Source organism: Bos taurus, chromosome 5, assembly GCF_002263795.3.
Source record: "Bos taurus isolate L1 Dominette 01449 registration number 42190680 breed Hereford chromosome 5, ARS-UCD2.0, whole genome shotgun sequence".
NCBI lineage: Eukaryota > Metazoa > Chordata > Mammalia > Artiodactyla > Bovidae > Bos > Bos taurus.
The window spans coordinates 39754237-40323427 of record NC_037332.1 but is presented as its reverse complement, the minus strand read 5'-3'; the positions used below and the strand labels follow the sequence as shown (position 1 = coordinate 40323427).

At 37.1% G+C, this 569191-nt stretch overlaps 1 protein-coding gene across 5 annotated transcripts; it reads left to right on the top strand.

Moving 5' to 3' along the window:
- Positions 1 to 148012: 148012 nt before the first annotated feature.
- On the top strand, positions 148013 to 552891 carry CNTN1 (contactin 1). 5 transcript variants are annotated; one of them, XM_059886103.1, is made up of 25 exons: positions 148013 to 148152; positions 285674 to 285775; positions 363184 to 363320; positions 364552 to 364584; positions 374081 to 374213; positions 378287 to 378459; positions 380686 to 380781; positions 389824 to 390030; positions 392588 to 392687; positions 392837 to 393018; positions 396018 to 396142; positions 396772 to 396889; positions 401609 to 401759; positions 405292 to 405419; positions 405730 to 405905; positions 425669 to 425789; positions 450452 to 450610; positions 464523 to 464672; positions 476082 to 476152; positions 478939 to 479173; positions 481796 to 481899; positions 489848 to 490034; positions 501189 to 501301; positions 502084 to 502240; positions 550413 to 552891. In XM_059886103.1, exons 3-25 carry the CDS (start codon positions 363260 to 363262, stop codon positions 550487 to 550489), a joined length of 3057 nt encoding a protein of 1018 aa, XP_059742086.1. In that variant the 5' UTR covers positions 148013 to 148152; positions 285674 to 285775; positions 363184 to 363259; the 3' UTR covers positions 550490 to 552891.
- Positions 552892 to 569191: the final 16300 nt, after the last annotated feature.

Here is a 569191-nt window from a genome sequence, read left to right as displayed (position 1 = left end):
TCACAGTGAAATGAAAAGTAAACCCTGAGATACTCTCTTTCTTTCTTGCCTGGCAAAGAAATATAGCAATTCTTTCCTTCTCCTCCAAAACTCTGTCTCTGTATTTCTGTTTGGTATTTGTGCACAGAGAGCCAATATCCTTTGGCAACGTGTTCAAGAGTCAGAGGACTGGGGGAAAGAGATACTCCATACTTAAAAAGTCAGTCGCTCAATTGTATACGGCCCATCAGGCTCCTCTCTCCATGGAATTCTCCAGGCAAGAATATTGGAGTGGGTAACCATTCCCTTCTCCAGGGCATCTTCCTGATCCAGGGATCGAACCCAGGTCTCCTGCATTGCAGGTAGACTGTTTACCATCTGATCCACCAAAAAAATCTCATGTCTCCAGGTCCCACGGCAAGAAGAGTAATTTGAAAACAGTCAGAGTCAGACTTACCTCTTTCTCTGGAGAGTCTCTGGAGAGTCAGGAAGCAAATGGAGCTCACTCTGGGGACAGAGACAATGGCAGCAGCAATTTTGTGCAGCTTGTTGTACCACATGGACACTGGTGCTGTCAAACTCCATTTTATAATCCTTTCTCTAGCTTATTAGCCTCAGAACAGGATGGAGATGTCTCTGATCAAGCAATTCACTAGGTTGGTACATAGCCCCATCCACTAGAAGGTGGACCGTCTTAAGATCCTCTGAGGCTTCAGCCACCCTGGACATGGCCAGCTCACCAGAGGGCCTAAGACCTGTATCATACATGGGCCTAGGCCCCATGTTATCATTGTGCATGCACTATACCAGACACCGCCCCCAGGCCTTGCATTCAGAGATCCTGGGACCCAGTTCCACTCACCAGTGGGCAGCCATCAGCCCCAGAACTCCTGGCCCTGCCCATCAGCTGGCCTGCTCTAACCTCAGGACCAGCCTCATCCACTAGTGGACAGACACAAGTCACAGGACAACCATAGACCTGAAGCCTGTGGACCCAGCCCCCCTAACAGGACAGCACTTACCCTGGACTGGCTGGGCCCTTCCCCCATCCATTAGGAGGACAACGCAAGCTTCAGGATACCCTAGATCTTGCAGTCAACTGTGTCAGGAATCAGCCCCATCCATCAGCTGCTTGACACCACCTTAGGACTCCTGGGTCCTGGTCAGACCCCAGGACATGGCTTTGCCAGCCAGTAGGCTGGCACTAACTTCAGGATCTGATTTACAAACCAGTGGGCAGGTGTCAGCCCTGTGGTCTCCAGGTCCATAACCCTGCCCACAAGTGAGCCAGCACTAGGCCCTAGGTACCTCAGGGCACTGTGCCCAGCTGCATCATGACCCAGCCTCATCACCAAATGGCTGACAGCCTCCACACGAAGCAGGATATGGCAACCAACTAGTCCAGGGGGTAACGAAGCTTACCAGTGAAGCTTACCAACGAAGCTGTCAGCCTGACACAAAAGAAGAATTAACGCAGCCCATATAAGAGGAAACCCTAGACCATATAGATCTAGTGTTCAGAGGGTAATGTGCTCCTTGGATGCGTAGAACATCTCCTACCAGATAGGTAGAAATAAAAACAATTAAGCTTGGCAAAATGAGGTGACTGGGGGACATATTCCAAAGGAAAGAACAAGATAAAACCTCAGAAGAAGAATGAAGTAAAGTGGAAAACGGCAATCTATCCAAGAACTCCTTATTGCCAAATTCAGCTTTAGCATCAGTCCTTCCAATGAACACCCAGCACTGATCTCCTTTAGAATGGACTGGTTGGAGACTATGTCGCCCCAAAGAAGGATGCAGAGAGAGCAAATGTATCAGTGTGCCTTTTTCAGAAAGAGATTGATTTTCTTCCATTTTTTGAAACTAAATTCCTTTCAACTGGAGTATCTGGAGTGGGTTTCTCTACTTATTAATAAAAAGTTGTCTTAAAAGTATTTTAAATTTATTGCATACTTAACAAAATTTAACAAGATCTTAACAAAAGATTTACCTTAACAAAATTTTAAGTGCACACTAAACTATTGCAAACTATAGAAACGATGTTGTTCAGCTGATCTTTAAAATTTACTCATCTTGCTTAAATAAAATTTTATGCTGTTGATTAGTTTTGCTTAAAATACTGTCCTTCTACATTTACCTTAATTCTACCCCTCCTGCTCAGCAGCTTTTTGTCTTCAGAATACCTGTCTCCTCCTACCCTTCTCCAGTAGAAGGACTGCTCCATTCTCAGGTGCTTCACAATCCTTTACATGCTTTTCTCATAACCCTCATAAAACTTTACTAGATGAACTGTTATGCATCTGTCTCCTTTTGGTTAGATGGTAAAGTTCTTAAGATATGAATTCTGTCTTTTTGAGATTTAGATTCCTGACACCTAGTACTATGCCAAGCACATAACTTGCACAATAATATAAGTCTATGGAATAAATGAGAATGCTAAAAAGATAGCTTCAGGAGAATACACAGTCGAAATTTTAAAATTTTATTTTATTTACCCACCCAATGGAATAAATGAAAGATTGGGTGGGTAAATTATACAGAGTGAAGTAAGCCAGAAAGAAAAACACCAATACAGTATACTAACGCATATATATGGAATTTAGAAAGATGGTAACAATAACTCTGTATGCTGCTGCTGCTGCTAAGTTGCTTCAGTCGTGTCAGACTCTCTGCGACCCCATAGACGACAGTCCACCAGGCTCCCCCGTCCCTGGGATTCTCCAGGCAAGAACACTGGAGTGGGTTGCCATTTCCTTCTCCAATGCATGAAAGTGAAAAGTGAAAGGGAAGTTGCTCAGTCATGTCTGACACTCAGCAACCCCATGGACTGCAGCCTTCCAGGCTCCTCCATCCATGGGATTTTCCAGGCAAGAGTACTGGAGTGGGGTGCCACTCTGTATACGAGACAGCAAAAGAGACACTGATGTATAGAACAGTCTTTTGGACTCTGTGGGAGAGAGAGAGGGTGGGATGATTTGGGAGAATGGCATTGAAATATGTATAATATGATATATGAAACGAGTCACCAGTCCAAGTTCGATGCACGATACTGGATGCTTGGGGCTGGTGCACTGGGACGACCCAGAGGGGTGGTATGGGGAGGGAGGAGGGAGAAGGGTTCAGGATGGGGAACACATGTATACCTGTGGCAGATTCATTTTGATATATGGCAAAACCAATACAATATTGTAAAGTTAAATAAAATAAAATTTTAAAAAATAAAATTAAAAAAAATAAATAAAATTTCGACTGTGTTTTCTCCTGAAGCTATCTTCTTAGCATTCTCTTTTTTTCCTTCTAGAAGTTCTATACTATACTAGTGTTTCCCAAATTCTAGTCTACAAATAGGTACTTAGTTGGTAGCCTAATAATAAGTTGCTAAAATTCAAATTTAGTGGGACTGAAGTGTGGGCTGCACATTGGTATTTGTAAGCATGTTTTGAAACTCACATTTTCAGATAATAGGACTTCAGACTGCTTATACAGTGAGAAAACCACTTTTTTCCAGGATCAGTAAACTTTAAAAGACTAAATCCCTCCAACCCTTTTTCGTCTTCATCCTGTCAGTGCTACTTTCAGCACCTGCCCCTATTATTTATTCACATAAGCTTCTCTGTCCCAGAGAATTTGAAGGGAGTTCCACTTTAATACTCATGCCAGTTTTCTAAATCTCCCTTAGTCTTGATCTTTGGCTTTTCTTCTTAAATTTCAAATTAATGTGCCTCAAAACCTAAATCTGATCTAACAAAGCAAAGGGAACTGAAAATTTAAAAGAAATGCCATAAATAACAAACTAGCACCAGAGACAGTCCCAGGCCCTGGGAGGGAAGGTTACATGGTAGAGTGAAAGCTGGAACAGTGTCACGTCAAACTTTAGAGCCTCTGTTCACTCTTTCTCATAGACTCAGATTCGTTGGAATCCATGCATTCATCAGCTCCAACCTTTGAATTTAAAGATAACTCATTCCTGAGAGGATAAGTGGCTTCCCCAAATTCACACTTAATGTAGAGCCAGACCTGAAACATACAACACTGTTGATACAATCATGTGCCTTTTCTAGGAAATTAACAGAATTTTCCCCCTGTTTTATAGGTTTGTTTTTTCCTGATTTGTTTTTATTTTTTCCTGATTATACAAACAATGTATTGTTTGTATACAATAATTTTGGAAAACTGCGTGACAGTATCCACTGAAGCTGAGAATTGGAGACCCTCTAGTGTAGAAATTCTACTTCTGGGTATTCACTCGGAAATGTGCACATATGTTTACCAAGAATTTCATAGTAGCATTATTTTAATAACTCTCAAATGGAAATGACTCAAACGTCTGTAAACGCAAAAATGGATAAATAAACCCTGTATATTCAGTAAATAGAGTGCCAGGTAAGACATTGAGAATCAAAACAACAACAACATAAAAACTTTACAAAAAATAAAACCTCACAACTATATATAATAATACAGATTAATTTTACACAAATAATATTAAGGCAAATTAGCCAGACATAAAAGAGTATATATTTCATGGCCATTTTTGTAAAGTTCAAAAGCAGGCAAAACTTACTATGATGAAAACAGAGAGTAGTTCCCCTGGGGTGGTAGTGTTAGAGGCATGACTAAGGGGGCAGAAGGGAACTTCTGGACTTTCGGTAATGTTTTGTTCTTTGACATGGATGCTGGTTACACAATGTGCTTACCATATGAAAATTCATGGTGCTATAAATTTTTCTATACAGTGTATTTTTATTAAATTTATTAAAATATAAATTATCTTAAGGAAAGAATAGCATCTTTAGAAAACTGAGAATGCACAGAAAATATTATTTTTGCACATTTCCTACTATATTTTCTGCATATATACAATTTGTACTTTTATAATCCCCAAAGTTCAAAACTAAGTTTTTTTCATACTTTGCTAAGTCACTTCAGTCGTGTCCGACTCTGTGCGACCCCATAGACAGCAGCCCACCAGGCTTCCCCATCCCTGGGATTCTCAGGCAACACTGGAGGGTTGCCATTTTCCTTTTCCAATGCATGAAAGTTGAAAAGGGAAGTGAAGTCGCTCAGTCGTCCAACTCTAGGCCCAGGACTGCGCCCACGCAGGCTCTTCCGTCCCATGGGATTTTCCAGGCAAGAGTACTGGAGTGGGCTGCCATTGCCTTCTCCATTTCATACTTTATATAGCAACAAAATTCTGACCTGAGCAGAGAACTCATTTAGCGACAAATCTTGGCCTTAACTGTCATGAGGTAATTCATAATCTTTATCAACTCATTTGGGGTGAATATTCATACATTTCCTGCAGAAAAACTAAAGTGCCTGAATATGGAATATTGCTTCAGACATCACTGGTGATGCAATCTTTATAATTATCTTTTAAATACTAAAATTTCTGAATTCCAAAATACATCTGACCCTAAGAATTTAATATATAGCTTTATGTACTTTTTAAAAAAATGTTTAAAAACTTTTTAACTTTCATAGAAGTCAAAGAAGATATATAGATGAACACATGTGCATTTATTATTGCTTTATGTATTATGGTAGGCAAAATAAAGGCCCCACAAGGATGTCCACACACTGACCCCTGGAACCTGTGAATATAGTAGGTTATATGGCAAAAAGAATTTAGCTGTAGACAGATTATGGTTGTAATCAGCTGATCTTGACATGAAAAGATTATCCTGAATCATCTGAGTGGGCCAGTGTAATCACAAGGGTCCTTATGAGTAGAAGAACCAGAGAGATGGCAGTGTGAGAAGGTCTCAGCCCAACAATGCTGACTTTGAAGATAGAGGAAGAAAGCTATGAGCCAAGGAAAGTAAGAAATCTCTAGAACCTGAAAAAGGCAAGAAAAGAGATTCTCTCCAAGAATCTGCTACATATAGCCTAATCAATACCTTGATTTTGGCCCAGTGAGACCCGTTTTGGACTTCTGACCATCGTAACTGTCGGATCATATATTTGTGTAGTTTTTAAGGTACTCTTTGTAATTTGTTATAAGCAGCAATCAGAAAATAACACATGTATATGCATGTATATACCATAGAATTTATGCATACGCATATGATTCATATGTGCATATACATTTCTAGCCGATATTTAATTTATGCAGTGCCTGGCACAGGATAGAAACTCAAAGAGAATTTTAAATATATAAATGAATGAATGCATGAATAAATGAATAAATTGAATGACTACTCTATGTTTTATGTATACAGATAGGAAAGAAGTTGATAGTGGAGAGTTAGCTCTTAGCCTGTGTAATAGTTCATGCTGCAAAAAACCCTTCAGAACTTCTGTGGCAAACAACGTGAGCATTCATTCTAGCTCACAAATTTTCAGGTCAGCTGGAGTAGCTTAACTTCACATTTCATAAGTCAGATGGGTGGTTTTATGTGTTTCTCAACCTATTCTTATGGTGATAGCAGAAAGAATGGTGGTGGCCCAACCAGCCAAGCAAGCACATGACCTGCATCGAGTGTGCTAACTCACTGACCAAAGTAGATTTATATGGCTGAGTCAAAATTCTAGGGGCAGGAAGTATATTCACCTTTTGCAGGGAGAATTTCAAGGTTAAGGTACCGGAGGAAGGGAAGAATTGAGACCAAAAATTTATCATAACCTCTCTTGCTATTTACCAAAAAGTACTGCTGAAACCAAATATTGATATTGGAGTATGCCAGATAAGACCTTCAAGGATTCAAGAAGGAAAGTGTACACTATCATGTAAGAAAGAACAAATAAGAAAGATGTCATTATCGAAAAAGGAAGATTTCACCTGATTAGTTGGGAATTAACTAGAAGTGTGGGTATGTATGTCTTAAAACAGAAATTTATAAATACCAGGAAAATTGATTTTTCCTTTTTAAATGGATTTACATTATAGAACAATTTTAGATTTACAACTGATGAAATAAAATTTATTTTTTAAGCCAGGACAAGATAAAACTAAACTAGAATTGTCTCTCTTTGTTTTTTGGACCTCCTCCTTCCCTCCCTAATCTGCATTAAGGTTAACCAGAGCTCCTCAAAGATGGGAGTGCCTGCTCAACTATAAAGGTCATTTTTTTCCCCTTTCTTCCAATGCTAGCAATGTAACTGCTTAAAAGAATAGTGTTCTTTTCCAGCACTGTAGAGTGTCCAGCACATGTAGAGGGTTTGTTGCTCACTTTGTACATGTTTTCCTGAACTATGCATCCTTAGCGAAGTTTTGTAAAATATCAGCATTCATTTTCATGTACAAAACTTTGTCTTGAAAATGTATACGACTGGCCTTTTGATTTCTAAGACTTCTGGTAGTTCTCAGAGCTTTCTGAAAATCTGCTTCCTGGGTTACAACCCTCAGTTTGGCTTGAATAACATTTCCTATTTTCTTCTTCACTTGACAGTTAATTGAATTTTTGTGGACAGCAAAACTGAGCAGAAAGAATAGAGTGTTTCAATGTATTTCCTGCCTGCACTCTTCCACCCCCACCCCCACCCCCAAAACCCATCCTTTCTCATTATCAACATTTTGCAACAGAGTGGCACATTTATTAAATTGATGAACCTACATTGACTAGATTTTTATCACCCTAAGTTCCTTCATTTATATTAGATCCACTCTTGGTGTTGTACATTCTATAGATTTGGAAAAATGTATAACAACATTTTACATCTATTATATCTACAAAATAGTTTTACTGCTCTAAAAAACTTCTGTGATCCACCTATTCATTCCTCCCTCACCAGTACCCGCTGGCAACCACGATTTTTTTTTTTTTTAACTGTTTCCATGCGTGCGTGTGTGCTTAGTTGCTACAGTCATGTCTGACTCTCTGCAACGCTATGGACCATGGCCTGGCAGGCTCCTCTGTCCATGGGATTCTCCAGGTAAGAATACTGGAGTGGGTTGCCATTTCCTTCTCCAAACTATTTCTATAGTTTTGCCTTTTTTGGAATATCATACAGTGGGAGTCATACACTGTGCATCCTTGTCAGACTGGCTTCTTTCACCTAGGAGTATGTATTTAAGATCCCTCTGTGTATTTTTATGGCTTGATAGCATTTCTTTTTAACACTGGGTAATATTCACTGTGTGGGCTTCCCAGGTGGCTCCAATGGTAAAGAACTCACCTGCTGATGCATAAGATATGAGAGATATGGGTTCGATCCTTGGGTTAGGAAGATCCCTGGAGGAGTGCAGGGCAATCCACTCCAGTATTCTTGCCTGGAGAACCCCATGGACAGAGGAGACTTGTGGGTTACAGTCTATGGGGTTGCAAAGAGTCAGACATGACTGAAGCAACAGCACACGCACAATATTCACTGTGTAGATAACCACAGCTTATTTATACATTCACCTACTGAAGACATCTTTATTGCTTTCAAGTTTTATCAATTATGAATAATGATATTATAAATATCCACATGAAAGGTTTTTGTGTATGTGTAAGTTTTCAGCTCTTCTGGGTAAAATACAGGGGAGTATGATTGCTGTTCTGTATGGTAAGAGTATATTTAGTTTTGTAAGAAACTGTCAAACCATATCCCACAGTGGCTATACCATTTTGCATTCTCACTAACAATGAATGAGAGTTCCTTTAGCTCCATATTCTCACCTGCATCTGCTATTGCCAGCCTTTCAGATTATTGCCATCCTAATAGATTTGTAATTGTATCTCACTGTTGTTTGAATCTGTATTCCCTGAGGACATATGATATGGAGCATATAATCATATGACATGTCATCTAATATACTTATTTTCCATCTGTTTATATTTTTTGATGAGATCTCTATTAAGATCTTTTGGTCTTTGAGTTATTTGCTTTCTTGTTGAGTTTTAAGAACTCTTTGCATAATTTTATAAGAGTACTTTATCAGATGTACTTTTGCAATTATTTTCTCCCAGCTTGTGATTTGTGTTCTCATTCTTTTGACATTCCTTTTCACCGAATATGAGTTTTAAATTGAATAAAGTTCAGTTAATCAGTTATTTCTTTCATAGATTGTGCCTTTTGGATTGTATCTAAAAAGTCACCACCATACCCTAAATCATTTAAATCTTATACTATGTTATCTTCAAGGAGATTTCTAGTTTTGCATTTCATATATAGGTTGATAATGTATTTTGGGTTAATTTTTGTAAAGGGTGTAAGGTCTGTATTTATATTCATTTTAAAAATGTGGATGTTCAATTTTTCCACAACCATATTTTGAAGAGACTATATTTTCTCCACTGTATTGTCTTTGCTACTTTGACAAAGATCAGTTTGCTATATTTATGTGGATCTCTTTCTGGGTCCTCAGAGTGTTACATTTACTCTGTCTATTCTTTCATCAATATACCCTAGCTAAATTGCTATAGCTTTGTGGTAATTCTTGAAATTGATTAGTATCAGCTCTCTGACTGTTCTCCTTCGATATAGCTTTGGCTACTTTAGGTCTTCTGCCTCTTCATATAAACTTTAGAATTAGTTTCTTGATCTTCACAAATTAACTTGCTGGGGCTTGGTTTTGCACTGTGTTGAATCTGTAGGTCTATTTGGGCAGAACTGACACTTTGAGAATAGGAGTATTCATGTCCATAAACATGGAATATTTCTTCATTTATTTTCTCTTTGTTTTCTTTCATTAGAGTACTATTATTTATCTCATGTGGATAGACCTTGTACATGTACTTTTTTAGATTTATAATATGTATTTAAAATTTTGAGGGGTGATAATATGAATAATACTGTTTTGTAGCAGTCCCCAACCTTTTTGGCACCAAGGACAGTTTTGTGGAAGATAATTTTTCCTTGGACTGGGGTGGGGGCATGGTTTCAGGATAATTCAGGTACATTGCATTTATTGTGCAATTTATTTCTATTATTATTATATAAGTTCTACCTAAGATTATCAGGCATTAGATCCTGGAAGTTGGGGACACTTGGCATTTTGAATTTCAAATCCACTTGGTCATTGCTAATATATAGGAAATCTATTGACTTCTGCATATTAACCATATATTTTGCAATCTGAATATTGTTGCTTATTAGTTTCAGGAAGGGCTTTTTTATTGAGTCTTTTGGGTTTTCTACATAGATAATCATGCTATCTGGAAATAAAACCTGTTTTATTTCTTCTTCCTCTATTTGTATACCTGTTTACCTTTTCTTGTCTTATTGGTGAGCTAGAACTTCCAGTGTGATGTTGAAAAGGAGTCATAAGTGGGGCTATCCTTGACCCTTTCCTTGTCTTAGTAGGAAAGCTTTGCATTTCTTACCATTAAGTATGATGTTAGTGTAGGTTTTTTGTAGGTTTAATTAAATATTATAGGTTTTAATTAGGCTTAATTAATTGTGTAGGTTTTATTAGGTTTAATTAGGTCCTATTTCTTTATTTATGTTTTTATTTTCATCACTATGGGAGATAGATTGAAAAAGATATTGCTGCTATTGTCAGAGAGTGTTCTGCCTATGTCTTTCTCTGAGAGTTTTATAGTATCTGATCTTTAATCTATTTTGTGTTTATTTTTGTGTGTGCTGTTAAAGAGTTTTCTAATTCCATTTTTTTTACATATAGTTGTTCAGTTTTCCTGGCACCACTTATTGAAGAGAATGTCTTTCCTCCATTGTATAGCCTTGCCTCCTTTGTCATAGATTAATTTAACCATAGGTGCATGGCTTCAAATCTGTGCCTTCTATCCAGTTCCATTGATCAGTATCTCTGATTTTGTGCCAGTACCATACTGTTTTGATGACTAGTTTTGTAGTATGGTCTGAAGTCAGGGAGCTGGATTCCTCTTCTTCTAGCTCTATTTTTTTTTCTTTTTCAAGGTTGCTTTGGCTATTTAGGGTCTTTGTGTCTCCACAGATTTTTTAAGATTTTTTTTTTTGTTCTAGTTCTGTGAAAAATGTCATTGGTAATTTGATAGGGATTTCATTGAACCTGCAGGTTGCTTCTGGTAGTATAGTCATTTTTCACAATATTGATCCATCCAATCCAAGAACATGGTCCATATTTCCATTTGTTTGTGTTGTCTTTGATTTCTTTCATTAGCATCTTATTGGAGAAGGCAATGGCACCCCACTCCAGTACTCTTGGCTGGAAAATCCATGGACGGAGGAGCCTGGTAGGCTGCAGTCTATGGGGTCACGAAGAGTCAGACACGACTGAGTGACTTCACTTTCACTTTTCTCTTTCATGCATTGGAGAAGGAAATGACAACCCACTCCAGTGTTCTTGCCTGGAGAATCCCAGGGACGGCAGAGCCTGGTGGGCTGCCGTCTATGGGGTCGCACAGAGTTGGACACGACTGAAGTGACTTAGCAGCAGCAGCAGCAGCATCTTATAGTTTCCAGAGTACAAGTCTTCTGTTTCCTAGGTAGGTTTTATTCCTAGATTTTTATTCTTTTTGAAGCTATGGTCAATGGGATTGCTTCTTGAATTTCTCTTTCTGATCTTTTGTTTTTAGTGTATATAAATGTGACAGATTTCTGCACATTAATTTTGCTTCCTGCCACTTTACCAAATTCATCGATGAGCTCTAGTAGTTTTCTGGTAACATCTATAGGGTTTTCTATGTATAGAATCATGTCATCTGCCAACAGTGACTGTTTTACCTCTTCTTTTCCTATTTGGATTCCTTTTGTTTCTTTTTCTTCTCTAATTGCCATTTCTGGGACTTTGTAAACTCTGTTGAATAAAAGTATTGAGAGCAGTCATCCTTGCCTTATTCCTGATCTTAGAGGAAATGCTTTCAGTTTTTCACTGTTGAGTATGATGTTAGCTATAGGTTTGTCATATTGTAGATTGTATTATGTTGAGGTATATCATCTATGCCCACTTTCTGGAGAATTTTTTTTTTATCATAAATGGGTATTGAATTTTGTCAAAAGCTTTTAATGAATTTATGTAATGAGCATAAGGTTTTTGTTCGTTAATTTGCTGATGTGGCATATCACACTAGTTGATTTGTTGATATTGAAAAATCTTTGTATCCCTGAGATAAATCCCACTTGATTATGGTGTATAATCCTTTCAACTCAAAAGCTTTTGCACTGCAAAAGATACTATAAACAAAATGAAAAGACAACAGAAGGGGAGAAAATATTTGCAAACAATGTGACTGACAAAGAATTAGTCTCCAAAATTTACAAGCAGCTCACGCTGCACATAGCCAGAGGAGAGGAAACTCTGGGACCAGAGCTTGGTGGTGGTGGTGGATTGGCCACAGGGGAGTCAGCAGCAGCTGAGAGGCTGAGGGGGCCTTCTGCTCCTGGATGGCCTGTCGGCTCTGGGGAGAACAGTGACTCCTGGGCGGATCAGTGGCAGATCAGCAGCAGGCTGGTGGCAACAGTGAGGCTGGAGTGCCCTCTGCTTCTGGGCATCCTTCAACATCGGCTTCAGCCTCCCCCAGACCTCCTTCCCAGTCATTCCAGTGGGGACTTGCCTCGAACTCGGGCTGCAAGTTGACAAACACAAGATGGCGAGTAAAGGTTGACACACTCACCGAAGACCAGCAGTGAGACAACAGGGCACCAGGCACAACACCCAGCTACATATATGGCATGTGCCTGCTAGTTAGGGCCTAACAAAACATGGTCCACTGGAGAAGGGAATGCACACCATGTCAGTATTCTGGCCTTGAGAGTCCCCTGAACAGTATGAAAAGGCAAAAAGATATGACCTGAAAGATGAGCTCCCCCAGGTTAGTAGAAGTCCAATATACCACTGGGGAAAAGCAGAGAAATAGCTACAGAAAGAATGAAGAGGCTGAATGAGGTGAAACAGAAATGAGGCCAAGTTGAGGTTGTATCTAGTGGTTAAAGTAATGTCCAATGTTGTAAAGAACAATATTGCATAAGAACCTGGAATGTTAGGTCCATGAATCAAGGTAAATTGGATGTGATCAAACAGGAGATGGCAAGAGTGAACATTGACATTTTAGGAATCAGTGAACTAAAATGGACTAGAATGGGTGAATTTAACTCAGATGATCATTATATCTCTACTGTGGTCAATAGACCACAAAAAAAGTGGTCTCATAGACAACAAAAGAGTCTTAAATGCAGTACTTGAGTGCACCCTCAAAAATGACAGAATTATCTCAGTTTGTGTCCAAGGCAATTGAAACAACATCATAGTAATCCATATCTATGCCCCAATAACTAATGCTGAAGAAGATGAAGTTGAACAATTATGTGAACAAGACCTATAAGACCTCCTAGAACTAACTCCAAAAAAAGATGTTCTTTTTATTAAAGGTGACTGGAAAGCAAAATTAGGAATTCAAGATACCTGAAAAAACAGAGAAGTATGGCCTTGGAGTACAAAATGGAGCAGGGGAAAGCTAACAGAGTTTTGCCAAGAGACCACATTGGTCATGGCAAACACCCTCTTCCAACAACATAAGAGATGACTCTACACATGGACATCACCAGATGGCCAACACCAAAATCAGATTGATTATATTCTTTGCAGCCAAAGATGGAGAAGCTCTATACAGTCAGCAAAAACAAGACTGGGAGCTGACTGTGGCTCAGGTCATCAGCTTCTTATTCCAAAATTCAGGTTCAAGTGGAAGAAAGTGGGAAAAATCACCTAGCCATTAATGTATGATCTAGATAAAATCACTTATGATTATACAGTGGAAGTGACAAATAAATTCAAGGGACTAGATCTGGTAGACAGAGTGCCTGAAGAACTTTGGATGGAGGTTCGTAACATTGTTCAGTAGCTGGTGACCAAAACTGTTCCCAAGAAAAAGAAGTGCAAGAAGGCAAAGTAGTTGTCTGAGGAGGCATTACAAATACCCGAGAAAAGAAGAGAAGCAAAAGGTAAAGGAGAAAAGGAAAGATACACCCATCTGAATGCAGAGTTCCATGGAACAGCAAGAAGACATACTAAAGCATTCTTAAGTGAACAATGCAAAGAAATAGAGGAAAACAATAGAATGGGAAAGGCTAGAGATCTCTTCAAGAAAACTGGAGATACCAAGGGAACATTTCAGGTAAAGATAGGCACAATAAAGGACAAGACAATAAAATGACAGGAATCTAACAGAAGCAGAAGAGATTAAGAAGAGGTGGCAAGAATACACAGAATAACTGTATAAAAATGTTCATAATGACCCAGATAACCATGATAGTGTGGTCATTCACCTAGAGCCAGACCTGGCTGGAGAGTGAAGTCTAGTGGGACTAAGGGGGCATTGCTATGGACAAAGCTAGTAGAGGTAATGGAATTCCAGCTGAGTTATTTCAAATCCTAAAATCCTAAAAGATGATGCTATTAAAGTGATGTACTCAACATGCCAGCAAATTTTAAAAATTCAGCAGTGTCCAGAGAACTGGAAAAGGTCAGTTCTCATTCCAATACCAAAGTAATGCAATGCCAAAGAATGTTCAAATTTGCTGTACAATTACACTCCTTTCACATGCTAGCAAGATTATGCTCAAAATCCTTCAAGCTAGGCTTCAGCAATATGTGAACCAACAACTTCCAGATGTACAAGCTGGATTTAAAAAGGCAGAGGAACCAGAAATCAAATTGTGAACATCTGCTGGATCATAGAAAAAATAAGGAAATTCCAATAAAAACATTTTCTGCTTCTATGACAATGCTAATCCCTTTGACTATGTGCATCACAACAAAACTGTGGAATATTCTTGAATATATGGGAATATCAGACCACATTACCTGTCTCCTTAGATCTGGACGTGGAACAGCAGACTGGTTCAAAATTGGGAAAGGAGTATGTCGAGGCTATATATCGTTACCCTGTTAACAGAGTACATTGTATGAAATGCTGGGCTGGATGACTCACAAGCTGGAATCAAGATTGCCAGGAGAAATACCAACAACCATAGATATGCAGATGATACCACTTTAATGGCAGCAAGTGAAGAGGAACTAAAGAGCCTTTTAATGAAAATGAAAGAGGAGAATGAAAAAGCTTACTTAAAACTCAATATTCAAAAAACAAAGATCCTAGCATCTGGTCCCATCATTTCATGGCAAATAGATGAGGAAAAAAATGGAAACGGTGTCAGATTTTATTTTCTTGGCTCCAGAATCACTGTGGACAGTGACTGCAGCCATGAAATTAAAGGACACTTGTTCCTTGGAAGGAAATCTATGACAAACCTAGACAGCATATTAAAAAGCAGAGACATCACCTTTGCTGACAAAGGTCCATATAGTTAAAGCTACAGTTTTTCCAGTAGTCATACATGGATTTGAGAGTTGGATCATAAAAAAGGCTGATCACAGAAGAACTGACACTTTCAAACTGTGGTGCTTGAGAAGACTTTTGAGAATCCCTTGGACAGCAAGGATATAAAACCAGTCAACTCTAAAAGAAATCAAACCTGAATATTCATTGGAAGGACTGGTGCTGAAATTGAAGCTCCAATACTTTGGCCACTTGTTGTGAAAAGCTGCTTCATTGGAATAGACCCTGATGCTCTGAAAGACTGAGGGCCAGAGGAGATGGAGGTGACAGAATGAGATAGTTGGATCACATTGGTGATTCAGTGCACATGAGTTTAAACAATCTCAGGGAGATAGTGATGGACAGGGAAGCCTGGCATGGTGCAGCTGATGGTGTTGCAAAAGTTCAGACACAACTTATCGACTGAACAACAACATGCCCCTCAATACCATAAAAACAAACACTTCAGTCAAAAAATGGGCAGATGATTCAAATAGACATTTTCCCAAAGAAAACATACAGATGAGCAAGAGGGACATGAAAAGATGTTCAATGTTGCTAATTATTAGAGAAATGCAAATAAACACTATAATGAGATATCACCTCACAGCTTCCTGGATGGCCATCATCAAAAAATCTACAAACAATTGATTTTAGAGATGGTGTAGGTAAAAGGGAACCTTCTTACACTGTTCATGGGAATATAAACTGGTACTACCGCTATGAATATCTGTGTGGATGTTCTTTAAAACACTAAAAATAGAGATATTATATGATCTAGCAATCCCACTCCTGGGCGTATATTTGGAGAAAAACTTGGTTCAAAAGTTCATGCACCCCAATGTTCATTGCAGCACTGTTTACAATAGCCAATACATGGAAGAAACTTAAATGTCCAAATGAATGAATAAGGAAGATGTGGTACATTTATACAATGCTATATTACTCAGCCATAAAAAGAATGAAATAAGGCCATTTACGGTAACATGGATGGACTTGAAAATAATCATACCAAGTGAATTAAGTCACACAGAGAAAGACAAGTATCATACGATATCACTTATATGAAGAATCTAAAAAAGATACAATGAAAACTATTAGCTTATTTTAAAATAGTATAAAAACAAAGTATATGTTCATAAAATATTAAAAGGATGATCAGATTTATGCCATGATTTCTTAATATAAATTGTTTCAAAATTCTGTGGATTAAGTAATTTTTTCTTTAGGAAAAAATATAAGGAGTCATTTCAGTCCTCTTAACTGTCCCCTTACTATTCATGGGCCAGGTGAGCAGCACCCCATAAAGAGGATCTGTAGATTCTCTCTTATGACTCAAGAAATATAACCGGGTTCTGCTTCTAGCATCCTCTCTGAATGTTCTTCATTAGATATTCAGTTCTTTCTCATTGCTCTGTATTCTCTGCATGGCCACTTCAGAATCAGGTCAAGGATGCAATTTCAATTCTATTGTTTATTGAAAGCTTCAACTCAGTATCCTTTAATCCATCTGCCATAGCCTTTATCTCCATCCTCAGACAATCCAGCCCCAGTTGAGGTTCTCAGAATGCCTGTCACATTCCAGCATCTCAGGCTCCAATTTATTGACAATAAGAGACTTAAAGTTATGAATAGCTTGGATTATTAATAATAAAGAAATGTTTTATCTATGAATTTGTACTTCCTTAAAATTCTGCTTCATATATATATTAATAGAAGTATGAAGCATGTATAATGGAACATGTATCATGTGATCATTTATACATAATGGATTCATCAAGGCCTTTTAAAGACTTTACTCAAAAGGGTCCTTCATGTAACATATTCTAAAAATAAAGTATGATTTTGGCTAATGGAACCAGAAATGATAAACTGCTTAGAAACTTACACTCAGTAATAAAATTTCATGAGATTAGCAATCTCTCAACACAAGTAGTTTCCATGAGAAACCATTATATAACCACTTGTTGGGGAGGATAGTACACAAAGAAACAGGCTGAGGTATCCTGAATCATTATTTCCTTCCATAAATATACCTGCCAGTGAAAGTGTGAAACTTGAAACCACTGACCAGGTTTGCATTGCTGGTAAACATCACTTAGCTACTTACTGATTTCTGTTTCTGTTCCTCCTTTTTTCTACATGCTATACGATCTGTCTTCTCTTGCCAGCCCTTCCCTTTGGGTATGTCAATACTGTTATATATGCAAATATATATGCATATATATTATGACTTTGAATAAGCATTTTCACTGGAACATGGTTGCTCAGGAAACTTCCTAAGCACACGTGTTCCTGATATCTCATATGTAAGGTGGTTTTGGATGTCTCACTTGATTTGTTATGCATTGATATTATTAGATTAGAAGTTTGGGCTCTGAGGAATCTACCTCACTGATTCTTTCAACAAATATTTACTGTCTACTATGTGGGAGGCATTGTTCTAAGTACTGGCAATTAACATTGTTTTTAATTACTAGTTTATGCCCTTTTGGAGCTGATATTATGATGGAGAGAACTGCCTTTAGGTAAACAAACAATTGTAATATAATATTAGGCTCTGATATGAGCAATAAATAATAAGCAGAATATAAACAGAGTTGTGTGCCCATGATCAGTCATGTTCAACTCTTTGCTACCCCATGGACTTCAGTCTGCAAGGCTCCTCTGTCCATGGCATTTTTCAGGTAAGACTATTGGAGTGAGTTGTCATTTCCTCCGTCAAGGGATATTCCCAACCCAGGGGTTGAACCCACACCTCCCGCATGTCTTGAATTGGCAGGCGGATTCTTTACCAGTGAGCCACCCAAGAAGTTTTTTCAGTTCAGTTCAGTCACTCAGTTGTGTCCGACTCTTTAGACCCCATGGACTGCAGCACGCCAGGCCTCCCTTCAGTTCAGTTAGTTTCTCAGGTGTGTCCAACTCTTTGTGACCCCATGAACCACAGCACCCCAGGCCTCCCTGTCCGTCACCAACTCCCAGAGTTTACCTAAACTCATGTCCATTGAGTCAGTGATGCCATCCAGTCATCTCATCCTCTGTCGTCCCCTTCTCCTCCTGCCTTCAATCTTTCCCAACATCAGGTCTTTTCCAATGAGTCATCTCTTCACATCAGGTGGCCAAAGTACTGGAGTTTCAGCCTCAGCATCAGTCCTTCCAGTGAATATCCAGGACTGATTTCCTTTAGGATGGACTGGTTGGATCTCCTTGAAGTCCAAGGGACTCTCAAGAGTCTTCTCCAACACCACAGTTCAAAAGCATCAATTCTTCTGCACTCAGCTTTCTCTATAGTCCAACTCTCACATCCATATATGACTACTGATAAAACCATAGCCTTGACTAGATAGACCTTTGTTGACAAAGTAACATCTCTGCTTTTTAATATGCTGGCTAGGTTGGTCATAACTTTCCTTCCAAGGAGTAAGCGTCTTTTAATTTCATGGCTGCAGTCACCATCTGCATTGATTTTGGAGCCCCCACAAAATAAAGTCAGCCACTGTTTCCACTGTTTCCCCATCTATTTGTCATGAAGTGATGGGACTGGATGCCATGAACTTAGTTTTCTGAATGTTGAACTTTAAGCCAACTTTTTCACTCTCCTCTTTCACTTTTATCAAGACGCTCTTTAGTTCTTCTTCACTTTCTGCTCTGAAGCTCTTTGCAAGGGGGTAAAAGAAGGTTTTTTGAATTGGACTTTCAACAAAACCTCTCCTAGAAATTGATCATTAAATTTGTATATAAAGTGAATGAGGAAGCATGCCTTATAAGTATCTGATGGAAAATATTTTAGGCAATGAAAACTTAAGTTCAAAGCCCGATGAATTGGGAATATAATTGATGTTTTCCAGGATGGAAAGAATGAGCAGAGGAGTGACTGAAAAGACAGTAGCGGGAAATCAAATCATATAGGACTTTAAAAGCCATGGGGGAGACATTAGATTTTTTTTTTTCTAAGTGTTATGAAAAGCTAAAGAAGAGTTGAGAGCAGAAAATTGACATGACAATTTAAATTTTGAAAGGATTACTAGAAATCCTTACAGTGAGGGTTATACTGTGAAGACTACAGAAGAGAAAGTAAGAAGACAAATTATTTTTATTTGCTATGGTTCAGGCAGACAGTGGTGTTGGCTGTGTCTGTGGCAACGGCAATGAGAAGGTGAGAAGTGGCACAGTTGGAATAGAAAAGTTGCAGTGTGACTCTAAAGCTTTGGACCTGAATAATGGAGTGGTGTCCATTTTCTGAGGTGGGCTATGTTGGGAGAAGAAAAGTGTTGTGGGGAGAGTTTTGTGTGTGTTAACTTTAAGATGCCCATTTAACAACCAAGTGGAGATGCCATAGAGAGAGTTAGTATTTGAGCCTAATATTCAGGGGACGGTTTGTACTAGAAATGCACCTTAGGGAGTCATTTCCAAACTATAGATATTCTTTGGAACCATGATAGTGGACAAGATCACCTACAGACTGAGTCTAGTTAGAGGAGTTTTGAGTTTGGATTTCCAGGGCACTCCAAAAACCAGAGAATGAGGGCCCAGAAGAAGAAGCTTGTGAGGGAGGAGATATCCTGGGTCTCCAGCCCTATACCCTGAACATCTTTGCTAAGCCAATCACTAGAACATGACAATCACTGTTTCTCTAAATCTCTAATATAGGAACCAATATTTATGCCAATGGTTGTTAATAAAATATTGGTAATAAAAATAACTTTCAGACAACTTGCCCATCTCTCTCTTCCACACAATAACTAAAAAACATAATGAAACTGGCTTTTCCTTTAGAAACTTCCCACCAAATTCTAAACTGAGATCGGAAAAGAAACCCCAAACCCTAAATTTAATATGTATTAGATAGGTATAACTCTCACTCCTTTGAGAGTAAACACATTAGAGATATTCCAGACAAGACTTTTGGTTAGTGTGGGGATTCACTCAAGCACACAAAGTAATGAGCACTTAGCATATATACATAGGTGCTTTCCATGCCTCATAGTGTTTGATAGTCAGATACTGTGGACTGATAATCTAGAAGCAACTAGAACAGAGTGATGAGAAAGTCTGATGTTGACTCAGATTATCCAAAAAGGTTCAATTTTGGATAACCTCAATTTTATTTGACTTTTATTTTGCTCTTTATAATTCATTTGCCATTGTTCAGTTTCTGGAATTTCCAAAGGGTTTAATAGATTTGATTTAAAGAAATGTTATTAGAAGTAAACTTTTGCAATATGGTAAAAGCATTAAAAGAAACAACCCAATCAAAAAATGTGTAGAAGACCTAAATAGACATTTTTTCCAAAGAAGACACACAGATGGCCAAGAGGCACATGAAAAGATGTTCAACATCACTAATGAATGTTGGAGAGAATGTGAAAAGAACCCTTATATACTGTTGGCAGAAATGTACTTTGGTACAGCCATCTTGCTGGACAGTACATAGATTCCTTAAAAAACTAAAAATAGAGCTACCATATGACTCTGCAATGCCATTCCTAGGCATATACCTGGAGAAAAATATGATCCAAATGGACACATTCACCCTAATATTCATTGCAACACTGTTTACAATAGCCGAGACATGGAAGCAACCTAAATGTCCATTGACAGCAGAGTGGATGGAGAAGATATGGTGCATTTATACAGTGGAATATTACCCAGCCATTAAAAAGAATGAAATAATGCCATTTGCAGCAACATGGATAGACCTAGAGATTGCCATACTGAGTGAAGTAAGTCAGACAGTGAAGGAAGAATATCATATAACATCCCTTATATTTGGAATCTAAAAATAAATGATACAGATGAACTTACAAAACAGAAAGAGACTCATGGATAACCAGCAAGGACCTGCTGTATAGCACATGGAACTCTGCTCAATGTTATGTGGCAGCCTGAATGGGAGTGGGAGTTTGGGATAGAATGAGTACTGTGAATGTATACAGCTGAGTTCCTTTGCTGTTCACCTGAAACTATCACAACATTGTTAATCATTGTATCCTAGTATAAAACAGAAGGTTAAAAAATGGCTAAAGCTAAAAAAAATAAAACTTTAAATATATGATAGAAATTGAGGGTGTTTTAAAAATGTATAATTTTGTCAATTTCTCTTGAAGAGAGTAAAAGAAATTTTAATGCAATCCATTAAAAAAATGATTTTTTTTAAATAGAATTCCCTGGGAAAGGAATTAATTAGTCATAAAGGCTATTAAATCTCCTAAAATGAACAAAGGGTTCCACTGGAAATTATATGTTATGTTGCTGGCTGTTGTTGTGTAGGTACTAAGTCACGTCCAACTCTTTTAAGACCTCATAGACTGTAGTCCTCCAGGTTCCTCTGTCAGTGGGATTTCGCAGACAAAAGTATTGGAGTGGGTTGTCATTTCCTTCTCCAGGGGATCTTCCCACTCCAGGGATTGAACCCACATCTCTTATACTGGCAGGCAGATTCTTTAGCTCTGAGAAGAGATTAAAAGAAACTTAAATTCAATCCATTAGGAAAAAAAAAAAAACCTGATGTTTTAAAAATAGAAGTCTCAGGGAAAGGAATTAATTAGCCATAAGGGTTATTAAATCTCCTTAAATGAACAAAGTGTTCCATTGTAAATTATATAAATACTCTTTAAAATATTACTTTTACTGAAAAGATGTCATTTACATTATTAAAATAACCTAATTTGAAGAAAATATCCTTAGAGACATACACAAACACAGAGTAGTAGGAATATTAAATATGATAAATTTTAAGCCCTTAGTCCTCCTCTTTAATACTCCTTATTTTTATCCTCCCTCCCTGCCTTTTTTTAAATGAAATGCTTTAGAATCAGGAAATTTTTGTAATGTATCCTTGGTGTGATAGCTTACTGGTGACGGTCAACTAATTTTCACTGATGAAAGGAGGTTATATTGTCAAAAAACACACAAACAAACAAACAAAACAAAACAAAAACAAAACCGCTTTCCAAGCATAGGATGGCAAATTAGCAACTTTGAGTACTATTTCTGTCTTGTTTCTCTGGCAAATTATGCTTAGAAATTGAGATTGTCTTTGGCACGAATTTATTCAATATAGGTACACTGTGGAAACTAAAATTTCACAAATCAAGAGCATACAGGATAATGTTTCTTAAATATACTCTATAGCAATAATAGATGGATCAAACTATTGTTCCACACAAGGGGAAGATGATAGGAATAAAGTTCAAATTTAGTTGAGGTGTAAGTTTCTGTAAGTTTGTTCTCAGGACAGTGGGTTAACCAACTAAGAAGGAATAGCCAGCTGCTCAAGCAAAAGTGAAAGTCCTTTGCTGCTAGAGCATGTTCCTAGGAACAAAAGTACTGATATCAGCAGGTAAGGAATTTTCCCTGGAGGGGTCTGCCACTTTTCATCACTGCCAACAAAGAGTTGTTTTCCCCAAGCAGGAATTAACATCCCTAAGTCTTCAGAGAACAGTTTAGATCAGCAGAGTAAACTCACACAGATCAAACACTTCCAGTTGCTGGTTAAACCTCTTTGTATTTAGAGCTAAAAGTCCCCTAAGCCATAATTACTCCTCCACATGCTCTTATGGTCAAGCCGTCAACAGTGCTGGTCAATAGCTGAGCTTACCAACAACTACAGACATAAATGACAACATCCTGAAACAGATTTCTTAATATAAACATTTTCACTCTTCAGTTCAGTTCAGTTCAGTCGCTCAGTCATGTCCGACTCTTTGTGACTCCATGAATTGCAGCACGCCAGGCCTCCTTGTCCATCACCAACTCCCGGAGTTCAAACTCATGTCCATCGAGCCGGTGATTCCATCCAGCCATCTCATCCTCTGTCATCCCCTTCTCTTCCTGCCCCCAATCCCTCCCAGCATCAAGGTCTTTTCCAATGAGTCAACTCTTCTCATGAGGTGGCCAAAGTACTGGAGTTTCAGCTTTAGCATCATTCCTTCCAAAGAACACCCAGGACTGATCTCCTTTAGAATGGACTGGTTGGATCTCCTTGCAGTCCAAGGGACCCTTGAACCAGAAACAGGTGGATTTTAAATCATTTCAAGCCAATACACAACTACTTCCAAGTTATTCAGCAAGATATAAAGCAAAGTGTATAAAACTATACTAGGTCTATTCACTGTAGATGATCTAGATGGATACTTTGATTATGAACTATGTAACCTCAACCTGAGTTACTGGATTCCAGGTGTAGCAATTATTTATACTAGAATTGGACGGGAGAACTATGGATGGAAGTTCATAACACTGTACCAGAAGCAGTGACCAAAACCATCCAAAAGAAAAAGAAATGCAAGAAGGCAAAGTGATTGGCTTTATAAAGAGCTGAGGAAAGAACAGAAGTGAAAGACAAGGGAGAAAGGGAAAGGGAAGGGAAAGATATACCCAACTGAATTCAGAGTTCCAGAGAAGAAGAATGAGAGATAAGAAGACCTTCTTAAATGAACAGTGCAAAGAAATTGAGAAAGACAATAGAATGGGAGAGACTAGAGATCTTTTCTAGAAAATTGGAGATATCAAGAGAACATTATAAGAAAGGATGGGCATAGTAAAGGACTGAAACAGTAAGGACCTAACTGAAGTAGAAGAGATTAAGAGGTAGTAAGAATACAAGATGGAAAAGGCAATGGCAACCCCACTCCAGTACTCTTGCCTGGAAAATCCCATGGGCAGAGAGGCCTGGTAGGCTAACTATACAAGAAAGGTCTTAATGAGCTGGATAATCATGATGGTGTGGTCATCCTAGAGTGTGAAGTCAGGTGGGCCTCAGGAAGAATTACTAAGAACAAAGTTAGTGGAGATGATGGAATTCCACCTGAGCTACTTAAAAGTCCAAGATGATGCTGTTAAAGTGCTGCACTCAATATGTCAGTAAATTTGGAAAAATCAGTAGTGGACACAAGACTGGAAAAGGTCAGTTTTCACTTCAATCCCAAAGAAGGGAAATGCCAAAGACATGTTCAAACTACCATAAAATTGTGTTCATTTCATATGCTAGTAAGGTTATGCTCAAAATTCTTCAAGCTAGGCTTCAGCAGTACATGAACTGAGAATGGTTAAATGTACAAGTTGGATTTTGAAGAGGCAGAGGAGCCAGAGATCAAATTGCCAACATTTGTTGGATTGTGGAAGAAGCAAAGGAATTCCAGAAAAACATCTACTTTTGCTTCATTGACTATGCTAAAGCCTTTGAATATATGGATCACAACAAACTGTGGGAAATTCTTAAAGAGATCAGAGTACCTTATTTGTAGCCTGAGAAACCTGTATGTAGGTAAAGAAGCAACAGTTAGAACTGAACATAGAACAACTGACTAGTTCAAAATTGGAAAGGCAATAACAAGACTATATACTGTCACCCTGCTTATTTATCTTATATGCAGAGTATATTATGCAAAATGCTGGGCTGGAGGAATCACAAGCTGGAATCAAGATTGCCAGGAGAAATATCAGTAACCTCAGATGTGTAGATGATACCACTCTAATGGCATAAAATGAAGAGGAACTAAAGAGCCTCTTGGTGAAGGTGGAAAGAGGACAATGAAAAAGCTTGAAATACAACATTAAAAAAATTAAGATAATGGATTTGGTCCCATCACCTCATGGCAAATAGAAGGGGAAAAAGTGGAAGGAGTGACGAATTTTATTTTCTTGAGCTTCAAAATCACCACACATAGTGATTGCAGCCATGAAATTAAAAGACACTTGTTCCTTGGAAGGAAAGCTACAACAAATGTAGACAGCATATTAGAAAGCAGAGACATCACTTTGCTGACAAAAGTCCATCTAGTCAAAGCTATGGTTTCCCCAATAGTCACGTACGGATGTGAGATTTGGATCATAAAGAAGGCTGAGCACCAAAGAATTGATGCTTTTGTGCTGGAGAGACTCTTGAGAGTCCCTTAGAGTTCAAGGAGATCAAATCAGTCAATACTAAAGGAAATCAATCCAGAATATTCATTAGAAGCACTGATGCTGACACTAAAGCTCCAATACTTTGGCCGTGTGATACGAAGAGCCAACTCACTGGAAAAGACCCTGATGCTGGGTAAGACTGAAGGTAAAAGGAGAAGGGGGTGGCAGAGATTGAGATGTTTAGATAGCATCACTGACTCAATGGACATGAATTTGAGCAAACTCTGGGAGACAGTGGAGGAAAGAGGAGTCTGGTGTGCTATAGTCCATGGGGTAGCAAAGAATCAGATATGGCTTGGCAATTGAACATCAATAAAAACCTGAAACTGAATTGCTGGATTCCTGGTGTAGCAATTGTTTATACTAGACTTGGTAATAAAAATTTCCCTTAATTAAAAAAATAGATGCTTTAAAATTATCTTACCTATGTGAATATATAGTTTTGCATTATGAATCTATATTGGCTAGAAAAAATTTTAGAACTAACATATTCTAAAAATCTGCATTAAGATTGTGTCAAAATCTTTAGAACTACAGGAAAAAAGAAAAAGGTTTTCTTCTGAAACTGTTAACTCTCACTTTAACTTCTGTTATCCTAAATTGATCTCTCTCCTACTATATGATTCTACTTTTGGAAGCAAAATATCAGACCTTAGAATACCATTAGGATTAATCTGCTTTATTAAAAGGTATGTTTCTGCATAGTAACTAAAATCTGGCTTAAAAACATCTCCAAAGCAGATGTATCTACCCTTAGAATGGCAATTTTCACTAGGTTCAAATTGTGCTAACATTTTATGTCACAAGCAACTAATTTTCTTACGTTATTCATTTTGAAATTTTATGTTTTTCTCTGCTTCTATCTTCAATCTTAGTTCAGGCAGTATAACAAAATACCATAGACAGAGTGACTTTAACAACAATGCTTATTTCTCACAGTTCTGGAGGCTAGAATGTCCAAGATCAAGGGGACGGCAAATTCAGTATCTAGTGAAGATATTCTTCCTGGTTTACAGGCATCTACATTTTCGCTGAATGAGAAAGGGCTCTTATCTCTTCCTTTGGTTATAATGGCACTAATCCCATCACCAGTAGTTCACCCTTATGACCTCTAAACCTAATTACTTTTCAGAGGCTCCACCTCCAAATACTATCACATTGTGGGTTAGGGCTTCAATAGATGAATTTGGGGAGGGCACAAACTTTCATTCAGTCCATAGCAGTCTCTTTTAAAGCATGTAAGGCAATAATAATGCCAATAATAACAACTTTTATTCACAGAACACTTGCTCTGAACCAAACACTCTTCTGAGGATATTACAATCATCCTAGCTCATCTAATCTTCACAACAAATCTGTTAGGTAGGGTTATTATTATCACCTCCATTTTAAGGGAAAACTGAGGAAAAGTGACACTAAGTAGCTTGCTTAATGTCATTAATTTGGGAAATGGCAGAGTTGGGATTTTAACTCAGTCTGATTTTAGAGACCATTTTCTTTACCAGCATGTTATATAGATTATTTCCTTACTCCTATTTTTTTTTTTTTTTTTTTAGCTTATTAGTAACTTTTAACAAAGGGTATAGTACTCAGGGCTTCCTAGATGGCACAGTGGTAAAGAATACACCTGCCAAACAGGAGAGGCAAGAGACAGGGTTCAATCCCTGGTCAGGGAAGATCCTCTGGAGAAGGAAGTGGCAACCAGCTCCAGCATTCTTGTCTGGGAAAGCCCATGGACAGAAGAACCTGAAGGGCTACAGTCCATGCTGTTGCAAAGAGTCAGACACGTCTTAGAGATTGAACAACAACACAATAGTACATAAAATGGAGGAAAGCAATCTCTAGTTCTCATTTAATAACTGATCACTAGCACTTGTTGTTCAGTTGCTCAGTCATATCCCAGTCATTTGTTTGCATCCCTGTGGACCACAGCACATCAAGCTTCCCTGTCTTTCACTAGCTCCCCGAGTTGGCTCAAACTTATGGGCATTGAGTTGACGATGCCATCCAACCATCTCATCCTCTGTTGCCCTCTTCTTCTCCTGCCCTCAGTCTTTTCCAGCATCAGGGTCTTTTCAAATGAATTGGCTCTTCACATAATGTGGCAAAGGGTATTGGAGCTTCAGCATCAGTCCTTCCAATGAATATCTGGGATTGATTTCCTTTAGGACTGACTGGTTTGATCTCTTTGCTGGTCAAGGGACTCTCAATAGTCTTTTCCAGACCCACAGTTCAAAAGCATAAATTCTTTGTGCTCAGCCTTTTTTATGATCCAAATCTCACATCCATACTACTGCTGCTAAGTTGCTTCAGTCGTGTCCTACTCTGTGCGACCCCATAGACGGCAGCCCACCAGGCTCCCCCGTCCCTGGGATTCTCCAGGCAAGAACACTGGAGTGGGTTGCCATTTCCTTCTCCAATGCATGAAAATGAAAAGTGAAAGTGAAGTCACTCAGTCGTGTCCGACTCTTAGCAACCCCATGGACTGCAGCCCACCAGGCTCCTCCATCCATGGGATTTTCCAGGCAAGAGTACTGGACTGGGGTGCCATTGCCTTCTCTGCACATCCATATTAGGAAAACCATAGCTTTGACTATATGGACCTTTGTTGGCAAAGTGATGTCTCTGTTTTCTAATACACTGTCTAGGTTTGTAATAACTTTTCTTCCAAGGAGCAAACTTCTTTTAATTCCATGGCTGCAGTCATTCTCCTAAGTGATTTTGAAGCCCAAGAAAATAGTCTGTCACTGTTTTCATTTTTTCCCCATCTATTTGCCATGAAGTGACGGGACTGGATGCCATGTTCTTAGTTTTTTTGAATGTTGAGTTTTAAACCAGCTTTTTCACTCTCCTCTTTCACCTTCATCAAAAGACTCTTTAGTTTCTCTTTACTTTCTACCACAAAGGTGGCATAATTTGCATATCTGAGGTTATTGATATTTCTCCCAACAATCTTAATTGCAGCCTGGCATTTTGCGTGATGTACTGTGCATACAAGTTAAATAAACAGGGTGGCACTAAACAGCTTTGACATACTCCTTTTCCAATTTTGAACCAATCCATTGTTCCATGTCTGGTTCTAACTGTTGCTTCTTGACTTGCATACAGGACTAATGATTCTCAGGGTTTCCAGCAAATCAGTGACTTTGTTTCAGAGCCCTGCACAGTTACTGGTTTATTTCATAACTGCTGAGTTGGAATAGAATGCTGGTCTCTGTGAACAGCACCCAGGTAACTGCATGTAAAAAATGTATTTAATGTGGAAGATGGTAGAATTAAAGAGAGATTCAGATTAGAGGCAGCTGAGTATGCCAAATTTTTCTAAGTTGGGGGGATATTTTACTAGTAGCAATTAATATCTGATTTAATTCAAAAATATTTTAATATTCAAATTCAATTAGGGAGTTTTTATTATGAATTAATATAGTTTCATGTAATTTATGTGTTTCTCTGGATAGCCCAATAGTATGCTAGTAGCAATGCTTTCATTAAAAGTATTCATATCAAAACAACAAATAAAGCATGCTTTTTTGTCCTCTTTTCATTTCAATACCATTTTTATTATTCAGCTATAAGTATTTAGAGAAATCCTTAAGAAGATCTTCTGTACTATTAATTTTCAGTTGCCCATAATAGATTTATTTGCTTGTCTTCAAAAAGCTTTTCAACAAAAGATTATTACTTTAAAGATAGTGGCAGGCATTGTTAACCATATCATACAGACGATCATTCCTGAGGCATAGACTTAGAATATTGCCTGATATTGCAAAGCAAGTCAGTTTCAGAGTTAGACTGATGTTCTAATCTGTTATTCATGCCACAATCTGATAAAAAGTTAAAAGTTTTGTGAATTAAAAATAATAATAACATCATGAAAATATCTGTGGTAGGATATAGAATTTGAGTACCTATAAATTTGTATTATAGAATTCTTACATGAAAGTGCTGTTAGGGAACAATCTTGTCAAATTTCCTGGTAAATTACAGGTAAGGATAGATTCAGTGATTTACCCAAGGCCACAGAGTTTTCTCATAATACTGAAAGTATAGAATTTCATTTATTTTCATTCTACACTTATTGACAGGATAGTGTATGCCAATTTTCTGCTGTGTTGCAGGAATTCAAAGATGGGCAATGCACTAGGATTGCAAGTAAAGGAGAAAAAGGAGGTAAAAGAATAGTTGCAATGTGGTATGATTATTTCTGTGAGATGGAGAATCCACTCCTTTCTAATACTGCTCTGCCCCTATAGCACTGCCTCCTCATATCCCAAGTCAGGAAAACAAATGCACTGTTGTTAAAATGATCAAGTTTTGACTGAGAATTACTCATAATTATAATTCCAAATTAAATCTGGAAAACTACAAGTTATAGTTGGCAAAGTGTTTTGTCAAATTTTGTTAATATTCTCTCGCTAGAAAGATTATCAAGTGTAAGATATGGATATAAATGTATGCATAGGTTTATTAGTGTTATTACACTTACTAAAGTTTATTAAATTTATTAAAGTCAAATTATGGGTTATTGTATTTCTTATATTCAGGTCTGTTTTGAGTCAAATAATCATAAACATGAAGGTTTCTCCTGAAGCTTACAATTTATCACTGACCTATAGATGCACATTCCAACCCAAAATGGAAACACTGAATAGATGAGGAAGTCCAATAATTAATTTCAATGATTTATTTAAATTTGGGGCTTTGGGAATGACTATAGGTTTAGGAAAGTTATGATCAACCTAGATAGCATATTCAAAAGCAGAGACATTACTTTGCCAACAAAGGTCCAGCTAGTCAAGGCTATGGTTTTTCCAGTGGTCATGTATGGATGTGAGAGTTGGACTGTGAGGAAAGCTGAGCACCAAAGAATTGATGCTTTTGAACTGTGGTGTTGGAGAAGACTCTTGGGAGTCCCTCGGACTGCAAGAAGATTCAACCAGTCCATTCTAAAGGAGATCAGTCCTGGGTGTTCTTTGGAAGGAATGATGCTAAAGCTGAAACTCCAATACTTTGGCCACCTCATGCGAAGAGTTGACTCATTGGAAAAGACTCTGATGCTGGGAGGGATTGGGGGCAGGAGGAACAAGGGATGACAGAGGATGAGATGGCTGGATGGCATCACCGACTCGATGGACATGAGTTTGAGTGAACTCCGGGAGTTGGTGATGGACAGGGAGGCCTGGCGTGCTGCAATTCATGGGGTCGCAAAGAGTCAGACACGACTGAGCAACTGAACTGATAGGTTTTGTAGTACATACAGAAAACTTAGCAGAAAAGTAATAAAATGAGAAAATCATCACTCAAATTAAGCTCCAAGATTCCTGGAGGAATTGGGGCAGCAGTGAGAATTGGTACAATCAAAACACTTTTATTTCACAAAAGGAATATAAATTTGAGCAGTTACCTTAAACAGTATAAGCATCTGGCTCATATGGTAAAGAATCCGCCAGCAATGTGGGAGACCTGGGTTCAATCCTTGGGTGGGGAAGATCCTCTGGAGAAGGGAAAGGCTACCCAGTCCAGTTTCTGGCCTGGAGAATTCCGTGGACTTTGTAGTCCATGGGGTCGCAAGGAGTCGGACACGACTGAGTGACTTTCACTTTCACTTGTATATGTTATATTTCCTCTAATAGTCTCATCCTAAAGTTTTTTATATCTGTATATTATCTTAGTATATACATATTTTTTCAAAATTCAAACTGAATTCATATTTCTAAGGGTAAGATAATAGCTTGTGTTCTTGCATGCTCAGTAGCTCAGTCATGTCTAGCTCTGCGACCCCATGGTATGTAGTCTCCAAGTTTCCTCTGTTCGTGAAAATTTCCAGGCAAGAATACTGGAGTGGGTTGCCATTTCTTACTCCAGAGCATCTTCCTAACCCAGGGACTGAATATATTACATTTCTCTTGGGACATCTGCACTGTCAGGAAGACTCTTTAACCTGCACCACCCGGGAAGCATCCAGAATCTATTAATACTATAACCTTACATTTATTTTCACACAATTGCTTTCGAGTACATCATTAGCATTTCTTGATATCTGATCATTCTCTGCCTGATCCTAAGCATACCATAGGTAGTATACAATTTTCTAGAGATGTTAAATTGATAAAATTAGTTTTGCCAAAAGCATGCCTAATATGAAAGGAATAGATCTCACAGAAAATGTTGTCCCTAGTTTTCTGAACAGCCCTAGGTATATCACTGAACTTCTGCATGATTACTGTATTTTTTTTTCTCTTTGAGCACATCACTTAGGTATGAGATCTTAGGGCTTTAAAGAAAAAGATTTCTGAGAAAGAAAAGGGGTACCCATAGGAGAATTCTCTTAAAATCAGGAATTGACTAAGGGAAGTTTGATAGAATGTGGTAAAACATAGAATATGGAAAAAGTTAATGGAGGAAGTGGAGCAAGAATGATGAGGGGAAATAAGCCAGCTATGCAAGATGCAATTTCCTGTTTGTTGTTTGTTCTTATGGTATTTCTTTATCAATGTTGTGTCTATTTTAACATTTCTTGGAGGATGTATATGTTTAAAATCACTTTTTGTATCAATAGATGCTATCACACACAATAAAATAAACTCTCAAAAGGCAAGTCTAAAAAGCAAATATTTTGATTAATAGGATCAATGTGATTTTAAAAATGTAAGCATAGAAATCATTTGCTCTTTTGTTCATAGTGCTAGTGTTAAGTCACTTTCAGTCGTGTCCAGCTCTTTGCAACCCCATGGGCTGTAGCCCACCAGGCTCCTCTGTCCGTGGGATTCTCCAGGCAAGAATACTGGAGTGGGTTGCCATTTCCTTCTCCAGGAGATCTTCCCAACCTAGGGATCAAACCCGCATCTCATATGTCTCCTGCATTGGCAAGCAGGTTCTTTACCACTAGTACCACCCGGGAAGCCCGTTTTGTTCATGGAAAGAACTACTTACAGTTATCAGGATTTAAAGCAATATTTAATTTATTAAAGATAAAATAGCTTAACTTTCCTTTATGCCTTGGAGCTATATTTATAAATCTCATTTTGAAAATAAATAAAATGTGAATATTTCTCTTAAATTTTCCTTTGATTAGTGTTTGACCAACTTTATATGAACAGAATAAATTCCTTTAAACAAGAATCCTCACTTATTAATTTAATTAGTTACATTTTCTGGAGCATTTTGTACTGCTTTTAAAAATACCACATATTTGAACTACAACACATTGCTGAAAGAAACTGCAAAAAGTTACTAGAAGATATTAAATAAAATAAAAATAAATTAAGAGATAGTCCATATTCATGGATCAGAATACTCAACATTATGAAGATCACAATTCTCCCCAAGTTTGATCTTCAAATATAGTATAAAGCCTATAAAACTCCCAATTGACTTATATTGCTAAAATTTACAAGTCAATCCTAAAATTTGTATTGAATAGCAAAAATTCCCTGAAATAGAACAAAGTTGGAGGACTTAAACTATCTAACTTCAATAACTACTACAAAGCAACAGTAAACAAGGCAGTGTGATAAAGATAGACATATGGATCAATAAAAGAATTTAGGATCCAGAAATAAACCTCTAAGTATGTGTATGTATGTATATTGGAAAAAAGCAATGATAACCTAGACAGTGTATTAAAAAGTGGAGATATCACTTTGTTGACAGAGGTCTGTATAGTCCAAGCTACGGTTTTTTCCAGTAGTCATGTACAAATGTAAGTGTTGGACCATAAAGAAAGCATAATGTTGAAGAATTGATACTTTCAAACTGTGGTGCTGGAGAAGACTCTTGAGAGTCCCTTGGACTGCAAGGAGATCAAACCAGAACACCCTAGAGGAAATCAGTCCTGAATAGTCATTAGAAGGACTGATGCTAAAGCTGAAGCTCCAATACTTTGGCTGCATGACGTGAAGAACCAACACATTGGAAAAAGATCCTGCTGCTGGGAAATATTGAGGGCAGGAGGAGAAGGGGGCCATAGAGGACGAGATGATTGAATGTAATTACCAACTCAATGTACATGAGTACAAACTCCAGGAGCTAGTAGAGGACAGTGAAGCCTGGCGTGCTGAAGTCCATGGGGTCACAAACAGTAGGACATGACTTAGTAACTGAACAACAATTGATACATGACCCACTGAATGTAGCTAGAGGTGCTAGGTCAGTTTCAATGGGGGAAATAATAATCTTTTCAAAATAGAATCCAGCTAATAATGGTTTTCCATATGTGAAACAATGAATTCTCACTCTTATCACACTGCACAAAATCTAACTCAAAATGGACCATAAACCCAACTCTATCAGTTAAAACTATGAACTTGGAGAAGAAAATATAGACACAAATCTTCATAGTCTTGGGTTAGGCTAAAATTTTTTGACTGAATCCAAGCACATGTGATTTAAAAAAAAAGTAAGTTAAGATCTTTGTGCTGCAAAAGGCACCACTTAAAAAAATACAAGAAAAGGCACAGAAGGAAAGAAAATATTTGCAAATCATATATCTGGCAAAGTACTTGTATCCAAAATACCCAGAGCTTTTATAACTCAATAAGAAGGCAAATGACCCAATTTTTGAATAGATATTTCACCAGAGCACACTGATAAGATGTCTAGCACAATTAGTCATTAGGGAATTGCATATTAAAACTGCAATGAGATATTACTTCACATCCACAATAATTGTGATAATTTAACATATATGCAGAGGACATAATGCAAAATGGATGAAGCACAAGCTGGAATCAAGATTGCCAGGAGAAATATCAATAACCTCAGATACGCAGATTACACCATCCTAATGGCAGAAAGTGAAGAAAAACTAAAGAGCCTCTTGATGAAAGTGAAAGAGGAGAGTAAAAATGTTGGCTTAAAACTCAGCATTCAAAAAGCTAAGATCATGGCATCTGGTCTCATCACTTCATGGCAAATAGATGGGGAAACAATGGAAACAGTGACAGACTTTATTTTTTGGGGCTCCATCATCAGTGCAGATGGTGATTGCAGCCATGAAATTAAAAGACACTTACTTCTTGGAAGGAAAGCTATGACAAACCTAGACAACATTATTAAAAATCAGAGATTACTTTGCCAAAAAAGGTCTGTCTCGTCAAAGCTATGGTTTTTTCAGTAGTCATGTATGGATGTAAGAGTTGGACCATAAAGAAAGCTGAGCACCAAAGAATTGATGCTATTGAACAGTGGTGTTGGAGAAGACTCTTGAGAGTCCCTTGGGCTGCAAGGAGATCAAACCAGTCACTCCTAAATGAAATCAATCTTGAATATCCATTAGAAGGACTGATGCTGAAACTGAAGCTCCAATATTTTGGCCACCTGATATGAAGAACTGACTCACTGGAAAAGACCCTGATGCTGGGAATGATTGAAGGCAGGAGGAGAAGGGGACGACAGAGGATGAGACGATTGATGGTATCACGGATGAATATGAGTTTGAGCAAGCTCTGGGAGTTGGTGATAGACAGGGAAGCCTGGTGTACTGCAGTCCATGGGTCACAAAAAATTGGACATGACTGAATCACTGAACAGAACTGAACTGACTGATAAAGAAAGACAATAACAAGTATTGGTGAGTATATGGAGAAACTGGAAAACTCATCCATTGTTGGTAGAGATACAAATGATGAAGTCACTTTGGAAAATAATTAGACATTTTATTAAAAAGCTAAAGGGCAGGGTATGGAAGGGAAATATAGTAGTTGAATGATGGTCCCCAAAGATGTCCATATCCTAATACTGTAAGTCTGTTTTCTTATATGGCAAAAGGAATTTTGCATAGGTAATCTAGTTAAGAATTTTGAGATGGGGAGATTCTTCTGGATTATATGGATGGGCCCAATGTAATCACAAGAGTCCTTATAAGTAAGCAAGAGTGTCACAATCAGAGAAGACAATTTGAAGATGTTGCTTCTGGATTTGAAGAAGGAGAAAGAGGCTAGCTAAGAACAAAGACATGCTGCTAACAGTCTCTAGAAGCTAGAGAAGAGATGATGTAAGAAATGACTAGCAAGGAAACAGATTTTCCCTTTGAACTTCCAGAGAAGAAACAACCCTGTTAACACATTAATTTTAGTCCTAAAAGATCCATTTTGACTTCCAACTGCTAGATAATAAATTTGGGTTGCTTTAAATCATTAATCTTGTGGTAATTTGTTACATTCATAATAGAAAATGGGGCTACATTTTTTCTAAAGACTCTAGGGAATTCCAAACCGCCCCCCCCCCCCGCCCCGCCCTTTTTTAACTCTAGAGGCTTGCCTGACTTTTTTGGCTCATGGCCCCATATCACTGACTTCTTGCTTCCATTGTCAAAACCCCCTCTCTGATTTCTGTTCCTTCTTTTATTTATAAGAACACTTGTAGTCTCAAGACTTCTCCATCTATACAGCACTGTTGATAAAACATCTAGGTTAAAGATGAAAAGTTTCTCCACAGTGAGGAACACCCAGAGAGGTTCTCAGAAAGAAAAACACCAATACAGTATACTAACGCATATATATGGAATTTAGAAAGATGGTAACGATAACCCTGTATGTGAGACAGCAAAAGAGACATAGATGTATGTAACAGTCTTTTGGACTCTGTAGGAGAGGGAGAGGGAGAGGGTGGGATGATTTGGGGGAATGGCATGGAAACATGTATAATATCATATAAGAAACGAATCGCCAGTCCAGGTTCATTACAGGATCCTTGGGGCTGGTGCACTGGGGTGACCCGGAGGGACGGTACGGGGAGGGAGGTGGGAGGGGGGTTCAGGATGGGGAACATGTGTACACCCGTGGCGGATTCATGTTGATGTATGGCAAAACCAATACAATATTATAAAGTAATTAGCCTCCAATTAAAATAAATAAATTTAAATAAATTAAAAAAACACATTGAGCACACTAGCTTTCATTCCATTCTCAAAGAAGGGCAATGCCAAACAAGTTTCAAAATACCATACAATTGCACTCATTTCACATGCTAGCAAAGTATGCTCAATATCCTTTAAGCAAGCTTCTGCAGTACACAAACTAAGAACTTCCAGATGTACAAGCTGGATTTAGAAAGGGTAGAGAAACCAGAGTTCAAATTACCAACATTTGTTAGATTAGGATCATGGAGAAAGCAAGGGAGTTCCAGAAAAACATCCACTTCTGCTCCACCCTTATGGCAGAAAGTGAAGAAGAACTAAACAAACACTTGATGAAAGTGAAAGAGGAGAGTGAAAAAGTTGGCTTAAGCTCAACATTCAGAAAACTAAGACATTTTATTTTCTTGGGCTCCAAAACTACTGAAGATGGTGATCACACCAATGAAATAAAAAGATAATTACTCCTTGGAAGGAAGGCTATGACATATCTAGACCACATATTAAAAAGCAGATACATCACTTTGCTGATCAAGGTCTGTATAGTCAAAGCTCTGGTTTTTCCAGTAGTCATGTGCAATGTGCAAGTTTGACCATAAAGCTGAGCACCATAAGGAGTCTGCTGAAGAAGACTCTTGAGAATTCTTTGGACTGCATGGAGACAAACCAGTGAATCTTAAAAGAAATCAACTTTTAATATTAATTAGAAGGACTGGTGCTGAAGCTCTGATACTTTGGCCATGTGATGCAAACAGCTGACTCATTGGAAAGACTCTGATGATGGGAAGGACTGAAGGCAAAGGGGAAGGAAATGACAGAGGATGAGATGGCTACATAGTATCATTGACTCAATGGACATGAGTTTAAGCACACTCCAGGAGATAGTGAAGGACAGTGGAGACTTGTGTGTTGCAGACAATGGGGTCACAAAGAGTTGGACGTGACTAGTGATTGAACAGAAAACAGCATCTCAAAGGGATGATTTGAGTGAATTCAGACTCTTGAATTTCCCATATATAACAAACAGCTATGTTCCTAGAATATATACCAAAACATTCCTTTTTAAAATTTATGAACTCCATTGGACTATTTTTATTAGAAAACAATATAAAATTTGCTTGAGAAGACTTTTTCAGCAAAATTAATTCTTTTGTATAACAGAATAAGTATATACACATAATTATACATACATATACACAGTTATATGTATTCATATGGTTATATTTATATGTATGTATGTAAATATACATATTTACATATAAATATATAAAAATATAAATATATACATAGTTGAGCTATTCCAAATCTGAAAGATGATGCTGTGAAAGTGCTGCACTCAATATGCCAGCAAATTTTGAAAACTCAGCCATGGCCACAGGACTGGAAAAGGTCAGTTTTCATTCCAATCCCAAAGAAAGGCAATGCCAAAGAAAGCTCAAACTACCGCCCAATTGCACTCATCTCACACGCTAGTAAAGCAATGCTCAAAATTCTCCAAGCCAGGCTTCAGCAATATGGGAACCGTGAACTTCCTGATATTCAAGCTGGTTTTAGAAAAGGCAGAGGAACCAGAGATCAAATTGCCAACATCCGCTGGATCATGGAAAAAGCAAGAGAGTTCCAGAAAAGCATCTATTTCTGCTTTATTGACTATGCCAAAGCCTTTGACTGTGTGGATCACAATAAACTGTTGACAATTCTGAAAGAGATGGGAATACCAGACCACCTGATCTGCCTCTTGAGAAATCTGTATGCAGGTCAGGAAGCAACAGTTAGAACTGGACATGGAACAACAGACTGGTTCCAAATAGAAAAAGGAGTACATCAAGGCTGTATATTGTCACCCTGTTTATTTAATTTATATGCAGAGTACATCACGAGAAATGCTGGACTGGAAGAAACACAAGCTGGAATCAAGATTGTGGGGAGAAATATCAATAACCTCATATATGGATATGACACCACCCTTATGGCAGAAAGTGAAGAGGAACTCAAAAGCCTCTTGATGAAAGTGAAAGTGGAGAGTGAAAAAGTTGGCTTAAAGCTCAACATTCAGAAAATGAAGATCATGGCATCTGGTCCCATCACTTCAAGGGAAATAGATGGGGAAACTGTCAGATTTTATTTTGGGGGGCTCCAAAATCACTGCAGATGGTGACTGCAGCCATGAAATTAAAAGACACTTACTCCTTGGAAGAAAAGTTATGACCAACCTAGATAGCATATTCAAAAGCAGAGACATTACTTTGCCAACAAAGGTCCGTCTAGTCAAGGCTATGGTTTTTCCTGGGGTCATGTATGGATGTGAGAGTTGGGACTGTGAAGAAGGCTGAGTGCCGAAGAATTGATGCTTTTGAACTGTGGTGTTGGAGAAGACTCTTGAAAGTCCCTTGAACTGCAAGGAGATCCAACCAGTCCATTCTGAAGGAGATCAGCCCTGGGATTTCTTTGGAAGGAATGATGCTAAAGCTGAAACTTCAGTACTTTGGCCACCTCATGCAAAGAGTTTACTCATTGGAAAAGACTCTGATGTTGGGAGGGATTGGGGGAAGAGGAGAAGGGGATGACAGAGGATGAGATGGCTAGATGGCATTACTGACTCGATGGACATGAGTTTGAGTGAACTCTGGGAGTTGGTGATGGACAGGGAGGCCTGGCATGCTGCCATTCATGGGGTCGCAAAGAGTCAGACACGACTGAGCGACTGATCTGATCTGATCTGATCTGATATATAAATATTTATATGGTTATATTTACATGTATGTATAGACATATATATGTATGTATAACTATTAGTATATAGTTATTCTGTTGTACAATGTGTGTATACATATATGTACATATACAGACATATATACACCTATGTATATACACAGTTATATGTATAAATATGTATACATAGTTATACATACACCAACTCCAGGAGCTGGTAATGGACAGGGAGGCCTGGCCTGCTGTAGTCCATGGGGTTGCAAAGAGTCGGACACGACTGAGCGACTGCTCTGATCTGATCTGATATATATGTGACAAGTGAAAGCATTAATCACTTGTCATGTCTGACTCTTTGCAAGGCTATGGACTGCAGCCCACCAGGCTTTTCTGTCCATGGAATTCTCCAGGCAAGAATACTGGAATGGGTAGCTATTTCCTTCTCCAGGGGATCTTCGTGACCCAGGGATCAAACCCGAGTCTCCTGCATTGCAGGTGGATTCTTTACCATCTGAGCCACTAGTGAAGCCAACTATATATATCCATATCCATATGATATTTTATCACATATATTGCTATTTTTGTTTAGTTGGTAAGTCATGTTCCACTCTCTTGTGGCCCCATTGACTATAGCCTGCCAGGTGCCTCTGTCCATGAGATTTTCCAGGCAAGAATACTGGAGTGGGTTGCCATTTCCTTCTCCAGGGAATCTTCTTGAACCAGGGATTGAACCCACATCTCCTTCATTGACAGGCAGATTCTTTACCACTGAGCCACCTGGGGAGCCCCATCATACGTATACATATCACATTCATACAATTGCCTTGCCATTTCTATTTCCTTTATCCTATCTACTGAGTTGTTTGGAAGCTGCAAACACAAAAATTTATGCATCTTTAGAAGATCAATAACGCTTTCTTCAAAGTTTCAACAACTTATTTCTTGCTCATCATGTACAGATACCTGGTAACATAAATTAAGCATTTATTTTTCTCACATATAAATGAGTCCAGAATCAGTAGTCCATGGTTGGTCAGGTGACTGAATGCAGTCATCAAAGACTTAGGGCCCTTTGAGCTTACTGATTTCCTATCCTTAGCATGAGACTCTTACCCTTATGCTCATGAAAGTCTATGATCATACAAAGACATATGCTGGAATTACTATTATAATCGCTATTATAATAGTGTTTATGTATTTACATACACTATATATGATGCATACATTATTTGTATATTACCTCAATCACTATTATGCGTGTATGTGTGTGTGTGTATATATACATACATATATATATATATATATATATATATATGCACAAGCTGGAATCAAGATTGCTGGGAGAAATATCAGTAACCTCAGATATGCAGATGACACCACCTTCATGGAAGAAAGTGAAGAAGAACTAAAGAGCCTCTTGATAAAAGTGAAAGAGAGTGAAAAAGCTGGCTTAAAACTCAATATTCAGAAAGCTAAAATCATGGCATCTGATCCCATAACTCTATGGCATATAGATGGGGAAACAGTGGAAACAGTGACAGACTTTATTTTGGGGGGCTCCAAAATCACTGCAGATGGTGACTTCAGCCATTAAACTAAAATACGCTTGCTCCTTGCATGAAAAGCTATGACCAACCTAGACAGCATACTAAAAAGCAGAGACATTACTTTGCCAACAAAGGACGGTCTAGTCAAACTGACCAACTATGGTTTTTCCAGTAGTCATGTATGGATGTGAGAGTTGTACTGTAAAGAAAGCTGAGTGCTGAAGAATTGATGCTTTTGAACTATGGTTTTGGAGAAGACTCTTGACAATCCCTTGGACTGCAGGAGAGTCCCTTGGGGATCTCTTGCAACCAGTCAGTCCTAAAGGAAATCAGTCCTAAACACTCATTGGAAGGACTGATGCTGAAGTTGAAACTTCAACACTTTGGCCACTTAATGCAAAGAACTGACTCCTTGGAAAAGACCCTGATCCTGGGAAAGATTGAAGGTGGGAGGAGTAGGGGACGATAGAGGATGAGATGGTTGGATGTCATCACCAACTTGATGGGCATGAGTTTGAGCAAGCTCTGAGAATTGGTGATGGACAGGGAAGCCTGACATGCTGCAGTTCATGGGGTTACAAAGAGTGGGACACAATTGAGCAACTGAATTGACTGACTGACATACAGCCATAAAAATTGAATCTTGCCATTTGAGAAACAGTAATGGATGTAGAGTGTAATTATGTTAAGTGAAATAAGTCAGACAAATACAGACATCATATGATCTCACTTATACATGGAATATTAAAAAGAAAACAAGTGAACAAAGTAATGCAACAGACTCATAGATGCGAGAAACAAACAAATGGTCACCAAAGGGGAGAGCTGTGAGGGTGTTGGCTGAAATGATGAGTGGAATTAAGAGGTATAAACATTCAGATATAAAAAATAAGTCATGAAGGTGTAATATATAGTACAATAAATATGGTCAATAATATTATAATAACCTTGTATGGGAAAAGATGGTTGCTAGACTTACTTTGTTGACCATTTTGTAATGTATTTAAATGTCAAATTACTATGTTACAACCTGAAACTAACAGAATATTGTATATCAACAATATTTCACTAAAAATATAAAATAAATGTGATTTAAGAAAAAACTACCAATGTTTATCTGTGTAAGTTGAACTGTAGATGTATTTAGTTTTATTTTTCTACATTTCTAGTTTATATAACAAGTATGCATTATCTTCTGGAGAAGGCAATGGCACCCCACTCCAGTACTCTTGCCTGGAAAATCCCATGGATGGAGGAGCCTGGAAGGCTGTAGTCCATGGGGTTGCTGAGGGTCGGACATGACTGAACGACTTCACTTTTACTTTTCACTTTCACGCATTGGAGAAGGAAATGGCCACCCACTCCAGTATTCTTGCCTGGAGAATCCCAGGGCCGGGGGAGCCTAGTGGGCTGCCATCTATGGGGTCGCACAGAGTCGGACACGACTGAAGCGACTTAGCAGCAGCAGCAGCAGCATGCATTATCTTCACAATGCAAATATAAAATAAAAGTTATCATTTTAAAGGGGGAAATTTAGCTTCCCCTAAAATCTTAATAAGGGAGGCAATGGCACCCCACTCCAGTACTCTTGCCTGGAAAATCCAATGGATGGAGAAGCCTGGAAGGCTGCAGTCCATGGGGTCACGAAGAGTCGGACCTGACTAAGCGACTTCACTTTTACTTTTCACTTTCACGCATTGGAGAAGGAAATGGCAACCCACTCCAGTGTTCTTGCCTGGAGAATCCCAGGGAAGGGGGAGCCTGGTGGGCTGCCGTCTCTGGGGTCACACAGAGTCAGACATGACTGAAGCGACTTAGCAGCAGCAGCAGCAGCAAAATCTTAATAAAATACACTTCCGTTTATATATCCTTTCCCTGCATGGAGTTTTCAGGTCACTTCTGACTGCAAATGAACTCAGGAGGTAATTATTTCTGTCCTAAACAAAATGAAGTTTTGATAATAAATAAAAAGTAAGGAGAGGATGTATTTTGAGTTGGCAAATGGCGGTGTCCATTGTAGATTCAATGTGTACTGAACTTTGTATTTTAGCTGAACCTTGCCTACAAGACTGATTTGTAAATAGATGTATAATTATAATATTCTTATGATATGTATTATTATAATTCATTTTATATTGTGTTAGGCATGTTTGAGTTCCAGAGGTAGGAAACTGACAGTTTTTAAGTAATTAATTCTATTGAAGAGATACCTAATTATTGCAAAGTTCTTTCTTTAATTGACTCAAATTTGTCTTCCATTTTATATCCAAGGCTTCTACAAAAGTAGACAACTTTCTATTCATAGTGTTGGACCTGGGGTTGTTATTATTTTCAATATAATTTTTATCTGTTTCAAAGGCAAAATATTTCCTGACATGTTTTCCACTGCAGTAATATTTCTTTTTTTGTTGGAGTGTGATTCCAGCAAATAGCTGCTTTTATAAATTAACTTTGATATTACCTAACTTATGAATATGAATGTGTCCAGTTTGTCCATTTCCTTTCAGGGAAAGCACATCTGGTACTCAGAAGCATTGCTGCAATCTCACACAAAGAGGGTTAGTTGATGAAGCTTCTTGAATATCCCAAGTGCCAATGAAAGCAACTTGGCTTCCTCTGAATACTCTATTTCATGCCCCAAATACTGTGTGAGTGTCTAAAACTGCACATGTCTTTCTGATAGGTTTTTGCTTCCATGATACCCAGGCCAATATCAAAGGCATTCCTCTGTCTTCTTGGTGCATTATCTGAATCCCAGGGTGTCTTCCAAGCCTGATGTTTTCATGGGACTGAGAGTCAATAGGCCCATCTGCCTCACCGGAAGTGCTTTTGCCATCTGGCTTGAGGAAATTGGGTCATGTCTAATTGGTTCAAAGTGAATTGGTAGTAAATCTTTCTTATGTGCAGCGCAAATACAATCATGAAAAGACTGCCTTTGAAAGGTGGAGAGACACATCTTTGGAGTGATGCTCAGCTTAGTTTACCTACATACGCTGACCAGGAAATCATCAGTCTTAATACAATTTATGGAACATCTATTACATGCAAGGTGTTTTATATCATTATCTTTAGTACTCACAAAAACCACATGTAAGTTTTGTTTCCCCACTTAACAGATCTGTTCCTAGGCTTAAAGAGATTAATTGAGATGCCCAAGGATGTGCAGCCTAGCAAAATTACACCTTGGATCCAAATCTTCCACAGCCTCCAGGCATACCTGCTTTCTACCACCGAAAATCAGCTTGCTGTGTGATTCTTCCAGTTTCTGTGCCATTTACTTATACCATGGACAAAGGGAGTTAGGGTTTGTTTATTTGTATTTATTACTGTAGGGATTTTTCCTGAAATAACAAGCTTTGAATTTACACAAAACAAAAGAGTGTTTGAACTCTAACATTTTCAAAAGTCAGAAAAAAGAGAAAGTCCTTGAAAAACTTCCAAGAATTTTCTTTCATTATATGCTAGTCATTCTGACTTTCAGCTCTTTCTCAGTTGCTAAGATTTGTTTACTTACTTGAAAACAAAATGTTTTAAGCCAACTTATCTGTATTCATTTGGGCAGAAAAAAAGTTAAGTAGCATGCAAATGTGATATGTAAAAAGAGTATCTAGTTAAAATTGCTAGATCACTGAACTGGATATTGATAGACTCTTAAAAGCAGGCTGGGGGTCAAAGCCAGTATTTGGAATAGATAATACAGTTTGATATAGGTGTTACAGTTTGATACAGGAAACACTAGGTGTGGTGTTTCCCAGGTGGCATTAGTGGATGGCACTAGTGGTAAAGAGCCCATCTGCCAATGCAGGAGACTAAGAGATGCGGGTTCAATCCCTCGGTCAAGAAGAACCCTAGAAGTAGTCACGACAACCCATTCCAGTATCCTTGTCTGGAGAATCCCATGGACAGAGGCATCTGGTGAGCCACAATCCACAGGGTCACAAAGAGTCAGATAGGACTGAAGCGACTTAGCACACAAGTATAGAACTGGAGACTTTAGATAGAACATGAGTGGGATACTATATGGTCACAGTGGTTTTGGAGAAAGAAACAAAGCAATAAGGCAATAAAACAGGATATTATGCCAGCAGTACTGCTTTGTCCTATCTTCTTTTGCTATATAGCTTCCTAGATGATATTTTAAATTATAGATTAAAATAACATCTTTAGTATAGTCATGGTAGAATTTATATTTCTAGTGTAGATCTCTCTTCTGAGTAATGATTTCACAAACTTCTGCCCACATGTTGTCTCCACCAGAGTGAATCAGAGTTATAGTTTTCAAAACAGAAATCTTGCATTTTCTTGCAACTAATTTTTCACTTCTACTCTTCTGCATTTTAGTAAATAGCGATGTCACTCTCCTGCCAATTGCTTATGTCAAAATGTCTCTCCTTTTCTTCACTTACCTAAGTTCTATTGATTTTATTTCCAGAAGATTTCATGACTCATTTCTCTGAAAGTCCATTGACATCACAAAGTTCAAGATACTATCACCAATTATTTCGATCACAGGGTTGGAATTTGCCAGGCAAGAATACTGGAGTGGGTTGCCATTCCCTTCTCCAGTTAACTCCTAGCTTATTTTCTTTTAAAAACATTTATTGAAGTATAGTTGATTTAGAATGTGGTACTTCCTGCTGTACAGCAAAGTGATTCAATTATACATATATATATTCTTTTAAAAAGTCCTGTTCCATTATGATTTATCACAAAATATTGAGTATTGTTTGCTGTGCTATACAGTAGGACTTTGTTGTTATCCATTCTACATATATGTACCTGTTAACCCCAAACTCCCACTCCATCTCTCTCCTATTCCCCCACTCCCTTGGCAATCAAAGTTCTGTTCTCTATGTTTGTGAGTCCATTTTGTTTCATAGATATTTTTATTTGTGTTATAATTTAGATTCTACATTCCTAATCCCTGGGACCTCTTTATCCATTCATCTGTTGATGGACATTTAGCTTGTTTCCATTTCTTGGCTATCAAGAACAGTGCTGCTATTCTTGATATTCAAGAGTGCACGTATCCTTTTGAATTACAGTTTTGTCTGGATATATGCCCAGGAGTGGAATTACTGGATCATAAAGCTGAGCACTGAAGAATTGATGCGTTTGAACTGTGGTGTTAGAGAAGACTCTTGAGAGTCTCTTGGACTGCAAGGAGATCCAACCAGTCCATCCTAAAGGAGATCAGTCCTGGGTGTTCATTGGAAGGACTGATGCTGAAGCTGAAATCCCAATACTTTGACCACCTCGTGTGGAGAGTTGACTCATTAGAAAAGACCCTGATGCTGGGAGGGATTGGGGCCAGGAGAAGAAGGGGACGACAGAGGATGAGATGGCTGGATGGCATCACCAACTCGATGGACAGGAGTTTGGGTAAACTCCGGGAGTTGGTGATGGATAGGGAGGCCGGGTGTGCTGCAGTCCATGAGGTTGCAAAGTGTCGGACACGACTGTGTGACTGAACTGAACTGAACTTATGGCAACTCTATTTTTAGCTTTTTGAGGAACCTCTAACACTGTTTTGCACAGTGGCTGCACAAACTTACATTCTCACCAACAGTGTAGGAGAATTCCCTTTTCTCCACTCCCTCTTCAGCATTTATTTGTAGAATTCTTAATGATGGCCATTCTGACTGGTGTGAGATGGTACCTCATTATAGTTTTGATTTGTATCTTTTCATGTGTTTGTGGGCCATCTGTGTGTCTTCTTTGGAGAAATATCTGTTCTTTTGTTCATTTTTTGGATTAGGTTGTTTGTTTTGTTGTTGTTGTTGAGTTATATGCATCAATAGTCATGTCCAACTCTCTACAACCCCATGGACTGCAGCCCACCAGGCTCCTCTGTCCATGGAATTTCCCAGGCAAGAATACTGAAGTGCGTTTCCCTTTCCTATTACAGGGGAATCTTCCCAACCTAGGGATCAAATCCGGGTCTCCTGCATTGCAGGTGGATTCTTCACCATTAGAAGTTGTAGACGCTTTTTGTATATTTTAGAGATTAAGCCCCTGTGAGTTGTACTGTTTGCAAATATTTTCTATCATTCTGTAAGTTGTTTTTTTGTTCCACTTGCGGTTTCCTTTGCTTGCAAAATCTTCTAAGTTTGATTCGGTCCCCATTTGTTTATATTGCCTTGGGAGACTGACCAGCTCATTTTCTTCCTTTCATTTCCATCCCCTTACAACACAGTTATACTGACAGAAGTGAGTAATTAAAATATAAATTGTACCACATCATTTCTCTTGATTAAACCTTCCCAGTGTTTTGTATTTTTTTTCTTCCACTGAACACATAATAAAATCCAAAAACCTTTCAGTGGCCTAAAGACCCTGAATTATCTAGCCTAGGTTTCCCTACCCTTCCCACCCCACCATAGTTAACATCCTTTATGTACTGAACATTTCAAGCTCTCTCCTTTCTCACTAGTTTTACATGTGCTCTCTCTTCAGTTCAGTTCAATCACTCAGTTGTGTCCGACTCTGCAATCCAATGAACCTCAGCACGCCAGGCCTCCCTGTCCATCACCAACTCCTGGAGTTCACTCAGACTCACGTCCATCGAGTCAGTGATGCCATCCAGCCATCTCATCCTCTGTTGTCCCCTTCTCCTCCTGCCCCTAATCCCTCCCAGCATCAGAGTCTTTTCCAATGAGTCAACTCTTCGCATGAGGTGGGCAAAGTACTGGAGTTTCAGCCTCAGCATCAGTCCTTCCAAAGAACACTCAGGACTGATCTCCTTTAGAATGGACTGGTTGGTTCTCCTTGCAGTCCAAGGGACTCTCAAGAGTCTTCTCCAACACCACAGTTCAAAAGCATCAATTCTTCAGCATTCAGCTTTCTTCACAGTCCCAACTCTCACATCCATACATGACCACAGGAAAAACCAAGGCCTTGACTAGACAGACTTTGTTGGCAAAGTAATGTCTCTGCTTTTGAATATGCCATCTAAGTTGGTCATAACTTTCCTTCCAAGGAGTAAGTGTCTTTTAATTTCATGGCTGCAGTCACCATCTGCAGTGATTTTGGAGCCCAGAAAAATAAAGTCTGACACTGTTTCCACTCTTTCCCCATCTACTTCCCATGAAGTGATGGGACCAGATGCCATGATCTTCATTTTCTGAATGTTGAGCTTTAAGCCAACTTTGTCACTCTCCTCTTTCACTTTCATCATGAGGCTTTTTAGTTCCTCTTTACTTTCTGCCATAAGGGGTGGTGTCATCTGCATATCTGAGGTTATTGATATTTCTCCCGGCAGTCTTGATTCCAGCTTGTGCTTCTTCCAGTCCAGCGTTTCTCATGATGTACTCTGCATATAAGTTAAATAAGCAAGGTGACAATATACAGCCTTGATGAACTCCTTTTCCTATTTGGAACCAGTCTGTTGTTCCATGTCCAGTTCTAACTGTTGCTTCCTGACCTGCATAAAAATTTCTCAAGAGGCAGGTCAGGTGGTCTGGTATTCCCATCTCTTTCAGAATTTTCCACAGTTTATTGTGATCCACACAGTCAAAGGCTTTGGCATAGTCAATAAAGCAGAAATAGATGTTTTTCTGGAACTCTCTTGCTTTTTTGATGATCCAGCAGTTGTTGGCAATTTGTTATCTGGTTCCTCTGCCTTTTCTAAAATCAGCTTGAACATCTGAAAGTTCACAGTTCACATATTGCTGAAGCCTGGCTTGGAGAATTTTAAGCATTACTTTACTAGCGTGTGAGATGAGTGCAATTGTGCGGTAGTTTGAACATTCTTTGGCATTGCCTTTCTCTGGGATTGGAATGAGAACTGATCTTTTCCAGTGCTGTGGCCACTGCTGAGTTTTCCAAATTTGATGGCATATTAAGTGTAGCACTTTTACAGCATCATCTTTCCGGATTTGAAATAGCTCAACTGGAATTCCATTACCTCCACTAGCTTTGTTCATAGTGATGCTTTCTAAGGCCCACTTGACTTCAAATTCCAGGATGTCTGATCTAGGTGAATGATCACACCATCATGATTATCTGGGTCATGAAAATCTTTTCTGTACAGTTCTTCTGTGTATTCTTGCCACCTCTTCTTAATGTCTTCTGCTTCTCTTAGGTCCATACCATTTCTGTCCTTTATCGAGCCCATCTTTGCATGAAATGTTCCCTTGGTATCTCTAATTTTCTTGAAGAGATCTCTAGTCTTTCCCATTCTGTTGTTTTCCTCTATTTCTTTGCATTGATCCCTGAGGAAGGCTTTCTTATCTCTTCTTGCTATTCTTTGGAACTCTGCATTCAGATGCTTATATCTTTCCTTTTCTCCTTTGCTTTTCGCTTCTCTTCTTTTCACAGCTATTTGTAAGGCCTCCCAGGACAGCCATTTTGCTTTTTTGCATTTCTTTTCCATGGGGATGGTCTTGATCCTTGTCTCCTGTACAAGTCAAGAACCTCATTCCATAGTTCATCAGGCACGCTATCTATCAGATCTAGTCCCTTAAATCTATTTCTCATTTCCACTGTATAATCATAAGGGATTTGATTTAGGTCATACCTGAATGGTCTAGTGGTTTTCCCTACTTTCTTCAATTTAAGTCTGAATTCGGCAATAAGGAATTCATGATCTGAGCCACAGTCAGCTCCTGGTCTTGTTTTTGTTGACTGTATAGAGCTTCTCCATCTTTGGCTGCAAAGAATATAATCAATCTGATTTCAGTGTTGACCATCTGGTGATGTCCATGTGTAGAGTCTTCTCTTGTGTTGTTGGAAGAGGGTGTTTGCTATGACCAGTGTGTTCTCTTGGCAAAACTCTATTAGCCTTTGCCCTGCTTCATTCTGTATTCCAAGGACAAATTTGCCTGTTACTCCAGGTGTTTTTTGACTTTCTACTTTTGCATTCCAGTCCCCTATAATAGAACCGTTCAACTTCAGCTTCTTCAGCATTAGTGGTCAGGGCATAGATTTGGATTACTGTGATATTGAATGGTTTGCCTTGGAAACGAACAGAGATCATTCTGTCATTTTTGAGATTGCATCCAAGTACTACATTTCAGATTCTTTTGTTGACCATGATGGCTACTCCATTTCTTCTAAGGGATTCCTGTCCACAGTAGTAGATATAATGATCATCTGAGTTAAATTCACCCATTCCAGTCCATTTTAGTTCGCTGATTCCTAGAATGTCGACATTCACTCTTGCCATCTTCTATTTGACCACTTCCAATTTGCTTTGATTCATGGACCTAACATTCCAGGTTCCTATGCAATATTGCTCTTTACAACATTGGACCTTACTTCTATCACCAGCTTCTATCATCACATCCACAACTGGGTATTGTTTTTGCTTTGGCTCCACCCCTTCATTCTTTCTGGAGTTATTTCTCCACTGATCTCCAGTAGCATATTGGGCACGTACCATCCTGGAGAGTTCCCCTTTCAGTATCCTATCATTTTGCCTTTCCATACTGTTCATGGGGTTCTCAAGGCAAGAATACTTAAGTGTTTGTCATTCCCTCTCCAGTGGACCACGTTCTGTCAGACTTCTCCACCATGACCCCTTGGGTGGCCCCACACGGCATGGCTTAGTGTCATTGAGTTAAACAAGGCTGTGGTCCCTGTGATTAGATTGGCTAGTTTCCTGTGATTATGGTTTCAGTGTGTCTGCCCTCTGATGTCCTCTGGCAACTTCTACCATATTACTTGGGTTTCTCTTACCTTGGACGAGTGGTATCTCCTCACTGCCACCCCTCTGATCTTGAAGGTGGAGTAGCTCCTCTAGGCCATCCTGTGCCCACGCAGCCACCACTTATCCCAAATTTCTACATGATTAGTTCATTCTCTTTCTTTAGATTTCAGCTTCAATGTTATATCCTCATGAGGTCTTCCCTCACCACCTTTTCTAATGTAGGGCCTCATTTAATATTATACTCGATGCTTGTTTTCTTTGAAACTGCCATTACAACTTAAGACTGGTAATTTATTTGTCAATTCTCTCCCTCCCCCCACCTTCACATTACTGAGAGGGTAACAGGCAAGAAGGCTAGGGGTCTCCAAACGGAGTAGAGGCTGCATGCGTCAGATGTTTTTTTAATCTCTCTCTTAAGCGTCAGGAAGAGACAAACTACAATTTTCAAAATTTTTTCCCTTCTCTATACAAAATTAAAAGGAGACTTCTTTTAAAATTCTGTGTTGCCGTGAAGACACCTAGTTCCACCTGAACTTAACTTTTCTCAAACCTTGAGCTAATCAATGTGTTTTTCTTATGGAAATGTTTTTTTTTTTTTTTCTTTTTAAGCTATGTTAATTAACTATGTATTTACCCTAGACTCTTTCTTCAAATTAGTTCCACCTAAGACTCAGAACTGATAATGGATCAACAAACCAGTATATTTTACTCATACAAATGTTCTCTTAAGCTATGTTAATGACACTATGCATTTGCTTGGAAACCTGCATTTCTTCAAGAATTGTGTCAGTTGTTTTACGGCTCCGGATGACTCAACTTGTGCTAATGTTATCTCAAAATGCATGTTGTGGGTGAGATGCCTGGTGCCACTCTCTGAGTTTTGAGACATTTCCTTTTTCCTATTAGCAGCCTGCATATAGGTATATAACTTCTTGCTAAAAACTAGCAAGGGGGTACTCTTTCTGCCCCCTTCTGATGTCTATGTCAGAAGCTTTTTCTATCTCTTTTATATTTAATAAAACTTTATTACACAAAAGCTCTGAGCAATCAAGCCTCCTCACTGGCCCCGGATGGAATTCCTTTACTCCAGAGGCCAAGAATGCTGGCATCTTTAACAGCTCAACAACAACCTTTCATTATTGTCACTATACTGTAATCTCCATGATTTTCTTGTTTACTAAAGTATCTCAAGCATTTCTTAAAATGGAAGATTAAATATAATAAATAGTTTCTGAGTGATCAAAAAGCCTCATTTGTTTGTGTGAAGGAACATTCGAGAAGATGGACAGAGAGCTTCTCTGGGCAGGGGTAATTTCCAAGAAATCCTGAGTTTGTTGCAGGAAGGGGGACCCTTTCCAGGACCCGAAACTGGGCTCTTGTCTAACACTCAGAAATGAATTGTCCGAGGAGACACATGTGCTGACAAAGCAAGAGATTTTATTGGGAAAGGGCACCTGGGTGGAGAGCAGTAGGGTAAGGGAACCCAAAAGAACAGCTCTGTCACATGGTTTGCAGTCTCAGGTTTTATGGTGATGGGATTAGTTTCTGGGTTGTCTTTAGCCAATCATTCTGACTCAGAGTCCTTCCTGGTGGTGTATGCTTTGTTCAGCCAAGATGGATGCTAAAGAGAAGGATTCTGGGAGGTGGTTGGACATGTGGTGTCCCCTTTTGACCTTTCTCGAACTCTTCTGGTTGGTGGAGGCTTATTAGTTCTGTGTTCCTTACCAGGACCTCCTGTCATAAAACAACTCATGCAAATGGTTACAATGGTGCCTGGCCAGGTTTCAGTCAGTGTGCTTCATCTAACAACTTCCTCCTGAGAGACTTCATACTCAAGATACTTCTTGGGAATTAGGGCAGAGGTCTCTTTCTTCTGTAACTTCTTTCTGCTGTGCATGGGCATAGGCCTGCCTAGCAGAGCAGAAGTCTCTCTCTACCTGATCTAAGTCAAGATATTTTTTGCCTGAAACCAGCATTCACCCTAGTAATAACAGCAATTTAGTGTGAAACTGTTGGCTCCTCTCCGAGATGAAATAGACAGGGACCAAATAGGAGACCCAACAGGATGGTCATCACTGGTCTCCAGAAACAGGAGGCAACATTTGAGGTGAGGGATGCAGGGTTTGTGATTTTTTTTTTTTTTTTTAATTGGTTGGTGGTGAGGCAACAGAGCTGTGCTCCAGGAATCTTGTGTTTAGTCTGAAGTTACCATCCTTTGACTGTATGGATCACAATAAACTGTGGAAAATTCTGAAAGAGATGGGAATACCAGACCACCTGACCTGCCTCTTGAGAAATCTGTGTGCAGGTCAGGAAGCAACAGTCTGAACTGGACATGGAACAACAGACTGGTTCCAAATAGGAAAAGGAGTATGTCAAGGCTGTATATTATCACCCTGCTTATTTAACTTATATGCAGAGTACATCATGAGAAAGGCTGGACTGGAAGAAACACAAGCTGGAATCAAGACTGCCGGGAGAAATATCAATAACCTCAGATATGCAGATGACACCACCCTTATGGCAGAAAGTGAAGAGGAACTAAAGAGCCTCTTGATGAAAGTGAAAGTGAAGAATGAAAAAGTTGGCTTAAAGCTCAACATTCAGGAAACGAAGATCATGGCATCTGGTCCCATCACTTCATGGGAAATAGATGGGGAAACAGTGGAAACAGTGTCAGACTTTATTTTTCTGGGCTCCAAAATCACTGCAGATGGTGACTGCAGCCATGAAATTAAAAGACGCTTACTCTTTGGAAGGAAAGTTATGACCAACCTAGACAGCATATTCAAAAGCAGAGACATTACTTTGCCAACAAAGGTCCGGCTAGTCAAGGCTATTGTTTTTCCCGTGGTCATGTATGGATGTGAGAGTTGGGACTGTGAAGAAAGCTGAGTGCCAAAGAATTGACGCTTTTGAACTGTGGTGTTGGAGAAGACTCTTGAGAGTCCCTTGGACTGCAAGGAGATCTAACCAGTCCATTCTGAAGGAGATCAGCCCTGGGATTTCTTTGGAAGGAATGATGCTAAAGCTGAAACTCCAGTACTTTGGCCACCTCATGCAAAGAGTTGACTCATTGGAAAAGACTCTGATGCTGGGAGGGATTGGCGGAAGAGGAGAAGGGGACGACAGAGGATGAGATGGCTGGATGGCATCACTGACTCGATGGACGTGAGTCTGAGTGAACTCTGGGAGTTGGTGATGGACAGGGAGGCCTGGCGTTCTGCGATTCATGGGGTCACAAAGAGTTGGACACGACTGAGCAACTGAACTGAAGCATCCTCCATCCGGGTGGGGGCCTCAGTTCTGTAGAAGAACTCAAAGATACTGTTATGCATATTTCTTTGAGTAAGAACCAGGACCCTGTCTGGAGGCTGTACCATCATTTGATTGTTTGTTTCTCCTCTGTTTTGTATCCCCTCCCTTCCCTGATTAGCAATTGTTTGAATCTACCCTTTGGAACTCAGGGAAGGTCAAGGAGGCAGAATGAAGCCTATATTCTACAGACAAGAAATGGAGTACAGAACAGATCTGTACTCCAGAGTCCCACAGAGTTCTGCTCAGTTTTAATTTAGGGAACTAGGCAACTATGACTGTGATAACTTCCTGTCAAAAGGCATAGGACTGCCTCAGCTTGGAGAATAGACACTGAATTGGAAGTATTCCTGAGTTCCAAGTTCTAGATCTGAGTATTGTATGATTAAAATCTCAATCCCTTGGTCTGCCATTTTGGTGCAACAAACCCAGTTAGAAGTAGTTGGAGGAGTGATAACTGGAATTTTAACAGACAAAATAAATCTCATTTCTTTTTAGAAGAATAGGCCTGAAACCCAGTCTGGACCTGGCACTTCAGGGAGACTTGTAGCCAAGTAGCCAGTTGCCTAGCTTTATAAAAAGTAAGGTTGCAGTTACTAGCTTCCAGCAGACATTGTTTTGAGAATGGTGGTATCCAAGCCTGACACAACTCAGAAAACTCAAGTGTTTAGCAATACAAGGTCTAGTCTGAAAGTACACCCATAGTATCACCTGGTTAGCTCCCAGGATGTCTGAACCATAGCTACTCTATTTTGACTTTTAATTGTATAATTTTTCTCAATAGCCAAAGCAGATGTCACCATTAATGAAGTCAGTGTTTCTCTAGGTATGAGAAGATACAAGAATTGGAACTCATAAAATCTTCTCCTGGAAAGATCTAGCTATCTGAAGGCCTGTTCTGCCAGTTTTTCCCAGAGCACAGAGTGCCTCATTCCTGATTTTCACCCTGAACTCCTTTCAGGGGAGTTGAAGGTCAGCAGTTGCAGTGGCCATGATTTAATCTTTGTAGACGTAGATGGCAATTGTCGATTTTCAGTTGGCAGAGCCCCTTTTTGCTCATAAACTTGACAATAATTTTGAAGGAGGCATTTCATGACCATTTTATCCCCTGGTGCTGAGAATGTCTATTCTCAAGTTTGGCAAAGATTTTGTTGACAGGCTACTCAATGTGTTGTTACCAGACTAGGCTACAAAATAGTATTCAAAATTCTCTGCACCACCTGTCTTACTAGCCTCTTGGTCCAGGAAAACATTCCCTCTTGTTGCTGCTTCCCATATCTAGAGTTACACTGTTACCATCATTGATCTCATATGGAACTATATATTATTCTATCAGAGGCCTCAGTCACACATTTGGCAGTGTAAGAAATAGCAATTTTGTAAAACAGGTAAAATACAAATAACATAGCCAGCAGTAATAATAAAGTCACAAATAAGACTTAAGAGCTTCCATTAGATGTAGCCCAGTATATCCCAGGTCATCTGACCTAGTCTACTCTGTAGAATCTTTATCTTCCAGGGAAATTATATATTGGTACTGTCTATAAGGCACATAGCCCAGTTTTATAGTGTTACTAGACTGATTATCCTTCAGTTCAGTTCAGTCACTCAGTCATGTCCAAGTCTTTGTGACCGCATGAACCACAGCATACCAGGCCTCCCTGTCCATCACCAACTCCCAGAGTCTACCCAAACCCATGTCTATCGAGTCGGTGATGCCATCCAACCATCTCATCTTCTGTCGTCCCCTTCTCCTCCTGCCCTCAATCTTTCCCAGCATCAGGGCCTTTTCAAATAAGTCAGCTCTTTGCATCAGGTAGCCAAACGATTGGAGTTTCAGCTCCAACATCAGTCCTTCCAATGAACACCCAGGACTTATCTCTTTTAGGATGGACTGGTTGGATCTCCTTGCAGTCCAAGGGACTCTCAAGAGTCTTCTCCAACACCACAGTTCAGAAGCATCAATTCTTCGGCGCTCAACCGTCTTCACAGTCCAATTCTCACATCTATACATGACCACTGGAAAAACCATAGCCTTGACTAGATGGACCTTTGTTGGCAAAGTAATGTCTCTGCTTTTTAATATGCTGTCTAGGTTGGTCATAACTTTCCTTCCAAGGAGTAAGCATCTTTTAATTAGTATGATTTAATTGTTTCCAACATAGAGGAGACTTTAAACCTAAATTACCATAGCCTGGTGCTATCTATATAAATCCAGTCCATAATTTTGGGAAATTTTTCCTCCTTTGCTGAAACTTTACTTGTTGCTCTGATTGAGCTTGAGTAATAGAAGAAAGCTCAAATTTATGGCCAGAGTCAGAGCAGGCATTGTTAATTGGCCCAGTGAGGGGATCCCATCTAGTGATATCACAGTGTGCTGAATGTGACTATAATTTTTTTTTTTTTTTAAGTAAATTTTCTCAGGGTGAACCAGTTAGAGCCTTGTTATAGAGAAATTTACCAAGGTAACCAAGAATTAGATACAGGTAATTGGCACAAACCCAACAACTGGATTGATTTCTAAAACTTTCATAGGATCAGGCCTATGATAGAAAAGCATTTGATTTACATGCAAATGTCTAAGAAGTCAAGAAAACATTATAAATGATCATATGAATCAGGTCCAGCATCTTGGGTAAACTGTCTACCATTGATGTCGTCGTCTTCTCATCCTGGTGTACTGTAGTTTCTCCTCTGTTTGAGCATAATTTTAAGGTGAGATCAGGTCAGCTGTCTTCTCTATAGACCAAGCCAGTGTAGGGCTCTTTGGAAGTGGGAATTAATCTAAGAGTTAATTTCCCTTCAGTTTCATCATGCATGAACTAGTTAAGAGTACCTGATAAAAATGTCCTTCCATCCAGGTTGGAGACAGCTCCTTAAATTATGTTTTTTTCCAGTTCTGGTTGCAGGTCATGAGGCATCTGATCTTCATAGATTACTGAGATAAGCTTCAGAAATAATCTTAGGGTGTCCTTTAAGAATTCAATTAAATTTTACATTAATATCACATAATGCAAAGAACTATCCAAGAAATGAGTCTTACTAGATACAGACCTCCATTAACAAACTGGGATATAACATTGATTGAAACATCTTTTTCTGCCTAATATTACCCTCATTTTTTAATCAAATATAACCAAATTAAGGCTAGTTTGTTTGCAAAATAGGTCTGTTCTCACTAATTTTGGTCTGATGATTTATATAACCATAATTAATCATAGACTTTTTATTTTGCTGAGACATTTATAGAGTTTCAGACTGAACTTTTAAAACAAAACAGGGCTGGGAAACTCACACCAAAGGCTTATCACAGATTTTGCCTAACAAATCTAGGTGAATTCTTCCCTTTTTAAGGTCTCAAAAATTCCTTGAGATTTTTCTACCTGTTTGTGAGATAACCTTCCTAACTCATTTGATAAACTTACTGGAAACCTAAGAGTTTCCAATTTCTGGAGGAGTCAGAGAGAAAATATAATTGTTTTGTTAATAATGTATAATTTTATGAAAGTATTGTCATAATTAGTTTGAGAGGAAGGTTTTCCCTACTCCCCGGAAAACATAAGATTCAAACCCGTAATTTTTCAGATAGAGACCATAAAAGTTATGAGCATATTTGCTGGTTCATTCAGTCCTTTGTTAACTTTTATGAAGTCATCAGGTTTTTCATTAGAATACCAGGATACATCAGAATGTTAAGAGCCCCATATAATTTCTGCTGCTGCTGCTGCTAAATCGCTTCAGTTGTGTCTGACTCTGTGCGACCCCAGAGATGGCAGCCCATCAGGCTCCACCGTCCCTGGGATTCTCCAGGCAAGAACAATGGAGTGGGTTGCCATTTCCTTCTCCAATGCATGAAAGTGAAAAGTGAAAGGGAAGTGGCTCAGTCGTGTCTGACTCTTAGTGACCCCATGGACTGCAGCCTACCAGGCTCCTCCGTCCATGGGATTTTCCAGGCAAGAGTACTGGAGTGGAGTGCCATTGCCTTCTCCGATATAATTTCTAGGATATCTATATTAGGAATATTTACCATACATTATAACATGAGAGGATTTATTACTCATTTGATAATATTTTTCATGTAATTTAACCAACCAAATAAACACAGTTTAATATCTCTCTTTGAGATGTTTCAGGGGCCTCCTGAAGCACCCCAAAGTCAGCTAAAGGTCAAAGGAACTTCAAAATAATTCAATTTAGAAAGTTTATACAAAAAAGTCAATTAAAAGGGTTTAGAACATTTGGTCAGATTTAGTCAATGTTGATGGGTGTATCATTTAGCTTGTTGATATGTCAGGATGGGCTCAAGGTCTAGTGAAAGTGTTGGACCTAGTTGCTTCTAACCAGTTTTCCTATGGCTGTGTCATTCCTAACAAAATCCATTTATCTAACTAACTGTAATCCAATTTAAAAAAAATCCTGATCATGCATAATTCTTTTTAGTATTTTTTGTACCTTTTTTCATTGAAAATACACTTCTTACTTTCCTTTAGCAACCAAGAACTAACTTTTATATTAGCATTTTATAGATTGGTGAGCATAAATACCAGTGATAATTTCTAAAACCCTTGCTTTCTTAAAACATTTTAGGATGGTACCAAATATTATTAATTTGTAGTCCCAAATCTCTTTAGTTTTTCTGTAAAAGGAAATCAGTGTTTAGTAGTATATGTTTCAAAATCTTATTTTATTTGGAAATGAACTAACTATTCAATAGACTTCCAACACTCAGTTTAGCACAACCCTCAGAAATTCAAGTTACCCCAATCTGGAGAGACTATTTTAGACATATATTCCTTAAGCATAATTATTCTTAATAGAGCTTATCTAAAAGTTCATATCTCATATCCTTTTTTTTAGAAGTTTCTTCACTCAAGGTAGTTTCCTTGTTGACAAACTTGTAACAGATATGATAATATTTAACTTATATTAAACCTAGGTATAATGAAAATATTCTACTTAATGTTAATTACTCTAAGACGTGTCTATATTAGATAGGTCAACAAACAAACATTAATATTACGTATTTAATCTTGAATATTTACCAGTTCATATGAACCTGGAATTTATTGTTTAATTTAGAATTATTTGATTTGTAAGCACTTACCTTTCTTTAAGCCAATTAAATCGAGCTCATTTAAAAGTTAATCTCAAAAATATTAAACAGAGACAAAGACATACTGAGACATATTTAGACAGACACAACACAAGATCTAGCTTCATTTTCTAAGTTTAGTCATGAATTAGGTATTACAATATAAAATTTACTAGTTTATAAAAAATAGCTGGAATAAACAAAAATTTTAAAGGATTCTTCCCATTTTTCTTCAGTCTCAGAAGGTAGAGATGGTCTAGATAAGTGTTCCTGAGAGCCCTGGTCTCAAGGCACAGGGAAAGAAAATCAAGTTTTAACAAAATGGTGGCAGGTCTAAACCAAATGGTGGCCAGACAAAGCAAAATGGATATCAAACATCACAGAACACAGAGTTAAAACACACATATAAACCTGGCAGTCCTCATCAGACACTCCCTTAAATATAAGAATAGTCTCTCAGAAAACCTCCTATAGAGACACAGAACTTCAGATCCAAGTACTATCATAGTAAAGAAAATATCCTAGATCTTCAAAGATTTCAAAGGGAGGAAAGGAAGCCAGGTTGAAAGAAGAACGGGGAGGAGGCAGGAGAGGGGGGCAAAAAGGGTGGCCTTACAGACGTCTCCTGACACTTGCAGATACCCACGCATTATGGGATTTCACCCTGGGCCTCCAGAGAAGGGAGGACTGGAACTCAGCCCTACCAGAAACCAGACCAGAACAGAACCAGAATTCTAGTTCTCTGCAAAGAGGAGGTGATCAGTCCCCAATCCTCAGCTCAGGCTGAGGCCCTTTGACCAGATTCCTGGATCCAGGACTGGGGGACTAGCAAAAAGGGGAAGGATAGGAAGGGTTAAAGAGAGGAAAGAGAGAGGGAAGGGGAGAAAGGTCAATAGTCTCCTGCTCCTTACCGGTTGGGGCACTCTAGCCTGTTGTCCACGTCAGGAGGAGACCAGGGACAAAAAGGTCCCAGTTGTGCCACTGGGTCTGGTCCAGGAAACACACTGATTGAAATCGCCCACCCCTGCCGGGCACCACTGTAACCATTTGCATGAGTTGTTTTATGACAGGAGTCCTGGTAAGGAACAGGGAACTAATAAGCCTCCGCCAACCAGAAGAGTTCGAGAAAGGTCAAAACCACCATGTCCAACCACCTCCCAGAATCCTTCTCTCTAGCATCCATCTTGGCTGAACAAGGCATACACCACCAGGAAGGACTCTGAGTCAGAATGAGTAGCTAAAGACAACCCAGAAACTAATCCCATCACCATAAAACCTGAGACTGCAAGCCATGTGACAGAGCTGTTCTTTTGGATTCCCTTACCCTACTGCTCTCCACCCAGGTGCCCTTTCCCAATAAAATCTCTTGCTTTGTCAGCACATGTGTCTCCTCGGACAATTCATTTCTGAGTGTTAGACAAGAGCCCAGTTTCGGGTCCTGGAAGGGGTCCCCCTTCCTGCAACAGGTTGACAACATTCAGGAACATGAGTTCTTCCAGGATTCTTTGTCAGCTTTGTCTTGATCAAAAGAATCTGTTGCATCTTATATTAATTAAGTTTACTGTCATTCCATCTGCTAGTGGTGTAAACAAGTAGGGTCACTGAACATTTTGAGAACCATGGATGTCAGAGAAACCATATGCCAGCAGGAGAAAATTTTGGGGGGTTCGCAGTAGATTGGTTATTGGTAAAGCTGACCTATTATCTTCACAGGGGCTTGGAAGTGAAACCAGAAGAGAGTCTAATGGCAAAATAGTCTGCCATCCAATGTCAATAAACAGTTGTTTCTTCTTGCATGGCTATTTATTTACTTTGCCTCCATTTAGTAATATTAAATTATGATTATTTACCATATTCAAAGCATTAGTGGGTTCCCCATATAGTATTTATATCTGTTTATATCAATTTCTAGAGTACATTGGAAAATTCCACTGCTGAAAAATGTATCTTCAGAATTAAAAATTCAAATTTTCATATTTATTGAACTTAAAATGATAGTTATCCTTTCCTAAAAAATTATTTTTTCTCATAATCTTAAACATATAAATGATGAATATTATAAGCATTTAATATTTGAAATGAATTAATTCACTTGATACAAATTTTACTCAAAAAAATATGAAATGATATATTGTTGCATCAGGTGCACTAAGAGCTGATATAGTTTAGTAAATTATTATCATCAGTTTGCTCCCCTGTTAGAATTGAACTACTTCAGGTGGCACTTTGAACCTGAATTAGATTTACCAACAGTAGCTACAATCATTTCCCTTTACATCACCTACTCTAGTCACGGAAAACTCACCATTCCCCAAACACTTCTTTCACTTCAGTGCTTTTGCTCATGCTAGTCCCACTTCTGGGAATAATTCATCAGCTCTTTTTACCTGACAAGTTCTACTTAGTTTTCAAGATCCATACCAAATGTCACTTCCTCTGAAAAGCTTTTCTTCCTTTCACTGCCCTTCAGGCAAAAAGACCCTCTTATTTTAATTTCTGTAATATTGTATGTATACACACACACACACACATATATAAGGGGGATGGCATGTCACTCAGTTATTCGTCTAGTAAATAATTTATTATAATAATAAATAATTACTATTTAATTAGCCATGCACTATACTGGGTGCCAAGAGATATAACAATTATGTCACTGTTGTCAAAGACTAGCAGAATAATGAGACATTATATGAACAATTATAGTATGATGAAGGCTATGAAGACCTATTAAAAAAAAAACAAGTCTTTTGTATATAATATATGCTTTCCTAGAGAGTGAATCTAGGAATGGATAGAAGTTAGAAAGACAAAGTGACAAGCATTCTAGGCAGAGAATAGAGCATGTGTGAAACCCCTCAGTTAAAAGCTGACATATATTAATTTAAGGAAGGACTCAGGGTGCCAGATTGAAGGGAAGAACCACATTCAGATGAGATGGAAAGTTAGGCTGGGGTGGTTTGTAAAGATTGCTTAAAGCCTTATTGAGGATACTGGACTGTACCTAACAGTAAGGAGAAATGTTAGAAGCTTTTAAGAAGAGGACTAAATAACCAGAGACTGTGTTTTTGATATATTATTCTGACTGTGAAGCTCAGAACAAATAGAGGAGAACACAGGTTTAGGGACGTGTAAAGAGGTTATTGTAATAGTTTAGACAAACGACTTCTGTGCTTCTACAGGGGCCTTCATCATGGGGATGGAGAGGAAGTGGATTGGTTTACCTGTTTTTTAGGAGAAAAATTAACAGGATGCAGTAATCAACAGTGAGGAGTGAGAGAGAAGAAGCAATTAAGGGAGGCTTCACAGTTTCTAAACTGAACAGCTGAATAGGCAATCTTGCTAATTCTAGGAGTGAATAGGTTTTTATTTACCAATTAATATTTAGAATTACATTGATACTGTATATTTTAATATGATCAAGAAGTATAGGATAAGAATGAGTGTAATGATACATTAAATCTAGGATATGGAATTTCTAAAATTCGTATTAAAAAGACTTTCTGAAATTTCGAAGGAATATAAGTTGTAGAAGTTTTCATTACGATAAAGAATGGGTATATTGGACTGGGAAATTTGCAGCAATAATAATTTCTGCTACCAAACTTATTCTGTGGTTACTTCTCAAAGGAAGCATTTGCAGCTCTTTTTATTTCCCTATTTTTACTAAGGTTCACACCTTTCTGTATTTTGCATATATAATACTTAAAAATTAAAAATAGAATCTCCAAGCTGCAGATATTCTAACTGAACATTTTAATAAGATCTTTTCTTTGTGTTAATCAACTTTCTAAAGTTTGAGCTATTTTTAGCTCCAGTTACACTTGTACCTTTGGGTCCAATTCTAATTCTCTTCACATCACAGATGATCTCTCTGCAGCATTCTCTTTGAAATCAATCAGGGCTTTCAGGAGAGAAAGTTAGGCAGTAGAGGATGAGAACTGGGTCAGGGCTGGCATTCTCCTTCACATAATGCTGAATTCTTTTACTTCCAGGTGCAAAGACAGGGTTAGATGACTGCCATTTAAATAGCACAAAGAGGGCTATTAGAATAGATGGAAAAAAAAAAAAAAGCTTACTTCAGTAAGGTTATTTCAGACTGGCTGCATCGTCATTTGTTTCCAGAATTTTAACTTTACTAACAAACTAAAATTACTATAAAAATAGTCCTAGTCTTAAAAATGGCAAGTAGTTTGTAACGTAGCGTCCTCACACTCAGAACCCTGAGAAGACCCAGAAAAGACTGGCAGACTATCTACTCCTTGGCAGATCATCTACTTCCAGGAACTTTAGAAATTTCCATTAATTTCAAGTTTGAAGGGATTTAGAACAAGGAATATAGTGATTTGCCCATTTTTTTAAGGGAAAAAAGGAAAGCCACCAATTTGAAAAATGTTACAAAATATTTGGCAAAACTAATACAATATTGTAAAGTTAAAAAAAAAAAAAAATCTTTCATCCTTCCCCTGTGGTCTATCTTTTCACTAGCACTTGAAGTTCTGTATCAACCAGAAAAAACAAAATAATTTCTGTGCTATTTTCATTTTTATTTTGGAGTGGTCAGAAGTTGATTTTTCAGTCTTTTCTCCCCACGCCCATAATTCAAGTAAATTGGGGTAGGTTGGGTTGGGGTAAACAAGAATCCTAAAGAAGACTCCCTGTGCTATACAGTAGCTTTCTACTAGCTCTTTATTTTACACATAGTAGCGTACATGTGACAATGCTACTCTTCCAATTTGTCCCACTGTCCTCATCCCCTGCTGTATCCACATATTTATTCTCTATGTCTGTGTCTCTATTCCTGCCCTGCAAATACCATTTTTCTAGATGCCGTGTATATGAATTATTACAGAATGTTTTTCTCTTTCTAACTTACTTCACTCTTTCTGACTTACTTCTAGACATACTTTAGGTCCATCCACATTACTACAAATGACCCAATTCTGTTCCTTTTATAGCTAAGTAATAATCCATTACAGTACTCAAAACTGTATGGCACTAAAACAAAAACATAAATACAGATCAGTGGATCAAGACACATAGTCTGGAGACAAACCCACACACCTATGGTCACCTTATCTTTGACAAAAGGGGAAAGAGTATAAGTTAGCTTATACAATGTCTTATTTTCTTTTATCTGCTTCCTATTGGCTACAATTCCTCAAACATACAGTATGACTTCTTTTTTTTTTTCTTCCAAATGCTACAGAAAAAATATGATGGTTTTTAACTACTTGAAAATTAATTATTTATGCAATGAAAGAAACTTGGATCTTGCTGTCACAGAGTTAAAATTAGTAAAAGAGGTTTCTATTAAATCATAGAAAGAGAAATCCTAATATGTTGTCATAATTGTTATTTCATTACAGAGTAACAGTCATAAAATTGTGAACAAATTCTTATGTGTCAATATATTGCATAGCATTTATTAGCACCACTCAGATATACAGCCTCCATGAATGAAAAAACAACAATAATAACAACAAGACTTTGCAATAGGGTATGTGGTATGTGCTTAGTATTATAGCAATAATAAATGTTTGGCTTAAAGTACTGTGTTCAAATTTTAAAAAGAAATTGTGAAGTAGACTAAATTCCAGAAAGAAAATATTTTGACAAAAGTCTCTAAACATTTGAGACTCACAAATGAAAAGACCAAAACTCTCCAACTTTTAAGTCCAAGAAAGGGGCATTACCACTTATTGACTATGTTGAGGGCTACCCTATTAACAGTGTAGTTTATACTCACTAGAATATTCCTTCTGAAGCAGCTCTTCAGATGGGAGAGAGCAAGTTTTTCGTGTTTTGAGCTCTATTTAAATGTTGAGAAACAGAATCCCCTTTGTCTCTTAAGCTGCAATGGAACCACTATTTCAGGGATTTGGCATTTCCCCTCCTTTACAAAACATGCTCAGCAAACTATCAGTTAACCACAAACCAGTAAGTTGGATTTATTATCATTGTGACATCTGAAATGTTTTGTAAAGCAACTGATTTAATATAATCACAAACATGAGCACTTAAGTAAATCACGTGAATAAGAGCCATACATGTCTGTCAGACTCTCAGGAACCTTGGGAACAAACTGGCATGGTGGCAAGGGTGACAAGACATTTACATTTAGGCTTTGCCTCATTGAGGTTAATCTGATTAACAGTATTGTTAAATGTTCAATTTGCTAAAGCAGAGGCTGATGCTGTACTTAATATGCCACATTCTTCAGAGGTACCAGAAAATATATGGTGGCAGGTTATTACTTTGAACCTCATCATACTGATTTGTTCTCCCTGGAACAGACACTTATCCATGGACTTAGTGAATACCTCATTGACAATTTCAGAATTCCTCATAATGTTGATTGTAATGAAATGACTCGTTTTCTAGGGGAGAAATGGGACAGCATACCAGAGCCTGAGGAAATTCCTGATTGTACTACGTCTTTTGTTATTCCAAAGAAGATATCCTTATCAAGTAATGAACAGTACATTGAAGACTCAGTTATGACATTTTCTGGAAGGTACTACCTTGTGAGGTTATGAGACTCTTTTGGAGAATGTAGTATATGATTTTAGGCAGTGATTCATGCCGCAATAGGCCTTAATTTAAATACCATTAAAAAGAAGGAATTGAGAGACCAGTGGAAAGAAAGAGAAAGCGCTATCAAGTAAACCAGTTTGCAGTCATTGTAAGAAGTGGGCCAAAACCAGAGGCATAACCTAACACAAGGAAAAGACAAAATAGAAAAGTATGGTTAACAATACTTTTTCTTCTGTAGCCATAACATAAAAGTGAAGGAACCAAGGAGTGGAATTAAAAGTGATGCTCTAACCCACTGCACCAATGTCACCTTCCAAAAGAAGGAAAAAAACAAAAACAAAAAACCCTGCCATTAAAAAACAAAACAAACAAACAAAAACACCCGCTCTGACAACTATATATACTTGTCAAACTTTTATTTCAAAATTGTTCAAAGAATGAGACCCAAGCAGGCCAATTTAAAGGTTGATGTCTTGCTAGTGACACTTGTAGAGAAAAGAGTTGCTAAATAATCAATAAAATGCTGACTTTCTGATTGGTGATCATTAGACTTTTAACTGACACTCAACTGGAGTAAAATGGTAGATGGGTGACTAGTTTTCCAGAACAGATTTTGTGCTTATTAAAGTTCATCAGAAAAGTATGCAATGGTACCTAAGCAATTTTATTAGAAATTACAGTTTTGAAGAAAGAGATTGTGAGATTATACCAGACTAGGTTTGAGCAGTATTTTTTCAAGTTACCAAAAGGAGAAATGCTTCCACAGGGGATATAGCAATGGCTGCATTTTAGACTCTTCTTGCAACAAGCCAAATAAAATAAAATAAAGCAATATAAAATGGGATGGGAGTAGAATAACTGCATTTTCCAGTGATTTACCTAATCACAAAATAACAGTAGGGCTAGTTTTCTTTACAATGAGGAGTACGTATGGAGCCAATGTATCTTCTGAGTTGCTTTTTCTACTGGTTTATCAGATGGTAAAATAACTTACATTGACCATTGAACATTTAGGCAAGACCATGACAGAGCCAAATATATTAGAATAAAGACTCAGATCAACCTACAGACAAAAAACATAAACGACCAAACAAACCAGACAAATATATAAAACTAATCATCTAAGATCTTGTGTGAAAGTAAGAGGATATGGCATAGGTTTCATGAGTACTTGTAGAAGTTACTACTTACAGAAATGCATAATTTATCTCTGTGTTGCTTATATATCTACACCTACTAAGTAAATTTTATTCTCCTCTAGTATCTTGGGATTAAAGCTTATTTTTATTTTATTATTATTCTAGGTTGTGGTATAGGACTGGACAGTAGTTTGAGCAATTACCAGGGATTAGGACTCTTTTCATTGTCAAGTCTCTCATTGCTAGAATGTCTTCCCTGCCCATCATGCCAAATGTAACCCAAATTCACATGCATATTTCAGCCTAGAAGAAAGAGGAAGGAAAAGGGGGGACAACATGTTTAAGATGCCATTTTAGTTGAACAGAAGAGGAATGAGTATTATTCAGAGATGACTACAGTATCTGAATAGACTGATTCACATCTTGAGGAAAGGGTGACTGCATTTAAATGTTTGGCAATGGGTATTTTGGGTTGCCATTGCTATTGTTGAAAGTTAAGTATTGAAAGAAATGTGTGTATAAATGTTACTTATAAAAGAGATTGGATCTGGTGGATACAGAGAAATGGCCCTCACATTCATTCACTCCAACTTTCTCTGAAAATGAGCTTCCTACTCTGCAAAGGTTGGGAAGTGAAAATGACTTTAAAAATTTTCTTGAAGCTGAAGCAGAGGATGAGAGTTAAGTTCTGTTCATTAGATTTATTTTAGATGGAACTGCCTCCAATATGGAAGAAAGAAGTCTTCCTGATGCCCTGGGTGTTGTTTCTGGCAGGCACCACTGTATAACTGCTATGGTTTTTTTTTCTAATGCTGGGTTCTAGAGTGGAGGTTGGTATACTTTTGTAAGGGTCTTGACAGTATATATGCTATGGTTTGGGAACAAGAGGTCACACAGAAGCTCTGTCTCAACAGCTCAACTCCTACTGTGGTGAAAGAAGCCATAGACAAATACAGAGGTGAGAAGCTGTGCTTAGTGACTAGATTTGGCCTTGGGAAGCTCAATTCCCTACATTAAGTCAATGTCTGCCTAAAATATATATATAATGGGTTCTGTTTCCTGCAACTGAAAACTGTCTCATCACTGCTTATCTCTATATATTAGTCAGAAACTACACCTGCCAATAGGTAAAGTGCCAGGAAAGAGAAGCAAAGTCCAAGTGAATTCTAGGATATCTGATTACCTAAGAAATAACGCCCATCCCCATTTTCCCAATGGAAAGTATGGATAACAATGTGAGCAGTGCATGTTAGTCTTTAGTAAAGAATATTGGTTAGGACAGTATAAGATCTGACCTTAGACTCAACAAAATCACACTGAATAATGGCTAGGTGTCACAAATTAAGCACTTCAAGCTTCTGTTTCTTTGTTTGTTTGTTTTTTCCCATTTGGACAGAAGTGTTACCAACAACCAATGGACAATAAATGGCATAAGAGGTTTTCTTTTTTTTTTTTTTTTTTAGAAAATGCTAGGCCTGGTTTGGTTGCTCCATATTCCAAATTAGTAAATAGAAAATAATTTATGGTTCTGTTAAAATGCTAATGATTGAGAGGTCAATATAGTCCTGAAAATTTTTTTCATTCTAAACAGAACATCAGAAATTGTTAGAATATATCTAATTGAAGCAGATTAAAATGATAGAAACCTAGAGATAAGAAGATGTGGAGGCAAAAGTGCAAAGGGAGACAGAAGAAGTAAAAAGTTATAAATAGAAATATCAAAGAATCTCAAAACAAAAATTAATTTTGAAAAAGAGAACACAACAATAAAGTTCCAAAATATCAAATCAGTGGTGTTGTACAGAAATTTTAGTATTTCTTTGTGAATACAGAGAAAAAAGACCCAGTTGAAAAATTAAGGGAAAATGACATCCAAAGAGAACTGAAAATAGAGACCCAATCTAAGAAATATTTACATTCCAAAGGAAGCTGAATATAATAAGCAATTAACTTATAGGAAATTTTTCTGAGGTGAAGAAGAATTACATGTCCTGGACTGAATATACTCACAAAATTCCAGGCAACTACAATGAAAAAACAAACAGGAAAATTTAAATCAAAAATTTAGAGTAAAAAGTTTTAAAAATTAGCCATTAGAGAGGTTTTTAAAAATGATGTATTTAATAACCTATATTGCACAGAAATAGACCAATGTGATAAATGGTAGCACTGGCCTGGCATGGTCTTACTATTCAGCACTGGCTTAATAACATCCCTGGTTATGACATAACTGTGTATCTATTTATCTTTGTGTGAATTCAACAAAAGCTATTTTTAATTATCCAAGGTCTTCAAACATACTAAGAACATATTAAGAACATACTCTTATTTAGAAAACTACTTGGCATTCCTTACAAGCAAGAGATGAATTAAAATCAAGATTTGGTTGCTGCCCTTGCTGTCCCGGAAGTGTGTGGGCTGCCACCTCTAAGAGACATAGAAATAGGCACCGATCACTGCCTTTGCTGTCCTGGAGACATGTGGGCTGTGATGCTGCTCACTGTCTCCATAATTCCAAGAGTTTGCATGAGCTGTCACCCTTGCACATCCCCATACAAAGGGGATAAAGGCCAGCACGCACTGAGGCTTAGTGGGGTGGGGGAGTTGGGGAAAGGAGACCAGTGGCACTGGCCCCAGGGAATATTTGCTGAGTGAGCTTACCAGGAGGTCCACCATTGTGGCACTGAGACCTGGTCCAACCCAACAGACCTCAGGCTCTGATTCTGCGATGTCTCAGGCCAAACAACAAGCAGAGTGGAAACACAGACACACCCATCAGCAGATAGGCTGCCTAAAGTCATACTGAGCTGACAGCCACCCCTAGACACACTCTTTGACATAACCCTGCCTACTAGAGGGACAAGATCCAGCTCCATCCACCAATGAGTAGGAACTAGTCCTTCCCAAAAGAAGCCTGCATAAGAATCTCTAACAACCTCACTTACCAGGCAGCGGAAACCAGAAGCAAGAGGAACTACAAACTTTAGCCTGTGGAAAGGAGACCACAAACACAGAAAGTTAGGAAAAATGAGAAGACAGAGAAATACAGTCCAGAAGAAGGAAAAAGATAAAAACCTAGAAGAACAACTAAGTACAGTGGAGATACGCAATCTACCTGAAAAATAAGTCTGAGTAATGATAGTAAGAATGATGCAAGATCTTGGAAAACAAATGGACGTGCAAATTGCGAAGACATAAGAAATGTTTGAGACAGAGAGAAAAATTAAAGAACAAACAGAGATGAAAAATACTATAACTGAAATGAAAAATACACTAGAAAGAATCAATAGCTGGAAAATTGAGGGTGAAAACAAATAAATGAGCTGGAAGACAGTGATGAAAATAACTGCCATGGGACAGAATAATGAAAAAAGAATGAAGAGAAATGAGGACAGACTCAGAAACTTCTGGGACAACATTAAACCACCAATATTTGCATTAGAGGAGTCCTAGAAGGAGAAAAAAGAGAAAAGAGGATGAGAAAATATTTAAAGAGATTATAGCTGAAAATTTCCCTAACATGGGAAATGAAACATTCATTTAAGTCTAGGAAGTGCAGGGAGTCCCATACAGGATAAACCCAGGATGAACAAGTCAAGAAACATATCAAACTAACAAATAGTAAAGCCAAAGAGAAAATATTAAAAGCAACAAGGAAAAAGCAACAAATAATATGCAAGGGAATTCCCATTTGGTTATCAGATGATTTTTTAGCAGAAAATCTGTAGGCCTTGAGGGAATGGTATGATATATTTCAGGTGAAGGATAAACGTTCAACCAAGAATATTATACCCAGGAAGTTCTCATTCAAAGTTCACAACAAATCAAAAATTTTACAAACAAGCAAAAGCTAAGAGAATTCAGTACCACCAAACCAGCTTTACAACAAATGCTACAGGAATTTTTTTAGGCAGAAAAAGGGACACAGTTAGAAATAAGAAAATTACTAATGGGCAGCTTACCAGTAAAGGCAAACATATAATAAAGGTAGGAAATCATTCGTATTTGTAAATATTTATGCACTCAACATAGGACCACTCAATATATATGGCAAATATTAACAGCCATAAAAGGAGAAATCAATAGTAACACAGTAATAGTGAAGGACTTTAACAGGTTGCTTTCATCAATGGACAAACCATCCAGAAAAATCAATAAGGAAACACAGGTCTTAAATGACGTATTAGACCAAATGTACTGCACTGATATTTATAGAACATTTCATCTGAAAGTAGCATAATACAATTCTTTTCAAGTGCATATGGAGCTATCTCTAGGACAGATCACATGACTGGGCCACAAAGTGAGCTGTGGCAAATTTAAGAAAACTGAAATCCTACCAATCATATTTTGTAACCAAAATTCTATGAATTATAAATCAGTGTCAAGAGGGAAAAAAACTGTAAAAACACAAAAATGTGGAGGTTAAACAACACATTACTAAACAACCAATGGAACACTGAAGAAATTGAATAGGAAATTAAAAGAGAGAGAAAGAGAGAGACAAATGACAATGAAAATACAACAATCCAAAACATATGGGACATGGCAAAAGTGATTCTAAGAGGGAAATTTATGACAATACAATTTTACCTCAGGGAATAAAAATAATCCAAAATAAATAACCTAATCTTACACCTAAAGTGACTACAGAGACAAGAACAAAGAAGGCCCAAAGTTAGAATAATCAAAAAGATCTTAAAAATCAGAGAAGAAATAAATGAAATAGAGTAGAAAAGATCAGTGAAAGTTAAAGCTGGTTCTTCGAAAAGATAAACAAAATTGATAACCTTCTGGCTAGACTCATCAACAGAAAAGGAAGAAGGCTCAAATCAATAAAACTAGAAATGAAAAAGAAGTTACCATGGACACAATAGAAACACAAAGAATCGTAAGAAACTACTAAACCAACAAAAACAGAAAGAATCACAAGAAACTGCTAAACCAATCAAATGCCAAAAAACCGGAAAACCTAGAAATAACGGACAAAGTCTTAGAAGGGTACAACCTTTGAAGACTGAACAAAGAAGAAATAGGAAATATGAACAGATCAATCACAAGTACTAAATTGAAATTGTGATTTAAAAACTTTCAACATATAAAAGTCCAGGACCAGAAGGCTTCACAGGCAAATTCTAACAAACATTTTGAGAAGAGTTAACACCTACCCTTATGCTGTTGCTGTTTAGCCGCTGTCATGTCTGATTCCTTTGTGACCCCATGGACTGTAGCCCGCCAGGCTCCTCTGTCCATGGGATTTCCCAGGCAAGCATACTAGAGTGGGTTACCATTTCCTTCTCCAGGGGATCTTCCCAACCCAGGTATCAAACTTGGACCCTGCACTGCAGGCAGACTCTTTGCCATTGAGCCACCCTTACCCTAATTGCAGAGAAAGGAACACTCCCAAACTCATTCTGTGAGATCTCCATCACTTCAATACCAAAACAAGATAGATATTACAAAAAAGAAAATTACAGGCCAATATCACTGATGAGTACAGATGCAAAAATCCTCAATAAAATACTAGCAAAATCAAGTCCAACAACATATTAAAAGGATCATACATCATAATCAAGAGGGATTTACCTCAAGAATACAAGGATCCTTCAATATCTGCAAATCTATGAGTGTGATATACCACACAAATAAATTGAAGAATAAAAACCCTATGATTATCTCAATGCATGCAGAAAGAGATTTTGAGAAAACTCAGCACCCATTTACGATTAAAAACTATCCAGACAGTGGGCATAGGAGGAGCCTATCTCAATATAATAAAGGCCATATATGAACACCCATAGCCAGCATTATTCTCAATGGTGAAAACCTGAAAGCATTCCTTTTAAGATTAGTAACAAGAAAAGGATGTCCACTCCTGCCACTTTTATTCAACATAGTTTTGGAAGTCCCAAACATATCAATCATGTATTTTCATGAGATGGAAAAGAAATAAAAGGAATCAAATTGGATAAGAAGTATAACTGTCACTGTTTGCACATGATGTGATACTGTACATAGAAAATACTAAAGATGCTACCAGAAAATTCTTAGAACCCATCAATGAATTAAGGAAAGTTGCCTGATACAAAATTAACACATAGCAATCTCTTACATTTCTATACACTAACAATGAATGATCAGAAAGAGAAATTCAGGCAGCAATCCGATTTATCATTGCATCAAAAAGAATCAAATACATAGGAATAAATCTATCCAAGGAGGTAAAATATTTATACTCTGAAAACTATAATATACTGATGAAAGAAATCTTATATTACATAAATAGATGGAAATATATACCATGCTCTTGGATTGGAAGAATCAATATTGTGAAATGTCTATACTACCTGAAACAATCTACAGATGCAATGCTGCTGCTGCTAAGTCACTCCAGTCGTGTCCGACTCTGTGCGACCCCACAGACAGCCTCCCACCAGGCTCCCCCGTCCCTGGGATTTTCCAGGCAAGAACACTGGAGTGGGTTGCCATTTCCTTCTCCAATGCATGAAAGTGAAAAGTGAAAGTGAAGTCGCTCAGTCGTGTCCGACTCCTAGTGACCCCATGGACTGCAGCCTACCAGGCTCCTCCGTCCATGGGATTTTTCAGGCAAGAGATGCAATGCAATCCCTATCAAATTACCAATGGCATTTCTCACAGGACAAGAACAAAAATTCTAACAAACTTTTTACGGAAATACAAAAGACTCCAAATAGTCAAAGCAATCTTGAGAAAGAAAAAGAGCTGGAGGAATTAGATGCCCTGATTTCAGACTTTACTACAAAGCTACAGTCATCAAAACAGTACAGTTCAATTCAGTTGCTCAGTTGTGTCCTGCTCTGTGACCCCATGGACTGCAGCACACCAGGCTTCCTTGTCCATCAACAAATCCCAGGGCTTGCTTAAACTCATGTCAATTGAGTCGGTGATGCCATCCAACCATCTCATCCTCTGTCATGCCCTTCTCCTGCCTTCAAACTTTCCCAGCATCAGGGTCTTTTCCAATGAATCAGCTCTTCACATCAGGTGGCCAAAGTATTGGAGCTTCAGCTTCAGCATCACTCTTTCCAATGAATGTTAAGGACTGATTTCTTTCAGGATTGAGTGGTTTGATCTTATATTCCAAGGGACTCTCAAGAGTCTTCTCCAACACCACGGTTCAAAAGCATCAGTTCTTCAGTGCTCAGCTTTCTTTATAGTCCAACTCTCTCATCCATACATGACAACTGGAAAAACCAAAACATTGACTAGATGGACCTTTGTTAGCAAAGTAATGTCTCTGCTTTTTAATATGCTGTCTAGATTAGTCATAGCTTTTCTTCCAAGGAGCAAGTGTCTTTTTATTTCATGGCTGCAGTCATTATCTGCAGTGATTCTGGAGCTCAAGAAAATAAAGTCTGTCACTGTTTCCATTGTTTCCTCATCAACTTACCATGACATGGCGGGACCAGATGCCATGATCTTCATTTTTTGAATGTTGAGTTTTAAGCCAACTTTTTACTTTCACTTTCATCAAGAGACTCTTTAGTTCTTCTTCTCTTTCTGCCATAAGTTTGGTGTCATCTGCATATCTAAGGTTATTGATATTTCTCCCAGCAATCTTGATTCCGGCTTGTGCTTCATCCAGTCTGGCATTTCACATGATGCACTCTGAATATAAGTTAAATAAGCAGGATTAAATAACCAGGTTTCCCTGGTGACTCCACTGATAAAGAATCTGCCTGAAATGCAGGTACCTGGGCTTGATTCCTGGATTGAGAAGATGCCCCAAAGAAGGGAACAGCTACCCACTCAAGTATTCTGGCCTGGAGAATTCCATGGACGTATAGTCCATGAGGTTGCAAAGAGTCGGACATGTCTGAGTGAATTTCGCTTATCAAAACAATATAGTACTGGCACAAAAACAAATACAGATGAATGGAACCGGATAGAAAGGCCAGATATACGCCCACATACATTTGGTCAATTGATCTATGAAAAAGGAGGAAATAATATACAATAGATAAAAGAGAGTCTCTTCAATAGGTGATGCTGGGAAAACTGGACAGCTCCATGTAAAAAGAATGAAATTAGAAAACACCCTAATACCAAACACAAAGTTAACCTCAAAATGGATTAAAGACCTAAATGTAAGGCTGGCTACTCTAAAACTCTTAGAGGAATACACGGGTAGATTGCTCTCTGACATAAACTGCAGCAAGATCTTTTTTTTTTTTTTTTAATGTAATTTATTTAATTTATTTAAATTAAAAAATCTTACAATCTTTTGTTGGTTGCTGCCTTACAACAATTCAAATAAGCCACAATTATATGTACATACTCTCTCTTTTTAGCTTCCCTTCCCTCCCCCCATCCCATCCCTTCAGATCATCACAGAGAACCAGACTGGGTTCCCTGTGCCACACAGCAACTTCTCACCAGCTATCCATCTTACACCTGATAGTGTACCTAAGTTGATGCTGCTTTCTCTACTCTTCCCACACATCCCTCCCCCACCGTTCATCCATTTCCTACAGTAATGAAAATAAAAAGAAAAATAAACAAATGAGAGCTCAGTTCAGTTCAGTCACTCAGTCGTGTCTGACTCTTTGCGGCCCCATGAACTGCAGCACGCCTGGCCTCCCTGTCCATCACCAACTCCGGAGTCCACCCAAACTCAAGTCCATTGAGTCACTGATGCCATCCAAGCATCTCATCCTCTGTCATCCCCTTCTCCTCTTCCTGCCTTCAATTTTTCCCATCATCAGGGTATTTCCAAATGAGTCAGCTCTTCACATCAGGTGGCCAAAGTATTGGAGTTTCAGCTTCAACATCAGTCCTTCCAATGAACACCCAGGACTGATCTCTTTTAGGATGGACAGGTTGGATCTCCTTGCAGTCCAAGGGACTCTCAAGAGTCTTCTCCAACACCACAGTTCAAAAGCATCAATTCTTCAGCACTCAGCTTTCTTCACAGTCCAACTCTCACATCCATACATGACCACTGTAAAAACCATAGCCTTGACTAGACGGACCTTTGTTGGCAAAGTAATGTCTCTGCTATTCAATATGCTGTCTGCTGCTGCTGCTGCTGCTGCTAAGCCGCCTCAGTCGTGTCCGAATCTGTGCGACCCCATAGACGGCAGCCCACCAGGCTCCCTCGTCCCTGGGATTCTCCAGGTAAGAACACTGGAGTGAGTTGCCATTTCCTTCTTCAATGCATGAAAGTGAAAAACGAAAGTGAAGTCACTCAGTCGTGCCCAACTCTTAGTGACCCCATGGACTGCAGCCTACCAGGCTCCTCTGTCCATGGGATTTTCCAGGCAAGAATACTGGAGTGGGTTGCCACTGCCTTCTCCGAATATGCTGTCTAGGTGGCCATAACTTTCCTTCCAAGGAGTAAGCATCTTTTAATTTCATGGCTGAAATCACCATCTGCAGTGATTTTGGAGCCTAGAAAAGTAAAGTCTGACACTGTTTCCCCATCTATTTCCCATGAAGTGATGGGACTGGATGCCATGATCTTAGTTTTCTGAATGTTGAGCTTAAGCCAACTTTTTGACTCTCCTCTTTCACTTTCATCAAGAGACTCTTTAGTTCTTCTTCACTTTCTACCATAAGGATGGTGTCATCTTCATATCTGAGGTTATTGATATTTCTCCCGGCAATCTTCATTCCAGCTTATGCTTCATCCAGCCCAGCATTTCTCATGATGTACTCTGCATATAAGTTAAATAAGCAGGGTGACAATATACAGTCTTGACGTACTCCTTTTTCTATTTGGAACCAGTCTGTTGTCCCATGTCCAGTTCTAACTATTGTTTCCTGACCTGCATATAAATTTTTCAAGAGGCAGGTCAGGTGGTCTGGTATTCCCATCTCTTGAAGAATTTTCCAGTTTATTGTGATCCACACAGTCAAAGGCTTTGGCATAGTCAATAAAGCTGAAATAGATGCTTTTCTGGAACTCTCTTGCTTTTTTGATGATCCAGCGGATGCTGGCAATTTGATCTCTGGTTCCTCTGCCTTTTCTAAAACTAGCTTGAACATCAGGAAGTTCACGGTTCGCATATTGCTGAAGCCTGGCTTGGAGAATTTTGAGCATTACTTTACTAGCATGTGAGATGAGTGCAATTGTGCGGTAGTTTGAGCATTCTTTGGCATTGCCTTTCTTTGGGATTGGAATGAAAACTGACCTTTTCCAGTCCTGTGGCCACTGCTGAGTTTTCAAAATTTGCTGGCATATTGAGTGCAGCACTTTCACAGCATCATCTTTCAGGATTTGGAATAGCTGAACTGGAATTCCATCATCTCCACTAGCTTTGTTCGTTGTGATGCTTTCTAAGGCCCACTTGACTTCACATTCCAGGATGTCTGGCTCTAGGTCAGTGATCACACCATTGTGATTATCTGGGTCGTGAAGATCTTTTTTGTACAGTTCTTCTGTGTATTCTTGCCATCTCTTCTTAATATCTTCTGCTTCTGTTATGTCCATACCATTTCTGTCCTTTATCGAGCCCATCTTTGCATGAAATGTTCCTTTGGTATCTCTGATTTTCTTGAAGAGATCCCTAGTCTTTCCCATTATGTTGTTTTCCTCTATTTCTTTGCATTGATTGCTGAGGAAGGCTTTCTTATCTCTTCTTGCTATTCTTTGGAACTCTGCATTCAGGTGCTTATATCTTTCCTTTTCTCCTTTGCTTTTTGCTTCTCTTCTTTTCACAGCTATTTGTAAGGCCTCCTCAGACAGCCATTTTGGTTTTTTGCATTTCTTTTCCATGGGGATCGTCTTGATCCCTGTCTCCTGTACAATGTCACGAACCTCATTCAATAGTTCATCAGGCACTCTATCAGATCTAGGCTCTTAAATCTATTTCTCACTTCCACTGTATAATCATAAGGGATTTGATTTAGGTCATACCTGAATGGTCTAGTGGTTTTCCCTACTTTCTTCAATTTAAGTCTGAATTTGGCAATAAGGAGTTCATGGTCTGAGCCACAGTCAGCTCCTGGTCTTGTTTTTGCTGACTGTATAGAGCTTCTCCATCTTTGGCTGCAAAGAATATAATCAATCTGATTTTGGTGTTGACCATCTGATGATGTCCATGTGTAGAGTCTTCTCTTGTGTTTTTGGAAGAGGGTGTTATGACCAGTGCATTTTCTTGGCAAAACTCTATCAGTCTTTGCCCTGCTTCATTATGTATTCCAAGGCCAAATTTGCCTGTTACTCCAGGTGTTTCTTGACTTCCTACTTTTGCATTCCAGTCCCCTATAATGAAAAGGACATCTTTAGAGCACTACTAAATATTCTGTAATAACCTATATGAAAAGGAATCTGATAAAGAACAGATATATGTATATGTATAACTGAATCACTTTGCTATATATCTGAAAATAACAACATTATAAACCAACTGCACTACAATATAAAATAAAAAATTATATTTAAAAATAGTAAACAAATGTAGAATCATTAACAGAAAGAAAAACAAACTGGGAGAAAATATTAGCAAAATATCTATATGGTAAGTCATCCAAAATATGCAAAGAACTTGGAAAATTCAACAATAAGAAAACAAAAAACTTTTTAATGGACAAAAGATTTGGTCATTTCACCAGAGAACATATACACATGGCAAATAAGCATTTGAAAAGATTCTCCATGTTACATGTCATCAGAAAATTGCAAGTTAAAACAACAATGAAATACAGTTATACATACAAGTTAGAATGCAAAGTTCAACACATCAACAACACCAAATGCTGGTAAGTTGCAGAGCAAGAGAAACTCTTATTCATTGCTGGTGGGAATGCAAAATGATATAGATAATTTGTAGGACAATTTGGCAGTTTCTTAACTGTTACCACACAGTCTAATAATCTTGCTTCTTGATATTTACCCAAGTGAGTTGAAAGTGAAGTGAAAGTGAAGTCGCTCAGTTGTGTCCGACTGTTTGCTACCCCGTGGACTGTAGCCCACCAGGCTCTTCCATCCGTGAGATTCTCCAGGCAAGAATACTGGAGTGGATTGCCATTTCCTTCTCCAGAGGATGTTCCTATCCAGGGATCGAACCCAGGTCTCCCGCATTGCAGGCACAGATGCTTTAACCTCTGAGCCACCAGGGAAGCCCAAGTGAGTTGAAAACATCCACACAAAACCTGCACTCAAATGTCTGTAGTTCAGTTCAGTTCATTTCAGTTCAGTCACTCAGTTGTGCCTGATTCTTTGCGACCCTATGAACCACAGCACACCAGGCCTCCCTGTCCATCACCAACTCCTGGAGTCCACCCAAACTCATGTGCATTGAGTCAGTGATGCCATCCAACGATCTCATCCTCTGTTGTCCCCTTTTCCTCCTGCTCTCAATCTTTCCCAGCATCAGGGTCTTTTCAAATGAGTCAGCTCTTTGCATCAGGTGGCCAAATTATTGGAGTTTCAGCTTCAGCATCAGTCCTTCCAATGAACACCTAGGACTGATCTCACTTAGGATGGACCGGTTGAATCTCCTTGCAGTCCAAGGGACTCTCAAGAGTCTTCTCCAGCACCACAGTTTAAAGGCATCAATTCTTCGGTGCTCAGCTTTCTTTATAGTCCAACTCTCACATCCATACATGACCACTGGGAAAACCATAGCTTTGAATAGACTGACCTATGGTGGTAAAGTAATATCTCTGCTTTTTAATATGCTGTCTAGGTTTGTCATAGCTTTTCTTCCAAGGAGCAAGAATCTTTTGATTTCAAGGCTGCAGTCACCATCTGCAGTGATTTTGGAGCCCCCCAAAATAAAGTCTGCCACTGTTTCCATTGTTTCTCCATCTATTTGCCATGAACTGATGGGACCAGATGTCATGATCTTCATTTTTTGAATGTTGAATTTTAAGCCAACTTTTTCACTATCCTCTTTCACTTTCATCAAGAGGCTCTTCAGTTCATCTTTGCTTTCTGCCATAAAGGTGGTGTCATCTGCATATCTGAGGTTAAGCACAATAAATATTTGCTATTACAACGTTCTGATAAAAAGAAAATAATGAAAAAAGAAGAAGAAATCTTTGTTTACCATTGGTCATGAAATTATTTACCTATGTTTTCTTCTTCTGCTGCTGCTGCTAAGTCGCTTCAGTCGTGTCCAACTCTGTGCGACCCCATAGACGGCAGCCCACCAGGCTTCCCCATCCCTGGAATTCTCCAGGCAAGAATACTGGAGTTGGTTGCCACTTCCTTCTCCAACGCACAAAAGTGAAAAGTCAAAGTGAAGTCGCTCAGTCGTGTCCGACTCTTAGCGACCTCATGGACTGCAGCCTACCAGGCTCCTCCATCCATGGGATTTTCCAGGCAAGAGTACTGGAGTGGGGTGCCAATGCCTTCTCCATGTTTTCATCTAAAACCTTATATTTCTTTTGACAATTAGGTTTATTAATTAATTACTGTGTATGATATACTATGAGAGTCAATATTTGCTTTTCATATAAATTAGCTGCTTGGCCCAGCACCATTTATTAAAACAAAGCATCACTTCATTTCTCCACTGGTTGTCAGTGACACTTTTGTCTTTGATTGCATATATGTGTGTTGAATTCTGGAATCTATTTTATTTCATTGGCTTATTTACTGTCCTTATGCAATACTACATTGTTGTGATTATTGTAGTTTTACCATAAGTCTTGGTTTCTGGAATTGTAAGTCCTCTGCTTAATATTCTTCATGATTATCTTACATTTTTTTTTCTTTCTTTCAGTTTTATTGAGATATAATTGATATACTTGTAGGGTTTTTTTCTAGCTTCTTCTTGATTTCATATAGACTTTAGAATCAATTTGTTAACTTTCACATAGACACCTACACAAACCTTGATAACTTAATTGCAATAGCACTAGAACTATAATTAAATTTAGGGAAACTTGACATTATACTATTACAATTAAAACGATGATAATTCTTTTGGACAGATTTGTAATCCAAATAATTGCCATGGTTTATAGAAAATTGACAAAATTTACAAAGTGTCTTTTGAAGTCACTGAGTTTTGTTAGCTTAGAAAGATGTCCTGGGCTCTTGAAAATCAAAACAAGTAACTTCTATCTTATGGAAAATACATAACACAGCGAAAATGCTTCCTGATATACTTTATTTCTTCTAAACATCCTATGTAATTGTACTGATCTATGGGGGTTCCATTACTAGCAAATGCTTACATAGAGCTTTCTGCTTTAACTGTGGTTTTATAAGTGTAAATTTCTGCTATAATGTTTGAATTTCCAACAGTGATATCAATGGAAGCTATTTAAGCACCATTTATAACAAAATAATGTCAAACAAAGGTCACTTCCTACTGACTGAGAAGATGAGATGAAATTAAAATATTCATGTATAATGACAAAACCAAAGTCTGCAAAAAATTATCCTATCTACTGGAAAGTGTGATTAGTAGATCATTTACATCCTGATCAAAATTAAATAATATTAGAAATGTTTTATCTTAATGACCTCAACTCCCATTCTGCATTGGAAAGATTGCCAATGAAAATTATCATGTTGGGGAATATTACTTTCTAATTTTTTACTTCAATATTCACCTAATTTGCCTACTACTTATCTATCATCTATCATTTTAAATTCCTCTAGTAAAATTTCTATCCTTGCATGCAGCATGTAGACATAACCCTCCTAAGGTTTCTACTAAGTGGGAAGAGATTTATCTTCACTCCCCTCCTTTCTACCTTTTTCTACCTCTCCTCATGATTCCTGCCTCCCTATTCTCAAAAGTTTGCATACTGCTGCTGACAGTCTACTTGACTACTTCCCAGAGATGGTTAGTGGTTTCTAATATCTGTGCCCTGCTGACACTGCTAATTACATTTTCCAGTCCCTCTCTCAGATGTGGCCATCACACTGAGTTCAGTAAAGTGCAATATTTACAAGTCTAGTCCTTAAAATCTCCTGTTAAGATCCCCCTTCACTCACTCTTCCCTCCTCCATTAGCCAGGTGCAAAGGTTCAGCAGAAGACTCAGAAGCCCTTAGTGATAGACATTTGATAAAAAAGAACCTGCGTACCTAAAGAACTTTCAGGGCATATGAATCCCCTTAAAACAAACTCTACCCCAACTCACCTCCACAATGTGGACCTTCCAGTTCCACATTGGAACTGGAAACAGTTCACTATTTCATTAAGTCTTGGGGTTTGGGAATTGCTTGCAACAGAAGTTAGCACATTTTGACAAATACAGTGCCCTTATTTCAGATCATTTGTCTACTCTCTACCTTTTAGGACAGAGTTTAGGAAACTACAGATAGTTGGCTCAATATAGCCAAGGCCTATTTTTTACAGCCTACACTACAAAAATGTATTAAAAAAAATTTTTTTTAAAGGATTTGCTTGAAGAATGAAAAGGAGGGGTAGGAAGAGGACTGGGAAGAGGAGACACAATATGACAGATAACATGTGCATGAAAATCAAAAATATTTACTATCTAGTGTTTTATTGAAGAAATTTGCCAGTCTCTGCTCTAGAATATTATAAAAGTCCCAGATCTTTTGTAGAAGCCTTAGTATGCCAGGACTGCCTGTCATAAAATCCCCAATATCTATAGCAAGGATATTGACTGAACTCTACCACAATTTTCAGTACCCAGGTATCCAAAGCTAGGGAGTTTGGGATGGACGTGTACACACTGCTATATTTAAGATGGGTAACCAAACAGAATCTACTGTATAGCACATGGAACTCTGCTCAATGTTATGTGGCAGCCTACTTTGTGTGCTTAGGATGTTGTCTACACTAACATGCAGCTAGTTAAAAATAATCTTTTACACTTGCAGCTATATAGGACTGACACTGAATAAAAGTATTTAAGATTTCAAGTGGCCAGTAAAGAAGGTATCTATGCCAGGCATTGCTTTTAGAAAGTGTGAGTTTCCTGTCCCTGTAATGATTTTTTAAAATTAGTAATTACTTAGTCGAATATATTTAAGAACATTTTGAAAAGTAAAACCTGAGGCACTGGGGACAGGGAGAAAATACCACAACCTCTCTTTGTGAAAGACTATTATATGCACCTCATTAAGATTGTGAGAGGCAGAAATCTTAGTACCTAAGCACAGGGATGAATTTTATAATGGTGGTGTCTATCCCAAACACTGATAAATCTGGCAACTGAGTTATCATAGAATTTATTTTAAAAACAATTTTCAATCAATGAAGAACTTTAAAATCTCTTGGAATCCAAATTAATGCAGGACTAAGTCATAGTTTAATTAGAATAAATTTAAAAGCAAAAAAAATAGTACCAGAAAATGGGCTGATTGCCTAAATAACTCCAGACTTTCTGACACTTGATGACCATGCATTTTTTTTATCTTGTCAATATTTTGTCAAAAAATAAAGCTTATCCCAGAGATAAGCAACTCTTATCTCTGGGATTCTAAGCAATCTCTGGGATTCTAAGTAATTCTAAGAATCTCTGGGGTTCTAAGCAATCACAGAAGTTTTAATGAGTTTATGTTGGAAAAAGTTTCCAAGAAGAATTAAGCTTTAAACTGTGGGTTTCAGAGAATACGCTAAACAGGCCAAATGTCATCATGCTACATAAATATTTTAAGCTACATACCCATATTAGAATAAATCACTTATTTCTCCAAAGTAAATGGACTGCTGAATGCAATGGCCCACTCTCTCTTCCATATTTGAGAGAACTACCGCAGAGCCAAGAGACTCTGCTGCACAGAAGAACACATGGATGAAACAATTCCTGTTGCCAAGCTCCCTCCAACGACTTCCAGGGAATTAACACTGACAGGTTTCCTGATGTCAGCTCATCTCCTCCACCAGGCTTCTTAGCCATTTTAATCCCCAGATGAATTGACTGGATAAACAAATCCACAGTAGGTTGACATCAAAAACTAATGCTTTCTGTTCCTTCAACAGATTCAATAACTTTAGTTTTTGGACAAGGTTTGCCCTCTCAGGGAAAAGAATGTCAAAACCTTTTATAAAACCCTAAAATTACTCTTACTTGTTCAGTTATTTTAGACAGAATGCTTGAAGACAAGATAATTGGCACATATACACATATACTCGGTGTTTAATGTTGCTGGTTTAAACTAGAAGGAACATGGCATACACAATTTTTCTGTGTTTCTGTGATAGTGGTGATGTTTCTTAGTAGGTGAAAGTCTTAGGACTTATGACAGGAATTTTAAAAATTTGCTCTTTTCCTAAAGGAATATTATTTTTGTAAAGAACACATTTTAAAATATTTAAACATTTTTATCATTCTAATAATGATTAATTTAAACTTCAGAGGCAAGCTAACGATGAAGTTCTGAAAAAGACTAGCATCAAAGATTACTCTTGGACAGTGCTAATGTGTATAGTACATGGTTAAAATCTAAAACCAGACATATGGCTTCTATAGGAGGGCAGTTTGCTTGAGTGAGCAGATCCGTACTCTGAGAATGAAACACTATCACTTGTTCACAAGCCATTCCCATCTTTATCTGCTTGTCATAAATAAACTGGGAGAAGTTTTCTTCTGGCATTTTATTCCCTTATTTTCCTTGTCACCCTTCTCTTGCCTTCAACAGCAGAGCCCTCTGAATGAGGACCTCTAAGAAGATTGCAGTTGTTTTTGCCCACTCAAGACCTTTGTCCTGTAATTGTGTACATACAGATCTCATATTTTCTAGTGTCAATTCTAATAAATTTGATATTAAATTGATGTTCCCTAAACCAAAAGTTCTCATACTGTTCATGGGGTTCTTAAGGCAAGAATACTGAAGTGGTTTGCCATTCCCTTCTCCAGTGGACCATATTCTGTCAGACCTCTCCACCATAACCCGCCCATCTTGGGTGGCCCCACAGGGCATGGCTTAGTTTCACTGAGTTAAGACAAGGCTGTGGTCCTAGTGTGATTAGACTGACTAGTTTTCTGTGATTATGGTTTCAGTGTGTCTGCCCTCTGATGCCCTTTTGCAACACCTACCGTCTAACTTGGGTTTCTCTTACCTTGGACATGGGGTATCTCTTCACGGCTGCTCCAGCAAAGCACAGCAGCTGCTCCTTATCTTGGACGAGGGGTATCTCCTCACGGCCGCTCCTCCTGACCTTGAACATGGAGTAGCTCCTCTAGGCCCTTCTGCGCCCACGCAGCTGCCACTCCTTGGACATGCGGTTGCTCCTCTCCGTCGCCGCCCCTGGCCTCGGGAGGGGGTAGCTCCTCCCGGCTGCTCTGGCACTGTCGCAGCCTGGCACTCTCGGCCACTGCCCCTGACCTCGGACGTGGGGTAGCTTCTCTCCACGGCCGCCCCTGACCTCGGACGCAGGGTAGCTCCTCTCAGCTGCCACCCCTGACCTCAGACGTAGGGTAGCTCCTCTAGGCCGTTCCTATACCGTCGCAGCCTGGCACTCTCGCTGCTGCCCTTGACCTCAGACGTGGGGTAGCTCCTCTTGGCCACGCTTGTGCGCAGTCGCAGCCGCCCGCGCTTGTGCGCCGTCGCATCACTTCATGGGAAATAGATGGGAAAACAGTGGAAATAGTGTCAGACTTTATTTTGGGGGGCTCCAAAATCACTGCAGATGCTGAGTGCAGCCATGAAATTAAAAGACGCTTACTGCTTGGAAGAAAAGTTATGACCAACCTACATAGCATATTGAAAAGCAGAGACATTACTTTGCTAACAAATGTCCGTCTAGTCAAGGCTGTGGTTTTTCCAGTAGTCATGTATGGATATGAGAGTTGGACTGTGAAGAAAGCCAAGCACCGAAGAATTGATGCTTTTGAACTGTGGTGTTGGAGAAGACTTGAGAGTCCCTTGGACTGCAAGGAGATCCAACCAGTCCATTCTGAAGAAGATCAGCCCTGGGTGTTCTTGCAAGGAATGATGCTAAAGATGAAGCTCCAGTACTTTGGCAACCTCATGCGAAGAGTTGACTTATTGGAAAAGACTCTGATGCTGGGAGGGATTGGGGGCAGGAGGAAAAGGGGACAACAAAGGATGAGATGGCTGGATGGCATCACCAACTCGATGGACGGGAGTTTGAGTGAACTCTGGGAGATGGTGATGGACAGGGAGACCTGGCATGCTGCGATTCATGGGGTCGCAAAGGGTCGGACACGACTGAGTGACTGAACTGAACTGAAACCAAAAGTTAATTTCTTTCCTTCCATAATAGTTTAGATTACCTACACATTTTAGAACTATATTTTAAAAGCTTATTTGCTGCTATTTAATGTATTTTATTTTCACTTGCATTACTTCATAATTTATTTGAATAGTTGATGGTTTCATATAAAACTGAGTACAGCTATTTGAGTTTTTGTCTCTTTTCTTTTTAAAATTGATATGCAAAAGTTTTACATATTTAATATATAACTTTTGATGAGTTTGTACATAAGCACACACTGGTGATATCATCACTGCAATGGAGGTGATAAACATATCCATCACTTTAAAAAAGTTCCTTCTGTTTGCATATGTGTGTGTGTGTGTGTGTGTGTGTTAGGAACACTTAATGTGAGAATTTTCCTCAACGCATTTTAAAACACAGAGTCCTGTATTTACCACAAGTCTCTAGAATTTATCCATTTTGCATAACTGAGACATATCCACTGAGTAAAAATCTGTGGCCCTGTTCCTCTATGTATATTTCCTTATATTTTCAATGTTACCTTGTTTTGGTAAAATAGTTATAAAAATCAAGTCTTTGTAGAAAATCCATCTAAAAATAGTAGTCTTAGTAAAATAACAATTTAATGTAATTTTATCTTTTATATACAATTTATTTTTATATTCTTCTGTAAAATATCAATACATCATTTTTTAAGAATGCTTGTGAATGTACAAAGCTATACTTCACTCACATCCTGAAGAAGACAAGAATCACTTAGAATACTTTGCTTCCACACACACACACACACAAAATCCTTCATTAGGTCTGAAATGGCCTACAATCTTACACAAAATTATTTGAATCAAGCTGAGTAGAAACTATTGAGAAATGATCAATGAAGAGAATCTGATGATTTAGATAGGAATCAGCAAGAAAGGCCATTAATCATCCTGCTGCTAGAGCAAATATCACACCCTAGTGATGCTTGTGAGATGATGGAAGGCTAGGCAAACAGGAAAGCTGCTGTGGCTGTTAAGGGTTCAAGAATTTTTTTCCAAGCAAAAGTAACATGTATTATGTAAACAGGAAGAGGAGACAGAATTTACTTTCAGGGGAATTGTTTAAAGACAGCTTTTTTTTTTTCCCCCAGACTTGAGATATTTTGATATATCTAAGATTTTACATTTATAAAGCAATATACAAAAAATGTAATAGCCATACCTACTTAACAACAACAAAAAGAAAACTTCTGTTACCTACATAGGAAATTGTAAGGAATGCATTGTTACTCTATCTAACCCAAAATAAAATTCACAAAAGTGGGTCAGTGGGAAACCTTCTGAGAGGTCATGCTAAATTTCAGGGGCAGAGATATTATGAAATAAATATAATTAATTTAAGATTCAAGTTAGAATTAAAGCAATAAGATTCTGTGACAAATAGTGAACTTATGTTTCTTGTAAGTACATGAATTTAGACCTTTATCACACTTTCTAATGACAGATGGGGATTTAAAAAAAATAATGTATTTAAATAAAATATTCCCAGTAAACATCTAAATGCTATTTAGTGCCTAAAAAGGAAATGAAGAAAAGGAGACAAGGGCAGGGACTGTTTGAGAATGAAGGAAGGATGGAGTGAGGAAAAAGAAAAGGAAAGGAAAGAGGATAACAAAAAAATAAACCCTTTCCTGAGGACTTTAGGAACTGTGATAGGTGATTTCACATATGCCACATGATCTTATTCTTAAAATAACTTTTGAGATAAATATTATTACCCCATTTATATAGATAAACTGAGATCCATGAAATATTTCTAAAGTAAACTGAAGCCAGGATTCAAATTCATTTTGACTCTTAAGCTCATTCATTTTTTGTGCTCTCATAATTCATCCTTGGGAATCATAACGATTAATCTTCATGCATTTAAATGACTAATCATCGCTCAGTGAAGAGCATTTAAGTCCTAGAGCTGCTCATTGTCCATTCAGAGCTTGAATCTCCAAAGGGACTCTGTGTTTTTGGCTCCAGATCATGTACAGGGGGTTAATCCATGTAATCCTGTACATTGATTCCACATGGAATCCACATGCGGAAACCACGGAAGGCAATCCAAGGAGACTTCAATGTCTGTCAAATTGTTATTATGTACTGACGAAGAAATCCCTCTGTGATGACCACTGTGTTCTGGGTTAGGAACAGTCATTTCCCTTTAACATATAGAGTAGTGTAGCTTTTGAGAAGTAAGAATATCATTGTGGAGAAACATTCTCCTTTATAATTAACTTCTGGATTCCTAGACAAGATGTAACTGGCTTTTCATTTCAGTGTTTCAGTAATTTTCTATACTACTCTCTCTGTCTCTGATTTTGTTCCCTATGCCAAGTTGTTCTCCCTTACAAGCTCTACTCTTAGTTACTAATCTGACTTTCTCCCCATTCCACATTCTCTTATCTGATCTTTTGAATCCTTGTTCTATCTTTTGCATCCTCCCATCATCAATTCCATCTTGGCTGCTTTTTTGAATTTGCCTCTTGCCCCTTTTTCATTTTAAGCCCTGCTGTGTTTTCTGGTTTGGGCCACCTTGCCCCCTAAAACACTCTATGACATCATTGACTTTCCCCTTTTAACAAATCTTTCCCAACATCATACCAATAAGCTATATTTCTAATCTATATCTCTCTTGCAACTGTCCTTTCTCAATCTCCTTTCCAGTAAAACTTTAAAAAAATGTTGTCAAAGTTTGCTGCCTCTACTGTTCTCTTCTAATCTTTTTCTGAATCCAGGCCAATTGGCCTTTTAATTCACTGAATCAGCTCTTGTCAAGGTCTCCAATGACCTGTTCATTGCCAAGTACAATGGTCAATTCTCTGTTCTCATGTAATATTTATTAATATTGAGCATTTCCGAATTCTCACTTTCTTGCCTTCTGGAATATCTCTGTCCTTCTCATTCTTTGTCTCTCTATCTCTCTCCTACCTCCCCTCTCAGTACCCTTTTTCCTTATTAGCTACACACATCACAATATCATTTGCTGGTCCTTACCAATCTCTCCTCACTCTAAATTGGAAGGTCCATGATTTAGCTCTCAGATGTCTTACATCACTCCCTAGATGATTTCAGCCAAATTAATAACTTTCAAGTTTATGCATCTAAACTAGCTGTTTCTGCTGAACTCCAGACTCATATACTCAACTGTCTACTTAGCATGTCCACTTGAATGTATAATAGGCACCTTAGGCTTAACATGTCCAACCTAAATACCAATCTGTCACCATATTCATCCTACTAACTAAAACAACTTGATCTTTGTTCAAAATGCATCTAGAATCTCACTGCTGCTGCTGCTGCTGCTAAGTTGCTTCAGTGTGTCCGAATCTGTGCGACCCCATAGACGGAAGCCCACCAGGCTCCCCGGTCCAGGGGATTCTCCAGGCAAGAACACTGGAGTGGGTTGCCATTTCCTGCTCCAATGCATGAAAGTGAAAAGTGAAAGTGAAGTCGCTCAGTTGTGTCCAACTCTTAGCAATTCTACCATTATTACCACTGCCCAAGCCACGTAATATCATTTGCATTATACCAATATGCTATTGGAGAAGGCAATGGCACCCCACTTCAGTACTCTTGCCTGGAAAATCCCATGGATGGAGGAGCCTGGCGGGCTACAGTCCATGGGGTCGCTAAGAGTCGGACACGACTGAGCGACTTCACATTCACTTTCCTGAATTGGAGAAGGAAATGGCAACCCACTCCAGTGTTCTTGCCTGGAGAATCCCAGGGACGGAGGAGCCTGGTGGGCTGCCATCTATGGGGTCGCACAGAGTCAGACACGACTGAAGCGACTTAGCAGCAGCAGCAGCAGCAGCAGCAATATGCTGTTAACTGGTCTTTCTACTCCTACACTTATTTCAGCATTTGGTTTATTTATTAGACAGCAGCTAGAAAGACCTTTTCACAATGTAAAGTCAGATCTTATTACTTTGTTGACCAGTGACTTTCAAGCTCACTGAGAGTAGCAGCCAGAGTCTTTGTAGTGGCTGCAAAGCCAATCTTCCTCTTCTTGACTTTCCAGCCTTGACTCCACTTCCCCCTCCCTGTTTATTCTACTTCAGCCACACAAGCTTTGTTGGTGTTCTGAGAAGAGCAACTTCAGGAGTTTTGCACACAGAGTCTCTTCTACCTGGAATGCTCTTCTCCTGACTGTATCATGGCTCCCTTCTTCACTTTGTTCAGGTCACTACACTTCTGTTGCAACCATCAGAAAAGCCTCCCTGGCTCAGGGTTAAGGAGCACCACATCTCACCTTCATTTGTTTTTTTGAGTTTTTTTGTTAGCCATCTCATCTTCCTAGACTATAAATTCTAAATTCCTTGCCCATTTCTTTGACATGTCCCTTATGCCTAGAATAATATCTGTCTTAGAGTAAATGGCAATTAATATTGTTGAATAACTACATGAGCATTATATAAGATACTAATCTGATTTGTTTAAAGAAGAGACATTTTCTTAGAATTAACAAAGATAGGTTTTAAATATCAAAGATTTTAGGCAAAAAAGAGATGGTAACATCCACTATGTTCTGGTAATTTACTTTGATAGTGACAAAAATAAAACCTTGTTAATCTATCTAGGAGTTCACAGAAATTCAATGAGTTTTGCCATTGCTAATTCTGTTCTGTGAAGAATACTGTTTTAAAACATAGCTGGCATTGTTCATGGCCTACCATTATTTACTGTGGGCCAGAGCTAGGCTCTGGAGACTGACTTGCTTATTAAACTGAGTAGGTATCATGTCCAACAAGAAGGAAATAGCATGGGACAAAAGTCAATAGGTACATAGTTTAGGTAAGCAAGTCTCATAGGGAAGGGGGTATAGGAATAAAGTAACAGGATATCTTGGCACATGGATGGGGCATAGACCATGCAATTCAAGAATCAGTTTATGAGTCAGGAATCCTTCTAGTAAATGACAGGAACACAACTCAAAGAAGCTTTATCAAAAGACAATACACTGGTTCATGTACCAAGAAGTCTAAGAGCACTGAAGTTTCAGTCTCAGTCAGATTCAGGACTTAAATGAGAATGTGAGTACTCTGTCTTGGTCTTCACTTCTTGAATAGTGTCAGGTTACGTGGTAGGACAAATGGCTTACTACAGCCCCACCTGATATCCCATCAGCCTATCAACTCCAATAAGGTAGGTCTTTTCTGATAGTCCCAGAGGGAAACCTTCAGAGGAGATTCTGTTTAGCCTGGCTTGAGTCTTTCACATGTATTCCTGAACAAGTCACAAGGTCCAGGAAGATGGGAGAACTTTGGCTAGTCCTGGATCATATTCCATTGTCCGTGTTTCATGGGGAGTGACCAGACTCATATAGTCCCATAGAACAGGTTCCCCAAAGGAAAGAATAATTCTATTGTGGAATAAGGAGGGAAAACTGCACAGACAAGAACAATTGACATCTATTATGTGGGCAATACAAATTCAGAAAGACAGGTGTTTGACATGAAGGAAGCTTTTCAATGTGTGAAAAAAGGAGAATTCTTTATGTGTGTCAGGAATGCTTAGAGATGGTAAAGATAGCAGTGGAGAGTGAACAGGAGGCTATTGCAATATTTGTTTTTACCTAGAATATCAGTAAAAAACAACAATTGAATAACATCAAACTAAAAGATAAAAAATTATTTACCATCTTTATCTTTTGTCTTCCACATGAGTAGCAGATAAAAAATGTACTCCCTCCAAATACAATATTAATTTAAAATGAGCTAAACTCAAGATGTCAAAGAAATATCAGTTATGAATCCTCAGTAAAGTTAGTGAAAATATAAAGCATTTAATTACTGAAAAATGAATATAAAATGCAAATAGTTTCTATAACATATAATAAAATGATTTACCATTTACCTGTGTTCCAATTTTTGTTATAATTATAAAATTATCTGTATGGGTTTTCTACAGAATCCATTATTGTCTAAATTATCTTTTACTATTTCTATTTTTCATTTTTTCTATTTGAATATTTCTGTTTCTTTGACAGCTAATTAAAAGGTGTTTCTCTTCCAATGTAGGAGGCAAAGACATCTTTAGTAGAGAAGAAAATGATCAGGTTTGGGACTTATTAGCTGAGCATGTATTCTTCCCTGAATATCTATCTTCCACCTCTATCTATCAGGAGTCAAAGAATATACTGGATACAGCATTAATTACCTTGGTTCAGTCCTGAAAGCCAAAATGAATTTCTCTGAATAATGAGGAACTGTTCAAAATAAACATTAATGATTACTTTAATTACATTATTAACAAAATCAAATAATTACATAATTATACAATTAACATCACATAGTCAATACATTCAACATTAAGAAAAACTAAGATCATGGCATCCAGTGCCATCACGGCAAATAGAAAGGGAAAATGTGGAAGCTGAGACAGATTTTCTTTTCTTGGGCTCCAAAATCACTGTAAACGGTGACTGCTGCCATGAAATTAAAAGATATTTGCTGTTTGGAAGGAAAGCTATGACAAACCTAACAGCAGGCGATGGCACCCCACTCCAGTACTCTTGCCTGGAAAATCCCATGGATGGAGGAGCCTGGTAGGCTGCAGTCCATGGGGTCACGAAGAGTCCGACATGACTGAGCGACTTCCCTTTCACTTTTCACTTTCATTGTTGGAGAAGGAAATGGCAACCCACTCCAGTGTTCTTGCCTGGAGAATCCCAGGGACGGGGGCTGCCGTCTGTGGGGTCGCACAGAGTCGACACGACTGAAGTGACTTAGCAGCAGCAGCAGCAGCAGCAACAGCATATTAAAAAGCAAAGACATCACTTTACTGACAAAGGTCTGTATAGTCAAAGCTATGGTTTTTCCAGTAGTCGTGTATGGATGTGAGAGTTGGACCATACACAAGGTTGAGCACTGAAGAATTGATGCTTTTGAACTGTGGTATTGGAAAAGACTCTTAAGAGTCTCTTGGACTGAAAGCAGATCAAACTAGTCGATACTAAAGGAAATTAACCCTGAATATTCATTGGAGGGACTGACGTTGAAGCTGAAGCTTCAATGCTTTGGCTACCTTATATGAAGGGCTTACTCACTGGAAAAGACCCTAATGCTGGGAAAGATCAAAGGCAAAAGAAAGGGGCAGCACTGACTCAATGGACATGAATTTATGCAAACTCTGGGAGATAGAGAAGGATAGGGCGTGGCAGGCTGCAGTCCTTGGGGTCGCAAAGAGTTAGACATGGCTTAGTGACTGAAAAACAGCAACAAATCAATAAACATTAATGAGTATATTAAGTATTACTTGTCATAAATTCTTACACTTTGTGAATCACTTTGATTACATCTGACTTTTTTATAGGAACTTGATGTCCCTAAATTCTTCACCCTTCTATGTGACTCCTCCTCTTTAAAACCCAAATAAAAATAGTTTGCATTTCCCTCTCTTGCCTGATTTACAGAAAATAATGTTGTTTATCAAGTTTCCCTCCCTAAAAATTTCTTGTAACTTGAGGAACATTTTATTGTTTCACTAATGCTTCCTGTATGTCACTTGGCATCTTCAATTTCAGCTGCTTGTCTGGACGTCTATATAGATCACAGATTGCTAGGTCAATATTACTCCTCCATGAGTTCTCCTAAGTTTGAGAACACATCCATCCTATGATTCCTTCAGTTCAGTTCAGTTCAGTTCAGTCGCTCAGTCGTATCCAACTCTTTGTGACCCCATGAATCGCAGCATGCCAGGCCTCCCTGTCCATCACCAACTCTTGGAGTTCACTCAGACTCACGTCCATCAAGTCAGTGATGCCATCCAGCCATCTCATCCTCTGTCGTCCCCTTCTACTCCTGCCCCCAATCCCTCCCAGCATCAGAGTCTTTTCCAATGAGTCAACTCTTCACATGAGGTAGCCAAAGTACTGGAGTTTCAGCTTTAGCATCATTCCTTCCAAAGAAATCCCAGGGCTGATCTCCTTCAGAATGGACTGGTTGGATCTCCTTGCAGTCCAAGGGACTCTCAAGAGTCTTCTCCAACACCACAGTGCAAAAGCATCAATTCTTCGGCACTCAGCCTTCTTCACAGTCCAACTCTCACATCCATACATGACCACAGGAAAAACCATAGCCTTGACTAGATGGACCTTTGTTGGCAAAGTAATGTCTCTGCTTTTGAATATGCTATCTAGGTTGGTCATAACTTTCCTTCCAAGGAGTAAGCGTCTTTAATTTCATGGCTGCAATCACCATCTGCAGTGATTTTGGAGCCCAAAAAAATAAAATCTGACTGTCAACATCCGCTGGATCATGGAAAAAGCAAAAGAGTTCCAGAAAAACATCTATTTCTGCTTTATTGACTATGTCAAAAGCCATTGACTGTGTGGATCACAATAAACTGTGGCAAATTCTGAAAGAGATGGGAATACCAGACCACTTGACCTGCCTCTTGAGAAATTTGTATGCAGGTCAGGAAGCAACAGTTAGAACTGGACATGGAACAACAGACTGGTTCCAAATAGGAAAAGGAGTACGTCAAGGCTTTATATTGTCACCCTGCTCTTTTAACTTCTATGCAGAGTACATCATGAGAAACGCTGGACTGGAAGAAACACAAGCTGGAATGAAGATTGCCGGGAGAAATATCAATAACTTCAGATATGCAGATGACACCACCCTTATGGCAGAAAGTGAGGAACTAAAAAGCCTCTTGATGAAAGTGAAAGAGGAGAGTTAAAAAGTTGGCTTAAAGCCATTCAGGAAACGAAGATCATGGCATCCAGTCCCATCACGTCATGGGAAGTAGATGGGAAAACAGTGGAAACAGCGTCAGACTTTATTAAAGTTTATTATTTAAGAAAGTTTTACTCAAAGAACAGAGAACTTTTACTGAGATCAGAAAAAATTACAATGTAGCCTGGGGAAGGGAATCATAGAAATCTCATCATATGTTCTCTTTTATCAGATAGTAAACAGAAGTTTCTAGTTCCATGTCTCTCTGCCAGGGATCTGCCATTACTCTCCTAACCCCCAGACTTACCACTCATGACAATGTATCTTTCCATTAGGGCTCTCCCACGTGGAGTCCAGACATATAAACTCAAAAGATACTGGACAGAACATTTAGTACTTCAGTGTATGGAAATATTCCTTTCTGGAATAGAATTGGATTTACACTTGTATATCTAAAAGGCCCCCTTAAAGAGTTTCCCAATCCAAATCCAATCATAATATATATATATCACACACACACAATCTTCATGAAAAATCACTTCTATTTCCATCACAGAACAACAGGCAAAGTTGCAATTTGTCCTGACAACACTATTTAAAAGAAGTTAGTAAATGAATTACATTTTAGAAATGGAAGTATGAAATTTAAGACTGAAACTTACTCTTTTACTTTTATGAATACAACTTTGTAAGTCTAAGAATGATCCTGACTTTCAAATATGCAAATTATGTATCAGTGTGAATTTAGGGGGTAAGTGACTACACAAATTGAATCTCCAGTTCTTTCTATGGAACATTTCTAAAATTGCCTTGACTTGGAAATTTCTGGAGCAGAAAGCAGATTGCCAAAGTCTATGTTTACAAACTTAGCTTCCCTGGTAGCTCACACAGTAAAGAATCTGCCTACAATTCGGGAGACCTGGATTCCATCCTTGGGTACAGAAGATCCCCTGGAGAAGGGAATGGCAACCCACTCCAATATTCTTGCCTGAGAATTCCATGGACAGAGGAGCCTGGTGGGCTACAGTCCATACGGTCACAGTTGGATTTCACTGAGCTACTAGCACTTTCACTTTCATGTTTGCAAGCTGCACAGTTTGTAATAGTCCTTGCTGTTGTTTTTTAGTTGCTACATTGACATACTTTTGAAAATATGTGGAAATAATGCTTCCCTTTCTAAGGGTTTGGATATCCACGTTAATATGAAAGAACAGCAGTGGCAAGATTCCATGTCAGAAAATGGTGCTTCTTTCCAGAAGAGAGGGGATTATTTTGTCCAGCAAGATTTCTGCAATTTTTAACTGGTGGATAGCAGGCAGATACAACTGAGGTTTGGATGATAACTGTGAAACTGAAAAACTTTGTGATTAATTTGAATGGTGGTTTTATTAGAAAACATAATAATTTTCTCATTTATTCAATGCATTTATTGAGTAGTCACTATATATAATGTTCTGAATTGTGGAGACTATAAACAAGAAACTTCAAAAAGTTAACATTTAATTGACAATGTATACCTATCCACACTCAGGCAGGGTCTTGGAAAAGACCCTGATGCTTGGAAAGACTGAGGGTAGGAAAAAAGGGCGACAGAGGATGAGATGGTTGAATGGCATCACTCACTTAATGGACATGAGTTTGAGCAAACTCTGGGAGATAGTGAAGGACAGGGAAGCCTGGGGTGCTGCAGTCCATGAGATCGCAGAGTCAGACACGACTTAGCGACTGAATAACAACAACTCATGCATGAACAAAAGACTATTAAATAAGCAAACATGTAATACCCACAATAAAGAAATATAGAAAATAGACAGTTCAGAGGAAAGTAATTCTAGGCAAAAGAAGGCAGAATTAGGAACATCATGAGGGATAATTTATATGGAAAAACTGAGTACATGTAAGTGGAATTTGGAATATGAGACAGGAAGATAAGTTGATCTGACCTTGGAGGGCTTTGAGGATCTCACAAAAATGCTTGTACATTATTTCATAATAATAATGTTCTAGTAAAAGCTTTTAGCCAAGGAGGGGCATAATCAGGGCTGTGCTTCTGAAGTCAATCTGTTTGGTGGTATGGAGAAGGTAATTTTAGAATAGAGGAAGGAAATAAAAGTCTGGAAAATATTTGCTTGTTCTTGAAATTTGACATACAGAAATCATTAATGCATTTCAAGTGAGAAAAAATAGTTTGACCTTTAAGGGTCCACATGTCATGTTTATTTAGCTTATATAAGTTATTAATCTGAAACCACTCCAGATATTTTAACATGTTTATAAAGTTTATTCCTGGAATTTCTGATATTTGCAAATACATAGCAGCCAAATGAAAAATGCTCAGAAGCAGAAAAAAAGAAAGGTGCCCTTTGTCCCTCTGGCCATGTTTAGTGAGTGTGTGAAACAGAGTGCCTACAGGACTACTTAGTCTAAAAGCACAGAGCTGACTCCACTGGGTGGTGGCAGAGAAAGGAGAAGACATGCACAAAGTGTTCTTGAGGACATATTTGTCTCAAGACAAGGACATTTTTTTTTCAAACCCTTTTCATGTTGAACTGACTTAGTCTTTGGAGAGTTAAGAGAGTATCTGGAAGATGGAACTGAAAGCTTCCTCTGGAGAATTCTTATGGGGAAAAAAAAAAAAAACGCACAATGTTGGAAGTAAAGGAGGTTTATGTATTACATAGTATGTGTTAAAATATGTTGTTAGCATTCATGCTAACAAGAGTAGAAGAAGTTCACCATTCTCTGGCACTGAATCTTCTTTATCCATGCTCTCATTTATCTAATAAAGGTTTAGGAGTATGAGCCACACATTACCCTACTAAGGATAAAGGTTTAAAAGTACGAAGCACACATTACAGTGTGGGAGAAATGTCAGGGACTGTAGCTTAGGGCACACTGAGCAGTACAATAGCCAAGGAACATGGGAACAGGAAACAGAATGGTGTGTTCAGGAGTGGGAAGTGCCAGAGGATGAAGCTGATTAAAAGGCAGAGATCAGATCATATATGCCTTGCATAAATTATTAAAGGATCTGGAATTTACCCTGTAGTAAGTATGATTCTTTCGGATAGCCATTTCATATACTGAAAATCTGAAATGTATGAACAACATACTTACAAACAAAATCGATTCTGATTAGCATTTCTTTTGATTATCATTTGAATTTTTATGACTCACTCAATATCAACACAATAAAGACAGATAGTTGTTACAACTAGAACTATCTGCTCTGACAGATTGTGGGGTCACTGATATGGGCTCTAAATGTGTAGTTGGGCAAATTGAAGTACTTTGCAGTGAGAAAATATTTTGTTGTCCAAAGCAATAACATCTGTGAGTGAAATTTTGATTGTGAAACATGGAATAGGAAAAGAGCTATGAACATTTAACAGAATTGGCTTAAGTAAATGAGTTAATTTGTGTGAAATACTTAGACCAGTATTTGACACATAGCATTCAATACATTTTAGCTACTAATAATGATAGTGTCATTTAATTTTTAAAAGAAGATTGAAATAGGAAGAAATAAGAAAAATTCTAAATACAGAAGAGAATTATTTGCTTGTTAATTCAGTGTGAATAATACTACAACAAACCCTCATCAGTACATCTTCTGTGCCAGGCATTGATGTAGGCTGTGGGGACAAGTAGGAATCAAAGGAGAAAAAAAGCCTGGCTTTGGGGAGGTTACACTCTGAGAGTTTCTGGTTTAGATTTTGAAGTCTGGAGACAGGGTCATATAATTGACTCCAAATCCAACAATAGCTCTTCCCACCTCTCTTGCAAAGCCTAATTAAGAGGGTCCTGATGAGGGGCAAGATAGTGGCCAGAAGAGATGGCATCAACCCAGTGGCTATTGCTTGGGTGCAGAACTCACTGTTCTTCTGGCTGCTGCTTTTGAATCTCCTGGCCTAGTGCACAGCCCCACTTCACCTGCTAACTTCTCTGTGGAGTGATGGTCTCTTTGGAGTATGTGATATTTTTACTGTAAGACTGTTTCTCCTACTCCGTAATGGGTGCCAGTAGAGCCCAGTTCAGTTTTGAACTGAATGCTAATCAATTATCAGATCAATTATAATTTAGAAGCATGTTTTTCTCAGCAACGTGATCTAATTAATCATTAGAAAACTGATACTTTCCAATTAAGAAAAAGTATCCCCATTTTTCTTTGTATAAACTATATACTAATATGTGGGTATAGATGATGCCAAATGAAGACAGAGACTTCCATCATGCCTGAGAGAAACTTAATACCCTGAGGGCTCCTTCACCAGCTTTTTGGGCTCCAATTCTGCCTCCTATAGGTCAGTGATGACCACTGATCATAAGAACATCCCTGGCTCTGTCTCTAGCCCTTTCAACCCCAGCCCTACCTCTCACCAAGGCAGTAGCTGCTAGAATACCCTAGAGGAAGACATGGCCTGTGTTCACTTCAGATCCACTGGGCATATGCAGACTGACTGGGATGCTCTCACACTAGGAAAATGCCTTCAAGACTGTGATAGGTAGCTTTCATTTAATTTCATAGAGACAAAGTTAAAATAAGAAGACAGAGAAATATCTTTCATTTGAAGGAATAAAGAAAAAACCTTGAAAACTTCTAATGAAGCATAAATAAATAAATAATTTACCTGATAAAGAGTCTAAAACAATAATAATAAGAATGCTAAATGAACAGGGGGAAAGAATAGATTAATTCAGTGAGAATTTTAACAAAGAATGAGAAAATATATATATAAAAAAAACAGAGCTAAAGAATGCAATAATTGAAGTGAAAAATACATTAGAGGGAATTAACAGGAGGTTGGTAGATACAGAAAAAATAAGCAATCTGGAAGATAGACTAATAGACATTACCCCAGTATAAAAAAGTATATAAAAGGCATCAAGAGAAAAACAAAAAGCCACATTCAAGGGAACTTCCATTACACTATACTACCTTTTTAGCAGAAACTTTGCAGGCCAAAGGGAAATATGCTGAAAGTAAAAAACCTACACCCTAGTCTACTCTACTCAACAAGGTTATCACTAAGAATGAAAAGAGAGATAAACAGCTCCTCAAACAAGGAAAAATAGAAAGAGTTCATCAATAGTGAATCTTTACAGAAAGTATTATAGGGTCTTTTTAAGTGAAAGAGAAAGGAACATAGAAAAACTACAAAACAATCAGAAAACAATTAACAAAATGGAAATAAATACATATGTAGCATACATGTCAATGATCATATTAAACATCAATGTATGATATGCACCACCCAAAAGCATAGGATGACTTACAGGATAAAAGCAGAAAAATTTGATCCATCTATATGGTGCCTACAAAAGACTTACTTCAGAGTTAAAGACATATACAGAGGCTGAAAGTGAAAAGATATTACATGAACATGGAAATGTAAAGAAGCCTGCAGTAGCAATGCTTATATTGGACAAAGTATATTTTGAAACATAGACTATAATGAAAGACAAGAAAGGCTTTATATAATTTTAAAAGGATCAATACAAGAAGAGGATGTAATGTTGGCATACATAAATGTACCTAATACAGGAATATGTATTACATAAACCAAATATTAACAGATGTAAAAAGAGAAAATGAATATTACAGTAGTATTAGGGAGCTTTAGTGACCCACTTACATAAATGGATAGATCATCCACATAGAAAATCAATAAGAGAAGAGTGGCCTAAATTGACACATTAGATCAGCTGGACTTAATAGGTTTCTATAGGACATTCCTTCCAAAAACAGCAGAATAAACATTCTTTTCAAGTCCATTTGGAAGATCTTCCAGGATATATCTCATCCTAGGCACAAAACAAGTCTCAACAAATTTAAGAGGATAGAAGATTTTATAAAGCATCATTTTAGACCACAATGGTATGAAACTATAAATCAGTCTTAGGGAAAAAAATGAAAAACACATACATGTGGAGACTAAACAACATGCTACTAAAAGACCAATGGGTTAATGAATAAATCAAAGACAAAATCAGGAAATACCTTGAAATAAAACACAACTTTCCAAAATCTATGGACTGCAGCAAAAACAGTTCTAAGAGTGAAGTTTTTAGTGATACAAATCTACCTCAAGGAAAAAGAAAAATCTCTAATAAACAACTTAATTTACCCTTTAAAGAAATTAGAAAAAAAGAATAGACAAAGCCCAAAGTCAACAGAATGCAGGAAATAATAAAGCACAGAGAGAAAGTGAATAAACCCAAGAGCTATATTTTCTTTTTTTTAATATGAGCAAAATTGATACTCATTAAGAAAACAGGGGAGATCCAACCAATCCATTCTGAAGGAGATCAGCCCTGGGATTTCTTTGGAAGGAATGATGTCAAAGCTGAAATTCCAGGACTTTGGCCACCTCATGTGAAGAGTTGACTCATTGGAAAAGACTCTGATGCTGGGAGGGATTGGGGGCAGGAGGAAAAGGGAACGACAGAGAATGAGATGGTTGGATGGCATCACTGACTTGATGGACGTGAGTCTGAGTGAACTCCAGGAGTTGGTGATGGACAGGGAGGCCTGGCATGCTGCAATTCATGGGGTCGCAAAGAGTCAGACACGACTGAGTGACTAAACTGAACTGAAGAAAACAGGGAGAGGGCTCAAATAAACAGCATAAGAAATGAAAACGGAGAATTATAATCAATGTCACAAAAACACAAATCATAAGAGAATACTTTAGCTATGTGTCAGCAAATTGGACAACCTAGAAGAAATGATAAATTCGTAGAGACAGATAATCTTCCAAGGATGAATAGGAAAAATGGATAATCTGAACAAACCGATTTTATTACTGAAATTCAATAAATAATCACAAGCTTCCAACAAACAAAATTCCAGCACTGGACTGCTTCAAAGGGGAGTCCTACCAAACATAAAATGAGTTAATCCCTATCCATTCAAACTATCCTAAACAATTGGAAAAGACAGAGCACTCCCAAATTCATTCTGTGAGGCCAACATTAGTCTTATATGAAAACCAGACAAAGAAAGAAAATTACAGACCAATATTCCTAATGAATATAGATGCAAAAATCATCCACAAAATGTTAGCACACTAAATTCAAGAGTATACAGAAAGGATCAAGTAGCATGATAAAGTGGGGTTAATTTTGGGGGTGAAAGAATGATTCAGTATCTGCAAATCAATCAATGTGATATACCACATTAACAAAACAAAGGATAAAAATCCCATAATCATCTCAATAGATGCAGAAAAAGCACTCAACAAAATCAGCAGCATTCATGACTAAAAGCTTTCAACAAAGTTGGTATGGAGGAAAAGGCCATTCATGACAAATCCACAGCTAATCTCATACTCAGTGGTGAAGGCTAAAACTTTTCATCTAAAATTAGGAAGAAGACAAGAATTTCCATTCACCATTTCTATTGAACATAGTTTTGGAAGTCCCATCCATAGCAATAACACAAGTGAAATAAATACATTCAAATTGGAAGGGAAGAAATAGAATTGTCACTGTTTATAGATGACATGCTCCTTGGAAGGAAAGCTGTGACAAACCTAGTCAGTGTATTAAAAAGCAGAGACATTACTTTGATGACAAAGGATCCTATAGTCAAAGCTATGGTTTTTCCAGTAGTCATGTATGGATGTGAGAGCTGGACCATAAAAAAGGTTGAGCACCAAAGAATGGATGCTTTTGAACTGTGGTGTTGGAAAAGACTCTTGAGAGTCCCTTGGACTGCAAGAGATCAAACCAGTCACTTCTAAAGGAAATCAATCCTAAATATTCATAGGAAGGACTGATGCTGAGGTTGAAGCTCCAGGACTTTGGCCACCTGATGCGAAGAGTCCATTCATTAGAGAAGATCCTGATTCTGGGAAAGATTGAAGGCAGGAGGAGAAGGGGACGACAGAGGATGAGGTGGTTGGATGGCATCACCAACTCAATAGACATGAGTTTGAGTAAGCTCCGGGAGTTGGTGATGGACAGGGGAGCCTGCCATGCTGCAGTCCATGGGGTCACAAGGAGTTGGATATGACTGAGTGACTGAACAACAACAAATGATATGATATATAGAGAACCCCAAGACTCTAATAAAAAACTAATAATAAATTCACTGAAGCTGCAAAATTTATGACCAACCTAGATAGCATATTCAAAAGCAGAGACATTACTTTGCCAACAAAGGTTCGTCTAGTCAAAGCTATGGTTTTTCCTGTGGTCATGTATGGATGTGAGAGTTGGACTGTGAAGAAGGCTGAGTGCCGAAGAATTGATGCTTTTGCACTGTGGTGTTGGAGAAGACTCTTGAGAGTCCCTTGGACTGCAAGGAGATCCAACCAGTCCATTCTGAAGGAGATCAGCCCTGGGATTTCTTTGGAAGGAATGATGCTAAAGCTGAAACTCCAGTACTTTGGCCACCTCATGTGAAGAGTTGACTCATTGGAAAAGACTCTGATGCTGGGAGGGATTGAGGGCAGATGAGATGGCTGGATGGCATCACTGACTCAATGGACATGGGTCTGAGTGAACTCCGGGAGTTGGTGATGGACAGGGAGGCCTGGCCTGCTGCGATTCATGGGGTCGCAAAGAGTCGGACACGACTGAGTGACTGATCTGATCTGATACAAATATCTGTTGCTTTTCTATACACCAATAGTGAATTATCAAAATAAGAAAGCAAAAAACAATCCCATTAACAATTGCATTAAAAAGAATAAAATACGTAGAAATAAACTTGCTAAGGGAAGTAAAAGACCTATGCTCCAAAAAATGACATTAATGAAGGAAATTAAATATGATTAAAATTAATGTGCAGATATCTCATGTCCATGGATTGGAAGAATTAATATTGCAAAAATATCTCTACTACCCGACACAATCTACAGATTTAATTCTATCCTTATCAAAATGTTCATAACATTTTTCACATGTTTAGGAAAAATAATTCTAAAATTTGAGTGGAAGCACAGAAGACCCCAAGCAGCCAAAGCAATCTTGAGGAAAAGGCGAAAGAGCTGGAGGGCACAAAATCAGATCAATGGAAAAGAATAGAGAACCAGGAAACAAACTCATACATATATTGTAAATTAATTATCAGTTACTTAAAGAAGGTAAAAATATGCAAGAGCGTCTCTTCAATAAGCAATATCGGGAAAACTAGAGAGCTACATGTAAAAGAAAGAAATTAGAACATTTTCTAATACCATATACAAGAATAAACTCAAATGGGTTAAAGACCGAAACGTAAGAATGGAAGCTATAAAATTGCTAGAAGATATCATTATACCATAATCTTTAATATAAGTCTTGTGTGTGTTAGTCACTTAGTCATGTCCAACTCTTTACAACCCTGTGGACTGTAGCCCAGGCTCCTGTGTTTTTGTGATTCTCCAGGCAAGAATAGTAGAATAGATTGCCATTCCCTTCTCCAGGGTACATTTCCCACCCAGGAATTGAACCCAGGTGTCGTGCACTGAAGGCAAATTTTTTATCACTGCTTCACCTACACTCCCAATATAAGTCTTAGCCATATTTCTTTGGCTCTATCTTGTCAAGCAAGGGAAGCAAAAGCAAAAATAAGCAAATTTTACCGAATTAAATTTAAAAGACCTTTTGTGTAGTGAAGAAAACCATAAACAAAAATGAAAAATTATCTAACTCAAAGGGAGAAGATATTTGCAAATGTCTGAAAAAGGCTTAATATTCAAAATACCAAAGAGCCCATACAGTTCAAAATCAAAAAAGTAAAACAACCAGTTTAAAAATAGGGAATCCATTTTCCCAAAGAAGACAAATTTGGCCAACAGGAACCTGCAAAAGATGCACAGCATCACAATCATTAGGGAAATGCAAATCAAAACCACAATGAGATATTGCCAGAAACATGTCTGAATGACTATCATCAAAAAAATCACAAGTAACAAATGCTGAGGATGTGGAGAAAAGGGTATTCTAGTTCACTGTCGAAGGGACTGTAAATTGGTGCTGTTGATATGGAAAATAGTAGGGAGTTTCCTCAAAAAATTTAAAATAGAACCACCATATGATTCTGCAATTCCTCTTCTGAGTGTACATTTGAGGAAAATGAAAACACTAATTTGAAAAGATATATGTACCCCAATGTTCATAGCCACTATTTATAATAATAAAATATGAAAGCAACCCCAGAGTCTATCAACAGATGGTTAGACTAAGATTTTGTAAATATACATATGTGAAAATAATATTATATTGTGTATACAAGACACAATGACAAAATGGACTATTACTCAGCCATAAAAAGGAATGAAATATCACCATTTGCAACAATATAGATGGACTTGGAGTGTATTATGTTTAGTGAAAACAGACAGATAAATATGGTATATTTTCAGTTAATTGTAGAGTGAAAAAATAAAGCAAATGGATGGATATAAAAAAAACAGATGTAGATTCACAATAGAGAGGGTAAACTAGTGATTATTAATAGGGAAAGAGGTGAGGGGAAGGGTAAAAGAGGGGAAGGGGATTAACAAGCGCAAAGGTGCAAACTACTAAGAGTAAAATAATAAGATACAAAGATATAATATTCAGCACAGAGAATAATCAATATTTTATAATAATTTTGACTGATGTATGCTTAGTCACTTTGTCAGGTCCGAATCTTTGCAAGTTTATGGACTGTAGCCCACCAGGTTCCTCTGCCCATGCGGATTCTCCAGGAATCAATACTGGAGTGGGTTGCCATCCATGACCTCCTCCAGGGGATATTCCCAACCCAGGGACTAAACCCATGTGTCCCGCATTGCAGGCTGATTCTTTACCATCTGAGCCATCAGGGAAGCCCAAGAATACTGTAGTGGGTAGCCTACCCTTTCTCCAGGTGAACTTCCAGACCCAGGAATCAAACTGGGGTCTCCCGCCTTGCAGGCGGATCCTTTACCAGCTGGCTACCAGGAAAACCCATAATAACTTTAAATGGAGTATAAAAATAAACTCAAAATGGATTAAAGATCTAAACATAAGACCAGAAACTATAAAACTCTTAGAGGAGAGCACAGGCAAAACACTCTCCGACATACATCACAGCAGGATCCTCTATTATCCACCTCCCAGAATATTGGAAATAAAAGCAAAAATAAACAAATGGGATCTAATTAAAATTAAAAGCTTCTGCACAACAAACGAAACTATAAACAAGATGAAAAGACAGCCTTCAGAATGGGAGAAAATAATAGCAAATGAAGCAACTGACAAACAACTAATCTCAAAAATATACAAGCAACTCCTACAGCTCAATTCCAGAAAAATAAACGACCCAATCAAAAAATGGGCCAAAGAACTAAATAGACATTTCTCCAGAGAAGACATACAGATGGCTAACAAACACATGAAAAGATGCTCAACATCACTCATTATCAGAGAAATGCAAATCAAAACCACAATGAGGTACCATTTCACACCAGTCAGAATGGCTGCGATCCAAAAGTCTACAAGCAATAAATGCTGGAGAGGGTGTGGAGAAAAGGGAACCCTCTTACACTGTTGGTGGGAATGCAAACTAGTACAGCCACTATGGAGAACAGTGTGGAGATTCCTTAAAAAAACTGGAAATAAAACTACCATACGACCTAGCAATCCCACTGCTGGGCATACACACCGAGGAAACCAGAACTGAAAGATACACGTGTACCCCAATGTTCATCGCAGCACTGTTTATAATAGCCAGGACATGGAAGCAACCTAGATGTCCATCAGCAGATGAATGGATAAGAAAGCTGTGGTACATATACACAATGGAGTATTACTCAGCCATTAAAAAGAACACATTTGAATCAGTTCTAATGAGGTGGATGAAACTGGAGCCTATTATACAGAATGAAGTAAGCCAGAAAGATAAACACCAATACAGTATACTAACGCATATATATGGAATTTAGAAAGATGGTAATGACAACCCTGTATGCGAGACAGCAAAAGAGACACAGATGTATAGAACAGTCTTTTGGACTCTGTGGGAGAGGGAGGTGGGGGATGATTTGGGAGAATGGCATTAAAACATGTATAATATCATATAAGAAATGAATCGCCAGTCCAGGTTCAATGCAGGATACAGGAAGCTTGGGGCTGGTGCACTGGGATGACCCAGAGGGATGGTATGGGGAGGGAGATGAGAGGGGGTTTCAGGATGGGGAACACGTGTACACCCGTGGTGAATGCATGTTCATGTATGGCAAAATGAATACAATATTGTAAAGTAAAAAAATAATAATAATAATAAAAAAATTAAAAAAATAAATGGAGTATAATCTATAGTATCAAATCTCTATATTTTACACATGAAACTAATATAACACTGGAAATCAATCATATGTCAATAAAAAGATTTTTCCACTCACCAGAAATAATGATGAAAGGAATACTAAGGTGTAAAATTTCCTTATCACCAGAAATTTTTAACTAGAAATTAAATTAATTAAATTAAATCACATTTACAAAGCTGATAAAGTACTCCTGGACTGTGTTGAAGGTAGCTTTGTACTATTCAGACTCTTATGGACTTTCTAAATATATCTACATTTTCTGAAATTGTTCAACTGCTGTTTTAATTTCTGTATTTTGATACAAAATTCTCTGGAATATCTCCTTTACTTTCATTAAAAGCCAAGGTCACAGAAAATGTAAATGCAAAAAGGATACTGCTGCTGCTGCTAAGTCACTTCAGTCGTGTTCGACTCTGTGCGACCCCAGAGACGGCAGCCCACCAGGTTCCTCAGTCCATGGGATTTTCCAGGCAAGAGTACTGGAGTGGGTTGCCATTGCCTTCTCCGAAGTACTCTTTTCAACTCTTTCAATTAAAACATTTTTTTTTTTTTTTTAGTGTAGCATGTCCAAGCAAGCTTACATTGAAATTATGCACACATCAGATCAGATCAGATCAATCACTCAGTCGTGTCCAACTCTTTGCGACCCCATGAATCGCAGCACACCAGGCCTCCCTGTCCATCACCAACTCCTGGAGTTCACTGAGACTCACGTCCATCGAGTCAGTGATGCCATCCAGCCATCTCATCCTCTGTTGTCCCCTTCTCCTTCATTTCTAAATAATAAAGCTAGTTTTCCTTTAACTAACATACATAGCATTTCTTTATTTCAGTTTTATATATATACATAACTGAAATAAAAATCTTATATATAAACATATATACACATAACTGTATATGTAGAAACATATATATGTATGTGTATGAGTGAGTGAAAGTCGTTCAGTCGTGTCCAACTCTTTGCGATCCCACGGAATGTAGCCCACCAGGCTCTTCTCTGTCCATGGGATTCTCCAAGCAAGAATATCGGAGTGGGCTGCCATTCCCTTCTCCAGGAAAGGAATTGTGTGTGTGTGTGTGTGTGTATGGTTTTTAATCTTATATCTGCTTGAAAATGTTTCTCTCTGCTTGAAAATATTTATTTTTTTCTTTCTTTTCTTTCTCCTCAGCCTACATAGACTCATCTCATTTCCTCCTTATTTCTAGAAAGTCAGATTTATTATCAAAATCACAGTACCTACTTTCTTCCATAGGCCAGTTTTCTGGGAGAATTTCATGGCCTATGCCTTGCACCTAGTCATGCACATCTCTTCTTTGGATTCACATAGAGATAGACCAGGGCCAGATGAGTCAGAGTCTTTTAGGCCATGGGGAAAAAAGTTTATTCTTTTCTTTTGAGAGCTGGAAAATTGTTATATTTTTGAGCATAGGATGACATATCTATTTATATTTTAAAAATATCATTCTTTCTATTGCTGAGTAGGAAAATGATGGCAGAGAGCCAAAAGGAGGCAGTCAGCCAGGGGCACTTATTAAGCCAGAACTGACTGCATCTTGGGCTAAAGTTAGTAGTGAGAATATATTGTATTCAGATACAGTTCTCAAAAAGTATATAATTGGCATGAGAAAAACTTTAGCTACATAAAAACTGGAATTTGGTCTCTTAAATTATTACTTTACATCCTCTCTCATTTGGTAATTACTAACATAAGGGTGTCAGGTCCATGAATCAAGGCAAATTGGAAGTGGTCAAACAAGAGATGGAAAGAATGAATGTCAACATTCTAGGAATAAGCGAACTGAAATGGACTGGAATGGGTGAATTTAACTCAGATGACCATTATATCTACTACTGCGGGCATGAATCCCTCAGAAGAAATGGAGTAGCCATCATGGTCAACAAAAGAGTCTGAAATGCAGTACTTGGATGCAATCTCAAAAACGACAGAATGATCTCTGTTCGTTTCCAAGGCAAACCACTCAGTATCACAGTAATCCAAGTCTATGCCCCAACCAGTAACGCTGAAGAAGCTAAAGTTGAACAGCTCTATGAAGACCTACAAGACCTTTTAGAACTAACACCCCCAAAAAGATGTCCTTTTCATTATAGGGGACTGGAATGCAAAAGTAGGAAGTCAAGAAACACCTAAAATAACAGGCAAATTTGGCCATGGAATATGGAATGAAGCCAGGCAAAGACTAACAGAGTTTTGCCAAAAAATGCACTGGTCATAACCAACACCCTCTTCCAACAACACAAAAGACTCTACACATGGACATCACCAGATGGTCAACACTGAAATCAGATTGATTATATTCTTTGCAGCCAAAGATGGAGAAGCTCTATACAGTCAGCAAAAACAAGACCAGGAGCTGACTGTGGCTCAGATCATGAACTCCTTATTTTCAAATTCAGACTTAAATTGAAGAAAGTAGAGAAAACTACCAGAACATTCAGATATGACCTAAATCAAATCCCTTATGATTATACAGTGGAAGTGAGAAATAGATTTAAGGGCCTAGATCTGATAGATAGAGTGCCTGATGAACTATGGAATGAGGTTCGTGACATTGTACAGGAGACAAGGATCAAGACCATCCTCATGGAAAAGAAATGCAAAAAAGCAAAATGGCTGTCTGGGGAGGCCTTACAAATAGCTGTGAAAAGAGGAGAAGTGAAAAGCAAAGGAGAAAAGGAAAGATATAAACAGCTGAATGCAGAGTTTCAAAGAATAGCAAGAAGAGATAAGAAAGCCTTCTTCAGCGATCAATGCAAAGAAATAGAGGAAAACAACAGAATGGGAAAGACTAGAGATCTCTTCAAGAAAATCAGAGATACCAAAGGAACATTTCATGCAAAGATGGGCTCGATAAAGGACAGAAATGGTATGGACCTAACAGAAGCAGAAGATATTAAGAAGAGATGGCAAGAATACACAGAAGAACTGTACAAAAAAGATCTTCACGACCCAATCACGATGGTGTGATCACTGACCTATAACCAGACATCCTGGAATGTGAAGTCAAGTGGGCATTAGAAAGCATCACTATGAACAAAGCTAGTGGAGGTGATGGAATTCTAGTTGAGCTATTCCAAATCCTGAAAGATGATTCTGTGAAAGTGCTGCACTCAATATGCCAACAAATTTGGAAAACTCAGCAGTGGCCACAGGACTGGAAAAGGTCAGTTTTCATTCCAATCCCAAAGAAAGGCAATGCCAAAGAATGCTCAAACTACCGCACAATTGCACTCATCTCACACACTAGTAAAGTAATGCTCAAAAGTCTCCAAGCCAGGCTTCAGCAATATGTGAACCGTGAACTTCCTGATGTTCAAGCTGGTTTTAGAAAAGGAAGAGGAACCAGAGATCAAATTGCCAACATCCACTGGATCATGGAAAAAGCAAGAGAGTTCCAGAAAAGCATCTATTTCAGCTTTATTGACTATGCCAAAGCCTTTGACTGTGTGGATCACAATCAACTGTGGAAAATTCTGAAAGAGATGGGAATACCAGACCACCTGATCTGCCTCTTGAGAAATCTGTATGCAGGTCAGGAAGCAACAGTTAGAACTGGACATGGAACAACAGACTGGTTCCAAATAGGAAAAGGAGTACGTCAAAGCTGTATATTGTCACCCTGCTCTTTTAACTTCTATGCAGAGTACATCATGAGAAACGCTGGACTGGAAGAAACACAAGCTGGACTCAAGATTGCCAGGAGAAATATCAATAACCGCAGATATGCAGATGACACCACCCTTATGGCAGAAAGTGAAGAGGAACTAAAAAGCCTCTTGATGAAAGTGAAAGTGGAGAGTGAAAAAGTTGGCTTAAAGCTCAACATTCAGGAAACGAAGACCATGGCATCTGGTCCCATCACTTCATGGGAAATAGGTGGGGAAACAGTGGAAACAGTGTCAGACTTCATTTTTCTGGGCTCCAAAATCACTGCAGATGGTGATTGCAGCCATGAAATTAAAAGACGCTTGCTCCTTGGAAGGAAAGTTATGACCAACCTAGATAGCATATTCAAAAGCAGAGACATTACTTTGCCAACAAAGGTTCGTCTAGTCAAGGCTATGGTTTTTCCTGTGGTCATGTATGGATGTGAGAGTTGGACTGTGAAGAAGGCTGAGCACCGAAGAATTGATGCTTTTGCATTGTGGTGTTGGAGAAGACTCTTGAGAGTCCCTTGGACTGCAAGGAGATCCAACCAGTCCATTCTGAAGGAGATCAGCCCTGGGATTTCTTTGGAAGGAATGATGCTGAGGCTGAAACTCCAGTATTTTGGCCACCTCATGCGAAGAGTTGATTCATTGGAAAAAACTCTGATGCTGGGAGGGATTGGGGGCAGGAGTAGAAGGGGACGACAGAGGATGAGATGGCTGGATGGCATCACTGACTCGATGGACGTGAGTCTGAGTGAACTCCAAGAGTTGGTGATGGACATGGAGGCCTGGCGTGCTGCGATTCATGGGGTCGCAAAGAGTTGGACACGACTGAGTAACTGATCTGATCTGATCTGAACATAAGGGAATACATATAAGGGCACAAAGTTGTACTAGTGAGCATTTCTGCAGAAGGGCTGAGAGCAGTTGTTAGTAATCGCTTTTGCATTCTTTGCCTCTTTTTTTCAGGAAAAGAGAGAAAAATGGAGTCTTTAACACTAAAGAAGTTACCAAAGTCGATGAAGTTATAAAGATACACTTTATGCATGTGTTCATTTTTGTCTTTATTTTTCCTAATGCAATCACATCCCTTCATGGATCACAGCCTTGTCACAGTGAAAGGGCTTGTCTAACTCAATGAAGTAATGAGCCATGCCGTGCAGGGGCATGGAGACAGATGAGTCAGAGTAGAGAATTCTGACAAAATGTGGTTCATTAGAGGAGGATATGGAAAACCACACCAGTATCCTTGCCGTGGGAACCACATGAACAATATGAAAAGATAAATGATATGACACTTGTGTAATTACCTGAGATTCATCTGTACTCCCTTTGGGTAAGTAAATATCTAACTTGGGAAACACATGTATTTTCTGAAAATATAAGCACTTTAGTGTATAAATGGAAAAGTATTAACAAAATAGAACTACATCACTACCGTTAGTCTGCTTAGATATTAAATATATACGTTGTTTAGTGGCTTAGTTGTGTCTGACACTTCTGTGGCCATATGGACTATAGTTCCACAGGCATCTCTGTCCATGTGATTTCCCAGGAACAAATACAGGAGTGGGTTAATATTTCTTTCTCCTGGAGATCTTCCTGACTCAGGGACTGAACCCAGGTCTTCTACATTGGCAAGCGTATTCTTTAACATAGAGCAACCCCAAAATTCCATCTTCCCTCCTATCAGGGATTTTTGTATTCTCCAATATAAGAAGGGTATGGTATATAAGTTTTGGTGTCAAATAATTCAACAGAGTTCAGAATTAATGTCATCAACAGAAAAAAATCTGTACCTCAATTCTTTAATATGCTATTGGATATAAACTGGAGATCAGTGGAGAACTAATTCTAGAAAGAATGATGAAAAAGAGCCAAAGGAAAAACAACACCCAATTGTGTATGTGACCAGTGATGGAACTAAATCCTATGCTATAGAGAACAATATTGCATAGGAACCTGGAATGTTAGGTCCACGAATCAAGGCAAATTGGAAGTGGTCAAACAGGAGATGGCAAGAGTAAACATTGACATTTTAGGAATCACTAAACTAAAATGGACTGAAAATGTGTGAATTTAACTTAGGTGTTCACTATATGTACTACTGTGGGCAAGAATCCCTTAGAAGAAATGGAGAAGGAATCATATTCAACAAGAGTACAAGACGCAATACTTGGATACAATCTCAAAAATGACAGAATGATCTTTGTTAGTTTCCAAGGCAAACCATTCAATACAACAGTAATCCAAGTTTCTGCCCCAACCAGTAATGCTGAAGAAGTTGGAGTTGAATGGTTCTATGAAGACCTACAAGACTTTCTAGAACTGCTGCTGCTAAGTTGCTTCAGTCATGTCTGACTCTGTGTGACCCCATAGACGGCAGCCCACCAGGCTCCTCCGTCCCTGGGATTCTCCAGGCAAGAATACTGGAGTGGGTTGCCATTTCCTTTTCCAATGCATGAAAGTGAAAAGTGAAAGTGAAGTCACTCAGTCGTGTCCGACTCTTAGCGACCCCATGGACTGCAGCCTACCAGGCTCCTCCATGCATGGGGTTTTCCAGGCAAGAGTACTGGAGTGGGGTGCCATTGCCTTCTCCGTTTCTAGAACTAACACCCCAAAAAGATGTCCTTTTCATTATAGGGGACTGAAATGCAAAAGTAGGAAGTTAGGAGATACCTGGAGTAGCAGGCAAATTTGGCCTTGGAGTACAAAACGAAGCAGGTCAAAGGCTAACAGAGTTTTGCCAAGAGAACGCACTGGTCATAGCAAACACCCTTTTCCAAACACACAACAGAAAACTCTACACATGGGCATCATGGATGTCCTGGATGGTCAATACTGAAATCAGATTGATTATACTCTTTGCAGCCAAAGATGGAGAAGCTCTATACAGTCATCAAATGCAAGACTGGGAGCTGACTGTGGCTCAGATCATGAACTCCGTATTGTCAAATTCAGACTTAAATTGAAGAAAGTAGGGAAAACCACTAGACCATTCAGGTATGACCTAAATCAAATCCCTTATGATTATACAGTGGAAGTGACAAATAGATTCAAGGTATTAGATCCGAGGGACAGAGGATCTGAAGAACTATTTACTGAGGTTCATGACACTGTACAGCAGGTAGTGATCAAGATCATCTCCAAGAAAAAGAAATGCAAAAAGGCAATATGATTGTCTGAGGAGGCAAAGGAGAAAAGACTTACCCATTTGAATGCAGAGTTCCAAAGAATAATAAGAAGAGACAAGAAAGCCTTGTAATTTTCCTCAGTAATCAATGCAAAGAAATAGAGGAAAACAATAGAATGGGAAAGACTAGAGAGCTCTTCAAGAAAATTAGAGATACCAAGGGAATATTTCATTCAAAGATGGGCACAATAAAGGACAGAAATGGTATGGACCTAACAGAAGCAGAAGATATTAAGAAGAGGTGGCAAGAATATACAGAAGAACTATAAAAAAAATATCTTCATGACCCAGATAATCATGATGGTGTGATCACTCACCTAGAGACAGAGATCCTGGAATGTGAAGTCAAGTGGGCCTTAGGAAGCATCACTATGAACAAAGCTAGTGAAGGTGATGAAATTCCAGTTGAGCTATTTCAAATCCTAAAAGATTAAGCTGTGAAAGTTCTGCACTCAATATGCCAGCAAATTTGGATAACTCAGCAGTGGCCACAGAACTGGAAAAGGTCAGTTTTCATTCCAATCCCAAAGAAAGGCAATTCCAAAGAATGCTCAGACTACCACACAATTGCACTCATCTCACACGCTAGCAAAGTAATGCTCAAAATTCTCCAAGCCAGCTTCAACAGTACGTGAACCATGAGCTTCCAGATGTTCAAGCTGGATTTAGACAAGGTGGAGGAGCCAGAGATCAAATTGCCAACATCTATTGGATAATTGAAAAAGCAAGAGAGTTCCAGAAAACCTTGGACTGTGTGGATGACTGGAAAGTTTCTAAAGAGATGGGAACACCAGACCATCTTACCTGCCTCCTGAGAAATCTGTATGCAGGTCAAGAAGCAACAGTTAAAACTGGACATGGAGTAATAGACTGGTTCCAAATCGGGAAAAGAATACGTCAAGGCTGTATATTGTCACCCTGCTTATTTAACTTATATGCAGAGTGAGTGAAAGTCACTCAGTCATGTCCGACTCTTTGTGACCCCATGGCCTATACAGTCCATGGAATTCTCCAGGTCAGAATACTGGAGTGGGTAGCCTTTCCCTTCTCGGGGGGATCTTCCCAACACAGGGATTGAACCCAGGTCTCTCACACTGCAGGCAGATTTTTTACCAGCTGAGCCACAAGGGAAGCCCAGAGTACATCCTTAGAAATGCATAAGCTCGAATCAAGATTGCCAGGAGACATAACAATAACCTCAGATATGCAGATGACACCACACTTATGGCAGAAAGCAAAGAAGAACTAAAGAGCCTCTTGATGAAATTGAAAGAGGAGAGTGAAAAAATTGGCTTAAAACTCAACATTCAGAAAACATCAACATCAGAAAAGATCATGGCATCTGGTCCTATCACTTCCTGGCAAATAGATGGGAAACAATGGAAACAGTGATAGACTTTAGTTTTGGGGAGGTGCAAAATCACTGCAGATGATGAATGCAGCCATGAAATTAAAGATGCTTGCTCCTTGGAAAAAAGTTATGACCAATCTAATGAAGTGAAGTCGCTCAGTCGTGTCCGACTATTTGTGACCCCATGGACTGTAGCCCATCAGGCTCCTCCCTCCATGGGATTCTCCAAGCAAGAATACTGGAGTGGGTTGCCATTTCCTTCTCCAATGACCAACCTAGACAGCATATTAAAAAGCAGAGACATTGCCAACACAGCCTGGCATGCTGTGGTCCATTGTGTCGCAAAGAGTTGGACACGACTGAGTGACTGAGCTGAACAAGAAAATATCTGTACCTCAATTCTTAAACACCTGTTTTGTCCAGACACCCTAATCTTTTATTCAGGATGGCTTTTTAGATGACTGGCAGGGAGGATTGGTGAGTCTATTAAAACCAGAATGCTTCCTCTGTCCCTTTATAACCAGTGTCTACACAGAAACTTGGAGTCTGCCTGGAGAACTCCCTATATACCTACAGGTTTTTTTTTTTTTTTTTTTTTTTTCACTTTTTGAGTTCAGTTCAGTTCAGTTCAGTCCCTCAGTTGTGTCTGACTCTTTGTGACCCTGTGGACTGCAGCATGTCAGGCTTCCCTGTCCGTCACCAACTCCTGGAGCTTGCTCAAACTCACATCCATTGAGTCAGTGATGCCATCCAACCATCTCACCCTCTGTCATCCTCTTCTCTTCCAGCCCTCGATCTTTCCCAGCATCAGGGTCTTTTCTAGTGATCAATTCTTCACATCAGGTGGCCAAAGTATTGGAGTTTCAGCTTCAACATCAGTCCTTCTGATGAACACCCAGGACTGATCTCCTATAGAATGGACTGGTTGGATCTCCTTGCAGTCCAAGGGAATCTCAAGAGTCTTCTCCAACACCACAGTTCTTTAAAAGCATCAATTCTTTGGCTCTCAACTTTCTTTATAGTCCAACTCTAACATCCATACATGACTACTGGAAAAACCATAGCTTTGACTAGATGGACCTTTGTTGGCAAAGTAATGTCTCTGCTTTTTATTTTTTTATTTTTTATTTTTTTTGTATAAACTATTTTATTTTTTTTAATACATACTGTTTTATTCTTTGTCATTTTTCTTTTTCTTTTTTTTTAATTTTATTTTTAAACTTTACAATATTGTATTAGTTTTGCCAAATATCAAAATGAATCCGCCACAGGTATACCCGCGTTCCCCATCCTGAACCCTCCACCCTCCTCCCCCCCCACCCTCCCTCTGGGTCTGCTTTTTAATATGCTATCTAGTTTGTTCATAACTTTTCTTCCAAGAAGCAAGCGTCTTTTAATTTCACGGCCACAGTCACCATATGCAGTGATTTTGGAGCCCTCCCAAATAAAGTCTGTCACTGTTTCCATTGTTTTCCCATTTATTTGCCATGAATTGATGGGACAGGATGCTAAGATCTTAGTTTTCTGAATGTTGAGTTTTAGCCAACTTTTTCACTCTCCTCTTTCATTTTCATCAAGAGGCTCTTTAGTTCTTCTTTGCTTTCTGCCATAAGGGTGGTGTTATCTGCATATCTGAGCTGATTGATATTTCTCCCAGTAAACTTGATTCCAGCTTATGCCTCATCCAGCCCAGCATTTCTCATGATGTACTCTGCATATAAGTTAAATAAGCAGGGTGACAATATACAGCCTTGACGCACTCCTTTCCTGATGTGGAACCAATCTGTTCTTCATGTCCAGTTCTAACTGTTGCTTTTTGACCTGAATACAGATTTCTCAGGAGGCAGGTCAGGTTGTCTGGTGTTCCCATCTCTTGAAGAATTTTCCACAGTTTGTTGTCATCCACACAATCAAAGGCTTTGGCATAGTCAATAAAGCGGAAGTGAAAGGGCTGTGAATATCTATCTTGTGTTTTCATAGTTTGGCAAACAATGTAAATTTTGAAACTGAGATTTTAAGAATTAAATGGGAAATTACCTGGCTACCATTGGGAATAGTTATAAATAATACTTGAGTGTGCTTACTTACTAGATTGAATGTACAAATTTTTTTTTTCTTTTTTGTTTAAGCTGTGAATTTCACTTGGCACAGCTTCCAAGAATGATAGGGAAATTTAGAAGCAGCTGGAGTTGCCATCATTTTCACTTTTGTTGAGATTGATGCCTGAGGCTTGATAGAATACAAATTTGGGTGACTCCATCTTGTAAGTGGGAACATCCTGCTTACTTAGGCAAAATACACATTATTGTGTTGATTCGATTTTTTGCATAAATGATTAGAACAGAAAAGTCACTATAACAAAGGAAGAAAGAGGAAATGAATATTGACTTGCTGAACTTGAGCACTATTGAACTTGGGAAAGCTGAAGTGAAGACAGAAATTAATTCAGAGAGTGGTGGAATCAGAATCTAAATATCTGGATTTGAACAACAGCCCTGACACTCATTAGAATTGTGACCTTGGGCAAGCTACTTGCTTTCTCTGGTTTCAGTATCCTGATGCCTGTTTTAAAGATTAATCATCAAATCCTGACTCAAAAAGAGCCTGGCACACAGGCTACTTGAATCTGAGAACTCATTGTTTTTTTATTCCAAGTTGCCTGGCTTCTGCTATATTTCATTATTTTTTTAAAGTTTTGGCTTAACTATTTATCAATAAGGTTGCAAAGTAAATCCAGAGTAAGATAAGCTTAAAAGGAAGGATACTGAATGTGCTGTGTATTTTTTCTCATTTCCTTTTCTGGGAAGTTCTCCTAAAGATTTGTACCATATACATCTTGTTTTATTCTTTTGGTGGTTCCTATACTTTGAGAATGGTCTTTCAGCTAATTTTATTTAATTATCCATGTATAAAGCTATTGACTTCTGCTACTCGTTACTATTATTTGATGGTTTTGATCCAGACATCTTTTGTAGCTGTCAGATATTTTAGAACAGTTTTTCCACCTTTAAAAAAGTGATCATCCAGATACATTTGAGGAGCATACTATGTTTAAATGATTTTTCAAAATAAGTAGAATACTATGATTAAAAACAGATAATTATTATAAAATTGAAGGTACCTTCTCAAATTTTAGTTATGCTTCAATAATTATAATTTCTAAGAATTCTAATATTCTGCCCCTAAGCTGATTGGCACCCCACTCCAGTACTCTTACTTGGAAAATCCCATGGACGGAGGAGCCTGTTAGGCTGCAGTCCATGGGGTCACTAAGAGTCAGACACGACTGAGCCACTTCCCTTTCACTTTTCACTTTCATGCATTGGAGAAGGAAATGGCAACCCACTCCAGTGTTCTTGCCTGGAGAATCCCAGGGACGGGGGAGCCTGGTGGGCTGCCATCCATGGGGTCGCACAGAGTCAGACATTACTGAAGTGACTTAGCATAGCATAAGCTGATACTGGAGTAGGTCACTGAGAGGACATGATGCCCAGTTGACCCTTGATCTGGACCCAGGCAATCAGAGGCTCCTCATTCTCAACCCTGCTCTTTGAATGTATGTTCTGCCTGCCATTGCTGCACTAGGAGCCACTTCAAGGATGTAGTCTTGAGGAAGCAATGTTGTGCTGAGACCATCCGGATGGTGTACATGAGTGAACCCAGTTTAAGGTCTTTATATATACATTTAAGTTTCTGGTGTGCCAAGGTGGGTGGAAGTTTCATCTTGTGACCACCCAAAACAAGTCTCACTTTAAGTTTCCTTGCTTATTAAACCTGGCATCTACCAATCTTCTGTGGTCTGCCTCTTTCTTTGATCTTTCCTTGCCCTCTGTGTATGAGGGCCAGTTTCAGATTTTCATCTGGGAAGCTCCTGAGTTTGCAAACCAACAGGCAATGTACCTGATTTATCTACCTCTCCTTCCTGCCTGAAGATGCTTCATTTAGCTCTGATTTCCCTTTTTGATTTTGTGTGTGTGTGTATGCTAATTTATTCCTTGACTAGTATCTTTTAAATTTTTTTCCTTGGAAGGATATATCAGTGGTATACTTTACGAGATTTGCATTTCTAAAATTATGTTTCTTTTGTCCTTTCAAATAAATAGAAAAGTGGATTTGACTCCCAGGAAGAAAGTCAAGAGTTCAGTAAAAGCTCAGTGTCAGAATGAGATACTTTTATTTGTATTCCAGTTAAGACCAAGACTGGCAATATTAAGTCTTAAAACATAAAATATTTCTAATGCAATGACTTTTTACACCTGTTTCATTGGCATTATTAACACTAAATACCTCCAGGAAATCTCCAGTGTTGTGTGCTTACTTAGCTGGGACAAGAAAAGAGGACAAATTTATAAACATGTTTTTGATCCACAGAGATCAAGTGGTAGCAAAGGAATTGTTCTGGTGGACAAAACCTTAGGGCGATAATAGAGAAAAGGACAACTGAGCCACAAGGGAAGCCCCAAAATACTGGAGTGTGTAGCCTATCCCTTCTCCAGGGGATCTTCCTGACCCAGGATATGAACTGGGGTCTCCCGCATTGTAGGTGGATTCTTTACCAACTAAACTATCAAGGATCTTCTCTAGAGAAATGTCTATTTAGACTTTCTGCCCAACTTTTGATTGTATTGTTTGTCTTTTGTCATATTCAACTATTTGAGCTGTTTGTATATTTTGGAATTTAACCCTTTTTCAGATACCTAACCTGCAAATATTTTCTTCTGTTCTGTAAACTGTCTTTCATTTTGTTTAATGGATTCCTGTGCAAAAGCTTTTAAACTTAATTAGGTTCCATTTGTTTATGTTTCCATTACTCTAGGAGATGAATCAAAAAAAAAAAAAAATTACTGCTGCTATTTAGGTCAAAGAGTGTTACCTGTTTTCCTCTAATATTATCATAGTATTTGGCCTTACATTTAGGTCTTTAACCCATTTTGAGTTTATTTTTTTGTGTGGTGTAAAGAATATTCTAATTTCACTCTGTTTCATATAACTGTCCTATTTTCCCAACACTGCCTATTAAAGTGTCTTTTCTCCATTTTATATTCTTGCCTCCTTTGTTATAGATTAATTCACCATAGGTGCATGGGTTTATTCTGGGCTTTCTATTCGGTTCCATGAATCTATATTTCTGTTTTTGTGCCAGTACCATAATCTTTGTCTGCAACTTTGTAGTCTTAAGTCAGGGAGCCTGATTCTTCCAGATCCTTTATTTTTTTCTCTCTCAATATTGTTTTGACTATTTGGGGCCTTTTGTATTTCCATATGACCTTTAAATTTTTTTTTCTAGTTTTGTGAAAAATGCCGTTGGTGACTTCACAGGGATTGCATTGACTCTGTAGATTGTTTTGCATAGCACATAGCATAGTTCTTTTGACTATTAATTCTTCCAATCCAAGAACGTGACATATCTTTCTGTTTGTGTCATCTTTGATTTCTTTCATCAGTGTCTTATAGTTTTTGGAGTGTTTTGCCTCCTTGTGTGTGTATGTGTCAGTTGCTTAGTTGTGTCCAACTCTTTGCAACCCTATAGACTGTAGCCCACCAGGCCCCTCCGTCCATGGGGTTCTCCAAGCAAGAACACTGGAGTGGGTTGCCATTTCCTTCTCCAAAATGAACTATAGAAGGTAGGTTTATTCCTAGGTATTTTACAAGTTTTGATGTGATGGTAAATGAATTTTCTCCTTAACATTTCTTTCTCATTTTTTGTTGTTAGAATATAGCAATTCAATAGAGTTCTATGTATTCATTTTGTATCCTGTCACTTTACTGTATTCATTGATGAGCTCTAACAGTTTTCCAGTAGTGTCTTTACAGTTTTCTATGTATAGTATCTTGTCATCTGCAAACAGTGACAGTTTTACTTCTTCTTTTGCAGTTTGTATCCATTTTATTTTTCTTCTCTGATAGGTTAGGACTTCCAAAACTATGTTGAAAAAAAGTGGCAATAATAGATATCCTTGACTGTTCTTGATCTTCCAGGAGAATATTTTTAGAATGATGCCTCTATAAGCATTTGTCATAGTCTCTAAACTAGCTCTTCAAATATTTCACAACTGCAGGAACAATTCCCTTGTAGTGCTACAATCTTTTAAAAGGTAAATAATACTACAAAATAGAAATAATTCCCCTCCCCACCCACCCCACCCCCCCACCCCCGGACTTCCTCTCTCTAACTTTCAGCTTCTGTTACCTTGAGGCAAAAATTTTTAACCCTTTTGATGACTTTTTCTACTATTTATTGCAATCATAAATTACAGGTTTATTCTATAAACCATATATTTTCTACTTTTCATTTTCAAAACATCTAAAGATGATGATTAAAATCTCTTAGGTTAATCTCTTTTAGGTATCCCAAACCTGCTCCACTCTTCTGCTCTCCCTTCTTATAAAACCATTTAGGCAAATTTTTACAAAGGGGAAGCTTGTTGTGTTCTGTTGTTCATTCACACAGTCGTGTCGACTCTTTTTGACACCATGGACAGCAGCATGCCAGGCTTCTCTGTCCTTCACCATCTCCTGGAGCTTGCTCAAACTCATGTCCATTGAGTCAGTGATGCCATCCAACCATCTTGTCCTCTGTCCTCCCCTTCTCCTCCTGCCTTCAATTTTTACCAGCATCAGGGTCTTTCCCAATGAGTCAGTTTTCGCATCAGGTACTAAAATATTGGAGCTTCAGCTTCAGCATGAGTCCTTCCAGTGAATATTCAGGATTGATTTCATTTAGGAAGGACTGGTTTGATCTCTTTGCAGTCCAAGGGACTCTCCAACACCACAGTTCAAAAGTACTAACTCTTTGGCACTCTGCCTTCATTCTGGTTTTCATTCTGTCTGCCATCTGATGAGGCATAATCATAAGAGGCTTGTGGAAGTTTCCTGATGGGAGGGACTGGCTATGGGGAAAACTGTGTCTTGCTCTGGTGGGCAAGTCCATTTTCAGTAAATCTTTAATCCAATTTTCTACTGATGGATGGGGCTATGTTCCTCCCTGTGGTTTGGCCTGAGGCTATACTGTGGTGGGGGTAATGGAGACCTTCTCCAAAATGACTATGCCAGCATGTCTCAAGTCCCGAGACTGCTGCAGTCAGTGCCTCTGAGTCCTTGACAGGCCATTGTCAACTCATGCCTCCACCAGAGACTTCTGAACACTCACAGACAAGTCTGGCTTAGTCTCTTGTGGGGTAATTGCTCCTTTCTCCTGGGTCCTGGTATGCACAGGTTTTGTATGTGCCCTTCAAGAATCTCTTGAGTCTCTATTGTGTTCTATGTTATTTTATTGGCTAAATAACATTTTTTCCCCTCTGGAATTAAGATACATGTTTGTGATACATTTATATGGATACATTATATTTGTATGCCATATTTTTATATTATATTTATATTATTTATTTACATGATCCTTTTTTTTTTTTGCTTGTGAATTTCTTCTGGAACCCTCTGTTCAAAACTTCAATCAAGACTTTGTACTACATTAGCTTATTGCACATCTGGGTTCCTTGTTCTTTTTTGCACTGACCCTAGAATCTCCTTTATTTCTCTCCTCTAATTCATTACCTGTTTTGTGTATGTTAAATTTAGTCCTAGATTGCTGTAAGGATTTCACTGATTCTAGGACCAATAGAAAAAAAATCACAAATTTGTAATGATATTTCTAATTTCAATGCCATCAGTTCAGTTCAGTTCAGTCAACTCAGTCGTGTCTGACTCTTTGCGACCCCATGAAGCGCAGCACGCCAGGCCTCCCTGTCCATCACCAACTCCCGGAGTTCACCCAGACTCACGTCCATCGAGTCAGTGATGCCATCCAGCCATCTCATCCTCTGTTGTCCCCTTCTCCTCCTGCCCCCAATCCCTCCCAGCATGAGAGTCTTTTCCAATGAGTCAACTCTTCACATGAGGTGGCCAAAGTACTGGAGTTTCAGCTTTAGCATCATTCCTTCCAAAGAACACCCAGGGCTGATCTCCTTCAGAATGGACTGGTTGGATCTCCTTGCAGTCCAAGGGACTCTCAAAAGTCTTCTCCAACACCACACCATATGGTTATTCTTGCCTTTCCTCCATTCCATTCTTGTATTTCCTCTTTCATAGTACAGATCTGACAGTGAGAGTTACCCAATTTTCTTATTTGGGCAATCCTACAATACTTGTAGTATAGAATCAGAATTCATATAGGTATGAAAATTATACATATTAAAATGCATTTAAGATTTGATATGGTTTCTTTCTTTTTTCCTAGATTTTGTTTATAGTTAAACCATTCTGTTTAAAAGTTAGATCTCCCCACACTACTTGAGTGTGGTCATATTATTAATCTGAATTCATTTATTTTCATTGAATACAATTCTAGTGTTTTTTCTCAGTTTTTATTTAATTTTAATATTTTAAAAGGGAAAATATTCTTTTAAAACTGAAAACTGTATAAAAATTAAGCTAAAGAAGTATTATTATCAGCTATGAACCTTCTCCTGGCTTCTTGCTCTGCTCTGCTCCTTGCAAGTAATTGATTTCATTATTTTCTGGCTTATTCTTCCTGTTTCTTTTTGCAAAAGTAAGGACACACACATTGTATATCATGTACTGATATGCACTTTTTCCATTATTATAACTTAAAAAATCACTCCATATCTATTCAGATAAATCTTCCTCATTCTTTTTACAGCTCATAGCTTGCCACTGTGTGAATATATAGTAGTTTATCCAACCAATCCCATTATTCAGATATTAGATAGCTTTCAATACTTTGCCATTACAAATAATATACAGCACATGTTTTCACAGTATTCTAAACATATCTTCATGGTAACTTTCTAGAAGTGAGATTTCTGGTAAAAAGTGTAAATGCATATATAATTTTGTTAAATATTGCCAAATTCTTCAGAAGAATTAATTGTGCAGTTTTGCACTCCCAAAGCAATTTCCACAGCCTTGTCAAGCAGAGTGCATTATTAAGCTTTTGAACTTTTACTAACCCAATAGTGAGAAACAATATCTTAGTATAGTTTTAATTTTGCATTTTCTTTAATATAAGTAGCATTGAACAGCATTTCATGTATTTAGGGATCATATGCTTTTCATGACTTCTTCTAAGTTAATATCTTTTGCCACATTTTCCATAGAATTTTTGTAAGTTTTATATTCTATTGCCTATTCAAGTGTAACTTTTATAGTACCTTCAATCACCTTATTTCTTATTTAATGTCACTGTGCAATTTTTGAAATTTAAATGGTATACTTTGCTTCCCAACTATTTACTTTTACAATAGTCAATTATCTTACTCTGCTTTTCCTTTCTTATTCTTTCCTCCTTCTATTCATTAGTTGCAGTATTTGTACTTTTTCAGAATATATGTTTACAAACTATTTTTTTCACTCATATACCTAAACTTATATCGAATCCTGTATTAACAGTTCTACATTTAGATATATTAAACACTCATTTTCTGTCCTTTTGTAGAAGCCTCCCCAGTCATTATTTATTTTGGCAAAGTTCATCTAGTAGAATACCCATGAAGAGAGTTGATGGTTACAGTATATAGTGAGTTCCTTCTCATTCAAAGTTCTTGATTATTATAAGCTTAATACTTGGAGGATTGCTTGACTGGATATAAAATCCTTGGCTCACACTTTCCTTAGACTTTTAAAAATGCTGCTGTGACCTTGATTTTCATGTTGTTCTTGAAAAGTCTGGTACAGTATAGTGATTTTGTTCTTTTAATTTGATGTTTTTGTCCAGGAACCCTAATAATTTTGCTTTTATATTTTAAGCCTAATAGTTTTAGTAAGATTTGCCTCAGAGTTTATTGTTCTGGGCCAGTTTCTTCAGGTATACAATGGACCTTACAGTATGTCCATTTAGTACTGTTTTGAAAGTTTTTTGGGTTACAGTTTTAAATACTGCTTCCATTAGATTGTTTTGTTTTTCTTCTTCTGAAACTACTTATCTGCATGCTGGGCCTTCTTTCCTTACTTTCTGCTTCATTCAATATCTCTCTAACCACTTTTATTTCCTTATATGACTTAATTTTCTTGGTTTTCTTTTTCTTTCTTCAATGTCCCTTGTTAAATTTTCTTTTGAATTTATTATCCCTTAATCATTTGGCAATTTATTATTTTCAAAGCTGGCTTATCTTTTTTCTTACATATCTTTCCTGAGTTCACTAAACTCTGGTTGTGTTCTTCCTGTGAGGAATTTTTTGAGTGCTATTTTTATGCCAATTGTTTTTTACTTTTTAATTTTTTTTATTTTTAATTTTATTTTTAAACTTTACAATATTGTATTGGTTTTGCCAAATATCGAAATGAATTCGCCACAGGTATACATGTGTTCCCCATCCTGAACGCTCCTCCCTCCTCCCTCCCCATACCCTCCCTCTGGGTCATCCCATTGCACCAGCCCAAGCATCCAGTATCGTGCATCGAACTTGGACTGGCAACTTGTTTCATACATGATATTATACATGTTTCAATGCCATTCTCCCAAATCATCCCACCCTCTCCCTCTCCCACAGAGTCCAAAAGACTGTTCTATACATCTGTGTCTCTTTTGCTGTCTCGTATACAAGGTTATCGTTACCATCATTCTAAATTCCATATATATGCGTTAGTATACTGTATTGGTGTTTTTCTTTCTGGCTTACTTCACTCTGTATAATAGGCTTCAGTTTCATCCACCTCATTAGAACTGATTCAAATGTATTCTTTTTAATGGCTGAGTAATACTCCATTGTGTATATGTACCACAGCTTTCTTATCCATTCATCTGCTGATGGACATCTAGGTTGCTTCCATGTCCTGGCTATTATAAACAGTGCTGTGATGAACATTGGGGTACACGTGTCTCTTTCCATTCTGGTTTCCTCAGTGTGTATGCCCAGCAGTGGGATTGCTGGATCATAAGGCAGTTCTATTTCCAGTTTTTTAAGGAATCTCCACACTGTTCTCCATAGTGGCTGTACTAGTTTGCATTCCCACCAACAGTGTAAGAGGGTTCCCTTTTCTCCACACCCTCTCCAGCATTTATTGCTTGTAGACTTTTGGATCACAGCCATTCTGACTGGCGTGAAATGGTACCTCATAGTGGTTTTGATTTGCATTTCTCTGATAATGAGTGATGTTGAGCATCTTTTCATGTGTTTGTTAGCCATCTGTATGTCTTCTTTGGAGAAATGTCTATTTAGTTCTTTGGCTCATTTTTTGATTGGGTCATTTATTTTTCTGGAATTGAGCTGTAGGAGTTGCTTGTATATTTTTGAGATTAGTTGTTTGTCAGTTGCTTCATTTGCTATTATTTTCTCCCATTCTGAAGGCTGTCTTTTCACCTTGCTAATAGTTTCCCTTGTTGTGCAGAAGCTTTTAAGTTTAATTAGGTCCCATTTGTTTATTTTTGCTTTTATTTCCAATATTCTTGGAGGTGGGTCATAGAGGATCCTGCTGTGATGTATGTCGGAGAGTGTTTTGCCTATGTTCTCCTCTAGGAGTTTTATAGTTTCTGGTCTTATGTTTAGATCTTTAATCCATTTTGAGTTTATTTTTGTGTATGGTGTTAGAAAGTGTTCTAGTTTCATTCTTTTACAAGTGGTCGACCAGTTTTCCCAGCACCACTTCTTAAAGAGATTGTCTTTAATCCATTGTATATTCTTGCCTCCTTTGTCAAAGATAAGGTGTCCATATGTGCGTGGATTTATCTCTGGGCTTTCTATTTTGTTCCATTGATCTATATTTCTGTCTTTGTGCCAGTACCATACTGTCTTGATAACTGTGGCTTTGTAGTAGAGCCTGAAGTCAGGTAGGTTGATTCCTCCAGTTCCATTCTTCTTTCTCAAGATAGCTTTGGCTATTTGAGGTTTTTTATATTTCCATACAAATTTTGAAATTATTTGTTCTAGCTCTGTGAAGAATACCGTTGGTAGCTTGATAGGGCTATAAATCATTTTCACTATATTGATTCTTCCAATCCATGAACATGGTATATTTCTCCATCTATTAGTGTCCTCTTTGATTTCTTTCACCAGTGTTTTATAGTTTTCTATATATAGGTCTTTAGTTTCTTTAGGTAGATATATTCCTAAGTATTTTATTCTTTCCGTTGCAATGGTGAATGGAATTGTTTCCTTAATTTCTCTGTTTTCTCATTATTAGTGTATAGGAATGCAAGGGATTTCTGTGTGTTGATTTTATATCCTGCAACTTTACTATAGTCATTGATTAGTTATAGTAATTTTCTGGTGGAGTCTTTAGGGTTTTCTATGTAGAGGATCATGTCATTTGCAAATAGTGAGAGTTCTACTTCTTCTTTTCTAATTTGGATTCCTTTTATTTCTTTTTCTGCTATGATTGCTGTGGCCAAAACTTCCAGAACTATGTTGAATAGTAATGGTGAAAGTGGGCACCCTTATCTTGTTCCTGACTTTAGAGGAAATGCTTTCAATTTTTCACCATTGAGGATAATGTTTGCTGTGGGTTTGTCATATACAGCTTTTATTATGCTGAGGTATGTTCCTTCTATTCCTGCTTTCTGGAGAGTTTTTATCATAAATGGATGTTGAATTTTGTCAAAGGCTTTCTCTGCATCTATTGACATAATCATATGGTTTTTATTTTTCAATTTGTTAATGTGGTGTATTACATTGATTGATTTGTGGATATTGAAGAATCCTTGCATCCCTGGGATAAAGCCCACTTGGTCATGGTGTATGATCTTTTTAATGTGTTGTTGGATTCTGATTGCTAGAATTTTGTTAAGGATTTTTGCATCTATGTCCATCAGTGATATTGGCCTGTAGTTTTCTTTTTTTGTGGCATCCTTGTCAGGTTTTGGTATTAGGGTGATGGTGGCCTCATAGAATGAATTTGGAAGTTTACCTTCCTCTGCAATTTTCTGGAAGAGTTTGAGTAGGATAGGTGTTAGCTCTTCTCTAAATTTTTGGTAGAATTCAGCTGTGAAGCCGTCTGGACCTGGGTTTTTGTTTGCTGGAAGATTTTTGATTACAGTTTCAATTTCTGTGCTTGTGATGGGTCTGTTAAGATTTTCTATTTCTTCCTGGTCCAGTTTTGGAAACTTGTACTTTTCTAAGAATTTGTCCATTTCTTCCACGTTGTCCATTTTATTGGCATATAATTGTTGATAGTAGTCTCTTATGATTCTTTGTATTTCTGTGTTTTCTGTTGTAATCTCTCCATTTTCATTTCTAATTTTATTGATTTGATTTTTCTCTCTTTGTTTCTTGATGAGTCTGGCTAATGGTTTGTCAATTTTATTTATCCTTTCAAAGAACCAGCTTTTGGCTTTGTTGATTTTTGCTATGGTCTCTTTTGTTTCTTTTGCATTTATTTCTGCCCTAATTTTTAAGATTTCTTTCCTTCTACTAACCCTGGGGTTCTTCATTTCTTCCTTTTCTAATTGCTTTAGGTGTAGAGTTAGGTTATTTATTTGACTTTTTTCTTGTTTCTTGAGGTATGCCTGTATTGCTATGAACTTTTCCCTTAGGACTGCTTTTACAGTGTCCCACAGGTTTGGGGTTGTTGCGTTTTCATTTTCATTCGTTTCTATGCAAATTTTGATTTATTTTTTGATTTCTTCTGTGATTTGTTGGTTATTCAGCAGCTTGTCGTTCAGCCTCCATATGTTGGAATTTTTAATAGTTTTTCTCCTGTAATTGAGATCTAATCTTACTTCATTGTGGTCAGAAAAGATGCTTGAAATGATTTCTATTTTTTTGAATTTACCAAGGCTAGATTTATGGCCCAGGATGTGATCTATCCTGGAGAAGGTTCCATGTGCGCTTGAGAAAAAGGTGAAATTCATTGTTTTGGGGTGAAATGTCCTATAGATATCAATTAGGTCTAACTGTTCTATTGTATCATTTAAAGTTTGTGTTTCCTTGTTAATTTTCTGTTTAGTTGATCTATCCATAGGTGTGAGTGGGGTATTAAAGTCTCCCACTATTATTGTGTTATTGTTAATTTCTCCTTTCATACTTGTTAGCATTTGTCTTACATATTGTGGTGCTCCCTGTTGGGTGCATATATATTTATAATTGTTGTATCTTCTTCTTGGATTGATCCTTTGATCATTATATAGTGACCGTCTTTGTCTCTTTCCACAGCCTTTGTTTTAAAGTCTATTTTATCTGATATGAGTATTGCTACTTCTGCTTTCTTTTGGTCCCTATTTGCATGGAAAATCTTTTTCCAGCCATTCACTTTCAGTCTGTATGTGTCCCTGTTTTGAGGTGGGTCTCTTGTAGACAACATATGTAGGGGTCTTGTTTTTGTATCCATTCAGCCAGTCTTTGTCTTTTGGTTGGGGCATTCAACCCATTTACGTTTAAGGTAATTACTGATAAGTATGATCCCGTTGCCACTTACTTTATCGTTTTGGGTTCGAATGTATACACCGTTTTTGTGTTTCCTGTCTAGAGAATATCCTTTAGTATTTGTTGGAGAGCTGGTTTGGTGGTGCTGAATTCTCTCAGCTTTTGCTTGTCTGTAAAGCTTTTGATTTCTCCTTCATATTTGAATGAGATCCTTGCTGGGTACAATAATCTGGGCTGTAGGTTATTTTCTTTCATCGCTTTAAGTATGTCTTGCCATTCCCTCCTGGATGAAGAGTTTCTATTGAAAGATCAGGTGTTATCCTTATGGGAATTCCCTTGTGTGTTATTTGTTGTTTTTCCCTTGCTGCTTTTAATATTTGTTCTTTGTGTTTGATCTTTGTTAATTTGATTAATATGTGTCTTGGGGTGTTTTGCCTTGGGTTTATCCTGTTTGGGACTCTCTGGGTTTCTTGGACTTGAGTGATTATTTCCTTCCCCATTTTAGGGAAGTTTTCAACGATTATCTCCTCAAGTATTTTCTCATGGTCTTTCTTTTTGTCTTCTTCTTCTGGGACCCCTATGATTCGAATGTTGTAGCGTTTAATATTGTCCTGGAGGTATCTGAGATTGGCCTTCATTTCTTTTAATTTGTTTTTCTTTTTTCCTCTCTGATTCATTTATTTCTACCATTCTATCTTCTAATTCACTAATCCTATCTTCTGCCTCTGTTATTCTACTATTTGTTGCTCCAGAGTGTTTTTAATTTCATTTATTGCATTATTCAGTATATATTGACTCTTTTTTATTTCTTCTAGGTCCTTGTTAAACCTTTCTTGCATCGTCTCAATCCTTGTCTCCAGGCTATTTATCTGTGATTCCATTTTGATTTCAAGATTTTGGATCAATTTCACTATCATTATTTGGAATTCTTTATCAGGTAGATTCCCTATCTCTTCCTCTTTTGTTTGGTTTGGTGGGCATTTATCCTGTTCCTTTATCTGCTGGCTATTCCTCTGTCTCTTCATCTTGTTTAAATTGCTGAGTTTGGGGTGTCCTTTCTGTATTCTGGCAGTTTGTGGAGTTCTCTTTATTGTGGCATTTCCTTGCTGTGTGTGGGTTTGTACAAGTGGCTTGTCAAGGTTTCTTGGTTAGGGAAGCTTGGTGTTCTGGTAGGTGGAGCTGTATTTCTTCTCTCTGGAGTGCAATGAAGTGTCCAGTAATGAGTTATGAGATGTCTGTGGTTTTGGGGTGACTTTGGGCAGCCTGTATCTTGGAACTCAAGGCTGTGTTCCTTTGTTGCTGGAGAATTAGTTTGGTATGTCTTGCCCTGGAACTTGTTGGCCCTTGTGTGGTGCTTGGTTTCAGTGTAGGTATGGAGGTGTTTGATGAGCTCCTGTCAATTATTGTTCCCTGGAGTCAGGAGTTCCCTGGAGTCAGGGTTTGAACTTAAGCCTCCTGCTTCCAGTTATCGGTCTTATTTTTACAGTAGTTTCAAAACTTCTCCTTCTATACAGCACCACTGATAAAACATCTACATTAAAGATGAAAAGTTTCTCCACTGTGAGGGTCACCCAGAGAGGTTCACAGCATTACATGGAGAAGAGAAGAGGGAGGAGGGAGTTAGAGGTGACCTAAATGAGATGAGGTGGAATCAATAGAGGAGAGAGTGGGCTAGCCAGTAATCACTTCCTTATGTGCACTCCACAACTGGACTGCTCAGAGATGTTCATGAAGTTATACAGAGAAGAGAAGAAGGAGGAAGGAGACAGAGGTGGCCAGGAAGATAAAAGGGGGGAATGAAAAGGAAGGAGACAGATCCAGCCAGTAATCAGTTCCCTGAGTGTTCTCCACCATCTGGAACACACAGAAATTCAGAGTTGGGTAGAGTAGAGAGGGGTTAGGGAGGAGACACAGGCGACCTGGTGGAGAAAAAGGAGAGTCCAAAGGGAGAGAGAGCAGTCAAGCCAGTAATCTCGCTCCCTAGTGAAAAATGGGTACTGAAGATTGGGTTCTTAAAGGTACAAAATTGGTAACAAATACATAAAAGCAAAAATAAAAAATCTAGAGTAGAGTTTGAAATTTCAAAAATACAATGTTAAAGAAAAGAAGAAGGAAAAGAAAGGGAGACAAAAAAAAAAAAAAACAAATAAAAACAAAGTCACAAAAATTATAAAGAAAATATAGGTCCAAAATTGATAACAAATACCAAAAAGCAAAAGTTGAAACTCTAGAGTAGAGTTTGGAATTTCAAAAATACAATGTTAAAAAAAAAGAAGAAGAAGAAAAAGAAAGAGAGAAAAAAACAAACAAACAAAAACAAATGAAGTCGCAAAAATTATAAAGAAAATATAGGTACAAAATTGATAACAAATACCAAAAAGCATAAATTAGAAATCTAGAGTAGAGTTTGGAATTTCAGATATACAGTGTTATATAAAAGAAGAAGAGAAAGAAAGAGAGAAAAAAAAGTCACAAAAATTACTAAAAAAAAAAAAAATAGGTACAAAATTGATAACAAATACCAAAAAGCTAAAATTAAAAATCTAGAGTAGAGTTTGGAATTTCAAAAATACAATGTTAAAGAAAAGAATAAAAAACAAGGTCAAAAAATTATAAAAAATATATATATGAAGTTTGCTTTAAAAAAATAGTCTTTTTTTTTTGCAAAGGAATAGTAGGTTATAAAAGTGAAAATTAAAGGACTTAAATTTTTTTTTTTAATTTAAAAAAAAAAAGAAAGAAAGAATGATCGTAAAAATAGTAAAAATATATCTAGGACTTTCTCTGGTTTTGTTGTGGGTATTGTGGGTTCAGTTCATTTTCAGCTAGTTCCTTGGTCCGACTTATATTTCTCAAGATCTATAGGCACCTTCCTATGTAGACGGTACTAACCACAGGGCTTTAATCTATTGCTTGTAGCTTCCAAGGCAGTTCCCTCTGTTATAGCTTCTTCTGTTTGCTGGTCTCTTCAGTGTCTGGTTTCTGCCCTGACACAAAGGGGACGGTGGAGGACACTTCTTTTTTTTTTTTTTTTTTTAAGGCTCACTTGTTCAGTCACGCTGTGGGGAGGGAGGGATGCTGCAAACAAATAACACTGGCGTGTGCTCGCAGTGCCTCAGCCACACTGGTTCTGCCCCCACTCACAGCACGTGTAGCCTCCCTGCCCACCCTGCTCAGGCTCTAGGTTGCTCCTCCGGGAACCATCCGTGGCCGGCCCTGGGCTGCTTGCACCTCCCAGGTCCAAGCTGCTCAGGTTCAGGCACTTGGGTAGTCCTCAGTGGCACAGACTCCGTTGGGCCTGCGTTTTGTGCCCTTCCCAGGTCCGAGCAGCTCAGGTGATGAGATGTTTGGTGAGCACGATTGCTGCGACTTATCGCCTCCCCACTGCTCAGTTATCTAGGTGTACAACCGGTGCACCTTCTCAGGTGGATGTTGACCGTCCAGAACCCCAAGAAGTCTCAGTTAGCAAAGAAGCCTGCTTACAGTTTTATAGATAATGTCTCTCTGGGGCTGCGATTGCCCCTTTCTGGCTCTGGCTGCCTGACACCAGAGGGGGATGGTCTGTAGCCGGCTATCTCTGTTCAGTCCTTTGTTCCGTGCGCGGGCCTGGCGGTGTCTTAGGTTAGGGCTGGCTTTTCGCGTGGTAGATATCCCACAATCTGGTTTGCTAGCCCAAATTATTTCACTCAGATAGCGCTTGGGGTATTCAGGCCAGATCCTTACTCTAAGTGATGCATCCCGCGTCGCGCCTCCCTGCCCAGCCCCCGCTTGCTAGTGGCCTGTGCAGGTGTCTGCGCTGCTTCTCCGCTGGGGGAGTTACCGTAGGGCTCGTAATCTGTGGGTTTTAATTATTTATTTATTTTTCCTCCCTGTTATGTTGCCCTCTGTGCTTCCAAGGCTCGGCACAGATTCAGCAGTGAGAAGGTTTCCTGGTGTTTGGAAACTTCTCTCTTTTTAAGACTCCCTTCCTGGGACAGAACTCCGTCCCTCCCTCTTTTGTCTCTTTTTTTGTCTTTTATATTTTTTCCTACCTCCTTTCGAAGACTTGGGTTGCTTTTCTGGGTGCCTGATATCCTCTGCCAGCATTCAGAAGTTGTTTTGTGGAATTTACTCAGCATTTAAATGTTCTTTTGATGAATTTGTGGGGGAGAAAGTGTTCTCCCCATCCTACTCCTCTGCCATCTTAGCTCCTCCCACCTACTTTTTAAATTTTTGATTCTTGATTAAAAAAAAAATCTTCAAATTTTTGTTGGAGTATTTAAACTTCCAATTAAAATGTGATGTAATTTTCTCCTGTTTGTGTGTTTTATTTTTTATTTTTTGGGGATAAATTTTCTTAACTGAAAATTTTGATTCACATTTTCTTTTTTCTTCCCTTGTAATAGCTTTGTATGAAGTTTGTCTTATTTTATTGTACTCCTGAATTTTTAATGGACAAGACTTTTGGTTTGAGTGTTACCTCTTTCAGTTGGTCAAAATATAGATTAGCTAATGGATATGCTTTTTTCTTTTGGTAATGCTAGAGGATGACAAGATGTTTTATTTTTGCCCCTTTCTGTTTCTGTAAGATAGTTACTTCCCATCTTCTTACCCTTTCCTTTCCCTTTACTATCATTTCTTCCCCAATGTACCATTTTTTCTCTATTTACCTTACTCCTGCAGAAGCAGCTCTTCCCTAAAGCTCCTACCATAGTTTTAAGTGCCTTCTCCATGGCTGGGGCAGTGAATTTCCAATATTTGGGTAATTGATATTGAACACTTTTTCATATATGTATTCTGTCTCTCTTCTCAAGGAATCTCTTATTTTCCACACCTACAGGTTTGTAGCAGCAATGAGAACTTTCTTGGACTTTGATAGTTATCTTTCTCTGCATAAGCTAGTATGTTCCAAGGACTGTGTTTTGTAAATACATAACAGAACTTAATCCGGTCTGTTTATGATTTAACTGAATAATTTCTCAGTTCTCTCTTTCCTTCCTTCCCATAAATTAAGCTTACACTACTCAAAGTTTAAGGAAATTTAGTATATGGTAGGGGAGTGAAAGTTTGAGTACCTAAGCAGAAATTATGAGGGTGTTTCAATTATTTGAAGAAATTAGTAAATCACTATCATTAGGAAATAAAACACCAGGTTGTTTAATACAAAAGTGTCAGAGAGCTTTTCTTAGATGGACTCTGTATCAGTAGTGCTGACTAACTCTCCTGAGCCCATCAGCTGCCAAAGGAGCAGATCCAGGCAGCCTGCTCTGAGGACACCAGATGGACAGCTCTACAGGACGGTGCATCCAGGGAGAGCTGTCAGTCTGTGATTAGTTGAGTGCTCACCAATAGTCATTGATTATTTTATTGCCTGCTTGGGATATTACAAAAAAAAAAAATAAACAGTCATGGTGTCATGATGGTTGTTTACTTAACGCTAAACAATCTGTTGAGCATGGACTATGTGCCATGCATTGTTCTAGCAGTGGGAGAGACAGCAGTGAATAAAACAGACCAGGTCCTTGTCCTTATGAAGCATATATGCGGTAGAGAGAAAGAAACAAGATAAACAAATAAAGATTGAAATACCAGATATTATTTTCTATATTACAGTGTTATGAAGGTAAAACAACAGTGTGATATAATAGAGAATCTGAATTAGGGGATGTCCTAAAGGAGTGCTATCACAGGAGTCTTCTTTGAGGGATATTTAAGATTAGTCCTGAAAACTCATAGAAAGCCAATCATATGAAGAACTAGAAGATCCTCTAAAAAAGAAGGAATAGCAACTAAATTTGGCTTATTTAAGGAACAGTCAGTATGACTGGAACATATTAAGCAAAAAACTGAGTGATTTGAGATATCAGAGAGGTAGAGGTGAACCAGATCATAATGGAAAAAAAATTGGACATTCAAAATGTGATGCAAAGCTATTAGAGAATTTAAAATGAGGGAGGACTTAAATGTGAGGGGAATTTAAGAATGTGAGGACCATCCTCCAGTGAAAGAATCTAGCTCCAACAACCCTGCATCTCCCATCAACTCTGTTGACCTCTTCTAAACATCCTTTTCAAAGAATTGTGGAATATATAAAAAAAACCTCAACCCTACTCGAATTTTTAAGCCCATAGTCCAAATGAGCCTCTGTAGTGTCTTTTTTCTTTTGTAAATGACTTAATCTGTGCCCTAATTCTTTGAGTTCATACTATAAATCTTCTAGTCAACCAAGGAATTCTTTTTTTTTTTTTTTTTTTTTATTACTTTTTAACTTCACAAGTATAGAACAGTCTTTTGGACCAAGGAATTCTTGATACTATAAGAACTACCTGTTTAACCAGGCATGGCTAATAAGATGGTAAAAAGCAATGACAACATAGAAAAAGTTCAGACATTCAGGTAAACTGGAAAAGTAGATTAAATGGCTTCTAGCCATATGTTTAACATATACACATATATTTGAAATATATGAAATATGTCACTTGTATACATATATGTCTAAAATGTAATATAGATAGATAGATAGATATAAACTCCCCTCCCCAGATAGAAAACCTATTAGAGAGGAGTCTAGGCTTAGAGCCAATTTTTTTTCAGTGTCAAATGGTACAAATTTGGGGGAAAAAGAATAATTATATCCATATAAAGGTTAAAGTAAAATTTCTTTTGAGCAGATTCTCATTTGATAATTGGATGGCAGCAAAATTCTGAGATTTCCCAGTAGTAGGTAATGCTTTCCTTTTAAGCTATGCTTGGTACTTTTTTGTTTACTGAGGTACTTTTGCTATATGTTCCTCATGTTACTACTGAATACTTAGAGGAAGAGTAATAGAACAAAGGAAATGGCATTTCTGACTTAAATTTCTTAAAAAATAAACAAGAATTAAGAGTCCTAAAATATAAATTTTACACATTCTCTATTTGTTTGGATGGATTTATATTTTTTAGGTTCTTTTATCAGCAAATTGCTGTATTTCTCATAATTAACTCTCAAGGTAATAATTCACTAAGACAAAACATGATTTAGATATCCTTTTCATAGTGAGTAACTATTAACATAATCCTAGAAAAATCTAAGTTTTGCATTTTAAAAATAAGCAAACAAAAAAAAATCACAATTTTAAACTATAAAATGGTATCATTGTTATTCCTCACCCATCTATTTAATTTAAATTTGTTTTTAAAGCTCTAGTGCATTTCCAATCTTCTTTAAAGGCTTCTCAGATAACATGTAACAGAAGGTAGAAGGGATTAGCTCTTTTTTCCTTAGTTCTTATCAGTATTCCTAATCAACCAAATAACGCATTTGCTTTTCATTTGCAATGAAGAGAGATATACCAGCAAATGACTACGATAAAATGTTATGGCATCACGGTAAATTTATTTGTAAAAAATAAATGTACAAAAATGAAGGTAACTGTATCTGAGTGTAAGTTTGAGAGGAAAGCTTCAGTTCAGTTCAGTCGCTCAGTCGTGTTCGACTCTTTGCAACCCCATGAATTGCAGCACGCCAGGTCTCCCTGTCCATCACCAACTCCCGGAGTTGACTCAAACTCAAGTCCATCAAGTTGGTGATGCCATCCAGCCATCTCATCCTCTGTCATCCGCTTCTCCTCCTGCCCCCAAGCCCTCCCAGCATCAGAGTCTTTTCCAATGAGTCATCTCTTCGCATGAGGTGGCCAAAGTATTGGAGTTTCAGCTTTAGCATCAGTCTTTCCAATCAATACCCCAAACTGATCTCGTTTAGAATGGACTGGTTGGATCTCCTTGCAGTCCAAGGGACTCTCAAGAGTCTTCTCCAACACCACAATTCAAAAGCATCAATTCTTCAGTGCTCAGCTTTCTTCACAGTCCAACTCTCACATCCATACATGACCACTGGAAAAACCATAGCCTTAACTAGACGAACCTTTGTTGGCAAAGTAATGTCTCTGTTTTTGAATATGCTATCTAAGTTGGTCATAACTTTCCTTCCAAGGAGTAAGTGTCTTTTAATTTCATGGCTGCAATCACCATCTGCAGTGATTTTGGAGCCCAGAAAAATAAAGTCTGATGCTGTTTCCACTGTTTCCCCATCTATTTCCCATGAAGTGATGGGACTAGATGCCATGATCTTCATTTTGTGAATGTTGAGCTTTAAGCCAACTTTTTCACTCTCCTCTTTCACTTTCATCAAGAGGCTCTTTAGTTCCCCTTCACTTTCTGCCATAAGGGTGATGACATCTGCATATCTGAGGTTATTGATATTTCTCCCGGCAATCTTGATTCCAGCTTGTGCTTCTTCCAGCCCAGCATTTCTCATGATGTACTCTGCATAGAAGTTAAAAGAGCAGGGTGACAATATACAGCTTTGACGTACTCCTTTTCCTATTTGGAACCAGTCTGTTGTTCCATGTCCAGTTCTAACTGTTGCTTCCTGACCTGCATATAGGTTTCTCAAGAGGCAGGTCAGGTGGTCTGGTATTCCCATCTCTTTCAGAATTGTCCACAGTTTACTGTGATCTGCACAGTCAAAGGGTTTCATAAAAGAAAAAAAACAACTAACACAGTATTGGAGAATACGGAAGACTTTATTTGAGTGAAAACAGTCTGTGTAGGGAAGAGGGAAAAATAGTTTCCAGGATTAGAGAACACTGGATGTGAAGACACAGTCAAGCAAAAAGCACGTATTATGGGTGCTCTGTTTGTGTGTTTGTGTGTATGTTTGTATGTGCATACATTCCTAATTCTTCATCCTTTTTCCTCTCGCAGGCAAAAAATGTTTATTGAGTATCTATTATGTCCCACGGATTGTTTGTTCTATAAGTGAGCACACAACACTGAACAAAAGGGAGTCAATTTAAGCCTTAATGGATATTAAATTCTAGATGAGAGTAGGGTAGGCATATTCTGCAAGAAAGTAAATAAACCAAATGAATATAAAAATGTATAGTATTGCATTTGATAAAAAGTGTCATTGAGGAATATGAAGTAGGGGAGAGAACAGGAGTTCAGGGATGAGGAGATGTTGATTTTAAATGATGCAAATAAGGGTAACCCCATTCAGAAGATAACATTTCCATTTTAATAAAAACCTTGATAAAGGAAAGAAATGGTATGGACTTAACAGAAGCAGAAGATATTAAGAAGAGGTGGCAAGAATACACAGAAGAACTGTACAAAAAAGATCTTCATGACCCAGATACTCACAACGGTGTGATCACTCACCTAGAGCCAGACATCCTGGAATGTGAACTCAAATGGGTCTTAGAAAGCATCACTATGAACAAAGCTAGTGGAGGTGATGGAATTCCAGTTGAGCTATTTCAAATCCTGAAAGATGATGCTGTGAAAATGCTGCACTCAATATGCCAACAAATTTGGAAAACTCAGCAGTGGCCACAGGACTGGAAAAGGTCAGTTTTCATTCTAAACCCAAAGAAAGACAATGCCAAAGAATGCTCAAACTACTGCACAATTGCACTCATCTCACACGCTAGTAAAGTAATGCTCAAAATTCTCCAAATCAGGCTTCAGCAATATGTGAACCATGAACTTCCAGATGTTCAAGCTGGTTTTAGAAAAGGCAAAGGAACCAGAGATCAAATTGCCAACATGTGCTGGATCATCAAAAAAGCAAGAGAGTTCCAGAAAAACATCTATTTCTGTTTTATTGACTATGACAAAGGCTTTGACTGTGTGGATCACAATAAACTGTGGAAAATTCTGAAAGAGATGGGAATACCAGACCACCTGACCTGCCTCTTGAGAAACCTATTTGCAGGTCAGGAAGCAACAGTTAGAACTGGACATGGAACAACAGACTGGTTCCAAATAGGAAAAGGAGTTCGTCAAGGCTGTATATTGTCACCCTGCTTGTTTAGCTTATATGCAGAGTACACCATGAGAAATGCTGGACTGGAAGAAACACAAGCTGGAATCAAGATTGCTAGGAGAAATATCAATAACTTCAGATATGCAGATGTCACCACCATTATGGCAGAAAGTGAAGGGGAACTAAAGAGCCTCTTGATGAAAGTGAAAGAGGAGAGTGAAAAAGTTGGCTTAAAGCTAACACTCAGAAAATGAAGATCATGGCATCTAGTCCCATCACTTCATGGGAAATAGATGGGGAAACAGTGGAAACAGCATCAGACTTCATTTTTCTGGGCTCCAAAATCACTGCAGATGGTGATTGCAGCCATGAAATTAAAAGACACTTACTCCTTGGAAGGAAAGTTATGACCATTCTTGATAGCATATTGAAAAGCAGAGACATTACTTTGCCAACAAAGGTCCGTCTATCAAGGCTATGGTCATGTATGGATGTGATAGTTGGACTGTGAAGAAAGCTGAGCACTGAAGAATTGATGCTTTTGAATTGTGGTGTTGGAGAAGACTCTCGAGAGTCCCTTGGACTGCAAGGAGATCCAACCAGTCCATCCTAAAGGAGATCAGTCCTGGGTGTTCATTGGAAGGACTGATGCTGAAGCTGAAACTCCAATACTTTGGCCACTTCATGTGAAGAGTTGACTCATTGGAAAGACGCTGATGCTGGGAGGGCTTGGGGCCAAGAGGAGAAGGGGACGACAGAGGATGAGATGGCTGGATGGCATCACTGACTCGATGGACATGAGTTTGTGTAAACTCTGGGAGTTGGTGATGGACAGGGAGGCTTGGCATGCTGAGATCATGGGGTTGCAAAGAGTTGGACACGACTGTGTGACTGAACTGAACTGAGTTTATTCAGAAAAGAAGGAAAGGGCATTTAATGAGAGGAGGTCAGCAGGTGCAAACGCTGTACCATTGGAATGTGCCTCATTTATTTGAAGAATAGCAAGGAAGGCAAAGCAATTTCTAATCCTTTTTGTTCTCTTCATCCATATGCTTCAAGCATCATCAAAGTCTCTCAGTTATTAGGCATGACTTATTATTTTTAATGATATATCTTTCACATTCTTTTTCAAACTAGGAATATTATCTTAAATTCTGAATACCGACAATTCTTCCTTTAAAAGTCCACCTAAATAGCATCTCACTTTTCCTGTCTCAGACATATTGACATTCTGTTTTCATAATGTTCTTTTGTGCCACTAGCCATGATAATCATTTCAGTCTGAGTATTTTGAGTTTGTTATTTTTTTCAATCCACGTAGAAAAATTTACCAGAAAAATGGATTTGTGAGTCTGAAATGCAGAATATATCCAACGTTGGAGAAAGATTTAGAAAAATTATTGTATAGGGGGATGTTAGAACCAGAAGAATTTGTGCTACCACACATTAGAAGAGGTAATAAGAATCAAGTATTGGGTATAAAATTATTCTCTAATTTAACATTGAGAGAAACGGAGAGAAAAAGACAATTTGGAGAAGAAACTTTAGAGTTCTTAGAGAACTAGGATTAAAACTAGGAGAAAATTAAAAAGTGATAAGGATATATGAGGGTCACAAGGGAAAATTTTCAGTTCTCTAGGTCTTGTACCATAATTAGAGGGAAATGCAGGGTTAGAGTAATTTTTCATGAAAGAGACAAACATAGTTTTTACGAAAAAGGAGGTCTAGAAAAATAGGTATTGACAATAAAAGAGATACAAACAATAATTGCTGAAAAGGAGACAGGAAGAGGTAGGTGAGGAAGAAAATATTTTTAGTTGGAATCGAAACTAGTCAGCCTTCAAACAGAACATCCATGAAAACTCAGGAAAATCTGGTTACAAAAGGCTAGTAAACTAATAATATCAAGCAATAATTTTCCAATTTCTGGATAGATGATTTCTTTTCAATTTTTATGCCTTCTAAATTTTTATAGTTTCTACAATAAAAATAACTATTACATCGCCCAGGAAACAGATTTTAGAATGGAATTTTTTATGCAGAAAATTCTGGGGGGGCGGGTAAATGTTATTTAGACAACTTTGCAGTTTTTTTTTTCCCCCCCCTTGAGTATAATTGTAATAGCAGTTTTAAAATCCTTGCCTGCTAATTCAAATATCTGCCTTTACTTTTAAGTAAATCACATTTTCCTATTTTGTTTTTGAAGAGGGATATCAGAAGTAGTCAGGTTTGTCTAGTTGTTTTAGATTATATTTTGGACATTGTGACAATACATTTTGGAGATTCTAGATTTTTTTTTCTTAGTTTGTTTTTGAAAAGTATTAATAAGTTTCACTTTTTGTGTGAGAAAGCTGTTACTTTAACAGAATGCAAAGTTCAAACTCTGTGTCCCCTTTGGCAGTCAGCAGTTGAAATTTCTGGTAAGTTCTTATATTAGTTTCCTTATGGCAGCTGTAACAAATTATCACCACAACAAAACAAAACAATAATTATCTTCTCACTAAAAACAATAAAATTTATTTTTTCATTGTTCTGAAGTACAGAATGTCTGAATCAGTATCACTGGGCCAGAATCAATGTGTCAACACAGCCACCCTCCTTTCAGAGGCTCTAGGGAATATCTACTCCTTGCTTCTTCCAAGTTCTGGTGGCTGTGGGAATTCCTTGGAAAATGGCTGCATCACTCCAAATTTTGAGGCCAGAATTCTCAAATCTCTCTCTGCTCTGCTTTCACATGTCTTCTGCTCTGTGCATAGTAAAATCTCACTTTGTGTTGCTCTTATAAGGATATATGTGATTGCATTTAGGATGGAGCAGGATAATCTGAGATAATCTTCCTATCTCAAGATCCTTAATCATATCTGCAGACTTTGCCATAAAAGGTAACATTCATAGGGTCCAGCAATTAAAGAGCATTATACAGCCTACTAAGTTCTGTTAGTCTTATTTGGTCTGCTAGGAGTCTGACCTGTATATACACAGTTCAGAAGTCAGTCTAAATTTGACTTATACTCGGAATTGAGGACTCTCCCTTTATCTCTCCTTTCTGGAATTTTTCTCTCATTTTCTTTCTTCCATCATTATCCAGAACTCTGTCTTCTGTTTCTTCAAACCAGAAAGATTTTTTTTTCTTTTTTACCATGTTGTCTTCTGATTCCTCAAGCCAGAAAGGTTTTATTTATTTGTGTATTTATTTGTTTTAGTTTTATCCATCCTGTTTGGCACCTACTGGAACTTTTCCTCAAGCCCCAAGTGTATAAAATGGGAAACTCGTTTTCTACCATTTCCCTTTCCCATGTATAGAGTAGATACCTCATCAGATTCTGCCTGCTTTTGGTTTTTAACAGTGGCTTCAAACAGGTTTTTATTTTTTCTTTTTGCTAGAGCTTATAATTTGTACATATGTATATGGAGGATGGTTCCACAATAGCTATTCCTCTATCACCAGAAGCTGAACTTTTCTATTTTTTAAGAGTACATGGGACATTCACCAAAATGCATTATAATTTTGCATTATAAGCAAAGCCTCAATAAATTGCCAAAGGTTAAAATCCAAAAGGTTTAGAATATTTTTCTGACAACAGTAAAATTAAACTAAAAATTTAAAAAGACAAGCAGGAAAACCTAAGGTGACTTTGGATCAAAAAAAGAAAAAAAAAAAAAAAACAACAGAGATTAGAAAATATTTGAACTGAACTATATGACAAGACATTAAAACTTGTCTAAGTTTTAATGTCTAATATACTAAAGCACTACTTAAAAATAATATTACAGCATTGAAGGCAAATATTAAAAAAGAAAAAAGGCTGAAAAATCAATGACATATACTTGGATTTGAAGAACAGAGAGGGACACCAAGTTAAAAGTGAGTGAAGAGGAAGAAAATAATAGAGATAAGAGCAGAAATCAATAGATTAAAAAACAAACATACAATAGAATAAAATAAAAAATCAAGAATTGATATCTGAAATGGTTAATAAAATTTCTAAACACTGGAATAAGGGAAAAATACAATTTCTTGAGAATGAAAATGGATTATATATACAAATCTAATAGATGTTAAACACATAAAGGGTATTATAAATAACTTCAGACCAATAAATTTGGATGAAATGGACATATCTTTTCCTCTGTTCTTTTACTTCTTTTGGTTGTTTTTGGAATAGGATATATATTTGGGTAGATGATCTTTTATAAAAATGCTAATATTATACTCTTAGCAAATAGTTTTGTATTGTGCAACTCTGCCCCTCTTCTTATGGCACTGGAAACTGAGGTTTAAATCCAGTCTCTATCCTCTCAGTTAGTTATTAGAGTAGAACAAAGGTCTTCTAACACCCTGTTCTCTGGCCCTGTGTCTGCCTCAGATGGTGAAACTGTCTGTCATTTCAAGGAAGTATTAAAGAAAATGGGATTTTCAGTATCTACAATGGCAGTTAAAAAGAAGGGAAAGGACATCCTAATTAAGGTTGTTAGTGAGAGTTAGTGAGAGTTAGTATCTGATCTCCTGCTCTCAGAGAAGAGAGATCGAAGTTACAATTTAATAACTGAATTGAGAATTGGCTCCTCCTTATGAGTTCCATGAGTTGAAGGAATTTAAAAGACATATTGGCTATGAATTAAGGAGTAACATGCCCTTTTGTTATATTACCATTGGATTGTTATGAACCAAAATGGGCACTATTACAGAATCCACAATAGTGAACTCTTGTGAAACAATGGAATCTGTGTGAATATATCCTTGCAATGTTAGCATAAGACTTTTCTGTAAATCCAACTTTTTGGTGCATGGCAGTCATTGCCAAAACAAAAAAACATCCTATTCTTACTCTTAACCTCCACAAAGATTGCAGAAGCTCTGGATGAGCAGCAAGCTGCTACCATTGACTATATTTCTAGTCTTCAGTACTTGAAAATTATCTGCTTAGCCTTCTTCCCACCATGTGGTCCTGATAGTGTGTGTGTGTGTGTGTGTGTGTGTGTGTGTACATGTGCACAAGCACATCCCTTGGCCTGTGTTCCCAATCGGCTCTAAAAAGCTAGGTCAGTGGGCTGATGTGATTTTCCTTGAGATGCTGCAGGCTGGGATCAGCATGACTGTCTTCAAACCAGTTTCTGCTGTGTTAAGTTTGCTTGAAATTTTGATTGGAAAAGTCTTTTTTTTCCCTAACTCTTCCTTCTCTTTCCTATATCAAGCTGTTAGCAACTGTTCTCCTGGGAAGCTTCAAAGTGATGAAATGGTGGGTGGATCAGAGGAGAAAGAAAGGGAATGCGTGCTGTGGAAAGCTGTGCTGTTGCTGTAGTTTCCTTTCCTCTCACTGAGATGTAATCACTAGTTGGAGAAAATTGGAGTGTTTCAAGAATGAGAGCCAGTGCAGGGTGGGAGAGGGAGGGGATGGCAGGAGAATTCAATAATAGGGCCAAGGGGAGATTAGCAATGTAATGCCCAGTAAATTGTGCTGTGGAACTCTGCCAGTGATTAGAGAATCAGAGCTACTGCAGGAAAAGGCAAATTTTCCTAGTGTTTCTTTTGAAAATTTGCAAATAAGTTTGCTACCATGCTGCCAGGTAAGGGGGGTTGAGACATGTTTCTGCAGTTCTATTCTTCCTCACTTTAGGGACAATATGTGCTAGAGGCCATTGGCCTAGCTGACCACCCATTTTATCTGCTTTCTTTATACCCAAACACCAGCCCCAGTTACTCTTATTCCAATCTGGTGAGGCAGACCCCAAATTTACAAGCAAACTGAATCTCAACTACTGATTATGCCCTACATAATTTCCAATTAAAGTGGCATGCTTTCATATATATTTATAGATGTTGGAAGATGAGTACACCATTGTGTCAGTTCTGAAAGCTTCAAAAGGTTGTGTGGTTTAGAGTATGAATTCTCCAGGACAATATAACCAAAAATTTACTGTTCATTGAAGTGGAAAATATAGTGAACTGATTTCTGCACTCAGCTTTGTCCCTGTCTAGGTACATATCTTGGGCAAATTATGTCTGAATTGCTCCTTCATAGAATAATGGATGGAAATTGATGGTTTCTAAATTTCTTTAAACTTTCAAATTTTGTAATGTACATATTCATCAATGAGTATATGTTGGATATCTCCTACATATAAAGCATTATATACTCAACTAAGCTTTTTTATTAACTTTTGTTTCAAAGTAATACATTTTTATGACTACTTCAATTTCCTCAGTTGTGAAAATGGGCTAATAATGGGCCTTCTTAGTTAAGAACATAAATACTGATTGTATCTGAAAGTGGTTAGGAAAATGTAAAATGCACTGTAGCAGACCAGTTCAGTTCAGTCACTCAGTCATGTCTGACTCTGTGCCTGCATGGACTGCAGCATGCCAGGGATTCCCTGTCCATCACCAACTCCTGGAGCTTGCTCAAACTCATGTCCATCAATTCAGTAATACCATCCAACCATCTCATTCTCTGTCATCTCCTTCTCCTCCTGTCTTTAATCCTTCCCAGCATCAGGGTCTTTTCTAAGCAGTCAACTCTTTGCAACAGGTGACCAAAGTATTGGAGTTTCAGCTTCAGCATCAGTCCTTCCAATGAATATTCAAGATTGATTTCCTTTAGGAGTGACTGATTTGATTTCCTTGAAGTCCAAGGGACTCTCAAGAGTTTTCTCCAACACCACAGTTCAAAAGCACCAATTCTTCACTGCTCAGCTTTCTTTATGGTCCAACTCTCACAGCCATACATGACTACTGGAAAAACCATAGCTTTGACTAGATGGACCTTTGTCGGTAAAATTTTGTCTTTTCTTTATAATATGCTATTTAGGTTGGTCATAGCTTCTCTTCCAAGAAGCAAGTGTCTTTTAATTTCATGGTTGCAGTCACCACCTGCAGTGATTTTGGAGCCCAAGAAAATAAAGTCTGTCACTGCTTTCATTGTTTTCCCATCTATTTGCCATGAAGTGATGGGTCTGGATGCCATGATCTTAGTTTTTTGATTGCTGAGTTTTAAGCCAGCTTTTTTTTCACTCTCCTCTTTCACTTTCATTAAGAGGCTCTTTAGTTCCTCTTTGCTTTCTGCCATAAGGATGATGTCAACTGCATATCTGAGTGTATTGATATTTCTCCCGGCAATCTTGATTCCAGCTTGTGCTTTATCCAGTCTGGCATTTTGCATGATGTATTCTGCATATAAGTTAAATAAGCAAGATGACAATATGCTTGTCAATATGCTTGACATGCTCCTTTCCCAATTTGGAACCAGTCCGTTGTTCCATGTCGAGTCCTAACTATTGCTTCTTGACCTGCATATAGGCTTCTCAGGATGCAGGTAAGGTTTTCTGGTACTCCTATCTCTTTAAGAATGTTCCACAGTTTGTTGTGACCCACAGAGTCAAAGGCTTTGGTGTAGTCAGTAAAGCAGAAGTAGCAGATACTGCAGCAGGTACTTGTGATATATTCACATACATGGGAAAACATGTACTCCAGAAACAGACATGGAGGTTTTATCCCTGAGATAATAACCAACAACCTGGAGACAATTTGCTCTATGCACCTGTGACCAAATAGACTTAACCTAATAGTGTTCCCAAATTGTGTGTGTGCACACACTTCATTCATTGCCATGTTTACAATAGTAATATTTATCAAAGAAATGGAGGAATGAAACAATGAAGATATAATAGAATTCTTTAGCAATCTTTTCACTTTCAATTTCAACTTCCATGCTAACCTCAGTGCTCAGTATTTTTCTTTGATACTATGCTTTCTCACTGCTTAAATCTAGAGAAGGGTGTGCTAGAATTGATTGTGACTCGATATATGCTCAGGGATCAAAAGATGTTAGTACTGACTATGTACAGTTCTTCTACAATATTTTACTATCTTAATTGCTTCCTGAGTCCCTCTTTAATAAGCTCAGTGGATTATTCTTACTTTATTCCCTAACACCTAGCACAAGATGTGGCACAAATTAAGTGCTCAATAAATGCAGTAAGTCATGAATAATTTGTCCAGTTCAATGACATAATTGGTATGGGTGCCCAGGTGAAGGCACAAGACTAATGGGAATATTATGTGGAAATATGAATGATGGGATCTTGAAATTTGCCATTGAATTTTAGTTATTTCTATTAGTGTTAAGAGGGTTCTTGACATAAGAATCTTGTCTATTGTTCACTATAAATTATGTCTAAGATCCCTTCTGCTTTCCAAATAAATTAATTTAATTCCTCCAGTTTCATGAAGAGAACATTTTATGAAGAATCTGGCTTAACAGTGATGACAACCTTAAGTATGAAGCTAAGAGCCTACACTTGCTTAGCATTTTAATAACAATGTCATCTTCTCTACAGTTGTCCAGTGACCCAGGCCCATCATAAGCTCTGAGAATGCAAGCTCTGTCATGCTCTGCACTAGTTAAGACAACTACTTAATTTAGGTGGATGAAGAACTTGGCTCTTTGCAGAAAGAAGGCAGCCTGTCAAGAAGACTGTTTCCTTATATGGCATTAGAATAAGATGCCTCCTTACCCCCAATTTGACTTGTGATATTCTATGATTATCCCTAATCTGAGCAATGGCTTGAATTCCAGGACTTTCTGACTCCACCTAGACCAATGGCAGAGATAAAAGTGGGCAGGCAGAAAATGGTTTTACTATCCTTCTCATTCACCTAAAGGTGACAGAGGATGAGATGGCTGGATGGCATCACTGACTCGATGGACATGAGTCTGAGTGAACTCCGGGAGTTGGTGATGGACAGGGAGGCCTGGCGCGCTGCGATTCATGGGGTCGCAAAGAGTCGGACACAACTTAGCGACTGATCTGATCTGATCATTCACCTAAAAGGCAGACTTGGGATCATGAAGGTTTGAGTTGGCTTATCCACCCTCTGCTTCTCAGTTTGAGCACAAAAGAATCACAATCAGTAGAAAGGGAACAGATTGATTATCAGTCTGGTGGTAATTGTTTGAAAACTTTTGCCATTAAATGAACTGCCCAAGGCAAGTCTCTTAAGCAGTTTAACCTTAATTGCCTTCCTTTAATTTTTTTTAAGAGGTGATTATTGCAACATTTTCCCTTCTAAAACATTGTTCCTGCCAGGGGATATTTTGGAGTCTCCCTCCTCTATAGAATGAGATGTTCAACCTTATTTCCCTTCACGAAAAACTGCCATGTTACATTTAGGGGGAAAAAAAAAAAAAGAAACTCGAAACAAAATCTTCAAGATTTTTCCTTTTCTTATTATTTTTTTTCCACGTAATTATATGTATTTTTCTATTTAGCTTCATTCGTTGCCGAAGTTCGTGCCTCTCTATCTAGGCACTCACTGCTGCTAATATTTTGGCCTGTCAAATCTTCCAGAGCAGATGGTCCCTTCAGGAAAGCCCTGGAAAGTACTGGGTGTCTGGTTCTGCCTGGTCCCTCCCTCCCTCTTGGGGTCTCAGATGACAAGTCAACAAACCAGTTTCCCCCTCTTAGGGGTCACGGATCCAGTGGCTGCAGGGTTTGGTTCCAGGGACTGCAGAGACCCTTGCGGTTGGGTCTAGCAGCAGCTACCCTGTTCCGCAGCAAGCCCTGGTCCTGGGATGAGTGACATCCCGTTTGCCCAATCAGACACGCGGCTTTCTCTCTAGTGCCCGCCCCACTTTCCTTGCCGCTCCAATAACCGCTCTAAAAGGCCCGGCTTCTGCTGTCAAGTAGCTGGGGTGGGCTCGGCCGAGGCGAGTAGGGGCGCCGGGTGGGGAGATGCGCTCCCAGGTGTTTGCGGCGGAAGTGGGAAACCTGTAGGTTATGGTCCAGCTGTGCCACGCCGAGGCGAGCAGAAGCAGGGAACAGGTAGGAGGCAGGACTTTCCCTTCTTTGCAGACAGAATAAAGAATGCGTATTTTCCTGCGGCTGTTGCCTCCGTTCCCCTTCCCCCAGCCCCGCCCCGCCCTCGTCACCCCCAGATCTCCTGCGGTCTCCGCAGCTCTCGTTGAGAAGGACGGCAGGAAGGGCTGGGTGAAGGGAGTGTCGGTGAAGGGGGTGCGGGCTCCGGGAGCCCGGGGTGACGGGCAGGGCAGGCGGTAGTGCCTTGGGAAAGGGGACAGAGCCCCCGTCTCCTCTGGTCAACTTTCCTCTCAGAGGCTGCGGCCGACACCGCGGGCGATGAGCCCAAGAGGTGCCAAGTCGCCCGGGGCGGGGGAGGGTCTGGGGGAGCAGACATGTCAGCAGCCGGTAACCCAGGTCTTCCTAAACTGAGATGAGCGTCTGCTCCTCCCCACGCCTGTCCGCACCCGCTCGATTCCTCTCTCCTACCTTGTCTCTAGACTAGCACAACCCTGAAAAACTGGGAATGGTTGCGCTGCGAGGAAAGGGGACTTGTTTTCTCCCTGGCCCTTGGGGAGTGGGGGGTTGGGGAAAAAACCTGCAACTCGAGGGGCATTTTCCAATTAATTACATCTTCATTGAGAAGACATCAGTCCTTCTCCCCTATTTGCTGCAGACTTGAGGAGGGGAGAGGCAGGGAAGGCTTGGCCTCTTCTCTCCTAGCGTGGCGTTGTCTATCCTAGTTTTTAAAAGATGGGTTTATCCTGGGGGATTCCCAGAGAGTTAAGTAATTGTGCCAGGATGGCTCCCAGGGGCTGCAAGGCAGCCTCCCTGGCTGACCACATCTGGGTAGTAGGTGTTGGCCCAGTGCCGGTTCCTGCTAGAGTCAGATTGCTGGAATCAGTAAGCAGAAGAATTGCAGAGAAATTGGACGCTGCATCACTACCAGGGTCTGATGACACCCTGCTTTGAAAATTACTCAAACATTCGGGTGATGGGAAGAAGGAAGATGGGAGGAGCTGTAACCTCTTCCTATTTATTCATGCCCCATCCAGCATGGGCATTTGTACATATACTTGTGTGTGCATATCTCCAAGGTGGAGCTATATATAGCTCCTGCACACCCAGCCCTGTTTGCCGGCTGCTGAGCAGGCTGGCTTGGCCTTCTGAAGCAATCTGGAAACACTGAGTGGGAGGGGAAAGAGGGAATCAAATTCTCCATTGGGGGAAAAGCCAGAGAAGATGCACTCAGACTGAGGAAACCTTGCATAAAATAATATTTTTGTGTTGCCCATGAAGATCAATATTTCCAAATATTATTTTGAATACATTCTTGGAGTGCTGTTTGATCTTCATCCATTTCCCTGCATTTTCAGCTTCACAGTGTAGCTTATCAGCATGAAATGTAGCATACATATCAAATAAATATGAATCATATCTGGGATGCTTGTGTCTGTATCTTGATTGTTTAATGGTAAATTTATTTGGTAAGTTGCAGTTGACAGTATTTGGAATCTGGGGGAATTGACCCACACATTTTATAGGATATGAAACTCAGGGACCTTTAGAACCTCAGAAGGTAATTTTGATATATTTTTTGTACAAATTTTACTTATAGATTTGATATTTAAACTTTTGCTGTTGTTTTATATCAAATCTGTTTGCACTACATGGACTTTCTTTGCATTTATTTCTCCATTGACGGGAATTATTTAATTTTGGTGATAACCTTTCCATTTTCTTAGATGAGTAAACTAAGATTTTGAGGACAGAAATAATTTGTTTAAAATCTTTCCCAAATCCACTATTTCAACCCTAACATTCGAAAACCTACTGTGAATTAATTGCATAGCAGTTTGCCATCAAATAGAATACTTCAGTGTCCCATGGTTTATTGGTCCTGGTAACAAAACTTGATCAATATTGTTATCACTAACAGTATAGGCCAAGGTTGGATGGGAGGGCATACTGGCGGGAGAATGGATATGTGTAGCTGAGTCCCTTTGCTGTCCCACCTGAAACTATCACAGCATTGTTAATCAGCTACATGGCAATATAAAATAAAAAGTTAAAGAAAAACAAGATAGGCCAAGGTTATTCAGTTATTCAGACACTAAGTATCATTTGATTGGTTTAATTATTTATTATTTGTATGTCTGATTTGTCTTCTAATTAGTATGTACTTTGTAGAAAAAGACCATATATACATAATTTGTGTATACATCAAGATGAACACAGTTCAAAGGAGGCTCAAAGATTCTTACTGAGGAAATATCATCATAAGGAATTGTTTGGATGAATGCAGCAGTGGTTTGGGGTAATCTATTAATTGATAGAAGGCTCTGTGATGGGAACTAATTTTGGAAACTTCTTTGACTCCATTATTCTCTCCATGGGGAGGAATGAATGACATGAGACGTTTCTATATTCTTCCACAGAATGATTCTATTTTCCAGTAGAGGTTATGAAGACGTACATATTATTCTATGGATTCTCTGATATCTTCTTCCCCTTGAGACAAAGTTGAAAAATAGATAATCCATATTTCTCCACGCAAAACATGCCATCCCACATGCATTATTAAAAAAGAGATCAACAAGGTCCATCCATTTCTAATGATAAATTGGCCATGGTCTGTGTCATATCTAGAACTTATCCTCTTTAAGTCATCAGTAAGTCCTTCCTCAAGGCCAGTCTTCAATTTTTTTTTAGTGGTGCATTCATTTTATTCTCTTTTAATCTGACATTTCTGCCATATTGTCCATCTCCTCCTTGAAATTGAGACAGTAGCTACTAGAAGAAGAAATACTGTTTATAGTAATGATAATGTATTTAGAGAAAACAAATTTTTTTTTTCACTTTTCCGCCATCAATAATCTTCATCCTTAAACTGGCTTTTAGCAAAGGATACTGCAGTTTTCTAGGCTTTTCTGATTTGTGATCATTTTTTTTTTCTTTTGTCTACTTCCAGATGCCCACCATCTATTCAGTTTAATTTATTTCATTTCTATTCTAAATCTAATTTGTATTTTTCTGTTTTCCTTAATACCAGTTTCATCTGTCATTGCATGACTCCATTAGTGCAGTTATCAAATATCCCTGTGTATAAGTTTCTCTGCTTAAATCTGAGATGCCAAATATTATTATTGATATAATGTATTTTTAATGTTCCTTATTGATTCAACTCTGCTTTGAATTTTTCACTGTGCTTTTAATTTGTATCTTGAAGAGCACTGGCTTTGGAGCAAGAATACATGGGTTCAAATCCTTAGAACAGGAAATACCAGTTGTATGAACTTGGAAATATAGCAGATGGAGGATGGGGCATTATTTCACTATGGTTGTCTAAATGACTTGCTGTATAAAATTGTATTTGAAAGAATATTCATCTAGTATTAAATTTAAATGTTAAATTATAGCTTTTTAGAGTTATAAGGAAATACAGGATCATTCAAGAAAAATTGGAAATCAAGATAGTATCATCATGCACAGAGATCTACTATCAACCTTATAGTTTTATTTTTATGAATATGCATACATATTTTAAATTTACAGATCTGAATTTACAGTGAATATGCATTTTGGCATTCAGCTTTTTTCTAGCATAACAACACACCATAAATATTCATTTATTTCATTTAATATTCTTACTAAGCATGTTCTTTTATGGCTGCCGTTTTTTTTTTTGTAACAAAGCCTTTAGATAGTTTCGTTTTTCACACTTGCGGAAATGAACGTAGATACTCATTAGTCTTTACCTTTCAGATCATTTCTTTACTATAACTTCTTAGATGTTATTGGATCAAATGTATAAATATTTCCAGACTGTAAATGCTACTTCCAAAATTGCTCTTACAAAAAAAAAACAAAAAACAAAAAAAAAACATGCACAAATTGATACTCAGTTTAAACTGATTGGCTGTAATCTCATAACACTTGGTATTATGGTTAAAACAACTGTGACTATTTTGTAGTCAAAATTATATATCTAATCATTCTTTGAGTTGTGTCTCTATGATTCTGAATGAGTTTGACATATTTTCACTTCTCAAACCTTTATCTTCTCTTTGTATTTTTTTATTTGTGGATTTTACTTGACTATTTCTCTGTTGAGGTATTCATAGTTTCTTCATATAATAACAAATCTGATATAAACTGAAAATTTTCCTCACCCTGTTATTTTCCCCTTTCTTTTTTTATGTTGAACATACAGAAATTTATAACCTTACTGTAATTTAATCTATAAATCTATTTGCAGTGATATTTTTCATTGCTTTAAGGCCCATAAAACTTTCTGCTACCTGCAAAGAATTGAATATAACAACATGCATTGAGAGTGCTTTTGCTGAAATTTTTCCTTCTTTGAAGTGGGATTTGGCTTATGTATATCATGTATCTCTGTGTGAAATGCCTCTCTTGGGGATGTGTAAAATACGCTCACAGTCTGTTGAGATCCCATTATTATTTATGTGGCTTTCCCATGAAGTGAATAGTACCTTAATTCTTTCTGAGCTACCGTTGTCCATTTCAAAAGTGCCACAGGGCAGAATGTACTATGGAAGATATTAATGACCAGGTTACTCAGCCAGAGAAGGGCACATTGTTTGCACAATTATCTGAATGACTCAGACACTAAATCTGCTTTTGCCAGGATTATCCAGATGGTCCTTAATTCACTGGATAATTGCTCACCCCTGTACTTGATTTGATGATGTAGACTTGACTCTGTCATTGCTTTTCCTACATTGTTTGGTTTGTTGCTATTCTCTAAGTGCTTAGGGTTTGTCACATTCATTTCTTTTCCTCAGAGGCATTTTCTAAGGTCCTTGAAAGCACACATTTTAGAATATTCAGAGCTTTGCTTGAGACCTAGCTCAGCCACTTACAAACTGTGTGATTCAGGGCAAGTTACTTAATTTCTTTAAACCTTTGTTTCCTATGTAGGAAATGAGGATATTCTGAGGATGTTCAGAGTTCAGAGCCCCTACTTCAGTCCCACTGTCCTGTAGTCTTCTCAAGCACATTCTCTGCACTATCAGTTCTCTTTCTGAAACCAATCTCAACAGGTACCTCCTCTGCTGAAGAATTTTTGGTAGAGTTTTTTCTCTCTCTTTCTTAAATAACAAACTGCCTGAAGTTCTTTAAGTCTTTTTCTTAATTAAGGACCTAATGTCATTTTTAAGTGGTCCTTGTTTACTTCGATAAATTCATTTCCTCATCATTCCAGTTTCTTCCATCTCCAATATTCCACAGTGCCAATCATACTAAACTTTTAGTATTTCATCTTATTTATATATTCTTCCTCTATTTTCCCAAACTCCACTTCCTCTCCATATTCTATTTCCTGCCAGACATTTTCTGTCTCCTTGTCTGCCATGTAGTTGTTTGCCTCACCTCTTTAAGGCTCAGGTCAGCTGCCACCATCTTAAGGAAGACTTTCCAAAATTTCCCAGGCTAAGTTTTAACTCTTATTCAGTGCATTCATAATAACCTGTGGGTATCCTAACCATAGAACTTACAATACTGTATTATAACTGACTATTTACTTGCTTGTTACCCCTATTGTAAACCCTTGAGGACAGGGCCAATGCCTTATTCCTCTTTGGGCCCAGTGAAGACACTGATGTATATTTCTGAATAAATGAATTTAAAGAAGGTTAAGACTAAGTACCTTTTTAAGATGTCAGAAGATTACAGATTTATATTTCTACCTTGGAAATAAGAAATAAAACTAGAAGCTATGTCAATCTTCTTAATTTTTCAATGATTGCTGGGTTTGTTGATTTATACAGCAAGACAGATAAAGAATCTTTTAATAAGTAATTTGTCAAGATAGGGCTTCCCTGATGGCTCAGTTGGTAAAGAATCCACCTGCAATGCAGGAGACCCTGATTTGATGCCTGGGTTGGGAAGATCTACTGGAGAAGGGATAGGTTACCCACTCTAGTATTCTTGGGCTTCCCTTGTGGCTCAGCTGATAAAGAATCCACCTAAAATGCAGGAGACTTGGGTTCAATCCCTGGATTGGGAAGATCCTCTGAAGAGGGAAAGGCTACCGATTCCAGTATTCTGGCCTAGAGAATTTCATCAACTGTATAGTCCATGGGAGGGAGAAGGCAATGGCACCCCACTCCAGTACTGTTGCCCAGAAAATCCCATGGATGGAGGAGCCTGGTGGGCTGCAGTCCATGGGGTCACTAAGAGTCAGACACGACTGAGTGACTTTACTTTCACTTTCCACTTTCATGCATTTGAGAAGGAAATGGCAACCCACTCCAGTGTTCTTGCATGGAGAATCCCATGGACGGAGAAGCCTGGTAGGCTGCAGTCCATGGGGTCCCACAGAGTCAGACACGACTGAAGCGACTTGGCAGCTGCAGCAGCATAGTCCATGGGGTCACAGAGAGTTGGACATGACACAGCAACTCTCACTCAATTGTTTGTCAAGATAAGGCATGCTTAGGACATTGAGTAACACAAATGCTAAATCAGTAGGTAATTCTTAATTCTCCATTTTAGAAGAAGGAATAAATGTATAGTTACATGGATAATGTAGATATATAAGTTTAGCTGTGATGAACTAAATACTGGTAAATTGAATTCTCTTTCTCTTCACTTAATAAAAAACCTTTGATTGGTATGGACTCTGGGAGTTTGTAAAGCATCAGTTCATTTCAGTTCAGTTCAGTTGCTCAGTCATGTCCGACTCTTTATGACCCCATGGGCTGCAGCACGCCAGGCTTCCCTGTCCATCACCAACTCCTGGAGCTTATTCAAACTCATGTCCATTAGGTTGGTGATGCCATCCAACCATCTCATCCTCTGTCATCCCCTTCCCCTCCTGCTTTCAATCTTTCCCAACATCAGGGTCTTTTCTAGTGAGTCAGTTTTTCTCATCAGGTGGCCATAGTGTTGGAGTTTCAGCTTCAGCATCAGTCCTTCCAATGAATATTCAGAACTGATTTCTTTAGGATACACTGTTTGAATCTCCTTGCAGTCCAAGGGACTCTCAAGAGTCTTCTCCAACACCACAGTTCAAAGGCATCAATTCTTTGGCACTCAACTTTCTTTATGGTCAAACTCTCGCAATCCATACATGACTACTGAAAAAAAACCATACCTTTGACTAGATAGAACTTTGTTGGCAAAGTAACGTCTCTGCTTTTTAATATCCTGTCCAGATTGATCATAGCTTTCGTTCCAAGGAGCAAGCATCTTTTAATTTTATGGCTGCAGCCACCATCTGGAGTGATTTTGGAGCCCCCAAAATAAAGTCTTTCACTGTTTCCATTGTTTCTCCCTCTATTTGCCATGAAGTGACAGGACCGGATGCCATGATCTTCGTTTTCTGAATGTTGAGTTTTAAGCCAACTTTTTCACTCTCCTCTTTCACTTTCATCAAGAGACTCTTTAGTTCTTCTACACATTCTGCCGAGGGTGGTGTCATTTGCATATCTGAGGTTATTGATATTTCTCCTGGCAATCTTGATTCCAGCTTGGGCTTCATCCAGTCCAACATTTCACATGATGTATTCTGCATATAAGTTAAATAAACAGAGTGACAATATACAGCCTGGACATACCCCTTTTCCTATTTGGAACCAGTCTGTTGTTCCATGTCCAGTTCTAACTGTTGCTTCTTGACCTGCATACAGATTTCTCAAGAGGCAGGTCTGGTGGTCTGGTATTCCTATCTCTTGAAGAATTTTCCACAGTTTGTTGTGATGCACACAGTCAATAGTCAAAGTCTTTGGTGTAGTCAGTGGAGCAGAAATAGACGTTTTCCTGTAACTCTCTTGCTTTTTCAATGATCCAACAGATGTTGGCAATTTGATCTCTGGTTCCTCTCTGCCTTTTCTAAATTCAGCTTGAACATCTGGAAGTTCATGGTTCATGTACTGCTGAAGCCTGGCTTGGAGAATTTTGAGCATTACTTTGCTAGTGTGTGAGATGAGTGCAATTGTGCGGTAGTTTGAACATTCTTTGGCATTGCCTTTCTTTAGGATTGGAATGAAAACTGACCTTTTCCAGTCCTGTGGCCACTGCTGAGTTTTCCAAATTTGCTGGCATATTGAGTGCAGCATTTTCACAGCATCATCTTTCAGGATTTGAAAGAACTCAACTAGAATTCCATCACCTCTACTAGCTTTGTTCATAGAAATGTTTCCTAAGGCCCACTTGACTTTGCATTCCAGGATGTCTGGCTCTGTGTGAGTGATCACACCATCGTGGTTATCTGGGTCATGAAGATATTTTTTGGTGCTAGAAAATTAACTCACTTTTTTCCCCCCAAAATTATTTGGTATGATGATGAAACTAAGACATCTACTTTTAATAAAACATTGCATTGCTTTCATTAAAAAAAAAAAAAAAACTTTTGTTGGAATAACAGAAATATAGCAAATCACACAGAAAAGAGTCATGATATCAAGATTCAGTTCTGAATAAAGAACTTTGTCAATACCCAAAACCGCCTCTTCCAGCAATCATTACCACCTTGTTCTTTCACAAAAGTAATCACTAATTCTAACTTCAAGACCATAGAATTGTTCTGCCTGTTTTTGAAATTTGTATAGACAGAATCATACCATATGTGACTTTTTTTGTATCAGATTTCTTTTGCTCAGTCTTTTTGTTGAGATATATCCATGTTTTGAATGTAATAATAATTCATTTTTGTTGTTCTGTAAAATTCCATTGTACTCCAACACAGACCTATCTCTTCTACCTGTTAGATGTCTAGGTTGTTTTCAGTTTTGTGTAATAGTTTTCTTATAATCATACATCCTTTTATATGCCTTTTGTAGTGCATGTATGTATATGCATTTTTTGCTAAGATATACCTAAGATTAGTTTCCTGTGATTGTGGTTTTCATTCTGTCTGCCTTCTGATGGAGAAGGGCAAGAGGCTTATGGAAGCTTCCTGATGGGAGAAACTGACTGAGGGGGAAATTAGGTCTTGTTCTGATGGGCGGGGGGCCATGTTCAGTAAATCTTTAATGCAATTTTCTTTTGATGGATGGAGCTGTGTTACCTCCCTGTTATTTACCTGGGGCCAAACTTTGCTGGAGGTAATGAAGATAATGGCGACCTCCTTTAAAAGGTCCCATGCATGCAATGCTACACTCAGTGCCCCCAACCCACATCAGATCATCACCAACCCACACCTCTGCGAGAGACTCCTGGACACTTACGGGCAAGTCTGGGTCAGTCTTTTGTGGGGTCGCTATTCCTTTCTACTGAGTCCTGGTGCATATGAGGTTCTGTTTGTGCCCTCCAAGAGACTATTTCCCAGTCCTGTATAAGTTCTGGTGGCTCTATGGTGGGGTTAATGGCGACCTCCTCTGAGAAGGCGTATGCTATATCCAAGTCTGCTGCACCCAGAGCCGTTGGCCCTGCAGCAGTCCACTGCTGACCCATACCTCCACAGGGAATGCTCAAACACAGTTCTGTCTCAGTCTTTGTGGGGTCTCTGGGTCCTGGTGTGCACAAGGTTTGTTTGAGCCCTCTGACCGTTTCTAGCGGGTATGGGGTTTGATTCTAAACGTGATTTCACCCCTTCTACTGTCTTTCTGGGGCTTCTCCTTTGTTCTTGGATGTGGGGTATCTCCTCACAGTTGCTTGAGTGCGACGCAACCGCTGCTTCAGCACCTACCATCTTGCTGGGGCTTCTCTGCCCTTGGACATGGGGTATCTCCCCAAAGCCGCTTCTGTACCATATCGCTGCCGCACAGCCTGTACTTCAACAGATTTTTTTCCCCTAAGCTTCCCTTCTTTGTCTATCAGTTTTATGCACCAATGGGGTGGCAGTCAGAAAGACCCAGCAAAGAAAACTCTAAAAAACCCAAGATGGATGGGTCATGGTGGAGAGTTCTGAAAAAACGTGGTGAACTGGAGAAGGGAAAGGCAAACCATTTCAATATTCTTGCCTTGAGAACCCAATGAACAGTATGAAAAGGCAAAAAAGATAGGACACTGAAAGATGAACTCACCAGGTTGGTAGGTGCCCAATATGCTACTGGAAATCACTGGAGAAATAACTTCAGAAAGAATAAAGAAATGGAGCCAGCGAAAAAACAACACCCAATTGTGGATGTGCCTGGTGATGGAAGTAAAGTCCGATGCTGTAAAGAGCAATATTGCATAGGAAACTGGAATGCTAGGTCGATGAATCAAGGCAAATTGGAAGTGGTCAAACGGGATGGCAAGAGTGAACATTGACATTTTAGGATTCAGTGAACTAAAATACACTGGAATGGGTGAATTTAACTCAGATGACCATTATATATACTACTGTCATCAAGAATCCCTTAGAAGAAATGGAGTAGCCGTCATAGTCAACAAGAGTCCAAAATGCAGTACTTCGATGCAGTCTCAAAAACAACAGCATGATCTCTGTTCGTTTCCAAGGCAAACCATTCAATATCAGAGCAATCCAAGTCTGTGCCCCAACCAGTAATGCTGAAGAAGTTGCAGTTGAATGGTTCTATGAAGAGCTACAAGACTTTCTAGAACTAACACCCCCAAAAGATGTCCTTTTCATTAATAGGGGACTGGAATGCAAAAGTAGGATGTCAAGAGATACCTGGAGTAACAGGCAAATTTGGCCTTGGAGTACGAAATGAAGCAAGTCAATGGCTAATAGAGTTTTGCCAAGAGAATACACTGATCATAGCAAACACCCTCTTCCAACAACACAAGAGAAGGCTTTACATGTGACCATCACCAGATGGTCAATACCAAAATCACATTGATTATATTCTTTGCAACCAAAAATGGAGAAGTTCTACACAGTCAGCAAAAACAAGACAGGGAGTTGACTGTGGCACAGACCACGACTCCTTATTGCCAAATTCAGACTTAAATTGAAGAAAGTAGGGAAAATCATCAGACCATTCAGGTATGACCTAAATCAAATCCCTTATGATTATACAGTGGAAGGGATTAGATCTGATAGACAGACTGCCTGCAGAACTATGGACAGAGGTTTACGACATTGTCAAGAGGCAGAGATCAAGACCATCCCCAAGGAAAATAAATGCAAAAAAGGCAAAATGATTGTCTGAGGAGGCCTTACAAATAGCTGTGAATAGAAGAGATTTGAAAGACAAAGGAGAAAAGGAAAGATATACCCATTTGAATGCAGAGTTCCAAAGAATAGCAGGAGAGATAAGAAAGCCTTCCTCAGTGATCCATGTAAAGAAATTGAGGAAAACAATAGAGTGGGAAAGACTAGAGAGCTCTTCAAGAAAATCAGAGATACCAAGGGAATATTTCATGCAAAGATGGGCCCAATAAAGGACAAAAATGTTATAGACCTAACAGAAGCAGAAGATATTGAGAGGTGGCAAGAATACACGGAAGAACTATACAAAAAGATCTTCATGACCCAGATAATCATGATGGTTATGATGATGATGGTGATCATCAACCTAGAGCCAGACATCCTGGAATGTGAAGTCAAGTGGGCCTTAAGAAGCATCACTATGAACAAAGCAGGTGGAGGTGATGGAATTCCAGTTGAGCTCTTTCAAATCCTAAAAGATGATGCTGTGAAAGTGCTGCACTCAATATGCCAGCAACCTCAGCAGTGGCCACAGGACTGGAAAAGGTCAGTTTTCATTCCAATCCCAAAGAAAGGCAATGTCAAAGAATGCTCAAACCACCGCACAATTGCATTTATCTCACATGCTAGCAAAGTAATTCTCAAAGTTCTCCAAGCCAAGGTTCAACAGTATGTGAACTTTGAACTTCCAGATGTTCAAGCTGGATTTAGAATATGCAGAGGAACCAGAGATCAAATTACCAACATCTGTTGGTTAATTGAAAAACCAAGAGAGTTCCAGGAAAACGTCTACTTCTACTTTATTGATTATACCAAAGCCTTTGACTCTGTGGATCACAACAAACTGCAGAAATTCTTCAAAAGATGGGAATAGCAGACCACCTTTACCTGCCTATTGAGAAATCTGTATGCAGGTCAAGAAGCAACAGTTAGAACTGGACATGAAACAACAGACTGGTTACTAATTGGGAAAGGAGTACATCAAGGCTGTGTATTGTCACCATGCTTATTTAACTTATATGCAGAGTACATCATGCAAAATTTTGGACTGGATGAAGCCCAAGCTGGAATCAAGATTGCTGGGAGAAATATCAATAACCTCAGATATGCAGATGGCACCACCCTTAAGGCAGAAAGCAAAGAAGAACTAAAGAGCCTCTTGATGAAAGTGAAAGAGGAGAGTGAAAAGGTTGGCTTAAAGCTCAACATTCAGAAAACTAAGACCATGGTATCTGGTCCCATCACTTCATGGGAAATTGATGGGGAAACAGTGGAAATGGTGTCAGAATTTATTTTTGGGGGCTCCAAGATCACTGCAGATGGTTAGTGCAGCCATGAAATGAAAAGCCTTGCTCCTTGGAAGAAAAGTTATGACCACCATAGACAGCATATTAAAAAGTAGAGACAATACTTTGCCCACAAATGTTCATCTAGTTAAAGCATTTATGCAGTAGTCATATATGGATGTGAGCACCGAAAAATTGATGCTTTTGAACTGTGGTGTTGGAGAAGACTCTTGAGAGTCCCTTGCACTGCAAGGAGATCCAGCCAGTCCATCCTAGAGGAAATCAGTCCTGAATATTCATTGGAAGGACTGACGCTGAAGCTGAAACTCCAATACTTTGGCTACCTGATGAGAAGAACTGACTCTCTAGAAAAGACCCTGATACTGGGAAAGATTGAAGGCAGTAGGCGAAGGGGATGACAGAGGATGAGATGGCTGGATAACATCACCGAGTCAATGGACATGAGTTTGAGTAAACTGTGGGAGTTGGCGATGGACAGGAATGCCTGGTGTGCTGCAGTCCATAGGGTCACAAAGAGTTGGACATGACTCAGTGACTGAACTGAACCTAAGGTTAAGTTGCTGAATCAATGACTAATGATTAGTAGAAATTCCTAGATTTTCCCAAGGGGTTGAGCCAACTTCCAGTTCAACCTTTGGTGTGTGAGATTCCAAGTTACTCATTAGCTTTACCTTCAGTTGGTTTTAATAGTCTTTTTAACTTAAACTATTATAGTAGGTAGGAAAGTGTGGAGATGGATGTTTCATTATGGTTTTAATTTGCATTTTTCATTAATATGTTATTAAACGCCTATATATATTTATATATATAGGCTGTTTGAATATGGTGTTTTGGTTTTATTGGTTTTTAGTCACTAAGTCATGTCTGACTCTTTTAGACCCTATGGGCTGTAATCCTGTCAGACTTCTCTGTCTATGGGGTTTCCCAGGAAAGAATACTGGAATAGGTTGCTATTTTCTTTTCCAGGGACCTTCCTTACTGAGTGATCGAACCTTTGTCTCCTGCATTGTCAGGCAGACTCTTTGCCACTGAGACACCTGGGAAGGCAATGATGCTTTAGAGTACCATTCAAAGATTTTGTCCACTTTACTGTTATCTGTCTTTTGTTTATTGATTAATAAGTGGTTCCTTATATTAATATATTTTGAATTTGAGTGCTTAGAAAATATTTGCAAATCTTTTCCCTGGTGGCTTAGATGGCAAAGAGTCTGAGAGACTCTTTTGGGAATAATTCATTTGAGAATAATGAGTTTATTTTTCTCTTATCCATTCTTTGTAACTTATTAAACATCTTAACTTATTATGCTGACTAAGAGCTCTAGGACAGTGGTGAGTAGAAATGATGTTAATTGACTCATTCTTTATCTCATAAGAAAATTTCTCAAAAGTTCATCTTTAAGTATCAGATTTTTTTTGTAGATAACTTTTTTCAGGCTAAGGTGATGTCAAATTTACATTGGTTGGACTCATGAGATGAGATATATTACCTTTTTTTATTCTGGTAAGAGTTTGTGAATGATACATTTTAATTTTCTGTAGAATCAACTATTGAAGACATTTGGCACTAGAAAATTTTCTCTGGCAATATTTTAAACTAAAAGTTCAGTTACTTTATATATTATGAAAAATTCAGTTACTTTATGTCTATTCATATTTTCTATGTATTATTTAATATTTTTTGTAAGTTGGACTTGTCTAGGAGTTTGCCCACCTAAATTGTCAAATGTATTGGACATTGTTCTTAAAAATAATCTCATACCATATTTTTAATATGTATATGATTTTTAATGATGATTCTCTTTTCATTCTTTTAAATCCACTGACAGAGCTGACTATTCTTAATATTTTGTATATATTTTAAAAGATTTCAAAATGCATCATATTATGTATAGTGCTCTATCACTTTTTTTCTCTTGGCCAATTTTTATTTTCACACATTGTAGTGCTAACACATCTTTTTTTCATATTTGCATGCTGTCCCTCTGCGTGGAACACAGTTTATTTATGTCGCCCTTATTGGATCTTTGCTTTATTTGTAATTATTTTTTATAGAATGCCAAAAGAATACCATTCTACATGTACTTTTGTACATTCCTTAGAATACTTCGCTAATACATTTCTAGAGTGAAATTCCTAGCAAAAAGTTACATCTTTTGTAGAGTATCAGTATTTCCAAATTGTTCTTCAAAGACATTATAGCAATTTATAATCTTAGTAACATGAATAAGAATGTTCTCTGTTGCATATCCTCCCTTATGGGCTTCCCTCAAGTGGCTCGGAAGGTAAAGAATCCTCCTGCAATGCAGAAGACCCGGGTTGATCCCTGGGTTGGAAAAATCCCTTGGAGAAGTGGGATGGCTACCCACACCAGTATTCTTGCCTGGAGAATTCCATGATCAGAGGAAACTGGTGGGCCACAGTTAGTCCATGGTGTAGCAAAGAGTCGAATGTGACTGAGTGACTAACATTTTTGCTTTTCTTCCTCCCTTGTACTGAGTATTATCAGTCATTCAAATACTTTTAGAAGATGTTTTTGTTTCTAAATGAAACCACTATTAAAAAAATAATATAAATTATTTGCAACTATGCACCAATGACATCATAAAATATAAATTTGATATTTCCCTATAGATTTTTTACTTTATATGTAAAATATTTTGGGCTATTATTGGGATTGTAAAATATTTCAATTAAATTTGGCACTAAGTTGTTTTGATAAAATTTAAGTGCTAAAAAACTCTCTCACTTTCATTGTTTGTTACAGCTTTTCAATATAATATATAGCATGTCTGCTTGTGCAGGAAAGAATATAGTACTAGATGTTCAACAACATAGTTTTAAAAAATTGAGATATATTTATTACAGAAAATTCATCTTTTTAAAAAATAAATTTTATTGGCGTATAGTTGATTTACAATGTTGTATTAGTTTCTGCTGTACTGCAAAGTGTATCAGTTATGCATGTACATATATTCAGTCTTTTTTAGATCCCTTTTCCTTATAGGTCATTATTGAGTCTTAAGTAGACTTCCCTCTGCTAACAGTAGAGGGAACTGTTTCAGTTATCTATTCTGTATATGAGTGAGTGAGTGAGTGAAGTCGCTCAGTCGTGTCCGACTCTTTGTGACCCCAAGGACTGTAGCCTACCAGGGATCTCCATCCATGGGATTCTCCAGGCAAGAGTACTGGAGTGGGTTGCCATTTCCTTCTCCAGGGGATCTTCCCAACCCAGGGATTGAACCCAGGTCTCCCACATTGGAGGCAGATGCTTTAACCTCTGAGCCACCAGGGAATATATAGTAGTATGTATACATCAATCTCAGTCTCTCAATTTATCCCTCCACTGTTTCCCCCAACTTGTAACCACAAGTTTGTTTTCTACATCTGTGACTCTAATACTGTTTTGTAATTTCATTTGATTATTTTTTTAGATTCCACATATAAGCAATATCATATGATAAAATTCACCTTTTAAAAGTATACAATCTTTTTTGTTGTTTTTATTGTACTCATTATCTGTGCAACCATCACATTTACTGAATTCTAGAACAATTTCATCACTCCCAAATACAACTCTTAATTGTTCCTCCCATTTCCTAACCACTTAGTTAGGAAATAGTCTGTCTCTATGACTTTGCCTATACTGGACATTTCATAGAAATGGAATCACACAATGTGTCCTTTTCTAGCTGGCTTCTTTTACTAAGCATAATGCTTTCAAGGTCCATCCATGTTTTAGCATATATCAGTACTTTTTATTGCTGAATAATATTTCATTGTATGGATATACTACATTTTATTTATTCATTTATCAGTTGAAGGGCATTTAGGCTGTTCCCACTTTATGGCTACAGTGAATAGTAGTGTCATGAATGTATGTGTACACATTTTTCAATGAATATATTTTTAGTTCTTTTGGGTATATAACTGAGAGTAGAATTGTAGGGTCCTATGGTAACTCTCAGAGAAGGCAATGGCACCCCACTCCAGTACTCTTGCCTGGAAAATCCCATGGACGGAGGAGCCTGGTGGGCTGCAGTCCATGGGATCTCGAAGAGTCAGATACGACTGAGAGACTTCACTTTCACTTTTCACTTTCCTGCATTGGAGAAGGAAATGGCAACCCACTCCAGTGTTCTTGCCTGGAGAATCCCAGGGACGGGGGAACCTGGTGGGCTGCCGTCTATGGGGTCGCACAGAGTTGGACACAACTAAAGCAACACAGCAGCAGCATGGTAACTCTATTTTAACTCTGTAAAAAAATTTATTTATTTTTAATTGGAGGATAATTGCTTTATAATATTATGTTGATTTCTGGCATATATCAACAAAATATACCATAGGTATATGTAGACATAGATTTAAATCTAAATTCTGGCACTTAGTAGATATGTATTCCTGAGAAATTTACTCAATTCTTATAACTGTGAGTGGCTTCATTTCCTAAATTGAGGAAAATACATATGAAAGTAAGTTTGCTATATTGCCTGTCATCTATTTTCTAGGTGTAATTTAAATGATTAAGCTAGTCAGGCAGGGCCTTTTCTCTTTCACTTGCCTAATTATGGCCTTGTCAATGTTACTTGTTCTTCAGGGAAAACAGCTTCCAGATATGAAAAAGGACTGTTTCCTGTAAACAATCTATGAAGTTGAGCTAAAAGTAGATCTTCTGCTAGAAGTGGAGAGAAATAATGTGATTAATATCTTTTCCTTTATTTATTATATACTGTATTTGTTAGTGGAAGGAAAGAAGAAAGAAGGGAGAGAGAGAAGGAGAGAAAACAGAAACACATCTCCTGTGTGGTAAGCATTGTAGAGTAAATAAATCAGATTTTTCCTTCCTTCAAGAGGCTTCTAATATAAGTGGGGAAAATAGATGAAAAGATAACCCCAAATTGTGTGATGAGTGCTTTTATACAAGTAGATTCAATGTTAATTGAATACTGTATGCCAGGGACATTTACAAGAGTATGACTGGTTTAAGTAACTGAGAGAAATCTAATATATGACAGAGTATATACTAGGTCTCCTGCCTTGGGCAGGCAGGTTCTTTACCACTAGTGCTACCTGGGAAGCCTATAAAGTAGCAAAACATATGGCCAAAGAGGAGAAAATAGTAGATCAAGAAATCTCTACTTTGTATTTTTCCCTAGAAGCAGTGGTTCCAAGAAAGACTGTGATTTAATTGAATATTTTTAAATGTGTTGGGAGAATTTAATGAAGTTAAAAATAAATATTAGGTATGAGAGGATGTTGTAATTTCAAAAATGTGGAAATTAACTAGATTTTAAACAGCATGTCTAGATAATTGCTGATAAGAAATATTGCTACAAATTGGCAGGATTGTACTCTCCAAATCATCTTTTAACATCTCTCATAATAATTTCATTTTGACTTCATTTTGCTATTAGTGTTCTATAAAAACTCCCTTTAAGTATTTAGGAGAGAAAATTAAATATATGTTTTCATCCCAATCTTTTCATAGGTTCTTTGAGCGCTAGATTTCTGCTAAGACATATATATCTTGTAAAAAAGCCATATAAATTCATGGGAGTTCTTAGAAGTTCACTGGACTTTGGATGTTATTTAGGCCATGGCTGAGAATACCACCATGCTTATTTCATAAACACAGATGGTTTCCTATTTGCATTACAGAATAGTCATTTATAGCATGACTAAATCACCAAAAATGTTGTCTATTAGTACAGTGATTTTTAGGGGTATTTGAAATAGAAGGTTTTTATAAAATGCTACCTATGTCTGACATCAACAGACTGAGAATTTTTTAATTCATTTTTACTATAGCAAAGTGACCAATTGTAAAGAGGAGATTGCCATTACTACTAGTTTAAATGATTTTATTAGTCATAGTAAAAATGTGCTCAAATGTTAATCCTTGTCATTTGAAAGGTTGCAGTTGCAATAAAAATTCCTCTCTTTCTGGTAGTTCATTGATTGAATGTTGAAAAGTCACAACAAATAACTGACATATAGCAAGTGTGCATAAATTGTTTCTTTCTTTACTTTCTGTCTCCTTTTAGTGCTGCTGTTGTTCAAGGAAGTATTTTGCTCAAGCGTATGACAATATTGATCATTTTTGAATATGTGAAATGTATTTTTTAAAACCAGTTATTGTCCATTATTTGATTCATTAAAGCTTCTACTCAGCTTTTATATCAGTTCAGTTCAGTTCAATTGCACAGTCATGTCTGACTCTTTGCTACCCCATGGACTGCACCACACCAGGCTTCTCTGTCCATCACCAACTCCTGAAGCTTGCTCAAACTCATGTCCATTGAGTTGGTGATGCCATCCAACCATCTCATCCTCTGTCATCCCCTTCTCATCCTGCCTTTAATCTTCCAAGCATCAGGGTCTTTTTCAGTGAGTCAGTTCTTCACATCAGGTGACCAAAGTATTGGAGCTTCACCATCAGCATCAATCTTTCCAATGAGCATTCAGGACTGATTTCCCATAGATTGGTTTGATCTCCTTGCAGTCCAAGGGACTCTCAAGAGTCTTCTCCAACACCACAGTTCAAAAGCATCAATTCTTTGGCACTCAGCCTTCTTTATGGTTCAACTCTCACATCCATACATGACTACTGGAAAAACCATAGCTCTGACTGTACAGATCTTTGTTGGCAATGTAATGTCTCTGCTTTTTAATATGCTGTCTAGGTTGGTCATAGCTTTTCTTCCAAAGAGCAAGCATCTTTTAATTTCATGGCTGCAGTCACCATCTGCAGTGATTTTGGAGCCCCCCAAAATAAAGTCTGTCACTGTTTCCATTGTTTCCCCAACTATTTGCCATGAAGAGATGGGACTGGATGCCATGATCTTAGTTTATTGAATGTTTGAGTTTTAAGCCAACTTTTTCATTCTCCTCTTTCACTTTTATCAAGAGGCTTTTTAGTTCTTCTTTGCTTTCTGCTATGAGGGTGGTGTCATCTGCATATCTGAGGTTATTGATATTTCTCCCGGCAATCTTGATTCTGGCTTGCGCTTCAACCAGCCTAGTATTTTACGTGATGTATTGTACATAAGTGAAATAAGCGGAGTGGCAATATGCAGCCTTGGTGTACTCCTTTCTCAGCTTGGAATCAGTCGTTTGATGTCTGGTTCTAACTGTTGCTTTTTGACCTGCACATAATTATCTCAGGAGGCAGGTAAGGTGGTCTGCTTTTCCCATCTCTTGAAGAATTTTCCAGAGTTTGTTGTGATCCACACAATCAAAGGCTTTAACGTAGTCAATGAAGCAGAAAGAAATGAAAGTGAATTTGCTCAGTCGTGTCTGACTCTTTGTGACCCCATGGGCTGTAGCCTACCATGCTCCTCCACCCGTGGGATTTTCGAGGCAAGAGTATTGGAGTGGGTTGCCATTTCCTTCTCCAGAGTATCTTCCCAACCCCGGGATCAAACCTGGGTCTCCCACGTTGTAGTCAGATGCTTTACTATCTGAGCCACCAGAAGTAGATGTTTTCTGGAATTTTCTGGTTTTGTCTATGATCCAATGGATGTTGGTAATTTGATCTCTGGTTCCTCTGCCTTTTCTAAATCCAGCTTGAATATCTGGAAGTTCTGTGTTCGCATACTGTTGAAGCCTGGCTTGAAGAATTTTGAGCATTACTTTGCTAGCCTGTGAGATGAGTACAATAGTGTGATAGTTTGACATTCTTTGGCATTGCTTTTCTTTCATCGGAATGAAAACTGACCTTTTGCAGTCCTGTGGCCCCTGCTGAGGTTTCCAAATTTGGTGACATATTGAGTGCAGCACTTTCACAGCATCATCTTTAGGATTTGAAATAGCTCAACTGGAATTCCATCACCTCCACTAGTTTTATTCAATAGTGATACTTCCTAAAGCAGCTTTAATATACTTAAGTGTTTATTCATTCTACACTTGCTCATGTTTGAGTTGTGGTAAATGCTGTAGATGATGAATACTGATGAAAAAATATTTCCTAAATATCAGATCATAATTTTTCTCAAAAGTTCTTTAGTAATGGACTTCAGGCTGAATTCTGAGCAAAAACAACATCTATTTTTAATAGTATCTTTGATACTTTAATGAGGTAGAAAGCTTTGCTTGTGTCTGCATTGTATATCTGTCAAACATCTGCTCATTTTTAAAGATTATTCTGTTCCACTTCATTCACGAAGCTTTTCCTAGCTTGACTTCTCCCAGTTAGATTGACACCTTACTTTTTATCTCCCCAGGTAACCTTTAGAAAGTTCTTCTATAACCCCTTCACTATTAATGCTTATAACTATGTTTCCTTTTCTTAACTCGACAGTACATGTTCATTAAAAAAAAAATCTTAAGTTCTTAGAACATTGCCTCTCATGTGTAGGGATACTCAACACTCCATGTATGTCTGTCTTTCTTTTTTAAGGCAAGTATTTTAGAAATGTTCTTTTGCAATAATGTTCCATACTCTGAAAATGCCAGAGAGAAACCATCAATTTATTAGCAGATGCCAGAAAACAGGATTTTCTCCATATTTGTAGATAATTATAGTTCTACAATTGTCCTACAGCTGAGGTACTATAGGTTTGTGGTTCTCAGACTTTAGAGTTCACAAGAATTACCTGAGATTATTTGTTAAAATGAGGAGTTCTGACCTCCAACCTACAGAATCTGGTTCAGTAAATCTGGAATATAATACAGAAGTCTACAATGAAACTCTGGTGTTCCTCAAACATTTGACAAATAAAAAATTTTGTCACCTAGATGAAGCTAATGCTTATACCCCAGTAATATCTACATATAAATACAGTATTAAGTATAATGCTGTTCTACAATTAGACCAGTTCTGTAAGGAACAAGGGAAATGGGTAAAAGCAATGGCAACCCACTCCAGTACTCTTGCCTGGAAAATCCCATGGATGGAGGAGCCTGGTAGGCTGCAGTCCATGGGGTCACTAAGAGTCGGACACGACTGAGAGACTTCACTTTCACTTTTCACTTTCATGTACTGGAGAGGGAAATGGCAACCCACTCCAGTGTTCTTGCCTGAAGAATCCCAGGGACGGGGGAGCCTGGTGGGCTGCCATCTATGGGGTCGCACAGAGTCGGACACGACTGAAGCGACTTAGCAGTAGCATAAATACACACACACACAGAAACCTGTTTGGATTGTGCCTAAATGATTGTTTTTAAAGATCTCATATCACTACAATGTCAGAGTCATTATTTCTTTCTATTGCTCTGTTGACTGTTTTTCTTTCTTTCTTCTTTTTCTATTTCTTTTTTGTTTGCTATCAAAACATGACTTTTTACAAACATCACTAGCCAGTCAGGGCATCCTTCTCTTTCTTTCATGTGAAATATTAGATTATTTCAGTGCATCAAATAATATAATTTTTGTGTCTTCTGTTGTGCTTGGCCATACATATTTTTGATGCCTAATCATGGGTGACTGATTTATCTCTAAAAAGGTGTTTGTTTGTTTGTTTTTGTGAAGGTGAATTCAGAACAGTATTTTGGAGTCTTCAGATTCCTTGGTGGCTTTTGGAGGGATGGTTGTTGGATTGCTAAGAATATTAAAATAAGATTTTGAAGCCTATCAAATTCTCAAAATGGTTGCTTAAAATGAGTATTTATTTATAAACAGAGCAAAGAGCACATATCACTTGCTCTAATTCTTATATACAAGTCAAAAAATTACGCATTATTTTATAATATTAAGTCCTTCAGTGGCTTTTTACTCCTGGATACTTTTTTCCAATGTAAACTATATTAAGTATTAGAATTTTTAGTCTTGTTTACTTCCAATATTTGATTTTAAATTTGAGAGAAAATACGGTATATTACTCATGGCTATGCTTTTATTTTGGAAATCAAAATGTTATTGCTAAAATTTTCTGTTCATATTTTCTAATTCCGTTGGTTTCCAACAATATGCTGAAAATGTTCCACTGCATGTTGCCTGGTCTGAGGTGGTAGATATAAGTATAATGATGACATTAGAATTATTTCTGTAGAACCAACTGAGAAACAATGATACAGATATTACCACAAATCATGTTTTTCATATTGCCTTCTATTTTTTAAGAAGAATCCTGCGAAATAAAGGAATTTCTTTGGATTCTTGCTAAGGAGATGGTAAAGAGACTGTCGTACTGGACTCAGCAATTATTTATCTTTTTAGATTTTTTAGTGCAATTCATGTATAACCCAGTTACTTCTCTTTTTTAATTTTAAATTAAGCCTTCCTCCATTTTTTTCTGAAATACGTTCTGGAAGATGACATTAATATTTATGTTACTAAAAATATCATTGTGAAGTGGAATACCTTAATTAATTAAATGTTGCTTCATTCAATGTCTTCACCTCTAGTGTTATCCTTTAAACCTATGAGGGAGGTAAGATCTCTTCCCTTTCTTAATTCTAATTCTTCTATGTTTATTCTGGATCTCAGTTTTGTACAACATGAGAGAAAATTTGTTCTTATACTCATATATTTCCTCCTCTGAAATGCCAGTCTTTCTCTTAACTCCCTAATTTTCCCCTGCCTTCAAACATTTTAGGTGTTTTTCTACTAAGTTTTCTAGATCATTTAAACAATTTCATGTTTTCTCTTGTCTCTTCTAAAATTATTAGTGTATAGTTTCTAAATATGACCTCTGCTAGAGTCACACTCTCCTTCCATTCTTCTGATTCAGTGTAATGGAGGAAGAAAGTCAGTTTCTGCCTAAATCTTCTTTATTTTCCTGGGTCCTGTATTACACCCTCTTGTCTTTTTTTAGGGTCCTCACCACATTACCACCTCTTTCTTGGATCTTTAACTTTGATCTCTACTGGCTTCCTGATGCCAACATTTAAGCAAACCTAATCCTCTTTCATTTTAAAAACAGACAAAATTAAATAAACAAAACTTCTTCCAACTCTTGACTACCACAAACTACTGTAGTCATTTTTCCCTTTTCTCTTTCATAGCCAAATTTTTTTGAACCTTTATTTACATTTGCTTTACTGTTTTTTTGTTTGTTTTTGTTTTTTTGCTTTTAATTCTCTCTAATATCTGAAACCTGGGTCTTATGCCAGACATTTTAATAAGACCAGTTTCATTAAATACCCAAAATACCCCTTAGTTCCTAAGTTCTATGGGTACTGTTCAGATATCACCTACTTGATCTTTCAGCAGAAATCAACACTGTTAAATTTTCCTTCTTGGTAAGGTCTTTTCATAGTTTGCATTTATTTTTAAGCAAATGTTTATTTCTCTTCAATTCCCACTGTTGATAGAGCATACAGCTACACCAGTTGATGTTATGTTCAGTTATATGTCCATTTTGCCCAATGTGATAGTACTAGATATGGACTAAGCAAAGATTATGCACCTGAGCTTGGCTTGGTTCTTATTCCCAGTCATCTGCATTAAGAAGTACGTGTGCTGGGAATCCGGAGAAGGCAATGGCACCCCACTCCAGTACTCTTGCCTGGAGAATCCCATGGACGGAGGAGCCTGGAGGGCTGCCGTCTATGGGGTCGCACAGAGTCGGACACGACTGAAGCGACTTAGCAGCAGCAGCAGCAGGATGCTGGGAATCTGCTGATCCAAGGTGAATGTGGAAACATGTGAGCAAACATAAGGTCAATACAAAGCTTAAAGCCAGGCCCAGTTACTCTACAACTCTACAACTCTAAAGCATGATTGACCCAGTTAAACTCTGGACTCTTGTGCAAGAGAAAAAATATTGTATGTTTGGGATGTTCATTTTGCAACATTATTGGGAAATACCTAATTGATATAACTATATTCCTTGATTTTCAGGAAGCCATTTTTTTTTTAAAGTCATAAACTTTTGTAGCCTCTGTAGTCTTTTCTTCCAGAGGCTTCTGCCCTAAAACCATTACCTCAATTTGAATACACTACTGCAAGATCTTATTTCCAGGGATGGTTTTGATTGCTATCTATATGCTGATAACTTCTAAATCATTAGCTTCAATTTGGCCTATACATTAGACCCATCTTGTCAAAAATGCATTGGATGTCTTCACTTGATGATTTCACAAGCACACTAAACTCCATTTTCTGAACACAGTGCTTCTGCTCCACAATATATTTCATAGTGAACCTCAGAGGGGATCAAATTAAAACAGTTATGTACTCAGTTCAGTTCAGTTCAGTTCAATCGCTCAGTCATGTCCGACTCTTTGCAACCCTATGAATTTCAGCACGCCAGGCCACCCTGTCCATCACCAACTCCCGGAGTTCACCCAAACCCACATCCATTGAGTCGGTGATGCCATCCAGCCATCTCATCCTCTGTTGTCCCCTTTTCCTCCTGCCCCCAATCCCTCCCAGCATCAGAGTCTTTTCCAATGAGTCAACTCTTCACATGAGCTGGCCAAAGTACTGGAGTTTCAGCTTTAGCATCATTCCTTCCAAAGAACACCCAGGATTGATCTCCTTCAGAATGGACTGGTTGGATCTCCTTGCAGTCCAAGGGACTCTCAAGAGTCTTCTCCAACACCCCAGTTCAAAAGGATAAACATTACAAAAATTAGTATAGAGGTTATGAGTCACTGCATTTTTGCTTTATGCCTTTAGATATATTATCTGACTTGTTGCAACAACTGTTAGGTTGTATATTATTATCCCTTCAGATGAGGGACATGAAGCCTATTTAAATAAAATAACCTAAGATCATTAGCTAGTCTGGAACATTTGAAACAGTTCAAATGCAAATCTGCCTGATCCAAGTGGCTACATGTGCTTAATCACTGTCATGTGATACTCTTTGCAACCCCATGGCTCCTCTGTTCATGGGGATTCTCCAGGAAAGAATACTGGAGTAGGTTGCCATTCCCTCCTCCAGGGGATCTTCCCAACCTAGGGATCTTTCCAGGTCTCCCACATTGCAGGCAAATTCTTTACCATCTGAGCCACCAGGGAAGCCGTAGAATACTGGAGTAGGTAGCTTATCCCTTTTCCAGGGAGGCTTCCTGACCCAAGAATTGAACCAGGGTCTGCTACACTGCAAGCAGATTCTTCAACAGCTGAGCTACCACGGAAGACCAGTGGCTGTATACTGTGGGCCTACATATATAATTTTATGGACTGCTTGTTTAAAATCTAAATTTAAGGACTAGACTCTCCTTTTCAAGGTGTTGTACTGCATATACATATTATCTATTGAACAATAACTGTCTCTGTTTCCTCAAAAGAATTTTTTTTTTTTTGCTATCTATCTTCCATGACCCACATTACTGCTGTTTTGTCTTTGTTCATGCTATTTATTGTAAATAATAGTAGCTGCTTCCACATATATCCAAATTCTCTCCTTCTCAGATGCACTTCATTTAAAGCTTAGGGCTTTAAGAGATTCTCAAACTATTTCTAAAGACAGTGGTAATTTCTTAAACACCTATAGTATTTTTTTCTAATCATATCAACTAAAATTTATTGAAAATTACTTTTAAGGCACTGATCTTAATTTAAGGAAGCTTTCACAATTATGGAAGTGAAATATTCCTCACATATAATTTGTGTATATTATTTAATAGTTTCATGTTCAAGTTTCTTCAACTGTCTTGAACACAAATGTGTGGCCAGACTCTTTTGTGTCAATTTCAACACAAAATACATTTTATTGAAAAGTTGGTAAGTGAACTAAGTATTTTATTTTTAACTCCTATTGCTTTTACTTTTACTGCCCTCTCAAAAATATCATTGAAGTAACATGTCATCTAGAGAATATTTCTCTCCCTTAAATCATAGATTTATATAATATTGAAATAATCATAAGAATCAACTTATTTATGTTATTAAGTAAATTAAAATAAAGTCATTATTTTTGTTTAGTTGCTAAGTCATGTCCAGACTCTTTTGTGATCCCATGGACTCTAGCCCACCAGGCTCCTCTGTCTATGGGATTTCCTAGGCAAGAAGTCTAGAGTGGGTTGCAATTTCTTCTCCAGGGGATCTTCCAGACCCAGGGATCAAACCCAAATCTCCTGCATTAGCAGGCAGATTCTTTACCACTGAGCCACCAGGGAAGCCTATAAATAAAGTTAGCCAAAAGTTGTAGCCTCAAGGTTAGTTATTAAGGTCTCTGTCATACTCATTTATGAGAACTAAAGTATGTGAGAAGTAGGATAGAGTTACTCAGTAATTTCTATTTCTATTAACACAATTTTATTGTGTTAATAATTTCTGGATTATTTGACATATTTTAGGTAATTTTAACATATTAATTAATTTATTTTATTGAAGGATAATTGTTTTACAGAATTTTGTTGTTTTCTGTTAAACCTTAACATCAGCCACAGGTATACATATATCCCCTCCCTTTTGAACCTCCCTCTCATCTCCCTCCCCATCCCACCCCTCTAGGTTGATACAGAGCCCCTGTTTGAGTTTCCTGAGACATACAGCAATTCCTGTTGGCTATCTATTTTACATATGGTAATGCAAGTTTCCTTGTTACTCTTCCCATACATCTCATCCTCTCCTCCCCTCTCCCCATGTCCATAAGTCTATTCTCTATGTCTGTTTCTCCATTGGTGCCCTGTAAATAAATTCTTTAAGTACCATTCAAAAGTACCATTTTTCTAGATTCTGTATATATGCATTACAATACGATACTTATCTTTCTCTTTCTGACTTACTTCATTTTGTATAATAGGTTCTAGGCTCATCCACCTCATTAGAACTGACTCAAATTTGTTCCTTTTATGGCTGAATAATATTCCACTGTATATATGTACCACAACTTCTTTATCCATTCATCTGTCGATGGGCATCTAGGTTGCTTTCATGTTCTAGCTATTGTAAATAGTGCTGCAATGAACAATGAGATACATGTATCTTTTTCAGTTTTAGTTTCCTCAGGGTATATGCATAGGAGTGGGATTGCTGGGTCATATGGTGGCTGAACTGAACTGAACTGATGGTGGTTTTATTCCTAGTTTTTTAAGGAATCTCCATACTGTCTTCCATAGTGGTTGTACCAATTTACATTCCTACCAACAGTGCAAGAGCATTCTCTTTTCTCCACACTCTCTCTAGCATTTATCATTTGTAGACTTTTTGATGATGGCCATTCTGACCAGTGTGAGGTGATATCTCATTGTAGTTTTCATTTGCATTTCTCTAATAATGAGCGATGTTGAGCATCTCTTCATGTGTTTGTTAGCCATCTGTATGTCTTCTTTGGAGAAATGTCTGTTTAGGTCTTTTTCTCACTTTTTGATTGGGTTTGTTTGGCATTTTGGAAATTAATTTTGTATATTATATTTTAGAAATTAATCCTTTGTCAGTTGTTGCATTTGCTATTATTTTCTTCCATTCTGAGGGCTGTCTTTTCACCTTGCTTATAGTTTCCTTTTCTGTGCAAAAACTTTTAAGTTTAATCAGGTCCCACTTCTTTATTTTGTTTTTATTTCCTTTACTCTAGGAGGTGGGTCATAGAGGATCTTGCTTTGATTTATGTCATCGAGTGTTCTGCCTATGTTTTCCTTTAAGAGTTTTATAGTTTCTGGTCTTACATTTAGATCTTTAATCCATTTTGAGTTTATCTTTGTATATGGTGCTAGGGAGTGTTCTAATTTCATTCTTTTACATATAGCTGTCCAGTTTTCCCAGCACCATTTATTGAAGAGGCTGTCTTTGCCCCACTGTATATTCTTGTGTCCTTTGTCAAAAATAAGGTGCCCGTAGGTGCATGTTTATTTTTGGGCTTTCTGTCTTGTTCCATTGGTCTGCTACTGCTGCTGCTAAGTCACTACAGTCGTGTCTGACTCTATGCGACCCCAAAGATGGCAGTCCACCAGGCTCCCCCGTCCCTGAGATTCTCCAGGCAAGAATACTGGAATGGGTTGCCATTTCCTTCTCCAATGCATGAAAGTGAAAATGAAGTTACTCAGTCGTGTCTGACTCTTCACGACCCCATGGACTGCAGCCCACCAGGCTCCTCCACCCATGGGATTTTCCAGGCAAGAGTACTGGAGTGGGGTGCCATTGCCTTCTCCATCCATTGGTCTATATTTCTGTTTTTGTGCCAATGCCATACTGTCTTGATAACTGTAGCTTTGTAGTATAGTCTGAAGTCAGTAAGGTTGATTCTTCCAGCTCCGTTCTTCTCAAGACTGCTTTGGCTATTCAGGGTCTTTTGTGTTTCCATAAGAATTGTGAAAATTTTTGTTCTAGTTCTGTGAAAAATACCATTGGTAATTTCATAGAGGTCACATTGAACCTGTAGATTGCATTTAGTAATATAGTCATTTTCACAATATTGATTCTTCCTATGCAGGAACGTGGAATATCTCTCCATCTGTTTATGTTTCTATCTTCTTTTATTTCTTTCATTAGTGTCTTATAATTTTCTGTGTACAGTTCTTTTGTCTCCTTAGGTAAATTTATTCCTAGATATTTAATTCTTCTTTTTGAGATGGTAAATGGGATTGATTCCTTAATTTCTCTTTCTGATTTTTCATTGTTAGTATATAGAAAAGCATGTGATTTTTGTGTATTGATTTTGTGTCCTGCAACTTTGCTAAATTCACTAATTAGCTCTAGTAATTTTCTGATACTAGATAAGTTTTTCTATGAAATATTTTGCTAAATTTTTATGAAATGGCTTAACAGATGTAAATTTTTTAGCATAGTTTCTCACAAAAGAAGCTTTTGAAAATAGAAGTTCTGGGGAGGTCATGCTGAAGATATTGTGCTTTTCAGGTTTTACCATGTTAACAAAAAAGTATTATGAAGGCAGAGAAGAAAATTATTATTCAGGGAGAATACTGTGGAACTCTCAATATACATAATAAAATAAGAGGAAAAGTAAGCAAAATTTCCAACCAAAAATGCTTTTGTTTTGTTACCTTACCAATCACTGAAAAGTAAATTTATATGTCTTTTCCATATTTAGTCCTTTGGTTTAAATTATATTAAATGGCAGCATCATACTGGTGTTTTTTTTTTTTCTGATATTTTCAAATTATACTCTGCTCCATTTCTCCCTGCTAAGAGAAACTAGATGAAGTCAAATGCCCTCCCTGGGTAGTAATTGGAATTCTTCTGATTCTCTTTCTCCTTGACTACCTAGATGGTAAGAGATGCCTTGATTAATTATGTCCTCATTCTATTCCACTGTTAGAATTTGGAGTACTAACTGAAAAATTTCAGGCTTGACCAACAGTGAAGTTGCTTAGTAATGCCCAACTCTTTTCAATCCCATGGACTGTAGCCTATCAGGCTCATCCATCCATGGAATTTTCCAGGCAAGAATCTTGGAGTGGGTTGCCATTTCCTTCTTCAGGGGATCTTCCCAGCCCAGGGATCAAACCCAGGTCTCTTGCACTACAGGCAGATGCCTTATCGTCTGAGTCACCAGAAAAGCCACCAGATTTGACCACATATGAATATAAATCTAAAATAAATATAAACGTTTAAAATTGTTAGATTTTTTTTAATTGAATTATCCATATAATAGCTCTTCTCTCATTATAAGAATAATGGAGAGTTGACTTAAGCATCTTGTTTGTTTGAAAATTCTCCACCAATAGGAGAAGGACATGGCAACCCACTCCAGTGTTCTTCCCTGGAGAATCCCAGAGACGGCAGAGCCTGGTGGGCTGCCATCTATGGGGTCGCACAGAGTTGGACACGACTGAAGCGACTTAGCAGCAGCAGCAGCAGCAGCAACAGGCATATTAAAGGTTTTCAGCATTTCAAACACTATATATTCATTTTAAACATTAGCAAACCCAGGAAGTTTATGCAATTTTGGCACTAATAAAAAAATGGAACAGACTTCAGAGAGTCTTAGTATGGGTCATTTCTGGAGTTAATAGTTTAGGAAGTAGCAATTGTAAATTTTTATTTAGTGTCACATATTACTGAATTATAACCACTTCCGTCTGTCCATTATTAAAATGTTGATCATTAATGATGCTATTATATCCATCTTTATTAGAAGGTGAAAAGATATAGTAGCATATGTAATTCCTAATTCTTTATTATTAGAATGCTCTCATCTCTCGTGTATGTGTGTGTGTGTGTGTGTGTGTGTGTGTGCACGTGCTCAGTCGTGTCTGACTCTGTGACCCCATGGACTGTAGCCTGTCAGGCTCTTCTGTCCATGGAATTTTCTGGGCAAGAATACTGGAAGTGGGTTGCCATTGCTACTCCAAGGCTCTTCCCAACACAGGGACTGAATCCCTCTCTTTCATGTCTCCTGCATTGGCAGGCAGATTCTTTACTACTGTGCTACCTGGGAAGCCCCACATCTCTTGTATCTTCTCATAAATAAATGTTGCTGGTAATGTTATATATGATATTTTTAAAGAAATGATATTTTGCATTATCTTTCCTGTAGACTTTTCAATTCTACAATTTATTCAGTTCTGAGCTGGTGACCTTATAAGATGTAAGTTGTCAAGAACTCTAAATTGTTTCATAAACACATATAAAGGCATTCAAACAACCAAAATGTAAGGTTTAATTTCAGTGAGCTAAAAATGCATATATCATATTAACATTCTGCAGTTTGTGCAACTTTTGAATTTTTATACACTCTAGTTCCCAAGATATTGACTTTTTCAGAACCTGCTGAAATGGAATATGACTTTAATGTTAAATTTTATGTTCTATATTCAATCCACTCACTCAAAAATGGACTGCAAGTGAATTGTTTCTCATAAAAAAGGTAAATATTGATCCTTTCAAATCAGAACCTCAAGTCCTCATGGTCGTTCTGCAGCTTACTGAAGAAATTCCCTCTACATGGTAATTGTTTTGTAAGCATTTTTATGAAACAAAGGAAAAATAGATATAGAAAGGAATGAGAGTACAATATATAACACCATAGATTATGAACTGAATTTTATTTGCATTAGATATCCTCTAAGCCTATGGTTCTGAAGCATGAAAATAAGTATCTCTGGAAAAGCTTGTTAAAACATTTCTCAAAGCTTCTGATTCTGTAGTCTGAAGTGGGGCCTGATTATTTGTATTTTAACAAGCTCTCAGGTGATGCTGATGCTGCCTTCTCAAGAATCACTCTGGGTATTGCTCTAATTACCTTTGGTACCAAACCTTTGTTAACTGGTAACACTTGCCTTCAGAAAATGATAATCACACCAACAGTATTAGCAAATGGAAGAAAATAACAAAACAGCTTAGTTAATTATATAGGATGATGCTAAGTAGCAGGATTCTTTGCCTTGATTTAACATTACCCACACATTTTTCCCCTTGCTATCAAAAAATAGCAAAAGTAATGTTTTATGGCCTGATTTGATAATTCTCATGTTGGAGACAATATTTATATTTCTGTTGCTTTTGAGAAATAAGTCTGTTATGGTCTCAAGTGGGAGATTGGTCATTGGAACCTAGGTCGAAATGGCTCCAATATCCATTCTTCTTTCCTTTCTTCCATGTTTATTGATGCTTCTCTCTTTCTTCCCTTCCTCCCTCCCCCCTTGCTTCCTTTTTTCCTTCCCCTCTCTCTCTCCCTTTATTTGTCCTTCTTTTTTAAAACTCAGATCTAAATATCCTGGAATAAAAAATGAATTCTAACACATGCTGAAAGGTAGCACCCTATGAGAAGCAATGTATCCTTTAGAATATATACTCAGTACATATGGTGACAGCTTTGCTTATTGTACCTTGCTCTTCAGTTCAATTCAGTTCCAGTTTCTCAGTCATGTCCGACTCTTTGCATCCCCATGAATCGCAGCACGCCAGGCCTCCCTGTCCATCACCAACTCCCGGAATTCACTCAAACTCATGTCCATCAAGTTGGTGATGCCATCCAGCCATCTCATCCTCTGTCGTCCCCTTCTCCTCCTGTCCCCAATCCCTCCAAGCATCAGGGTCTTTTCCAATGAGTCAACTCTTCACATGAGGTGGTCAAAGTATTGGAGTTTCAGCTTTAGCATCATTCCTTCCAAAGAACACCCAGGGCTGATCTCCTTTAGAATGGACTGATTGGATCTCCTTGCAGTCCAAGGGACTCTCAAGAGTCTTCTCCAACACCACAGTTCAAAAGCATCAATTCTTCACTGCTCAGCTTTCTTCACAGTCCAACTCTCACATCCATACATAACTACTGGAAAAACCATAGCCTTGACTAGACGGACCTTTGTTGGCAAAGTAATGTCTCTGCTTTTGAATATGCTATCTAGGTTGGTCATAACTTTCCTTCCAAGGAGTAAGTGTATTTTAATTTCATGGCTGCAGTCACCATCTGCAGTGATTTTGGAGCCCAGAAAAATAAAGTCTGACACTGTTTCCACTATTTCCCCTTCTATTTCCCATGATGGGACTGGATGCCATGATCTTCGTTTTCTGAATGTTGAGCTTTAAGCCAACTTTTTCACTCTCCTCTTTCACTTTCATCAAGAGGCTTTTTAATTCCTCTTCACTTTCTGCCATAAGGGTGGTGTCATCTGCATTGGATGTGGGTAAATATGTATGTCTGGAGATAGGAACACTATCTACATTTTCCATGCATGTCTGGAACTCATAGGCTTAACCTGCAATGCAAAGGGCATCCAAAGGTAGGCAGATAGTCTAGGTACAAAATAATTACTGCTGTAATTATGGTTGAAACCAGCTATGATCTATTCCCATGGTTATAGGAACAATAAATCAATAAAGTCTATTCACTAAACTAAAACAAAAAATTCATTAAACTTAACTAAAATGAATGTCATGCTACTTTTCCTGTAAAGATCTTAGAACAATATCTGTCATATAGTATGGTCACTATTAATTTTTTTGTGTGTATATTGACTTTCCAACTTAAAAATGTTTTCTTGCTGTAAATTCTGGAATAAGCTCTTTAACATCAACTAGTCATGTAAATTAATATTTAAAATGAGTGAATTTCTGCTCATCAGCTGAGTGTCAACATTAGCAAATGTAAAATCATCTTCAAATATACTTCATTTCTTCTACTTAAGTCAATTCCATTGTTTCCTTGAGGGAGCATTATAACCTCACAAGAAAATAGTTTCATATTGCTGTAAAAAATATGGTTTTGTTTTTCTTTCATTGGTTTAGGTTGAAATTTAGTATTCAAATCAACATTGGATAAAATCACTCCTGTAAGTGCAGTGTACCTAGTAATTGGAGGTAGCTCTTTAGTATTTCTTAAGCAAAATGGGGGCCTCTTGTAAGTAATTGTATTTATGAATATTTGTAAAATTAGATTTTTCATATCTAGGTCTGTTTTATCCATTCTTTAATCAGGTTTAAAGACACTAAGAAAAATGGGATTTCTTTGGTTGTATATATTATCTATAGGCTTCCCAGGTGGCTCAGTGTAAAGAATCCACTTGTCAAAGCAGGAGACATGGGTTCAATCACTGGGTGGGAAAGTTCCCCTGGAGAAGGAAATGGCACCCCACTCCAGTGTTCTTTTCTGGGAAATCCCATGCATAGAGAAGCCTGGCAAGCTATAGTCCATGGAGTTACACTAGAGTCAGACACAACTTAGTGACTAAATGACAACAATAATATTTTATCTCTCAGGAAGACAAATTCTAATTTTTTATTGACTGGCTTTTATAAGTGCAGTAGACTATGGTTTAATTTTTTCTCTGTTTTTAAAATTATGTTTTTGTGTGAAATTCAGCCTTCATAATGTTTCTGTTATTCCATCTGATGGATATCTCTTTTTAAAGCAATGTATATTCTCATTTGAAACCAAGACTCTCTGGATAGATTTAAAGGTGGTCCTAAGTGTTATGAAAATTTTTTCAGTACCTTCTCTGGTAAGGAAACTGGAGCTTTCCAGTCAAAACTAGGAGTTGGCTTTAATGAATTCAGCCTTGTCTATAGAGCCCAACAAACAAAAAGTTGACTTTAATGAATTCAGGCCTCTGGGGAAGGGGCTAAAGTGCTCTATTCCTCCTCAGCATGCTGGGGCAGTGTGATTGAACAGAGTACTTATGTGGCACTATGAGGCAGAACTTATCCCCTCTTTACAGATGAAGAAACTGAGGCCACTAGAGATTACATGTTTAGCGCTACAAGTCACAGGCGGCATTTAGACTAAGATCTGATTAACTTTGTACCTATCTTTCAAAGTTTTCCCAGGCTTTGCTGTTCTCTTTATCTGAACCGACTGGCTTGTGTATTTCTAGGCCCTGGTTACCCATCTGATAAAAGTTTGGCATTTCTTTCCCAAAGCATATTTTACAAAGGTGCCTTAGGAAGATAGTTTCACTGAATTTTATTTTCCTTCATGGTGTGGGGGGGTTAAATCTTAAAAGAGTTGCCTTTTGAAATCACCATTATCTGATTACCTGAATGTTACTACAGTTCAAAACTTTTTGAACATTGAACAATTAAAGTTATTTATAAAGTTATTTGTCCTTTAAGGACAGAAGGGTTGTTCATTCAGCTGGAAATAATGTACTCAAGATGGAAAATTTAACAATTGCTGATTCATCACATGAGATAATGCATATTTATGGATATTCTTTTGTAATAATAGAGCACACTAAATAAATCACTAATATGTGAACATAATGGGAAGATGAAATAATAGTCACTTTGATTTAAAATTGAGGTTAGTTATATTTTCAGAGTATAGTATTTAAAGAAGCTTTATATATAGACCCAATCATTTAGCCACCACAAAATTCCTCTAGTTCAAGAATTTGCTATATAATTTCTAAGCTATTTTATAAGCAACTTCCAAGTATCAGACCTTCTTAACCTGATCATCTGGCAAATAAAATACAGATACTAATTATATCAGCTAAAAGAAATGAAGCAGTAACTTTTATGACAGAGCATTCAACTTTGAATCAGGACCAGAAACTTAACTGTATTTCATGTGGAATTGTGGAACTCACCTTATCTCATTGTGCTTTGAGGTCAAGAAAATAAATCATTCTTATTTGCTTAATGTATTCTTTCATGCTTCAGAGGAAGTATATAATACACTAGTTATGTAACTGCCTAGACTCTTAGGCAGAGAAGAAAGTATTTATTAAGTATTTGCCATGTGTTAGCATCATGCTAGGGCTTCCCTGGTAGCTCAGCTGGTAAAGAATCTGCCTGCAAGGCAGGAGACCTCGGTTCTATTCCTGGGCCAGTAAAATGCCCTGGAGAAGGGATAGACTACCCACTCTAGTATTCTTGGAGTTCCCTGGTGGTTCAGATGGTAAAGAATCCACCTGCAGTGTGGGGAACTGGGATGGGGAAGATCCCCTGGAGGAGGTCATGGCACCCCACTCCAGTAATCTTGCCTGGAGAATTGCCATGGACAGAGGAGCCTGGCAGGCTATTGTCCCTGGGGTCAAAAAGAGTCGGACACAACTGAGCAACTAAGTACAGCACAGCACAGCATCATGCTAAAGTTTAAAAGAGTAGAATTTTATTAAAAGATCTGCCTTGCTGTCCTGATGCTGACATTCAACTATGTGCTTAATCTGCTTATGAATCTACTCTCTATATTCTTTACTCAAGTTTATCTCTAAAGAATGTCAAAGTCAAAAAAGACAGTTCAAAGGAACATACTTATTAGCAGTAATTTGATCTTTTACGAGAATGAGATGGTTGGATGACATCACCAACTCAATGGGCATGAGTTTGAGCAAGTTCTGGGGGCTGATAGTGGACAGGGAAGCCTGGTGTGCTGCAGTCCATAGGGTCACAAAGAGTTGGACATGACTGAGTGACTGAACTGAACTTATTTTTTAAGTTCTAGCTTCTTCATTGTCTTTCAAAGATTTAATTCAGAGTATGTTTCAGTGCTATAGATAGATGTGAATCTAATTTTGTGTGTGAGTCCCATTTTGTGTGTGTGCCCTGTGTGTGTATGCATGCATGAGTGTAGAGCAGTATAAAAATATTATGACACACAGTCAAATGACATTTAGTTTGTATGGCTGTTTTGTGTTTTTGAAAATTGAATTTTATTTGAAATGCCAAGGGTAATATGGTTGCCAGATATACGAATCCTATTATAAATCCCTTTGAAAAAGTAGCTATAATCAAGTAGTTTTTAATGTAATTAAACATTTAAAAAAAAATATGTCAGATTATTTAAATTGAAGACCAGCTATGATTGTTGTGTCAAATATAAAACTAGGAAAATACATTTTTGCCTTTTGAGAGAACTTTATTAGTTGATCCTCTTTCTTCTCTTTCCAAACACCAGGCATCACAGTTCATCAAGATGTCCTCATTTATCAGAATTAAGATAGCGATGCCCACATAAAGAATGCCATGCTTTGTATCTCAGTCCTCCTTGAGCATCTCCAGTGCTCAACTTTTCACTTTTCCCATCACATACCCTGCCCCAAAAGTCAATGAAATAAGCTACAAGGGTGATGGCCATAAAAGCACTCAGGACCAGCTCCTATTTTGTCTCTTTTGTTTCTCTCTTATTTTTACTCTCTTAAGATCTCTTATGGATCTTTTTTCTAAGTTTTAAAAGTCTTTATGTTATGTAGAGAACTCTAAAATATCTTATTTTCATTGACAAAGAGAAATGCCAGTTTGACTTTGGTACTCAGTTCTAGTTCTTAATGTGCCCTCTGTAATTTATTGTCAAAAGGTGCTGGTTGCTATTAAGGCATGTTACATAAATTTGAGCTGTTGGGAACAACAGACTTATCCATAAACTAATAAGTACCTCATGGTTGGGCTACATACAGTACAAAAAAAATGCAGGTCAACATTTCCTTTCTTATAATTCTGTAACTCAAAAAATCTTGAGACGTACATCATTGGTGATAAAACCTGCTTTTGACCTGAACTTATGGTAGCAAATCAGTTCTGACTGATCTGAGATGATTTCTGTATTATTTATTCTATCTGAAGTGAATATGCACAATTTTTTCCTAAAGAAATATTGATATTTTTGATTATATGTTACTATGCCAGACAGATACATGGTGGTGGTGGTGTAGTTGCTAAGTTGTGTTCAACACTTATAACTCCATGGACTGTAGCCCCCAGGCTCCTATGTCCAAGACAGATAAATACTCTTCAAAAATTCCAAAAACTCCAGAAATATGTTAATTCAAAACATATCTGGTCCCATGAAATTTGGACATCATCAGATGGTCATGGATGTCATCATATGGTCAATACCAAAATAAAATTGATTATATTCTTTGCAACCAAAGATGGAAAGCTCTATACAGTCAGCAAAAACAAGACTGGGAGCTGACTGTGGCTCAGATCATGAACTTCTTATTGTAAAATTCAGACTTAAATTGAAGAAAGTAGGAAAAAAAAAAACTACTAGAACATTCAGGTATGACCTAAATCAAATACTTTATGATTATACAGTGCAAGTGACAAATAGATTCAAGGATTAGATCTGATAGATAGAGTGCTTGGAGAATTATGGACACAGATCGATAACACTGTATAGGAGATGGTGGTCAAAACCATTCCCAAGAAGAAATGCAAAAATTCAAAATGGCTGTCTAAGGAGGCCTTACAAATAGCTGAGAAAACAAGAGAAGTGAAAGGCAAAGAACAGGAAAGATATACCCATCTGAATGCAGAGTTCCAAAGAATAGCAAGGAGATATAAGAAAGCCTTCTTCAGTGACCAGTGCAAAGAAATACAGGAAAACAATAGAATGGGAAAGACTAGAGAGCTCTTCAAGAAAATTAGAGATACCAGGGAATATTTCATGCAAAGATGGGCACAATAAAGGACAGAAATGGTATGGACCTGATAGAAGCAGAAGATATTAAGAAGGTGGCAAGAATACAGAGAACTACTATACAAAAAAGATCTTAATGACACAGATAACCACAATGGTGTGATCACTCACCTAGAGCCAGACATACTGGAGTGTGAAGTCAAGTGGGCCTTAGAAAGGATCTCTGTGAACAAAGCTAGTGGAGGTGATGGAATTCCAGTTGAGCTATTTCAAATCCTAAAAGACGATGCTATTAAAGTGCTACACTCAATATGCCAATCAATTTGGAAAACTCAGCAGTGGCCACAGTACCATACAGTTGCATTCATCTCACACACTAGCAAAGTAATGCTCAAAATTCTCTGAGTTAGGCTTCAGCAGTACATCAACCCAGAACTTCCAGATGTTCAAGCTGGATTTAAAAAAGGCAGAGAAACCAGAGATCAAATTGCCAACATCCTTTGGATCATAGAAAAAGCAAGAGAGTTCCAGAAAAATATCTACTTATGCTTTATTGACTACACTAAACGCTTTGACTGTATGGATCACAACAAACTGTGGAAAATTCTTCAAGAGATGGGAATACCAGACCACCTAACCTACCTCCTGAGAAATCTGTATGCAGATCAAAAAGCAACAGTTAGAACTGGACATGGAACAATGGACTGGTTGTAAATTGGGAAAGGAGCCCGCCAAGGCTATATATTGTCACCTTGCTTATATAACTTATATGCAGAGTACATCATGCAAAATGCCAGACTAGATGAAGCACAGGCTGGAATCAAGATTTCCAGGAGAAATATCAATAACATCTGATATGCAAATGACACCACCATTATGGCAGAAAGCAAAGAAGAACTAAAGAACCTCTTGATGAAAGTGAAAGAAGAGAGTGAAAAAGCTGGCTTAAAACTCAAAATTCAATAAACAAAGATCATGTCATCACGTCTTATCACTTCATGGCAAAGAGATGGAAAAACAATGGAAATAGTGACAGACTTTATCTTCTTGTGCTCTAAAATCACTGCAGATGGTGACTGTAGCCAATGAATTAAAAGACACTTGCTCCTTGGAAGAAAAGCTATGACAAACCTATATGCATATTAAAAAGCAGAGACATTACCAGAAAAGCTCTGTATAGTCAAAGTTATGGTTTTTCCAGTAGTCATGTATGGGTGTGAAGAATTGGACTATAAAGAAAGCTGAGAGCCGAAGAACTGATGCTTTTGAACTGTGGTGTAGAAGACTCCTGAGAATCCCTTGGACAGTAGGGAGATCAAACCATTGGGAAAGACTCTGATGCTAGGCATGATTGAAGGCAGGAGAAGAAGGAGGATAACAGAGGATGAGATGGTTGGACGGCATCACTGATTCGATGGACATGAGTTTGAACAAGCTCCATTAGTTGATGATGGACAGAAAAGCTTTGCATGCTGCATTCCATGGGGTTGCAATGAGTTGGACATGACTGAGCAACTGAACTGAACTGAAAATAATAATAACAGCAGCTACCACATAGAATTGTGGGAGGATTGCATCATGTGATGCATATATTGGAAGATGCCTAACATATAAGAATCACTTTTATATTGCTTATTATGAAGTTATTCTTCCCTAGGCCCAGTGACTAAAGTTATTCTTATGCTATGGAATTCTATATAATTCATTCTTAGCTACTCAAGAGAGTTGTTTTCATTGCATTTCATTTCATTTCATATAAATTTTCCTTCTATAGGATAATTTTTTTCATAACCTTTTTTAGATATATCTAATAATCAAAGCAATTATCTAATGAAGAAGCCATCTTAGCATGCTATTTACTCATGTTTATTACTGGAAGCACTCAGCTGACTCACATGTGACTTAGTTTTAACTTCTCCATGAAGCAGAGGAAATTGGAACTACAGAATGTTTTGTCTCATGAAATACTTGATGTGTTGTTTACTCTTGATGAGTCAAGTTTTATAGCTAAGCCATTAAATACACTCATAAGGTGATCATATCCTTTGTCCTGTAAGAATCTCATTGAAATGAGCAATAATAAGCTACAAAATTAAAGTTTGGGTGGTAAATATGGCAAGGGATGATATTCATAATAGAAACTTTGATATGGCTTTGCTAGACATAGTGAAATCTTACTAGAATGAAGGAACTACTAACATGACCAAGAAGCCCTGTGTGTGTTAGAAAAGACTCACCAAAAAAGGAAAGTGGAAGAGATGATAGTGGGACCATATTGTGATTTTCATGAACCCCAGGCACTTCTACCTGTATGGGTCCATTTCTCCATAAAAAATAATTACAAATGATATTTTCCAATATATATTTCCAATATATATTTTCCAATTTTCTTTACTTAATATAAAGATAAATATAATCCAAGCTGATTTATTCTTATATATTTATTAATATTATATCTGTTTTCTCTTCTTTTAAAGCAAATTAAAATTAAAATGATTTTTGTTAACTCCTAAAAGTAACATGGACCATAGACATTGTGCCTGCTATACCTCTCTCATGGATAAATGCTATCCTCGATGCTGATAGAAATTCACCAGTGCTTTTTGTTAAAAGCCAAATATCAGTGAAACACATTGATTTCTACAGGAAAATTTAACAGGCATAAAATAGGAGCATGACCCAGCCAACTAATGTTCTTTCAATAAAGAAAAAGAAAACTCATCTTCAAATTAGACTGGCACATCCTGTCCTGACTTCCTCCAGTTCAACTTAATTTCTCTCCAATATCATCCCAGGCTCTGGGATCTGTTGTTAGCATAATGAAAGTAACATGATTGCAAACTACTCCCTTACCCTTTCATTTGTACTGGAAAGATTTGGAAATAGATCCTCAAGTTTTTTTTTTTTTTTTTTTCAGAACCTGTCTCAATGTTCAGTATATAAAAAGCATGCTCTTCTCTGTGAGCACAACAAACAAAACACTCTGATTCAAAAGACAGTGACATTTGAAACAAAGATAGAGTATATTCTTGTGCATTTGTTACTACAACACAGTAGAAATTTTAGAATATGTTAGGTTGACATAAATTAAATTTTGATTTTAATTGAAGAAATAATCAAAGCACTGCAGTTTACAGTGGTGCAAAATCATAATGAGAGAATGATCTGAAATAAGTAAATCTGCATGGAATGTAAAACACAATTGCCATATTAAAACTTGAATAAAAATAGAGACCACTGATGGCATTTCACAAAATCAGTAATGTAAATGACATATTTAAGAAATTCTTCCTGAACTTGGAAAAAGTATGAGGCCAAAGTAACAAAAGACAAAGGAAGTGTGACCAAAATAGCCTTAAAGTTTCCCTCAGCTTGACTAACTTTTGAGAGGCTTTTCATGACTATAGGTCTCTCTGATTTCCTTTTCTTGAAGGGTTTACTTTAGAAAACTTCTTGAAAATTCTTTCTCTGCCCCTGTGAAATTTGTATCAATCATTCCTTAGCTTCTATCCAGTTTTATAATCCAGGAATGTCTTTTTCAAAGACCTAGGAATCATTCTTTCAAAATATAGCCATCAAGAAATATGGCACCCCCAACTCTCAGTTTCTGTGGGAGTATAGGAAACTAACCTCACAAGCAACAGTTAGCAAACAGATGGTCTAATCACAGTGACCCTCCCACTAACATCTTTTTGTACTTTTCTACTAGCTCAGTTCAGTTCAGTTGCTCAGTCATGTCCGACTCTTTGCGACCCCATGACCTGCAGCACACCAGGCCTCCCTGTCCATTGCCAACTCCTGGAGCTTACTCAAACTCATGTCCACTGAGTCGGTGATGCCATCCAACCATCTCATGCTATGTTGTACCCTTCTCCTCCTGCCTTCAATCTTTCCCGGCATCAGGTTTTTTTCAAATGAGTCAGTTCTTCACATCAGGTAGCCAAAGTATTGGAGTTTCAGTTTCAGCATCAGTCCTTCCAATGAATATTCAGGACTGATTTCCTTTAGGATTGACAGGTTGGATCTCCTTGCAGTCCAAGGGACTCTCAAGAGTCTTCTCCAACACCACAGCTCAAAAACATCAATTCTTCCGCTCTCAGCTTTCTTTATAGTCCAACTCTCACATCCATACATGACTACTGGAAAAACTATAGCTTTAACTAACGGACCTTTGTTGGCAAAGTAATGTCTCTGCTTTTTAATATGCTGTCTAGGTTGGTCATAACTTTTCTTCCAAGGAGGAAGCATCTTTTAATTTCATGGTACAGTCACCATCTGCAGTGACTTTGGAACCCAAAAAAATAAAGTCTGCCACTGTTTTCACCGTTTCCCCATTTATTTGCCATGAAGTGATGGGACCAGATGCCATGATCTTAGTTTTCTGAATGTTGAGTTTTAAGCCAACTTTTTTACTCTCCTCTTTCACTTTCATCAAAAGGCTCATTAGTTCTTCACTTTCTGCCAAGGGTGGTGTCATCTGCATATCTGAGGTTATTGATATCTCTCCCAGCAATCTTGATTCCAGCTTGTGTTTCTTCCAGCCCAGCGTTTTCATGATGTACTCTGCATATAAGTTAAATAAGCAGGGTGACAATATACAGCCTTGATGTGCTCCTTTGCCTATTTGAAACCAGTCTGTTCCATGTCTACTAGTACATGTTCTATTAGCTCACCCCTGATCTAAAAACTCTCCCACCACTTGTTTCAATGGAGTTGAGTTCAGTCTTTTTTCTTATTACAATAGTTCTAATTAAGTCTTCCTTGCCTGTTTAAATTTGTCCAGTATAATTTTACTTTGACACATCAAAGTCAGATCTTTGAGATTCAGTGGGTATTAATAAGCATCTAATAATAATAGTAATAATAATAATATTAACAAATTCATGAATAACTGTTGACTGTGGTCCATTCCCAAAGCAGCTTTTCTTAGTCCAGGACAGTTTTCCAGAGAAACTATAGCCGTGAACTCACAGTAGCTGGGGGACATGCGTACTGACCAGCAAAGGAGACTTGAAGGGGGCTGGCAACATGTACTACAGACATGTTTTCTGTTAAAACTAATTTTGACTGCAAGAAAGAGAAAATCTGATGAAAGTGGTTTAAACAAAGTAAAGGCTTTATCTTTCTCATGAATCAAGGAGTCAGAGGTAGGCAGTTTAGACCTGTGAGTGGCTCCAGGACTTCCTTAAGGATCTGTGTCCTTTCTCCCTGGTTATAGTGTCCTGCTTAGTGTGTGGTTTCATCCCTGTGTTCAGGATGGCTGCTAAAGCTTTGTGCATATGACCACATTCCAGGCAGTATACAAGCACATATTCATAGCTCATTCATGTTGTTGTAAGGCAGAGCTTGTATACTGAATGTCTTGTCCCTTCAGTCCTCTGCCCTTCCCCTTGTTCCTGCCTGGAATGTGGTCATATGCACAAAGCTTTAACCTTTACTTTATCATTTATCATTCATCACCTCCCTCTGTACATAAGAAACCAATACAACATTGTAAAGTAATTATCCTCCTATTAAATATATATATATATATATATACATATATATATGTATATATATATACATACATATATATATACATACAAGCTCTATTGGGAAAAAATCTTTAACTTTCCCAGTAGTACTACCCAGTGACTTAACATCTCACTGTTAAAAGTAGATCACATATTCACCCATAGTTATTGAAACTTTCAGCTGCCTACCTTCTTGTAGGAAAGGAGGTCAGATGAGAAGGATTTGGGATGACTCTAAACATCCATTGCATTTGGCAAACTGAACATTTTCACACTTGAGATAAAAAACTTTCTTAACCCTGATGAAAGTACAGATCCAATTCTACAATTATATGATGCTTAAAAATAGCAAAGAAAAAAATGTATAAAATTATGCAATAGGCCTAAGTTATATTCAGAAAAAATTATATAATAAAAACTGAAAATAAGTGAACTTAGTGTTGCATTAATCAAGAAAAATATTAAGAAAAAATGCTTAAGGAAAATAAGAAAAAATCATGAAAAGCAAAAGTTGACATTTATAAATTTGAAAAAAAAATGAGGAGGAGAAATGCAATTGTTAAATTAATACAATATTTGTTCTTTGCAAGGTTGGTAAAATAGACCAACCCTTGGGCAAAATGTATAGGGAAACAAGGGAGAAAGGCACTATGTTACGTTAGGAATGATAGAGAGGGTATAACAACATATTTTGGGTGTTTTCCTCCTTCAGGATAAAGAAAATACTGTGACGGTCATATGTTAAGAAAAGGCAAAAATTTGATAAAGTGAAAGTTTTTTAGTAAAAGGAAAATGACCAAAATTGATCCTATAGATAGTTAGATAGCATGGGGAAAATGGTTGAAATAGTAACTTAGTTTCAAAACAATACAAGTCTAGTGGAAATGGAAGCACTGATTTAAAAGTAAATTTAAAAATTAAAAATAAAGTACATATCCTGTATATTAGAATTTTGCCTACAGGGATTTTTCTTGAGGGGAGAATGAGGCATATATGTAGATTTAGGTAACTAGATATGCATCGTGGTGCTATTCATTACCACTATTTACTATAGAAAAATAATGAAAAAATAAATATACAAATATAGAGGATTGTGGCTCATACATGCAAATGTATTAATAGATTTAATTATATGATATGGGTGTTATTGACAATTTCTCTACAAAACCAGAGATTTCATATGCTCCAAACTAATAAATACACAAATACATATTTATAAGCCCCCAGGTTTCAGCTGTGGCTATCTCTGAGTTAGGGAGATTATTAGTGGTTTTAATCATCTAATTAATAAATGAACAAAATGAGCAAATAACACGCATATATTACTTTGTAATGTTGCACTAAACTATGCACTCTTGGGGAATGTATACTTGATTTTGGTAATTATTACATTCCTGGTTCAGGGTGAGTTCTACAAATATTTGTTGAATCAATGACTGAAAGAATTTATACTATAAAAGACTTTAAATTGCAAACAAGGAGAGTTAGGGAAATTGCTTCTTAAATTATTTGCCTCACTATGTGGAAGGGTTAAGGCAATTTTGAGCCTATCATGGGTCAATTTAGGCAATTATTTTTCCTTAATGGATTCCATATGTGTAGCATCTGATATGGGGCTATTATGAGATTTTATATTGACTTTATGGTTATCTTTGAAAACATCTAATTAAGTTTCACAAATATAATTTGATGTGGGAAATAATGAAAACATCAATGATAAATGGAGATATACAATCTCAAGAGAAAAATTTCTGCCCCACAGTTCAGAATAGAATGGTAACATAGCATTTGAATCTATAATCTATAGATTAATATAGATATAATCTATAATCTACAATGGTATATGCTGCTGCTGCTAAGTCACTTCAGTCATGTCTGACTCCGTGTGACCCCATAGACAGCAGCCCACCAGGCTCCTCTGTCCCTGGGATTCTCTAGGCAAGAATACTGGAGTGGGTTGCCATTGCCTTCTCCAATGCATGGTGCATGCTAAGTCACTTCAGTCGTGTCTGACTCTGTGCGACCCTATGGACAGCAGCCCACCAGGCTCCTCTGTCCACAGGATTCTCTAGGCAAGAATACTGGAGTGGGTTGCCATTTCCTTCTCCAGTGATATATGAAATTGCATCAAATACGTTTCACTGATTCAGTATTCAAATTATCAAATTTTAAAATGATGTCCTGGATGATGTATCACAGTTTTGTAGACTAGGCTCATGGCCTGCCAGGAAAACTGTATTTCAGCACTCTATTTTCTCTAATATAAAAAATGTCAAACGGAATCACTGACTCTGATGGTCTTTACTGCAAAAGAAGATTGAAATCCACATTTGCTCAGAAATTCTATTAGTGCTTCTATTGAGGAAAGGCAAAGAAAAGCATTGAATTGTTAATGATTTGCTTACAAATATTTTTTGATCATGTGTTTGGATAAACTAAAGTGAAAGTGAAGTCGCTCAGTCGTGTCCGACTCTTTGTGACCCCATGGACTGTAGCCCACCAGGCTCCTCTGTCCATGGGATTCTCCAGGCAAGAATACTGGAGTGGATTACCATTTCCTTCTCCAGGGGATCTTCCTGACCCAGGGATCGAACCCAGGTCTCCCACATTGAAGGCAGACTCTTTAACCTCTGAGCCACCAGAGAAGCAAGAGTTAATTCCATAAAATTCCTTTCTTTCAAATAATTTTGCTGATGTAAACCTCCCAATCCAGTAACTTTCTTTGATAGTCCCCTTAAATATAAAAATACTAATTTTTGCCCACATAAATTAATAAATGATGCAGGCATTTTGTATCATTATCTGCCCTTACTCATAGAGTTGGTGTGTATATATATATGCAGTTGGTATATATTTTAATTAGTCACAAAATTACAACTGCTTTCTTATTTTTACTAGAAAGCATATTTTTTCAGTCATCGATGTGGTAACCTATAGAGGAATTAGAGGCACAGTCTTTACATTCTGTTTATAAAGAAGATGCACTTTCTGGGTATGAACTTGGGCTTTGAGGGAAATATGTAGACCAGGAGAGGATATTTATGAATATTATAAGTAGATGCATTTGGTCATAATATTTTGTGACTGATGTCATATTTAATTTTCATTTTTTGAGACACAAAATACAGTATTTCAGGAATGTAATGTTGCCCAGTAACAAAGAGTTTATAAACCCAAATGAGGCTCCATTGATTTTCTGGTTTTGTTTTTTTCCCAGTCATTAATAAATAGCTTAAAAATTAAATCTAAAATATACATTCAAAGCTTGAGTTCTTTATATGCTATAAAAGTCAGATTTTTTTCCAGGTATTAAAATATATTGGGAGGAGGGAGGAGGGTTCAGGATGGGGAACACATGTATACCTGTGGCAGATTCATTTTGATATTTGGCAAAACTAATACAATTATGTAAAGTTTAAAAATAAAATTAAATTAAAAAAATAAAATATATTTAGTGGCAATATTTGGCAGCAAAATACAAGGGTTATATTTTCCTATGATGCCATCATTTTCAGAAGTGTTCTGATGGATCTTTTTCCTGAGAGGAAGACTTTTGAGATTTTGACACCATGACACAAAGAAAGCCAACAAACTTGAAAAGCAGCATGAATGACTTAGGCTGACTGTGTGTGAAAAAGTCTTTATTTCCAAAAGTATTTGTTCATCATTGAAATAGGAAGAAAATTTGCAGGATATTTCTAATTTGATAAAATACCATATATAATACATTTTAAAAATTATATTTAATAGGAATATATTTTATTCTTTGTCCTGAATTTTTGCATTCACCTTTAATGCCAAGTAGCTCCATTTAATTTGGAAAGTTTGTGCCTGATAGAATACAACCTCTCAATTGATCTCTGTTTGTGAAGAGCACTGATGATTGATCTGATTGCAACTCCAGCAGTTAAAGGCGTGTTCATTTCATGATCAAGTAGCTTGAAAACACTTCTCTAAATGAATGCTTTTTTTCTATTTGATGATTCTTTCAGTGCACACCAGGGTTTTTCTTGCCTGGGTTTTCCCAGAAACCCCCCTTTTGACATTTCCATTAAACTATAAAAAATTAGTGTTTACTGATTAACATCTCATTTTAAGAGCTCTGCTAAAAGCCATATTCATGAATCAAAGTCTGTGTTTATCACTGGTAATTAACTTGACAAAAGTCAGTTTTCCAGGCTAATCATCTCTGGCTGCTTTATGTGATGGCTGTCAGTTCGGATCTACAAAGCAATTGGAGTCTGCTAAAATGGAGGGGAAGGCAGAAGAACTAGTGGTTAGGTCACGTTCTCTAGCTGGGAACATATTCTAATTAAAATTCAGAAGTATAATGGAAAAACAGAAACATTCAAAAATGTTGACTTGAGAATCACATATTTACAATTATGTAAACCAGCCTAAATAAGATCCAACTGGTGGTAGGAGTTAAATGTGAGTCAATGTAATAAATATCCTAGGTTTGCCATGTGAATGTTCTGAGCAAGATGCTGTACAGGTAGTAGATCATCTATGGCACTAGAGTTTCGTGGTTAAGAATGCTGCCTCTACAGTGAGACATGCTTAAGTATTGGCCCCTTGCTAGTTGTGTGATTTTGGAAGCACTACTCAACTTTATTCTGCCCTCATAAAAAAAAAATCACATATCTTATATTCTTATTTATTCGATCCCTGGGTCAGGAAGACTCCCTGGAGTAGGAAATGGTAACCTGTTCCAGTATTCTTGCCTGGAAAATTCTATGGACAGAGGAGCCAGGTGAGCTACAGTCCATCGGGTTGCAAATTTTGGACACAACTTAGTGACTAGGTACACACATACACATGTGTCTATTTTAATACATTTGTTTGATAAAACCAAATGACGACCTTAATCTACTGCCTGGCATTTAGCAAATGCAAAATAATTATCATATATTATAATCCTAACTATTATTATCACAATCTGCTACTAAGTGAAATGCCAAGTACACAAATTGTTACAGTATAATATAATAATATAATATGCATGCTAAGCAAAAAAATATATGAACAGATTGTCCTTAGGATTCAGAAATGCAGAACCAATATCTGGGCTTGAAAATCTTGGAGGAGGAGGAGAAGTTGATTTGGGTAATGTTCTTTAGAAAGATAGCTAATGTTTATCAATTAAGGTGAGGATATCTCACCTATTTAAAAGGTATTAAACTCTAGTTGAAGAGTATGAGCAAAATGATGCATCAGGAAAAGCACGATGTATAATTGAGGAGCAGTAAAGCATTCATTTTACTGGAGCATAAGATTTTGTAATAGAGCAAAAGAAGATTATTCTTCAAAGATGGCTAAATATTGTTGAGTTTAATATATTTAAGTCATCAATTGATTGTTTAAAGTTTCAAAGGATATTTTGATTACTTTTTGCAGGCCAAAATATTCCATTATCAGAAAGTCCAACAGAACCAAAACAAACTGAGCTTTCCCACAAAATCTCAGTTAGCCTCTATTTAATAATTAAAGCCATTTATAAACTTGTATTAGAAGTGCTAGGTTTTATGGAAGTCGATTAAATGCCATTTTTTAGAAGCAGTAAGAATCTTAAAAATATATGACAAGATGCTTAAAAATGCATATATGGTTCATACAAAGAAAGGACACAAGTAGAATCTTTTAAATAATATTAAACACCTCTATCTTTTTTTGATAGACGCATGGGTCTATCGAGGTATGAGTCTCACTTCTGCAGCAGAATCACCTGTGGTATTTGTCAGTTTACACAGCTTTGAACTGACCCTAAAAGATTCTGGGGCTTCCTTGGTGGGTCAGAAGGTAAAAGAATCTGCCTGCACTGTGGAGACCTGGGTTCGATCCCTGCGTCAGGAAGATCCCCTCGAGAAGGGAATAGCTACTCATTCCAGTATTCTTGCCTGGAGAAGTCCATGGACAGAGGATCATGACAGGCTACGGTCTGTGGGGTCACAAAAGTTAGACACAACTAAGTGACTTGCCACTTTCACACTTGAAGATTCTGATTCCATTTGTTAGAATGCAACTCAAGGCACAAATGATTTTCAGCAACAAAGGGATTTCAATTGTGAAAAGAAAGAGCAGAGACACTTTCCCAACTCTTAAATTATTAAAAGAAAAAAATGTAAACCATGTTTTTAACAAAACTAGGAATATTTGTACTCTTGAATCACAATTTAAGAAGCTTCCAAGGCGGTGCTAGTGGTAAAGAACCTGCCTGCCAATACAGGAGACAAAAGAAATCTGGGTTCAATCCCTGGGTCAGGAAGATCCCCTGGAGGAAGGTATGGCAACCCACTCTAATACTCTTGCCTGGAGAATGCCATGGACAGAGGAGCCTGCCAATCTACAGTTCATGGGGTCATGAAGAGTCGGACACAACTGAAGAGATTTAGCATGCATGTTGTCAAATACAGTAAATATCAATCCAGGGTCTCCAAAGATCCTGACAGAGACATAAGTAGTCATATGTCTCAGACATACCCAGCTAAATACAAATGTGCAGAGTATGCTAAAGAGAAAAAAGCAACAATCTTTGATATGAGCCAGTGGAAACATGTTTAAATTATTTATATGTTTTAAAGACATGTAAAACAATGCTGTGAAGTGCTTAAGATCACAAAATGCATAGAGGTAAAACTTTGAAATCTTTAAGGATGATACAAAACAAATTCAGTTAGCTTGTCAGATTTAGCAAATAAACATACATTCAAATTGGAGATCACATAACTATAATAAAAATTAAGTCATTGTTTATCTGGAATTCAAGTTTAATGAAGAGTCCTGAATTTTATATAGCAATGCCACTTAGGAGGTGGTCTAGAGGAGTGCACACAGGTTCCAATCATATCTGTGATGTTTGACCTCTTTATGGAAAATCAGAAACAAGGATAATCAAATGTTAGAATTTGATAGAACCTCATGTTTAATGCAGGCATATCTATTTGGTAATCCTTTTTACTATTGTAAAAATAATTTTAAATATACTGGATAAACAGATTTCATTGATAGTAACAACACAAAGGAGAAGCTACCTTGGTATAAACTCATCAGTAAATGTCTAAGACCCATTTGAAGAAAACATACTGAACTATTGAGTGTTAGGAAGAAATGCATAGATTTAAAAAATACTGTATTTTGTTATTGTGTAGGAACACTTATGATGTCAAGACACCTGTGGTTTCTATGTGAATTAACAGATTTAATGAATATTTCTAAGAAAAGACTCAATACACATTTTTCTGAACTAGACAATAAATTCTAAACGTCATAAGGATAAACACATTTGCAAGAACTGCCAGATAAATCTGACAATTATGAATAATAAAGGCAATATGCCAACATTGTGATAAAATATAAATCTGTTGCTAAAATGAGTGCTATGTAAAAATATCATATAATACATATCAAAATTATATTTAAGCAAAAGTCATATCCTGTTTTAACACACTGGATGGCTATAGAAATAAAATTGTGACAATCATTGCATAATGTGGATTTAGTCACAATGTGTATATATATATATCTGTATATGTAATATATATTTTACATTTTTATTAAAGTATAGTTGGTTTACAATGTTATATCAACCTCTGATGTATGACAAAGTGACTCAGTTTTACACATATATACATTCTTTTTTCAAATATTCTTTTCCATTGTGGTTTATCCCAAGAGTTTGGATTAGTTCCCTGTGCTATACAGTGGGGCTTTTTTGTTCACAGTATATTTTTGAATCTTTGCTATTGTTTTAATCTTTAAAATTTTTGCTCCAGTTCAGCTCTTTGTTACCTTCTATCTGAAAATTGCAGTAGCTCTTTAACTGCTCTTAATACTTGCAAGTCCTTAGGGCTTTTGTTCCACCTCAGTTAAAATGATATTTTGCAAATGCATATAATAGTGTGTTAACTTCCTTACATAAAGTAGGCTATTCATTACATACTGCTGCTGCTGCTGCTGCTAAGTCGCTTCAGTCGTGTCCGACCCTGTGCGACCCCATAGACAGCAGCACACCAGGCTCCCCCGTCCCTGGGATTCTCCAGGCAAGAACACTGGAGTGAGTTGCCATTTCCTTCTCCAATGCAGGAAAGTGAAAAGTGAAAGTGAAGTCGCTCAGTCATGTCTGACTCTAGCGACCCCATGGACTGCAGCCCACCAGGCTCCTCCGTCCATGGGATTTTCCAGGCAAGAGTACTGGAGTGGGGTACCATTGCCTTCTCCGTCATTACATACTAGACAAGTGTAATCATATTAGCATGGAATGAAGGACACTCTAGGATCCCAGCCTTACCTCTTCAGTCTTGTCTTTAGCACTCTCCATAACTCAGAAAGTTCTTCCCCATCTCCTCACACACACAGGAATATTTCTCATTGCCTGGAATTTCCTCTCAACTTGCTTGTTTCACCTGGCTAATTTTTATTTATCTAAAAAATTAATTCAGCTACTACACCTGACCTCTCCAGTGGATGGACTAAGTGTACCATCTCTGAATATCTCCCTGTGTCTATTTAAGAGCTCATGAGTGAATCTTGGAATTTCTAGATTATATTCCATTATTTATATTACTTAATATACTCCTCAAGACAAAATTTCATTTATCTTTTTGCACTTAGTTCCCAGTATACTGTATACATAATTGATGGTTAATAAATATTGAAGTGACTTGTTAAATATCAGTTGGAATCCTTTCAGTAAAATATACAACACAGATGCCCAGACAAGTGACAACTAACCAAGCAGGCAAGCTAACACTAAAATTCCTGGAATAGGAAGGTGGACATCGTATTTCTAGTTTTATTGGCTATATCCTAACATCTGTTTCTTTATTTTACTTATAAAATAAAGTTTTCATAATTTTAGTTGTTGAATTCAGTTAAATTTATACATAAAATAAATAAATCATAATCTGACCTTTCAGCTTTAATTGAAGCCTATTTACCAATCTTCTCAATAAGACTTTGAGTTTGATTACTTTAATATGCTTACTTACTTACTTATTTCTACCAGACATTATAAATATTAGCAGAATACTTGAAACAGCCTTTGCACTACATATTATTTTTACTTTGTTGTGTCAGTTGCTAAGTCGTACCCAGCTCTGTGAAGCCCTGGACTATAGCATGCCAGCTTCCTCTGTCCACTATCTCCTGGAGTTTACTCAACTTCATGTCCATTGAGTTGGTGATACTATCCAACCATCTCATCCTCTGCCTCCCCTTTCTCCTTTTTTTCATTTATTTTTACTTCACAAATGAGGGAATATGAGATTTAGTGGTGAAGTAAGTTGTTCAATGTAACAAATAGTGAATGTTAACTGTCAGGGAAACAAATTCATTTTACCTCAGAATTTATTTTTCCTAATTACAAGTATGATCCTGTTTTTATCTTCTGTGATAGAGGTATATAATAAATAATACCACATGAATTAAGTTTTAACAGAAAAAGTTAAAATTCTGGAAGTGGAATCATAATATATTATCAATAGTAATTAATTACATTTGAACTTATTATATTTTTAAATTTGCTTTGAGAGGTTGAATTTCTTTTTTCCTTTCATTTTAGATGGAAAAAAAAATGAGATTTCTAAACTTTTCCAGAGTTTTATGTACACTTTTAAGAAATGGAGCAGATCTATTTCTACTATAATAGGCCTTTCTATTAAGTTAGACAAACTGGCCCAGTAATATCACATTACAATGAGAATTTAGCTTAAAATGTTTAAAATAGAACCTGTGTAACCTAGCCACAACTGGAGGGAGCCAATAATGTTCTCCTACTGTTTGATGACAAAAAGAACTTCAGGGAAGTTTCATTTATCCTGCTCTTTCACTATGCAGCAAGGTGACTGCCAAGTTGAGTTTCACAATAGCTTAAATGGTCTAAAACTAAAAACATTTGGTAGGGTGGTATTTCACCATAGCAGCTCCATGGCTTAATAGCTGATCCAAGAGTTTACATAAAAAAGGAAAAAGGAAAAGACTTTGTAGCAGATAATTCTGTCCAAATTCACTTGCATTTGATTACTTAATGCTTCAGAAATGACAACATTTTCAAGGGAGTAAAGTTTGTCTTTGCTGCTTTTTGACTCTTCTGTCACTTCTGTGTCTCATCCTCTTTCATGTCCTTTGACTTATGTCCCTAGAGACAATTCAGGCTTTGTTACTAGTTCTAAGTCTCCCTGAACTTGAAGACTGTCTGATAAGAATTACTCTTTCCAGATATTTGCTTTATAATGCGGTACTCTGATAATTTCCCACATCAATCATTTATCAAAAGTCTGTTATGGCAGGTATTGATTTAAGCATTAGCATGTGCTGTATATTCAACTAATATTACTGGAAGAGAAAATGATGCAATGGTGACTAAGACCCAGTCTCTACTCTGGAGGAGATTATCATTTAGTAAGAAAGCTAGATTAGCCAATAATTAAATTCTATTGCCTTGCAATGATGATGTGTAAGATATATGAGTACAAAACTGTAGAGAGTAGGACAAATTACTCTGCAGGATGATAACAGAGGGAAGGGAGGCTTTGTTGAAGAACAGAATTTGAGTCATATTTTGTGGGCTATGTTTGGGAGAGAAACGTTGAGACATTCATAAACCAATGGGATTGGGAAAGGACCCTGAAAGTCCTTAGTCTTTCTGTTCAGTTTGGCAGAAACACATGGGATGGGGTAGGGAGAGTTAAGAGATGTGCTTGGACAATTACCCTTGCTCTAAACTTCCAAGAGCTTTTTTGAAACACAAATGAGTTTGAATTGTTACAAACTGGGCAATGGGGGGAAATATTTTTTTAAATAATTAGAAGAAGTGACATAAAGAATGTTACAATAGTTAAGGACACCAGCTTTGCCTCTTACTAGCTATGTTAACAAATTGCTTATCCTTTTTGTGTGTCAGTTTGTCTATAAAAGAGGGCTGATGTATATGACTGGTGTAAAGATTAAGTGAGAGAATATAGGCTAAATATTTAGAATTAGTGTTTGGAAAACAAAGACCACCATAGATGAATGCATCAATTAAATGAGAGTGAAGATGCATCAAATTAAGGAGATTTCTAGAGTAAAAGAACCTGTAATTGATGACTGGTTATTCCTGATAGGAGAGATAAAGAAATGAAGTTATCTCTTAAGTTTTCCAGCTTGAAAAACAGATACGGTCACATGAAACCCCACAGACCAGAAGTAAGTGAAGGAATTACTGTTAACACTTTTGTACAACATCTTTTCAAGAAAACTCTGGTACATTCAGTTCCCAATAGAATACAGAGGACTGGAACATAAAATAGAGACAGTGTGGGCAAGTACAAGGTGATGTTTGATGCTTTTGTCTTTTCTTCTAAGTATAGCAACACACTGGAGTTTTCAGCAGAGTGGAGACCTGATATGATTTGCATTTTAAAATATCAGCTTGGTTGCTGTGTGGAGAATGAATTGCAGAGGTCAAAAGGAGAAATAGTGGAGTCAGAGTTTATTGCTGTAAAATAATAGCATGAATAACAATACAAAGAAATTGTGAGGAAAAAATAAGTCATAATGCCAATGGACTCAACTTTGATTTACTATTAAAGAAATGCTCCTTAATAGGAATATGTGATACAAAAAAAAAAAAAAAAGACAAATTCATTATAGGCAATGGAAAACTATTTTGGTAAAAGAGGTTTGAATCTGCATTTCCTCTTTCTGGGCAATGAGTAGTCCTGGTTGAGTGAAATGGAATATCTATGAAGTAGAATATTACGCAATAAAGCTGTGTAGGCAAGAGATCCAGATAGTGGGGGGCATAAAATACAAGTTTAGAAATCAGTAGTTCCTTCTGCGGGTAGCAAAAATAACTATAGATATCTGAAGAGGACAATGCAGTGTATAATTTGGCACTTTAGACAATTTGATTTGACAGTGGTTTTTAGTATTTTAAGGAGATGTCTGGACTTCCCTCTTGCGTCAGTAGTCCAGAATCTCCTACAATGCAGGAGACATGGGTTTAATCCCTAAATCAGGAATATCCTCTGGAGAAGGAAATAGCAATCCACTCCAGTATTTTTGCCTGGGAAATCCCATGGACAGAGGAGTCTGATGGGCTACAGTCGATGGAGTCACAAAAGAGATGTGGTTTAGCAACTAAACAATAACAACATTGGATGCAAGAGGATCTACTAGGGAGAAAAGTATCTGGAGGGATAAGAGGTGAGCATCTGGGCAGAGGTTAGGTTTAGTCTTTATTGTTAAGTGAGAGACAATGGAAAGAAAGAATTGATGTAATGGGTTAAAGGAGAAGGAAGAATGAAAGGTAACTTCAAGTTTACATAAAAGATACATATCACTTTTAATCCCTCAAGAAACTGGTGAGGTAGGCAATATTCTTATTTTACAGAGGAAGAAACTGAGGTGCTAAAGGCATAGTGGTTTGCCAAGTTCTTGTAGCTAAAGAGTGTCAGTTGGGATTTTTAAACCAAGGTAAATTATATAACTGTCTCAAAATGCTCTGAAATAATTTAAATTTCTAAAGATTGACTATGTATGTATATTGTACTCTGCTTTCAAGATATTTATTCCCATGGAATATGTTTTAGTTGATACCTGCTGTGCTCATTTAAAAATACTCTGATGGTGTACTCCAGGTATTAAATAAATCAAAACTGTATTTAAATAGAACTTTGGCTTTTATTCTCATTATTTTCATTTAATCACAAAAATGATTTTAATATGTTGGTTTCTAATCTCTTATATGTTTTATTATATCTGCTTCCTTACTGATTTAATCAACAATGACAACGCCAACAAGCAAATAAAAAAGTGGAATAAAGTCAAAGGATCAAATTGAGGAAACAATTTAGTAGAAGATAAAATGTTTTTACAGTAAGTCTAAACTCATAATTTAAAATAGTTTAAAAATTATAGATATGATATTTATTTGTAATCTATCTTTTCTTCCCAAGTTAATATTAAAATGTGTTAAACCTGAAAACAGGTAAAACACCCCTTAGGTTCTTATACTTGGTCTTATACCATAGAATTCTTTAATATTAATGAATTATTTCACTTATAATAGAAATGATGAACTTGATTTCTGTCTTCTTAGTTGCATCTAAAGAGCACTAATACTTTATCTTTCTGGAATTCTATTCCATTTTGCAAGAACAGTTCAGGGACTGAACTACATAATAATTGTACAGAACTGTCCCTTTTCAAATATTTAACATAAATCACCATAAATTAATACTAATTGATCTCACACAGTGAACTATATATTATAGCAAAGTAGGTACACAGTATATATAAAGTAGACAGCCTATATCTTCACTGTTTACCTTTCAAGGATATTTTTGACTGAAAAAATATTTCTTTTGATTGTTATGCTTAATCTTATACATGTTTTGCAAATAGCATTGTGAATTATATTAACACTAACAGATAATTTTCAGTGAAGGAAATAAGGCTTCTGTTGGGTGTCTAAGAACCATAATATAAGATCAGTGCAATGATTATTTTCATTAATAAATGGTAGGTGTGAGGTCCTGAGTGAACACTGAGCAAAAAGAATGTATAATAGCAAAAGTAATAATTACATTAGTTTATTTAATTCTCCAAAGAACCTTGGAAACCTGATCTTGCTAATGATCACTCCATTTTCATGGATAATAAAAATGAAGTTTAGAGGTTAAATAACATGACCAAAAACATGAGATGGGAGAGCCACAATTATACTCCAAGTGTATATGACCTTGAGTGCTATAAAGTGCTCCTAATTACTATATTTTTAAAACATTTAAAAGACATGTCAATTGGCTAATGCAAATGTATGATAAAATAAGAATTTTCCTAAATTTTGGTTAACCCAAGCAAGATATTATATTGATGTTCTTTTTCCTTAGCATGTTACCATTGTTGTAGACTTAATACTACATAATTTAATCTAAGCTTTGGAAAGATAATAGTATAGAAAGTAGATTTAAAGGAAAACAAAACTGATACAGAAATATATATTTGTAGTCACATGATATAGTGCAGATAAGAATTAGGAGGGTCTGAAATCAATTCATCAATTAACGTATTGGTGTAAACAGTAAAAATAAATAGTATAAATGATATTTAGTGAGTGCCTAATGTGGGCTGGAGACTGGTGTAAACACAAAGTTCTCACTCTCATTGAGCTCACATTTCACAAAAAGTAAATATATGTCAGGTAGTAACAGGTACTATGAAGAGTTTCAGTAAAGTTGGTTAAAGGAGAGAGATAGTATACAGAAGGGGCTTTGGGGACTGGGGTGTTATGTATAGGACTTCACTGTTTTTTCATACTTGAATAAGAAAGTCTTGAAACTGTCTTGAGAAGGAAGGAATGAAGCACTATATTAAGTACTTCTACTGGTTTTTATAAAATGAGAACAGAGGATTGACCATTAATCTGATGATGTAGATGTCTCTGGAGCCTTGAGGAGAGCTCTTGTGGATTTATAAGATGATAAGCCTGATCAAATTGGTTCAAGAGAACAGAAGAAGAGGAAGGGGGTTAGTATTAGTAGCTTTTTTGAGTTTTGCTATAAAAGAAAGCAGAGAAAAGGAATAGTAGTTGGATGCGAATGTGCATTAAGTAAGGTTTGTTGTCATTTTAAAGATGAAAAAATTCCTTAAATCAGGTTTGCATGATGATGGGAATCATCCAGAAAAGAGGAAAATCAAGATGGCAACAGGCAGGATGATATTCTGGAGTACTGTCTTTGAGAAGCCAAAAGGTATGGATGAATTCCAAATAGATAGGTGGGATTAGCTTTAGGTACAATTAGGGTGGGCTTCCCTGGTGGCTCTCATGGTATAGAATCTGCTTGCGATGCAGCAGACCTAGGTTCGATCCCTGGGTCAAGAAGACCCCTAGGAGAAGGGAATGGCTACCCACTCCAGTATTCTTGTCTGGAGAATTCCATGGACAGAGGAGCCTGGAAGATTACAGTCCACAGTGTAACAAAGAGTCAGAACTAACACTTTCACTTGGAGGGCATAAACAAAACCTTGTGTGCACCAGAACCTAGGAGAAAGGAGCAGTGACCCCACAAGAGACTGAGCCAGACTTGCCTGTGAGTGTCTGGGAATCTTTGGTGAAGTTGTGGATCAACAGTGGCCTGCCATGGGGTTGGGGCACTGAATACAACAGTCCTGGCATAAGTCCTTTTGAAGGACTTACCCCTACCATAGTTTGACCTCAGGCCAAACTACAGGGAGAGAACACAGCCCCACATGAACAGAAAATTGGATTAAAGATTTACTGAGCTTGGCCAGGTCATCAGAGAGAGAAAGACTCAGATTCTCCACAGCCAGTCTCTCCCATCAGAAAGTTTCCACAGTGGGCAGACAGAGGGCAGACAGAATCAAAACCACAATTACAGGAAACTAATCAAAACTGCAATTATAGAAAACTAACCAAACTGAAAATTTGGATCACATCCTTGTCTGATTCGATGAAACTATGAGCCGTGCCATGTAAAGCCACCCAAGATGGACAGGTAATGGTGGAGAGTTCTGACAAAACATGGTCCACTGGAGAAGGGAATGGCAAACCACTTCAGTATCCTTGCCTTGAGAACCCCATGAACAGTATGAAAAGGCAAAAAGATAGGAAGGACTGATTTCCTTTAGGATGGACTGGTTGGATCTCCTTGCAGTCCAAGGGACTCTCGAGAGTCTTCTCCAACACGACAGTTCAAAATGCTGCACTCAATATGCCAGCAAATTTGGAAACATCAGCAGTGGACACAGGACTGGAAAAGGTCCGTTTTCATTCCAGTCCCAAAGAAAGGGCATGCCAAAGAATGTTCAAATTACTGCAGAATTGTACTCATCTCACATGCTAGCAAAGTAATGCTCAAAATTCTCCAAGCTAGGCTTCAACAGTATGTGTACTGAGAACTTCCAGATGTTCAAGCTGAATTTAGAAAAGGCAGAGGAATCAGAAATCAAATTGCCAATAATTATATGTTGAATATAGAAAAATCAAGAGAATTCCAGAAAAACATATACTTCTGCTTCATTGACTATGCTAAAACCTTTGACTGTGTGGATCACAGCAAACTGTGGAAAATTCTTAAAGAGATGGAAATACCAAATCACCTTACTTGCCTCCTGAGGGAAGCCTGGCGTGTTGCAATCCATGGCATCACAAAGAGTTGGACATGCATGTGCTATTTGGTAAAGATTGGCTAAAACTTCATGATATATGACTGTGACTGTTGAATGAAATATCATTAGAGGTCAGTAGCTTAAAGTGAAATAGTGTTCAGGGATTATTTACATTTTAATAAAAATTTACTAAATATCTCCTTTGTGCCAGAAATCATCCAAGGGATCCTTGAACAAGCAGACATTTTGAACAGAGGTGACAAAAACCTAGTTCTCAAATATCCTACATTGTAATTTAGGTTATTTCTTTTAGCCTAGGAGCCTTGAGCATTTTAAAATTTTATATTAGGAGAAAGAGTCAAAGGGGAAAGTGGAAAGAAGAGGTGGTTCCAGGGCATGACATAGTGAAGGGGAGTACACAAAGTGTGTGAGATACTCTACATCACAAAAGGAAGTGCCTATAAATTACAAAAAAAAAAAAAAAAAAAAGACCATGTGTATTTTCAGCTTATGACATTTACATGAACAAGGATTGTGTACAGAAACACAATGGCTTAGTGAGAAGAACAATATAATAGTTTTCAGAAGATCATGGTTTTAGCCCCACACTTAACTAGTTATACAAAAGAGGAAAGAGACTTGTGGCTGCTTCAGTGTAAATTAGAGGTATCAGTTCAATTGCAAGGTGTTCTTACACTGGTTAAATGAGAGTGTAGGTTCTCTGAAGAGCCTGATACATTTTTGTTATAAGAAAATGGTAATTGACAAGGCACATCTGCAAATCTTCTGACCTCTATTTTGTGGTTCTTTAATCTTTATAATCATTATTTTTATTTATTTGACTATAATTGAAGTAATATATCTTTATTTAATATTTTAATGTTTTTTATATTTGTAAAATATGTTTACATTTATAAAACACTTTTTTATTATGAGCAAGTTAACAAAATAAATTTAGAATATATTATTCCCTTTGACAACTGTGCGCTAATATAAAAACAAAGACTTTATTATGCCTTGTGTGATCACATGTTAGAATAGATGAACCTTAGCATACAATTACTGCTTTGTTTGATGTTTATTAGCCCATGCTTTGGTGCAATTGAATTTGTCCTAAATTCACTGTTTCAGAGCTACAACATGTGTAAGTACATTCATTGTCCTATGATAATACTCTCTTGCTTGAGTTAAGAGACTATAACTTTAGCACTGTTAAGGGTCTTTTCTTTAGGTTCTAGAAACTCCTGTTAAAATGTTGAAAATAAGGAGACATTAAAATATTTCAAATGATGGAAACATTATCCTTATCTGATATGATTTTGAAAAATAAGCATGTAATCTGTACAGGATGAGGCTCATTTCTCACTTTCCCTTTTGGTGCAAGCATTACTGAATGTTATTTAAGTGGATAACAATTTGTAGATTATTTTATTTAATTCCAAATAAGATAATTCCATGATACATTAAATTGTTTATAATTCTAATCTGTATTATTGGGACTTTCCAATAAGTTTGAGACTATTACTTCATCTTTTAAAATTATATCACAAAAGTTAAAAAAGAAATTTGAAGTGTAGCATTTTAACCTCTAGAATGCTTTAGAATCTTTTAAGATATATAACATCTGATTTATAAAAATAATAATGCAGTTTTCCCTTAGTCTCTTCCATATTAACACATAGGCAAATAAGAACTTAAATTCAGAAACATTCTATGACTGCCCAGCTACATGTTTGGAATGTAGAGCCTAGATTACACAACTACAGTATATGTCATTGCCTTTGGTGGTTTTAATAACAAAGTATCTAGTGGTGGTAGTGGTGGTGAGGATAGAGTGAGTGAGGATTAAAAAGCTAGTTTATCCTGTGCAGGGGCTGAAATGTGACTGGGAATGATTCTACCAGTTCCCACTAAATTGAGTAAAGAGAAGAAAACTTGGCTCTCCTTACCAACTTGCCTCTTTCCTTTTAAAAATCTTTATCCTTAATATTTGTTGCTTTATCAACTGCTATATACTTCTATGTATTGAATATTTCTATGAAAAATTTTGAAAATACTAAAGAAAATTATAATTGCTCATAGCTCCACCAGAATAGATACTCAATACTTTGCTTTACATCTTTTGATGTATTATTTATAATGAATACTGTAAGGAATTTTACTAGAAAAATTAGACAATTTATGATGATACTGTTTTGTAATCTCCATTTAGATTTGGCTCTCTACCTGAAGCAACATTAGCTAGCCTTACATTTTCTTCAAGATAATATTTTTAATTGTTCCAGCACATCCTCATACTAACATAAGGATATGTTATAATTTATTTAATCTACTATTAAAAATTCATATTTTTAATTTTTTGTTGTTATAAAATAACCATAATTTTAAATTTTGATTTGTATTGACAGGTTACCTTTAGGAAGTTATCAGTTGATATCCCAACTATTATGAGAATCCTTACTTCCTTGTATGTTTCACAATATTGGATATATTATATTTATGGATATATAAATATGTGTGTCTACCATGTATATATGTAAGTGTATGTATGCATGTAGGTGTATATATAATAAAATACAATATATAAATTTAAATATATTAAACATAAAGCAATGATGACATCTCATTTTATTTTTTATTGTAATTATTGTTTTATTTTGCATTATTAACTATTGGTAAAAATATTTTTCGTGTGTTACTATTTCTATATCTTCTTTTTAAATTCTTAATTATATGTATCACTCAATTTTTTTTCTTTTGAGGAATAATCTGTAAAATTTATTTCTATTTTAGTGATATTGTCCTTTTTCTATTAATTATGCTGCAAATTTTCCCCACATCCTTACTATTTTCATAGTTTTTAAAAAGCAATCTACTTACTTTCTTTTTGTTTTGAAATGCCATAATTATTACATCTAATGTTAGGTCTGTTTATGTACCTCTAGTTCATTAAAAATATGTGCCTATTTTTACTGCTACTGCTTTTATATTATTATTGTTTTATAGTAGGTTCTAATACATTTAATACAATGCTTCTTAATAAATTCTGTGAGTTATTCAAATTGCTTTGTTATTCTTGCTGTTTGTTCATTTATCCTTCCAGAAAAAAAAATCAAACACCTATTTATTTTATTTCTTCACTCTTCTAAGGAAGTATGTTTGGGAAAGAGAAGTAACAGCAAATTTGTGTGCTAATAGAAATGAACGATGGGTATTGAAAAAAATGTTGATACAGAAGAAAAGGGTAGACTTACTGAAGTGATGTGAGTAAGCTAGAGGAATGAGATCTTATGTACAAGTCGGGGGGGGTGGGCTTTGATTCTGTAGAATAACTTTTAACATGGTGTTTACTAAGTAAGGGTGGCTAAGGAGGAGGAAATGTTCACAGTCTGAGAGAGAGTAAGTACAGAAATGTGGGATGATTGGAGAGTGAATGGTCTGGTTTAATAGCCCTTTTCAGGATACTGTTCCTGAATGTAAGATGAAACCATTCAGTATAATTAGACGATGTGATTTATTTTTCTAGCCATGTTTAGATACATAGGTGTAGGCACATAACAAATGGAATTGATTTTAACTAGGTTTAGCTTAGTCAAGAATAAAGCAAGAAAAAGACAGGGAGTTGGAATTTTAGACAGTAAAGTGATTGTAGTGATGTTTCATGAAATTTGATCAGTAAAGAAAGTAGTGAGGACCCCATGGACTATACACGCCATGGAATTCTCCAGGCCAGAATACTGGAGTGGGTAGCCTTTCCCTTCTCCAGGGGGTCTTTCCAACCCAAGGATCGAACCCAGGTCTCCTGCATTGTGGGCGGATTCTTTACCAGCTGAGCCACAAGGGAAGCCTGAGGAGATGGGCTGTGGTACCACAGAAAACAAATGGCAACTCCATAGATTGTAGGTCCTGGTGGGGTAGGAGAATCACTGGCATAAGAGTGCTTAGAGAGAGTACACTGGGAAGAAAGAAGGCGATAGTCAGGAAGTGTGATGTTGTAAATTGAGACTGTTTGTTTTGTTTTGTTTTCATTGGTACGACCAGAGGAGCAGAAGTAGTGTTGATTACTAAAAGAGTGGAAATCAAGAAACCCAGAGCCCTGCATTTTGAAGGAGTTATGGGTATAGATAGTAAAACAACCAAAAACTGAAATGAGATTAGTGTTGAAGATAGTGACAATGAGCTGAGATTTCTGAGAAATTGGTACCTGACCTTACTAAGCAAGGGTTCTAGATGGATGGGTGACTTAATATCATGAGATTAAATATGAGAATTGTTAGGGAGACCTAGTGCACTAGATGTTTCCTATGCCTAGACTATTTCCCTCCAGACCCCCCAATGGTTTGCTCCTTCTCATTCATTTAAGAGGGTTTCCCAGGAGTTTCAGTGGTAAAAATCCGACTGCCAATGCAGGAGGTGTGGGTTCAATCCCTGGGTCAGGAAGATCCTCTGAAGAAGGAAATGGCAACTCACTCCAGTATTCTTGCAGGGAAAATCCCATGGACAGAGGTGACTGGCTGTTTACAGTCCATGAGGTTGCAAAGAGTTGGACACAACTTAAGAAACTGAGGATGTACACATTCATTAAGAGGTTTTGCCCCATTCTCTAATCTAAAATATTCCCTCAAGGCTTGCTCTGCTTGGCATTTACTTGTTTTTATTATTTAATGCCGTTTATGACTAATGGAAAATGTCTTATTTATTTAATTCTTTTTTATACACTGGTTCTCTTATAGAATATAAATATTTTGAAAACAGTGATTTTGTTTATCTTGGTTGTGGATAACTTCCCAGACAGGGTTTCTGGCACATAGCAGACAGCCAGTAATTAATTGTTGAATGAATTGATGGACATACATAGATTTAGTCTCTCCCACTTTCTTGTAACTTCTTCCTGAATCCAAATATGTTTTCTTAAAGCCATCTTCCAACTCAGAGCATTTATTTTTTAAAAAAATTCTTATTTAGAGCTTTATGTTCAAGAAAGATTAATTAGATAAAAAGTAAGAAAAGGTTAACAGTAAGCTTGCTCCATTTGCTTTGTGATGGTTATTGAAGTTAGGACTCAAAGATGTTTTCACTCATTACTTCAAGAAAGACTCACCAGTTGGATAATGAACTTGAAGTATAGTTACCTTCTGATTTATTGTTTTCAGCTATCACTATACAGTTATGTCTAGCAAACAGCTACCCAAAGTTTAGCAATTGTAAACTGGATGCACCTTTTAGTATGACTGTACACTCTGTTCACAATTTTTGGAAACCAGAAAGATGAATTGAAAATCTTCTTAGTCAGAAAAAAAAGAAAATCCATTTATCTATCTTCGCTTGTTGTTTCTTTATACTAAAATCTAAATATCTTTATATTTTTGTGATAAATACAATATACTGAGATAAACTTGTATTCTTATTTTTTGACTATAAGTAGAAATATTAGGTAATTAGTTAGCATCTTATTTGTTGTTCAGTTGTTCAGTTGTGTCTGATTCTTTGCGACCCCATGGATGCAGCATGCCAGTCTTCTCTGTCCTTCACCATCTCCTGGAGTTTGCTCAACCACAGGTCCATTGAGTCAGTGATGCCATCCCACCATCTTATCCTCTGCCATCCCCTTCTCCTCCTGCCTTCAATCTTTCCCAGTATCAGAGTCTTTTCCAAAGAGTCAACTCTTTGCATCAGGTGGCCAAAGTATTGGAGCTTCAACTTCAGCATCAGTCTTTCCAATGAATATGCAGTGTTTATTTATTTTAGGACTGACTGGTTTGATCTCCTTGAAGTCCAAGGGACTCTCAAAAGTCTTCTAAAACACCACAGATTGAAAACGTCAATTCTTTGGAATGCAGCCTTCTTTATGATCCAAATCTCACATCTGTACATGACTACTGGAAAAACCATAGCTTTGACTATATGGACCTTTGTCTGCAAAGTGATGCATCTGCTTTTTAATATACTGTCTATGTTTATCATAGCTTTTCTTCCAAGGAATAAGCAGCTTTTAATGTCATGGCTACAGTCACTGTTCGCAGTGATTTTGGAGAAAATAAAGTCTGTCACTGTCACTGTTTCCATTGCTCCCCCATCTATTTGCCATGAAGTGATGGGAATGGATGCCATGATAGCCTTTTATTTTTCTTTTTTAACTAATTTATTTTAATTGGAGGATAATTACTTTACAATTATATGATGACTTTTGCCATACATAGACATGAATCAGCCGTGGGTGCACATGTGTCCCCCCATCCTGAACTCCCCTTCCCGCCTACCTCCCTACCCCATCCCTGTGGGTTGTCCCAGAGCACCAACTTTGAGTGCCCTGCTTCATGCATTGAACTTGCCCTGGTCATCTATTTTACATATGGTAGTATATATGTTTCAATGTTATTCTCTCAAATCATCCCATTCTTGCCTTCTCCCACAGAGTCCAAAGGTCTTTTCTTTACATCTGTGTCTCTTTTGCTGCCTTGCATATAGGATTGTCATTACTGTCTTTCTAAAATCCATATATATGTGATATATACAGTATTAGTGTTTCTCTTTCTGACTTACTTCACTCTGTATAATACTACAGTGTCATCCACATCATTAGAATTGACTCAGATGTGTTCCTTTCTTATAGCTGAGTAGTATTTCATTATGTATATGTAACACAATTTCCTTATCTATTCTTCTGCTGATGGACATCTGGATTGCTTCCATATCCTAGATATTGTAAATAGTGCTGCAATGAACATTGGGGTACGCATGTCTGTTTTCAATTCTGATTTCCTCGGTTGTATGCCCAGCAGTGGGATTGCTGGGTCATATGTCAGTTCTGTTTCCAGTTTTTTAAGGACTCTCCACACTGTTCTCCACGGTGGCTCTACCACTTTGCATTCTCACTAACACTGTAAGTGTTTTTCTCCACACCTTCTCCAGCACTTATTGTTTGTAGACTTTTTGATGGCAGTCATTCTGAATGGCATGAGATGATATCCCAATGGGGTTTTGATTTGCATTTCTCTAATAATGAGTGATGTTGAGCATCTTTCATGTGTTTATTAGCCATTTGCTTGTCTTCTTTGGAGAAATGTCTGTTTAGTTCTTTGGCCCACTTTTTGATTGGGTTGTTCGTTTTTCTGGTATTGAGCTACATGAGCAGCTTGTACATGTTGGAGGTTAATTCTTTGTCAGTTGTGTCATTTGCTATTACTTTCTCCCATTCTTAAGGCTGCCTTTTCACCTTGCTTATAATTTCCTTCATTGTGCAAAAGGTTTTAAGTTTAATTAGGTCCCATTTGTTTATTTTTCTTTTTATTTCCATTACTGAATGTTGAGTTTTAAGCCAGCTTTTTCACTCTCATCTTTCACCTTCATCAAGAGCCTCTTTAGTTCCTCTTTCCTTTCTGCCGTAAGGGTGGTGTCATCTGCATATCTGAGGTTACTGATATTTCTCCCGGCAATCTTGATTCCAGGTTGTGTTTCATCCAGCTTGTCATTTTGCGTGATATACTCTGCATATAAGTTAAATAAGCAGGGTGACAATATACAGCCTTGATGTACTCCTTTCCCAATTTTGAACCAGTCCATTGTTGCATGTCCGGTTCTACTGCATACAGGTTTCTTAGGAGGCAAGTAAGGTAGTCTGGTACACCCAGCTCTTTAAGGATTTTACACAGTTTGTTGTGATTCACACAAAGACTTTAGTATAGTCAGTGAAGCAAAGGAGACATTTTTTCCTGGAATTCTCTTGCTTTTTCTATGATCCAACGGATGTTGGCAATTTGATCTCTGGTTACTCCACTTTTCTAAATCCATCTTGAACATCTGGAATTTCTTGACTCATGTACTACTGAAGCCTAGCTTGAAGAATTTTGAGCAGTACCTTGCTAGCATGTGAAATGAGTGCAATTGTGCAGTAGTCTGAACATTCTTTGGCATTGCCCTTCTTTGGGATTGGGTTGAAAACTTACCTTTTCCAGTTTGGTGGCACAGCTGAGTTTTCCAAACTTGTGGGCATATTGAGTACAGCACTTTCACAGTATGATTTTTAAGGATTTGAAATAGCTCAGCTAGAATTCCATCATCTCTGCTAGCTTTATTTCGTAGTGGTGCTTCCTAAGGCACTTTGACTTCATACTGCAAGATGTCTAGCTCTAGGTGAGGGATCATACCATCATGGTTATGCAGGTCATTAAGATTTTTTTATATAGTTCTTCTGTGTATTCTTGCCACCTCTTCTTAGTCTCTTTTGTTTGTTAGGTCCATACTGTTTCTGTCCTTTATTGTGCCCATCTCTGCATAAAATATTCTTTTGCTGCTGCTGCTGCTAAGTCACTTTAGTCATGTCCGACTCTGTGCGACCCCATAGAGGGCAGCCCACCAGGCTCCCCCATCCCTGGGATTCTCCAGGCAAGAATACTGGAGTGGGTTGCCATTTCCTTCTCCAATGCATGAAAGTGAAAAGTGAAAGTGAAGTTGCTCAGTCATGTCTGATTCTCAGCGACTCCATGGACTGCAGCCCGCCAGGCTCCTCCATCCATGGGATTTTCCAGGCAAGAGTACTGGAGTGGGGTGCCATTGCCTTCTCCGAAAATATTCTGTTAGTGTCTCTAATTTTCTTGATAAGATCTCTAGTCTTTCCCAGTCTCTTGTTTTCCTTTATTTGCGTTGTTCACTTTAGGAAGCTTTCTTATTTCTCCTTGCAGTTTTTTGGAATTCTGCATTCAGATGGGTATACATTTCCTTTTCTCCTTTGCCTTTAGTTTCTCTTCTTTCTCAGCTATTTGTAAGGCCTCTTCAGACAACCATTTTGCCATTTTGTATTTCTTTTTTGGTGTGTTGTCTTGATCACTGCCTCCTAATTCCTTGAATCTATTTATCAATTATATTATATAATTGCAAGGGATATGCTTTAGGTCAACCTGAATGGCCTAGTGGTTTTCCCTACTTTCTTCAAGTAAGTCTGAATTTGGCAATATGGAGTTCATGATCTGAACCACAGTAGTTCCCTGTCTAGTTTTGCTGACTGTATAGAGTTTCTCCATCTTCAGCTGCAAAGAATATGATCAGTCTGATTTTGTTAATGACCATTTGGTGATGTCCATGTGCAGCGTCATCTCTTGTGTTGTTGGAAGAGGATGTTTTCTACAACCAGTGCGTTCTTTTGGCCAAACTCTATTAGCCTTTGCCCTTCTTCATTTTGTACTCTGAGACCAAACCTTCCTGTTACTCCAGGTATCTCTTGAATTCCTACTTTTGCATTCCAGTCCCCTATGATGAAAATGACATCTTTTTTTTTTTTTTTTTTTTACTGTTAGTTCTAAAAGGTCTGTGGGTCTTCCTAGAACTGTTTAACTTCAGCTTCTTCAGCATTAATGGTTGGGGCATAGATTTGGATTACTGTGATATTGAAATAGCATCCTATTTAGTTTATATATAATAAACTAGAAAGAGCATGGTATAGTTGAATAAGCCTTTTTTGTTGTCAAGGATTAGCTAGGATAAAAAATGTAAATTTATTTCCCTCTCTTTTCTTTTTAACATACCAGATATGTTATTTATCTTCTTATAGAAAATAAAATTATTCACCTTAATTTGATGCTCAAGGCAAGAAATTTTTTCTGTGTTGTCAGTGGTTATTATGTAGCATGATTCTAATTGTTGCTGCCCCATTTTTATAAAGTGTCATTCTGTAATCACGTCAGTGATTTAGTGTTTCTAATCATTTACATTTTAAGCCTTTGTTATTATGAATATTTTACACAGTAAGTTGACTTATGTTTATGTACTCAGAATATTTCAAGTTCAAAACAAAGTGTTCTTTTTTTGTTTTGAATATTTTATAGGCTACTGAAAGAGAAATTTGCTGCCACTTCCAATCTGCTGCCATTTGTTGAGCACCTACCAAATGAAAAGTGCAGTCAGCTTAGGCTGCCAGAGTGAAATACTACAAAACGGATAGTTTAAGCAACTGAAAACTTATTTGTCACAGTTCTGGTGGCTGAGAAGTCCAACATTATGATTGGGTTCTCGTGAGGATTCTGCTTTGCAGACAACCACTTTCTCATGGTGTCTTCAGACATGACAGAGCAAGAAGAGAAAAAACTCTCTGGTATCTCCTCCTATAAAGACATTAAAATCCCGTCTTGAGAGTTCCACCCTCATGACCTCATCCCCAAAGACCTAAATCTAGTAATCTCCCAAATACCATCCCCAATACCATCACTTTGGGAAGTAGGGCTTCAACATATAAATTTGGGGGACATAATTCTGTCAGAATGGACCTTTAATTAAGAAACACACTACTTTTTTCCACTTTTTTTAAATTGAAGGATATTTGCTTTACAGAATTTTGTGCGTTTCTGTCATACATCAAGAAGAATCAGCCATAGGTACACCAAGTCCCCTCAGTTAGATTATAGTTGCCAGAAGTTACTACTATTTATATTTCCTGTTGGAATGTGGTGCTTTATAATACAAAATTATATTTTCTATAGATTATGAAACACTTATGGACACTCTACACAGTAAGATTTTACATCCAAACAGACTGTGGGATCTGAGGTTTGTTTTATGAAAATGTTTTTTATATGGAAAAAGCTAGACAGGAAAGTTAATGAACACTTACGCTCACATGACCCAGTTTCAACGCTATCAACTCAAGGTGAATGTGGGTTTCTTTTTACCTCACAACTTACCCCAGATCTGGAATCAATCTTGTCTCCAAGTTCTATGATTCCTTTCCTACTTTAAGTCTCCAATTTTGCTGCTAGGAAACTTTATTGCTCCTGAGTTGATTATTGTTTTTTTGTTTGTATTTCAGTTGACAGAATAGGATAAATATGTTCTGTTTGATCTTGAAAATCAAATATATTGTTAGTTTATATGTATTAGTAGATTACTTTCTCTAGATTATTTGATCATTGTATATGGATGTCCCTTCCCCCAGTTTTTTTTTCTTCTTAATTCTGATAATTTTACCAGATATGTTTTGGTGTGAAGTAAATTATTTTCCAATAGCCTCCCTGGTAGTTCGGACAGTAAAGAATCCACTTCCAAAGTATGTAGTGTGAACTTTCAAAACACAGTTTCAAATCTTTCCCATTTTTTTTCAGAATATGATTTAAAATTGTAGTTTTTTGTATTTGTTCTATGTTTTGGTTTTATTTTATAAGAATATAAATGAGTTACAGTTCAAATTATTCAGTTAATAGTCATTAACTTATGGTTTGCCACATGGGGTCAGCTTTGGCCCATACAATCAGAATTTTACTAGATCTAATTAGAGGTGTGTTACACAGTGTTTCCTCTTTGATTTTATGGTCAAAGGCTAAGGATGTCCTCTTAGCTGGCTTCCCCAAATTAAACTTTACCCAAACTATGTGCTACAACACATTGAAATGTTTCTTTGGAAAAATACTTACTCTTTAAAATAAATTGAGGAAAAAAATCTAGATTTGTCAAATTAAACAAGTTTGTCGAAAACATGTATTATAATACTCAGAGAAGATTATATGTAGCCTTTTTCTTCAGAAAAGAATACTTGTAGTGTTTCACAAATGTATTTGATTTCACAAATCATTTTTACATTAGCTAGAATATTTTTTCCAGTTTTTTGTTCATTTGAATTTAGGGAGTTCTTTGTGTTTTCAGTGAATCATCATTACAAGCTAGAATCATAGAGAAAATAGAGTGTTGTTTTGAATATGCTGAATTTGTAAGATTAATCAACCTTTCAAATTAGCAGCAGAATTGTAATGTAAGCGGGTGGCATGCGATAGCTGGGCGCTCTGTGTTTTAGTGTCAGCTGTTACTGCACGCCTTGGCTAGAGTGGGCGTCACAAGACCTCCACACTCCAGACTGTACACTTTTGATTCTTCTTTAATTCATAATCAAGCTCAACTGTATTACCCTTTGGTTACTATGAATAAGCATATATTTAACTTAAACTAGACTTTCTGTTACTTTGAAAGGAATAGAATACTGAGTACTTACATTATAGATTTGACTTTTGTAAATACAAAAAAATCACTCCTAAATTAACCATCTACAGTTTCCAAAGACAAGGAAATGCATTTAAACTATCACACAAGAGAGACTGAGGGCAATCTCTTGACATTTTATGAAATTCAATCATCAGAGATGGATTACTAAGTATACAGTTTAACTTTGTAAAGTAATAATTAAGATGAGAGAGAAAAGAATTGGTCAGTGAGCATACAGTAGAGACTATCATGTTAGAGGACAGTTTAGAATTTAAAATGATCTTGAAAATTCAAAAAATTGATCTGAGTTTATCCAACATAAAATCATACTTAAGCAGAAAATTTATCTGAAATATTTGAGATTAGTAATATGTGCAATCAGAAAAACTGATATGGATTAAAAAAAAAAACAAAGCTAAAATATAGTCCTCCTTATATAGTGTCTAAGGGTAAAAACGCTACTGCATATAATAGTGAGAAGAAGAATGGACTTGTGCATAACCAGCTCAGTTTGAGTCTTCAGTCTTCATGTATAAGAACAGACAGAGAACCTGCTTTGTGGTGTACCATGTGAAAGGTCTGGGGGTACAACAGTGAGTAAAACCTACATGATCTTTTGTCTTCTGTGCTTTCTGTTTAGTGGATGAGACAGACATTAATTACATAATAATGAAAATAAGTAGTTAAATAATGAGATGAGTGGTCTGAAGGCAAATAAGATCAGATTAAGGTAAATAAGATCATATTAAGGGAACCTTGAGTGAACTGAAGATTAACAAAGACTTTACTAATAGAGATATTTAAGTGCAATCTGAAAGTTTAGTAGAAATTTAGTTAATGAGGATGTCATGTAGCTAAGAATATTCCAGGATGGGAAAAATTACTAAGAGCAAATGTTATATGGAAGAAAGGCACATAGTCTATAAGGAGAATAGAAGGAAGGTCACTGTGGCCAGTGTGCAAAGGAAGAGGCACTGATGAGAAGAATTTAAGGCTGAGGCAAGGCCTTTAATAGAATATTTAGAAAACTCTACTATCATCTTCTATGATATGTAGAAACGTGTGTAATGGGGAGGTTGCTCATGCCAATGACTATAGGGTGTTACAAGCATTTAGTAGAGGGACAGTTCAGTTCAGTTCAGTTGCTCAGTCGTGTCTGACTCTTTGCGACCCCATGAATCACAGCACACCAGGCCTCCCTGTCCATCACCAACTCCCGGAGTTCACTTGAACTCATAGCCATCGAGTCGGTGATGCCATCCAGCCATCTCATCCTCTGTCATCCCCTTCTCCTCCTGCCTCCAAACCCTCCCAGCATCAGGGTCTTTTCCAATGAGTCAACTGTTTGCATGAGGTGGTCAAAGTATTGGAGTTTCAGCTTCAGCATCAGTCCTTCCAATGAACACCCAGGACTGATCTCCTTTAGAACGGACTGGTTGGATCTCCTTGCAGTCCAAGGGACTCTCAAGAGTCTTCTCCAACACCACAGTTCAAAAGCATCAATTCTTTGGCAGTCAGTTTTCTTCTCAGTCCAACTCTCACATCCATACATGACCACTGGGAAAACCATAGCCTTGACTAGATGGACCTTTGTTGGCAAAGTAATGTCTCTGCTTTTCAACATGCTATCTAGGTTGGTCATAACTTTCCTTCCGAGGAGTAAGTGTCTTTTAATATCATGGCTGCAGTCACCATCTGCAGTGATTTTGGAGCCCTCAAAAATAAAGTCTGACACTGTTTCCACTGTTTCCCCATCTATTTCCGATGAAGTGATGGGACCAGATGCCATGATCTTCGTTTTCTGAATGTTGAGCCTTAAGCCAACTTTTTCACTCTCTTTTCACTTTCGTCAAGAGGCTTTTTAGTTCCTCTTCACTTTCTGCCATAAGGGTGGTGTCATCTGCATATCTGAGGTTATTGATATTTCTCCCGGCAATCTTGATTCCAGCTTGTGCTTCATCTAGCCCAGCATTTCTCATGATGTACTCTGCATGTAAGTTAAATAAGCAGGGTGACAATATACAGCCTTGACGTACTCCTTTTCCTATTTGGAACCAGTCTGTTGTTCCATTTCCAGTTCTATCTGTTGCTTCCTGACCTGCATACAGGTTTCTCAAGAGGCAGGTCAGGTGGTCTGGTATTCCCATCTCTTTCAGAATTTTCCACAGTTTATTGTGATCCACACAGTCAAAGGCTTTGGCATAGTCAATAAAGCAGAAATAGATGTTTTTCTGGAACTCTCTTGCTTTTTCTATGATCCAGTGGATGTTGGCAATCTGATCTCTGGTTCCTCTGCCTTTTCTAAATCCAGCTTGAACATCTGGAAGTTCATGGTTCACATATTGCTGAAGCCTGGCTTGGAGAATTTTGAGCATTTCTTTACTAGTGTGTGAGGGTAATGATACTAAATTTCCTGGAATCTTTGAGTGGATTTCTCTGCTCAGCTTATTCAGTAAATGCCAACAGAGCTTTTCTAAACAGAGAAACACTGTAGTAGAGTATGCTACATGGCTGAAAGTATCAGTAGTTGGAGACTGGGAATGAAATCAATATGACAAATGTTTTAAAAGTAGAATCCACTTAATCTGATGATGTATATAATGGGTCTGAGGTAAAGCAAGATTATGACTGTCACAATTTAGACATGAATCACTGTATGGATAGTAGTTCTTTTCAATCAGAGAGAACTATAGGGACTGAAGCAGATGCCACCAAGTGAGAGATGATGAGTTTGTTTTGGAACAGGCTAAAGGGTTTGTGGGACATATCCAAGTTTGATGTCCAGTAGATAATTGAAAATCGGAATGTGGACTTCAGAATATATTGGGAATGAAAATAGAGTTGAAAAACATATGTTGATATTAGTGAAAACCCAAAGTAGGTAGTATTTCTCAGGGATAGTTAGTAGAATAAAGAGAAAAGACAATCAAGATAAAAAGTAAAATTTTATGTGCTTTATTCAAAATTTTTTTATCATATGAAACTTGGCTGTGTTTTATAAAGTTGTCTTAAGGAAAGCAAATGTAGTGATGTAAGGAACTGTATATTTTTAATACACTCAATCAGAGTATTGGAAATTTCCATTTTATTTTACATAATATCTAATCTGGCACTTACTAGTGGTCAAATAATATTATGATATAAAATGTTTACTCTTCAATTATTCCTTAATAATGGAGTTGTTTTACTTTTAGTGTCTATTATTTTCATGTTACCTAAATATTACCTGGGAAGTTATCAAACTAAGATAATTTTCCAGTCACTTTTCTTATTTTTCCTTTTTATAAACTAAAAATAATTTTTAAAGTGTTTTTCTTAATAAACTGACTTTCTTAACCCAGGAAATTGTAGGGATGATTAATATCTCTTCAAACTTTGAATTCAGGGTCCCAACAGTGAAAATCTTAATGTAAGAAATTATTTCATTGCAATATCTTATCATTTTTTACTACTGTAGATTGATGACAATGATTTTAAAATTAATTCTCTTTCTAGTACAAATGGAAATTGGCTTTACAACCTTACTTCTTATTCTATTTTGTTATGTTTTAAATTTCTCATGACATTTGTGTAACATCTCATAGTTACAAATTATCTGTAGTTGCCATGTTATTTAATTCTGACTTCAACTTGGTGACCTATGAACTAGTAATGCTATTTTATGGAAAAGGATACTTCAAGTGAGAACCCAATGTTTTACAGCTCATAAGGGTAGAGAAAGCCCTCAGATCCGCTCCTTGTCCTCTCTGTCCAGAGTACTTTGACTACACCTGAGTAATTTCAAAATATTACATGGGTTTTGTTAAAGCATTTGCTTGTGTTGCACTTCCAAATCCCTTGTGAACACATATGAAGTTATAAAACCATATACTTTAAAGAAAATGGCTATGACATAATTAATTCCACCATTCCACCCCACCCCTGATGTTTTTATATTTAACGAGATACAAGAGTCTCCTATGAGATTGAAATGAGTACATTTTTTGAGTTATAACAAAGAAAGATTATTTTCATCTCCAGCAGTTCCTGGCTGATCACAGTGTTCTGTGCCACAGAAAGGCCTGAATAACTTTATTAAAGAAAGCACTGAAGCCAAGAATTAGCATTCTTTCTGTCTGAATTGCAATTGCACACAGGTTGGCTTCTCATTTTTGCTGCAGTGTTTTTATTATGTTAATTGAAAGGCTGTCCTCTCAATTCACGGCAAAATGAGAAATTTAGACAAGAAAGTGGATCTTCAGCAAGAAATTATCTCTATGGCGTCCTTTGCCTACCTTTTTCTCAAATTTTATATAATTGAAGCTTTTATGGTGGTTGCTATCAAGGGCTATCTACTTTGATATTATTATACATAAGATTCTGTTATTTATAGTAACTCTTACAAGCTCTGGTGGTCTTCTCTGAAACAGTGTGAAGTGATGGTCAGTGTGAGACACTCTTCCAAAAGCAGCATCAATAAAGCATCTGAAATCATGTTGATGTCCTGTAGTTGTGACTTATTTGTAAATTACAAAGTCATACTTACTATAGTACTTCTGTGTGGAAGTATAAAAAATTTATTATTATTATTTTTATCTGTGGACTCAAAAATGTTTGTTAAAAAATCTTAAGTGTAATAAGTCTATCAAAGTGAAATGTAACTAAAACTATATCTTTATCTCAAGCACAGGAGCAATTTGATTATTATTAATAATGAGAGAAGAATCAGTTCAGTTCAGTCACTCAGTTGTGTCCAATTCTTTGCGACCCCATGGACTGCATCACTCCAGGTTTCCTGTCCATCACCATCTCCCAGAGCCTACTCAAACTCATGTCCATTGCATCAGTGATGCCATCCAACCAGTTCATCCTCTTTAGTCCCCTTGTCCTCCTGCCTTCAATCTTTCCCAGGATCAGGGTCTTTTCCAAAGAGTCGGTTCTTCTCATTTGGTGGCCAGTATATTGGAGTTTCAGCTTCTGCACCAGTACTTCCAATGAATATTCAGGACTGATTTCCTTTAGGATTGACTTGTTGGATCTCCTTGCAGTCCTAGGGACTCTCAAGAGTCTTCTCCAGCACCACAGTTCAAAGTCATCAATTCTTCAGCGATCAGCTTTCTTTATAGACCAACTCTCACATCCATACATGACTACTGGAAAAACCATAGCCTTGACTAGACAGAACTTTGTTGGTAAAGTAATGTCTCTACTTTTTAATATGCTCTCTAGGTTGGTCATAGCTTTTCTTCCAAGGAGTAAGCATCTTTTAATTTCATTATACTAAATTGGATATCCAAGTAAACTTGATTTTAATCCTCCTCAATATCACAAAGAATTATGATTCTTGTGGGAACAGCATCAGAATATAAAGTGTATCTCACATTTGCCCGTGGCCAATAATTAAAATTCTATTTATAAGGAGGACAAACAATGAAATTGTAGATTTAGTGTTTAAAAATATTTGTACCAACTTTTATGAATTACTGTAATCACTGTATACTTCACCAGTTAAAATGAAACAAGTGGCAAGTATAAGGACTTCTTTAGCTAGATATAGTTTATAAGATCTTTATTTAAAATTTTAATATTTTCTTCATCATGGATTTTTGCATTAATTTTGATGTTTTAAAATATTACATTAAAATGTTACTTATTTTGATTGCTAATTTTGGAAGGCTCCTTTTAAATTTTGCACTGGGGCAATGCCTTATTTGTGACTCTGTGGTCCTGGCCTTGGACTGTTTTCAGCTATTTTTAAGAAAATAATGAATTTTAATATTTGTAGAAATATGCCTCTAGGAAAGGTTTCTCCTTAGTCTGTTAACTAGTTGTCTGTGAATATCTTTTTGTCATAATAGTAGTAGAAAGAAAAAAAGAGAAGTATATATTGAGAGAATAAGACACAAGGGCTTCAGAACTGTACTGCAGAGAAATGAGAAGAGAGAGACTGCCAGATTATTTTGCAGTCTGGTACAGTGTTCTTTTTAGAGGTCATGAAACTGAAACCTTAACCTTGTCACATTTGGAGAAACCCTGTAGCCTTAGGTATGCCAAGCTTAGTATTTCAATTGTTATAGCTATTTAGTCACTAAGTCATGTCCGACTCTTTTGCAACCCCATGGACTATATCCCACCAGGCTCTTCTGTCTGTCTTTTTTAGGCAAGAATACTGGAGTGGGTTGCCATTTCCTTCCCAGAGGATCTTCAGATCCAAAGATCGGACTCTCATCTCCTGCAGTGGCAGGCAGATTCTTTACACCTGAGCCACCAGGAAAGCCCTTTGTATTTCAGTCAGTTCAGTTCAGTTCAGTCGCTCAGTCGTGTCCGACTCTTTGCGACCCCATGAATCACAGCATGCCAGGCCTCCCTGTCCATCACCAACTCCCGGAGTTCACTCAGACTCACGTCCATCGAGTTGTGATGCTATCCAGCCGTCTCATCCTCTGTCGTCCTCTTCTCCTCCTGCCCCCAATCCCTCCCAGCATCAGAGTCTTTTCCAATGAGTCAACTCTTCGCATGAGGTGGCCCAAGTACTGGAGTTTCAGCTTTAGCATCAGTCCTTCCAAAGAAATCCCAGGGCTGATCTCCTTTAGAATGGACTGGTTGGATCTCCTTTCAGTCCAAGGGACTCTCGAGAGTCTTCTCCAACACCACAGTTCAAAAGCATCAATTATTTGGTGCTCAGTTTTCCTCACGGTCCAGCTCTCACATCCATACATGACCATAGGAAAAACTGTAGCCTTGACTAGATGGACCTTTGTTGGCAAAGTAATGTCTCTGCTTTTCAATATGTTATCTAGGTTAGTCATAACTTTTCTTTCAAGGAGTAAGTGTCTTTTAATTTCATGGCTGCAATCGCCATCTGCAGTGATTTTGGAGCCCCCCAAAATAAAGTCTGACACTGTTTCCACTGTTTCCCCATCTATTTCCCATGAAGTGATGGGACCAGATGCCATGATCTTCATTTTCTGAATGTTGAGCTTTAAGCCAACTTTTTCACTCTGCTCTTTCACTTTCATCAAGAGGCTTTTTAGTTCTTCTTCACTTTCTGCCATAAGGGTGGTGTCATCTGCATATCTGAAGTTATTGATATTTCTCCCCGCAATCTTGATTCTAGCTTGTGCTTCTTCCGGCCCAGCGTTTCTCATGATATACTCTGCATATAACAATCAGGTTACCTTAGCACCTAAAATGATGTTAAATTACCTGGAGATAGGGTCCCTGGTAGAATACACTGGCAGTTTTCATAGCCCCAAATTATACTGGAGAGGTAGATTCACCAAATCTGATATCTAGAAAAAGAATAGCTCTCTGTCCTAATGTTTTTGAGAAAATTTTTAGAGGAATTGTAATTCATTTTAGCCTTTTCTAAAGACCAATTTAGATGTGACATTTGAAACTGGAAATAAAACTGGTGCTAAAATAATTTTTACTAAAATAGTATATAAAACACAGAAATTTTCTATCTCATTTTTTTAAAATCTTGCCATAAGATTTATTAACTGTTCATCTGTATACGGTCAGAATTTTGGATATCAAGGCCATGAAAATAGTTTTTAATATAGTTTATACCAATTTGCATTTCAAAGTTCAAACTAGCAATTTAGCCCATAAAGAGTACAGAAGGCTTAACAGATAACATATAATTAACAAAAGTAAAATCATAAAAAAATTCTAAAATTTGTGTGTAAAAGGAGATTATCAGAGACTATGCAAAAGAAACTAATACTGCCTGGCTAACTTAGTGCTTTTTACATTACTTGAGATATACTGGATAATCTAAATATGTGCTATATGCAAAACAAAAATAGGAAGCAATTTAAATTTTACTAGTGACAGTGAAATAAGCTGAGGCAGGTGCATTATGAAACAAATGATATGAAACTTCCTTACTAAGATTTCAATTTTAATTAATTGTTTTCCAATCTCATGAGTTAAATCTTACTTTGCTTATCAAGTCAGAAGTCTCAGTGCATTTTCATTTGTTGATAAAATATTGTGTGACACACTGAGAAACCTGCTCCAAGGGAAACTCGGAAAAGAAATCCAATAGGATATGGTGAAACCCTTAGACTGGTATGCATTTCAAAAGGAAATCACATTTGAAATAAATCTCAATGTGCTATAGTTTTTTAAAAAAAAAAAGATCCCTGTGAGAGCTTGTTGACTTACTCAAAATTACAGTTAAAACATATTAGAAACTCGGCTAAAACCATTTCTTATGGATTAAATACCAGAAGATTTTCCTCTTCACCAGCTTTACTTGCTGTAGTCTTTTCTTCAATGATCAGTACTCACATTTTTCACATTGGCTAAAATATAGTTGCCTCGGTATCCTTGCCTTTGAGAATTCCAGGAACAGTATGAAAAGGCAAAAAGATAGGACACTGAAAGGTGAACTCACCAGGTCGGTAAGTGCCCAATATGCTACTGGAAATTAGTGGAGAAATAACTCCAGAAAGAATGAAGAGAAGGAGAAGCAAAAACAACACCCAGTTGTGGATGTGACTGGTGATAGAAGTAAAGTCTGATGCTGTAAAGAGCAATATTGCATAGGAACCTGAAATGTTAGGTCCATGAATCAAGGCAAATTGGAAGTGGTCAAACAAGAGATGACAAGAGTGAACATCGACATTCTAGGAATCAACGAACTATAATGGTCTGGAAAGGATGAATTTGACTCAGATGACCATTATATTTACTACTGTGGGCAAGAATCCCTTAGAAGAAATGGAGTAGCCATTATAGTCAAAAAAGAGTCTGAAATGCAGTACTTGGATACAATCTCAAAAACAACAGAATGTTCTCTGTTTCCAAGGCCAGCCATTCAATATCACAGTAATCCAAGTCTATGCCTCAACCAGTAATGCTGAAGAAGCTAAAGTTGAATGATTCTATGAAGACCTACAAGATCTTCTAGAACTAACACCAAAAAAAAGATGTCCTTTTCATTATAGGGGACTGGAATGCAAAAGTAGGATGTCAAGAAATACCTGGAATAACAGGCAAGTTTGGTCTTAGAGGACCGAATGAAGCAGGGAAGAACTAATAGAGTTTTGCCAAGAGAACACACTGATCATAGAAAACACCCTCTTCCAACAACACAAGAGAAAACTCTACACATGGACATCACCAGATGGTCAATACTGAAATCATATTGATAATATTCCTTGGAGCCAAAGATGGAGAAGCTCTGTACAGTCATCAAAAACAAGACTGGGGGCTGACTGCGGCTCAGGTCATGAACTCCTTATGCTGAAGAACTTAAACTGAACTTAAATTGAAGAAAGTAGGGAAAGCCACCAGACCGTTCAGGTATGACCTAAGTCAAATACCTTATGATTATACAGTGGAAGTGAGAAATAGCTTCATGATTTAGATCTCATAGACAAAGTGCCTGATAACCACGGACTGAAGTTTGTGACACTGTAGAGGAGGCAGGGATCAAGACCACCCCCAAGAAAAAGAAATGCAAAGGCAAAATGGTTGTCTGAGGAGGCATTACAAATAGCTGTGAAAAAAACGGAAGTGAAAGGCAAAGGAGAAGAGGAAAGATATACTGGTTCCAAATTATGAAAGGAGTGCGTCAAGGCTGTATATTGTCACCCTGCTTATTTAACTTATATGCAGAGTACATCATGAGAAACACTGGGCTGGCTGAAGCACAAGCTGAAATGAAGATTGCCGGGAGAAATACCAATAACCTCAGATATGCAGATGACACCACCCTGATGGCAGAAAGCAAAAAAGAACTAAAGGGCCTTTTGATTAAAGTGAAAGAGGAGAGTGAAAAAGCTGGGTTTAAAGCTCAACATTCAGAAAACTAAGATCATGGCATCTTGTCCCATTGCTTCACGGCAAATAGATGGGGAAACAGTGAAAACATTGACAGACTACTTTTTCGGCTCCAAAATCACTGCAGATGATGTTTGCAGACATGAAATTAAATGATGCTTGCTCCTTGGAAGAAAAGTTATGACCAACCTAGATCAGATCAGATCAGATCAGATCAGTCGCTCAGTCGTGTCCGATTCTTTGCGACCCCATGAATTGCAGCACGCCAGGCCTCCCTGTCCATCACCAACTCCCGGAGTTCACTCAGACTCACGTCCATTGAGTCGGTGATGTCATCCAGCCATCTCATCCTCTGTCGTCCCCTTCTCCTCCTGCCCCCAATCCCTCCCAGCATCAGAGTCTTTTCCAGAGTCAACTCTTCGCATGAGGTGGCCAAAGTACTGGAGTTTCAGCTTTAGCATCATTCCTTCCAAAGAAATCCCAGGGCTGATCTCCTAGACAGCATATTAAAAAGCAGAGACATTACTTTGCCAACAAAGGTCCATCTAGTCAAAGCTATGATTTTTCCAGTAGTCATGTATGGATGTGAGAGTTGGTCTATAAAGAAAGCTGAGTTCCAAAGAACTGATGCCTTTGGACTGTGGTATTGGAGAAGACTCTTGAGAGTCCCTTGGACTGCAAGGAGATCCAACCAGTCAATCCTAAAGGAAATCAGTCCTGAATATTCATTGGAAGGACTGATGCTGAAGCTGAAACTCCAATACTTAGGTCACCTGATGTGAAGATCTGACTCATTGGAAAAGACCCTGATGCTGGAACAGATTGAAGGCGGGAGGAGAAGGGGACAGCAGAGGATGCGATGGTTGTATATCATCACTGACTCAATGGACATGAGTTTGAGTAGACTCTGGGAGGCCTGCAGTCCATGGGTTCCATGGAGTCGGTAACAACTGAGCAACTGAACTGAACTGTGCTGAGAATATACTTAACTGAGCAGCTTAATTTTCAACTAAGCAATAGTTGATGTCAAGTGTTATTTCTTTTATAATACTCTTCTTCTACATAGTCTGCTAAATATGGGGAAATCTATATATTTAAGAGGTCATAGAGTTTAGATAGCTCAGACACAGGAAATGTAAGAATATTTAATATATGTTGCTACAGAAAGTTGTTAATTTGTGATCAATTAATGTAACTGTAATAAGTGAAAAAGGTTTGCATTGCTGTTTGATGATTATGTGTTCTGCAGTGTTAACAAGCAGAATGGGCTAGCATGGGCTGAAGTTGGCACTAGGGACCCTTTTCTTGGAAGTTCGTTTTTCCAAGATGGATTATTCAAGTGCCTTACATTTATCATGTACTTTTTTTTTTTCTATTATTACATCACCTTCACTTCATATCATCAAGCATTAGATCCCAGAGGTTGGAACCCCTGGCTAGAGCACTATCCTAGGAGGAGAATGGCCAATTTTAAAATCAGAATTGTCTTAGGGTGGATGGTGGAGCTCTAACATAAGTGACTGAAAATAAAATACAGAATATGTTCTTATTAACAATACTAATTATTTAAGTATGCCAATTTTATAAAGAGTTTTAGTTGTTGCAAAAACAATGTAGATGTTCCTTATCTCCTCTGTCCACCCCAACTGCTATCTATTAAAAGAAAGATGTGGTATGGTACTGGCACAAAGACAGAAATATAAATCAATGGAACAAAATAGAAAGCCCGGAGATTAATCCACGCACATATGGACACCTTATCTTTGACAAAAGAGGCAAGAATATACAATGGATTAAAGACAATCTCTTTAACAAGTGGTGCTGGGAAAACTGGTCAACCACTTGTAAAAGAATGAAACTAGACCACTTTCTAACACCATACACAAAAATAAACTCAAAATGGATTAAAGATCTAAATGTAAGACCAGAAACTATAAAACTCCTAGAGGAGAACATAGGCAAAACACTCTCCGACATACATCACAGCAGGATCCTCTAGGACCCACCCCCCAGAATATTGGAAATAAAAGCAAAAATAAACAAATGGGACCTAATTAAACTTAAAAGCTTCTGCACCACAAAGGAAACTATAAGCAAGGTGAAAAGACAGCCTTCAGAATGGGAGAAAATAATAGCAAATGAAGCAACTGACAAACAACTAATCTCAAAAATATACAAGCAACTCCTATAGCTCAATTCCAGAAAAATAAATGACCCAATCAAAAAATGGGCCAAAGAACTAAATAGACATTTCTCCAGAGAAGACATACAGATGGCTAACAAACACATGAAAAGATGCTCAACATCACTCATTATCAGAGAAATGCAAATCAAAACCACTATGAGGTACCATTCCACACCAGTCAGAATGGCTGCGATCCAAAAGTCTACAAGCAATAAATGCTGGAGAGGATGTGGAGAAAAGGGAAGCCTCTTACACTGTTGGTGGGAATGCAAACTAGTACAGCCACTATGGAGAACAGTGTGGAGATTCCTTAAAAAACTGGAAATAGAACTGCCTTATGATCCAGCAATCCCACTACTGGGCATACACACTGAGGAAACCAGAATTGAAACACGTGTACCCCAATGTTCATCACAGCACTGTTTATAAATAGCCAGGACATGGAAGCAACCTAGATGTCCATCAGCAGATGAATGGATAAGAAAGCTGTGGTACATATACACAATGGAGTATTACTCAGCCATTAAAAAGAGTACATTTGAATTAGTTCTAACGAGGTGGATGAAACTGGAGCCTATTATACAGACTGAAGTAAGCCAGAAAGAAAAACACCAATAGAGTATACTAACGCATATATATGGAATTTAGAAAGATGGTAACAATAACCCTGTATACTAGACAGCAAAAGAGACACTGATGTATAGAACAGTCTTTTGGACTCTGTGGGAGAGGGAGAGGGTGGGATGATTTGCAAGAATGGCATTGAAATATATATAATATCATATATGAAATGAGTCGCCAGTCCAGATTCGATGCACGATACTGGATGGTTGGGGCTGGTGCACTGGGACGACCCAGAGGGATGGTATGGGGAGGGAGGAGGGAGGAGGAAGAGGGTTCAGGATGGGGAACACATGTATGCCTGTGGCGGATTCATTTTGATATATGGCAGAACCAATACAATATTGTAAAGTTTAAAAATAAAATAAAATTAAAAAAAAAAAGAAAGATGTGAATGTGGAGATGGTGGGGGAGTGTTTTTCTTTCCCTTTGGAAGTGGCCTCTATAGCACCAGGAAAGCATAAGGTAGCAGTGAGGGAAAAAAAAAATTTCCTTTGGAAAATAAATACATATTTTCTTCTTCATTTGAGGTCTCTATCCTTCATCTTAGATTATGCTGTATGGATTCCATTAATTTTCTCAAAACTTCTGTTGCAATGCTGAAAGAGTAGGCTACTTTGTAAGGACATATGGGATATACTGTTGGGGGCCAGAGTGAGGCACTTGGCCCGTGGCAAAGGTCATGAGGAAGGAGGCTCGACATACGCAAAGGTGGGATGGAGCCTCAGGAGTCCCCCTGGAAATCCTCGAGCATCTACCCTCATAACCAGAGCCTGCCTACTTTACTACTTTGTGCTTTCACCTACACCTCTGACTCTATGGGGGGCTGTCCCCCACCACCTCTTTCAGAGAAGGAGTTAACTTAGAGCTCCAGTTAACAAAAACTCCAGGGCGTGACAAGAGTGTTTTAACCTACAAACTCCTCTGAAGGTTCTCTAGCCTGCCTGACAGGCTTGTCCAGCCACATGTGATTGCTCACAGCCTCCCAACCATGAGAGGCACGAGATGCTTTAAACCATCTAAAAACAGGTTCCTTAGAAAAGTTAGAAAACCATTAGTATAAGTATAGTGGGCTGATTAGAAATTGTATTGGTGAAGCGTTTTTCATTTGTTGAGCCAATGTTTGCTGCTAAGTCTCCACATCCCCTGCCCTTACACACATTAATGAATATATAGAAGAAATAAATATTAACCTTTGATATAAATCACGTTAGACCTTAGGCTAAGTAAATTCTTTCCTTAACTAAAACCCACTATACCCTCACCCTATAGGAATGTAACTTTATTTGGGTGGCGTCTGTTTTGAGAATAATCACCCCTGGAGAAATAAGTGTCCTGGTTGACTGACCGCTGTCACAAGGAGAGGGTCATAAATTGTCAGCAGGCCCTCTGGCCAGAAGATGATATAATACCCCTAAGACCTCTATATACATTTGTATGAAGCACCTGACTTTGATAAAAGTCAGGACTGCTGACCCCGCGTGACTTTTGCATAACATCTCAGTGTATAAAAGTAGACCACGGAAAATAAAAAATTGGGATCAGTTTCTCGAAATACTGGTCTCCCCATGTCGCGCTCTCTCTCACTCTGGCTGAGTCTCCATCTGGAGCGCGGAACCCACCAAGCTTACTAATTTTGCCTGGGCTTCTAAGATCCGACCGGGGAGGCCTCAGTGTCTCCTCTCCTTCGGGAGAACGGAAGGATGCCTGCGGCCTACGTAAGTGGTGCAAGCTTCTTGTCTTCAAGTTTTATTGGTCTCCCGTGTAAACCAAGCTACTCAGCCTCTTTTCTCCACTGAATTTTCCTACTGAGCTATCCTCATTCTATTACTCTTTACATCTCTAATTAATATCTAACTGAAGCTATTGTATCCTGATCCTTGCTGACGCCGTCCCCGCTTTGAACTCCCTGGATCAGCCGGGGCTGGACCCCGGCAATATACATATAGCAATTTGGATGGAGTTACATGGCAAATGGCAGAGGATGGTTAGAATCTAAGTCAAGGGCTGCTGTTGCCTGAGATTTCTCAGGAAAACATCTTATACCTTTACATGTTAAAGTGAGTTTGTTTGTGAGGAATCTGGATAGCACAAGTTGGAATATTAATTTTGGCTTCACTTCTTTTTCTAATATTTATGTTTTATCTGTAAATAATATAATGTAGATGTTATATAGAACAGTGAATATTCAAGTGATTCTAAGCAGAGTTTCTAAACTGCTTTCTAAGCCTTAAAGATAAATGTCTTTTATGTATATTGTATAAGTAAAAGCAAGGAGAATATGTTCTTTCCTTGATTGAAACAATCACATCTGTGGGTTTATAATCATAATCTCTGTTGCTTTCACTTTATAACAGATGAATTACATAAGCAAGTATTATAATGTGAGAAGTTGAAAGCCAGAAAATAAACAACTAAAATCTAATCTGGAATTAACATTAGGGAAGAAGCAAAATATAAGGCAGGCATGTAATACTTGTTCAAGTGCTATATATTTTGAAGATTAACTTTATACCTATAGAATACATCAAGTTGAATATTTAAGATCACCAAAAATGGTGTGAGTATCCTTCCATACCATCAAGTTCAAAGTTAATGTTCAACAGATACTGGGAAGCCACTGAATGTATCTGAACAGATCAATCATGTGATTAGGGCTGTCACATAGGAATTTTATCTGGAATCAGTGTGCCAGAAAAAAAGTGGAATAAAGTTGTTGTGATTATCTAAACAGCAGAATGAATAACTTCATTAGAACAGGACAATGAGACTAAAAAGGTGGTGTTCAGTCACTCACTCCTGTCCAACTATTTGCAACCCAATGGACTGCAGCATGCCAGTCTTCCCTGTCCTTCACTGTCTCCCTGAGTTTGATCAAACTCATGCCCATTGAGTTGGTGATACCATCAAACTATCTCACCCTCTGTCATCCCCTTTTCCTCCTGCCCTCAATCTTTCCCAGAATCAGGGTCTTTTCTAATAAGCTTGTTCTTCACATTAAGTGGCCAAAGTATTGGAGCTTCATTTTCAGCATCAGTCCTTCCAATGAATATTTAGTGTTGATTTCCCTTAGGATTGACTGCTTTGATGTTTTTGCATCTGTCTTCTTCTGTCAAGGGTCTTTTCCAGCACCACAGTTCAAAAGCATCAGTTCTTCAGTACTCAGCCTTCTTTATGGTCCAACTCTCACATCTTGCATTTTTTTTCCCCCTTAGGAGTGGTTCTGACCACTTCCTCCTATACGATGTTATGAACCTCTGTCCATAGTTCTTTGGACACTCTATCAGATCTACTCCCTTGAATCTTTTGTCATTTCTACTGTATAATCATAAGGGATTTAATTTAGGTCATACCTGGAGAAGGAAATGGCAACCCACTCCAGTATTCTTGCCTAGAGAATCCTGTGGACAGACGAGCCTGGTGAGCTGCTGTCTGTGGGGTCACACAGAGTCGGACATGGCTGAAGTGACTTAGCAGCAACAGCAGCAGCAGCATACCTGAATGACCTCATGGTTTTCCCTACTTTATTCAATTTAAATCTAAAATATTCAATAAAGTGTTCATGATCTAAAAATGTGTAGACTCCATTAAAATTACCACTTACAAGCACTTACCTTTGAAGAGAAATAGAAGTAAAATGTACTGTTCCAAGATAGTGAGGAAGAAGGGATTTATGAATACTGAGCCTCCAGTAGTCATGTATGGATGTGAGAGTTGAACCATAAAGAAAGCTGAGTACCGAAGAATTGATGCTTTTGAGCTGTGGTATTGAAGATTCTTGAGAGTCCCTTAGACTGCAAGGAGATCCAACCTGTCAATCCTAAAGGAAATCAGTCCTGAATATTCATTGGAAGGACTGATGCTGAAGCTGAAACTCCAATACTTTGGCCACCTGATGTGAAGAACTGACTCATTTGAAAAAACCCTGATGCTGGGAAAGATTGAAGGTGGGAGGAGAAGGGAACGAGAGAGGATGAGATGGTTGGATGGTATCACCGAACCAATGGACATAAGTTTGAGTAGGCCCTGTGAGTTGGTGAGGGACAGGGAAGCCTGGTGTGCTGCAGTCCATGGGGTTGCAAAGAGTCAGACACAACTGAGCAACCGAACTAAACTGAACTGATCCTTACTGTATGCCATCCACAACATGCCACTTATACACATTATATCATCTGTCGATAACAGAAATAAAGTCCACAGGAAAAGAAAGAAGTTATGAAGGGGATTAGCAAAAAGGGGCATCATGAGTTTCCAACCCTGAAATCTCTAGCAGAATTTGGAAATTCAAGAATTAAGCATCATAATTCTTGGAAAATCTATGAAAAATCTAGAAATGATCATTAAAACATTGAAAGTACATTAAGCAACTCATGTTTGATCAGAGGAAAAAGATAGGAAAGTGCTGGTCCAAATTTTGGTTAAAGTCTGTTACTTTTATTGGGTGTGAAACACATACACACATGCAAGCAGGTGATACATACACATACACACAAGCAGGTGATAAAGAAAGGTGAGTCAACAGAGAGCTAGTGGAATGTCCAAAATAATGCTTTATCATAAAAACCAGAAAGAAGAGAGTTTTTGAAAAGGAAAAATTTAACAATAGCAATATATGCTTTAGAGAAAATAAGAAGGAAGAGGATAAAGACTAAGTTTTATATTTTAAAAGTAGAAAGTAATTGGTGATTACATTTTTTTTTTTTTTTGAGAAAACCGGAAAAAAATTATGCTCTTTTGTCAGAAAAGTCAGCAATTCAAAGACTAGGCCAGGATACAGCAGGTCTAAATCCAAACATTTTTGAGAAGAGGATCTTGTTGAAAATGCAATGTGGGAAATTTCTGTGATTGCCATTGGAAAATGCAATCAAGCTGAGACATTCAAACTGTTTAATTACTGGACTTAGAGAAAATTGGTCCATATGCAATCTGGAAGGGTTTGAGAGGTGAAGCAGAAGCACAGCAGGAAAATAAATATCAGTAGAAGACTTGCTGAAGCTGAAACTCCAATACTTTGGCCACCTCATGCGAAGAGTTGACTCACTGGAAAAGACCCTGATTCTGGGAGGGATTGGAGGCAGGAGGAGAAGGGGACAACAGAGGATGAGATGCCTGGATGGCATCACCTACTTGAGGGACATTAGTTTGGGTAAACTCCAGGAGTTGGTGATGGACAGGGAGGCCTGGCGTGCTGCAATTCATGGGGTCACAAAGAGTCGGACACGACTGAGCAACTGAACTGAACTGAACTGAGAAGACTCTTGAGGGTCACTGGACAACAGAAAATTAAAACAGTCTATCCTAAAAGAAATCAACCCTGAATATTCATTGGAAGGACTGATGCTGAAGCTGATGCTCCAATCCTTTGGTCACCTGATGCCAAGAAGAAACTAATTGGAAAGACCGTGATGCTGAGAAAGATTGAGGGCGGGGGGTGGGGGGGTAGGGGGTAACAGAGGATGAGATGTTTGGATGGAGTCATTGACTCAATGGACATGAGTTTGAGCAAACTCCAGGAGATAATAAAGGACAGGGAAGCCTAGGGTGCTGCAGTCCATTAGGTTGCCAAGAGTCAGACATGACTTAGCAACTGAATAACAACATTTATGAGATGAAGACTTCTGAATAACCTCACTCACTAAGATTCAAAAAAGGCGAATGGATGATCATGATCCTTACAGAATTCTGATATTGCAAATCTGGGTTCTGTGTTTAAAAGAAGAACCATTGTCTTGTTGCAGGAAAGAAACAGAGTCTTGCTGGGTAATATCTTGTGTTCCTTGTAGCCCTGGTCCTCAGCAAAGTACCTGGCACAATATACAGTCTTTAAATGAAGCAGGAGTTCAGGAAATGAATGAAAAAGTAGTGAGTTTTGAACAGAAGAATGAAATGACTAGGATGATATTTTAGAAAGGTCACTCTGTCTGATAAGGATTTGCTCTAGGAGTAATTGTAAACAGCGAGGCTCTTGCAGAAACATAGATGACAGCTGTAGAAGAAATTGACCACAATTATTTAAATGGGGATAAAGATAAGGGGATAAATTTGAGAGATGTTTGAATTGATGAATCATCAGAACTTGGCTATCAGAAGTGAGAGGTGAGTGAGGGAGGGGGCTGGGATGGTGCTCAGGTTTATGGCTTGAGCAGTAGGATGAAATTTGGTATAAACAACTAAATGAAGAGAATTTAAAAGGGATTAATTGGGAGATGGGTAATGACATGATAATGAGTTAAAATTGCATTCAGTCAATTCAGTTCAGTTCAGTTCAGTTGCTCAGTTGTGTCCGACTCTTTGCAACCCCATGAATCGCAGCACGCCAGGCCTCCCTGTCCATCACCAACTCCCGGAGTTCACTCAGACTCACGTCCATCGAGTTGGTGATGTCATCCAGCCATCTCATCCTCTGTTGTCCCCTTCTCCTCCTGCCCCCAATCCCTCCCAGCATCAGAGTCTTTTCCAATGAGTCAACTCTTTGCATGAGGTGGCCAAAGTACTGGAGTTTCAGCTTTAGCATCATTCCTTCCAAAGAAATCCCAGGGCTGATCTCCTTCAGAATGGACTGGTTGGATCTCCTTGCAGTCCAAGGGACTCTCAAGAGTCTTCTCCAACACCACAGTTCAAAAGCATCAATTCTTCAGCACTCAGCTTTCTTCACAGTCCAACTCTCACATCCATACATGACCATAGGAAAAACCATAGCCTTGACTAGACGGACCTTTGTTGGCAAAGTAATGTCTCTGCTTTTCAATATGCTATCTAGGTTGTCATAACTTTCCTTCCAAGGAGTAAGTGTCTTTTAATTTCAGGGCTGCAGTCACCATCGCAGTGATTTTGGAGCCCCAAAAAATAAAGTCTGACACTGTTTCCACTGTTTCCCCATCTATTTCCCACGAAGTGATGGGACCAGATGCCATGATCTTCGTTTTCTGAATGTTGAGCTTTAAGCCAACATTTTCACTCTCCTCTTTCACTCTCATCAAGAGACTTTTTAGTTCCTCTTCACTTTCTGCCATAAGGGTGGTATCATCTGCATATCTGAGGTTATTGATATTTCTCCCGGCAATCTTGATTCCAGCTTGTGCTTCTTCCAGCCCAGAGTTTCTCATTATGTACTCTGCATAGAAGTTAAATAAGTAGGGTGACAATATACAGCCTTGACGTACTCCTTTCCCTATTTGGAACCAGTCTGTTGTTCCATATCCAGTTCTAACTGTTGCTTCATTAGATTTGTTAAATTTGGTATCTCTGTTGACCATCCAAGTAAAGATAATCAGTAAGCAGATCTGAGAAAAGAGACTTTGACCTGCAACATTGAGATATGGGCTTTATCAGTATGTGCTTAGCCATGTTTGTTAAAACCATGGAAAGAAATCAAATTGCCAACAAGAAATTTATATAAGAAGAAAATAGAGGAAAGATAGATGTCTGAGGAATTTCAACATTAAAGAATGGGCAAAGGCGCTCACAAAAGAAACCTAGGAGTAATTTAGGGAGTGGGGATGAAATAAGAGGAGTATAGTGGAGAAGGCAATGACACCCTACTCCAGTACTCTTGCCTGGAAAATCTCATCAATGGAAGAGACTGGTAGGCTGCAGTCCCTGGGGTCGCTAAAAGTCAGACACGACTGAACGACTTCACTTTCACTTTTCATGCATTGGAGAAGGAAATGGTAACCCACTCCAGTGTTCTTGCCTGGAGAATCCCAGGGACGGGGGAGCCTGGTGGGCTGCCGTCTATGGGGTCGCACAGAGTCGGACACGACTGAAGTGACTTAGCAGCAGCAGCAGCATAGTGCTGCTGAAGGAAGAACTAAGGGTGACACAGTTGAATAAATGTCAAAGAAGATCAGAACTAAAATTTTATGGATATTTCAAATTACTTTTAATTAGGCCACTGACCTTGATGAAAGAAATTTCAGGGGAGGAAAGTAGGAGGTAGCCATCTGAAGTGTTAAGAAGTGGGTGGAAACTGAACTCTTGAAGCTAGCTAGTATGTTAGAAAAGTGAGACAGGGTTGAGGAGAGTAATGTAAGATTCAAACAGAAACCAGGAGTTCAAAATCCTTTTCAAAAATTTGGTTTTGGATGATGAAACAGGGCTATAAGTTTACACTGTTATATTATAGTCCCCAAACTTCCCCTCAAAATGATGGCTGGTATATGGAGTGACTATGGATAAAGGCCAGGTTCAAAGCACTAACTGTGTGTGTTTTTTTTTTGTTTTTGTTTTTTGGTTTACAATGTTATTCAGAGTTGTGAACAGGAAAGAGAACAAGCATTATTGTGAGTCATTTTTTCTAAAAGCAGACAAATCCCCGTTTTACCATAATCCCTCCTATCACGTCATTAATTTCTACTTTCCTTATATTCCTGCTAGTCAAAGGAGGCCAGAATACTTTGTCTTTCCTCCACCTAAGATATCACATAAGGTTTTAAAAGTACTCTTTTCACAGAATTTTGAACTACACAGTTTACCAAAATTAATTATGTAGCTTATAACAATTTAAAAGTGTCAAAATGTATTGTTGTACTTTAAATGATTCATCTTCCTTCAGGATAAAATATATATATTATCAAAGAGTAGTACTAACAATATTTGACAACAAAGTACCATATCTATATGTATGTCTTTATCTTTACTCATACCAATATCTATCCATCTATCTACATATATGTATTTATACACACTTTCCACACTTGGTCTTTTATAGGCAAATTTGCATTAACACAACTTTGGCTGATATATTATTCCTTGTAAAGATTCTATTCAATACACTGTAGCTGTTATATCTCTCTTGACTCTGATATTAATATTTGTATAAAATAGCACCTCCAATAAATTTTAGCTCCATGAAAATTAATACCAGAATTAAATAAAACTGAATTTTAGATTTGTTATATGAAACAAACCGCTGATAAACCATTCTATGTAAGTCTATAGCCTATTCCCTTTCTGCAGTGTCTTGGTGCTTTCCACTTGAGAAAATGGCAATATGGTTAAACACATTTAATTTATACTTTTACATTCATCCTCCACATCAGTGCATATTCAGGCATTTTACCATACTTTCAAATCTTCAAAACCTATATTTATTTTTTAAAATATAAGAATGGATATACAAACCTAGGGAATGATTTAAGTATATATAATATAACATTTTATTGACTTTTGTATGTCAAATTTGTTCTATTGTGAACATAGGGAGTGAAAGAGACTTCAAAAACCAAAATGAAATGAAAATAAAACAAAGTATTATCTTTATGATGGTGCTCAGCATTCTTTACTTAAAAAAAAATTCTGACTTCTGCTTTGTTCATGTTGCTATTCTGAATACTTTGTAGCAAGTGTTAGATATGACCCCTGTTCTTAAGACACATATTCTGCAAAATGATGGAGGAAATTCTCAAACCAATACATCAGCAAAAAAATTAGTTGGCATTATTTATAATTGTTAAAAGCATATGTTTAGAATACAATGTAGGACTCCACTGTGGTTCAGATAGTAAAGAAGCTGCCTGCAATGTAGGCTTTGATCCTTTGGTCAGCAAGATCTCCTACAGAATGAATGGCTACCCACTCCAGTATTCTTGCCTAGAGAATTCCATGGCCAGAGGAGCCTGGTATACTATATAGTCCATAGCGTCAGAGTTGAACACAATTGAGAGATTAACACTCACTTTTTCCCAGGAGTCCAGATATATTCTGATCAAATACAATCTTCATAGATCTTATTTTAATCAGCACATTTAGCATCTCCCTTTTCTAAAATTTAACCTCATTGGGAACAAAGACTTGTTCTAAGTGATTATTGTTTGCAAATTCCTGGTACATAAAATGAGCTCAATAAATTTCTGTTGGTGATTTTTATTACTTTAACATAAATTATTAAAGAATTCCCAGGTGACTCAGTGGTAAAGATTCCACCTGCCAATGCAGGAAACGTAGGAAATTCAAGTTCAGTCTCTGGGTCAGGAAGATCCCCTGGAGGAAGAAAAGACAACCCATTCCAGTATTCTTGCCTGGAAAACTCCATGGACAAAGAACCCTGGTGGGTACAGTCCATGGGCTCACAAAGAGTTGGAGGTGACTGAAAATGCACACACGCACAATATAAATTATTATTTCTGTGGTTATGGATGCAACTTTATCATGCATTCTAATTACAGTATTGACTCATATTCAACATTATCAACTCAAACTTCCATGTTTTTGTTTTTTTTCCTTCTTTGTTTTGAAAGCTATGATTTCTCCATCATGTATTGATACTGTTTTGCAGAAGACAGGGAGGCTCTCATGAGGAAAAACGTGGGACTGCAAACCAAGAAGACTGTAAAGTAAGGTAATAACTTGATGTGAGTAGGCTGAGTTCATCAGTGAAGAGAAATGAAGACAAATGAATTAGACAAGGGAGAATTACTTTCAAAATTAGGATCAAAAAATGAGGATTGTTGTTAGAAGGAGTCTCACATTTGAAATACTTGCTTGGAAAATTCTAAAGTAGTATATAGACATAGTGTGATTGGAATAACATTCCAAGAAGGCAGTAATAATTATAGTATCAAGAGAATTTCAAAGACCAGAATTCATTTTTCAGTGACAGGTGAAGAAATGGATCTATCCATTGAAGGCAGGAGAAAAGGGGCCGACAGAGAAGGTGCTGATAGAGGTTGGATGGCATCATTGGACATGAGTTTGAGCAAACTCCCAGAGATAGTGAAGGACAGGGAAACCTGGTTGGTGCAGTCCATGGGGTTGCAAAGAGTTGGACATGACAGTGACTGAAAACAGAGGCTCTACCATCCATGAGAGGAAAACTTTGCAATCTCACAAGACAACATATAGTTGAATAATGATTATACCAAATGCATTTGAGTTAGTAGTAATCTCCTTCCAAAGTGAAAAAAACTAATGGTAATTATCATCTTTTGTGAAAATTTTAACAAACAAACTCAAGGTGATAAAGTCTGTACTTCAAAAAAGCATTTCACCATTTCCTACCAAGTCAAATTTTACAAATTCCTACAGAAATGTCACACAAGTCATCTCAGAGTACAAAATTATTATTAATCTCCTTTCATTATGATAAAATAACATTTAAATTGAATTTATATTCTACTTCTAAAATTTTTAAATCTTTTGATTTTTAAAAATCAAAGTTACTAAAATCTTTGAGAAAGAAATTAGACCAAAGTCAGTCTTAATTATTTTTATTTATTTTTTTAATATTTTTAATGTTTAATAAGAAAATGGTTATTTTTCTTGATCGAAGGGAGGAACTTTGGCCACATGAAAAATAAACTTCACAATTGTGTTTCATTTATGAGGAAACATGACATAATTTGCATTTTAAATGTGAAGGATAATCTCAGAATCAGTCTTTGAAGGGATTTTGCTTCCTGTATAACTGTCTCTGTGTTAATTGAGACCAAGCTTACCATAATACCATTTGGGAAGGAACACATTTATGATCATGATGGTTATTGAAGACCTGAACATGAATGTGGAAAAGTGTCCTATAAACTATTAAACTCAAAACATGATTTTTGTTGCTGTTATTGTTAATATCACTAAAATATCAGTTTATCCAAATACTTGAGCTTTGTTGACTTTGATCCATTTGATTGTACCCAAATACTTGGTTTCCTCTCCCAAATGATTTAGTTCTATTTCTGTTTTTTTCCCCTTAAATTTACACATGTTGTGTATGTGTGTAATACCAGTATGTCTATCAATATGCAGCTATGAAGTAAAGTCCCGAACTCTTTTGGTGCCAGTGACCAGATTGTGGAAAACAATTTTTCCACAGATCAGGGTTAGGGGATGGTTTCAGGATGATTCAAGTGCATCACATTCATTGTGCTAATGATAATGTGTATTATCAGCTGTTCCCCAGGGCTAGCATCATTGCTTCAGCTCCACCTCAGATCATCAGGCATTAGATTCCCCTAAGGAGCATGTCACCTAAATGCCCTGCATCCACAGTTCACAGTAGGGTTTGCACTACTATGAGAATCTAATGCCACCATCTGGCAGGGGGGCAGATCTCAGGTAATGTGAGTGATGGTGAGTAACTGTAAATACAGATGAAGTTTCACTCACTCTCCTGCCTTTCACCTCCTGGTCTCGGCCCAGTTCCTAACAGGTCATAGACCAGTACCAGTCTGTTGCCCAGGGTTTGGGGACCCTTGCATATGTGTACATACATTTTGAACACACACACACATACATATCATGTATGTAGGGTATACATGGTATATACACATTCTTCCTAAGATATATTTTAGTCAAGGATTCAGTATCCTAAAATGGGACACATTCAGCAATGATAATTTTATTTAAAATGTTACTTTTAATAAACTTAAATAATGCTGAATAAGATCATACTTGGGATATAACCCATCAATATGCTTTATGAACAGTAAAATAAATATGAAAAGTAAAATAAGTTCCTTTAGCTTAAAAGCATTTATGGATTTTCAGAATATACTTTACAAGTGTTCTAAAACACTAGTGGTCAGAGCAATAAACAAAAACTTCTGGAGGATGAAAATGCTACTATTCTTTATAGAAAATATAAAAATCATCACTAAAAGTAAAAACATCTTTATCTTCAAGCTAACTGACTGTAGTTTCATAATTATTGATTTGTAGATATCTGCTTTGGATTATTTCTGAAGCAAAAATTGAAACATTTTTAAGATAAGCTGTTTACTTGGGGATATGTATGTCTATTTTAGTTTTAAAGAATGAAACTATATGACAAAATTGTGTGTAATAAATATTCAAATGTATTTATAGTAACTGCTCTTTGAAAAATTTTCCAATTCAATGTAAACACTCAATGATATTGGTTCTGTTTTTTTCTTTTTTAGAATTCTCAAGTTCAAAAATATCAAAACAGATGATAAATTCTTTGATGATTACTTATTAGTATTAAGTGTCCTTTCAGTGCCCTCTTGGAAAATACCAACAAAAGTAAATCACTCTGCAAATACATAAAACAAACCAAAAAAATTAATTAATACCGCATAGCACAGTGCTCAATATTGCTGAGTTAATAGAAGTTGAAATGAGTTATCAAAAAGGGGCTGGATAATTGGAGAAATGTCTTGGAATTAATAATAAAAACAATAATATTAGTAACACTGCCATCAATAATAATACTGTTTAGTTAATATTATATCAGAGACACTCTACTAAACACTTTATCTGCTTTAGCTTGTACAATCTTCACAGTTTTACAAAGCAAAATTATAATTCCTATTATGATTAGTTCTGATAGTCACTGAGTTGTGTCTGACTTTTTGTGACCCCATGGACTACAGCATACCAGGCTTCCATGTCTATCACCAACTCCCAGAGCTTGCTCAAACTCATGACCAACAAGTCAGTGATGCCATCCAACCATCTCATCCTATGCCTTCCCCTCCTCCTCCTGCCTTCAATCTTTCCCAGCTTTGGGATCTTTTCCGATGAGTCAGTTCTTTGCAACTCGTGGTCAAAGTATTGGAGCTTCAGCTTAAGCATCAGTACTTCCAATGAATATTCAGGACTGATTTCCCTTAGGATTGACTGGTTTGATCTCCTTGCAGTCCAAGAAACTCTCAAGAGTTTTCTCCAACACCACAGTTCAAAAGCATCAATTCTTCAGTGCTCAGCTTTCTTTATGGTCCAACTCTCACATCCATACATGACTACTGGAAAAACCATAGCTTTGACTAGACAGATGTTGTCAGTAAAGTAATGGTTCCACTTTTTTTTTTTTAATTTTTTTGAGTTTTTTTTTTAATTTTATTTTATTTTTAAACTTTACAATATTGTATTGGTTTTGCCAAATATTGAAATGAATCCACCACAGGTATACATGTGTTCCCCATCCTGAACCCTCCTCCCTCCTCCCTCCTCATACCATCCCTCTGGGTCGTCCCAGTGCACCAGCCCCAACCATCCAGTATCGTGCATTGAACCTGGACTGGCGACTCATTTCATACATGATATTATGCATATTTCAATGCCATTCTCCCAAATCTTCCCACCCTCTCCCTCTCCCACAGAGTCCATAAGACTGTTCTATACGTCAGTGTCTCTTTTGCTGTCTCGTATACAGGGTTATTGTTACCATCTTTCTAAATTCCATATATATGTGTTAGTATACTGTATTGGTGTTTTTCTTTCTGGCTTACTTAATATGCTGTCTAGGTTGATCATAGCTTCTCTTCCAAGCAGCAAGCATCTTTTAATTTCATGGTTGCAGTCACTATATGCAGTGATTTTGGAGCCTAAGAAAATAAAGTCTGTCACTGTTTCCCCATCTATTTGCCATGAAATGATGAGACTGGATGCCTTCATCTTGGTTTTAAGAATGTTGAGTTTTAAGCCAGCTTTTTCACTCCCCTCTTTCACTTTCATCAAGAACCTTTTTAGTTCCTCTTCATTTTCTGCCATGAGGGTGGTGTCGTCTGCATATCTGAGGTTATTTGTATCCCCACCCCCACCCCCACCCCAACTCCAGTACTCTTGCCTGGAAAATCCCATGGATGGAGGAGCCTGGTAGGCTGCAGTCCGTGGGGTCTCTCAGAGTCGGACAGGACTGAGTGACTTCACTTTCACTTTTCACCTTCATGCATTGGAGAAGGAAATGGCAACCCACTCCAGTATTCTTGTCTGGAGAATCCCAGGGACAGAGGAGCCTGATGGGCTGCCATCCATGGGGTTGCACAGAGTCGGACACAACTGAAGCGACTTAGCAGCAACAGCAGCAGCAGCAATCTTGATTCAAGCTTGTGCTTTATCCAGTCCAGCATTTTGCATGATGTACTGTGCATAGAAGTTAAATAAGCAAGGTGACAATATACAGCCTTGATGTACTCCTTTCCCAATTTGGAACCAGTCTGTTGTCTCATGTCCAGATCTAAGTGTTGCTTCTTTACCTGCATACAAATTTCTCAGGAAGCAGGTAAGATGGTCTGGTATTCCCTCTCTTGAAGAATTTTCCACAGCTTGTTGTGATCCACACAGTCAAAGGCTTTGGCACAGTCAATGAAGCAGAAGTAGATGCTTTTCTGGAACTCTCTTGCTTTTTCTATGATCCATCAGATCTTGACAATTTGAATTCTGGTTCCTCTGCCTTTTCTTTTTTTTTTTTAATTTTTTTATTTTTAAACTTTACAATATTGTATTGGTTTTGCCAAATATCAAAAGGAATCCACCACAGGTATACATGTATTCCCCATCCTGAACCCTCCTCCCTCTTCCCTCCACATACCATCCCTCTGGGTCGTCCCAGTGCACCAGCCCCAAGCATCCAGTATTGTGCATTGAACCTGGACTGGCGATTCGTTCCATATATGATATTATACATATTTCAATGCCATCTTCTGCCTTTTCTAAATCCAGCTTGAACATCTGAAATTTCTTGGTTCATGTACTATTGAGGTCTATCTTGGAGAACTTTTAGCATTACTTAGCTAGTGTGTGAAATGAGTATAACTGTGAGATAGTTTGAACATTCTTTGGCATTGCCTTTCTTTAGGATTGAAATGAAAACTGACCTCTTTCAGTCCTGTGACCACTGCTGAGTTTTCCAAATTTGCTGGCATATTGAATGCAGAACTTTCACAACATCAGCTCTTAGAACTTGAAATATATCAACTGGAACTCTCAGCTCTACTATCTTTGTTCGTAGTGATGCTTCCTAAGGCCCCTTTGACTTTGCATTCCAGGATGTCTTCCTCTATGTGAGTGATCACACCATCATGGTTATCTGGCTCATTAAGATCCTTTTTAAAAAATTCTTCTGTGTATTCTTGCCACCTCTTCTTAATCTCCTCTGCTTCTGTTAGGTCCATACCTTTTCTATCCTTTATTGTGCTCATCTTTACATGAAACGTTCCCTCAGTATCTAATTTTCTTGAAGAGGTCTCTAGTATTTCCCATTCTATTGCTTTCCTCTATTTTTTTGCGTTGATTACTTAAGAAGGCTTTCTTATCTCTCCTTACTATTCTTTGGCATTCTGCATTCATATGGGTGTTTCTTTCCTTTTCTCTTTGCCTTTTGCTTCTCTTCTTTTCTCAGCTATTTGTAAGGTCTCCTCAGACCACCATTTTGCATTTTTGCATTTCTTTTTCTTGGGGATTATCTTGTTCATTCCTGTACAATGTCATGAACCTCCATCCATAGTTATTCAGGCACTATATCAGGTCAAATACCTTGAACCTATGTATCACTGCCACTGTATAATTGTAAGATGTTTGTTTTATGTCATACCTGAGTGGTCTAGTGGTTTTCCCTGTTTTCTTCAAGTTAAGTCTGAATCTGGCAATAAGGAGTTCATGATCTGAGACACAGTCAGCTCTCAGTCTTGTTTGTGCTGACTGTATAGAACTTTTCCATCCTCTACTGCAAAGAATATAATCAATCTGATTTTGGCATTGACCATCTAGTGATGTCCATGTGTAGAGTCATCTCTCATGTTGTTGGAAGAAAGTGTATCCTATGACCAGTGCATTCTCTTGGCAAAACTCTGTTAGCCTTTGCCCTGCCTCATTTGTACTCCAAGGTCAAACTTGCCTGTTACTCCAGGTATCTTTTGACTTCCTACTTTTGCTTTCCAGTCCCCTATGATGAAAAAGACACCTTATTTTGGTGTTAGTTCTAGAAGGTCTAGTAGGTCTTCATAGAACTGTTCAACTTCATCCTCTTTGGCATTAGTGGTTGGGGCATAGGCTTGGATTACTGTGATACTCAATGGTTTGCCTTGAGAACAAACAGAGAACATTCTGTGTTTTGTGAGATTGCACCCAAGTACTGCATTTTGGACTCTTTTGTTGATCATGAGGGCTACTCCATTTCTTCGAAGGGATTCTTTCCCACAGTAGTAGATGCAATGGTCATCTGGATTAAATTCACCCATTCTGGTCAATTTTAGTTTTCTGATTCTTAAAATGCCAATGTTCACTCTTGCCATATCTTATTTGACCACTTCCAATTTACCTTGATTCATGGACCTAACATCCCAGGTTCCTTTGAGATATTGTTCTTTACAGCATCAGACTTACTTCCATCACCAGTCACATCCACAGCTGGGCACTGTTTTTGCTTTGGCTCTCTCTCTTCTTATTTTATGCATTTATTCATTCTTTATGCTTCTTCTCTTTCTCTTCATTCATTCATTCTTATTCATTCTTAATACTATAGTTAATCTCATTTTACATTGAAAAATCTGAGACGGATTAGTTACATAGATGGTAAATTGCATACTTACAAATGGAGGCCTAACTAACACCCATATTTTGGTTTCCTATCAAATTGCCTGGAAAAGGCAAGAGTTAAACCAATCTTGAGAATTTTCTACTGAGTAGACAATGAGAAGGGGATGTGTTGTGGTATGAAGACCACTAAGAAAGCATGAAAGATCCTGTAAATATGCATTGTGTTAGAGCAACATGTTGGAATGAAGAGCATTTGAGGAAAATGTAATAAAATATATATAGCCAGAGAACCAAGATTATGGACATACTTTGATGGATAATGTTAAGTGATTGTCCTAGTTTCACCTCCAGTATCCTCTACTTACAAACTATTAAATGGGATTATTACTGCTGGAGTTTAGTACAAGATTCCACATTCTGGTCAGAGTAATCAGTTAAAAAAATAAAAATACTGAATCAGAAGGGATCTTGGAAAATTATCTATTCCTGGATATATATGGAAAAATATCATTCCATATTAAATGATATGCTAATTCTGATAGCTGAAGATGTAGAAGCAAACAAATATAACCATTCTTTATGATAGATTAGATTAAAGGAGTAAAGGATTTGGAGACCAGAGAGGGCTTTAAGTTTATTCCCATGGCCAAAAAAGGAAAACATTAAAAAAATTATAGAAAAGAGATATGAACTATTTTCTTAGAGAAAAGAGTAAGCTTGGTTTCTCAATTCTGCATCTGAAATACCAAAGGGGACCCACATTCACAGTTTGTACAAGTCAAAGACAGGAAGTTAAATGAAGAAGAGTGATGAAGATTGGATCCCAATTCCATCAAATACATTTATTATTTTAGAGGGGGTAATTTTTATGGAAGGTTTAGTATACAAATAGAAGCACACGGGGCTCATGCCTAAACACTATTTTCAGTTGAACATTTTAAAAGCAAAATATAACTATGTAAGCTTGAAAAACCTATGTGAGAAGATGCAATTTGTATGTCTTGCCTTTGATGTGTAACTCTGACTTCTAAAAGGTTTTATTTGTTTGAGATTTGTTTATTTTTGTTTGGCAATGTAGTTTTCTCTTTTAAAAAGAAGTAATATAAATTACTTCAAAGTCAACTCTGGAAAACATTTATTTTAAATGTTGGCAATATTGCTTCCTTTACTAAGCATTTTCTTTCTTTGGGCATTATCATTATCCTGTTAACAATGCTTTAGGCAAATACAATTTAAACTTACTTTTATTTAAGAATCTAAATCCTCATTCATTCTTTGTGTGAAAAATATGTGAAATAGATGATACATGAGAAGAGAAAAAAGACGAAACTACTGGGAGTGTAAATTGCTTCATTTAAAGTGATGTCTCTCACTAATGCTGGCTTACAATTCTATAATATTTCTAATAATACTAAAACAACTTTTCCTAGTATTAGTTTAAGATATAGGTTAAAATAATATGATACAGAATTATAAACTTCTTACATCTTACTGGACGTACTCACTCATAGATTAAATTCATCAAATGTTTATTCAGTACCTATATCCAATGCTAAATTCTGGGACTACTACAATACTTTTAGTATTTATGGTTTCTTTTTTAAAGATGGGCTTCTCTGGTGGCTCAGAGGTTAAAGCATCTTTTCAAGATGCTCATGGTTTGGTGTATGTGTATATATATATATATATATATATATATATATATATATATAAACAAATTATTACAGCATAATATTCAGTTCAGTCACTCAGTTGTGTCTGACTCTTTGAGACATAAAGTAATCCTTTTTTATGGAAAGACAACGGATTGGATTACTTGTGATTCAGTGGAACAGAATTTCTCATAGATATTATCAAGAAAATGTAGATCTTTGGTTTACAAACTTAGAAGTAAATATACTTTCTAAATATGGAATGAGCTTTATGTTTATTTAAAATATAAAAGCAGTATGAGGACTAATTGAATTTCTTAGAATTTGATTCTCAAAGACTATTTTTTTTTTCTTCATTTGGAGTCTAGAGCAGAGTCTTTATATAGTTCTGTCAACATATATTTAGAAAGTAGGGATTTAAAGTGTAAAACATATTGCCTGTGGTCTGTTACTTATTTTTCTTGACATTAGAACCATCAGGAAGTGTACTTGTTAAATGCATCAAGAAGTTAATGGAAAAATTATCACTATGCTAACAGTTTTACTTAAGGTAATAAAACCCTTATACAGGCAATGAAATACACTACTTCAATTTTTAAAAATAAATTTTACTATACTTAAAAATAATTTATGGAGCATTCTTTTTCTGGCAGCTGTTAAATGAAAAAGTCTAAAAATATGACTACCAAATACTTCTTTTAAAATGCTTTTCTTAAAAGGTAAGAAAGCAAAGATTCGAAAGGGGACAAAAACCAAGTGAAAACAGCAACCCAAGGGGTAAACAAGGGCAACACTGGGACAGAAGATGAAGCATAGTGCCAGCCCTGGTGGGACCTCAAGTGTCTCTCTCAGAGAACCAGGGTGCTTACAAGGACATCACATTAAGAGTGAGTCTATTCAAAATAAAACTACCACCAAGAAAGAGCATCAAAGAAACATGCCTATCTAGACTTTATGCCAGGTGGAGGGACACAAAGTTGCCCTTAGAACTCAGAAATACTAGATGGCTTTCTCTAAGATTTGCTGACAGAATTTACCTTTGTGATCCAGTAAACTTTAGCCAACAATTGAGAGTGGTTCCAGATTTACAGTCAGTGAGTACAAGCAAAATAAACCATTTGAAGTGTGAATCCAAATTCAATGTTTAGACAAATTTCTAAAATAATTAGTTACCAATTTAAAAATTATAAAGGATAAAGAATAAATTAGAGTTGAGAGAAGGTTAAAGAAAATGATAACAGAAGATATAGTCTTGCAAAGTATTGGAAAAATTATTTAGAAAGTGTATTTAATATTCTAAACATTGGAAAAGAAGTATATTTAATATTCTAAAAATAAATGTGAAATTAATTTTCTTTTTTTATTTTCTATAACAAATTACCACACAATGTCATAAAACAGAATACTGCACAAGTGTCATCAGATGAAAATCAAAGTATAGGAAGGATACAATTAATTCTGGAAGCTCTAAAAGTCTTAGTCACTCAGTCATGTCCAACTCTTTGGAACCCATGGACTAGTCTGCCAGTCTTCTCTGTACATGGAAGTTCTAAGGGAGAATCAAGTTAGTTTCTTATTCATTTGGGTTTTTGACACAAGTCAGTTCTTTGTGGTTCTAGGACTAAGCTCCGTGTCTTGCTGTTGGCTCTCGGCTTTCCCCCAGTTTCCAGATGCTGCCACATGCCTTAACTTTGGACACCTTTTTATTTTCAAAGCCAGCAATGGTACGTTGAGACCTTCTTACATCCTGTCTCTCTAACCCCTTCAGTCCAAGTTGGCAGTGTCTCTGCTTGTATAAGATTCATAAGAACTTGGTGCGTCTTCCACAAATATCAAAGAATTCAGTACATTAGACAAGAGGTTCATGTACATATCTTTCCAAGAAAATCTCCCCTACTTTTGACTTCTGCGGAGATGACTGATGGGATTTATGATAACTTCCTTAATTTTTTGTCATTTTTTGCTACTGATTACTTTGGACTTTTGTTCTTTCTGATATAGCTCAGAAAGATAATCTCTTTATTTTTAATTAAGATTAAATTTAAATGAATATCTTAATTTTAACATCTTGTGATAGAATGAGAAGTTCCAAAATCATCAAGTCCTGGTTTCTTTTTGTTTAACAGTTCCTCTATCAGTTTATCTCTTTCCTCTTGCATTTACAGACTGAAGAAATCAATCTGCACATTCAGCACATTACTTGTAAATCTACTCACCTAAATATCCAAGTTCATTACTTATAAGCTCTGGTTTCTACATAACTGCATGTCACAATCCTGCCTCAGTTCAGTTCAGTCACTCAGTCGTGTCCGACTCTTTGCGACCCCATGAACCCCAGCACGCCAGGCCTCCCTGTCCATCACCAACTCCCGGAGTCCACCCAAACCCATGTCCATTGAGACGGTGATACCATCCAACTATCTCATCCTCTGTCGTCCCTTTCTCCTCCTGCCCTTAATCGTTCCCAGCACCAGGGTCTTTTTCAATGAGTCAGCTCTTCGCATCAGGTCGCCAAAGTACTGGAGTTTCAGCTTTAGCATCAGTCCTTCCAAAGAACACCCAGGACTGATCTCCTTTAGACTGGACTGGTTGGATCTCTTTGCAGTCCAAGGGACTCTAGAGTCTTCTCCAACACCACAGTTCAAAAGCATCAATTCTTCAGCCCTCAGCTTTCTTCACAGTCCAACTCTCACATCCATACATAACCACTAGAAAAACCATAGCCTTGACTAGACGGACCTTTGTTGGCAAAATAATGTCTCTGCTTTTTAATGTGCTGTCTAGGTTGGTCATAACTTTCCTTCCAAGGAGTAAGCGTCTTTTAATTTCATGGCTGCAGTCACCATCTGCAGTGATTTTGGAGCCCAGAAAAATAAAGTCAGCCACTGTTTCCACTGTTTCCCCATCTATTTGCCATGAAGTGATGGGACCGGATGCCATGATCTTCGTTTTCTGAATATTGAGCTTTAAGCCAACTTTTCACTCTCCTCTTTCAATATAACAGAAATCCCTTTTACTCTGATTTCCAATAACATTCTCATTTATTTCTGAGCCCTCAACAACATCTTCCTTAAAGTTCATATTCCTATTAATAGTTGTTCATGACTATTTATATTTTCTATGAGGCAACTTAGGATTTCTCTGTAATGTTTTTTATTTCCTTCTGAGCCCTTATTGACAGTTTTTAATTTCCATATTTTTGCTAATAATCTATTCAAAGAAATCTAGGCTTTTTCTTCTGTGTTTCTTAAAATTCTTCCATAATATACCCAAAATCTGATATGAAAATCAATTCCACATTTTTAAATATTTATTACAGATATTTAGATATGTATTACACCTCAATTCTGATAATAAAATATATATTAATTTCCTATTGTTGCTAACAAATTATTATAAACTTAATGGCTTAGAATATAAAGTAATCATTTTATAGTTCTGTAGAACAAAAGTTCAGTACAGTTCTCATTGAACTAAAATTAAGGGTGGCAGATATGTTCCTTCCTGGTGGCTCTAAGACAGAATCAATTTTCTGCCCATTCAAATTACTGAGTTAAATTCCTTGTGGTTATAGGACTAGGGTCCCCATTTTCACACTGACTATAAACTGAAAGTTGTTCCCAGGTTCCAGAGGCTGCTGCTTTTCTTGATTTATGGCCTTTTCCTTATCTTTCTACAGCCAGCAACAGTGGGCTAAGTCCTTTTCACATTGCATCTCTTGACCCATTCTTCTACTTTCCTTTTCTGCTTTTAAGAACTCATGCACTTGGAGTGAGAATATCCAGGTAATGCCCTTTTGCATATAAGGAAATATACTTTCAGTTTCTGAAATTTAGATCATAGGTATCCTGGGAGGAGAAGAAGGGGCATTATTCTAACTGCCAAAAATATATTTAAAGAAAAAAAAAAGTCTGAAAATATGAGCAAGGAACCAGACACTATAAAAATTAGAAGCAGTTTTGTAAAAGAATAGAAATTAAATATATTGTAATAGAAAATTATAAACTGAAAGAGCAGTTTAACAGAATTGACCCAGCAAAATTTGTGATCCAAAGAAATAATTATTAAACAGAGAAATATCATTTAAAAAGTGCAAATTACCAGAGAGACTATCGACTATGTAACAAATGACTATCAATATGTAATAGAATGAAAAAAATGTAAAACATGTAATAAGTGTTCTAAAATCATAAAACAGAATTAAGGAAAAGAAAGAAATATTTAAAGAAGTAACAGCATAGAATTTTTCAGAATTGTTGAAAAATACTTATTCTTCAGATCTTGGAAGCCTAAGGAATCTGAGATAGGATAAAGTATAAAAAAGTTTACAAGTAAAACATAAAAATAAATGAAACTGCAGAATATCAGCTTTAAAGGAAGAACATCATTGCAAAGTGAAAGGTAATTAGACTAGTGGGCAACTTCTGAATAGCTAAAATGGAAGCCAGACTTACAGGGATATGAAATCTACCAGATCAGCCCCTACTTCATGCCACTTGCCTCTGTCTTCTATTTATGGGTGTTATGGTGAAAGTCTTATTTATATATCTTCATTCAACCTTTAAATATTGTGAGATATTTCTAATATCTTACAAATATGAGCATAAAATGCATAACAAAATAATATCAATTTATTCAACAAATATTCATTATCAGCTCCCTGTGATGCTCACTATAAAGCAGATTCTATTCTAGGCATTGGGGATATAAAAAAAAAAATCTATCTGTGTCAAGTTATCTATTTATATCAGTCTTTCACGGGCTTCCCAGGTGGCGCTAGTGATAAAGAACCCACCTGCCAATGCAGGAGATGTAAGAGATGTGGGTTCAGTCCTTGGGTTGGGAAGATTCCCTGGAGGAGGAAATGGCAACCCACTCCAGTGTTCTTTCCTGGAGAAATTACATGGACAAGGAACTTGGTGGTTTACAGTCCATAGGGTGGCCAAGAGTTGGACACGACTGAAGTGACTTAGCATGCATTCATAAGTTAGAAATTTTCTGTATAAAGTCACACCTGTCTTATTTACAAAGTAACTCTTCTCATTTGCCTGTCAGTTATAAACCTTGATGTCTCTATATCTTTTATATGATTTTCAACAATTCCATGCACTCTTCTAAATGCTGCAGTTTACTCAGGACTTGGCAGCTATCATCAATCAAAAGTAATTTGTTTAGCACCAAATGTGTGCTCACTCTTACACTTAGCACTTTTGGACACAATGGGAAAAGCACTGTAGCCCCAGTGTATCTTTCAATGCCTTTAAAGACTATTTATTATAGTGAACTTTGGCAGACCCTCCACCTTGTTATTACTGTTGAACAATTGAATTATTTTAGATGTTTAATAAATTATAGCATAATTAATTATTGAATAGATTTTAAAAGTCATGGCTTTATGGCTTTATTTTCGAGCATGCCTAATGTAAGAAAATCACATGACTTTTTACTCCATTTCATCAAAACAATATTCAATAAAAGAAAATCCAGGGAGGCACAAGGCATTTAGTGCCTGAGATTTAATGAAGAATAAAATAAAATGACTGAGAACTTTTTGTAAAGCAAGCATAAGCTTTATTTTCTCCCAGAATTGCCCAACGGCATTCATCTATAGTTTAAGAAAACATTTTACTAATTGCTAGTGAATAATCATTTACTAAATTCTGTTAGATGTATAATTTTATCTAGAAAGTATATAATGTCTTGTGACAACTCTTTTGTAGAGGATAGAAGATTAGTGTCAAACAGAATTGGTTTGAATTCTAGCTTTGCAAATTACTAGCTGTGACTCCTTAGGCAAACTAATCATTTTTGAGCCTTCCTCTCATGATAAATAAAAACAACTGTCTCAAATGCAGTCACTGCAGTCATATGTCTTTTATTTTTCCCATAACTTGAAATTTGGCATGCCCATTTTATCAGGAAGTCCAATGACTCTCTCTTGAGATCCTCTCTACCCTCACACCCACTGCCAAAGCTCCAGAGGATAACTCCATCTAATGCTGTCTGCCCTGCAGCCAAATCCCAAGCAGAGAGAAAACTGGGGAGTCCATCCATTGCTTTCCGTCAGCACACACAGAGCTGCTATGGAAAACTGGTTCCCCAGCACATTCCACTTAGTGATTTTGCACTTCTATAGGGGAAAAAAAAATCCTGTCTGAACTGATTCCTTCACACTGTGGGCTTAATAATTCTACCTGCTGTCTAGAAGCTCAGCTATCCTTCCTGCAATGTCCATCATCATACCATCCTGAACATTCCGTCAATGTCCAGGACTGAAAGGGTGCCAGCATCAGCCTTTCTTCAGAAATTTGTAAATCATGGTTCTGAGCTTGGGTCAGTGGCCTGTGCTCCCTTGCCAGAGAGTGACCTTGTTGAGGCTCCTGTCTACAACCTCAATGAGAAACAGATATCCTTTAAAGAAGTTTAAATAACATTAAATCACAAAAGAATCTTCTCTGACCCCAAATAACCTCTTGGAGGGCTTCCCATGTGTCTCAGCTGGTAAAGAATCCACCTGCAATGCATTCAACCCTGGGTTGAATCCCTGGGTTGGGAAGATCCCCTGAAGAAGGGAAAGGCTACTTTGAAGGGAAAGGCTACTCAGGCCAAAGTATTCTGGCCTGGAGAATTCCATGGACTATATATATAATTTATGGGGTCGCAAAGAGTCAGACATGACTGAGCAACTTTCACTCAGCCTCTTGGAAAATTTACTCAGTGACCTGCTCTTGTAGGAGGTGAGCCATAATTTAACAGGTCATAAAAAGTACTACTTTTATCTTTCCCCAGGAAAACATGTACCTATTAGGTTAGTGAGGACAAATAAAATGACTTTTTAAAAAAGAAATTCTTTCTGGATTTCCTCCTATTAGGTTCTGCCTCACCAGACACATGGTACAGCCTGTTGCTTCAAGAATTAATGAGACAATATGTAGCAAGTTCCTCTCAGTGCCCACTATTTAGCAAACACTAAACACATTCTGATTTTATCCTTTGTTTTATATTCTTAATTTTTAGTTTAACCCTTTATTATTATTTTAATTTTTCACATATATTTTCTAAGTGAAATTATAAAACCTGTAGAGGAAAAGAGTTATGTCTTGTACATTTTTTAAGCCTCAGCATAGTGCCTTACAAGAAAATATTAATTGTTAGGTAATTACTGATTTAATTATTGCTCTGAAGCTTATTTTTCCATCTTTAGATAATATAATCTGCTTTTTAAATTATTGTTATGTTATTCTGCTATCATACAAATGTTAAATTATTATTCTGAGCAAAAACTTGACATGGAAAGGATATGAAATTTTAACATATATATTTTCATTTTTATTACTAAATCATCTATTAGTCAATAACACTAGAATTGCTTAGAAATTTTCATGAACAGCTGAAATGATGGGTTTCTTTCCTTTTCAAAATGGTGAAAAAAGAATACATGTGTATTGTTACAGTGAAGAAAACCAAAAGAAACAAATCTGAATTCTAGATCTCTAATGATACCTTTAAGAACATAGGCAAGCCATTCAATGTGCTTCCTATGGCAAAAAGGGTAACAATAAAGCAATTATTATAATGATTGGAGGAAATAATTGTGTAAGTGCCCTATAACAGAAGTCCTTTAATTTAAAAAATGCACACTTATTTTGAAAAAAAAATGGAGAATAAGAGAAATAACTCATAATCTTGCATCTCAGATATAAGCATTTGTTACCATCTTGAGATATTTTGAAGTCACAAATACATAATTTTTAATATTCTGTTTTTTACTTCATCTTATAGTGTGTTGAATTTTGAAATTTTTATATCACAAATTCTTCAAAATAATATTATGCATTATATAATTTGGCCATATCTCATGGTTATATGGAGAAGGCAATTGCACCCCACTCCAGTACTCTTGCCTGGAAAATCCCATGGACGGAGGAGCCTGGTAGGCTGCAGTCCATGGGGTTCCGAAGAGTTGGACATGACTGAGCGACTTCACTTTCACTTTTCACTTTCATGCATTGGAGAAGGAAATGGCAACCCACTCCAGTGTTCTTGCCTGGAGAATCCCAGGGACGGGGAAGCCTGGTGGGCTGCTGTCTATGGGGTCGCACAGAGTCGGAAACGACTGAGGCGACTTAGCAGCAGCAGCAGCATGGTTATATAAATTTCTTTCCTAATGTTTCACTTAAAAATAATTTTATTTTACCATCCTTTCAAGATTCTTATATTCATCTTTATGAACATTTGTAAGATTCTTACATTTTAGATTTACACCCTTCATACTTGTTACTTTAAAATTCCTTGATCCATTTCATCTTAAAATAGCTCTGCAGACCCATGACTTATACAAATCTGTTATTTATTTTACTGATGCTCACACATCTGTGCTGCCCTGGGCTAGTGTTAACAGCACTCACTTCACTATTGAGTGAGTCTAGTGGCTGCATGCCCCTCTCTCACTCAGCTTAATTGTTCTCCCCTTTCTACAGTCCATATTGAATCTATTTTTGTTGCAGTGTTATAATGCAAGGGATTCCCTGGTGTCTCAGATGGTAAAGAGTCTGCCTGCAATGAGGGAGACCTGGGTTCAATCCCCGGGTTGGGAATATCCCCTGGAGAAGAAGATGGCAACCCAACCCAGGATTCTTGCCTGGGAAATCCCATGAACAGAGGAACCTGGCAGGCTATAGTCCGTGGGATCACAAACAGTCAGACATGACTGAGCAACTTCACTTCACTTTTCTATAATAATTTATAGATTTCCCAGCATCAAACAGTTCTTCTACCCAGAATATTCTTTTAATTCATTTGATTTGCTAGGATTTTATTTATTATTTAGCACTTAAAACCACATCTGTATTTTCTCCTTTCTGTGCTTTGCTTGTTAAGTTTGGTGACAGAGTTGTAGTTCTAGGTATATACAGTGAAGGTGGTAGACTAAATCATATTCTACAGGGTTCAGTGAAAACATGGGAAAATTAAACTTAAATATAATAACAGCTTGCCATAATATAGCCCCAGTAGCCAATACTTTGGAAAATAGGATCCGTATTCAATTTATTGTATCAATAAATTGAACACTGAGCTCAAACCAACAAGATAAAATATTTTAGACATACATGCAAAATTTTTTCTTTTTATATTTGAAAATATAATTTTATAAATATAATGTGGTAAGGGATGTGACTGGACACCAATCCATAGGAAATAAATAATTGTACTTTTTAGAAGGACCACAAGTATATGCACCAACAAAGCACAGAAGCTGCTGATATAACGTGTCAAATTATATCAAGTTGATAAATCAGAAGAAGGGTAGTCCTTTCCTCACCATGTTTCTGAGATTCTTTCCAGCAGTAAGTTCTAGTACATGAGACTCATACAAATATGTATGCCTACTGCTGTTAAATCTTGTATCCAATTGGTCTTCAGCACTTGTTTTATCCAGCTGATACCCTTAGCTGTCTCTCAAGGGTAACACAGGAAGTTTAGGAGTCAGTGAGCTCTCCTCGAAGCTTCCTGAAATGCACAGTCTTATGAATAGGAAAACACATTCCCTCAGAGAGCTGTTCCCACTCTCTGTGTTACTATCACTTCATTCTACCAGAATACCTCTTACAAGACTGATCCCTAGGTCAGAGCTTCCAAATGTGGTCGTGGACTACCGAAACTAATAGGAAACTCTCAGTTCTCACCAGGCATCACCGAGTCCCACAGGAAAGCAGAGTGGGCTTTGCTCCCTTCTCCCTGTCTATGCCTTGTGGCCATCTCCCACCCGTCCAGTTCCCAGGACCTGACAGCACTGGAAACATCTGGTATTGTGTGCTCAGTAACCTGCAAGCAGGAAGGAAAGCCAGCACCCTGCATTCAAAATCACATCCAAATCTCAAGGAAGGGTTTTCTGTCCACCTCTCCTACACACTACCATCACCCAACAGAGAGGGCAGGGGAACTAGTGTGAATCTCTATTTCTCCATACATTCTTCTCTCCAACTCTCTTTCTGAACCTTCTTTTAACATCTCTTCTATGTTAAAATATCATAGAAAATCAGTTCTGTTTGTTTCCCGAGGAATCATGACCTTGACCCAAACTTGAGGGAGGCTCCTTTGCAACAGTTAAGAGTTGAGCCTTTATTCTCAGCCAGCTGAGGATTGCCAGGATTGAACCCTGCCTTTACCTTTCAGACATAGCTAGTAGCAGACGCTTTCCACTACTCTATGGCTGAGGTTAGTAAGGAGCACTTTCCTCAAATCCTTTATTGTATGTTGTGATGCTTTTGAACTGTGGTGTTGGAGAAGACTCTTGAGAGTCCCTTAGACTGCAAAGAGATCCAACCAGTCCATCCTAAAGGAGATCAGTCCTGGGTGTTCATTGGAAGGACTGAAGCTGAAGCTGAAACTCCAATACTTTGGCCACCTCATGCAAAGAGTTGACTCATTGGAAAAGACCCTGATGCTGGGAGGGATTGGGGGCAGGAGGAGAAGGGGATGACAGAGGATGAGATGGCTGGAAGGCATCACTGACTCGATGGACGTGAGTCTGAGTGAACTCCGGGAGTTGGTGATGGACAGGGAGGCCTGGCGTGTTGCAATTCATGGGGTCGCAAAGAGTTGGACACTACTGAGCGACTGAACTGAAATGAATAATTTTTATTACTGTGCAGTTAAAACTAACCTTTTAAGTGCTGCAGTTGACAAATTTAGAATTATTACACAGATTGATGTACATGATACATATGTAGTTTATCACTCAGTTACTGTTTACATTTAAACCAATGTAAAGATGAACACTTTTAAAATGTCATCAGTTTATCTTTGGTTTTGCTTAACCCATGTCACTGTATTACCCCTGGTTTATTAACTTGTTCTAGCAATAAGGACAGGCAGCAGTAGTGCTTATCTCTTTTACCGCTCAATACATCCCAAATTCTCTACTATGGTCTGAAATTCCTAATGTTCCATTTAGTAATGCTGTTTGTGATCAAAGCTGGACCATTTTCCCTAGCAGGGCAGTTAAAGTATATATGGGCATTGATTTTTTTTTTTTCTTTTGAAGCAAAGACATTGATTCAATCAAATTGAATCAATATGATAGCCTCAAGGACAAATTTTTTAAGAACTCAGAAATATGGATAATTTATAAATAAATAATCTAGAAAGTAGACTATTTCTTTAAATATTGTAATCACATACCTATATTTCGGAGAAGGCAATGGCACCCCATTCCAGTACTCTTGCCTGGAAAATCCCATGGACGGAGGAGCCTGGTAGGCTGCAGTCCATGGGGTTGCTGAGGGTCGGACATGACTGAGCGACTTCACTTTCACTTTTCACTTTCATTCATTGGAGAAGGAAATGGCAACCCACTCCAGTGTTCTTGCCTGGAGAATCTATGGGCTGCCATCTATGGGGTCGCACAGAGTCGGACACAACTGAAGTGACTCAGCAGCATACCTATATTTCATTACTCTAGAGTCTAAAATATTCATTTATGTACATAATCATTTTTTACCTTCACAAAATACCTTGGAAGTAGGTTGCTTGTGCAGATTCACAGATTATTAGTAGTAAAACTACAAGGTAATACAGATACCCTTTGTTAGGATATACAAAAACTGAAGATACCCTCCATATAAGAAAATAACCTACTTACATCTTTCCCATGATCGCTGTCAATGACTGATGATTCATCACTGGGGAGAGGGTTATACTGAAGAGAAACAAGGGGTAAAACTCCTGAAGATGCAGCCTTATCAGTCCACAGATGTTTCACGGGAGCTGCTACGTAATCAGCACTGTTTAAAATTTAATGGGTGATTAAAAAAAAACATAAACTGTGGTTATCCATCAAAGATCTCATAATCCATGTGTGGACATGAAATTAACCTGAAGAATTATTAGAAAAAAGTTAAATGTTAGGGTGTGAAATGCTGATCATAAGAATTCATAGAAAGGAGAGGGCAGTAGAGATTGATAACCTAAGAGGATGTTTCTGAGAGAAAATAACACACAAGCAGAGCTTTGGGGATAAAGGTGATCTGATTGCTCAACTCTCAGCTCCTCCACTAACTGTTTATATTTTCCTGGGAATATTACTAACTTCTTTGAGTCATACTTGGCTATTCTTATAGTAGTGACACAAGCAGACAATGCTTAGTTTCCTTAATTTAAAAGTTGTTGTAAGAATCAATAAGATGTTTTATATAAAATACTCAGAATGCTTGGCCAAAACAAGACATTTAATCATTATCACTTCTGTTTCCTCTCTTCTCTTTGAAATAGGTAAAATCAGGATACATAAAGGAAAGAAATTAAAGCACTGAAAAAGGCACAGAAAATATTATAAACCAAAATACTAAAGTAGGAATCCACATAGTAGGTGTAGAGATGGAAACAATATATATTCTTAATTTTCAAAGACTTTTTTCTATATTGCTATCTTGATTTACAGTTAATAGCCATATTTATAATTTAGCTATGAGATCTTGGCCAGTTTTGCTTTCATGTTTAGTTTTTAGTTATATTTGTTTGTATTCTCCATAAACCGTGGCAAAGTTTGTTGCATATAGAAACTCAGGAAATGTTAATTACATGTGTATACATTAATAAACTATTTGTTCTACATCTGTTCTGTGAATTAAACCAGGTTGTGTAGAAAACCCAAAGTGTAATCCTGAAGCTTCTTGACCTTGGAAATCAAATTATGATATTCATGAGATGGAAAATAATGCTTGTGTTTCTCTTCCACCCCAAGTTATGCCTCATTCTCTACTATTCTTCAAACAGAATGAAGCATTTCTTTTATGTGGCTCCCTTTGTCTGGAATAAGACCTTTGTCTGCCACCTTATCCATCTAGAAAATGCTTACTTTTTTCTAACACTTAATTGAATGAAACTTTCCTGATCTGCTTTCCTATTTCAAGGAGATTAGCCAGCCTATCCTTTCTCTTTCCTCTAAATTTGGTGATTATTTTTATCAGTCCACCTATAACATTATGGCATCTGGTTGTTCACTTCTGTCTTTATTAGATTAGAAATTTGAATACTAGGTGGAGGTGGAGGTAAGGAGGAAGCTCATGTCAGTAAATTTGTAAATTTGTATCAGTTCTCTTATACATATCTACTAAATGTCCCACAGTTCAGGATTGTACCTAGAAGTATGTAAAATGAGGAAGTATTTGGGATCTTGAGAAAATAAGGAGTTTAGTCAAATATCTCTGTTGTTGCACAATGAGAAAATGAACTGAGATAAATACCCTCTTCGAGTAGCACTTTTCATGAATATTTTTTAGCTATTCCTGTAAGAGACAGCAACATTATTTTTGTGTTGCTGAAGTGCTTTGAGAGTAATGCCCTGGTGACAGCATAAACAAAACACAAAGGCCAGTTTGTTTTTATATCTAAATGGGGGTTTGTTGGTGAAGAGCTGTGCCAGCCAGTACAGAGTGGAATAGTGTTTTATTCCTCTCAAGATAGATGGATTGCTGAATTGCCTGAGTTCCTGCTGTTTTATTCCCTGCCCCTTGAATTTGAAAATGAATAAATGGTCTTTTTTTTTTTTCTGAATGAGTAGTGAGAAAATATATAATTTCAATAAAATTCAGCTCATAATATTGTCATTAAAAATATGTCCACCTGGTATTTTATCCACCCAATATATTACCAAAATATTAAGCATCGTATTATTATATTTTAGTAGTTTATCATTATTAAAATAAGGAATGGACAATTTGCCAATAGGTTAAATTTTTGAAATGTTCCTTCAAATGAAGTGAAATAAGTTTTAAATCATTGATAATGCCATTATTTGAAACTTTTTGCTGAGAGATAATAAATTCAACATATCCTTTGAGTGCCATGGTGAAAATTCTCTTTAGGGGATAGACACAAAAAGAAAGCATAGTTCCCACAATCAAGGAGATTTAACAAATAGAAAAAAAAATTATTAGGTATAGAGGGTGATAACACAGAAGGATAACAAGTTACAATGACTATGAGAAAGTAACTCCCATGGAGGTGAATAATTGGAAGCAATGGAACTTGGAAAAGGAGTTTCACTATTGAAGAGGAAAACATTAGAAGAAAATTGAATCATGGAGATTTTTAAACACAAAGAGAGAATTTGATTTTTGTTCTGTAGATATAAAGGAGTTATGATTGCTAATTTTATGTTTCAGTTGAATAGGCTATATATGCAGTCATTTAATCAAACACTAATTTGGTTTTGCTGTGAAGATATTTTGTAGATGTGGTTAGCATCTAAATTCTGTTGGATTTAAATAAGCAGATCAGTCTCTATAAGGAGGAAGGGCTTCAGCTAATCACTTGAAGGCCTTAAGAGAAAATACCGAAGTTTCCCAGAGAAGAACAAATTCTGCCTTAAGTCTGTGGCATCAACTCCTGCCAAATTTCCAACCTTTTTGCTACTCTAGGGATTTCTTATTTGCCATCCCCATACAGCCCAACCATCTGAGCCAATACCTTAGAAAAAATATCTTTATCTATAAACACATATATATCCTATTTACTATACATGTATACTCTATATGTTATACATATATTCTCTGTGTTCAGTTCAGTTCAGTTCAGTCCCTCAGTCGTGTCCGACTCTTTGAGACCCCATGAATCGCAGCACGCCAGGCCTCCCTGTCCATCACCATCTCCCGGAGTTCACTCAGACTCATGTCCATCGAGTCAGTGATGCCATCCAGCCATCTCATCCTCTGTAGTCCCGTATGCCTCCTGCCCCCAATCCCTCCCAGCATCAGAGTCTTTTCCAATGAGTCAACTCTTCGCATGAGGTGGCCAAAGTACTGGAGTTTCAGCTTGAGCATCATTCCTTACAAAGAAATTCCAGGGCTGATCTCCTTCAGAATGGACTGGTTGGATCTTCTTGCAGTCCAAGGGACTCTCAAGAGTCTTCTCCAACACCACAGTGCAAAAGCATCAATTCTTCAGCGCTCAGCTTTCTTCACAGTCCAGCTCTCACATCCATACATGACCACTGAAAAAACCGTAGCCTTGACTAGACAGACCTTTGTTGGCAAAGTAATGTCTCTGCTTTTCAATATGCTTATACATACACAAATATTATATTGGAGCATCCTGACTGAATCAAGAATGTTTGCAAGTTCTAAACAAAGGTATGTTTATAAATTTTATGACAGAATTCAGTCTTGTAATTTTAAACTTTTACTGAACATTAATTTGTGCCAGATTTAGGGCTTCCCTGGTAGTTCAGCTGGTAAAGAATCCACCTGCAATGTGGGAGGCACTGGTTTGAGTCCTGGGTCAGGAAGATCCACTGGAGAAGGGATAGGCTACATAATCTAGTATTCTTGGGCTTCCCTGGTGGTTCAACTGGTAAAGAATCTGCCTGCCATGTGGGAGACCTGGGTTTGATCCCTGCGTTGGAAGATTTCCTGGAGAAGGGAATGGCTGTCCACTCCAGTTTTCTGGCCTGGAGGATTCCATGGACTATATAGTCCATGGGGTCCCAAAGAGTTGGACACAACTGATTGACTTTCACTTTCACTTTATGCTACATACTATTGAGGAAAAAGAAGCATAAAATAAAGTATCAGTTTTAGTAACATTTTGCACTCTTGAATGGCAGGAAATGCTGGGTTGTTGTTGTTTTTTTTTTTTTTCCAAATTCTTTCATTTGACCAATCAATGCAACATTCCTATGACATGGATGTTAATAATGAGGCTACTGTTATATTTCTAATTTTAGAAATGAATAAACTGAATTTAGAACTAATACATGTGAGACTCAGGACCAGACAGCAGGCTACAGCTAATGAAATGTTGTGTATTTAGCCATTAAAATACATATCTTCTCCTAAGGTAAAACAAACTGACTATGGTCAATGACAGGTGAACAGAATAAACTATATTTCTAGGTATTCATAAAAGGAAACATAAACAGTTATATTTGTTATAGAAAAGGGTCCTCAAGAAGACTCCATGGGTGGTGAAAGTGAAAGTGAAGTCACTCAGTCGTGTCCGACTCTTAGCGACCCCATGGACTGCAGCCTACTAGGCTCCTCCATCCATGGGATTTTCCAGGCAAGAGTACTGGAGTGGGGTGCCATTGCCTTCTCCATTATGGGTGGTAGAAGGCTTATAAACCGAAAATAGGGAAGTAGCTTAGATCATGATTACCAGATCTAAGAAAAGTTAAAGTGCAACTTCAGACAACACTTTCTACCAGTTTTAATAAACTTGATTTAAATTGTAACAACAGTGCTATTCAAAGTGTGATTTTAAGACTATTAACATCAGCCTGACCCAGGAGTTTACTAGAAATGCAAATCTGGGAACTCCAACCCAGATTATTTATATGAGAATTTCTTAGAATGAGGCCTTGGAATTTGCATTTTAAAAGAATTTACTGAGTGATCCATGGCACATAAAGTTTGAAAAACATTTCTCTACAGCAATAAGGACCAGTAAATAAGAAGCTGAAGTGAGCTTCCCCAGGACAGCAGAATGAAAAATAAACAAGTTGAAAATAACTGGAATTAATAATGGTTAATGAACTGTTGCCAGGGTCCAGCCCCGGCTGATCTAGGGTATTCGAAGGAGAGACGGCATAGGCGACCTATTTATTTAAATATTTATCAAAGATATAAAGAGTAATAGGATGAGGATAGCTCAGTGAGGAAATTCAGTGGAGAAAAGAGGCTGAGTAGCTTGGTTTACGCGTGAGACCAATAAAACTTCAAGACAAGAAGTTTGCACCACTTACATAGGCCACAGGCGTCCTTCCGTTCTCCCGAAGGAGAGGAGACACTGAGGCCTCCCCGGTCGGATCTTAGAAGCCCAGGCATAGTTAGCAAGCATGGCGGGTTCCGCACTCCAGATGGAGACTCAGCCAGAATTTGGGAGAGAGAGCGACATGGGGAGACCAAGTTTCAGTGAACAAGGCCCGTACTTTATTTTCCAAAGTAGTTTTTATACCTTAAGTTGTGCATAAAGGATAATGGGGGAAGGGGTGGAGTCATGCAAGGACAGCAGTTCCTGGTCCTAATTGAAGCCAGGCTTTCAAACTTCTCATATGCAAAAGTTCAGGTGAATTACATCATCTTCTGGCCAGGAGGCCTGTTAACATTTTAAGAAACTTATCTTTCTCTAAAGATGATTATTCCAAAGTCAGGCACCAGCCTCCAAAAAAGCATTGGACAAAGCTGCATTCCTATAGTGCAAAGGTGAGGTGGGCTCAATCAAGAAAAGAATTAACTCAAGGGTCCAAGGTTACAAACATTGAGGCTACTACTTACATTTCTATACACCCATTATATCAATCAATACACTGCCAAGGACACAGTAGGTAAGGAGTATGGAGACTTAGCAACAAACATTGGCCCAATAAGTGAAAAAACCTTTCACCAATACAATTTCTAATCAATCTTTTAACTACTCAAAGGACTCTGTGTTTAGACAGTTTAGAACATCTCCTGCCTCTCACAGTTGGGAGGCTCTGAACAATCACATGTGGCCGGAAAAACCTATTCAGGCAGGCTAGAGGATTTCCAAAGGAGTTTGTAGGTTGAAACACTGTCACACCCAGGAATTATTAACTGGAGCTGTAAGCTAACTCTTTTTTCAGAGAGAGGTAGTGGGGGACAGCCCCCCCGTAAAGTCAGAGGTGTAGGTGAGAGCACAAAGCAGAAAGTAGGCAGACTCTGGTTTGGGGGGTAGATGCTCGAGAATTTCCAGGGGGGCTCCTGAGGCTTGATCCCGCCTTTGCGTATGCCAAGCCTCCTTCCTCATGACCTTTGTCATGGGCGGAGTTCCTCACGCTGGCCCCCGGCAGTGATAGAATTCCAGTTGAGCTATTCCAGATCCTGAAAGATGATGCTGTGGAAAGTGCTGCACTCAATATGCAATATGCCGGCTCCCGGCAAACTGTCTTAGGTTATGATACAAGATGAGGATCTGGGACAAAAATAAATTCAAAAGGGACAGAGCTTAAGTAGGATTATGAAGAAGATGAAATTCTGTCACTCAGGTGATGATGAGTTTGGATACAAAGTCAGAACAGGTTCAGTTCAGTTCAGTCGCTCAGTCGTGTCCGACTCTTTGCGACCCCGTGAATCGCAGCACGCCAGGCCTCCCTGTCCATCACCAACTCCTGGAGTTCACTCAGACTTATGTCTGTCGAGTCAGTGATGCCATCCAGCCATCTCATTCTCTGTCGCCCCTTCTCCTCCTGCCCCCAATCCCTCCCAGCATCAGAGTCTTTTCCAGTGAGTCAACTCTTCGAATGAGGTGGCCAAAGTACTAGAGTTTCAGGTTTAGCATCATTCCTTCCAAAGAAATCCCAGGGCTGATCTCCTTCACAATGGACTGGTTGGATCTCCTTGCAGTCCAAGGGACTCTCAAGAGTCTTCTCCAACACCACAGTTCAAAAGCATCAATTCTTCAGTGCTCAGCTTTCTTCACAGTCCAGCTCTCACATCCATACATGACCACTGGAAAAACCATGGCCTTGACTAGACAGACCTTTGTTGGCAAAGTAATGTCTCTGCTTTTCAATATGCTATCTAGGTTGGTCATACCTTTCCTTCCAAGGAGTAAGCATCTTTTAATTTCATGGCTGCAGTCACCATCTGCAGTGATTTTGGAGCCCCCCAAAAATAAAGTCTGACACTGTTTCCACTGTTTCCCCATCTGTTTCCCATGAAGTGATGGGACCAGATGGCATGATCTTAGTTTTCTGAATGTTGAGCTTTAAGCCAACTTTTTCACTCTCCTCTTTCACTTTCATCAAGAGGCTTTTTAGTTCCTCTTCACTTTCTCCCATAAGAGTGGTGTCATCTGCATACCATAGCAGAAATGAAAGTGGTCAGGTTGATATGCATCAAGGATCAAAGCAGAGTTAAAGATTAAGGAAGATGTGTTAAGCTGAGGAGGCAAAAATCCTGGGACCAAAGAACAGCTATTTTAGAATGAAGCTAAAGATGTAAAAATCTATAACCAAAGGTCTGAACTTGAGTATAAACTATTTATTTGGAAGCAGAAAGTTCAGATCTATTAGGCCAACTCCATTAATGTTGCCAATTTTTCATCCTAAAGAATTATGTCTTCTTAATAGGTAATGGAATCACAAATTATGCCACTACGAGTCCAAAAAATATGTTTGGCACTCTCTACATGTCAAATGCAGTGATAAATAATAGAGATAAAAAATTAAGTGAGACAAATGTGATCTTTGTCATTAGAGGAGTCAGGTATTAAATAAAAAAAAATATATACAAGCACTTAATTATGATTTCTGTAAGTATTACCCAGAAAAAGTACAGGTATTATAAGAATGAATTACAGGATACTTAACCAGCCTGAAAAAAGGAAGGATAGGAGGGCCAGGAATGTTTCCCAGAAGAAGTAAATTTTAAGTTATAAACTCAAAGATGAGATAAAGTTGATTAAGACATGATTTGGGGAAAGGGCATTCTAGGCCAAGAATGCAACATGTATGGAGTCTGGGAAAAAATTTAGGATGGCCAGAGTGACTAGAAGGCAGTGAATGGAGGGAGAATGCACAAGATGAGAATAGTGTGATACAGAACCTGTTATACCCTATTGAAGAATTTAATGACATCCTAATTGTAGTAGAAAAACACAGGACAGTTTTAAGCTAGTAAATAATATAATGACATTCGAGTTAAAAAATATATCGTTCTAGATGATATGATAAGGTATTTGATACAAATCATAGTAATTCAAGTCTATGACCCAACCACTAATGCCAAAGAAGCTGAAGTTAAACGGTTCTGTGGAGACCTACAAGACCTTGTAGAACTAACACCAAAAAAAGAGAGATGTTTTCATCATAGGGGACTGAAATGCCAAAGTAGGGTGTCAAGAGATACCTGGAATAACAGGCAAGTTTGGTCTTGGAGTAAAAAATAAAGCAGGGCAAAGGCTAACAGAGTTTTACTAGAGAACACACTGGTCATAGTAATAACCTTGTTCCAACAATACAAGAGACTACAAGATGCTACACATGGACATCACTAGATGGTCAATATCTAGATCGGATTGATTATATTCTTTGGAGCTGAAGATGGAGAAGCTCTATACAGTCAGCAAAAACAAGACTGGGAGCTGACTGTGGCTCGGGTTGTGAAGAACTCCTTAATGCAAAATTCAGACTTAAATTGAAGAAAGTAGGGAAAACCATTAGACCATTCAGGTATGACCTAAATCAAACCCCTTATGATTATACAATGGAAGTGACAAGTAGATTCTAGGGATTAGATCTGATAGAGTGCCTGAAAAACTATTGAGGGGGGTTTGTAACTCTGTATAGGAGGCAGTGACCAAAACTATCGTTAAGAAAAAGAAATTCAACAAGGAAAAATGGTTGCTTGAGGAGGTCTTACAAATAGCTGAGAAAAGATGTGAAAGGCAAAAAGGAGAAAGGGAAAGATATACACAGCGGAATGCAGAGTTCCAAAGAATAGCAAGGAGAGATAAGAAAGCCTTCTTAGGTGAAAAATGCAAAGAAATAGAGGAAAACAACAGAATGGGAAAGACTAGAGATCTCTTCAGAAAAATTAAAGATATCAAGTGAATATTTCAAGCAAAGATGGGCACAATAGAGGACAGAAATGGTATAGACCTAACAGGAGCAGAAGATATTAAGAAGAGGTGGCAAAAATACACAGAAGAACTATACAAAAAATATCATCATGACCCAGATAACCATGATGGTGTGATCACTCACCTAGAACCCAGACATCCTGGAATGCAAAGTCAAGTGCCCCTTAGGAAGCATCAATACAAACAAAGCTAGTGGAGGTGATGGAATTCCAGTTGAGCTATTTCAAATCCTAAAAGATGATGCTCTGAAAGTGCTGCACTCAATATGCCAGCAACTTTGGAAAACTCAGCAGTGGCCACAGGACTGGCAGAGGTCAGTTTTCATTCCAGTCCCAAACAAGGGCAATGCCAGGAAATGTTCAAACTACCACACCATTACACTCATTTCACATGCTAGCAAGGCCATGCTCAATCCTTCCATCTTGACTCCAACAGTATGTGAACTGAGAACTTCCAGATGTACAAGGTGGGTTTAGAAAAGACAGAGGAACCAGTTTAGATATTTAACTCAACTCCTTTGTATGAATCTATTAGATCACACAAAAAGCAAGAGAATTCCAGAAAAACATCTACTTCTGCTTTTTTGTTACACTAAACTCTTTGTGTGGATCACAACAAACTGTGGAAGAGTCTTAAAGACATGAGAATACCAGACCACCTTACCTACCTCCTGAGAAACATGTATGCAGGGCAAGAAGCAACAGTTAGAACTTACATGGAACAACAGACTGGTTCAAAATTGGGAAAGAAGTACATCAAGGCTGTATATTGTCACCCTGCTTATTTAGCTTCTAAGCAGATTGTATCATGTGACATATTGGGCTGGATGACTCACAAGCTAAAATCAAGATTGCCAGGAGAAATATAAATAATCTCAGATATGCAGATGACACAACCCTCATGGTAGAAAGTGAGTAGGAGTTAAAGTTCCTCTTAATGAAGTTGAAAGGGTAAAGTGTAAAAGATGGTTTAAACTCAACATTCAAAAAAATAAGATCATGGCATTCAGTCCCATCATGCATGACAAACAGATTGGAAAAAGTGGAAATAGTGACAGCAATCTCTGGGAGATATTGATGAACAGGGAAGCGTGGCATGCCGCAGTCCATTAGGTTGCAAAGTGTTGGACAGCACTGAGCAACTGAACAGCAACAATAACACAGGGAAAACTTTTAGATTACCATACTAATTCAGGAAACTCCAATGATGACTCAGAATATGTTAACGGTAGTGAGGAAAGAAAGAAGTAGACAAAATCAATATATATATTTATCAAGTACAAACCAATGAGCTGGTAGCCAAAAAGGAAGAAGGAAAAATAAAATATCAAATCTAGGTTTCTGGTATGAATATGTGTGCTCAGTCTTGTAGCGGATAATGGTCTCAAGCTCTGAAGACACTTTGTCTGAAGATGTAAGTCTGGCTTCATTATACATGGTAGGTCAAGTTATTAGAGTGGATGAGAATGACTTGGAAGAGAAAATGAAATGAGAAGAGATCTATCTTTCAATCTTTAAGGGATGGTAATAAAAATGTTGCACTGGCAAAGGAGACTAAATAGGAATGGTTAGAAAAGCAAAAGAATTTTGTATAGCGTTATAAATGTTTTGTACATGCTGCATGCTAAGTTGCTTCAGTCCTGTCTGACTCTTTGTGACCCATGCACTGTAGCTTGGCAGGCTCCTCTCTCCATGGAATCTCCCAGGCAAGAATCCTGGAGTTGGGATTCACCTCCTCCAGGGGATCTTACTGACTCAGGGATTGAACCCATGTCTCTTATATCTCCTGCATTGTCAGGCAGGTTCTTTATCACTAGCGCCACCTGGGCATATATTTGCCTTTATCAAAGACTTTTCCTTTCATAATTTTTGTACTTCTAGTTGTAGTCTTGTCTTTTCCACTTAGAGAAGTCCCTTTAACATTTCTTGTAAGCCTTATTTAGTAGCAATGAACATTTCCAGCTTTTGTTTTCTGTAAAACTAGTTTTTATCTCTCAAATCTGAATGATGTCCTTTTCCTGAGATAGAATCATCTGAGTCATTGTAACCTGATAAAGCAAAAGGACTCAGAAAGAAAATTTGGTTGAATTCATCAATCAATCAATAAGCATTTGTCACAAGCCTGTTCTTTTCAAGCTCTGTGCTAGATGCCTATTATTCAGCAACATAAACTGTGGTGCTAGGTTGCAAGGAGCTTATGTGATAAAAGTAACAAAATTTTAATACTCACTATGTTGAGGCACTGTATAAGTTTTTTTGTTTTGTTTTTTTTCGTGTTCTTTCATTTAATTAAATCTCACAGTATTCCTGTTATGGAGGCATTATTTTTGTTTTTGTCATTTGCATTTAGCAAATAAAATATTGTAATGCAAGGGGCTTAAGTAGCTTGGCTATGAACAAACAGCAAGTGTAAAATACAATACTAAGCTATAGGGTGTAAGAAATGAGATCTTATGCTTTTAACTATTAGATCCACTCACTCTTTATAACTCATTGGGAAGGCAAGAAAAATATTTAAAAAATATATAAACAAACAAGTTAGGAGAAAAAAATGCTCTTTAATTTTTATTTTTTAGACAACATGATCTACTATTAAATAATACTTGTGAACTTATTAAATAGAAAAAAAAATAATAGTGAGCATCTTCAGTAGCTAGAGCTTTCCCAGTTTTAACAAAGAAGGAAAGAGATAGCTTAGTTGGTGAGAGTACAGAAGTAGATCAGCTCACTCCCTGAGAACCAGAAGTTAGATAAGTTAAAGCCATCAAATCAACTTCTCTGGCATTTATCTCCACACCAAATTTGAACACATCATCCTTAAACTACTAGAAATTTAGGAGCTAGCTAAGAAAATTATCAAAGGGCTCAGGAGAATCTCCCTAAAGAAAGCAAAGTTGAAACAACAGCTGAAGTTGTTAGAATTAATAGAAGTTAATCGGTGTTCTGTTTAGCTGAACCAACATGGATATATAAGACAACAGAGAATTCAAGTAGGTCAGGGGCAAAGCAGAGATTGTGGAGATAATAAAACTTTCCCACTTACGGATAAATGAGTTTGGATACAAAATCAGAGCAGACTGTCAAGCATGGGTGACAAAAGTTCAAAGTCTCCTGACCCGTGTCCTGGAACAGAGATAAGTAGTACAGATTTTTAGGTAGAAGCTTAATATATGAGAATCTTTAGCCAAAGATCTAAAATAAAGAAAACATTTATTTAAAGTAAGCAGCTCAGTTCTAGGTGATGAACTCTATCACAGTGCCTGATAATTCAAACTTGAAGAATCAAACCCTCTAAAACAAGCACACACTGTGTATCGATTCATTCTTCCGTGCATTCAGCACATATTTGGTACCCTGTATAGCAATCACAGTGATGCACCTTATACCTGTGATAAATGTAAGGCATATGAAACAAATATGGTCTTTGCTGTAGTGAAAATTACAAAAACATGTTTTTAATTATAATTGTGATCAGCTATAAAGGAAAGTTACTGCGTATTGCAAGAATGAATTATAGAAGGAACAATCCTAGTTTATAAATTGGTAGAGAAAATTGTATAACCTGAAAGATGAGTCAATTAGCCAAGAAAATATTTGAAAAAAAATTACTGACAGAGGAAAAATAAAGTCTTAAGGTTAGGAAAAACAGGGAGATGGCCAAAGTAACTAGAATATAGTGAAGAAGGGGGAAAAGAGAACACAATGAAGCTGTAGGGTTAGCTAGAGGCCAACAGGACATTATATGCTGTCTTGAAGATTTTGAATCTTATCTTAATTTTAGTTCAGGAAACACTGAACATTTTATGCCAGTAGACAATATGATGACATTGGCATATTAAAAAATCCTTTTGGGTGATCTCACTATGTATTTGGTATGGATTAGCCAGCAGCAGAGTGGATATGGAGAGCTCACCTTTAAGACTGTTTCAGTAGTTTAAGCAAGAAGTGATTACAGCTGGAACTTTGCTATTGACAATGAATACAGAAAAACATAGATGGATACAATATATAATAAGGTGGTAACAAAAAGAGTTAAAGCCATAGACTCTAGGCATAAACAGGATGATGTAGGGAGATGTCATTTACTAGGATAGGAAGGAATGGAGAAAATCAGGTTTGAGAGAAATATTGAGAATTCAGTTATCTAAGAGTGAGATATAACCAAGTAGAACTATGGAGTTGATGTGTTGGATTTCAGAAAAGATATCTGGCCGAGAGACAATTTTGAGTTCATCAACATATAGGTAATCTTTCAAGTAGAAAAAGATTATATCTCCATTTCTGGAATAAATAGATGATTGATGGTAATGTTTCCTAGCACCGGGGAGAAAAAGAAAAAACAAATTTAGAGAAAGAAAGTCGAGTTTATTTGTGAACTGCCTGAGACAGATCAGTGTAAACATCAAGAGCAAAACTACCCTGCTGGGCCTGGGGTTCGGAAAAAAGATTTTGGCTGGAGATAAAGTTTAAATTCAGTATGCATTACTGTAAAGTTATTAAAGGACACAGGTAATGGTTATATTAGTTAATTATTAATGATTGTCTTTAACAACTGTCTTACAAAATTTCTGACATTTAAAATTATCTCTAAAAATGGGCTGACTCCAACAGACCACTGATTCTAAGTTACTGGAGATAATGATGTTCAGATTCCTGGCACCAAGTTAGGTTTTGACCTATAGCCCATGTCAGTGAATATTTGCCATGTCAATGAATATTTTGGCGGGAAAAAATGCTCAAGTCAATGTCAACTGGATTGAAAGTTAGATAGGTGTTCTTTGCATTCACAACTGCATTTCCCAAGCCAGACTTTTTACCCTGCTATTTCATATACCTGTTTTACTCTGTATCGTTCATATGGATTATTTTTCAAACATAATTATTACTGGCTAGACAAGAAGTTTGCATCTGATGATTTTGTACCAAGGGTCGGTCTAGAATATATGTTATTCTTATACAAAGACTTTCAATTCCTACATTGTCAATTTTCTATTTTTAATTTAAACTCTTGTATGTGTCAGTGAAGTATCATTTCATTCAGAAAGACCCTCACATCCATTTCCTACAGCTAAAATATTAACTATATTTTTAAGATACTTTATGAATGCCTCTCCAATTTCACAGGACAAATACCTGTGATAAAGTCTTTTCCAGGAAATTACAGTTGCAAGACTAAAGATAAAACTCATGAAGAAGCAAAACCTTATGCAATAACTCTATGAAGCAAATATTTTACAAGAGAACTTACTGGAATATTAATATCTTGCTATGAAATCAGGTTTTTGGTAGGAAAATAAAATGCACTGTGAAGTATTTATATGAAAAAGAACTTATACAAAATCACCTTATTAAATAAAAGTATAACATATACACTTTACATTGAACCTATGGTCAAATAAGAATGGAAAGAATGTGAATAAAAGCTTCTATCCAAGGTGTTACTTATGGGTTAAATTATTCTTTTCAAAAAGCTCAGAAATCTTAAAGACCTAAAAGTTTACATACCTTTTTTGAATAAAAGAAATTGAGACATAATGAATTTCTAGTGTCAATTATCTTGACACTAGAGATTTATTTACACCAGACTATTTCAGCAGTATTTTGCAAACATTAAAATTTGTTACTAGAGAAAAGAAACAGGGTTATACTTTAAAAATTATTTTCTAAGGTGTATGTAGAGATACATACTGGCGTGTGCACAGAGCTGTTTGGTGAATCTCATGCGACAGAACTGACTGCTGGTATCTCTGGGTTAAAGTTAAACGTGTCTTCCTTCAAGAGTATTTAATCCCTTAAAAAGGAAAACTACTCTAAAGATAACTTAAGTAAATATAATTAAATAAGGATTACTATGATTATTTGGCAGTTATACTTTTCATAGACTTAAAAAGTTTTATATTTTTCAATTATACCTGTTAGCATTAGCAGAATTCTTAATAGTTTCATTCTATATGCTGACTGAACTACAGTTGGGTAATTTGTATGAGACCTTGGGAATCATTTGAGTATATTAAGTTTTTGCAAGCTCACTGAAATATTGAGATATATTAATGGAATTAGAACTCTTTAATGTTGCATGGACAATGTCACTCAAATTTGGGGACATGTTAGGATACCTGTTCCCTATAGCTATTTTTTTTTCCTTAACTGAAAGATGTGTGCCCACTACCAGCATGATAAATAAAAGTGTCTGCAAATAAACTTCTCTGTATTCCTCTTCCCCAATAATAACCTTCTTCTTCTCCTTAGCAATAAGTACAATCCAGAATTTGATATTTATATCCAGACCTTAAGTATCATGTATCTTATATACATAAACCTTTAGGCAAAATATAATATCATATCACTTTGCTTATTTTTAAATTTTATGTAATAGAAATTATGACATATGAGTTCTGCATTTCCCCCTAGCATTAAGTATGTAAGCTCCATCTATGTTGATAATTGTAGCTTTGTTTTTTTTTCATTTCTTGGCTAATTTAAAAGAATATTGTTAAAGGAAATTACAGTGTAATAAATCTGGGCTTTGGTCATGTGGAATTTTAATTCTGTGTTATTCTTTATATCATTCTACCCTTGTGAAAGTTACTTAAAACTGTCTCAGCCTGTTTTCTTATCTACCAAAAGGGATCATAATGTCTTCCTTATAAATTATTTTAGGCATAGTTGTAAAATATGCATTTGGAGATAAGTATATAGACATATAAAATATTGTGTATTTGGAACAATAATAAATGATTTTTTCTTTTCCATATTTTAATTTTTCTTTTGTTTTTAAATAAGTAGTGATTGCCAGACATACTTTTAATACAAACTCACTATTTGTTGGTCTTTGGGGACATGCAAGAGCAGAGACAGTTCTTGGAAGTGGTTCAGTGGCATTATATGGTTGAAGAGGTGTGAATTGTATACTTGGAAAATCTAAATGTGACTTCAGGCTCACTTGTTCATTGGTCATGTGACCTGATCAAATTTCTCAATCTTACTTTGAGTGGGAGGCTTCACTGGTAAGTGGAGGGAAATGCTACTTGTCTCACAAGAGCTTTTTGATGGTCAAATTAAATCAGTGTATTAAAGTACTAAGTGTGTTCTAGCCTTATTGTATGTGCTTAACACATATTAGCAGTTTTCCCTTTTGTAGTCGACTTACTAATGATGTCAAGATATTTATTTAATGTAAAGCTTTTATGTACATTTTCTTATCTACATCTCAGTGTTTCTTCCTCTATCTTCTTTTCTCTACACACTTTCAAACCTAAGTTGTTCTCTCCACTTCCATAGCTTAAACAATTCTGACCACTCCCAAACTTATTTAGTGAAGTATAGCTTCTTTAGCCAAGTGTCTAATGAAAGTTCTGTGAGTATCCAATTCTTTATCAACTCTTCATCTTGTTTCCTGGTATACCTCTCTTTTGTTACATTCAGTGTTATAACCTAATTACCTCACCATCTTCTCATAACATCAGTGGTTCTTCTTTTCTTTCTTTTTTTTTTTTTGGATAGAAGCAAGAGTACCCTGAGTGGCCCAAGTCTTAAAGTCTTCCATGATTTCTCCCTGTCTTTTAATCCTACTAGTCTTACCACTTTAATGTTTAAATAGTTCTAGAATATCTTTCAGAGAAGGCAATGGCACCCCACTCCAGTACTCTTGCCTGGAAAATCCATGGACGGAGGAGCCTGGTAGGCTGCAGTCCATGGGGTCGCTAAGAGTCAGACATGATTGAGCGACTTCACTTTCACTTTTCACTTTCATTCATTGGAGAAGGAAATGGCAACCCACTCCAGTGTTCTTGCCTGGAGAATCCCAGGGACGGGGGAGCCTGGTGGGCTGCTGTCTATAGGGTCGCACAGAGTCGGACACGACTGAAGCGACTTAGCAGCAGCAGCAGCAGAATATCTCTATTTCTGCTTTGTGGAGGCCCTCATCACTTCTGGTGGACTAAAATGGTATCCTATTAAACACATTCTTTTAATCTGTTACTGCATCCAATCTATCCTCCAGTCACAAAACCTAGTCATATTACTATCTTGGTGAAATCTTTAAATATCTCTTTCTCTGTTGAATAGCTTCAAAGTCCTTGACAGTATTAAAAATGTTGTATATAATCATGATTTTTAACCTTTTTTGCTATCAGATTTTGTATAATCTTGTGTCATCACCTGAAAATATATGTATTATATCCAAATTATAAAATAGATACTTAAGTTTCTCAAGCATGTCATGTGATGTCCTGTTTCTCTACAAATGCATGCTTTTCTCCTTACTAAAAATGACTTTCCCTTCAAGACAGAAATAGGAAGAAAATAAATTAATATTTCTAAAGTCCTTACTGTGTCAGAACTGTTGAGTCACATAAAGACATTGAAATATTTGAATTTGCTAATAACTCTGTGATGTCAATGAAGTTCCTATTTAGACATGAGGAAATCAAGGTAGGATTTAAACTCTCATCTGCATGACTACAAAAAATGTATTTTTAATTATTGTAGTCTAGGCCGTTTATTTAATTCTTACAAAAAGATAAAGAGATAGAGGTTTAACTTGATTTCTACATGATAAAACTCATGTTCATCAAGTATGGGTATCATGCCATGGTCACATCAATTTTTAACCCAGTAGGACCCTATGGCACCTTCCTGCAGCAGATATCTACCCCAGGTTCTCAGCCTGCCTTCTGTTTGTAGAAAAGCTGTATTTTCCCAGGGCCCTCCTGAGTTACAAAAGCGTGGATCAAGGATTAATGATGGAAAAGATGTGAATCAGTTCAGTTCAGTCACTCAGTTATGTCCGACTCTTTGCAACCCCATCGACTGCAGCATGCCAGGCCTCCCTGTCCATCACCAACTCCCAGAGTTTACTCAAACTCATGTACATTGTCGATGATGTCATCCAACCATCTCATCCTCTGTCATCCCCTTCTCCTCCTTCCCTCAATCTTTCCCAGCATCAAAGATGTGAATATATGGTGACAAAAGTAGCAGTTGAGCAGGAGTGCATGAATGCTCAGTCATGTCTTTGAGACCCTATGGACTATAGCTCTCCAGGTTCCTCTGTCCATGGGATTTTACAGGTAAGAATACTGGACTGGGTTGTCATTTCCTCCTGCAAGGGATTTTCCTGACCCAGGAATCTTCCTGACCCAGGGATCGAATCATCGTGTTTCGATGTCTTCTGCATCTCCTATGCAAAAGACATAGGAAACAAGACATGTTTCCTATGTCTTCTGCATCAGCAGGTGAATTCTTTACCACTGAGCCATGTTGTAAGTAGTTTGAGCCAGGAGAACTGGTAACAATTTAAATAATAAATCAGCCATATGGCAGTCACAGAATCTTTAGTTCTTCCCTAAGCTACCTAGGTAACAGTATCTCAAATATAATTCCTAAGTTTTTAAACAGATGCTAAAATCCCACCAAATGGGAGAAGTTAACTACTTGATGCCCATGATCTATGGGAACCTGAGGATTGATAATGTTAACCAGTGACATTGCCTGTTACCTCTTCATGTGTAAGCTGATCATATACCCTGGGACTCCTCTCCCTCAGTTTGTCTTTAAAAATGCTCCCTGAAACTCATTTGGGAGTGTAAGAGTTTTGAGCATTAGCTGCCCCAGACTCCTTGTCTGGTGCCTTACAATAAATGCTGCACTTTCCTTCACAACATCTCAGCGTTATCCTTGGATTTACTTTGCAGGGCAAGAAGACTCAAGTTCTGCTGGGTAACAAATTCAGAAAGTTTGAATATAATTTCAGATTTGTGAAACATTATAGCCCATGTAAGTTTTATTTACCACTCAGATTCTTTAAATATCACCTCTCCGTGAATCATTTCCTAATGCCCTGTGAGCAGGTGGTAAATACACAATTTCTTCTACACTCTGCCTCAGGTATAGCACTTATCCATCAGTTACTTAGCGTGTAGTCACAGCATGCTTTAGTAGTTATCTCATTTGCATACCTTAACACATATCAGAAGTGATTATAGTCATCACCCGGCATCTATGTCTTTACGTATTTTTCTCACTAAAGTATGAATATCTTGGGAGCAGTCATTATACATATTTGTCTTCCTAGCTTGTAGCACAATCCATTGCATATAGAAAGTACATAATAAATATCTTTGATTGAATGAATGTGTTATAATTAGGGGATGACTGTATTATAGTTAGGACAACTTGAGAAAAGGGGAAATAATGTCTTAAATCTTGGAAAATAAATGCAGCCTGCTCCCACTCCCCTTGAGCTCAGGAATGTGGAGACTTTGGCAGACTAAGTTATTTTCTTAATTCTACATGGCATTGTGTATTCTTAAAATGAATATAAATTATGCATTTTTCCAAATGACAGGTTAGGAGTATATCTTAATAGATATTGCAAATTTAGCTGACTAAATATGTTTTGATTTATTCACAACTTTTGATTCAATTTATTGAGCCTATTGTACATTACAGAGTTTGCTCCATATTTTATATGTATTATAAATTCTTAATATTGGAACGCCTCTAGATCTGCAAAGAGATCAAATTCATCTAAAAGAGGCACCTCTGTTTTCCATACACTTAAAAGATAGGTTAAGTGTGTTTCTTAGGCATAGTCAAGCTTCTGGAAAATGGAAATCAGTTCTTGTTACTTTCTCAGGCTTTTTCTTATCTGGGAGTACAATTGGTTGTTTTTACTCATGCGTTTCCCCTCAAGGTTTCCCCTACCCTGATTTCCTAGGAACTTACCACCTCCATAACTTTTCTTATGCCATACTTATCTCTGCTGAGTCTAATCTTGGTCTACCCTAGGTTGATGAGGTGTTTGCGTGTGTGTGTTCTCTCCCCACATTTAAAACAGTTGAATCTGAAAATTCACCAAGTAGGTCCAAAGTTATCATCATCATTTTAGATCTGGGTCTTGGAAATTTGTATGCGGGAAAAATATTGACTTTCCTCCACTCACTACAGAAGGAGAGAAGGACAAAGCTAATGCTTTTCCTATCCACCTGGTTATACGCTATTGAATCATGTCAATTCAGAGGATTTAAATTTCCAATGTTTATATTTGCAATTATTTTTGGTTTTGTCAGCAATTTATATCTCCTAAATGCTTGTACATTGTATCCTTAAATTTAAGCTAAATTTCAAAGTTTGTGATTTTCTACTAGTTTTAAATTAGACATTATCTTCATACAAAATGGCTTCTAGATGACTAAATTAATAAAACTCTTGGTGAAACTATCTGGTGTCATTTGGGGGGCTCTGAAGAACTCTGGTACCATAATTCTTTACGTCTCAGGTCAGAAAAGATTCAGTAAGAGGCACAGTGAAAGATAAGAAGTGATTTATTAGAATAGGACGCTTGTGATATTTACAAGTGGACAGGCAAGAGGGTGCCATGCCTTGAGAACTTACTGGGCTAGTTTCATAATCAAAGGAAAATGGGGAGGGTAAGAAGAACTTCATCTTTCTTGAGTAGACATCATGCTTCCATCATCAGCTTCTCCTTCAGCTTCAGCAGGGGAGTTTCCTTGTCCCTACATGGTCAAGCTAGGTCCACAAATTACTGTTTTTTAATGTGTGTAGAGAGCATGTCCTAGTGATCATTAACTTACTGACCTCACTGGGCAGGATATGGATATCATGCCACCATTGATTTATTGTTTGGGGGCATGTCTCATGCTTCTGTCTCATGGTTTTGTTGCTAAGCAAGCCTTCTTGTTTTGTAGTTAAGCAAACATGCTTTCTTGAGTAATCATTACCTTACAGGGGTCTCATATACACACACAAACACACACACACACACACACACACACACACACACACACACATATATATATATATTGCTTATAATACCCTAGTGGGATTAGCTATTTATTAACTATTTAATTACCTACTTTGTCCCTTTATTCCATCCCTGTCATTGGCAGGAAATTTATCCTTAGCTATAACTTCTAAAACTTAAGTTTTAGAGATCTTTTGTATAAAAAATAAAAAATATTACTCAAATAGTATAAAATAAAGTCTACTTGTAGTTAACTTGAATTTTTTATTTTAGAAGTAATACTTAAGTACTTAAAAAAAAAAGAAGAAGTAATATGTATTTTTAAATGTACAAATAGAATCTGAGTTGGATACAACAGAACATTGAGGAGTATGGAAGATATAATGTATATAGTAATTGGAGAGTTAATTTCTCAGACACATTTAGAATATTTTAGCATAATCTTTATCAGCTGAATATACCTATTTTTTTTCACTGGGCTAGCAAGGATTATGCTCTTCTTGCACTTGGAAGGAAAAACTATCTCCCTGACCATCCCTAAACTCCATCACTGTTGCCATCAAGGCTCCTACTGCCCTCTCAGGCTGGTATAAATTTTAACTGGTTTATTGACTGAAAGTCACCATGATCATGCCCCCTCCAAGAGTGAACTGCTCTCTGTAGTGTAATCTTTAGATGGGAAACCTTGATTATACTCTGAGAGTTATTCTTTACTCCAGTCCTGAGAATGAATTTGAAGGTTTCGCTCTGGTCTTATAAATGGCAAGGTGTGGTGAGATAGAAATATTGCCTTTTTGTGTATGTGGTACCTGTGTATATATAAAATATAAGATATATATAGTATATATATATATATATATATGTGTGTGTGTGTGTGTATGAAAAGGCTTTGAAAAGACATGGCATTAGGCTTCTAAATAATCTTAGTAACATCTGTCCTCTATGGTGGATAAAGTTTAATTCGTTTTTACAATGAAGATACTTTGGGAAATAGATAAACATTTATTGTACATTAAATGCCTTTGCCATTTCATTTTACATGGATCTCTCATATGGTAATTTTTCCAAATACTACTGTGATATTTCAAAATGCTACCTGTGTTTTCTCTTGATGAATATTAGCATAATAAAAAGCATAATTAGCTTTAAAGCTTACTTGTTTTTTGAGGCAGTGAAAAAAGACTAGCTGAAATCATGGCATGTTCTTAGGAGCTTAAATTCTGAGAGAAAAGGCTCTCAGAACTACTGACACACCCAGTGTACAGGTGTTCAGAATCCAAAATAGTCAATGGTGATGAACAATGATGTACTCACTATGATGATTTTTTTAAAAAGGAATCCTCTTCCATATTATTGAAAGAAAAATTAATTATTTTTATCTTAAAATCTTCTAAGAAGTGTTATTCAAATGAGCCCGTATAAAAATCTCCTAGAATATGACTTACAGCAATTCATCATTGTTCTTTTTTCTTAATTTTCAATTTAGCACTGTTGATTTTCAGGAAATCGTAGGAAAAAATCAACTCTATATATCGCACTTCTAATATAAAATATTCAGCCTAAATCTGCAGAAACGATGTGTTTTGAATAAAAGTAAACAAATGTTATAGCATTTCCTCAGAAGAGTCCAGTTTAAACATTCTGCAATATGCAAATGCCATCCCGTCTATGTGAGTGTTTTACCCCGGTGGATGCTGCAGGGTTGGAGGTTTCTGCCTGTGCTTTAGATTGTAATTTTATTTGTGGAAATAAACCAATCGCGGAGCTCCAATTGTCTTAGCGATGAGGTGATCAATAGCCCATTACTGGATAGAACAGCGACTACAGGAAGTGCATTGAAGATTTTAATGCATGAATTATGCATGCGGTGGTCATTCTTTAGTCTCTGAACAGAATGACAGGGTTTGTGAAGTCGCCTCAGATAGTTTCTTGCATTAAGTGACTGCAGTGAAATGCTTAATATTTTCAGGCATAGAAGCAGCATTGACTCTAGCCAGCTGAATTTGGATGTAAATCCCCCAGCTCCCAGCACAGAATGCTTTATTTGAAACTATTGCTATGTAGCGAGCCAGCTTTACTGTCATCTAACCTGCTCTCCCCAGAAGGTTGGCTGAAGGATGGGAGCGGCTGTGCCTGCCTCTGAGGTCACAGCTTGAAGTCCTTTTAACTTGCTTTCTGCAGCAGGAGAGAAGCGTACTGTGGTGTAACTGTCGCCGCATTCATTCAAATGGACAGTTTGCAATAAATACTATACTCAGAACGACAGATAATTCAACATATGAGGTAAGTCCGAGGTTTTCCTCTAGGTTAGAAAATTGCAAGCGAAAATGTGCTGAATTCGGATAAGGATGATGCAGTGTTAGCAGGACTGACTTACACCTCAGTATTGCGATGCAGTGTCGGGATTCTCAATTGTTATGTTAATTGAAGGCTGATTTTATTCTATATTTTTGACAGTATTTGTGCCGCAGGGTATTTTATTTTGCACGCAAAAGCTTTTTAGGACTGTACCAGAGCTCAGATGTGTGTGTCTCACATAGACTGAAACCTGCAAATTGGGGAGGGGCGGCACCAGAGTATGAGTGGAATCAATAAAAATTACCTCCTGTGGAGAAGTTTTAGCAGGGCTGTGGTATTCCTTGGCTCTTATTGTTTCCTTAATGTCAGTATTTTCAAATTATGCTAAAAAATGTTGATAAACACCAAAAATGTTCACTCCTTTCCCCAGAAGCAGAGGAAAGCACTGAGGTACTGTGTTGCATACAAATGGAACAGATGGAATTAAAATAATTTGGAATAGCTTGTCCTTGAAGGAAGACCTTGTTGTCAGAAACAAAACAGTCTGACTTCTACCTGTGGTGTTCTCTTTTTTCCCTCTTGTCCAGAATGCCCTACTCCAGAAAGAATATATAGATGACAAGATTTCAAAATATATGCTCCTCCTCCATGACAAAAAAAAAAAAAAAAGTTTTATTTCTTTCTTGGTCTCTAAAAAATTAAGCTTATATGATTGCAGAACTCATTATATAAAAGCCAAATAAAATTTACAAAAACTCTGTAAAACTGAAAAACATAGCTCTGTATTCTGCTATATTTGCCAGTCTTTGTGAATTAAAGCTGCTTGCTTAAATACCATGAAAATATGAATAAAAATGCAAGTTATATGCACTATGAAATAAATTTTTAAACTTTTCTTTAGGGTGGGAAAATATCATTAACAAATATTCAGTAAGAAACTCTAGATATATAACGTTTTTAAAAGATGCTTTTCAATAACATTTATACTATTAGTATATACATATGTATACACATAGCATATATGTACACATATGTACACACAATATATAATTTATAAAACATAATATATGCCGTATAACATGTATGTCATATAAAGTAGATAATATAACATTATCTACTCAAGTATGTTAATTAATATTAAGTTTTAAAAAATGTGTTTTCTAAATAATCTATCAAGAACCAGTGATAGGGACTTCCCTGGTGGTCCAGTGGTTAGGACTCCAAACTTCTACTGCAGGCGCCATGGGTTCCATCCTTGGTTGGGGAACTAAGATCCCACATGCCACATGGCATGGCAAAAAAATAAATCAATAAAATAGAACCCTAAATTAAAAAAAAATCAGTGATAGATAAGGCCAACTATTTTTGCTAAGATAGGGATTATTTATTAAAAATAAAAAGGATATATGGAGCACTGACAGCAAGATCACAGGAAAAATACCCTTTAAGGGTTTCACAGTGCATTTCAATTTTGCGACAGTGTTACTTTGTTACTTGGGTTTCCTGCCAACTGTCTGGTGGTGGTGTGGCACTTGGTTCCCAGGACTGTACAATGTGTTTAAATCTTCCAAGCTCATCTAGTTTAGGTACATAAGTACACTCACACATGGAGTGAAGCTTTTCCTTAGGGAGGGGACGAAAGGAAGGAGAGGTGTCTCCCAATGCTGAGTCATGGTATTCAGTTCTGTTTAAATGCCTTCTGGGTGAGGTCCCCCAACAGCTAGTAAAATGGAATCTGAAAGAAAATGAGAAAGAATGGAGGGGACAGAAACTTAATGTATTTATAATAATAAATGTATTTAATAATGTATTTGTTGCATTGACATACTAAATTCTGAGTAACGAATATAATGGCAATGCTACTTGTTGGAGCTTGTTGAAGTGACAGAAGAAAAGCCTCCATGCTGGGTGACAAGACCATAGCAGTAAAATTAATGAGCCAACATGGGACAATTGTATAGACAAAGGGGTCCATGTAGCACTTCACTTGTGCAAATCTAAGCCTCTTTGTCATTGTTCTAGTCTCAACTCAAGCCATTATTCAGTCTCACTGAAAATATCTGATGGTTTTGATAAAGAATATTCCCTAGGTCAGAATGAGATGTGCTCAGTTCCCAATTTCCACATTAGCTGCAACTAATTTTTATAGGTTATCAATTGGGAGAAACTAGCAAGAGGTTAATGAGAATATTTGAAAATCAACCACAACATATGAGGTAAAATACCATAAATGAATTTAGGTAATGATTACCATGGCAAAGTATAATCATATTAAATTCAACTGGAAAGGAAACTGAAGATATGAAAAGGATATAAAAAAAAGGAAAGAGAGAAAAATGGAATGTGAAACATCAAAAGTAAACTTTTTGAAAAGATAAATTTAATTCATAATTGATATATTTATTAATACCTCTAAAAATCAATTTATAAGATTACTGAAATATTATGATTCACTAATATAAGATTTTGTAATTTAGCTTAAAAAAGGAACTTTAAAGGTGAGTTAGTAAACTAAGAAATCAGTTGAGAAGAATATTTTAAAATGATAAGCAGACAATTTTGTTATAGGGAATAAATACATATATTAATAAGGAATGTTGACATGTACATCATAATAAATCTAAGAATAAAACTGTATCCATCTATCTATACTATATTCAGTATTGACTAAGATTGTAGAAAAGTTATGAATCCTTTATGAAAGAGTGGAAGAGTGAAAGATGAGAGATGATAGGCCCATTTTCCAAGCCTAAAACACAAATTGATTAAATCTGAGTTAATATTTATATGGTACATCATGAGAAATGCTGGGCTGGAGGAAGCACAAGCTGGAATCAAGATTGCCAGGAGAAATATCGATAACCTCAAATGTGCAGATGACACCACCCTTATGGCAGAAAGTGAAGAACTAAAAAGCCTCTTGATGAAAGTGAAAGAGGAGAGTGAAAAAGTTGGCTTAAAGCTCAACATCCAGAAAACAAAGATCATGGCATCTGGTCCCATCACTTCGTGGGAAATAGATGGGGAAACTGTGGAAACAGGGGCTGACTTTATTTTTCTGGGCTCCAAAATCACTGCAGATGGTGACTGCAGCCATGAAATTAAAAGACGCTTACTCCTTGGAAGGAAAGTTATGACCAACCTAGATAGCATATTCAAAAGCAGAGACATTACTTTGTCAACAAAATTATATCTAGTCAAGGCTATGGTTTTTCCAGTAGTCATGTATGGATGTGAAAGTTGGACTATAAAGAAAGCTGAGCGCCGAAGAATTGATGCTTTTGAACTGTGGTGTTGGCGAAGACTCTTGAGAGTCCCTTGGACTGCAAGGAGATCCAACCAGTCCATCCTAAAGGAGATCAGTCCTGGGTGTTCATTGGTAGGACTGATTTTGAAGCTGGAATTCCAATACTTTGGCCACCTGATGCGAAGAGCTGACTCATTTGATAAGACTCTGATGCTGGGAAAGATTGAGGGCAGGAGAAGGGGACAACAGAAGATGAGATGGTTGGATGACATCACCGAGTCAATGGACATGGGTTTGGGTGAACTCTGGGAGTTGGTGATGGACAGTGAGGCCTGGCGTGCTGCGATTTCATGGAGTCGCAAAGAGTCGGACATGACTGAGCAACTGAACTGAACTGAATTTAATCCTCTGTAGGTTTCTTTAATATCTAGAAAGGTATTAATAACTTTTAATACACAGAAAAGTTTTTCAAATATAAATTTATAACAATGATACCGATATTTCATATTCTTTTCTCTTCCATTGGATAAAATGATAAAATTAGCTCCTCCTTAAAATATTTTCCCTAAGAAATTATAGCTTATGAAGCGCTTTCCTTTTATATATTCTTTTAGGAGCTGACTCCAATGGTTGTGTCATTTTAACATAGCTTCATGCATTTTTCACCAATTTATTTCCTCTGATTATAAATTAACATTTTACCCATTTACCCCATTATTTATTGTTTCTTAATCACTTTTAACCATACAAGACAACTCAGTGCAATGAAGAAGCATTTATTAAGGTCTTCTTGTGTGCTTTTGCTCAATACTTGCGTTAGATGCAGAAAAAGATGAAGGGCTAGGCGTTCAGTAAAACAAATAATTCAAATGCAGGGAAAAAATTAGAGCATGGCACCAGCCCAAAAATATTTTGTTAAATGTTTCAGTGTCACAGGAGAAAGGAAGAACTAGGCTCAGAATTTTTAAATGGAGTCCAAGAGAATAATATCCATAAACATATGGAAATGAAAATTAATACTATATATTCTTGTGTCAGGACTGAAATAGAGGCATTGGATAGATAGAACTGAAAATAAACAAGGTGGGAGCTGGTTATTAAGACTTTAACCAGCAGAATAAAAATTTTAGACATAGACCTAACAATCATTGGGCAGGACACTCACAGATATCATTTAATCATACTGGAGGCATTCAATGCTAAAGATATTTCTCAACCTCTGAATCAGATGAATTCTCAACTTTTCTTATTAATGGTTGCTAATCCTGAATTAAATATTATATTAACTATACATTTTTATCTGTATTCTAATGCTTTGCCTTGCTGACCCTGGAGGGGCTTTGCCTCCCAAATTGAGCCCATAATGGGAGTTAGTAAGCCATTGGCCCTCAAATTCCCTTTTCAAGTACAAACCCATCATTCCAAAGTCCTGCCTTCAACCACCCTCTTTATTAGAGTTCTCACATCTAGCCACTTCTTTCTTCCTAATTGTTCCAGCAAGGAATACTTAGAGCAGACCACTAAGTACAGCCACAAATGCCCCAGTGAAAGTAAAAGTTACTCAGTTGTGTCCAACTCTTTGCGACCCCATGGACTATACAGTCCATGGAATTCTCCAGGCCAGAATACTGGAGTGGGTAGCCTTTCCCCTCTCCAGGGGATCTTCCCAACCCAGGGATGGAACCCAGGTCTCCCACATTGCAGGTGGATTCTTTGCCAGCTGAGCCACAAGGGAAGCCCACAATGCCCCAGGGCTTTCTGAAATAATTCAAACCAGCCAATCCCACATCCACTCTTATCTTGCATCTTTACTGAGAAAAGCATAATACTATAAAGGCTCATGCCCACTGTTGCCCTTCTCCTACTGCCTTCTGACCAAACCCTCATTATTCCCACAATTCCCTGTATGTCTCCAGGCAAATGCTGCCTTCTTGGGATTTGTAAATGTAACAAGCTATTTTTTCCAATGACTATCATCACCAGATCTGTTGGCTTTACCATACCTAGGTAATAATAAAATTTATTAAAACAACTTGAAAAAAATGAACACCTTTAATGTTAATTGACATCTATAGAAGTATTGTACTCCTAGTGTTTAAAATAAATCAGTCAAGTCTTTCTCAAATCATTATCTTTTTATTAAAATGCTATATTGTTAGAGCAAGTTTGTGTGCCCAATGCACAGTGAAACCAAACAAACCAAAATGTTGGAGTTTGGAGCAGAGAAAGGTTTATTGTTGGGTGGCTTAGATGGTAAAGCGTCTGCCTATAATCTGGGAGATCTGGGTTTGATCCCTGGGTCAGGAAGATCCCCTGGAGAAGGAAATGGCAACCCACTCCAGTACTCTTGCCTGGAAAATCCCATGGACACAGGAGCCTGGCAAGCTACAGTCCATGGGGTTGAGGAGAGTCGGACACGACTGAGCGACTTCACTAGACTACACTATGCAAGGAAACAGGTGATTTATGTTCCCCCAAATCTAGAACTCCCTGAAGGGTTCAACAAAACATTTTTTTTTAATATCATAAATATATTAGCTCATAGTTCTGTAGTTGAAAGTCCAAGCACAGTTGGCTCACCTGATTCTCTGCTTGAGTGTCATAAGGCTTAAATCAAGGTGTTGGCTGGGCTACATTCCTTTCTGGAGACTATGAGGTGAATCTACCTCCAAGTTCATGCAAGATGTTGGCAGAATTCTGTTCCAGTTCTAGACTTAAAGTCCCATTTTCTTTGCTAGCTGTCAGCTGAAGGCTGTTCTCAGCTTCTGGAGGATACCCTTCCTCCATTTTGAAGGCAGCAACAGTGAGTAGCAAAGCATTTTTAAAAGCCAGGGGAGGGAGGGGGATTATAGGGATGTGATCAACTCATGCACAATTCTCTGATTTTTCTGATAGTGAGATATTAATCACAGGGCAGTATCACAGGAGTTAATATTATCAATCCTCAGGGTCTAGTAGGCCTGGGGGTTATGTGCCCATGGTCATCAAGTAGTTAACATCTTCTATTTAATGAGGACAGGGAGGGGTTTCACATCTGTAAAACAACTCAGGAAATGTGCATCGGATACTGTAATCTAAGGGTACTCCAGAGAGGAGCTAAAGCAGAGTATATGCAGGAATGCCTATCTTGAAAGATCCTATACATCCTGCTCCATTACAATATTATTTAATTTAAGGGAAATTTCTCAGTGAACCTCCTGCAGGTACAAGCTCAACTCTCTTCTAAGATGTGGTTAGAAGATGAAGGATATTATTCTAGAAATATAAGTGGACAATTCGTTTTTAGTCTCATAACAAGGTATACAGGTCTAAAGTTTTAAATATTTTCGTGAGTCTGCTTTAACTTGTTGCTATTCAGTCACTAAGTAGTGTCCAACTCTTTGTGACCCCATGGATTGCAACATGCCAGGTTTCCCTGTCCTTCACTGTCTCCTGGAGTTTGCTAAACCTCATGTCCATTGAGTCAGCAAGGTCATCCAACCATCTCATCCTCTGTCATCCTCTTCTCCTCCTGCCTTCAATATTTTCCAACATCAGGGTCTTTTCCAAAGAGTTGGGCTCTTCACATCAGGTGGCCAAGGTATTGGAGCTTCAGCATCAGTCCTTCCAGTGACTATTCAGGGTTTATTTTCTTTAGAATTGACTGGTTTGATTTCCTTGCTGTCCAAGAGACTCTCAAGAGTCTTCTCACACACTACAGCTTGAAAGCATCAGTTCTTCAGCACTCAACCTTCTTCATGGTTCAACTCTCACATCTGTACATGACTACTGGAAAAACCATCGCTTTGACTAGATAGACCTTTGTTGGCAAAGTGATTTAACTGCTTTTTAATATGCTGTCTAGATTTGTCATAGCTTCTCTTCCAAGGAGCAAGCATCTTCTAATTTCATAGCTGCAGTCACCATCCACAGGGATTTTGGAAACCAAGAAAATAAGATCTGCTACTGTTTCAATTTTTTCATAATCTATTTGCCATGAAGTGAGGGGATTGGATGCCATGATCTTCGTTTTTTGAATATTGAGTTTTAACCCAGCTTTTTCACCCTCCTTTTCACCTTCATCAAGAGGCTCCTCTTCTGTCATTATGTTGGTGGTATCACCTGCATATCTGAGGTTGTTTATACTTCTCCTAGCAGTCTTGATTCCAGCTTGTGATTCATCCAGCCTGGCATTTCATATGATGTACTCTGCAGAGAAGATAAATAAGTAGGGTGACAATATACAGCCTTGATATACTCCTTTCCCAATTTGGAACCAGTCCATTGTTCCATATCTGGGTCTAACTGTTGCTTCTTGACCTGTAGATTGGTTTCTCAGGAGGCAGATAAGATGGTCTGGTATTCCCATCTCTTTAAGAATTTTCCACAGTTTGTCATGATCCACACAGTCAAAGGCTTTAGCAAAGTTAATGAATCAGAAGTAGATGTTTTTCTTGGATTCTTATGCTTTTTCTATGATCAAACGAATGTTGCCAATTTGATCTCTGGTTCTTTGCCTTCTGTAAATCTAGCTTATACATCTGGAAATTCTCAGTTCACATACTGTTGAAGTCTAGCTTGAAGGATTTTGAGCATTACCTTGCTAGCATGTGAAACAAGCATACTTGCACAGTTATTTGAACATCCTTTGGCATTGCCTTTCTTTGGGATTGGAATGAAAACTGACCTTTTCCAGTCCTGTGGCCACTGCTGAGGTTTCCAAATTTGCTGGCATACATATTGAGTGCAGCATTTCAGAGCATCATCTTTTAGGATTTGCAATAGCTCAGCTGAAATTCCATCACTCCACTAGCTTTATTCATAGTAATGCTTCCTAAGGCCCACTTGACTTCACACTCCAGGATGTCTGACTCTAGGTGTGTGGCCATACCATCAAGATTATCTAATTCATTAAAACTTCTTTTGTATAGTTCTTCTGTGTACGCTTGCCACTTCTCCTTAATATCTTCTACGTCTGTTAGATCCTTACTGTTTCTGTCCTTTATTGTACCCATCTTTGCATGACATGTTCCCTAATAGTATCTCTAATTTTCTTGAAGAAATCCCTAGTCTTTCCTATTCTATTGTTTTCCTCTATTTCTTTGCATTGTTCACTTAAGAAAGCTCTTTTTTTTTATTTGTCCTAGCTATTTGGATCTCTGCATTCAGTTGGGTATATCTTTCCCTTTCTCCTTTGCCTTTCACTTCTTTTCTCAGGTATTTGTAACTTGTAGTATGTTATATCTGCTGCATGAAAATAAGTACAAGTGTCTCAGTGGGTTAAGAATTTTCCTGCAGTGCACTAAATGCAGGAGATGGGGGTTTGTTCTCTGGTTCAAGAAGATTCCCCTGGAGGAGGGCATGACAACTCATTCCAATAATCTTTCCTGGAGAATCCCATAGATGAGAAGTCTAGCAGGCTATATTGTACAGGGTCACAAAGAGTTGGACATGACTGAAGGGACTGAGCGTGCGCACACACACACACACACACACACACACACACACACACACACATCAAGCAACTAAATCAATATCATAGGGAAATACCACCTTATGCTCCTTAAATGTCAAATTCTGAAACTGTAATTATCCAATGCTAGTGTTGTTTATATAACATATTTGACATTCAGTAGGCAGCTCTATCAGAGAAGGCAATGGCACCCCACTCCAGTACTCTTGCCTGGAAAGTCCCATGGATGGAGGAGCCTGGTGGGCTGTAGTCCATGGGGTCTTGAAGAGTCGGACATGACTGCGCAACTTCACTTTCACTTTTCACATTCATGCATTGGAGGAGGAAATGGCAACCCACTTCAGTGTTCTTGCCTGGAGAATCCCGGGGAAGGAGGAGCCTGGTGGACTGCTGTCTATGGGGTCGCACAGAGTCAGACACGACTGAAGTGATGCAGCAGCAGCAGCAGCAGCAGCAGCAGCAGGCAGCTATATCTCATCCTAAACAAAAATATTTCTGCTACATTAAACCTAAAATATTTAATTGAACTGTCTTGAGAATGTTGCCTTTAAGAAAAGGTTGTTAGTAATCAGTGAGTGCAAATCTTTGGAATAATGACAAATGCACTTAACCACAAGACTAAGAAGAATTGAGCCATACAGAAGCAGTGTGCAGAAGAATATATATGAAAAGACATTTGTGATATATTTCATTAGTGCGCATTATTCCTTCAAAACATTATCAATGAAAGAAACTGAGAACAGTAAATAAATTTAACAGGTAGAAGAATTAAAATGTTAAGTGCATGTTTGAATGTTTTCATTTAACTTCCCTTTCTGCTCCAAGATTGTATAATTATAAATAATTATTGCCATCACAAAATCCTTTAAGAGAGAAACTTTTGATGAAATTTAGTAGAAATTTGGAGACAGTTTAGGTTGGGAACAGGTTAATAAGACACTAGTCATGCTAGCAGATGGAAGGGCAGCAAGGTAGGTGGCTGGGAGGGAATCTGGAGGCGGAGATGTGCCAGAAAGAACATAGAAATTTAAACAGATGGAAGATGATATATTAGTTGGCAACAAGAGAAGCTGGGTGACAAACAAAGAGAAATCTATTGAAGAACTGGGTGAGTAGGCAACCAAGAGGTGAATTAAGTGGACTTAAGCTAAGTAAATCAGTAAGAGGCACCCAAGTTACATAATAGATAGGTAAGAATATAGAAAACTACAAATTTTCCCTTTACTTGAACCCAGGAATTAACTTTTATTATAAATTTTAAAGTGCTTTGAAATCATGATGAACAATGATCATCTATGGAGGGACAATTTTAGGAGAAAATTCAGAGGTGCTTACTACTGAAGAAATGTATTCTATGAAATTATCGTCAATATAAAATGTATTTATTATTTTCTAGTTTTGTGTTTTCTATAATTTGAATTTGGACCTTACCTTGGAGGATTCTGTTGGAAAATAATACAGAGAGGTAATACAAGTAGAGAATAAGAACTTTAATCCCTACCAAAAAGAAGATTTGTCAGACTGTGGAAAATCTGAACATAATATTATCTTTGGAAAAAATATCTTGTGTCGTCCTTGTCTGTTGAAAGTGATAGTACCTCTGTTTCAGTGAACATAAAAAAGATGATTGCAAGTCATTTGATCTCTTCTTCATCTTTGAATTTATCTATCCTCAAATCACTATATTCTTGGACGATTATTCATACTTAACAACACTTGATAAAATTATGTAAAATAGTTAGGTAATTTAAAATTATATCTGTCATTACATATTAACATAAAGTGCAGTACATAGTAGCATTTGGATGAGAATCTTTACTTTATGGCTATCTTGATTGATTTTCAGATAGATACATGGGTTGTACATGGAGAGACACTATCATTTGAAATTTTTTTTTGCTTGTTTGTTTTAATAATTCTTTATTTTTTATTGAAATAGAGTTGATTTACAATGTTTCAGGTGTATTACATAGTGATTCAGTTTTATATATACACATAGGTGATTGATAGATAGATCTAGATATTCTTTTTCATATTCTTTTCCACTATAGGTTATTACAAGACACTGAATATAGTTCCCTGTATTTTTTTAATTAATTTATTTATTTTAATTAGAGACTAATTACTTTACACTATTGTAGTGTTTTTTGCCATACAGTGACATGGATCAGCCATGGGTGTACATGTATCCCCCGATTCTGAATATCCTCCCATCTCCCTTCCTATCCCATCCCTCATTATCATCCCAGTGCACTGGCCCTGAGTGCCCTGTCTCATGCATCGAACCTGGACTGATGATCTATTTCACATATGGTAATATACATGTTTCAATGCTATTCTCTCATCATTTGACAGATTTTAAACATGAATTAACTCCACTCTTGTCTTTGTTCTTCAATCTAACCTATAAATTTATTTTTTTCTGATACATCAGCTATATTTCTCAGGCCAATTTATTGCTCTCTATTTTACTCATCAAAGCCCTATGCCACTGTGCCTAAATCTTTTATGTTTATTTCCAGCATAATTATTTATAAAATATTTTAATTTCAATTAATCCCGCTCACAGAAACAAGGGCCATTTATCAACGGTTGTCGGGACTGTATGAATTTTCAAGTGATACATTTAGTTACCACTTTAATCCCTTGAATTATTTTGAGTCCAAAGCTAATAGCAGTATCTTCCCAAGTTCTAAGTGCCCACTTTATGTGTGTGTGTGTACAAACACACAAAATTCTCTTGAACTGAAGAAGCATAATTGGCAAATCTTGCACATATGTTAGCCACTTATGCTAGACTTTAGGGATACAAAGACGAGTATAACATGAACTGTCCCATCAAAGAGTTTATATTCATGTAGAATAAATACATTTATATATACCAGATACTATGGTACAATCTAACTGATGGACCGATGTTATATTCATGGGTAATAGACATGTATATCATCCTACATGATTGTGAATCTGTTAGATCAGGGACCACATTTATTAATTCAGCAAATGTTTATTAAGCCCATTCTAATATACAAAGGGAAATATATTGCTTGTTTCCATGAAAAAGTTGTCTATTAAAAGGAGGAGGGAAGATAACAGAAAGTTTACTGGATAAAGTTAATTCTTGTAAAGATATAAGTACTCTTTGGAAAAGACCCCGATGCTGGAAAAAATTGAGGGCAATAGGAGAAGCAGGTGATAGAGGATGAGATGATTGAATAGCATCACTAACTCATTGGATATGAGTTTGAGAAAACTTTGGGAGACAGTGAAGGACAGAGAAACCTGGTGTGCTGTAGTTCATGGGATCACAAAGAATCAGACACAACTTAGCTACTGAACAACAACAACAAGCAGGTATAATAAGTGCATATAAACCAGGCTCTAGCAAAATGAGGGGTGAGCATCAAGGATAACTTCCTTAATGAGGCAGATAATGGATACTTAAAAAAAAGGTTTAAAATATTTGTAAAATGTTTTTTTCAGTGTAGTTGTGAAACATGGTGATGACTGTAAACTTCAGAGGTCTGCACTGAAAGGGGGGAGATAGTTCATACACACAGCTTGAAAGGAAAAGGTTTGTGCTGAGATCATGCTTAAATAAATAATGTCATTTAACCCTCTCTAGAAGAAAAAGTAAGAGAGTTCCAGAAAAACATCTATTTCTGCTTTATTGACTATGCCAAAGCCTTTGACTGTGTGGATCACAATAAACTGTGGAAAATTCTGAAAGAGATGGGAATACGAGACCACCTAACTGGCCTCTTGAGAAACCTATATGCAGGTCAGCAAGCAACAGTTAGACCTGGACACGGAACAACAGACTGGTTCCAAATAGGAAAAGGAGTATGTCAAAGCTGTATATTGTCACCCTGCTTATTTAACTTATATGCAGAGTACATCATGAGAAATGCTGGGCTGGATGAAGCACAAGCTGGAATCAAGATTGCCGGAAGAAATATCAATCACCTCAGATATGTAGATGACACCACCCTTATGGCAGAAAGTGAAGAGGAACTAGGAAGCCTTTTGATGAAAGTGAAAGAGAAGAGTAAAAAAATTTGGCTTAAGGCTCAATATTCAGAAAACGAAGATCATGGCATCTGGTCCCATCACTTCATGGGATATAGATGGGGAAACAGTGGAAACAGTGTCAGACTTTGTTTTTTGGGGCTCCAAAATCACTGCAGATGGTGACTGCAGCCATGAAATTAAAAGACACTTACTCCTTGGAAGGAAAGTTATGACCAACCTAGATAGCATATTCAAAAGCAGAGACATTACTTTGCCAACAAATGTCCATCTAGTCAAGGCTATGGTTTTTCCAGTAGGCATGCATGGATGTAAGAGTTGGACTGTGAAGAAAGCTGAGCAGTGAAGAATTGATGCTTTTGCACTGTGGTGTTGGAGAAGACTCTTGAGAGTCCCTTGGACTGCAAGGAGATCCAACCAGTCCATTGTGAAGGAGATCAGCCCTGGGATTTCTTTGGAAGGAATGATGCTAAAGCTGAAACTCCAGTACTTTGGCCACCTCATGCGAAGAGTTGACTCATTGGAAAAGACTCTGATGCTGGGAGGGATTAGGGGCATAAGGAGAAAGGGACGACAGAAGATGAGATGGCTGGATGGCATCACTGACTCAATGGATGTGAGTTTGAGTGAACTCCGGGAGTTGGTGATGGACAGGGAGGCCTGGTGTGCTGCAATTTATGGGGTCGCAAAGCGTCGGACACGACTGAGTGACTAAACTGAACTGAGAAGACTATGAGATCTTCACTTTGAAGATGGGAAAACTGGGAGTTGGAGATTACTAAAACTCTAACTTCAAGAATAAGAGATTAAAGCTTCTCCTCTATATCCTCATAATTTTACTAACTCTTTTTGGCACTCTGAAAGAATCTTCAAATGTCGATACTCGTATATAAACAATGACATTTGAACCTCTATGTTCATATGTTTGTTCATCTTTCTTTCATTTTAATTAAAATGGGCATAATGGAGGCAGTGTAAAATTTAAAATTTTTTATTTTGATTTACTAATAATAGAAGAAAATCAACTTTAATTTGAAAAAGAAACCATCTGTAAATATCAGACCAGATCAGTCGCTCAGTCGTGTCCGACTCTTTGTGACCCCATGAATCGCAGCACGCCAGGCCTCCCTGTCCATCACCAACTCCCGGAGTTCACTCAGACTCACGTCCATCGAGTCAGTGATGCCGTCCAGCCATCTCATCCTCTGTCGTCCCCTTCTCCTCTTGCCCCCAATCCCTCCAAGCATCAGAGTCTTTTCCAATGAGTCAACTCTTCACATGAGGTAGCCAAAGTACTGGAGTTTCAGCATTAGCATCATTCCTTCCAAAGAAATCCCAGGGCTGATCTCCTTCACAATGGACTGGTTGGATCTCCTTGCAGTCCAAGGGACTCTCAAGAGTCTTCTCCAACACCACAGTGCAAAAGCATCAATTCTTCAGTGCTCAGACTTCTTCACAGTCCAACTCTCACATCCATACATGACCACAGGAAAAACCATAGCCTTGACTAGACGAACCTTTGTTGGCAAAGTAATGTCTCTGCTTTTGAATATGCTATCTAGGTTAGTCATAACTTTCCTTCCAAGGAGTAAGCGTCTTTTAATTTAACGGCTACAGTCACCATCTGCAATGATTTTGGAGCCCAGAAAAATAAAGTCTGACATTGTTTCCACTGTTTCCCCATCTATATCCCATGAAGAGATGGGACTAGATGCCATGATCTTCGTTTTCTGAATGTTGAGCTTCAAGCCAACTTTTTCACTCTCCACTTTCACTTTCATCAAGAGGCTTTTGAGTTCCTCTTCACTTTCTGCCATAAGGGTGGTGTCATCTGCATCTGAGGTTATTGATATTTCTCCTGGCAATCTTGATTCCAGCTTGTGTTTCTTCCAGTCCAGCGTTTCTCATGATGTACTCTGCATATAAGTTAAATAAACAGGGTGACAATATACAAAGGTCACTTTGCTCAAGTATCCAAAATCTGACTAATGGATAAGGAAAAAATGCTATTTGAAGAAATACATAAATTTTACAAGACATCCAATACAGGTACTCAGCTTTTTACTGAGTAGTCTGATGACTAATGTTTTCAATAAATTTATATTAATTAGTTCATTATTGATTTCTCTAAAGTATAAATTAATGATAAGAGTAATTTTTAAATTCTTTTGTTGGGAGATATGATTTTATTTATTTATTTATTTTAAATATAAATTTATTTATTTTATTTGGAGTTTAATTACTTTACAATATTGTATTGGTTTTGCCATACATCAGCATGAATCCACCATAGGTATACACGTGTTCCCCATCCTGAACCCCCCTCCCTGCTCCCTCCCTGTACCATCCCTCTGGGTTGTCCCAGTGCACCAGCCCCAAGCATCCAGTATGGTGCATCGAACCTAGACTGGTGACTCATTTCATATATGACATTATACATGTTTCAATGCCACTCTCCCAAATCATCCCACCCCCTCCCTCTCCCACAGAGTCCAAAAGACTGTTCTATACATCTGTGTCTCTTTTGCTGTCTCACATACAGGGTTATTGTTACCATCTTTCTAAATTCCATGTATATGCGTTAGTATACTGTGTTGGTGTTTTTCTTTCTGGCTTACTTCAGTCTGTATAATAGGCTCCAGTTTCATCCACCTCATTAAAACTAATTCAAATGTATTCTTTTTAATGGCTGTGTAATACTCCATTGTGTATATGTACCACAGCTTTCTTATCCATTCACCTGCTGATGGACATCTAGGTTGCTTCCATGTCCTGGCTATTATAAACAGTGCTGTGATGAACATTGAGGTACACGTGTCTCTTTCAATTCTGGTTTCCTTGGTGTGTATGCCCAGCAGTGGGATTGCTGGATCATAAGGCAGTTCTATTTCCAGTTTTTTAAGGAATCTCCACACTGTTCTCCATAGTGGCTGTACTAGTTTGCATTCCCACCAACAGTGTAAGAGGCTTCCCTTTTCTCCACACCCTCTCCAGCATTTATTGCTTGTAGATTTTTGGATCACAGCCATTCTGACTGGTGTGAAATGGTACCTCATTGTGGTTTTGATTTGCATTTCTCTGATAATGAGTGATGTTGAGCATCTTTTCATGTGTTTGTTAGCCATCTGTATGTCTTCTTTGGAGAAATGTCTGTTTAGTTCTTTGGCCCATTTTTTGATTGGGTCGTTTATTTTTCTGGAGTTGAGCTGCAAGAGTTGCTTGTATATTTTTGAGATTAGTTGTTTGTCAGTTGCTTCATTTGCTATTATTTTCTCCCATTCTGAAGGCTGTCTTTTCACCTTGCTTATAGTTTCCTTTGTGGTGCAGAAGCTTTTAAGTTTAATTAGGTCCCATTTGTTTATTTTTGCTTTTATTTCCAATATTCTGAGAGGTGGGTCATAGAGGATCCTGCTATGATGTATGTTGGAGAGTGTTTTGCCTATGTTCTCCTCTAGTTTCTGGTCTTACATTTAGATCTTTAATCCATTTTGAGTTTATTTTTGTGTATGGTGTTAGAAAGTGTTCTAGTTTCATTCTTTTACAAGTGGTTGACCAGTTTTCCCAGCACCACTTGTTAAAGAGATTGTCTTTAATCCATTGTATATTCTCGCCTCCTTTGTCAAAGATAAGGTGTCCATATTTGATTGGATTTATCTCTGGGCTTTCTATTTTGTTCTATTAATCTATATTTCTGTCTTTGTGCCAGTACCATACTGTCTTGATGACTGTGACTTTGTAGTAGAGCCTGAAGTCAGGCAGGTTGATTCCTCCATGTCCGTTCTTCTTTCTCAAGATTGCTTTGGCTATTCGAGGTTTTTTGTATTTCCATACAAATTGTGAAATTATTTGTTCTAGCTCTGTGAAGAATACTGTTGGTAGCTTGATAGGGATTGCATTGAATCTATAAATTGCTTTGGGTAGTATACTCATTTTCACTACATTGATTCTTCTGATCCATGAACATGGTGTATTTCTCCATCTATTAGTGCCCTCTTTGATTTCTTTCACCAGTGTTTTATAGTTTTCTATATACAAGTCTTTAGTTTCCTTAGGTAGATATATTCCTAAGTATTTTATTCTTTTTGTTGCAATGGTGAATGGAATTGTTTCCTTAATTTCTCTTTCTGTTTTCTCATTGTTAGTGTATAGGAATGCAAAGGATTTCTGTGTGCTGATTTTATATCCTGCAACTTTACTATATTCATTGATTAGCTCTAGTAATTTTGTGGTGGAGTCTTTAGGGTTTTCTATGTAGAGGATCATGTCATCTGCAAACAGTGAGAGTTTTACTTCTTCTTTTCCAATTTGGATTCCTTTTATTTCTTTTTCTGCTCTGATTGCTGTGGCCAAAACTTCCAAAACTATGTTGAATAGTAATGGTGAAAGATATGCTTTTAGAACCTTTTTCTCCTTACCTCCTTCAGGAGGAAAACTGATATTAACCAGGGGAGTCTTCTGTATATGATTGAAAAATAGAAAGGGCACATGCATTCCCAGTGTCTAGTACAGTGCCATGAACAAAGTGGGTGTTCAATAAGTCTGTACATAATGAATATTTACATGAATTACTGTTACCACATTTTATTAGTTCTAAGACACTATTGTTTAAGTCACACTATCAAATGAATAGACTTTGAGTAGAACGTTTGTTATGTTAATTGTACATATCAAATGCACGATGAATCTTGTAGTAGTAGATATTTTCTTTTCTTTGAATTTTGGTTGATTTATAATATTATACTAGTTTCAGTAGTAAAACATAGTGATATTTTTATAATTATTCTTTTAATAACTTCATTACTCATGTGAAAACTTCATTTAAAGCTATTGCAAAATAGTGTCAAAGATCAAACTAGTTAAGAAAAAGAGATTTTTGGGAAGGATATGATATCATGTGACTCTAGGCTGTACAAGTAAATGATAGGAAGGATGAGTTGGGATGTAGCTGGACCTAAAATATGACTGTAGCTGGAGATTTGATTGTCATGTCAAAAATGCCAACCTCTCAGAGAGATCAACTTTGATATATGCCTTAGGGAACATGTCCTTAGGGAACTGCCAGGATTTAGTTATCTTTCCAACTCAAAGCCCCTTCCTTACCACTTCTACCAATCAGTGAGTGTATTTTATAGTAATTTTTTACAAAGACTGTTGAAATGGCAAGTTCAGGTGATTGGAATGAACAGAATTTTTTTTCCCCATTGTTAATTAGAAAATTAATGTAAAAACATTTTGTGATTTAAAACTTCAACAAATATTCTGTCAAGAAAACATGCTGTGGCTATTTTAAGAAAAGAAAAAATCTGTCTTATGCAGATGTTATTATGTCAACACTAGGCATAAAAATAATGAAAATATTTTAAATTATTTTAAATAATTTTAAATTATATTCAACATATTTTCAGACTCTGTGGGAACATTTGTTCTGATTATGTCCATATCCCCAGCATTTAGCACATTGCCTGATATATTGTGAATAGTTTGTGAATATTTATCATTAATGTATTGATAATAAGGTCTTCTTTACTCACATAATTAATTCATAATAGTAATAGTGAAATGGACTATAGTTAGACAGTAGAAATGTTGTGTGCTGTGCTTAGTCACTCAGTCATGTCTGACTCTTTGTGACTGCGTGGACTTTTGCCTGCCAGGCTCTTTCTGTCTATTGGGATTCTCCAGGCAAAAATATTAGAGAGGGTTGCCATGCTCTCCTCCAGCAGATCTTCCCAACCCAGGGCTCGAACCGAGGTCTCCCACATTGCATAATTAAAACATCAGTGAGTGGATTCCATTACATATTCATAGCTATATAAACATATTATAATGTTAATAACTATGATAATAGAGCCACTATGGCTTCCCAGTTGGCTCAGTGGTAAAGAATCCACTTGCCAACACAGGAGATCCAGGCAATGAGGGTTGAATCCTTGAGTCAGAAAGACTCCCTAAAGGAGGAAATGGCCACTCACTCCAGTATTCCTGCCTGGAAAATCCTATGGACAAAGGAGCCTAGAAGACTATAGTCCATGGGGTCACAAAGAGTTGGACACGACTCAGTGATGGAGCTATAATAATTGACAAAATATATAAAACTGTATATTTAGAAATAAGTGACCTACAACATAACCAGAGATCCAAGCCAAAAAGAATGTGTCTTGTTGACTCTGGCTTTATATCATTTATTAAAGATGACCTGAAATTGTGCATTTTTCTTTGGAACTTAAGATGTTGAGTACATAGTAAAATTCTGAGGGGAGTAAGACTAAGCAGAAATAATAACAAAGATATTGAGAGAACTGGTTATTTGTGCCAGAACACTCAGCTAGAAGAGAGAAAACATGGCCAAATGTTTACATGGATATATTTGGATGAGACCTTTGCAGAAGAGCATGAATGCCAAATTCTGTTGATTTTTAAATAAATGACATATTTTAATCATTTCTGGAGGAAAAAAGAAAATTCTTTAGCACAGTGATTATTCTGAAGTTGCTATGTGCAAACAATAATAAATCTAGTAATTTTCTCTTTTTTTATTGCAGTAGAATATAGCTCTCACCTATGGAAATGTTAACTCCTATAGATTAATGCCTCCTTTTATTCAGATTTAACTTAAATAGATGCTTCATACAGTAATGAAGAAAATATTTTTAGTAATCCAAGAGGAAGATTATTTAGAATTTGTCTATCTTGTCCCTTATCTAAGATAACATGAAATTATAGAAGAGTTCATATAATAATTATGACTAATCCTTAATTTTTGCAGCTGAAAACTGAGTTTCTAATGATTGAATTTTACAGTTTAACAGCCTTCTATTCAGACATACCTACCTATAGAAAAACAAGCTTCAAAGCATACATGGTTAAAAATTCAAAAATAATAAAAAAAACTTCAGCAGTTTTCCCCTTAATTATAGAATTCTTAATTCAGATGTAATGTTCCTCATTAAATTAATTTCTTAGCTCAGTGGAAATTTTTTTTAATGAATTTCTTTTGCGACTTTATCTATCTAAAGAATGATTCTTAAGAAAATAAATTTCAACGAAAGAAAACTCCTTCTCTGTGATTCAAAACATGTCAAACTCTTAGATCTTAGCCACAGAGCTATAATGTTGGAAGATATCATTCATGAGCATTGACAAGGAAATGGGCACCCCTTGAGACATGCTAAATATCAATATAAACTTAATTCTTCCTTAAAAGAGCTAGTCATGCATCAATTGATGTGCTGAAAATAAGTGTTATATTTATATGACTTAAAAACAAAACTTTCTGTAGTTTATAACTGAGGAAGAAACAGGAGTAAATGTGTTAAAGTTGAAATAGAGGTTGTATGAATTTCTATTGCTCATATGGGAGGCTGGTTAGGATTAAATTGGCCCAGCAAAATATAGAAATGTTATAGATGCTACATGGAGAAAAATAATGACAATCATAGTGCCTAACAATGAGTAAAATAGGGAGAATAAAGAGCACAAATTTGTTAAAATTGCCTGTAGATATTACTACCTGTTTCAAAGTAAAATTACTTTTTTAATGTGTTTTGTTGACAGAATAACATATAACTTAAAGAGAGAAATGGGTATACCAACATGCACATTTATTTAAATGTTATCATTGGAATAACAATAAATATTTAAAATGTGTTAATAAAACCCAACATTTTATTTTTGCATAAAAATTATATCTTTGTCATATATGTGTCAATATAGGTGATTAGTTTTTTAAAAAAACTTAGTATTGAGTCTTTGTGCAATGCATAATTGTGTATGAGACAAATTACAAAGAAATATAGCTACCTATTTATTACTTTGTTAAGAATAGAGTGGCTAAACTTGAGTTCTAAAGAAACACATCAAAAGTGCATTTGAGTAGAATGGAAATCAAGTATTCCAAATAGGCAGTCAAAATAATTCTACACGGATTGAGTTAACTGGGGAAACTGAATTATGTGATAGTTTTATAGCCCTATCTAAATAACATGAATTCAGCAAATAAATCAATGGAAAAGATCCACTATATAGATGATAGAAGAGATTACTTTAGCACTGGCACTGTAATAGAAGTTAGAAAAATGTATGGATATTTTATAATTGATATAAAATGAGAGTGAATCTACCAATAATTGACCAAAAAAAAAGAGAAAAGATTGGGAGTGAGAATGTTAACAACTCAAATTCAAATGCTTCCAATTAAGTTTCCTTATAAATTTAAATATTCACTTACTTTCTTCCTATGTATCATCCCCCCCCAAAGCAGTTTTTTTCCAATATTTATAACAAAGTAATTTAGATCTGCTAAAGCTCTCACTTTTGTTTTTTACATGCATATTTCAGAATGAAAATTGAATTTACTAGTGGCTACTCCATCTTTCATCTGTGTCACTTTCAAGCATTGAGTGACTTATTATTTATGCCAGCTAAAAATGGGAACTAAATATCATTTCAATTTTAATGTTCTCAAAGATCTTAGGGAAAAATTTAAAAGCAGTGACTTAATAATGTGAATAACAACTAGAATTATATCTTACTATTCATGTCACAGGAACATTCCTAAAAAGGGAGCAGTAGAATTATAGCCTGAAGGAGTGAGCTGTTTCTCCAGAGCTTCTCAACTTCTCAATTCAACAGATATATTGTCATTGGAGAAGAAGCTTTATGCCTGATAGAATGAATTCATACAGCTACAATTTGACATCAGAATTTAAGATAAGAATTTGTACATGAAGAATGCATCTAATATTCTTTTAAATTATTTTTTTCACAATGACATTTCTGTAACATCAAAATTTTTCCTAGTATTCAATGTTAGAGATTTTACTTTTTATTTATTCTGCATTATAATACCATTCAATTAACAAGTAATGTCCCCTAAGCAAGTCTACATGACATCCTTCATATTGGGATCTCATTCTTCTATCACTGTGCTAAAATCTTCATTGACTATGTAAGCTGTAATAAAGTCCTTTTGGAAGTACCAAAGCATATATGATGAACAAATAAATATGTGAATAAATTATGAGAGTTAGCATATAGAGCTCACCTGTTTTGACTGAGTCAAGAGATTAAAATGCTATTTTGGAATTTATGAAAAACACTAATCTGACCACACATAGTTTTCTTTAAAAGATATTCAAATATAATACAAAGAAGAAAGAATATTTTAAAGAGGGTTTTCTGATTAACCTATATTTTTTTCAAGGCTTTTGCTGGATGTATTACATGTCTGGTAGCCAGTAAGTCTTTAGGGCTTCTTAAAGATAAAGTTCCTACTTAAGTTGTACTGAATTGAACTATATATATTTATATCATGGCTTTGTAGTACATTCAGAATCTAGAGCATCTGAAAAAGAAAAAAGATAGTAGGGACAATTATAAAGGAGAAAAATCACTTCTTTTTCTATGAGTTGCCATCTATCCATCTATACTCTTGCTCCACAAATACTAATAATAACTCTTAGTTGGGATTTATGAAAGGAAACAGAGGTAACTTTATAAATATTTTTGAAATAATTATTAATACCTAATGATGATTTGTAGTATTAAATAAAGAATTTCAAACAAATTTTCAGCCTGATTTTCAGGTCATGTACAATCAAAGTAAAACAAACTCAAATTAGGAAGAACATCTCTATTTTTACCTCTGTGAGATACAGAGTACTCTCTTAGTGGGAAATATATATAAATCAGTAAAGAATCAGTCAATCAACCATTCAACTCTGCAGAGTGGTTTTAAAGTTATGTATTTGTTGATGCTTACAGCTTTTCTTCCTTGAAAGAAAAGTTATGACAAACCTAGACAACATATTAAAAAGCAGAGACATCACTTTACCAACAAAGGTCCATATAGTCAAAGCTATGGTTTTTCCAGTAGTCATGTATGGATGTGAGAGTTGGACCATAAAGAAAGCTGAGCCCAAGAATTGATGCTTTTGAACTGTGATGTTGGAGAAGACTCTTGAGAGTCCCTTGAGTGCAAAGAGATCAAACCAGTCAATCTTAATGGAAATCAATCATGAATATTCATTGGAAGGGCTAATGTTGAAGCTGAAGCTCCAATATTTTGGTCACCTGATGACTCATTAGTAAAGACCCTAATTCTGGGAAAGAGTCAGGAGGAGAAGGGGATGACAGAAGATGTTAATGATAAGACAGTGAAGCCTGGTGTGCTGCAGTACATGGGGTCGCAGAGTTGGACACAACTGAGCAACTGAGCTGAATGGAACAACTTTAGCATTATAAGTGCTGCTTTTTCACAGGAAACTGCTCAAAGTTATGTGGCAGACTAGAGGGGAGGGGAGTTTGGGGGAGAATGGATTCATGTATAGGTATGGCTGAGTTCTTTGTTGTCCGTCTGAAAATATCATAGCATTGTTGGCTGGCTATACTCCAATACAAAATTAAAAGTTTAAAAAAGAATAAAAGCTGCTCATTGATTCCTATTCAAATTAAATTGTGTTTTATACAAAAGCACCCCACAACTTGCACATTTTTTTCTGAACATTGTTTCTGTGGATGCTTTCCTATACTGTTCATTTTGAAATCAACACACAACACATCTAATTGTTCATTTCTTATTTTTAAAAGACTGTCAGCTTAAAGTTTCTGAGAACTTGTCCAGAATTATTTTCTTCTCTGAATTGATTCAATACTTTTCAACTGTTGCATTAGCTATATCTCAAACAATGTCATACAGGGCTCCCCAGAAACAGTGCAGTAAAAGGAGGGTAAAAGAAGTGAATAGCAAATAAAGCTTTGCTTCTTTATGAATCATAAAAAAGAATGGAATTGTTAAAGCCTCCAATCTATTCCTTGATTATGCTTTGTATTTTAGAAGAAGCTTTCACATGATTCAGAAACACAGTCTGAATCAATTATTGTTCCCATTTCAGCTGACATAAAATTATCCAAAGTGATGATATCAGAATACGAGCTTGTCTGGAGTAGGTTCGTATCTAAATAAATAAGATAGATAGTTTTGTATTCTTCAGTGATCTATGAGATTATAGTTGGTACAGATATATACCAGTTGATTTGAAAGCATTTATTAATTGGAGTTAAGTAGGGACTTCCCTGGTGGCTCAGTGGTAAAGAATCCGCCTGCCACAGCAGGAGACACAAGAGCCGCAGGTTTGATCCCTGTGTCAGGAAGATCCCCTGAAGAAGGAATGGCAACTCACTCCAGTATGCTTGCCTGGAAAATCCCATGGATAAGGAGTCTGGTGGGCTGCAGTCCACGGGATTGCAGAGTTGGACATGACTTAGCAACTAAACAACTAAACAAATTTGTTAATGGGAGTTGTGGATGAGGCTACTAATCTTTGCAATATCACTGCACTAAACCAAAACCACAGAGAAGGCAATGGCACCCCACTTCAGTACTCTTGCCTGGAAAATCCCATGGACAGAGGAGCCTAGTAGGCTGTGGTCCATGGGGTCGCTATGAGTCGGACACGACTGAGTAAATTCACTTTCACTTTTCATTTTCATGCATTGGAGAAGGAAATGACAACCCATTCCAGTGTTCTTGCCTGGAGAATCCCAGGGACGGGGGAGCCTGGTGGGCTGCCGTCTATGGGTTCACACAGAATTGGACACGACTGAAGTGACTTAGCAGCAGCAGCAGCAAACCAAAACCAGTCTCCCATTTTATTATTTTTCATTTTTAGCTTTAAAATACCCTCTCTTTTTGGCATAAGGATGATAAACTCAGTGTTAATGGTTATATCCATTTCAATTGCCTTCAACAAGAATATCTAGACCATTGATCTAGACATCATTCATCTAGATCACTTATGTAGAACATAAGAGGGAAATATTCCAGTTGGAACTCTGCTTAGGATTGTATTTATTAGGCAGTGAAACTGATTTGCTACAAAGTCATTTCCAAAAGCTTTGCATAGACTGCTCTTCAGAAAACTAATAATAGAGCAACTATATGATCAAGCAATATCACTACTGGGTATACAACTCCTGGGTGTATAATTCCTGGGAACAAACAAAAATACTAATTTAAAATGATACATACACCCCAGTGTTCATAACAGTACTATTTACAACAGTCAAGATATAGAGACGACCCAAGTGTCCATTGACAGATGGATGGATATATGTGTGTGTGTATGTATGTATATATGAAGTGAAGAGAAGTGAAGTCGCTCAGTCATGTCCGACTCTTTTCGACCCCATGGACTGTAGCCTACTAGGCTCCTCCATCCATGGGATTTTCCAGGCAAGAGCACTGGAGTGGGTTGCCATTTCCTTCTCCAGGGAATCTTCCCGACCCAGGGATAGAACCCAGGTCTCCCGCATTATAGGCAGACTCTTTACCATCTGAGGTGCCACCAGGGGAGCCACCTATGTATATACATATGGAATGTGCACTAAGCTGCTTCAGTCGTGTCCGACTTTTGTGATCCTATCGACCATATCCCTTCAACTTCCTCTGTCCATGGGATTCTCCAGGGATTCTCCAGGGGAGAATACTGGAGTGGGTTGTGATGACCTCCTCCAGGGAATCTTCCTGACCCAGGAATCAAACCAGTGTCTCCTGCACTGCAGGCAGATCCTTTCCCACTGAGCCACTGGGGAGACCTTGTATATATGGAATATTATGCCTTTAAAAATAATGAAATTCTGCCATTTACAGCAATGTGGATGAACCTAGTGTATATGTCAGAGAAAGTCAGAAAAATGTCAGAGAAAGATAAATGCTTTATAATATCACTTTATGAAGAATCTAAAAAATAACAAATGAATATTTTAATATTAGGAAAACAGAAACTGACTCATAGCTATAAAATCAAACAAGTTTTTACTAGTGGGGAGAGGGAAGGCAGGAGGAGCAAGATAGGAGTATGGGATTAAGAGACACAAACTATTATATATAAAATAGATATGCAAGAAAGATATATGTATATAAGCACAGGAAATCATAGCCATTATTCTGTAATAATTTTAATGGAGTATAATCTGTAAAACTATCGAATGACTATGCAGTATGCCTAAAGATAATATAATATTGAAAATCAACTGTACTTGAATTTTAAAAAAATAGACTTGTATTGGGGGTGGAAATTGGAGCTTTTCAGACCAAGCCCAAGCTCTTAGTGAAAGGTACTAACAGAGCTTGGATGTACCTGGTGTATCAACAAATACTTTTGCAAAAACAGGACTTAGAAATAGACATGACTTGGTCTTTAATTTGCATGCATTCATTTTCACTTTTTTCTTTCCTTCTTATGCTCTTTGCTTTTCCAGTGCATTATTGATGAAAGCCCTAACAAATATGTGTGTGTGTGTGTGTGTGTGTGTGTGTGTGTGTGCAGTGCCTGTGTGTGTGCATTTGCATGCATGTGTAAATGCTTTAAATAATATTTTACAAAAGATCAGATATTCAGATGAAAGAATGAGTCAAAAAGGAAGTTCAACATTTTGTGAGCCCCCTAGGACATGTGACTTTAACATTTCACATCTTATACTCTCTGGGGTTAGTCTTGCTACAGAACTATATGATCATTTTAATTAAATTAAGCTTTAATTTGTAAAATTGTTATGTGTATGTATATATATAAATATATATGCATAAATATATATACATATATATATATATATATACACACACACACATACACACACCTTTCTCAGCTATTCCTAAGATTGGTATGAAAGATTTTTTTGTTACCATTTCATAGACGAGGAAACAGATTCAGAAAAGTTGGCTTCATAAATGCCATGAGACTGGGTAGAAATATTAAATTTTTAATCTAGGCCAACTCTATCTGGGACCACTGTTCTTTCTATACAAGGTAGGATTGTTGCTTGGTTTTCAAGCTTTTTATCACATTTCTTAGGTTTCATTTTATTTATCCAAAAATGTTTATTGATATATTGTAAATCACATCTTTTTTTGCATAATATTTTTTTCATCTCCAAATGGCACATTTCCCCCTTTTTAATACTATTAAAATTAAGATGCCACAAAAATTCATGTCATTATGACATTTTTATAAAATTTGAAATTTAATTGATAAAACAAATGTTGTAAAATAACTCAGAAGGCAGTTTTTTGTGTCCCTGTGTTTAGGTAACATAAGTAATATGTCTGCTTCCTTTCTCACTGAAAAAAATATTCTCTGCTTTTGCCTAAAAACTTCATATAAAGATTCAAATGCTATTTCATTAATTCTGTTTTTATAAGTCTCCCAAACTACTGTCAAATCATCCTTTATTAATTTTCATAACCTTCTAAATTTGTTTTTTTAAGTCACTCGGTTTCCTCCTGGAAAGATAATTCTCATGAGCTTCCCAGGTAGCTCAGATGTTAAAGAATCCATCAGCAGTGTGATGAACCAGATTTGATCCCTGGGTCAGGAAGACCCCATATAGAAGTTAATGGCAATTCATTCCAGTATTCTTGCCTGGAAAATCCCATGGACAGAGGAGCCTTGCAGGATACAGTCTGTGGGGCTGAAAAGAGTTGGACACAACTGAGCGACTAACACTTTCTTTCACACAGTTTTTGAAGAGAATTTGATCTAATATCTGTCAGTTTTTCAGTGATTTCACTGAGTAGTTACTGAAGTTCTTTAATAACAGCTTGATTCGTTGCAGTATCTTTTCTCCATTGTGTTGTTGTAAACATTACTCTGTCTTCAAACTTACCTGTAGTTCATGATATCTCTGAAGTACTTTTTCAGCTTAATGGGGAAAATATATGTGAAAAATTGAGTTTTAGAATTTCTTGCTGAACTTTTCTGTTTTGCCTTAACTTGTGCGTTTTGTTACAAGGGATACCAGGAGCAAAGTCAGGTTTGAAAAAAATTGAACTGTCCAAACAACTGACCCTAAGACAGGGGAAAAGCAGAGTTAGATAAGATTCCAAATGAATGCACTCATTCAGATTCAAAACAATGGTTCCGTTTTGAGTGGCAAATGAGAGTAGCCTAAGAAACTGAGGCTGAGTCCTTGCTGAATTGCCCTACCCACACAGAAAATGTTAGTAAAAAAGTAAATTGAAAGCTCAATCCAAGGCACATATGACCTCAAAACTATTTTCAACAATTAACGAATCAGAAATCACTCATGTTTATTGTCTTGTTCTGATTTCATTCATTCATCTAGTATCAATTTATTGAACACACACTATATATGAGATTCTATGCTAGGCACTAGAGCCTTAGTGCTAAATGATAGATAGCTATCTTATTTTCTGTAGATTGTCACCTAATTTAAATAAAAGTAGAAAAACTGTTGGTGGAAGTGTGGTATATTTTGAATACTAAAGGGTGAGGATTTCTTCCAAGTCAGAGCATGAGGAAATAATCAGGAGTTAGCCTTAGCCCATCTTCTCCTATTACTAGATTTGCACATTTGGTCTTGTTTTAGAAAGATACCTTTATATGTCTATAAACTTGGGTCAGAAATCAGCTGGAGAAATAAGAAAACAAAAAATACCACCATGCAAACATTTGACCATTTAAAATACGAGGATTCAAGGAGCCAAAACAAGGTAAGCAAGTAAGTTTTGGCTTCCATTATAAATTCTGTTTGTAAATCTGAAGTCATGTGCTATGCCAACAGATTAAGGGGATTTCTGACGCATAATTGGAGGACTGAGGAGTATTTTCTGACACAGCTGATTTCAGAACTGAGACCAGAGTGATGATCAGGAGTTGATTATGAAAAGGAGAAGGGCAGATGGTGGAAGGAGGGAAAGTGGAGGAAGGGAGTGAGAATGAATCAGGAAGGGGAAAGAATTTGAGAAAGGGCCCAGAGACATGAGGCTCAGATGTCTTATAGTTCAGTTTCCAGGGGATGGTGGTAAGGCAGCAGTGGCAACAGTCACTGGAAAAGCTCACAAGGAAAGACAATGAGAAGCCACTGCATTGTATTAATAGTGACCTGATTGAATTTTTGTATTTAAGCACTATCATTCTGACTCCTGAGAAGGCAATGGCACCCCACTCCAGTACTCTTGCCTGGAAACTCCCGTGGATGGAGGAGCCTGGTAGGCTGCAGTCCATGGGGTCGCTAAGAGTCGGACAAGACTGAGCGACTTCACTTTGACTTTTCACCTTCATGCTCTGGAGAAGGAAATAGCAACCCACTCCAGTGTTCTTGCCTGGAGAATCCCAGGGACGGGGGAGCATGGTGGGCTGCCGTCTATGGGGTCACACAGGGTCAGACACGACTGAAGCGACTTAGCAGCAGCAGCAGCATTCTGACTCCAATTTTCTTTTTTTTTAATTTATTTAATTTTAATTGAAGGATAATTGCTTTATAATATTGTGCTCATTTCTGCCGTACTGGCTGAAATGTTTTGAAAATATTTTTAAGTGAGGAATGGCTGCCAAACAGGAAGAATACTAGAAGATATTGCAGTGACTTTGGTAAGAGGTAATGGTTTAGATGAGTGGTTTTCAAACCTTTTTCTTTAATTACCCCCTAAAGAATTTTTTAAAGTAAATATTCTCTCATATACTTATGAAATGACTTACAAACTCATCATAAGTTTAAACAGTTGCAAAAATGTAATTTTCAGCATATTGTAAACTTTGACATTTTAAAATAAATCTGCTGTTTCACTCCTAAATGTATTCCTTAGAGTCTGGAGAGTATTGAGATTCCATTATTATGATTATTTATTTAAAAATATTTGAAATAGATCTTGTAAAACAAGCAGTTCTCCAGACACCAGGGTATTCAAGAATTCAACTAAATTTTGGTGCTATTTCCCCTGAGATAGGATCAGATTCCAACCCTTTAATCACATTATTGGCTCCTTCAGCAATCAGTCCTCATTCTTGAAAGTGAAGTCACTCAGTCGTGTCTACTCTTTGCAACACCGTGGACTGTAGCCCACCAGGCTCCTCCGTCCATGGAATTCTCCAGGCAAGAATACTGGAGTGGGTTGCCATTTCCTTCTCCAGGGGATCTTCCCGACCCACTGATCAAACCCAGGTCTCCTGCATTGCAGGCAGACACTTTAACCTCTGGAGCCACCAGGGAAGCCCAATCAGTCCTCATTCTTAGATGCTTTCAAAAAGTCACCTCGTTAATGTATCAAAAGACACCTGTAATCAACACTTAGGGAATTTCAGTCGTTTGGGGAGCTATGAGCCAAGAACTGTGGAAAAAGACATGAGAAATGTATATTTTGGCCATCTGAAAAGCCAAATGTTTATTTCTTATAAAATGCAATACCATAACACTCTTTTCAAAATCAAGTGAACATAAAGGTAAAGGTTTATTTCTGTACTCAGAATTCTATTCAATTGTTTTATATTTCTATCATTATACCAGATTACACTATATTGATTATTGTCACTTCATAGTAAATAAAATTTGGAACTGTTAATTCAACTTTCTTATTTTTTTTCACTATCTTTTGACTATTCTGGGTCTTTTGGATTTCCATATTAATTTTAGGATTGATTTGTTAAATTCTGCAAAAGCCAGATGGGATCTTGAAAGAGATCACATTCAATCTGTAGAACACTTTGGGGAATATCATATTTTAAAGTCATTAAATCTTCTGATCCACAAACACAAGATGAGCATCCTTGTTTTAGGTCTTATTTAGCTTCTTAAATGGAGAAGGCAATGGCACCCCACTCCAGTGCTCTTGCTTGGGAAGTCCCATGGACGGGGGAGCCTGGTGGGCTGCAGTCCATGGGGTCGCTGAGAGTCAGACACGACTGAGCAACTTCACTTTCACCTTTCACTTTCATGCATTGGAGAAGGAAATGGCAACCTACTCTGGTGTTCTTGCCTGGAGAGTCCCAGGGATGGGGGAGCCTTGTGGGCTGCGTCTATAGGGTAGCACAGCGTCGGGCACGACTGAAGCGACTTAGCAGCAGCAGCAGCTTCTTAAACAATGTTTTGTAATTTTCAATGTAAAATTTTTACACTTCTGTTAATTTATTCCTAAGTATGTTATTCTTCTACATTTATTATAAATGTAATTGTTTAAATTTCATTTTCATGAAGTTTAATTCACATTTGTATATTTATCTTGTATCTTGCAACCTTGATAAGCTCATTTATTAGTTCTAGTTTTTTAGTGAATTTCTAAAGATTTTCTACATATAAGATTATGTCATTTGCAAATAGAGAAATAGAGATAGTTTTACTTCTTCCTTTACAATCTGTTTGTGAGTTGTGTGTGTGTGTGTTTAACTTCTTTGGTTGTGACTGAGCAACTGATTTGATCTGATCTGAGTAAAATATTCAACAGAAGTGACAAGAGCAGAAGACATGTTTGTCTTGTCCTTATCCCCTGATGATGCTGGGAAAGATTGAAGGCAGGAGGAGAAGGGGACAACAGAGGATGAGATGGCTGGATGGCCTCACCGACTGGATAGACATGAGTTTGAACAAGTTCTGGGAGTATTGGTGATGGGCAGGGAATCCTGGCATGCTATAGTTCATGAGGTCGCAAAGAGTTGGACATGACTGAATGCCTAAACTGAACTGAACATGAATCAAAGTCTTTCTAGTATCCAATATCATCTTCCCCACTGCTCACAATCTGACCATATACTCTTGTCTTACACTTTAGGGTGAGTTTTGAATTTTTAGCAGCATCGCCTTTTAAGGTACCATTTCTTTATTAGTCAGACATGTTAAACTATACAACAGTTATAAACAATCTTAGTATCTATTCCAACCTAAAAGCTTATTTATTCACATCACATCTTTGCAATTTGGCATATGTGGTCTCTTAGGCCACTATGTTAGGGGAAAAGATGGCTGGAGAATTTTAAGGACCAGGCTTAGAAAAAGGCCTTACCAGAAGAATCATAAGGCTCTAAACTTATAAATGCAGAAGAGAAGACCAAAAGGATAGTGCTTGTAGTTTCTGCCAAATATTAAAATATTTTGTCATCATAAAGTCAGCATGAACCTACTATTTTTACCAAAGCCTTCTTTCATGTTCCAGCACTGTCAAGCACAGAACCAACTAATTTCTCCATTAACGTTTTTATTAACAATTTATTCAGTATGCACACCATGCCTAGAACAATAGAACAACTTAGAAAGCAAAAATAAGGCATATTGGAGATAAATATATAAATAATCAGGAGGTAATTCAGAATGCTAGAGGGATACAAGAAGACACAATGCTTCATTTTACTGTAGGCTGTTGGAGAAGTTCAGGTTTTAATTCTCAAAGAAAGTGACACATGAATCTTGTGTTTCTGGATAGAGAAGGCTAAAAATAATTGTTGCATAGTCAGATTTTAAACCAAAAAATCAAGTTAAATTTTTGTTGTTCAGTCACTGAGTTGTGTCCAATTCTGCGACTCCATGGACTGCAGCAATCCAGGCTTCCCTGTCCTTCACTATCTCCCGGAGCTTGCTCTAACTCATGTTCAATGAGTTGGTGATGCCATCCAACCATCTCATCCTCTGTCTTCCCCTTCTCATCCTGTCTTCAGTCTTTCCCAGCATCAGGGTCTTTTCTAATGAGTCTGCTCTTCATATCAGGTGGCCAAAGAATTGGAGGTTCAGCTTCAGCATCAGTCCTTCCAATGAGTATCAAGGATTGATTTCCTTTAGGATTGACTGGGTTGATCTCCTTGCAGTCCGAGGGACTCCTCAAGAGTTTTTTCCAACAGCACAATTCAAAAGTATCAGTTCTTTGGTGCTCAGCCTTCTTTATTGTCCAACTTTCACATTGATACATGACTACTGGAAAAATCATAGCTTTGACTCTGTGGACCTTTGTTGGCAAAGTGATGTCGTTCCTGAATGAATCACCTTCTTGACTGTGCAGTTATGAATCACTTATATAAACTTAATAGCAGCTCAATGTATCTAATTATCCTATAAACCTTAAATGAATTTAAAGCATACAGAAATATATGACTGTCTTAAGAAGATCAGTAGTGAGTAGAGGTCTAGTATTTAAAATTAGCATACTCAGAATTTAATTTGCTCTAATTTGTATTTTGCTCTTTATTTTTCTGCCAAAATCTTGGCTCTCTATGCACCGAAGCTGAACAAAAATATGGAGACAGAGTTATGGAGGAGAAGGAAAGCCTGGCTTTATTTTCTCTGCCATGCAAAGGAGGAACACTGTAGGCTAGCACCTCAAGAACTGTTCCTCCCTCCCCAGGGAATTGTTATTCAGTTGCTAAGTTGTGTCCAACTCATTGCCACACCATGGACTCCAGCATGCCAGGCTTCTCTATCCTTCACTATTTCCCAGAGTTTGCTCAAGCTCAGGTGTATTGAGTACGTGATGCCATCTAACCATCTCATCCTCTGTTGCCCCCTTCTCCTCCTACCCTCAGTCTTTCCCAGTGAAGTAGAAATTGCTAGGCATTCAGTCTTGTTTTCAATAAATATCTCAATCCATTAGCCTAATGCTATAGCCTTTGTCATGAATTCCTGGAGCATGTCCTTGTCTGATAAATTATTAGCATTCACATCCAGGGAAGGGCAGTAATTAACTTCTGTTCTATATGCCTGAGAATCCACCTGCAATGCAGGAGACCCTGGTTCAATTTTCTGGGTTGGGAAGATCCGCTGGAGAAGGGATAGGCTACCCAGTACAGTATTCTTGGGCTTCCCTTTTGGCTCAGCTGTAAAGAATCCTCCTGCAATGCAGGAAACCTGGGTTTGATCCCTGGGTTGAGAAGATCCCCTGGAGAAGGGAAAGGCTACCTACCTCAGTATTATGGCCTGGAGAATTCCATGGACTGTATAGTCCGTGGAGTCCCAAAGGGTTGGACAAGACTGAGCCACTTTCACTTCATTTCACTTCTATATGTCTGAGAGAAAAACAACTGGTGATCATTAATCTTAAACCCTTATGCCTGATCCATTGTAAATGGCCAAGAGGCATGAAAAAGGGTGGCAACTTAATCCGAGGACCAAGAGAAGCCATAACATGCTAAACATCTTGACCTTTAAACTGATTGGTTAAAAATGACTAGGAGCCAGTCAAAAATGCACCAATTAAAAATATAAAAACTGCTGTAGGTCCCACTTCTGGGAGACTCTTTACCCCCTCTCAATATCTATGCTGAGAGCTTTGTACTTCTCTTCTCTTTAATAAATCCTATTCACTTACAACCAAGAGTACTTGTGTTTGTTAAGTTCATTCGTTGGCTCCATGAACAAGAACTCGGATTCCCATTTCACCAGAATCAGGGTCATTTCCAATGAGTCAGCTCCTTGCATCAGGTCACCAAAGTATTGGAGCTTCAGCTTCAGCATCAGTCCTTCTAATGAATATTCAGGGCTGATTTCCTTTAGGATTGACTGATTTGATCTCCTTGCTGTCCAAGGGACTCTCAAGACTCTTCTCTAGCACCACAATTCAAAAGCATGAATTCTTCAGTGCTCAGCCCTTCTTTATGGTTCAAGTCTCTCCATGACTACTGGAAAAACCATAGCTTTGACTATACAGACCTTTATGGTCTAAGTGTTGTCTACCTCTCTCTCTCTCTCTCTTTTTAATATGTTGTTTAGGTTTGTGGTTATGTAGTAAGGCAGGGCTTTGTGGTGAGGATCAAGCAGTAACAGTGTTGCTTTTTTCTTCTGCAAAGTTTCAAAGGATGATATTGCTGATAAGATTAGGGTGTGTGCTGGGTCTTAGGTGTTCTGGTCTCCTAATCTTGATAAGCCTCTGTGGTCCCTTTAATCTTGACTAAGGTGGTTTCCTACCTTTGCATTTCAGTCCCCTATTATGAAAAGGACATCTTTTTTAGGTGTTAGTTCTAAAAGGTCTTATAGGTCTTCATAGAACCGTTCAACTTCAGCTTCTTCAGCATTACTGGTTAGGGCATAGGCTTGGATTACCATAATACTGAATGGTTTGCCTTGGAAATGAACAGAGATACTTCTGCTGTTTTTGAGATTGCATCCAAGTACTGCATTTTGGACTCTTTTGTTGACCATGAGAAATGGCTACTCCATTTCTCCTAAGGGATTCCTGCCCACAGTAGTAGATACAATGGTCATCTGAATTAAGTTCACCCATTCCAGTCCATTTTAGTTTGCTGATTCCTATAATGTCAACGTTTACTCTTGCCATCTCCTGTTTGACTACTTCCAATTTTCCTTGATTCATGGACCTAACATTCCAGGTTCCTATGCAGTATTGCTCTTTACAGCATTGGACCTTGCTTCTATCACCAGTCATGTCCACAGCTGGGTATTGTTTTTGCTTTGGCTCCATCCCTTCATTCTTTCTGGAGTTATTTCTCCACTGATCTCCAGTAGCATACTGGGGACTTACCAACCTGGGGAGTTCCTCTTTCAGTATCCTATCATTTTGCCTTTTCATACTGTTCATGGGGTTCTCAAGGCAAGAATACTGAAGTGGTTTGCCATTCCATTCTCCAGTGGAGTACAGAATGAAGCAGGACAAAGGCTAATAGAGTTTTGCCAAGAGAACGCATTGGTCATAGCAAACACCCTCTTCCAACAACACAAGAGAAGACTCTACACGTGGACATCACCAGAAGGTCAACACTGAAATCAGATTGATTATATTCTTTGCAGCCAAAGATGGAGAAGCTCTATACAGTCAGCAAAAACAAGACTGAGAGCTGACTCTGGCTCATATCATGAACTCCTTATTGCAAAATTCAGATTTAAATTGAAAAAAGTAGGGAAAACCACTAGACCATTCAGGTATGACCTAAATCAAATCTCTTATGATTATACAGTGGAAGTGAGAAATAGATTTAAGGGACTAGATCTGACAGAGTGCCTGATGAACAATGTACGGAGGTTCGTGACATTGTACAGGAGACAGGGATCAAGACCATCCCATGGAAAAGAAATGCAAAAAAGCAGAATGACTGTCTGAAGAGGCGTTACAAATAGCTGTGAAAAGAAGAGAAGCAAAAAGCAAAGGAGAAAAGGAAAGATATAAGCATCTGAATGCAGAGTTCCAAAGAATAGCAAGGAGAGATAAGAAAGTCTTCCTCAGTGATCAGTACAAAGAAATAGAGGAAAATGACAGAATGTGAAAGACTGGACATCTCTTCAAGAAAATTAGAGATACAAAGGAAACATTTCATGCAAACATGGGCTCGATAAAGGGTAGAAAATGTATGGACCTAACAGAAGCAGAAGATATTAAGAAGAGGTGGCAAGGATACACAGAAGAACTGTACAGAAAAGATCTTCACAACGAAGTTAATCACGATGGTGTGATCACTCACCTAGAGCCTGGAATGCAAAGTCAAGTGGGCCTTAGAAAGCATCACTATGAACAAAGCTAGTGGAGGTGATGGAATTCCAGTTGAGCTATTTCAAATCCTGAAAGATGATGCTGTGAAAGTGCTGCACTCAATATGCCAGCAAATTTGGAAAACTCAGCAGTGGCCACAGGACTGGAAATGGTCAATTTTCATTCCAATCCCAAAGAAAGGTAATGCCAAAGAATGCTCAAACTACCGCACAATTGCACTCATCTCACACTCTAGTAAAATAATGCTCAAAATTCTCCAAGCCAGGCTTCAGCAATATGTGAACCGTGAACTTCCAGATGTTCAAGCTGGATTTAGAAAAGGCAGAGGAACCAGAGATCAAACTGCCAACATCTGCTGGATCATCGAAAAAGCAAGAGAGTTCCAGAAAAACATCTATTTCTGCTTTATTAACTATGTCAAAGCCTTTGACTGTGTGGATCACAATAAACTGTGGAAAATTCTGAAAGAGATGGGAACACCAGACCACCTGATCTGCCTCTTGAGAAATTTGTATGCAGGTCAGAAAGCAACAGTTAGAACTGGACATGGAACAACAGACTGGTTCCAAATAGGGAAAGGAGTATGTCAAGGCTGTATATTGTCACCCTGCTTATTTAACTTATATGCAGAGTACATCATGAGAAACGCTGGGCTGGAAGAAGCACAAGCTGGAATCAAGATTGCTGGGAGAAATATCAATAACCTCAGATATGCAGATGACACCACCCTTATGGCAGAAAGTGAAGAGGAACTCAAAAGCCTCTTGATGAAAGTGAAAGAGCAGAGTGAAAAAGTTGGCTTAGAGCTCAACATCCAGAAAACAAAGATCATGGCATCTGGTCCCATCACTTCATGGGAAATAGATGGGGAAACAGTGGAAACAGTGTCACACTTTATTTTTGAGGGCTCCAAAATCACTGCAGATGGTGACTGCAGCCATGAAATTAAAAGACACTTTTTCCTTGGAAGGAAAGGTATGACCAACCTAGATAGCATATTGAAAAGCAGAGCCATTACTTTGCCAACAAAGGTCCATCTAGTCAAGGCTATGGTTTTTCCAGTGGTCATGTATGGATGTGAGAATTTGTCTGTGAAGAAAGCTGAGTGCCGAAGAATTGATGCTTTTGAACTGTGGTGTTGGAGAAGACTCTTGAGAGTCCCTTGGACTGCAAGGAGATCCAACCAGTTCATCCTAAAGGAGACCAATCCTGGGTGTTCATTGGAAGGACTGATGATGAGGCTGAAACTCCAATACTTTGGCCACCTCATGCGAAGAGTTGACTCATTGGAAAAGACCCTGATGCTGGGTGGGATTGGGGGCAGGAGGAGAAGGGGATGACAGAGAATGAGATGGCTGGGTGGTATCATCAACTTGATGGACATGAGTTTGGGTAAACTCCAGGAGTTGGCAATGAACAGGGAGGCCTGGCGTGCTGCGATTCATGGAGTTGCAAAAAGTCAGACGTGACTGAGTGACTGAACAGAACTGAACTGAAGGTGGTTTCCTGTCACCTTATCATTTCTTATCACCTCATCACCTTTATCACTTCACTGGGAGAAATATCAATAACCTCAGATTCAAGGATGACACCATCCATCCTTATGGCATAAAGTGAAGAAGAACTAAAGAGCCTCTTGATGAAAGTGAAAAAGGAGAGTGAAAACGTTGGCTTAAAACTAAACATTCAAAAAACTAAGATCATGGCATCTGGTCCCATCACTTCTTGGCAAATAGATGGGGAAACAATGGAAACAGTGAGAGACCTTGTTTTCTTGGCCTCCAAAGTCATTGCAGATGGTGACTGCAGCCATGAAATTAAAAGATGCCTGGTCCTTGGAAGAAAAGCTATGATCAACCTAGACAGCATACTAAAAAACAGAGATGTTACTTCTCTGACATAGGTCCATCTAGTCAAAGCTATGGTTTTTCCAGTAGTCATGTATGTGTTAGGTAGCTAGAATAGGAAAATGGAGCCCAAAATGGTGCTGGCTAAAAGACAAAGAAGGGAAAAGCCCACAAAAATAGGACAAAGGAGTGAGGACTTCAGGTAAAACAAACAGTCCTCCTGGCTACCCAACTTACACAGGGCAGGTTCAGGGGGAAGAAGACAAATGTATAAAAGGAGGAAGCCTAGAAGGATTGAGCCTCTCTTCTCTTGTCTTTTGGGTCGGCCCACCCTCACTCCTTGAGGGAGTATTATCCTTTGTTTTTCCTAATAAAATTGAGCTGTAACACCGATTCACCTCTCACTTCAAATCTTTGCTGCGGCAAGACAGAACCAAGGGAAGTAGTTGCTCCCATTTCTTACAGGCAAGAAGATGAAGCTCCAATAATTTGGCCACCTGATGCAAAGAACTGACTCATTGGAAAAGACTCTGATGCCTGGAAAGATTGAAGGCAGCGGGAGAAGGGAACGGCAGAGTATGAGATAGTTGGATGGACATGAGTTTGAGCAAGCTCCAAGAGTTGGTGATGGGCAGGGAAGCCTGCTGTTCTTCAGTCCATGGGGTTGCAAAGAGTTGGACAAGACTGAACTGAACTGAACTGAAAAAGGATTCATGGATGCTTGTCCCTTGATTAGCAACTGCTCTGCCCTTTGGAACTCAGAGGTCATGGAAGCTGGAGTCTTGCCTATAAGAAATGGGGGACAAAAAGGACTCCATGCCTAGGAGTCCATAGGGCCCTGCTCGGCTTCATTTTGTTAAATGTTCCATAATATAAGTGGATCAATGCTAGGCGCTTTATGTAAAGGGAGAGAAAAATACAGTTGGGCTTCCTAGAGCTATTTATTTACTATAATAATTTTTTCTTGGTGACATTTTGGTGGTATGTTAATGTTTGCTTTCCTGTGAGTAGAAACTCCTTTGGATTGTTTCTTAACTTCAAATATTTTGGGACTTGTAATTAAAGGCTTTGTATTTATCAGTAACTACTGGAAAAAGTATCTGCTTTGAGGAATTATAATTTTGTGAAGCTAAAGCCACAATTTATTAAGTTTTTTTTACATTCTCTTCTTTCTTGAGGTGATGCTTCCTGTTTCTTTTGTTTGTTTGTTTTTGTTTCAAATGTAATTCCTTTCTTCCAGTGCACAAGATCTTTTTGTCCATAAATGAAAATATTCATCATCATGGAAATTTTATATTAATTAGATATAGGTGGCCACTGGAATTCTAACTTTTCTTTATACAGAAGACATTGAGATTTTAATTTACAAAGTTTAGTATACAGTTCAGTCACTCAGTCGTGTCCGACTCTTTGTGACCCCATGAATTGCAGCACACCAGGCCTCCCTGTCCATTGCCAGCTCCCCAAGTTCACTCAAACTCATGTCCATCGAGCTGGTGATGCCATCCTTGACTAGATAGACCTTTGTTGGCAAAGTAATGTCTCTGCTTTTCAATATGCTATCTAGGTTGGTCATAACTTTCCTTCCAAGGAGTAAGTGTCTTTTAATTTCATGGCTGCAATCACCATCTGCAGTGATTTTGGAGCCCAGAAAAATTAAGTCTGACTCTATTTCCACTGTTTCCCCATCTATTTCCCATGAAGTGACGGGACTAGATGTCATGATCTTCGTTTTCTGAATGTTGAGCTTTAAGCCAACTTTTTCACTCTGCTCTTTCACTTTCATCAAGAGGCTTTTGCACTTTCTGCCATAAGGGTGGTGTCATCTGCATATCTGAGGTTATTGATATTTCTCCCAGCAATCTTGATTCCAGCTTGTGCTTCTTCCAGCCCAGTGTTTCTCATGATGTACTCTGCATATAAGTTAATTGGTACAGATATGTGTAATTCAAAGTAAAATTTCAAAGCAGTTTTTGTTTCAGTTTGTTAATGGGATTACAGAGTGTGTCTGTTTCTATTATTACTATCATTTGAAGAAACTTTAAAAGTTATCTACCCCATCTTCCTTTCAAAGTACTAGGTTTCATAGAGCCCCTTGATTATGTCAAGGTGCTTAGTTAGGTAAACATTGTAAAGCTCTATTATTGTGAAATCACAGACTTTAGAAACTATCTGCTGAGCCATGATCAACTGGAAAGCTGTATTTCCATTGTGTACTGTATGTAAATTATTATTGTTGTTATTGTCCAGTTGCCTAGTTGTGTCTGATTCTTTGCAACCCCATGGACTGCAGGACACCAGGTCTCCCTGTTTGCCACCATCTCCCAAAGTTTGCCCAAGTTCGTGTCCATTGCATTGGTGATATCATCCACCCATCTCATCCTCTGACACCCTCTTCTCCTGCCCTCAATCTTTCCTAGCATCAGGGACTTTTCCAATGAATTGGCTCTTTGCATAAGATGACTAAAATACTGGAGCTTCAGCTTCACCATCAATCCTTCCAACTAGTATTCAGGGTTGATTTCTCTTAAAATTTACTTGTTTGATCCCCTTTCTGTCCAAGAAACTTTCATGAGTCTTCTCCAGAACCACAGTTTGAAGACTTCAATTCTTTGACATTCTGCCTTCTTTGTGGTCCAAGTCTCACAACTATACGTGACCACTGAGAAGACCATAGTCTTGACTATGAGGACTTTTCTGGGCAAAGCAATGTCTCTGCTTTTCAAGACACTGCCTAGGTTTGTCATAGCTTTCCTGCCAAGAAACAATCATTTTCTGATTTCATGGTTGCAGTGACCATTCATAGTGATTTTAGAGCCCAAGAAGAGGAAATCTGTCACTACTTCTACTTTTTCCCCTTCTATTTGCTTATATATTGAGAATTTAAGATATTAAAAAAAAAAAAAAACTTTCTATTCCCATCTTAAGTGTGACAAGCTAAAATCTGAATGTTTTTTTTTTCCCTCAAAATTCGTGTGTGGAAATCTAATTCCCAGTGTGATGGTATGTGGAGGTGAAGCATTTGAAAAGTGATTAAGTCCTAATGACTGATGTCCTCTCAAATGGAATTAGTGCCCTTATAGAAGAGGCACTAGAAAGCTCTTTTCCCTTCCACCATGTGAGGACCCAACAAAAACATCACCAGCTATGAGCCAGGAAGTGAGCTTTACCAGACACTGAGTCTGCCAGTGCCTGGATCTTGGACTTCTCAGCCTCCAGAATTGTGAGAAATAAATTTCTGTTGTTTATAAGCCACAGTCTATGGTATTCTGTTACAGCAGTCTAAATGGGCTAAGACATCATTCATCTCCAAATATTTTTCAATAATTCAACAATTCCAGTATTTTTATGCTTTTCATTACTTAAATATGCTGATACACATGAAGATATTTCCACAAATCAGTCAATCAAAGCAAAATATGTGGAACATTTCGAACCCACATTTAACTCAAATTCATTTCTTAAAATTAGGAAGGATAAACCAATATTGAGAAACCTATTATTTTCATTCATCCAATTAAGACCAGAGAGTATTCAAGTAACCAAAGATTGGTCTGCACTAAAATAAAAATTGGTAATTCAAATGTAATATCTAAAGTAAGTCAAGATATAATTCAGAGAGAATATAAATGCTGTGTAAGTGAAAACTAGAGAATCTGAGGATTGTGTAGCCGATTAAAAGAGATGTGTAATTTCTTTGGGTAGGATTCTTTTTTTAATCTATCAAATTCTGAAATGTCAATAAAATGATAAATATGTCATATATTTTTACTGGTAAAATTTTTAGATTTTTCTCTGATTTGTATTATTTGTTTTCTTAATTGTTACCTTCTCCATCTTTAGCACTAATATTTTCTAAAGAATATCCACTTTCATGTTCATTTGCTGTTAGGATTAAATAAGTTAATTAGGTGGGATACTTGAGTCAGGTTGAATGCTTATTAACAGTGACCACTCAATATTTATTAAGTGATATTTAATTTATTAAGTGATACTAACTTATTAAGTGAATCCTAGACTAATGTATCTAAGTTGAATTATGTCAGTAGCTGTTTATAACTTGTCCTATTAATTTATTCTGCAAGTATCTTTTTGTAAAGCACTGAGCTAGATACTGTGAGACCTGTTCACAGTAATACGACTATATCTGACCTTCAAAGGTTTATAAGCCATAGTAAAGCAAAGAGGCAACTTTTTACCTAATAGAGTTTTTGTTTTAGGTTATCACATAGCCCATATATATTTTCAACTATGTTTCCCTTTCATATTTATTGGGGCATTGCTCCTAGTCAAGTAATGTTCTTTTGAAAACCCCTGTTCAGATCTTACAATGCCAGTTGGAAATAGTAGTCATTGACACCATCATGATCTGTTATCACAAGAGCACAGATGAGTTTATTGTACTAGCCACTATCCCCACAAAGCTCTGGAGAATAGATCATAAATCATTATCTTTTCATTAGAAATGAATACACAGGGAAGAGAACAACAGTGACATAAATTCTTCAGCAGTAGGAAAAATTTAAGTTACCTTGTGTGAAAGAAGTTTTACTTTTCTTTAGTAAAGCTTGATATTTATGTTGGCTCTTGGACCTACTGCAATCATCTCTGGTATTTGCTTGGGTCACATCCCACATCTTGGGAATCACTGTGTAGTTACATGAGAGATGGAAGCAGAGGTTCAGATCAAAGGGGTGCCTATTTTATATGACTCAGAATTAAAATAAAAACCTAGCCTGCTTGAGGTACAATAGCCAATAACAACTTCTATAAAAGCTACAAAAGGGTTAATATGAAGATGCCCAAAACAGACACTGACCTCCTCAGTAGCATCTCTCTGCTCCTCAATTCCAGGCCCTCCAAGCCCTGTACACTGCTCCAACCTCCTAGAACTACTTTCTTCTCCCTAAAAGCTGTGCCTTTTGCTCCTCTAGATGTGTTTGCACATGCTCCTGTTTTTAATTTTCCTTTTCATTTGTGCTGCCGTTGATCCCTCCTAATGCATTTCCCTCCTCCTAGTCTGAACAGCCATTGCTGGTTGTTGCCATTTACTTGTCTATGCATCTCAGTAGATTATAGATTCCATGTGAATTGAAACCGACAGTAGTGTCTTTCACCAACAGCTGTAACATAATAAGTCCTTAGTACTGTTGTGGAATGCCTAAAAGAAAAAAGGTGTCAAGGAAATAAAATTCTGGCAAATTCATAGTTTGCTTGAGTTGTGGATCTTGAGGATGGTTACTTCCTATTTAGAGATTTTTTACTATTACTGTCATTATTCATTTTACTTTCCTTCCAACATATTAAGGTCAACATTTGTGTGAAAAATTTAAAAAATTTTCTGATAATCTTGAATAAAATACTATATATATTTTATGAGTATTTTATATAATGAATAAAACACAAAATAATACAATAATAACATGTAATATTCTATAAGATTTTATCTTGGGACATTCAAATATACATTCAAATACTGAAAAAAATCTAAATAACAAAAAAAAATCTAAAATTAAATCCATTGCTGCATTCCTTTTGCATATATGCATATTTTTATAATCAGGAAGAACTATAGACCATAGAAAATATTTTATGTATAGTTTCTAAATAAATGATACTTATTATTATGTTAAGTTAATTGAAAAATCTGCAGTGGTTTTTCATTTCATATTACTCTCATGGTTTGCAAGCTAAACACAAATGAACTGTCACAGCCATTGATTATTTTGTCCCTAGGACAAGATATTGAAATTATTTTGAATTGCAAATACAAATATATACTTTGAAGATTATTATTTTTCTCATATATATACATATCCCATTGTAATTATTCAAGGAAGATGGCAAAAACAAATGAACATAAAATGACCAAGTTATGTAAAGAAGTAATTACACAAGGCAGAATCCATTTATTACAGCAAAACTGATTACACCTTGTATAAAATGCTATTTTATTGGTGGTTTTTTTCAATTCTTAGACGAAAAAAGTGAATTATGTTCTGTATTTTAATTTTCAATCTAAGACCAAACACAAAGTTACTTTAACTTCCATTTCTTGATGTAAGGGGCATGTTGATCTACAATCAGCTAGATAGATTATAAATATTCAATTTCTAAACCCAATTTTTTTAATTTCTGGGCATTATTTTTGAAGGAAGTTAATAAATCAAATTTTAGTGAGAATTCAATTATTGAGTACCTACTATGGTGGATGCTATAGCAGGGATATGTGTGGGTGAAGGAATGTCAGAGATTTGTGAGACACAGTTGCTGAATTAAGAAGCTTATTATCTGGTTATGTAAACTATACATGTGCATGCAAGAGTACACACACTTCTACATGCACAGACATGCACAAGTACAAAGTTTAATACCATTGTACATGGTCAGATCATAAAGAGTGATCTGAGTTGAAAGACTAATGAGAACTGTGACATTCTGGGTTTAAAGCTATTTTCATGTTGGGTTACACAGAATAAGAAGACAAGCAGGTAAAGATGCAAAGGAGTGATTAAACGCAGTTTCTTAAATTCCTAGTCAGTACATCCATCAGGAGGAAATAATAAAGTTAAGCCAGAAAAGCATAAAGAAGGGTACAAATCCATACTCCTACCTAAGCCCTTTTCATTTTTCTACCTGCTACCATGAATTGTATACTAGTAGTCATTCTATTGGAGAAGGCAATGGCACCCCACTCCAGTACTCTTGCTTGGAAAATCCATGGACGGAGGAGCCTGGTAGGCTGCAGTCCATGGGGTCACTAAGAGTCAGACACGACTGAGCGACTTCACTTTCACTTTTCACTTTGATGCATTGGAGAAGGAAATGGCAACCCACTCCAGTGTTCTTGCCTGGAGAATCCCAGGGACCGGGGAGCCTGGTGGGCTGCCATCTATGGAGTCGCACAGAGTCGGACACGACTGAAGCGACTTAGCAGCAGCAGTCATTCTATACTAGTAGTCATTTAGTACAGGCAATTCTATACTAAATATATTTGTAGTCATTGACAAAGTTAATGCAAAGATAGTAAGGAAGGACTTGGATCTGTTAGATAAAACAAAGCTGGAGGGCAATAACACAAGGGAAATGTGATACATTTAGGGAGTAGACTAGTGCTGAGATATGTTAGGTTCCATAAGCCTTGTAAGAAGCCCAACTTCAGTGAACATACATTGCATGACTCTGGGGTAGAGGGATATAAATTACCTTTTTTAAATGTCACTGTAGCAATCTTATGGAGAGCAGACTACAAGATGGTGAATTTGGGGTTTAGGGATTCTGGATTAGAATGGTAGCAGAGGAAAAGTGGTTGCATTGGAATATTCTGAAACTAGAGTCTAAAAGATTTGCTAATAGATCAAATTTGAAAGAAGGGAAAGAGGTAATCAATAATCATCTCTAAGTTTTGTGCCTGATCAGCTGAGTGAATAATAGCTCCATTCTTAGGAGTGATTCCCAGTGAGGGAGGAGAGGTTAAAATAATGTACACAAAAATTTAAGGTTATGTTTTGCATTTTACATTGCCAAACAGGATAGAATCAATTTGGCTAAAATTACTGAATTTAATGAAGAAAGTCATATCAACTGGCACCATTCTAAATTACTTTGAAGGTTTATCCATTATTATTATTATTTTGACTGGAAGTTGTTGGCAGTGGTTGTTTAACAAAAATATTTCAGACATTTTTTTTTCTGCTGTGTATGAATAGCAAAACATTTAGGCATACCAAAAAAAAACCTAGTTTCATAAGTGGCATTCTGTAGACGGAAGGTATTTTCATTTTTTTGCAATGTGGATTTATATTTGTTCTTTGTTCACCACTCATTGATAGGGTTAGATAATTTTTGAAATAGAATGATAGCAAGGTATTTTTAATTTTCTTGGATGCATTTCTTAAAGTTTACCTCAGAAATTATCTAGTGTGACTCTTAATTTTACAGATAAGAAAGGTATTAACCCATAAATACCAAATGAATTGGTAAAGTTACACAGGCATTTACTCAGACAGTCTAGACTAGAGTTTGATCTTTTTGGGTTGCAGTGGGGTTTTACTGTTGTTGTTTTGTCTTTTTACTCTATTGTGATATAGAAAAATTATGATAATTTTTATTACATTGAAAACATGTAGTTTGTATGAAATGTAATATATCAATATTAAGAAGAACCATTAAATACATTGATGTAGATTCCAATAAAGGCTTCCACAACATAATTGAAATGTTGCTTCTATCCTACCTTGACCATTTCTGATAAGTTCATGTTATATGCACTCAGACATTGTCTTGTTGCATATTCAAAAGCAACTTTATGAGTTTGATACTATTATTATCTCTTTTAACATATGAATAATCTTAGAGTAAGAGGGATGATAAATAGGCTAAAATGATAATTATAAGAGTCCAGTCCAGGATTTAAACTGAAGTCTCAGTTCAGTTCAGTCGCTCAGTCGTGTCCGACGCTTTGCGACCCCCTGAATCGCAGCACGCCAGGCCTCCCTGTCCATCACCAACTCCCGGAGTTCACCCAGACTCACGTCCATCGAGTCAGTGATGCCATCCAGGCATCTCATCCTCTGTTGTCCCCTTCTGCTCCTGCCCCCAATCCCTCCCAGCATCAGAGTCTTTTCCAATGAGTCAACTCTTCGCATGAGGTGGCCAAAGTACTGGAGTGATACCAACTCCCTGCTCTCCACTCTGTCCTGTCATTTTTAGCTGGGAAATGAGTATAAATATCACAATAGTGTGACTTCATTCTTACAGAAAATAAATATTTTATTATTGAGACAGAAAGGGACAGGTAAGTAAGGAACATTTTCTCTAAAGAACAAAAAAATTAGGTAAAAAATAGTGCTAAAAATTCCTGTGACATGTATGAAATATTTTAAATTCATTTTTAAGAAGTGTCTCACAAATGAATTTAAAGAATTATCATTATCACATATTCCTGAAAATTTTATCAATTTAATCATCTGCTTCTTTATATATGATACACTATGAAGTATATAAAACATAATTCATGTATCAAAGAATAGTCAAAAATCTCTTTATGTTTTTCAGCTTTATTGAGATAGTCACCCGTAACATTTCATAAGACTACGGTGAAAGACACATTGATCTGATACACTTATATATTGCAAAATGATTACCACAGTAGTGTTAGCTAACACAACTAATCACTGTAATCCTCTTTATTAAACACAACTTGGATAAAGTTTACCTTGGTTAATGTTCTGATAAGATAGGTATTTTAGAACATGATGCAAGCTCTCCACTATGGGCTTATTCTTAGAATATTTTTGAAACTAAGCATATGAAAATGAGCAATTTTTAAAATTTTTCTTAAAATTATAAAAATTTTCAATTTTGCTGCTTTCAAGCATTCATGGTAAAATTTTAGTGTTTTATATCAAAAGACATTCATAATCATATGAATAGCTTTAACTATCTTTGGGAATTCTAGGATATTTGTTCAAGGATCTTGCTTTTATTTTATTTTATTTTATTTTTTTAAGGATCTTGCTTTTAAAACATAATACACTTTAAAAATTTAAATTTGATTTAAATTTAAAAATTAAAAAAATTAAATTAAAAAATATAGAAGTATACTATAAAATAAATAAATAAATTTAATCATTGCTAATTTTCCTGTCTTCTCCATCTTATACAAATTGTATCTCAGCTTGTCATTTTGAGCTTTAAAAGCCTACAATGGCTCTTCATCGCCCCCAGGCTAAACAACTTCCAGTAGCTGTCAACTATTGGATATTCACTATATGCTGAGCCCTTTGCAGCCACTGCTTCTACACCTCTCAACCACCTTTCTATAGAAAGAGACTGAAAAAACTAGGGCTAGGGATCAAAAATAAAATTCAGGTCTATCTAATTTCAACACCTTGAATTCTTGCCACTAGAAAATGATAGCTCACAGTAATTATATGTCTCATTTAGGGTAAATAAGAATACCTTACCGAGTTATAGGGAAAATAAAGTGAATAATCTCTTTAAAGAGCTTAGCATCTAGTATATAGTTAAATAATTAAATATCATTATTATTATAAAATACTTCAGATATACAAGAGCTATAAATATATATATCAAAGTATTTATTCAAAATGAAACTGAAAAGATAGAACATTATAAATACATTTAAACATACATGTACTCATCCACCCTCTGCAGGAGAAAGCAATGGCACCCCACTCCAGTACTCTTGCCTGGAAAATCCCAAGGACAGAGGAGCCTGGTCGGCTACAGTCCATGGGGTCGCTAGGAGTCGGACATGACTGATCGTCTTCACTTCACTTTTCACTTTCCACTTTCATGCACTGGAAAAGGAAACGGCAACCCACTCCAGTGTTCTTGCCTGGAGAATCCCAGGGACGGGGAAGCCTGGTGGGCTGCCGTCTATGGGATCGCACGGGGTCCGACAGGACTGAAGCGACGCAGCAGCAGCAGCTACCCTCTGCAGATGTAGCCATTTCTTAAATTTCAATATTTATTCTTCTTATTTATGCTTATATCCAATTACTAAAGGGGTATATATTGTTAAACAATATATGAAAATGGTTTCTCATTTTATAATGAATAAGACCAACTATATTCTGTACTCTAGCTTTTAATGATATATATTATGCTTGTGAAAGTAACCATTATTATTATTTAAGTACTGGCTCATTTAATTTCACTATCTATGTTTTGTTTTATAAATGAAAGACATTTCTTCATCTATTCTCTTACTGATCTATATTTAGATTTGTTTCCAAAATTTTACTCTTTCATAAACTGTTATGAAAATAATAAAATGATGAAAGTAATATAAACACTCTTTGATGATTATGTTTTAGGCACTAAGTAATTTATAAATATTGAATTATTTAGTTTCACAACAATTTTTAGGTATTACTATTGTATACCGTGTACATGTAGGGAAACAGAGTCAACATTACAGAGCAAGTACATGATGCTGCTAGAAATCAAATGAAACAAATATATTCAAGAGTTAGTTCTCCTAACTATATATCTCCCTGGACACACAAGTGAAAGGAGCTCTAAGGCTGATTGTCAGTCCTACCTGTATGTTAGAATCCTCTAGGGTCTTAACTAAAAAGGACATGTGCCCAATCCTCCATGGATCAAGTGATTCAAAATCTCATGGGATAAAGTCTGTAGATAAACAATTTTTAGTCTTATTTTAAATTAAAAAATTATTTTTAGGTAATTGTACATTTATATGCAATTATAAAAAATAATATGGGGCAATCCTATGGACTATTTATCTAGTTTCCCCCAATGATAAAATCTTGCAAAACAGTATCAAAACCAGGATTGACATTAATACAGTTAAGACACAAAACATTTTTATTATGACAAAGATTTCTATGTTGGCTAATGCCAAGATAAATATCAACACACATGTACATATAATCTTTTTTTTTAATGCTTTGAATTTAGACTCCATACTTAGTGTAAGTAAAATAGTTTATAGTAAAATGAAAACATTTTAAAAATGTTTATTCATTTCTTGCTTGCTTTTAACATATGAAACTTTTTTGGGGGGGTTCTTTATGGTTTTATTATTTGAATTTTACATTTGAGTAATTGTAGCAAATCTATGTATAAAATAAAATACCTGAGCTATGCCGAGGTATCATCTTTCATTCATTTTTTAAGAAACTAGTCATCACTTACTACCTTTCTTGCACAGTGTTAGGGAAACAAAAACTGGTTCTGTGAACACTACAATAATGCAATCATTTTCAGTCCAGTCTCTACTATATTACCATCACCTGGAGAAATTTAAGTTCCACTCCAGAGATAATAACTTGGGTTTTGAACCAGAGCATGGATATATTTCAAAAGATTTTTCAGTGATTCTACCTTGCATATTAGGTAGACAGTGAGTGAGCTAATGAGAAGGCTGTGTTTTTCAAGTGAAATGTATTCTTTAAGGTAGTAACTATTTCAGGTTTGATAAAAACAAACAATGATATATTTATGGCTTCCATTCTTTTTCAGTCCAAATCCTTGACAAAGAAAAGTGTTTCTGAAATTATGTAACTGGGAATGAAAAATTCAAATATATTTCCCCAAATGTAAGACATTAGAGTAAACCAAAGTGAAAAGAGAATGCTAGTGATTACAAAATTGATATTCCTTTTCTCCCTTTGCAACTGGGGCCTGCTGGCCTGCTTCACATTGCTTATTCACAGAATGAAAGAAATGTTTTTAAGAATTTTCCACAGAAGAAAGTGATTGATATGAAACAGACACTCTGGCTCAAAGAGTATCGCTAAGAAACACACTTTGAATGTGAAACGCCCTACTGACCTGTATCATCTCATAACAGGAAAGTATGGTGAATTTAAAAAGTAGGGAAATAATCTGTTAAAGTGTAACCAGAGGGACTCTATTATAGTTTCACTTAAACAGTTTTATTTTGAAAATAGTTTGGGTTTATTTATGCTACACTGAAGCTTCCATATATTCTGTTTTGTGTAAGGATAAAATTGTAATCATATGATAATATTTTGTCAAAATAATCACTTTTAAAATAAGTATGCATAAATACAAAATAAACATAGCTTACTTTTCTTTAATCATGATACTCTATTAAAGTAATATATCCTTCATCATAGGAAAATTTGCAAATATGGAAAATATAAAACAGAAAATATCATCCATAATCATACAATACAGAAATGACCATATTTTGGTATTATTCCTTTATATGTTATTTTCTCTAAATACTGAGGTGTTGTTAGCTAGGGGTTTTAAAGTTGTTGTTTCTTTTCTTTATTTTTTTTTTAAGTATGTTCCTTGCCTTGGTGGAGAGATCTGAAAAAACCTGATCCACTGGAAAAGGGAATGGCAAACCACTTCAGTATTCTTGCCTTGAGAACCCCATGAACAGTATGAAAAGGCAAAAAGATAGGACACTGAAAGATGAACTCTCCAGGTTGGTAGGTGCCCAATATGCTACTGGAGATCAGTGGAGAAATAACTCCAGAAAGACTGAAGAGATATAGCCAAAGCAAAAAGAACAGACAGTTGTGAATATTGGAAGTAAAGTCTGATGCTGTAAAGAGAAATATTGCATAGAAGTCTGGAATGTCAGGTCCATGAATGAAGGCAAATCAGAAGTGGTCAAACAGGAGATGGCAAGAGTGAATGTCAACATTTTAGGAATCAGCGATCTAAAATGGACTGGAATGGGTGAATTTACTCAGATGACCATTGTATCTACTACTGTGGGAAAGAATCCCTTGGAAGAAATGGAGTAGCCATTATAGTCAACAAGAGTCTGAATTGTAGTACTTGGATGCAATCTCAAAAATGACAGAATGATCTCTGTTCGTTTCCAAGGCAAACCATTCACTATCACAGCAATCCAAGTCTATACCCCAACCAGTAACGTTGAAGAAGCTGAATGATTCTATGAAGACCTACAAAACCTTCTAGAACTAACACCCAAAAGATGTCCTTTTCATTATAGGGGACTGGAATGCAAAAGTAGGAAATCATGAAATACCTGGAATAACAGGCAAATTTGGCCTTAGGCGACCGAATGAAGCAGGGCAAAGGCTAATAGAGTTTTTCCAAGAGAACACACTATTCATAGCAAACACCCTCTTCCAACAACAGAGGAGAGGACGCTATACATAGACATCACCAGATGGTCAATACTGAAATCAGATTGATTATATTCTTTGTTGCCAAAGATGGGGAAGCTCTATACAGTTATCAAAAACAAGACCAGGAGCCGACTGTGGCTCAGATCATGAATTGCTTATTACCAAACTCAGACTTAAATTGAAGAAAGTAGGGAGAACCAATAGACCATTCAGGTATGATCTTAAGCAAATCTCTTAAGATTATACAGTGGAAGTGGCAAATAGATTCAAGGGATTAGATCTGATAAACAGAGTGCCTAAAGAACTAAGGGTAGAGGTTTGTGACATTGTACAAGAGGCAGCTATCAAGACCATCCCCAAGAAAAAAAAATGCAAAAAGGCAAAATGATTGTCTGAGGTGGCCTTACAAATAGCTGAGAAAAGAAGAGAGTTGAAAGACAAAGGAGAAAAGGAAAGATATACCCATCTGAATGCAAAGTTTTGAAAAATAACAAGGACAGATAAGAAAGCCTTCCTCAGTGACCAATGCAAAGACATAGAGGAAAACAACAGAATAGGAAAGACTAGAAATCTCTTCAAGAAAATTAGAGATACCAAGGGAACATTTCATGCAAAGACGGGCACAATAAAGGACAGAAATTGTATGGACCTAACCGAAGCAGAAGATATTAAGAATAGGTGGCAAGAATACACAGAACTATACGAAAAAGATCTTAATAACCCAGAACCATAATGGTGTGATCACTCACCTAGAGCCAGACATCCTGGAGCAAATTCAAGTGGGCCTTAGGAAGCATCACTAAGAACAAAGCTAGTAGAGGTGATGGAATTCCAGTTGAGCTATGTCAAATCCTAAAAGATGATGCTATGAAAGTGCTGCACTCAATACACCAGCAAATTTGGAAAACTCAGTAGTGACTACAGGACTGGCAAAGGTCAGTTTTCATTCCAATCCCAAAGAAAGGCAATGCCAAAGAATGTTCAAACTACCACACAATTGCACTCATCTCACATGCTAGGAAAGTAATGCTCAAAATTCTCCAAGGCAGGCTACAACAGTACGTGAACCATGAACATCCAGATGTTCAAGCTGAACTTAGAAAAGACAGAGGAACAAGAGGTCAAATTGCCAACATCAATCTGTTGGATCATTGAAAAAGCAAGAGAGTTCCAGAAAAATATCTACTTTTGCTTTATTGATTATGCCAAAGCCTCTGACTGTGTGGATCACAACAAACTGTAAAATTTTGAAAGAGATGGGACTACCAGACCACTTGACCTGCCTCTTGAGAAATTTATATGCAGGTCAGGAAGCAACAATTAGAACTGGCCATAAAACTACAGACTGGTTCCAAATAGGGAAAGGAGTATGTCAAGGCTGTATATTGTTACCCTGCTTATTTAGTTTATATGCAGAGTACATCTTGAGAAACACCAGGTGGATGAAGCACAATCTGGATACAAGATTGCCAGGAGAAATATCAATAACCTCAGATAGGAAGATGACACAGCCCTTATCACAGAAAGCGAAGAAGAACTAAAGAGTCTCCTGATGATAGTGAAAGAGGAGAGTGAAAAATTTGACTTAAAACTCAACATTCAGAAAACTAAGATCATGGCATCTGGTCCCATCAGTTCATGGCAAATAGATGGGAAAACATCTATTTTATTTTGGGGCACTTTAAAATCACTGCAGATGGTGACTGCAGCCATGAAGTTAAAAGATGCTGGCTCCTTGGAAGGAAAGCTATGATCAATCTAGACTGCATATTAAAAAGCAGAGACATTGCTTTGCCAACAAAGTTCTGTAAAGTCAAAGGTACAGTTTTTTCAGTAGTCATGGATGGATGTGAGAGTTGGACTATAAAGAAAGCTGATTGCTGAAGAACTGATGTTTTTGAACTGTGGTGTTGGAGAAGACTCTTGAGAGTCCCTTGAGACCCAACCAGTCCATCCTAAAGGAAATCAGTCCCGAATATTCATTGAAAGGACTGATGCTGAAGCTGAAACTCCAATACTTTGGCCATGTGATGAGAAGAACTGATTCATTTGAAAAGACCCTGATGCTGGGAAAGATTGAAGGCCAGAGGAGAAGGGGATGACAGATGATAAGATGGTTGGATGGCATCACCGACTCAATGGACATGAGTTCGAGTAAACTCCAGGAGTTGGTGATGGACAGGGAGGGCTGGCATACTGTAGCCCATGGGGTCGTAAAGAGTTGGACTCGACTGAGTGGCTGAACTGAACTGAGCCTATGCTTATGTGCTCAGTAGCTAAATCATGTCTGACCCTTTTTGAGGCATGGATTGTCACTTGCCAGGCTCCTCTGTCCTTATAATTTTCCAGGCAAGAATACTGGAGTAGGTTGCCATTTCCTATTCAAGGGATCTTCCTGACCAGTGGATTTAACCCATGACTCTTGTGTGTCCTGCATGGGCAGGCAGATTCTTTACCACTGTGCCACCTGGGAAGCTATAACCTATGCAGGATCCTAAAAGGACCTAAAAAGGACTCTGTACAAATATGTCAGTTAAGTTTAAACATTTAAAAATATATATATAGTGTTAAAATGCAATATTGAAAACACAAGTCAAATATATACTTACTAATTTCTCACTAAGGTTTCTAAGATATGAATAAATTGATGTATGATTTTTAATCATAGCTTATGGTTCTAGACTCTAGAATTTTAAAGAAACATATTTTATAAAATGAAAAGGAAACAGATTTTTGTGTCTTTGTTCTTTTTCACATTTCTATTGCTGAAACAGAGAAAAGATAGAAAGTATTTTTTTAGATAAAATTCCCTGATTTGTAGGGAAGGCAGCAAGGAAGCCCTGCTGCCTTCCCTGCAAAGATAAAGAGACTATGGAATTACTTAAGAGGCAAACAGGCTGAGTGCTTCTCAATAAATAAGATTGAAACCTGTAACAGACACGAGAGGGAAGAGATCATTTTCCTTGATTTAGCAGCTGGTAGAAAATTAGAGATACCAAGGGAGCATTTCATACAAAGATGGGCTCAATAAAGTACAGAAATGGTATGGACCTAACAGAAGCAGAAGATATTAAGAAGAGGTGGCAAGAATACACAGAAGAACTACGCAAAAAAGATCCTCATGACTCAGATAACCATGATGGTGTGATCACTCACCTAGAGCCAGACATCCTGGAATGTGAAGCCAAGTGGCCCTTAGGAAACATCACTATGAACAAAGCTAGTGCAGGTGATGAAATTCCAGTTGAGCGATGTCAAATCCTAAAAGATTAAGCTGTTAAAGTGCTGCACTCAATATGCCAGCAAATTTGGAAAACTCAGCAGTGGCCACAGGACAGGAAGAGGTCAGTTTTCATTCCAATCCCAAAGAAAGGTAATGAATGTTCAATTGCACTCATCTCATACACTAGTAAAGTAATGCTCAAAATTCTCCAAGCAAGGCTTCAACAATACGTGAACTGTGAACTTCCAGATGTTCAAGCTGGTTTTAGAAATGGCAGAGGAACCAGAGATCAAATTGCCAACATCCACTGGATCATCGAAAAGCAAGAGAGTTCCAGAAAAATATGTACTTCTGCTTTATTGACTATGCCAAAGCCCTTGACTGTGTGGATCACAATAAACTGTGGAAAATTCTGAAAGAGATGGGAATACCAGACCACCTGACCTGCCTCTTGAGAAACCTGTATGCAGGTCAGGAAGCAACAGTTAGAACTGGAAATGGAACAACAGACTGGTTCCAAATAGGAAAAGGAGTACATCAAGACTGTATATTGTCACCCTGCTTATTTAACTTACATGCAGAGTACATCATGAGAAGCACTGGGCTGGATGAATTGCAAGCTGGAATCAAGATTGCAGAGAAAAATATCAATAACTTCAGATATGCAGATGACACCACCCTAATGGCAGAAAGTGATGAAGAGCTAAAGAGCCTCTTGATGAAAGTGAAAGAGGAGAGTGAAAAAGTTGGCTTAGAGCTCAACATTCAGAAAACGAAGATCATGGCATCTGGTCTCATCAGTTCATGGCAAATAGATGGGGAAACAGTGGCAGACTTTTATTTTTGGGGGGCTCCAAAAATCACAGCAGATGGTGGCTGCAGCCATGAAATTAAGAGACGCTTACTCTTTGGAAGGAAAGTTATGACCAACTTAGAGAGCATATTGAAAAGCAGAGACATTACTTTGTCAACAGAGGTCTGTCTAGTCAAGGTTTTTCCATTAGTCATGTTGGATGTTAGAGTTGAACTATAAAGAAAGATGAGCACTGAAGAATTGATGCTTTTGAACTGTGGTGTTGGAGAAGACTTTTGCAATCTCGTGGCCTGCAAAGAGATACAACCAGTCCATCCTAAAGGAGATCAGTCCTGAGTGTTCATTGGAAGGACTGATGTTGAAGCTGAAACTCCAATAATTTGGCTACCTGATGTGAAGAACTGACTCGTTTGAAAAGACCCTGATGCTTGGAAAGATTGAAGGTATGAAGAGAAGGGTACAACAGAGGATGAGATAGTTGGATGGCATCACTGACTCAATGGACATGGGTTTGGATAAACTCCAGGAGTTGATGATGGACAGGAAGGCCTGCCTTGCTGTAGTCCATGGGGTCACAAAGAGCTGAACACAACTGAGTGACTGAACTGAAGTGAACTGAGAAAACCTTCACGGGAGGAGAATGTATGAGGACAAAGAACAAGTTTTCCTTTTCTGACTGCCTCTGAATTTATCCCACAATATCACGCCAGTGAGGGCACAGGCCTGGGCTAGCAGATATTCACTTCATGGGGCCAGTCATTTGAAAGTTCTTTAAAGTATTTTGACTGAAGCTGTAAAAAATTAAAGCAAACAAAAAGTCCTTCTTAGGCTATTCTCTGTAAGAGTTCAACCTTGTCTTAGGAAATGCATTTCTTATCTACCCATTTAATGTAGGCGAGAGGTCTATTAAGAGGTTGGTGAGAAGCAGCTAGGCTGATCATAAAAATCACTGTCCCTCCTTAACTCAATTTTAGGCCATAATGTGAGGCAGAAAAGACAAAAATTGTGACTCTTATGGGTGGTTTAAAACAAAACAAAATTACTAAGATAGTTTATCATAGTGATACAGTTAGAATGTGATTGAAGAAAATAAAAGGGCAGTTGTTATGTCATTACTTTTCAGTCTTCAATTTATCCCTGCAGGTGTTGTGCTAATTATGCTTGTTTTTAAGGCCATAGAATAATTATGACTGTCAAGACATTTGTTAATTTATACATGCAGAGATTTTTTTTTTTTTTTGATGTTTATTAAGCACTTCTTGAACTGTGATGTTGGAGAAGAATCTTGAGAGTCTCTTGGACTGCAAGGAGATCCAACCAGTCCATTCTAAAAGAGATCAGTCCTGGGTATTCATTGGAAGGACTGATGCAAAAGCTGAAACTCCAATACTTTGGCCACCTCATGCGAAGAGTTGACTCATTGGAAAAGACTCTGATGCTAGGAGGGACTGGGGGCAGAGAAGGGGACAACAGAGGATGAGATGGCTGGATGGCATCACCAACTCAATGGATGTGAGTTTAAGTGAATTCTGGGAGTTGGTGATTGACAGGGAGGCCTGGCGTGCTGCAATTCATGGGGTTGCAAAGAGTAGGACACAACTGAGTGACTGAACTGAACTGAAGCACTTCTTGAGTAATTAGGCATTATGGTAGCTTCCAGGAATTTTATAATTTGCATTTGTTCCGTGATCTATTTTGAGATCTTGTGTGTGTGTGTGTGTGTGAAGAGTGTAAAGTTTTTGTCTAGATTCATTGTTTTTGCCTATGGATGCCTCATTATTCTAGTAGCATATGTTGAAAGGATTCTTTGCTGCCCTACATTGCCTTTGCTCCTTGGTCAAAGTTGACTGTACTTATACAGGTCTATTTCTGGGCTCTCTATTCTATTCATCTGTGTGTTTTTCCACCAATATCACAGTATCTTGATTACTAGAGCTATAGAACAAGGCTTGAAGAAGAGTAATGTCAGTCCTCGGACATTGTTTTTCTCCTTTAATACTGTGTTGGCTATTCTGGGTCTTTTCCTTTTTGATATAAACTTCAGAATCAGCTGTTAATATACAAAATAATATAAAGTAACTTGCTGGAATTGGGATTTTATTGAATCTATAGAACAAATTGGGAAGAATTGACATCTTGACAATACTGGATCATCTTTCCTGTCTTTTCCTCTATGCATAACATTTGCTAAACTATTTATTCAATAAAAGAATAAAATAAACTCCTCCATACCATAGCCATATCTCAAAAGTTACATTCCTTCCAGAGCTTAGTGCTGGCCAAATAACCAGCTGGCCAATGAGATCAAACAAAGGTCTACCACCCAGAAATTGCATCTTTGCATCGAGCCTATCTGAAGGTGAAGGATATGTTGATTAGATATACTTAGCAGAAGTTGTGGAGAAGGCAATGGCACCCCACTCCAGTACTTTTGCCTGGAAAATCTCATGGACGAAGAAGCCTGGTGGGCTGCAGTCCATGGGGTCAGGAAGAGTCGGACACTACTAAGTGACTTCACTTTCACTTTTCACTTTCACGCATTGGAGAAGGAAATGGCAACCCACTCCAGGGTTCCTGCCTGGAGAATCCCAGGGATGGGGGAGCCTGGTGGGCTGCCGTCTATGGGGTTGCATAGAGTCGGACATGACTGAAGCGACTTAGCAGTAGCAGCAGCAGCAGCAGAAGGTGAAAAGAACAGTATAATTACAATGTACCTGAACTTACCTCAGGTTCAAAATCTATGTGATTACATACATACCAGGTGGTTGGGAGCTTTTCATTCTCAGCAAAACATTGTATATGAATAAAGAAGTTTTCTGTGAAAGACTGTATTAAGTATTGATGCCTATTCAAATAAAAATATTAATTGCAGAAAACAAAATGTCATCCTCCAAGAGAAGGAAACACATCAACAGGAGAAAATAGAACCATAACTAAATAATAATTACTATTGGCATTTTTAAGGATGTCCTGAGGATGTCCTTTTTCAACAGTTGTGTACTTTGGTTCTGTTCAGTTCAGTTCATTTTAGTCGCTCGGTCGTGTCTGACTCTTTGCAGCCCCATGGACTGCAGCACACCAGGTTTCCCTGCCCATCACCAACTACCTGAGCTTGTTCAAACTCAGGTCCATTGAGTTGGTGATGCCATCCAATCATCTCATCCTCTGTCATTCCCTTATCCTCCTGCCATCAATCTTCCCAGCATCAGGGTCTTTTTCACTGAGTCAGTTCTTCATATCAGGTGGCTAAATTATTGGACTTTCAGCATCAGTCCTTCCAATGAATATTCGGGACTGATTTCCTTTAGGATTGACTGGTTTGGTCTCCTTGCACTCCAAGGGACTCTCCAGAGTCTTCTCCAACACCACAGTTCAAAAGCATCAATTCTTCTGTGCTCAGCTTTCTTTATGGTCCTAGTCTCACATCCATACATGACTAATGGAAAAAACATAGCTTTGAATAGATGGACCTTTGTTGGCAAAATAATGTCTCTGCTTTTTAATATGCTATCTAGGTTGGTCATAGCTTTTCTTCCAAGGAGCAAGTGTCTTTTAATTTCATGGCTGCAGCCATCATCTGCAGTGATTTTGGAGCCCAAGAAAATAAAATCTGTCACTGTTTCCATTGTTTCCCATTCTATTTGCCATGAAGTGATGGGATCGGAATCCATGATCTTAGTTTTCTGAATGTTGAGTTTTAAGCCAACTTTTTCACTCTCCTCTTTCACTTTCATCAAGAGACTCTTTAGTTCTTCATTTTCTGCCATAAGGGTGGTGTCATCTGCGTATTTGAGATTACTGATATTTCTCCCAGCAATCTTGATTCCAGCTTGTGTTCCATCCATCCCAGTACTTCACAAGATGTACTCTGCATATAAGTTAAATAAGCAGAGTGACAATGTTCAGCCTTGACATACTCCTTTCCCAATTTGGAACCAGTCTGTTCCATGTCCAGTTCCAATAGAACTGTTGCTTCTTGACCTGCATATGGATTTCTCAGGAGGCAGATAAGGTGGTCTGGTATTCACATCTCTTTAAGAATTTTCTAGTTTGTCATGATCCACACAGTCAAAGGCTTTGGTGTAGTCAATAAAGCAAAAGTAGATGTTTTTCTGGAACTCTTTTGCTTTTTTGATGATCCAACAGATGTGGGCAATTTAATCTGTGGTTCCTCTGCCTTTTCTAAATCCAGCTTGAACATCTGGAAGTTCATGGTTCACATACGTTTGAAGCCTATGGAGAATTTTGAGCATTACTTTGCTAGGGTGTGAGATGAGTGCAATTGTTCAGTAGTTTGAATATTCTGTGGCATTGCCTTTCTTTGGGATTGGAATGAAAACTGACCTCTTCCAGTCCTGTGGCCACTGCTGAGTTTTCCAAATTTGCTGGCATATTGAGTGCAGCACTTTCATGGTATCATCTTTTAGGATTTGAAATAGCTCAATTGGAATTCCATCACCTCCACTAGCTTTGTTCATAGTGATGCTTTCTAAGGCCCATTTGACTTTGCATTCCAGGATATCTGGCTCTAGGTGAGTAGCACACCACCGTGGTTTTCTGGGTCATGAAGATCTTTGTTATATAGTTCTTCTGTGTATTCTTGCCACCTCTTCTTAATACCTTCTGCTTCTGTTAGGTCCATACCATTTCTGTACTTTATTGAGCCCATCTTTGCATGAAATGCTGCCTTGATATCTCTAATTTTCTTGGAGAGATCTCTGGTCTTTCCCATTCTATTGTTTTCCACTATGTCTTTGCCTTGATCCCTGAGATAGGCTTTCTTATCTCTCCTTGCTATACTTTGGAACTGTGTATTCAAATGGGTATATCTTCTCTTTTCTCCTTTCCCTTTAGCTTCTCTTCTTTTCTCAGCTATTTGTAAGACCTCCTCAGACAACCATTTTGCCTTTTTGCATTTCTTTTTCTTGGGGATGGTCTTGATCACTGCCTCCTGTACAGTGTGTACTTATAGTTTCTTAAATGAAACTTCACTTCTTCAAAGGCAAGATATTTGCAATCTGATACTTTGCAACTTTTTAACAGTCCTGTCTGTGAGGTAACTTGCCAATATATCATAATATAATATATATTAAAAGAAATATAAAGGGCAACACATATTATTTTTTGCTTCTCTGGAATGCTGAGAGAGATGTTTGGTTCAAGAGAATACAAATCATCACAAACACCCTTTCCCAGAAATTCAGGACATCAATCAAAGCAAATGAAACAAAAATGAAAACAGCTAGAGAGTGAATAAAGAAAAACATGATGGAGTTGAAAATATAACGCTTTTATTAATTGGAAAAGAATGACCTACTGAGATATGAAAAATTAACCATAAATATTCTGGTGGTTATTATTATTATTAAAGATTTCAAATATTGTTCAAATACAAACAAAGAATGTAGGGTCACTTAGATAATTCAAGTAAAAATATTGCATTTTGCCTAAAATTTTCTGCAAAATTCTTCCTTTTTACCTTGACTATGGAGATCATTATATCATAGCCAAATAAGAAATTTAATTTTCAAGTGAAATTAAAAATCTCTTACAATGTCAATGGTAATTCAAGATTTTTGTACAGACATATGGAATTCAAAACTGATAATTAAGGCTAAAGGTCCTTAAAAAATCATAATAAACCTTGTATTATGCTTTCAAAATTAGTTCAAGATTGGACACATTTTTGCTTTTTAAAACTTGTGAGATCTTTATTCTAAGAAACTGAAACTAAACTAGTGACATTTACTAAATCTTCAAAACACCCAAGAAACTGTTTTCTTTAATCTTTTAAAAAAAATCTTCAGCAAGAAATTTTGAACAAAAGCCAAAATATTTTTTTAAACTCATAAAGAAAATAATTCTGGCAGGAGTGCAAAGAGCTGCAAGTTTCTTGCCAAGATGCAACTGTAGCTGCTTTTTTTCTTTTAAAGTCAGTGGGCAGATCATGATGGGTGAAAAATTAATCTCAGGTGTACACTTCTGCCATTTGATTTATCTTCCTTTAATTTCTGTACTGCATAAAACAAATTGATTTAAAATGTTCTACCCATTACTGAACTTCAAAAATATTAGCTCTTTGCAAATCCCCTCCCAATGCCTATACCCTAACCCCAAATTCTGGTCTCACTTACTCAAATGCTTCACTGGGTATCACCACTTGGATGTCTAATAGGAAACTCAAACCTAGCATATTCAAAAGTAAATTTTTTGTCAAGTCACCTTCCTACCAAAACCCTACCTCCCCTTTGCCAAATGGAAGCATCTTCTACTACAACAGGGAAGCTGAGAGATAAGCACTCGTCTCTGAACTCCTTCGGAGAAGGCAATGGCACCCCACTCCAGTACTCTTGCCTGGAAAATCCCATGGATGGAGGGCCCTGGTAGGCTTCAGTCCATGGGGTCACTAAGAGTCAGACACGACTGAGCGATTTCCCTTTCACTTTTCACTTTCCTGCATTGGAGAAGGAAATGGCAACCCACTCTAGTATTCTCGCCTGAAGAATCCCAGGGACAGGGGAGCCTGGTGGGCTGCCATCTATGCGGTTGCACAGAGTCGGACGTGACTGAAGTAACTTAGCAGCAGCAGCAGTGGCTGAACTCCTTCCTTTTGCTTATCTTCTACTTCCAGTCATTTTTTATGTCTCACTGGTTATACTGAAGTCAAATGACACTTATTTTGTGTCTACTAAATCTCTATGATCTATCCCAGTGTACATGATAGACACTTAAATATTTTAAAACAAATAAAATTGCCTGTACAACTGCTTCTACTACTATGTACTGCTAAGTGAATTGCTGATTTTACCTACCTACATTGCAAGTTGTATTGACAGCTGCACTGTATTAGAGAAGTCATTAGATCTTGAAAGAGAAATGGTATCATATCGTTCCTCTCCAGATAAATACATGGAATTATCCTCAAGTCAGGATTAACTATTTAACAGTGATTAAGTTCTAAATGAAGGCAGTGTCGTAGCCATTCACAACTGTGGTGCTTTTTCTTTCAGTTAGCTTGTTTCTCTGACATGCAAACCTTCTATGGCATTGAACATATGCATACTCATACACCAGTGTGCACATGCACACACATACATATATATATATATTAATCACAAGTTCTGTGCAAAGTATTTAATCCTTAATAATATAAAGACATATATATATAAGGCACGTTCTGTTCCCTAATTTATAATCTAGTTCTGGTGATGAAAAATTAACACAGATGTACAAATGTTTTGTGTACATTTTTCAAATGATTCTCACAATTGACATAGGCTGGAATAACTTGCCCAAAATGAAATAACTATATGAGTAAGTTCTGATATTATCCATACTCTTGTCTCTCAGTCTCACTGTCTTTTGATAATATAAAAATCTGAAATACTGTGAACATATGTACAGAGTTCCCAGGGCAATTTCATAATCAGATATTTTTCTCTACTTATTATCTTCATAAGCCATTAAGACCTATCAGAAATACCAGATTTTGACAAAGAAACAACTTATCCAAAATTCTTTTTTCTTCACCTCTTAAATTGTCTTCAAATGTTTAGTAATCAAATGTCCATATATTCTTTGGAAGTTTGGAAGACAAGCAAGAGCATAATAATGACATATCAGTGAGTCAAAAACTACATAAAGATTTTAGAAAAGGGACAAGACCTCACAGAAGGATATTGAGGACAGTTTTTCTTATAAAGATAATCTTGATCTAGGTTTTAAAATATAGGAAAGGTTTTTGTTTTCTTATCCACTGTAGGGAAAGAGCAAATTAACCAAGATGGTGGTGGTCAGGCTCTGTCACCCCACGGCCTCTCCCTCTCACCCCACGTTTAGTAAATACCTGGTTATGTAACAGCTGAGATCACTTATAGCACTGCACATGCGCCTCATGATGTACCTGCTTGGCCAAGGGCCACTTTTGCTCTGTAAATCTATATAAAATCCACCTGAAAAGCCCTTGCAGCTGTGCCATGGCCGTGTCCACTCGGTCAACTTCAAGGAAATAGAGCATGTCCGTAGCTGTTACGTCTGCTGTGTCAGCCAAGAGAAAATAAACATGTCTGCAGTTCCTACAACTCCTTGAGTTTTCATTCAGCTTCCCTGCTCATGCCTTGCCTATCCTGGGTTCAGCGCACAGTGAGATACAGTAAGACATCCATGAACTGAGGTTAAGAGTAGTAGCTACATTATTGGTTCATGTAAAGATTACTTGAGTTAATACTCAAGTTTCTAGAACAGAGGCTAGCTTACAAAATGAGAGGTCATAGAGTGTGGTTATCTTAACTACTAAGCTAAAACTTATAAGTGAGTTTTTAAATTTCTTTAATATTAATGTGTACTACATATGATAGATAGTCAATAGATATTTGCTGAAATTTATATCACTGATAAATTTTGAGGCAGAGAGTAAAAGTAAGTCAGTTAAATTTTCTAAAGATCAATTTTAATATTATTCACTAGGTTTCAGATATTTGTATACATGTTCATTGAAATAGTAAATGCATAGGTAAAGTTTCCTCTTAATAGCAGGGATCAAAGGGATATCCACTGAGATTGCTCTGAATCTTGAGCCTAACTAGACGCAAAGCTTCTAAAGTTTGAAAACTTGCCTCTACTTCAGTTTGCAACTGTGGCTTGTGTAGCACCTTTCACATATTAGGTACCCAGTCAGAATTTGCTGATTGATAAGACTTGGGTATGACACAAGAAATCATTACTTACATTTAGAAAGAATAAAATTATTTCCAGAAGTTATAGATCCTTTACTTTTATATTTCAGTTTTTAAATAAGCCACATCTTTGTTCTGTAAGTTCATATAAATGGAGTGATATCCACTCTTGCCTTACAATTTAATCTTTGACATAAATTTGAATAAAAAGGGATAAAGTTCTCTGTATAGCCCATGACCATGTTATCCCTATCAATCTGAAACCTTGATGCTGTGAATCCATCAGAGTGCAGAAGTTGGGGCGTTTCGCCAATATCTCTTCTGGTCACAGAACACTGAGGAGGGGCCTGAAGAGCAGTGTTCATCAACCAAAGTATTTAGGATTAAATATTATGACTATATTTTCTTGCAGAACAATTCAGCAAAAGAAACTTAACTCACTGCCTGTGGAAGAAACCAAAAGTTCAACACATGACATTTAAGGTCCTATAATTTGACATTTTTATCCCCGCTTATTAAACGCTCCCATGAGTGCAGGCCCTGGTCATATTAAATGCCTCAGATTTCTCTGAATTTGACACACACTTTCCTACTGTATGCTTTTAGTATTGTTGCCTCCTCCTGCTTGCTTGGATCCATGAGTCAAAAGTAAGACCAGTGATTTGCTTTTAGTAATAGCTCATTGAGTTTATTCAACAGATATTAAATTGAATATTTTCAATGTATAAGATATCATGTCAGGTAATATGGGGCACTGAAAAAGGAACAATGCAATCTTATATTGAGGCATTTCTAACCATAAAATTTCCTCACTGAATAAGTCTTTGATTTACAAATAGTTATGCTGCTGCTATGAAATGTCTCAATTTGATAGATACTTCATAAATGTATATGGAAATAATGAATAATTAAAAATTACCACCCAGCTACCTTTATATGATTATTTTATTTTATACTCTTCAAAGAAAATGAAACAAACTTCTTGGTCTTTGAATAGCATTCAATAAAAAAAACAGGTCTATTAATTCACACTAACATTCAATGACATCCTCTTACATGTGTTTCAAAAAATGAATAGTTATTGAATTGTTCTAGTTGAAGCACATTTTTAAAAAGTGATTCTTTTATGCTGTTTCTAGAAATAAGGGCCTAAAATATCTGAGTAAAAATCAGTCATAAGTTTAAGTACTGAAACAATGACAGGAGTCAGTAACTTTTTCTTGTTTTTTTTTTTTAAATGAAATGTCAGTGGTTACTTGTTGCCATTTCAGGAGGTCTGTGCCTTCTGTGTGGTATCTCTCTAACCTTAACAGTACCCAATAGGATCTACAAGATCATCAGCTTTATTCTGCAATCATGGATGCGTCAATTGTGGGAGAACAGCATGAAATTCTATGTACCTTTATTGGTGAGGTAGAATAAAGGTCTGCTCTTTTATACACAGGACATCCAGTTAAATCTGTGCAGCACAGAGCAGTCTTTGGATAGAAGGGCTTAGAGTGGAGCCTCAACAGCAGAGTGGCAGCAGCAATAAAGCCTTGCTGTTAGACGTGGTCATTTCCACAGAAGAATGAAGCCATACAAAAGGGAGACTATGGTCCAGGAACTCTTTAAAACTCCCAGTGTAAATTGAGTGAGCGTTTCAATGACTTGTCCTTTTATACATGTGTGGGAAGGCAAAAGAAAAAGAAGTTGAAATTTCTCTCTTCCTGGCATGGGAAATTTTTTCTGCTGTCAAGGACTTATTAAATCCTACTTTGGAGTTTTAGATATGATTCACAGGGAAAGTATCACAGAGTAGGTTTCTTTGTAATAGTACAGCTATCTCAGATCATTTTGAACTACAGTTAGGCAACAAGAGAAGTTATGTCATTATAGTCCAACAAGAGGGTCTCATTTTAAAGTAGGAAACCTTCCAGGTAGGTGTCAAAGCAATGTATCAAAATGCCTGTTCATTACAATGTAGCAAAGTAAATCAGATGGAGACAGGATATTCAATTCTCACCCAGACCAAATGCTGCAACAAAGTATAGTGTAGACATAATTTTAAGAGTAGGTTATTAAGCATTGCATATCTTTTGATTTTTAGAGTGCACTGGCTAAAGATGGGGCTTAATAAAGTCAGAAACCATTTGCATATTCTCTGACTGGTAGACACTCCAGTACTCTTGCCTGGAAAATCCCATGGATGGAGGAGCCTGGTAGGCTGCGGTCCATGGGGTCGCTAAGAGTTGGGCAGGATTGAGTGACTTCACTTTCACTTTTCACTTTTATGCATTGGAGAAGGAAATGGCAACCCACTCCAGTATTCTTGCCTGGAGAATCCCAGGGACAGAAGAGCCTAGTGGGCTTCTGTCTATGGGGTCCCACAGAGTCGGACACGACTGAAGCAACTTAGCAGCAGCAGCAGCAGCTGACTGGTAGAAATATCCAAACCTTCACTTAATTCATTTACTACAATAGTTCTTGAACTTTAGTATGCCTACAAATTACCTGAGAAGCTTGGTTAAAATGCAAATACCTGAACTGTTCCCTCAGAGATTCTAATTATTCTTGAGAATTGTCAGAAATCTATTTTATTAACAAGCACACCAAGTACTGTTAATGTATGTGGCTCCTAGACCATACTTTGTAAAACACTGACAGTATTTTGAAAAATATGTTAACCATTGAATGTACAAAATATCATTTATGATTTAGAGCAAGAACAGCTAAATATCTCCTTAAAAAGTTAAATGGTAGAAAGTAAAGGATTTAGGTCTGCCTGGAACAGAATTCAAATTTAGCTCTGTTTTTAGTTGTGTGTCTTTGGGTGATCCTCAGAAGTCGGTCTGTCTCTCAAAATCTAACAGAAATTTGGCAAGATAGGGCAGAAAGTGAAGAGGAACTAAAAAGCCTCTTGATGAAAGTGAAAGAGGAGAGTGAAAAAGTTGGCTTAAAGCTCAATATTCAGAAAACGAAGATCATGGCATCTGGTCCCATCACTTCATGGGAAATAGATGGGGGAACAGTGGAGACAGTGTTAGAATTTATTTTGGGGTGCTCCAAAATCACTGCAGATGGTGATTGCAGCCATGACATTAAAAGACGCTTACTCCTTGGAAGGAAAGTTATGACCAACCTAGATAGCATATTGAAAAGCAGAGACATTACTTTGCCAACAAAGGTCCGTCTAGTCAAGGCTATGGTTTTTCCAGTGGTCATGTATGGATGTGAGAGTTGGTCTGTGAAGAAAGCTGAGTGCTGAAGAATTGATGCTTTTGAACTGTGGTGTTGGAGAGGACTCTTGAGAGTCCCTTGGACTGCAAGGAGATTCAACCAGTCCATTCTAAAGGAGATCAGTCCTGGGTATTCCCTGTAAGGACTGATGCTAAAGCTGAAACTCCAATACTTTGGCTACGTCATGCAAAGTGTTGACTCATTGGAAAAGACCCTGATGCTGGGAGGGATTGGGGGCAGGAGGAGAAGGGGACAACAGAGGCTGAGATGGCTGAATAGCATCACCAAGTCTGTGGACATGAGTTTGCGTAAACTCCGCGAGTTGGTGATGGACAGAGAGGCCTGGCGTGCTGCGATTCATGGGGTCGCAAAGAGTTGGACACGACTGAGTGACTGAACTGAACTGAACTGATGAGATAATATAAAGTGAAAAGTAAAGTCACTCAGTCGTGTCCGACTCTTTGCGACCCTGTGGACTGCAACCCACCAGGCTCCTGGGTCCATGGGATTCTCCATGGGATTCTGCATCTGCATTGCAGGCGGATTCTTTACTGTCTGAGCAGCCACTAGGAAAGCCCCCATATACATATTGACGTGAAATGAAGTGAAGTGAAGTGAAGTGATGTAAAGTTGTTCAGTCGTGTACACCTCTTTGCGACCCCATGGACTATAGCCTACCAGGCTCCTCGGTCCATGGGATTCTCCAGGCAAGAGTACTGGATTGGGTTGACATTTCCTTCTCCAGGGGATCTTCCCAACCCAGGGATCGAACCCGAGTCTCCCGCGTTGTAGGCAGACGCTTTACCGTCTGAGTTACCTATTGCTACTTAATTGTTCCCATGTGTCTGAAGTTACCATGTTGCTTTCAGTTTTGTTATTAATCCACCTGACTCCATTCAGTTCTTTCCAACCTGAACCATAATGTAAACCACTGACAACACAAAGATTATTAGGGCAACTCCCCATTATCGTTTCTAATTCTTACTAAAATTCACCTGCTATGCTTTATGTTTCATTTAGCATCCATTTGATATTTTGAAGAGCAATTCTTTGCTATACCCAGCACTAGATTCTGAGGATTCAAAGTAGAATAAGTTATGGAGTTGAATAATAAATGGATTCTTTTAATATTAGTATCATTGATTTAAAATACCAGTTTCAGGTATACAATATAGTGATTCAATATTTTTATAGGTTATGATCCATTTAAAGTTATTACAAAGTTTTGGCTATATTCCCTGTGTAGTGCGTGTGTGTGTGTGTGTGTGTGTGTGTGTAAGCAGTTGTGTCTGACTCATTGTGACACCATGGACTGTAGCCCATTCCTGTGTAGTACAATGCTTGTATCCTTGTATCTTTTTTTAAATATTTGTTGTTTTAAGGATCTTGAGTTTATTTATAAACATTTTATATAAGAGTAAGGAGAAGGCAATGGCACCCCACTCCAATACTCTTGCCTGGAAAATCGCATGGACGGAGGAGCCTGGTAGGCTGCAGTCCATGGGGTCAGGAAAAGTCAGACACACCTGAGCAACTTCACTTTCACTTTTCACATTCATGCATTGGAGAAGGCAATGGCAACCCACTCCAGTGTTCTTGCCTGGAGAATCCCGGGACGGGGGAGCCTGGTGGGTTGCCATCTATGGGGTCGCACAGAGTCGGACACGACTGAAGTGACTTAGCAGCAGCAGCAGCAGTGCTTATCCCCAGTGGCAACTGCTGGCTTGTTCTCTATATCTGTGAGTCTGTTTCTGTTCTGTTATATTCATTTGTTTATCTTTTAGATTCCATGTTAAGTGATAACATTTAATACATGTTTCTCTCTCTGATTTATTTCACTAACTATAGTACCCTCCAGGTCCATCAGTGTTTTTCTAAATGGTAAAATTTTATTTTTTAATGGCCGAGTTATACACACACACACCATTTCTTCTTTATCCATTCCTCTATTGATGAACACTTAGGTTGCCTCTACATCTTAGCTATTATAAATATACAGCCTTGACATACTCCTTTTCCTATTTGGAACCAGTCTGTTGTTCCATGTCAGTTCTAACTGTTGCTTCCTGACCTGCATACAAATTTCTCAAGAGGCAGATCAGGTGGTCTGGTATTCCCATCTCTTTCAGAATTTTCCACAGTTTATTGTGATCCACACAGTCAAAGGCTTTGGCTTAGTCAATAAAGCAGAAATAGATGTTTTTCTGGAACTCTCTTGCTTTTTCCATGATCCAGTGGATGTTGGCAATTTGATCTCTGGTTCCTCTGCCTTTTCTAAAACCAGCTTGAACATCAGGAAGTTCACGGTTCCCATATTGCTGAAGCCTGGCTTGGAGACTTTTGAGTATGACTTTACTAGCGTGTGAGATGAGTGCAATTGTGCGGTAATTTGAGCATTCTTTGGCATTGCCTTTCTTTGGGATTGGAATGAAAACTGACCTTTTCCAGTCCTGTGGCCACTGCTGAGTTTTCCAAATTTGCTGGCATATTGAGTGCAGCACTTTCACAGCATCATCTTTCAGGATTTGGAATAGCTCAACTGGAATTCCATCACCTCCACTAGCTTTGCTCGTAGTAATGCTTTCTAAGGCCCACTTGACTTCACATTCCAGGATGTCTGGCTCTAGGTCAGTGATCACACCATCATGATTATCTGGGTTGTGAAGATCTTTTTTGTACAGTTTGACTTTTAAAATATATAATATCCCTTTTCTAAAACATTCACATATTTTAAATTCAAATCTAATTTGAGTCTTCCCTGGTGGCCCAGTGGTTAAGACTCCACACTTCCACTGCAGCAGGCGTGGATTCCACCCCTGGTCAGGAAACTATGAAATCCCACATCCCACACAGCCAAAAAACAAAACAACAAAAAAATACTGACTTTATTTCTTCAGATTTTTAGTTGATTTCACTTCAGTGAAATAAGACTTCAGTCTATTCTATTTGACTTCTATTATGTACACATATCACAGAACTGAGTGACTGAACAATGTAACCATGTCAAAAGGCTTTTACTTACACACACAGATGTGTATCTATATGCATGCATAATTTGTGTGTGTGTACCCAGTCATGTATGACTCTTTGTGACCCCATGGACTGTAGCCTACCAGGGTTCTCTGTCCATGGAATTTTCCAGGCAAGAATACTGAAGTGGGTTGCCATTTCCTTCTCTAGGGAATCTTTCTGACCCAGGGATTGAACCCATGTCTTTTGAGTCTGCAGCATTGGTAGGTGGATTGTTTACCACTGTACCACCTGGGAAGCCCCATGCATAATCTAGTCCTCACAATAATCTTCTGAAGAATGAACTTGAATTTGCATTCTACAGACTGGGTAACTGACACCTCAGGAAGATTAAGTGATGGGTGCAGCAGAGGCAGATTTTCAGATTGAGTCTGAGGACAAAATATTCCCTGATTTTAAAATGTAGAGTAAGAAATGTTGATGTCTTTTCACCCAGGATAATCTGAGCTCAGCACAAACAAGTTTCCTCTATTTTCTGGAAACTGAAATTCATGGCAAATGTTCCTTAGAACCAGAGCAGAGTGGTCAGTATCGTAAGTAAAATTTTAGGTTAAATATTTTTAACATGACCTTGTATGAGCTGTGTTGAGGATTAATCAGAATAGATTCCTGAAATCCTGCCAAATCTTTTTTCTTTCTAAAACAGATGCCATCACTTGCTAATACATATTAATGTTTTATCCATATTTCTAAATTTTGTTCTCTTTCAATGTAAATGCCTGTATAAGCATTAGTTCAATGAAATATTAGATTTATTGGTATTGTTGGAGGAAACTCTAATTATATACCAATACTAAATACTTTGTGAATAATTGTTAGTGGCTAAATGTTTGCTAATGTATAGTTGAAGATTTTTAAAATAATTTATATGAAATACCTCATGACAGAACAAAACTAGACAAGAACTAGATGATGTCTGTCTAGCAGAAAAATGCATACATAGATATGGACCAGATTTCTCAAAGGAGAACCATAGCATCATCTAAAGTAAAGAGAGAAGGGCGGGGGCGGGGGCGGGGGCGGGGGAGGGGAGGGGAAGCAAAGCATGGCAGGACAGAAGAGAGCGTGCAGGAAGGAGACAGAGGCTGTCACCTTGTGTTGCCTTATTATATTTTTGTTGTTGTAGTTGTTTAAATACATAAGTAAGTGTCTTAGTAAAGGATGTTGAATTGTTTGGAGAATACTATAGCACCAATACATGTTAGGGAAACACCAGTCACTAGACACCTATAGAGCTGTGGTTAAGTTGTGATATGAGCCATCTGCAGTACCTGGTGAAAAGACCTAGGGGAGAGTAGGAGAAACCAGGGAGCTGTTTCCTAGCACAGCATGGCATGTGGGCAGGAATGCATCCCCAGGTTCTGGTCATTCTGTTCTTTTGGATATTGAGAAGAAAAGGTCTGCTTCTTTTATTGGCACATCTTTGAGTTGTTTTCTTCTTATGCCACTTCACTTGCTACCACACTTTCAGGAATATGGGGGCTGGGAGCTGGCTGTGGATTACTGAGTGGTAGGTCCTTCAGGGAGAATTAAGAAGAGCTGTTTCTTCTGCACTAGCATGTGTGGGCTCAGCCTTGCCCCCCTCTCTTCTGCTGCACTCTGAGAGGATGGGATCAGGAGTCACAAGTGATGGGATAACTGGTGACACAACAGAACAAATCAGTAGCAGAAAATGCTGTGAGAGATGCTTTTATACTGAAACAGAAAGAAATCCATTAAATAAAATGAAATACATGCTGCCAGGATAATCACTCACTGTCCTATTGAAATAGGCAATATTTGGAGTGAAGGAAAAGATAGTTTGCCTCAGGATAATGAAAAATGTCTCCTTCTGATGAGAATGAAAATATTGAAATTGGAAGTCTTTCAAAAACACTCAATAAAATACACATTAAAAATGCTTTAAAATATTGCTGCTTAGACTATCCTCTTCTAAGGTGTATATGCTGCTGCTACTGCTAAGTCACTTCAGTCGTGTCCGACTCAGTGCGACCCCATAGACAGCAGCCCACCAGGCTTCCCGTCCCTGGGATTCTCCAGGCAAGAACACTGGAGTGGGTTGCCAATTTCCTTCTCCAATGCATGAAAGTGAAAAGTGAAAGTGAAGTCGCTCAGTCGTGTCCGACTCTAGTGACCCCTGGACAGTAGCCTACAAGGCTTCTCCGTCCATGGGATTTTCCAGGCAAGAGTGCTGGAGTGGGGTGCCATTGCCTTCTCCAAAGGTGTATATATAAGCAGCAATAATCCATAACTGAGACCAGAGCCCCAGTAAGAAATACTTTTTATTACCTATTGTATTTTATGCTTACTTGAAGGAACTAAAGTTAAATTTTAATTTGTTTGTGGCAAGTGTTTTGAAATACAGTTATGGAATGGTCCATTCATTTCTTCAATAAATATAATATCAAATGACTACTCAGTGCCAGGCATTAGAGACACAATAAACAAGTAACGTGTCATTGTCTCTTGTAGCCTGATGGGCCCTAACGCTTAGCAGAATGTTAATATCTATTTACTACTTTCACAGTAAGCATTTCACATGTATAATCTTATATGACACTTGCAAGTGTTCTATGAAATGCGCATTTTTGTTCATACTTTGTACATGAGTCAGAACTTGAGTAATTTTCCCTAAGTTGCAAGCTAAAGAGTGGCTGAGCTAAGTTTCAGACAAGATCTGGCTGACTTTCCTGGATTTCCTTTGACTATGCCTTACCTCAGGTTCCCATATACTGTGGGTGTTGTCTAAGAAGGAAATATAAGATAATATGCTTGACCCAGAAAAGTCTTCTGTATCTGATTTTTAGTTTCTTGAAATCGCTCACTCATAGCTACTCTTCCTTTAGACCTGCCCTCATTCTTTCCCAGATTCTCTATATAGTTAATAAGGTAAACAGACCAAGATCTCACTCGCACAATTTGTCAAAATTAATAATCTGAAGGATACTCTTCAAAGTAATTGTTCTTTAATTTTACCTGATTCTTTTTCTCTCTGGTCAGTACTACTTCCTCTATAGTCAATAAAAAAAGATGCAGCAGCATCCCTTGCTCTTAAGATGAATGTTCAGATCAGATCAGATCAGATCAGTCGCTCAGTCGTGTCCGACTCTTTGCGACCCCATGAATCGCAGCACGCCAGGCCTCCCTGTCCATCACCAACACCCGGAGTTCACTCAGACTCAGTCCATCGAGTCAGTGATGCCTTCCAGCCATCTCATCCTCTGTCGTCCCCTTCTCCTCCTGCCCCCAATCCCTCCAAGCATCAGAGTCTTTTCCAATGAGTCAACTCTTCACATGAAGTGGCCAAAGTACTGGAGTTTCAGCTTAAGCATCATTCCTTCCAAAGAAATCCCAGGGCTGATCTCCTTCAGAATGAACTGGTTGGATCTCCTTGCAGTCCAAGGGACTCTCAAGAGTCTTCTCCAACACCGCAGTTCAAAAGCATCAATTCTTCGGCACTCGGCCTTCTTCATAGTCCAACTCTCACATCCATACATGACCACAGGAAAAACCATAGCCTTGACTAGACGGACCTTTGTTGGCAAAGTAATGTCTCTGCTTTTGAATATGCTATCTAGTTATGTAAAGTTATTATTTAGAATTATTTATTATCAATTTAGGTTTATTAATTGATAAATTTGAACTATTTAAAATCCAGTAATCACTGACACATTAAACTGCACATGTTTTGTAATTTGCAAAATGTTTTCAAATATATTATCTAAGTTGATCTTTACAAAAAGAACTGTTTGATCGACACAACAGTTTTGGCATAGTTTATGTTTGCCTTTCTCCCCTCCTCCTCATTAAAGGACTTCATCTTAATTAGTGTGTATAACTCAATGAAAAGAATTACAAACCAATGGGCCAAGAAAATGCTGAAATGTACATTTTTGGAGACAAACTTTAAGAGCTATAAATAACGTGTATAGGTTTCAAAATTTTTAATTTAGGTTTATATTTGAATATTAATGATAACAAAATAAAAAACTGAATTCTTCTATAGATCATTTAATGGATTCCCCTGCCTCCTGAAGGAATTTATCTTTATTCTTCACCTTTATTTACTGTTTCTTTTCCTTTCTAATCAGTTCTGTTTAGTAAAAGAAATAAAATTTAAATTTAAAAGTCTAGACTTAATACAATCTATACATTTGTGTAGTTTTCTTCTTCTTACCAATGTCCAAGAGAAATAAATTGGTAATAATCAATCTTGGCATTTAAAAATTATCTGTTGAATATTTTTCCTTTTGCAAAGATATCTAAAAATTTTCCTGTTGCTCCACTGACCCATATTTACTATGTTTGATCTAAAAATTCAACTCATTTTTTTTTTCAAGAAATAAATGATTTTTCACTGAAAAATAACCTATACACAAAAAGGGAAAAATATTTTTCCTGATCCATGTAGTAACACTAAATATTTTTACCGGTCTTGGAAAATGCTGGAATTCTGGCAAATTAAAGGGGGGTAAATATGGTCTTAAAGTCCATCACATTTAAAAAATAAGTAGTACTCTACATGTCATTATGATGCAAGAAATCAGTACCATTTTATTTTGGCTGCTTTAGATAGCATTTAAATATATTTATATATTGATAATAATAACATTAGGTATTTTCAGAATTGCTTTCATGCTCTAATTTATATTTTACATTCAATTCTATGTCATGAGATTCTTATATTCTATTTCTACATAATCTTTGAAAATATGATTTCATGTGTTTTCAAATTGAAGAGCCTATTGTGTCTCAATTGAAGAAGTCAAGTCTGTTTGTAATGCCCTGGAATATTTGAAAATTTGTTATAGTGCCACCACCAGGTCCATCTGAGACATATTTTGCAGTGTTTTTAATAAATGATTGACACGCCAGAATTGAAAGAGACACGTGTACCCCAATGTTCATCGCAGCACTGTTTATAATAGCCAGGACATGGAAGCAACCTAGATGTCCATCTGCAGATGAATGGATAAGAAAGCTGTGGTACATATACACAATGGAGTATTACTCAGCCATTAAAAAGAATACATTTGAAGCAGTTCTAATGAGGTGGATGAAACTGGAGCCTATTATACAGAGTGAAGTAAGCCAGAAAGAAAAACACCAATACAGTATACTAATGCATATATATGGAATTTAGAAAGATGGTAATGATAACCCTGTATGTGAGACAGCAAAAGAGACACAGATGTATAGAACAGTCTTTTGGACTCTGGGAGAGGGAGGTGGGGGATGATTTGGGAAAATGGCATTGAAACATGTATAATATCATATATGAAATGAATCACCAGTCCAGGTTTGATGCAGGATACAGGATGCTTGGGGTTGGTGCACTGGGATGACCCAGAGGGATGGTATGGGGAGGGAGGTGGGAGGAGGATTCAGGATGGGGAACACGTGTACACCCGTGGTGGATTCATGTTGATGTATGGCAAAACCAATACAATACTGTAAAGTAATTAGCCTCCAATTAAAATAAATAAATTTATATTAAAAAAAACATGCTTTCAAGTTTAATACTATGTAGATCCAAACAAGTCTCTCATTGCACTGACCTGTGTACACATAAGCGTTCCTGTTGATCTGTGAACTTTTTAAGGGCAAGCAGACTATGCTTTCTTTTTGATTCTTTTATCTGCATGCTTGGTCACAGATGGATCTACAAAGATGATGATGAGGCTTAAGTCAAAGAGCCCCTCACTAAAATGAAGCTATTTCAATGCCTTGAAACCAAAATAATCATGTGGTCAGAAGTTTTTACAGAATTTTATAAAAGCAAGATATTTTACTTAGACTGATGCATAGTTTTGTAGCGTAGTTTATTATTTATTTATTAGTATTTTTTTAATTTGGCTGTGTTGCATCTTAGTTGCTACATGTGGGATCTTCCATGTGTAGTGCAGGATCTTTCATTGCAGCTCATGGACTCTCTAGTTGTGGTGAGTGGACTCAGTAGTTATGACACATGGGCTTATTTTCTCCATGGCATGTGTGATCTTAGTTCCCTGACCAGGGATTGAACCTGTGTCCCCTGAATTGCAAGGTGGATTCTTAGACTTCCCTGACCACCAGGGAAGTCTCTGTAGCTTAGTTTATATTAGTAATTTTGTCTTCTTATCTTTAAAAATAGCTCTCCAAATTTTAAAGATTTTGACATACAAAACCTAGCTTCTCTCTTATAAGGAACAATTATTTACATTTTCTTGAATGAATAAAGGAAAAAAGTGAAAGCAGGGAAAGGGAATAAACAAGTTATTAATCTATATACTTTAACATTTAAAAATTTAGGTTTTCTGGCAAAAATTTTCCATAAACCACCAACAGGCAATCTAAGATATAACTCTTGTACAATGTCTATGAATTTATAAAATTCTTATACAGATATGGTTGTGGTGATGATTTAGTTTCTAAGTCATGTCTAACTCTTGAGACCCTGTGGACTGTAGCCTGCCAGGCTCCTCTGTCCATGGGATTTTCCAGGCAAGAATCCTGGAGTGGGTTGTCACTTCCTTTGCCAGAGGATCTTCCCTACCCAGGGTTTGAATCTGGGTTTCCTGCATTACAGGGGGATTCTTTTACTGCTGAGCTACTAGGGAAATTCTTATACAAATATATGTTTTACTAAATCTTTCTACCAGTGCTTCAGGTCAATTTAATCTTCAGGTAAAATAGTTGACATTGAAATGTTCACAACTCTGCTATTTGTAAAAAGATGTTACTATACTCAGTTATTAAAAACTTAAAAAAATGTCAATTCATTTACTTGCTCATGTTTCTTACGATGTCAGTACTGGGAAGAAGGTGAAGCCCTGATACCGAATCTACTCTTTTCATTATAATATGATGTTTACAAATGTATTTAAATAAACTAAAACTTATTATACAAATAAGAAATATAAAATAAAATAGAATTGATAATATTGTTGATGCCAAATGGTGAATATTTTCCATTACCTTTCTTTCCTTTTTCTTATCTTTCCTCTTCCTTCTTCTCTTCTCTTTATGCAGGTGTTTAATATTATCCAACTGCCATAAAGTTAAAGATTTTTTTTGAAATTTGAACCTAAATTCTACTGAACACAAGATGAAAATGTGGTTACTGTTCAGTCTCCTTGTAATAATATCTTTTAAAACTTGTCTATCAGGTAAGAAATATCCTGTCTATAACATATAACTTCCACAATTTATGTCAGTGTAATTAATATTCTTTTCACTATATTGAATCTAGTGTATAAAGTTCAGAATTAATATTTTCCTTTGCCATCTGGGTCAGGCAAGTAAATGCATATATATTAAGGCTGACACTTTTGTTCTTTTTTCTTTTTAGTTTCAATTAAAATTTCATAAGATAAGTTAAACAATCTTATATAGTGATGTGCTGGTAAATGGTTAAAATCTGAATATCTGGGAGGGGAAAAATATCCCTGCTGTAGCATTTGTCAATTCCTACAGAGTAAATTGTCCTACTGTTGTCATTTTCAACTTGAAACCATGTACGGTGGTGGGAGAAAAGTTATGCAATAGCACACCATCATATAGTATGTTCACTATAGGGGTAAAATTGACTTAACCTCATTAGTATACATAAAAGTAAAACATAGTAAAATATTAGAAAATAATGGGTTTTAAGCTTTTGATACATTTGTCTATTTTTTACAAGTTAATATAATTTAATTTTTATTATTGGCTGGTCAATCTTTTGAAAACAATTCAAAAATAATCTACAGTGTATTCAAGGACTTAAGAATAACAATGCAGTTTTAAGTATACCGTAGTTTTAGGATAAACAAACACTATATTTCTATTTTTCAAAGATAAGTGTGAAAGATTAAAAAATATTTCTAAAGGTACATTGTATTTTTATCTGAAGCAGTGTGTTTTCTAACAATATTTTATAATACCTCTGTCTCAATTACCTTAATTCAGCACTTGTTGAGTTGCTGTTAAGTTCAAGATATAGATGGATCTTATATTTTCATTTATGAACCTCCCTTGATTGCTTTAATAATGAACTTGATGGGCACACATATATAGAACTATTTGCATATATGCATATATATTATTTAATAAAGAAAATTTGTGGTAAGGTTATTATTGCTGTCTACATTTATGAATAAAATAAAGCAAAGATATTCTTATTAGTACTGAAAATTCATGCCAATTCTTTAAAATTTTTGGTGCTGTAATTATAAAAATGCAAAGATAAGAAATAAATATTTCTAAAGACATGGTCATACTTCAGCCTTAATGGTGAAGAGCTAATAATCTAATTTCATTAACTAATATCTCGTTTATTTGAGTAACATTTGAAATCAAAACAAAGAGCAGCTTTGGGATTAATATTTTTCTGATTTTTGTCTTTTTTTTTCTTTTTAGAGTTTACATGGCACAGAAGGTATGGTCATGGAGGTAAGTTGATGAAAGGGTAACTTTTTAAGTAGATTTCTTCAAATAAACCATATTTCATCCCTACATTAAGCTATTAAGTTTTTAAACTTATAGCAAGTGGTTACAATTAGAGCACTTGGGAATTTTGTAGATGTTTTATCTGAGGTCTTCATGTAACTTATTTGATTACCAAAATAAATGAATAGATACACCACAAGCAAATATCCAAGTGGAGGATTGTAGCAGATAGAATATATTCAATGCAACCTGTATTTTCCCTTCATGTTTTATAATAATCCTATAGTACTTAATTTTGCAGCAATATTTTTAATATTGTAAAATTCTAGCTTGTTTTGAAAGCCTTCTGCTTTGCTGCAAGAAGAAGAATTAAAGTTAATAAGCTTGGAACCTTAAGATTCAGTTTAATTGGAAATCCAGATAATGGAAAATTTATTGTTTATCTTTCATTAAATATAATTAGTGATCCTGATAGTTTAGATTATATTTCAACCACTGAATAGTTATTGCTAGAAATATAGACTGGAAAAAATAGTCTAGAGTAAGATCAGTCTGGACTTACATATTCAACCAGGTATTCACTATGTGATCTTGTGCAAATTATTCAATTTCTATGAGACTTACGTTTCCTACGTGTAAAAATCACAGGATTCTTGTGAACACTAAAAAAACAATGTAATGATAACTTACAGCACTGCTGCTGCTGCTTTAAGTCGTTTCAGTCGTGTCCGACTCTGTGCGACCCCATAGACAGCAGCCCACCAGGCTCCCCCATCCCTGGGATTCTCCAGGCAAGAATACTGGAGTGGGTTGCCATTTCCTTCTCCAATGCATGAAAGTGAAAAGTGAAAGTGAAGTTGCTCAGTCGTGTCCGACTCTTCGAGACCCCAAGGACTGCAGCCCACCAGGCTCCTCCGTCCATGGGATTTTCCAAGCAAGAGTACTGGAGTGGGGTGCCATTGCCTTCTCCAACTTACAACACAGTGACCTACATAGTAAACAAATAAACATGGTAACACTGGTAATCATTGAAAGCCACAGCATAGTGGTAGGAGAACGAGTAATTAAAAGAATCACTGAGTAATCAGTGCTATTGCTTCCATGCCAAAGCAAGAGTTTCATGCCAGAGTGAGTCAGAGTCTCCATCGATAGGGGATTTATAAAAAGGAAAGTCTCAGCAAGAAGCATATCAAAGCTATTTCTGTTTCTTCCTTGTGAGTTAGCCTATATAGTGTGAGTGTAGGCTATATAAAGATCAGTGACATATGCTCCTTGATTTCAAGAACCTTACATATAATAAGGAATAATAAAAGTAAGTGGGTAACAAATTCATAAGAAAAATATGATAGGCTCTTTAAAATAATTGAGGAATTAATAAATATTTAATGATGGAGCTAGTAGGCAAGGGAAACTGGAAGTATTTCAATTATTAGAAATGGAAATAATTCTTAGAGAAAGTAGAACAAATAAGTACAGAAGTGGGTAAATATGGACTGTGTTAGGTCACTAATTCAAAGAACACTTGTTCTGAAGGGTGTTAGTAGGACTTCATTGTCAAATAAATTTGAGAAAGGCTAGTTCATTAAACTTCAACAGTTTATTATTATGTGTGTTGTTTTTGTTCAGTCCCTCAGTCGTGTCTGATTCTTTGCAACCCCATGGACTGCAGTAATGGACTTATTAATTTCCCAAGACTGCTATAGCTATAATAAAGCCACCAACTGGATGGCTTAGAACAACAGAAATTTATTGTCTCACATTCTGAGACGAGATGTCCCAAAGAAAGGAGATATCAGAGTCAGGTTTCTGCTGAAACCTGTATGGGAAAGCTCTTCCTTTCATCTCTCAGCTTCTGGTACCCCAAACGCTGGGCTTCCTTTGTGGCTCAGATGGTAAAGAATCTGCCTACAATGCCTGAGACCCAGATCAAGAAGACCCCTTGGAGAAGGGAATGGAAACCCACTCCAGTATTTTTGTCTGGAGAACTCCATGGACAGAGAAGCCTGGCAGGCTACAGTCCATGGGGTCACAAACAGTCAGACACAACTGAGCGACTAACACACACACACACACACACACACACCCCAAACATTCCTTGGCTTATGGCAGCAAACACAGGCAGACATAAGGTAGGTGTGAACAGATGCCCAGATTGTTATGCAAAACACAGTGTCTAGAGCTTGAGGTTGCACCATAGGTCAAGGAAGTGGTTGTCATTAATAAATGTGAAAGGCTCTTCGTAGGCAAATAAAATCATGCAAGGAAAACTTGGTCAACAATTCTGATAACCTGATCTTAATTTTCCTTCTAATAATTGGATTCCTGTACATTCTCAACACTAACTTGTTATATTTTAGTTATGATATATTGCTGCACTGTTACCTATTACCCATGAGACTAAAGAACTGATGAACCAGAGTATTCAAAGCTTAAGCCCTAAATGTCCTTATTCTCCAGAGAAGGTGATGGCACCTCACTCCAGTACTCTCGCCTGGAAAATCCCATGGACGGAGGAGCCTGGTAGGCTGCAGTCCATGGGGTTTTGAAGAGTTCGACACGACTGAGCAACTTCACTTTCACTTTTCACTTTCATGCATTGGAGAAGGAAATGGCAACCCACTCCAGTGTTCTTGCCTGGACAATCCCATGGACAGCCCATGGTGGGCTGCCGTCTATGGGGTCGCATAGAGTCGGACACGACTGAAGCGACTTAGCAGCAGCAGTCCTTATTCTCTTATCAGTGAGGAATGTTTGAAAATGGAGATAATAATAATGCTTTGAGCCGATTTAAATATTGTCTCATTTAGAGAGTTTACTGTATTTTAAGAGGGCTTACAACACTCCCCAGGCCACATCCACTGAATATTGCAAACACTAAAAATTCCAATATTAAACTCTGCTAAAATTTTATTCTCATTGCTTTGTTCCTGAAACTCTCATTAAAACATACTTATGTAAAATCATGTTTGAAAACTAACAGATTAAGATGACATATTACAGAATAAGAAACAGGATTTCTTTCATTGAATATAAAATGAATAAAAATAGCTCTCAAGCACAAATTGTAATGATACTTTCAATTTCCAGAGATAAAATAAGATGGCAAGGTTACAGTGGATCATCTCTACATAACAAGAGGTGAAGTATTTCATTTAAGATCATACACTAACTGACTACATTAACTGTGAGACTGAGAATGCTACTGAAAAAAAGCAGCAGTTTTTGCCTTTCTGTTAATCTTCTTGATCAAATTTAAGAAATGAACTTACTTCTGCAATAGATGACCACTATATGGTAGAAAATAAATTTTTATTGAGTAAATCAAAGAATGATTTGAAGTAATTTTTTCAAGTAGCTTGAGAAGTTATCTATATAACTGTGTGCTCCTTTTTAGAAGACTATATCTAGCACAAAAAAAGAGCATATGTTTTAAAAACAACCTTATTTTAACATATTTTCCATTTGTTTCTGTACCCTTTAACCTCATAATACTTCCAAAGCATGATAATTTGTCATCTAATTATTTCCATTGCCCTGGAAATAAAGCAATGGATAACTTAATTTTTGTTAACAGAGATTATAATGCTTGTATTAATGGATCCTTTGCTGAGCCTTGTGTTGTATTACCCCTGAAAGTTCTTTTTCCTTGATCTGAGTGCCCTAGCTCAACTAACAGAGCAATGAGCTTGGATAGTCTTCAAGCGGGTTATGAAGCTTACATTCAAAAGTTAACCCTGAGCATACCAAAGCAATTCGAAGCCAGTTATGAATAATTTATCTCCCAAGAGCCCAAATATATCCTCAAAATAAAATGCATATTGTAATTGGTAAACCACCCAATGAAATACATTATTTTATTCAGGCTTGAAAATATTAGAAAAGCAAGAAATATTTATAAAATTTATAAATATATGCTAACATTTTATAAATAACATTTATAAAATAATACTAACTGGAAACACAAATGTGATATCAAGTGTGTCATAGTCTCCTTTTGTTCTTAAAATGGGCAAAAGGAAATATCTTAAATATAATATTTTGTCAAAATGGAAAAATTCAGTGTTTTATTGGAAATTAGTTTCATATTTTATCACTTAAATGATTCATTGTCTCTGTAAAGGGCAAATGGAAATGGAGCACTTGGAAATATCTGCATATAATTTTGGAAAAGTACTTGTGGAGAATAAAATAGCATGGGGCACTGATAATATTCAGTTTGGCCTATAAACTTCAACCCAACTCACCCCCGAAGTGTTTTATCTTTACTTCAGTGAGTAGAGGGATTGCCAATCAATAGACATAGTCTTATCATTATTAACATGTGGCATTTCATTATTTCCAATGGAAATTGCCATTGCTGATATCTTTTCCAGAAAGAAACATGCCTTATGATCATGATGAAGAAACCATAAACATATGTTCAGTTTTCTAAAAGCTGATGAATTTTTATCTCAAAGTCACATATCTTAAAATCAAAAGATATCCTATCAAAAGAAACATTTAAAACCATTCATTTTATGAAGATATGCAAGTGTGCAACTAACCCCTACCTCCACACAGATGTATGTTTGTGTGCAGCTGTCTTTGTATTTCAAGGCACCATACAATACTTGAAATAATCAAGGCAATTAGGAATGAACGAAACTCAACTACTTCAAATGATAAAACTAGTTATTTTAAGAAAATTAATAAATTTTTAATTAAATTGTGAATTCAGGATTGTTATAATCCCAATAAGGCTTCCCTGGTGGCTTAGATGGTGAAGAATTGACCTGCAATGCAGGAGATAATGACAGTACCAGAGGACTTTTTAGAAGCAGGTGCTAGACAGCCCAGGATTAGCTATTTCTACACTGGAAATACAATACTATTGAATCTTTAGTTAATGCAACTGTGCACCTACTGAGATGAGTTCAAATTTTTTAAAATTGTATGTGATCACAATTATTAAATGAAGTACATATTTAATTCAGTTCAGTTCAGTTCAGTCGCTCAGTTGTGTCCAACTCTTTGTGACCTCATGAATTGCAGCACGCCAGGCCTCCCTGTCCATCACCAACACCTGGAGTTCACTCAAACCCACGTCCATCGAGTCAGTGATGCCATCCAGCCATCTCATCCTCTGTCATCCCCTTTTCCTCCTGCCCCCAATCCCTCCCAGCATCAGAGTCTTTTCCAATGAGTCAACTCTTCGCATGAAGTGGCCAGAGTACTGGAGTTTCAGCTTTAAGCATCATTCCTTCCAAAGAAATCCAAGGGCTGATCTCCTTCAGAGTGGACTGGTTGGATCTCCTTGTAGTCCAAGTGACTCTCAAGAGTCTTCTCCAACACCACAGCTCAAAAGCATCAATTCTTTGGCCCTCAGCTTTCTTCACAGTCTAACTCTCACATCCATACATGAATTAGTGGAAAGTATTTCCAATTTGCTGCTTATTCCAAAATTCTCCAATGTATGTTGAAATGGACCTAAGGAAAATCTGTAATCTTGAAGACCTAAAATTCTATTAACAGTGTCTTTCACAGAACAGAACTTTTAAACTTGAATAAAGTCCAGCTTATCATTTTTTTTCTTTTATGGATCATGCTTTTGAAATCATGTCTCAAAATTCTTCACCATATGCAAGGTCTGAATCAAGTTATTGACTGAATTAAGGACAACTATAACCTCTAGTTCATTAAACTGTAGCCTCACAGAAGACCATTTAAAATTCTTATGTTAACTCTAATGTAACAAGTGGAAACTCAAGATCTATCCAGTGTAGATAAGTCGACTTCTGTTTAAGCTTTATAATTGCACCAAACATTCATTCCTCTTTAAATTTGATAATGTTTTCTGTTGATAATGATAGTAATACCATAATCATCAAGCTTGTATATAAATACAATGAATTTAGAAGATATTCATGAGCTTAAACTCCCCTAAAATATATTTATTTTAATATTCTGAATAATTAGTATGTTTAAATTTTTTTAATTGCTCAGAATTGTCACACTATTCATTATTCATCAAAGGTTGAAGTGAGAATAGTATTCATCTTACCTTGAAGAAGAGAATCAAAATATGTTAATAAAATTGAACTTCACGGCTCATCTTTTTAAGCATTTTTGTGTAAATTGGGAAGAAACAGCAGAAGCTTCGAAGCAGCAGGGTTACTAAATTGTTCCAGTTAGTAAAGCTGGGCAATTGACAAAGATTCAAAGAAGAGTTCATGAGATTGTTCAAGTGGGAGAAGAAATATCACATGACTTATGTCATAGATATGTGCTTAGTCGCTCAGTCGTGTCAAACTCTTTGCAACCCCATGGACTGTAGCTCACCAGGCTCCTCTGTCCATCGAGACTCTCCAGGCAAGAATACTGGAATGGGTTGCCATGCCCTGCTCCAGGAGAGCTTCCCAACCCAGGGATCAAACCCAGGTCTCTCGCATTGTGGGTGGATTCTTCACTATCTGAGCCACCAGAGAAGCCCAAGAACACTGGAGTGGGTAGCCTTCTGCAGGGGAACTTACCAACCCAGGAATCGAACTGGGGTCTCCTGCATTGCAGGCAGATTCTTTACCAGCTGAGCTACCCAGGAAGCCCTTTTTATCATAGATAATTCCAAGGCTATTTCTTTCTGAAATCAAAAAATCTAGAACCTACATACAAATAAAGGTCTTGTTATCAAGGATTTGAGGTTCATTACATGTTTCCCATGAAGGTGAAAGAGGAGAGTAAAAAAGTTGGCTTAAAACTCAACATTCAGAAAATGAAGATCGTGGCATCTGGTCCCATCACTTCATGGGAAATAGAGGGGGAAGCAGTGGAAACAGTGTCAGACTTTATTTTTGGGGCTCCAAAATCACTGCAGATGGTGACTGCAACCATGAAATTAAAAGACGCTTATTCCTTGGAAGGAAAGTTATGACCAACCTATATAGCATATTTAAAAGCAGAGACATTACTTTGCCAACAAAGGTCCATCTAGTCAAGGCTATGGTTTTTCCTGTGGTCATGTATGAATGTGAGAGTTGGACTGTGAAGAAGGCTAAGCACCAAAGAATTGATGCTTTTGAACTGTGGTATTGGAGAAGACTCTTGAGAGTCCCTTGGACTGCAAGGAGATCCAACCAGTCCATTCTGAAGGAGATCAGCCCTGGGATTTCTTTGGAAGTAATGATGCTAAAGCTGAAACTCCAGTACTTTGGCCACCTCATGCGAAGAGTTGACTCATTGGAAAAGACTCTGGTGCTGGGAGGAATTGGGGGCAGGAGGAGAAGGGGATGAAGGAGGATGAGATGGCTGGATGGCATCACTGACTCGATGGACGTGAGTCTGAGTAAACTCCGGGAGTTGGCGATGGACAAGGAGGCCTGGTGTGCTGCGACTCATGGGGTCGCAAGGAGTTGGACATGACCGAGCGACTGAACTGAACTGAACTGAACATGTTTCCCTATGATGCTATTTCTTTCTAAAGGCCAGAAAACATTGGGCATCATCAGGTAATTATTAGAAGCAAAGCAGAAAACATTATAGTATTTCTAGTTTTTCATCTCAAGTATATGGAAATAAACAGCTTAGAGCAGGACTTCAAAAATCATTAGAAAATGACTTCTGTGAACACCTTGCATTCATCATCTTACTTATGGTTGAGTAGGCCTATGGAGTCCTTAGAGAACATGCCCCAATTCCTTTTTTTTTTTTTAGTGTAAATACAATATGGAACGAATGACTTGTATAAAACAACAGCTAAGAAACCAATGTTGAGCTAAATCCCATTTCCTCTAGTTCCTCCAGTTCTGATCCAGTGATTTATCTGTGATCTGAAATAGGATGATGCTATATAATGTAACTGAGATCCATAAATTCTTGAATGGCATTTTCAGCAAATTCCAACTAAAAGTGAGGCTTCTCCCTTTGAAATATTTCAAGTCAGTTTAGAAAAATTAATACTGGGAAAATTAATACTCTTCATACTGGGAGAAACTAACTGAGGTTTTTGATTAATCATCTGTATATACAAAAATGTGTATTGACATGATGCTTGTGGCACCAGAATTAGAAGAATGAATAAAATTCGGCTTCTGAAACTTTTGGAATTAGTCTAAATGGTGAGATATGTAAGACATGTAAATTAAATTTTGAAAAGATCGGCAAATTCATGAGAATGTGGGTTGTCTCAATGTAATTCTTACAGTAGTCAAATGAGGTAGGTTTTAATATTATCTCCATCTTATAAGGGGTGACATCAAGGCTGGAGATATTAAATACTTTTTCCAAAAGCACTGATAAACTTCACTAAGGCAAGATTTAAAAGATGTAATTAAACTGCTTGTTAAGAGAAACTAGAAGAAAGCTCTTATCCTCAAGTTTAACGTTAGAATAGCCAATTTTTCAGTATGACATTTACCTTACACTCGCTCTTAAAAAAATAAATTGAAAGAGTGAACCATAGCTTTTGATTAAGCAGAGACCTACAATGATCCCATGTAAGATATTCCTCCTTTCTAGCCATATATATATATATATATATATATATATATATATATATATATGAAAGTATGAAGTCATCTGGAGTGTCTGGCTCTTCACTGGGCTCTATAAAAAATGTTCCAAACTGACAACATGTGAGTGATTCTCTTCCTCATCCTGCTGTGAGGTGTCACACCTCCTCTCCAGAGGATACGCTGTCAGGAATGACTGCTTCAACACTGGTATTTTTGTGGTAGATTTTAAACCAGCTGGCCAGATCCCATATCCACTTACTGATAACTCATGGATTGTTCAGTAATTTACAGATTGTTCTAGATGCTACCAGTGCTGGTCACATGTTTAAAGAGAAAAACAAAACAAGAACTGCCCCAAGAAAAGACCCATTTCCTCAGAACTTCTAGAAATATTTCATTCTATTGTTCAAAAATTGTTAAACAATTTTTATGTTCCACACTGCTAGACAGCTGTGGAGGAGAGTGCGGTATAGAATTTATGGCCTCTGCAATCTAGTAAACCTTTCCCCAGGCATCTGCAAAACCATAAATTGCATCAAGAATCACAGCAGCTGTGTTAAGTGCCATAAGCCTGCTAGGGAGTTATGAGAATGTGGACCTAAAACTAGGTCACTAAAACTAGGAGGGTTTGAGAGTTGGGTTCCCGAAGGAGCTAACTTTATGATTGTCATTAAGGATTGTACAAATTTTGATGGGAGGAGAGAAATGAGATGGTGGTTTCAGAAAGAGGAAAAGCTCAGAGGCAGGAAAGGATGGCTTGTTTGAGAAGCACTAATTAGTTAAGCATGGCAACACAGAGTGCTTTTCAGAAGATGATGAGAGATAAGTAGAAAAGAATTTTGAATAAACCTAAACATTTTCCTCAGGATCATAGAGGCAAACATCTTTGGTTCAAATGACACTGGAGATCCCATGTTTCTGACCTTTCTTTCAAAAAAACCTTTTAAAATGTACTCAAATTTTCTTTGATTTCTACAATAAAGGAATATAAAATAATTTTATTTTTCTTATAGTTTCTGAGGAAGACAAAGGATTTGGACCAATTTTTGAAGAACAACCAATCAATACCATTTATCCAGAGGAGTCACCGGAAGGAAAAGTTTCACTAAACTGTAGGGCACGAGCCAGCCCTTTCCCAGTTTACAAGTAACGTACCTCACTGCTCTTTTCAGAATGAAGTGTTGGACTAAGATTACAGATCAGCATCTATGATCCTGTATCTATAGAGAAAGCTATGGCCTAAAGCTTTCTACGAAATCTAGGGTCATTATAAAAAATATTGTCATACAGCTAATTTTTTAAAAGTTGTTTAATATTGAAATAGTTTTCTTAAACATATGCATATAATTCACTTCCTATTTCCTGCGCAGAGAATGCCAGTACCATTTCACATTATCACTTAAAAATTGGCTAATGGAGATTATGCTATTAAGTAAGAAAATGGTTACATGAAAAATTTAAATATATTTAAAATATATGCACTTGAGGATAAACTGTTTTTGTATTTATTGGCCTGCTGCTGCTAAGTCATTTCAGTCTTGTCCAACTCTGTGTGACCCCATAGACGGCAGCCCACCAGGCTCCTCGGTCCCTGGGATTGTCCAGGCAAGAATACTGGAGTGGGTTGCCATTTCCTTCTCCATATATTGGCCTAGATAACTCATATATACAGATGACAGATAATAGTCTATATTAACCACATTTAAAGAGCATATTACATAGATAATTCTAGAAAACACCATTTTTCAGTAGTCTCAGATCTATACGCCAGACAACAAAACAAATTCCTTAAATGACTCTATCAGACAATCTATATATCTCTTCATGTTTTTTCTGGAGTACCTATTGACACTATCAAAAATAAATTTATGAAAAGTAGCAGTCAGTTTTCTTGCTTCAGGGTGTTCGGAAAAATATATTAACAGTTTCTAGTCTTATATAAAGAATAAGATTTTAAAATTAACCAAATGCCAATGGATTTTGGTTCCATGAAGACAAAGCAAGTGATTGACAGGAAAATTGGGGCTCTCGTGTGTTCATATCATCTGAGTTAATTGAAGGTTGTCACTCAACAAAGTTGATTTTAGTGGTAGATTTTTCTTTTCATGGATAGAAAAACAACTCTTCTTTTTTTTTTTTTAAATTTTATTTTATTTTTAAACTTTACAAAATTATATTAGTTTTGCCAAATATCAAAATGAATCCGCCACAGGTATACATGTGTTCCTCATCCTGAACCCTCCTCCCTCCTCCCTCCCCATACCATCCCTCTGGGTCTTCCCAGTGCACCAGCCCCAAGCATCCAGTATCGTGCATCAAACCCAGACTGGCAACTCATTTCATACATGATATTATACATGTTTCAATGCCATTCTCCCAAATCTTCTCACCCTCTCCCTCTCCAACAGAGTCCATAAGACTGTTCTGTACATCAGTGTCTCTTTTGCCGTCTTGTACACAGGGTTATTGTTACCATCTTTCTAAATTCCATATATATGCGTTAGTATACTGTATTGGTGTTTTTCTTTCTGGCTTACTTCACTCTGTATAATAGGCTCCAGTTTCATCCACCTCATTAGAACTGATTCAAAAACAACTTTTCATTGCTATTAAAAATGTATTATCATGAAGAATACACATTCCTTTCATTTCATTATACTTGAACTCATTTCCTAGTGCCTCTAACTATAATTGCAAATTTTTTCTTAAAATAAAATTTAAATTTATATGCAAACTCACCATCTTGGAGTGCAATATAAGTGGATATTTTATAAATTATACAAATAACATATTTGTTCTGAAAATATCTGATGGGCTAGATTTATTTCTACCCTTAAGTCATTCATAATGGGAGTTTACATACATAACCTTGGACTTGGCATAGTGTAACTAATGACAGGCCCTAGAGAAGTACAGAATTTTACATCAAGTACAGAATTTTATAGGAAAGGAAGCTGTGACCTATATAAGTAAATTGACTTGCTCCAGACCTAGTAAATCACAGCTCTAAGACTGAAACACAAGCATTATGACTTTCAAGGAAACATATAATTTTTTTTCAGTATTCATCTATCTAGACAGGTTGATAGTATTTGAAAAGCTATTTCAGTGATGGTTATTCTGTGATTCTCTTTCCTTGGCATTCATACACATGGAACCTAAGCAAATCAGCCTCCAGGCTCCCATGGAGAATAAAAGAACAGAAAGAGGTTGTTCTCAGATAGTGTTCTAAGAACGTGGGCTTCTCTTTGCTGCCCCACTGCCACCATAGAGACTGTAAGAAGCAAAGTTTTACATCATTAAAATTGTATACATATTAACACCCCCTTACATCTGCCTCCCTCAAGTCCCATTTAGTTTTCTTATCACAATTTAAAAAATAACAATAAGAAGCAAAACTTTGCTTGGCAAATATATCACCAACTTCCTCCCACAGACTACATAATCATTTAAGTCCCCAGGGCAAGTATGCCCTTATTATCTATACAGTAATATAGAAAACTGATGGGAAGAAGTAGATGTTTAATTGTTGTGAAGATGGTCTGCATTTTACAGCAAAGTAAGAAAAAATTATTCAGCTCATGATGTAGCTTGTCTGACAAAAGAACACTTGCCATGATGAAAATTTACTTAATATTCAAGGAAAGCCATACTAACCTTGGTAATCATGCAATTTGTCATTCACATAGTACTTTGATATTTATGGTATGTTCTGTGATAATTTGTTATTCATGGCAACATCATGAAAGATAAAACAGGGAACTTTTTTACTTATCAGTCTTGAGACTTTCACTATCTTGCCCTGTCTCCCACATTAACAAGAACTCAAATAAAAATTGTACTTAAGGCTGTGTGAAAGGGATTATAACAATGGTGAATATCCCCAAAAATTAAATAGACGAGTGAACTTACCTAATCACAGCAAGATTTAATCATTATATCACATCAGGAGCAGAATCAGACCCACTGGGAAGAAGTTAAAACAAGAAATAAAAATTTGGAGTGAATATAATGGGGAGGAATGTATATTGATATCTTACATTTTGATATAACTAGTGCCTCACAAGGGAAACCACTGCCTTGGCAAATGCTAAGTGACTCGACACTGGATGGTTCAGGCAGGGACAATATTGCCACCAGCTAGGATGAAGGGGATGATTTGTTCATAGGGCTGATATTTGGTAGGTTTTGAAAAGCAAAGCATGGTTTTCTGTGTTTGCTTTTAAATTACTTCCCACACTGTAAAAATTAAAACTAAAAATGTTCTAGTAGTTCGATTTATTAAAAATATTATAAAATTATTAGGCCTTTCTGGCAAGATGCTAACCCTAATCAGAATTTTGCAGCCAGGACATGAATGATGGGGCCATAGCCCACTGGTTGACATAGTTCTTGTCTTAGAACACTGCAGAAGACATGAAACCTTAACCCTAAAAGAGAATGATTATAAAATTATGCAGGTGGTCAGCTTAATTGAAAACTACTTTATATATGCAATCCTCTCATCATCTCACCATGAAAGTTTCCTGATTCTAGTTAGTTTAGATTCTAGATTCCTGTTTCTAGTTAGTTTATTCACCGTCACCATCAATATACCTGCAATAATGTATCTGTGGCCTGGAACCAAGACCCAATTGACTTCAGCCATTTTCAAATGGTGTGATCGACCTCTAGTGGTCAGAATATGACATTAAATGAGTAAAACCCTGATTTCTATTGGTTTGTTTTATTCAAAATGAAATTTTATTCAAAAATGACTTTGATATTGATATCTAATATCTTATACTTTGGTATCTTATATTGATATCTTATATTTTATTTCTACTATAGCAATATTTAAAATATTTATATAACATTTATTTATTCATGAATCTACCTACTCCATAAATAGTTATCATTTATGATGCATGTATATCTGCTAAGAAACCAGTTTATGTAGCAAAAGTCAATGAAATATTTGTCCTTTGGAATGCCTCATGCTAAAAAAGGAAATATCTCATATACTTGAACATTTACCTTTCTGTGCCCGAACTAAATTATAAATCATGAGCCCAGAGACATGGAATTATAGAATATGTAGAAATACCACTCTGAGTCAGCTACTTAATCACCTTCTTTCATATGGAGCTGTACTCATTTTATTTTAGAACAGTGTTATCCCAGTATACTGATTTCAGTCCTCTTGACATTTGATATAGCATTTACTTATTTTTTCATAGATGGAGAATGAATAATGGGGATATTGATCTGACAAGTGATCGGTACAGTATGGTAGGAGGAAACCTTGTTATCAACAATCCGGACAAACAGAAAGATGCTGGAATATATTACTGTTTAGCATCAAATAACTATGGGATGGTCAGAAGCACTGAAGCAACCCTGAGTTTTGGATGTAAGTAATTGTGACTTTAAAATGGGTATGTGCATTTAGGTGAAGAAAATTTTAGACATTATCAGAAGAATTAAGCAAAAAAGGAGAAATCGAGGAGAAAGAAAAGCAAGAGAAAGACTTCTAGATGAGGTGGGCTTTACAAGATGAGTGGGCCTTTATTGTGTGGAGAAGAAAAACAATTCCAAGAGAGCAAAGTATTATGAAAAATATTATGAATGCATTTAAAGTAGTGAAAGATAACACTGGAAAATAAACTGAGGTCATGTTCAGAAAGATCTTGAATAAGTTTCTAATAATTACTCTCAATGGAAATACTAAGCTTTGAATTCTCACTGGGGATGATACTGTCCCCACGGGAGTGAAAATCAGTTCTTGGAGGCAGGGAACCATTTTATGTATTACAACACAATGGTCTTATTCCTTAGTATTTAATTTTTCTTGTTAGTAATGAATTAAATGTTAACTGATTTAAGTTTAAATTAAATAAAATTTCTCCTTTTAGGGACAATAATAATGAGAATACTTTGAGAAACATTGTGCTAAACTAAAAGTTAGAGGTTACTATGGAATAAAAATGTCTATTGGGAGAGGAGTTAGACTAGATGTTCTCCATACGTGATTTTATAAGTCAGCATTTAAATATTTTGCAAAATGAATTATAGGATGAAAGTGACATTTTTAAAAGGACCCAAGTGGTACTGATTACCAGAAGGGAGTGAGACAAAATCAGCAAGTGCAGCCAGATTAAATTCATGTGGTGACAGTGAGAGGGCAAATGATAAACTCAGTCCTTGAGGAAATATACAACAGATTCACTGAAGGAAAAAGACCTTGAATATTTTCTTAAGGAAAGTCTAGTCAAAGGGCAGAAACATTTTGCTCTCTTTAAAATGGAACGGGAGCAATTAAGACCAATATCAAGGATAAAAGTAAGCGCTTCAATGGTCTCTTCGCATTTAGAGAAGACATTGTTATCCACAGTGAGATAGACCCCAACTAAGTTTTAGAATAGGAATGGCATTCCAGGGAGGCATCAGGACAGGAAAAGTAGATTTGAAGGGTTCTTTGCAAAAAGGTAATTATTGGAATGATAATTTTTCAGAGACATAAACATAAAGAGAATTAAAAACTAGATTTCATAATTTGAGTACTGATCACAGCATATTAAAAAGCAGAAACATAACTTTGCTGACAAAGGTCCATTTAGTCAGAGCTATGGTCTTTCTAGTAGTCATGTGAGAGCTGGACCATAAAGAAGGCTGAGTGCTGAAGAATTGATGTTTTCAACTTGTGGTGCTGGGGAAGACTCTTGAGTGTCCCTTGGACAGCAAGGAGATCAAACAGTCAACCCTAAAGGAAATGAACCCTGAATATTCATTAGAAGGACTGATCCTGAAGCTGAAGCTCCAATCCTTTGGCCACCTGATGTGAAGAGCCAACTCACTGGAAAGAACACTGATGCTGAGAAAGATTAAGGGAAAGAGGAGAAGGGGGCTACAGAGGATGAGAAGGTCAGATGGCATCACCAACTCAATGGACATGAGTTTGAGCAAACTCTGGGAGATAGTGAAGGACAGGGAAGCCTGGTGTGCTACATACAGTCCATGGAGTCGCAGAGAGTCTGACATGACTTAGTGACCGACACCAACTTATCACACATAAGGAAATGGAGATGAGACAAGACTGAAACAGAATAAGAACCAGTAACATAAATGAAGAATCAGATCCAAGCAAAATGTGAGTTCCAAATACACAGAACAGAGTGAAGGAAATAAAAACTGAGGAAAGTCCAGAATTTGAAAAAGAGCAAGATTATTGACCTTCACGTTCCTCAGCTAGGATTCTGCCCTTCATCCTTACTCCTTCTCCCCACTGGACTCCTCTCTCCGACTTTCTCTGGTAAAGCCCTGGGTTTGTCTGTGCACATTGTATTTCCAGATATTCTTACAGAGAGTCTTCCTAAATCTGAAGAAAAGTTTAGAAAATGCACAGTCTTCCGGGTTGTCACAGCAGTTATACAGATGTGGCCAATGTCCATATTCTTCTGTAATGTGTGCACGTTCCAGCGTCTGAAAAGGCTTGAATAAGCTTTTGATAAGCTTCACCAAACCAACAGAGAAATATTGTATCTAAAAGTGAATTAGTAGCTGAAAAAGAAACTTTAATGAGTATCAATTTTTCTATTGCCCAGAGAATGAATGTTTTCCTTCTTGCTTTCATGATTAGATCTTGATCCTTTCCCACCTGAGGAACGTCCTGAGGTCAGAGTGAAAGAAGGGAAGGGAATGGTGCTACTCTGTGACCCTCCATACCATTTCCCAGGTAAACTTAGCTCTTCTATGATTATAAGCATCTAGGAAATGAAGTGGGAACACTTTTATTTCTTCATGATATTGGAGCATTTATAATTAAGACTCAATATTTGTATAACCTTATAACACATCACTTACTAGAGCTTATAGATGCTTGCTTTTTTGATTCTTTAAACAGTTGTCCCTAATTACAAAGGTCTATGATCATTTCAGCTTATAAATAACATGTATGTTGGATTACGTTCCTATTAAAGTCCTGTTACACTGGAGAAAATATGGTAGATTTTCTACAAATAATTCCTGTAATAGAATAGTACCAAGGAGGAAATAATCATTTTATTAATAATTTGGCATCTAACATATGCTGCTGCTACTAAGTTGCTTCAGTCGTGTTCCACTCTGTGCGACCCCTGAGACGGCAGCCCACCAGACTCCCCTGTCCCTGGGATTCTCCAGGCAAGAACACTGGAGTGGGTTGCCATTTCCTCCTCCAATGCATGAAAGTGAAAAGTGAAAGTGAAGTCGCTCAGTCGTGTCCGACTCTTAGCAACCCCATGGACTGCAGCCAAATATACTAGGACCTGTAATTAAACACCAGAAAGAAAGAGACATAATAAATTATTAATCTCTTTAGGAGTTCTAATCCACAAACAGAATGTGAGTTACAAATACATATAGTAAAGAAAATAAAAGCTGAGGAAATCCAGAATTGGATACAGAGCAAGATTGTTGACCTTCACGTTCCTCAGCTAGGATTCTGCCCTTCATCCTTACTCCTTCTCCCCACTGGAGTGCTCCCTCAGTCTTCCTCTGGTGAAGCCCTGGGTTTGTCTGTGCACATTGTGTTTGAAGCAAAGTTTAAAACATGTGCAGTCTTCAGAGTTGTCACAACAGGTACACAGGCCCTGCCAATGTATCCCTGTACACAAGAAAGGGGCTAAACTGAAGTTCATCTGTTACAAGATTCAACTTTGGAATACATGTTTTCAGTAATTTGATATGGCTAAAATGAAAGCTACAAAACCATTGATTAAAAGATGAACACTGCATATATAATATTTTCACTCATTTCATTTATCATTTTCTTCAAATAATATATTTATACCATTTTTCTCTCATAAAAAAAGTATTCTGGGTTCTTATAGTTTTAATCTTATGTCATAAAGTTGCCTCTAAATATCTCTATATAGAATGATTCATAACAGACTATTATAAGTCTGGCATATATTAATATGGAATATATATACATGCACATATATACTATTCTGATTATGTATAGATAATAGACAGTTTATAATCAAATGTTGATCACTTTTTTCTTATAACTGTGGGAGAAAGAGAATTAGTTGATATACATAGGAGACTCAGTAGACATGAGTCTGAGCAAACTCCAGGAGAAAATGGAGGACAGAAGAGCCTGGCATGCTGCAGTCCATGGGGTCGCAAAGAGTCTGACATGACTTAGTGGCTGAACAACAACAAAAGGAGAAATTTATGAATTCAAATGTTGTAAAAAGTTTTTCAATGAAGGAGTGGTCTTTTTTTTTTTAAAGAACTGACAAAATTATGAAAAAATACCCTCATGTTCATAGTGTTTCCATTGGCATCTGCTTTGAGTGAGATTTTCATTAAAGGGCGTTGAGCAGAGGAATCACAGGACATCACTTAAGTTATAGAAAGGCAAATCTGGTTACTGTTGTAAGAAAAGACTCAGCAGAATATAAAAGTGAAACCAGGAGCTCAGTTAAAGGTATTGCCATCATGTAGGCAATGAATATGGACCAGAGCAGGGGAACTGGAGGTAGGAAGAAGTAGTTAAATCAAGATATATTTTGAAGGAAGGGGTAAGAGTACAGGCTGGTAGACTTTATGTGTGAGATATAAGAGAAACACAGGAGTCAAGATGACATCAAAGTATTTGTCATGAGCTCTGGAGAGAATGGAGTTGTCTGGAAGAATAGGTGTGGATTAAGAGTGAGGGGCCTAATTTAAAATTCCAAAAAGAGTTGTTCAGTTGGCAGTTCTATGAATGTGGAACCCAAGGGCAACATCTGAGGTAGGAGTATCAGTTTGTCATGCAGCATTATATAAATTGTTTTCAAAGTCATAGGACTGCATGTCATTACCTAGGGAAGTAGTATAGATAGATATATGGGGAATGGTTCAAGGAACACAAACTATGGGGTTTTTCTGAGATGAGTCTGGTTTTCAAGCCTCTGTGGCATCTTTACAACTTTGTTGACTGAAGAATTTCATGGACCAAGACTAAGGTTGGTAGAAGCTTCAAATCATTAAGCCAAATGAGTGTATTACCTCTTCTTCCTGATAAAGATACAAATGTTTATATGGGTAGGGGCAGGACTGGGAGGTCTTTTAAATAAGCCAAAGAAACATTATTAATCACAGAATAGAACCTGAACAACTCATCTCCACTTGTGCTCTTAGTGGATTACGACCTCTTTGAACATTAGACATGACACCTTCAAATATAAGAATGGACATATGCTTGAAGACCATAGTGTGTATATATGTGTGTACCATTTTGCCATTTGCATGTCATAAATCTATCTTTCCACTATATGCAGTTAAGGTTTTGTATATTGCAGTTAATATTTCATGGAGTTGAGGTATAAACGAACCGACCAGGTTTGGATTCTGAACCTCAAAGAACATTATATATGCAACTATTTATAGTAGTCAAATCTTGTTGGCTCTATTTGGTGATCTGATAACCTAAAATTTACTCCTTACTAAGTCAACTTAACTTAGCCATAACTACATCTCAGTTTGCTTGTTCAAAATTTGGGAGTAATAATTCTTGTGCCACCTACTTCACAGACCTTGTTATGAGATTCAAATTTAATGTTTTTAAATTATAAAATGGATATCTAATTTAAAAGGATTATTATTAAATTAAATAAAATGTATTTAGTACATTTAATGTTATATTTTGAATCGCCATTAAAACAAATAAAGTACATCTCACTTCACTAAGAATTTTTTTTATTCATGGCTATTGAATTCACCTCTGATTTATGCACAGGAAAAAGATCTAGGGGACAATCTCATCATTTACAATCACTACATTTTTCTATGGATTTGGGTGTTCTACAATTTCTTGCAAAGAGGAAAACTCTTATTTGAACCAGTTGTTTATTTATTAGGAATACTTATACATACCTATATCAGTAAAAATGTTGATTCAATTTTATAACAACATTTGATATGCAACTGATTGCCTAGTGCCTAGCACAGGATATGTGTCCAACAAATATTTGAAGAATGAGAAAGTAAAAGAGTAAATAAGTGTATTCATTAAATTGATAGATACATAGTGATTACAATTTTAGCAAAAGATAAATTTTCTTGTTTAGATCTTGTTTTATTAAATAGAACCATTAATTCTTTAATGTGTAAGACTTTCTAAATCCCTAGATTCTCAGAAAATGGAAGCATGATTCTTTGATTCCAACTAATTTTCAGAATCTGAAACTGAGTTACACAACTCACAAAATAGGAATCATATATGTGCATATTCTGTAAGAGAATTAAAAAAAAGCCCATCATTTGAAGAGTGAGTACTATTGAGAAAATACAGGATATCTAATAATACACATGGTGTGGATTTTTAAATAAATAAGAAAGTGGGAATACTCTTAAGAGAAAAAACTCATTAAATGTTGAATGTGATAGTGACTGAATCTCAATAGACTAGAAAGGTAAGCATAAAAATAGACAAGCATGCTAGAGCATAGTAGGGAATATATGAGCCCACAGTATAACCCGGTATAAATTTATTTCTAAAAGAGTTTATATATAGTTTACTATAGATGTCAAACAAAAGTTAGAAGCTATTGTGGTTTTATTGGTATAGGTAAATTCTGTTCTAATGAGGTTAATTAACAACAACAACAAAAAAAAAGTACAAACATCTTCAAAAAAGTTTGTGGACAGAGACAGCACTTAATTACTTCAAATATATATCAAGGAGAAATGTAAAATTATTTATCAAGCTTGGGTAAGTGGTATATTTCAAAATAATACAATGAAACTGATCAAATGCACTATAATTGGCCCAAACAAATCCCCACTGTAATATGGTACAGACTCTCTTGAGGCAAAGAAAAAAGTCCCAGACACCTATCGATAAAAGCAATGTTTTTGAAACAGTCCTGGTATTTACTCTTCCTAAAAAATAATTTTATAATAATTTATTGTTTAAGCCAGACAGCAAGGCTATGAGGAAAATAGGTGCTGACTTCTTCAGTTCAGTTCAGTCGCTCAGTCGTGTGTGACTCTTTGCGACCCTATGAATCACAGCACGCCAGGCTTCCCTGTCCATCACCAACTTCCAGAGTTCACCCAAATGGATGGAGTTCACGTCCATTGAGTCGGTGATGCCCTCCAGCCATCTCATCCTCTGTCGTCCCCTTTTCCTCCTGCCCCCTACCCCTCCCAGCATCAGAGTCTTTTCCAATGAGTTAACTCTTTGCATGAGGTGGCCAGAGTACTGGAGTTTCAGCTTTAGCATCATTCCTTCCAAAGAACACCCAGGACTGATCTCCTTTAGAATGGACTAGTTGGATCTCCTTGCAGTGGAATGCAAAAGTAGGAAGTCAAGAAACACCTGGAATAACAGGCAAATTTGGCCTTGGAATATGGAATGAAGCAAGGCAAAGGCTAATAGAATTTTGCGAAGAGAACACACTGGTCATAGCAAACACCCTCTTCCAACAACACAAGAGAAGACTCTACACGTGGACATCACCAAACAGTCAACACTGAAATCAGACTGACTATGTTCTTTGCAGCCAAAGATGGAGAAGCTCTATACAGTCAGCAAAAACAAGACCAAGAGCTGACTGTGGCTCAGATCATGAAGTCCTTATTGCCAAATTCAGACTTACATTGAAGAAAGTAGGGAAAACCACTAGACCATTCAGGTATGACCTAAATCAAATCCATTATGATTATACAGTGGAAGTGAGAAATAGATTTAAGGGTCTAGATCTGATAGATAGAGTGCCTGATGAACTATGGACAGAAGTTCGTGACAGTGTACAGGAGACAGGGATCAAGACCATCCCCATGGAAAAGAAATGCAAAAAAGCAAAATGGCTCTCTGGGGAGGCCTTACAAATAGCTGTGAAAAGAAGAGAAACGAAAAGCAAAGGAGAAAAGGAAAGATACAAGCATGTGAATGCAGAGTTCCAAAGAATAGCAAGAAGAGATAAGAAAGCCTTCCTCAGTGATCAATGCAAAGAAATAGAGGAAAACAACAGAATGGGAAAGACTTCTTCAGAGATGGTTAATTTTTACCATTTGCAGGGAGTAAGGGAAGACAGATAATCTACTGAATGCCCATGAGAACTGAGTCAGAGTTTGGCTCTTGATTACCTAAATTAAGCTTCATTCTTAAGTCTGATCAGGGCAGCTACCACACCAATTGTGGAACAGTTTTGGTAGTTCTGGGGTGGAAAAGGAAGTTAGAAGATCAGTTCTGCCTTCCTATTGCTAAATGAGAGTCCCTTGGACTGCAAGGAGATCAAACGAGTCAATCCTAAGGGAAATCAGTCCTGAATATTCATTGAAAGGACTAATGCTGAAGATGAAGCTCCAATACTTTGGCCACCGAAGAACTGACTCATTGGAAAAGACCCTGATGCTGGGAAAGATTGAAGGCAGGAGGAGAAGGGGATGACAGAGGATGAGATGGTTGGATGGCATCACTGACTCGATGGACATGAGTTTGAGTAAGCCCCAGGGGTTGGTGGTGGACAGGGAAGCCTGGCATGCTGCAGTCCATGGGGTCACAAAGAGTAAGACACAACTGATCGACTGAACTGAATTGATTGCTATACGTCCTTGGGCGAGTCAACCTAGCTAAACCTCTGTATCCTTTTTTTAAAATGACAATAGTGATCCCTAGCTTTGTTTTAGTGAGAAATGATAGCATCCAACATATTGCAATTATTCTTTTGTCCAAGTAGATGGTTTATCATTAGACAATAATCTATTAAATAAATTTATATTATTAATATTACAAGTTCCACAAGGGCAATGACCAAATTTGTCTTCTTTAGTGGCACATAGAAGATAACTCAGTAAACTGGAGGGGAGGCCCAATTTTGATCCATTGAGCAGGAAGCTCCCATGGAAAATGGGATGGGTACCCACTCCACTATTCTCACCTGGAGAACCCATGGACAGAAGAGCTTGACAGGCTACAGGCCATGGGGTCGCAAAGAGTTGGATACAACTGAGTTACTAACACTTTCACATTGAATATTTAGGAAAATACACACTGGGCCTTAAACCAGCCAGACCATTTATTCTGTAGTACAAGATTTATGTTTTTACCAACGCATGGCAGTAACTTCTCTGACCTAACTTTTCTGCCTTTAAGATTCAAAGAGTAAAACATTATCCTGTTCCTCTTCTCTAATGAGTGGTACACAGAAAAATTTCTTAGAATTTAGAAAAACTGAGTAATATGGTAGTTAAAATAGCCTGACCAAAGTCATATTAATATTTAGTCTGGAATTAAAATACAGGTCTCCACATTGACATAACTATGGAGTACTCAGAATATTCTGAATTAGTTTTGTGTGTGGTATCTTGAAATATTGTATAGCTAAGAAAATTCTTCTGTAAGGAAATCTGTACTTTCCTGACTCTTTCTAATTTTTTTGGAATTTGTGTCCAGAAATCATTACAAAAATATTAATTTTCTTTTTAAGTGAGAATACAAAAATTATTTCAAAACTAGACAAACTCACATCTGTTAAAATATACTTTAAATATTATTTTGGTTTACAGTCTGTTAAAATATATGATAAATGTTATTTCTAAATACTATAAACATAGAAGTATTTGTTGCCCAATTCCAAAAACCTGATTTCAGCAATTTAAGCAACCTCCAAAGTTTCTGCTTATTTTGTTTCTTCTGTGGTTTTTACCTGACCTTCTTAAATCAGCATAAGGATAACGATTAATATTAATAGAATCATTCACTTCATGGCAAATAGGTTGGGAAACAATGGAAACAGTAAAAAAGTTTATTTTCTTGAGCTCCAAATATCACTGCAGAGGGTGACTGCAGCCATGAAATTTAAAAAATTCTTGCTCCTTGGAGGAAAAGTTATGACAAACTTAGTCAGCATATTAAAAAGCAGAGACATTTCTTTGCCAACAAAGGTCCATATAGTTAAAGCTATGATTTATCCAGTAGTCATGTATGAATGTGAGAGTTGGACCATAAAGAAGGCTGAGCACTGAAGAACTGATGCTTTTGAACTGTGGTGTTGGGGATGACTTTTGAGAGTCACTTGGATAGAATGGGGATCAAACCAGTCAATCCTAAAGGAAATCAACCCTGAATATTCATTAGAAGGACTGATGCTGAAGCTGAAGCTCCAATACTTTGGCCACCTGATGCAGAGAGTCAACTCATTGGAAAAGACCCTGATGCTGGGAAAGACTGAAGGCAAGAGGAGAAGGGGACAACAGAGGATGAGTTGGTTGGATGGCATCACCGACTTAATGTGCTTGAGTTCGAGCAAGCTCTAGGAGATGTTGAAGGACAGGGAAGCCTGGCGTGCTGCAATCTATAGGGCCACAAAGATTTGGACATGACTGAGTAACAGCAACAAGAATTATTCACAGATACAAAGGTCTAGAGAATGTGTATGCTAACAATAAGAATGCTGAGTTGGAGAAATATGGTGATTTTATTTTCTTTCAAATTTAACTTTGTATTTTCATTTTTTGAAAACAAAAAATAAACTTCTGTAATTAAAAAGTTAAGATAAATAATCTTCATTCACTTTTATGAGACTGTATATTGCTGGAGAAAATTATATAGCTAGTTTAAATGGAATCCCCTGGACTATTATTTTCAATCATACTGGACATATATAGCATGCAATTCTTTTAGTTTTTCATATTCAGCTCTTTTTCATTCTCCATTTAGCAGCTTTACCAGTCAATCACCTTGAGTTCCATAAAACAAAATGGAATGGTGTCAGGTCATGATTATTTCATTTTTAAAATATCTTGATTTTCCACCATCTTGCATCTAAATCTTTTCTAACTTGAACTAAGAGATCTTTTTCTGAGGGTACCTTTTTTTAAATTTTAATTCCCCTGAGGGTATTTTTTCCCCCTGAGGGTATCTCCCTAGTGGCAGTTGTCTTCACATGGTTATAATGTTTTAAAGGGGATTAGGATATTGAGACTGAGAAATATGTATCACCCAGCGTTCCCTCTTACGCATTACTGCTGTGCATGATTACTGGAATGTCATCCCTCAAAACATTAAGGGGAGATCTGAATGGAAAACTGGGAAAAGAAGCAATTTAATGAGGAAATTCAACTTTTGGCCTAACCAGCCAGTATGCTTAGCCAAAGGAATTTACAACAGTTAAAAGTTACCATATGATCTGCTTCCTAATATTTAAGAAAACAAGTAAAATGCCTTTTTTCCTTTTCTGTAGTTTTTACTTTTTAATGTAGCCAGAACAGGCTGCATAAACTCATTTCTAAATCTGTCATGTATAATAGGAGAATAAAAAGATATAAAGCCACAGTACAGTTGACTTTATCTTTTAAATGCAGTAGGGAAGATGGAATTTGAAGCTATTAGACCTGGATTCAAAATCCTAATTCTACTTAGTCATGAAATTCTAAGCAAGTCATTTAAACTGAGTTGTATTTAGCCCATAATTAATTAAAAGAATATTGGTAATTCATGAATAATTGAGAAATAGATATTATTGCTTAGTATCACTTTATATTCAAACTACGGTAGCTTTTAGAAAATTTGTGCTGTTTATCTTGGCCTACTTCCAACATTTACTCTACAAAAGCCTAGATTAGATTATGTGCTAGTTTATTTCTAGAAAACAAGACTTTTCCTTTTGGAGAAGAGCTTAAAACTGAGTCAATAATATTTGAAAAGCCTAGATTAGGTTATGAACTAGCTTACTACTAGAAAACAAAATCTTTGCTTTTGGAGGGAGTTTAATACTTAGTCAACAATATTTTCTTCTAGATGATCTTAGCTACCGCTGGCTTCTAAATGAATTTCCTGTATTTATCACAATGGATAAACGAAGATTTGTGTCTCAGACAAATGGCAATCTCTACATTGCTAATGTTGAGGCATCTGACAAAGGCAACTATTCTTGCTTTGTATCCAGTCCCTCTATTACAAAGAGTGTGTTCAGCAAATTTATCCCACTCATTCCACTACCTGAACGTAAGTATATTTGTTCTCTGTTTTTGTAAGGTTGTCTACTTATGGCATACTTATAATAATGAAAAGAAATATCCAATGGGCAAACCAGCTGACTGCTTCACCAGGACAAATAGAAGACATATATTTTGAAAGTCTTGGTTTTTCCTTAGATTTTCACCTAGAGAAGATTTACATCATAAAATGTCCTAAGGTGGTTGAGTTTGAATTGGTTGCCTCCAGTTCAGTGAATGTATAGAAACCCAATTGATTTACTAGCAAAATGCCAATATATTGGTTATAAATGGGAATCACCACCATCTGTTTTTTGTTTCATGGTCAGTCCTACTTCTTAGTCAATTCATGAAAGTGAATGATTATATCAAAACAAGCTGCAGTGATTACAGAATTGGGGTGGAAGGAAAGGCAATCAGATCATTTTTTATTTTTAAGGAATTATTTAAATGAAGGAAATAAGTATATAAATTGCCTTTCTATTGTAAGTAGTGTAGGGTATGACTACTGTGGTACCATCTTGAATGACAGTTAAGAGTTAACACGTTCTTAACTGGCCTTTCCCCAGGCTTCAGTTGAATGAACTTAAATCAGAATACAATATGTTTTCTTACTTCAGGTTATTTTTATCTCAGTCCTCCTGCAACACTCATATCACTGAATTCAAGCTTCTAAGGAAATACTGGTTCTGTTGTTGGCAGACTTAAATTTGGGTCTTACCTCTAAGTTTTGTATAATAATGGTGGCAAGTCTGTCATATCACAGACATTCCATTATTATTCTCAAGATAGCAGTCAAATGGTTAGTATTCAATAAACATCTTATTATCTGGCTTTTTTTTTTTTACCCCTCTCAAATCTTAGGAAATACTCTCACCACTACTTCACGGAGTGAAAAGGAACCGTCATGTGAAAACTTCCCTCATTTTCGTCCCTCAAAATTCAGTGCTTCTTACTTTCTTTCTCAGTGGAAAAAGTGTTTTTCCTGCTGCTCAAGCTAATTGCTGCAGCTGCTCTGATTCACATCCCATTTGTTTCATTTAAGGATGTCATCGCATCACTCTTTCTTTTCTGAGTCTTTAAACTCTCCTCCATTTGTTTCCCTCTGCATATTCTTTTGTATTCAATGCAAACAGTCTTGAGTAATCAAAACCACTTCTTATTTGCTAAATCCAAAAGACATTTTCAGATCTGATTCTGTATGAAATTTGACCCTTGTTGATCTCTTCTGCCTCTCTTGAAATCTCCTTTCTTTTCCTTTTTTTTGACTATTTCTGCCTCTGCTTATTTCCCAGCTGCCTCAGTGACAACCTCTACGCAGTATCCTTCATCAGATCATCCTCATTCTCATATTTCTTTCCAATCTTTTTCTAGATAGTCTCATTCATTTATACCTTTATTTCACTAGAAGCTCTATGTGCTGACTCCAGATTCACTTCTCCAAAACTTTTCCCTAATCCTACCTACATCCTGGGCTTGACACACAGAAGCTTCTCAAGAGTGTTAAATTTGAAATATTCCAAACACATCTTTCATCTGCTCTCTAAACCTCCTCTTCTGGTGTTCTTCATCTCATTGAATAATACTATCATATTTCTCACCGGTAACTCAGGAGAGAATTTTAATCGTCAACTCCTTTCCACTGACATCCTGAGGACAGTGAACACAGCAGTTTTCATTTAGGACATAAGCACTTGGAAAGTTTGAGGAAAATGTGGAACCCAAAGATAATGATTCAGCAGACCCAGGATGTGATCCAGGAATCTATAGTTTCAATGAGTATCCCAAGTGATTTTAATGAATTGGATTTTATTAATTTATTTATTTTTACCAATACAATATTGTAAAGTAATTAACCTCCAATTAAAATAAATAAATTTATGTTTGAATTGGATTTTTGATCTGTATCTTGGGAAAACATTGATCCAAGGGGCAGTTCTTTTGATTCTGGTTCTAAAACACAACTTGGATCTGTGTTTTCCTTTCTGCTCCCACTGTGACTCTGCCCTTGTTCAGGCCCTCACTTAGAACTCTGACTCTCTGCTATATTTTTCTTCTCCATATTCCTTCCCTTAAAACTGCCAACAAATCTACTTAAACCAAAGGTAAAATTCATATTTAGTCTTTTAACAAATCCTATTAATAGCTAACCATTGAGGAAATTAATCTCAAAATCTTTAGTATCAGTTTCAAACCTTCTATATTGTAGATTCAAGTTCATCTTCAACTACATATACTTCAATATCATTTTGATTCCTAGACCTTTTATAATTGCCTGCACACTCCTGAAGTTGTGTCAAAATATGCGATTTCCTCAACTTGAACTGGTCTGGTTCAAATGTCCTCTTTGCCTGAGATTCCCTCAGCTCTTATATATTTTCAACAATCCTCCTTGGCCACCACTTTTTTAGAGCATTTACTATTGATTTGGTTTATATTTCAGGTCTTTGTGTATCTATTTGTCTTTCAAGTGTTCTACAGTATAAAGCACACACTCATGTTATGATTCTAAGCAGTGTATTTAGCCTTTCTGCTCTGCTTGCTAATTTTGGTTTTTCTTAAATTAGGAACAACAAAACCATATCCTGCTGATATTGTAGTTCAGTTCAAGGATGTATATGCATTGATGGGCCAAAACGTGACTTTAGAGTGTTTTGCACTTGGCAAGTAAGTATGCTCACAGTTTTCATTAATGTATATAGAGTTTAAATCTTATATTGTTAGGAAATAAATGTTAAAAATGTTTATCTATAAACATAGAGTAAATTGACTTTTAAGTGTTGTGGACTATTAGCTCTTGTTATCTTCTATTTAAGTCCTGTTCCTGATATCCGATGGCGAAAAGTCCTAGAACCAATGCCAAGCACAGCTGAGATCAGCACCTCTGGAGCTGTCCTCAAGATCTTCAATATTCAGCTAGAAGATGAAGGCATATATGAATGCGAGGCTGAGAACAATAGAGGAAAGGATAAACACCAGGCAAGAATTTATGTTCAAGGTAGATACATTGTTTTAATTTTCCACACATGTAATCAATATCTTATTTAAAACCATTTTCTAACTTGAAAACTTAGCATAAAATGATTAACCTTAAAAACAGTAATGTGTATTACATTGTGAAAAACAATAAAATATTTATCTTTATGTCCAACTAAGTCACAAAAACGAGTAGACAAGTTAGGAATTTATGCCACTGGTATTACAGGAACATGAATGGATCAATAGTAGTGTTCTTGATAATTTTGAGAAAATACAATTCATATGGCTTGTTGACTTTCTTCAGGCTCTTTTTTATTTGTAGAAACACCTATGCATTATGACATAGTTTAAGCCAGTGATTCACAAACTTTACCATGTTTTAAAATCATCTGGAGGGCTTATTTAAAGACACAAATTGCTGGTTCTCATACTCAAGAGTTTCTGAGTTAGAAGGTCTATTTGGGGTGTGAGAATTTGTATTTATAAAAAATTCTTAGGAGATGTTGATGCTACTTGTCCAGGAGCCACTCTTAGAGAATTATTGGTCTAAGGAAAGTTTTTCTTTGATACAACTTTTTGATACAAGTATTTAATTGAAATAAGCTTTATTTGGGAGGAGAGAATATAGTTTCTCAGTCAATGCTTAAAACTTTGCATACTGAAATCCTCCCTACAATGTTCTCCAATGTGAAATTTGCAGGTCACACCTGAATAAACATCTAAGTCTTTGATAAGGTCATTCACTGAAAGGATGAATGTACAGAGTGCGTCCTCAGAGGCAGACACAGTAGGAGCCAGGACAGTTAAATATAGGAAATATTTTGTCCTTGAGGGGTTCATACTCTAGTCATACTATATGAAAAACCTCCAAATTTATATAGTCATACACAGTCAAATAAATATATACCCCTAATATATATAATTATAAAGAAAATTGTGAGTACAATATGGGGATTACATATGATATTGATAAAGCATTTGATAAAGGGGTACCTTAGTCTCATCAAAGGATGGATGATAGGAAAAACTAGAGATGATGCCTGAGCTGAACTGGAATACCAGTAGACTAAAGGGTACTGTGGCAGTGTCAGGACGAACCCTTACCTCCTACCCCTAGACCCCAGGCCTCTGTCTATATAGGAATGAAGTAAGCATCTCCAACGACCCAGCACATGCAGCCTCATCACCACCATCTCAGAACGTCCACTAGGTTTAGGATTAATGTAACTTTCACCTTGTGCATTTCATTTGCCTTAAGAAGCCCTTGGACTCCAGGGCCGTCTTATGGGCTACACTTTCATACCCACATGGCTTTGCACCTTTCCTACTCAGACTCTATATTCTTTTCATTCCTAACTTCTGACATCCTTATAATAAGCCTCTAGAACACATAGTCCATCATTATCAGAATCCCCTATATCCGTAACTTTGCACATTCCCTTTATTTATTTATTGCCTGTTTATTTATTTATTTATTTATTTTATTCACATTCCCTTTAGTCTTTGCTGTAACTGACACTGTTTCTACTGCAGACCATGCAAGCAGTGGCTGAATTTTCTTTCACAATCCTCATCCCCAGGTGTGACTTGTACACTTGTCCTCCTTGCTCTTTATTGCCATTGCTAGACTATCTTTCTTTTCCTTTAATCATCTAGTTTATAATCTTATGTCAGGTTACCTTCCCAACCCATTGTTCTAAGATTTTCATTATTAACAACTATCACCACTACAAGTCTTTTCATGACTTCATTCTTGGTGACATAAAATCATGTGGACTATAATAATTTTTCTAATGGTCTTGTGTCTCACTTCCTTTGAACTCCTCTCTTCCAATGATCTTGTTCTACAATCTTGCTCAGCAATCCACTCCTAAGGCTGAGGGTTCAGACCTTATTGTTACCAAAAGTGCAATCCCTTTACAATCTCAAGTTTAGGTGTTTAAACTCTGATCACCACCTTTCAAGCTTCAGTACCCAGATTCCTACAATCCTTTTATTAGGTGTTTAAACTCTGATCACCACCTGTCAAGCTTCAATACCCAGATTCCTACAATCCTTTTAATCTACCAGCAACTATAATCAGTTAGTCTTACTCTGTTTTAACTTCCTCTCACTTTCCCTAACTTGGCCATCTCTTTCCTAAACCTGGGTTCAATCATTATCATTTCCCTGCACACCAACTTAGCTCACTCATCTCTCTCCACTTTGTCTTGCTACTTTGGCAAAGAGTAATACTGGAAAACTCTGGCTCTCTGCCTTAGTGTCAGAACCAAGGAACTTGAATATGACTTGAAATGAGCACTACCAAATTGATTAGCCTATGTCTAGTTAAACATCACTGCATCACTAACTTTAAATAGGCCCTTAATGTTGCTTGGCAACTGGACTATTTTTCTCCAGATTTACTCACTCTCTCATTTTATTAGATGACCATATCATGCCTTCACGGTTTCCATTAAACCCACAGTAATTCCTTCTTCGACCTTCCTCTCAGCTAATAACTTGGCTTCCTATTTTACAGAGAAAATGGTAGTAATTAAATTAGAACTCTCACAAACTTCTGTTCTGTTTCTACTAACACTTGCGTCTCCACCCTTATCTCTTTTTACTCTAGAGTCAGCTATTCTCTGAGGACAACACCTCCACTTGTGCACTGGACTCTATCCCTCTTACCAGTAAATTGAAACATAATTCTTTCAAACCTTAAATATCAGTTTGAAAGATTTAAAAGAAACAGATCAGTTATTTTAGTGTTATTTATGAATCAGCTTTCCAACAAAACATGCTTCACAAATAGAAAAACAATTATAAGTTGAATTAGAATTACCTTGTCTCTAATAATGTAAAGTTTACCTACAGACCTATATACAACTTCAATGATTCTATCATTGATTCTAAGACTCAGAGAGTATCTGATGTATTCTCCAGAAGAAAGTCAAAACTATAATATTTGTCTTCTTGAGTTGATGATGAATGCTGAGACTTGCATTTGCATTTACAATGTTCTATACTTTTTAGCATTTCCTGAGTGGGTGGAACACATCAATGACACAGAAGTGGATATAGGCAGTGATCTCTACTGGCCTTGTGTGGCCACGGGGAAGCCCATTCCTACCATCCGATGGCTGAAGAATGGATATTCGGTATGTGTGTTCAAGCGCTTTGCAGTTCTTGAGCCTATGTTCAGGTAACATTTCCTATAATCCCGGGAAAAACTAGTGGCATGTAGGCCCTGAAATATAAAAGTTTCCTTAAAAAAAAAAAAAGTGAACATAAAGTGTCTTTTTTCAGCTTAAACAGTTTTCTATAATCTTATGTCTACCTTCTCTTTCTCTCTCCTTATTGTCTCCTTTGTTCCACTTCCCCCTTCTTCCTTTGCATCCATCTCCACTACCTGATATTGTCCTCTTTTTCTTACCACTGTTTCCCTGACCCCACAGAAACAGAGGTAAGAGTGAAGGTCCTACCTTTAGCCCTGGGGACAAGTAGCAGCAGTGGGGTCCTTCTCTATCTTCCCACTGTAATCTCTCAGCTGGGCCGAGAGGGAAAAAGGTGGACTCTCTGCTCTGTAGGATGAATAGAACAAGAGCCACTGGGCATGGTAAGTGGGTTTTACTTCCCCATACCATGAAAACCCCACTCCACTCGACTTAATTAACAGTGGGGGAAAAATAATGTACTTAAAATGGAAGACAACCAAGCCCAAACCCAAATGAAAGCATTTCTGTTAAAGTTTTTCAAGGAGACGTGTTTTACTTTGTGTTCTTTCCAGTACCATAGAGGGGAACTGAGGCTGTATGACGTGACCTTTGAAAACGCTGGCATGTACCAGTGCATAGCTGAAAACACACATGGAGCAATTTACGCAAATGCCGAGTTGAAGATCCTGGGTCAGTATCACTTTCTGTTTCTGTCAACAATCAGCAAGAAAGCAACACATTAAAAAGTATCTTGGGTTATCTAGATTATACTTAATTTCATATTACTTTCTTGAATTAACAGTTTCTTGAATTAGAAATTAAGCATTTCTAAAATGTGGTTTGTATTAGAATGGTATTATTTTCCTTTCATTGAAGAATAGTAAATAAATTGGAAGCAATGTAGAGTATAAAGGTTTTTAAAATGTTTTTAATGGTAAAGCAAACTTTACACATGTCAATTTTTACAAGTCTTGCTTTCTCCTATGTCTGGGCAACTAAACACTGCCAGAACATCACATAGTACAGCTGCTCCCTCAGTGCCTGTGAGGCAGCCTTGGAGAGTCTTTGGCACTCAGTAGCTTTATCAGTCCCTGGGTTTCATATCCTACAGTTGCTGTTTAAAACCTTCAGCACATTCCTCGGTCCCTTTATCCCACACTGAGTTTCTTCTTCATGAAAATTGAAAATCATGGAGATAAAATGTTTCAACTTCCTATCCCTCATTCAAAACTATCTGAATCTTTACTACACTTATCCTTTAGATACTCTTTATCCAGAGGATGATGTATACCTCCTCTCGTCCAAAAATAACCCCTTTACCTCTGTACTCAAGACACATCCCTTCTCTTTGTGTGTGTATGTGTGTGTATGAGTGTGTAAATCTGTATGTGCATATCTCTCAAGATGCCTCTCTTTCTGGGCATGTTTTCCTCTTGAATTCTCCTCTCGTTTGTGTTTAGTGACTCAATGCTGATACTTCCTATATTATTTCTTCTTGATCACTTCATTTTCTCCTTTTCATCCCTTCCTTTGCTCAGTTGAAAATCTTGCTCTCTTCCAGAGTTCCATTCCTCTGGCTGCATTCCATTTTCTTTCTCATTCTTTCACATATTCTATAATATTATTCCTGAATTATTATTATTTTGAAATTAAAATTATCCTGGATGATATCTTCTTCTCCCATTAACTATCAATGACCCCTTAAAGTATATCTCTGGGTCAGAGTTTTATCCTCAGCTTCTATCTCAGTATGAAAAATTTCTTAGCAGAAATGGTCATCTGGGTAAATTCATAGATATCCAAAACTTAGCATGTCTGAAATTAAAGTCATTATTTCTTATTCATCCACACCTTTTCCTCTTGAAATGTTTACTGTTCTAAAAAATGAAACTGTAAAGTTTAAAAATAAAATAAAATTAAAAAAAAAAAGAAACAAGGTAGTAAAAAAATAAATAAATAAATAAAAAATGAAACAATCCATTACATCCTTCTCCCCTATTACATCTATTGAATTTCTCATTTTTACCCTATAAATCTTTCTGAGTTTTTTTAAATTCTTATTTTCATTACAATTACCTTAAATAACACCTTACTATATCATGCCTTTTTCATACTACTTGAAGTGGCTATCATTGAGTTTAGTTATATTTCAAGTAATTAATCCAGATGGGCAGGCTTCCTCTTCTGGATATGATTACTGAAAAGATAAAGCAATAACTCTGGAGAAGGCAATGGCACCCCACTCCAGTACTCTTGCCTGGAAAATCCCATGGACAGAGGAGACTGGCAGGCTGCAGTCCATGAGGTCGCTAAGAGTCGGACACAGCTGAGCGACTTCACTTTCAGTTTTCACTTTCATGCATTAGAGAAGGAAATGGCAACCCACTCCAGTGTTCTTGCCTGGAGAATCCTAGGGATGGGGGAGCCTGGTGGGCTGCCATCTGTGGGGTCGCACAGAGTCAGACACGACTAAAGCGACTTAGCAGCAGCAGCAGCAGCAGCAAAGCAATAACTCAGTGCAGCCTATTTGATTTTTGCTACACCAAAGGTTAGTTCTTTAAAACAGTTGTACCACTACAAATTGAGTGACACTAAAAGAATGTGAAAGGCAGTGAAATAATAATAAGAAAGTATTAAATAAAACTATCTTTTAAAAGAGTTGAGGCCTTCTTAATTTTAACTTTCCCTGATTCTTAAATTTTAAGGATCATATTCCATTTCTTCCCCTTAAAGTCAAAATTCATTGCTAATATCTTCAATCTAGCTTCTTTGGGTATTAAGCAGATGTTTAGGCTTAGGCTTCATACTGTATCACTTTGGTGAAAAGTACAAAGAAATCATTTGACTTTTAGAGAAGATATGAGGTGAGTTTCAATTATTTCCCAAATGTAAACTCTTTTGTTTTCTGTTGTAATTTCTTCTTTTTAAAAAAAATCAGTTTATCATTTTTTTAATCAGAGGATAATTACTTTACAATACTATGATGGTTTTTGCAACACATAAACATAAATTAGCATACATGTCCAACCTCACTCTCTATCCTATCCCTCTGGGTTTTCCCAGAGCACCAGCTTTGGGTGACCATAATTGTTATACATTATAAAATGATAAGAAAATACAACAGTTCAGATTGTAAGATCTCTTTGTCTTCAAGCCAAAAACCTTCCAATCATTGAATGTCTATTAATGTAGTAATTAAGCAAACTGAGCATTTTGAGATTGAGATAAATTCCTGGGCATCTTTATATTTGTTTCAATATATTTTTTTGTTTATTGCCTGTAGAAATGGTGTTTCTCGTTCTTCTTTCTTGAGTTATTTAGTTAACTTTTATTTATCTACGAAAGGATTATTGAGTACTTTTGCTGTACCATATATTAGTCTATAATAAGCTCAATAAAGAGCAAAGAGAATACACATACATACCTATGTATATATATATGTGTGTGTGTATACACATATATATGAACATAGTCTAGATTCTGTCACTAGAAATTACATAATATTATTACATAAGCATGAAGTCATTCTAATGACTGGACAAAAGCAACTTTTATTAAAAGTAAACTGATTCAAGAAAAATTCTCATTTTATAGATGAATTTAGGCTTTTTAAATATAATTCTATTACATTTTCTCTCATTTTACAAACAATATGTTACCCATAATATTTATTGAACCTAGACAGAGTACCCGGAGAAGGCAATGGCACCCCACTCCAGTACTCTTGCCTGGAAAATCCATGGACGGAGGAGCCTGGTAGGCTGCAGTCCATGGGGTCGCTAAGAGTCAGACATGACTGAGCGACTTCACTTTCACTTTTTGCTTTCATGCATCGGAGAAGGAAATGGCAACCCATTCCAGTGTTCTTGCCTGGAGGATCCCAGGGATGGTGGAGCCTGATGGGCTGCCATCTATGGGGTTGCACAGAGTCGGACATGACTGAAGCAACTTAGCAGCAGCAGCAGCAGCAGACAGAGTACCACATGCTGTGTTAGGTATACAACACAAGTTGGTTGTTTACTTATATATTTATTGCCAATTATAAAACACAAACTAGAAGAACAATGGAATAACCTAAATCTTTTCCATAAGAAATGTGTTCCTCAGAGTACGTTCCTCACTTCCTAGAAGTGCTGAATTTCAGGTTCACCCCAGACCTACTGAGATCTCAACAGCAGTTTTACTGAGATCCTTCGATGGTTCTGATGCTCAGATAAAATTTGAGATGATGAAGCACCAAGACCTGGATAAAGATATACTTAGACTCAGAAAAAGCTGTAGAAAGGACAGTTACAGATCACTGGAATATGTGGAAATAGAAGGAATTCCCCCAGAGTCTGGGGGAAGATGAAGAGATTGAGAAATGAGCTAGATGTGGAGACACTAAAGAAAGTGATATATCATTAAGTAAGTGATTTTAGGATCTAACCTGTTTTCATAATTATTGTTCTTTACTTTTAGGTAAGGAGATGTATCATGTATTCCTCAGTTAATTGAAAACATCATTCCCATAGCTGTTTGTAGGTTGGTCTTAAATGCAAGGGTTTCTGTTTATTAAGGCATCTCATAGTGTCTGCAACATAGTTGGTGCTCAATAAATGTTTGTATAATGAAGGAGGAGTCTTACAGTTTACTGAAAAGAGAATGCTTGTGAATCAGATGGAACTAGATTCAAATCTAACTCCCATCTGATAACCCTCTGCCTGTTGCACCTTTGACAGGTTACATAATCTTAATAGATATTAGTTTTCTCACTTGTAAACAAGAGACTGTTCAAAGTGTGTTTAAAGAATACTAATTCTAAATATGTGTCAGCATTAATAATGGTGGTCCATTTCCTCCAGCCCTTCACTTAACTTCCCTTGTGAAATTGAGTCAAGAAAATTGAATTAGATGTTACCTTAAAAATTATAGAGCATTTGACTGCAACTACAATTTATAATAATCCAGTTATCACCAAGAATTGCATATTTAAAATGGGCAAGATTTGATAAATAAAATATACCTTAGTGAAGTTATTAAAGCAAAGGAAAACTACTAGTGTTATGTATGGAATGTCTGTTGGTCATAGTGGATAATATTTGGTGAGATTAATCCTCTCTGGCTTCCCAAGTGGCTCAGCGGTAAAGAATCCACCTGCCAATGCAGGAGACCCAGGTTTGATCCCTGGGTTGGGAAGATCCCCTGAAGAAGGAAATGGCAACCCACTCCAGTATTCTTGCCTGGGAAACCCCATGGATAGAGAATCCCGGTGGGCTACAGTCCATGGGGTCACAAAAATCAGACACAATGACCAACAGCAACAGTCCTTTCTATTGATTATTAATCAAAAGGAAATAAAAATTACTATAGTATAGAAGAATTTTTCTTTTTAGTAAAAAAAGAAAATAACTAGTTCTTTCTTTTTAGCTTTGGCTCCAACTTTTGAAATGAATCCTATGAAGAAAAAGATCCTGGCTGCTAAAGGAGGACGGGTTATAATTGAATGCAAACCCAAAGCTGCACCCAAACCAACATTTTTATGGAGTAAAGGCACAGAGCGGCTTGTCAATAGCAGCAGGTTAGTCCAGAATACAGTTCAGTATTCGGAAAAGCTTACTTTGTAAAGAACCTGTTTTCACATTCATAAGGTAAATATTTTTGTTCTAACTTTTTTCCACAGATGATATCACAGTTCTAAGGTAAACTAAAATACTTACCCATCACTGTCCCTATCTATTATAAACATTTAAACATCTACAATTTATAAGGATATTTTAAAAGTGAGGCCCAGAGATTTGTGATAAATTGCCCAAGGCTTCAAAGTAATTAACAATGAGAAATAGAACAGAATCTAATTTGTACCTAACAAGCACATCTATAGCCATTCATATTTGATTTAATTTTATGTGATTAGTCTATTAAACATTTCAGTAGGGAAATAAAAGGTGATTTCAAAGTACAAGTCACCTCTTCCCATCTTCCAAAGTGAACAGGAACTTCTAATCTTCCTAACTACCTATCAGTATTTTAGAGGCTTTGGGATAAAACAAAGCATATAGCTTGCATAGATTATTTGCATAAAAGCCAAACTGAATGGTTTTTATAAGTTTCCCAGAAGAAGTTATGATTATATTGAGTACTAAAGTACGGGGAGAAGCAAGTCACGTTGGGAAATAAGAGAAGTGGGATATGAAGGTTGAGGAGCAAGAAATATCTCATTCAGGGGAGTGTAGTATGTGCAAAGGCCCTAAGGCAGAGGGCAGAGGACATATAAAGACTGTAAAAACTAAAATCAGTGTGGCTGTCTTTAGAGGAAAATGAAGAGTGTTAAGGGATGACACATAGTAAGCCAGATGATCAGCAATGTTTTTTGTGCTGAGGTACTTGGCTTCATCTACGAGTAATGGAAATCTGTCTAGAGGCTTAAATGAGGGAGGGGAAAAGTAGCCTTTGCTTTAAAAAATATTCTGGCAAAATGTAAAATATAAATCTTCTTATAATAATCCAATAAAGAATGTAAGATGGATGCTATCATCTCTATTTTTATATATCTAAAGCCTGGAAGGAGAAGGCAATGGCACCCCACTCCAATACTCTTGCCTGGAAAATCCCATGGACAGAGGAGCCTGGTGGGCTGCAGTCCATGGGGTCGCGAAGAGTCAGACATGACTGAGCAACTTCACTTTCACGCATTGGAGAAGGAAATGGCAACCCACTCCAGTGTTCTTGCCTGGAGAATCCCAGGGATAGTGGAGCCTGATGGGCTGCCGTCTATGGGGTCGCACAGAGTCGGACACGACTGAAGCGACTTAGCAGCAGCAGCAGAAAAGCCTGGAAAGGTTTAAGTAACCTTCTGAAAATATCTCAAATAATCTCTAAGCTAGAACTTTGAACTTGTGCCATGTTGATATGAAATGAACGTATTTCTCTTGTTAGGATAATCGCAGGTATGACTGTGTATACGACAGAAATGGAGTGGGAAGGGGTAGGCAGGGACAGCAGCTGTTTCCCAGAACACATTAACTTTTATAGTTAATATGTTTGACTAAGAGTTATTAAGACTTTAACAAAATAATACCTGAAGAATTAGTGTTAAAGGAAAAGTCAGCTTGTGCAATATAGCATTGAAACTTTAGCAGTCAGACGAAGAATGATACAGACCGTAATCTAAAGGTAGTTCCGTTCTCAGGTATTCACTACTACAACAGCCTGGGGCATGACATTCCCTATTGGCTGCACCGTTAGCTCTCTCTCCTTAATGAAGAAAATCTTGCTCTGATTCCTATGAGGACTCATGTCATAGGCCTCTGCAACCATGGATTTCTCAGAACCATGCTTCATGGATTATACTGAGATAATTTTGGCAACAAGTGACTAATTTATTAAAGACCATGTGGTTCCTGGCTTCTGTGACTGTTTATCTATATCATATTTTCTAAAAATAAGACATATATTTCACTTGTATATGAAATCTAAAATATGACACGAATGAACTTACTTACAAAACAGAAACAGACTCACAGGTACAGAGAAGAGACTTGTTGCCAAGGAGGAGGAGGTTGGAGGAGGGATGGGTTGGGAGTTTGGGATTAGTAGATGCAAACTCTTATATACAGACTGGATAAACAATAAGGTCCTACTGTAAAGCACAGAATAGTCAATATCCTGTAATAAACCATAATGGAAAACAATTTTAAAGCTTTATAAAATAATGTAAAAATCCAGGGTCAGATAATCCAATAATGACTCTAAGTGCAAACATTATATAATAAAGTTATATAATAATAACCAAAGTATTAATATATGTAATATAAATCATGTATGATATATCATAATATATGTGATATTAATATCATATGAATTAGATGTAAAAGTTATAAGAAATGAGTTTTTGGTCTCCTGGCTCTAAGGAAGAGGCAGACAGGCAGAGGGAACAGATTTAAGTTCTATTAGTATGAAAGATTTAGTTTACATTCATAGAAGACTTTCCTAAGTAGTAATTTATATACAAGCTTTCACCAAGGGATATTTTACAATATCTTTGTTTGAAAGTTTCTAAAAATAAAATATGTTTGTATTTCTCTGTAACTGTGGAAATAACAGTCTGTTCTAACTTTCAAGTCTGAAGTTCTGAGGTCACTTTCCTGGAAGATCTGGACTCATATGTTTCAGGCTTGTGACTTGTCTAAGTCTATCTCACAGTGGTTTAAAAATCATTTACAGTGGTGTGTAAACAGCCACTGCTTCAGTCAGACTCCATGTAGTTCATATATTCAAAATCAGCTTATTTGAGTGCCTCTTCATTGTTCCATGTCTCCCTCCTTAAGGAGTTTCTGGAAAATAGTATTTTTTGTTTTGTTTTTTCTAATGAATATATATGTTAATCGATATGTTAACTAGTTGGACACAGGGCTAAAAACAAAACAGATAAAAATTACTGACATCTAATGCAAAGATCGATAAATAAGTAAAACTGAAGTACTTTTCTGATGAAATATGTATTAGGAAGAAAAATTCTGGGAACAAGGATAGCATGAGGAATGCCGGGACAGTAGCAGAGCATGTGTGCCTGTGTGCATGTCGTAATATCTGGAGTTATCAGGCAAAGCTTTCCTGAAGGTGCCACTGGGGAAAACCCTGAAGAATGTAGGAAATGAACTGTGAAATTGTACTGGGCCTGAAAGGACAATGTGAGGACTGTGGCCCTTACTACGCATAAGGTGGAAAAGTCACTGGAGGGTCCTGAGCTGTGGAGTGACATCAGTGAGCCAGAGAGTGATATGATACTAGTTATATGACTAGTATATACATCTTCATCTTCATGTCTGGCTGACATGTGGGAAAGGAGACTGTGGAGAGACAAGGATGGCAGCAGGAAGATAGGATTACTGTGATAGTCCAAGAAAAAAAGATTGCTTCCCAAAACAATTTGATGTTGGAAGAATGTTCTATACAAAGGCAGAATGTTTCATCTTTTAAAAGTCTCTGTCAAGCAATTTATATAAAATGTTAATGATACAAAGATGTTAGTGTTGTTAATCTAGTACATAGAATAATGGCATATTTCATTAAATTAATTTTGTGAAGTATGTATTTTTTTCATTTCATAGAATACTCATTTGGGAAGATGGTAGCTTAGAAATCAATAACATTACAAGGAGTGATGGAGGTGTCTATACATGCTTTGTGGAAAATAATAAAGGGAAGGCTAATAGCACTGGGACTCTTGTTATCACAGGTAAGAAAACATTTGATTAATTTTACATTTTTTTTTAAAGTTTAACAATGGTTAGTTTCTAATGTGCCATAAGACATGTGATTCTGTACCAAGCTTATGAGACAACTCATGTATTGATGCTTCCACTTCAAAAGCCTTCTGGGCAAATCTCTTGCTTGATGAAACTGTCCCTGGAATTTGATTAGTAGACATCTTACTCCTTTGCCCAGGGAATTCAATTATATTGATTTTTATTTTGTAATATACCAGATAATATGGTGTCTCCTAATATTTTGAAATGTGCTTTACTCCTCTATTTAAAAATATTTAGATCCCACACGAATTATCTTGGCCCCGATTAACGCTGATATCACTGTTGGAGAAAATGCCACCATGCAGTGTGCCGCTTCCTTTGATCCTGCCCTGGATCTGACATTTGTTTGGTCCTTCAATGGTTATGTGATCGACTTTAACAAAGAGAACATTCATTACCAGCGGAATTTTATGGTATGTGTTTTATTTATGGCATGTCCTTATTTTCATCTTATTAACATTCTGATAATGTCCATGTGTCTGCATTGGAATTTTTATTACTAAATCATATACTTGAGACTGAAAAACAGGCAATATTTTTTTCATGGGCCTCCTTAAATTAATTGTAGTATTAAACCTTTCTAAAAATGATTAGCCCTGAGGATTTTGGTAGTGAGCCACTAGGGAAGCCCAACAATACTGGAGTGGGTAGCCTATCCCTTCTTCAGTAGATCTTCCTGACCCAGGAATCGAATCATGGTCTCCTGCATTGCAGGTTACCAGCTGACTACTAGGAAAGCCCTCATTATGTCCATTTTCTCTTTATTGTAATACAATTTTATGTTAATGTGCACTCTACCTCATTATATCTATACTTCAGGTTCTAAGTGACTTCATTTCAAATGAGGTAAGAGAACAGAACTTATCCTTTGCTATAATGATGATTTTAGGTCATTTATTTTTTTTTTTTCGTTGAGGGTAAGAAATAGACAAAATATATACATGGAAAGCTCAACATTCAGAAAACTAAGATCATGGCATCTGGTCCCATCAATTCATGGGAAATAGATGGGGAAACAGTGGAAACAGTGTCAGACTTTATTTTAGGGGCTCCAAAATCACTGCAGATGGTGATTGCAGCCATGAAATTAAAAGACACTTACTCCTTGGAAGGAAAGTTATGACAACCTAGATAGCATATTCAAAAGCAGAGCCATTACTTTGCCAACAAAGGTTCATCTAGTCAAGGCTATGGTTTTTCCAGTGGTCATGTATGGATGTGAGAGTTGAACCGTGAAGAAGGCTGAGCACCAAAGAACTGATGCTTTTGAACTGTGGTGTTGGAAAACTCTTGAGAGTCCCTTGGACTACAAGGAGATCCAACCAGTTCATCCTAAAGGAGATCGGTCCTGGGTGTTTATTGGAAGGATTGATGCTGAAACTCCAGTACTTTGGCCACCTTATGTGAAGAGTTGACTCATTGGAAAAGACTCTGATTCTGGAGGGATTGGGGGCAGGAGGAGAAGGGGACAACAGAGGATGAGATGGCTGGATGGCATCACCAACTTGATGGACATGAGTTTGAGTAAACTCCAGGAGTTGGTGATGGACAGGGAGGCCTGGCGTGCTGTGATTCATGGGGTCGCAAAGAGTCGGACACAACTGAGCGCCTGAACTGACTGATACATGGAAAGGTTTGGAGAAGTAGTTCATGTGATTTTTAAAGGTCTAAATGGCTGTATTTTAAGAATAGGAAGCATGGTGATGTCACTGTATAGAAATAAAGAAAACAGAGGAAAAGGAGGAGGGGGTAATGCAGGAACAACAACTTCTGTAGGAACACCCTTGGTTGCACTGATGCGTGAAGTCGCTCAGCCGTGTCCGACTCTTTGCGACCCCGTGGACTGTAGCCCCCCAGGCTCCTCCGTCCAAGGGATTCTCCAGGCTAGAATACTGGAGTGGGTTGCCATTTCCTTCTCCATTGCACTGATAAGGCTCCTTAAATTATGATGAATTTAAAGTGCAAATTGATCACTGCTCCTGTCAGTCTGTTCTCTAGAAAAGCAATCGTTTAAGAGCCTAAAGATCTATCTAGACCATATGCTTAGTTAAGAAACTAAGTTACTTCTTTTAGAAGTCAATTATAATAAGTTTGAATTAACTCAGTATAGTATTTAAGATTTTTCAAGTCCTATGAAATCTGAAGTTTGATACATGTGAAGTGAAGTGAAGTGAACTCGCTCAGACATGTCTGACTCTTTGTGACCCCGTGGACTATAGCCCACCAGGCTCCTCTGTCCATGGGATTCTCCAGGCAAGAATACTGGAGTGGGTTGCCATTTCCTTCTCCAGAGGATCTTCCCAACCCAGGGATCGAACTCAAGTCTGCCGCATGGCAGGCAGATGCTTTATCGTCTGAGCCACCAGGGAATCATAATATTATACTTTCAGATTGTCTGCTGCTGCTGCTGCTAAGTCACTTCAGTCATGTCCAATTCTGTGCAACTCCATAGATGGCAGCTCAACAAGCTCCTCTGTCCACAGGATTCTCTAGGCAAGAATACTGGAGTGGGTTGCCATTTCCTTCTACATTCAAATTGTCTAACTATCCTTAAAAAATTCATCTAGAACATCACACTTTAAAAAGCCAAAACAAGCATTCAGTCAGGTTGAGACTGATTTTAACGGGCTGAAAAGACTTATTTTTAATTCTTTATTAAATAGATGCATAAAACAATTATCAACACAGTATCAATATTTATGCCTTCCATATGTCCGCTGTAATTCCAGTTTCTTTCTTTTTAATCTAACAGATCTAGGTACAACTGCGCATATACAGAGAATCTACTGTCTTTCAGTTTCTGAACCAAATTTACACTTTAAAACTAAACAACTGGGAATTTATGGAAGACAATTTTAACAGAACATATGATACTTTTTCTTTATATGCCTATTTTGATGTGCTTAATCATAATCATGACCAACATTAGTAAATTTGGTACCATTGTCTTTGATAATTTCTTCACATTATGTTTTGTTTTGCAAGAAAAGCCAATACCACTCAGTTTTCATTCATTTGAAGAAAAAAAAAAGTAAACAAAATAGAGGTTTGTTTGTTTGTTTTTAAAGTAGACTTTTGAATTTTAGTTCCTTGGTATTATACACTGAATAATGTCTAAAATGCAGCAAGTATAATTTATATAAGTACTTACTTTTAGCTGCAGTGGAGTCTATAAAAATAAATTGGCAGTTATAAATTGCCCAAATAAAGCTGAAACTTCAAATGCCGAGCCTCTATTTTCTTTAAAATGATAGTTTCTTTTTGTTGATTGATTCAAATAAACATTTCAAAAGAAAGAAATTAAAGGAGGAAGGAAGAAAGGAAGGAAGGGAGAGAAGGAGAGAGGAAGGAAAAAAGACAAAGAGATAGAAGTTGGGGGAGGGGAGAGAAAAAAAAGAAAAAAGAAGCTCATGAAGAAATAACTGAAATCCTAATTAAGAAATTAATATTAAATTGGCTGATAATGATGTAAAAATTGGCTTAAAGCTCAACATTCAGAAAACTAAGATCATGGAATCTGGTCCCATCACTTCATGGCAAATAGATGGAGAAACAGTAGAAACAGTGGCAAACTTTATTCTTGGGGGGCTCCAAAATCATTGCAGATGGTGATTGCAGCCATGAAATTAAAAGATGTTTACTCCTTGGAAGAAAAGCTATGACCAACCTAGACAGCATATTAAAAAGCAGAGATATCACTTTGCCAACAAAGGTCCATCTAGTTAAGGCTATGGTTTTTCCATGAGTCATGTATGGATGTAAGAGTTGGACTTTTAGAAAGCTGAGCACCAAAGAATTGATAAATTTAAACTGTGGTGTTGGAGAAGACTTTTGAGAGTCCCGTGGCCTGCAAGGAGATCCAACCAGTCCATCCTAAAGGAGATCAGTCCTGAGTGTTCATTGGAAGGACTGATGTTGAAGCTGAAACTCCAATACTTTGGCCACTTGATGCAAAGAGCTGACTCATTTGAAAATACCCTGATGCTGGAAAAGATTGAAGGCGGGAGAAGAAGGGGACGACAGAGGATGAGATGGTTAAATGGTGTCACCAACTCAATAGACATGAGTTTGAGTAAACTCCAGGAATTGGTGATGGACAGGGAGACCTAGCGTGGTGCAGTCCATGGCGTCGCAAAGAGTCAGACAAGACTGAGCGACTGAACTGAACTGAATGATGTAAAAGTCTTTGATCATCATTCATTCACTGTACTCCTTCCTTCTGGATGTTAACCACAGAGCTTCATGCTTTCCCCTCAGAGAAGCCAGAACAGACCCTAACTGCAGGCCAGTGCTCTGGCCTAAGGGACTTAGTTTCAGCTTCATTTCACCAAATAAGGAGTATAATAATAATCAGTGGCAGAAATCATACTCACTGGCTAAATATGCAACTTCAGTTCAGTTCAGTTCAGTTGCTCAGTCATGTCCGACTCTTTGTGACCCCATGGACTGCAGCAGGCCAGGCCTCCTCCCTTCAGTTCAGTTCATCGCTCAGTCCTGTCTGACTCTTGGCGACCCCATGAACTGTAGCACGCCAGACCTCCCTGACCATCACCAACTGCCGGAGTCCACCCAAACCCATGTCCATTGAATTGGTGAGCATATAGGGCACCTACTGACCTGCGGAGTTCATCCTTCAATGTCCTATCTTTTTGCCTTTTCATACTGTTCATAGGGTTCTCAAGGCAAGAGTACTGAAGTGGTCCATCACCAATTCCTGGAGTTTACAAACTGATGTCCATTGAGTCAGTGATGCCATCCAACCTTCTCATCCTCTGTCCTCCCCTTCTCCTCCCACCTTCAGTCTTTCCCAGTATCAGGGTCTTTTCAAATGAGTCAGCTCTTCGCATCAGGTGGCCAAAGAATTGGAGTTTCAGCTTCAACATCAGTCCTTCCAGTGAACACCCAGGACTGATCTCTTTTAGGATGGACTGGTTGGATCTCCTTGCAGTCCAAGGGACTCTCAAAAGTCTTTTCCAACACCACAGTTGAAAATCATCAATTCTTTGGTGCTCAGCTTTCTAAAAGTCCAACTCTCACATCGATACATGATGCCTGGAAAAACTATAGCCTTAACTAGATGGACCTTTGTTGGCAAAGTGATGTCTCTGCTTTTTAATATGCTATCTAGGTTGGTCATAACTTTTCTTCCAAGGAGTAAAAGCAAAGGCACATTTTTAGCACTTTGTAGATGGACAAGTCGATTTAATTCTGTAAATAATTTAAAAAACCAGACAAGAAATGTATTTTAAAATAAATTGTTAAACTTAATTCAGTCTTTTGAACCTAAAAAAGACCTTTAACACTTTCCCTTGCATCTTCCTTCTCTTTCAAAGCAAATTTCAAAGTCACACTTCACTGCTAAATGTTTCTGATCCACCTTTTGTAAGATAGTCCTAATGCTAGCAAGTGCTTCTGAGGTTACTGATAGACCACTCTCAGAAGAAGAGGCTCTTCCAATCTAAAACTCAGTGAACACATAACAGTGATGGCAGGTATGGGGAAAGCAAATGTGAGGAAAGGATCACAGCTGCTTGTATTTGTCTCTTATCCAAGTTGCGCTATCAAATACATCAATATATAATGTTGAAAATTTTAAAATCATGTTTTTATATTTTATTTAATTCTGGCAACATTTTAATTATTAAATATCATGTATTCACTTAAAAATATAGTATTGAACCCATACTACGGCAGAAACAGTGATACACACTAGAGTAAAGAAAACACTGAATAAGACAAATGCAGGCACTATTGAGATCTATTTTGATTGGGCTTTTTCTGTAAACCTACATCACTGGAAATGCCTTGAGGAGTAACAATGTAGTTTCCTTTACTTACAGAGATACCTGTTAGACCGTAACATTTTGAAGTGTATCCATATTCCATTGGAGGTCAAAGAAGCCCAACTAAAAGCACTGTGGACTGACTGATGTGACAACTGTGGGTTCAGCAAAAACTATTTTTTAAAAGGCTATCATCAAGATTGTGACTCAGACATTGGCGTAACTAAGTAACTATGCAAGGACTCGGGACATGTGAAATTCCTAAAAAATTTATTGAGAGATAATTTTGCCTGTATTACATTACACAAAATAAAAAGAAAGCCCTTTATATTTTTTGTAAAAAAAAAAAAAAGACAAACACAGGCACTAACCTAAAATCATAGCTACCCTATGAGTTTAAAATTCAAATATAAATAATTTGGAAAAAAATAACCTGGTAGTTATCGCAGTTAACAAAACTATCATCATCATCATATTTAAATCATTTAAATTGTTAAAAATTAATAACAAACTCTAATTCATGAAGAATATAGACATTAAAATTTAGACTTTTAATTTAAGAATCTGTTTGTATTTTCTAGTTTGATTTCAATAATATATTATGTTCAATAATCAAGCATTGTTGATTTTAGCTTGCTATCCTTGATCTTGCCACTATGTGGCAACCTTACATAAGGTTTCAAATTTCCCAACATGGACTCTGGAACTTGAAGTTTTATGAAACTAAACAAGTATATTTCCTTATATCTAAGATGTATGATTTAATTTCTTTCTTTATACTTCTTCCAATTATATTCATATAATTATCAGGGGGAAAGTAACTATATTTTTGAAAATGTGCATTTCCTTTAAGAATTTATAGTGACCTATAAAATTTAAATACATAAATAACATTTCTATTACATTTATAATCTTGCTTTATGTAAAACTCTTTTGAATTACTTAATTTTAAAATGGAGCTATTAATTTTAAAGCTGTAAGTAAACAATACTGATTATAGAAAAAGACTTAAAGGTTAACTATATAATTTACCTGTCACGTTATTTATCCTGTCACTATTCAAATAAATATTCACTGAGTATTATATGGTTATGTAATCAGGGTCAGTAAATGTTTCATTTGAACTTGAATTTATGCATTGATGTTAAGTATTCTTATATTTATACATATATATGAATTATAAATGTCATAACTTTGGAACTTTGATACAATAAGCTTATAATTAATTTATCTGGCATTCTTTTATTCTGTTAAAATTATATGGCAAATACATAAATTTTTCAAGTCCAAATATAAAATGATTTCTATTTTGATTTTCCAATCCTGTAGCTACTTCTCCCTTAGAGTAAATAAAAAAGCAGCATCATTTTACTTACTAATTTAATTTTTAACCCCGTTTGCTCTAGAAAAGACCTGAGACACTTTACCAAGAAATATGTATTTATAACATATCATTTTTGGCTCTCCCATGGTGATACCTGATATGCAGATTTTTTTTTCAAGAACTTTTGACATCTACTTTGAGTCATTTTCTGTCAACTATTCGTCAATTCGCCCTGTCAGAGCTACTATCTAAGTTTAAGTTTCTTTAACTTTCTAATTCTGGTATTGCCACTGAAATAACAGCTCTTTCTCTAATTAAAAATAAAAGTTAAAAGTATAATTCAGGTAGAAGATTTTACATACCTGTTTTGAATTCATAAATATCATATAAATTGTTCAGAGACTTTGCCACAACTGGAGCTCTGGGCTCAATTTTTTTCATTTCTTATTCTGTGACTCTGAGTCAGTGATTAAGCCTCTCTAAGTTTCATATTTCCCCCTTGGTAAAATTTTATTAGTAATTCACCTACATCACTAGTTGCTTCATTGGGTTTGCAACATGTGTTACTTCATAGTATTTTTGTGAGAATCCTATGAGAGAATGCCTATAAAGTGCCTGGCACAAGATCTGGCAAATGGTGGTTTATTACTAATACTTTTATAATAGAGCAATCATTCTTCATTGAAAATTCCAGAAGATTTTGCCAGATAGTTTTGTCTGGTTACAGATCTCATTTTTCGTGATTTATATTTTGCACTGCTTGCTGTACTGAATACCTAGTCTGAAACAAAAGATTCTAGGTATTTCCTTGCTGAGGACAATGGAGGGGTGATAAATAGTCAACATTTTATTGAGTTTGGCAAGCATTGGGCCTAATGTTTGTCTTGTATTTCTCAGTCGATCTTCATAGTAGTTCTCTATGGAGCATATATTACTGTGATTGTCTCAATTTCCAAGATGAGGAAACAGCATTTGAAAGGTTAAGTAGCTTATCCAAAGTCATATAACTTGCTGGTGGTAGAGGATTTGAAACCAAGATGGTTTGATTGCAGACCCTGTGGTCCTCCCCACTTCAGTTTCCAATCCATTGGCTGGTACTCATGTCTATATCTATTTAAATAATCTCCCTTCCATTATTTGCAATACTATTAGACAGCAGTTGAACAGCAGTTCTACTCCTAACTTATTCTATATCTTGTTTAATGAACTCGTAAACATTTCATTCACTTTTGGTTGTGCTGGGTCTTTGACCTGTGCAGGCCTCCTCTAGTTCAGGTGGTGGGGTGGTGGGGCTACTCTTCATTGTGATGCATGCACTTCTCATTGCAGTGGCTTCTCTAGTTGTGAAGCACAGGACTTAGGCAGAGGGACTTCAGTAGCTGTGGCTTGGGGGCTCTAGAGCATGTGCTTAGTAACTGTTTATTTGCCCCATGGCATAATGGAATCTTCCCAGACCAGGATCAAACACATGTCCCCTGCATTGGCAGGCAGATTCTTATCCACTGTAATAACAGGGAAGTCTTAAAGAAATTTTTATGTTCACTCAAAATTATCCAAATTACTTTATTCTCCCTACACTTTTAGCAAAATTTTGTACATAGTAAGTCAAGTCTACAGAGTTTCAGGCAGTTCTTAATGATCTCCTTTAGCAAGATAGGTTATATGTGTGTTTGCAGCAATGCATTTGTTCTGACTGCATAGACAACATTCAAAAAAGACAGATTTTTTTTTACCCTAAGGCTAAAAGAAAATATTAATTCTACTGAAAAATGTGTTTAAATTTGAAACACATATATCTCATACTAGAAAGTATTATGAATTTGAACCGATATTTTGCTTCTGTGTGTGTGAAAAGAAAGTAACAATAATAAAAAGGAAGTCATTATTTTTCTTTTAATTTCATTGGTTCTCTGTCATTGTCAAGCAAGAAGGTAATCATTGTCCAGAGTAATGAGGCAACAGATATCTGTGGAAAAAGAGCATTAGGCCACAATCCAGGCAAATAAATCAAATTAGACCTGAAGAAATAGAGCAGAAGACTGAGCAGGCACAATGAGATGATGTGAGCTCTAAAATGATGGTTCTAAACCAGGAACAATTTTTATTCCCAGGGAAATTTAGTCATATTTGCAGGCATTTTTGGTTGTCACAGCTGAGAGGAGGTGGTGTATTATTGGTGTCTAGCACAGGTGTGGCTAAACGTCCCAGAATGATGAGGACAATCCACAACAGAAAATTATCTCCACCAGACTGTCCATGGGTCAAAGTTGAGAAATGCTGTTCTCAAGGGAGATTAAATAAAAAAAAAAAAAAGACCATAAAAGGACTGAAAAGTCTTAAGCATGGTATGTTGGAAACAAGGAGAAGTTATATTATTTTGAACAGATGACAGTGCTGAAGACAAAGTAATGATAAGATATATAAAGATACATGAATCATTTTTCAAAATAGACTGAATGTATTTTGTGAATTGAAGACTCTGAAATTCTGATGAATGGTGGCAGAAAGAAATATGTAAAAATTCCCCTGACTTGGTTCTATGACCTACAAACAACTCAAAATGTCAGTTACCTCTGCCCAAATTGTTTCTCTACTAACATTAATTAATTGGAAAAGAGAACTCTATCATACCTCATCCTGTATGAATTTTCTCAAACTCCCTTTCACTACACTAAAAAGCCTACTTACACCATGTTTTCCATTTTCCCCCAGTAAACATGGAGGGAGGTAGGTTCCTATGCTCACTAGATGTATCTATACTTAGGCTGGCTTTTTCTGTATCATCACGCTTCCAGGGTAGAGATCATGCCAACTATAGTTATTCTCTAACAGACAGTTCCACAGTCTAGTCTTTAGGAACCATTTGTTGAAGATCATGCTCAGTTCAGTTCATTTGCTCAGTCGTGTCCAACTCTTTGTAACCCCTAGGACTGCAGCACGCCTGGCTTCCCTGTCCATCACCAACTCCCAGAACTTCATCTCATGTCCATTGAGTTGATGATGCCATCCAACCATCTCATCCTCTGTTGTCCCCTTCTCCTCCTGCCTTCAATCTTTCCCAGTATCAGGGACTTTTCTAATGAGTCATTTCTTCACATCAGGTGGCCAAAGTATTGGAGCTTCAGCTTCAGCATCAGTCCTTCCAATGAATAATCAGGACTGATTTCCTTTAGGATTGACTGGTTTGATTTCCTTGCAGTCCAGAGGACCCTCAAGAGTCTTCTCTAACACCACAGTTCAAAAGCATCAATTCTTCAGCCCTCAGCTTTCTCATATCCATACATAACTACTGGAAAAACCATAGCTTTGACTAGACGGACCTTCGTTGGCAAAGTAATAAATAGAACTAAGCATATATGGCTGCAAGTCTTTATTCTTCAGAAATGCATTGGCTTGGAAAAATTTCCAAAAATTCATTCAAAATTAAAGTCCAATTTGTTTTACGTAAAACTCCTTGCATACTTAACAATCATTGGAGTAATTATTCTCGTTCTTTATGCTTGCAAAATATAGTGTGTATATAGAAATACATATATAAAATAAAAGGGAAAATAAGCATAAATTTTTGGTGCCTTAGGAATTTTATTTTATAATTTCATGTTGTTGATTTTGATGTTTTATTTATTATATCACACTAGAAATATACTATTTTGTCATTAGCTATCATATTGCCCCAAAATAGAACTTTTTTTAAAATCCAGTTTTTAAAAACAGAACATTATCTAAAGGTCTAGAATTCTGTTGTGGTTTTGCCCTTGACAAATTATATGACCTTCAGCAGAGCAGTCACTCTGAGCCTCAGGCTTCTCATCTGTCATATGAGGAAGTTGGGCCACAGCAGAAATTTTGAAAAACAGCAACAGAAGGCTTTTAGCAGTAGAATTCTTATCCCAAAGAAAAGTTAAATTTAAATTAGAACTCAAATAAATATTCAAGGTGAAGTTAAAATTACTCTGACTGAAGAAATTGTATGCACAATTTCTGAGAATCTGTGAGGATTTCACAGTTGTAGGAACCCAAAGACCTAACTGTAGGGTCTCTCACATCTTCCTATCCCAAAACACATCTTGTTCTGATCCCTTCTTTCTACCAAGCAATCCATGAAGGTTTTGGAACTCTGAGGCTAGTGGAAATCAATTCAAAAACCATACAAATTAAGCAATGTTCCAGGTTTTCTTTCAACTCTAAAATAGGGGTAGTAAACCTAAGGCTTTCAAGGTTTTGGCCATCATTTAAAATGCTTAGTAGACATTTCCTTCCTTGTGAATTTTAATTTTAAATGATCCAATTGATCAAAATTGAACACTTTAGCCATCAGAATAGCCAAATTTAGGGATAGTCAGTGTTCCATTGATCCTATAAGTACTGGGCAACATCTTAGTAGTTGTCCTACATGATTTCCCTAATATATTTAAGTGTGTCTATTTGTTATGACAATCATAAATTTTTTGTAAGCCCTATATTTTCAAGTTTTTTTTTTTTAACATTCAAGCAAATTTAGAGCTGATACATTACTTAAAATAACACTAACTTGAATAGGTTAATTATGCCATGTGTGAAAATGATTTTGTGATAAAGATAATGGCCTTACTTTTTTGGAGATTCAATTTAATATTTTAAGAAATGAATTATAGTATCGTAATTTATTTTTTAAGGGTTCAACACTAGATAGACACATAACTTGATACATAGATAAAAGCAAATATGGCACGAAATTTGTAATTGTTGAATCTAATTGGTTAGTATATGGATGGCCATGGTACTACTCTATTTTCTTATGCTTTAGTGTTTAGGTTAAAATTTAAATAAAAAAGAAAATAATAACATGTTGTATTTTTCCTGTTGTGAGAAAATATCCACTTTTACCTACTAAACTGTGAACCTAAATTCAAATGTTTGATCCATGAAGTACTGCTTCGGCAGCAGCCTAACTTGGTGAAAATAGGTTAATTAGTCAGCCTTCTTTGTTGTTGTTGTCTGGTCATTAAGTTGTGTCCAAATCTTTTGTGACTCCATGGACTGTAGCCCACCAGGGCTACATTCTCTGTACATGGGATTTCCCAGGCAAGAATACCAGAATAGGTTGCCATTTCCTTCTCCAGGGGATCTTCCCAACCCAGGGAATGAACCTGGGTCTTCTGCTCAGCAGGCAGATTCTTTACCACTGAGCCGCCTGGGAAGCCTTCTACAAGTAGCTTAAATTAAAATCTCAAATCCCTTATCCATAAAATAGAAAGATTAACTATATCTCCCTGAACATTATACAAAAAATAAGAAAATATATTTAAAGTAGCAAGCCCATTGCCAAGCATCTAGCGTAGTGTGTGTGTGTGCTCAGTCACGTCTGACTCTTTGTGACCCTATGGACTGTAGACCACCGGGCTCCTCTGTCCATGGGAGTCTCCAGGCAAGGATAGTGGAGTGGGTTGTCATTTCCTCCTCCAGGGGAACTTCCTGGCCTGGGGAATGAACCCTAGTTTCCTGCATCTCCTGCATTGGCAGGCAGATTCTTTACCACTAAGCCAAGCATCTAAAGAGCCTTTAATAAATAAGTTAGATCAAATATTAATTGTTCACAGTAGCAATAGCAATGGCAGTAGCAATAGTAGAAGTTGTGCTAGCATTCCTAATAGTGGTGTTAGTGGCAGCAGAAGTAGTATCCTATTCACAGCAACAGTGGTAGCAGTAGTAGTGGTTGTAGTAAGAGTAGTGTTGTGTCCTCATCTCTAAAATAAAGTTAAGAATAGCACCTCTCTCCTAGGGTGGTGGTTGTAAATGAATTTTCACATGCAAAGTATTTGTATTAGCCTCTGGCACCTATAAAACCCTTACTAAATATTTGTTGTTGTGTTGATGATGGTGATGTTAAAGTTTGCAGTTGCATCTGATGAATTTGCTGCAGTTATCCTTTTTTTAACCTAGCAAGCCAAAAGTAAAAAAGAAAAATATTTTTCATAGATATAGCATGTTTTATACATATTTATTTATTTTCCTTATAGGTTTCTAAAATATTCTCTTTAAAGGCTCTGCTTTTGTCCAACCTTCTATATTTGTCTCTTCATTCTGAACTTCAATGTAACAAAATAGATATTTCTATAGAGACATTATGAGTTCTAAGCTTTATTCAGACCTTGTATATACATACCATTTAGCATATTTCTTTGTTCATTATGGTTAATTGAATTTGTTAATACAACTTAGTAATTCAGATTCATTTATACTACAGGAATGATTTTTCAAAGTTAGTTCACGGGAGAAGGGGAAGGAAGGAATGGGCATTTATATTTTGAAAGTCTTTTGACTTAAATTTGGGAAATTTCTCAGTGGTAAACCACATATACACTTTGGAACATCCCTGAGCTGTGCTATCACAATTTCCAGTATGTGATTCAACCCTCCTCATATGAAGGGAAGCATTTTGTAATTCAGCCAAGCAGCGGTTTGTAGTGAAAATATAGAGAGCATTCGTATCTAATTTGCGGCTAGAATGTGCTGAGATCCATGATCTTTACTTGCTTCGTAAGCGTTCTGTCAACCACTGAGAACCTCAACTTCTCCTGAGGTATGGAAAGCGCTAGCATCATTTATAAAAGCTTCAGCAAAGCTTTTGTACATACACAACTCGATTGGAAGTGATATAGTATATTTTTTCTTTGCTTTCCTTTTGAGGTGTTTCAACACCACACCTTCACCAAAAATAGACCAAATGAGAATAAATGTTAAAGTACCTTATTATTGTTTTATGTGAGTAAACCTATCATTAGCTGCTGCTGCTGCTGCTGCTAAGTCGCTTCAGTCCTCTCTGACTCTGTGCGACCTCATAGACGGCAGCCCACCAGGCTCCCCCACCCCTGGGATTCTCCAGGCAAGAACACTGGAGTGGGTTGCCATTTCCTTCTCCAATGCATGAAAGTGAAAAGTGAAAGTGAAGTCACTGAATCGTGTCCGACTCTTCGAAACCCCATGGACTGCAGCCTACCAGGCCGCTCCGTCCATGGGATTTTCCAGGCAAGAGTACTGGAGTGGGGTGCCATTGCCTTCTCTGTATCATTAGCTACCCAAGTCCTAATGTTTAAAACAGGGCTGACATTTAAAGTGAGTTTAGCATTAAACTTTTAGAATAGTTTAATTAAAAGTTTTTAAGGAGTTAATTCTGAAGATTCAGTAAGTATAACTTTAATATGATATGTTAAGACATAAAATAGTTTGTGTTTTTCATTGCATGTGAAAAGTATAAAAAAAATGACCACATTATTCCTCTCAGAATTAAGTAAGTGAATATAAAGAAGCAATATGCTTCAAACTGAGATTTGGGGAGGAAATTATAGCAATTTCATTAAAAGAAGATTATTAGGTATATAGCATTCAAGTATTTTACAAAGAGTAGCTATGGTTCCACAATTTTTTAAAATTATTTTTGCCCTCATTTTTTTATTATAAGGTTGAATTTTTAAAAAAAAATTAATTTCTGAAGTGTTTTATTTTTAATTCCAATCTAATCACATAGCTCATTGAAATAGCCAGAGTTTAACAACAGGATTATCTTTCATTAGATGCATGAAGCAACCAAAGTAGTGAGTTCACATAATAAAAGCATATAATAGAGCTAAGTGCTTTTCACTTCATGCAAACATTATTCTTTCTAAAATATAGCTATTATCTTGTGTCATAATAGTGTTAAACTGTTTTATTTAATATCTTTTCATTACTGAATATTTAGTGTCAAAATTCAGTCTATTAAGAATGTAAAAGTACATTAGTCTGTTTTATAAATATATAGTGATTGATTATTTTTATTTTACTATAGTTACTTTACATTATTTTTTCTCACTAGAATTTTCTTGAAAAATATGTGCCAGTTAGCCTCTATGATGGCTCAAGAAAAACTCTTCTATTATTACCTTCCCTATATACACAATTTTACTCTGTATTTACTTCAAATATTTCTAAAAAGAGTTATAAATAATAAAATAATATTTATTTACTTCCTCTCTTAGATGAATTCTACTTAGTAGGAATATGAGGAGTTGGTTATGAGGAACTGGCGAACTACAAAGTTAGGCAAGTTCCCAAGACAATCTTCAGTTCTGAAACCAACTACAAGTTCCAAGAGTTGCCAAAACCACCCTCAGCTTTGATTTTCTAGAAGTCCCTGAAAGCTATTATGCTTATGATGATAATTTATTACCTGAATGCTGCTGCTACTGTTTAGTCACTAAGTTGTGTCCGACTCTTTGCTACCCCGTGGAATAACATGCAGATTAAAATCAGCCAAGGGAAGAAGTGCATGGGGTGGAGTCCAGAAGATGTACCAAACACAGAGCTTCCCTTGTTCTCTCCCCTTGGAGTCAAGATGTTACTGTATCACTTTGGTGTGTGGCAGTATGCACAGAGTATTGCCAACCAGGGAGTCTTTCTTGAGTTTTGATGTCCAGAGATTTAGTTGGGGCTTAATCATATCGGCATTGATTGATTGCCCAAATATAATAGTTAATCTCAATCTCTAGGTTGATGGTTACTACATGACTCAAAGCTGCTACTTGGAGAAGGAAATGGCAACCCATTCCAGTGTTCTTGCCTGGAAAAATCCCATGGACAGAGGAGCCTGGTAGGCTGCAGTCCGTGGGGTTGCTAAGAGTCGGACACCACTGAGCGACTTCACTTTCACTTTTCACTTTCATGCATTGGAGAAGGAAATGGCAACCCACTCCAGTGATCTTGCCTGGAGACTCCCAGGGACAGGGGAGCCTGGTGGGCTGCCATCTATAGGGTTGCACAGAGTCAGACAGGACTGAAGCGACTTAGCAGCAGCAGCAGCAGCAGCAGCAGCAAAGCTGCTACTAGAAGTCACAATATTCATCTTTTGGGCATGGCCAGCCCCTACTCTAAAACTACACAGTTGCAGCTAATGGCCACCCTAAATCGCATGATTAGAATTGTTTAGTATGACCCAAGATAACCAGGCAGAGAAAGATACTAAAGATTACCTTCCAGAAGCTGAGGGAAAGGCAAACCTCTCTTTGTAAATTTGTGATTTGCATTACAAATTTGGCCTCTGTAAAGGCTTTTTTTTTTTTTTTTGGTAGGCTTAATTCTTTACAACAGATATTGTCGTTGTTGTCTAATTGTTAAGTTGAGTCTGACTCTTTAGACCCCATGTACTAAAGCCTGCAAGGCTCCTCTGTCCACCAGATTTTCCAGGCAAGAATAATGGAATGGGTTGCCATTTCCTTCTCCAGGGGATCTTCCAAACTCAGGAATTGAACCCATGTCTCCTACAATATAGGCAAATTCTTTATCACTGTGCCACCAGGGAAGCCCCTACCACAGATACAGGTGGTTGTAAAACTTAGAGGTGTCCATTTTCTTATATGTCAACTGCATTCTTTTGTCTATAAATTTACATATTATTCCTAAAATGTTTATATTTACTCATGAAATTAGTTTTCAAATAATTTGAAATATAATATTAATTGACAGTTGATCTCATGAATATGACAGCAACAGTTGTTCTTAATTCAGGTATTTTATCTGATAATATGATCATTATCTTACCTGAAAAATCACAAGAAATTACTAAAAGAATTTATTAAAAACATTGTAGATAATAACTCTTTTAATTCATTTATTCCATATTTATTGGCTGAATTCCTCTTGTATGTCAGATATCACAATATGTAATTTGTATATAATAATAAATAAGTCCTAAATTCTTTCTCAAAGAATTACAATCTAGTAGAAGAAATTAAAAGCTAAACAATTAGAGTAGAAAGGAATAGTTACAATGAAAATATACAAGGGACAACTCCATAACTGGGACTTTGGATTCCAGAGGAGAAAGGAGCAGCTAACAACTAGAAGCTAACCAAGTGATAGAAGTGGGAAATGAGAGAATCCAGGCAATGGAAACAATATGTAAACAAAGGTCTGCAGAAAAGAGAACACATAGTAAAGTGTAAGTTACTGGGGTACAGGAAGTGGGAAAGGAAGTAGCAAGAATGTGTTTCATCCTGACACCAAAATAAGTCTCATCATGTGCTTACAAAATGCTGCAATTGTGATAGACTATATGAATTTCCTATTCTAATTCTGCTTGTAGCTAAAAAGTAAGTACATATTATCTCAAGATTTGATGTCAGGAGTCTTAATAAGCATGTCGACTTGTCCATTCAGATGATGTACTTTTGGTCTTATGTTCCTGGCACTGCTGTGCTGGCCCTAGAGATACAGCACATACAGCTGTATGTGAGTAACACAGGGATACAAAGCTGAATAAAATAGGGAAGGTTTTTCCTTCAGGGAAACCAACTTTAATCATATAATTGTATAAATATTTTACTGAAATGAGATATATAATTTCACATTAAGTAAATTGTGCTATGGCAAAACATAACAACAGAAAGTAGAAAGACTGCCTTAGGGAAATGACTTGAACTGAATCTGGTCGGGGACGGTAAATGTTATTTCGGTGAAGGTGGGGAGAGGGTAGGATATAAGGGGACCAAATCCAGGAGAGGAAACACTTTGGAGAACAAGGGATAAGAGATAACAAGATACATTAAGCCTTAAAAAGGGAATGTTCTGGAAAGCAGAGTGTAAGTGAAATGGTGGCACTTGGTGAGCTGGAATATTGGACAGAATTTAGAGAATGGATCCAGGTTGACCATCATACCACTTACAGCTTTTATTCCAAGAAGGGGAATATTTTTAAAGGTTTTTGTTTGTTTTTATAGAAAGGGATGCTTTGATCATATTTGCATTTTTAAAAGGTCACTGTGGGTGCCAAATGGAGAAGAGAATAAATAGGAACTGGGTGGAGGTCATGACCAAATAGGATATAGTAGTTCAGTGACCCACTCCAGTGTTCTTGCCTGGAGAATCCCAAGTATGGGGGAGGTTGGCGGGCTTCTGTCTATGGGGTCACACAGAGTTGGACACGACTGAAGTGACTTAGCAGCAGCAGCAGCAGCAGCAGTTCAGTGACGGATATTGGTAGCTTGGACAAAGGCAGAGGAATGGTGATGAAGAGAAAGGGATAAATCCAATAATTCATATGATGGAATTGAAACTGAAGAAGAGAAAGGGTTGAGAGTTTTCTCAAAATTTCTGGAAAATGTGCTGTCACAGATGAGAAGAAAAGTTGAGTTTTGGGGGACAGAAGGTCAAATGCTATCAGAAATCATGCAAAATGAGTTTAAGAAGCAGGAACCAGCTTGAAATGGATCGAGGAGTAAGGTAAATAAATGGCAAAAGCTAAAAACAGAAAGTCGGGTTTTGATAATTAGGTATGGTCAGGATGCAAGCAATCATACAGGAATTAAGTAGCTCAACATAAAGAAAGAAGAATAGTTGATTGTTTCTAGAGGAAACAAGAAAGAGCAGTCAGAGGTAAGATATGGGACTGGGAACAAACGCCAACAAGATGGCAGGGAACTGGGAGAAGTAAAGGTCACTGAGAAATCCTCAATTACAGTATGACCTATAGGACTTTTAAGAATAGAAATATGTATTGGATGATAATTGCTCTACTTTGTGGGATACAACCAATTCCTTGAACTTCAACTCTCCTGTAAACCTACTTTACTAGGGGAAGCATTGTGTTAGTAGGTTTCAAGGCAAAATAGAGAAAGGGTTGGTCCAAGGCTCCTTAATATGGCAAAAAAAAATAAATGGACAAGAGAACAGAGGGAAAGAAATCCCCTACCTTAGGACTGCACAGAAATCTTGAAATCTGAATTTTTACCCAATTTAGACCTCAAGGGGCAGGAAGTTCTACAACTAACATGAAATTGTATTATCTGTAGCTGTGTTTTTACTGAAACTGGCTAAGAGCAAGGAATAAGGTGTGTGGCCACTGACCAGATATTTATATGAAGTTAGCAGTATTCTGTTACAATCAATTGAATCAATCTGTTCCGATTATAACTAAATTCTTAATTAATCTTATTAATCAAGCAAGGATTGCAACCCAAATACTTTCTAAGACCAGCAGGAAATTTAATATGTAAAGGGCCCACTGGCAGAACCAATGGTGAAGCAGAGCATTCATTTTACATACAGTCATTAAATAATCAGAATTTAAAATTTGCAAGTATGTCGTATAAAAGAAACAATGCCTTCATGAAAAACTGACTTAACCATTAGTTTTTCATCCTTTTATCTATCTGGATATCTATGATCGCAATAGTAAATCAATATTTTTGATTCGCTAGAAAACCAAATGTCTGTTTAAAAATTGAATTTTCTGTATTTGTCTTTTAAGAGGATATTTGGAGATAATGAGTATGGACTATGTTATGCTCCTCCTAACCAAACAAACAAAGTAACTATAGTTAAATTACTTGGATGCTCTGTCTAACTTTTGTCTTTAATAAAATGTACAAATTAGGACTCATCTCATAGAACTGTCCACAGAAGAGAATGGAATGAGAAGAGCTGTACAGAGGAGACTTTTGATAAATATTAGCTATTTTTAGAAATTGCATTGAAATGGTACCTTGTCATTCACAAGCAAAATTCCTTTAAGCCTTTCTCAAAAAATATATGTTAAACACTATTCTAAGCACTGGGCATAGAGCAGTGAACGAGACAAAAATCCTTCCCCACATGGAGCTTATATTTTGGCCCAAATGGAACATGTTAGTAGAATTGTCCATTTTAACATTTTCTACACACGTTCATTATCATTGTAAAATGAACGGTGACACATCTTGAAATTAATAATTCTTCGTAGCCAAAGAGCATGTATGTATCCTCATTGATATTCAACATCAATATCAAGTTTCATCCTGTGGGTTTTCTCAAAAGGACCTCTGATTATAAGAATAATGGGATGCTAAAGACATTAGAGCTAAAATGGACCTTAAGTCATTCACTCTATTTTTCGCTTCAGATACTGAAGACCAGAAGTTTAAGTAACATAAGAACACACTGTCAGTACATCCAAAAGAGATGCCTTTTAATGAAAATGGTTGCATTTTGTTAGGGGAAAATGTACCTCTCATATGCTAAATACCACTTAATTGGTGAAAAAGTTACTGATTTGAATGACTGCTGTTTTTGCCGACAGCTGGATTCCAATGGGGAGCTGCTCATCCGAAATGCCCAGTTGAAACACGCTGGGAGGTACACGTGCACAGCTCAGACAATTGTAGACAATTCTTCAGCCTCTGCTGACCTTGTTGTGCGAGGTAAGAGTTTCGACATTTTAGAATCATAAAACCAAAGCTATTTGACTTGCATAAATATGTATAATTTTCTGGTAACTCTGGTACGAATTCTTATATATTTAGAGTCTTGATCTTTGAGAACAGCTCTTCACCCATGCCTAAGATTGATTTATGCCAGACAAGTAGTAAACAAAACTGATTTTGTTTGTTTTACTAACTACATATCTTCTAGAAACTTATACCACATACCTCCTACTAAACGTTTGTGCTTTTAAACCTAGTACTTACCAGAAGTTCTCAGTTTCTGCTAATACTTCTCGTGTTTGAACAGCATGTTTCTTTTTTTAATCTTTTATCGAAAAAAAAATATACTGATGACGTTTATTTATAACCTTAATTGTTTTTTTAAATTAATTTATTTATTTTAATTGGAGGCTAATTACTTTACAATATTGTAGTGGGTTTTGCCATACATTGACATGAATCAGCCATGGGTGTAAATGTGTCCCCCCTCCTGAACCCTCTTCCCACCTCCCTCCCCATCCCATCCCTCAGGGTCATGCCAGTGCACCATCCCTGAGCACCCTGTCTCATGCATTGAACCTGGGCTGTTTCACATATGATAATATACATGTTTCAATACTACCCTCTCAAATCATCCCACCCTCTCCTTCTCCCACAGAGTCCAAAAGACTGTTCTTTACATCTGTGACTCTTTTGCTGTCTCTCATATAGGGTCATCATTATCATCTTTCTAAATTCCATATATATGCATTAGTATACTATATTGGTGTTTTTCTTCAGACTTACTTCACTCTGTATAATATATAACCTCAATTGTTAACACATTTGCCACTATCATCTTAGAATAAAAAATGATTTTACAGGTATCATGTTTCTATTTGTTGCTGATTTTCAAACCTGTGCTTTTGTTCTTATAAATGATTGAGAATGTACTTGGATATATGCTTATTGAAAATCCCACCACTTTGCTACTGATCTCTGCTGTATAGCTGTGAGGCCAGCTCAAAACCTGCCTCACTTTACTTAAAATCATTCATCTGCTCTTCACACTGTCTAAAGAATGAAGACCATTCCTTTTAGCTAAGCACCTGAGAAGTTCCATACTGTGTGGTGACCTAGGCCTGTTTAGCTTTAATCTCTCACCATTCCTGCTGACCAACTAGTCCACAGAAATATCCTAAGATTTTTACCTCTGTTCCTTGGTTCACAACATTCCTTCCACATCCTGTTTTCATTGCTTGTTGCCCAAGTCTTATCCATCCTTTAAGGTGAGGTGCAAGTTGCTCAGTCTAGTCTGACTCTTTGCGACCCCATGGACTATACAGTCCATGAAATTCTCCAGAACAGAATACTGGAGTGAGTAGCCTTTCCCTTCTCCAGGGGATCTTCCCAACCCAGGGATTGAACCCAGGTCTCCCACATTGCAGGCAGATTCTTTACCAGCTGAGCCACAAGGGAAGCCCTCCATCCTTCAAAGATTAGCTCAAAAGTACAAAACTCATAAGTCATTTTTTGATGTCCTAAATATTAACCCTCTTTTCTAAACTCGGTAACAATAACTATTTTGTTGAATGAGGTTTATAGCAATTTGTGCATATGAGTTATCTCCTCTACTAAGTTGTGAAATTCACATATGTGTTTTTATTATTAATAATATTTAGTGAGATGCAGAATTCTATTTCATAACTTCATAGTTCTCTTTTTCCCTCTGTCTCAATAGCATGTTAACATTTTATTTTTTCACACTTTACGTACTAAAATATTTATTGACCATGATCCAACCAGTCCATTCTGAAGGAGATCAGCCCTGGGATTTCTTTGGAAGGAATGATGCTAAAGCTGAAACTCCAGTACTTTGGCCACCTCATGAGAAGAGTTGACTCATTGGAAAACACTCTGATGCTGGGAGGGATTGGGGGCAAGAGGAGAAGGGGACGACAGAGGATGAGATGGCTGGATGGCATCACTGACTCGATGGACCTGAGTCTCAGTGAACTCCGGGAGTTGGTGATGGACAGGGAGGCCTAGTGTGCTGCGATTCATGGGGTCGCAAAGAGTTGGACACGACTGAGCGACTGATCTGATCTGATTGTACTTTTCATCAGTTTTTGCATAATCAGATAAATTATTAGTAACTGAGATGATACACATGGTTTTTAATATTACCCATACTAAATCCAGATCAAAAATATAATTTCAGTCAATCTCATATATGTCCTGCATTTTCCTCTAGAGCAAAGGTAGTCTCACTGAGCAAATATTGAAAACACTTATTCCAGTTAAGTATATTCTTCTTTAGAGTATTAGAAGTCTAGCTGAAATTTCTTTATCCAAATAAACCTAGGTATTTATTACACACAACCCTCATTGAAAATTAATTAAACTCCAAGGCTACAAAATGTTAAATTCAATAAAGTTCCTATAGTTTCAATATTTCCATTTTATTTTCTTGGACATCTGTCTGAGAGTTATCTGGGAGAGGAATTATTCACTGTTTTTACTAGTCAGACAACTTGCTGCTAAGCTGCTTCCAAGGATAGCCTATGTTTGCATTTAATTGACTTTGTTTGCATGTTAAATGATTATTATTAGTATTGCAATAAGTGTGCTAAGTCACTTCCCCTGTGTCCAACTCTTTGTGACCCTATGGACTGCAGCCTGCCACTGCACTGCAGACTGCACCCTGTCCATGGGATTCTCCAGGCAAGAATACTGGAATGGGTTGCTGGGCTCTCCTCCAGGGATTCTTCCTGACCCAGGGATCGAACTTATGTCTCTTACATCTCTTGAAATTGGCCGGCAAGTTCTTTACCACTAGCACCACCCGGGAAGCCCTATCACAATAGGGGTTATATTATAATATATGTACATCAGTGTCTTCATATAACTTAGATGTTGTTGTTGTTTAGTCACTAAGTCGTGCCATACTCTTTGCAGCCCCATGGATGGTAGCCCACCAGGTCCCTCTGTCCATGGGATTTCCCAGACAAAAATACTAGAGTGGGTTGCCATTTCCTTCTCCAAGGCATCTTTCTAACCCGGAGATCAAACCCCTGTCTCCTGAACTGACAGGCGTATTCTTTATAGATGAGCCATCAAAATTGCAGTAAACTCCTGGAATGCTGAGGGAAGAATAAGTTTTGCAGATATAGTTGAAGAATATTAGTAATCTTGACCACTCACACTAAGTAATTAATAATCATCATAGTGTGTATTTTTTATAAAAGTAAAAACCAGTATAAAAATGTATAGCATTTTTATAGAAAATAAAGGAATAAAAAAATTAAAAAAATAAAAAAAAAATAGATGAGCCATCAAAATTGCAGTAAACTCCTGGAATGCTGAGGGAAGAATAAGTTTTGCAGATATAGTCGAAGAATATTAATAATCTTGACCACTCACACTAAGTAATTAATAATCATCATAGTGTGTATTTTTTATAAAAGTAAAAACCAGTATAAAAATGTATAGCATTTTGATAGCAAATAAAGGAATAAAAAATTAAAAAAAAAAAAAAGAAACTCTGAAGATGGGGGTTTAATAAAATTTTCAGTTGATAAAAAAAAAATGTATAGCAGTTATTATGTGAAAATATAAGTTTTTACTTCTAAAGCCTTTTAGTTCTAAGAAAAATAACATAAAACAATGGAAACTGAGTTCCTGCACTATAACAGAATGTTAAAAAAACTATAGCCTGGTGGGTTACAGTCCATGGGTTGCAAAGAGTCAGACACAACTGAGCGACCAAGCACAGCACAGCACAGATAAAAAGAATTGCTTCAGTTCAGTTCATTCACTCAGTCGTGTCCGACTCTATGCGACCCCATGAATCGCAGCATGCCAGGCCTCCCTGTCCATCACCAACTCCCAGAGTTCACTCAGACTCACATCCATCGAGTCGGTGATGCCATCTAGCCATCTCATCCTCTGTTGTCCCCTTCTCCTCCTGCCCCCAATCCCTCCCAGCATCAGAGTCTTTTGCAATGAATCAACTTTTCCCATGAGGTGGCCAAAGTACTGGAGTTTCAGCTTTAGCATCATTCCTTCCAAAGAACACCCAGGGCTGATCTCCTTTAGAATGGACTGGTTGGATATCCTTGCGGTCCAAGGGATTCTCAAGAGTCTTCTCCAACACCACATTTCAAAAGCATCAATTCTTCGGCACTCAGCTTTCTTCACAGTCTTAGCATTGATAAAAGACAGTCTTAGCATTGATAAGGGAGAAGGCAATGGTACCCCACTCCGGTACTCTTGCTTGGAAAATCCCATGGACAGAGGAGCCTGGTGGGCTGCAGTCCATGGGGTCGCTGGGGGTCGGACACGACTGAGCGACTTCACTTTCACTTTTCACTTTCATGCATTGGAGAAGGAAATGGCAATCCACTCCAGTATTCTTGCCTGGAGAATCCCAGGGACAGGGGAGCCTGGTAGGCTGCCATCTATGGGGTCGCACAGAGTCGGACATGACTGAAGCGACTTAGCAGCGGCAGCAGCAGCATAATCATTCTCCAAATTTCATTATTAATAAGATATTCATTTTGCATCAATAAAAATTTGAAATTCAAATAGTCAGATGCATTTCTGCATAGCTTTTGTCAAAAATATATATAAAGTAAACCTTCAGATATGATTTATATATTTATATCATGGAATATAGAATTAAAGTTTTCCTTATTTCTTAAAATAATGATGAGTAATGACATAGTATGACTTTAGTAATATTGTTTACCCACCTCATTATGTTTTTTTATTTAGTCTAGGAAATCATAACCTGGAATCCAGTGATAGGCTTCAAGTGGCCTATGGATCTCCTGAAGTTAAATGGAAAATTCAATGAGTATCTAGATTGTCCTGGGAAGAGAATTTATCACTTTCATTAAATTTCCACAGCCAGCAAAGACCCAAAAGGCCACTTTTAGCTAAAAGACCAAGGAATTTAATCTATTATTCTTTTTACCCCATCTAGACCAAGATTCTCAAAAAAAGAAAACATAAGGGATTATTTTTCACCTCATGCTAATAAAAAACTAATGAATTTTATGTAGTGAGGTCTAATAGCACATTTAGATTATAAATTGCTTTCAATCAGTTTTCTTTCAAATTTTCAAGAATATATGTCTATAAATATATTAACCATGATATATATCAGACAATATATAAGAGCTTGCTAAATCTGAGGTAAATTAATGCCCAACGGCTTAGATGGTAAAGAATCTGCCAGCAATGCAGGAGACCCTGGTTTGATCCCTTGGTCAGGAAGATCCCTTGGAGAAAGGACTGACTACCCACTCCAGCATTTTGCCTGAGGAATTCCATGGGCAGAAGAGCCTGGTGGGCTACAGTCCATGGGGTCTCTGAGTTGGACACAACCAAGTGACTAATGCACATACACAGTGCTAATTCACTCAGATATCAGTGATCTGAACTGACGTTTCTAAAATTATGAGAATGTCAGTGCTGTGAGAGGGACAGTGAACAGATTAGAGGGGAAAGTAATTTCCTCTTATGATCACTGAGGAAAAAAAATTGACAATATATCCATCTTAGTACACATACACTATTATGCCTTATCAGAGGGCTTAAACAAAAGTAGAAATATTCAGGGATAATTTGGAAAATGTGGATTTTTTAGCTTATGTTCTCTTGCAGTAAATGAATACATAGTGAAAATTTTGTATCCCCCTTATATTCTATGTGTGTGTGTGTGTGTGTATTTGCCTGGTTGTGGGTGGTTGTGCAGGTAAAGCCTGATGAAATTTTGAATAAGAGTGAAAAATGTATTTTAAGCTTGTGCCTTTCATCATCATTTTTAAATTGAGTTTAGAATGGAGGCAGTGAATTAGTTAAATATGAATGTTTCTAAATATAAAACTGAAATTAAATATAGAAAAACACATCGCTGAAGGAAAATGTAACATTAGATCTGCTTTTGTAGGACTTTTTTACCCAGAGGTAACTCACTTCCCCACTTATCCATTTAAGGTTTGTTAGAACTGAGAAATAAAGAAGACAATAGCAATTGTTGTCAACTGAAAACAATATAGAAAATGGCCCAATAATCGAATATAACCCATTGTCATTCTGTAGCAGTCATAAGCGTTTACATGTAAAAACCTGTAGAACTTCAATTGCTTTACCCACTAGTTAAGTCCACAGATGCTCAAGGAAAAGAGACCATAAAAGTGACACACATTGCCTATTTCTCCAGTTATACAAGCAATTTCAAGTTATGAGGTAGTACTGGCCATGTAATTTTCACCTTTGATGTCCAAAACTGCATTTTATACTAGTTCTATCCTTTCAGTTTGGAAATATTTCTCTTAGTATTTCTATAGTGTTGACATTATTCTTTTAAAAGCAACCTTTATTTAAACAATGTTGTCCTGAAAGCCCAATATATAGAATTCAAGCTGCCCTGATTGAAAGAAATGAAAACTTTTTTTTTTTTGGAAAAGTGTTCATTCACTGTTCTAAAAACTCACTAGAAACACAAAACATTTTAGATAAGTCAATAAACATTCTTCATCAGAGCCTGGGCAAATGTAAAGGAATACCATCTCTGAAATAGCATTCAACACAGCCTTTTAGGATTCCAACAAATTTAGATAAATCAAATACTGAACTATATAAAAAATGACAAGCCATAAAAATGAATCAGGGAGGATTAAAAACAAAACAGTAAAGTCTAGAGTCCATCAGAGACTCTAATCATCAGAATAATAATAAAAATAATCATGCTTAAATCTTTAGACAAATAAGAGAGAAAATGATAAAAATGAGTTGGAAATAAGATACTATGAAATGAAGCAGTTTGGGGGAAAAAAGAACTACAAACAATAAACAATCATTGGAAATTTAAAATAAATCATTGGATGGGTTAAATAACAATTACAGACAAATTAAGAAAAGATTAGGGACAGCGTTCATAGCAGTTTTCTTCATGATAGTCCAACACTGGAAACAAATACTCTTAAACATAAGAGCGGTTAAACAACTGTGGTATACTAGTACTGTGGACTACTATTCAGAAATAAGAATAATAATCTAGTGATGTGTGCCATTTGGCTATATCTCAAATGAATGCTGCATGGAAAGCAGCCAATTTGCATACTCTATGACTCCATTTATTTAGCATTTTTGAAATGAAAATTATAGAGATGGAGACTAGATTATCAGTTGTTATGACTTAAAGAGATTAGAAGAAGGGGAGTAGTTGTAGCCATAAAAATGTAGTGCAGGGAATCCTTATAATGAGATTGTTCTGTATCTTAACTCTGGTCATGGTCACTGAAGTCTACACATGTGATAAAACTAAAAGTTTCTTAGAAATAAGCAAGCACACAGACACACAAACTAGTGAAATCTGTACTACAAGTTTGATGGATAGTATCAATGTCAGTTTTCTGGTTGTGCTAATATATTTAGTTAGGCAAACTGCTGTGGTGAGTAAATGAATGAAGGATATTCAGGACCTTCCTTCATTAATAGTCACAATTGCATGTGAATCTATAATTTCTCCAAAAATTTTTAACAAAAAAATCAATAAACATAAAACACACTGAAAATATAAAGAAAATATGTACATGTTTTCTCTTTTTTCAAAAATAGCATAATATTACTAGGAAGCGTAGATTACGGCATACCCAGAAGTAATGTTTGAACAAGTGGCAGCTACTAAACTGCCTTCTGAGGAAGTTGATCCAAGCCTGGGAAGGACTGAGTTGGGCTGCAGCTTTGGCACCAGGGTTGAATTACCAAAGGCAGTAGAGGAGAATGTGTTGCCTGCATCTTTACCCAGAACCCTCCTCCACTCTTTTCCCCTATGCATTACTGTATTCTTTTCAAATAAGTATTGGATATATTTTTAAAGAATGTCATTATGGAGGGCATCAAATTATACCATTCCAGAGTAGCCAAATGTTTAAACCTGGCCTGAGTTGGCAAGTCTCTTTTTTTAATAAAACCACACAATGCTCGTGATGAAGTGGTCTTTAAATGGTTTTCAGAAATTATTGTTCTAGAGAATTCATGGAAAATGGTTTGAAAGTCATATTGTTTTGTTTATAGAATAGATAAAGACATTTGAAATGTGTTTCAGAAAGATAATAAGATCCTCTTTTCCTCCAGTTTATCCTGTGCAAACCAAATAGAAGTCTCAACGAATAATTGAAAAAACACTTATGAATATTTGGCTAGAAGTCAAGGAAGGGAGCTCTGATGTAAGGACAGGAATGTTATGGGAATGGAAGAAGGCAATTCAGGTGGTGAGAAAAGAGTTAACTCCAGGTGGTTTTCCCTCACCCTTATATAATTTTAGCACAACTGAACTTTAAGCACTAAATCACACCAAGGAAGATAATCAGCTTCAAAAACTCTAAAGTTAATCAAGAACCACTCAATCTATGTATCAACAGTAAGTAAAAAAAAATAGATACAAAATAAGATGAAATATTCCCCAGCTAGAGCTAATATAAAATGATATGATAAAATATAACTAATATAAAACTGAAGATAACTTTTATAAGAGATTGTAATACCATTCTTGGTATTATGACATTTAAAGTAATTTGTAGATAATTTTAGTGAATTATTTTTCTGTTAGAGCACACACTGACTCAATTTAAAATAATATTGTATTAGTGAAAGAGGCAATTTCAGAATAAAACTTTAAAACACAGGCATGTATGATATAGCCAAGGGGATTTAGAACTCAAACAAATTGTTTAATAGCTAAAAGACCTTTATAGTCTAAAATTATTTTTAGTTAAACAAACAAAAAACAGCTATTTTTAGGCTTCTTATATAAGAAACCAAATCAAGATGATTGATACAAATTTCCATTTTGTTATTGTTTTTGTAATAAAGGTTGTACTTAATAGGTCCATAAAAGTGTAATTTAGGTTGCTTCATCAAGTGAGTTTTGGTGCACAACAGCCCTGTTGTTTTTAGCAATTAAATATGTTTCTAGAGGACTTAATGCTTTTCAGTTAAAAGAAAAAAGTGTCATTTATAAGGAAAGGTTTCTCAGGATTCATTTGACAGCACTTTGGGGAACATTTATGTAGCTTGCCAAGGTTAAATTCTTTTTTATGAGTGCACTTTTGGACAATATTCAAAAATGGACCATAATATTAGGCCACAAAAGCAAGAAATTAGGCTTTGACATCTGTGTTTTACTACTTTCCATGGCATTTCTGCTGTATTATAAATATCCTTGGTAGTGCTACCAATTGTTAGCACCCTCCTGACACCTGGCTGAACATAATGTTTGTCACTAAAATTGAAAAAATAGAAAATGCAGTCATGATTATTCTTTTCATATCTGCCCCCCATTTTTATATCTTAAATACCATATTAAACAACACTTCTTAATACAAGGCTGAGATTAAAAAACAAACAAAAGATAAAAAGACTTTGATTCTCTGAAACTTTTAGTTTGAATCTCAATACTAACCTATGCTATGTGAAATTTGGAAATGTTTTGGAAAAAGAATAACTGGAGTTAAAGTGGATAATACAAAACTATGCAAACTATTGAATCCCCAAGTCAAGTTTGTATTTTTATATTAGAAGTTTACATGCATAGTTTTATGTAGATTTTTATTTAGACAAGAATATTATGTGTGCGTATTTCTACTTTATTTCTAACGCCAAAATACAGTTGCAGAATGGAAATGAATGTAAGTAAGATGTCATCTTTATTTGATGTAATCCCCTGAAGTTTTTATTACTTGGCCTAATGACACGGTTACCAGATTCTTTCTTAAGGAGGTCATTTTGGTTGATGACTAGCTCACTTTTAAATTCTGTGTTGGTTAAGTTAAACTAATATGGTCAAATAAATAACCTGATGGAAGCTGGCAATATAATTTTTAGTCTGAATAATACTGCTGTATTTTTAACAATCATAATAGTTGGCTAAGTCTTTTCTACAGAAAATGCCCTTGGGTATTTATTATTTCCAGATGTTCTGTTAGCAGAGTTCACATCCAAAGCATACTCTCTTTGCTATCCAGACAAACTTAATTTTGAACTATTTACTTGGAGACATTGTTCCAGATTCATTAGTACTGTTTCTTAAAAAAACATGAAATAAACATTTTCTTTGTTTGAGATAAAAGGGCTCTAATGGCCCTGTTATTAGAAAAGCATGCACTAAAATTACATTTTTTTCCCTTCTAACTTCTTCAGAGTAGCTACATGAAATACCTGCATTTATCTTAAAGCTGGAATATACAATTTCAAATCTAGAATTAGTCCTAGAGGTCATCTAGACTGTTCCCATCCCTTTTTACTACAAAATTTAGATTTCAAGAGAGACTTGCCTTGAATTACCCATGTATTTTGTGACAATTACCTTGGAACCTCAATTCAATTTTCTGATAATAGATGTCTTTCAGATAGTAGGAATAAATAAAATCTATAGTTAATTTCTAAAACTTTTGTACCTAAGGTTTTAAAATTTTAATACTTTAATACTCTAAAATGTTCAATAGTTAATTTGGTATAATAGCCAGAAGACTACCAAGTCTGTTGTAGAACTGCTGCTACGAAAGTTACTGATTGCAGTTCTGCTCTGCTCACTTTCCCATTATTGTCCAGCACATGCTAATAAATAGTGGTTGGGGTTTTAAACATCAAGGGAAAAATAAAGCCAGAGACATTTATTTTAAAAGGTTGAATTACCTCCTCTTGGGTTATTTAATGTTGTATTTGTATGGTTAACTCAGGAACCTTGGCTATTTGTGAAAGCAGAAGGAAAATGAGACTGCCGTCAAGTTAAAAGTTAGTGGAACTCTTGGTGTTTAATCAGGATTTAGACTTCTGCAGTACCTGGCATAAATATTCACACTGTGTTCAAGAATTCCAATATTCAAATTATTAAATAACCAAATGTGGGTTTATGTTCAAAATTATTATTTAAGCATGGCATGCCTTAATTAATTCAAAAGGACTTTTACATTAATTAGTTTAATAACTATAAAATTAGGAAGGACAGATTAAAAAGTTTCATGTGATATACACACAAAGTTAGACAGACATAAAATTATGCATGCACCTTACCACCCTTCACCCACTAACACACTCACTCTTAGTGAAGACATCCAGAAAAGAGATTCACTTATATAGGCAGAAAGACGTGTCCAGATCATCACCACCAAATCAAAGAGAATAGTTGAGGTAGTTTTTCAAGTATTTGGGTCAGAAAAACACACATTTACCTCAGATTCTTGGATAATTGCCTTTGCTTTCCACTTTGGCCAAGAAAATTTGCCACAGAGACACACTAAAGATTCCATCTCATCAGTCCTTGTAGGCTGAGACAGGAAAATGGCCCTCCCTGCCCACACTGGTTGGAACAATGACTGACCAGGCGCCATTCAGAGGCATCCTGACCCCAGTTGGCTCTATACCGCAGTAATACATCTATTAATAGTGAAGATTGCCCAGAAATTAAGCTTTCTCATTTCCATTGAGAATCAACTAATTCACAAGCTACTAAGCGCCAGTTCTCCGTAACTGTTAAATGCTAAAGCTGAAATGCATATTTGTTTATCATAAATGCAGAATTTAGAAGTAGCTTGATTGTTTCAAAGCTAGAAATTACTAGTAGTTCTATTTATAAAAGCTCTAGTAAAAATAGCAGCTTTCCTAATTACTGCTAAAGTTACAAAGTACAGTAATAATTTGAAATTGTATTTTTTAATGTCAAAACAATGTATATTGACATAAATTCAAGGAAATGTTCAATTATATCAATGAAACTTGTAGTTCTTTCAGACTGAGATATGATATTTTAAACTTTAAGATGGATCTTGGAAGTGATTTAGTTTAACCCTTCATTTTACAAATTCAAAAATCAAAAATAACAATATGAGGGTTATAAACTGGTAGATGACACTATGAAGAATGCACTGAATAAATTTAATTACTTTTTTTTTTCCTCATTGAAGTACAGTGAGAGAAGTTTCATTGCAGGATTTCTTCTTTTCTTCAGTTAATTGTTCTCTTTGTCTAGTAAGCTAACTGGTCAGGTTTTGGCAAACTGGAGTTTATTCTTTGCTACAGTGGGTTTATATCCAGGGCTCCCTTAAAAAAACAATCAACAAACTTGCTTCTCCTCACTCTGATTCCAGGAGAGAAGGCAGGAAAGCTTTACAGAACTTAATAGCCTGGATCTTGTTAAATAGCCTGGATCTTCATTTCACTGGTCCATAATGATCTTAATATATTAATGTATATTTACCAGAGTAATCCAAATTAAACTGACAATTATGTCAAATTACAAGAGGGGTACAGATAATCAGTGATATACACAAGCCTTTATGAGCGTGAATAAATGGCAATTAGTTCAAATTTTAAAAATTAATTTTAATTTACATTGGCAAAATATATATTTATAGCTCCAGTCTTTATGCTGTGAAAGACACATATTAATATAAAATAAAAATATTTGTTATTACATAATTTAATGTATCAGTCAGTTCACTTCAGTTGCTCAGTCATGTCCGACTCTTTGTGACCCCATGAATTGCAGCATGCCAGGCTTCCCTGTCCATTACCAACTCTCGGAGTTCATTCAAAGTAACGTCCATCGAGTCAGGGATGCCATCCAGCCATCTCATCGTCTGTCATCGCTTTCTCCTCCTGCCCCCAATCCCTCCCAGCATCAGAGTCTTTTCCAATGAGTCAACTCTTTGCATGAGGTGGCCAAAGTACTGGAGTTTCAGCTTTAGCATCATTCCTTCCAAAGAACACCCAGGACTGATCTTTAGAATGGACTGGTTGGATCTCCTTGCAGTCCAAGGGACTCTCAAGAGTCTTCTCCAACACCACAGTTCAAGAGCATCAATTCTTCGGCACTCAGCCTTCTTCACAGCCCAACTCTCACATCCATACATGACCACTGGAAAAACCATAGCCTTGACTAGATGGACCTTTGTTGGCAAAGTAACGTCTCTGCTTTTTAATATGCTATCTAGGTTGGTCATAACTTTCCTGCCAAGGAGTAAGCATCTTTTAATTTCATGGCTGCAGTCACCATCTGCAGTGATTTTGGAGACCAAAAAAATAAAGTGTGACACTGTTTCCACTGTTTCCCCAGCTATTTCCCATGAAGTGATGGGACCAGATGCCATGATCTTAGTTTTCTGGATGTTGAGTTTTAAGCCAACTTTTTCACTCTCCTCTTTCACTTTCATCAAGAGGCTTTTGAGTTCCTCTTCACTTTTTGCCATAAGGGTGGTGTCATCTGCATATCTGAGGTTATTGATATTTCTCCTGGCAATCTTGATTCCAGCTTGTGCTTCTTCCAGTCCAGCGTTTCTCATGATGTACTCTGCATATAAGTTAAACAAGCAGGGTGATAATATACAGCCTTGATGTACTCCTTTTCCTATTTGGAACCAGTCTGTTGTTCCATGTCCGGTTCTAACTGTTGCTTCCTGACCTGCATACAGGTTTCTCAAGAGGCAGATCAGGTGGTCTGGTATTCCCATCTCTTTCAGAATTTTCCACAGTTTATTGTGATCCACACGGTCAAAAGCTTTGGCATAGCCAGTAAAACAGAAATAGATGTTTTTCTGGAACTCTTTTGCTTTTTCCATGATCCAGCGGATGCTGGCAATTTGATTTCTGGTTCCTCTGCCTTTTCTAAAACCAGCTTGAACATCAGGAAGTTCACAGTTCACATATTGCTGAAGCCTGGCTTGGAGAATTTTGAGCATTACTTTACTAGCATGTGAGATGAGTGCAATTGTGCGGTAGTTTGAGCATTCTTTGGCATTGCCTTTCTTTGGGATTGGAATGAAAACTGACCTTTTCCAGTCCTGTGGCCACTTGCTGAGTTTTCCAAATTTGCTGGCATATTAAGTGTAGCACTTTCACAGCATCATCTTTTAGGATTTGAAAGAGCTCAACTGGAATTCCATCACCTCCACTAGCTTTGTTCATAGTGATGCTTTCTAAGGCCCACTTGACTTCACATTCCAGGATGTCTGGCTCTAGGTGAGGGTTCACATCATCATGATTATCTTAGTCCACTTGACTTCACATTCCAGGATGTCTGGCTCTAGGTGAGGGTTCACATACATCATCATGATTATCTTAGTCGTGAAGATCTGTTTTGTATAGTTCTTCTGTGTATTCTTGCCACCTCTTCTTAATCTCTTCTGCTTCTGTTAGGTCCATACCATTTCTGTCCTTTATGGAGCCCATCTTTGCATGAAATGTTCCCTTGGTATCTCTAATTGTATAATATATGACAAATCATATACTATATATAATAACAAAATACATATTGCAAGTATACATTTATTATATTATTCAAGGATATATAATATTTACTATTTCAAGAGATGGATGGATACTGTTGTTATCTCCATTTTACACATGAGGAAATTGAGTCCCAGAGAGGCTAAGTTACTTGCCTAAGGTTATTCAGCTACTAAGCAAAAAAATAAGATTTGAATATAGGGAGTCCCGCTTCATATATAATGCCCAGTTCATTGCTGCAAAGCAATTTAATTAAGCACTAATTCAAATATATTCAGAGATAAAGTAATCAATGTGAAAAGTTAAAATGTAGGCCTTTTTTTGATAAAAAATGTTAATTTTATATAAAAGTTACTGATGCAAATTTTGCAATTTTATTTTTGCCCATAATGTATTTATGATAGGTCTGATGACAAAAGAAAGCTATAATATTTTTTTTCCTCTATTAACATTATAAATTATAATTACAATAGCAAAAAGAGTAAATAAATCATAATAGATAGTTTTAAACTTGATTTTTACAATGTGTTTTTTGGCCTTAAAAATAGTTCATTCAAAATGTTTAAATGTTTTAGATTAAAATGTATGTGTCTACAGAACTTTCATATAAATTTTTTCAGGTCATCCTAACAAAACTGCTGCATGTTAGAAGTGCAAGGACTTATCTTTCTCACTTTTCTTTAATATTTAACTTCCCCAGATATAAAATCAGATCAGATAATTTTTATTTTGCATCCTTTTTTACTGTTGATATATGGTTTGTTTTATAATTAGTTAAATTGTCCACCCGAACACCCTGAGGCATTGATAATTAGAAGTTAATTTACAGAGTAAACTTTTAAGTTACTTGAAATTAGAATTTCTTAATATTTTCTGTTCTTGGTTCATTTTATTTAAAAAAGAATAGAAAACACCTGAGCTTCATTATTGAAAAAATAATCAACAGAAGACTCAATGGCATATAATTCTTTTTAAGCAAAACAATTTTTTTGATATGATTTTTGTGAAATCTGCCATTTCGAGTTTCAGAAATGTGCAATTATTTCCTCATGGTACCTTTTGCAGACTGGCTTCCTGCCACTCCCATCTTCTTCCCACCAGCCAACCTCACTAACCTGGGAGTTTGACTGGGTCACAGAATTTTTTATACCTAAGCAAAAGAAAATGAAGGAAATCAGAGAAAACCTTTACCCTCTAAACCTGTGGTCAGTTTAAGAAGCTGCAGAGAGGGGATTTTTGTCCTTTTGAATTCCTATCACATAGCTCATCTGACTACCATCATCACTGAGGTTAAGTGAGATAGACTAAAGAGAAGGGCAGAGATGTTGAAAGGGTAATCCAACCTCCTGTGAATCTCTATTGGTATTCTACAAAGCCAGCTATTTTTGGTTTACACCTTCCCTGTTTCCTCCTTAAAGGTAACTACATGATTCAGTCCTTGTGTGCTAGACCCCCATACATGTGTTTAAATCTGGCTTAGGATATCTCATTAGATTAGTACAATGGGAAGCTCTCTCTGCCAAACACTTTTCCATTATAATGTTTAACTGACTGATATGCTCATGAGTGAATGCAGATTCTGGAATACATCCAAAAGATTTCTTTATTTTCCAAAAAAGTAAAATGTCATTTTGACTTCTAATTGTCCAGTGCTAGTAATAGTCATTCTGTGGACATGGGGTGAGGTGAGGAACTTGGTTGGGGTCCATGTGCATTTCCCAGGACACTGCTGGAACACCAACCCCTTTATCTGAAAGTACATTGGGATGAAGGTAAGCAAGAGCTAGCAAAATTAAAAGGGTATACTTGAATCTGCTTCATTTTTACAAAAAAATAATGTACAAAATTATGAATTTTCAATATTCTTAGCAGCAAAAAATGTGTGACCCACTAGAATGTAGGTGTGTCACAGAGTAGTCTGGACTCTGTCACACTGAGGAATATACTCCTGAGCATCAGCTCACTACATTCTTCAGGGCCTCAACAGCCAGTGTTTGAGCCCCCTGCCCACCTCTGAGAATTTCTTCAGGGGCAAGGGACTGTTCCTGAATAGAAGACACCAGGTACTTCTGATTGTGATTTAAACAACTTGGAGGACCACTATTTGATATATTCCTTCAAAGGCTGAAAGCTACTGTTAACTAATTCAAGAAATAGCAGTCTAATGTGCATCTGTTTAGGGAGGCTTCCTGTGTGACTGTTCACAACTCCCTCTCTCTCTGCAAAAATACCAAGACTTCATTTGAAAGGGAGAAAAAAGAATATCTCAAAAATTATCAACTTCAGCTCTCGTCAAAAGACTTGGAAATCTCTAACATTTGAAAGACACATAGAAGTGACAAATGCATTAAGTAACCTTTGTTACCATTTATCATAGGACTAAATTTGCAACAAGTAGTCAGCAATTTTCCTAGCAAGTTTTTCTATACATGATTACTCCTATTTAAATAACTATAACTAGGAGGATACTAGTGGTTACAAAATAGCCTAATTATAATCAAACTATCCCTAGTTATAGTAAGGAAACATAGGAGGATGACCATCTTGTTAATGTCATGATTTTCTATAATGGTATAGTTATACTGATATATGATATAGTCATTAAAAGATCCACGTGATGCAAAGGGAATGGTCTGGCTTTTGGTATTATGTGAGCATAGATTTAAAGAGCACTTCACCTGCTGAATAAGCTGTGGTCTTGTGGGTCTCAGAGTCCATATTTATGTAAGAGAATAATAACAACTCCAGTTCACGTGTTGCCCATGATGGCTTTTTATAAACATTTTCTTTTACTTCGCTCCCCTTTTGCCGTAATGTTCATATAGACATGAATAATAAATATATTTCTCAAGACACAGGTTCCTACAACTTCCAGCTCCAATCTCTGATTAATTTTTTAAGTCACAGCTTAAATTTACCCTCAAGCTTTTTTTCTTAATTAGAAGTCTTGAAGGCACAAACATATTTTCAGTAGGTAGATTGTTCTTTGTGGAGTGAAATCACAAAGGCTTTAGGAGTTTTTTGTTTTGTTTCATTTGTTTATAGAGGGGAAGAGGGGATTCAGTTACAACTCTTACTCTTTAGAAAGTCAGTCACTATTTGTGAGGGAAACAGGTTGAATGGGCCAAAGCTTGTCTCTTCAGGCTTCTCCTTTTTGGACTCTCATCCACAATGTCTAGAAGTTGTTCTTTGTTCGTATTTCAACTTACCAATTAAGGATATATGACAAATTTTCAAAGTACATGGCTTCCTGCTCCTAAATGGGCATCAACACTTGCCCTTCAGCCTTGATCTTTCCTCTTGCAGGTAAAAACAGAAAAGATGGAGAGAAAAACATGGTGGATCCTTTTCTCCCCGTCTGTGCAAGCCTGCCTCCAACCTGGTGATCGCTGACACTCACTATTTGTGTGAAAACTTTTTTTTAACACATTATACTAGATTTTACTAATTAATTCAATATTGTAGCTTCTGAAGTTCCCCCTGCCAAAATCCAATTCCTAGAGGATTTTTTCCTTTTGGACACCTAAACATACTTTGAACAGAAAGATACTTGAAAATAATGATATAGTTTTACTAATATCTGAAAACTGTCTGCTGAACTAACCCAGTACATCATATGATGGCCAAGTAAAATTTTTGTGTTTTCATGTCCTGTCTTTCTTTGAAATTACATATCTCAGAAATTAGCTCATTATCTGAAAAAAAATATGAAAAATTGGTGAATTATAATACAAGAGTATTGCTACTGAATGGACTGTTTGATTTACCCAAGCAGGTAATGAACAAATCTGTTGTCAAATTCACTAATGAGTTATCTTAATTAGGATGTAAGCTAAGGGGCATTATTTCCCGTGGCCTTCTGTACCCTGGTTCCATATATATAATTTGGCAAGAAAAGACATAGAGCAGCAAGAAACAACTGAAGCCTGCTCATGGCCCTGTAGGGTTTTTGGAACAATTCCTGGAATTGGGAAGTGAAATTGGACAGCATGTGGAGAAAACTGTCATCTCAGTAGCTAGATTTAAGTGAAGATAACAAAGTGATTAACAGCATGTATACATATTTAATTGTTAACTCCTAGCATCGGCCTTCTTGGATCTTTATTTTGAAAGGAAGGTCAAGACTTTTTGGAAGGACATGGGTAGAAATGAGAGAGTAATATTGGAACTGCTTAAATTTCATTATTTGAAAATATTTCCCTTTCCCCGCTTTGGTCAAACAAACATGCTTAAAATTCTTATTTCTTCACAAGAAATACTTTTGCTGTTCTTAAATAGGCTTACTCTTAGGCATGGGATATTATATAAATATCTCCTTTAGTAACTGTAGCATTCCCATCTGTGGTTGGAAGAACTCTTAGGGAAGTTTTGAGAGAAATATATATAAATCCCAAATATTTAAGTAATTAAAAAACAATTGATCAGCCATCTTAAAGGAATACATGTCTCTGGCTCAAAATGTTACTTATTTCCATCATTTTTTACTTCTCATTTTCTAGTCTCAATTATTGTCACAGAAAGAAGCATCCTAGAATGTAGACTGGAGATCTAGGGCAATTGCCATTTTAATAAGATTTTTAAAAATAATTTGAGATTGTCCTATATCCATAAATATTGCCATGGAGATGTACATGAATCAGCATTGTGGGCCCCTTAAGCGATCTCTAGTTGAAAGTATACCAGCAATATATACCATCAGATATGAATATAGTTTGGGAAAGGATCAATAAAAATTAGAAAGGACACCACATGGCAAGTATGAAAAGTGCCAGGAAAAAAAGAAGCTTTCCTTCTCCAGTTTCTTTAGATAAACTGTATCAATATCAACTAGAATTACATTGATTCATTTACCTCCCTTTAACCTCATTCTCATTTCTAATGGGGATCTAAGTTCGTTTTTATCAAGTAGAAGGTTAAAATACCATTGTTAGAGGTTAAAAACTACCATATTCCCATTTAATATTCAGCTTCATCTTAATACAGCCTTATGCTTCAACAACGGAGAAGGAAATGGCAACCCACTCCAGTGTTCATGCCTGGAGAGTCCCAGGGACGGGGGAGCCTGCCGTCTATGGGGTCGCACAGAGTCGGACACGACTGAAGCGACTTAGCAGCAGCAGCATGCTTCAACAACACCACACATCAATTTGTGTTATATTACCTTATGATAAAGCAGTTGTCTTAACTAATTTTCAGAACAAGAACAGGCTTGTAGTAAAAAAGGGACTTCAGTTGATGTATTTTTGTAAAGAAGAAGCCACCCACCTTAATATAACTGATGTTCTTTCAGCATTGTTATTTTCAGATTACTTTATTTTAAAAGGGACAATAATTTACACTGAACTTTTCATTAAGCTTTTCATTGACATTTAGCATTCAAACTTTTCATTATGATTTACTATTTTAGTAAAAATAAACAGTGAACCACGGGATAGGATATTATATGTGATGGTTTGTTCTTAATTGCTTACTGAGCAATTACAAGTGGAAACAGGATGACACTGGGATGTGTCTCCTGTTTAGTGTCAAAGCTTATATTAAATGTGTGCTATGTGGAGTGGAATCCCAGAAGGACCAACAGTATGTTGGATCCAATTCCAACCACAGTTGTTTAGAAAGCCAGTCAGTGTTTAAGCAGAAGAAAGTGCATTAAGGTTTTTGGCTAAGTATTGTCACTGACTCATGATGCTTGACTACTATGCATCCTGTTTAATCTTGGAGGATCCCAGTTTCAAATCTTCTATGCCACTTGACTTAAATGAAAATGAATCTCAATTATTGATGGAATGAATAATGGGATACATGTGTCTTTTTCAATTACAATAGCTAGAACATGGAAGCAACCTAGATGTCCACTGACAGATGAATGGATAAAGTTGTGGTACACATACACAATGGAATATTACTCAGCCATAAAAAGGAATACCTTTGAGTCAGTTCTAATGAGGTGGATGAACCTAGAACCTATTATACAGAGTGAAGTAAGTCAGAAAGAGAAAGATAAATACTGTATTCTAACACATATATACGGAATCTAGAAAAACGGTACTGAAGAATTTATTTACAGGGCAGCAATAGAAAAACAGATATAGAAAATGGACTTATGGACATGGGGAGAGGGGAGGAGAGGATGAATGTATGTCAAGAGTAACATGGAAACTTACATTACCATATGTAACACAGATAGGCAACAGGAATTTGCTATATGGCTCAGGAAACTCAAACAGGGGCTCTGTATCAATCTAGAGGGATGGGATAGGGAGGGATATGGGAGGGCGGTTCAAAAGGGAGGGGGTATATGTATAGCTATGGCTGATTCATGTTGAGGTTTGACAGAAAACAACAAAAGTCTGTAAAGCAATTATCCTTCAATTAAAAAATAAATTAAAAAATTATTGATGGAGAAAATATAGTCAACTTATAATGTGTGAATAATCATTTTGAAAAAAAAAATTTTCTTCTATTTTTCCTCAAATGTCACTGACTATTTCCTCAAATGTCACTAAACTATTTCACAGAGTGTTACTACAATCCTAAAGAAGAAATGATGGAATTGAGAAATAATTGTATTTCTGTTCATTTTTCCTTCTAATTATTTTATATATGAAAGAGACTGAGTGGAAATCACATCTGTATTTTGTTCATACATAGGTTTTTTTTTTTTTCCTAAAAAATTGGTAAATTTCAGGAAAGATTACCAAACACTTTTACAATAATAAAAACAAAACCTTAGGATGTAATACAGTAGGAATTTATATGATGTATTTATGTGATGTATTTATCTTCATTTATTTGAGTTAACAGATCACAAAAAAGATATAAAAAGCTATAATCAATGTAACACAGTTTTTATCATTTTCCCAAAAATGCACAGTAATGCCCAAGTAATTCATATTCTCCGCAACACAAAAGGTCTCTAAAGGAAAGCTGTCAAGGCCATTTTTTAATTTGAATCTGGTAATATTGTTTTTAAATGATTGTTTTCACTGTAGTAAATGAAAAGCCTGATGGCGAATCGGTTGTGTTCATATCTTAGCTTTAGCTTTGCTAGCTGGATGACTGTGGTTATTTTATTTAATCTATTCATGTCTGGATTTCCTCATCTGTTAAGGAGTGAAAATAACGTGCTTACATTTTAGGGTTATTTGTAAGAATTATAAAAGACTCAGATATAATAAGGATTTACTAAAATATATTATTTTGTTTGCCAGTAGTCAGTGATTTAATAGTAAATACATTGAGAACCTAGACAAATTTTGGAAAAGTGAGTATGGATGTGGCCAGTGAGATTCCGTTGAACCACACAGAAAGTGGTTCATAACCACTCTGTCTATGTCCAGAAGGATGGTCAGTTTCTAAATGCCTGCCTTTGTGCTGAGGAACTAGTGGCTGCATTATTTTATTTTCTGCCACAGCACTTTTCTCTCCATTTTGAACAGAAAAACGGAGCAAGTAACATGAGCTACACTGCTTAGAAAACCTTTCTCCTGGGAGACAGTGCAAGGCTGGCCACGTTTCTCTCCACAGTACCACTCTAGTTTCGCTGCATCCTTTGTACACGCTAGAGGGCCTTCACATGACCAGTTTTCCTTATCTCCAAAAAATTTACCAGAAACAACTTAATTTTGAGTGGAAAGAACTGGTGTTTACCAGAACAATCTGATAAACAGATCCTTGTTAATTATTATACAAATATTAATCCTATCCAACAGCTCAGATGTGCAGAAAGCTCTTACAGGTGTAACATTGATAGTATTAAGACTAAAATTTACTAAGGGCTTTCTGTAAACCAGGCCTAGCACAACATTCCTTAAAGATTTTTATTTTAATCCTAACAACAATCTGGTCAGTTTTTATTACTCCTATTTTATACCTGAGAAAATGAAAGCTTAGTCAATTTGATAAACTTGCCCAAGATAAATCAAGGCACTGAATTTAAAATCAAGCCTTTTTAAACTCTAAAATCTCTGTTCTTTAGTAGTATATTTCCTCTCAGGTATTTCCTAGGGGATATTTGTATTTAATTACTACATGGAAAAAAAACCTACTTGGTAAATTACTACCAAGTTATATTGCCACACTATGGTTTTGGGGTTATCAACCAACTCCTTTTCATTTATTTTCTCAATTTCACCTTCTTAATGCAATACAGTTTCAGAGCAAATGAAAGAATGAGATTGTGTTGTGTATAACTGTTATGTTTACAGAGCTCTGAAGGTCAATGTGATAAATTTATTTATGTCTTCACCAAATATTTATTAAGAAGGGTCAGTATAGGCCAGGCATATATCAAAGAAAGAAATGCATAAATATAATTACAGCCTTTTGCTTCATATTGTTCCTCAGTGAATGGGATGAATTATTATGCATATAGTATCCCAATTAATGCATTATTAATATGCAGCTTTAACCTGACCTTTCCAAAAGTCATTCATTTGCCATCCGAAAATTTCAGAGAGTAATAGTGGGGAAATGATTTACACCTTAATGATAAAAGTCTAACCTATGGCGATTTTGCCTTAAATTCCCTTTAACATTTCCTTATGCTCAGAAAAAGTGTATGAATGCCTGCATTATAAGACTTTCTCTTTTTTTAAAAAAATATAGTTTTTAATTTTTCATTTCTAAATTTTAATTTTAATACTCTGAAATATTCCACTCAGTAATTGACTTGGGCTGATGCTTAATGTGAAGTAAGGAACATTGTGGTTCTGATCAAGAATGTGTATTGTTTTTCAATGTAGTCTTTACATATGGAAAATGCAACATGTTCTTTCTGAATATCAAATGTGGTTTATATAATTTATGTGGCTATTTTCATTAATTTTGGATGGCATATTATTGTTACTTTTAATTAACATCAGTAAGTATAAAAATACTATTACATATATATTTATAAGAATCTATTTGCCCTTATTAATTTATGTTTTGTGCTTCTAAATAAAAGTTACTATCATAAATAGGCTGTGTCTTGTGTTATTTTACTGTTAGTAGTAATGCAACTGTGTTGTTCTATACACATTTTTCTCTTTGGGACCAATTACAAAGAAATTGGTGCAGGTTTGGAGTGTTATCTATACCTCTGTAAAGACCAAAGCCCATGTGGAGAACAAGGCCCTGGAGATAAAGCAGCTGATCTGACATTTAAACGGGAAGGCACTTAAATAATGTGCCCATTTTCTCTAGCTGCTCTCAAGATTTCTCTTTGTATTTGCTTTCACCTAAAAGATAAAAACATGTGTTTTATTTAATACTTTAAAAATTTGCCACTCTGCTAACGTTGTTGATTATTTTGTTCACTGTGCCTAATTCAATTGGGGATGGCCTCCTTTCTGATGCAAAGAAAAGTGATGTCATTGTCTGAAATGTCTATCTTAGGAGTTCTCTGGCAACAGAACCTTGTTTAGCATTGTAAGTGATAGACGCTACATTACCATCTAAAGAACTTTTTCTCACAGTTTTAAAAAGAAAACATCATGATGCAAAGTCTAAGTATGCTGTAAACCATAAACTTGGCATTTGCTACTGTCTTTTACAGTCGCTTATTTACTGTGCCATTCCACCCTTTTCACGACAAAGATCTGTTCAAAGCCTAAAAGTTATGTCTCATTTATCTTTTCATTTCTCCCACTCAACACAGTGTTCTCAGTTTAGAGAATAAATGAATAATATTAATACTGAGTTATTAAGCATCTGTGAAATCCTATTTTTAACATTGTCTTCTGACCTGTTTCTTCAGTATATTATTTGATGTTTTTAGATCATTCCTGGTATGCCTGAATTAATAGTTGTTTTCTACCTTTTATATACATAGAAATATTTCTGTTAATATTATTTCTATTACTTTAACTAACATAGACTGTATTACCCAAAATGGTACATACAGTCATTTTCAGAAATTTCTACTCCAAGTAAAATAAATTAACTATAACATTTAGAATTATTAAAAAGTATTTGTTCCATTTTGGGGAGGCAGAATGAAACTATGACTAACTATCCTCATATCTAGGCAGTGTTATCTACTCTGATTCATTTATTCAGCAAAATTTCATTAAATCTCACTATGATTAAAATCTGTTAGGTTCCTTGATGTCAATTGTATTTTATGAGTCAAAGATTATCATATATATCCTGAATAATAATGCCATTTTAAAGGATGGTATTTATCTCTTTTCATAAAAAGACATCATGAAATCATTTAGTAAAAACTATAAATACCATTAGTATTGCTTCTTATAGTTTATGCTTAAAAGGAATGTGGCAACACTGATTTCATTGTGTAAATATTCTTTAGATTAATTGCAAGGAAGACAATTTTGTATGCCAATATGCACCCAATTCACTGGATGGGATTCATTGATTCATTACCCATATTTTCATTCCAGGCCCTCCAGGCCCTCCAGGTGGTCTGCGAATAGAAGACATTAGAGCCACTTCGGTGGCACTTACTTGGAGCCGTGGTTCAGACAATCATAGTCCTATATCTAAGTACACTATCCAGACGAAGACTATTCTTTCGGATGATTGGAAAGATGCGAAGACAGGTGAGTTTATTTGTTTGATTAATCTGTTCATGTTTTGAGATGAATTCTTTTTTTTTGTATTCAGTTCAGTTCAGTCACTCAGTCATGTCCAACTCTTTGTGACCCCATGAATCACAGCATGCCAGGCCTCCCTGTCCATCACCAACTCCTGGAGTTCACTCAGACTCACGTCCATCGAGTCAGTGATGCCATCCAGCCATCTCATCCTCTGTTGTCCCCTTCTCCTCCTGCCCTCAATCCCTCCCAGCATCAGAGTCTTTTCCAATGAGTCAACTCTTCGCATTGGGTGGCCAAAGTACTGGAGTTTCAGCTTTAGCATCATTCCTTCCAAGGAAATCCCAGGGCTGATCTCCTTCAGAATGGACTGGTTGGATCTCCTTGCAGTCCAAGGGACTCTCAAGAGTCTTCTCTACCCTGAAAATTTTCTTTAAAAAAATTATTTTTTTAGTAACCCCACACTTTGGTAGTAAACAAAACCACAACAAACTAAATGTTTTAAAGCTATAAAGGACGAAGCAGCATGGCTAATCTATTAATATAATGGGGGAGCAAGGAGAGGCCTCCTGGGTTTCTTATTTGAGCTATATGTAAGTCTAAGATGTATTAGGAAAAAAGTACAGAGAAGGTGTTATATTGACAAACGGTATCTATAGCATTATTTATTATCCTTTTTATCAAATTACAGAGGTACTATAGCTCTGCATTAAAAAAAAAAAAAAAGACAGTTGATCATAAAGATTAAACACTTAAATCTTACTGGCATAACTCCGAGTATGTTCCTGTCTGGCTTGAATTTCCTCAAAACAGGTTTTAAAAGAAGTTTAGGACCTCAACTGTTTTCCCCCTCATATTTTATTCAGATTTTCTAAAAGAAAAAAAAATTATAAGAGTAAGTGGGTACTTTCCCTTGTGTAGAAGTTATTACCATTGTCATTTGTTATCACCAGTCTTCAATATCACGTTAGCTTATTTTCTCAGATATAAAAGAAGATAGAGGATTGTTTTGATAAAATAGCCTGTTAATCCTTGTCATTGTTGACAATATTTCTAACCAAATTTGTAGTTATTAGAATTTATTTTAGATGCATAAGGAAGAGGCATAAAATATGGCCTTTGTTGTCACAAAGGGAAGAAAAAAAGACAAAAGTGAATAGAATGCTCCTTTAAAAAAACAAAAAAACCAACAACAAGAATTAGTTCCAGCATAACTTAAACCTGCTCATTTTAATCTTTACATAATGGAATTTATTTGTATTGCTCCCTGAGAAGTTTTAATTTAAATTTACCTTTTTAGGATAATGTCTTCTTATCATGGGAAATTAATGAAATATAAATTTGAAATCTATAACAAGGGTTTAGGGCACATTTTTGGGCTTCTCAGGTAGCTCAGCTGGTAAAGGATTGACCTGCATTGCAGGAGACCCTGGTTAAATTCCTGGATTGAGAAGATCCTCTGGAGAAGAGATAGGCTACTCATTCCAGTATTCTTGGGCTTCCCTGGTGGCTCAGACAGTAAAGAATCTGCCTGAAATGTGGGAGACGTGGGTTTGATCCCTGGGTTGAGAAGATCCTCTAGAGGAGGGCATGGCAGCCCATGCCAGTATTCTTGCCTGGAGAATCCCCATGGACAGTGAAGCCGGGTGGGCTACAGTCCATGGGGTTGCAAAGTGTTGGACACAACTGAGCGACTAAGCACAGCACAGGATATATTTTATTGTTAAACAATTCTCTGCATTACCTGAATGGCCTAGTGGTTTTCCCTACTTTTTTTCAATTTAAGTCTAAAGAAATAAAATTTAGAAAACTCAGCAGTTGCCACAGGACTGGACAAGGTCAGTTTTCATTCCAATCCCAAAGAAAAGCAATGCTAAAGAACATTAAAACTATCACACAATTACACTCATTTCATATGCTAGCAAGGTCATGCTCAAAATCCTCTAAGCTAGGCTTCAACAATACCTGAACCGATAACTTCCAGCTGTATAAGATGGTTTTAGAAATGGCAGAAAAACCAGAGATCAAATTGTCAACATCCATTGGATCATAGAAAAAGCAAGAGAATTCCAGAAAAACCATCTACTTCTGCTTCATTGATTACACTAAAGACTTTTACTATGTGGATCACAACAAATTGTGGAAAATTCCTCAAGAGATGGGAATACTAGACCACGTAAACTGCCTCCTGAGAAACCTGTATGCAGGTCAAAAGCAACAGTTAGAACTGGACATGGAACAACAGACTGATTCAAAATTAGTAAAGGAGTACATCGATGTTGTATATTGTCACCCTGCTTATTTAACTTCTATGCAGAGTACCTCATGCAAAATACAGGGCTAGATGAAGCACAAGCTGAAATCAAGATTGCCAGGAGAAATATCAGTAACCTCAGATATGCAGATGACACCACCCTAATGGTTGAAAGCAAAGAGGAACTAAAGAGCCTCTTGATGAAGGTGAAAGAGGAGAGAGTGAAAAAGCTCACTTAAAACTCAACATTCAAAAAGCAAAGATCATGGCATCTGGCTCCATCACTTCACAGCAAATAGATGGAGAAACAATGGAAACAGTTACAGACTTTATTTTCTTGGGCTCCAAAATCACTGTGGATGGTAACTGTAGCCATGAAATTAAAAGACTCTTTCTCCTTGAGAGAAAAGCTATGAAAAATCTAGACAGAGGATTAAAAAGCAGAGACATCATTTTGTTGACAAAAGTCCATCTAGTCAAAGCTATGGTTTTCCCAGTAGTCATGTATGGATGTAAGAGTTGGACCATAAAGAAGGCTGAATGCCAAAGAATTGATGCTTTCAAACTGTGGTGTTGGAGAAGACTCCTGAGAATCCCTTGGACTGCATGAAGATCAAACCAGTCAATCCTAAAGGAAATCAAGCCTGAATATTCATTGGAACAACTGATGCTGAAGCTGAAGTTCCAGTACTTTAGCCACTGGATGCAAAGAGCTGACTCATTGGAAAGTACCCTGATATTGGAAAAGATTGAAGGTAGGAGGGAAGGGGAGGATGAGATGGTTGGATGGCACCACCGACTTAATGGAAATGAGTATGAGCAAACTCTGGGCGATGGTGAATGACAGGGAAGCCTGGTGCACTGCAGTCCATGGGGCCACAAAAAGTTGAACACAACTGAGCAATTCTGTATATAAGTTTATGAAGTTCAAATGAATTAGAAACAAGTGAAACATTTCTATTACATTATGCTTGTGAGTATAAGAATTATTTATAAACATACTTGGCAAAATCCAACCATTTGAAAAACAATTTTTTAAACCATTTAGATATTTGATAAAATAATGCACGAGCAGTTTCTGCTTCTCCAAATAGAATGAAAATGGATGACAGTAATAAAACAGTAGATGATCTTCAATATCCAGTCAAATTGATGTTAATTATAGATACTGGAGAGCAAATGAAATACACACATGTTTAAAATTTGGTTTGGCTTTGAAAAAGGAATAATAATTGCAATCATCTCCATTAATTGTGTATGCTTACTGTGTAGCTCAATAAAATATGCTTCTCACTAAAAAAAATTATTCTATTATAAATTATGTTTCATGAGAAGGAAGACTTTTGTTTGATTCACTATTCTATCCTTAGCAACTAATTAAGGCTTATAAAGTTCATTCATTAAATGTATACATATTGAGCTGCCATCGTGTATCTGAATCTATCCTAGATGCTGGATTCATAATGGACCAGCTGTGAGTAAATGAGAGAGGAAAAAAAAAGCAAAAAAAAAAAAAAAAAAACCCAAACCAAACGCCATAGCCCTATCTTTAAAGAGCTTACTTTCTACTAGGAGAGATTGTAATAAGCAACTAACTAAAATGTAAAGTAAGTCACATGGTGTTTAGTGCTAAAGAAAAACAGAGAAGGGAGATTGGGAAACAAAAGTTGCATTTGAATAGGGTGCTTCTGATATTAACATAGATGCTTCTATTTGTTATGGTTCCTGTTTCCATGTTATATCTTTTACAATTGCCAACCTATTTGTATTGTTGAATCTAAAGTATATTTTCTGTTGACAGCATATAGTTGGATCTTATTTTATATCTAGCCTACAATCTCTGCCTTTTGATTAGAGTATTTAATCCATTAACATTTGATGTTATCACTGGTGTAGTTGAATTTATATTTGCCTGATATTTTTGCCTTCTAAATATTTCATGTTTATGTCTTTCTATTCCTCCTTTATGGCTTTCTTTTGCATTATGAATATTTTCTAGCATAAAAATTTAGCTAATTTAATGAAATTCTCTAAATATAAAACCTTAATGATTAATCATTAGAGTAATCAGAGCTTACCTGATTTACCTGAGTTTATCAGAATAATCTTCATATTTTTACCGATAATATCAGTGAGATATAGAAACATTGCCTTTAAGGGTGGTCTCTCAGCACTCTTCTGCTTCCAAACTTTATTGAATAAATCTGGTGAAGCCTACAAAAAAGAACTTGTCAACAGGAAAAGACTCTCCTTTATTTCCCGTGGATTCAAAAAAGTCATGCCAGCATGCACTCTGTCTTTAAATATCTATGAAAAGTTAAACTGAGTTTTTCTTATGAACATTTGTGACTACTTCCTCCTCTTCCCATGACTCTATCAATGATGATTTAATTCATTAGATTTCCTCACAAATTCAACTCTCTGATGGGCTCTGCAAAAACTATTATTACTTAAATTATTTTATATATTCTTCTTGTTAGTAGTATCAGTATTGTTCTCTTGTGATTGTGTCCTAATGTTTTAGCCACGTGTTCTGGGAAACAAACTCACTCAGAAGGACAATGCAGATAGTGGAGTGCAGTTTATTACACTGGTGGGCCCAAGGCAGAGTCTCCCCTTAGCCAAGGACCCTGACCAGTTTTTGTGAAAACCTTATATACCCTAAGTGTGCATGCTCAAACCCACCTCCCCAAATTCTCTGAAACTACTCTGAACAAAGGAAAAGAAAGGTACAAAGTTAACCTGTGATTCTCATATGCCTTAGCCTAGGTAGTTAACAGTGGACAATTATCAATAGGCCTGTGGTCATACCCCAATAAGCATAATGGAATTTATGATTCTATTCGGTTACACAGATAATTAGGGTGTTCTTTTAGGTGAATAGACTCTCCACCTAGGTGGAGTGTCTAGCTACGAGCCCTGGGGCTCTTCCATCCGGGGGGTCTGGTTTTCCAGTTGGTATGTCATTTCCATAAATACTGGGCATATAGCTCAAAGTCCACAGTCCAGCCCAAAATGGAGTCCTGCTTTCAAGATGGAGCCTGTTCTGTTTCCTCCTTCAATAAATAGAAGTGAAAAATAATTTTGGCAACCAATGCAGAAATAAAACTCACATGGTTTTTATTTATAGTGGTGTCCACTGAAGACAGGAGGTGCCAAATTAAATTCAGTTTTATGAAGGTAATTATTTTAGGTGTCCAATAGGTATTTTTCAGATACCAGCTTTCAACATTCTAAAGATTAAATTTAGGATAATGACATGAAATAATGGAAAGCACATCTTTCCAAAACAAGCTACTGGAAGTGTTACTTCTCTTGAGCATTTTTGGGGATGAACGACATAAATTTGATACCATTCCTAGAGTTCCTCGAGATGCTCAGGTCAGATTTAGAATGTTATGTTGGATCATATGCTACTGCTTTCAGAGGAAAAATTATAGAATACTTCTGGTGATGGTTTGTGTGGAAGAGAAAGGTTGGCCAGAATATAAAATAGCCTGGAAACTGTGCTATGAGGAACAATTGAGAGAATCCTGGATATGTTTTCAAAAAAAAAAAAGAAAGAAAATGAAGAAAAATGTCCTTATGTTTAAAGGTGTATCATATGAAAGACTAGAATTGTTATAAATCTCTGCAATTATCATCTCAGTACATAAATGTTTCTCTGAATTATTCAGATTATTTAGATTATTTCCTCAGAATAAACATTTGTAATTTAAATTATTGAGTGTAAGCATGCTTAAGCTCATGAGTTATACTGCAAAATTACACTGTAGAAAGGTATAAGTTTTTACTTCCACCACCAGTATATGAGTTTCTCTTCTACCACATTGCTACTTAGTATTTAGTATTTTTTTAAATCTTTGCCAAAGTAATAGTTTAAAAAATGAAAAAAATAATTAGGCTCCTTGTAGGAGATTGCATTTTAAAAATTTACTATTTTCTTGATGCTTTCCTGTAGCTTCACTTTTGTTGTTCTCATTTCAAATATAAATTTCTGGGTTTTCATGAGGCTACATGCAAATTTTCCCTAGAGAAGAATCAGTGAATCATACACTCTGGGATGCCAAAGCGCAATCTACTTCTCCTTCTCTTCAAGGAATTTTGTCACACCTCTGGCTCCTCCCCGAGTCCTGCCAAATGGTCTCTGTGTTGGGTCTAGAGCCTCTAACATCACACAGAGTAGTTGTGTCAGTGCCAGAGAGAAGCCTTTAAATGCCCGTTTTCATTTTCAAACAATGGACTAGTTTTTTTCAGCTAGAATCCCCAAGTGGGTAATGGTTTCCAGGTACTTTCAAAAACTTGTGTTTTAGATTGAAATGGAAGTTCCTGAGGATTTGAATTGTATTTAAATCCTGAGGAAATAGCAGCATTTACTATGGCAACATTGGAGAATCTAGAACACGTGATACATTGCCTGGAGTTATTTTTGAAACATCTACTTTTTCTTAGACTGGAGGTCATTCTGTGTGTTTCTGAAGCTGCTCAAAGAATTAATCAGTGTGGCTTAGAAGGCACAGCAATATAAAGCATATGACAAAGCACCACAAACCAAAACCTTGTAACTTTTGGCCTTTCAATACCCATAAGGCTTGCTTCTCTTTTCCTCCAAAGAACAGTTAGAATTTGTCTTTTTAATTCTGAGCATTATGGGCTAAAACTATTTGAAAATATATCTCTACGTTACTGCTCAGGGCTGGTTATCAAAATAAGACCTTCTAAAGAAGGGTCTTTTGATCTGAGTATTAAAGTAAGATTTATGTCTCCTATTCTATATCCTTTTGCAACCAATCTAAATACCTGTCAGGTTAATATACTGTTGTAGACACACATTCCGGGAAACAAACTCACTCAGAAGGACAATGCAGATAGTGGAATGCAGTTTATTACACGGTGGGCCCAAGGCAGAGTCTCCTCTTAGCCAAGGACCCCAATCAGTTTTTGTGAAAATCTTATATACCCCAAGTGTACGTGTTCAAACCCACCTCCCCAAATTCTCTGAAACTACTCTGAACAAAGGAAAAGAAAGATACAATAAAAATTAACCCGTGATTCATATGCCTTAAACCTATGATTCGTATGCCTTAAGCCTAGGTAGTTAACAGTGGACAATTATCAATAGACCTGTGGTCATACCCCAATAAGCATAATAGAATTTATGATTCTATTCGGTTACACAGATAATTAGTGTATTCTTTTAGGCGATGGAGAGTCTAGATACGAGCCCTGGGGCTCTTTCATGGGTCGGGGGAGGGGGTCTAGTTTTCCAGTTAGTATGTAGGTTCCATAAATACTGGGCATATAGCTCAAAGTCCACAGTCCGGCCCAGGATGGAGTCCTGCTTTCAACATGGAGCCTGTTCTGTCTGTTTCCTCCTTAAAGATAATATTTTACCCTTGTTTTTTTTTTTTTTTTTTTTTTTAACAGAGAGAAGCCTCTGACCTTATACAGTTAAAAATCTGATTTTCTACACTGTTATCTGTAAAAAGTGACCTGACTCAGAACTGACTCAGTTGAAACTCAGGAACTTGAGCTCTCAGTCCTAATTCCGGGTACTTGCCTCTGTTGTGCAAAGTACTCACCTCTCTTTCTGACCCCAGAAATAGCAAACAGGTAGCAAGAGACTTGGCTGAAGAAAGGTGACACAGAGTCCCTCTGCTCCTGATTATTGTCCATTTGGCTAGGGGCATGAAATGCTTTCCAAAGGAAAGATGACCTTTGCTTCCAACCTATCTGTGTGGGTGGTTTTGGAAAAATAAAATACATCCAGTAGCTTCTACCAAGGCTAAAGGGATTGGATAAAATTACAAGAGGTACAAATCCTTTTATAGGAACATCTAGGGATATGAATAAAATAAATAAAAATTAGGTAAAACAGTAGCAGTGGAGGAGAGAAATCAGAAAGGACCAACTCAGAGTTAAAGAGAATGGGAGAGAGCTTAAGAGAATGGAGATGAGCTTTATCCTCTGCTTTAGAAAAGGCAGGATAATTTATGAGTTGAATATAGATATAAAAGCCATAACGCATGGATATTTTTTGGAGGGTTCAAGTAATATAATGCCCTCTTTTCTACTACCAGTAGCCTGCCTGATTCAGGGTTGAAGGAGAAAATAAAGTGATTGTTGTACACATGGTTGTGCTGAGACATTGTAAACTCTCAGATCAGATCAGATCAGTCGCTCAGTCGTGTCCAACTCTTTGCGACCCCATGAATTGCAGCATGCCAGGCCTCCCTGTCTATCACCAACACCCAGAGTTCAGGCAGACTCATGTCCATCGAGTCAGTGATGCCATCCAGCCATCTCATCCTCTGTCGTCCCCTTCTCCTCCTGCCCCCAATCCCTTCCAGCATCAGAGTCTTTTCCAATGAGTCAACTCTTCGCATGAGGTGGCCAAAGTACTGGAGTTTCAGCTTTAGCATCATTCCTTCCAAAGAAATCCCAGGGCTGATCTCCTTTAGAATGGACTGGTTGGATCTCCTTGCAGTCCAAGGGACTCTCAAGACTCTTCTCCAACACCACAGTTCAAAAGCATCAATTCTTTGGCGCTCAGCCTTCTTCACAGTCCAACTCTCACATCCATACATGACCACAGGAAAAACCATAGCCTTGACTAGACGGACCTTTGTTGGCAAAGTAATGTCTCTGCTTTTGAATATGCTATCTAGGTTGGTCATAACTTTCCTTCCAAGGAGTAAGCGTCTTTTAATTTCATGGCTGCAGTCACCATCTGCAGTGATTTTGGAGCCCAGAAAAATAAAGTCTGACACTGTTTCCACTATTTCCCCATCTAGTTCCCATGAAGTGATGGGACCGGATGCCATGATCTTCATTTTCTGAATGTTGAGCTTTAAGCCAACTTTTTGACTCTCCACTTTCACTTTCATCAAGAGGCTTTTTAGTTCCTCTTCACTTTCTGCCATATAAGCACAATTTCTGTATTTGTATTTTGTTTATGATTTCTCCAAATATTTATCAAGTACTTTTACCTACAAGACATCATACTAGGTATACGAAGCCCTGAGTGGCCCCAAAATATGATTAAGAAGTAAAAGAAACACAAACATATATATGGAGATATATATATCCATAAATGACAAATAGGAGTAAATAAGTGGGACATAGAGATATATTATGAGTATGGCCTGGTATGGACATAGCCAATCTTGAGGTTCTAATTGTAAAATGATGAGCTGGGCTGCTTAGCTCAAGACTGGACAGGAAAAAAATTAGAAAGCAAACTTTTAAATCCTGTTCTTGTGATGTGGTATGAGTCAAAAGTCCTGACCCCTTCTGGGGAAGGAAAGCAGGCCAGATACAGAACCACATTTAATTCTAGATACATTTTTCTAAAATAATTGGTATTAGTCATTTTTGCTAGATTAGCCCTATTACTTATATAAATGGTTTTATACAGGGAGTATTGTAAAGATATGCCAAAAACTTTTTTGTTTTAGATACTTACCATCTCATAGGTGCTGATGTTAGAGTATATTAATAAGAATGAACATAACTGCTTTTCGTTCTTAAAAAGAGGAGCTTTTACACCTTTAGCTATATTTGTAGATATATTATTAGCTTATTGATATCAAATTCCTTCCTTAATTATTCATAAGGTACATCTTGAAAGTCTATCTTCCTAACACCCACTTCCAATTTCCTGTTTTGAAAGTCATTTGCATCACTGGGCCAAGGGTTTCCCACTGAGGCCTGATCCTCTCATGGTTGTAATGTAACTCCAAGGCTCTTTGCTTGTTCTTCTTTCTTTACCTCAGACTTCATTTAGTCACAAATCTTACGTCTTCATCTGGAATCTAAAACTTACCCTAAATTGACTCCAGTTGATTTTTCTTTATCTCTCACCATTCTTCCAAATATTTTCTGTAGTCAAGTATGACTTTCTACTCAGGACATACTCCTGAGCTTCCATTTGTTTGGAGCTATTTTAGTATTGGACCTTCATGCATGTTTGGAGTCAGTTTATCAGCTGCAGTTTTTACTGCACATCCATCAGGGTATTCCTGTTCTGAGCCAGACTTCACCTGCCCCTACCTGTTGACTGCCCAGCTGCTTGGAAAAGCCCCAGTGTAGGTTTTACCATCTTGAGAGCACCATGCCCTTGCCAAGAATGGCCCTTTAGAACAGTTTCAACATTTCCATTCTTCAGACATTTAAATGAGGCTGAGGTTTTGCAGCATAAGTAGCAGAGGAGAATATCCAACTGCCTCCTTGACCCTTTTGTTATACTTTTTAACTTGTACTTTCCAGACTTACAAACTCACAGATATTTCCATCAGTCTCTGCCTCTAAATCTCGGTATTAATTCCCTAGGGCTGTCATAACGGAGAAGGCAATGGCACCCTACTCCAGTACTCTTGCCTGGAAAATCCCATGGACGGAGAAGCCGGGTGGGATGGGGTTGATAAGAGTCAGACACGACTGAGTGACTTCACTTTCACTTTTCACTTTCATTCATGGAAAAGGAAATGGAAACCCATGCCAGTGTTCTTGCCTGGAGAATCCCAGGGACATGGGAGCCTGGAGGGCTGCCGTCTATGGGGTCACACAGAGTCAGACACGACTGAAGCGACTTAGCAGCAGCAGCTGTCGTAACATGTTACCACAGATTTGGTGGTTTACAACAACAGAAGTACAAAATCATGGTGTTGGCAGGGCTGTACTGTCTCCAAGGATCTCAGGGAACAACCTGTTTCTTGTCTTTCCCAGCTTCCAGAGGCTCTAAATACTCCTTGGCATGTGGCTGCTTCACTTCGGTTTTTGCCTTTGTGTTCACATTTCGCCCTCCTCTTCTCTATGTTTCCTTGTTGTGTTTCTCTTATAAGAACATTGCTCATTGGATTTAGGATCCATCTAGACAATCCAGGATGATTTTAGCTAAAGATTTTTAACTTTGTTTTAGTCTTAAAATTAAAATGGTTGATAAATTCTTTGCAAAACAAAGTCACATTCAAGGTTCTGGTGATTTGAACATAGACATATCTTTTGGCAGGGGAGGGACAATCACCATTCAAATCATGGAAGCTCAAAATCATTAAAAGGCATCTAGCGAGGAAGACTCTGTTGTTAAATCACTGCAGTCATGTCTGACTCTGTGCGACCCCATGGATGGCAGCCCACCAGGCTCCCCCGTCCCTGGGATTCTCCAGGCAAGAACACTGGAGTGGGTTGCCATTTCCTTCTCCAATGCATGCAAGTGAAAAGTGAAAGTGAAGTTGCTCAGTCGTGTCCGACTCTTCACGACCCCATGGACTGCAGCCTACCAGGCTCCTCCGTCCATGGGATTCTCCAGGCAAAAGTACTGGAGTGGGGTGCCATCGCCTTCTCCAAGAAAGACTCTACCCAGCGTCATAACAATGAGCCCTGTGTTTTCCCTTTCTCTGTGAAGAGTCCTGCACATTCAAAACTTCATCTTCCCTCTTCCAATTACCTAAAATTTGTTCTTATGTATATGAAGTAAGACAAACAGATTCGGATATGGTGTGAGAGTGTGGTGGAGGAGATAGAAGATAAAGAGGCAGAATTAAAACAGGCAAAAGCAAAGCCAAAGTTTTAATCAGAATGTCAAAAATATGTCAAATATATAAAACAAGTCCTTAACAAAATAAGACATTGGATGGTAAAATTAGTGTCTAGGAGAGTTCTGCCGCATGTGACAACGTGACACATGGGATAGGCTGAGTTGTATAGGAATTTGTCCAAAAGTAGAAACTGACACTGTGATGCTCAGCATTTATGGTGGCCGTTGGTACAGTATCTTAAAAAGCTACGTATTCATGGTCTGCAGTGTTACATAAAGATTTAGGAATTCCCTAAGTAATAAGATAATGAGTCATATGCAAGCCTAAGGGAACACATTTTTCAAATAAATGATGTACATCTGTTTTATATGCATATGTATGTGTAGATTGATTATTAAAGACATGTGAAAGTATTTTGTTGTTGTTTAGTGGCTAAGCCATGTCCAATGAACTATTGCTTACCTGGATTAATACATAAATAGATAAATAAGTAATTCCTATCTATGGGATTTCCCAGGCAAGAATACTGGAGTGGGTTGCCTTTACATTCTCCAGGGGATCTTCCCAACCCAGGGTTTGAACCCATATTGACAGGCAGATTCTTTACCGTTGAAGAATTTTTTAGGGAAGCCCTAAAAAATATTTTAGGAGAACTAACTTATTCAGATGACACCATCCTTATGGCAGAAAGTGAAGAGGAACTAAAAAGCCTTTTGATGAAAGTGAAAGTGGAGAGTGAAAAAGTTGGCTTAAAGCTCAACATTCAGAAAACGAAGATCATGGTATCCGGTCCCATCACTTCATGGGAAACAGATGGGGAAACAGTGGAAACAGTGTCACACTTTATTTTGGGGGGCTCCAAAATCACTGCATATGGTGACTGCAGCCATGAAATTAAAAGATGCTTACTTCTTGGAAGGAAAGTTATGACCAACCTAGACAGCATATTGAAAAGCAGAGACATTACTTTGCCAACAAAGGTCCATCTAGTCAAGGCTATGGTTTTTCCTGTGGTCATGAATGGATGTGAGAGTTGGACTGTGAAGAAAGCTGAGCGCCAAAGAATTGATGCTTTTGAACTGTGGTGTTGGAGAAGACTCTTGAGAGTCCCTTGGACTGCAAGGATATCCAACCAGTCCATCCTAAAGGAGATCAGCCCTGGGATTTCTTTGGAAGGAATGATGCTAAAGCTGAAACTCCAGTACTTTGGCCACCTCATGCGAAGAGTTGACTCATTGGAAAAGACTCTGATACTGGGAGGGATTGGGGGCAAAAGGAGAAAGGGATGACAGAGGATGAGATGGCTGGATGGCATCACCAACTCGATGGACATGAATTTGAGTGAACTCCGGGAGTTGGTGATAGACAGGGAGGCCTGGCGTGCTGCAATTCATGGGGTTGCAGAGTCGGACACGACTGAGCGACTGAACTAAACTGAACTGAACTTAAAATAATGTATGGTCCTGCCTTGGTTGTATGTTTTCTAATACCTCAACTAAATAAGCAATCTTGAAGCATATCTTACCCCTAAGGTATAATTTACCTGTTAATATCTAGTAGCATAAATTCTGAATATTATATAAATCTGATTGAATTATTTTAACATTAATAACTGCCCCAAATGATTTGGGTTTAAATCTAAAAAGCTTACAACAAAAGGGTATAAACATATAGGTACTGTACTAATCAATCATTTGCTACCTATACACTATATCAGTTTGAGTCCAGAAAAATTTTATCTTCCTGAATCATACCCTCGGGTCAAGAATTTTTCTGGATTCTGTCTTCAGAATACATATTCTCAGTGTTCAGAGTGTAGCCGGTGGACTAGCAGCAAAGACCTGAACTGGGAGTCAGTTAGAAGAGCAGAATCTTAGTGCACCTGACCTATACTTACTAAATAAATGATACATATGTGTGTCTGTCTTTCTAAGGTCTAAGATTTTCTTAAGGACCTCTCTTCTTACTTCTTTAAATGTAATTAACATTTTATCATCCTAGTTTTTATTTATATTTGACTTAGTGGAATATGTGCCATTTTCTCAAAAGAGTAAAATAAAAATAGGGAATTATAAGAGTGATATTACTCAACTAATATTCTCTATTTAATATTTGTTTTATTTAGATCCCCCAATTATTGAAGGAAACATGGAGGCAGCGAGAGCAGTGGATTTAATCCCATGGATGGAATATGAATTTCGTGTGGTAGCAACCAATACATTGGGTATAGGAGAGCCCAGTATACCATCAAACAAAATTAAAACAGATGGCGCTGGTATGTAGAAAAAACGTTTTAAAATTTTAAAGTTTTATAAATTCAGTGACACTTTAATACATAATTGAACATATTTGGAAATAATGCTGTGAAGTAAGTCATTAAAAATGTATATATATATATGTATATCACACATGTATGCACATTATGCGCCAAGAAGTCAAAAATCAAAAGAGAAGATATAAAGCTTTAAAATATTTTTACATAATTAATGGGAAAGAGGTAAATAGAGGCAAGTCTGTGATCCTCTAGACAGTACTTAAATGAATTTGGCGTTTAGAATATAAGTGAAGGTGTTAGTCTCTCAGTATGTCTGACTGTTTGTGACCCCGTGGACTGTAGCCCACCAGGCTCCTCTGTCCATGGAATTCCCCAAGTAAGAATACTGGAGTGGGTTGCCATTCCCTTCTCCAGGGGGTCTTCCCTACCCAGGGATCAAACCCGGGTCTCCCACATTGCTGTCAGATTCCTTGCCATCTGAGCCACCAGGGAAGCCCATTTAGAATATAAATTTTAATGTAAATTGTGAATCTTAACCAGGCAGAGTCATGTAGACAGTTCCCTTGATCTAGAAGGCTCACATTTTTTTCTGTCTTTCAGAGACATTTATAACTGAATGATCTCATGGATGGAAGTATGAGCAGGAGAGTAGGATGAGCAGGCTGTGGAGAGAAAGTGAAGGACACTCTCAGATCTGTACACCTGGGGAGTCAGAGCACCTTAGAAATAGTTATAATGTGTTCTTTTGAGTATTAGGTGCCACTCTAAATGTGCTCTTTTCAGCTCAACCATAGCTATTCTTCCAATTTAGGTCCAATTTTTATGCTGAACACCAACTCCATTTTAATAATTGTTCATACAAGAAATATTCCACTCTGTTTTCCTTCTCCCTTGCATTTCTGGGCAAAAATATTGTTCTGATTCTAATAATAACTTTTCTTTATCATTCCTTGTCTATGAAAAAGAAAATGTTTTGTAGACTCTCTGAGTTTGTTTATTTTTACTATGCCTTGCCAAACTTCAGTGCTTTATTTGGGGAAAAATATTTTAAATGGATGACAGAACACCATTAAAATTCTGCTGTGTTATCTTAATAACATTTATCCATTTCTGGCTACATCAATCCCTTGGCTTAACTTCTAAATATAATTATGAATTGTACTGTCTGTAGTTTTTAAAGCTAAATTATTCACGGAGACTGCCATCAGTAAACTCTGTCTTAAAGTTTCATGTAACTTCATGTAATTTACCAGATAAAATAGATGATTCTATAATAAAAGAAGAATAGAAACACTAAAATACTGATCTATGCTGAGTATTTTCACATATATTTCAGTTAATCCTCCTAATAATATTTTGAGGTAGGTATTATATTGTTTTCTGAATGTTGAGCTTTAAGCCAACTTTTTCACTCTCCATTTTCACTTTCATCAAGAGGCTTTTTAGTTCCTCTTCACTTTCTGCCATAAGGGTGGTGTCATCTGCATATCTGAGGTGATTGATATTTCTCCCGGCAATCTTGATTCCAGTTTGTGTTTCTTCCAGTCCAGCGTTTCTCATGATGTACTCTGCATATAAGTTAAATAAACAGGGTGACAATATACAGCCTTGACGAACTCCTTTTCCTATTTGGAACCAGTCTGTTGTTCCATGTCCAGTTCTAACTGTTGCTTCCTGACCTGCATACAAATTTCTCAAGCGGCAGATCAGGTGGTCTGGTATTCCCATCTCTTTCAGAATTGTCCACAGTTTATTGTGATCCACACAGTCAAAGACTTGGGATAGTCAATAAAGCAGAAATAGATGTTTTTCTGGAACTCTCTTGCTTTTTCTATGATCCAGTGGATGTTGGCAATTTGATTTCTGGTTCCTCTGCCTTTTCTAAAACCAGCTTGAACATCAGGAAGTTCATGGTTCACATATTGCTGAAGCCTGGCTTAGAGAATTTTGAGCATTACTTTACTAGCGTGTGAGATGAGTGCAGTTGTGCGGTTGTGGGATATATGGGGAAACAGTGGAAACAGTGTCAGACTTTATTTTTCTGGGCTCCAAAATCACTACAGATGGTGACTGCATCCATGAAATTAAAAGACACTTACTCCTTGGAAGGAAAGTTATGACCAACCTAGATAGCATCTTCAAAGGCAGAGACGTTACCTTGCCAACAAAGTTTCGTCTAGTCAAGGCTATGGTTTTTCCTGTGGTCACGTATGGATGTGAGAGTTGGACTGTGAAGAAAGCTGAGTGCCAAAGAATTGATGCTTTTGCAGTGTGGTGTTGGAGAAGACTCTTGAGAGTCCCTTGGACTGCAAGGAGATCCAACCAGTCCAATCTGAAGGAGATCAGCCCTGGGATTTCTTTGGAAGGAATGATGCTAAAGCTGAAACTCCAGTACTTTGGCCACCTCATGTAAAGAGTTGACTCATTGGAAAAGACTCTGATGCTGGGAGGGATTGGGGGCCGGAGGAGAAGGGGACGACAGAGGATGAGATGGCTGGATGGCATCACTGACTCGATGGACGTGAGTCTCAGTGAGCTCTGGGAGTTGGTGATGGACAGGGAGGCCTGGTGTGCTGCGATTCATGGGGTCGCAAAGAGTTGGACACGACTGAGCGACTGATCTGATCTGATCTGATCTGATTGTATTGTTGTTATTGTTCAGTCGCCCAATTGGGTCTGACTCTTTGCAACCCCATGGACAGCAGCACACCAGGCTTCCCAGTCCCTCACTATCTCCTGGAATTTGCTCAACTTCATGTCCATTTGATAGGAGATGCCTTCAACCATTTCATCCTCTGATGCCCTCTTTTCCTTCTGCCCTCAAGCTTTCCCAGAAGCAGGGACTTTTCCAATGATGCAGCTGTTCGCATCAGTTGACCAAAATAAAAGCTTCAGCTTCAGCATCAGTCCTTCTAATGAATATTGGGGGTTGATTTCCTTTAAGATTGACTGGTTTGATCTCCTTGCTGTCCAAGGAACTCTCAGGAGTCTTCTCCAGCACCACAGTTCAAAGGCATCAATTCTTTGGCCCTCTGCCTTCTTTACAGTCCGGCTCTCCACAACCCTACATGACCACTAGGAAGACCATAGCCTTAACTATACTGACTTGTGTCTGCAGAGTGACTTATCTGCTTTTCAACACACTGTCTAGGTCTGTCATACCTTTCCTGCCAAGAAGCAATTGTCTTCTGATTTCATGGCTGTGGTCACTGGCCACAATGATTTTAAAGCCAAAATAGAGGAAATCTGTCATTGCTTCCACCTTTTCCCCTTCTATTTGCCATGAAGTAATGGGGCCAAATGCCATGATCTTAGTTTTTTAATAGTTTTAATGGAAGGTATTATAATCCAATACTCATTAATAAGCAGTAAACTCAGAGACACTAGATAGTTTGCCTAGGTTGATATAACTATTTTCAATATTCAGAATTCAAATCCAGACCTGATGCATTCAACTTTCTCTCTTAAAGGTGGTTTTTCAAGCAGGTTTTAAAAGCACATTTATATGAAACTTTATTAGTGTTCTAGTAGAAATTCATATTTCATTCTCAATTACAAAAATATATGACTTAAATACCATTTTTTATTTGCCTTCGTATATCCACCTGTGAAATGAACACAATTGTTTCTTTTACTCTACCTCACATAAATCTCATTAGGATACAGAGATAATATAAATTGCAGCTTTAGAGAATGCAGATACCAGATAGCCAGGACCCTTGAGTTTGGTTTTTATTATTAAAGCCTCCTATGTTTGTATAGAAGCTTCTATGTGATGAACTGAACACAGCTGTCCCTTCTTAAAAATCAAAAATAAAAAGGAACTGGGACATTATCTGACTGGTTGTTTAAACCACATAATTCATGCTGAGAGATCATGTACTTGCTTCAACAAGTATTCATTTTCTAAATAAAATTGCAAAAATATCAAGTCAGTCAAAATAAACCAATTTCAGTTAAAAATTATAACAGATTTACCTCAGATATCAGCTTTTTTTTTTTTTATTTCATGGAGCTTGATTAATTTTCTGTCCTATGTTTACCAGTGAAATGTGAATTAATTCTAATCCAAAAATAACATTGTTCATGGGGAGGGAAGATATTTTCTCTGGCATTGACGATGTTAGTAGACCCTCCCTTTTCCTTCTGAGAAATTTTGCTACCAAAAAATTATTTATTTCAAAACTTATTGCTTTAGTATACTTTGGTTGATCATTTGGTCAGAATTATCATAAGAATTTAGATTTTTTATTTTTTAATCTCAGTGTACAATCAATGAAATGAAATATGTTTTTAAGAGCAACAATAAAAATGTTCAGAAAGAAAGATTTAATCTAACTCTTTCATATGTGAATCTCTGAATATAATTTATATTTAATATCATATTTAGAAGACTAGAATACTTTTTATGTCCATTTTGCCAGGAGTTTTCATGTAACTCTGAAGACTTTCCAACCTTAATGTTTTCTTATCTTTAGAAATGCTGGGAACAATTTGTTTCAGACTGATATCAAACCTAAAATTTTGGTAAGGTTATTACTTTCAACCAATAACTTTTGGCATCACCTTCATTAAGTATCACCTCTAACATTATGTTTGCTGAAATGTATTTTGTTAAGGACTTAATTCTCTCTCTAGTGTGCTTGGAAAACAACTTCTCTTAAAAGCCTTCAAACACAAAACAAACACATGAAGTAGTAACAGTCTTATTCGCAATGCAAGATATGACTCTATAGTGATATAGTGAAATGATGCATTCCTTTCAATTGTGAAAAAATAAAGCCTATACTCTGTAATACATTTGTTAACCTTTCGTAAGAAAATATTTTAGATCCTTTATTAATCAACGTTTATGCCTACTATCATTTAGGTACTTTCTGTGTGTTATCTCAGAGTGCTAAACTCTCTACTTTCATTGCTCCATTTAATTCCCACAATAACTTTATTCACTTGTATTATTATTTCTAATTTACATACAAAGAAGTCAATATCCCATTCAGTTAATGTGAAGCAGAGCTGGAATTCAAATTAAGGGCTTTGTAATAATAAAAGCTTTGTTCCTAAACAACTTCCTACAAGAACAATGTGCAGTATTAAAGCTCTGGGACATTGATCCTTTAGTAGAATATTGGTTCCATCATTTAAAATCTCCGTAATTAGAGGCACATTACTCAACCTCCCTAAACCTCAATTTTCTCATCTCTAAGTGGAAATTATTTTCCTTATGAAATCTTATGATTAGAAACATGTAAGGAAAGCAAAGTTAGTACTTTCAAGTACGTAATATTTGCTGAATCAAATTTTTATTATGTTCTCAATGCTCATTTTATGCTCTAATATGCTTATAAGAAAATATTATCTACTCTGTAATAAATCACCACATTTGGCAATGTTTCCATTTTTCTAAACATAGTAGAGGATCATATAATCTTACAAGAATATGTCTATATATTTAATACAATAAAATTCAACAGACTTTCTCTTTAATTTCTGTTTTTTCTTTCATCTTGTTTTTGAAAAATTGAGTATTCATAAAATTGGACATTTATATTTTTTATCCTTACAAAACAATACTTTCTGAAACACAGGGTTATTTGTCTTGTCATGTACCATTATATCAAGTCTCTAAGAGATGCCAACATTTGTTATATGAGATAAAGGCTAGTTTCCATTTGATGGGAAGGGTACTGTGTGGCTCATTATGCTGACTGAAAGACAGGACATTATCTAGTGCAGCATACACCCTTATCTGTCCAATTACTTAATGTTAAGATCGCAAGGCACAGTTGGGTATATTCTTTGGTTTCAGACAAGTGCATTATAAAATGGATGGTCCCAAATGAAGAATTAGAAGATGTGTTTGTAACCCATTTAATTTTGACTGTAAATGAGAGATAACAAAAGCATCCTTCAAAGTGATGTGTCATTGTAAGACCAAACCCTTATGGCTAATAGCTCTGCAGGTACAGTTGGCAAGTCAGTATCCTAAAATGGTATACTCAGGTTTGCTTTGAAAGCTTTTGCCATTTATTTACCAGATACAACTAAGAAGGAAAAGAGAAAAAATACTATAACACTGGAATCAACACTTTCATACCTTGTTTAAAACTTTAATTTCATGTCCAATGAAGCTCTTCTGCTCTTTCATATACTTTTATTTTTTAGATATGTTTGATAAAGGAGAAGAATGGTATCAAGAACATATTTAATAGCCAGTAAGATGCTATATTAAATTCAGTAGCTGTCACTAATAATACAATAGAAAAATCTTGTTTTAAAAGTGCTAACCTGAGTATCCAGTTAGGTGTGATACATAAAAATCCTTTTGAAGTTCTAGATGAGTCTTAATACACTGGGCTTTCTTACATTCATTCATACTTTCATCTGGTCCTTCCCTCATACCTCAGTTGGTAAAGAATCTGTCTGCAGTTCTGGAGACCCCAGTTGTAGAAGGGATAGGCTACCCACTCCAGTATTCTTGGGCTTTCCTTGTGGCTCAGCTGGTTAAGAATCCACCTGCAATGTGGGAGACCTGGGTTGGATCCCTGGGTTGGGAAGATCCCCTGGAGAAGGAAAAGGCTACTCATTCCAGTATTCTGGTCTGGAGAATTCCATGGACTATACAGTCCATGGGGTCACACAGAGTCGGACACGACTGAGTGACTTTCACTTCATACATTCATCCAGCAAACTGTTACTGGGGATTTTTTAATACATTGTAGATATTTAACATATGAGTTAAAACTAGTTGTACATATTTAGCTTGTACTATATTAGCATCTTCAGGACTGAAATCAGATTTTATTCATATTGTAACTTTAGTGCTTATCACAGCATAGTATCTATATCTGGTACTTAAAATTATTTGTAGGAAAAGAGAGGAACAAGAAGGAAAAGAGGATGGTTCTGGAAATTGTAAGTGAATAGAGGATAATGAAAAGAAAAGTAGTGATCAAAGCTATAGTGATAATCGTATATTAAAATTTAGAAAAAAAAATAAAATAAAATTTAGACAAATCCATTAATAAATGCAATTTGTTTTGTTCAAAATAAAGTTAAAATATGCATTAGATGCTTTTGTTTTTAATACAGTGAGATAAACTTGGGAAGTGTTCATTCTTTCACTTAAATGAAATATCCATAATTGGTCTGAGTTCTTTATATTAATAATAAATTTACTATTTATTATGATTATTTCAGTTCATAGCATTCTTTTCTGCCCATCTGAACTTTCCCCAGATTACTTGTTTTTAGACTAACGTTCCACTGAGAAATTAACAAATTTACTCTGTCACATGCTTTTAAATTTTCTGTTTGACAGCAAAATTTAGATTAATAAGCAAACAACAAATTTGGCCTGATAAGCCCTAAAGACATTAATATATTTGTGAACTATCTCAGACCCTATATCTCTTTTATCTGATGCGTGTGTGCTAGATTGCTTCAGTTTTGTCAGACTCTTTGCAACGCTATGGACCATAGCCTGCCAGGCTTCTCTGTCATGGGATTCTCCAGACAAGAATACTAGAGTGGGTCACCATGCCCTCCCCCAAGGGATCGTCCTCACCTGCAAAGAGCATCAATTTAACATGGTAGATGCATTAAAATTGTTAACAATATGCTCCACCATCAGAACAGTAGATCATGGGTTATGGGCAACTCATTTGAATATCCAAACATGCAGTTCATTTGATTTTATTAATTTTTTGACTTTATTAATTTTATTAATCTCTTCAGAAAGAAAACATATTTACAGATAGAATAAAAGCAGATGTAAGACTTTAATCGCTTTGTTTATCTAGACTCTAGAGTATTACTTGCTATTTTGAATTTCTTACTAAAAAATTTGTTTTAAATCACAAAGAAATTCTGATGCAAATTAAAATAAGAAGCTATTGGGTTAGCCAGGAAGTTTATTCAAGTTTTTCTGGATGATATTATGGAAAAACCCAAATGATCTTTTTTGATCAACCCAATACATCCATGGTAACTTTATCTCTGTAAAAATAGCTATTTAAATTAAAGCAATAATTAACAAGAACTGAATAATCAATATATTCTAAGTCAAGAGCCTCTACTCCATGATTTTTGTAATTTAGAATTGTGTCCCAAGGTGATTTGCATATTGTTAAATAAAATGCTGAAGTCCCCAAAGGTACTTCTATGCAAATTATTTAAGTGCTAAATCTAAAAGTAAAATTGACAGCATTAGTTTCATAACATAGGAAAGATGAATCAGGGTATTGGCTTGATTTTCTTTTTAAATATTTTCTAGATCTACAACTAAAATTCAAAGCCATTCTATAAACATCAACAAAGAATCCCTATTAGACTGAAATCATGGCAAAAGCGTGAATTAAAAAACCTCATTACCTTTCATTGTTTATTTGTGATTAATTCAAGAACTTTATATTTTTACAAAATATTTATTAAAATTATTTTTAATGATTTATCATTAAGAGAATGCCTAGTTTGTTCACTGTTAAATGCCCTGGAGCCTAAAGTTAAATAAACTTCCTTGTGCTCAGGGTAATTTACTTCCTTGAACAGAATCACTATTTGGCCAAGTCCTCCTGTTTCTGCAGGACTAAATACAAACACAGAACTAGTTGCTCAGATTCATGTCAGATGTGTAGGTTATATGTCCAATTCCCTTGTGAAAAAAATGTCCCTTAGCTGCTAAGTTTACAACTGAACATTCAAAACTCAAAGGAAATTAAATCAATTATTATTCCAAGTAATGTATATGACACTCTATTAAGAGATACAGCTACCTTTATTTCTGAGTGTGTCTTTGTCTTGTTTTCAGCATATTGAACTCGATGGGTGATCTTTGAAGAGCAAAATTATCTTTAAAATAAGTGTTATGAAATGGGAAAAACATTCACTATAACATAAGCAGACTATTTTTAGATCTTTTCTAAATAAGAAAGGTTCATATTGATTATAATAAAATGGATTATAGTGAAATGCTTTGGCAAATAATACTTGCCCTGATGAAGGCAATACCTGATTCAACAAATTTCAGTATAATAAATTATTCTGGAGTTACTTTTGAAACTATTTGCCAGTCACCACAATATTTATACTTAAACACACAAAATTTGATTTATTCATTGATTGCAAGACAACATGCTTTTTGTTTCTCTATAGCAGGTAGAGTTTGGGCTTCAGAACATGAGTTACGGAGTTTAAAGAATTTCCAAGAGTATTCTAATGTTTCAGCCTTCAATATGTGTAAGGTATAGTTCAGACGAGGCAATCAAGAAAGGAAGATGACCTTAATGGAGACAGATTACCTTTATTCAGGCCCGTCTAACGACCAGGCTGAGCGGTGCGGGACTAGGGAGGCTTCATATTTAAGAGGAGGTTTTGCAGAAGTGATTCGGGAAGATTTAGTCAGGCGGGGCGTTCTGGGTAATCTTTAGCTGAGATGGCAGTCTGCTGATAAACAGGGGCGGCGGGGCGGGCGGGGTTCCGGGCAGCGGATGGTGGGTCCCAGGCTGATGCAGTCTGCCCTGAGTATCAGGGTGGGACTTAAAGTTTAGTTTTGCCATCCTGGAAGTCAGATGGTTCAGCAAGGGCCCTTGAGGTTATCTTCTTTTCTAGGCCTGAGGACTCCTTTAATATGTATTTTATCTAAAGTGCTACAAGTAAATTAACTTTTAACACCCCCATGCACTAAATTTAATTTCTAACTCTCATGTGGTGACAGTTGAATAAAAAAATCTCTCAAACTTCACATTAATTTCTTAATCTGGAAAGTAAACCATATAATTTTATAGATACAAAAAAATAGCTTCCATTTTGTTTGTTTCTGTATAATTACTATACATAGTTCAGCAAAGAATTTTCATGACTAACATAGAGGAAATTTTGAAGTATTTGAGAATCACAGTTACATTAGGATCTGTAAATAAATACTCTCTCCAAGGTGTTGCTGTTTCCTTTTGAGAGGACTGTTTGGAAAGTCAAGGAAGAAATGACATTTCATCTGTTCTTTAAAATGTTAAGAGAACTGGGAATAGTATCTCAGACTGAGTCATAGCAGTTGTGTGGGAAAATGTGTGTTCTCAGTAAAGACACAGTCTTCTTCCATGTAGTTGGGTAGCTGGTCTCCAAGGGCTTGAAGTACAGGAATAAACTGCTTTAATATTTATCTGTACAACTCCAATTAGATGCAAATCCAATAAGATGTAGCCTACAATAAGACAGTATTTAATCTTATATTTTAGTCATGTTCAACTGTTTTGTAATCTATGGACTATAGGTTTTCAAATAAATAAAACATGGGAAGGCAAATCTGCTTCACTATCTTTTGTTGAAGTAAACCAGCACATTCATTTTGTCCATGAGATTTCCCAGACAAAAATACTGAAGTGGGTTGCCATTTCCTTCTCCAGGGGATCTTCCCAACCTAGGGATTGAATCTACATCTTCTGCATTGTAGGCAGATTCTTTACCAGTGAGCCACCTACAAATCTAATAATATATAGCACACATCCTGAAGGACTTCCAAGGAGAGAGAATAACTTGGAGAAAAACAAAGAAGCCATTGGACTTGGTAGTTAAAAGCAATTTTGTGATTTTTGAGAGAGTGATTTCAGTAATATGAAGACATAGAAAACAGATTATGCATCATTAAAAAGTGATTATAGAGTGAAGTACAAAAATAATCATGTATCAGTTCTTCTTTGCACCTCAGTGACAGGAAAGGGTGAGATGGCTTGGAGGTTAAGTGTAAAGCAGTATTATTATAGGATGATTTTTAAGGCTGAGAGGTTACAAAGGATAGTCACTACAGTAGAGAGACTGAAAAATCGAATGATGTTATAAAAAGATAGAGTAAGGGAGAAGAACCCTGACAGGACAGGGTTCCCGAAGAGATTTAGGCATTGAAAATGAGAACACAAAAACAGTATTAGATTTGTAATGTTTCCAAATATCTTTGGGAAGCACAATCCTATGTTAATGTGCATGTTCCATTTCTTAACAGTTATTTGTAGACTGAAGCATGAAACTAACCCAACAGTATGTTGTTAGAAGTTTATAGAGTTCAAAACAAGAGCTGTGAAATATTTTCCCAACAAAATGAGTCCAGTCTTTCAAAGTCATATTAAATGAAAGGACACAGAAAAAATTTAAAAAGGGAAGGCAAATTTGCTTCACTACCTTTTAATGAAGGAATCCAGCACATTTCATGTAGCACTGAATTAATTTTTATCTTGGCAGAAAATCAGATTATTATAGCAAATCTGGGGCATTGTCATTATAATTGAGTGTATCGTGTGCAGCTTGTCTTTTCTAGTAAAAGGAAAAAAAATGTGTATGGTTTCTAAGTGAATAAGAAATCTAACATCAGAAAAAGTTACATGGCCTCTCTTTTGTGGTTTTATTTGTTTGTTTCAGCACCTAATGTGGCTCCTTCAGATGTAGGAGGTGGAGGTGGAAGCAACAGAGAACTGACCATAACATGGGCGGTAAGTGTTAAGAAGTTGCACATGTAATTTGTTGCTTTACCTACACTTAATCTCAAACCCATTTTGTTTCCTGAAATAAAATAAAAGACAATGCCTCAAAAACAAATAAGAATAAATTACTAAAATTAATTTTTTTCTCTAATGCATGCCAGATTTTGCCTAATTTACTATGACTTAGTGTGCCATTCTTATGCAAAAATAATTTATTGATGCTATAGTATCTATAGGCCTAGGCCTAAAAGATTAAACATTCAATTCTTTCATTCCAGAGATGAATGTACTCTGTACTCACTGTGGCCTGGTAACCCAATTGCAATTCATAATTTTTGCTCTGGACTTTCAAAATTTCAAAGATTCAGTTAAAAAATCTTTTGTATCAGCATCTGTTTTTAAATTGGCCCTTGCTTTCTGACTTGAAACTTACTTTCATCAGCACGTGTAATTTATCACTATAGGTCAGTCTTAGAAGTCCCCACAAATGACTTGTTATTAAGGTATCCAAAACATTTTATTAAAATTTTATAACCCAAAGGGAGCTCTGTATCAGAGATTATAATGTTTGGAAAATAATGTATCCTAGTTGGATTTTTGAAGTGACAGAGGTATCGGGGATGAGGAAAATTTTGATAACATAAATGTGTCTGAATTAGACATCTGGCATTTATGTAGCTAACATGCTTTATATAGCTCTATGTATCCATTAAATCTCTGCTGATGGTCAAAGAACACAACTAAGACTCCAAAAAAATTCCGAAAACTACAGAAATAACGAACACGTTTTATTCTTTACATGTGTCAAATTAATTTTTACAATAAGTGGATATTTAGCCAAAGTTGACTTCACTCTGTATTGTATAGTCATATTTTATACTTGTCATTACATCTTATATTAAAGTAGGATTCAGGAAAAAATCGCCTCTTCTTCATTTGAATCTCAAATGATTTGGCAGTTTTAGTGACAGTGTGATACACAAAAAGTGAAGATATTAGAAAATTTGAACATTTTACTTCTTTAGGTTTTATTTTCTCAACATGTGTAGATATCTGCCTCACAATAAGAGGAGAAGCTTGTCAAAACATTCAGATTGGAACTCATTTACCATAAATTTGAAATCAAGTCTCTGAGAACAGGACCAGAGAGTCACTACATTCTGAAAGCTTCATAGCTAATTCTGATATGTTAGCCGTGCAGTCATGTCTGACTCTTTGAGATACCATGAACTGTGGCCTGCCACACTCCTCTGTCCATGGAATTCTTCAGGCAAGAATACTGGAATAGGTTACCATTCACTTCTCCAGGGGATCTTCCCAACCCAGGGATTGAACCTGGGTCTCTCTCACATTTCAGGCAGATTCTTTACCATCTGAGCCACCAGGGAAGCCCAATTCTGATATACTAAATTGCAAAAATTAAGTATAGAACTATCAATAAGAAAAAGAAATGTTTAAAGTCTGCTGGAAATGTTAGGCTATTGTGTTAATAATGTAAAATTATATTATGTACCTCCTTGTGATCATGCTTTACAGTTTCTATATTGTGCAACCAAGAGCAACTTCTTCTTCCTTTGAACTTTGTACATTTACATGCATCCCTGTTTAACATAAGGATATTCGAGCTACTATGTTGTACTTAGTTAAAGCTTTCCCCTCAAGACACTTTACCTGTGATATTTCTGTGTAAAAAGCAAATACATAATGACTAAAAAAGATTAAATGATGAATACTCAGTAGAATTTAAGTCAGAATTTAGGGCTGACATGGACATCTTTATTGAGTAATTGACATGTAAGAAGTCGCTCAGTCGTGTCCGGTTCTTTGCGACCCCATGGAGCCTAGCCTACCAGGCTCCTCTGTCCATGGGATTTTCCAGGCAATAGTACTGGAGTGGATTGCCATTTCCTTCTCCAGGGGATCTTCCTGACCCAGGGATCGAACCCAGGTCTCCTAAATTGTAGACAGATGCTTTACTGTCTGAGCCACCAGAGAAATCCAATAATAGCTCTAAGAAAATGTAAAACAGAGGTCTTTCTTCAGTATTAGAGTCAGACAGGGTGCCTAGCCAGTCACCTGCAGATGGAGGCAATGCTATCTTTTTCTCCTTTCTCCTTCTTTCTTTTTCTGTGACCAGTTTCTACTGTTCGGTAGCAGTACAGATATTCCAGTGTATAGTTAACTTTCTTATTATAGTCTTTCAACTCTAAAGAAATTCATTAACTTATCCACTGAATAAATACTACTTGAGACTTTGTTTAGGTTTTAGAGATAAAGAGGTAAATGAAACTGTCAATAACCCTGTTCTCATGAAACTTACATTCTACTAGGCAAGAAAGAATAAAGTAGACAATAAGTAAATATATAGTGTAGATCATAATAGTGTTAAAGAAGGAAAAATAACTGGGGATGTTTTATATGGATTATTGCACAAAGAATCTTAAAATGGCAGATCCTGTGGCCAGGGAAAGCACCAAGTAGTTTTTTAGCCTTCAGAATGTGAGGGAAGGGTCTTTTGACTCAGGGAAAGCACCCTTGAAGGAAGAAACTGAAAGTAAAAAGACCCAGAGTGAGAGGTACCCCTCCCCCAGAGTGTTTCAGAAATAGTGAACTTGGTAAATGAAGTCTCACGTGTTGCAGCTTGTTTGTGCCGAATTTTTGTAGGCAGCTCTCACTTAAGAAATAAAAATGTTTCTACAGAAAGCCTGCTTCCATGTGTAGCATTTTTGTTTGCATATGATTTTCTCCGTTACCTCTATTGCTTAAACCTGTTTAACATTTCAATTTCTATTTAGCCTTTGTCAAGAGAATACCATTACGGCAACAATTTTGGTTACATAGTGGCATTTAAGCCATTTGATGGGGAAGAATGGAAAAAAGTGACAGTTACTAATCCAGATACTGGCCGCTATGTCCATAAAGACGAGACCATGCGCCCTTCCACTGCATTTCAAGTCAAAGTCAAAGCTTTCAACAACAAAGGAGACGGACCCTACAGTCTCACAGCTGTCATCCACTCCGCACAAGACGGTAGGTGAAAGAAAGGCCCCACTGACATGATGAGGGATGAAAAATCTGATTCTCTAGTAGGCATTTTGTTTGCAGTCTTTTCAGTATTATTTTGAGCCAAATCAGCATGTCAGTCTCTTTATCTAAATGACAAGAATGTTGCTAAAATCTTTTTCATCCTTTAGATTGTGTTTATGGTAGTTAGTAAATCGCCACTAAAATCGTTGGCTTAGACCCTATTCCTGATCTCTTAATTATAATTTTGCAGTCAGAAAATCTCTAGATTTGAGAACCTCAGTGTGCCTGTTCATTCATAAAATTCACTAGTTTACCAACTCTTTAATAATACTAATAATATTTAATTAATAATATAATTTTTGATAAAATTTCTCCATTTAACTCAAAAATGTGTAATGTAGCATTTATGTAACTTTTTTTTGTCATTACAGTAGCATGTTCATTAGTGTTAGTGTTAGTGTTAGTCACTCAATTGTGTCCAACTCTTTGCGACTCCACAGACTGTAGCCCATCAGACTCATCTGTCCATGGAATTCTCCGGGCAAGAATACTGGAGTGGGTTGTCATTCCCTTCTCCAGGAGATCTTCCCTACCCAGGGATTGAACCAGGGTCTCCAGCGTTGCAGGCAGATTCTTTATCAACAGTAGCATCCTGGAATTTTATTAAAGGGAATTTAGGCATAATTCTATGAAAAAGGGGTCAGAAGGCCAATGTAAGTTTTTTTCTTGAAAATAAAAATATATATGAAAGGGATAAAATTACCGATACTGGTTCTCTGTTTTTCTAGAAACTTTAATTGAACCAATCATGTTCCTAAAGAACTTTATATATCTATGATAAATGATACATAATTTTAAATGTAATTACACTAATTTCTATGATTTCCTATTTAAGTTACTACATTTTTATTATTTATTTTCCTATTTGAAAAGATAATACTTCCTTATTATACCTTCTACTTGTGTGCATTAGGTAAATAATTAATAACTAAAAGAGAAAGTAGAAATTTTCATTGCTTTCTGACCTAACACATTTGTGCTTGGATAAGTTTCATTTTGCACATGTGTGACAAGCAACAATGGAAGGGTTTTAAAACTTAAAGCTATGTGAAATATTCTTATGATTTCTTAGAGAAAAAGCACTATTTGTTAGTTTACCCAATTTACGTTATGTTTGGTCCACAAGAAACATTTAGCTATTGCTTAAAGTTTATGCGCTATAGTCATAGATTTGTTAGCTTTCATATTTGTTAAAAATGTATATATTCAAATCATTCCATGATCTTTACTTCCAATACAAACATAAACAACTATATTATATATGTATCTATGTACACACACTCTTTTTGAAAGATAAACACATAGAAAAACAAGTAGAAATTTCTAAATTTATAATCAATTCTGGACTTTTTAATCCTCGGTAATGAATTTTACATTTTCAAAACTCGCTCTAATTTGAAGAAATATTATAACTTGACTCAATCTTAATAGTTTGAATGACATATGTACAACTCACAGAGAAAATGAAAATATAAAATATTTTACAAGTCATCTTCTCACCTAGTATCATTCTTAATGTTTTATTTGATGCTAAAGTAATCAGGTAAAGGTCATGCTTGTCATGTCTTTAGTTATGGCCATCTGTATTTAATTACATTTCTTTCCTAAATGTTTCATAAGCCTCATAAAACCTGCATGTGCTGAAACTTGTATAAACGTTCATTTTCTCTTTTACTGCTAAGAAATCAATCATAGTACCACATATTTACCTTGTTTTGGAAAGACAACAGTGTTCACATGCAGGACACTTCAGCATAAAAGAGTATTTTGTCTTGTTCAGAAAAGACAATAAAAATTGATTACTCCTGATCATTCCTGCTTAAGATTTCCTTAGTTTCTTTGTGTAATTTTTGTAAGGGATATAGAGTATTTTTTTTTCACTGAACAGAGGCCTTTTTGATACATATTTGACTTGATGCCCAATTGGAAGATTAGACTTATAAAAGCTTTCCTGAGCCCAAGAAGCAGTGAATGTCACAACTTGTTTCAAATGATCTTAAAAAAAAAAACTTAGCTTAAACGTAAAAGAAAAAGAGGAAAGTATTGCTGTGTATCTTTAGCTCATACAAATAGCATGAGAAAGTTGAAAATTAATTGTTAATGAATAATTTTCTGTAAGAAATACCTAATTTCCTATTTTTAATAATATATATAGAGTTGATAAGTTGAACACATTAATAATAAATTTTGATTTGTATTCACAAGCTTTCATAAACAAGTTAATTAAAAGAAATATAAAATATTAGTATGGTTCTTGCTCAAGGATATCAGAGAAATTCTTATGGATTTCCGTATTTTGTAAAAGTGTGTGTGTACATATGTATGCATATGTGTCTCTATATTAACATTCATATATATGAATATGTGTGTGTGTATTACTGATAGCCATGACATAAATAAAAATAGAGAAATAAATAATAAAATTTTTGAACTATTTTCTTTGGAAATATTAAAACTATTTTAAATACTAATATAGTTTCATCCATTCATACAGCAAATGGTGCTATTTGAGTTTCTTAATATAAGCATCTTATGTAAGAATGCATTGTTCTCATCAAATTTCAGCTCCCAGTGAAGCCCCAACAGCAGTAGGAGTAAAAGTCTTATCATCTTCTGAGATATCTGTTCATTGGGAGCATGTTGTAGAAAAAATAGTAGAAAGCTATCAGGTGAGTTCAATTTTTATCAAACAGAAATACATCTACTCATAATTATCAGCATATGTTTTCAAATATGTCGCATCTTTCAGTGTGCTGCATCCTTCTGATTTATGTGACAACACTATATTTTCTGTGTTCAATATGTTGGATATTTATTAATTAATTATCATGAGTAAAGTGGAGATTTCCAACCAACTTATCTATGAGAGATGTAGAGTCCTATGTGTAAGTAAACAATTGACCAAAATAAAAACTAAAGTAATAAAACTAAGGCTTAAACATGATCTTTTGAAACAAATGTTCTCATAACATCTGGTGAATCTCAAGTTTTGGGGAAATCATTTTGGTAATTTAAAATGTTTATCATATTTGACTCAGTAGTTCTACTTCCAAAAGAACCTCCTAAAGAAACACTTCTAAATATACTAAATATATATCCCATTATATTATATATGAAGGCAGAAAATTGGCAAACTCAAAATATGTCAAAGGTAACTTCCTTCGAAATAAGTCTTAAAAGAGTAGTAGGAATTAGCCAGCAGGAAAGGGGAGGACTTGTTTTAGTCAAAGGAAATCAGACCTGGGATATTAAAGCTAGTTCAGTTTGGATCTTTATTATGAAATTTAGACTCAATTGTGTAGGAAAATTGAAGTCATCTCATAGCACAAAGACTGAAAATTAAGAACTGACATCATCCTACCTTTACCAATGAGCAAATGGATGTCAAAGTGTTTCAATGACTTGTCTTAGCACCAAGGGAAAATGTCAGAGACTGCCTAAAATTCAGATGTCCTGATTCCAAGTGCTATGATTTATGCCAAATCACAGACTCCCTTTATTTTATTCAGTGAGTGGACAGTAACTGACCTTCTGAAGCTGTGGCTGGTGAGCTGCCCACCCAGTCAACTTGCCCTCAGTTCTTGTGCTTTATCATACATCAGTGGAATATTCATTTCATGAGGGTAGCATTTTGTCTCTTTTGCTCTGTGTCAAGAATAGTGGGCATATCATAGGCATAAATGAAATATTCACTGAGTACTGATAGAAATACTAAAGTATGGTCAAATAAAATGCTGCAATCTAACTTTCTCAAGACCATGTAACCATAGGAGCAGCCTAAGGTTTTAAGTTGCAAACACATAACCTAACAGGAAGATTTTTCTTGGTATCATGTGTTATAATTGGGGTAGTTAGATGTCAAAATGTTTTCAGATTATTCTTGCAAACATTTAGCTGAAGTTATCATCAAGACTGTGGAGTTATAGAAGTGGACTGTGAAGATCCAATATTCATAACATATTAAACTTCCATTTCGGAGAAGGCAATGGCACCCCACTCCAGTACTCTTGCCTGGAAAATTCCATGGATGGAGGAGCCTGGTGGGCTGCAGTCCATGGGGTCGCTAAGAGTCAGACACGACTGAGCGACTTCACTTTCACTTTTCACTTGCATGCATTGGAGAAGGAAATGGCAACCCACTCCAGTGTTCTTGCCTGGAGAATCCCAGGGACCGGGGAGCCTGGTGGGCTGCCGTCTATGGGGTCGCACAGAGTCGGATATGACTGAAGCGACTTAGCAGCAGCAAACTTCCATTTACAGCTGGTAGAAAAGAAATGGGAAACAGAGAAATTCACTAAATGTTACAAGCCCCTATAATAAACTAGTCCAAGGTATCTTGAGAGAACACATCAATATTTAGAGTTTTCAAGCCATATTTTAGACATAGATTTTCTTCTTTTTTTAACATTATTGCTTTCTAAGCAATAAAAGAAAAAAGATTAATATATACCTCATGCATTGTCAAAATGCTGAAGATATATTTTACTTTGTTAAAAACATGCCACCAAAATATATCTTGTCTTTATCAAATAATTATATACTAACTATTTTATAACTTCTGAAATGCAGATGACAAAGAACATACAAGATAAGAAATGATGCCCTGGTACCAGTGAATTTAGACAATAATCAGAATATATGCTCTTGATGGGGAAATTAGCTAAATTAAGTTTTGCCAAATTAAATAGTCAGCAAAAAATAATCTTCAAATAATGTTTAACAGCTATGATTTCCTCAAATGATAAAAAAACTGTATGCTAGCAAGTTTAGTTTCGTAGATTTCTGGTGTTTAGCAACTCCACACTAGAAAATTATGAACTTTGTTGGTGAGCATACATGCATTTAATTTCTCAGCTGTGTCACTTAAGAATTCTGTGGAAAATTTATTCAAATTGTCTGAGCCCTAATTTCCTCACCTACAAAGCTGAGAGTAATCACTGCCTCATATCCTTCCATCATGTGGAAGAAATTAAATAACCTGCACTTAATGTCATCCCCTATTTCAAGTCATTGGACATTTGAAGAAGATAATGATGATGTTAATAATAATAACTGATAATATTTGTTAATCCTTATTATATTAAAATTTTAATTAAGCTCATCGTATTGAATCCACACAATCTCAGGGAATAAATACTATTATTTTTTTCCATTTTAAAGATGAAGAACTTGGAGGTTTGAAAACATTTATCTGAGTAATAATTGGTATATCCTGACTTGAACCTAGGTCTTGCCTCTCCAGAGAATAGTTAAAAGTGTTGGAAGTAAATCACAAAATTATTATTGCCATTTGTTCCTTTTCAAAAAGCCTTTATGTTTTTCACACAGAGCCTTGAATATCAAAGAGTCAAGCATGACAGTTTAAAAGAGACAATCCATAACATTTATTCTCCTCTAAGAAAATGTTCTTTATGGGGGAAAAGCTTGGCTCGCTATAATATGGTTATTGTTTCTGTTTTAAAATATGAAGGAAAAAGTCAATGATTTAACAAGACAGATGATCATGAAAGCTAATACTCCACTGCACTTCCCATGAAAATGTACAATGGGTCTAAATTATAAAGAAACAGAAAAAAAGCAAGTTAATAAAATAAGATAAATGAAAAGCTGTGTGATTGACCCCCATCTCAAGGTTAATTTCCTGAGATTTAAGTGAGAATTGTAGGCAGTTGGATTTAAAAATAAACCTTTGTGGTTTTAAGTTTGTCTTATAGAAAGTTCAAGTTTTATTTTCCTCCCCCCCTCCATCCGCCCCACCTTGGCTAGTTAAAGAGCTCACCACTTCTAACCTTGTTCTTAATTTCCCGCAGTGTAGGTGAACTGGAAGAATTCAAGAAGTGTTTCTTATCAAAGGCATATTAGAACTTTGGGCTCCGGCCCAGGAATCCACAAAAGACTTAGTTTACTTACCCAGCAGGTAAAGAATTCCCTTAATGAAAACAAGTACAATGTGCTATCAGTAATAACAGAAAGCTTCTTAGCAGCTGAATCAGAGATTAATGAAGATGATTGATTATTCTTAAAAGATTATCAATCCTGAGCAGTTTACTCAGATGTCTTAAAAAGTCAAATTATTGTGGAGAGCAGAAGCTCATGTTAGGAAGCATGGTATTTTCTTATTTGGAGAAGGCATGTATCTTGATCTGATCTCCTAAAAGGAAAGTCAGACACAGGTGTAGAAAAAGTTAGTGATTTTGCTGTTGTTATTGTTGCTTATTTATTTGTTTTAAATATGATCCCAGGGAGTACATAAGAAGAAAAAGCAGAATGAACAGAAGAGGGAGAAGCTTGGTTAGAAAAATGCTTTATCAGGTCGGCAACCACTGTGGGCAACCGATACTCCATCCCTTGGGATCTTTGAGGAACATCATAAATGTGATTCAGAACTGACCCACATGGGATGAAAGGGGAAGCTTTCAACCACTGTAATTGCCCACAGGTTAAGAATGGCCCCAGGGCACCACCTCCCCTCCCTGCATGAACTGCAGGGCAAAGTTCACACTGCAGCATCAAGCATTATCCAAGACAGGAAGTGAGAGTTTAGTGGAAATAGTAGAGGAAAAATGCAGGTAGTACTTATGGGAAGCTGGTTGAAGCCTGCATAGAACTGTTTAGTTCCTGAACCAATGGCTAGAATAAAAATGAACTTTGAATAGCTTCCAAGAGGTGTAAGAATACAGATTTTTAAAGATTTATATTACTGCTCTTCTTAAACCCATAGAATGTACTAATGCATGACTTAGTCTGCGATCTGGATGATATCAAGCTATTATATAACATCTTTTAAAGGTTGAACTTTTTGTTGCAGAACTTCAGTTTTTATTTAAGTAACCATACTTAGATTATTTTCTGGAAAACTGTATTAAATCCATAACAAAAGAACATTCAGTTGTCATGTCCAACTCTTTGTAATCCCATCCATAAATTCTCCAGGCCAGAATACTGGAGTGGGTAGCTTTTCCCTTCTTCAGGGGATTTTCCCAACCCAGGGATTGAACCCAGGTCTCCCACATTGCAGGTGACTTCTTTACCAGCTGAACCACAAGGGAATCCCAGGAATATTGGAGTGGGTAGTCTACCCCTTTTCCAGAAGATCTTCCTAACCCAGGAATTGAACCGGGGTCTCCTGCATTGCAGGCGGATTCTTTACCAACTGATCTATCAGGAAAACCCATTAGATCTATAACAAAAGAATATTCAGTTATTAGAAGATTTTTTTTTTTCAGAAAATTTAGAATTTGAAGGAGAGAATTTGGAAATCTGCAACAAAAGTTTACTACTGAAGTAGAAAATAACAATGGAGCAAGTCTAATTTTCAAAAGTGCTAAATGTTTTTAAGCACTACCATAATTGTAACATCTAGGTCTTTATTTATTTATTAAATTTTTTTACATTTCCCTTGGAAGGAATATAACTACTATCTTTATTCAAAAGTGGTGTTGTTGTAGCTCATAAATGTATGGAAAGTATAATTATTCTTTATTAAAAGTATGAGTTAGTCCTTTTTCTGAGGCTTTTCTTTTCAGCTTTCCAATATTGTTATAAAGAGTAAATTTTCTTGGGGTAAAATTATACACAGATTATTCCATCAAAGATATTAGTAATCTATGTAGACTTAAACATTTTGATTTCTATTTTAAAGATTTATGAAGGCAAAAACATGTTTGCTTGGTTCACTACTATATTCCCAGCACCTAGCACAGTAGCTGGTACAATGTAAATACACAATAAATATTTATTCAGTGAATGAATGAGTGTCATACATCAACTGCAGTCCTCTGTACATCGTGTTCAAAATAGTTAATATTCGTCCTCAAGCAATTTATAATCTAGTAATAGTAGAGACCAGTAATGATGTAATTCCATAATTGTTTAATAAACACTAAGATAGATTAACACTAGACATGGAGTGTTGTACAGATTTTAGGAATATGTAAATAAAGAGTTAAATTTATATAATATCACAGCATGCAATAGAAATAAATACAGCATATGTTGCTCTAGCATGTGAAAAGAAATTTATGGTCAACTATCCTTAAAGCAAAAACTGCTTCATTTATTTATTTATTTTTACACTAGTTCATTCAGGCTGTCTTTCGGTCTCCCTAGTGATTAGTCAAAAGCATGCATTTGTTCTGCTCCGTTACTATGGGTTCACTTCATTCCAAGCAGTTTTCTCTCAGGTTAAAGTTGGTTCTTTACCTCAATGGGCAACTCAGGGCGAGGATCAAAATGCAGTCGCCCAAATTGTCTATTTGGAAATTATCTCTAAGTGCATGGCCAATGGCTGGTTCAGATAAAAAAATACAATGGCATATTTTATATAGACTGTTTAATTTAGAATTGTTTGAAAATATTGCAACTTATATGTAAATGCATGATTTGAGTTAAGGAGAGAGCTTATTCAACCAAAATAATTTTGTATCAGATGCTTTCATTAGTAGATGCTTAAAATACTGTAAAAGTGTCATTCAAATCTCATAAAATAAGGAAATCAGGGATTATTTTGCACACTCAATAACTCTCTGGGTTCCCTAGTTACCATGGCATAACTAAAGCAATGCTTAAGTTTATTGGGAATTCCAGTGGAGACCGTGTAACATAGATCTGTGTCAAAATCAGATGAATATAGTAATTTGACACTTAGGATATAGATGCAAAGAGTAAATTAAAGACACTTTTGCTCTTTCCTTCTCTATTGCCAAAATGCCTCATGGAATTTTGGGTAAAATGTCAAAAAATTTGTCACTCTTAAGTCCTCATTTTAGTGCTTACTATCTTAGGAATATCTAGTTAAAAATCTTCTCTTTTCCTTTATGGTTTATCACAGAATATGGAAAAGAATATTTAAAAAATGTATATATATATATATATATATATATAGGCAACTGAGTCACTTTGATGTACAGCAGAGGAGGTTGGCACAACAATATAAATATACAATGCCTTAAAAAAAAAAGTTTCTCCTCTTTAAACTGTATAGAAAAGTTGTGATATTGGAATGAAGATTGTGAAAGGTGGTCTCAGTCAACAGGCATCCATATAAAAGTACCTGAAGCTCAGGGGCTTCAGTTTTGATTGCTGTATAACAAGGTGGTGTTCTTCAGTCACTAAGTGTCTGTGTCCTACTAAGAGTCCTGTCCGACTCTTTGTGACCCCATGGACTGCAGCATTAAGCAAGGTAAATGCTACCATTCCAGACTTGTTGAGAAAATGATACATATGAATGATCCTACTTTAGTACCTGGCATTTCATTGGAATATAAATGCACATTTTATTTCTCTTCAGCCAAGGAGTGGAAGAGGCCTTACATGTCACACAGTTCAAATGCCCACTAAAATGTAGGCTGTCTTCCTCCTTCTCAGATGAATGTAGGCGCTGCCTGAATGCTCCCAGCATGAGGAAACTCATGCCTTCACAAGGATACTCCTACCATCATAAATCTTTTCTCTGCCATCTGACTTTGGAACCACTTGGTATAATTCTACTTCTTCAGTTCTGAGCCATCTTTGGTCAGAGAGCAGAAAAGCCAAAGAGATTCTATCAAAACTCTTTGGAAAAAACATATTGGCCTCAGAAAAAATGAGCACTAGTCAACAAGATAAAAATATATCAAAGGAAACCAATCAGAAATTAGTAACTAGCCTTTTTTAAAAAAATGTGCTCATTCTACATATAAACCCCATTTTGTTACTGAAGAAATTTGAGCTGTCCAGTTCCATTTTATAATGGCTTCATATGTGTTTATGTAAAAAAATTTCAGAATTATATCAATATTAAATATTATCCTATAGTATTTTGGTGAATTGTGAAATTCAAATCTCATTGTTTTATAGACAGGGCATTTAAAATATAAAATAGAGGTAAACTTATAAGCAAGCTTTTATTTTTATTTATAACTTAGATATAATTATGGATTTTTTAACCAAAAATTTATATGAGGAATGAAAATTATAATTCATGGCTTTAACTTAAAATTTAAGAGCCTATTAAGGCTGTCATTGATATGCTAGATGGTAAAAGTAATCATTTCTAATCACCACATGAATGAAAATTTTTAAAACATCTTAAAGATAAATAATTTCTGCAACCAGTTATTAGGTATAATATTTCTTTGATAGCTGGTCTCTATATAGGTTCAAAGAAGATTCTTTTACATACTTCTGAAATAAGCTAGCAAAAAATAATTATGCTAGCCTGTTTTAGACCATGTGGTTGTTTTTATCAGGGACCCTTAACAAATTTGCAATCATATAAACAGAAATAAAGCAGAAAACCAATGATATAAATTATTGTGTCAAATGCTTCTAAACAGAGACCACTTTTATGTTTTGAGAGCAAACCTTATGCAAAGTTTTTTGGCTTTTTCTCTTTTTTCATCTGTGTATGGCTATTTCAGGCCTTGAAGTGAGGCTTTAATTTGCTTTTGACATCTTTAATCAGATCTGCATTATATGCTTTGCCATAGTCTAAGACTAATAAAAATGGAACAGCAAGTAACATTTGAGAATCTGATGCCCAGCCATCATCAATGGTGTCATAACAAGTTGAAAAGAATTTTTACGACTGAAGTGTCTGAATCATGAAAAAACCTTACTTAACTTGCATGTTTGCAGATTCGGTACTGGGCTTCCCATGACAAAGAAGCAGCTGCACACAGAGTTCAAGTTGCTAGCCAAGAATACTCGGCCAGGCTGGAGAACCTTCTGCCTGACACCCAGTATTTTGTGGAAGTCAGGGCGTGCAATAGTGCAGGGTGTGGACCTCCCAGTGATATGATTGAGACCTTCACCAAGAAAGCACGTGAGTCTCAATATGTGTGTTATATACTTGCCAAAATTCCCGATGGAATGATACAGGTACAGGTGAGAGAAATTTACTACTAGCAATCAGCACATTTGGGTTTCAACTTTAGCCTTTAAAATCATATAAGTTTTAAAATACATCAAAAACAACAAAACCATTGTTAGTTATTGTAGATGAAAAAAGTGGCAATTACTTTCACATAATTAATATCCATTTCAGAAATAAAATTGCAGAACCTCGTTTTCTAAAGACTATCCACAAAATCTTGCATCATTAGATAATTAGTTTATTATTTTAAACTTGGTTTTATAAGAATGCATCAACAGGGTGAGAAAATGAAAATTATGTAATTATTCTATGCTTTGATTTATGTCATCATTGTACAATGCAAATGCAAGTTAAATGTTGAAGTGTTATCTTCACTCTCTTATTACTGTATGTTCTCACTGTTAATATAATAAGACCTCCTGCCCTGCTCACATTTTGTGCTCATCCTCATCTCCCTGGCTTCACTATGATAGTTCCTTCTTGATTAAGTTGAACAAATAGAAGAAGAGAATTTATATTCAGAATCCTGGGAAGTTTCACAAGGATTTGAAGACATTATTACCATTAGAGTTTGGAAATTTATTTGGGTGAAAAGATAGTCCTAATGGTATAACAGAGCATGGAGGTAGGATCCAGACTTTGGTATCAAAGAGGGGTTTCAAATTTGTCCCTGTCACTTACTCAATTGTGTATTGGTAGACATCAGATCAGATCAGTTCAGATCAGTTGTTCAGTCGTGTGCGACTCTTTGCGACCCCGTGAATCGCAGCACGCCAGGCCTCCATGTCCATCACCAATTGCCGGAGTTCACTGAGACTCACTTCCATCGAGTCAGTGATGCAATCCAGCCATCTCATCCTCTGTCGTCCCCTTCTCCTCTTGCCCCCAATCCCTCCCAGTATCAGAGTCTTTTCCAATGAGTCAACTCTTAGCATGAGGTGGCCAAAGTACTGGAGTTTCAACTTTAGCATCATTCCTTCCAAAGAAATCCCGGGGCTGATCTCCTTCAGAATGGACTGGTTGGATCTCCTTGTAGGCCAAGAGACTCTCAAGAGTCTTCTCCAGCACCACACTTCAAAAGCATCAATTCTTCGGTGCTCAGCCTTCTTCACAGTCCAACTCTCACATCCATACATGACCACAGGAAAAACCATAGCCTTCACTAGATGAATCTTTGTTGGCAAAGTAATGTCTCTGCTTTTGAACATGCTATCTAGGTTGGTCATAACTTTCCTTCCAAGGAGTAAGCGTCTTTTAATTTCATGGCTGCAACCACCATCTGCAGTGATTTTGGAGCCCAGAAAAATAAAGTCTGACACTGTTTCCACTGCTTCTCCATCTATTTCCCATGAAGTGATGGGACCGGATGCCATGATCTTCGTTTTCTGAATGTTGAGCTTTAAGCCAACTTTTTCACTCTCCACTTTCACTTTCATCAAGAGGCTTTTGAGTTCCTCTTCACTTTCTGCATATCTGGTGGTGTCATCTGCATATCTGAGGTGATTGATATTTCTCCCAGCAATCTTGATTCCGGCTTGTGTTTCTTCCAGTCCAGCGCTTCTCATGATGTACTCTGCATATAAGTTAAATAAACAGGGTGACAATATACAGCCTTGACGAACTCCTTTTCCTATTTGGAACCAGTCTGTTGTTCCATGTCCAGTTCTAACTGTTGCTTCCTGACCTGCATACAGATTTCTCAAGAGGCAGATCAGGTGGTCTGCTATTCCCATCTCTTTCAGAATTTCCCACAGTTTATTGTGATCCACACACTCAAAGGCTTTGGCATAGTCAATAAAGCAGAAATAGATGCTTTTCTGGAACTCTTTTGCTTTTTCCATGATCCAGTGGATGCTGGCAATTTGATCTCTGGTTCCTCTGCCTTTTCTAAAACCAGCTTGAACATCAGGAAGTTCACGGTTCACATATTGCTGAAGCCTGGCTTGGAGAATTTTGAGCATGACTTTACTAGCGTGTGAGATGAGTGCAATTGTGCGGTAGTTTGAGCATTCTTTAGCGTTGCCTTTCTTTGGGATTGGAATGAAAACTGACCTTTTCCAGTCCTGTGGCCACTGCTGAGTTTTCCAAATTTGCTGGCATATTGACTGCAGCACTTTCACAGCATCATCTTTCAGCATTTGAAAGAGCTCAACTGGAATTCCATCACCTCCACTAGCTTTGTTCGTAATGATGCTTTCTAAGGCCCACTTGACTTCACGTTCCAGGATGTCTGGCTCTAGGTCAATGATCACACCATCGTGATTATCTGGGTCATGAAGATCTTTTTTGTACAGTTCTTCTGTGTATTCTTGCCACCTCTTCTTAATATCTTCTGCTTCTGTTAGGTCCATACCATTTCTGTCCTTTATCGAGCCCATCTTTGCATGAAATGTTCCTTTGGTATATCTGATTTTCTTGAAGAGATCCCTAGTCTTTCCCATTCTGTTGTTTTCCTCTATTTCTTTGCATTGATAGCTGAAGAAGGCTTTCTTATCTCTTCTTGCTATTCTTTGGAACTCTGCATTCAGATGCTTATATCTTTCCTTTTCTCCTTTGCTTTTCACTTCTCTTCTTTTCACAGCTATTTGTAAGGCCTCCCCAGACAGCCTTTTTGCCTTTTTGCATTTCTTTTCCATGGGGATGGTCTTGATCCCTGTCTCCTGTACAATGTCACGAACCTCAGTCCATAGTTCATCAGGCAGTCTATATATCAGATCTAGGCCCTTAAATCTATCTCTCAGTTCCACTGTATAATCATAAGGGATTTGATTTAGGTCATACCTGAATGGTCTAGTGGTCTGCCCTACTTTCTTCAATTTAAGTCTGAATTTGGCAATAAGGAGTTCATGGTCTGAGCCACAGTCAGCTCCTGGTCTTGTTTTTGCTGACTGTATAGAGCTTCTCCATCTTTGGCTGCAAAGAATATAATCAATCTGATTTTGGTGTTGACCATCTGGTGATGTCCATGTGTAGAGTCTTCTCTTGTGTTGTTGGAAAAGGGTGTTTGTTATGACCAGTGCATTTTCTTGGCAAAACTCTATTAGTCTTTGCTCTGCTTCATTCCGTATTCCAAGGCCAAACTTGCCTGTTACTCCAGATGTTTCTTGACTTCCTACTTTTGCATTCCAGTCCCCTATAATGAAGAGGACATCTTTTTTTGATGTTAGTTCTAAAAGGTCTTGTAGGTCTTCATAGAACTGTTCAACTTCAGCTTCTTCAGCCTTACTGGTTGGGGCATAGACTTGCATTACTGTGATATTGAATGGTTTGCCTTGGAAATGAACAGAGATCATTCTGTTGTTTTTGAGATTGCATCCAAGTACTGCATTTTGGACTCTTTTGTTGACCATGATGGCCACTCCATTTCTTCTGAGGGATTCCTGCCCACAGTAGTAGATATAATGGTCATCTGAGTTAAATTCACCCATTCCAGTCCATTTCAGTTCGCTGATTCCTCGAATGTCCACATTCACTCTTGCCATCTCTTGTTTGACCACTTCCAATTTGCCTTCATTCATGGACCTGACATTCTAGGTTCCTATGCAATATTGCTCTTTACAGCATCAGACCTTGCTTCTATCACCAGTCACATCCACAGCTGGGTATTGTTTTTGCTTTGGCTCCATCCCTTAATTCTTTCTGGAGTTATTTCTCCACTGATCTCCAGTAGCATATTGGGCACCTACTGCCCTGGGGAGTGTCTCTTTCAGTATCCTATCATTTTGCCTTTTCATACTGTTCATAGGGTTCTCAAGGCAAGAATACTGAAGTGGTACCTCAGTATTTAAGCATCAGCTTTGTAACTTATAAAATGAGCATTTATTCCTTTGTTATTTTTTCTTTTTTTTTTCTTTTTCTTTTTATTTTTTTTATAAAATTTGCCATTCTCCCAAATCTTCCCACCCTCTCCCTCTCCCATAGAGTCCATAAGACTGTTCTATACATCAGTGTCTCTTTTGCTGTCTCGTACACAGGGTTATTGTTACCATCTTTCTAAATTCCATATATATGCGTTAGTATACTGTATTGGTGTTTTTCCTTCTGGCTTACTTCACTCTGTATAATAGGCTCCAGTTTCATCTACCTCATTAGAACTGATTCAAATGTTTTCTTTTTAATGGCTGAGTAATATTCCATTGTGTATATGTACCACAGCTTTCTTATCCATTCATCTGCTGATGGGCATCTAGGTTGCTTCCATGTCCTGGCTATTATAAACAGTGCTGCGATGAACATTGGGGTATACGTGTCTCTTTTCCTTCTGGTTTCCCCAGTGTGTATGCCCAGCAGTGGGATTGCTGGATCATAAGGCAGTTCTATTTCCAGTTTTTTAAAGAATCTCCACACTGTTCTCCATACTGTACTAGTTTGCATTCCCACTAACAGTGTAAGAGGGTTCCCTTTTCTCCACACCCTCTCCAGCATTTATTGCTTGTAGACTTTTGGATCGCAGCCATTCTGACTGGCGTGAAATGGTACCTCATAGTATTTTTTCAATTTATTAATTTACCAAAAGTATGCTATATGCCCTCGACAGCTCTAGGTATTGAGGATAGAGAAAAGATCAAGCCAGACCCAGATCCTCTTCTCACAGGATTTAACAAACTAATGGAAAGAAAGGGAGAGAGATAAGGAAGGAGAGAAAAATATGACAAATAAATATGATAACATCAAATGACAGAGCAATAAATTAAATAAATAGATAATGGAGGAAGAGACCACGATGACAGAGTAGAGGACTTGAGCTCACTTCCCTCAATGAACACATCAAAAACATGCTCACCTACACATGCTCACCTACATGTAGAGCAATTCTCACTGAAAAAAACTGGGGGCTATTGGAATCAAGGCTCTTAAGTAAGATCCTTGTAGAGTCAAGTTGAAAGGGAGAAGTAATCAGGTTGGGACCATAGCCCTAGTAGGGGACATAGAAGTGGAAGGGGGATATCCCAGGCTCAGAGGTCCTCCCTGGAGAGTGGTTTGAGCCACATCTAAGGTTCCCCAACCACAGAGTCCAGCACCAGGAAGATGAGCCCCAGTAGCAGATTTCAATACTGGTGGGACTTACAAGATGGCTGTAGAAAAATAAGATCTCATTCATGAAGAGCAAAATCTGCTGGAGTGATTTCCTGGGACAGCCCAGCATATGTCCCAGCCTGTTCCAGATGCCTTCTTCAGACCAACTCCCCAGTAAAACAAAGGCTACATTGCCGAGGAGATTGCGCAACTGTGGGGGATAGGACTGGCAAAGAACAAGCACTGGATCTGAATGGAGCAAAGAAAACCATTGCTTGTGCTCACAGAGGCTGTGAATTGGGAGCTGTCTCAAGCTCTGACTGTCTTGCCAGGACTGTCTTATCACATGCTCTGGCCTGCTCTGGGCACCCACTCTAGTACCCTTGCTCTAGCAGTGCTTAGCCCTGGGGCAAAGATGCTGTTGCTGGGGGGAGAGGGAGAGCACATTTAAAGGGAATGAAACCAGCTTAAACTTGACCCTCAAGGCTTCTGCTCGAGCACCCTGGGACCCAAAACTACCCTCAATAGAATGGTGATGGCCATTGAACATAGGAAAAGTTCCAGCTCCCACCTGCCTTTGGGTAGAGCTCCTCCATTTCCAGCCCGATATCCCACCAGCATGCCCTAGGAAAATATGTGATCTGTGCTAATTATAGATCCAGCTCTCCCACCAAAGCCACTGGGCATATGCTGACTGATAGAGCCACTACAACCTAGGAACACACCTTCAAGAACTGATAGAATTACAGTTGAGCTATTTCAAATACTGAAAGATGACACTGTGAAAGTGCTGCACTCAATATGCCAGCAAATTTGGAAAACTCAGCAGTGGCCACAGGACTGGAAAAGGTCAGGTTTCATCCCAATCCCAAAGAAAGGCAATGCCAAAGAATGTTTAAACTACCTCACAATTGTGCTCATTTCAAGTTCTAACCAAGTAATGCTTAAGATCCTTCAAGCTAGGCTTCAATAATACATGAACTGAGAACTTCCAGACGTACAAGTTGGATTTAGAAAAGGCAGAGGAACCAAAGATCAAATTGCCAACATCCATTGGATCATAGAAAAAGCAAGGGAATTCCAGGAAAAATATCTACTTCTTCCTTGACTACACTAAAGCCTTTGACTCTGTAGATCACAATAAACTAAAATTCTGAAAGAGATGGGAATATCAAACCACCTTTCCTGCCACCTGAGAAACCTGTATGCAGGTCAAAAAGCAACAGTTAGAACCAGACATGGAACAATGGACTGGATCAAAATTGGGACAGGGGTAGGTCAAGGCTGTTTATTGTCACCCTGCTTATTTAACTTCTATGCAGAGTACATCATTAGAAGTGCTGGGCTGGATGAAACACAAACTATAATCAAGATTGCTAAAAGAAATATCAATAACCTTAGATATGCAGATGCTACCACCCTTATGGCAGAAAGCAAAGAGGAACTAAAGAGCCTCTTGATGAAAGTAAAAGAGGAGAGTGAAAAAAAACTGATTTAAAATTCAACATTCAAAAAACTAATATAATGGTATTCAGTCCAATCATTTCACAACAAATAGATGGGGAAACAATGGAAACAGTGACAGACTTTATTTTCCTGGGCTCTAAAATCATTGTGGACAGTGACTGCAGCCATGAAAATAAAAGACACTTGCTTCTTGGAAGAAAAGCTATGACCAACCTAGACAGCATATTAAAAAGCAGAGACATTACTCTGCTGAAAAATGTCCATCTAGTCAAAGCTGTGGTTTTCCCAGTAGTCAAGTATGATGTGAGAGTTGGACCATAAAGAAGGCTGAGTGCTAAAAAATTGATGCTTTTGAACTGTGGTGCTGGAGAACACTCTTGAGAGTTCTTTGGACTGCAAAGAGATCAAACCAGTCAATACTAAAAGAAATCAAGCCTGAATATTCATTGGAAGGACTGATGCTGAAGCTGAAGCTCCAGTCCTTTGACCACCTGATGCAAAGAGCTGACTCATTTGAAAAGACCCTGATGCTAAAAAGATTGGAGGCTGGAGGAGAAGGGGACAACAGAGGATGAGATGGTTGGATGGTATCACCAACTCAACAGACATGAGTTTGAGCAAAGTCCTGGAGATAGTGAAGGACAGGGAAGCCTGGCATGCTGCACTCATTGGGTCACAGATAATCAGATATGACTGAGGAACTGAACAACAAGAAGTGTTTCACCTAATTTCAGAGTCTGAGAAACTTAAACCTGAATACAGAGAAATTACTTTAAAACAAAAGAACAAGGGAAAATCTCCTTAAAAAATGACTAAGGAAACAGAGGTAAATAATTTACCAGATAGAGTTTGTCACTAATAATAAGAATACTAACTGAACTTGGGAAAAGAATAAATGAAGACAGTGAAAATCTTAACAAGAATTAGAAAATATAGAAAGGAATAAGTCACAACTGAAGAATGCAATGACTGAAAGGAAAACTAGATGGAATTAACAGCAAACTATGTGATATGCAGATGACACCACCCTTATGGCAGAAAGTGAAGAGGAACTCAAAAGCCTCTTGATTAAAGTGAAAGAGGAGAGTGAAAAAGTTGGCTTAAAGCTCAACATTCAGAAAACGAAGATCATGGCATCCGGTCCCATCACTTCATGGGAAATAGATGGAGAAACAGTGGAAACAGTGTCAGACTTTGTTTTTTTTGGGCTCCAAAATCACTGCAGATGGTGACTGCAGCCATGAAATTAAAAGATGCTTACTCCTTGGAAGGAAAGTTATGACCAACCTAGATAGCGTATTAAAAAGCAGTGTATTGCTTTGTCAATAAAGGTCCGTCTAGTCAAAGCTGTGGTTTTTCCTGTGGTCATGTATGGATGTGAGAGTTGGACTGTGAAGAAAGCTGAGCACCGAAGAATTGATGCTTTTGAAGTGTGGTGTTGGAGAAGACTCTTGAGAGTCCCTTGGACTGCAAGGAGATCCAACTGGCCCATTCTGAAAGAGATCAGCCCTGGGATTTCTTTGGAAGGAATGATGCTAAAGCTGAAACTCCAGTACTTTGGCCACCTCATGCTAAGAGTTGACTCATTGGAAAAGACTCTGATGCTGGGAGGGATTGGGGGCAGGAGGAGAAGGGGACGACAGAGGATGAGATGGCTGGATTGCATCACTGACTCGATGGAAGTGAGTCTCAGTGAACTCCGGCAATTGGTGATGGACATGGAGGCCTGGCGTGCTGCGATTCATGGGGTCGCTAAGAGTCGGACACGACTGAGTGACTGAACTAAACTGATGTGATACGAAAGATCTGGAAGACAGAATAATGGAAATAACCCAATCAGAACAGCAAAAGAAAAACAGATTTTAAGGGACTAGCTTAAGGGACCTCTGTGACAACATCAAACATAGCAACATTTTTATTATAGAGAGTTCCAGAATAAGAAGAGAAAACAGGGCCAAAATATATTTGATGAAATTATGGCTGAAAATTTCCAAACCTGAAGAAGGAAAGAGATATCCAGATACAGGAATCACAGAGGATTCCAAACATGATGAACCCAAAGAAACCTAAGACATATTATAAAGAAAATAGCAGAAGTTAAAGAGAGAATTCCAAAGTCAGTAAGAGAAAAATAAAAAAAATCACATACAAGGGAACCTCCATAAGACTATTACCCGACATTTCTGCAGAAACTTTGCAGGCCAGATGGGAGTGACCTAATATATTTAAAGTGCTAAAAGGGAAAAACCTACAAACTAGGATACTCTATTCACTATGGTTATCAATCAGAATTGAGTTTATCAATACTAAACCAATCTTACAAAAATTTTTAAAGAATCTTTTCCAAGTGGAAAAGAGAAGGCTGCAACAAGTAGTAAGAATTGATAGAAAAGAAAAAATCCTACTAGTAAAGTCAAATATATAGTAAAGGTCTGTGGATCGAGCACTTGAATAAGCAACTATGAATATTTAAAAAAAAAGAAATTATAAAATTAACTATAACCACAAAAGACTATTAAGGGTTAAAACATGCAGAAGTGAAATATGACATCAAAACACAAAACTTGCAAAGGAGGTTTAAAGAGTAGATATCTTAGAATGTGTTTGAACTTAAATGACTATAAGTTTAAGACAGGTAGATATGTTTATAGGTCAACATATATGAACTCCATGGGAAGTACAAATCAAAACCCACAATTGTACACACAGGAAAACTAGAGAGAAAGGAACACAAGCATGCAAATACAGAAAATCATCAAACCACAAGGGAAGAAACTAAAAGAACAGAGAACTACAGAAACAACCAGAAAACAAGTAACAGAATGGCATTAAGTACATTTCTATCAATAATCATTTCAAATGTCAATATGCTAAATGTTCTAATCAAAAGACATAGAATGCAAAAAAAAGGCATAGAGTGGTTGATTAAGTAGAAAAAAAGGCCCATGTATTTGATACTTTCAAAAGACTCACTTTAGAGCTAAAGACACACATATACTGAAAGTGAGAAGATGGCAAAGATATTTCATGCAAATGGAAACTAAAAGGGACTAGGGTTACAGGATTCAGAGATACAAGCTGCTATATATAAAATAAATAAGCTACAAGGATATATTGTATGGCATTGATATACAATTTCATAGCTGCTATTTTATAACTTTTAAAGTGATATAATCAAAAATATGAATCACTGTTGTACACCTGAAACTAATATGGTAAATCAACTACAATTCAATTAAAGATAAATAATACATAAAATCTAAGAAATAACCAAATACGAACATTTAAAATGGTTTGGGTGGGAGCCAAATTCTAATAGGATAGTTGGGAATGTCCTTTTAGAGAAGATCCTATCTGACCTAGGATATGAATAATAAGAAGGAGTACTTTGCTGAGGAGATTCTATCAGGCAGAAAAAATAACCAGTACAAAGCCTTTACATGAGAGGAGTTTGGTGTGTTTTAAGTGTAGAAAAGACAATGGTTCCAGCTCTGAATTGTGGAGGAGTCATATGAAGCAGGGTTTTACAGATCATAGTAAGGAGTTTAAATTCTTTCTAAGTGTCATAAGAAATCACTGGACAGTTTTAAGGCAGAGAGTGATAGTATATATATATTTAATTTTCTGCCTTCTGGGTAAACAAGGAACATAATAGAATAAGAGTGAAAGCTGTGTAGCCAATTAGGAGGCCTTTTTTAATATTCAAGGAAGAGCTGATGGTGACCAGAGATGAAAAGAGATAGAAGCAGAAAATTTTCTGCAGGCAGAGTTGACAGTTTTCAGCTAATTTGTATGTTGGCAATGAATGAAACAGAAGATTGAATAGATTTTGGCTTGAAACATTGGGAGTTTGGTTGTGCCATTTAGTAAATTTGGGAAATAGAGAAAGGCAAATTTGAAGGCTACATAGTAAATGTTCTGTCTTGATTATATTGCATTTGGGAAACCCTTTAAACATTGAGGAGGACATAGGAAGCTGGACACATATCTGTACAAGTTGAAAGATTACCTTGAGACACAATCATATGTATTTAAAGCCATAGGCCCAGATGTAAGGTTTGAGGAGATTTATACATAGAGGAGAGAAGAGTGCTCAGGATCAAGTCCTAAGTCATCCCAACATTGGGAAACTTGGCAGAAGTCATGGAGCTAGCAAAGAATGATTAATGAGAAGGAGCAACGTGAGAGACAAGAGGAAAGATTAGAAGAGATTATGAATTTAAGAAAAGATATTCAAGAAAGAATTAGAAGGTTAATTCTGTGAAATGTGAAGATGTTAAACTTGAAAAGAATAAAAAAGTGACATTAAATTTGGCTAACTGGAGGTGACTGATGACCTTGAGAATAGCAGTTTCTAAAGAGTGGTGGAAAAGAGACAACCAACTGAAGGTTGATGAGAAGAGAATAAGAGATCATTATATTTCCTTACCTCCCCGGGCCACAAGGTACATTAAATGAAACCATGGATGCAGACCATAGGGCCAGGCACGTAATACAGACATCAAAATTAGCTATTTTTATTCCCACATCACTATCAGTATTATAATTCCTGATGTTGTGCAGCTTGCAGAACTGAAGTTGTATGTGGTTACCATCAGTAGCATATTATTACTTTCACAGCTCCAAGCCAGCCTCCGCGGATCATCAGTTCCGTAAGGTCTGGTTCACGCTACATAATCACCTGGGATCATGTGGTTGCACTGTCAAATGAATCTACAGTGACGGGATATAAGGTATACAAAAGATTACTAGATTATTTCCTACACAAGCTTCATTCTTACAAAGAGTGATTGGTATTTGTTTTTTCATTGTTGTTTTGTCAAAACCCATCCAGCTCTTATTCTAGTTGTGTAGTGGAATCAGACGACATAGTACTATGATAAATTTTGAAATGAGAAAAGATCTTCAGTGAATTCCAGGAAAATACAATGTCAAGTGAATAAGATAGAATAACTACTTTAATGAATAGAACTGTTAGAATAATTAGTGTTTAAGGAAGAGAGAAAGAATTGATTTTTGCTTGGCAGTGAGTAAGATAGTGTTGCCAAGCACATAGTGAATTCTTTGATGTATTGAGGCACCCTCTGTAACTGAACAAAAATGGAAAAAAAAGATTTTTTATATAAATTCTTTATATCACTATCACATTTTTCAATGGATACCAAATTTTAGGAATAGTGCGAAAAATTCTAATTGTGAGGCAATTTTTTAGACTATTTCAATATTTTGAAAGAGCCCTCATTTTATACCTTTTTTCATTAAAAAATACATTTTTAATTTCTATTTTAGATAGTTTCAAAAAATGAAATTCAGATGCTTAAGATGTGTCCTCTTGGATTAGCCTAAAATAAATAAAATCTATGTGATTTAAAAATAATATGGATTTTTCAGCTAGTTTACACATAGCTTCCTAATTTTTTTTAATTATTATAAGCATTTTTAGTCAAATTTAGTATTAGAGGATTGGTTCACTATTACCCATGTATTAAATAGTCCTATTCTGAAACTTTTAAAGGTACTCTATAGACCTGATGGCCAGCATGATGGCAAGCTGTATTCAACTCATAAACACTCCATAGAAGTCCCAATCCCCAGGGATGGAGAATATGTTGTAGAGGTTCGTGCACACAGTGATGGAGGAGATGGAGTAGTGTCTCAAGTCAAAATTTCAGGTAAGCCAATCATTTAAGACACATTTTAATTAAGTACTCATAAGTTTCTAGGCCTATATGGGTTCCCAAATATAAATGTGGAACTTATATTCCCACTAATATCAGTATTATTTGTAAGTAGATTTGAAATGTTAAAGATGCCCTTCAACAAAGGGCAAAGCTGTTATTTGTTCCCTTATGTGTCACAAAAGTACATTGGCAACATATCAGATACTTATTGATTATTATCTGAACATCAAAATACAATGGTATTTATTGAAATAATAAAAAATAATATCCAAACTTATACTAATAATATTATCCAAAGACAATAATATCCAAATTTCTCTAATATCAAAAGAAAATTCATTGGACTACTATTAATATTTTCCTAAACACTTTTTCCTTACCTTACACATATTAGCATAATAATAAGATAAGAAAGAGGAGTAGATGACAATTCCTTCCTTTACCAATATATCTATTCGTCTCAGTATAGCTATTCCTTTTCTGAAAACTATTTTCACAGCATTGGTTAATTTGAAATAGATATGTAAGGCAGTGAATTTTTGCTCTATTTGGATTTGTAAAACTCTACTAATTTTTACAATTTTGTTGCTTTTCTCTCACTCTGTACACATGGTTTAGTACTGGATTAAAATCAATGTTATTTTGAGAATTTTATGAGACTATGAAATTCTAGAAGATGCTAAATCAAAGATGAAGTAATTGATTTAGAAGAAAATTTGATGATATATAGTTAAATAGATGAATATGGCTATATATTAACCTAATAAAAAGTCCTTTAAAACAATGCCAGCGTTTTTTGTCCAAACATAACTATACAAAGAAACTGTTGAATTAACATGAAATGTCAGATGTTAGGTAAATAGTATAATTCGAGACTTTAAAAAAAATGTTTGGATTAAAAAAAAAAGTTTGGATTTATTTGCAAATTATTTAAACTATTTGCAATGAGAAAAGTATATGAATACAAATGGAAATTTTACATTTTCATATGAATTTAAATTATTTACATTAAAAACAATTTTAGTTTAGACATTGTTATTATGTCTTTTACAAAATTTAGAAATTGCAAAAAATGAAAGGAAAATAAAATAGTCATATTCCACTCTAAGTGCTTAACTCATGTTCAGTGGAATTCGCTTTAAGTTACCCTATAGACATTTGTAATTTCATGTGTAGGCTTTTATTGAATATATCCTGTCATATCCAAATTTTATCAATTATGTTTCATGAACATTGAAAATTTCATGAATTTTATTTAAAATCTCTGTAACTCAAACGGTAAAGAATCTGCCTTCAATGCGGTAGACCTGGGTTCGATCCCTGGGTATGGAAGGTCTTCTAGAGAAGGGAATGGCAATCCAGTCCAGTATTCTTGCCTGGAGAATCCCATGGACAGAAGAGCCTTGTGGGCTATAGTCCGTGGTGTCACAGAGAGTCAAACACGACTGAGCGACTAACACTGAGACTACTATTCTCTCAAACAAATGTGCAAAGTTATCTACTCATTTCAGTTTTTTCTATCATAAATAATACTATTTTCACTGCATTTTTATAAATCTTTCTGCAGGTTAAATTTAAATAATCTTCCTGAAGGTTAAATTCAAACAATGAGTTAAAGACTTTTACTTCTATATTTCAAATTTTCTTTTAAAATATGTATCAACTTATGTTCCTATTATTGTGTATGAGTGCATTTTCTACTGCACCACTCCAACACTAGTCTCTATCTTTTAAGTCATCACTATTTTGATAGGAGAACATGGCATCTTTGTATTTTTGAAACTTTTTCTAAATTTTGAACTTGGATAGCACACAGATTCAATAGTTTTACACTTAGAAGGGCTGTTTCACAAAAGGAAATTATTTTGAATGTGATAAAATGCAAAAAATCCTGAGTAAGTTGCTTTTGAAAACTGACCTTCCCTCTCTAGAAGCCAGACAGTGGCATACTGTTGTTCTCTTCATTTTTACCCTTGATGTGTTCCTGCTGCTGCTAAGTCACTTCAGTCGTGTCTGACTCTGTGCGACCCCATAGATGGCAGCACCAGGCTCCCCCATCCCTGGGATTCTCTAGGCAAGAACACTGGAGTGGGTTGCCATTTCCTTCTCCAATGCATGAAAGTGAAAAGTGAAAGTGAAGTTGCTCAGTCGTGTCCAACCCTCAGTGACCCCATGGACTGCAGCCTTCCAGGCTCGTCCATCCATTGGATTTTCCAGGCAGGAATACTGGAGTGGGGTGCCATTGCCTTCTCTGTGATATGTTCCTAATGCGAAGCAAAAGGTAGTTCCTGGGATTTAAACTACAGAAGTTTGTAGCAGTGACAAAGGCTGTAGCAGTGGCAGTAGGATCAGTAGAGTTGTAACTAGTGATGTTCTGGTAAATGTTAAACAATTGACTCTCTGAAGGTGGGAGGAAGCCCTGGTATATAGTGTTTGCCAATTTTTATGATGTAAATATTTTCATCATGTCTGATTTCAAGCTTGCTACATGATGTCCCTAAATGTGGAGTTGGAAGGAGGTGCTCAGGAGCACAAGTTTCCCTAGTGCTCAATGGTAAAGAATCTCCCTACCATATAGGAGATGTGGGTTCAGTCTCTGGGTGGAAAAGATCCCCTGGGAAAGGAAATGGCAACCCACTCCAGTCTTCTTGCCTGGGAAATCCCATGGACAGAGGAGCCTGGTGGGCTACAGTCAGTGGGGTCACAAAGAGTAGGACACTTGGCAACTAAACAAGTTCAGGAGCACACTGTGATAGGGTTGTCACCATCCAGACGCAATAGGCATAACCTCATGAGCATTGATGAAGATGAACTGCAGTAAAGTGATGAAAGTGAAAGTGTAACCCACATTGCTGGCAGATTCTTTACCAACTGAGCCACCAGGGAAGCCCGAGACCACTGGAGTGGGTAGCCTATCCCTTCTCCAGGGGATCTTCCCCACCCAAGAATTGAACCGAGGTCTCCTGCATTGCAGGCAGATTCTTTACCATCTGAGCTACCAGGGAAGCCCAGGGAAGGGATTCCCTCCTACCTCAGTTGGTATAGAATCTGCCTGCAATGCCTGAGACCTGGGTTCAATTCCTGGTTTGGGAAGATCCCCTGGTGAAAGAAGTAGCAACCCACTCCAGTATTCTTGCCTGGGCAATCCATCCGACAGAAGAGCCTGGTAGGCTACAGACCATGGGGTCGCAAGAGTCAAACATGACTTAGTGAGTAATACCAACCAAAGTGATGAAGCTGAGTATTTACTATCTTTTATCTAATTTTTTTCAATTAACTGATAAATTTACATAGTTTCAATTTTAATAACAGCATTTTAAACAACCCACTCACGAATTTCCTTAAAATGTAACAGTCACCTTTTGGCAGGTAGCATGGACCAGCTGCAGCACCCCAAGTTTATAGTCTGATTTCAGGGTGTAAATAGCCCATATACAGAAGACACAGTATGATTTTTTAGAAACTTGAAATATACTCAGAATAGTTTCCTTTTATTGCTAAATAATGGAAAATGTTTTATTAATGCAGAATTTCTGTTATTTATCTCTTAATTTGGTCAGAACTGTACAAAAAAACCCTCCAAAACCTGTAGAATTAATATTAAGAAATATCAGATATTTTATGAACACACCATTCTAGAATTTTCTCATTTATTATTTTCAAATTATTTGTAATGGGAAAAGCATTTGAATACACATGAAAATGTTAGACTTTTCATTAAGTTTAAAAGACTCCCAGTACTTTCCTCTGTCTCAATTTTTGTGCCTAAAATATGTAGCTATGAATATAATACATTGCTACATTTTCATGTCTATATACATCATGCTGTTCATTCATTTTTCTCATTCAAAAAATATACATGAAATGCCTAAAATACTTCAGGCATAATTTACATACTTAAAATGTTCTGCCATTTACATATTTCCACATGCTTTGGAGTCTACATCACAATCATCCCCCTCTGGCTCTACTATAATTCTAAAATTTCTCTTGGCTTCCAATTTTGGCTTCCTATATATAGTATATAGGCTGTATAACAGCCAGACTGATCCTTCCAAACATAAGTCAAATCATATAGCTTTCCTCTTAGAAAAACATCCCATAGAATAAAATCAAAACCCCTCACCACTCGCCTGTATAATTTGGTCCTCCCAAACACTCTTCCTTCAGTTGATTTCATCTGTGCTCCTTTAACCCTTTTTGCTTCTTGAACACACCAGCATTATCCACCCTTTAAACATTATTCAACCTCTAAGCCTCTGTTCTTGCCACTGTCTGGAATTCTGTGGATTTTGGCACTGCTGGTTATTTCTGTCATTTTTGTTTCTGCTCAGATGTCACCTTCTGAAGGAAGAATTATTATATGTCCATCAATGTAACATAGCCCCCTATTCTAGTGCTTTTCATATCACATCATTTTTTCAATTTATTCATATTTATAGCTATTAGAATTATTTATTAATTTATACTGTTCACTGTCTATATCCTTACTTGTATCTAAGCTTTGTGGGATCAAGTTCTTGCCTGCCTTGTTCAATCCTTGAATCCTTAGAACTCAAGGGACATATCTGGCACGTAACAGGGTATTAACAAATAATTGTTTAATTAATTAATGGTTTCTGTATAGAGGAAGATTTAGTTATAAGAATAATTGGGGCAACTTAAACTGTAATTTAGATGTCTAGAATGTTGATATGCTATCCTATTGGGCACATGATTTATGCCATGCTAATCTACAAATTTGATTCTTACAAAGATTAAGACTTCATATCAGAGATATTCTAGAAAATTGATTAGACATGGTAATCTGTAACTCTATTTATCTCTGACCTGAACACTGTCATCTGCTGTCTTAATAAATTATTCCCTTTCAGATTGCTTATAGTTCACATAGAGGCAAGCATAACACTGCAAATGTTTCGTCACAAACATACTATGTCTGATACATTCTATATTGTCTTTTAAGAATCCTTTGTTTTTATAGATCACTGTGAATGAAATTAAGAATCAGGTGAAATTTAACTATACATTTTAATACAAAGTAATTTATCTTAATGGCAACCCACTCCAGTATTCTTGCCTGGAAAATCCCATGGATGGAGGATCCTGGTAGGCTACAGTCCATGTGGTCACAAAGAGTTGGACATGACTGAGTGACATCACTTCACTTCACTTCTTCATGAAATACACACTTATAAAACTTCAGAATATAAATTGACAAAACACATCCACAGAGAAGCAGTATTTCCTTACTGATGTGTCAATGTGCATATTTTGAGCTTTTATTTTTCTTTTAGTTTTAAACACACTAAAGCCATCTTACTCAAATGAAGAGTTTCAAGGACATTTTAGCGTTTGGACTACTTAAAATCAAAAAAGGTAGTCATTTGAACCCTTTAAAGTGTTAGTAATATGACCAGATATTTGCACTTGAAAAATTACTTTGTTGTTTGTGGAAAATATATACAGTAGGAGAGTAAGATAGAAGGAGATGAATTACAAGGTTATTATCATAGAATGATTAATATGATGATGGTCTGGATTGGAAAGAAGGCAGTGGTAAAGCCTAGGATAGGTTCTAAAAGAACGAGACATCTTTTCTGCTTGATTTAAAGTTACTATAGATTTATTTTGTTGACTTTATGTCTTCTAATAAATCTGCAATTTATCCTGATGTTACCATAGATGATATTATCTAAACATTTAACCTACTATTTTTGGTAACTCCAAGCTATTTAGTTAAACTACATAACCAAAGCCACTGACTTCAACACTGATGAAAAACACATTTTGTTTTTTCAGTTTGTTCTCTTCCCAGTAGCAGAAGTTAAAGGGCTAGGAAACCGTTCTCTAGTGAAACCTTTAGATGTCTGACTACCGTTACTCACATGCTCCCTTCTCCACTGTCTATGTTTAATTCCTACTTTATGAAATTAAAGTTCTTCATTAACATCAGCAATTTTGCAAATACCTTAGTAAGCATTTTCAAAACAAAAAATAGTCTGAGCGTCTAATTTTATACAATAGCCTCTATATACATGGTGGTCTAAGGCTTACTTTAACCTGTCTTATTTAATGACAGGATGCCATATTCTTAAGTGATCTCCATATCTGTAACCTTGTAAATGTTCTGTATCATTTGAAAAATAAATTTTAATAAATAAATTACCTACTAGCCTAAAATTTTGACATGGTATATTATGTCACAGTAAAGTTAAGTTGAACGTCATTTTTATAAGTTAATCATCATAACTTTAAAGTTTTATATTTGTGACTATGAGACAATCAAATATTGTCATTCAAGAAATGGTATCACTCAAACCATTTTGAAATAATCAAATATTTTGTTTTCCTTTGCTATATTTTGTGAGGGATGCAAGAGAGTGAATCCAACCTGTATATTTCTAGGCTGACAAATATCTTACATTTAAAATTACCTCTAAAATATAAATTCCTTTTATTACCATTCAGTCATGACTACCCACATAAAATGTTTTCTGACTCTATTGCGGTGCTTGACTCTTCTAGTTTTGTAACAAGACTAAAATAAATGTGAAGGTATCTGAGCAAACTAATACTTTTTCACATCTTTATATTTGATTTAGAGACTGACTCAGTGCCCTGTTCATTGTCAATGTATGAATGATCCATGTTTGTTTCAGCAGTTGATGGACAGGGTTAGGGACTCCCAGTAAAGAAGTTCTCAGAGGTTTACTTACCCTTCAGAAGCTTTGGGCAGTAATTCTAGGAGCAGATTTTGTCACTTTGTCAGACCATGCATAGCATCTCTCCATCTAAACTAATCTGGGTTCTCCTGAATCTTCCCCAAGGTTTTTTATTTATTTATTTTTTAGTTACTAGTAAGTTCACGCAACACCCAAGATATTTTGTTCATTAACTTAGTTGCAGATATAATTTGATTATAAAAATCCACACTGGAATACATTATAAAAATAGAAGAGAAAATAAGAAATCATCCCCCAATATTTCTGTCCAATGCAGTCACTCAGTCATGTCCAGCTGTTTGCAATCCCATGGACTGCAACACGCCAGGCTTCCCTGTCCATCACCAACACCCGGAGCTTAATCAAACTCATACCCATTGAGTCGATAATGCCACCCAACTATCTTATCCTCTGTCATCCCCTTCTCCTCCCGCCTTCAATCTTTCCCAGCATCAGGGTCTTTTCCAATGAGTCAGTTCTTCACATCAGGTGGCCAAAGTATTGGAGTTTCAGCTTCAGCATCAGTCCTTCTAATGAATATTCAGGACTAATCTCCTTTAGGATTAACTGGTTGGATCTCCTTGCAGTTCAAGGGACTCTCAAGAGTCTTCTCCAACACCACAGTTCAAAAGCATCAATTCTTGGGCACTCAGCTTACTTTATGGTTCAAATCTCACATCCATACATGCCTACTGGAAAAAAAATAGCTTTGACTAGATGGACCCTTGTTAGCAAAGTAATGTCTTTGCTTTTTAATATGCTGTCTACGTTGGTCACAGCTTTTCTTCCAAGGAGCAAGCATCTTTTAGTTTCATGGCAGCAGGTACCATCTGCAGGGATTTTGGAGCCCCCCAAAATAAAGTCTGTCACTGTTTCCATTGTTTCCCCATCTACTTGCCATGAACTGATGGGACCAGATGCCATGATTTTAGTTTTCTGAATATTGAGTTTTAAGCTAACTTTTTAACTCTTCTCTTTTACTTTCATCAAGAGGCTCTTTAGTTCTTTGCTTTCTGCCATAAGGGTTGTGTCATCTGTATATCTATGGTTATTGATATTTCTCCTAACAATCTTGACTCCAGCTTGTACTTCATCCAGTCCAGCATTTCTCATGATGTACTCTGCATATAAATTAAATAAGCAGGGTTACAATATACAGCCTTGACATACTCGTTTCCCAATTTGGAACCAGTATGTTGTTCTATGTCCAGTTCTTACTGTTGCTTTTTGACCTGAATACAGATTTCTCAGGAGGCAGGTTTGGTATTCCCATCTCTTTAAGAATTTTCCACAGTTTTTTGTGATCCACATAATCAAAGGCTTTGGCATAGTTAATAAAGCAGAAATAGATGTATTTTTGGAACTCTCTTTTTTTCTCAATGATCCAGCGGATGTTGGCAACTTGATCTCTGGTTCCTCTGGCTTTTCTAAATCCATCTTGAACATCTGGAAGTTCATAGTTCACATACTGTTGAAGTCTGGCTCAGAAAATTTTGAGCATTACTTTGCTAACATGTGAAATGAGTGTAATTGTGCGGTAGTTTGTGCATTCTTTGGCATTGCCTTTCTTTGGGATTTGAATGAAAATGGACCTTTTCCTGTCCTGTGGTCACTGCTAAGTTTTCCAAATTTGCTGACATATTGAGGGCAGTACTTTCAGAGCATCATCTTTTAGGATTTGAAATAGCTCAACTGGAATTCCATCACCTCCACTAGCTTTGTTTGCAATGATACTTCCTAAGGCCCACTTGACTTTGCATTCCAAGATGTCTGGCTATAGGTGAATGATCACGCCATTGTGCTTATCTGGGTCATGAAGATCATTTTTGTATAGTTCTTCTGTGTATTCTTGCCACCTCTTCTTAATATCTTCTGCTTCTGTTAGGTCCATACCATTTCCGTCCTTTATTATGCCCATCTTTGCATGAAATATTCCCTTGGTATCTCTAATTTTCTTGAAGATATCCCTAGTTTTTCCCATTCTATTATTTTCCTCTATTTCTTTGTATTGATCACTGAGGAAGGCTCTCTTATCTCTCCTTGCTATTCTTTGGAACTCTGCATCCAAATGAGTATATCTTTCCTTCTCTTCTTTGCCTTTTGCTTCTCTTCTTTTCACAGTTATTTGTAAGGCCTCCTCAGACAACCATTTTGCCTCCAGTGAAAATAATTTTTCCCTCTGATAAAATTTACTCTCAAAACATTCCATATTTGTATAACACATTTGCTCTGCAGAACACTGATTCATTCAATGGACATCTACTGAACACCTGCAATATGTCAGGCTATTGCTAGGTTACTGGTTACAACAATTGGCAAGCCCTTCTGAAGCTTGCATGCAGCAACATGGATAGACCCGTAGATTATCATACTAAGTAAAGTAAGTCAGACAAAAAAAGACAAATGTCTTATGACATTATTATATGTGGATTCTAAAATATGACACAAGTGAACTTATTTACAAAGCATAAAAAGAGCTGCAGACATAGAAGAAAAACTTATGGTTACCAAAGGGGAGAGGGAATAAGGAAGGAATAAATTAGAAGCTTGGGATTAACAGATACATACTACTTATATGTAACACAGATAAACAAGGACTTACTGTATAGCACTGGAAACTATATTCAATATCTTACAATAAACTATAATGGAAAAGAATATAAAACATGTATGTTTGTACATATATATACACATAACTGAATCACTTTATTGTATACCAGAAATTACCACAACATTGTAAATCAATTTATAAAAATAAGAACGCTAATAGATACCAGGAAAATAAAGCGCTAATCCAAATAATAACATTTATCTAGATATAGATTTATTAAGGCCTATAAGAAAAAATAACAAGCTAATATAGAGAATAAAAGAGGTAAGACTGATTTAAATAAGATGAGCAGGTTAAGCCTCCTTTAAATAGGAGATGTTTAGGCTGAGGCCTAAAAAGGAACTAGACAGACCACACAAATGAGGCTAAGAGTCACAGGGACAAGGAAGGAGCATGACATGTTCAAGAAGCTGAAAAACCAGTGTGACTATTACATAAAGGGGATGAACTGGAGAGATTAGGAGGGGCAAAGCCATAAATGGCCATGATTCCATCTCAGACTCTTACTCTTCTCCTCTCATTCTATTTCTCTCCCTTTTCCTATCCTTAAAGGTTTTTGTCAGATGTTTGTACTTTATTCTGTGTTCAGTGGGAAAATATTGATGAGCTTTTACAAGATGAGTGATGCAATCTGATTTAAGATCATCTTTGCTATAGTGCTGAAAACAGTTAAAGTGGAACAAAAGGGGAATTGGTGTGATTGGTAAGAAAATAGCAAGTTTGAAATCCAATCATTACAAGCAGATTCTCCTTCAGAAAGAATTGATATATAGGATAGTTTAATTTTTTTTGTTGCTCTGAGATGTAAAGCAAATTGCAAGACATTTTCTAGCATAAATGACTAAAGAAGACATTGTATACAATTCAGAGGATGAAATGTACATTTTAAATGTTTTTAATAAAAATTTTCAGGTGGAATATTAGAGATATTAATAAAAATATAAAGAATTCATAAGCTGGCTGGAAGAAAATGTCTATCTCATCTTGTTCAGCTCCTTCCCAAAGTTTGGAATTCCCTGCAGGACATTGATGGTTTATGCTCTCTCAGCATCGGCTGAAACACTGTTAGTGATGGGGAGGAAATGAACCCATTTTACAAGCAGTCTTGTAAATATCAAAAGCTTTAATCAACAGATTATAAATCTCGATCAGTTCTATAATGATTAAATTAGTTTCCAATAAAATCAAACTCATAGGATCAAACTATATACTGCTACATAATTGTTTCTTTTCTCTTCTGAAAGTGAAAGATGGTGCAGATTTAGGGGAAAAAAATAATAACATCTCTGGATATTTTAATCAAGTATTTAATTAGAGTCTTAAAAAAGGAAACAAAACCTTGTATAAGAACTATGATAATGAATATCTGCTGGCTTTAAGAAAAGTAGCTAAAAGGAGCCCAATTGGTGGTCCAGTTCAATTCAGTTCACTCAGTCAGTCATATCCGACTCTTTGTGACCCCATGGACTGCAGCATGCCATGCTTCGCCGCCCAGCACTAACATCCAGAGCTTGCTCAAACTCATGTCCATCTAGTGCCATCCAAACATCTCATCCTCTGTTGTCCCCTTCTCCTCCTGCCCTCAATCTTTCCCAGCATGAGGGTCTTTTCCAATGAGTCAGTTCTTTGCATCAGGTGACCAAAGTATTGGAGTTTCCACTTCAGCATCAGTCCTTCCAATGAATATTCAAGACTTATGTCCTTTAGGATTGATTAGTTGGATCTCCTTGCAGTCCAAGGGACTCTCAAGAGTCTTCTCCAACACCATAGTCCAAAAGCATCAATTCTTTGCACTCAGCTTTCTTTATGGTCCAACTCTCACATCCATACATGAAAACTGGAAAAACCATAGCTTTGACTAGATGGACCTTTGTTGACAAAGTAATGTCTCTGCTTTTTAATATGCTGTCCAGGTTCTTCACAGCTTTTCTTCCAAAGAGCAAAAGTCTTTTAATTTTATGGCTGCAGTTACCACCTGCAATGATTTTGGAGCCGAAGAAAATAAAATCTGTCACTGTTTTCATTGTTTCCCTTCTATTTGCCATGAACTGAAGGGACTGGATGCCATGATCTTAATTTTCTGAACGTTGAGTTTTAAGCCAAAATTTTCACTCTTTCACATTCATCAAGAGGCTCTTTAGTTTCTCTTCACTTTCTTCCATAAGAGTGGTGTCATCTGCATATTTGAGGTTATTGATATTTCTTCTGGCAGTCTTGAGTCCAGCTTGTACTTCGTCCAGTCTGGCATTTCACATGATGTACTCTGCATATAAGTTAAATAAGCAGGGTAACAAAATACAGCCTTAATGTTCTCCTTTCCCAATTTGAAACTAGTCCATTGTTCCATATCTGGTTTTAACTGTTGCTTCTTGACCTGCATACAGGCTTCTCAGGAAGCGGGTAAAGTGGTTTGGTATTCCCATCTCTTTAAGAATTTCCCACAATTTGTTGTGATCCACACAGTCAAAGGCTTAAGCATAGTCAATAAAGCAGAAGTAGATGTTTTTCTGGAACTCTCTTTCTTATTCAATGACCCAATGGATGTTGGCATTTTGATCTCTGGCTCCTCTGCCTTTTCTAAATCCATCTTGAACATCTGCAAGTTCTTGATTCATGTACTGTTGAAGCTTAGCTAGGACAATTTTGAGCAATATTTTGCTAGCATGTGAGATGAGTGTAATTGTGTGGTAGTTTGAGCATTCTTTGGCATTGTTTTTCTTTGGGATTGGAATGAAAACTGACCTTTTTGAATCCTATGGCCACTGCTGAGTTTTCCAAATTTGCTAACATATTGAGTGCAGCACTTTCACAGCATCATCTTTTTTGATTTGAAATAGCTCATCTGGAATTCCATCACCTCCACTAGCTTTGTTCATAGTAATACTTCCCAAAGGCCACTTGACATCACACTCCAGAATGTCTGGCTCTAGTTGAGTGACCATACCATCATGGTTATCCTAGTCCTTATGTTAAATGTGGTTTTTTGGAAATGTTAAATTAAATTTAAAAAAAGAAAATAAATATGTTTTAATTTTAAAATGCTTTCATGGTATAGAAATTCATATTATTGAAACCATTAAAGTTATAGGATAAGAAAACCTGCAGATATTGAAGCTATATCTGAAAATATCTAAAAGGGAGATTTACTCAAGATATGGAAAATAATGATTAACATCACTTGATCACTAAGATTCAGAAATAACAATGTGGCTACCATATTTAGTCACTCCCATATTTCCTTTTTCAGTATTATGATAATACTGAATGATACGGAAATAATTGTATGCAGACCCTTTTATATATATATATTTTTTAATTTCCATGTGTTTCTTAGAAAAGATTCCCAGAAGTGGAAATACAGGATTAAAGGGAAGGATCTTTCAAAGACTTGGTGGCCCCTACTTGACAATTGTCAAATTGCTACCCAAGTAGTAATGCCCACATTTCATTAAAGAAGCTTCATTTCTTCATTAAAGAGGCTTTTTTTTTGGTTTATCTCACTAACATTTTGCTATTCAAAAATTTTATAAATTAAGCAAAGTTATTATCTCATAATTTTTAATATTTGCTACCTAGATGATTAATATGTTTAATAGTTACTTATCTTACCAATTCTTCTTAATTCTGATTAGATTATGTTTTGTTTACTATTAATTTTCTTTAAATTTTTATAACCAGTTTATCAAGATTTTAAACATTTTCATGCCATATTTTTACCAAATATTTTTCAAGTTCAGTCATTCAGTCGTGTCCAACTCTTTGCAACCCCATGGACTGCAGCACGCCAGGCTTCCCTGTCCAACACCAACATCCAGAGCTTGCTCAAACTCATGTCCATCAAGTTGGTGATGCCATCCAACCATCTCATCCTCTGTCGTCCCCTTCTTCTCATGCCTTCAATCTTTCCTAGCATTAGGGTCTTTTCCAGTGAGTCAGTTCTTCTTCACATCAGGTGACCAAAGTATTAGAGTTTCAGCTTCAGCATCAGTCCTTCCAATGAATATTCAGGACTGATTTCCTTAGGATGGACTGGTTGGATCTCCTTGCAGTCCAAGGGACTCTCAAGGGTCTTCTCCAACACCACAGTTCAAAAGCATCAATTATTTGGTGCTCAGCTTTCTTTAAAGTCAGTGAGACTTTCTTTAAAGTCTCACATCCATACATGACTACTGGAAAAAACTTTGACTAGACAGACCTTTGTATTTAAATATTATTGACACCAGATTGGTGTTTTAGTTTTAAATAAAATCATTAATTTCTATTATAAAAATTCTCAAATATTTAGTGCACATGAACAAGAAATAATAGAATAATATATGTAAGTCTATTTATGTGAAATTCAGAAAGAATATAATAAAGCAATTTTTAAAAAGGTATATATGTAAAACTTCCCCCAAAAAAGATGGATTAGCACAAAATTCAGCATAGTGCTCCAAAGGGCAATCAAGAAGAGGTTTATAGAATGGTGACAATGCTATTTATTTGCCTGCTGATAGGCATACAGACATTTTTTGCTTTTTCTAAACAGCATTTTAAAAAAATATTAATTTACATAATTTATTTCAAAGTTGTAAAAGTAAAAAGAGTATTGGCACAGCTGAAGATTATTGAATTTGGTATTTTATAGGTCTGTATTAGTTAGTTAGGGCTGCCATAACAAAGTACCACAGACTGAGTGACCTAAACAACATAAACGTATTTTCTTTCAACTCTGGATACTAGACGTCTGAGGTAAAAGTGTTGACAGGTATGACTTCTTTGGAGGCCTCTCTCTTTGGCTTGTAGATGGCCATCTTCTTCCCCATCTTCATGGGTCTTCCCTCTGTATATATCCGTGTCCTAAATTCCCTTTCTTATAATAATACCAATTATATTAGACAAGACCTCACTCTCATAACATAACCCTATTTTAACTCAATTACCTCTTTAAGAACTCCATCTCCAAATATAGTCATATTCTTAGGTACTAGGGATTAAGGCTTCAGTATATGAATTTTTAGTGGTAAAATCCAGTCCATAAAAAAATCACTGGAATTTCAAAAGGAAAGCCTCCATAAGATAGCATGGGTGAAACTGTTATTTCTCTAAGCAATCTACACAGTACTTATATCCTAAAGAAAGGTGGCAAAAGCAGAAGCAGGTGGGTAAGATGGAAGAGGGCTAGGGCCTATGTTTATTTATTTATTTATTTATTTATTTCAATCCCGAACTCCCAATCTACAACCTCCATTCTCCCCTGGTAACTATAAGTTTTCTCAATCTGTGAGTCTGTTTCTGTTTTGTAGATAATTTTATTGATATTTTTCTTAAGATTCTGCATATAAATGATATCATCTGATATTTGTCTTTCTCTGTCTGACTGGCTTCACTTAGTGCAGTAATCTCTAGGTCTAGCCATGTTGCTGCAAATAGGCCTTATTCCATTCATTTTAATGTCCGAGTAATATTCCACTGTGTGTATGTACCACATACACTTTAGCCATCCATCTGCTGCTGGACATTTAGATTGCTTCCGTGTCTTGGCTAGTGTAAACAGTGCTGCAGTGAACATAGTGGTACATGGATCCTTCTGAACCATGTTTTTCAATGGGCATGGCAGGAAAAGCCTGCTCTGATAGGATAACAGTGGAAAAAATAATCAAAAGAAGTAAGGAAATGGCCCATGCAATTAATGGTCCATGCAGGAAAAGTATTTCTACAGTAACAATAAAAAGCCTCAAGCAAGAAGGTATACTTGATAGCTCAAGGGCAAGCAAGATCAACATGCCTGGGGCTGAGCACGCTAGGGGGAGAGTGGACACAGCAAGTCTGAAGAGTTAGATAGGACCTGAGTCATAACTAGATTTATAGATCTTGGTTGAGAACATTGGAATTTACTCTAAATGTGAGAAGAAACCACTGAAGCATTTTAAGATGTGGACCGACATGATTAGATTTATATTTTACAAGTTGTGTTTTTTCAATTCTTTGTAAAGAGGTAGAAATTTTGTGAATTGTGGAGGAAATCTCTGTCAATATCAGGAAATAAGGAGGGCAGGAAATAGCAGCCTAAAGGTGAGAGTCAAAGCAAGAGATGATATCAGCTTTGACTGTGTGTGTGTGTGTGTGTGTGTGTGTGTTAGTCCCTCTGTCATGTCCAACTCTTTGTGACCCCATGACTATAGCCCTCCAGGCCCTCTGTCCAAGGAATTTCCCAGGCAAGAATACTGGAGTGGATTGCCATTTTCTTCTCCAGAGGAGCTTCCCAACCCAAGGATTGAACCTGGGTCTCCTGCATTGCAGATGGTATCCTTACCATCTGAGCCACACTATTTGACTAGAATGATCACAGTGAAAGAAGTGAGTTTTTCAAGTTTTATTTGGAAGAAGACCCAAAAATATTTTCTGATGAGAGAGAGGGTGAAAGAAGAATTGGTATGACTCTTAAAAGTTTAGGTTAACCAACGGAATCATCTACTGAATTGGCCAAAAGAATATCTACTTCAATAGAATCAATTACTGAAAATAGATAATTGGAGAAAATAATTAGGAGTTCAAATTTTGATATGCTACTTTATGCTATGTCTATTAGACATCCAGGTGTATAGATTTTAAAGCAATCATCTAGCCGAACAGAAACTAGCTGAGGTCAGATAACAAATTTGTCAGAAAACCAATTGGCACAACTGTGTAAATATCTATAGCCCATACCAGCCTGATACAGACATAGAGATAGCAGAGAGTTGTTGGTGTTGCCCAAAGCTGGTGCATTGCATGGTAATAGGAGATCAAGGGAAACAAGGATGTATTACTTCTAGTTAAAGAATTTAAATAGCTGGACAGAGTGTTCATATCTATTAGGAGATTTTCAGCTGGCAGAAGCAAACTCTCAACTCAAAATTGCTTGAGAGATAGGTAGGCTTTCCACCATTGTGACATCAGTGCCTCAAACATATAATCAAGGACCAGTCACCCCAGTCCCCCAGATTTGTCTTCTTGGGAGGTCTCAGGATTAGGTTCATTCTAAAGCTCATCTAAGGCTCTCTGTGCTTGCATGATGGCTGTGACAGTGCTAGAAATTATTTCATACAGACTTGATGACCTCCAATAAAGAAGAGTTCTGTCTCTTTTGAAACTCCATTTTTAAAATGAAGGATCTTTCCCAGAAGAACTTTAGAAAACCTTTCCTTGTTATCTAGAACTGGGTCACATATCTACCTTTAAACTAATAAAATGGCATTTGCATGATTGCTCACTGTGATAAAAATTTACCACAAATCTGGGGATAAAAAATATCTTCCTTGAGGGGAGAACATCTGAACAAAACATGGAAATGTGTTGACAAGGAAGCAAAGAGAAGATTTCAACTTTAACTTTTAACTTTTCAGAGTTAACTAACAAGGTAAATATCCATGGACATAGGGAAAGAAAGAAGAGGAAACTAGGTCAAAGAGCAACTTCATAAAAGTGCAGAAGAGAAAGGCAAGTTACAGGAAGGATAGAAATCTAGCTTCAAAAGAAGAAAATTTGGGCAAGATTAATTTTTTAATTGAAATAAAAAGGAGACTTCACCAACAAGGATCCTGAGACTTAAACAAGGATTTAGGATGTCAAACAAGTAGCCAAAGAGTATGTCAATAAACTGAGAGAACTGTAATCCAAAGACAGTAAATACAAGTTTACTCTCAAAATTATATATGTGGCACTACCGCTCTTAAGGAAACTGACCTAAATCAAATCCCTTTTGATTATACAGTGGAAGTGAGAAATAGATTTAAGGGACTAGATCTGATAGACAGAGTCCCTGATGAACTACGGACAGAGGTTCATGACATTGTACACGAGACAGGGATCAAGACCATCCTCAAGAAGAAGAAATGCAAAAAGGCAAAAAGGCTGTCTGAGGAAGCCTTAAAATAGCTGTGAAAAGAAGAAAAGCAAAAAGCAAAACAGAAAAGGAAAGATATACCCATTTGAATGCAGAGTTCCAAAGAATACCAAGGAGAGATAAGAAAGCCTTCCTCAGTGATCAATGCAAGGAAATAGAGGAAAAACAATAGAATGGGAAAGACTAGGGATATCTTCAAGAAAATTAGAGATACCAAGGAAACATTTCATGCAAAGATGGACTCAATGAGGGACCGAAATTGTATGAACCTAACAGAAGCAGAAGATATTAAGAAGAGGTGGCAAGAATACACAGAAAGAGATCTTCATGACCCAGATAACCACATGGTGTGATCACTCACCTAGAGCCAGACATCCTGGAATGTGAAGTCAAGTGGGCCTTAGGAAGCATCACTACGAACAAAGCTAGAGGAAATGATGGAATTCCAGTTGAGCTATTTCAAATCTTAAAAGATGATGCTGTGAAAGTGCTACACTCAATATGCCAGCAAATTTGGAAAACTCAGCAGTGGCCACAGGACTGGAAAAGGTCAGTTTTCATTCCAATCCCAAAGAAAGGCAATGCCAAGAATGCTCAAACTACTGCACAATTGCACTCATCTCACATGCTAGCAAAGTGATGCTCAAAATTCTCCAAGCCAGGCTTCAGCAATACATGAGCCATGAACTTCCAGAAGTTCAAGCTGGTTTTAGAAAAGGCAGAGGAACCAGAGATCAAATTGCCAACATCTGTTGGATCATTGAAAAAGCAAGAGGAGTTCCAGAAAATCATCTATTTCTGCTTTATTGACTATGCCAAAGCCTCTGTGTGGATCACAATCAACTGTGGAAAATTCTGAAAGAGATGGGAATACCAGACCACCTGACCTGCCTCTTGAGAAACCTATATACAGGTCAGGAAGCAACAGTTAGAACTGGACATGGAACAACAGACTGGTTCCAAATAGGAAAAGGAGTTCGTCAAGGCTGTATATTGTCACCCTGCTTATTTAACTTCTATGCAGAGTACATCATGAGAAATTATGGGCTAGAAGAAGCACAAGTTGGAATCAAGATTGCTGGGAGAAATATCAATAACCTCGGATATGCAGATGACACCACCCTTATGGCAGAAAGTGAAGAACTAAAAAGCCTCTTGAGGAAAGTGAAAGAGGAGAGTGAAAAAGTGTGAAAAGAGTGAAAAAGTGTGGAAAGAGTAAAAAAGAGTGAAAAAGTTGGCTTAAATCTCAACATTCAGAAAACTAAGATCATGGCATCTGTTCCCATCACTTTATGGCAAATAGATGGGGAAACAGTGGCTGACTTTATTTTGGGGGGCTCCAAAATCACTCTAGATGGTAATTTCACTGCAGATGAAATTAAAAGACGCTTAATCCCTGGAAGAAAAGCTATGATCAACCTAGACAGCATATTAAAAAGCAGAGACATTACTTTGCCAACAAAGGTCTGTGTAGTCAAGGCTATGGTTTTTCCAGTGATCATGTATGGATGTGAGAGTTGGACTGTGAAGAAAGCTGAGCACTGAAGAATTGATGCTTTTGAACTGTGGTGTTGGAGAAGACTCTTGAGAGTCCCTTGGACTGCAAGGAGATCCAACCAGTCAATCCTAAAGATCAGTCCTGGGTGTTCATTGGAAGGATTGATGTTGAAGCTGAAACTCCAATACTTTGGCCACCTGATGCGAAGAGCTGACTCATTTGAGAAGACCCTGATGCTGGAAAAGATTGAGGGCAGGAGGATAAGGGGATGACAGAGGATGAGATGGTTGGATGGCATCACCGACTCAATGGACATGAGTTTGGATGGACTCTGGGAGTTGGTGATGGACAGGGAGTCATTGTGTGCTGAGGTTCATGGGGTCTCAAAGAGTCGGACATGACTGAGCGACTGAACTGAACTGAAGTAGGTAAATGGGCTTCCCTGGTTGCTTAGATGGTAAAGAATCCACCTGCAATGCAGGAGACCCAGGTTTGATCCCTGGGTAAGGAAGATCCCCTGGAGAAAGCAATAGCTGCTCACTACAGTAATCTTGCCTGGAGAATTCCGTGGAAAGAGGAGCCTGGTGAGCTGCACTCTATGGGATCGCAAACAGTCGGACCTGACTGAGAGACTAACACATGCTTTAAAGTAGGTAAATAGGCATGTTTAAAGGAACAGCTTAAGTCATTACTGTCACAGAAGAGTTATAAATGTCTACTTTGTTTTACATCTTAGATTAGATACTCCACCGTACTCAAATCTGTGAGACAAACCCTTCCCCTTAAGAGTTGCATTTAGCGAAGTTTTCTAAACTTAGAAAATTATATTAGGAGAGTGGAATCTGGAAAGAATATTGTTGATGTAACTAAAATTGGAACCTAGTTTGCAAAGAGATTTCCTTATATAGTAAGTGCTTTCCAAAACAGAGTTGCAAATTAAGGAATTAAACATTTTTAAAGAATATAAGTACATTGAAGAAGTTGCAAAAAATGAACCAATGGTCTATTCATAATGGGCTTTTTTTTTTTTTTTGATTTTGAGTATCAGCAAAACTATAGTCTTAGTAAATACTCATCTGCTTATTTTACCTTATTTGCATAATACCAAGCTCTGTGGAATATAATAAAGGTTTAACAGATATTATGATGGGTCATAATATTATACATCAATAAATTAGTCATAAATGGATTATCTTGTGCAATGGTCTATCTTAAATATATAATTTTAATTATTAGTAAACTCAATTTTGCATTTTATGAATGTTGATATATTAGTGGCATAAAATGTTACATTAAATTATATATTCTGTACATGCAGATGGGTTGGATATCCTATGATCCTAAGGAGGGAATATTAAGATAAATGTCCTCTCAAATCACTGGATATTACTTCATATTCTCTCTTGACTTAAGAGCAACAAATAATTTAATTAAAATAATTATATTATCTTAAACTGATATATACATCAACCATTAAAATACCATTTTGGAGTTAATTTTCCTATGAAAAATTATAGGCTCTGCTGAAATTTGTAACTTTCTTAGAAAGATATAGAGACAATTGTCTGTGGTGAAAAAGAAAGTTGGGTTTTGAATTTTCTCTCCTGAGGTTTGACACTCACTGTAATATAAACTTGAAAACCATTTAGAAAATAAAATGTCATTGTTGAAAATAAAACCCTGAAAATTTCTCACAAATAGAACTAGAAAACTTAATGCTCTGATGAAAGGGAATATAGCACTTTTGGAATGTGATATGTCAACATATTAAAATGATCCGTTTGATACTACTTTAGGGACCAGCTTTACTAATTGATGAAACAATGTTGAGGTCTCAAAGTACTTCTCATAGTTGAGTAAGGCTATAAACCAGGTTCCTTGCTAGATTATTCACAGTATGAAAGTCATGCAATGAAGCAAACAATGTTCCAGAGGCACTTTCTTCGGATACCTTCTGAAAGATGAGCCAGACAAATGAAAATAAATCATTTAGAACATATTCCAAGAGTATCAATTTTTCCATCCTGTAGTCTTTCTTCTATAGCCTACCACTCCAAAACAGACACTGAATAACTGATTTTCATCTTTAAAGCAAATCACCAGCCTTGGTCACATGGCCATGAGAAGCTGGTGGAGGGAAGACTGTCACTGGTTACAGAGGACTCGGGAAGAATCAAGGATACTGTAGATTACAGAGGAGTAGCTCAACAAGATGCTTAGTGCATAGGTATTGCCTCAAAGTCCAAATATATTAATAGCTGGAAGTTCTGAAATCTTTGGATATCAATGTCTGTGGAGATGATCATTCTGATATCCTAGCTTCTTAATTCCTCTTTCCTGATGATCTTGCCCTCTGCCTGATTCAGCCACCCAGCCATGATTACATCTAGACAGGGCTTCACAAACTTGCATATGAATTAGAAGTTGAGTGGTTGCTGAAACTTGACTGAGAAAAATTACATTGTAATTTTTACTAATTTTTAACTAAAATTTATCATTTCTCAAATATGAATTTAAACAACAAATCTGTCACCAGGAACAATCCCAGATATTTTCATTTAATATTTCACCTGTTGCAATATCACTTCTTCAAAAAATATGATATTTATTAGACCATATCCTAGTTTTTTATGTAATGTTATAAGCACACTGAAAGTGAAAGTTGCTAAATTGTGTCTGACTCTGCAACCCCATGGACCATACAGTCCATATAAGCAAACTACTTATATATTAATAAGCATACATTTGTTTTTCTGATATTTAAAAAATCATTTTAATATAATATATTTACTTTTCACTCCATGTATTGTATTTTATGTATATAAAAGCATTATTTTCAGTGTTCTCAGATATTCACAGAATGCCATGGTATCTATGACACATAAAGTGATTAAAATCTTTGCAAATCCTGACATTACTGATACAAAAGATTAAAATTTTAAGCCTTTATTCTCTGACCACTAATATCTTTCCAATTTATTCCTTCAAATCTCCTTCCAACTCCAACAGTTCTCCCACTCCCATCCCAGACCTACTGCTATTTTTTTTTTTCTTCTTCTTTCCCTCTCTCATTCTCCTTCATGTCCTCAGTTATGTCCTTAAAGAGCTCAGATTCCATAGTCCATAATTAAAACCACGGCCTTATCTGTACCTTGTCTCATTCTTTCTTTATGCTCCTCACATGGTCAAATCCAAATTTTTATTCAACAAAACTTTCTGAATATTTTATGCCTGTATACAAGCAAAGGGCCATGTGTTGCCACCAGAATCTCCTCTTCAATCACCATCACTAACAATCGCCACCTCCCCAGTACTACTACCTGGAGACCCTCAGGTCTAACGAATAAATACCCCTTTGTGTGCCTCATTTTAAGGCTTCATTACTCTCCAGACTTAATTCTTAAACCTTCCTACTCTGCGTCTGGAATTATTGGCAGTCATTGGTAGTATCCTATAATGTCCATCTCTTCACTGACTGTTTCCTTCACCTTCTTTATTTATCAGAAGCCCCACCCCTTGCTCCCAGTCATGTGTCATCTCCTATAGTCTATTCATGTGCCTTGAACACCGGACCCCATGCAGGATAGGTGCTGTTCCTTTCTGTTGTTGCTTCCACTGTACTCTCCTTTCTTGCCCCAAGTTCCCTGCTTAGAACCTCATGCCATCTGCCTCTCTGACTCATTTTATCTTCCTGAGGTTTGCTACGAGTTCCTTGAAGATTTTGATGCCCAGATTAGTCACTGTCTCCAACACTACTTCTCTCCTACATTCTGATGATTTCCATATACACGTCAATGATCCTTACATTACTTTGTCCTCTCAATTCTTTGAAACACTTCCTCCAATTTATTTGTCCTTCCCATGGTTCCACTTTTACTCTATTGTTTTTGCTTCTGTAATTTCAAATATTCTCATCTCTCTCCTCCACCCGTCTTTCTTCTCACTTTTTCTAGTACTCAGATTTCTGAAAATTTTTGACCCACCAGAAACCACAAACCCTTTATCTTACCACTTTTCCTACATCTCCTACTTTTCTCAGTCTCTACATATCCAACTGAAATCCCACAGTCATAAATTATCATTACTCCTTAGTATAGACTTTGACACCCTTTTACTTCTCTCACTTCATCATACTCACTTGGATAAATTGTGGATTAAATCTAACTGTCCACTTATTCCAAACCTACACTTTCACAACTAACAGTGGCTAGAGAAAAATACCCCAAATTAAGATTTATTCCACCTTGAATTTATGCTATGTCAAGTGGGCCCACAGTGCTGCCATCCCAACACTCTATCAAAATAGCTCTTGTCAAGATCACCAATGACCTTCATGTTTCCAATGCAGGAGTTAGTTCTTCTCTCCCACTCCATTTCTTAGCAATGTGAATACTATTGATCACTTTCTCCTTCTTGGTTTTCTGGGCACCAGTCTAGATTTTCCTCCTCCTTCATAGGATGCTGTTCTGTCTTTTGCTGGTTTCTGATCATCCTTCCAACCTCTAAATTTTAAAATGGGTAAGAGCTCAGTACTTCAATAGCTCTGTCCTTCTTAGTCCATAAGCAATCTTATTGTGTCAAGGCTATAAATGCTTAAAACTCTCAAATATATATCTCTGATTTATCCAACTGTCTAACTGCTATCTCCACTTGGATACCTAAGTTAAACTTTTGTTTCTTTGCTTTTCCTATACTTTTGCCTGTCTCAACAATGCATCTCCTGGAAATCATCTTTGACTTCCTTTTTCCTCTTATATGTTAGTTTCATTTCATCAAGAAATCCTATTGGTTTTACTACTAAATATATCCAGAAATCTCCACCTTTGCTGCCATCATCATGGTCCAGGCTTCACGCTTTCTCTCCAGGATTTCTCTGCTTTGTGCTTAGCTGCAACCCTACAATTCATTCTCAGCAGAATGACCACAGGAATCATTTAAAATTATATTAGGTCTCATCTGTGCAAAAACTTCCAATGACTTTCCACCTTTTCAGAAATAGATCATATTCATATTTATTATTTGTTAACCATGGTTATTACCGAGCCCTTACCTGGTGGCTCAGATGGTAAAGTGTCTGCCTACAATGTCGGAGACCTGGGTTCAATCCCTGGGTTGGGAAGATCTCCTGGAGAAGGAAATGGCAACCCACTCCAGTATTCTTGCCTAGAAAATCCCATGGATTGGAGGAGCCTGGTAGGCTACAGTCTACGGGGTCACAAAGAGTCCGGACACGACTGAGCGACTTCACCTTCACCTATGGTTATTACCATTAACCCTTTAATTCATAAAACAAATCTATTTCTGTGAGATTTTAAATTGGCTTTCTAATATTTTACAAATTTGGAAATTTGATTCTTCTAATCGAGATGCCTATCATATTCCTATATATTTGTATATATTTTTATTATTTATATGGCATGATCAATAACATAGGTTATTCTATACTTTACATGTAGAATGGGAATAGTAGTGTCTACTTTTTATGTGAGTAATAAATGATGAGTAAATTATTACCTTCTATTATTGTGAGTAATAAATGAATAAATTAAAACCAGTCTTCATGTATCTTACATCTTTGCCACCCAATTCCAAACAGAAGAATAATCGGGAGAGATAGTAGTCTATATCAGTGTTTCTCAACCTTTTTCACTATTGTCCCCCTAATAAGCCTTTTTACAGAGTTTTTATTTTTTTTCCCTTGGCAGCTGTTGCCACTCATGAAATTTTAATATTATAGAAACACTGCATATCTGTTTATGTACTGTAGTCTTCCTTTTATTGTTTGAAATTTTTTTCAGGTGAGGCTGAACCTAGAGAAGTGAACACAATAGGCCAGGCCAATAAATAAATACTCAAAATATCTGATACTTAATATTAAATCAGTATTTTAAAATTTCTATATATAGTTTAATAGAGAAGATGAGATCTTATTAGAGGAAAGAAATGAGAGAAGTCCACTTCTGTTTAAATTTCTAGAAAATTTTATCTCCTCAGGACACCCTCTACTTCACACACATACACACACAAAAAATTGATACAGTTAAAATAAATCCATTCTGCTCCATATGCAGCTTAAGTCATTTCAGTTCAGTTCAGTCGCTCAGGTGTGTCCGACTCTTTGCGACCCCATGAATCACAGCACACTAGGCCTCCCTGTCCATCACCAACTCCCGGAGTTCATTCAGACTCACATCCATCGAGTTGGTGATGCCATCCAGCCATTTCATCCTCTGTTGTCCCCTTTTCCTCCTGCCCCAAATCCCTCCCAGCATCAGAGTCTTTTCAAATGAGTCAACTCTTCACATGACGTGGCCAAAGTACTGGAGTTTCAGCTTTAGCATCATTCCTTCCAAAGAAATCCCAGGGCTGATCTCCTTCAGAATGGACTGGTTGGATCTCCTTGCAGTCCAAGGGACTCTCAAGAGTCTTCTCCAACACCACATTTCAAAAGCATCAATTCTTCAGCACTCAGCCTTCTTCACAGTCCAACTCTCACATCCATACATGACCACTGGAAAAACCATAGCCTTGACTACACGGACCTTTGTTGGCAAAGTAATGTCTCTGCTTTTGAATATGCTATCTAGGTTGGTCATAACTTTCCTGTATGCAGCTTAGATATTACTTATTGGGGCACTTTTAATAGAAACTTGTTCTCTACACAAACACACTCTAAATAGTTCCTTCAACATAGTACTCTCCTTTTGAAGATCTATGTGTGATAGGAAGGGGAGAAGAAAATCAACACTTGGGGTAAATATGCTTTCTCAATTTGTTGCATTTCTAGTACTGAATAGCATCCTTTACCCCAGGTACTGCCCAGCTAGCTTATCCCTTAACTAGCATCATTTCTCTGGTCTAAGGACTAGAAATAGGACACTTTTCTTGAGCACAGTACTTGTTTGTATCTTTAGGATAATGAACTTAATGACTGAGCTACTTCTCTATTTGCATTCCCTGGCCAGAACCCTGGCTTGCTCCTTGGAAAAAAAGTTTTGACCAATCTAGACAGCATATTAAAAAGCAGAGACATTACTTTGCCAACAAAGATCTGTCTAGTCAAAGCTATGGTTTTTTCAGTAATCATGTATAGATGTGAGATTTGGACTATAAGAAAGCTGAGCACCAAAGAATTGATGCTTTTGAACTATGGTGTTGGAGAAGACTCTTGAGAGTTCCTTGGACTGTGAGGAGATCCAACCAGTCCATCCTAAAGGAGATCAGTCCTGAATATTCATTGGAAAGACTGATGCTGAAGCTGAAACTCCAATACTTTGGCCACCTGATGTGAAGAACTGACTCATTTGAAAAAACCCTGATGCTGGGAAAGATTTAAGGCAGGAGGAGAAGGGAACAACAAAAGATAAGATAGTTGAATGGCATCACTGACTTGATGGACATGAATTTAAGTAAGCTCTGGGTGTTGGTGATGGACGGAGAAGCCTGGCATGCTTCAGTCCATGGGGTCGCAAAAAGTCGGAGATGACTGAGCAACTGAACCAAAATGAAAGTCTTCCCCGGTGGCTCAGCAGTATAGAATCCACCTGCAATGCAGGAGATGCTGGTTTGATCCCTGGATCAGGAAGATTCCCTGGAAGAGGGCATCTCAACCCATTTCAGTATTCTTTCCTGGAGAATTCCATGGACTGAGGAGCCTGGCTGGGCTATAGTCCTTAGGGTCACAAAGAGTTGGACATGACTGAAGCGACTGAGCATGCATGTATGCATAAGGTCATAAACAATGTATTCTAAAATGTGAGAACCTATGAAATCTAAAGAAAAAAATGCTAAAAATGCAGGAAAATGGACACAATTTAAAATTGCTTGTATTATTAGTATAATAATTTTCATGGCCAATGGAGACCTGGCACATGGGATTCTTAAATTTCAAAGAGACTGTAAACCAAGGAGCAATTCCAAACATAAAGCAAACAAATTTAAAAGTAATTTTAAAAAAGATTGGAATCATAAAAAAATATGCCATCACATTGAAAATATATAGACATAATTCTTATATAGTCATAATTTTAGTATTCTTATGAATAATATATAGTTAAATTCTTATATTCTTCCAAGTCCCTCAAGTAATTTAGTACCATTATGCATTCTGAGGTTTTTAAGAAATCTTTAGTTTTTATAAATGAAAAGATTTTCTTTCTTTTTATACTGTCACCATAAGAGGCTCCCTAATCTTCCAAACTGGGCTTCCCCAGTGGCTCAGCAGTAAAGAATACACCTGTAATAGAGAAGATGCAGGTTTGATCATGGGTGGGGAAGATCCCCTGGAGAAGGAAATGGCAACCCACTCCAGTATTCTTGTCTGGGAATATCTTAGACAGAGGAGCATGGTGGGCTACAGTCCATGGGCTAGCAAAATTTGGACATAACTTAACAACTAAACAACAGCAACAACAACACTCCAAACATATAAATATACTGACACAGGTACCTGAAATCCAACATGAATTTAATGTAAAGAATGAAGTATTGCACAGATAAGTTTTTTGGCTTCTGTCTCTTATGCTTTCACTGAATATATTTTTCTGTTGGTAACATCAAGTTTAAAAGATTCGTCGTTTAAAAGATTGCTCATTTCCAAGGAATACTAATTATTTTATGATTTTGTACATAACTTTACCCTTTATTTGGATATTTTTGACAGTTGAACACATATTTTTGCAGTTCTCTGAAGCCACATATTATTTTGTTAGGATTTAAAAATTGTCTTTATCAAAAAATTTTAGCTGATTATTGATATATTAAATTAAGATATATTAAAATAATGTTACAAAAAAGATACTATCTTATCTTTGTTCAGTTATTACACTTTTGTTGAACGTTGGGTTCAGTTAAAAAATAGGAAGATCATTTAACATAAAATTTTCTTGTTCCGATTTTTAAAAGTTTTTTTGCCCATTCATCAATTAAATATAATTTATTACTAAATTTAGAGCCTCATTACTCTATTGTCTTATTATCTTCTAATTCTTCTAGAAATAGTTTCTATTATAGTCACAACTCTTAATTATATTCAGAGAATTTTCTTTAAAAATCAGTATTTTATGTCACATAAAATGGCTCAACTGGTAAAGAATCTGCCTGCAATGTGGGAGACCTGGGTTCAATCCCTGGTTTGAGAAGATCCCCTGGAGAAAGGAACAGCTACACACTCCAGTATTCTGGCCTGGAGAATTCCATGGACTATATAGTCTATGGGATGGCAAAGAGTTGGGCATGACTGAGAGACTTTCACTTTCACAAAAGAAATTTTAAGAATATTCTATATCTGAATGTCTTAAAAATAGTTCCCTAACTTAGGGACGGCGGAGCCTGGTGGACTGCCTTCTATGGGGTCGCACAGAGTCGGACACGACTGAAGTGACTTAGAAGCAGCAGCAGCGGCAACTTGGAGATGGGGAAATTTTCATTGTTCTCAAAGAAACTAAAACGAAAACAAGGATGCTTTTTATTATTAGATGATCATTTGGAATTATATTTTAAAATATTTTTGTTATTCTTTCTGGATGAATGTTTATTTTACTAAAATTTGAGATTAGTAATATGAGTAATAAATAATGCTAAGAATTACAGCATTAATATCAGAAAGAAAAATAAGCCATATATTTTTCAGGAAATATTAAATTCATTATTTTAAGTATTTCCTAGGGCATGTTTTATTATAAGCATTTCTCTGTAAATTAGAGATTGTGGTCAATTATTGGTATCCATTACATCAGATGTATGAGGCAAGTTAGCTAGACAAAAGATGGAAAATCACAGTGAGAATGTGATTATACAGTTTTTGCTTTGGCAAGGAACAAAATAATATGTCTTCTTACTTTAAATTTGAACAAATTTCTTATCTTTAAAATTAACCTATTATATAGGCAAAAGTACTTAGAGTCTATAGCAATTACTCAGTAATTTTATTTAAACTTTAGCAGTCACCATTGAACACAACAATCCAACACATCCATAGTGTGCTTTACAGGAAAATATTAATTTTTATTTACTAAATGAACTAAATATATTCATATACAAGTATATTTATATTTAGAGATTATCAAGTCTAAGGATGAATTTGTACAAATTTGATAAATTCCTATTTATATGTATTCATTTTAAAATGTGATGTCTCATGACATTTTAAAATGAATATGTTACACCAGTATATTTTTTATCTGTGGCTTATTCTCAGCCATTTTAAGTAGGTAGTATGCAACATTTCAGGTTTTAAAACTAAAGGTTCTCATTATTCCAACTAAGACATTTTTGTTGTGGCTCTTTTCCTAGGTTAATAACTTCTCTGACACTGAACAACTATATTTGAAATACAGTCTAACAGAATGTATATTTATATTACATTTATGTTAAAAAAAGATCATGATAAACTATCTCCTTAAATTTTAAAGCATTTGTATGCTTTTATTATTTTGGAGTGTTATATGAATTAATTGGAGAAGACAATGGCACCCCACTCCAGTACTCCTGCATGGAAAATCCCATGGATGGAGGAGCCTGGTAGGCTGCAGTCCATGGGGTCGCTAAGAGTCGGGCATGACTGAGCGACTTCACTTTCACTTTTCACTTTCATGCATTGGAGAAGGAGATGGCAACCAACTCCAGTGTTCTTGCCTGGAGAATCCCAGGAACAGTGGAGCCTGGTGGGCTGCCGTCTATGGAGTCGCACAGAGTCGAACACGACTGAGGCAACTTAGCAGTAGCAGCAGTATGGATTAATTATGGAAGTTAATATTGCTTAGGGGATTTATTAGAACTTTAAATTAAATTAGATGATAATAAAGCCATGGCTTAGCATAAGACTTTATTTCCTTTTGAATATCAAGGATTATTTTTCATTAGATTTTTTTAGTATGCATTTCTTGGTAAATATTTTATTATCACAAAAGGCATTTGTGAACCACATACGTATATTTTGTCCCATCTCTTCTTGCTAAGCTTGTGTCCCTTTTCCTCCCAGAAACTCCTTTTGTGCCACCACCTGCAGTTTCCCACTTTCTGCTCCCATGGTGTCTTAGGCATTCTGAGTGCAACCAACATTACAGCAAGGTTGACTTGTAATTCATCTGTGATCTCAGGGGGCAGAATGGCTGTTTCTGCACTAGGCAGAGTAGTAGTAGGTTCTCATTGTGTGTTAATTGAATTCATGAAAACTTACAGATGCTATCTTTTTTAAAAAGCAGAATTGATTAGGTTAAATTTTAATCACATCCAGATGTCTACTGCTTACTTAGCTAAAATATCCAGTAACTGTATCTACAAGGTAGATCATACCTGTGTAACTTTCTCAGCAGTGACTTCCTTCTTTGTTTTCTCAGCTTCTAGTTGGGACATTACAGCCTAGGGTCTCCTCAATTCTGTACCAGGCCTGGATTCAAGTTTGTACAGCTTTGGAAATCCAGAGTGGTTAAATTGTAGACAGAACAGTGTGTTCCTTCCCAGCTTGTCTTGGAATGGTTTCCTAATTCTTAGTTGTTACCTAGCAAATGCCCTTCAGTTTGGACTTGGCCCAGTGTCTTTTCCTTCCTGAGTCCAGTAAAAACATTTTGTGGAATGTGACGTGCAGAGACCACAGATGAGTGGCAATCTCTTCTTTGACAAATGGAGCATATCAGGAAAAGAACTTTCTAGTAATTGCAGTAGGAATAGCTACCGACTGTGAAGTATTTCTCTATAATTGCAATGCACTTTCTGTACCTTTAATCATTGTAAGACTCAAGTAGATAAATGTAGCTATCCTCATTTGACTGATGAAATAACTGAGATCAGAGAGTTTAAGTAACTTGCCAAAAATCACATTGTTGTTAAGTGAGAGTCCAGGGTTCAGATGACTTAGCTTTTCTACATGTGTTGTTGGTCTCTATATTAAGTCCAGAGGAGGTTAATTTCATGTGGCAATTTTTAACAAGAACCTGATCCTGGGAAATGGCATGGCACAGTGGAGGAAAAATGAAGACACACAGAAATATCTAGGTCATTCCATAAGTAATTCTTCATTGCAGAACAAGTAGTAAATACCAGAGAAAGAAGTGAGATTTCCAGCAGCCAAATCCAGACCATATTTTGTTAATTATATTTAAAGGACCTTCACAGTCTCTACCATTATCTAATGAGAAAGCATCTAAATAATCATTGAAAAAGTAAGTAAACTCAGATTGCTTTAATTATTTAGAGTCCGTGTGGAAATTCATTTGATTTAAAGGTAAAATTCTTAAAGCAGAAATTACGCAAGTTAAAATATCTAAATATGTTCCTTTAAAGAAACAGTCTTCTTTTCCTGGTCCAAGATTATATTCTAAACATATTCACAACGTAAAAATGACCAAAACACTATCAGATCAGATCAGATCAGATCAGTCACTCAGTCGTGTCCGACTCTTTGCCACCCCATGAATTGCAGCACGCCAGGCCTCCCTGTCCATCACCAACTCCCGGAGTTCACTCAGACTCACATCCACTGAGTCAGTGATGCCATCCAGCCATCTCATCCTCTGTCATCCCCTTCTCCTCCTGCCCCCAATCCCTCCCAGCATCAGAGTCTTTTCCAATGAGTCAACTCTTTGCATGAGGTGGCCAAAGTACTGGAGTTTCAGCTTTAGCATCATTCCTTCCAAAGAAATCCCAGGGCTGATCTCCTTCAGAATGGACTGGTTGGATCTCCTTGCAGTCCAAGGGACTCTCAAGAGTCTTCTCCAACACCACAGTTCAAAAGCATCAATTCTTCGGTGCTCAGCCTTCTTCACAGTCCAACTCTCACATCCATACATGACCACAGGAAAAACCATAGCCTTGACTAGACGGACCTTTGTTGGCAAAGTAATGTCTCTGCTTTTGAATATGCTATCTAGGTTGGTCATAACCTTCCTTCCAAGGAGTAAGCGTCTTTTAATTTCATGGCTGCAGTCACCATCTGTAGTGATTTTGGAGCCCAGAAAATTAAAGTCTGACACTGTTTCCACTGTTTCCCCATCTATTTCCCATGAAGTGGTGGGACCGGATGCCATGATCTTCGTTTTCTGAATGTTGAGCTTTAAGCCAACTTTTTGACTCTCCACTTTCACTTTCATCAAGAGGCTTTTGAGTTCCTCTTCACTTTCTGCCATAAGGGTGGTGTCATCTGCATATCCGAGGTTATTGATATTTCTCCCAGCAATCTTGATTCCAGATTGTGCTTCTTCCAGTCCAGCGTTTCTCATGATGTACTCTGCATAGAAGTTAAATAAACAAGGTGACAATATACAGCCTTGACGACCTCCTTTTCCTATTTGGAACCAGTCTGTTGTTCCACGTCCAGTTCTAACTGTTGCTTCCTGACCTGCATACAAATTTCTCAAGAGGCAGATCAGGTGGTCTGGTATTCCCATCTCTTGAAGAATTTCCCACAGTTTATTGTGATCCACACAGTCAAAGGCTTTAGCATAGTCAAAGCAGAAATAGATGTTTTTCTGGAACTCTCTTGCTTTTTCTATGATCCAGTGGCTGTTGGCAATTTGATCTCTGGTTCCTCTGCCTTTTCTAAAACCAGCTTGAACATCAGGAAGTTCACGGTTCACATATTGCTGAAGCCTGGCTTGGAGAATTTTGAGCATTACTTTACTAGCGTGTGAGATGAGTGCAATTTTGCGGTAGTTTGAGCATTCTTTGGCATTGCCTTTCTTTGGGATTGGAATGAAAACCAACCTTTTCCAGTCCTGTGGCCACTGCTGAGTTTTCCAAATTTGCTGGCATATTGAGTGTAGCCCTTTCACAGCATCATTGTGGCTCAGACCATGAACTCCTTATTGCCAAATTCAGACTTAAATTGAAGAAAGTAGGGAAAACCACTAGACCATTCAGGTATGACCTAAATCAAATTCCTTATGATTATACAGTGGAAGTGAGAAATAGATTCAAGGGCCTAGATCTGATAGATACAGTGCCTGATGAACTATGGACTGAGGTTCGTGACATTGTACAGGAGACAGGGATCAAGACCATCCCCATGGAAAAGAAATGCAAAAAAGCAAAATGGCTGTCTGGGGAGGCCTTACAAATAGCTGTGAAAAGAAGAGAAGCGAAAAGCAAAGAAGAAAAAGAAAGATATAAATATCTGAATGCAGAGTTCCAAAGAATAGGAAAAAGAGATAAGAAAGCCTGCTTCAGCGATCAGTGCAAAGAAATAGAGGAAAACAACAGAATGGGAAAGACTAGGAATCTCTTCAAGAAAATCAGAGCTACCAAAGGAACATCTCATGCAAAGATGAGCTCGATAAAGGACAGAAATGGTATGGACCTAACAGAAGCAGAAGATATTAAGAAGAGATGGCAAAAATACACAGAAGAACTGTACAAAAAAGATCTTCATGACCCAGATAATCACGATGGTGTGATCACTGACCTAGAGCCAGACATCCTGGAATGTGAAGTCAAGTGGGCCTTAGAAAGCATCACTACGAACAAAGCTAGTGGAGGTGATGGAATTCCAGTTGAGCTATTCCAAAACACTATAGAAAGCAAGAAAGACATTAAGTGACACAAAAATCTCACACCGTCATTAGGAGAACTATCACGAGAGGAAAAAAATAGTAAAGTTTTAGTGTGTAGCTAAGTTATATTGGTGAATTCTATTACTTTTTTAATCCAAATTATAAAATAATGCTAACAGTCATCTGGCTAGCAGTTATTCTCAGCAAATGGACTATCAGTGAAAGACCTTGTTTGTTCATATATACGTTTTTAGCCCTTTATTGCATATAGGTTAAATGGGATTGAATTGAAAGGTTGTTGTTGAATCACATGAAGACACCGGGATTCTTGGCCCGGAGAGGAGAAGAATTCAATCTCGTCTCGGGGCCAGAGACGAGGCTTGATCGCTCAGAGCTTTTGTGTAATAAAGTTTTATTAAAGTATAAAGGAGATAGAGAAAGCTTCTGACATAGGCTTCAGAAGGGGGCAGAAAGAGTACCCGCTTGCTAGTGTTAGCAGTGAAGTTATATACTCTCCAATGAATCCAAAGAATGTCCAGAGTTTGTAAAGACCTCATCAGACCTACTCCCATAATTTACATTTTAAGATAACACTGTCCTCAGGCAGGATACATCCTTGTAAAGACCAGGTCTACTCCTATAATTTACATTTTAAGATAACAGAAGGTTTAATCCAGAGACTGTCCTTAGGCAGGATACATTATTGTTATATAATCCTAAGGAATATGGAGAAAGAAAAAAAGTTTGTCCTTTCTTCCTCCTTGAGAATTCCAGACCCCTCTCTCCTTGGGGACCCCTAGACTCCTTATCAACCTGCCTAGGAAATGACTCTCTCAGGATGATTGCTTGATTTTGTGTCTAGAAACAAATGGCAATTTTATAGGGAAACTAATTTGTTGTACTACATCTTTCTCAGATATGTCTAGAGAGAGAGAGATCTTTGGTGGAACTACAGTGCTGGGGGAGGGACTCTCTAAAGCAGGACCATTAGTGTAACTCATTCAACAAAAATGTACTGAGCATCAAATGTGTATTAGGTAGAACTTGGTCCCTAGAAGTTGGAAGATGAATAAGAACATGGTCTCTGTTCTTAAAGAACCATAAAGTCTTAGAAAAATAAGATAGGTGAGAAAATAATTTTCAGCACAAAATGTTGTAGAAGCAAGCTGTGCTCTGTGCGTAGTTGCTCAGTCCTGTCTGACTCTTTGCAGAGAGGAGGCTTGATAATCTCTATCCATGGACTGTAGCCCACCAGACTTCTCTGTCCATGGGCATTCTCCAGGCAAGAACACTGGAGTGGGTTGCCAGGGGATCTTCCCAACCTGGGGATCGAATCCAGGTCTCCACATTGATTGTGGATTATTTACTGTCTGAGCCACCAGCAAACACCTAGGAGGAAATAATTAAATTCATGCACAATTATTTAAAAGAATAATACTTTAATGACTCATTTATGATCAGTGAGTGTTTTCCAGGTATAAAAGGAGGTAAAATAGCACTTCAGTTTGAGGAAACAAGTGTTGACTCTGAGCACACATAAAAATGCCGTCTCATTCAGTGTATCTTTAAGGAGGATTCCAAAAGTAGAGGAAGGTAAATATAGTTATAGGTTATAGACAGACTGAAAAGGAGGTAGATTGCTTTTTTTCATCTGTTTACTTTTTCTTGTGTTTAAGTAAGAGGAGATGAAGTCCTGGATAACTATGGGAGAGACTGGAGAGACAGTGGAGCAGAGAGATTCTAGAGCTCTCTTAGAGATGGAATCAATTATACGTGGTGACCAAGATGGTGTATGCAAGTGAGAAAGAAAAGCCCTTTGAAAATGATTCTGTGTTTTCCATTCTGAGTAATTAAAAATGAATGGCAAATGATTAACTGAGCTAAGTAATTCAGAAGGATGCAAAAAAGACTAATGACAAAACAGATAATGTAGAGGTCGAGAGAGGTGGTGCTCCTATGTGGAACCTAACATGGAAAAGCCAGGGAAAGGGAACAAGAGGTAGGACAGTCCGGGGGAAATAAATATCAAAGCAAATTAGTAGTCTCAAACTTCTTTCTAGATTTTATAATATTTCCCTTAATATCGTGACAGTTATGTTATTTTGGTGGTGGTTTAGTCACTAAGTCACGTCCAACTCTTGCGACCCCATAGACAGAGGAGCCTGACAGGCTACAATCCATGGGATTCTCCAGGCAGGACTACTAGAGTGGGTTGCCATTTCCTTCTCCATGTGTTATTTTAAGCATATTCATATATCATCATCAATCAACATCTAACAGTGCCTTTGTATACAGTACACTGTCACAAAGCAAATACACTTTCATGAAGCATAAAGACACAAGATACAAGACGCAAGTCTTGTGGAGAAAAAGTCAATAATTACTCCAGATATTTTATAATAAAGTGACTGGAAGAATACTGGTTAGAAAAATAGATGTTGACAAAAGAACTTCAATTGCCACTCACTGTATAAGAATTTGACATGTTCAGTATAAACAAAATGGTTCCTTAAGGCATTTCCCAGAATTCCTGTTGGTTAGCAAGGAGTAACTACTAGGTAGACTTTTAAAATAAACTCCTCATACACGTGATGAAATTCAACCTTCTTTTCTTCCACTTTGTTGTTGTTGTGCAGTCACTAAGTCTTATCGGGCTCTTAGTGACCCCATGGACTGCAGTATGCCAGGCTTCCCTGTCCTTTGTGAACCTAAAAAGAATTTGCTGCTGCTGCTAAGTGGCTTCAGTCGTGTCCAACTCTGTGCGACCCCATGGACTGCAGCCTACCAGGCTCCTCCATCCATGGGATTTTCCAGGCAAGAGTACTGGGGTGGGGTGCCATTGCCTTCTCCCAAAAAGAATTTGCTGCTGCTGCTGCTAAGTCGCTTCAGTCGTGTCCGACTCTGTGCGACCCCATAGACGGCAGCCAACCAGGCTCCGCCGTCCCTGGGATTCTCCAGGCAAGAACACTGGAGTGGGTTGCCATTTCCTTCTCCAATGCATGAAAGTGAAAAGTGAAAGTGAAGTCGCTCAGTCATGTCCGACTCTTAGCGACCCCATGGACTGCAGCCCACCAGGCTCCTCCGTCCATGGGATTTTGCAGGCAAGAGTACTGGAGTGGGGTGCCATTGCCTTCTCCGAAAAAGAATTTAGAAGAGCTTAAAATTTCAGGGCTTAGCACCATGAAACATAACTAAGAATGAGCCTCCTGGGGGAAAAAAAAAAAAAAAAAAAAACTCTTAAAAATATATAAACAGAACAAAAATTCCATGTAGGTGTCATCCAAAGTTATTGAAAAATTTTTATATCTTCTACTGAATCAGCACAAAATCTTATAAATCCTTTAGAGTAATTAGTGCTGATTTCAGCCAGTAACTCCTTAGATATCTGTTTCAGAGTGTTGTTACAATAGCTGAGAAATTGTTTCTTCTGTGAAAGTACAAAAAGAAGTTTCACTTGATTATAATCCTTTTAATAATTGTGAAGGTTCAATGAATTCAGATAATTTCTTATAAGAACTTCATGTGTATGTGGAAAAACAGCGAGGCACCCATTAATCCTTGATGATAGATGGCTGACACTGAATCTTGCAGTAGGCCCCAAAGTCTGACAGACATATCAGTTCAGGGTCGAATTAAAAAGGAAAATCTTAAGTAAAAAAATACCACCTCAAACAGCTGAGTCACTTATTTGTCATAGCCCCAAAGCAAAGAAAAATCAAATAGAACGTTTTTCTGGTTTTGCCCTGGGAAAGCGTCTAAGTATTTGTGACTCTGAACCACCACATTTAACCAGTAGGGGACTGGAGTCTGACTTCTGTGGCATGGAGATGTTTGGATACTCGTAATATTTTCTAACTCTCAAGTCATTACATTATGGAAGGAAGCATTCATGTAGCATCTTTGGAGTAGAGAAAATAACATTGGGACCAGGTTTCAGTTCAAAAGCCAATTTTGCCTTTTGCTAGGTGGACAAATCTGACCCTTAAGCCTTTCTTCAGTAAATGAGGATAATGAGACAAAATTTAACTGTATTATAAGAATTAAGCAAAATAACATGTTGTAAAAATTTCCTGGACAGAGCAGGCACTTAGTAAATTAAATAAAAATAATCTTTTGAACAAATATTTTTTAAGGACAAATATTATTACTTGGGCCAGTTTTAAAGAAAACTTATGAATAAATAAAGTAATTTTAAAGAAATCATTTTTATTCTTATATTACCACTACCTGTATATTTAAATTTTGGAGTTTTCCTCATTGTTAGGTGAAGATTTGATTTGGAAAGAAAAGCAGAGGTAATATTTAAATTTAAATTAACCTGCATCTATTCTTTGTTGAAACCTGACTTGTGAATTGGAAACCACCCCCAGGTAGGCCAGCCAGATGAAAGATGGCTGCCTAGTTAGGGTCCTACAGAGCAGTTACATAAAACTGAAGGAGTTCCCATTACAGGGGTCACAGTGCCAATTGACACAGGATTTTCTGTGTCATCCTCAGCACTCATCTCTTGAAAAATCTACTATTCTAAGCAAATTTAAAAGGCAAGACACCTAACCTTTCCTAGAACTGGAGGATGACTTGTCCCACAAATATTAGTACCATAAATAGGCATGCAAATATGTATCTGCTAAAAATAGGTTATCTGTCATATAATTTTAAGGATGCCTAAACAGAATAGATCCTCTATGAATACATTTATTTTAAAAAAGAACTAAAAAAAAATTCAGTGGGCTTTGTAGTAAGATGTATCTACCTACTTTCCTTTTTTGGATTTCTTTGAATTTCTTTGATTATATACACTGATAAGTTTAAGAAAAATTGACTTTCATGACCAGTTGGTTTTATTCCAGGGCTATCCATGTTAGAATATTCTGCCAGTGAGCTATTTCCAGCACCAAAAGCAAAGGTGATCCAGTAGGCTGGCTCTGCTTGTTTGTGAATAAGGAAAAGCAAAAGCTTCAAAGTTATTTGTTAAGGATTTTGAGGAAAAAATTAACCCCCTGAAATCCATTATATATACGTTGAACAATTTATAGCATAGCAGAGAAGAGAGTGCTGAGTCTCTTTGGCCTCATCCCATGCTCAGTTTATTTTCATAGATATTCACTAAGTAGTAATTTTTAAATGAATGCACCAAATGTCATATTTCAAATTCATAATTATGAGATGGCGCTTACTATGTATTTTTAACTTTTTTCCATTTAATTATCATAAATACTGTGCTATGGAAGTATTCCCCATTTGGCTGATAAAGAAATGGAGACTCTGAGATATTCAGTACCTTGCAGGAGGTTGCACACTCAAGTGAACATAACAGTATTCAAGTGAATTTTTCTTAATGCCAAGTCTCATGCTTTAGTGAAAGCCGCACCTTACATTTCTAAAGAAGTAGGTAAACCAGTTTTAAAAGTCCTCAGCATTATAGCCTCATCTTGCCCAAAAGTCATATTAAAATTAGGCTACACACCATGTGCTTGTTAACCCTAACCCTAACCAGCAAGGAGGTCCAACCAGTCCATCCTAAAGGAGATCAGTCCTGAATTGGCAGTCCTGAATTGGAATTGGAAGGACTGATGTTGAAGCTGAAGCTCCAATACCTTGGCCACCTGATGCAAAGAACTGACTCATTTGAAAAGACCCTGATGCTGGGAAAGATTGAAGGCAGGAGGAGAAGGGGACGACAGAGGATGAGATGGTTGGATGGCATCACCGACTCAATGGACATGAGTTTCAGTAGGCTCCAGGAGTTGGTGATGAACAGGGAGGCTTGGTGTGCTGCAGTCCATGGGGTCGCAAAGACTCAGACACAACTGAGCGACTGAACTAAACTGTTGACCAATAATAGACAAAAGTTATGTTTACATTTCCCAGCAAATACGCAGTCATCACTCTATTAGAAATGCTTGCTCCTTTCTTGAAGAGGAAATGCATCCTTGCAATGTAGCATTTCCTAAAAGGGAAAGGACCAGAGTCAACAGTAAGGAAAGTATGCAACTACCAGAAAAAGCTGCCAGCAAATCATATACCCTTGCCAAAAACAACACCATTTTGCTTGACATATGGGTTTATAATTGCCAAACAAATAGGAGTAGCAAGATTAGTGGGTTTCACCAGTTTTAAAGAACTATCATAACCACTATCACTTACATAATCAAGCTTTTAATGTATATATAAACAAATATCAACTTAGATTATCATAGATAAGGAGAAATATAATAAATATCTTTACAAAGTTTATGGCTCAATCCTTGAGATTCTTAAATTAATCATGGTTTGCATGGAATCACATACTAATAGCCATACTAAGAACCGAAGGACTTAAAATATTGAACCCTATCATTTTACAGAAGGAAAATCAATAGCCTTGACAAGTAAAATGCCCAAAGATCATGCCAGCCTCAGAGCCATATTTTGAGTCCAAATTTTCTCTTTTCTCTAAGTTATACAACTAGCTATCGACAGGACTATAAATAGGTCTTAAATTGCCTTTTTCTCTTCTTCATACAGCTTAATGTTTTGCTATCTGAAAGAGATATAAGGAGAAAAAATTATAAAACACAAAATAAGCAAGCTGATACCACATAGGCACTATAATAAAATAGATCTCAAAGCAAAAAAATAAATCATCAAATATATAAAAAGTCTACAGTATCTCAAAGAAAAAAATCCACTTTAATTTTTTATTTCTTTTTTGTTTTTCTTTTCCAGAAACTCTTAAAAATAGATTAGATTATTCCATTTTACCAAAGGCAGGTATTTATGCTTATAATAATTGAGATAACATTGAAAACTTTCTCAACATTTCCCCCAAGAGTTAGCAGAGTGAACTAACTTTTAAAAAGATATCTCTTTTAATTCTTCTTAGACAATTTATAAAAATAACTGTTCTGGTATATGGCCCAGAGTAAATTTTACGGTTACCCTCATTAGTTACAGGAGTTTTATTGAAAATTCTTTACCAGATTCTAGGCAAGGATCAAAAATAGGGTAGACTAACTGGAAGAATCCAGGAAAGGTCAAAAGGAGACTCCACGTATCCTACCACCTCCCAGAATCCTCGTTGGCATCCATCTTGGCTGAGCAATGTATGCGTGAGTCAGAGTAATTGGCCAGAGACAACCAGGAAACTAATCCTATCACCATAAAATACTGAGACTGTGAACCATGTGGCATGGCAATCCTGGGTTTCTTTTCCCTCCTGCTGTCTGCCCAGGCACCATTTCCCAATAAAATCCCTTGATTTGTCAGCAAGAAAAAAAAATAGTGGGTCAGGAAAAGGGCCAGAAGAAGGGTGTATGGTTTGCCGGCTACTTATCCTGGCAGTTATATACTTTCCTTACCGTTGACTCTAGTCTTTCCCTTGTCAGGAAATGCTAAACTGTAAGAATGCATTTCCTCCTTGAGAAAGGAGCAAGCACATAGAGTGATGTCTGGTTATTTGCTGGGAAATGTAAACATATGGTCTATTATTGGCCAACAAGCACATGCTAAATAACCTAATTTTGATATGATTTTTGGGCATGATGAGGCTATAATTATGAGGACTTTTAAAACTGGTTTACCTACTTCTTTAGAAATGTAAGAGTGAATATGAGAGAGAGACATATAAGATGGAAAGCCCAGAAATTAATTTACCAATAACAAATCTATAATTGTTTTGTCTGGGATATTTAATAAAATCCCAGTAGTCAAGACAGATTTTAAATAGTTTTCTTTTCTTTCTTTTTTTTTTTTTTGCCTCAAAAGACTTCAGATCCTTTGTGTTAAGTCCTGCAAGAAAATTGGAGTGTGTGATATTTTAAAAAAATGATCTTGGTCAGAAAATTCACTCATATATTAAGTTATGTGTCAGGATTTCAAAGTAAGAAACAGCTTTTCCTCCTTAAACTTTGTTTTCACCCACCTCTGTCACAAAATTTAGGAAAATAAATGCCATTTTCTCACTTAATCCTCACAACATCTAATTGGTAAACACATACAAAACATTTTCTAAAGGGTACACAGCCAGGGAGTGATAGACTCAGGAGGCCAAACTGCTTAAGCTAACTCCAAAAACAAAGCTCTTAATTAATACCTAAGATTAGAAAGGTTAATGTCTTCTTAAGTGACCCTTCTCCTTGGCCAGAGTGATTGACTGAGGGATGGGATGGGCACCTGCTCTAATCTAGTTCAATCACACAAATCCACTAACTCAGCCACAATATTGGTCTTACAGTAGGTGTATGGCTCAGACTTCTCAAATAAGAATCTTTCCTTGAGAGTTTTCTCACTGGAGTTGGCGTTAAAAAAAAATCATCTCTTTGCTTTTAAGAACGTATAATTGTGAGCTTCACACTCTGGTCTATCTTGAAGAAGTCAGTCTGAGAATGTGAGGCAATCTGCAAAGGAAGAAGAGATAAAAGCCAGAAATCTGGCAGACACAAGTGTTCAGTTAACTGGCTCTAGTTGTCCCAAAGCAGTGCAAAATCAGCTTTTTCTTCATTGAGTTCCAGTGAATTAAAATAAAGAATCCCCAGCTACCATGTCACAGAGGAGATCACCTTGAGCTGCTGCTGCTAAGTCGCTTCAGTTGTGTCCGACTCTGTGCGACCCCATAGACGGCAGCCCACCAGGCTCCTCTGCCCATGGGATTTTCCAGGCAAGAATACTGGAGTGGGTTGCCATTGCCTTCTCTGCACCTCGAGCTAGGCAACTACAGAAAAGTGCAATATGTCCGGTGTTGATATGTGAAAGGACATTTCAGGGCTGTTTGTGACCTAACAGGACACAATATGTAACTGGGGAGCAGTAGGTAGGCATATAGGTTTCCAATGTAAATTGTGTGCAGGGGGCACACCTGCTTTCTCTATTGTTTTCCTTTGGTTTTATCCAACTATTTTTCAAAAATATAATGTAGGATTATATAAAGAGATGAACAACATCAAATGTATCAATCACTGTCATTTATGGGAGTTTTCTATCAGCCATGCATTTTTTGAAGTGCTGTACATAAAACAACTATTTTCAAACTGTGATAAGCAAAGCGCCACTCATTTTCTGGAGTGATGGGCTTGAGGGAGTACAGGAATCAGCATGAATGTAAAGGAGGTAAAAAATATCTGTGGTCCCCTGCCCCAGGCCCATCTTTAAATAAAGCATCCCCTCTCCCTCCTTGTTCAGTTAAAGAGCTTCCATATATGATTGCTTCTGAAGAAAGGTTATGCTGCTAAAACACACTAAGAACCATCGATACACATCTTCTCCATGTCTTCTCACAATAAAGACATGAGATATATTATCCCTGTTTCTTACTTGAAGGAACTAGGACACAAAAAGATTAAAGAATATGCTCAGGATTACCTAGCCAACTGAAAGCAGAGGCAGAATGTGGGCTTCATTGTCCTTGCTTGGCTCTAGAGCCCCATGACACTATTCTTAGTATACCCTTACATCTCCTGGCAGGACAGTGGCCTGCTTACAGACCTTCATATTTGCCTATTTGTTCTCAAAATCTAAACATCCAAAGACCAAGTACAAAGTCATACTCTGACAGGCAATCAGACCATCTGTAATTGACTAGATGTAACAAGGAAACACACCTCAACACAGTCATGGAGCACCACTCAAGTAGGAAGGAGAAACATCTTATGTAAGATTTGAGTTCTTGCTGAATAATCCAGAGGAGGGTCTAAGGGAAGAAGCAGTCAGTTCCGAGTTATTTGCTGTTTCTGAGATAAGGCCAGAAGTATCAGGAATTAAGGAGGGTTGGGACCCATCATGGGGGTTCCCAGGTGGTGCTAGTGGTAAAGAACCCACCTGCCAATGCAGGAGATGCAGGAGGCATGGGTTCAACCTCTGGGTTGGGAAGATCCCCTGGGAAAGGAAATGGCAACCCACTCTAGTATTCTTGCCTGGAGAATCTCATGGACGGAGGACCCTGGTGGGCTACAGTCCATAGGGTCACAAAGAGCTGGACACGACTAAAGTGACTTAGCATGCCAGGGACCCATCATGAGGGGAGAGTAGTTTACCAGCTGCATGTTCCTAGTAAAAGATAAGAAGAGTAAAGAAGGTATGGAATATTATTGGTAAGTCAACACTAGCCACTCAGTGATGGGGTTGTTCTTGCATTTTCTAGTCGCTGCATGATCTTAGAAATGTTTCACAGTTGGCATTATCTTTGTCTCTCATATAACTAACCTGAATAAAGACAGGTCACTTTGTTGTGTTTTTTTTTTTTTCCCCTCCTAGCTGATTTTATTGTCAATCCCAGACAGACTTTTATATTCTCCAAACTTGCTGCTATCCCAGAGGGAGTTTTATTGAATTCAACACAAACACACACTGATGTATTCCTAAAACACCTAATATATATGAAGATGGGGATAAATCATCTTATCAAAACACTTTCTTCCCCCAGCCCAAGGCCAAGGATAAGACTGTGAAGGAATCCAAAGTAACATCCCACTAAGACAAGTTGGAGAACGCTTTGGGCTGAGGAGTAAAACATGGCCTTTCTGATGTTGCAGATTTTTAACATTGTTTAAACCAGGTCACCGTGGTTGTCTTTGTCTTCTTTAAACCCCTATGTCTTACCCCTTTACTGTCTTTCTGACCTTGTACTCCACAATCAGAAAAGATTCAGGGATATTAACTGTAAAAATTATTTATATCGTACCTTTATAGTTAAATTACTATATGTTGAGCTTGGTATTAGACAACACAGCTGAAAATATAATTTGGATATATTCCCTGTCCTGAAGATGTTCACAAAATGTTAAAAATTGTGAACATAAAGCATGACACCATGAGGAGAAAATTATAGCAAACATTAGCAATTTGGGTTGGAGCATGTCCAAACTTAAGCATCAGAAAAGACATTTGTATTAAAAGCTGACTAGACTGTCTTATGCTCATGCTCAGTACTCAGTCGCTCAGACATGTCTGACTGTTTGTGACCCCATGGACTGTAACCCACTAGGCTCCTCTGTCCATGGGATTTCCCAGGAAAGAATACTGGAGTGGGTTGCCATTTTCTTCTCCAGGGGATATTCCCCACCCATTAATCAAACCCCCATCTCCTGCATTGGCAGGTGGATTCTTTACCACTAAGCCACCAAGGAAGCCTGGAGTGACCGTCTACTTACCATAAAACCTGAAAAGATTGTTAAGTACTGCTTGTTTTTTACTTAAATTTCTCTTCTCAATGTGTAACTAGACAGTTAAGAGTAAAAAAAAATCCAGAAACCCAATGACATAGTATTCTAAATAGGCTTTACATGAGTTCTTATAGGCAAAAGTAATTAACCAGATTGATGATTTGTTCATGTTTGATATTCAGTGAAAGTGAAAGTTGCTCAGTTGTGTCCAGCTCTTTGCAACCATGGACTATACAGTCCATGGAATTCTCCAGGCCAGAATACTGGAGTGGGTAGCCTTTTCCTTCTCAAGGGGATGATCCCAATCCAGGGATCGAATCCAGGTCTCCTTGCATTGATGCAAAATACATGTTTACAACTAACCATGTAAGTACTGAAATTATTCTTGATAGCAATATTATATACATTTTGTTAGGTAAAAAAAGAATATATGTTTAAAACCCCTCAAGAATATGGGGATCCCACATTTAAAATGACTTTAAATAGCAATTCAGTGAGGTCTCTAATTTCTGTTTGGAATGTGGAAGAGAATTGAAGATGAAGACCACAATTACATAGGCTTGAGCCATTAGAGAAATTAAATATAACACACATAAACTTTGAAGAGTTTATTTTAAATAAATCAAATATCCTGATGTTGCAGCCACAAGTTATGAAATTATATTTGGTTTTCATACTAACACCAAAACTTTAAAATGGCATTCACAGTTGACTAACCATCTTTCTGTTGCCACAGTTTGTACTTAGACAACCCACATATTCAGGCAAATACTCGAACGTGTACCCATCACTAATGTAATTTGTGGTCAAAGGACAGAGCATTTCAGAGACCCTGCTGTCATTCTCAGACAAAGGTCTTTGGGAAAGATCATTTAAATTAGGTCAAACATTGAAAACTAATATTTTTCTGTGTGATTGAGGTTTATTATTGGTCATCTTATTGAATAAAATAATGTGTGTGCTGAAGCATAGTTTTAAAATATCTGTGTAGAAAAAGAGAAGGAAAACTACAAGAACAAATACCCCTGGAAACAGCTTAGGCTCTCCACTTTCCCCTATGCCATTGATTTTCCTTCAGTGCTCTGCCTTGACACTTGAAGTGCAGGATGTAGCATTCTAGTGCTTTTCTAGACCTGGTTCATTTCCAAAGTGATCTGTAGAAAGTGGCAGCAATGTAGAAAGAGCATGGACTTTGGAGCCAGGCTGATCTGAGATCTAATCCTGGCTCTGTCTTCTACTGGCTACTGGTCTTAAGCAGCAATTTTATCTGAATCTGAGTTACAAAATCTATAAAGTGCAGGCATGAAATTAAGAGACACTTGCTCCTTGGAAGAAAAGCTATGACAAACTTAGACAGCATTTTAAAAAGCAGAGACATCACTTTGCCGACAAATGTGTATATCGTCAAAGCTATGGTTTTTCTAGTAGTCATGTATGGATATGAGCTTTGGATCACAAAAAAGGCTGAGCTCTGAAGAACTGATGCTTTCTTTTTTTTATTTTATTTTATTTTTAAACTTTACATAATTGTATTAGTTTTGCCAAATATCAAAATGAATCTGCCACAGGTATACATGTGTTCCCCATCCTGAACCCTCCTCCCTCCTCCCTCCCTATACCATCCCTCTGGGTCGTCCCAGTGCACTAGCCCCAAGCATCCAGTATTGTGTATCGAACCTAGACTGGCAACTCGTTTCTTACATGACATTTTACATGTTTCAATGTCATTCTCCCAAATCTTCCCACCCTCTCCCTCTCCCACAGAGTCCATAAGACTGTTCTATACATCAGTGTCTCTTAAATACAGTATACTAACGCATATATATGGAATTTAGAAAGATGGTAACAATAACCCGGTGAACAAGACAGCAAAAGAACTGATGCTTTCATACTGTGCTGGAGAAGACTCTTGAGAGTCGCTAGAATTCAAGCAGATCAAACCAGTCAATTCTAAAGGAAATCAACCCTGAATATTCATTGGAAGGACTGATGCTAAAGCTGAAGCTCCAGTACTTTGCCACCTAATGCAAACAGCCAACTCACTGGAAAAGACCCTGATGCTGGGAAAGATTGAGGACAGGAGGAGAAGGAGGTGACAGATGATGAGATAGTTGTATGGCATCACCAATTCAATGGACATGAGTTTGAGCAAACTTCAGGAGATAATGAAGGACAGGGAAGCCGGGCATGCTGCAGTCCATGGTGTCGCAAAGTCGGACGTGATTGAGTGACTGGACAACAACAATAACAAATCTATAGAGTCAGGATAGTAAGTTCTACCATCTTAGACTACCGTATAAATACCACAATACACATAAAAGGCCAGTGTGGTTTCTGTCTTGTAATTATAGAGCAGTGAATAGCAGCTATCATAGTTATTATTAGTGTCATCATTGCTACTGGTAGTGCTATTATGCAGCATCTCCATAATGAGGCAGCTGCTTGAGGGCCGTTTACATTGTGCCTACTGTTCTGGCCCCACTTTTACCCTCACTGCCCTGCTCACTTCTAAGAACCCCTTTATGTGTGTCTCATAATGTTTTCTCTCTTTTCCATGCAGCACCAAATGCTGCTAACAGGGCAATAGCGGAATATAGGTAGACACAATCATTGTCCACCTTACAAGGAGTATGACTGTGCTTTCAATGACCAAATTGAAGAAAAGATTCTTCTCTTCAATCTTGAGTCTTTCAAAATGTAAGGAGAATATTCCAAAGAAAGGGATATTTAGACAGCTGTAGATATCGTTGATGACAATGACTTAAAGTTTCAAATTTAGAGAACTTCCAAATCTATTATATTTACACAAATGGACACAAATCTATTATACTTGCAATCTGTTGACTGTATCTTTAGCCTGCCACTCTTCCCAGCAGTGCAGTCATTGAAAAGAGTTCTTAATAACTGTGGAGAGTTGAAAGGAAGAGTATACATTTTTGATCCCACTTTTCAACCCTTTCTCAAGAATTCCAGTGATGCTGGACTTAGACCTATAAATTTCCTTAGCACAGGAAGAGCCCTTCTAGATGGCATTCAAGATGTATGTTAAGTATATAGAATATCACATCATTTTTATTCTTAAATCACAGCATTAATATTTCAGGGCAATTGTTCTTTAGATATAAATTTGAATAGATTATTATTATCAAAAATACATTTCTCAAATCATTGTGTATAAGTCCCTAAATGTTTTAAAACTATTGATATATGGGATATGAGATCATGCAATATCTTCCAGTATACATATGATGTCATTCAGTTCAGTCACTTAGCATGTCTGACTCTTTGTGACATCATGGACTGCAGTATGCCAGGCTTCCCTGTCCATCACCAACTCCCAGAGCTTGCTCAAACTCATGTCCATTGAGTTGGTGATGTCATCCAACCATCTCATCCTCTGTTGTCCCCTTCTCCTCTTCAATGTCTTTGCCCCAGGTTTAACATTATTAGCATTTTTGCTGCATCTCTTCATCTTATTGTGTCACAGCTTACTTATGATTTTTCACTTATTTATGTATGTTTCTTGACCTAGTGCCTTCTAGTAGAAGTTTAGGACTGCTGGATCATACGCAAAATAGAAACATTTGTGATCTTATTATCTTAAATGATTTATATGAACTCATGGTATAAATAGTCCATATACTTTCACACACAAAATCCTTTATCAACCATTTTTATTTTTACTAAGTCACTTAAGACTAAGAGAAGCTGGTATTTTTTTCAAAGGAAACACTTGTTTTTCAGGGTTACATAATATGGTCTTCCCCAAAGCAGAAGAAATGAGCAATAGTGACTGTTATCAATGAACTAATAAGCACGTGTTTGATTTGCATTATAGGTGCATCCATCCTATCACCATGTCTTCTCGGCTTCCTGCTGCCTGCCCTTGGCATCCTTGTCTACTTGGAATTCTGAATGTGGTGTGACAACCTGCTTTTCCCAGCCCAGCTCAGAGAACACCCTTCATCCCTATGATGACTACAGTTCCTTCCAATCCCTGCGGCTCCACGCTAAGCCAAATAAATCATAATTTAACAAACTATCCAACTGATTTACAACATATGTTATGACTGAGGCATTCAGGAACCCCTTCATCCAAAAGAATAAACTTTTAAATGAATATAAAATGGTTTTTAACTCGTTCCAATATGCCTTATAAACCACTTAAACTGATTCTGTGACAGTTGCATGATTTAATCCAATGGGACAAGTTACAGTGTTCAATTCAATACTATAGGCTGTAGAGTGAAAGTAAAATCACCATACACAGGTGCTTTAAATTTAATAACAAGTTGTGAAATATAATAGAGGTTGAAGTGTTGATCGTATGTGGTAAATGTAAGAGTACTATAGTCTCTTGTACTATCCTCTCTGTTTTGGGTCCTGCATATTTTTGAATGGCCCCTATCATTCTTGACATTTTGAGTTTTCTTAGAAAAAAATAATAGAACTGAAGAATTAGACATAATCTCCAATACCAAATCATTTTATTGAATAAGTTGGAAGATTTTGAATATTGAAAACCAAATTCTAGAACTTATGATAAGTATTCCTATTTTGGAAGCAAGTAATTTTCTAAACATTTGGTTTTCAGAATCAGTAATTCTTTTAAGTTAGTTTTTTAATAGTAAAATTAACATACTGTATGAAGTTTTTTTTTTTTTTTACTTTTGTATTCTACTCTGATGTTCTTTTATGCTTTTCTTATTATCAATTTCAAACCTCAAAAATCATAACTCTTGTGATAGAGTATCATCATGTTGCTGTATTTATTCATATGTGAAATGATCAATTTTAAAAAGTAGAGAGCTTCCATTTTTTTAATTGAGAAGTGACAGGCTTTACATAGCTAGGAATAAATGTCAGTTAAGTGAATATCAGAATTATCTAATATTCTAGTGTCTTTGTTTTTGTGCTTCATTATAAGTAAAACCTTTCTTTATTAAAGGTGTGGGATCAAGAAATCACCTGTAGCTTGGAAAAACTACAGTATTCCCCATTATTTTTTAAATTTAGTTTTAAATTAATTTCCTGCTTCAATGCAATACCGAAAACTGGCTAAAAATACCAAATCAAGGTTTGTTAATGGTACTTTGAAGAGTATCCAAAACTAGAAGGCTGGGAGGAGACAAATAGCTTGTCTGTGCAGTGGTATCTCCCAAGTGTTGGTATTTTAGGTTTTTATAAGTCCTGAAAAGGAAGATGCACATTTCTTCATTCTCCATGGTGTGCACGGACATGTGTTTGAGTGTGGATGTGAAAGAAGTAATAAAGGATTAGCTGGCTAATGAAATAGTGCAATGTCTGATGCTTCAAGAGGTATAATCCTATTTTATTAGCACAACCTTGCTAGCTAATTAGAGATAGAGTTTATCTTTTTAGAAAGGATAACTTATAGGTTCATAAAAATATCTACAGGAAGCAAAATAGATCTATTACTATTTTACCCCCTTTTCTTTAATTTGTATAATTTTTGTACTATATATCTATGTGTAAATGTTTAGAGCTTTCATTAAGAAAATACCAATAAATATTTCATTAGTTTACATTTAACTCTTTGTTATAAAATGAAACTTTTTAAAAACAAGTGAAAGGGATGATTCCCCAGTAGAAGTATGTCAACAGTCTGAGATCATTGCCAGATTTCATAAAATATTTAATTATTTGAAAAAGAAACAAAATCTCTTCATACTTTCGGGAAACAAATACTCTGTGAGCCTTCTGTACAAATGTTTGTGTTTTCATTGTTACACTTTGGGGTTTTCCTTTTGCAATGTGACCCATGTTGGGCATTTTTATATAATCAACAACTAAATATTTTGCCAAATGCATGCTTGCCTTTTATTTTCTTATGTATGGTAATAAAGAGCAAAACTGGTTAGATTTTGCATGAAATGGTTCTGACAGATAAGAAGAAAACAGACTTTGAAGGTTGTTTGTTTAATTTTAAATTTGTGACAGAGATAAAATAGAGTAAAATCTCTCATACACTGATAATTCAAGCTTTCATTTCCTCATAGACGTGTACAAATTTGACTGGGACCATCAGGTTTAAACTGTTGTCAAACTAATGCATCATCTGCTTTAAGACACAAGATTCTTAATTAAACTTTATATAGTGATAGATACATCTGTTGTTTCTTTGTATTTCAAGGAAAGGTGGTAGTAGTTTTATTTGATACTGATAAATATTGAATTGATTTTTTTAGTTATTTTTTATCATTTTTTTCAATGGAGTAGCATAGGACTGTGCTTTGTCCTTTTTATGAATGAAAAAAAATTATAAAGAAATAAATGTCTTACTGTTACCCAAGAAATAACAACTGTCCTTTCAATTTACCTGAATTTGAAAATTCATTTTTAGAGGATTTTCTTTAAAAATTTAATAACATGGAAAAAATATTACATATTAAACAAAACAGCAGTTCAATGAAGCGTTCTACAAAAAAATATACATAAAAACATATACATGCACACACAAGCATTACAATGACATATGATCACCTGGGAGATGTCTCCAATTTATGGAGAGGTCAGTGCATATCACTCAATCTTATGCTGGACACTAATGCAAGCTGTTAGATACTGAAAAAATAAGAGACTGTTTAAACCCTGAATGAGCTGATACTCTTAATGGAGGAATTTACTTAAAAGCATAGCTGTGCAAACAGGAATCTGGTACAGGTGAAGCCTTCTCTGAGTCCTGAGCCAGACTGAACCTCAAATGCTGAATCCCAGAGGTTTCTGCCTTCTTCCTTACATCCTCCCTTGCGTTCTGATTGTGATTTCTCACTGGCATTCTGACCTCTCTTCCTGTTTCATGAAGCTTGCTTCCACCCTGCACCCTGGTTCCCCTTTTGGACCCCACCTCTGTTTCTTGACCCTAAGTATTATATTACTTCCATTCTAATATTTTACTTTTGGTATTTGACCCAGGACTGACCCCATCTCTAATTCTCCAGGCTTTGGGAGATCAAAGCTTCTTTCTGTGAGTGCATTTTCCTTGTTAGTTGTTCTCAAACCTGGTTGTCCATCAGGATAACCTGGAGAATTTGAAAAAGCAAAATAGATTTCCTAGGCCTCAGTCAGGCTTACCAAATCAAAATTGGGCAGTGAGGCATAGGGATCTGTATCTTTTTAGGTTGTTTGTGAGAGTCTAAAAGGGATCCCAGGTTTGAGAATCACAGGTTTTCATCATTATTACAAGTTAGATTAATTGATATTTTAAATTGAATCAACAATATAAACATCATGGATACAAAATTTAAATTCTCTTAAAAATAAATCCATTCTCTTGGTTTATCTAAAATGTTAATTTGTTCATTTTTTGTCTTTTGGTTCTATATCTTAAGTGTCAAAATGCTATATACTTTTTGTCTGTTAAAATTGTCCCCTAATTTGTTTGTGTCTAAAATCCATGCAGCAGACTGAAATGCATTTCAGGTTTTCTCTCTAGAGAAATGTGGATTTTATTTTATTTTTTTCTTTTCCCTTTTTGTAACATGGAAAGTTAAATTTTGATACCTAATTTCCTGAATCTCTAATCTTCTGGAGATGGCTAATATAAAGATTGTTGAAAGGTGCCCCTTCTCCAACTTGAGCATTTTTTTTTCCACAATGGAAACATGAGTGGTTATGAATGAGTTGACTTCAAAATTAGTGGGTAGGGAGGCCAAAATTAGTTTCTACATTGTTTATCACATTTAAAGAACAGGTTTCACTTTTCAATTACTACTAATAAATTTGATGCTTGGAGAAATTACATGCATCAGTACCCATGATGCTATTACTATTTGACTCTTGAATTCAATTGGGCATATCCTAAGGCAAAACTGTGAAGTGAAGAAACTTGTCTTAATCTATCCTATGTCCTCAGTCAGGCTCTTTTGCTTTATGAAAGCTGCCTTAAAAGCAATCCCCTAACTTTCATACCTTCTTGTATTAGTTTCCTAGGTTTTCCACAACAAATGACCACAAACTGAGTGGCTTCAAACAACAGAAATCTCTCTCTTACATTTCTGGAAGCTGGAAGTTGGAATTCAAGGTGTCAGCAAGATTGGTTTCATGTGGATTCTGAGGGAGCATCTGTTCTGTGCCTCTCTTGTGGTTGGAGGCAATCCTTGGTGTTTCTCGGTTTGCAGCTGCATGTCTCCAATCTCTGCTTCTGTTGTCATGTGACAGTCTCCGTTTGTATTTAAATTTCTCTCTTTTTATGGTTGCTGGGGTGAAGGACAGGAGGAAGGGATAATTGCAGAATTTGAGATGTGTGGCAACTTGAATGGGAGGGGAGTTGGGGGAGAATGGATACATGTATATATAGGGTGAATCCCATGGTTGTTAACCTGAAACTATCACAGTGCTGTTTGCTAATCAGCTATACCTCAGTACAAAATAAAAAAGTTTAAAAAATATAAATAAAGGAATAATTTTCTCTCTTCTCATAAAAACACTAGTCATTGGATTAGGGCCCACCCTAATCCAGTTTGACATCATCTTAATTTGATTACATCTAAAAAGTTCCCATTTCCAACAAAGGTCACATTCATAGATTCCAACTGAACATAAATCTAGAATACTATTCACCCCAGTATATGTCTCTTTTCCTTTTTTTAAAACCTGTATATCCCCACTCAGACTTCCCAGTTGAAGCACGGGTAAAGAATGTGCCTGTCAATAGAGGAGATACAAGAGACGTGGGTTTGATCCCGTGTTTGGGAAGATCCCCTGGAATAGGAAATGGCAACCCACTCCAGTATTCTTGCCTGGAGAATTCCATGGACAGAGGAGCCTGGCGGCCTGTAGTTCCTGGGATTGGAAAAAGTCAGACATGACTGAGAACTGAACACACACACACACATGCCCCACTCATGCTAATGAGGATTAGACTGAAAAACGACTCCAGGCATGCTTTCATAAAACATTTGTGTTGATAATATACAACACTATGGAACAGAATACATTATGCTAAGTGAAAAAGCCAGATAAAAAAGACTGTGATTCCATTTATATGACATTCTGGAAAAGGCAAAATTCTAGGGACAGAGAACAAGTCAGTGGTTATAAAGTGTTAAGAGTAAGGAGGAGAGTTTGACCTAAAAGGGGCAGCATGGAGGGAACTTCTCAAGGGTGCCAAAACTGATGGCAGTGACTCAAATCTATTTATCAAAACTCATAAAACTATACAACAAAAAAGGGAATTTTACTGTATGTACACTTTAGAAATTTTTATAATGTAGTTATGCAAAGATCATGAATGTTGGACAGACCTGTGATCATATTCTAACTCCGTTATTACCTTATGAGATACCTTGTGAAACCTTTGATGAGTAAGTTGACATTTGGAAGATAGTTTCCTTTACCATAAAGTAAGAGTAATACTTTTGAATCACTTAGAATCCTTTCAGCTGCAAGTGACAAACACTCAACTCAAATAAGTTTAAGACAAACAAGGACTTTGTTGACTCAAATAATTGCATCTATGAGATACAGGGGCTGGGTATAAGGGCTTAAATAGTGTCATCAGAGAGCTACCTCTCCATCTGATGATTCTGGTTCTCCCTGTGCACATGTTTCATTCATAGGCAGGCTATCTTCTTGTGGCAGGAATCATGGATGCTGACTGGTCCAACCCTACATTCTACTGATTGGTGGCTCCAAAGCACTAGAGATTCTTTTTCCTACTTATTACAGGTATAAAATCTCATTAAAGACTCATACTATCCCCAGGAGGCTGGCCATGGGACCCCTGGCCATCTTTCTAGATAACTGGATGGTGGCAAGAACACTGTAAGAAGTTTCACCAGAACCACATGAAATGGAAAAGGATGATTCCCTTAAATGGGACACCAGGTGCTATTAACAAAAGGAGGATATTGGACTAGCAAAAACATTCTCCACTCCACTTGTTCTTCCTAAAATTCTATGTGTTAAATAGATGATAGAGTTAAAATGCCTAGCATATAATAAATGCCTGCAAAATCTTAAATTTCCCCTCCCACCATAACTTTTCACCATATATATGCATATTAGCATATAAGGCTTCTAAAATTCTTAATTCAGGTGATTGAATAGCTAGAGCTTAGCATTCACAGTCAAATCAAGGTCTGCTCTCCTTGGTAAGGTAGAGCTGATTTAGTTGAAATGAATGCAATCCTGTCAAGTCACTTCAGTCATGTCCGACTCTTTGCTACACTATGGACTGTAGCACGCCAGACTCTTCTGTCCGAAGGATTCTCCAGGCAAGAATACTGGAGTGGGTTGCAATGCCCTCCTCCAGGGGATCTTCCAGACCCAGGAATCAAACCCATCTCTATATCTCCCGCTTTGGCAAGTGGGTTCTTTACCACTAGCGCCACCTGGGAAGCCCCAATGAATGCAATAGCAGAATATAAAAGAACAGGGCCAGGGGTCTGATGGCTCTGAAGTCTTCCTTTTATTTCATTTGAAATGTATAACATTTTCAATAATGAGGAGTGAGGGGAAAACATTGTCTAGCAGTCCTGGCTATACTTTTTTCATTATTTCTGAGAATGATGTGTATATCCAGGCATACTACAAGTTTCCAAGGGACTTGAGAACTTCTTTGGAAAATCTTATCCAGTTATCCAATGAATCAATGGGAAAGGGCATAGCACATTAAATTGGTGAAAACACATATACCATTTAAAGTGAACTATATTAGTTATTTATCACCATAATAATGCTGCAGAAACATAGTCACAAAACCTTAGTGGCATATAACAGTAAACATTAATTGCTCACACATAAGATCAGCAGTGGATCAGAAATGTGGCCTTGCTAATGTGAGCTGGACTTTCTCACACACTTGAGAGCAGGCTGACTATCAGCTGTTATAGCTGGCGCCTTTAGGGCCAGCTTGGATCTGCTCCACTTTTCTGTCATCCTGCAGCAGCCTAGTTCTGGCATGTTGTCATGACAAATGGCAGAGGTAGAAGGAAGCAAATGGAAATGTGCATGTACTCTTTCAAGCCTTTGCTTGCCCCATGACTACTAATATCTCATTAACAAAATCAAGTTATAAAGCTCAGACTCAAGGAGCAGGGCAGGTCACCCACGTATGTGGGCGGACACCTTAAAGTTAAAGGCAAAGGGTGTGGATAAAGGGAATACTGATAAGTTGGAACCAAATGATGCAATCTACCATGTATATTTACCAAATCCCATTGGTTTAAAGGCCACTAATTTTACCATCAAGAAAGAAAAAATACTTGTAATTAAACTATAATACAATGTTTATCATATAGACTTGTATATTTATGGAAATATTTATTTAAACAAAATGTTTATGACTTGTGATTCTCATGCACACACAAGAAAGAAACTATGTACAAAAGAAATTGTGTAATATAGTCTTAAATATTTCCATATTCAGAAAATAATTCTTCTAAACCAATCTTAAACTCTGAGTAATTGGTATTTGTATTTTGCCACAAAATATTATTCTTTGGTGGTATTTGTATATGCATCATTTCTTAAAAGACTGCTTAAGTATATCTTTGAAGCTCCCAACGCTCATTCTGCAGTACTTTCTCAATCTTATCAGGCATTGTTGTTGTGGTTGTTGTTGTTCAGTCACTAAGTATGTCTGAATTTTTGTGACCCCATGGACTGCAGCATGCCAGGCTTCCCTGTCCTTCACTATCTCCTGGAGTTTGCTCAAATTCATGTCCACTGAATTGGTGATGCTATCTAACCATCTCATCCTCTGTTGCCCTCTTCACCTTTGCCTTCAATCTTTCCTAGCATCAGGGTCAACTCTTCATATCAGGTGTTGATCTCCTTGCAGTCCAAGGGATTCTCAAGCACCATAATTTAAAAGCATCAGTTCTTCGGTGCTCAACTTTCTTTATGGTCTACATCAATGCATGACTACTGGGAAAGCCATAGCCCTGATTATTCAGACCTCTGTCGGCAAAGTGATGTCTTTGCTTTTTAAAATATTGTCTAGGTTTGTCATAGCTTTCCTTTCAAGGAGCAAGTGTCTTTTAATTTCATGGCTGCAGTCACGATCCACAGTTTCTGTTCTTTATCTTGCTCATCTTTGCATGAAATGTTCACTTGATAGCTCAAAATTTTTTTGAAAAGATCTCTAGTGTTTCCTATTCCATTGTATTCCTCTGTTTCTTTGCATTTTTCAGTTAAGAAGGAGCTTTCTTATCTCTTCTTGCTATTCTTTGGAACTCTGCATTCAGTGGTATATATCTTTCCCTTTCTCCTTTGCCTTTTACTTCTTTTATCAGCTATTCCTAAAGCCTCCTCAGGCAACCACTTTGCCTTCTTGCATTATTTTTTCTTTGTGATGGTTTTGGTTACTGCCTCCTCTACAATGTTATGAACCTCCGTCCATAGTTCTTTAGACACTCTGTCTACCAGATCTAATCCCTTGAATCTATTCATCACCTCCACTGTATAATCGTAAGGGATATGATTTAGGTCATACCTGAATGGTCTAGTGGTTTTTCCTGCTTTCTTCAATTTAAGTCTGAATTTTGCAATAAGGAGCTCAAGATCTGAGTCACAGTCAGCTCCAAGTCTTGTTTTTGCTGACTGTATAGAGCTTCTCCATCTTAAGCTGCAAAGAATATAATCAATCTAATTTCAGCATTGACCTTTTGGTTATATCCATGTGCAGAGTCATCTCTTATGTTGTCGGAAGAGGGTGTTTGCTATGAGCAGTGTATTTTCCTGGCAAAATTCTGTTAGCCTTTGCCCTGCTTCATTTTGTACTCCATTGCAACTTGCCTGTTGCTACAAGTATTTCTTGACTTCATACTTTTGCGTTCCAATCCACTATGAAGGAAAGGAGATCCTTTTTGAATTAGGTTTTGCAAGTCTTCGCTGAACCAGTTGACTTCAGCTTCTTCAGTATTAGAGGTCAGCAGATAGACTTGTATTACTATGATGTTGAATGGTGTGCCTTAAAATGAACCAAGATCATTCTGTTCATTTTGGGGACTGCACTCAAAAAAAAGAGATTGATAATCTTTTTTTTTTTTTTTTGAATATGAGGGCTACTCCATTTCTTATAAGATATTCTTGACAACAGTAGTAGATATAATGGTCATCTGAATTAAATTCACCCATTTCCATTCATTTTAGGTCACTGATTTCTAAGATGTCTATGTTTACTCTTGACATCCCCTACTTGACTACATCCAATTTACCTTGATTCATGGACCTAACTTTCCAGGTTCCTATGAGAAATTGTTGTTAGAGCATTGGGCTTTACTTTCACCACCAGAAACATCCACAACTGAGCATTGTTTCCACTTTGACCCAGCCACTTCATTCTTTCTGGAGCAATTGATAATTGTCCTCCACTCTTCCCCGGTAGCCTTCTGACTTTGTAACCTGGGGGGCTCATCTTCCAGTATCATATCTTTTTCACTTTTCGTACAGTTCATGGGTTTCTTGCAGTAAGAATACTGGAGTGGTTTGCCATTCCCTTCTCCATTTTGTCAGAACTCTCCACTATGACCAGTCCATCTTGGGTGCTCCTGCATGGCATGATTTATAGCTTCATTAAGTTACCCAAGCCCCTTCACCATGACAAGGCTGTGATCCATGAAGGAGTATTAATAGGCATTAATATCAAGCACTAATAGATAGCTATTAGGGCTATTAAAAAAAAGAAAAAAGAAGTCCAAAAATTCTTTGATATTCCTCCTTTCAGGAGGTGGAACCTAATTCTAATTCCCCTCCACTTGAGGTTGAACTGAATTTAGTGACTCATTTCAAGCGAATATGATAAAAAACAGAAGTGACAGTGCAGGATTTTGGAAACTAAGTCATAAAAAGCCAATGCAGTTTATATGGTTTTCATTTTGGTCCTTCTCTCTAAGACAAATTGTTGTAGAAGTACACAGGCAGCCCTCTGGAGATGTCCCCATAGTGAGAAACTGGGCCCTGCCAACAGCCATGTGAATGAGACATTTTGCAAGCACATCCCAGCCCCAGTCAAGCCTTCAGATGACTGAAGCCCTGGCTAAAAGCAAAGCTGCGGGCTGGGAAAGACATTGAATAAGAGCTACCCAACCAAAATGCTTCCATGTTCATGACTCTTGGAAACTGCATGATATAACAAATACTTGATGTTTTAAGCCCAAAAGATTTGAGGGTAGTATATTATACATAGAATAAAATAAAAACTCATTTTAAGCAAATGAAATTGTCTGACCTGGCCAACAGGAAGAAAAAGTGTTATCCTTTATGCCCAGTTCAGTTCAGTTGTGTCCGACTCTTTGTGACCCCATGTATTGCAGCACGCCAAGCCTCTATGTCCATCACCAACTCCCGGAGTTTACTCAAACTCATGTCCATTGAGTCAGTGATGCCATCCAACCATCTCATCCTCTGTCATCCCCTTCACCTCCTGCCTTCAATCTTTCCCAAAATCAGGGTCTTTTCAAATGAGTCAGTTCTTCGCATCAGGTGGCCAAGGTATTGGAGTTTCAGCTTCAACATCAGTCCTTCCAATGTATATTTAGGACTGAATTCCTTTAGAATGAACTGGTTGGATCTCCTTGCAGTCGAGGGGACTCTCAAGAGTGTTCTCCAACACCACGGTTCAAAAGCATCAATTCTTCAGCACTCAGCTTTCTTTATAGTCCAACTCTCACATCCATACATGACTACTGGAAAAACCAGAGCTTTGACTAGACGGACCTTTGTTGGCAAAGTAATGTCTCTGCTTTTTAATATGCTGTCTAGTTTGATCATAGCTTTTCTTCCAAGGAGCAAGCGTCTTTTAATTTCATGGCTGCAGTCACCATCTGCAGTGCATTTCACTTCAGTTCAGTCGCTCAGTCATGTCCAACTCTTTGCAAAGCCATGAACTGCGTCACTCCAGGTCTCCCTGTCCATCCCCAACTCCCGGAGTTTACTCAAACTCATGTTCATTGAGTAGGTGATGCCATCCAACCATCTCATACTTTGTCGTCCCCTTCTCCTCCTGCCCTCAATCTTTCCCAACATCAGGGTCTTTTCAATGAGTCAGCTCTTCACATCAGGTGGCCAAAGTATTGGAGTTTCAGCTTCAACATCAGTCCTTCCAAAGAACACTCATGGCTAATCTCCTTTAGGATGGACTGGTTGGACCTCCTTGCCATCCAAGTGACTCTCAAGAGTCTTCTCCAATACCACAGTTCAAAAGTATCAATTCTTTGGTGTTCAGCTTTCTTTATAGTCCAACTCTCACATCCATATATGACTACCGGAAAAACCACAGCCTTGACTAGATGGCCTCTGTTGGCAAAGTAATGTCTCTGCTTTTTAATATGCTATCTGCTGCTGCTGCTGCTAAGTCGCTTCAGTTGTGTCCGACTCTGTGCAACCCCATAGACGGCAGCCCACCAGGCTCCCTCATCCCTGGGATTCTCCAGGCAAGAACACTGGAATGGGTTGCCATTTCCTTCTCCAATATGCTGTCTAGGTTGGTCATAACTTTCCTTTTAAGGAGTATGTGTTTTTTAATTTCATGGCTGTAGTCACCATTTGCAGTGATTTTGGAGCCCCCTCCCCACAAAAAAAAATAAAGTCTGACACTGTTTCCCATCTATTTTCCATGAAGTGATGGGAATGGATGCCATGATGTTAGTTTTCTGAATGCTGAGCTTTAAGTCAACATTTTCACTCTCCTCTTTCAATTTCATCAAGAGGCTTTTTAGTTCTTCTTCACTTTCTGCCATAAGAGTGGTGTCTTCTACATATCTGAGGTTATTGATATTTCTCCCAGCAATCTTGATTCCAGCTTGGGCTTCATCCAGCCCAGCGTTTCTCATGATGTACTCTGCATATAAGTTAAATAAGCAGGGTGACAATATACAGCCTTGATGTATACCTTTCCCTATTTGGAACCACTCTGTTGTTCCATGTCTAGTTCTAACTATTGCTTCCTGACCTGCATACAGATTTCTCAAGAGGCAGGTCAGGTGGTCTGGTATTCCCATCTCTTTCAGAATTTTCCACAGTTAATTGTGATCCATTCAGTCAAAGGAAGCTGTGGCTCTACAGTGCTGGGGCAGCAAGCAGCCAAGGGGAAATACCCCATGTCCAAGGTCAGGAGCAGTGACTGTGCTTTGCTGGAGCAGTTGTGAAGAGAGAACCCATGTCCAAATTAAGAGAAACCCCACTTAGACAGTAAGCTCTGAGAGGGGACATCAAAGGGCAGACAGACTGAAACCACAATCACAGAAAACTAGCCAATCTAATCACATAGACCACAGCCTTGTCTAACTCAATGAAACTAAGCCATGCCGTATAGGGCCACCCAAGATGGTCAACAAAATGTGGTCCACTGGAGAAGGGAATGGCACACCACTTCAGTATTCTTGCCTTGAGAACCCCATGAACAGAATGAAAAGGCAGTGATTTTGGAGCCCCCCAAAATAAAGTCTGTCATTGTTTCCACTGTTTCCCCATCTATTTGCCATGAAGTGATGGGACCAGATGCCATAATCTTAGTTTTCTGAATGTTGAGTTTTAAGCTAACTTTTTCACTCTCCTCTTTCACTTTCACCCAGAGGCTGTTTAGTTATTTTTAGCTTTCTGACATAAGGGTGGTGTCATGTACATATCTGAGGTTATTGATATTTCTCCCAGCAATCAAAATTCCAGCTTGTGCTTCATCCAGCCCAGCGTTTCCCATGATATACTCTGCATATAAGTTAAATAAGCAAGGGTGACAATATATAGTCTTGAAGTACTCGTTTCCCTATTTGGAACCAGTCTGTTTTTCCATGAGGAGATACCCCATGTCCAAGGTCAGAAAAACCCAGCAAGATGGTAGGCACTGGAGTGGTGGCTGAACAGTGCTGGAGAGGCTGTGAAGAGAGACCCCACACCTAAGGGCAAAGGAAAAGGCCCAGCAAGACTGTAGGAGGGGCAAATTCCCCATTCCTACCAGAGATGCTCAGAGGGCTGAACAAACCTTGTGTGCACCAGGACCCAGGAACCCCACAGAGACTGAGAGAGAACTGTGTTTGAACATCTCCTGTGGAGGTATGGGTCAGCAGTGGACTGCCACAGGGACAGGGGCTCTGGGTGCAGCAGACTTGGGTATGGCATAAGACCTCTTGGAGGAGGTCACCCTTAACCCTACCATACAGTTGCCAGAATTCACACAGGACTGGGAAATAGTCTCTTGGAGGGCACAAACAGAACTTTGTGTGCACCAGAACCCAGGATAAAGGAGCAGTGACCCCACAAAAGACTGATCTAGACTTGCCTGGGAGTGTCCAAGAGTCTCCAGCAGAGGCATGGGTAGATGGTGGCCTCCTGCAGGGTTGGGGGCAGTGACAGCACTGTAACAGCACATGCATGGGATCTTTGAAAGAGTTCACCATTATCTTCATTACCTCCAGAGGAACCAACAGTCAAACTGCCAACATCAGTTGGATTATTGAAAAAGCAAGAGTCTTCTTGCTTTTTCTTCTAAGGGGTTCTTACCCACAGTAGTAGATATAATCGTCATCTGAGCTAAATCGACCCATTCCAGTCCATTTTAATTCAGTTCAGTTCAGTTCAGTCACTCAGTCGTGTCCAACTCTTTGTGACCCCATGAATCACAGCAGCCCAGGCCTCCCTGTCCATCACCAACTCCCGCAGTTCACCCAGACTCACGTCCATCGAGTCAGTGATGCCATCCAGCCATCTCATCCTCTTTCATCCCCTTCTCTTCCTGTCCCCAATCCCTCCCAGCATCAGAGTCTTTTCCAAAGAGTCAATTCTTTGCTTGAAGTGGCCAAAATATTGGAGTTTCAGCTTTAGCATCATTCCTTCCAAAGAATACCCAGGACTGATCTCCTTTAGAATGGACTGGTTGGGTCTCCTTGCTATCCAAGGGACTCTCAAGAGCCTTCTCCAACACCACAGCTCAAAAACATCAAAAGAATCAAAACCATTTTAGTTCACTGATTCCTAAAATGTTGGTGTTCACTCTTGCCATCTCCTGTATGACCACTTCCAATTTGCCTTGATTCATGGAGCTAACATTCCAGGTTCGTATGCAGTATTGCTTTGTACAGCATTGGACTTTATTTCCTAGATGTCCAGGTGCTCTATTTCCATAAATTTCAGTAGATAATAAATTTTGGTCTTACTGATGAATCATAAGACATTTAAAGAGCCATTAAACTCAATGTTTTATCCCCAAAATGCTCCTAACACAAATAAAGTAATACCAATTATAAACAGCTATGACCAAAGTCACATATGTGCAAGCAGTGACAATAAAGTCATTATTGTCTCCTGACTTATAGCATTTAAGAGATGCTATAAATTTTAAGATGCATTCCATTCTTAGATATCAGTCAGTTCAGTTCAGTTGCTCAGTTGTGCCTGACTCTTTGCCACCCCATGGACTGTAGCACGCCAGGCTTCCCTGTCCATCTCCAACTCCCAAAGCTTGCTTGAACTCATGTCCATCGAGTCAGTGATGCCATCCAACCATCTCATCCTCTGTCATCCCCTTCACCTACCTTCAATCTTTCCCAGCATCAGGGTCTTTTCCAATGAGTCAGTTCTTTGCATCAGGTGGCCAAAGTTTTGGAGTTTCATCTTCAGCATCAGTCCTTCCAATGAATAATCAGGACTGATTGCCTTTGGATTGACTGGTTTGATCTCCTTGCAGTCCAAGGGACTCTCAAGAGTCTTCTCCAACACCACGATTCAAAACTATAAATTCTTTAGCACTCATCATCAATTCTCATATATTAACATGTAAAAAACATTGAGTGTATTAGAAATAATGAAATATGAATATTTACAGTTTTGAATAATTACAGCTTCTGGACCAAATTTGAGTTAAAGAAGGTAAGAGTTATATTTAGGATGCTGAACATTATTTGTTTAGTTCACCGAGGAAGCAAAATGCCTAGCATAAGTGGCTAGAATCCCAGTAGTGATTTGAGATGAGCATGGTTGCCAAGAGTAATAGTCTCTCTACATTTACATTTATCATAAAGACAACAGTTCAAAGTGTCCCAACAGGCTAACTATGCTTCTCTTCACAGAACAGCACAAGATTTTGTATGTAATAAGACACACACACAAACACACATGTGACTCAAATGGAAAAGAATCCACTTGCAGTGCAGGAAACCCAGCTTTGATTCTCGGTAGGGAAGATCCCCTGGAGAAGGAAATGACAATGACTCTAATATTCTTGCCTGGAGAATCCCATGGTCACAGCAGCCTGGCGGGCTGCAGTCCATAGGGTTGCGAACAGTAAGACATGACTGAACAGCTAACACAAACACCCATACACAATACAGAATGGTTTAGTGAATGAAAGAATGCAATCAATCTGATTTCTGTATTGACCATCTGGTGATGTCTACGTGTGGAGTCGTTTCTTGTGTTGTTAAGGAAGGTGTTTTCTATGATCAGTACATTCTCCTGGCAAAACTCTGTTAGTCTTTGCCCTACTTCATTTTGTACTCCAAGGCTAAACTTGACTGTTACCCCAGATATCTCTTACCCCAGATATCCCTTAACTTCATACTTTTGCATTCCGGCCCCCTATGATGGAAAGGACATCTTTTTTGGTGTTAGTTCTAGAGGGTCTTGTAGGTCTTCATAGAACCATTCAGCTTCTTTGGCATTAGTGGTTGGAACATGGGCTTAGATTACTGTGATATTGAATGGTTTGCCTTGGAAATGAACAGAGAGCATTCCATTGTTTTTGAGATTCCAACCAAGTACTGCATTTCATGCTCTTTTGTTGACTATAAGGGCTGCTCTGTTTCTTCTAAATGATTCTTGCCCACAGTAATAGATATAATGATCATCTGAACTAAACTTGCCCATTCTGGTCCATTTTAGTTCACTGATTCCTAAAACACTGATGTTCACTCTTGACATCTTCTGTTTGACCACTTCCAATTTGCCTTGATTCATGGACCTAACATTCCAGGTTAGTATGCAGTATTGTTCTTACAGCATCGAACTTTACTTCCATCACCAGTCATATCCACAACTGGGTGTTGTTTTTTCTTTGGCTCAGCCTCTTCATTCTTTCTAGAGCTTTTTCTCCACTAATCTCCAGTAGTATATTGGGCACTTACTAACATGGGGAATTGATCTTTCAGTGTCACATCTTTTGTGTTTTCATACTGTTCTTGGGTTCTCAAGGAAAAATACAGAAGTGGTTTGCCATTCCCTTCCCCAGTGGGCCACATTTTGTCAGAACTCTACACCATGACCCGTCCATCTTGGGTGGCCCCTACATGGAATGGCTCATAGTTTCATTGAGTGAGACAAGGCTGTGATCCAAGTGATCAGTTTGGTTACTGTTCTGTGATTGCAGTTTTCATTCAGTCTGCCCTCTGATGGAGAAGTTATATACAGTCAGCAAAAACAAGACAAGGAGGTTACTGTGGCTCAGATAATGAACTTATTGCAAAACTCAAAACTAAATTGAAGAAAGTAGGAAAAGCCACTAGACCATTCAGGTATGACCTAAATCAAATCACTTATAATTATACAGTGGAAGTAACAAATAAATTCAAGGAATTAGATCTGATAGACAGCATGACTGAAGAATTATGAATGGTGGTTCATAACATTGTATAGGAGGTGGTGATCAAAACAATCCCTAAGAAAAATAAATGCAAAAAAAAGGCAAAACAGTTGTCTGAGGAGGCTTACATATAGATGAGAAAAGAAGAGAAGCAAAAGGCAAAGGAGAAAAGGAAATATATACCCATGTAAATTCAGAGATCCAAAGAATAGCAAGGAGAGTTAATAAAGCCTTCCTAAGTGATCAGTGCAAAGAAATAGAGGAAAACAGTAGAATGGGAAAGACTAGAGATCCCTTCAAGAAAATTAAATATACCAAGGGAACATTTCATGCAAAGATGGGCACAATAAAGGACAGAAATGGTATGGAACTGACAGAAGCAGAAGATATTAGGAAGAGGTGGCAGAAATACAGAGAAGATCCATACAAAAAAGATCTTAATGACCCAGATAACTATGATGGTGTGATTACTCACCTAGAGCCAGACATCCTGGGGTGCAAAAGTCAAGTGAGCCTTAGGAAGCAACACTATGAATAAAGCTAGTGGGGGTGATGGAATTCCAGCTGAGCTATTTCAAATCCTAAGAGATGATCCTGTTAAAGTGCTACACTCAATATGCCAGCACATCTGGAAAACATCAACAGTGGACACAGGACTTGAAAAGGTCAGTTTTTATTCCAATCCTAAAGAAAGACAATGCCAAGGAATGTTCAAACTACTGCACACTTGTGCTCATTTCACGTGTTAGCAAAGCAATGCACAAAATTCTCCATGCCAGGGTCAACATAACGTGAACCGAGAAATTCCAGATGAACATGCTGGATTTAGAAAAGGCAGAGGAACCAAAGATCAAATTACCACATTCATTGGGTCATAGAAAAAGCAAGAGAATGCCAGAAAAATATCTACTTCTGCTTCATTGACTATGCTAAAGCCTTTACTGTGTAGATCGCAACAAACTGTGGACAATTCTTAAAGAGATGGGAATACCAAACCACCTGACCTGCCTCCTGAGAAATCTGCATGCAGGTCAAGAAGCAACAGTAAGAACTGGACATGAAACAACAGACTGGTTCCAAATCGGGAAAGGAGTACATCAAGGCTGTATACTGTCACCCTGCTTATTTAACTTATATGCAGAGTACTTCATGTGAAGTGCTGGGCTGGATGAAGCACAAGCTGGGATCAAGTTTTCTGGGAGAAATATCAATAACCTCAGACATGCAGATGACACCACCCTTATGGAAGAAAACAAAGAGAAACTAAAGAGCCTCTGGATGAAAGTGAAAGAGGAGAGTGAAAAATCTGGCTTAAAACTCAACATTCAAAATACTAAGATCATGACATCCAGTCCCATCACTTCATGGCAAATATATGCAGAAAAAACGGATAGAGTGAAAGACTTTATTTTCTTGAGCTCCAGAATCACTGCAGATGGTGACTGCAGTCATAAAATTAAAAGACACTTGCTCCTTGGGAAAAAATCTATGACAAAGCTAGACAGCATATTTACAAGCAGAGATTACTTTGTCGACAAAAGTCTGTAGAGTTAAAGCTCTGGTTTTTCCAGTAGTCTTGTATGGATGTGAGCATTGGACCTCAAAGAAGGCTGAATGCTGAAGAATTGGTGCTTTTGAATTTTGGTGTTGGAGAAGACTCTTGAGAGTCCCTTGAACTGCAAGGAGAGAAAAACCAGTCAAATCCTAAAGGAAATCAACCCTGAATTTCATGGGAAAGACTGATGCTGAAGCTCCAATACTTTGGCTACCTGATACAAAGAGCTGATTCATTAGAAAATACCCTGATGCTGAGGAAGATTGAAGTCAGGAGGAGAAATGGAGAAAAGAGGATGAGATGGTTGGATGGCATCACTGAGTCAATGAGCATCAGCTTGGGCAAGCTTCAGAAGTTGGGGAAGGACAGGTAAGCTTGGTGAGCTGCAATCCATGGGGTTGCAAAGACCCAGGCACAACTGAGTGACTGAAAAAAAAAAAAAAAAAACAGTACTTGCTCCATGTTTTTAAGTACTCCTATGGTGTTCTGGAGAAGGAAATGGCAACCCACTCCAGTACTCTTG

What these genes read in the sequence shown, in the direction of transcription:
- CNTN1 (XM_010805057.4), top strand. Translation starts at nt 363,260, where the DNA reads ATGAAAATGTGGTTACTGTTCAGTCTCCTTGTAATAATATCTTTTAAA. An exon ending in AAATAGTAGAAAGCTATCAG is followed by an intron (nt 481,900 to 489,847) that starts GTGAGTTCAATT and finishes GCATGTTTGCAG; the next exon opens with ATTCGGTACTGGGCTTCCCA. An exon ending in GTCTCAAGTCAAAATTTCAG is followed by an intron (nt 502,241 to 550,412) that starts GTAAGCCAATCA and finishes TTTGCATTATAG; the next exon opens with GTGCATCCATCCTATCACCA.